General features: G+C 45.1%; 1 protein-coding gene and 1 long non-coding RNA gene across 3 annotated transcripts; one reads left to right on the top strand and one right to left on the bottom strand.

Annotated features, from left to right (window-relative positions):
- The first annotated feature begins 179,125 nt into the window (after positions 1–179,125).
- Positions 179,126–478,275, top strand: MDGA2 (MAM domain containing glycosylphosphatidylinositol anchor 2). Its single transcript, XM_065063026.1, has 17 exons — positions 179,126–179,889; positions 297,742–297,881; positions 323,254–323,428; positions 358,490–358,686; positions 362,166–362,298; positions 379,869–380,138; positions 399,357–399,686; positions 410,542–410,835; positions 440,339–440,608; positions 448,565–448,713; positions 454,853–455,030; positions 460,981–461,001; positions 462,899–463,054; positions 464,992–465,150; positions 469,827–469,957; positions 474,969–475,074; positions 476,324–478,275. Exons 1-17 carry the CDS (start codon positions 179,817–179,819, stop codon positions 476,410–476,412), a joined length of 2,871 nt encoding a protein of 956 aa, XP_064919098.1. The 5' UTR covers positions 179,126–179,816; the 3' UTR covers positions 476,413–478,275.
- Positions 478,276–528,804: 50,529 nt separating this feature from the next.
- LOC110363835 (uncharacterized) lies at positions 528,805–539,733 on the bottom strand. Of its 2 annotated transcripts, XR_002422186.2 has the most exons (4): positions 539,154–539,733; positions 531,641–531,790; positions 531,271–531,420; positions 528,805–531,121 (listed from the first exon to the last, which is right to left on the bottom strand). It is a non-coding gene; the product is annotated as an uncharacterized LOC110363835 (long non-coding RNA). The 2 variants fall into 2 exon arrangements; XR_002422185.2 differs by having other exon boundaries at positions 528,805–531,420.
- Positions 539,734–576,716: the final 36,983 nt, after the last annotated feature.

The following is a 576,716-nucleotide window of genomic DNA, read 5'->3' as shown; positions in this document are numbered from 1 at the left end:
CCATGATTCTGTGATTCTAAGTTCCCTCAGCTTGTGCTTCAAGATTATGGGTCCTACCATCCTCACCATTTTGGTAGCCCTGCACTAGCTTTCCAGTTTCTCAACATTTTTGTCCACATAAGGACAAATGTGTCTGTTTTCTAAGTCATTTCTCACCTGTTGCTTCACAGGGTTACGTCAAAACACAAGGCACTTCAGCCTTGTAGATACCAGCTGTTGGTGGGTCATCTCCCTTGCACTAGTGTGAGACTCAGCCCTGCATGCTAGAGCATTTTGTGAATAAAAATCATCCAGATCGGTTTGGTTTGGTTTGGTTTGGTTTTTTAATAATTCCAGTAACTGCAAATGCCATTCAGTTCCAGAAAAAGAAGCAGTGTAAAATAACTCTTCAGTAGCTTCTAGTGTTTGTGTGGACACCTGAAGGGTGTTGTTTTCTAAAGGTACTTTTGGATAGTGCATCCATATTTCTGCTGCTGCCCTTGCTCACAGTGCCAAGGCTGAGCCAGATGCATGTTGATTTTTAGCTAGAGTTTATTTAAGGGGAAGTGGGAGGAAATAAATTAATTATTGGGTCACTGCTGATATGTTCTTTGGTTTTGGCTTTGTGCTGGCATCTTCTCTCTCAAATGTCTTTTTCAATTATTTTATTAATGGAAATGTGGGCAGATGGACTTGAAAATGTAACTCTTCACTGACTCAGATGAGAATCTGAAGTAATTAAATATTTTATAGCTTCCTTAAAGCTTTATTCTGCTATCTTTCAACCACCATAAACCAGCTCTCTATCTCAGTAGCTGACCTGCCCATTTCATCCATCTAGATACTGCCCGGTGCTGCCATTTCACACTCCCCTGCACTCTCGTACATGTCCCACAGCTTTAACAGCTCCTTTCAAATGTGTGCTCTGCTGTCTTCCTGCCCACACTTGGTGGTTGCTCATGTTGCAATTTCTTGGGTTTCCTGGTGGTTGCTGTGCCTGATGCCAGGAGATGTGAGGCTGGTACCATGGATGAATACTCTGGACATGTGTACTTTGAGGGGCAATGAGGGTGATGCAAAGCCCAGAGCCCAGAGCATGTCCCTGATGCCTCTCAAGTCAGTAGCAGCTTGGGCATGGACTTCTTTGAAGATGGCAAAAGGCTTTTGTAGGAAAGAGTTGGTCACCTTGGCACTGTTTTTCTCTCACCTCTGCTCTTTACTGTTTTCACCACTTCACACTTGGGGCTTGAAGAATCAGCTGTTCTCCCCAGGTGGGGGTTTTGGGGGTGATGCTGTGCTTGAGGGCTGCTCTGGACAGGGGTGTCCCCCCCAGCTCCAGCTGCTGCCAGCTGAGGTGCAGGAGCAGTAGCAATCTCCAGCTATTAAAAAGAAGAAATAATTGTGGCAGTCTCATGTCCTCACTCACAAAGACTAATGGAGGAGCTTGCAGGACTCTTTTCATCAGACCGCGATGTTTTGTTGAAGCAAAACTGTTTCATGGAGACCATTGAATTCTGTGACATTTTTGATGGAAAGCCCAGACTGACTTTATATCCACCTAACGATCATAGCTCCGTCTTACACAGTCTGAAGTGGTTTTTTATTATTATTACTTTTTTTTACAGTTCAGTTGGAAGGGACCTACAACAATCATCTAGTTCAGCTGCCTGACCACTTCAGGGCTGGTCAAAAGTTAAAGCAAATTATTAAGGGCTTTGCTAAGCCAGATGCAGCTTGGGCTGGAGCCCTAACTTGAGGGGAGCAGGAGTGTAAAGCCAGGAGATCAATTACTACAGGGTGACTTGGAGGTTTCCTCCCTGGCTGTGAGTGTGTAGGTGCATATGTACGGATGAGGTAGAGGAAAGAGAAGCAGAATCTGACCCTTTGTGCACATTTCTATCTGATGCTGAACACACCAAATTTCAAAATCTCAAAACACAGTGAAATGAAAATGCCGTCTAGTGTTAACTGATATGTTAGATCATGCCTGAGGGGACGGGGAAGGAATCTGCAAGCCACAAGATAAGCTGCAGCTGTCAGACTGCTGAGTAACATCCACATTGGACTATGGTTGCATGCAAAAGAAGTAGATGAAGTACCAGCAGATGGCACTCGGAAATATGTAGCAGTGTCTGTTATGTGGGGTCACTGACATTTTTATGCAGCATGTTTTGAAGAGTTACATGGGCTCAAAAAAGAATTCCCATTAATTTGTATGGAGTGATCCTAGCTCATGTCAGCCCGTTATGAACAATTGCTGTTTAGGGTTTGAATTCCATGAAAGGAGAGGACAGGTATTACTCTGGCAATCCTGCCAACCAGGACTGTGTTACCAGATACATGGCTAATATGAAAGTGTGGCAGTAGAAAGTAAATGGGTGCACAATGCTGATATATTAAAAGGGAAAAATTAAACAGACCCATGTAACATGTAGCATGAACAAAAGGCAATTTCCCACAGACCGGTGTCTTGTAGTTGATTGCAGTCTCTGATGGAACCTTTTTGGATGGCTGGAAAAGTTTCTGTAGTGCATGAGCACACATTTGCAGCTTTTATTTTCAGAAGCCCAGAATGACTGGAAGAGAGAGGACAAGGGCAAAAAACAAGTCCATCCTCTGTCCAAGTCATGGTGGATAGATCAACTCCAGATGGTGCATGGCCATGAAAAACTTCCTCCAAAGTGCAGAAGTGAATGGGTCCTTTGCTTCTCCCCAACCAGGCTGATGGGGCATGGAGATGAGCAGTCTGGGTGTCCCAACAAGGAACCAGTGCTCTCAGCATGGATCTTCATCCAGCGTTGCCTCTTATTAGGTATTTTGGGCAGATGAGTGAAAAACTGATGGCTGTGGTACAAACTGGGGCACGTTCTGAGGTGCTGTGCTGCTCATCTGGATTTAATGCTAAATCTACTGTTTTCTGAATTTTGGTTTGCTGGCTGCCCAGGGAGTTTGGTACATAACTTCTATTACAAAGATTCATTTCACTCTCCAATTCTTCTCACATCAATATTCCTGTTTTAGGGATTTTTCCTAAGGTTCTTAAACCTGAGGCACGCACATAAGCACAAAATTTCTTCTGCAACTGTCTCTGACGTCTGAAAAATTGAAATGGCTCATTTCTTTTAGTCAAAATGATAGATATCCCCAACAGATGATGATCTGTCAAGCAAGAGCGTCTGACAGCAAACAGTGAGGTGCAACAGAGGGGTCCTCTCTGAGAGGTCTTCTCTGAGACTAGATGTTGTAAAGCTGTTGTAAACATGTTGTAAAGAAACAGAAGAGAGCGCTTCTTCCTAAACGTGGTTCTCAAGGTGATGCTGTTTGCCAGACTGTTTCTCAAAAAGTCCAAAATGGTGATTACATTTGCAGATGAAACGATTCCAAGTCAAACACAGACGTGGTTCAATGTGTCTCAGAGAAATTGTGGAGCTGTTCATTTTTTTTAAGATTGTACATGTAAAGAGCAAATCTCTCAGCTGCCAGAATGACTTAAACAGAACTGTGCTGATTTCTCACTGCTGTTGTTTTCTTTTGTGGTATATGCACATCTTCACCATTTTTTCTGATAATGTTTTCAAGGCCCATTAAATTGTCCATGGTAAAATAAATTATAGTGTTAGTGACAATAGAAATAATAATAGTAGTAATAATAATAGTAATAATGATGACAACAACAGCAATAATAATAATAATAATAATAATAATAATAATAATAATAATAATAATAATAATAATAATAATAATAATAATGGATGCCTTGGCTGGATCCATTCTTGACTTCCCCCCAAAAAAAAGAGATAGAGTTTTTAAATAAACGTAATTTATCTTCAAGATCTCTTAGGAAGGTACACATAGGTTTCTAAGTTCTGCTGCAAACAGACAGGTTTGTAACTCCAGGTAGGTGGGGTGACAGATATGGTCCATGGTAGGCTGATACCTGTGAAAGCCACTTGATTCAAGCAGATAGGTCACAGAAGACCTGGTTGCAATGTATTATATTGTTGGGACATGGCTAATAGAGAAGGGGCATGGCTCTATTGATCCATTGTATCAGGAGAATTCTGTTCTAAGTTAGCATGAGTAGGCCTCAGTTAGCATGAGTTTGGTGTAGCATAGTGGAAAAGTACTGAGCGGTTGCTCTCTGGTTCAGCTGAGCGTTTAGATAAACAAGCTGGGGAATTATCTCTAGCAGGGTGAGGAGGTTGCATTCCAGAGAAACCACAAGAAGGTTGAGCTCATTATGTATACTATCCAATCAATAGAAGACGAGTAGGCATAATTATTGTATACTATCCAATTAATAGAAGACGAGTAGGCATAATTACTGTATACTATCCAATTAATAGATGACGAGTATGCATAATTATTGTAAGTCTTATATAAACCAGCTTAGTGCATCAATAAAGTTGAAGTATGCTTTATCACTCATATTGAGTCGGCTGCATTTCTTCCTCCGTCCGCTCGGGTCTGGAACTCTGATGGGACTTTTCTCTGCATTATATTATTGCTTATAAAGATTTTTCTACAAAGGTCCAGGTCTCTCTCTCGGAGGCTTTAGAAATATTTCTTTCTTTTCCACAAGCTCAGCCCCCTGTGCTGTTCCTCTTCACTTGCCATGCAAATCAGCTATCCTTGGCTTTCATTGCTCTTCCTGCCCGTCTTTCCTGGTGAGTTCAACCCCATTATTTCTGTCCCCTATGCTACGCCTTTTTCTGCTATCTGGGCCCCCTCCTCTCTCTATATCTCACGTCTTTCATCATGATCTCAGCAGGTAATGCCTCTCCTGTTGACTTCAATGGGGAGTAGATGTGCCCTTCCTCCTACGGAGCCTCTTCTCTTGGTAGGGCCACAATTATCACTTTTTGCAACCCTGCCACTTATGCAAAGGACAATCTGGTATTTCAGATGACCCATTTTCATGAATAAACATAAAACTCAGAAAATAAAGATTGATTCAAAACGGGTTTGTTGCACCAGTTGCAGGAAAAATCTGATATACCGAGGTATCTGTTAATACTGCAAAATTGCAATCCTCTTCCACTAAAAGTAATCAATTAAATGTCTAATTAAGAGCTGCCCAAAAACGTCTGGTGTTTAAATATAGTGGAGGGCTGGGATTTCGATGAACTCATTAATACATATTACATTAATACATAATATTTGTGAACAGTTACAATGGCTTTGCTGAGGAAAGCCAGGTTTACTCTTTTGCTTTGCTGTGTAGTTTCCTGTGGGGGAAAAAAGGAAAAAAAGATCAAGATTATCTTACCTTTTTTATGCTTTTTAATATTTCAAGTGGTTTGGAAGGAGACCTAATTTGCTTTCAGTATCACACGTTCTCTTTTGACATCAGAGCATATAGTTTCTGAGCTTCACAGAAGTTTTACCTGCTCAGCTGCCATTAAAGTCAATTGGATCGTGTGGCTAAAGCAAGGTGTAACAATTGGAAAATGCACTCCAGGGTTAAACTGCTGTACTTGAGCTATTAGGTTGAAAGAGTTATCCATCTTTCAAAAAACAACCTGCGTTGCCACAGCACGCTGTCCCCTATTCATCACCTCCAGGCAATTATAGCTGCGTTCAGCCCTGCTCTAAATGAAGTTGCCGTATCATTTGAATCACACAGCTTAAGCCAGAGCTGGATCTGTCCCACACTGAGCTGCTGACTTTTCAGTGCAAAAGGGGCCCAGGGATGGGGCGATCAGCACCGGTTTGTAAGAATCGCGGGAAAGAGAGGCTATTAAATATATATATATATATATATATATATTTATATATATATATATTTGAAAGCTGGAAATGGTTGTTGCTCAGTGAGATGCAAATATTGCAAGCTGCTCGGCTGAAGGAAGAACAGAGTTTGTGCTCCTTCCCCACACCTGAGCCTTCACACCATCCTCTTCATCACTGGCATCAAGATCTTCAAGGCTGGAGCTTTTAACAAAGGCACCGCTGCTGTGGGTGACACGGCCCATCAATCCAGCCCTCTGGGCTCAGCATCAGACAACTTTAAAAGACTTAGGATGAACTTGAGTTCACCTTCAGAGCAGGCAAAAACTCACTGTTAAGTACATTTCTGAAGAAGCTCATATGCAAGATAGTAAGATGGTTTTCTTCCTAGATTTTTCTCTTTGAACAAATGATCATGGCAATATACTGTATTTTCACAGAGTGCACGTAATTGCATGGCACCAGCAGGATGGTATTGGCTTGTTATTTTCTGAGACGTCCCACCTGATTGATATCCACACAGGCCATCCAGAGAAGAAGCCACAGGCCTCGTGTAGATTGTGTCTCACTCTCCTAAAATGAGAGAGGCAGAACTAATCAAGGAAGAATCTGTAGCAGGCCACAGTAACTAATTAACTAACTCCTAGCAGTCGGTAGAATAACCCTTGTGAGGGAAAGAAGATAATGAGGCTATCACGTCAACTTTACAGTGTGATCCCATGGTATCTGAAAACATGAAACAGTTTTATTGTAATTTTCTGTACGTTTTCCAGTTCATTTCCTACCATAAAATCAAATAATGCTCCAATAAATACCATATTTAAAATTGCATCGCTTAATATGCGAACATTCAGGCTGGAGAAGCCAAAGAGCAATGCCCTTCCAAACCTGGAATACTCACAGTGATAATTGCTCGGGGGGTGATGAGGGTGGTCCCTGCCTTGACCTGTGCTCGTCTGCTCCATTGTGTTTATATGCATTACCTTTAATTTTGGTTTAGCCTGAGTGTCCTGATCATCCTTTAGTATTTTCTGTAATATTGCTTCTCCTCGAAGATGCAATACCAGGGTACAGATATTAATAATGAGCTGGATGCTCCTACCTTGGAAAGTCCCTGGTGATAGGGGTGGAGGAAGCAGACCTGGCCAGCGAGAATCAATAACTCTCGAACATCTCATATGAAATTCAACATATTTTCATGCATTTTTCACTATTTCCCATGGACTTGCTCGGTTGAAATCTCATAGCAGCACTAATGTCCTCTAAATGACCTGTGCAATATGGTTTTTTGGAAATGACTGTGGGCTGCGTGTGATTTCAAGACAAACATCGCTGTCATGATTTCCAAGATAAGCAAGATTTTAAGAGTGGAACTAACTTGAGTGCTGCACATTAACACACGCGGCGATGCACATCCTGCTCCCACTCTGCATACCTGTTGTGGAAAGATTTGCTGAAAATGGTGCAGGTTTACTTAAAAAAATAGGTAACGGAACTGATACTGGAAGGCAGAATTCCCAATTCACAGTCCGCTGCTCTGTGATATGTTATTTCTGCAAGGAAACCCCTGGATGGACCAAGCTACGGTATTTATTTCCACCAGACTGCACATACAAGATCTGACCTGTGGGACCGACAGCAAATTTACTTGAATCGAGCCACATGCAAAAATGATAGTTTTTCCATCATAAAATGGCATATGCGCCACAGCAACCTTTGGTGAACCAGCCAAATTGCTCTGCTGTTACCTATAAATGTGTAGCAGGAGGGCTGAAAAGCCTCAAAACCTGCTCCTCTAGGTAACCACACACCTGGCACCACTCTGACGTTAACGGTGGGTCCCCCACACACTCCAGTATATGTTTAAACAGGGTTTGGGGGTCAAATTATCATTTTCTAGCTGCTGACAGTGAAAAGGAAGGAAAAGATTGGGTTTGATGTAGTTCAGATTACCAACCCCCCAAGTAATTAATTACTTGAGAGGCTTTGATAATGTGGATTAATTCTGTTTGCCTTTAGTTCTATATCTGTTTTTTGCTATTTAACAAGAAAATTGCAAATCGCTTCTCTAATTACCTTCTCAAAAACAAAAAATTGCAGTCAAAATTATTTCATATTTCTCAACGGCAAGCTACAGATGGTCATGGTGTAAGATGTAGCTTCACATCATCACAACAACAGATCAATAGATGATTAAAATGCCAGTTTAATCTCAAAGCCATTGTCTTCATTTCCTTCATGTCAGAAAACTTCTCGCCTGTAAACCTGAGCTGGAGGGTGTGCGCAGAGTCTGATCTGCAGAATGACATGTTGATTATAGAGAGGATAATTAGAAGAGCATCTAATGAATGTCGAGAGCCAGAGCTCAAACACCCTGGATCACCGGTTTTATAACCCATGGTCTTGTCATGAAGGCTTTTTACCATGATTACCCGTTTTGATGATGGTTCAATCCATTTGTATTTTAAAAGCACACAAGAAATGTGTCAAAACTATTTTCCTGACTGTGCTGGGTTAAATGACCTTTTCTTGCATCTCTGCTCTGGGGAAGGTGTAGATAACTCAAGGAAAACACCACAACTCTGAGGATATGTTGAGATCAACCCTCTTCAGGGCTTGAAGGCTTTTACTGTGTAGTTTCTTCCAAACAATAAATATGCTGTAGAAAGGAATGGTAATAAAATGGGTTAATTTAATTCCATGCCAGCTTCTCAATAGCAAATTGATTCAAATGATAGATATTATATAAGACAAGTTATGGAATTTGGCATAGGACAAGAGTATCTTGTTTATAAAGAAAAATTAACACAATCAAGGTCAGTTCTAATTTGATCTGCAGCGATTATTTTAAACGATGCGGAGGATTAGTATGTATCACTTACATTCAATCTAGAATAAATGGGTTTAAATCTATTTATTGCATTTGTACATGATAGTGAAGGTGTCTCCTTTAACTGGATGAGAAATAAATGTTTCTCTGTATGAGAAGCTGCATGATATAATGTAATTTTGCTGGCAAACAGAGTAACATGCTGTATTTCTGAGCCTTACTGCCCTAAGACACTGTCCATGGACCTCATTCTGTCGCTAACAAAACCAGCTCTAGGGTCATTGCCCCTCTGCAAAGAGAAAAATAGAAAGGAGAACATGTTTGGGTGAAATAAAACAATCTTTTGCACCAAACTACCTGGGAACAACTGTTCTCTTAAGCAGAGTTAATGCCTGGAGACTCTATTGGATATTTTGTGTTTCACCATGAAAATGACAACTCGTCTTCCAGCACAATGTTCTAGAGAAGGAGAAGAGTGTGTGTTTATTTGTGGAAAATAAATGAACAAACATTCAACCCAAAGCTCAGTATCTATCACATATATGATAATTTCATGCTGTTGCCTCAAGTGCTGTTTGCAGGAGCTCATTTCATTCACCGTAAGTTCAGCAGAGGTCTGGATTGACCAAGGAAGGAGTCGCTGCTTCTTTGGGATCTGCAGCATTGCTTAAGAGGATGTAAAGGGATTTTCATTTAATCTCTACTCTATTAGATTTTTGGTCCAAATTTTGGAAGAGCATCCCAAGAGGCTGAGACTTTGATTTGACCAGAGGAATAGCCACATTCCTTTCAGTCTGTGAATGAACATTGACGCAAACATACAAAACATCTCTAACCCATTTAGAGGCTGATAACTCCAAAACCTCCAATAGAAAAGTTCAGTTTGTGGCTATCATCTTACAGCCTTAGGAAGTCAGAGAGATACATTTATTGCTGCTCTTCGTTGGCAACGTTTGAGAAGTTAGAGAACAATTATGAAGCCAGCAATATTGTGTGGGCACTTGCAATACCCCAGAAGTGGGCTTGCTGAGCCCTGAGGTCCCTTCCATTCCTTTATTCCTAATCTAACATAAAATTGAACTTTTTAATTTAGAATTATTTCTCTTGAACAACCTTAGATGTGCATTGTGAAGACAATGAAGTATAAAAAGGTTTGTTTGCCATCCAGGTGGCAATTGTGGACATCCAGATGTACTTCTGAAAGCCGTCACTCCTGTGTAGAGGCTCCCAACAGGTTGCTGTGACTTTGCCATGACTTGCCATGAAAAGAAGCCCACCTACCTGATCTTCTAACCAACACATTGACTTTGGAGGCCATCTTTGTTTTCCGAGACAATAATTTTGGTGTCTCTGCCCTTCACTGATGCCAGACCTCGCTCTGCACCGCACAAATATCATTTTGCAGCTGCTTATTTGCCACCATGCGTTTCAGCTTGCTAGAAAAGTTGCCCAATTTAACAGTCTTTGCACTCAGAAAGGGGATGTTAGAACCTTTAATGTGCTGCCAACTGTAAAGAAGGGATATTTCACTCCTCTTCAGGTTCCCCATGGGAGAAGGCTCCCCATTGGAGCCAGGCTCTTCTCGGTGACAACCAATGGTAGGACAAGGGGTAATGGGTTCAAACTGGAACACAGGAGGTTCCACTTAAATATGAGAAGAAACTTGTTCCCGGTGAGGGTGGCAGAGCCTGGCCCAGGCTGCCCAGGGAGGTTGTGGAGTCTCCTTCTCTGCAGACATTGCAACCCACCTGGACACCTTCCTGTGTAACCTCATCTGGGTGTTCCTGCTCCATGGGGGGATTGCACTGAATGAGCTTTCCAGGTCCCTTCAACCCCTCACATTCTGTGATTCTGTGATTCTGTGATTCTGTGATTCTGTGATTCTGTGATTCTGTGAAGGTGCTGGGAGACTCCTGTTTCATTTTTTTACAGCATTTACAGAACAGCTGCTCCTTATCGGAGTCTTCCACGCTCCCAGGTGCGGGTTTAAGAGAAGGCTGTGCGAGAGCTCAGACCATAAGGAATTTTTAATTTTATATAAAACTGGAAGCACCAGAGAAAAGGTGAGGTCTGCAGGTCTCCACCACGTTGCCAAGAGCAGCTGGGGGCTGCAAACAGTAATTCCTGTGTTTCCAGCGTTGGACCAGACACACAAACCCACATCTTCCATGATGCAAACATGAATCACAGCTGGCTCTGATGTTTGAAGCACAAGGATCTTACATAGCAGAAAAAGGCACAGCTGGGAGGGTCTGAAACTGCTGGGCAAGAGGATCTATCGCTGAAACTGTATTTCATAGAAGAGGGATTTTTGCTCTCTCATGTACTGCAGACGTGCATATGATTTTCTGTTCAGTGATGGTGATAGAAAGTATTCAGTCTCTTTAAAGGGAAAAATAAAAATTGATAAATTGCCCCATGATTTACAACTGAATCAAATCACTGGTGTATAATTTTCACAGTTTGTGCGTAAGGACTGTCAGGAAGGGAGAAATTGGCTTTACCGCTATCATTAACATTTTATGTAATGAATCAGATGAGATATCAGGAAATGGTATAAGATACTTTATTTATTGTCAGATTAGATGAATAGGTTTCTTGGTGTAACGGGACTCAGTTGCTGTGAAATCTCATTCCTTTCCCAGTCCATTTGTGTGCACTTGGGCCGCTGCAGTTTTTACTGTATATACAAGAAGAAAACTTTACAAGCTGCCATTGCCTTTTACAAAATGTCTTTTTCCCCTATAGGGTTTCAAGCCTCATTTCAAAATCTGGCCTGACCTAAACAGCATCTGGCAGAAACTGAGACTGTTCCTAAGTAATGTGTAAAGGGCCATGCAACGTCTTAAAATGCTAAATGGCAGCTGTTGTTTGTTCATTACAAAGGGAGCCACATGAAAAATGCTGAGAAATGCAGAGTAGAAGTTGCATCAAAGAGAATTAAAACATTCGCTTATGAGAAGGAATCGCTCAGGTAGCCTGGAACGTATAATAGTATAATTTCAGAATTCACATGGAAATGAGGGGACTGGAGGATTTGAGGATCTTCCTCCCTCTGAGTAGCTGTCAAAGCCCATTTGTCTTTGCTACCGGTATCATTTGGGAACACACGACTTCATGAACAACCTTCAAGGTCTGAAGTATTTGGCACTGTCGGAAAATAGTTGGAATGGGTTGTATCGCTTACCTTTGACATTGGGAATGCATTCATTATCATAAACCACACAGATCACAAACCAAATCATGTTTTATGTCTGCCTAGAGGCCCAAGATTTCACCTCGCTGGGATTAGTATATTTTTATAATTATGAATAAGAATGCTCATTGATGAATACCCACCACACTGACACATACGGTAAATTAAAAATGATTTATAAAACCGCACAGGTTGTGGTTCGTCTCCCATAGCTGTGGCTGACAAAAATTAAATATCTTTTCCCAGCTAATCATCTGAGCTCCCTTGATAATGAGCAGGAGAGTCAGGGACCTCTGGAGAAGGCGTTATCCTGATCTGCAGGTGAGTTATCCATCTTTTATACAATGATTTTGCAATGGCACAAATTGCACTGGGATCAGACCCCTCTCCCCAGACTCCTTAAAGAAGATAAGATACAGATATGGCACAACTCACATGCACACAACCATCCCTAAATTTCAATAATGCTTTTTAAATCTGCAAAATAGAGCCCTTCATATTTAGGCTGGTCCAGACCCCTTGGAACAGTCTTCATCTGTTCATCTCAATGTGTGTCCTCATAAAATCGTGCAACATTTCTCTCCATTTTACTCACAGGATGGACTTGCAGATATGCTATATTTTGTCTTCTCTTGTTTCTCAGTGTGCCAGCCAGGCTCGATTTGCTCCACACATTTCAAAGCTTGCTCTGAAGACAGAATTATTAATTTCCTGTGGGCTTTTTCTCTGATGTGTCTTGCTACAGTGGCTGAACAGTTCACATATTCTATCTGGCTATTTTCTTGCCACCTCAGTGAGATAAAGGGCAATTATTAGCCCTTGTTTTCAGACAGGGAAGTGAGGCCCAATAAGATTACATTTGCACTTATTCACTCATTTTGGATACCCAGGCTGGGACACCGTGGATCTGTTATTTCAGGGTGCTTAGTTGAATTTAGCATTTTTTATTCAAATTGCAATTATTCTGACTGCAGATGTGAATACTCAGTGTATTTGCAAACCAAGCACCAGGGTCTCACCATGGCACCTGGAAAAAGGGGGTTGCATAAACAGTGACTATTTGCAGAAAGTGTGGGAGCAGAGCTGATCTGATGAAAACAAACATAGATCCCAAGTGCATTGCAGAACCTTATTTTAAACCAGAAAACCTACATCTTACATACCTACATCTTCTTTTAAATATCTTGCCTCTGCAGCCCTTATTCAGAAAACAGCCAAGAGAAAAAACTTGAGACCAAGGCTGATCTCCTGAATCCCACCTCTCTTTGGGATTATTTATTAATTTAGCAATTTGCATGTACCTATGCTCCTGATTTGCTGTTTTCTGTCTAACTGTGCCCTGGGACTGAGTGTCCGCATATTCAGGAGAGGCAAAGGGTTGCTGAGATTGCAGCAGCCTCGTGTGGAGAAGACACCAGGGACGCGTTCGAGTCTCTTGGCAGCCTGGTGGGATCTAAATGCACATTCCCCGACTCCATTTGGCTTTAACAACCAGGCTGATCAACAGCTAGATCTAGACAAACCAAACAACCCGTTAAATACCGATTCTTTAAGTGGATTAATCCTTTCCACAACCTCATAGAAACATTAATGCTACAGAAAATGCTGTATATTGGCAGAATAGCTGTTTGGAATCCTTTATTAGGAATCATGGATTACATTTTCTAACAAAAGCCAAATCCTATGCTGTTCCTTTATTTACAGCTGATCTTTCTGGCTTTGAAAACAAGATAAAGCACGGATGTCAAGGATCTCTTAGCCAAAAGCATTACGTTTTCTCTGTGAACATGGTCTTTTAATCCCTAAACTACATAATACATGTGTGCATTTCAGGCAACATTAATTGATTTGTAATTTCATTATATGCTTAGCATATGATTTGTCCTATTGATTAATGTTGCAGTAACATAACATCACCAGAATCACAGCATTGCTAAAGATAACTTTGAAAAGATCACAGTCTGGTGTTGTTAGCATCTTATAAATAGAGACGATGCTGGAAAAATCTCCATTACCTAATTTACAAACATTTCAGACAAATATATGTATGTTCTGCAAAACTGATTGGCTTGGTTAGTCTGTTAGAAGTCATAACATAAACTTGGTTCCTTTAAACTGGTCCAAACTAATTGAATGAGTCTGGGAAATGTTTTTTTCTTATCTTATAGTTGTGTCTTATTGTTAGCTCCTTCCTTCCCTTTCTTTTACTGTGCTTTCCATCATACAGAGGAGCCCAACACGAGATTTCCTTCTTGTCCTGAAGGAATGATGTTGAATTTCTAAACTTTGAAACTCTTGGCAAGGGGAGTTACCCACTCCTAGAAGTAGAACTCTGGAGGGCTAAGTAGTCACTGGGTCAAAGTATGTGTCAAATAAAACATTCTTTGGGCTTCTGCTGGGATCTTTTCTATAAACTTTTCCATTAGGAAACTGGTTTTAGAAGGCTTTAAGAAAACATGAAACCAAGAAGAGTTTTTATCACCCTGTCGCCAGGGTGCTTTGTCAAACTTCTTATACAAGCACAGGCAATACATGACTTTCTACATTATTTTCCAGTGAAAAGTGAAGTGGCTTTATGGATTTTTTTTTCAAGGTGGGTGGAAGGATGTAAAAAGGAACAGTTGTAGCTGCTGCCATGTGAAGTTGGCTGTAAAGAGTAGAAGTAGAAATCTGCTCTGAAAAGCTTTAAGCCATAAGAGACCCTACAGAAAACTGTCAGGATGGACAAAAAACACTTTTTGACAAGTAGGCTCTGGAAAAAATGCAGAAGAGAAATGGTGAGAAGATGTCCAATATAAATGGGAAAAAAAGATAACGACAGCGCTGCCTGGTCAATGTATCATGGAGAATACACAGGGAATAATTATGCATTGACGTGGAAATAAACTATGGGACAATTTGTTCTGTTTTTTCCCTGGGTGTTACAAACTCTAAATTCATAGTCTGAGTCCTTCAGATCAGCCAAGGTCTCGTAGCACAGTTTTATCAACCAGTGATGCTGCAAGATAGAAATGACACTGTTATACTCTGCTATGAACTTGGTGGTCAGGTTACTGGATTAAATTTGAATGCAGAATTAGGGCACAGTCATGCCAGCTCCCTCTGGGCTGTGTCAAATATGAGACACAATCACATGCAACAGCTTCACATTAGTACCAGCCCTGTACCTACATGTGAGCAATAGCACAATTTCCAGCTCTTATCTAATAAACTATTAGAAACATCAGTTTTCTTCCAAAAGGCTGGAAGAAGGAGACTTTGTTTTTAAGTTCCCTCAATTCTACACATTACTGTTCTGGACCCAGTTGTTCCTCAACACAGTCGGTGGTAATTCTTGATTATATCAGATTAAATAACACCAGAGATTCAGTGCTCATGACTGTAAAATTTGCTCTCACAGCAACCGCAAGCAAAGGAACACCACAATCAAAAAATTGAGCCATTGTGCCTCTGGGCTGAATATTTTAAGGCGTTTGTAGACAGGAGCATACTGGGAATTTAGTGGGCACTCAACCTGTCAAAAGTCTTAATAAACACTGTTACACACATCTCAGCCATGTCAAGAAATAGTGTTCAATAGTTTAGTGACTAATATTATCAACAATAACTACACACGGACAAAGCAATCAACAGGTAAGGTTATCCTACACTGGATGGTCAGTCTAGGACAACAAAACAGGATTTTTGTTTTTGTCCTGCTTCTTCAGCTTAAGATTCTTCCAGAATCTTAATTCTCTGTAGAAAAGAGTCCATCAAGAATTGGAAGCAAAGACACTTAATTAGATTTCTCCCTGGTGGTGGTGTCTGTTCTTTCTAACAACTGCTTACCAAGTGATCATTTTACTGAAAAATAAGTGGATTTTTGGTTTGGTTGTTATATTTTTATGTAATACAGTGTGTTATAATATTCCTTCAAGGGAGAAGCCAGAGGATTTATTTTTCCCCACTCTGGGTACAAACTATCAGCAAGTTTGCTGGTGACACCAAGCTGGGAGGAGTGGTGACACTGGAAGCTGTGCTGCCATCAGAGACCTGGACAGGCTGGAGAGCTGGGCAGGGGAAAATTTAATGAAATATAACAAACGGTGAGTGTAGAGTCTTGAATCTGGGCAAGAACAATGCCAGGTTCCAGTATAAGTTGGGGAATGGCCTATTAGAGAGCAGTGTAGGGGAAAGGGACCTGGGGGTCCTGGGGACAGCAGGGTGACCATGAGCCAGCACTGGGCCCTTGTGGCCAGGAAGCCAATGGTACCTGGGGTGGGTTAGAAGGGGGTGGTCAGTAGGTCAGAGAGGTTCTCCTGCCCCTCTGCTCTGCCCTGGGGAGACCACACCTGGAATATTGTGTCCAGTTGTGGCCCCTCAGTTCCAGCAGGACAGGGAACTGCTGGAGAGAGTCCAGCGCAGCCACCAAGATGCTGAAGGGAGTGGAGCATCTCCCGTGTGAGGAAAGGCTGAGGGAGCTGGGGCTCTGGAGCTGGACAAGAGGAGACTGAGGGGGGACTCATTCCTGGGGATCAATATGGAAAGGGGGAGTGTCAGGAGGATGGAGCCAGGCTCTTCTGGTGACAACCAGTGACAGGACAAGGGGCAATGGGTTCAAACTGGAACACAAGAGGTTCCACTTAAATATGAGAAGAAACTTCTCAGTGAGGGTGATAGAACATTGGACCAGGCTGCCCAGGGGGTTGTGGAGTCTCCTTCTGTGCAGACATTCCAACCCGCCTGGACACCTTCCTGTGTAACCTCATCTGGGTGTTCCTGCTCCATGGGGGGATTGCACTGGATGAGCTTTCCAGGTCCCTGCCAACCCCTGACATTCTGGGATTCTGTGATTCCCTTAACATGTTCCACCATTCCCATAACATCCTGCTTTCCAGCACCATAACTAACTGTCGTTTTTCTTTTTTTTTTTTTTATTTTCATAATTGCACTGAACAGCAAATACAAATCCAGGGACTGCAGTTTGCTTCCTTGATGAAGCACATTTTTAAGCTCAAATCTTAGTTCCAATTCAGCTCAATTCTTTAAAGTCAAAAGAGTTTTTCAAGCGTGAACTATGTTGAGATTTATCAGAGCACTGTTACACAAAGGCTGATACTACTTATCTAAGAGTGGACCTGCTGGATGTACTGAGTTTTGAATCAGGAAACATCTTCTTATCTCATGACAGTTATTTTTGGTGTGATGTTTGTTTTTTTAATTTGTTTGGTTGGTTTTGATTGGGTTTTGTTTGGGTTTAGTTGTTGTTGGTTGGGTTTTTTTGGGTTTGGGTTTTTTTTGTTGTTGTTTGTTTGGGGGGGCGGGTTGTTTGTTTGTGTGTGTGGTTTTGGTTTTGTTTTTCCCATAAAGCACAGCACTGCTTGATGGTTCTTTAGGAAAAAGAGTGAAGACTTTCTTCTCTCAGCCTCCCAACCTCACCCATCTACTTGGGACAGGTTCTGCTACTAGAAGGGAGAAAGTGGGACTTACACTCACCTTCTTTACCACCTCGATGGTCCGATCAGAAGCAATCTTCCTCCAAATTTCATCACGAATAACTGTCCTTTCAGCAAATGACAGGCTTAACTTCAGACACATGAATTATCCCACCCCTGCTCAGCAAAATCACATGAGCAGGTGCTCAGATCCTGAAGAAGTTGAGTCTTTGCCTGAATCAAAAATGAATATGCATAATGGTTGAATGATTTGGCTTTCAGTATAGGATTATGCAAATTGCAGATTACACACACAAATGAATTGCCACTCCTTGATTCACAATTAATCACTTCAACCGTTTCTCCATCTGCTTTTGTTCCACTTTTATTGTTCCTTTAATTTCTCTAGTATATCAATCTGCACTTTTCTGCAGGGAAATGGTTGCATTAACTCAGCCTTGTACATAGAAAACATCTCTTCCCCACTACAGATTCCAAACTTTTGGAAATGCGAAATCCTATTTCTCAAGGAAAAGCTTTTTCTCAGAATTTACCAGATAAATTCCACTCCTCTCTCTAGGTCAGGGGTCTTCCCAAAGGAGGCTGGTGCAGTAGCAGAGGTGACCAAGCAGAGATACTTCAGCCCAGGCAACAGAAGAGGCTTCATGCCAAATGCAACATGCGATTAGCATTCAAAGTCAGAAAAGCTGGCTGCATCAGAAAAATGGCATTTAAACCTCAACATGCACCTGTCAGGCCGATGGTACTGCTCCAAGATTTGCGTTCTGTAAACTATCCAGAGAATTAGTTGATCTGTATTTCAAATTGTAGCTCATTGAAACTCTTTCTCTCTCCTTTTTTTCTCTCCGTAATTTTATTTGGCTGGCTTCACCTACGTGAAATTTCTAACCTGCCTTGAGTTTTCTTGTGCTTAATTTCACTTGGCCCTTGCAGCTGAGGCTCTCAACATCAGCCAGGGAGGTTCAGTCTTTACCAGGATGAGTCACTAATAAAAATGATGGCAGGAGAGAGGGAAGAGTGGGATCTTGGCTGGAAAATCAAGATTTGGGGATAATAACTGAGCGCAGTTAAGGCTCAAGTGGTTCAGCAGCTGGCTCAGCACACACAAAATGGTAGAGAAGCTGCTGCTGTGCTGTAACCAGCACAGTCATTTATCAGTAGGTGCCTGGTTTTCAGTGCGCATCTTTTCATCCATATGGAATAACCATGCATTTGTTCAGGGTTTGTTTTCTTAAAGTATGGGTTGCTTTGATTTGTTAAAGTATGGCTTGTTTTCAGTTAGCAAAGTGCAGTTTGCTTTGAGTTGTTAAATTATGGCTCTCCCTGGCTGCTGTGGAAGCTGTGGGCTGTTCCTTTTGCATTTGATCAAAGTAAGAGCAGTCATGGTAGCACCAAAACTTCAGAGGTGGCATTCAAGGTCTTGCATGCACATGGGTAATGCCAATGAGCACCATTGTCTGCCAGGATGGACACAGGGCACTCATACGATCACAGAATAATTTGGGTTGAAGGGACCTTCCCTGCTCCCCCAGTGCCCCCCCTGCCATGAGCAGGGACATCTTCACCAGCTCAGGTTGCTCAGAGCCCCGTCCAGCCTGGCCTGGGATGTCTCCAGGGATGGTTCATCCACCACCTCTCTGGCCAACCTGGGCCAGGCTCTCACCACCCTCAGGGCAACAATTTCTTCCTCATGTCGAGCCTGAATCTCCTTCCTTTAGTTTAAACCCATCACCCCTTGTCCTATCACAACCCTCTTTCTTCTCAGCCCCTTTTAAGTCCAGAAAGTCCACACTAAGGTCTCCCTGGAGCTTCTCTTCTCCAGCTGAACACCCCAACTCTCTCAGCCTGTCCTCCCAGCAGAGCTGTTCCAGCCTCAGATCATTTCTGTGGCTCCTCTGGCCCCCCTCCAGCAGGTCCATGTCTGTCCTGTGCTGACTGGTCCACATGGGCCACTGGCTCTGCCACCTTGTCACAGGTTCAAGTGAAAGCGCCAGTTTCTACCTTTCCTGTTCAGACAGGTCCATTTGAGGTGCTAATTTTTGCTGAAAGCCGTATTTCTCAAAATCCAGATCCATGACACCTGAGATGGGCACCTGTCCTACCACAGGAGCTGTTAGACTGCTGCCAGATGGGTTTATCTACTCTACAGAGGTTTGTGATACCCAAGGCCATACACTGAAAAACAGTGTCGGAAAAGGGTAATTTTTTTCTACTTAGGGGAAAGTTACATGGCTTCTCTGCTTCCAGATGGTGAATAAGTTTTCAATAAAGCTTTCCATAAGAGTTTTCACCTGCTTTTGAAGAAAAAAAAGATAAATCAATAACTCTTTCTGGCTACTGTCTATATTAACAGTGAGAAAAATTGTACTTATTGGTGTATCAATTACCACAATAACTGGCTAATGGTCTGACACACCCTCCTGTGCTCAGGAGATTTGGCCATGAGGTACTTTCAATAGACTTTCCGAAACATGTGAGGTGGCCTTTCCTATAAAGGGAAGAGTTGGGATTTTACATGAACATCTCTGATTCTTTGTGCTACCCCAAGGAACACAGGGTACTTAATGGAGGCCATTACAGGTATCTTGGCTAGACTTTTGTTATTAAGAGGATAAATATGTGTGGGGTTATCTCTTTCCCCTGAAGTAATAGAACTGGTCAAGCGTGCTGAATAAAAGATAAGAAATATTCTTCCATTTTTTAAAGTGCTTTCTCATCGCTACAGCAAGTGCCTCAGAGAGTTATGGTTTAACTGCCCTCCATGATAAAAAAGCATTTCTGTGTCAGACTTGCAGATGTCAAAAGTCTTTGGAATATCTCTTGGTGAGAAGTTTCTGTAGCCCACTCTCTCCTCCTGCAACCAGGAGGCGGTCAGCCTGTTCCTGTTTCCATGACAACCAGAATTTTAGAAATCACTTCAGTGCCTGTTTCAAATGATGCCTCATCCTAAATAAGACAGAGACAATGGTAGAAAATGTGCATATCCCAACTCAAGAGATATGCCAGCTAATGAGACTTACGCAAGCTGTATTGGAAAATATCTTTCTCGAGAGTGCCTTCCAAATAATTCAGACTGGAATGCCCGTGACTTGTGCTTGGAAAGAAATCCTTGAAGGGAATTTGGGATTGCAGGTGTGGGATTGCATCACTATTTTAATACATTATCATTCCAGAGTGGAAAGTTCCACAGGATCTACAAAATCCAGATTTGCTAGAGTTTCTTCATTTTCCCATTCTATAGACAATCAACTTTCAGAATTGAAGACTGATTGCTCAGAGGTAAATCATATACTTCTCATGAGCCTAAGGTGAAAAAACATTACCTTTCCCAGAGAATGCCTCCTATTCTCTTCTGAGCACCAACAGTGTGGTGGCCGACCTCCCTTATGGCTGTAGCAATGCCACAGGAGGTCATGAAAATCAATTGCCAATCTGAGATGTAGGGTCACAAACTTAGAAGTGAAACTAGAGGGATCAAAAATCCCCAAGTGATGATATCGATGGCATCCCTTGTCCTGGGGCATTAGGTGACTGCAGAACTGAGGAACACCTGGAGTTGTTCTTCCAAACTTGTGACAGCAAGAGGTGGGCTGTGACTCTCAATGAGAAATGAATGGTGTGGGATGGGAAGCAGAAGAGAATACTGGAAGATAAATCAACTCAAATGCAGCCATGACATGGAAATATGAAAATAAATTTATTTTAAAGGGGGAATGTTAAAATGAATTAAACATTAAAACCCGCCAGTTCATGGAAGAATGAACAAAATGCTTTATATCCTGTCGCCATCTACTGGCCTTGAGCTGCAGTAGGAGAAACGGAAGAGGGAAGATCATGGAGGCTCTGGGGACACACGGGACAATGCGAAGACAGCTACAGACCATGGAAACCTCTAGGCCACCAAACCGTCCAAGGTCATGGTCATGCATGCTGTGGTTTGTCAAAGAGCTGTGACCTGTCTCCCATCCTCACCATCTTCCCAAGGCACAGGGGGTGGCCACTGCCCCAAAAGAAGATGTATGGGTGAGTTCCTCTAATGCAGGGCAACTGTCACCAGCTGGGTCTCCCCTTGCCAGGGTCACCCAAGGAGGTCTGGAGGAAGGATGAGTTTTCACGTTAGAAGCTGCCATCTCCACAGAAATGTCTTCCATAGGCATGTGGAGTGGGGCACCACTGCTGTCCCCACTGTACGTACTTCTGGAGCTTCTACTTCTAGCACTGAAACTGGGAAAATGGAATCAAAAGGCTTTTTGGACAAAAAAGTTTTTTCTCCTCCATTTTTTTAAAGTAGAATCTAAAACTTTTGAGCTCTCTCTGCCCCAAAACAGAAGAGAAGGAATACAGAGCCAAGGAGTTGGTGGTGAAGGCATTGGCTTCACCCACAGTCCAGCACTGGAGATCCTGGATAGTTCTCCTATTAGAAACTGAGCCCATATTCCCCAGGAAAGTACATGAGCCTTTAGTCTACATGGTACTTGTGTCAGCAGGAATATTTTCATTCAGTCAACATTAAATCCTTCTAATCCATTAAAATAAGCAAGCAAGCACTGGAACACCTTCATGGTACAACATTTAAATTCTCAGCTTAGAGAGTGGTCTTGCTCACTTTCTTTGTCCTAGTGACCACTCATTGAATATTTCATACAGTCTGAAGCAACCTTGACAAAAGTGACTGTTTGACTTGAAAAGCCCTTCTAGCTAATAATTATCTCTCTAATTAGAGCTAAACTCATTTTCAAATGTAGTCTTTACTTCTTATAACTCCTGGACTTGTCCCAGGCTCTGGGACATCCTCAGGAGGTTCTTCCCCAGAAAAAGAATAATCGTTTTTCCCAAATAAATTATTGTGATAATTTTGGTCTTATGTAAGATCCGATGAAACATAACAAAGACCCACCACAAAAAATATGCATCTCATGCAATTATAGCTGACTGCAAGCTAGATATATATTTTAAATCGTCATTTACTTTTCCTTTATATAGAATGCAACAAAACAGACACTGTCCAGGTTCATTCAACCTAAATATATAATTAAGTCCTCAAGGGATCTTCTGAGTTTGAATGATTATACGTACTATCACTTTTATGGGTCTCCATCTTCAGGTAGCTATGGAAACATTTGAAAAAAAAGTGTCCCGGTGAATGAGTGGACTCCTTAATGTAATTTTTTTGCATAGAACACAGATCACCTCGCTTTCAGAGATCTGTCTTTTGTGGGGGACGGTTTGACGTGCTCAGATATAAGGGAGTGAACCCTGCAGGGGTTTGGAGATGAGCTGGATGTCGATCTGTGGGGTCCCGGATCCTTTTGCTGCATCAGCACCAGCCTCAGGTGAGACAGCAGAAGTTTGTCCCTCTGTGCCTGGGGGTCCAGTTCTGCCCTCCCTAAAGGAGACTACAAGAAAAAGTCATCTAAATATTGCAAAATATTTAGGGATTTGAGGCACAAAGAAGGCACCATGTACCAGCTGCTTGGCAGTATCTGTCCAGGCAGTTTAATGTGAGTGAGTGTGCAACAGCTTATCTCTGAGTGAAAGCTCCTATAAGATATATGAAAGGAAAAAAATATGGGACTACATATACCAAACAATGCCTGGATTAAAGTCACTGACACAACTTTCTCTTTAATACTCCCTCTGAAAAGCTGACCTGCCCCTTTGATGTCTTTTTATCTTGTTTAAACGTTTGCAAACCTTTCCCTCCAGGGGCTCCAAGGTCAAGGCCCATGTCCAGGCCCCTGTAATAACTGTGCTAACATGACGGGAGGTAGTACGGGAAAGGTAGACGCAAACATTCTCTTACTATTAAGATATTTCTCAAAAAGGTCATTCGAACCCCAACCCTGACTTTATAGCCATCCCCAGATCTCAGAAGTAGCCATTTAGGGAAGAGGAATAAACCCAGTAGACAAGGGATTTCCATCATTTAATATCAGATGTGGTCTCTTCTGACCCCGGAATGGCCCAAGTATCAAACATGTTTTGTGACCTGAAAGCAAAAAAGTTGATGGCGGAATAGCTATTGGAAAAAGGCGGGTAGTCACACCAACATGTATTCATGCAAAACTAAGGTTGTTGAGGTGAGAAGCAGTTTTGCCTTGTGTCGAGGGTTAAGATTGTGGGGTGACAATAAAACCCTGGCAGATGTATTGTTCACCTCCTCTTCCCGCCACTTCCCCCTTTTGCTCCTCTCTCTCCCCACTTCCCACTCAGCACAGGCGATCAGGAGGGAAAGAAGGACAGAGAGAAGAGAGCTGGAAAAATTAAACATGTTTTACTAATGCTACTAATAAGAGTAGATAAAATAATACAAAATATACAAAACCAATCTTGAAAGTCTCAGCAACTGCAGAGCCGGCAGCCGAAGTCCTGGACTGGACTCTGCAGCCAACCGGAGCTGGGTTCAGTCTGTCACTGGCCTCGGTTCTCAGGGACGACTCGCAAGGTCCTCTCCTAATGTCGGCCATAAGGAAAAGGGACGAGATCCTCGTGATCGCCCACTTTTATATGAAGTATCACGTGAATGGGATGTTATACACAGTTGGTCAGTTTCTTGATCACCTGTTTCTTGTTGCCCCTCTCGCAAGATGTCCATCCATGCTTATCAATAAGTTTGCATTCCATTGCTAGGTTTACCAAAATATGTATCTGGTTCTCCAGGAAAATGCAGCTCATATGAAGCTTTAGCTGACAGACAGATTCACTAAAAGAGAAACTTGTTTTTAACAAAACCAGGACACCTTGCTTTTCTGTCTCATCAGAAGAAGGTCCCATAATGATTATCACTTAATAGTCTAAATTATACTGCATAATAGGGCACTGGGAGAACGAAGGCAAGCAGAGCATCTACACTTACCTTGGAAAAGGTTATCGCTCATACTGGTCTGCCTTAATGACTATTTTGATATTTGCAATTAGAAACTCAGCACTGACTCTGTCCTATGCACCAACTAGTAAATGTCACCGTTTGATCTGGGAATTGAACGTGTGCTTAAGCACTTAAATTTTTCAAAAATTATCTTTTTTATTTTTTTGTGTAAACAACCACAGCCCTGATCCAACTAAACCCTTTAGCTTCTGCTTTGGTTTAAGTAAAAGAGTCCCTCTGAAGTCCTTACAAGTTAAACATCGAATCAAGATGTAGATCATTTAGCTAATGGCACGTCCCACCAGATGTGAATACTGGAGCACACAGCATTTACTTCTGCTTTGCAAGGCTAACTGCAGGAATACTTAGAAATCGATGAGCTTGCTGGTCTACCCAACATGGTTGCCTGCCTGAAGTCAAGGCTGCTGTCAACATTTCTAGTCCAGTTCTAATAACTGCTCTCAACCTGCATTTAGCTTTGAAAATTACACTTCTAGTTCAGACACGAATAAGGGCTTGTATGCCTCAAAGCTTCTCTTTTCCCCTCCTTATCAAAAAGTTTATTAAAAAAACAAAGCAACTTTATTCTTCCCACAAGACTCAACTTATTACTAAACGTTATTGAGATAAATTCTAATATTAACTCTTTAGTTGTTAATCGTGAAATATGAAAGGAGATGTTGAAAGACCTTCATGAAATCCAGGGGTATGTGGCAACACGTAGCAAGGTCATCAGCAATGGGGGAGAATGTGATAGAAATCCATTAATGCATCACCTGGGATAAAATGACACCAGGTGCAATTTATAACATGATAATCCTAATTGCTGGACCAGAGCAATCTGCCTGCAGTCTATCAAGGAGTGTTATAAAGTCACCAGAAGCTGCTTATCTCTCTTTTTGTCCATCTAGGAGTTTAACTTTCCACACTGAAGGTGTGTAAAACAATGATGGATTGGGGCTCTGCATGAAAACCTCATTCTTTGATATTCGTTTGATCAGCTCCATCAGCTTGAGAGTCAGGTAGGTTTTTGTTCCCCCTAAACCTTCTGTCTCCACATTGTTGGCTATGACATTAAAATGGATTTAGCATAGTCTGAAGCCTGAATATTCAAAGCCCTTTGTCTTCCATGAGGTGGAACTCCTTTTCTTGTGATGACCCTTTTAGAAGTCCTCACTGCTGTGGTTATGTAAAATCAGCTGTTCTAATTGACATTTTAATTTGCTGTGAAACTCTCCCATGGTGTTTCAAGGACCAGGATATGTGTCCTCTGCAACTTGTGTTTGTGAAGGGTTATAGGACATGTTTGTGGCACAAGGGAAGGGTGGGTTGTGTGAAACACTCTGGCAGGACACACTTGCCATGATGGAAATGTTTCTTCCAGATGTGTACGGGCACATAGGTGATTGTGAGTGTGGGATTTTTGAAGAAAGAGCCACTCTCTGGCTCATTGTGTTTCTTTATATTTCCCATCCTTCCTCCCCGCTCTCCTGAACTGGACTATTTAAAGCCAAACGTGGTGCTCTGTGCCGTGCTGCAACAAGAGGGATATCAAATTCTTAACAGAGTTTCAGGTGTTTCTCCTACCTTATCAGGCATGAAAAGATGTTCTGTCACTTGAAAAGTGTCAGCTCGAGGTCTCTTCTGGCAAGGGAGATGCCACTTATACCAAGGGACACAAGGCTGCCTGGAAGGATTATATCATATACTAGTTATTTATTAGCTTTCAGGAGGTATGAGTTTTAAATAATGTACAAATTCGCCTTTCAGGTCTGATAACATATGCATAGGCTCTCAAAAAGTTATTTAAAATATTTTTGGACTCCCATTGTTAATTGGCAAACAATTTTAAAATCTTCCTGGCACATCATTCATTTGTAGATGTGAAGAATTAAGGCACCTCTCTAATGATCCATAATCACAATAGATGCTGCATAGATTTGCCTGTTCTCTCTATGTAATGTGTAGCTGGTCTGAAAGTCAAGCATTTTACACAGAGGTTCAATAGGAAGAGGGGATTATGTTGGGTGTAAGGACCAGACTGACTTTAGTCCCTGCCATTCACTCTTTCCCTGCTTGTCTAAGACAGGTGAAATTGCGATCCATTGAAATCAGAGGAAAGTCACATTTCCTCACTCCATTTCATTCCAGGGCGAAGAAACTGCATTGCACAGAGGGAAAACTGCAAATGAAAAACAAATAAAAAATATCAAATCATGGTGTCAGCAGAATATGTCTGGAAATACAAGCGTGCAGCAGCAAAGGCTCTTCTGGATTGCTGCATCCTGCTCTGCAGTCTGCAAATTCACAACATTGATAAATGGGAAAGAGCCCTACGGAAGGCTTGAATATGTACCTCTGGCTGAAAACACACAGTTAAAGCCGTTTCAGTGAAAAATAGTAAAAGAAATAGGTCCTCGACGAGTGGAACAAAAGGTACTAATGGGCTACTCAATCCAAAAATGCAAGATGTGTGGCACTCTAGTGGATACAGCTCAGAGCTAGATAAAATTTCAGGCTAGAAATAAGGTGAACATTGATAATAACAAAGGTAATTAACCACTGGAGCGGCCCCTCAGAGGATGTTGTGGTTCCTCTGTCGTCGGCAGTTTTAAATCAGGGCTGGATAATTATTTGGTAAATGCTGTGCTTTAATTCAAAATGGAATTACTTCGGGGAAGTCCTGCAGCCTGTGTTACGCCAAAGCTGCCGCTCTGTGGTCCCAGTGGCCCCTTTGGCTTCACATCACTGATCCGTGAGAAGCTGAATGCAGAGGTGGGGTGACATCTCACATCCTTCTGTTTGTCCCAGCACGACACTTCGTGGCTTTATTTAGCAGAGCCACTTCTTCCCCGTGCTCCTGCCAAAGAAACAAACTCTTGTGCTAAAAATTACTTGACCAACTGAATAATTTCTTAACTTTTCATCACGTTCAGGGCTTCTGCAACAGCACAACTTTCATTCCAAAGGAACAGAATTAGGCGTCTAATGATAGAGAACGGCTGCAGAATGCTGCATAACTTAATTTAATTTTAGGTCTGGCTTTTCTCCCTGTACAAGACAAGAAGAAATCAAAGACTGTTCTGTCAGTCAGCTTGTCGTATCTGTAAATGGATGAGAGCAACATTCTTTCTTAGAAATGTTGAGGGAATAACAGAAAAGAAGGATTGAAGGGACCTCAGGAAATCATGTGGCTGCTCTCTGTAGACCTTACTACCGGAGCAGACCCGAGCAGGGAAAAACAGGGCGTTTAGCTCCTATGATTCTTCTCTCAAACTGGAAATGAAAGGCACAATGTTAGCTTGACTTTCTGTATCAGAATTCAACTCAAAATTGATTGCTCGTATTCTTCCTGATGGAATCCCTGTGGGCCATCTCTTGGAGATGACCAGGATTGCACCAGACCTAGATATGATTTGTATTGAGTCTGAATTCTACACAAATGAGCGTTAAGTTTTCATTTGATTTACAGACCGGATTAGCCTCATTCGCTTGGTTGGGTTCTCCAAACTGCCATGACCTTTTTGGACAAGTTGGAAGAAATATGGGAAAAAATGAAAGGTCAACATAATTTGAAAAGACCTTACAAAAAACAGAGGACCTGACAGAACTGTTAGCTTTTGCTATATGTCTTTATTCCTCTTTTGGGGTTAGTTTTAGGATCTGTACTTTGTATTACAGAGGGATAAATGCGTGTTTAGGGACAAAGCTGAATACTAGAGCACGTTGAGAGAATTTCACACGTGTATAATAGATATTTGAGCTGCAAGGGTTGACTGGTGTCCATTTAATCTGCATAAATCAGCCGGCTGATGAGGACATAAATTGTCAAAGATTTCAGCACATGGTGAGTTCCCAAGCAAACCTGCCTGCACAGCTTCAAGGTGTAAATCCAGGACTCTGCAGAATCCAGGGAGTGTTTGGGAGCTAGAACTAGAAAACCAGCATAACTGGCTATCTCATGCCAGTATGCTTTCCTCAGATGATATTTTCCTCAGATATTTTTGCAAATCACATGCTTTTTATACTTACAATAAAATATCTCTGTGACTAGAAAGAGAAATATTAATGAGACATTGCCAATACAGATGTAGAGGCAATAAAATCATTGGTTTTAATTTGTTAATCTGTGATTGACTAAGTCTAGGCTTAGAAGGAAAATGAGTCCTAGAGTGGATGGATCTCTAACAAGAAACATAAAAACAGTTTGCATCATCTCCGATGTCCATTTATCAATGTGCCAGTGATATGCTATTAATGAATCATGAAGACTCTTCTAGGGATACATCTCCAACCAAAACAATTAAAAAGAAAGTATAACTGATGCCAGATTTGGGACAAAAAAATTATGGCTTTGTAGTCCACCCAAGACACAAAACTTGTGATGGTGTCTGTGCACTCTAATAATAAATCAGAATCCTGTTGTCTTGGGCGTGGTACAAAATAATAATAATGCAAGCCTTTACCCTAAATCGTTCATAGCACAGGAACTGCTGGTATTTACTAGTGTAAATCCCTATTAATTTTTAAAGCTCACAAATCCTTTCTTCTCCACAAACTCACTATTTTGTGGTGTAAATACCCTTCTGCTTTTGCTTTTTTGCTTCTGCGTCTTAGGTAATATAGTCAAGGACTTCTAGCGTGTTAATGAAGTCTGAATAGCTCTTCTAGCAAAACACACTGTTCCCCGAACAATATCTGACAAAGATAAGATATTGTGCTGATTGCGGGTTATGTATTTAGGGATTAGCTGCTGTGTGTGGAATCCCCAATTCTCTGCCTATTATCTTAGTGCAAGATAAGGCCCAGATCTTGCACCTCTGCTAATTTCTTTTCACTTACCATACCTATGCAAGGAGAGATAACCTTTATTGTATTATCAGGTATCAGCTCCCATATCACATAATTGCAGTCCTCTCGATTAACATGTTCCATAGTAAAAAGAACCAGGGATCATAGAGCCATCTGGAAAGTTAAAGACAGTATTTCCGAGAATATGCAGCAAGGAGGGGAGGGATTTTAATGGTGGGGATGCAATTGCTGTGTTAAGGAATCGCCAGCCTGACTATGATCTCTCCACTAGATCTATGGTTTGTACATTCTTTGTTTTACAGTGGAAAGAAAATTGATCCAGAAAATTTTATTTTGAGCCTAGTTTAGCTATGCCTGTGAATGATGGCACTTAGCTGAAGGCTGGGGATTGGAAAGGACCCATGGAAGGGTCTCAGGGTAGGTGCGGACACCATCTAAATGAAAGCTGTGAAGATTAGCAGAGGCCATTCTTGGAAATAGAAAGCTTAAGAAGGTTCATTAGGAGACAGCTTGTTAGGAGACAATAATCATGCCATCATCCCTGCAAACAGGACTTCTTCTAAAAACTTCTTCAGCATGATGGTTAATGAGGCTTCATCCTGTGGAGAGGTGGGTTATGTGTACAAATCAAAGCTGCTGGAGTGGGACAGTGAGATGACCCATTTAAAGGGATTTAAAACCAGCAAGAGTGAGCTGGTTTCTCGGCAGCAAGCCTTGCCACCAGGCTGCCATGGCTGTCACCAGAAGAAAGCTGTCACCTGCAAAGGATGCCTTATTGCAGCAGAAATGCTAAGCCAAGAGCCTCTAACGTTTGGTTGCAGAGATAAACTGCATATGGAAAACGGGGCTTTATATCAAGAGGACTGAGGAATAATTCCAGCAGAGTTAAGGGTTTATCTCATACTTTGTACCTGGGGACAGAGGAAAGACTGGGATGAAACATGCAGCTTCCCTGCAAAATGAATACCCACATGCACATGAAAAAAAAAAAAAAAGGAAGATAGGGGTATAAATAAAACTACCAAAGGAGCCACTTCACTTTTTAACAGCCCACTTCAGCATGTGCTCTGTTCCTTTCTTGCAGCTGGCACTGCTCTGTCATGGTGGACCGATGCTCCATAATCTTGGCAAGAGCCACAAGCCAGAAGCTGGAGGTACATTCTGCTTAATGCACTTGACATTATGTTTAGACAATGGGTCACACTGGGCTGCCAGATTTTAAATGCTGAAACTGGTGACAGTCCCAGAAAGATAAACTGATACGTGTCCTGAATGAGATGTGGGAGATGTTTGAGGGATATTGTTGCTCTGTGCATATACAACAGGCAGCCGAATTTAGGTTTGGATCTACATTAGTACATGAAGTACGATTATGTGCACATTAGTCAATTTTCCAGGCATCTGGTGGCTGAGGGTTCCAGGGCATCTGAGAAACATCTAGATGATGTGATCTGGGGAGAGCCATGCTACCTGTGCGCTTCTGTAACACATGGATTTTGCTCAAATATTCCATGATGCTTCATGTTACGCCTGGTAAACAGCAGCTCTGGAGCGACAGGATACTAGTGCAAAACCACATCTCCCATCTTGTATTATGGCACAAAAGAGAAAATGCCTCCTTTACCATCACGATCAGCTGTATTGCAACGCAGCCTGGGAACCTGCAGGACGGAAACCGGCTTCCCCAGGGGCTGCATGAAATCTTGGGAGCTGTCACGATCCAGCCTGTGGTGAGGTTATTAACTCAAAGCGATACGTTGGTGTCCACCACAGAGACACCTTTGACTGTAATGAAAACCTGGATTTATCTTTGCATAAGATAAGATAAAGGCTTGTTTTCACCAGCAGCGACTTTCAGCCTTTTTTCTTACTGTACTGAATGACCGAGAAGCTTCTGGTGGAGGCACAGATCCTTTTAGAAACCGCACCCGCACAGATTGTGTGGAAACACGGTCATGACGCCTTCCCTTTGCTGTTTTTCCCACAGCACTCCAGAGCGGGGATTCTTGGAGAAGAGGTTGAAAACCGGTGCTTGAGGTTCAGCAATTTATTACCAACTCCTGCCCTGTAAAGGTAACAAAAGCTGGCACAAAAGACACAACAACAGTTGCTAAATGACAAGACGGAGCAGCCCACGTGGAGCATGGAGGGAGAAGCACAGATGGCAGAGAAGGGCTTGCAGGAGACTGCGGGAACGCGCTCGGAATGCAAATCCCACAGAAGCATTTCGGTAAATAATTTGCCTAATAAAAAAGCAGTTTAATTTTAGAGTCCTGGAAGTCTTTTCGTGTTACTACCCCACACATTGAACACGAAACCGGGAGAGATTACAGCTGTGTCCTGCAGGGTAAGAATAAACAAAGGATTTAAAAATAAATCCTTATTACAATCTGAGAGATAAAGCTGTTTTTTTCTGGAGGAAGAGCCAGGTGGAATAAAGAGTTTCTTCATAATTCACAGAGAACCAGGAACAGTCGCTGCTTTGTGAATGGAGCAAATGCTGCTCTGTTTCTGCCACTTGAAAGCAAGAGGGAAGGACAGACGGACAGATGGACGCAGACACTTGCCATGGTGTTCAGTGCTGCAGAAGCCACATTTCCCTGTGCTCTGCTTGCTCAGCCTTTCCCGACTGAATCCGCCCACAGCATATTAAAAATGAAATGGAAATTAAGAACAAACTTGAGAAAAAATTATTGGGGTGATGAACTTCTCAGAAAGTTCACTTACAGGCTAATGCGAGGCCTGATTCAACCATCCCGGCTCACTGGAGGAGTGACCATCCTCTATCCAGACCCCACCAGCTGCAGAGGCTGTTGTGGCTGCTTGGGAAATTTCCAGTGAAATGTTTGATACGTATGTGACATAAAAAAACCCAACCAACCAACCAAAAAAAAAAAAAAAAAAAACAAACAACACATGCACACACAAAAGCACCACTAAAAAAAACCCCAAACATGATTTGAAACAGGGATGGGCGGAGACAAAAGTGTTTTAATGTCATTTCCCCCAGGAAGCCAGAGGAAACGGATCTCCCAGGTCAAAGACTGCCTGCCATGGTCCTTACAACAGGCTGTTATAATTTGACATACTTCGCTCCACTGATATCTAGAGAGCTTCACAAGTCCACATTGGTCCTGAGGGTCTCCATATAAATATATATATATATATATATATATGAATATATAAATCTATTGATTCTCAGATGCTATGGACAGGTATTGCAAAGAACATCCACTTATGGTGTTAACCTTCTAACATCTAGGAAGGTGGGTTTTTTAGAAGCTCTCAGTATTGTGTTGGCTCCAGAGTGAACTAAAGCTACTCTTAGACATAAATTACACTTGAAAATCCACTATGGAATTTAAAACCAGAAATGTTTTGCAAGAACAGAAGGGCAAACATGCCTTGACTGCATTAACAAGCCTCCTGCAAAGGACTTGAGCTTCTGCTCAGACCAGTGTCTGATTGGCAGCTCTGCACAAGCAACAACCTCCTTCTTGTCCAGTGATATAAATAGAGCATCATCTCCACAGAATGAATGCTAAATATTTACCTTCCTAAAATAGTGACTTGCATAAAAAGAAAGGCCCAGGCTCGGTACCGAGGTGCTCAGCACGGTTCAATGTAAGCAATTCCCTGTGATGGGCTGGGAGGTGTAACAAATCCGCGGTGCTCCGCGGTTAATGCGTGGGCAGGAATCCTGCCGAGGCATAATGTGCAAATCCTGATCTGCACATTTGCGATGAAGCGGAAGAGAAAATACAATAGTTATTATGGATTACAGTTCAGACTTTTATGGGCAGCGACAGCTTTGGCCTGTCACTCAGCCGCTAACAATAACGGCTCGGAGGTAGTGACTAGAAAAATAATTGATAAATCTAAGGGCTGAATTTATTCATTCTTGCGTTGGACTTACATATTGTTATTCCGAGATGATGAAGAGTAAAATGCAGCAAATTTGACACTCAGTGAGCATTCATGCTTATAACTCATTTAAAGGAGAGAGAAGAAGTGAGAGAGTCCTTACTCTTAAACTCCACGCATGATTTTGTTTACTTGCTGTATTTAAAGATATGCCTTTCTGCACCTGCTCTGAGATGCTCAGGCTGCCTCTGCTAGAGGTTATCCGTAATTTTAAAAGAGGCAGAGTGGGGAGGGAGCAATGTGCATCCTCACCTCCTGCAGCCACATGTTGGCTCATTCTCCCCTTCTCTCCCATCAATAGCATAGGTTTTACTCTCTGTCTCAACCCCCTTCCCTCTGCTCCTCTTTGCTCCTGTTCCGAACCACCTGTGCTTTTAGGAGGCTTTGAAAATGAGTGATCACTGTGATTGGGACTTCGGAGGAAATTTTCCCTCTGGGGTCTACAGCCTTTTCGTGCTTCTCTTGCATCACTGGGAGGTTATAATTAAAATAAATCTATTATTTAGTAGTCTGCAGGAATAGTGAGCTCTGATTGCTTACGCCTGGTCCACAGGGTCCAGGACTGTGTTGTGAAATGGAAGAAGGAGTCAGACCTCTGGGATTTCAAGCAGGAACCATCATCCCTCAGATTATGAGAAGATCCAGAGACTGAGCAAACTCCTACGAGTGAGCTATGGAGGGTCTAGATGAGGGTGAGATGGTAAGAGCCCTTTGGCACTGATTAATCATTTCAACAAAGTGGCATCCTATCATCGGCTCGAAGCAGAATGAGAGCTTGGGAGCTGTGCCAAAGCATCCTGCATATGTTTCAATTTTAGTTTGCTTCTCTCATTCTTTTTTTTTTTTAGTAGAAGGATGCTTCTGAATTAATAACCTAACAGGGTTTTTTGGTTCCTTCAGCAGATGTCTAGAAAGAAAGAAGGCATGTTGGAGAGGAGGGAGTGCATGCATGTAAAAGGAATGAGAGGAAGAGGCTGAGACTGTTTTTATTCAGTAATTCCTCAAACATCCATTTCTCTTTGTGAAACTCTTGTAAAGTAATGCATATATTGATCAGCACCAACCCTGGCAAGACCTTGGTTTGGGAGGATGACAAATAAACAAGACATCTGGCTTGCCAAATTATTTTCTGAAACAAAACAAATTGTCAGTTCCATTTGTCTTTGCGTGGTGATCAGATGGCACTGAGGTGTTTGTATTTACCAACGGCCTGCTCCTTTCTCCAAGTATCCACATTTTACTGCATCATTCCTGTGATGCAGTTTCTCCAGTGGTGCAACTACAGATATGGGCTCCCGAAGGGGAGTGTTGACATTTATCTCAGTGACCCATTTTCAGCAGCCCCGGAGCTGCGGGGCTGATGTCTCAACGGTGCTTTCCCCCGGATCACTCACAGTCTCTGAAAACTCCCCCTGTAAAATCCCCAAGAAGCCAAAAAGCAATCATGGTTCGCAAAGCTTAGCGTTCGTGTAACCAACAGAAACATTTCACTAGAAATCATTTTGCTCTAAGGAGTTTTCTGCAGAGAAAAGCAGCATCTTTCTCCCAGAAGGATTTTTCTTTTGCAAGGCTTTTACCTAAATACTCACTTCCCACAGGCACTTTATCTTAGAATAGAGACACATCAGAAATGATGTTATATAATGTGTGAGATTTAAGAGTGCTTCTATTTGATTTATTTCTTGCACCAGACAATTACTCCACATAGGATAATCTATCAAATTATACAACAGACTGCATATATAGGGTAAACCTAAGATATTTTTTCCTGCTCTTTATCTGTTGTTTGGTTTGGTTTGGGTTTTTTTTAAGCCAAACTATTTGCAAGAATAAGCTATCTCAGGTTCATAGATAACAGCATCAGACCATGACATGGAGCTGGGTGTTCAGGGTAATTTCTTGGTGGATGTTCCTTCATCAGTGCCTGTCAACCTGGGGTTCTCTTCCAAACCGAGTCATGCCCCAAGGCACAAACCCTGGTCCTCTCCTTCCTGCTCAGGAGGTCACTGGGTTCCAGCTCATTGTCCCCAGAAGGAAAGGGTGGGATGTCAGAGACCATCTCCTCCGTTGGAAGCTCCTGGTACTCCACTCCTCCATTCCCAGAGGGGAAAGAGGTGGCAAGTTGTAGCTGACACCCATCAAGTGCTCTGTCACATCTTGAGTAGCAAGAACCAAGGTTTTCAGCAATTCTTCATGGGTCCTTCCATGGTATAGCAGCAGGAAGACAAGCCTCCCTGCAGGCAGAAGGTGGATGCAGCCAGCATGCCCCCCTTGGCCTCCTTACCAACACAAAGCACATCTAGAAATGGGAAAAGGCCATGGGAAAGATCTGCTCTTCAGCAGATCTCAGAACACAGATCAAGCCCAATTTATACTGTTTTAAAGGATTAGATAACCTTGTAAGCATAGGTCATGCACTGAATATGTCATATTTATCCAAGTGCCTTTACTGCAGATAAGCACAAGAACCAGCCTCAGAGGTATCCTGTCTACTGCTGCTTCCAAAAGTACCAGTTATGTGACTGTTGGAGCCTAAAATCTTGGGGCTGTGATTACACAGTGCACTCTGCCTTAGTCCTTGCTTGTGTGCTTGGTCCTTCAAGGTCATCACATAGACTGATAACTCAATCCTAAATTTCAATATTGAGGCAGCAGTTTCAGGAGTTGGACAAGTAAAGAATACTCAAGATCAATGACTTTGTGGCACATGCAGTTGCCTACAAAAGAGTCATCTGAAAACCCATTTGATAAAATGGGGGGTGGTGCATAAATGAAACTTGAACCAGAGTCTTTAAAGAGGCAAAGGTCACCTGCTTAAACCTGTGCTGACCTTGTCTCTCAACCCACGACCTCGCCAGTGACTTTCCTGTCATTTTAGCTCTTCTTATGAGAGGAGTCAGCAAAATAGGGAGCATTTCCAGCTCCAGACAGTAGCCTGACCAGCAGCAAAATGAAATGATTGTGGTTTTTCGCTACTTTATAACTTTATTGTTATTTGCAGGAAATTTAAATTGGGATAGAGGCATACCACAAATTAGTCTGGCATCATGCACATTCAGATTCCACAAACCTTGCCTGTACAAACAGGGACTGAGCAACAGAGAAATACAAGCCCTAAATTCACTGGTTTATATTATGCATTCCTTGTCCTAGCAGATTTTTTTTCAAAAATCCTTTCAGCTGCCCTAGAAGCAAGTAGCTATGATACAGCCAAGTGATATTCCATCATTAATTCCCAGCCCAGGGGAATGTTATCTTACCTACTAAGTATTACACATCACATGCATCAGATAACATATTAGGTTCATAGTATCAGAGATAAGCAAGGCAAGTTTTATGAAAATATATCCAGACATACATCTAAGTGACTACTATGCACAAACAGGAGTAGCTTAGTCCTTGAGGTCATATTCCAGAGGCAGCCTGCCAAGGAGAAAACCTACAGAAATGAGAAGAGAGAAGAAAAGGAGAGGAAGGGAAGAGGAAGGGAAGAGGAAGGGAAGGGAAGAGAAGGGGAAGAGAAGGGGAAGGGAAGGGGAAGGGGAAGGGGAAGGGGAAGGGAAGGGGAAGGGGAAGGGAAGGGAAGGGAAGGGAAGGGAAGGGAAGGGAAGGGAAGGGAAGGGAAGGGAAGGGAAGGGAAGGGAAGGGGAAGGGGAAGGGGAAGGGGAAGGGAGAAGAGAAATGGAGAAGAAAGAGGAGAGGAGAGGAGAGGAGAGGAGAGGAGAGGAGAGGAGAGGAGAGGAGAGGAGAGGAGAGGAGAGGAGAGGAGAGGAGAGGAGAGGAGAGGAGAGGGAAGAGGATTCCTTTCCATGGAAGTTCAATGTGATGTCAAGGGGCTTAGCAACCACTGAAATTTTGCAATACTACTGTGCAAACTGTCACAACAACGGGATTTGAAGCACTGCAGATACTTGATCACACAAAGTGACATAGGTGACAAGTCAGATATATTCATCTCAGTTCAAAAATCACTTTTGGAGAGCAAAGAGTTACACTGAATGGCTCATAAAGTAGCTAATGACAAGGACCAGTCACAAAAATAACTTTTATCGTATTGAAGAAGAAAGTGGAACAGAAATAACTCTTAAGACTGAGAATTTAGGGAGGTTTTGGAAGCACAAGTATAGAATCTTAGAATCACAGAATCATTTTGTTTGGAAAAGACCTTTAAGGTCATCAGTTCCAACTATTAACACAACACTGCCAAGTTCGCCTCTACCCCATGTCCCTGAGAACCCCATCTATGCATCTTTTTAAACCCTTCCAGGGACGGTGACTCAAGATCTTGACTGCAGTGTAGTTTTAAGGTTTTGGCTTCACCCATTCAGAAGGATGTTGAAGAAGAACATGAGAGACTTGAATTGTTTTGCTGGGCCTTGCTGGCTTTTTGGGTGATCTTTGGTATTTCTCTACTGACTGCAGAAGAAGTGCAAGTATCTACTTAACACTAGACTGCTGCCTGTCAGCTGGCTAAAATCATATGAGCTGGACCCTTCCCTAGTTCGACAGTGTAATTAGTGAGAAGAATAAATTTTCAGAAATGAGACAGATGTGGGAGTGGACACCAAGTGAGGACAAATCTTTACATTTATTGCAATAAGTGGCATGTCCCTTTCAGTGCAGTTCGTTTGATCCAGAGAGAGTCGAAGTTCGAGAGTGCTGAGCTCTGGCAATGAGATTCCCAAGATCCTTGCATATTCAAAGTGCTAAGGGCCAGATTTCAGTCTTTGTGTTAAGGCCATGTAATGAGGAAATGACCTGTCTGTGATTTTTCGTCAAGGGGATGGAAAACATTAGATTCTGCTGTGTCACCTGCTAGGTGTAGATATTGGGTGGGAAAGGCTGGGGTTTTTTTGCAGTGAGAAAGAAAGGAATGCAATAGAGAATATTCAGACAAGATCAGCATTGGGAGCAATTTGTTCAAGATTTGTTTTCTGCCACTTTCACCGGCACCTTCTCCTGCTTCCAGCTCAGCTGACAATGCTAAATTTTCCTTTTCCTTCCCTGCTTGCTGCACATTTGCAGCTGGTGACAATTTTTGTCCTGGGTATTTTCCTAGGCCAGCCAAGCCAAGACATGTCAAAGGACAGAAGATTTATAAACCTGCACTAAGCAGCCACATTAGTCAGGGGACTCTGTCCGTGAGCCCCACGGGGCGGCTGAGGCATCTGGAGATATTGATGGGAACCCTCAAAATCATGTGTCCTCTCCTTGGGGCCAGGAGAACAATGAAATCGTGCAAGGGAAGGCAGCATGAAGAAGGTGTTGTCATCTCCGAACCTCTCCTGTGGTTTCCCTAGAGCTGCAGGAATTTTGGAGGTGAGGAAATTATGGGTGGTTCTGGATCCTCTAATGAAAACGCCAGTCATCCAGAGGGTGATACCCAAGAAACCTGGCAATATCCCCGTTGAGATATACTATATGACTGGAGTGTTTATGCTGCTGTTATTTTTAATCTGTCTCCCATCTGAAATACTTTATTGCATTTTTAGAGGTTCTTTTAAAAGCAGAGAAGGCAGTGCTGCTAGAAAGTGCTTTTATATTTGAGGTTGTCTTATGCTAAGCAGTAATCTATGTTTAGGTTGTTATTCTACCTTGCGTTTTTACTGGGATGATGACATTTTCTGTGTTCGGCTAAATTGCGAACCAGCCTTCCATAATGCCGAAATGCTTGTATTAAGTGGCTTAGCTAAACAATGCATAACAGTAGAGTTATGCAAAGTATATTTTAAATGTTCTCACAGAGGGTTATTTCTTTCGTGCTAGATGGAGGTGCTTAGTTTGTCCTTGGAAATTTTTGTGGCTAAGGCAATATTAATGCAGGAAACTTTACTATTCTTTTATATTTGCCTTAAAAGAAGCAGGCAAAAACTATAGCTTGGCCTGTAGAGTCTTCCAAATTAAAAAACAAATAGCAGGATATAAACAGAACTATGTGAGTTACACGCTATTTGCTCAATTTTGCTTCCTTCAGCACCATAAAAATTAGTATTTTTTGTTTTAATCATGGCTGCATTATGGCTTTTTATGGTTTTATCAATTAAGTAATTAACTTCTGCTGAACTGGCCTCTCAGACCTCACTTCCTGCTCAAAGCATCCTATAGCTATTGTACATCTACACAATTACTAATTCAATTGGCCGAGTGGCATTTTTGAGTGCACAAGTAGTCTTATTCTTACCAGAAGTTGCAAACAGAAAATATCGGGTGTTAAACATAGACACAAAAATTAATTTGGTCATTAGGTTCTGCCTTTTCTACAGTAAGAGCCATATAGATCTCGAGAGCAAGATTTGCAGGCTTATATCAGTACATCTACTGGAAATACTTTCCACCAGAATGTGAGCTATACTTTCCACCAGAATGTGAGCTGGACAAGCATATTCTTTTCAAAATGAGCAGACATGAAATTAAATTATGATCAAACAAACCACGGAATTTCAAACACATTTCTGCTGCCACTGTTTCAGGATCCAGCAGTAGATTGTTTCTTCACGAGTTTATTTGTTTTGGGGAAGGAGTATTTAGACAAGAAAACAACAGGGAAGGATGTAAATTGTACAGGTTGTGAAAAAATGTATCTTCATTCCAGCAGGAATTTTTCACACACTTTTTATTTTCTTTCATATCCAAATGAAAGATGGGTGGATACAGGCAAGATGTTTTTCATGGGGTCAAGGGATATTTAGAAGCCTGGGTCCATCCCTTCATTATTTTCAGCAGATACGAGGTCACGTGTGTCATTATCTCCAAGACAAAATGAAGAAGAGGGAGTTTGGAAACGATTTTTTGTTATTTTCTTAAGAAAAATGGGAGAGTGGGAGGACCAGGCTGTGAGTATCATTCAAAGAGCATTGAAGAGACCTGCAGCATGTTGACCTAGCACCGAGTCCATCCAGAGTTCATCTGTATGTCAACAGGAGGCCAGTCTGGAGATCAAGACCATGGAACGAGCATCTACCCTGGAATAAGCCCCAGAACAACATTAAATATATTATTTTTTTTTCATTGAAGGCTGTTTGGAAACTCCTCTAAGAGCAGCCTGGGCTTTGAACTCCGAGCTCATATAAAGAAGCTTGTCCTTGTTTGGTTTAAACCCATTTAGATTTACTGAGTTATGTTCCTATACACCAACCTATAAACCTCTGTCCTGAAACAGGGGTAGCCTGGATTTGGGATGTATTTTTTTAATCTGTAAGCAGTCAGATGAGAGAGGCATAGTCTCCTATATGGATGTACCCAAATAGTACTGAAACAGCAATTTTTTTTTCCACCACGTTTGTTGCAAACAAATCAGAAACTTCTTTAATCACCAGATACTCCTGGAAAGACATAATATGGAAGAATGAGGGCGTGCAAAGAGGCTGAAATTCCTCAGCATAACTGCATTTGAAGAATCTCAGTATTTTTACTGTTGTTTGAATTCGGAGTTGGAAGAACCAAGAATAGAAATTGCATATTTAGAGGCACATAGATAATGTCGTTTCTGGAAGGATTTTGCTGTTTGAGGAGATGAACAATTATCCCCAGACTTTTGATAATCAAGTTCAAAGCAATCTTTAACATCTAAAGGAGGTGTTTAAATTACACCGGTAAGTCCAAGTAAAGCCCTGGATCCATCTATCAAGGGCTTTGGAAATTCAGTTCCCAGATCTCAGTTTTGCAACTTAGATCCGTCTTCTGTGGCAGAAATTATAGACATGATTACTGCTGTAATGCAATGCAATACAACGCTTTAACGCAGTCAGCATCTGGGTTTTCTATTAGATGTGAGTGAATAAGCAATGATAAATACACAGTTGCATGATTATTAATAGCACCAAATACGAAGACACACTATCAAGATATTAATGCAATACCATGAGAGAATGGATATGATTCTCATAGGAATAATTGCAACGAGGGAAATAAAGGGTTTTAAAACTGTACAGCAGTGTGTTTTTATAGTTATTTTATTCCTTTTGCTAAACTCTGCTCCTGTTTTTGCAATTTCTTGTGGTTTTGTATAGGCAGAATGAAGTACATTGTTAACTGCTGCACTGCCCAACTAATTATGCTTATTTTTTGGCACTATATTGCACTTTAATTAAGAACTGTTTGCACTTTCAGAGCATGCAGATGCCAAAAGTTTGCCTTTTTAATTAAAAGTAAAAAGCAAACTAAGCTATTCTGTGACGAATGTGAATGAAGCTCTAATGAACAGAGAAGGACAGAGACGAAGTTCAGATCTGGTGAACTTTAATGCCAATGGTGCAAAATGCAACTAATTATACAACAATCGATTGTTTGCCATGTACAAGTAGCTACAACCTTATTTGCCAAATAGACTGACAAGATAGACTAATCTCTCCTCTCATTCATCAGAATCGCTGAAATTCTGTATCTCAGTGAGACACAAAGAAAGGCTGCACCTTTGTGATGTAAATCAGCAATGGAAAATTTACATGATCTCTTTTCATAACTGAAAAATTGAATTGCACGGGATGTTCACTAGAAGCAAACACTCCTGCCAAGTTGATTGCATGTCCCCGAAACGTATTAAGGATGCTCCTATGAGGCCACACTGTTTGCTGCACTTAATGGAAATGGTTGTGTTGGTGTAGTGGTCATTACAGCATGATTTCGGGGCTAACCATGTGGTGGTTGTGACGCTTCTTCCCAAAATAATCAGTGCTTTTTTAACAGAAGGAGTTGCAGGGACTTGAATTCAATGAAGCCAAGAGCACATACTGCTGACTTACCCTACCTTGGGTTTATCCAGCGTGCTGAGTAGCTCAGGAAAAAAAGGCTACGGGATGCAGTAAACATCCTTTTGAGAAAAATAATCATGGCCAGCACATAGCGAGAATTGTCTGTTATTACTGTATGTCTTACATTGGAGAAATGAGATTGAATTATATCAACAAATTCATGGGATAGCTCTGCTTACATGCCTCAGTGAATTTATTCAGCGTTGCTCAGTAATGCTTCCGCGTAAGTTATTTTCAGTCATCTTTTTGGGCTGCTGCTAGAAATGCCATCGAAAAGCAGCCAGTGACAGGATGCCATCAAGTCTACTAAACAGAGCAAGGAAATGCAGGGCTTTTCTGAGGAAAGTTTGATTGGTTTTATGAATATTAAATGTTTGTCTAAGTTTTCACTTGCATAGCCAGAAGTATCTGTTCAGTTAAATGTCTCTGAGGGGTACACACGGCCTATTGGTTCTTTCCAGAAACATTTTCCAAAAAAATCAGAATGGGAGAATGGGGAAAAAATTGTAAAAAATCCATTATCCTTCCCTGTCAGTTTGGGAAATTCTCTTGACATTAAGAAACGTCCAAGGAGTTTCATCTTTAAGTGCTCCAGGAATAACTTAAGCACAGTAGCTGGACTAAATGTCTTAAAATATAACATAAGCCTCCAAGGGCAGCTTAAAACCAGCCACCAGTGGCATGAGTTGACTTGGAGTCATCATGGCCATGGGACAAGGCGGCCGTCATCCTTCTCAGTTCGTGCACATCTGCAGGAGCTGTGGTCTTTCTGTAATCCATGACCGACTACCCTGGGGTAGTTAAGGACCTGGTGAAACCAAATATTAAAAAGTGGAGATAGATGCACTTTGGTTTGATTGCAAACATTACATTGTGGAAAGTCTCACCATCAGCTCTTTAGTCCAACTCCAAGAAGTCACAACCTCAAACTTCAGATGTTGAAGGTGACAGGAGGAAAATAACGTGCCAGCCTTGAGGAAAGGAGCTTAAGATCTGCATTAAAAACACACTGTGTTTAGGAAGACAATATCTTTGTTTCTTGGCTCAGGCCAGCTGTGGAACAGATGCCCACGGTATCCCAGGACTAATTCATAAATCAGAGCATGGACCAGTTCTAGGCACAGATGGAAAATTGGGAGTGCTGTGGTGGAAAAGATAAAGTGTGGATATAACTAAAGCAAGTTACATAAAATGAGATAAATGAACATATTCTAAGGGAAAACACAGCTCCAGCAGTAGATTCAGCAGCCCCGCATGCAGAAATGGGGTCAGGATGCAGGAATTTCTGATTCAAAATTAAGGCAGTGGGCCACATATTCTCTAGGAGAGAGGAAAAATCCTTATTATACCAGAGTGAACTCTTAGGAATTTTCTCTTCTCCTTATGTTCAAAAGAGTTATAGGGTGGGTTTTTTTGAGCTAGCTACCTAGAATGTCCAGGTAGGCAATGGACAGACTGGAAATTTCACATGAATGCCCTGGTTGAGTTTTTAATAGTACCGGTTACTCATATGAAAGGATTATACCACTTTATCCCTCAAGTTAGTGAATCCGTTGAAGCTTTCTTGTATATTTCTGCAGTGAAGGCAAAGCTTGTGAAGGATTTATGGGATTGGGAAGCGCCAAGTTTTGAACAAAATTTGTTTGGCAGCCCTTCAAACCAAAACCAGCTGCCCATGCCCACAAGCTTCTCTGAACATTGTTCCATGGCTTCAAACTCCAATCTCCAAAGCTGGGTTACCGTTTGCTAAAGATACTTGTTCATAGCACAAAACATGAAAATAGCAAAGCTAGATTTATTGCCGTCTTTCAGAGTCAGAAACTACTAGGCTGAAATGAGATATATTGGGTAATAAATCCTTACTAAGTGTGAAGGGCTGAAATTACGTATAAAGCAGTACCACATGGCTTTCTGGATATGCTCCACTAAACTCGTTTCCTCTCTAATGACTAATTTTTCCCTTTATGCTTTTATTTGAAGTCTCCACAATATAACAGGTTTTCCTGATACAGCTTATGGAAAAAGATACTGCAGGTCAGAGCATTGTGCCAAAACACCATCACTTTGTACTGTCATAGCTACAATAATATACACTAGAAACAGGAACAGCAGAAACTTCAGCCTCTAATATCTTTGCATTCACAGCCTTACAAAAAACAGAGTCAGAAGGAGCATGAGCAGATCATCCTGCCCTTAATAACGTACATTCACTATCTCCTCCCATTGCAAACTCTACTTCCACCTGTGCATGGCTTTAATCTTAATTTTTTATCTATCTCTTAAAACCCATTTCTTACTTTCACTTCCAGGTCCTCAGTCTTCCCCTGAGGTAGCTGACATCCCTCACTTTTCTGTAACATCTCTACTGCTTGTATTTAGCAACTAAAGCAAAATACAAACGTCAAACCATTTTTAAATATTTGCTGGGTTTGAATCCATAAACACTGAGACCAGACGACACCCTTTGGATTACAGGGAGGTACCGAATATTACAGATATTGGCAGAAAAGAAAAATATTCCCCCACAGTGGAGCTGAAAGATCCCTGTGGATGAACGTGACATTCTGAAAACCAAAGAAACTTTATTATACAACCATAGTGGTCTGTGTTTTTACACAGGTATGTCCACACCTGCTGTTGCAAAAGCTCCTTCTGGGTTAAGGATTTGTTTAAGCAAACATAGAAATGTTATCAAGTAGTTGAGGTGGCCAATTTCATAGCACCTGTATCTATTTAAAGATTATGAAGATTGGAAGTAACCACATCCAGTAATCATCTGCAGGAGGTAAATTGGCAGAATTTTCCTTTCACACATGAATCTGTTAATTCTGAATGACAGAAAGTAATTTGTGAAACACAAATCAATTCGGGAAAGGAGCGTGGTCTTAATTCATTGAAAGAAATGTCTCTTGGGCCTGGAGGGGTTTGGCTGAATCAGGGCTGCAGCTCGATGTCCTGTAATGTCAGTCATGACAGCAATTTCTCAGGATAAACAGTAGCAGAGAATAAAGATTTGGGTCCTTCTGTGTTGTTGGTTTTCTTGGAAAATAGTTAATTTTGCAATATGTTAAAAAGGGGGTAGTGGCACTTCTCTGCAGTGCGGCTCATGAGGAGGACTACAACCAAGTGCTCTGGAGATGGGGAGTGGGGTGGGAAAAGGGCTTTTTGTAGTAAAACCTCCTTTTCTCTTCCAGACAGTGGAGAGAAAAAGGGAAGGGTACGCAGAGTGGGGCAGCTCAGCCTTGTGAAATGGAAAAGCCAGAGGATGCCAACTCTGTCTGCCACTTTGAGTACTTTTCCCTTATGATTCATGTAGTCCACAGGGATAAGAGGAACCACCAGCAGCACTTGCATCTATTCTGGGCAGTGAATTCTTCTGCAAGAGGAGAAATATATCACATCTACTTATTTTTCCAACATTTTTAGATGGATCAGCAGATTTACAGATTTATCATCTTCATAACACTCTTATACTACTTTCCAAAGCTATAGAAACCAATAGCAACGTTTGATGGCCGTGAAATCATATTTATGGGATCCATTAAAAACTCCATATTGGTAGTTAAATCTAGAACTTGGCATAAGTGATGAGAGTATATTGGAGAAGTCCCTGTGGAGCAGCATATGTGGGCTCATGTTCATAGCATCAGGAGGCATCTGTCACAAATTTCAGCAGTCCCAAGCAGATCTAATCTGGCATTAGTGTTCAGGAGGCAAGGCACATCCAAGAAACTGTGTGTGAAGATGGGCTTTTAAATAAGCATTTGTGTTCCCACTGCATCAGGAGGCTTTGACTTATGTATTAGGCAGGGAAGGAGAGAAGCTAGAAGGAAATAGCTGGATGGACTGACAGGCAGAAGGAGGAGGCTGTCAACAAAGCAGAGGCTCTCAGGCGGGGTTTGAGGATGACATGCCTTGTGACATGGTCCATGGACCCACAATGACATGGGCAGGACACTTGCTCCTTGTGTCAGACTCCCCAGGGCATGCAAAGCTCCTACAGATCCTACCAACCACTGCACAAGCCAAGTTGTCCTTCTAAGGGGGATTTCACCACCAAACTGGCTCCCAGAATCAGTCGAAGGGACATCCACATGACAAATAAGGGCTATTTTTGATGCCCTGTGTTAGAGGGTAATGAATGTATGTACGCCCATGAGGCTTGCACACCAAACTTCTTGAGAGTGGCTTTGTTTCCAGACAGTGAGGACTCTCAGTGAGGACCTCGTTCATGGCAAAGGAGAGTCACAGGGGACAGAAGAGCCATGGAAGAGTGACAGGGATGTCCCACTGTCCTGTATCCCTGCCCTAAAATTGCACATTTCATCTCCTGCAGACCCACAACACCATCTTGTCATTTCTTTGACTGCAGAGGACTTTCTGTAGAAGATGGGTTTCACTGAATCAGATCAAGAGGAAAGTGGTGTAAGTATTGATCTGTGGTGGGCTGCAACAATCATCTTTAAATAGTACAACAGCACATTTTTTTTCCTTCTAAAGCTTTTGTTTTAGTGATGCTTTAGCTAATCAGAAAACCGGTAACACTAAGATACGGGTTCACTACCTTATTTGCTGCTTCCTGGGACTCAGAGGCCTCCACCACAGGAATTCAATCTTCCTAATCACAGGCTTGTCCTCCACAATGATCTTTCATTGACTCTTAGAGGTGATTCTTGGGATCTGGAATATCTCGCCAAGCTGAAGCATGAAGCAGTCCTTCTGAATCTTCAGGCCCAAGGTCTGAACAGGGAATGGGGCTGAGGAGAGACGTTCTCACTCTCTACAGCTGCCCGAAAGGAGATTGCAGCATGGAGGGTGTTGGTCTCTTCTCCTGAGTAATGAGGAGGAAACGGCCTAAACTTGTGCCAGTGGAGGTTCAGACTGGATATTAGGAAAAAATTCTTCACAGAAAGGGTTGTTGGGCATTGGAACAGGCTGCCCAGGGCAGTGGTGGAGTCACCATCACTGGAGGGGTTGAACAGACGTGGAGATGAGGCTCTTAGGGACATGGGGTAGTGGTTATGTTTGGACTCCATGACCTTGAGGGTCTCACAACCAAAATGATTCTATGATTCTGTGATTCTATGCAGGGATGGGTTTTCAGCAGAGAACTCCTTGCTGTAATGAAGGTGCCGAGTGAGGAGACGTTCCTAGGCCTCCTGACGAGGCTCACAGCATCTCCTCTCACCATGGGCTCCCACCCTCCCCACGGCACAACCCAAATGACGCTATGGCCTGATTCCTGTCTGCGTTTTGCTGAGGAGACACAGCAGGGAGAAGTTTCTGTTTTATTTTAATCACTGCTCTTATTCCCTCTCTCTCTCTCGCTAGGAAGTCGCTGGCTTTCTAAACTATCCAACCCTAGGCAACAATTTCCTGAGCGATTAGCTCTGGTGACAAACATCTTATTTGTTTTCCTGGGGTCAAGTCAGGGTAGGTATTTGAAGCACTTGCCGAGTAGTTTTAGTGGCACCAGGTACAAAACTGGTCCCCAGTTTGCAGACACCAGGCTAAAAGCTGTTTGTGGCCACCATGCATCTTCACTTTTGGCCACCAACACTGCCACTGTGTAGGCTGCCCGAGGTTTGCTGGACTGAATTCTCACACCGTTGTTGCCCTTGGAAGAATCAGCAGCATAAAAGCAGAAAACGTCTTATCTTGGAACGCACCAAACCCGGCCCTTCCCAAACAGCTCCCTGGGGAAGAGCCTGGTCCTTCTGCAGCACCAGGGCTGGCTCTGTGCACTGGTTTGTTCATGTGAGGAACGTGTGAAATGCTGAAAATCAATTAATAGGATCAATTCATCCCCATGAGCAGGTCTTTCACTCACCCTTGACTAGATACTTTTAATGAGAGAGAGGTGAGGCAATGGCACCCACCTCCTTTCCTTTCTGAATTCATTACTAACCAAAGAGCTGCTAGAAGTGGGTATTTTCTTTATGAAGTGGCATAAAGCGACAGGATAAATCCTCCTAGAGCCTATTCAAAGGCATTAGCAAGGGACTTAACACCAATATGTTTGCTTTTCCCTTATCTGTGTGTTTCTGATTCCTTTACATTGCTAATATGCTTTTAATTTATTTTTGTTTGGCTGCGGCTTTGTTTGGCTGCAGCTCATCCTTTTGTTCCCTGACAATAACGCCAGTTCAAAATCTGGGCGCCTGCCTTGGCCTCAGTGAGGTATTGACGTTTTCCTCACCTCTTCAATTATTAACTGCATTGCTTTTGCACTGAATCAAGGTCTCAGACCTTCTATGCGATGCCCTGACAAGAAACATCTCCTGAATTCCAGCCTGAAAAGCAGCTCGAGTACCACCCATCCATGCCCGAAAGCTGAAGCGTCTGCAGACTGGAAAAAAAATAAAGAGCTTTATTACTTTGTATCAGCCTCCAAGCTCAATTTGAGCACCAAAGCTCACACGTTTTATGATACTGCATATTGTCTCCCACTAAAATCTCATTCTATCTTTGTAGTTACCTCATCCCGCTGCGGAATAATGTGCGGTGTTAATGACGCAGCAATGGTAATAAAGCGTCCCTAAGATGATTTAAAGCAAAAATAGTTCTTCCCCTGAAAAAGCCTTATAACTAGCACTTATTTTTATGATGGACTGCTCACTCACTTATTAAACATTTATTGTTTCCCCAATAAAAGTAGTCTTAGACCTATTCAATTATTTATATAAATAAGGCACGAAATGTGAAACAGCAGCAATCTCATTTACTTTTTTTTGCATTAATCTTCTTTCTTATTCAACCATCGCAAGATAAAAAGGAAAAAAAAAATCAGATTTACTGAATAACAAATACAGTTGGCACAAGAAAAGTGAAATTCTTATCTAAACCCATGTCACCAGAGAAATATAATAATAAAACTCCTTGGAAACCCATGATGTTTCCGAATATGTGGCAGAGTATCGTTAGTTTGGTGCCCATGGCCTGAAAATAACTCATGAAAACTGAGACTGCCACAACTGCCTAGCAAGAACTGCATTGGGGGAATATAGAATAGGAAAAGATAACTCTGTACTGTATCTGTATAAATACAAACACAGACACACACATGTTTATTTTTATATACATATATACACACACATCCTCATAGACACATGCAGCTATTTAGATGTTAACACATCATTAGCTTTAGGTTATTATTTCTTAGATGAAGCTCAGATCTTTAAAAACTATATCTTCTATAAATCTCTTTGGGTCAATGTTTATGGGATCATGGCAAGAGTTTTGGGGTTCGTACCTACCAAGTAGCCACAGACCAGCACATCTCCATGTACCAGCATCTGTGGTGACCACGGGTATTTCAGGTTGGTTTGGCCCATGGTGATCAGGAAGGAGTTAAACTCCCATTGTCAGTCTGCTGGTGTATTCAAAATAGGTTTGCAAACAGTTGCTCCTTGAAAGACTATTTTTTGTTAAATGTGTTTTCACTCCATGTTATCGGTGACAGCCTGAAAAGCGATAGCTACGTGCTCCTGGTGCAACATCAACTCAAGTTACAAACTCCGAGTCTCAGACTAGCCAAATTTTCAGGTTTTATTTGAATCTTTTCAGACTCTTCACCAAGATTTGGTAGTTTAGAGTGATTTTTTAACTCTTAAAATGTCTAGGATAAAATTGGTTTACATTTAAGTAGAAAAAGTTATTTGTTCGTGATTTGCCCTCTCCATTCTTCCTCCCATGTTGCAGACGAGTCTTGTAAAGGAAGATGCTTGGGGAATGCAAAGGGACGAATGTCTTCCAGCTGTAGTATTTCTGTACTCAAACGGAGAAGAAACTGTGTAATTTAAGTGAAGAATGAGGGGTCATGAACGGTTTATTCTAATCACCTCAGTGACAGACTAAATTAAATGAAACATTGTCCTTTAGTTGGCAACTGGAGCAAGCAAGCAGATAAACACAGAAGCCCAGTGACTTGGAATCCTCTAGAAATCTTGAAAATCTATCATGCTTATGACATTAAAAAAAAAAAACAACAAGATGAAACAAGTATGCAGATGATTAAACTTCTGAACAAAAGGGCAGAGAAAATAATAGATCATCTGAAACCAGGAGGTATCAAAATTTGAGGAAAAATTTTAAGTTGGTTTGAGATTCCACTGATATTTTGAAATTTGAAACTGCAACTATATTTCTGAAGCTTTTGCTTTTGTGATTCTATTCTGCAGCAGTTCGAAAACAGCTTTAAAAGACAGAGAAGCTGTAAAAACTCTCCTTTACATTTTTCTCCTTGTTTTAGCTGCCAGACATCAAATTCTAATGTTGAAGCAATGTTCACAGCCATACTTATTCAGCACCTGCACAAAGAGCCAGAACTAGCATTTTATTTCACTACCGTTACATTCATTATAAACTCTTTTGTCTTACTTCCAAATCAAATACCAGTTCATCAGGTTTTAGCCACTTATTTAGTTTTACACATTGTGGAAAAACCCATAAGTCAATGCAACTACTTGAAAGGCATGAAATACTGATAAACAGTTTTGGATGAACCTGGGTCATCCTGTTGCAGACCAAAATACAAATAAAGTGAACTCTTCCAAAAAACCTCTGAAACATCATTCTGAGATAAAAACTGGGAATTTTGCTTATCCCAACTAAAAAGGAATTAGTTGATAAATACATAATAAAAATAACCTGGTGTGTAGGGCAGAGAAAAAGAAGCCCTGAACCCATGAGTGCATCAGCATTAGAAAAGGGTAATTCCAAAATTACCCAAATGACTAAAATTGTGATCCTATGTGCTCATGCTCTATCAATGGTCAAATGATTAGAAGTACCCAGTCATGGGTACTGCAGTCATTTACTCTTTGCCAGTAGCACGTACAATATATATGGCTGACTATTATCATTCTCATTTTACTGCTTTTTTATCAGCGTTTGCATATCATGATATCACCTTAGTTGACAAATGCACATGTGAGCAGACACACAAAAAGAGAAAAAGAAAACAGCTAAATGGAAAAGATAAAAATCAGTTGAAGTCAAATTGAGTTTATATATTAGAATTGGTTTAATCAGGTGCATCATCTGTGGCTTCTGGAGGAGGCGAAATCTGCTGGAATCAAGAATGCAACTTTAGCTATGCACGTTTGCTATTTTTCAGTCTTTAGAAAATGAAAATCAGATATTAATGATAGCTGTTTTGAAAGGGGAAAATGTGGTGTTCATCACAACTGTGAATTGTGAATGCATTTGCTATCGCTTTGTCTGTAAAGGCTCCATATTCCCAGTGAATGGTTTTAGTGTCATGAAGAATAAATCTAATAATGCCTGTAAGCTAAAGAATATCCCAAATTTCAAAATAACATGTCTAGATGCAGAGATGGGCAAAAAACAGCAGTTCTTTTAAAAAGGAAGGTAAATTATTCAATATTTTTAACAGTCTAAAACAATTATCAATGGACTTATGTGGTTTTTTTGGCTTTAGCGTTATTTGAATTAGAGGAGACAATCCAACTGGAAATCACAATGCTTTTTGCCTGTGAAATCTGGAATCACGTCTTAAATAACTTGTTGCTTGAAACAACAGAAGAATGTGTGCAAATAGATGGGCAATTCTCATCTCAAGAGAATTTAGTATCCAACGAGCAGGGAATATTTTACATGAGACAAGAAGCATTATTTATTTTGAGTATTCAGGTGCTGTTCATGTTTTATAGCCTCCATACAAAATACACATCATCTTTATCACTTGAATATCAGTTTACAATAGATAATTAATTAAAATACCAATGGAGGGCTGTTTCTTTTTTCGTGTGGTGGTTTTTTCATCATCAGTCGTGGCCTCGGAGTTGAGTATGTTTTGAAGCGGTGGCAAAATTCTTTTAAAAGGAAAATCTATATCAGGTTGTCAGGATCAATTGGATTACCCCCTTATCAAAAGTGTTAGGACACTTGACAAGTCTGAAGTCACAGCACATACTGCGTGGCTTTGAATGGAATATTCTCTGGGGAGCATATGTTCCACAGGGTGCAATGTTTTCACTGTGAAAAATTTTTAGAAAGCTTTTCTTTAGTCTTCTCATGCCAGAATGTGCTCGTTTCCTTTCTTTGCATGAGTCACGTATTTGTGAAGTTGTTTCTAATAGCTGGTGGCTGGCTCACGCTGAGCTATGAAATGATTAAAGCAGCCTTGATTCTTTGGACAACGATCAACTCAGCAAAAAAAAAAACCACTCAACCCATGGAGCTTGCGCTAAATTACAGATAAAAAAATAAAAAGAGAAGATATTTGAATCAGTATTTTAAAGAATTCTTTGGAATCAAATACTGGTCTGTTACAACGAAATAGCAGAACCATTTGAATATGATGTGGACATCTATATTCTCGTTAACACCATCATCAAGTCTTTCAAATCCTATGCACAAGGCTTAAGAGACTCGTTGAGTGTAATTGAATTCAAGGCAGAGCCTACAGACTGAAAAGGCTGATTATAGACACAGCAATACAAATGTGAAACTGTGGAGTATTCGTCTAATGACTCTTTTTGAGGGATTGCTGGTGAAGCTGTTCCTCAAGGATGGCAGAGGACTGAAGGCAGAGTGGACGTGCCCATTATTGATTTTGAGTGATAGCTCAGTGCCAAGAAACAAAACCCATTAGAACAGCTACAAAACTGCATGATATGTGTGTTAGGGAAATAACAAGAGGAGTGTGAGACGTTTCTTTATCATAGCATCTCTTGTTTCTGAGCGTAAGTAGTTCAACACGTTATGTCTTAGTAATAAAATGTGCAAGTCTAGTCTTTATTTAGACAGAAAACAGACAAGCTAGAGTCCACTTTCCTAAATACCAATATTGGTTTACAGATTTTCTTGTCTATGACTGTCTGCAATAGCAAACAGTTTTGTAGTAAAAACCAATTTGAAATGAGCAGCACAGCCTCACACTACCAGTTTTTGCTAAGTAACCACTGAACAGTATTGAACCCAGTTTTTAAAGAAAACTACATTTTTTCAGAGTTCCTTTGTGATATCCTTGACAAGAATCCTCAGAAATAACCTTCTGAATTTTCCTCTCTGTATTTTAGTCTTCAAACAGAAAAGTTGTTTCACCTGTCAAATGAAGAATTATTTTGCTACAATATGCTAAGCAGATAATTAAGCTACTAATCTGTGTTTATAGCAATTTAAGGACTGGACAACTTTCCTAACAGCTTGTGTTGCTGACCAGGCAGGTAGATAAAACCAGTACATCCATCAGGAGGGAGCATGGAGACCAATGTCTTGGTTTAACTGAAAACTAAGCAAATAGTCAGGGCTGAAAATAAGGAAGGAACCCAGGGAGGAACTGGGCAGAGAAGGTGAGATTATGAATGATTTTATTTTTTTCTACCTAATATATATATATTACTGCACAATAAGTTCTTGGACAAAACCAGATTTTATCAAATTTTACTTTTACCAGGGCCAGAGGAAAAGATAAATGTAACACACGATACACCCCTTTTCTGTGGAAATAACAGCTGAAAATTTGGGGAATGGCTTGTACTTCTCACCTGCTGTGTTACCCCATTTTATTAGTAAGGAGAAAAGTTTTATAGTGAACAGAGACAAGGCCTGGGAAACCTTCTTTGTCCTGCTGTCAAACGCAGAGAAAGAACACAGCCCAACAGCCAAGAAAGTAATTTATTTGGATTTTAATTTAACTCTGAAGAGCAAGAAAATTTAAACAAACTCTTAATGCTTTTGCTGATAAAAATTCTGATCCAGGGCTGTACCATTATTGTTTTAATTTGGGCAAAGCAATCTGCTATTTTTGATGGTTTCAGTGGAAGGGCTCGGGAAGATGGCAGACCAGTCATCCATCTAGACCATGGTTTATATAAAATAATGCATGCCTCAGCTGCTATATTGCTGGTAAGGGTACGAGCACTGGAAAGAAATGTGTTCTGCTAACTCATTGTACGAATTACTGTCTTCTCTACACATAAAACAGCTTCTAAAGGTATCAGCCGAGAAAGGACTAGCACACAGTACATCACCTTAATGCTATTTTGCTCTTGATTATTCAGTTTGCAGTTGTGTGTAGGAATCACAACACAAAACATTTGGGGACGTGTATGCAGAAGGTACTTTAGAAGGTTATCTGGTCCGTCTCTCTCTGTCCTCACCTCCAGCAGAACCAGTTCCACCCATGTCCTTCTTTACAGACACATGTTGGATATTTTCCTGGTAATCAGTGACGGAATTTCTACCACCTCCCCAGGTAATTTTATAAGAATAATTTCCATCCTACCACTAGCCTGCTTTTCTAATGTTTAGAAATACATTAAGTTTGTTCGGCTGCAGAATTGGCCAATGATAATTCTTTTTCTCTGAGGATTTAAGCAGTATATTATCCCTGAATGGGATTTTCTTCCTAATGTTTGATTTTAAGAAAAACAGCTGTTCTTACATGAAGTTCAGCACTAAATAAATCCAGCTAATTTATTCAGGCATCATTTTAATGCAAGTCTTGCTTTTAACCCCTGCTCAGCTCTTTCCTGGAGGTCACTGGTGGGTGACTGGTCTCCATCCCTCAGATGAAGTCCCTGGACAGGGGAGTTAGTTTGTCCCTGAGGCTCAGGACCATGAGTTGACCTTCAGGATCTTTCTCTCCTTCTCCAGGGTGGAGCTTCTAGACCCACTGGGAACACTCATATGGTACTTGACAAACCTCTTCATTTCAAGTGGATCAGGCATCCTTGTTGTCAAGGATGCTGATGAAGTTTTGCTAGTTTAATCAGCTGAGGGTCTGGCGCGGATCCTGTAAGATTTGGAATCAAGTCACGTTTCTTTGTCTGCCTTTGGGTTTACAGCACACCGGTGGCTTTTCTTGTAACCGTCCTTCCTTGACTGCTGGCAGCCCAATGCAGCAGGTCCAAATGTGATCAGATTGAATTATTTCAGCCATGCAATGTGACTTACTGCTCTAATTCTTCCACAGGCTGGAGGTTTTCTGTTCTTTCTGGAAAAAGAAGAATCCCATATTTTTCTGATAGGAAAGCATAATGGAAAGGCTGTAGTTCTAGCTAAAAACCACAGCTACCAATGTCAGTTTGCACGGTACAAAACAAATGCAAAACTTCATCAGGAGGATTTGTGGCTCTAAAGACTTGGTGTTTTTCTATTGTACAGCATATTCTGAGAGATTTTCTCCAGCTGACCCTTGGAACTGGGCTATATAATCACAATTACACCAGAAGGCACTGCTGTGTCTTCATTGCAGTCCTTGTGGCTCCTGGTGTCTGTGACTCCTCACACAAATTGGCATCCACAGCTTTATTTATTGTAATGAACATAAATGAATGGTTTCCAGTAGAAGCAGTATAGGAGAATAACCAGCTTTGTAAAGATTGTCCTGAGACCTGAGGTACCAGGACCAAAAAACACGTGGGAGTCCTGGTCACTCACAGTCCACTATAAATTACCTACTTACATATCGTCAATGATAAATAATTTTGATTATTTAAGGATTATTTTAATGGTAATACCTTAATCCCATTAACCCTTTTCTTTTTTTTTTTCTTTTCAGTTTTGAAGGGTTTTTGGTGAAGAACAAGATATAATGGACTCTAAAGCTACATGTTAGGTAGGCAACCAAACCAAAATTTCTATGGTAAATAGGGTTTTTCAGCCTATTTTTCTGTTTTTTCAGTTAAACTTTTTGCTGTGGCCTTTGGTTTTGAACCCATCCATTAAATTTGTGCCCCTGAGAGGTGGTGGCTGAACCATCCCTGGAGACATCCCAGGCCAGGCTGGACGGGGCTCTGAGCAACCTGAGCTGGTGAAGATGTCCCTGCTCATGGCAGGGGTGGCATTGGGGGAGCTGGGAAGGTCCCTCCAACCCAAACCATTCTATGATTCTATACAAAAAACTAATCTCAGTTTTATTATGGTGAATCAGTAATACAGAATAGATGTAAAAGACACACTCTTGGTGGGCAGCATTTCCCTGGTAAAAAACAGTATCAAACTTCCCAAGAACTTCCCTGGCTGATTATCTGATCTCTTACTGCAGTGATTCTCGCAGCTGTCAAAAATCAAACATAAAGGGGCTTTAAACCACCTTTTTAAAGACTGAAAAGCATTTTCACAGATTTAAGAGTCCTTTAAACCCAATTATCGAATCAAAATGCAGTTGCAGCCACTCCGTCTAACATCTCTTCAGAAGTATAAAAACACCCATGTATAACTAATCACTCATCAGCTTGCACAGCAAACGCTCTCCCGGCATGCGCTTTACGACAGTGTGTGTGAATTAAAAGTGGGATGCACTTCTCAGCATTCACCTATAGCCACAAAGAAGGTTTTAATGTTCCCCCAGCTGCAAAAACACGAATCCTAATAACACAAGCCATGTGGGAAGCTCTCAGCATTTGAAGCCAAGATCTCCATCAGCAGGTGTAGATTTATATATATATGAATGTATATGTATAGAAAGAGGTGCATATATATGTATATTTATGTATATTTATACAAGTAACACTATGATGTGATTAGCAACCATGTCAGTACTTATTAAGAAAGTTTATGGTTTTTCAAAGCAAGATTTCAAGCTTGGAGAACCCAGACATGTCCCACCTTGTAGACTTGGAAACTCAGTTTAAAAGCTTGAATAAGCTGCAAGTAATATCAGTTTTTAATAGCTGGCCTCCCTGCTGTCAGTACAGCTCTGTGGATTTACATCGCCTGATGCTGCTGTCGCCTAAACGCTTACTCGAGGGAAAAGCTTCAGTGTATTTCACGTTTTTATTACTGTCATATATAACTACAAGCGGATTCACAGCTGGTGTGAATTGTTGGGGCTCTGTGAAGTTAACACCCAGGTCTTCTTATAAATGCAAACACGTGGCATTATACATCAGCTCTGTCCTCATGTACACATATTTATACACAGCACACAGGAATCATGATTCAAGCACTGAATAATATCCCTTGGTGTACTTCTCTCAATCCATATTATTAAACATATCCCACCCGACTGCCATTTTCCTTGTCTTTGTGGATTAATGTTGATGGAGGTAAAAGTAAAAGGTCAGATGCCTGAAACACAAAGTGTTAATGGTCCTGAAAGTATGCTGTGGCATTATTCCCTAAATTATAAAATAATTTTATTAATTTCTCAACAGACTGCTTTTTGATTTATTTACTTATTGTTGTTACTACATTTGCATCTGTCCTCCAACCTTATATTAAAGTCAAATCAAAAAGTAATGTCTTATTCCTGTTTTTAATTACGTGTGGCTGCAAATAATTATTTAGGCTCCCACATGTACTTCTGGGAAGCATCATTATTTGTTTCATTTCCTTCCTTCTCTTTGCCTCTCTCTTAAGTTTGTTGTTGTTGTTGTGCATTGTTTGTGCCTTTCTCTTTTCCCCCTAAAAATCAGCAAAACATTTCCTGTAGAATTTTCTATTCCTGGACCACCGTCACTGCAAAACAATAAAATTCCTATTAAAAGCCATGCAGCTCACTTTTGCTTACTCACATAAACTACTTGAAAATCAATAAGAATTAAATTCTGCACATAAAAATATTATTAAAGTTTTATAGGGTTTCTTTAAGGCTGCATTTAATTAATAATGTTAGACTGCTTTTGGGGGGTATTTTGGTGATCCCATAAAAATAAAAGAAAAAAGGTTTAATGAAGTAATTATTAGAAGAGCAAACAGTATCAGAAGGGACATTTGTTTTGCAGTATAAGGTATTTTTGCCCAAGGAAAGCAATAACAAAAGGTTAATTGAGGAGGGGAAAAAAAAGAGCTGCCGAGCAATGCACAGGCCTGGAAAGGTGAGGAAGAAAGAACCAGAGTAAGAAGTTATTTAATTCAATGCAAAGGACTGCATGCAAAATAGGCAGAAGAGTCGGGTACCTAACACGATCCGCATGTTCAGAAATTATGCTGAGAGGGGCTGAAATAACGGCAAGGTCAGAGCAAGCGAACAAGAGACTTATGTGGAAAATTATGGTTTTTATTCAGGGAGTCGCGCTTCCCTGGAACGATTTGATATTCTTTTAAAACCAGCAATATTTACAGAATTGTCTGGAAGAATACGACAGGAGGGCATTTGCTGTCACAAGAGACACAAGGAGAGAGAAACCGAAGGGGTGTCCAGGACAGAGGGTGTTCATCATGGGAACAGAAGGACTGGAGGAGAATCTGTCTCTTCTCTTTAGGGACAGACTGACCTACAGGAAAAAGGAAGAACAGAAAGAAAAAGGATTGTCACTTTCTCCATGAAACACTGCTTTTAAGGTCTCTCATTCAATTAATATCCTTTGGAAATACAGAGGATTTGGATCATTAAAACTGTTACTCTGTTGTTCTCTTCCAAGCGATACTGGTTGAACCAGGAGCAGACCTCACCCCAGGCTGTTATTAATGCTGGGTGGACAGCTCTTTGTCTAAGGGACAACAGAGGAAAGTAGGCTTGGGGTTGGGTTGGTTTTTGTCTCTTGTTGTTGTTTTTGTCTTGTGGATTTTTTTCAAATCACAGAATGTCAGGGATTGGAAGGGCCCATGAAAGATCATCCAGTCCAATCCCCATGAAATGAAATAAACATTTGCAGAGAAGTGATGGAGAGAAATTGCATCTGATTCCCACCCCCTTTTCTGTTAGAAGGTACCTTTGATCGATGACACCAATAGCAACCATCCCATTAGGACAGCCTCTCATCCTGTGGTCCCTTCACCCAGAGAATTGTGTGCATGGGTATGTTTGGACCTTACAGCCTTAGCTGTTTGCTAAATATTTTGCTAACTTGCTAGGTTACTACTCTTTCAGCAAGTTTTACTTGGTGCTTGTGTTTGCATAAACCTTTACCCACCATCCACTGATGCAGCAGCATGACAGACAGGTCCTAACACTTCTGTGAAGCACTCCAAGCCTAAATATAATAGGAAAGACTTGATTTGGGGTTCTTTGAGATAGCTTAAGTCAAAGCACAACAAACATGATTGCAGCATATCAGTTATAATGGCATCCCATTGGTTACGGGGCCCATAACGTGTCCCCTGAGAAGGATGAGGTGGGTCTATTGGCCTTGGCAGGGTTTTCCTCCAATGTGCTGTTGCTCCAGGGTCCAAGGAAGCTCGTGGAGAGCTGAGTGTGCTGTTGTGGCATCCTCTACATCGTACACCTGCAAGTACGCCAGGCAGGGACTTGGTTTTTGTATGTGAGATTCCTGTAACTACAGGCCCATTAGAATTTGACAGTTTAATGAATGGGAAAGCCATTCTTCATTAGAAATATCTGAATGAAAAATACCTAGTTGTTATCTTTCTAACGAAGCTAAATCAATGAGTGGCTTTTCAATCGTAACATTAATGGAAAACCCAATACCCTGCCTGAGAAATACGTAAGGTGAACACTTTGCAAATCCAGTATTTGGCTTTAAGCTGAAACTAAGGGGAGGTGAAAGAGAATAGACGGGTGGAAAGTTGCCTGAGAGGAACATAAATTTGTGGTTCTCATCTAGAATTTTAAAACAAGTTTATACACATAGGCTAATCTTAAATGACACATCAGTCATTTGTACTCTAAACTAATGTATTTAATGTATCTTCTCCTTCTAGATCTTTTTTTAAAAGCCTCTTATGGTAAAAGTAATGAGTCCCGGAGTTCAGTTAAGTTAATGACAAACTGATGAAGACAGAAGGTAATCAGTCACAACTTGGAGGTATCCTGTGTAATACCAGTATTAGACCTCTTTGCCTCAGAAAAGCTGTCACTGCTGGCTGGAGCCAGGATATGTCTTGAGGAAATTACAGTCTCTGCAGACAAAACACTGAAGAAGAAAGCAAGCTGTGGAAAAACAGAGACACGGAGCAGTGGTTGGGAAACCAAGCACAGGCAGACATGTGGGTTTGCTTTGTCTTGAGACAGCAGAAAAGAAATTGTGTTTGTATTGCCGGAGGGAAGAGCCAGAGGAGACCTGGGAGTTGTACAAGAGGGGATGGGAGGGCTGTGCAGTGATGGGGAGGAAAGAGAATAAGCAAAAGCGCGTGAAAGAATGAGAAGCATTTGAAAAGCAGCGCTTGAAGGAAAGAAAACAAAAGGTGAAGCTTAATCTTCCTCTTGTTGTTTTGCTTTTAGAAGAAAGCAGCAAAATCCTGCACTGAGAAGTGAAGTGACAAGGCTCCAAGGAGGAAGTCATACATGGCAAAAAGGTGGTAAGTACGATGGGTATCACAGCAGCCTGGGGAAGGCTGGAGATGGTTACTCCACAGGAAGGCAGAACTGGAGGGTGAGGAAGAAACACCTTGGGGAAGAAGTGAGCCTGGTCATCACCAACACAGATCTAGAGTGAACGGAAAGCAACCTGCCTTCCAAGAGTCCATCCAACCATAACCGCTGTTTCTATGGCTGCTTATTTTAAAATTTGTGCCGGAAAACTCTTTTCTATGTCCATTTTCTTCCTAGAGTGTCAGAGCTGTCTCAGACTGGCAAGCATAAATGCAGAGTAGCCCACAGTTTGCTCACCTGTGCATCACAGTTCACTGGCTTGTGTGCTACAGGAAAAAAAATAATCATTTTGGCATGTTTCTGCAATGCGTGTTTTTTATAGCTATTGGATGACTCAACTTCCATTCAGCTGTAATTGATCATGGAGCGCTTGAAGGCTGTGCCTGTCATCAGCTGTGCTCTCCATTCATGGGGAAAACAGCATGGCCGCCTTGGTTTTGCACTGAGAGAATATTTTAAATATTCTGAAAGCCATGGGTATCAACTTGGCGTCACTCAGCTGTTAAAACCTGCTATTTTAAAAAGTGTATTTATATATAAAAGATAGTTCTCACATGGGTTTTCAATTGCCCACCTACTATAAAGCCACTTGTGAAGAAAAGGGAGGGAGTACTTAGTACTTTTGGAAAAAATCCATAGTCCTTTTAATCATGATGATTGTCACTGCTTACTTACATCAAACTGACACTGAAAGATTGCAGCCCTGTTGGGTAGCTGCTGTGCATAAGAACGATGTTTCTGGAGGCAAAGATCTGATATTCCAGCCGCAGCGTTGCTCCCCAGTGTAATTACACAGCAGTGCCTGGTGTTTGAGGACTCCCTCTTCGGATCAGCTGAGACCCAGACCAAGCAAGAGGCTGAAAGCACAAGATTAAGACATTAAGGAGGGATTTCTGACTAAGCGTCCTTGCGTTGACGCAAAGAGCAGAGGAGGGCTGGGCAGAGCTGGGAAGGTTCCTTCTTCCCAAAGAAGTCAGTGTTCAGGAGACCCTACGTGGAAATCTTCCAGTCTCTAGAGAAGGAGGGTGAAGGAGAGGGAGGAGAAGCAGTCAAACTGCACAGTTAAACCACATGGAATCACCATCCCTGGAGGTATTTGAAAGACATGTAGACGTGGCACTTTGGGACATGGTTTAGTGGAGGACTTGACAGTGTTAGGTTAACAGTTGCACCGGATGACCTTAGAGGTCTTTTACATCTTAAATAATTCCATGATTCATTATTCTGTATTCACAGACATAAAGTACCCCTGGGTGAGGATGTGGGCTGAGCAATAACCTGGGTTCTGCTCAGAATAGAAGAGTTTTACTGGAGTAATGGGAAGAGACGAGAAGACAATATGTATTCCATAGGCTTAGTGCTACATACACAGGCTGTGCAAATTCAAGACACGGTGATGGGTAAAGACACAGCACTACGACACTGGAGCTGCAGCCTGTTGATGCTGGAAGTAGTAGCTGAGTAGGAAAAATGGGAGCAAGACTAGCAATGGTCTTGCCATGAGCCTGATGTGATGGCTGGGGAGGTCAGAAATGCTTGTGTGAATGCCTGGGGTCTGATGGCAAAGGGGTGGGAGTTCATGCTGTTCTTCATGGGTGTGAAAACAGGTTTTATAATATATATACAGAGAAGTGGCTGAAAACCTCATACAGACAGGGCCTACCTGTCCATCCACACATTTAGCTCTTCATCCTGGCTGCATTATGACAGGAAGGAAAAAGACACTTATCCACTCCTGTCCTCTCATTGCAAGCATTAGCAGCCCACGTAGAGGTTTGCCTTTTTTTTTTTCTTTCTTTTTTCTTTTCTTTTATTCCTTTGTGTTTGTGATTCATAGCTAACCCTTAATTATGGACAAGGAGAGAGGATGTTGCAATATGGACAGTCACTCGAAGAAGATAGTTGTTCCCTCGCTTTTCATAACATGTTGCTTCAGAAATCTCACCCTGAGGAACAGCAAGTAAAGCCTTAGAGCCCTCTGGAAATCCACCCATTTGGTAGAAGGCTGAAGCTGAGAGGGACCGTCAGTCATCAGACATGGATGTGGCAGCAATGCACTGTGCTTTGTTTTTTTGTTGTTTAATCTGTCTGTATGTCTTCCTGGGGCATTCCTCTTGCTGCCCCAGCTCTCCAGCACACACAGCCTGTGTCCAAGGTTGTTCCTGCAGCCTGATGAGGCATCACCTCTGCTATGAGGACAGGCTGAGAGAGTTGGGGTGTTCAGCTGGAGAAAAGAAGCTTTGGGGAGACCTTATTGCAGCCTTTCTGTACTTAAAATGGGCTGAGAAGAAAGATGGGGACAGACTTTTCAGCAGAGCCTGTTGTGATAGGACAAGAGGTGATGGGTTTAAACTAAAGGAGGGAGGTTCAGGCTGGACATGAGGAAGAAATTGTTGCCCTGAGGGTGGTGAGAGCCTGGCCCAGGTTGGCCAGAGAGGTGGTGGATGAACCATCCCTGGAGACATCCCAGGCCAGGCTGGACGGGGCTCTGAGCAACCTGAGCTGGTGAAGATGTCCCTGCTCATGGCAGGGGGGACACCGGATGGGCTTTGAAGGTCCCTTCAACCCAAAATATTTTGTGATGTTCCCAATGACTACTCATCCAGCTGGGGACATCTGCGCTGCTCCGGTGGCCGCACAGCTCGCTCGTGCACTGCAGACTCCTCATTGCCGGCTTTGCAATCAGCAATTACTGAACCAGTTTTTTGCGGAGTCACCAGGGAGGTTGTTCATCTGCATGCATTAACTGAAGGGCAATCCAGTGTACTGGGGAGTCAGACTTTCCTCAGCAAAGCTGTGTAAATATAACTCCAAAGGATTCACAGACATGCTGGGAAGTTTCCTCTGGGCCAAACAATATTTTTAATTCGTTGATAGCATTTTAATGTTCTCATGATGAAGAACCTCTAAAGGCAACCACATTGGAGAGTGAGAAAGGGTCAAGAGGCAATTAAGAAAGGAAGATCTTGCTTTTCACTGCTAAGAAAAATAGTTAATTAGATGAAACAAGTGAAAGTAAGAGAGAGAATAGCTGAACTGTAATTTGGAAAATTAAAAAAGCTTTCTATCAAATAAATTGATTAGAAGACTAATCATAATCAGGACTCTTGGATTAGCAGTTAATTTGTGGAATCAATTAATAGTGGTATTTTTCAAATCATAGATTTCTCCAGAGCACAGGGAATTCACTGCAGTATGTTTTTAGAGATAACAGATGCTGGATTAGGGCTGCGGAATGATTCCCTGTCAATATAACAGCTCTGTTGTACCCTGTTTTCAGGATTTTTAGTTTTAGGTTTTTGTGTGTGTGAATGGCTGTTGGATAACTTGTTCTAATTCCTTTCTGGTTGCCTCTGCACTTTCTCAATATTTTACATTAGGGAACAAATTATTCTCCCAACAACTCTTCAGTTCTCTCTTCTTGGTTTGAGAGTTCACATGATGATCTCCTCTCTCAAGGTTGAACAGCAATTTCCTGTGCTATGGAACAACAACCAAAAACTTGAAGAAAACTTCATGGGACTTGGCTAGTTTTGTGCTTTAAGGCAGCTGAGGGTGCTACAAGAGCCGAACACTGGGAATCTGAGACTTCAGCTACCCTGGAGTCACACTTGTGCCATAATTCATGGGAAAATCAAACATTATCATAAGATCCAGGCGCCGTGGATAGTTCACTTCATGCAGAATAACTGCAAGTTGCTACCTATTAGTGAATGGTGTGCATCATACTACATTAAGTTGAACTAAACCTAAAACATATTTTGGCAATAAATCCATGACAGTGTGACAACTGCTGCCACAACTAAAACAAACTGAAATTATCTCAGGACACGAGAGGTCCAGACAACTCTTGAGGCTGGAGGTTGGTGCATTAATACATCTCTGTGGTGGTTACTGCAATGTCAATGTTTTGGGTTGCAACTCCATGGGAAAGTTCAAAAACTGGTCATCTGAGGGCTATGAGTTTTGGAACACATTTGGCCCTTATATTTACCATGTCTTCTGACTTCTGTTGTTGAAAACACTGATTTGATGGAAAACTTTATGCTGATATTTCTTTAACACTGACATCAATGAATTGTTAAGATGCTACTATTTTCATTTACAAGGACGTTCTCCTTCCTGGCTGTCCTGTGGGGTATTGGACTGCAAGCAAGTCCACTAATGTCGACATCAAGCAACCGAGGAGATGCAAAGACTTAGGAGGACATAATGACTCCAATAACTATAATTTTCAAAATAAAAATCAACCATTATCTTACCACAATTTCAATGGAGTTGAGTGTCTGGTGCTCAGTTCCCAACAGGAACTGAAGTTTGGGTTTTCACAGGCTCTTTAGGGAGTCTCGACATAAAGTTTTCCTGATTAGGGTGATAGGAATCCTTTTCCTCTCCTTCTTTCTTATATCCCTCAGTTATTAGAGGATCTGACCATCTGAGACTGCTGCTGTTCATGGATAGAAATCCAAAATGCTAAAAAACTATTTTAACTAAATTCTAAGTATTTTAAGACATATTTAAAACTCAAAATGGCATTATTTAGTCAAAAACAAACAAACAAAAACAAAACCAACCCACAAACAGAAAGGCAGCAGACACAAACGGATCCCAAGTTAAACCCCACTATGAAACTATTGCTTAATGAATTCCCCAGTGTGACAGTTCTCGCAATGCTTCAATCCTGAGAAAGAGAAGAGGCAGGAACAAGATGTTTCAGGAAGTTCCAGACTACAACAAAACTAAGGACGACTGTTTCTCAAAGTACTGTCTCACAATTCTCATTTTATAGTTGTCTAGTTCAAATTGCTTTTTCCATCCACGGTGCATAAGGAATTTTACTGTGCAAGCTGTTCAATCACAGACGCCTTTTTTGTCAAGTGATAAACCACCCCTACTGGAGTACCCAGTATATAGAAACCCATTACAAAATATTTGTTAAAGTAAAGATGATGGTTTATCTAGCATCTGTACAGTTATTTACAGAAAATGTCTCTGTCTGTCATTTCACATCTGCCAGCTCCTGTTACTAACCCTTTCTTACCTCATGAGTGCACTAGAAATGCTTTGAAAATGTTCATTGAAATTGATTTTTCTGTCTAACTTTATAAACAATGAAAATATGTGAATTATCTGTCTCCTTTGAGTAGCCTTCTGTTTCACCAGCAGCAGAATGGCTGTAAAGTATGACCTGTAATAAAAGCAGCACACTGAAATTAAAACCAATAGCAAACTGCTGTGAAGGACATTGAAAACAAGGGAATGGAAGGCACTGTACATAGGATGCTCAGGAGAGTTATGGCATTTGTATATCTGCTGCAAAAATTGTGCTTTTTGCTTTTACATGGTGAAATTATAGGTGATAAGACAGATACGATAGAAGAGGTGATATGATATATTTTGGTCTATAACTTCACTGAGAAGTGACAAGACGTGTAAGTGCTAAGGAAGAGACAGAACTATTTATGTTTCTGTGTGCATATCCTTTGTAGAGCTACTGATATCTACAGAAATTCCAGCTTCTGAGACAAACTCCATATGCTCGATTACCTGCACATCTTGGGATGGACTGAAATATTTACTTTAAAATGTTTTATTGAAAAGGTGACCCCATTCCCTCCCAGATTTTTTGTGTAGCTTCACTGTTGATGTGCTGGATGGGACAGAATATGTGGACAACTAACTGCTTTCTTCTTCCCAAAGGATGCTATGCCCACCTTACCACTAAAATAAAAAAGTATATAGAACATCTCAGCAAAGAACCCAGTTGTGATAGAAGTGATTTAGGGGTTCAGCTGGAGAAGAGAAGCTCCAGGGAGACCTTATTGGGGACTTTTCACACTTAAAAGGGGCCCATAAGAAAGATGGGGACAGACTTTTCAGCGGGGCCTGTTGTGATAGGACAAGGGGTGATGGGTTTAAACTAAAGGAGGAAGATTCAGGCTGGACAGAAGGAAGGAGTTGTTGGCCCTGAGGGTGGTGAGAGCCTGGCCCAGGTTGGCCAGAGAGGTGGTAGATGAACCATCCCTGGAGACATCCCAGGCCAGGCTGGACGGGGCTCTGAGCAACCTGAGCTGGTGAAGATGTCCCTGCTCATGGCAGGGGTGGCACTGGGGGAGCTGGCAAGGTCCCTCCAACCCGAACTATTCTGTGATTCTGTGATTTTAGCTCACTCCATAACCCAGTTTAACCACTCAGTTTAGCCTGGATTGTGAATGCATCAGGAATTAATTACACCAAAGTACTCATATAAACTATTCTTAATGATGCACTTGACTAGGGCAGGGGTGTCCAACTCCTTTGCACTGGGGTAGTTACATCAATACAGTCCTAAAATTACATTCAGCCCTTTGAAGGCAACAGCGAGGCCAATGTGGCCCCTGATGAAAATGAGTTTGACACCCCTGGACTGGAGGATTTGACAAATCAGAGGGATTAACAATCTCATTTGGCTGAGAGAAAAGGCTTCACCTGAGTCAGGAGGGTCGGCAGTGGTTTACTAATTGCCCACAACAAGCCGGGTTGTTTCCTTAATCTGTGTACAATGTGAAACTCTTATCCTAATTAAGCAGCCGCTGTTTCTTTTCAAATTTATATTAATGGCTTGTTTTAACCAGAGACACCAACATGCTCCTACACTGCGGTGAGTTGTTCTTGCATGAGAGGACATCGGCTTCCTTCTGGCAGTTTGTCCATGAACAATAGTATTTTTGAGGTGAAGAAAAATATTTTTATATCAGAAATTCTTTATTGATTTAAAGCTACTGACCATTACAGCCAACCACATTAGCTCTAAAAAACAATTATTCACAAAAATGTGTCCATCAGATCACATTTAAATATATCCAATGTCAGCTTCCTAAGTAAAACCTTTTTTTTCTCACATTGAATGAGCCCGGTATAGTATTAGACATCTGTCTTCTTGAAACATTGCAAATGGGATAAAAATCTGACTTCCAACAATAATCAAGATGGAACTATATTGCCCACTCAATGCCAACTCCTCCAGTGTGGCTTAGAAAAAAAGGCATGAAGTGGTAAATATTTGGAAACTGAGTCAGCCTTGAGTCAGTTGAGGCCAACATCTTGATATCCACATTTCCAGGTTCACCAATATCATAATCTGAAATTGTTTGGTGTTTGCATACCAGCTGGTCTGGGCTTTGCACTCATTTAGTCCTGCAGGTTTAAGTCCAATTGCACCCATCCTCAAATCAATGTGACCATTTGGGGCAATGAAGATGCTGAAGGGAGTGGAGCATCTCCCGTGTGAGGAAAGGCTGAGGGAGCTGGGGCTCTGGAGCTGGACAAGAGGAGACTGAGGGGGGACTCATTCATGTGGATCAATATGGAAAGGGCGAGTGTCAGGAGGATGGAGCCAGGCTCTACTCGGATGACAACCGATGGTAGGACAAGGGGTAATGGGTTCAAATTGGAACACAAAAGGTTCCACTTAAATATGAGAAAAAACTTCGTCATGGTGAGGGTGGCAGAGCCTGGCCCAGGCTGCCCAGGGGGGTTGTGGAGTCTCCTTCTGTGCAGACATTCCAACCCGCCTGGACACCTTCCTGTGTAACCTCATCTGGGTGTTCCTGCTCCATAGGGGGATTGCACTGGATGAGCTTTCCAGGGCCCTTCCAACTCCTCACATTCTGGGATTCTGTGATTTGGGGTTTTTTTCTACTGTATATTAAAAGAGGCCACACAAATTATTATTATTATTATTATTATTATTACTATTATTATTATTATTACTACTCCTACTCCTACTCCTACTCCTACTACTATAATAACAGTATTAACAGTAGTGATAACAATAAAACTAGCATTAACAATAACAACAAATCTTAAATAAACGTTGAAATGTGACAGTTTGACACCGTTAAATTTTATGTCTGCTTTCGCCTATCTGGCCAATTCCCAACACTACGTTTCTCATAGTGGTGAATTACATGGTGACTTCCTCTCTGGTTCTCCCAAAGGGCTCTCTATGTGGTACTTAAATAAAAATCCCCCAACGATTAGTATTTATGCTGCATGACGTTGTCTGGACCTGTTTTTTTCTTTGAAATTTCACTTTAGCTGTTGATTCAGTAGCTGCTCAGGAGTGTTTGTAGCACTATGAATGTGAATTCGCTGCATAGAAATACACTCTTACACTTAAAATAAGTGGTGGAGCAAGCCTAGGTTTTTGTTTCAGACCTGTGTGGGAATGTGTAATGTATTCAACTCCCTGCACTTAAACATTATTTCTGAATTTTGCCCTGAGCTGCATTAATTCCCAAATAGAATATCAGTCAAGGTTCCCCACGTCGTGTCAGCAGCTCTTTAAATGCACGTATTTTAGATATATGCATTGGTTTCTTGATTATGAAAAAGTGTTATTAAATATGTAATAAAATATTTATGCAATATGACTTAAAAGCTAAGAATATTAGATCACAAGAGGCTTCTCTAATTGAAATAGTCTTTATATGTAGCTGGAGTCTAATTTAAACTCTGCCTAGCCTACTTAAAGCAATAACATCTGATCTGTATTGCTTTTCAAACACAAGTGATTGTAGTGTTATTAATTCTTTATTATATGGCAAATAAAACAAACCATTTCCATTCAATGAATATTGCCATCTGGGTGACTCGATTATTTGTAGAATACTATAATGATATTAATAAATAAAATGCACGTGTATGCAAATGTGCATGCACACACGTGCATTCATAAAGAATACACGTATTAGTATCAAGGCCAAAATTTCATGAGATACTGTAGCAGATTCTTAGAATTAATTCCTGTTTTGAGTTGCATTCCTGGTCCGATCATGGTCTATTTGGCTTTTTTGGAGTTGGCTTGACAACATTTATTTAACTGGGTACTTTGTCGTCAGCCTGTGTTACCTTACAAAAGAATTAAAAAGCTCATCTACCTGGGAAGCTCTGCTGCAGAATCATAATTAAAACAATTAGTGGCCTCCTCCAGGGCCGGCCCCTTGTTTCCCATCCTATTTCTTTACACATATAAGGACCAGTACCTCCATCAACATAAATCAGTCTCCACTAACCGCAAAGAAGTGACACTGATTTACATTAAGACAAAAGCTGCCCAAAACTTCTTGGACACATCAACCAAATTAAAACCATCACTAGGATTAAAAGCAACGCACAGACTCCATCCCCTTCCCCCGTCTGCCCATCACCAACCACTTTATACCCCTGCGTGCACTGGGGTGGTGCCATGTGGTGTCATTTCACAATTACTCACATTAGTAAGACAGATGCTTAGGGCGAGATTCATTTATAAGAAATGTGGATGCTGGCATCCCAAGCTAATTATCAAGACTCCCTTCAGAATCTAAAAAATGATGAATTGCCCCCAGGGCACCTCTTTCACTCCTCTGAGCAAGAGGAGTGTGAATGTCATGGAGATGTGGAGCGATGGACACAGAGTCCTGCTTCAACTGCCTGGGATCCCTCTGCTCAAATCCACACTGTAACAGGCCTATTTCAGCTCCTGAGTAATATATTCTGACAGCAGAGCACAGTTGTCAGATGTTTGGGAATGAATACCTGCTCCAGCTGGCATAAAAACTGTAAGGCAATGTGGCCTTTGAGCCAAAAAAAGGGTAATGTTTTCAGGAAAAAAAAAGATACAAGGGTGAGTGCTCCATAAAGATGAGTTATGGTCTCGGGTGACACTCAAAATGGATGAGCAGAGTGATAGTATTGTTCAAACACGAGTATGCAACACACAAAATCCGTGGGACCTGACATACGGTTCTGTATTTCCAGGGCTGAGCACAATGGAGGGAGCCCGGTGACAAGGTTTCTGTTAATAGGAGAGGACTTGTAATCAGCAATCGGGGAGTTTTATCAGCTCATTGTCGAAGCAAAAAGCAATTGGAACACATATCCCAAGGGCTCGAACCACACGGTTGGTATTAGTGCACGCAAAGGCTTGGGTGGAATAGTTATACGCACTGAGAGATGTTTTGAAACTGGGCCTTTAAGGTCTCCGGGCTTTTCGGCTCTTTCTGGAGACAGTACGTGGTGAAAGGTTTGGTGTAAGAAATAGGAATAATGAAATCTTTGTCTGTTTTGATCAAAGGGAGACAATTTTGTTTTCATCTCAGACACTGTGCTTTCAAAAGTCTCAAAAATCCCAAACCACACTTAAAGGCTCAAGATTTAAGCAGATGAAGAAGCAAAGGAGAACCCTGAGTCCCATGATCTTCTCATTTTATCCTGTATCACAAAATTGAATAGAAGCCATGTAATCTGCCCCTTTAGTTTAAGGAAGGATCACAGATAACTGTTCTTCTGATAGATACGTATCTAACCTGTGCTCCAGGAACTCCAGCATAGAGGCTCAACAACCTCCACCCATCTCTTCCACCATTCCACTACCGTTTTTCCCAATACCTAACCCCAATCTTCCTTCAGCAACTGCAATCAATTTATTCTCATTAGAGCCTTATTGCTAATAAATAAATGCTTACCTCTTTCTTCTTCTTTCCAGTTTTTGGGTTTGTTTTATTTTGTTGGGGGTTTTTTTGTGTGTGTTTGGTTGGTTTTGTTTTTTAAATCTATTAGAAAATTTCCTCTGAACTCAACAACCACCAGCCGCCATCCATTCACTCTTATGAACTACTAGGGATTAGTTTCTTGATGACTGTTTTAAGGGCTCATCGTCATGCATCCATTTGGTGAGTCATCACATCATTAGTTTGAGGAATCGTTGCTAAGGGCTGAAACCTCTACTGGCACCAGAAAACACTGCTGGAAATAAAAGTTTGCTACTCCAGCCTTGATTGCTTCTCGTTAAATATTTCCAAGATATATAGGCTTCTGGAGCTTAACCGGATCACCTATTAACTAAAAATAGCAACAATAAAAAGACAAGAGGGTTTCGCAGCTCTCTTTAACCAAACCAAGCCTTTTTTTTAATGACTCAGTACTTAAAGCCTCTAAGGAGGTGATCTCGTGGGGTTTGTTCTGTTGCTGATCACCCCTAAACAAAATTGTTCAACAGCAACCGAGTCAGCGCCAAGTTCTGCATTCCTGACCTGGATGAAGCATCAGTGAACCAAATCTCCCAATTACCACAAAACTGAGGCATGGGTGGTTTAACCAGGACAGCAGGGGCTCAGCTGACTGTAATGAAGACATCCCAATATTTAATGAGCTTGAGCCCTGGCCCATGGAGCTCTGGTAACTCCATGTGTTGGAGTTTTATGTGCACATGAGTGGGCATCGCTGTGCCTTTCTCTGCAGAGAGATGATTGTCCGGCACATCAGTAAATTGACTTTCATCAGAATAGGAAGGCACGGTGCAAAAACTCACAGGGAACAGAGTTTGGTAATTACGAGCTCTGCCCACTCCCAGGCAAGTCCCTCAGCACCTCTGCTGGCATTTCACTTACCAAGGCGCAACTTCTCACTCAATTTTGCCATGCAGGAAATGAAAGGTAGCGATATCTAAATTATCTTCAACTAAATAAGGACATTGGCCAGAAGAAAATAATCCAACATCAAAAGGAAGAAAAAAATGAAAAGGAAGCAGATTGAGAATGTTTCTTTTCTTTTGATCTCTTTTTTTTAAATTCAAATAGCCCATGTTAGGAGCAGCAGTATTTTCTTATAAATGACCCTTATTCGTGTCTTTGTGACTTCATTCTTCAGAAAATTTCTGAGATTAAATGTGTGTTGTCCAGTATGTGGCTCAGCTGCCAAAACTTGTGATCAACTTACAGCTCAGAGAAGCACAATAAAAGTGTTTAGTATTGTTTACAAGCATGGTTTTTATAAGTGATTTGGGCTCAAAGTTGGACTTGCTGACCCTCAAAGATCAACCACTGGTATGGTAGGTGGGAAGTGAAAACATTCAGGAGTTTCCAAACGTATTCCTGTCACTAAGTATGATGGAAGGAAAATGTAAAAATTGCACTTCTCAGAAACCTCATTTAACATTTTTTCCTTTAGAAGCTTTTGCCAATATACTTCATGAAATATGCAGCTTTCACATTGATTAGGATGAAACGTGTATCCTTAAAAGCAGCACCTGTTTAAAGCAAAGCTAAGATTTTCCTGGGATTAGTTTCAGCAGCAATGTGTTGGGTTTGCTCCTGACTGTCAGTGTGATCGAGATTACCAAATTTTGAGCCTTCTGAGCATGCCCTCCTGGGCTTCTTGCAATGGTGGGAAAGGACGCTGGGTCTTCCCTGGGCTGTGTCCTGATCCAGGGGAAGCTCAGCTGTAGCTGCTGGTCTCCTCCAACCACCCTATCTTCTCCCAGCCTTGCAAGCAGCCACAACAGAAACTACCCACTGGTGGTTCTTTGAGGGCCAGACACCCAGCTCATCACTCATTTTCCTTTCACAGAAATGAGCAGACTTTGATTTGTCAAAACTCTTCAATTTGTTGTAGCTACAAAGGCGCTCCTACCTTCCCTGGCTGTGCGAGTAAACACGTGTTTAACAAAATGCATTCAGTCAAAGAGTTTTGCATGTTATTGCAAGTCAGCCAAGCAATCCTGAGACTTCTCATCCCGTGCTGAATTAGCTTCTCTCCATGGGGAGAGTATGGTGCTCAGGTGTGTGATTGCCTGCCAATGCAGCATCTGCTATGCAGCCTGTGTGCTCCGGTCAAACCCAGCAACAGCTGGAAAAACTGCATCCAACCAAGCAATAGCATCATCACAACAGCTGGAAAAACTGCAGCTTCAGAAGTTGTCTCCCAGGGCTCCTCTTTTTTGGGCAGCAGCCTTAGTATGTGGGCCAAGCAAGGTCCTGTTACTGATTGTTTTTTTGAGTTCTGCAGCAGGTGTGGGGTTTAACACAAAGCCACTCCCAACTGTGCTATTGCCTGCATGAAAAACCTATCAGTGCCCTGTTAAGAGGCAAATCAGAGCCACAGAAGAGGTGTGGGAATTAATGTCACCTCCATTTGCTGATGGATGAAGGCAGAGAGAAAATAAGTGACTTGCCAGAGGTTGTGCAGGTGGAAAACCTCTTGCACTTGCTGGGCTCTTTGCATCTCAGTTCAGTGTCATAGCATGAGCTTGTTCTTCAAGTAAAAACTCGGTTTTCCTTCTTATCTGGTGTAAGGGCAGGATCAACACAGCATAAGAAATCTCCCTTTTACTCATGCTTCATCTGACCATCGTAGATAAATCACAGTGACTTGGAAGATACTGAGAAATCAGGTGGAAATGGGTATCAGAGTTACAAGAAGAGACCCTGTGGGAAAGACCCTTTATCAGCTCCCCGTTACACTCCAGGCACTTGATAACATACAGCACAGATTTCTTTCTGTTAATTATTTTGGAGAGCATAGAAAACAGGAATTTTGGCCTTTGCTTGAATATAGATATGAGTTTCATTCAACATTTAGCAGTTAAATAAGGTTTTATGCAGCTCTCTCTTAAATTGGTAAATAAAAGAATTCATAGCTATTTTTACAGGCTTTAAGAATACGAATCAGAGATGTGGGATATGTGCATACCATATTAGTGTGCTTTAGTATTCTTATCTTCTTGCTTTTTAAATATTTAGGCATTGTTTGCTCCTACACTTGCTGTAGGATATTGAATCATCTATTCGACGTGAACTTTCATGTAGCAATATTCCTGAAGCACAGAAGGCTTTCATTTGCTGAAAATAATATTATATCGATAACTAAGCTTCTTTTCATAAGTTATATTATATCAAGGCATTTGGTGATAGCATTAATGATTGTGCAGAGCCCAGATTAGGTGAGAATTATAGCAAATCCTGCTATTCATATTATCAAATGTGAAAATTTACTTGCCCTCCCTAAAGGCTCCTTCTTAAAAACAATGGAAAATGATGATTCCCCAAGCCTGTAAACTCCACTGCTACAAAAAAGTTAAAAACTACTTTGCAACAGGTTTATAATGGACCAAAGGATCACCTGAAGAGAGCTGCTGGGGAGCTTCAAAGCTTCAAACGGTGACACATTGATTCAAGGCTTCTCAAGATGAGGGTCTACAGACATTCTATCAAATTTACATGGTTTTACAGTAGGACATCTTAACTACCTGTGTGCAACCAATTGGTTTAGGGCCAGATTTTACGTATTTTATTCAAACACTATAGCACCATATTTTGTTTTCCAAGATATAGTCTTGAGCACAGGATCATCTGCACATCCACAAAGGAGCAGGGAGAGACAATCATGGGGGGCACCTCAGATGACACCCTGCCCATCCATCTGTCCCCAGGCCCATGCCAGGACCCATCAGGCCCATTTCTACAAGCCCAGAGGACCATGGGAGCACCAAGGCAGATGCAGGGAACCCAAAATAAGGATGAATGTTGAGGATAAGCCACCCTGGGCTGACCCAGGGGACTCTCAGCCCCAAGGGCCAGGGGTGACACCAAAGAGGAGAAGCCAATGCTTTGGGACAGAGGGATCATTGCCCAGGAGTGTGGGACATGTTAGGGAATACCTGTCCCTGCCCTGAAAACCAGAGTCCTCCCCACCAGGAATCAGTGGATGTCCCAGGTTGACATGGACACCAGTGAGTCACCCAGGGAATTACGTGGACATGTATCAGAGCTCCCCTGCAGCTGGGATTTTGAAGACTTTTTACACATGTGGAAAAGCCTCAACACGAGAAGCTGAAGTTTGTCCTGGCTTCACAGTGAGAGCGTCAACAGAGAGATGGAATGAGATCATGATGCTGGATCATTAAATACTTCCAGTACAGCATCGAGATCACAGTCCTTGCTGGGCCACCCAATTTCCTTCACACTACAGAAGGCCAAACCTACGGAGAATGCACAAGTCATCAGACAGAAAAGTAGAACATGAGTTTTTTTCAGAAGGTAAGAGACCATCAGCATGCTTGGCTGAGCGCTCAAGTAGTCACCTGGAGTAGCTGCTTTCAAATATTTGTAATTTTGCTCTGTTGTCTCCAGTATTCAGGACACAGCTCTCTGACAGTTTCCCTCTTCACCTTCAGCTCCACTGCAATATTGGTGTTCCGATAAAGCAAACATAACCAGTTCTCTGCTCTCCTCAGGTCCCCAGAGCAGCTGTGACAGAGAAAGCCACCATTGATCCTTACAGCAGCAATTTTGGGTCCCTGTCCTCGTCCATGCTTCTGTCCATCCTGGAGTAGGGCAAACCCCTGTAGCAGGCTTAAGCACTTAATATTTTGTAGAGCCTAAGTCCAGCGCTGTCTCTTTCTCTTTTATTATCACTCATTTATCGATCCAGATAACCTTACCCTTGGCAATGACCATGACGAACCCACTAAGCCTCCTACAATGTGTTTCGATGTAGGTAGTACTGAGCTTCATCTCTGGCAGCGGAATGAGATAGGCATCCACTGCTAATGACCTTCATTACATATTAATTCTCTCTACATTTGAAACAGATACAGCATTTAAACCTGTCACTCACTTGTGACTTTGTCACCTCTTGCAACAATTCCAATTCTCTTTCAGCAGTTGCAGCTGCTTTTCTTTGTCCTGACCACCCACCCCCAATGTTTGAAAAATCAGCTTTAAGACTTTTAACCTCCTATCCTGATTATACACTTGAACTTATTTAAGAAAGTTAAGCAGAAAGGAGACTTTCCCCATTGTGGAAAACTTCCTGATCAGAAATTCAAATGAATACATATTTATTCATTCAGATACTCAGGCATGGAAATCTCTGCACTTTGAGTACAAACACAAAGATGTTTTTATTTTAATCTCACTTCTGCAAATTAACATAGTCATATAGTTTTCAAAATTAAAAACTCAAAGGATTAAACCCAACTGGCAAACATGGCTTGGAAATCATTTTGTGTCCCAAATATTAAGATTACTAAATGTAGATGAAAGAGGCAATTCCAGAAGAAATTTCTGTTCCTTCACGACTAAAGAAGATAAGCCTTAACTATATGTGCATGCAAAAATGTAATATGATTTATTTTCCAACAGACGAAACTACTGTATATTGCTCTAGGTCATAGAGCAATGTGACTGGAGTATAAATAAAACTCCAGGGGCTCACACGCTGATGAGGGATGTAATTATTGATTAATTCTGCTTTAGAAGGCTTGAAAACAAGTCCATCTTAAAATGGACCACAACATATTGCCTTTCTCATTGCATGAAACTAAGATGTACCCCTCATTAGAACCGCCTGAGGTTTTCAGACTTGCCAAGGGATAAATGTTATATCTGGCAGGGGGGAAATGAGATTAATACCTCCAACTTTTTGGAGACAAGTTTAATAAGGATTAAACTAGGCTGTTAAAAAAAAAAAAAAAAAAGGAAAAAAAACCCCACATAAGCAGGTTTTCCAATCTGAATATGTATAGAAGGCTCTTGTTTTTAGAAGAAAACAGGCTTCTTTCCCCTCGCTATCTTGCTAAAATGATTATTAATTAATCCTTGGATATTAACAGCACCTGGAGGCAAGTGCTCAGCTGTGTTCAGCACAATGTGGACATCCAGGCAGGGCTGGTCCCTGTCCCATAGACTCTGTGACCCACAGGCAAGATGGGACTTTTTCAGGTCTTTTTCACTCCAATTCTGGCGATTACACCCTGGTGAAAACTCCGTCATGTGGTGGATCACATCACCTCCTTTAGCTCAATGGATCCGTTACAATCAGGCGTCTTGTCCTTTGGCTTTTAGAGAGAATCAGTCAATACGTCCATGCTGGGGATGTTGCATATCCACATGAATGATGCTACAATGACAGGCAAGGGATGAAAAATATGCTTTTCAACTGTTATTATAGGTAGAAGGTACCTCCTGCTAAGAAAATGCCACTGGGTGTGTGTATTACTGAGAACAGAGTCTTTATGTTGGTCAGTTTGAGAACTGCATTCCCCGTGTCTCCTTCAGCTTTGCAAAGGGCATCACAGAGGACATAATATTGCCAAGACATCTCCAGGAGTGGGTTGAACCACTGCTGTCTAAAATCTACCGTTTGACTGGTATTATCTGAGCTCTGGGCTTGTTGTGTTTAGAGGCTTTTGGGCCACACTTTGGGATCAATTGATGTTGAAATCTCTCTTCTTCTCCAAAGAAGTTTGGAGAGGTTTACAGGGGCAACTTTCAAATCTTCGACCTGCGATAGAGAGAATAGGGGCACACTGAGTTCTTGTTTATATACAGAATCACCAGAATTACCTGATGGATGTGAGTTTGATATGTGAGGATGTTTTGGAAATGTAAGGTCTGAGTACAGCAACTATCCTTGTTTCCATTAGTTTGAGAATTATAAGCATTTCAGAAATTCAGGTTGTTCTTTATCTTCAGTGAGTTGGTGAGCATGTTAGCTGGATGAATAGATGGGTAGGATCATAGTTTAAATTGTCTCCATATGAATGGTCAGTCATTGTGACTTTGCACGCTTTGCTCACCTACCGTCACCTTCAGTCCTGTCCCCTCCCAGCCATCAGACAGCAGCACTAGCAGGTGATTTGCATTAATGTGAAAAAAAACACCCAACTGACAACTAGCTAACCTTACACTGTGTCATGTAATGATTGAATACTTTCCCTTCTAACTACATTTTAGCAGTAGCTAGACTATTAAAAATTGAGAGGGCAGTAGTCTGAACATGGAGGGAGCCTATTTGATAAGTTTTATAGCTTCTCTGGCTACCTTGCTAGAAATATCTGAGCTAGCTGTGTCTATACAGCTACTTATATTGATGTATCCTTAGATTTCCATAAAGTATTTGGTACCACCTGACCTTCAAATCAATGACTAAGATGGTGCATAGTTGGCTTGTCAGCTGCCATGTGAAATAAAGGCTTTCTAGCTGTCAGGAAGTTATTATCTAGCTGATATCTCTAATATTGCATCTTAACTATGTCAATATTTGAAACAATAACCAAAAATTCACACTGATTAAGATTGCAGATGACATTAATTAGGAGAGTAGTAAATTACAAAGAGAACAGGGTGTTAATGAGCAGCTATTACAATGATTGTTAAAAAAGGTAAAAACAAACATTGAATGACTTAATACAGCCTAATAAATTCTAAGACATCAAGAAACAAAGATGCTATGTATGCTATCTCTTTATATTGGATAGTTGTTGAATATCTATGGAAGAGTTTTCCTGCTTATTCTGGTAGCCAGAAAATGAATAAGACAGATTTAGAAATACAGCACATCTTTTGATCAGTGATGTAATTAATCCTGGAACAATTTCTTGAGAGTTTTGTTGGATTCCCTATAACTGCAAATTTCTAAAATGAGACTACAGTCTTTAATAAATAATACTCTGTATTCAAATAAGAAGTAAGGCAAGGAAGACCCAATGCTGTGTTATTAATGAAGTCAGACAATTAGAACATTTGCTAGTTTGTGGGTTTTGTGTTTGTTGGTTTTGGTATTTTTGCGTTTTTTTGGTTGGTTGGTTGGTTTTGTGGGATTTTGATGTGGGATTTTTTGTGTTGAGTTTTGTTGTTGTTATTTTCATTTTTCTTTCTTTTTTTTTCTGTTGTAGACTGATACCAACACCACACGGATGTATCTTGGGCTCTTACTGTGAGATAAGAATCCGTCCATGATTGTGAAGTCCTCACATAGAGGAAGACATTTGAGTGCCTAGATAGGTCTGGAGATAATGTTCTAACTCTGATGTGACTTTTACACCTTGAAGCTCCTGACGAGCACCAGAGCAGAATTTGATATAAGCTCTCCTGTGAGTATAAACATCCCTGGCTCGCCATGTTCAAATATGGTCAGGCTTGGACAAGCAATTTGTCAAAGCCAGAAAATCGACATGATCTCCTCCTTAAGTACTATCTGCAAGAACTAGGAACCTATGGGATGCAAGCCGTACACTAGAATATGTTCATCATCTTCTTGACGTTGTTAATTCTTTCCTCTGCACTCAAGAATAAATGGAAAGCAAAGAAAAACTCCTTAAAGCAAAGGTCTATAAAACGCCTTTTGGCTCTTTGCAACATGAATGCAAACAGAGCTTTAGATTTGTCTGCCATTTTTGTAATCACCCCATGTTTCCCTCACCACACAGACTGCTCATGTTGGTCCTTTCCTGAACACAGATTGCTCCGATTTCTTTTTGTTCCGTGTCAGAATTATTCAAGGAGACTTTTCTTGTTAAGCTTAATATTTTCACCATCTCAGTTACTGACTACTCCAAAGGTGCTCCTTGATGTTTTCGGTACGAGAAGTTTGCACAGTCACACAGATCACCTCTAGGTAAGACACTAAAAGGAAGACTTTGAAAATAAGTGCAGAAGAAAACATGATAAACATTTTAAAATATTTACAACGTGCTGCTTTTTGTACAGGGGATCCAGACATGGCAAGCGTGAAATAAACTTGGAAAGACAGTGAGGAGCTAAAAGCACGACTCAAAGGAGCAGAGTGATCTTAGTCTGCCACTTTTCCCACAGAACATGGCAAACCAATCATTTTCCCTGAGAATGCATTTTGCAGGAGGAAGCTGCTACAACCAACTGTATCATCTCTACCTTGTACAGGATTGATAAGCCATGACCTTCAATGTGTCACTCAAGAAAACAATTTCCTGTGAGCTAAACAACGCCGTGGTGCACACATTTGTGCTCAGCTTTAGAACACAAATGCTAAGTAATTGACCCATTTTGCCAGTGGCAGGAGCAGTGCGTTCCTACTACCGAGCTGCTTCATTTCTTCGTCTTCCAGAGACTCTGTTCATTGCTTCAGTGTGGCCAGCAAGACCACGTTCCAGCCAAGACCACACAAGAGCATCCCATCCAGCCATCTGCCCGCATTCATTTCTGCCTGGCCTCATCTTTGCAAGCAGATGCCCAGGTCCGTCTGGTCCCCTCGCGCTCCGTACCCTGCATATGCCGTTGGCTGACATTTCCACTCCAGCTTTCTTCATGGGACAGTGAGAGCGTTATTTCTGTCCTTCTCCAAAGACATCCAACGCAACAGATTGTCTCATCAGCATGTAGCAGAGCTATCTGAAGGGTAAGTTCCTGGGATCTGTATAAAATCATGGAGTTTGTGGAAATGTCAGGCTTTTATCTCTATTTTGGAATGAGACGTGAGCACACACAGGCTGTAAATCCCTGCTTTGCATAGTCCTGGTTGTCAGTCTTATGGAAGGTGTGACAACCATCCTTTTCTTGAGACCAGCTACATTATGGTGTGTCCATTCAATGGTTGCTGGCTTGACACTGTTGAACTGCTGGGGATGGGCAAGTGACCTCTGAGCATCCCTGCCCAAGAGGCCACTCCCTTTCTGCTCAATGAATATCAGCACAGCTACAGCCACGTGAAGCACTTCTTACTGAGATTGCTGGTTAAGGCTCCAGAAATGCCTGTTTCTAAGCTCTGAGTCCTGTCGCAGCTGTTGTTTCCCTTCGACAACCTGGAAATCAAATGCTAAAGCAGATCTTAGCAAGGGTGAGCCCAGGGTTCCGTCAAGGTGCTGCAGGTGGCACCGCTGCTGCTTTCTGTGCTCTTACAGCAGAGCTCATTTCCAGGTGTTACCATGGGGTTGTATAAGGCTCCAAGCACACCATAAGCATTTGGTATTATGCTTGTCCTTTCCACATCCAGATTTGTTTCATCCCTTCTGTAACTGAAGCTCTTTTATTGCATTATCAATGGCATATTCTAATAATACATGATGAGGAGTGAACACAATGAACTGCTTTTCCCCTTTTTTCATAGCTTTTCAATCTGGTTATTATTAGCTATTATTATTCAGAGTACTCAGAAGTGTGCCTGGGCCCACCCAGGGATACAAAGCTCTGAAGAAAATACCATTAAGGTCAAAAGGAAGCATTGTGGTACATCAGCGCAAGATTTGGAGGACACTTATGTCTATTCCCAATTTATTAATATTATTAATGACCTGTCTTTTCCTTTCCCCACCATTTCTTTCTCTCTTGTGTTGTACATCAAGATTGTAATACAGGACAAGGGCTGTATTTTTCCACTCTTCTTAGAGGAATAATAGCAAAATAGCACCGCAAACACTCATAACAGTAATTGTCATCTTGGTCATCATTCTCATCTATGAGCAGGAGGATTTGTAATGGTTGGTGTCCTGTACAACTAGCCCAGTCAAATATTGATCAAAGATTTCATATTTCCCTTGACAGCTCTAATGGCAAGAAAAAACAACCTGATGACTTTTCTGAAAAAGCCTGATACTGTTTGACCCGTTCATATACATCCCCTTCCCCAGCTGGCACTTTCCAGGTAAAATCCTAGGTAAGAAATCACACAATTTCTAGCAATTCTGCCTCTGTTTTCCCAGTGTGGTTATTGACACAACTCTTTCTATCTGATTTTTAAATCTGACACAAATACACAGGTACAGATCAACCCTGAGATGCCTACTTCTTTTAAAAAGTATTTGCATTTGGCCAATGGATTCAAATGCACCATGTTGAGTGTCACCATGCAAATCACAGCATTGGCAATGTTAGGCAAAAATTGGTGGGATTTGCGTATTTTGCTGGCAGTAGTGACTCTAAAAATCTCAGCCTTGGGAACATATTTTTCACTGCAAACTGTTTTCTGCTGAAGAACAGAGTCTTTATTAGAAGGGGATCAGGCTGGTAACAGTGAGGATTGGCATGATTATTTCCTGTAATGCATAAAAGAAAATAGAGATTTTAATAGAAATGCTCAAACTCTGTTGTTGTCCCATCCTGTGTACAATGCTTGGAGATAATTGGGTCTGCTGTCCAGGCAGGGCTGGTGAATCAAAGGGAATAGGTGAGAAAAACCCCATATTTAGCAGCAGCAACAGAAGTCAGAAGTCTGAAACCCTGCTTCCAGCATTTCTTTTGATTCGTGTTTCAGAGCGTGCCATTATCTTTGTCCTGTGAAATGTCCAGAATGCAAATCTTCCTTGGTGTTGGGTTGGTGGGGAATGAAGCAAAGGTCCCTCTACTAGTCAAGGTGCAGTTTCCTCTGCATGGGGGTTTGGTAATATTTCTTTTTTAAATAAGCGCTGAAAATCACATCAGAATAATTCTTTGATATTGCTTAGGGCTTTTTTTTATTTTGACGATTCAAGGAAAAAGCTTCGTGAAGCTGTTCCTATTAACAACTGCTCTGCTCCTTGCAAGGTCTAAGTAACAGAAATTACAATACCTGAAAAAGCATAGTAATAAAATGAGCAGTCCTGATATCCATCAGCAGCGGTTCGCAGCTCTGAGCTCGGGTCTGGAGCATAACCCTCGCCTCCTTCCTGCAGCCAGGCAGTTTTCACCTCCTCATTTATCATTTAGTCTCTGAGAAGAATGCAACCGTAGAGTAGCCAAAGTTATTTACCAATTCAAGCTGAATTCAGCAAATAGCTTCAGCCATGCAAAACATGAACATGAATCCTGGACATGAGAATGCAGCTCAGTTTGTCATTTCGAAGATTAACTATTTTGATTATTTGTACTATTTTTGAGCAATCACTTTGGCATAATTCATTACATGGTAGGACAGTTCTTCCCCCTTCATACCCCAGTGGCTGGTGATAAGAAAAAATCCATCCATGACAAATCTGAATTTCTCTCTTCTAGTTATTCCCATTTCCCTGTAATTAGGGAGCATTTGGAAGGCTTCACCAGCTGGGTGTACACTGAGCATCATTCCTCAGGTATGTGTCAGGGAGGTGGGAAGAAGAACACCTGAGTGCAGCTGGGCAGGGATTAAGTCTCTTTCCCATGAGATTAAAAATTCAACTTCCAAAAGCCTGCCCTGAAGACTGGGCTGTGGGTGCCCCTGTTGTTGGGTTGATCTGTTCTTACTCTGAGCAAGTTGTAGGGCCTTTTATTGTTGCATTTGGTGTCTCATGCAAACACACCCACGCAGAAGAATTGCAGGGAATCTGAAAAAAGGGATATCATTGCCTGTATTCCTATATGTAGAATCATAGAACAGTTTGGGATGAAGGGACCTCCAAAGCTCATCCAGTGCCCCCTCTGCCATGAGCAGGGACATCTTCACCAGCTCAGGTTGCTCAGAGCCCCGTCCAGCCTGGCCTGGGATGTCTCCAGGGATGGTTCATCCACCACATCTCTGGCCAACCTGGGCCAGGCTCTCACCACCCTCAGGGCCAACAATTTCTTCCTCATGTCCAGCCTGAATCTCCCTCATTTAGTTTAAATCCACATATAAGTGCCTAAGACCTGATCTGTTCTTCTCACAGGCTTCTCCCATGTGAGATGTTCCTGAGCTGTGCTAGAGGCTGGAAATGCATTTCCTTCATTCCCTGTGCCTGAGGGGGTCTTTCCTCTCCTCTTGGAGGTGACTGTGGGTTTGGGAGCAAATGCTGTGCTGTGGACATCCCCAGTGCCTCCTCAGCAGGGGTGGGTTGCAGCTGATTCACAGTGCTGGTGGACATGGAGGGGAGCAGAGGGGCTCGGAGCACTTGCCAGAGCCTTGTTCTCTGCCTGGTTAACCTATCCTTCCTCCACACTGTGGGGAAAACATCTTTACACAAGCCACTTGTTTCACAGACAATCCTTGTATGAACAGTAAAAGACCCTGGAGATGCCTGTTATACACCCAGGCTGCTGGTTTAATTTTCACCTGCCAAGCAGGAGAATAGGCAGGTAAATATTTACACACAGTGAAATTCTCTTGCACTGAACTATTCCAGGAATTCGAAGCCCAGGAGAACACCACTGCCGGCAGATTCAATGCTCTTTACCTCTCATCCAGGGCATTAAGCTGTAGTTAGTGATCCTCAGTGATCGATGTGAGAGGAAGATGGAGAGGCACAGCGAGCAGGGTTTGCCAAGAGCCTTCTGCTGGGCTTGCCTTCTGCTCAAGCACATCCATCCTCCTTTATGGTCCTCTACATATCTTTATGTCATCAGAGGAGAAGGAAATCTCTTACAGAAGCACAGCAGAGAACGCTTCTTTCCCTTTGCACCACAGCTTCTGAAGACATTAATATTACTCAGACTTGCAGTCAACCGAAACTTCGAAGGCATTTGGCTTTAGAGTTGAAATTCTTCCCCGTGCAAAGCACCTCGGCTGGAATTGTTCACCAGCTCTCTCTGGTATAAACCCTTAAATCCAATTTGAATTTGTGCCAGATGAATCTCAGCTCTCAGCCTGATACGTCCCCCAATGCTATTAACCTTGCTGTGAATGGCGCGTTGGCACTGAGCCCTGCTGCCTCGCTTGTGGTCACAGGTTACTGGAAGCCTCCTGAAAAGTGGAGGGACATATTTCTTCCTCAAATCTCCAGTTTTTGGAGTCACGTTATTTCCTGGGCCTCTACTTTTGGACAGAGGAAAAGCTTTGAATGGAAACTGTATTCATCACACAGGGAATGAGGCAGTTAAAAGGGAATACATGTGGATTTTTTGTTAAATCCCACAAGCTTTACACCAAACGTGCAGCTTTTAGGGGGATAGAATGCATGTCTCTCAAGCACCTGGTGTTTTCTGTAGAAATTAGGAGGTTTCCCCTGATTTTTGGCTGTTCCAAACCAGGCACTTGATGTCTGATAGGACAGTATTGACCATCATCCCTGGGCAGTGCAAACCCCTAGAGATGCCTCCATAGCTGCTGGGTGCCAGCCCAGAGGTGGGCTAAAGGGACCAGCCAAGACATCAAGTGTAACTCTGCTCTGGAAAGGCACAGGAGCCTCAGTTTTAGAGCAGAATTTTGTTTTGCTAATGGGTTAAACCTTCAAGAAGCAAAGAGCAATTAAATGGAGGCACAGGCACACTGCTGTGTATTTATCTGCCTGCAGAGCACTTTCCTAGGTTGCTCCACAAAGCTGGAGACCTTGCAGACCGAAGTTTTTGCCATTCAGTTCAACAGAAAGATTTAAGTAAAACAAGACACCATTATTTCAGATACCTTAAGATAATCATTCTCTATGAGAAAAGGGCTAAATATATCCCATTTGTGCTTTATATTGCCATTAATAGGCGTGTGAGATGAAGGAACTGTGCTCACTGGTGAGGAGCAGCCTGGTAAGTGCATCCTTAAGTATCATCTGCACATTGAAGTGCTATATCAAGGCACAGTTACTTTATCTTCACGTGCAAGTGGGGCTTTTATATATATAGATAAAAGTGAAATAAAATTTAGGAAATCTATTCACATCACTGGTAGAAGAATTTTGCTCTGAAAAGCCATGTGAAATGAATCTCTTTGACCCTCTGAGCAGAGCACCAAACCACATGGACCTTTGCTGGAGAGCAGCAGGTCAGAGAAGGTTGGAATTTCGGCTCCATGCAGGCAGGGCTGTGGGGTCATGGGCTCACCAACCCACTCATTCCCCTTTAATACTCTCATTTCAGCACGTATTTGAATCTAAGAAGGAGCCTACGTGAAACTGATGAAGAAAAACTGAAAACACTTGAAAATGCTATTTTGAGGCTTACGGAACTCAAATAAATGAGCATATTAACTATTCAATTATCTATGGCATTTTGAATATTTTATCATTCAGCCCACTCCTTCCTCTTTGCTATGACAGCGTCTCTTCGTAGGAGCTGAGGGATCTTTCAGAAAGATGCTGGAAGTCCACACTGCATTTCCCAGGCGCTTTGATGAAGTCCCAGATGTGCTGACCAGGCAGCAGCCAAATGAAGGTCATTCTTTCTTTGAGTTGCCTTCACCATTTCATACCTTAGGTTTGCTTTAATGTCTATTTTACTGGCTTCCTATATCTCTTGCCTTTTCTTTTTTTTGTTATCTGTAGACTGGAAAGACATAGATACTCTTCTTATTTTGTTTTAATGGTGTGTACAGGCAGGCGAGTTCTGCAAAAGAGTTATTGTGGGTTATGCTGCAATAAGTTTCAAGTTTCTTCATGTTCAGTTTTCAGAGAGGTCTTCACATCTAAAGATCATCTGATTACATATCGAAGTGCGTTCCTATCAAGGACAATTTTCAAAACATTTATGCTATAAAAGTACCACTCTTGAGCACAAAATATGGGATTCATCTGATCAAAAGCAGATGCCTACATATATGCATATATTATATCATATATATCATACCTTGCCATCTAGATATCCATTAGAATCAGCAGAATGAGAAATCCTGACACAAAATGCTTCTAATCCAAATATAGACAGTGGAAGCTGAAGAGTACTTTCAATGTGTTTTCTCTCCACTGACTAAATAAAGAATTGAGGCCAACAAGATAACTCTTTGAGGACAATCCTACACCAGATTTAAACAATTATTTGTAGTACCTTTAGCCACAAAAGGAAATAGAAGAAGCTGCCTTCACAAAGAGTTAAGTAGCAACCTGTATTAAACCATCCCCTCACCAGCTGTTGGCCCAGACCCACAGGAGTTGGAGCTCAAGAAGGAACAAAACCTGTGAGATGGTTTTGAGAGAGCTTGGTTTCTCTGGTGGACATGGGGGCTGGTTTTCCTCAATGGGAGCAGCTATTCCTGGTAAGCAGAGTAAATAGCAAAGCAACAGGGTTGCCCTGGGAAATGTTATCGTCATTCTAGAAATTTATTTTAGCTGTCTATAAATTCTGTTTGAAGATGTAAAGGCTGCTGCTGACATGTCGTCTGTGGGGATTTCTGATGGTGGAGATGAGCTGGATTTCCATTTCCCTGTGGGTCTTTGCACTCGCAACCTGTGCCAGCCCAGTGTCCATCAGGCTGGCCATGGTGATGGGTGACACATCACCCTCCTCCATCCATGCTTGTCCTTAGCAAGCAGAACAAAATCTGGGCAGCACTCACGCTGAACCAACAGCTGTCAATCCCCCTCCCTCAGCTCTGATCCCCTCCAGGCATTTATAGAACAAACCTAGAGAAGCTGCAGTCCTCCTGTGTTTTAAATCTCCTTCCATCTCACTCATTTACTCGATTATTTTTTCCAGTGCTGCTAGTGGTATCCTTAATTTGCACTGTTAACTTGCTGTAAAATGATCTGTAATTGTGTTTGGGATCAAACTTCTTTTAAGGAAGGGCAGCCCAGGGGATGCTCAGGGAGGTTCCCTGTTACTATTTACCTGTTGCAGGTGATACTGATGTTCTCCTGATGCCCACACATTATCTGTGTGGTGAAGATACCACGGGATACTGCTGTAGATGCCCTCAGGTAGCAGCATCTCCCCCAGCCATGTTTGAAATACAGAGTTTTAATGACCTCCATGTTCTCCCTTCTTCGAAGTGAGCCCCAATGTCCTTGTTCCACCAGCATCTCCTTTAATTAGCTCATTCATTTTCCAAGCATTTGCATAGGGCATGATTGAGGAATTAGGATAAGTAATTTTATGAGTATTGCTATGAATAGCAAATGCTCTTCCTATTAGAACAGACAGTTAATAAACCATTTTTATTTCTTATTTTATGCTTGTGCTCTATTTTCAAATAAAGCAATGGAAAACAATTAGACAAACTAATATTTGCATTCAAAATAGGAAAATACTGTTCAATCCCTAATGAAAGAAGCTATGATAAAGTGGTTATTTTATTGGTGAGTCAAATTGTTCAACTCCAAGTGAAAATAAGATCACAATTAGCAAATAATATCCCAATTCATTTTTGGTAGGATGCTTTAATTACCAAAAGCAGGGGCAAGAACTTTGAGGTATATTTAAAAATTAATTTGTTAGATAAACTATTTTACATCCAGTAAAAGATGAAGACAAAAGGGAACAAATAGTAATTAAAAGTGCAATGCTTTTGTTCCAAGCAAAGGCAACACTGGAGATGGTACAAAAGATGGTACAAAAGTCACGTGTATGGGAGATAATCACAGTTCTCAGGTATCCTGAGATAAATTCAATTCTCACTTACTCTTTGTTTGCAAGTTATTTCATCCCTCAGTCCCCAGACAGACATCTTAAATTATCTTCACCTGTAAGGAAATCTGTATTTAAAAACAAGAATTACAGTTGTCATAAACTCCTGAGGCAGAAGAAAAAAAATCCATAAGTTGATTCAAATGCGTGTGGGGTGGCAAGTCACTAAAACTGCAAAGAAGCTTTTCTTTCTGAAAGCCACAGACAAAAAGAATGTATTTAAATTGCTATTTTATCTCCCGAGTGCCAGTTTCAAAGATCATTAGTGTGAAAGTAAAGGATAATTGAGGATATCACTAGACTACAATGATGAACACTAAATGCTGACCTTAGAGCAGGCATCATAAGGCAGAGCAGCATGAAAGGAGATGTTAGATCAGGGAAGCTGTTAATGGGAGTTTTCTTCTTTAACGCCTGGATCTCTGGTTGCCATGCACATGATCTGAGCTGTAGACTGAAGCACTCATGGGTGTTGAATAAACTCTGCAAACCCTCTTCTTGGTCCCAATCTAGTTCCTACTGAACAAGGTTTTGGCTTGGCTGTACCTGCAAATGTGAGTTAACGGGTGTTTAATGCTTAAAGACTCTCTGCCTTCTTTGTATGAAGCTGTTGGAATACACCAGTGTCGTGGATCGAACCCAGGCAAGATCCCACCATGCTTGGTGAGAGGTGGAAGAAACTTCCATCTTGGTTGTGGTATTGCTCTTTGATCCCAAGATATGATAAATAATCTAAGGAATAAAGAATATGATGGGACAGTCTGGTGCAGTGAAGTTTTCTATGGGGTTAGCAAACATTTCCACTTTATACAACGTGGATCTGCCTTGCAGATCCCAAAAATTATGTGCTTTGAGGTCACCTCCCCGAAATACTCAACACCCAGAAAAGACCAGACCTGCTTGTAGCAAGCCAGGGGCTCAGACTCCATCCTGCCTGCTGGGGAGCTGTGCTATTTCAATCACAGTACCACAGTATGTTTGGGATTGGAAGGGACCTCAAAAGATCATCCAGTCCAATCCCCCTGCTGGAGCAGGAACGCCTAGGTGAGGTCGCACAGGAACATGTCCAGGTGGGTTGGAATGTCTGCAGAGAAGGAGACTCCACAACCTCCCTGAGCAGCCTGGGCCAGTGCTCTGTCACCCTAACTGAGAAGAAGTTTTTTCTCAAATTTAAGTGGAACATCAAAGGTCAAAAGTCATTTTTGGGGAACAAATACTTGCTTTTCCCCTCAGTGAACATCTAGTATGTGTGTGTGTGTGTGCTATGACTTCAGAGTTTAATGAGGGAACATAAGTTTTGTTCCACGGTGCTGGAGCTGCAGAAGAGGTGACTCCAGGTGGTTTCCAAAAGCACGTAGGAAAATGAGCTATGAAAAGGCAATTGTGAGTCTGTGACCACCCCTGGGCACTGCAGCATCCGAGGCAGCAACGCAGGCAACTCTTATGCTGATATTATTCAACAAACCTCATCCAGAGTTATATGGAGCACCACACCTGAGCAATGGGCTGTGGGAGGATGGTCCTTCACCTGAGGATGAGTGCTCACAAAGGTGAGCAGCAGAAAAATCTGGAATCATAGCATGTCCTGAGTTGTAAGGGACCCACAAGGATCGTCGAGTCCGATTTCTGTCCGAATGTTGGATTTAGGGTCACTGGTGTCTCCAGCTAGAACAGTTTCTGGTGATACAAATAATGCAGGAACTCCGCTGACTGTCAAGAACTCCAAAGAAGGAAAAAAGAAGGAAAAAAAACAAACCAAAAAATCCAACAAACAAACCCAAACCCTACTGATATGTGTCAAACTTCAGCTTCAAGGCAGGAGTAAGCTGTTATGTCCTATAATAATGTTAGTTCTTTTATATTCCTTAATCTTTTTCAAATATTTCTGGAACCCAGTCAGCCTGGAGCACATGTTGTAAATCTCTCAAATTTATGGTATGTAACTCTCAGGATATTTCATTTGTCAGATTTAGAGTCTGTTTTGGGAAAAAGTCTGAGGATTACCTTCTGTAGAAAGTCTCCTTTACAATATACACTGAAAAAAATGCAAATGTGTCCATATAAAATGCTTGGAATTGATGTACAATCAGCAAATGTCCTGCCAACCTGTCCATATCTTGGCGCCATTTCTTGATACAACAGGATCGGCGTTGGATGGGGTTGAGGAGCAGGTCAGAAAAAGACAGGTAATGCCAAATTCTGTGGGATCTGGAAATTCCTAGACTGTCTCCAGTGGCTGGCTCTACAGCCACTTTTCAAACAGGCTCATGTGCCTTTTCTTTACCTTGTTGCTGCCATTTTTGGCCCTTACACTGAAACTCTCATTTCAGAAAATCAAGGGTCACTTCAGCAGAGCTGCACTTGAAAACTGAGGTTGAATGCGCGTGGTCCAGCCTGTCCTTATCTGCCCATTGCTCTGGAAAGCTCCAGCACAGAGAGATGTTGTTGCCAGCTTTTCATCCATCTGCTTTTTCATCTGCCCCTCACACTTTTGAAGACAACTGTTCCTAAAGCTGGCTTCTCTTTAATCAGGGACCCCAGTTCCACTTGTCATTCTGGACACTTTGGTCAATGGGCTCCTTTTGCGGCTGAAAAACCATCATTCCCTCCACACTTAGGTCTGGAGTTCTAGAACTTGTTCTCCAAGCCCTAAAACACAGCCGAGTGCATGCAGAAACATCTGCAGGACTGGATCTTCAGGTGATAAACACACTGGAAAGAACAACTGTTTGAATCGATCCTGGCACAGTCTTAGTGAAAGTTCCAAGAAATAAGCACAATATTAATTCTAAACTGCCTGCAGCATGAAGTTTTGGATGGGAAGCAACACAGTCCTAATACTATCAGAGTAACAAAGGAATACTAAAAATATTCTCAGATGCTATTATCATCGCAGCTAATATGAAAGACTGCAAGGCCCAAAGGAAATTACAACACACACTGGAGATGAAACAAGCTGTCTCCTGGCTGACTGTGCTGTCTGCTCTATCATCCTCAGCTATCACTCATTAAACTGTGCAGTATTTATTTGTTGCATAGCAGAGGCAGCAGGCTTCATGGAAGGCTCGCAGAGTGTGCGAACTGTCACTTTGTACATAACCTTGTTAGTAATGATGCCTGTTTAGATTACCTGCTTGGTTAACCCAAGTCAGGCTGCAAGGGCAGGAGATGAGGTGTCCACCCAGCAACCTGCAAGCACTGCAAACCTGACGTGGGGACACAGTAATAGCCTACCGGAAATGTCTGAGCCTTGTTGCAGTGCTGCTCTCAGAGGGGTCAAAATGGACATGGTATTCACTTGTAAACCTCTTACTTATAGTAATTCCATTAATACTAAAGCCATTGTTTGCTGTAGCCAGAGCCTCAGTATGTAGACATGGGTAATCCTGCCTTTGAGGGCATCTCAAGGGGCTGCAGCACAAACAGGAGGCCAGCAATCACACAGTCATATTGTCATTTCACAGAATCACAGAGCGGTTTGGGCTGAAGGGACCTCTGGAGATCCCCCAGTCCACCCCCCCTGCTCCCGCAGGGTCACAGAGCAGATCACACAGGTGGGTCCAGGGGGTTTGAATGTCTCAGAGAAGGAGACTCCACACCCGCTCTGGGCAGCCTGGGCCAGGCTCTGGCACCTCCCAGCAAACAAGTTTCTCCTCATGTTCAGATGGACCCTCCTGTGTTTCAGTCCGTGCCTGTTGCCCCTCACCCTGGTGTTTGGCACCACTGAACAGAGTCTGGTCCATCCTCTGACACCCACCCTGAGATACTGATCCCATTGATCACATCCCTCTCAGCTTCTCTTCTCCAGCTGAACAGCCCCAGCTCCCCCAGTGTCTCCTCATCACAAAGATGCTCCAGACCCCTCAGCATCCTTTCGGTAATCCCTTGTCTTTCTTAAACTGGGGACCCCAGAACTGGACCTAGAACTCCAGATAGGGCTTCACCAAGGCAGAGTAGAGTGGGAGGAACAACCTCCCTCAACCTGCTTGTCACACATTTCCTAATGAACCCCAGGTACCATTGGCCTTCTTGGCCACAAGGGCACAGTGTTGGCTCATGGTCAACCTGGTGTTAACCAGAACTCCCAGCTCCTTCTCTGCAGTGCTGCTTTCTGTGTAATGTCTCTTTTAGTCTGGTAGGCTACTTTTTTTTAGGTTTAGGCAGGGGCCTAGTGGGTGTTTGGCTGTGCAAAGGCAGGAGAGGAGGATGGCTCTTAGGTTGCTCCTGAAAATTCACCAGACTGGACCCAGTTCTGCAGAGCCCGTTAGCACAAAGCAAGGAATCACTGTGCACCACAGGCTGCTGCTCAGATGAAGTGAGCAGCTGGTCCTAAAAGTCCTAAAAGACTAATGCAACCGAAGGATTTACTCTCCAGGCATGGAAAACACTGGGCTGGGAATGAGCAGTTATTTCAAACTCCAGCAGGTTTATAATGAAATGGTTGTTTTGGCCAGAGAAGTGAAGATCAACTTCCAGGAAAATGTGTGGGTCCTCATTTTAATTCCAAATTCTGTTTAACTACAGCACTAATTACCATTAAAGCCAAAGGCTTCTGTTCACATTTGAAAATCTTGCAAGCAGGGTTTTTAAAGCCTTTATGATTCACCTTTAAGTAGCTGGCAGTCATCATCATCGCATCAAAGTTTAATTTGCTCTGCTCCAGTACAAAGTCCTCACTACTCGGCTGGCAAGGCTGTTTGGGTTAATTACTGTCTACCAGGAAAAGGACAAATTAAATGTAAATAGCCAACAGGCCCAACTAAATAATGAAAAAAGTGCCTGTTGCATCACACGCTGGGGTTTGCATCTATTTAAGCTCAGCATATTCACCTATAATGACATCACTTATATTTTGTCTTCTTTAATCATATTTGCAATGTCTGCAGAAGAAATAAGATGGAAGTTTTACTAACTAAGCTCAAATATGCGTTTGCCTCAGTGCAATCCAAAGAAGGAATCATTTCGGCTGCAGCGCCCCTGGAAGGTGTCAGGGTGATCATGTCTTGCTGGAGATGCCACAACTGATGTACCGAAGCTGCTGCCATTTGGGGTGAATGCTCCTCACCTAAGGAGACATGAAGCTCTGCTTACAGAGTTGAGATGGTGACCTGTCAAGAGGAGAATCAGCCCAATTGGTAGGTTGCTTGAAACATCCTAGGACAAAACCTTTCAAAATAAGAAGTTTACTAATGCAAAGGCAAAAGTTGCTCCTCACAACAACTCCTTTAGTAAGATGTTAGAAGATGTCAGAAAGGTCAGAAGGACTTTTCAAAGGGCTTCATAATGCAAAATTAAAAGGTATATTTAACGTAGCTGTTATGTTTGAATGTGTTTCATCTATGTCCAGACACTAGTGCCCACCCCTCCACAATCACTCTGACTCCTATATAATGAAAGGACCCACTGAGCACCTATAAAACATGCTGCCACAATCTAGGTAATTCATTTTGAAAATGACAAAATTCCTTCTTTTGACACAGAATCATGGAAATCGTACTGTACTCATTTGAAAAGCACTTAAAAATTAACATATATTGATATATCTTGAGAAGAAGTTAAAAAAAAAAACAGAGTAACCTGTGAGGAAGTATGGTGGAAAACTCAGTGTGATGCTGGTCTGTGGTCCATAAAGCAGATTTAGGTTGAAATATATAGGTTGAAATGTGTAATGGTCAGAATGGTGAACCAGGTAATTGATCAAACACTTTAGCATCGGTGACTCTTACCTGGCATGTGCCCGGCACACTTCATTGCATAGGGAAGATGCAAAAACCAGGAAGAATTCAAGGAAAGGAGGCAAAAAAAGGGTTCTGGCTTGAAAATAGCAGATTTAGTGAGCAGAGGCTGAAAAGGTGGATAGATTACTTGGAAAAAGAGACATACGGTATGGAAATATGAGCATTTAACAGGTAACAAATGGCCTGGAGAAAATAGCTTGGGAAATTGTGCCTCTCCCATCTCAGCACTAGGGCACAAAGACATTCAAAGAAACTAAAAAAAGAAAAATATTTCTATATGCGAAACAGTGATTTCCCCGTGAAACTCACCATTTCAGCCTGTCAATGACATTAAGAACATGGCAAGAACCAGAATTAGTGGCTAAGATGAATATTAGGAATACCCAAAGTGGCTGCAATTAGTCACATCAAAAATGCTGGGGAAGAGATGAAAATTCACGTTTTAACACTCAAAGCAATCCCTAGCTATAAAGGTAAACCCTCATTTATGTAGTGGATTATTCCTCATCTTCTTATTTCAGGCTCTAGCCTTCCTTTGAGGCATTTATTATAAATTCTTGTCATCAGAAGCAGCGCTTCTTTGTCTGAACATTATGTCTAACTCTATGAATTTGAGGTTTTCAAACTTAAGAAGTACATCTTAACATGAGAAATACCTGCAAAGTGTCTCTCAGTATGTGTGGCATACAGGGAACATTTACTTTTTTATTTCTTTTCATGACTGAAGTGAAACTGCGCCTTATATTTAAAAGCATTTTTGTCTTTTGCTTAGCCCAGCCTTATGAAACAAGAATTTTGCCTTATTGCACTATATGCTAAAGCTACCGTCCACATATCAAACCACAACTACAAGTGTGTTTGGAGCTTCACAGCCAGGTTGAATGTTTATTTTACTGTAATCTCTGCATGCACTAAGTCCATTTGCAGTTATACAGGAGGATTTGTTTCTGAACCCGAGGGAAACAACAGTAAGACACGAGGTCTGTTTGACTGATTTCACATTTTCCCTTTCCCAGCAGCTTTAGTTCAGCTACATCTGGATTTTTCCCACATTACATGGAACAAGTTTTCTATAGGCTGGGCAACACTAATAATAATTTTCAGTATCCTTGTGAAAGATTTGAATTCACAAAACGCTTTATTTGGGCAGCTTTGGGGAAGTCAATGATAGGTTTGGGTTTTTTTGTGTGTGTGTGGAGGGTTTTTCTTTTTGTTTGTTTGTTTTATTAAGAAGATGGTTCCAAATCTTTAAATCCACGTGCAAAGCTGTTTGGTGGGGCTGGCGGCAGCATCACTGTGGGGTTTGCAGAGGGAGGATGAGGATGCTCCTCCCTGGCTGGGCACTTTGCCACCCTCCTCTCACCATAAATATAGTTTTTCCTATATGATATCTTTCCTCCTTAGTCTATGTGAAGAGGTATGGCTGTATGTAATTTCCTTATCTTTCCTAGGTGTGCAGTTCCCAGCTTTATCACGTAATTTTCCCAGCACTGTTTTGAACATTTCCAGATTCACGCTAAGAGTTTTCCTTCAGTTCTTGCTCCCAATTAACCTTTCATACTGCCTTTAATCCAGTAAACTGCACTTTACACCATTTAAAGTTTTTATCTTACTAATTGTGTTTTTTCATCTCCATCTTTTGATTTCAAATCTAATTATATTGTTATCGCTGGTGTAAAACCAGTAGGTTATTGATAACTTCTGTTCATTACTAAATTAAACTCTGCCTTATCATTGTTCATTGCTTAGCGCTCTGATGTGGAAATCAGCCTTTGCTTGGCTCTTCAATAATTTCCTCTGTTTCCCAAGACTTGAGTTGCTAAATATCTTGTGTTAAATCATTCTGCTCAGCTTTCTTCAATAACAAAATTCAGCTGTGGCTTTGTCTGGGCTTTATTAAAAATACATGACAAGCAGCAAGAGATTAGCCTATCACTCTGTGAAAGGTTCAAGTGTTCCTAAGAAAAACTGCATATATAATATGAGGGAATAGAGGAAACATTTCTGCAAGAACCTTCAAAATCTTAGGGTAGATGCAAAATTTCTTTAGTGCTTGTGGAACAAACATCCTTCGAACACATCCACATATACGTTACCTTTTGTGTCACAGAGTAAGACATTTTTAGCATATTATGTGTTCTTGTGCCTGTAAAATGCGAGAGCTGTTGCATATTCCCGTGCTTTAGATGAATAAACTGAACGGTAATCTGCATGTTGGCAGAGATGACTCTGTAAAAACAAATTGTTGGGAGGGTTTTTTTGCTATGAACTAAAGCTGATCACAAGATTTGTCATGAAATCATAAAATAAATATCCTGAATACTGCAGACTAGTGAATGTTACATATAAGAAAGGGCTCTTTCCAGGGAAGAAAAGGAAAACAACCATCAGCAGAAACCTAAGACTGGACACAACTCGCTCAAGACACACACCACTATTTGACTCTGTTTCGGTGATCTGGAAATTACGAATATAGAAAATCCATCCCTGTGTACTGACTGTCAGGGGATTTTCCCATCCAGATGGACTCACGTAAGGTGATTGCTATCTTCTTTTCTCTTTCCACTCAGATTTCAATAAGGGCATTCACAGGGTTAATTTCCTCCAAAATTTATATTATTATAATTATTTCACTGCATTTAGAATAATATTGTGTTTTGTTTCGTTTTGTTTTCAAGGGCTGAAATCTTATTCTTACTTGTAGCCTACCAAGCTTCCAAGCCAACAAATCACCATAGAATCACAGAATCCCAGAATGGACTGGGTTGGAAAAGCCCTCAGAGATCATCCAGTCCAACCCTTGGTCCAACTCCAGACCATTGACTAGATCATGGCACTAAGTGCCATGTCCAGTCTCAGTTTAAAAACCTCCAGGGCCGGTGAGTCCAGCACCTCCCTGGGCAGCCATTCCAATGCCTGACCACTCTCTCTGCAAAGAATTGCTTTCTCATCTCCAGCCTCAATTTCCCCTGGCAGAGTTGAAGCCCATGGCCCCTTGTCCTATTGCTGATGCCTGGGAGAAGAGCCCAATCCCCACCTGGCTAGAACTGCCCTACAGGTAGTTCTAGAGAGTGCTGAGCTCAGCTCTAAGCCTCCTCTTCTCCAGACTAAACAAGCCCAGCTCCCTCAGCCTCTCCCCATAGGGCTTGTGTTCAAGTCCCTTCCCCGGTCTTGTTGCTCTTCTCTGGACCCGCTCCAGCACTTCAATCTCTTTCCTGAGCTGAGGGGCCCAGAACTGAACACAACACTCCAGGTGTGGCCTCCCCAGTGCAGAGTACAGGGGAAGGATCACTGTCCTTGCCCTGCTGACCACACTATTTTTGATACAGAACATCATCTGATGCCTGTAAGTACCAGATTTCTGGACATCCTTAGACAACGAGTAATAAACTGAACTGAATTAAATTCAGAACTTCCTTGGGAGTCCAACTCAGGCAATTTCTAATCAGAGCAATATTGCAGAGGCTACACCAGCTGACCTGACAAATCTTTCTTCCACAATGATTAACTCATCCCAGATTACTTAGTTTTTCTGCAAGAGACAAAGCCCCTTGTTCGCCGCAAGTGCAAATCATGTGTGGAAAGCACTGCAGTGGAAAGTGAGGGTCAACTTGCTTCTACAGCACAAAAGAGAAGAATTGTTAAAAATGTAGAGATATTCGGTTACTAATGGTAGAGGGCCATGGAAGTTCATCGAGAGCTCTATGAGGGCAAGAATAAGAAATAAAGTTAGGTATCAGCAGCGTAGGAATGAAATTGTGCTGGACATTCATGTTATAGAAGAAGAAAATGACTAATGGGGTGATCAGACAAAGAGATCAAAAGCAAGGAGGGCAACTGCCAGAAAATTATTTCCAGCAATTACAGAACAAGACAAAACTGGAGCTTTCTCATGACAGGAGGATAAAGCCAGGGTCTTGCTAATCTTTCAAAGAATATTTAGATAATAAGATGGGCCAGTGTCAAATTTAGTGTAATTTTGCTGAAATCACTTGAGAAACTCAAAAGACTGATGTAGTCCTATGAGTTCAAAGTTATACAAAGGCTGAAATCCTTTGCAAGGTGACAGTGATCTGGGAATGGAGTACAGAGCTTTGCCAGCCGCAACAACAGCCATTTCAGCTTGGTCACTAATTAATCTTATTGAGTTTTACAGACGAGTCATACAGTATGTAACGTTGTGACACTAGGAAACGTTCCTTCTGTAAGATTACAGAAAAAGTTTATAGCTCCTTTCCATCCATAGCATAGACCCTTTGCCACCAGCTCCAGAGATGCAAGTGTTAAGTTATTATCAAGTAATCTGATTTACTTGTTTCCAAGCAGAACAAGGTTTAGATCCTGCCTTTCCCTTTCTCCTGTATGCCTGCAACAAGCTGAGAGTTCTGTCTTTTTTATTTCTTTTTTAATTATTATTTTTTTACACTTTTTCCTGCTTCTCTGAGGACTGAGAGATGCTTTGAAAGGGACACAGAGCAAGTGAAACGTGAGTCCCTTGCGCTTTCCAATATAAGCTGCATCGCAAAGAGGCAGATTGAGCCTCTTCTCCATCTTCAGAAGACTCAAAGCATCTGCTGTCCAGATGGACTGGAGTGACCTTGTTCTGGGTCTAAGAGTTACACAAATACTTTTTGTTTTGTTTTGTTTCATTTTTTGAAAGAGCAGTGGATGTTAAAGTGTGCAATATACAGCACAACAAAAGCTAACGAGTATTCCCCAGGCTTTGAGGAAATATAGTCTAGATCCTCTGCTGGAATGAACACAGGGACATCTCAGATATCAGGGAAGCTTTACCCATTTACACCTGCTTAGTTTCTGTGGCTTAAAAACTGCTGGCTCCTTTGCTATCGTGAAGTTTATTTTGGGAACAGCCAGGGTGTGTTTTCATCTAAAGAAGTGCCATCACGCATAATTTTCACCTTCTTTAAATTCCATGATGCTCTACTATAATAGAAATAAATGCCTGAATGCACTTGTGGAATATTCTGTTTTCTTAAGATAATTCAGAGATCATGTACCTAAATGTAATGTGCTTGTATGTGATTTGTTATTCCTTGTATTATGCATAGACTGCAGAATATACAATGGGATAGTGAAACCTTTAAATCCTATTCTCGATTGACTGAAATCAGTCGGATCTGCATTGTTATGGTAAAACCTTTAAATCATATTCTTGATTGGCTGAAATCAATATGCGTCCCACTCATTTAATGCAAATTCTGATATTTACTGTCTGGAAGCTCAAGTCTTGCATTTGATAATGTCATGTCCAACAGCAAAGACCAAGGACTGTTTCTCTGCCCCTGATGCCTGGGCAGAATCCTCTGCCTTTGTCAATCAGCATCTCTCTTACCTGGGATGTCCTTTACCTGTCCGGGGAGCCCAAAACTCTCCCAGAACTGGAGGCTGTAAGTCTATTAAGCACAGTTTGCTGAGCCTGAAATGAGTGCAATAATTCAAGCCCTGAGATCTTCGGGAGCACACGGGTTTGCAAAGGGATGGAAATGGTTCTCTAACTCTTCTGAAGATGCTCCAGGGAATGACTCCTCCCTGCTCATCCAGGTCTGATCTTCAACATCCCTCTCTACCTTTCATCCACGATGATGAGAACAGGCAGAGCTCAATGGTTGGGAATTACGTGTCAAATCAGACTGTCAGGGTAAGTTTAACATGTTTTCCTTTCATGCAGTTGCACCAGCACCCGTAAAATGGGGAAAGAAATCCAAACATGGAACAGATGTCTGGGAGGCACATAAAGAATTTGCCCTTACACATAATTTTTCTGTTTTGTGCACAAGCGTCCATGCACCTCCGTCTGTTTTTCATGATATGACTTACAGATCACTCATGGAATTTAATAGTATTGAATAACAGGGTTCATGATCCCTCCCGGCCTGTACCTCGTCCCTGGCCAGGTGGGACTCTTCCAAAAATCAATAGATTTAAGCCACATTAATGGTCCTGCGCTGTGCACCACTCAGCATGGGACCTGCTCAGAGAAGCCCTGGCTCCCAGCTGGCTTAATAACCCTTTTTTTTTCCCACATTTAAACAGGGACATTTGGGAAAGGAAGATGCTGTGATGTGCTATTGCCCCACCATGGAGACAGGACACAGAGGGAGGACCTGCAGTTGAGCCTAAAGCCACTCTTGTGTCCTCCACGATTTCTAACTGGGGACATGTCCTGTGAAGAGAGGTGTCCCCTTGGACAGTACCTGGAGACTTGAAGGCAGAGCAAGGCTGTCCTGCGACAAACCATGGAGGAGTCACGAGCGGTGGCCTCTGCAGAGCAAACTGCTGGGGGGGGGAAAGGACATATCACCTGGTTTATTATGGGAATGATCAAGCTCAGAGATTGAGGCCATGAGCCAGCAGAAAACACAGAAAACACCATTTTCCCCAGTGAAACCTGAGGAGCAAAACATGGTGGAAAGCAGTGAAGAAATGGGATGCAAGCCCTTTTTTTTAGTACATATTTTTGTACCTACTTTGGTACCTTCTTCTGTTCCATCGTCCCTAACAGGCTCAAGTCAGCATTTCCAGAAATAAAGAGTTTACTGGCTTTATCCTGTCCTTCTCGACCATGCGATGGATTTACTTTTGTGCTCCTCTTGATGTAGAATTTTTCAAAATAGGTTTTTTTTGGACACCTGCAAAAAAAAAAAAAAAAAAGCCTTCATGATTCTACAGATACAAGAGGAGGAGAAAAAGCATTTACTTTTCAGGCATGCCATACAGAGCAGAAAATTTACGATGCTATTGCAAATGAAAGTCAGACTTTGTGACAAATGAGTCATTATTAGCCTGTGAAAACTATCACTCAGTTTAGTTAGCGAAGGTATTATTAAGCCAAGAAGGACGTGATGGGGCATTTACAGGAACAGATAAATGGTTCACCATCGTGCCCACCTGTATTGTTTATGACATGCACTTTGCTCGCTTTGGCAGGGTGCCACGAGGGCTGTGTTAATTTTAGCAGCAAGGACACTAAAGAATGCAGACGTGCTTAATAATGTATGCTGTTGGGGTCCTCTATTGTCTCTGCTTTTCTTGTCGCAGTCCTCTGTGTGTTCATTGAGAGACAAGGGAGGGAGGAAACCAGGCAAGGAAGAAAAGACAAAAAAAAGAACCCAAAATACCCGGTACTTGTCCTCTTAGAAGGGCAAAAGGCCAAACTCCCCAATTGTGTAAATGGGGAAGGACTTGCAGAAATCAGTGCTTTTTTAGACACAAACCTGTCGAGAAACTGTCCCCAGTTCTGGGTTTGTCTGTTGCCTGCAGGCATCCTGGTCTTATTTTAGAGATGCTGAGCACCTTCAGTTTCCACAGAGGTCAGGGGGTTGACGGACGATTCTGTGATGTGTCGCTGGAAAATGGAGCAAGACTGAGTTTCCAGCTGTAGTTGTCTGTTAACAGCACTTAGCAAAGAGTCTTTGCACCATCCTACTTCAAATTCACCATTTCTAGTGAAGAGCAACTTCATGTTGCCACTGCTCATGGCATCACTTGCCCATTTGCCTCCCCCGAGAACAGCCAGATCCAGAGTTCTGCCTTCCATACTATAAGGAAGCAAACACAGTGTTTTCCTTTATGTTACATATAATCCCTCTGGTTTTAGTGTTTCCCAAGATCTGGGTGCTCTTGGCTGCAAGCTTTGCTGGGGAGGACTCATCCCTTGTCATGTCTCTGAAATTGATTTTTCTGCTGTCACAAACAAGCCATAATGGAGAAAGCACCAAGAATAATGTAGATCTTAATAAGAGGGATTTAGTTTTTAACATTCTTATTATGACTGATTAATTAAATGTCTCATAAATACAGGGAAGACGTCTGCAATTCCAGTTTCTGAGCAAAATAAGTCCAACTACTGTAATAAATCTGTTTTTAAAGCTTTATGGATCCTCTAACCTTTGAATTAGCATTGCTTTTTTTGTTACTGTCTCTGGCAATGAATCAGTTGTCATGCCATTTTCCAGCAAGTATTATAACCCAGTCATTCACAAACTCCTGTTGCAAATCCGCCTTCCTGCAAACTCTTATTTGTTAACGCAACAACCTTCAGAATCATCCATTTTAAGAATAGCAGAGTGGGATCAAATTTTTGAGCATAATGACAATGTCAGTGCAGTTTATGAAACCATAACAATGTAAGAAATGACATCTGGTAAGCCCATCATGCATGTAATGTATGGTTAGCTTCAATGATTCCTCCGAGTTTTGCTCTCTCTCTAATGTATGGGTGGCAGCGTGCCACTCAAAGGAAGGAGAATCACTCAGCTGCCTTGAATATAAAGTGGAGAATATACTACGCTTCAGCGGGCAGGCTGGTGGCACAGGAATGTTGATGTGGACGCCCTGCGGAAAAGCCAACGCTGATAAACTGCGTTACATGAACAGCCTTGCGGGTCCATAAAGGAAGGACTAGCCTGGGGGGATGCTCTTATGTTTATACTGGAAGATCCTGGAGGCTACACAGAGGCTGGGCAGTGATGTCCACTCAGTCGAGCAAGATGTCTCGATCTGAGGTACAAATAAACCCCATGTGGTCTGTGCAACCATCTCATTTATCCAAGGCTTCTTTTGTACGTAGGAGGAAAGCCCCAGATTAAATTGTGAGGTCAATAACGGAGTAAATGGAGCAGAGTGTGGGTTGAAGGTCACTGAGCCATTGCTGCCACCAGCACATGTTCATAAGGATTTTCCAAAAGGAGCAACGTATCCTACAGTGATGGTGGTTTCCTAAAATAAATAGGAGTGGGAGAAAAAGTGGCTTGGACATAACCCACCCCTTAGAGCCAATCTGCCTCTCAGTGGTAGTTGCAGACAGTGATTACTGTAAAATATGGATGCTTTCCAGACTTTAATGTATTTATCATCCCACCCTTGGGGACAGGGCAGTGCAGCAGGAAGAAAACGAAGAGTGACCTTGTGTCATCTCAGCATCCGAGAATTTAGCAGCCAGGGCTTTAGGTTAAATGACCAACGACAGTTTCACCCATAGATAAAGTGGATAAAAAGGTCCATTCAGAGGACAATTCATCCTTCATGTCTTAGGCCCCCTTCCTCAGAGGTCTTTGAGGCCCTGGCCCTCAAGTATACCTACTTATGCACTTAAAAATGCCTGAATCTGAGACAGTGGCACAAAGTCCTGCTGAAAGCAGCACAGAAATTGGATACCATGCCCGGCATCTCCCACTGATAACCTAACCAGCTCCTGCATTCCTCACAGTCATCACAGAGAAATTCTTTCCCAAGTCAGGATCTTTGGTTTCTGCACAACAGCTCATAAAGTTGGTACCTTTATTTGCACAACCTTTGCTTTTCTTGGCATCGTGACCCTCCTCCAATGTCGAAGTGACACCTGAAGCATCCACAGAATGAAGATGAGAAGGAGTCACAGGTACATGTAGCCCTGGAGACATCTTTTCATAGCATGAGGGAATACACAGATCACCGTGGAGGGGTGGTGATCTCCAGATGTATTTTTAAGGGAATCGTGTAAACTGGGAGGCAAATGCGATGGGAACTCGGCTGAGACATTTCTGGTAAGAAGCTATAGCGAATGTGACTTAGGTCTTCAGGCAACAATTGTATAATATTTTAGAAATACTAAGTATAGCAAACAAAACATGCGCACATCTCCTTCACCTTTAAATGTATGTCCTTTTTTGAAACTAGCCAAATGTCATTGTCAGTGCTTTCAGGATTGCAATGTTAAACTTGCCGTAACTGGGGAATACTTCCAACAGCAAAGTGGGTCTTGTTAGCAATCGTAACCTTCAAATGTATCAAGATCACTTCCCAGTCTCCATCATTTTAATAACATTATTATTTTTTTGTTAATGGTGTCATAACTGAGGAATGCAAATAACTAACAAAATTTAATGCTGTCAGGCATTTGCACGGCTGATCTTTATTTATTTATTTAATGTTAGTATAGGGTGGTGGGAAACCATCTTATATTAAATTATGGGTAGCAAAACACAGCCTAGTTCTCAAAGCAAGGTGTCACAGGTAGAGAGAACTCATTAATGTCATTCAAATAAATTGGTGTGAAATATGATCATCCCAAGCAGTACATTTATTTACACTTGCAAATCAGAAATAATTCAGTTAAGATATACGAGGCAACAATTAGGGAATATGTCTGCAGGTATTCAAAGAAATATCATTCAGCTTTTGCTGCAAAAAATGAATATTTTATTGCCAGTGTATCTGTCTAATTGAATAATGAGAATACTAACGCTCTTTTACAGGTACAGCAGCAATGGAAAATTCAACTAAATATAGAACTAATTCCCCTGAAGTAAACCTGGTATAATAGGAAGTTTTGTGTTCACTCCATACAGAAGCTCTTTTCTACTTAAATTGCAAAGCCCTGGTGATGCCCAATGGGCTGCTTGAGTAGATGCCCTAGTCCATACAGGGTGCACCCCAACATGGGGTGCGAAATTCTGATGGGGAGAGGCTGAGGGACCTGGGGGTTCAGCTGGAGAACAGGAGCTGAGGGGAGACCTTCTGATCTCTGAACTGCCTGAAAGGAGCTTGGAGCCAGGGGGGTCGGGCTCTGCTCCCCAGGAACAAGCGCCAGGAGCAGAGGAAACGGCCTCAAGTTGCGCCAGGGGAGGCTGAGGTTGGATGTGGGAACAATTTCTTCCCCAAAGGGCTGTGGGGCATTGGAACAGGCTGCCCAGGGCAGTGCTGGAGTCACCAGCCCTGGAGGGTTGGACAGATGGAGACGAGGGTCTCAGGGACATGGGTCAGTGCCAGGGGTGTGTTATGGTTGGACATGATGATGTTGAGGGGCTCTTCCAACCAAAATGATTCTGTGGCACAACTTCCAAAATGTGCTTGCAATGGCCAGGGAGGAGGAGGAGGCAGTGATGACAGCGAGTGTGGACAGGACAGCAGGCAACTGGTCTTGCAGTGAGTGTTACAGGGGCTATTTTGGTGCCACAGGATTATTCCTTCCAACTCACAGAAGGTATTTTTACACAAGGGGAGACTGGAAAGGAAGTTGCCTTGGAGAGGACTGCTCTAACCTGGATCTTCTCAGACTGATCTAACCTAGAACTTTTCAGACATGTGCTATCCTAACTCTTCTCCTTTTCACTCTCTCCCCAGAGCACAGCCCATGGTAGGGCAGATGTCTCCATACTCTCAGGAAGCACCACCTCCAAAACCGTCACCCACCGATGTCCAGAGGAGCGTTTCAGCTCATGTCATTCTTGGACTGGGACCATCCAAAGCAAGGGGAGAAGGTGCGTGACAGCTCTGTGCCATCCAGAGAGGCTCCTGTCCCACCTTCAGGCTTTGCTCTGGGTTTACAGCAGTTCTTCAGCACACACGGAGCATTTGGAGAGAGCAATTGTGACTTCTCATGTTTGCTGATGCCTCCAGGCCATATGACAACACACTTCAGCACCATTCTTGGCTCACTTCAAAATTAAATAGCTTTGCCCTGTGTTTACTTACCAGTGGTAAAGGCTACTACTGGTGTAAGGTCTTATTCTATTAATGTTATTGCTTAATTACCCCGTAAAGCCCTATGGCAATACTTTGAGCATCAACACCCACCAGTGTAGTTTCACAGCACAGCATAGTGTGAGTCTGCTGTGTTTAAAAAAAAAAAGCTTTTAGCAAGTTCATAATTAGTACAATACAGTATCATTTTTTTTAGATTCCTGGAATCATCCAAAGCATCATGATGAGGGCAACATCTGGGGGATAAAAAAGTACAATTGTATTAGGAGGTTATGATTACTACACATGTCGTTGTCATATCAGTCATTTAGCAGTCATATCCTAATAAACTGCTGTGAAATTTGTCATTTCAAAGTCAGATTAATTCAGATTCGTATAATAAAGTCATCATATCACACAGCTAAGTAATTATGTTCAAGCTTTGTCACTACAATGGATGTCTGTGTGCCTAAGTACTGAGGGTGACTTTTTTTTGGCTGCTGTTTTCTTATTGATGTATTAGCCAAATAGGCTCTTTAATAACTTTCTCTGGAAAGGTATTTTAATAAGAATCTAGAAAGACAGATAGGGGAAAAATATCACCTTATTTGAATAATATAATAACTACTGGATTCTCCACGCTATTCTTTGGGAACCTGTGTATTCATGGCACTCATTACAGATCAAAGAACTTAATTCATCTGTATATCCTTGTTTGTGCACAGAAATACAGAATAAGTTAGAGAGTCAGCATATGTTAGAGTGAGCAGCAATCTGTTATGGTAGTAATTTCACTGCTTGCTGTACTACAGAAGGCTGTGCTATAACACGGATCATTATAATGGATGTACTTTATTTTGTTCAACCAGTCATGGTAAAAATATTTGGCTAATGTTTTCATTGCCTGCCATCTGTGTGGTCAGCAAGGTTGTCCAACAACATCCGAAATGTCGCTGATTCAAACAAGGGCTTAATTGAAATTTAATCAGACAGATCATTTCTATTAATTAAATATTGGGTGATTAATGCAACATGTTTTGATATGAAAAAACGGTGGCCCAGACTCAGCATTGCTTGTGGGGGTGGTTGCTGATGGCAGCACAGCTCAGCTTTGGTGACCAGCGGTGTGGAGACCGACTCTGTCCCCAGAAAAGCCATTTCCGTGCTGCCAAGCCACGTATCAGAAAATGCCATAATTAAGGTTGCAAGCACAGTCCAGATCCAGCCCGTCCGCTGTTTGCATTGGGATCCCATGTGCATGTTAAGGGTTTTGCAACCATGTTCCAAGATGAGGAGACAGTATGTCTTCCCTCTTATAAATTAAAGCGTGAAACATACCCCAGTGAGGCCACGCAGAAGAGAGCACATTGATTTTTTTTTAATCCTAAGTCTGCAGTAAGAAACGACTGTTTTATCAAAATACTGCCCTGTTTAGCTATTTCTTCACATCCTGTTGGCAGTAGGAAATCATATTTAACCAGACACTGGCTCATTATTTCTCAACTCATTTTCCTCAGCACCCTAACAATTGCGAGTTTTCTCATGTATTTCAAATCCTCTCATGCAACCAAGATGGCAGCCAAGTCAATGACCCAACTGTGAATTAATTTGGCTGGTGGCTTTCTATTTTAGCTACTTTAATTAGTCTATGAAAGCACCACCCTGAGTTTTCCAACACCTTTTTTAAGACCTCAGATGATCAGTCCATGGTTGGTGGAAGTCCTGTCCTTGCTTTCACTCAGAAATTGTGTATTGAACATGTTTGTTTTCTTGTGGAAAGCAGGAGATGGCAGGGGAAAGGCAGGGTGGACAGCCAAGAATTCTACATGGAGTCAGGATGAGACCAGGATGCACATCCAGAAATAGGAACCCAGAGGTATGTGTGGCTTCTACAGTTTAGGTACAGACCAAAGTATTGACCCTAAATCACAAGTCCTGACACAGGATCTGACCATTTGAAAAAGTTCTGAAGTCACACTGCAGACTCACATTTTATTTTATGAACACTGTCCGGAGGAAAAAAATGTATTCAGAAAATGGAAAGACAAAGAATTTTCATAAATAGCATTATTAGGGAAAAAGCAATCATGCTGAACATTTCTTGGCCACCTCTTGAAGAATGGAAGAGAGTCTGATGGAAGAAAGCTGCAGTTCTGCTTAGTGTCATTCTCAAAACATCTGAACATTGGGAAATGGACCAGTAAGCAGCGACATTATTCCCAGGGCTGCCCTAAGGTTGACATTGAAGAACAAGGTGCCAGGATGGTGTCATCAATCTAAGCAGTAATTTACATTTATCATGAGAAACAAACCCTGGAAACAAATGGCAGCTTGCTACAATAATTCACCCAACTCATATAAACTGAAGGAGCACACTGAGCAATTAACTTTTACCAATCAAAGTGCTACAATCTCTGTGAAAAAGATTGATGTAAAAGGAGCATCAGGCTGTAGTGGTTCTATGGCTTTCTTAGAAACATTAGCTATATATTTTGACTCAAAACTGCCAAAGAAAAATCAATCTGTTAATAAAAAAGTTAGTCAGTGAGCAATTCTTTTACCTACTAGATCCTTGGAAAATCCAGGTCCTAGTGCTACCGAAGCACCATGTTATTGTGCACTTGAGGACGAGAGGTATCACTGATATTTGGGTTCATTTTTTCAAGAGTTCACTTGAACAGCCTCAAATAAGAAATAAATTTCAATGCAGTTCTCCAAACCCTACTTGCAGCAGGGAGTAGGCAGCACCCCATCAGAACAGTTAAATGTTTGGGAGCACCCGAAAACATGCAACGCAAGGCTAAAGTAATGAGCCCCTCTCTGATGTGAATCTCAACCTGTAGCTGTTCATCGAACACTCACACATTATTCACAGTTTAACAGTAATATTTGCCTTTAAATCTGCCTTTCTACTTACCCTTGGGTTTAATTTAGGGCAGTAATTTCAATCTGCATCTGGAATCATGATAAATATTCAATTAAAATTATTTTTTTTTTCCCCTTAGGAATTTTTTTTTTCCCCAAGAACACTGAAACTTTCAGAATTTTTCTTCCTACAGAGAGGTCCCCAGTTTTAAAATGCTGGTCAGTACTCAATTAGTTGCCCAACATATCGTCTAACTGGAATGCAACGTTCCTCCTTAGATCGCTGGTGCCACTACCACCTCTCCCTGGGTGCTAAGGGATTTGCAGACCCTTTGGTGACCCTTGGCCAGGAGCTCTCTGTGTGCTCCCCTGCCTTTACATGCTGCTTTGAGACAGCCCCCACCAAATCAGTGATAAATAGCCATGTTCTTCCAGCAGCCCCATGTTAGGATGAGCAGGAACTCAACATCATCATTTGGGGTTGGACCAGAGCCATATCTGCCCCACTATCCTGCTCTTGACCTGGCCATTAATTAATTTTTAGGGTGAGAGAGTTTTCCAGCTCCCTGGACCAAGGAGGTTGGTCTGTGCTGGAGGCTGTATCACAGAATCCCAGAATGTCAGGGGTTGGAAGGGACCTGGAAAGCTCATCCAGTGCAATCCCCCCATGGAACAGGAACACCCGGATGAGGTTACACAGGAAGGTGTCCAGGCGGGTTGGAATGTCTGCAGAGAAGGAGACTCCACAACCTCCCTGGGCAGCCTGGGCCAGGCTCTGCCACCCTCACCAGGAAGAAGTTTCTTCTCAAATTTAAGTGGAATCTCCTGTGTTCCAGTTTGTACCCATTGCCCCTTGTCCTATCACTGGTTGTCACCGAGAAGCGCCTGGCTCCATCCTCCTGACACTCACCCTTTCCCTATTGATCCCCATGAACAAGTCACCCCTCAGTCTCCTCTTGTCCAGCTCCAGAGCCCCAGCTCCCTCAGCCTTTCCTCACTCCACTCCCTTAATCATCTGTATCCTGACTGGTGTTCGTCAATGCAGAATCAACGCACCTGCCAACCCCTTTATCCACTCACTAATGCTTTTTGGCCCCCACCACATCCTATAGCTACTAAAAAACTCAGTGTATTATCTCCATAAAGACAATGGTGGGAGACCCATGGCCAACATCAGATGTCAGAGACCTTCTGAATCGTAGGAGCTGCATGAAGGTAGGTGAGAAGATGTCCTGACGAGGGTGCAACACACTGGGCAAGGAGTTTCAGGGGAACATGTAAGGAACACAGACATTACGTATTGACCCAGGTCACAGGGAGCTATAGCAGAGCCAGGAGCATAAATGCATCTCCTAGATAGCAGTATTGTTCCTTTTCAGAAAATTTTCTTGCTGTATGACATTTAATAAAATAGGTTCTTTTATCACAATGGTTTTGGAGGTCAACTGCCTCTTCTGATCTTATTTCTCTGTGTTTCTAATTAAGTTACTGTGAATCTCATCAGATTTGAAATGGAGTGTTCAAAAACTGTTGCTTTCATGATCTGGTTTATACCTGTAAATATCAGCTGTCGCCCAATTCCCACTATGAAGTAATAGGTGGAAGGAGGAAGACACCATAAAACACTTTTTACTTAAAGGCAAGAAGCAATAAATGATCTCTATGTTCTTTGAAACCTCAGTGGCTTTTCCTGAGGCTATAAATTCCTTTTTAGGACCCAGCAGATGTCCCCATTTTATCTGTTCATAAGTTGTTGTTTTGGTTTGTTTTATTTTAAATGCTAGGTTTTGGGAACTTTCTTGTTTATTTGGTCCTTGGACATCTTCACGCTTGCAGAGCAGGTCTGCCTGCTGAGCAAGGAAACTCTGCATGGAGAAAAGGCCCCCGAAGTCTTTCCTGTGTCACCTCTGGGCAAGGAGGTCCAAAGGACATAGGGCATGATGCTGGGTCTGGGCACAACGGAGCTGTGTCCAGCTCTGTGGAATGTCCTGACTGGTCCCAGCACTGCAGAACAGCCGTGCATCGAACAGTCTCATCAGTAAACTGCCCTGAAGCTTTTTTATATAAGGGAGGGCTTTCAACAGAAAGTAAATACATCAACCTCTTTTTTTGAGACAGAAGGAGAAGATATTTAAGTATAATGACTGAGCTTATTTTCTCAAGAATTAAGGAAATGCCTCAAAATGTATTTATGTGCCGACACTTGCTCATTTTCAGCTCCCCTAGAATGACTCAATGGGTAAAATTAAAAACCTGGGTAATCTGTCTCAGATGTAACTATTTACACCAATAAGGATGGAACTATTTACACCATCCAAAAATTAGACCTACTATTTTTTAAATATTAATTAGTAATAATAAATTATCCCCATTATGTACATACCTAATTAATTTCCCTAATGGTTTACTCATCATTTGTGAGCTATTTATGAAGGGAACCTGCACTTCTGCCTCTTATCTCTTGAGTTGTTACAAACTGATGGGAAAAAAACACATGTGATCTGGTCTGTTCAGTGTAGAGTGATGTATAGAAAATGGAAGTGGATGGATGGATGGATGGATGGATGGATGGATGGATGGATGGATGGATAAAACCAGGAAACTGCTGCTGCAGCTCACACACTCCCTTCCATTGGGGAAAATCCCTGGACATTAATTAAGAAAGAAGTATATGAGGTGGGCTAAAAGAGTATGCTGAAATATAATTGGTAAGGTTTTGTGTTAAGCTTATTTTCAGAGTTTTACTTTGTTCTTTTGTAAAAATCTTTGCTCCACATTGCTTTGTGATCAGAAGTGGTAGATTTTCGTCAAAGAACAGAATTCTGATCCATCATCATTTCCAGTGCTGAGCACCAAAATACTACTATGTAATACTTCTGATGAGTTTCATACTGATAACTACCATTAATATACTTAAGTGAGAGGACTCATCCTTTTCACAGGTTGTAGAGTAATTATTAAGTTCTCCCAGCACCCTGATGAATGTTCTTAGTCCATAAATGAGTAAAGCCTGGACCAGATGTGGATTATTTTAATAGCAGAAGAGATGGGAATGACCAGCATAACTCAACCAGCAGCACCAGGATTTCATTGTCTTCCTCCCAGGGAATTCGAGTGGTGTTGGCTAAATCAACAAATATTTGCAATCTGAAACAGAAAGCATCCTGTATTTCAGCTGTAGAGATACCAGCTTGAAATGAAGGATAATCCCATATAACACAAGTAATCCATTTATCTCATTCTGAGGTGCATGTTGTGTTCTGAGTTGCATGGTCTAAAATGTAACATGAGTTGCAAAGAAATGTGTGGGAAGAAGTTAATGTAGGAAAATTACTTGTTCTAATATTTTTCCCAGCTTTAAATTACCTGTAAATGCAGTGTAACAGTCACAGAGCTCTTCTTAAAAACAGTCCAGCTTTTTGAATTCATTGCAAATATTATAAGCATGTCCACTAAAAGCATTTACAAAGTGGAAAAGTGCAGGGCACAAAATATTTCCTTATTTCCTGGTAGAATATTCTGCTGCTTTTGTAACATTGACCAGGTAGCAGAGTAGTACCATAAATATATGTATAATAAACTGATTAATACAGAGGAGCTGAGAGCTATCCCGGCACGGCAGATGGATAATGTGCATTTCACCAATATACGTCATGCATCAATCTTGAGACACTGGATAGTATTAAAATCACTATACTCTTAATGCAAAAGCAAATAAATTAAAAAGGGACTGGAAGGGACATTTTGGAAATCCAATTCAATGAAAATCGCTTCGAGCTCTTGACGATATTAAATGATTTTAATGACATGAAATTATTATATGGACGGGGAATGAAGAATAACATCAGATGTTCCTTCTTCCCTCACCTGGACATGTCAAGAGACACCTGCTGCCCTAGACTGGTCTTGCTTGTCTGATACAAATTGCAGCAAAACAGCTGGTTCTGGGAATTAGGCTTGATATGTAGGGCTGCAAAAAGCTTAAACATATTCTTATTTACTCTTGCGCATAAGAAAGGCTATCTGAATTGATTTCATGTGGTGCTTTATCTTCCTTTTGCACAGAACCACTTATTTATCCCTGTTCATTAACTCGAGGAACTTTTCGGAGACAGATGAGAGATGGTGGGGATAGACCTGGGAAGGAGCATTTCTTGGGAGCCTTGCAGCCTGGACAGATGCTGCCTAAAAGCTGTACCTGTATCCAAAAAGTGTTGTTGGGACGGTTGTTTTGTATCTACATTGGCTGAAATAGAGATAAAAAGCCAGAGACAAAAGCACATGGAACATGTATCGGATAGAGCTGCATATTTCAGAACTGTGAATGGGAGAGTTTCACAGAATCAAATCAAAAATCAGTTTGTGAGCCACTGATGTGATATGACATTAGCCAAAAAAACCCATTGTTTTTGCAAGCTCCCATTGCCTTTCCTGACAGCTGTTCAGTTTTTATTTACAACATATATGAAAGAGCAGGAAAAACAAAGATCTTGCTCGGGAATGCAAGGGGAAATGGAAGTGGAAGCTATATTACATTTTATTTTAATTTGGTAACTTGCCTCATTCGCTATGAAATCAGCACTCATGAAATAAAATTAGCCCCCCTCAAGATTAGCTTTTACCTTCTAAATCTAATACCATGGGCAGACACAGAAATTACAGGAAACCAGAGATCTTTGGGAAATCCTCTGCTGATCATGTTGCTGCTTCCTGCAGGTCAGAGATGTCAATTTTTGGGGACAAAAGCAACTTTTCAGTCTCCATTAGGATGACATAGGGAGAGGATGGTGTTGCTGGGAAGGTGCACACAGGGAACAAACTGAGATTTTGGAAAGGAATGTGCTTTGTTTGGTGGTAGGACTCTCAAGCCAGGTCACAGCTGGATGTTCAAAGTCAACGGTCAGCATAGAGTGGAATTAAAAGTTCAACAGCTGCCAAGCATCCCAGGTAAATAAATGCACCCAAAAAAAGCGATTTAAGCACCCATGTGTTAAAAGATGGTGGAGATAAAAATGCCAAGTAGATTTTAGATGTATATTAGAGCTGGTCTTCAAAATGACAAATTCAGGAGAATAAGTTTAAACTAGTCTATAAAACTGATTATGGCTCCCTCTGTGTGCCTGCTCCTCAGTGCTTATACAGCTCTAACTCCAGTTAGAGCAAGGAGTATATAAAAGCTGTGCTATAACTTTTGATAAACTAGTTATATGCTCACATTATGTGCTGTGGGAGCTCTGAATCCTCCCTAATGTCAGAAGTGATGATATGTTATTTCCAAATAATGAAGGGTCTGCTTACTCCTCTTTTTAAAATTCTTAATGATATTTGGTAAAAAAACAAACAAACAAACAATCGAACCTCTTACCACCTTTATTCACAATCTTCATTCTGCCTAATCTTCTAATCTGACATCGTAATTTATTTAGAGTGACATTTCAAAAACTTGAAAAGGGTATTTCTTGAAGGACTTTCTGCCCCTTTCACCATCCATGGTTTTCCTGCCCTGCCTTCCCTTGTACCTTTTGTTTGACTTTCTGCTCTGGGCTTAGAGAAGCAAGTTCTCACCATTCCCTTAGCAATGGTGTTATCAGAAATAGCAGATGAGTTGTTGCTTTGCACAAGGAATTGATGGTAAGAAGTGATTAATGCTCACACAGCAAATCCTGAATCTGATTCAGATTTCAGACCAGTTTTGCAATGTTTTCCTCCAGTGAGATTGATGGACCTACCTCTGATTTACCCTGAGGTCCATACCTTTAATAGAAATGAACTAACAGAAATATGGTCAGATTAAAAAACAGATGATGTGATTTATCAGCTACTATTTTCATAGGTACTGTTTTTTAAACTTCTCATCTTATGTTCCATTTGTGCCCCTCTTCTTGAGTGGTCTCTGTATCTGTTTTTGCTCCTTGGTACATTAATCAGACTACATTTCCCACAGCCTATTTTAGTACCATCCCTTTCATCTGAACCACTTCTCTTGCTTTGCAAAAAAAGCCCTCATTCTACAAAGTTTTCAGCAAAAGCATTAATATATGTTGCAACTTTCAGCACTTATTCTTTATGTCCAATTTTGTCATACAAGTCTTTTCATTACAAGCTAATGAATGACCTAGTGATAGCAGAAGAATCTCCAAGAAAATTTAGAAACAGCTTGACAGATATTTTGGGAAGCTTACATGATACTGAGCACGTCATCTTCAGAACTAATTCAATGTCAGCGTATTGACATGACACAGTGCCTACTAGCTGGATTTCCATTGTACTTTTGATTGGGATAGTGACAGAACATGACTGAGGTTTTGTTCTCAGCATCCATGAAAAAACTAACAGGAATTTAAGGAAAAGAGATGGAAAGGGTGCAGAAGATGCTGTTTTGGCTTATTGCCGGGATCAGAGAGAATATGGCACCAGAAAGGGTAATGAACAAAAAGAAGCTCCTATCTTAAATGTCAATAATTGTTATTTAAACTGTCATCAAAAAGACATCTGGTACTTGGCTCTAAAACTAAAAGCAGAGTTGATAAAATGACCAACAATATTCTGAAAATTTTAGTGAAAAAGTGGGCTAAATTTTACGAAGAGAAATTTCTCCTCTTTTTGCCTGTCACTAAGTAACACTGCTAAGAGCCCAAAAGAGCCACATCGTTTTGGTGAGAAAAAGTGCTATTGTCCATCAGGCTGGTCTTCTCATCTCTGTCTGTAATTCAATGCAAGATTTCCTATAATAAATTTGCATGTTGTGCTTGATCTAAGGTATCTCTGTAAAGAAATCTTTTCTATTAAATAAGGATATTGAAAATAAAAGTTGTTGACCAAACTATAGGACTTCGATGCTTTAAAAACACTTCTATTTCTCTTCTGACAAAATTTTCGCACCTCCTAGAAGCATTTCTTTATAATCTTAATTTTTATTTGGCAACATTTTCCCTCTGATTTCAATGCGACCTCACACTTTAATAGATTTAACACACAAACACATTTTCACACAGAATATGAGGCTGTGCCGCTGTCTCACAAGATTTTTGGACTTGATGTTTCTTTGTTACCACAATATAAACAAGAGACAGATTTCCTGAAAGCGGGAGGGTTAAATTGCTTTGTAGCAAGTTGTGTCAAGCATTGGGCACATCCATCCTAATACTCCTCCCTGTTTCTCAGCAACGTTCTGTTTTGCCTTCTAGATTTTAGATTCTCACTATAAAAAAAAATTCTATGTAAAATCTACCTTATTTCAGTTTAAAACACTTGCCCTTTGTCCTGTCACTACAGAACTTGGTAAAAATTCTCCCTTTATATATTGAAAGGCTCCAATCAGGTCTCCCCAGAGCCTTGTCTTCTCCAGGCTGAACACCCTCAGCTCTCTCAGCCTGTTCTCAAAGGAGACGGGTTCCGTCCCTCTGACCATTTTCATGGCCATCATCTAGTTCGGTCCATATCTTCCTCATATTGCAAAAACAATATGTTGTTTCTGAAATTTGGTCATGCATTTTGCTAACTGTGATTTTTTTTTCACTAGCCACAACATTCCCGGTCCAGTAGCTGAAAACTGTTAATTTGCAACCAAAAATAAGGTTCAGGAAATGATGTGTCTAATTTTGGAGAGCACTTGCAGAGCCCCACTACGCCACTCTGAAAGTACAAAGGGTTTTAAAGTTCCGAGACATAGCAGGACCCAGAGGAATTAATGACCTTAGGGTAAGCGCAAATAAAGCCCTCTGTGTTGTTAATATCGTGGGTTTAGAGGTTCTTTTTACTTAAGAACTTTAAAAGAACTTTAAAGCTGCCACCGTTAACCTGCTGGCCTTCTGCTCCTTCTAACAATGTTCACAGCACTAATCGAGCCATTTCAATTCTCACTTTGTGGGAGGCAGCTCGGCTCACAGCGCTCTGGGTCTGCAGGTCTTTCAAGACCCAGGTGTGAAAAAGATATTCCAAAAATAAAGGAATCAACACTCCAAAGTGTGTTCTGGCACAATTACACCAGGGAGAAGCAAGAAACTCAGATAGACCATGGTCAAAAACACTCTACCACTGCAGAGATGATTTCCTCAAACCAGAGTAGCCTTCAGGAATTTAATTTTAAGCCATTCCCTTCTGATGTTTTGGAGCTGTTTCAGGGCAGTGGATCTGAGCCCAGTTTCAAAAGGATCAGTAGAAACAACCTCCACCCCATGGTGTCCAAGTGATGGGTCAGCAATTGACCCCTGCCAGGTCCAAAGGGAGGAAAACCTTGGTGGCAGCGGTTTGACACTGATCCCGGTGTCTCACGACTCCATTTGGGCAGTTTGCTTCGCTGCACTGTCAGATTTATGTCTTCATTGTGATTTTAAGGCTTGAGCCCTTAAGTCAAACCCGCATTCACGTCTGGTGTTGAGGCTTTCGAATTGCATTATGTTTGCCTAAAGAAGCTCCCTGTGAATGAAGTGGGTTGTTCCACTTCTTTAAGTCTCTTGTATCCCAGCCAACAAGCCGGTTTATAAAATATTGATCGCATAAATGATGAGCCAGAAAATCAGCTCGCATTGGCGTTTTCACATCCCAGCCTACAAGTGCCAAGAGGATTCCCGGGTTCATAAATGTTGGATCTGGAAAGGACCAGAAGGACGGGCAGCTCTGGTTTGCAGAAATTGCTGCAGTGACCATTACAGGCTACTCTGCTCTGTGTTTGGTGCCAGGCATGAACCTGGAGAGTTTTCTACCAGCTCATCTCTGCTGGCTTTTATTTATAGTTGTTGGATTCAGAGTTCTGAACTAAAGAGCTGCTCAGGAAGAGGAATGTTTTTGCCCTTTCACGGATCCTTTATACACTGCGCTCAAGCTAACTCCAAACTTTCTTTTTTTTTAAGCAATTGAATGCATGCAGTGTCTCTCTGTAAAGAACCCTCTGATAGCAGCTCTGTGCAGACATTTCAATTTATCAATCTCCTTTTAGAGTGCAGATGCCAGAACTGGAGTCACTGTTACAGTAATGGCCTCAGTGATGCTATATACAGAGTGAATATTGTTTCCCGCATTCCTATTGCCCCAGTCATGCACAGGATGATGAGGCTGCCCCTTCTTCTGCCTCCTCTCTTTGCACTGACAATTCGGTTTTGTAGAAGCCGTGTTTCCTATGGCCATTGAAGATGGTGCTTGGGCTGATACGGAGGGACTGTGATGTGCCGCTGTGGACTTTAACTCTGCATTTCACTGCTTTAAAACATTTTTTTAATAATGGACAGCTTTTCCAGGAAATCCAGATCACTTTCTTTATTGGTCTCTTCTCATCACAGTCTCATATTGAGAATGCAGTTGTAGTTTTCTGAAATGAGATGGTTTAATCTCTCTAGGACAAGAGGAAATGGCCTCAAGTTGCGCCAGGGGAGGTTGGGGTTGGATGTGGAAAACAATTTCTTCCCCAAAGGGCTGTGGGACATTGGAACAGGCTGCCCAGGGCAGTGCTGGAGTCACCATCCCTGGAGGGCTGGACAGATGGAGATGAGGTTCTCAGGGATGGGATTTGTGCCAAGGGTGGGTTATGGTTGGACTCGATGATCTTGAGGGTCTTTTCCAACCAAAATGATTCTGTGATTCTGGGATTCTATCTGATCTTCTTCATAGGAAAAGAAAAAGCCAGTGTAGTTCTCTAGGAGCTAAAATCTGAAAATCTGGTCACTAGGATTTGCAGTACTACTGGAAACATATTTGAGTGGTTACGTTTCTTTTTTAAAATAATTATTATTCCTGCATCTCTTACGGGTACCTCCTGCACAGCTTTCAGGGAAAACACAGGGCTGGCTTCCACATCTTTCAAAATATTCATTATTTTTGCCCTTTTCAGCATGGCCTCATAAAAATAAATTATAGGAATTAAAATTGGGAAGGTGATGGTTTAATCTCTCAAAAGCGAAATAATGGCTCAGGCTTATGGAAATTGCGTTGTCCAAAAGGAAATGGGGAATATAAAATGTGAATGTCAGGTGGTCAGAAGGAGGTCATGGTGCCAGCAGGATTGCTGTAGCCCTGGGACATTTCCCCCCCGAGCACAGAACCCACCGAGCCTAAACCCAGCAGTGGTCAGGGGTATCACATCTCCATCATGACGTACGGCTGGCCCTTGGACCTCAAAAATGGATTTCCAAGACCATGGCAAAGAAAAGCCATCTCACCTCCAGGAGGATCTTGAGGGTGTCCCCCTGGGATATCAAGTGGCTCTTGCACCCTCTGAGGGTGAAAATCAGTCTGGGTCTGATGGGGACCCAGCAGCTCCATGGGTTTGTACCTGTGGTGTATGTGGCTGTTTGCAAAGAACATTCATCCTTATCTTGTTTTGCCTGTTCCTGAATTGAATAGATTATTCATTAAACAAAAGCCATCAGTAACAGATGAGATTTATGCACCACACATTTTGCTGCCTAATAATAATAACGGCTTAAAAAATTCAAACTGACTTAGCCTGTGAAGGACGTTGTGTTGTCACTGGGATGCTTTTCCTTGCAAAACTCCCACTTTGGTGCTGAATGTGAAGTCTTATATTAGATGGAAACGTATGAGATGCTCGTGGCAGCCTCTTTGTCATCCTTGTCAGGAGCAGAGGGCTGAACTCTGGGTTCCCAGAGCTCAGGGCAGTTTGAAATGTGCAGCTCCTTTTCTTCACCAAGCCGTTCGATATTCAAAACTAAGTTTGACAAAAATGTGCCAAGAAATATTACGTTGAGGTGTTTCCAAGGGAAAAAGAAAAGGAAAGGAAAAAAAATCCATATTGTGAAATAGTTGGTTACTAGAATGTAAAATACTGCATCATTAAGAGAACAGCGCAGCATATCTCCCCTGCTATCTTTTAGGTCCCAATCCATCAGACAATTCCTCTTGAGTAAAGCACGTGCCAAACTTTATGCATGTGCTTATGTGCCTGGCTGAATACAGATGGACTTAATCATATGTTTGTGCGCTTTGCTCAGCAGGTTTCTTAATTAGAGAAGTTGTTTAAAAAAAAAGCCCTACAGTGATGGCTTTTCCATTCTTTCTTTAGGAGCCAGTGCCTTTAACACCAGTGATATACAATTACATCTCAGCATGTTACAAAACATTAATTAAAGCCACATTCATGCAAGCAATGCCTCTTTACCAATGAGAAGAAGAAAGAAAGAAATCCAGGCACCGTCAAACCACTTGTTTAGCTGAGTACGAGTTCTTCTGTAAAACATCTAAAAACCAGTGGCATGATCATGAGATAAATGCCATGATAAATTAACTGGCCTGTAGCCTTTTCCTATGGCACATATCAGCGTTAGCTCTGTAAAGTATGGCCGACTTTCCCAACTGAAACAGCAGGAAAAATAACCACTCACTGCAACTACCTAATCTCCATTCACTGGGGGAAAAGCCATGATAAAAATCCCACCCCGCATCCACTGCGGCACAGACGGAAAACACCAAGAGAAAAGAACCTGATCCTGCAATGGTTTTGCATCTGTTTTTTCTACATCTTTTAGAAGCTTGAAACGTACACCAGGTTTTGAGGCTTGTGATGCTGCACACCCAGGAACTGCCAATGTGGCAGCTGCAAAGGCAGCGAGTTCAAAGGGATCCCTGTGCCTGAGGCTGCCGGCGTGAATATTTTGGTTTAAAAATGAGTAAAGATTCAGACAAGTGCCTGATGCTAAGCAAAGACATGAATTCATCATTATGTATAAACTTATGATATACTTATTATAGCATATTTTTTAAAAAACTGGGTTTACATTCAAGTGCTTCACATGTTTTTATTAAAAGGGTTTTCTGTACCTATGCATGCACATGCACACACACAGATATCCATACCATCCAAACTCAGGCTATGGATGTATTGAAACTATTTACTTTATTGACTCAAGTATATGCTTAAATTAAGGGAATCTCTTTACAATTACCCTCTAAATTAAACCTAAAGACTATCATCTTTCTTTGCCCTTGTTACCAGTGACAACCCTTCAGGTCCATCTCCAAAGAGAAGAGAAAAGGTCGGTACCACTGAGGGACCACTGAATCTCAAAATCAGACATTCACTACAAAAAGGTAAATGAAAACTACTTCTAAAATCTGAATGTATGGGGGAAAATAACAGAATTGCATTGAACATATATTTGGAGAGGAAAGAGAGTGAAGAAGATGAGAAGAGAAGAAAGAGGAAGAGGAAGAGGAAGAGGAAGAGAGAAAGAGAAAGAGAAAGAGAAAGAGAAAGAGAAAGAGAAAGAGAAAGAGAAAGAGAAAGAGAAAGAGAAAGAGAAAGAGAAAGAGAAAGAGAAAGAGAAAGAGAAAGAGAAAGAAAGAGAAAGAGAAAAGATAATTTTTTAGGGTATTTTGACATACACTCAGGTTTCTTGAGTGATCTGTGGAATTCACCTCACTGTTGCAAGGATAAGAAAGAGAGAAGAGCATGTTAGAGGTTGGTAATAACAAACAGGCAAAAGGCATGCAAGAATAACATCTGCATTTATCTTTGCTAGGAGAGTCAAAACATTTTTAGTTTTATCCAAAGGAGTGTTTTGGAGATTATCAAAACATTTCACTAGTATTGACACATTTTAGTTTTATCAAAATGATGGAGCTGAAATGATTCATTTCAACTCCTTTCTTCAGAAAATGATGTCAGAACTGACATGTTCCCACAAAACATTTTGATCTTTACCAAGCAATATAGTTTAGCTACAAAAGCTCTCAGGGGAAAACAGTTTGTCCAGATTTCCCTGAAATGCAAACTTGTGGGTTTTCAACCTCAACACCCACCTGCTGGGGTGTTTCTACCAAACCCACTACAAGGGTGAAGGACCTGGAAGTAGAGGGATGTTGGCTGGATGTCCCATATGTACCACAGATTACTGTTCAGGTGAACTTTGTTTCCTTCTGCCTCCAAAAGAGTTCAACTGCATGAAAGCAGTGGGTTGCTTGTGTTAACACCATGGTTGTCTTCTCATCCAGGCTAACCAAGGTGTTGAAAATCTGCCAGTGTTGCTCTCAGAACCAACTCTCTGTTTCACCAGCAAGAGCTGCAAGAGTGTGGATCAACATAGCCTCCTTCTCTGGAGACATTCAAAACCCACCTGGATGAGACCCTATAAGGTCTGCTCCAGGTGAACTTGCTTTTAGCATGTGGGTCAGGTTAGGTCATCTCCAAATGTCCCTTCAACCCCAACCATTCTGTGTCTTCAGCACGCAGAGGCTCTGTCCCACTGGGTTTCAGTGCTGGAGGCCTTGTGGATAATCCTGATGATGTTATAGACGATCTCAAGTGGTATTTGTTTCCCAGGGAGACATGGCCATCCTGATGCTGTTGTAGATCTGGCAACCATCTAAATGCCATTAATCACTAGACTTTGCTCACACCTGGATGGTTTCCTGCAGCAAGAAATTGACTTGTAGTGGTGTTTTTTTTTTCTAAAGGAGCCCCCAGCTAAGCAGGGTGACAGTGTAGGGTCCCTGTGCAGGCACCCACATCCATGTCCATCTTGCAGAAGTGTTTGCACCGCCCATGGACATGTGCAGGTGTTTACACTGCTCTGAGTGTGCAACCACAGCCCAGACAGCCTGGAGGTGCCACAACTGCTGCTCTTCTCATCACAGAAGCTCCCAAGTTTCTCCCCAGAGGAAGCTCTTCAACATTTTGAGCAACATTTTGAGGAGCCAAGCAAATTTCCTCCTCAAGGGGGAACTGTTAAGCTGTTTTGGAGGGCAAACCCCAAGGCACAATCAGTTGTGCTCATCTCTGGAGGCTGTCGGGGGCATGTTTCCCTCAAAAAGGGAGTGTTAAGAGATGCTGAAAGTTAAACAAACAAACAGAAAACAACAACAAACCAGCCTGCAACACATCCGGCCCCTGTGAGGGATGTTCCACTGCTTTTCTCCCACTGCTACCACAGCTTGAGAAGGATCCTGTCCTCCCAAACTTGAGCAGCACCCTCTTAACTCTTGTGCCACAGCGACACAAGTATAAAAGATGAAAAAAAGATGAGGTCTTGAAATGCAACTGTTTGTCATATTCCCATTCCTATGCGTTATTTTTGCTGACTTCCTTGGCATCTGGTGGCAGCAAGATGCAATTATTTCCATTTGATATGAATGGTACCATGCACTCATGAGTGGTACAGGAAAAGGTATATGTAGCAGAAAATAATAAGGCTTTTCTTTCCTTTCCAAAAATAGCAAAGGTCTATCACGACCCAGTCAGAAACCCTGTGCAATTTTTCTGATGTCAGACAGAGAAACCCATCATCTGATGAATCTGTTTGCATGACTGACCTGAATTCCCTGAGAAGGTGCTGGATGTGATTTCTTTTGAAGCTGTTCCCTGTAAAACAAGGAAAGAAACAAATTCATTCACCAATTTGCCATCTCTTTAAGGGTATGAATTAAAAAGGTGCTTCCAGACATTGAGAACATCCGTGCTATGTGAGCGAGAAACAACTGCACATCCCTCAGGACCAAAACCAACCTCACCAAAAAAACTTGTTCTTTTGTGTCACTTAGGCTCTCCTAAGTGACACATCAGCATTGTCAGACATATGCAGCTCTTTAAAGCTTCTGCAGAACTGGGGGGGAAGTGAAGAATATTTTGTTACTATTTTTGGCCATTTTGTTTCCAGCCTCTGTCTGACCCTGTATTCATAAGAAGATTATCTTTGGAGCTTAAGAGAGGTTAGGGAAGGAGAGCCTATTGATATTATTTTCAATTTTACAGCCTTGAAATGAAGTTGAAATAAATCTATCCTATTTTGTTTTAAAATAGGAAAAATGTGTCCCGAAGTCAAAGGCAATATTGTTGTAGAGAGGTGCAGGGAAATTGTCACTGTTTTTTCAGGAGAAGGAGTGGGCAGAAAATGGGATTTTATGGCTGTGAGGGGTTGTGTTACAGAATCTTTCCTGATCTTCAGTGAGATGACTGGGAAGATGTTAAAAACTTCTTACAGTGTATGTGACTCATAATCATAGATTCATAGAACAATTTGGGTTGAAGGGACCTTCAAAACTCATTCAGTCCTCCCCTGCCATGAGCAGGGACATCTTCACCAGCTCAGGTTGCTCAGAGACCCGTCCAGCCTGGCCTGGGATGTCTCCAGGGATGGTTCATCTACCACCTCTCTGGCCAACCTGGGCCAGGCTCTCACCACCCTCAGGGCAACAATTTCTTCCTCATGTCCAGCCTGAATCTCCCTCCTTTAGTTTAAAACCATCATCCCTTCTTATCACAACAGGTCCTGCTCAAAAGTCTGTCCCCATCTTCCTTATTGTCCCATTTTAAGTCTGGACAGGTCACACTAAGGTCTCCCCGGAGCTTCTCCAGCTGAACAGCCCAACTCTCTCAGCCTGTCCTCCCAGCAGAGCTGTTCCAGCCTCAGATCGTTTCTGTGGCTCCTCTGGCCCCCCTCCAACAGGTCCACGTCGTTCCTAAAGAAAACTTGCAGCAGAGCAGATAGCAGCTTGGTCTTTCCATGACAAGAGTAAGTCGAGTCCGAGTTTTCACTATGAATGAGGTCGAGCACCAACTTGATAATGCGCTTCCCATCTACTGGAGAACGTGTCAGCTGTCATTCGAACACCTGTCCTCGCTTCACACCTGGAACCTGTCAAAACTCATACATTCCCAGAAAAGGCTCTGTTTTGGGCAGATGCTATCCACCGAGAAAGATGCTTTTGAAAACTCCTGTTGAGCCCCATTTATAATCCAGACCTTCTTGTGTGAGGGTTGAGCTGCACTGATAATGCACGGATTCAAATGAAAAATCACCAGGTTAGCATTTAAGGCTGTAATTTTTTATCTCTCACAAAGTGCTTCTTCTCCAGTTCTGCAGCTCATTTTTGTCAGGTTCAAAGAGCATGAGAGCTTTATCATTTAGAAAAGGCCAGAAAAATCTCAGCCTCTTTCTTCTTTGAATGTTAATAACCATATACTTTCCCCTCTACCAATTACAACACAACTGATGTCAATTAGTGCATGTCCGTTGACTAAAATCTGTCTCATTATTTGCTGTTTTCAACAAAAAGCATAAGGATGTGCCAAAAGGCTCAGCAGTCACCTGGCCTTTGCACCAGCACGCTACAGAGTGAGTTGGCTCCCTGCAACCCAGGAGGTGAGACTTGTGTTGGGAATTACAAGAGTTGCATTTTGCCCTATTGGAAGAGCAAGGAGAGTGCATGGCCACTGCATCATTACTGGAATTATGTGTCTAGAAAATGAGCCAGGTTTGAAGACCCAAAGTGCAGGTCCTGGGGAGACCAGGGCATCTGCCTTGGCCAAGGAGCAGAGCAACACGGTGGGGAGCAACAAGATGTGTGTGAATGACTGATCAAAGCTGTCCTCATCCACCCAAAACAGTGCTCTGGAGATGGAGATGAACATGAGAGAGGAGGTAGAGGGAGAGAATAGCTCTGCATGTCCTTCAGGTTGGAATATTTTAATTTGAGCTCATTATTTCACCAATTAAACTCATGTTAGAGTGAGAAGTTGACTCTGGTAAAGGGTTTGGGATTTAAACCAAGAACTCAGAGGCTCCACACTGTGAACAATCAAACCCAAACACAAATATTGTTTCACTATAAATTTTTAACAAGAAACATCATTTATAGGCTTTTACAGCTGACGCCAAGAAAATTTGGGAAGATTTTTTTCAGTGACTCCAAAATAACCAGTGCCTGAGTCAAAGAAGATGATGTTTGCAACCAGAGTATCTCACTGTTTTTCTTGTTTCCTTTTTTCATTTTTTTTCAGAAAAATACCCTGCAGAGATCAACATGTAGTTTTATGGCCAGGTATAAGCAATCTATCAGAGAAAATCACCAGGTTCGGAATTAGAAATTTTTCTGTGGCTACCTATTTCACAGGGCTGTGAAGGGGCATGCTGAGATTGTGCTTCAATAAGAAAGAAACCCAAACTGTCAGGTCAAATTCACTCGTCCATAAAAAAAGAAGTCCAATAATGTCCAACAGTGACCTTCCTCTACTTGTTTCTATAGGAATACCCGACCCCTTTCCTACAACAAACCCAGTCCCCTGTTTTGAAATTAAAAATGACTTGCAGTTGCTGAGACAGCATAGCAGAGATAGACATTTGTTTGAGTCACCTGGCCCATGAGTTGCTGGACAGCCCTGAAAATCCAGGTCTAAACCTCTTCTTGCCAAATGCGTGGGCTGAAAATGTTGTTTCGTTGAGGTTGTCAGAGTTCATGTTGCTGGCAGTTAATGCATTGCATGAACACAGCGATGAAGGAATCTGGGGAGCTGATGCTTGACCATTTTCCCCATCCCTATATGATCTGGGGAGACTCATCTTCTTTTGGGCCGCTAGAGGAAACGTACAGGTTTTAAAGCACATATTTGAGCAGACGATATTTGAAGGACTCAAGGTATTTTGTGAAACAAGGGCCCAGTCACCATAAACATCATCTACCTGTTTTCAGGAGAACACTAATGCCTTGTTAGATAATATCACCTTTCTCCTTTCCAAACTAATTTCACAACTGGAATTATGGAAGTCTTTCAGTGCTGGGGGAACCAAGATATATGGAAATTCAGGGACACCAGTGGCCACAGAGTCCAGGGAAATGATGGAGTTAAATCTCATGTGCAACATTTATAATGTACAGCTTGGATAAAATTGACTCATTCTTGTATTGACCACAGGATTCCCTTTCTGTTGTGGGCAAACCAGGTCTGAACAGTAAATGATACTGGAATTCCCTGGCACAAGCAGTTATCCTGTGGAGACTTCTGCCATCCTTTAGTATTTGTATTCAAGACACATACCTTGCAGCCTCCTCTCCAGTGTTTTTTTGTGCAAATAACTTGTAGGAGTTTCAGGCCACAACATTTGACTCCTTTAGGGAAAAACATAGACAAGAAGGAAAGAGGAAGAAACACCAATTTGGTTTTCGGATGGAATTTTATCCAGTCTCTCTTTATCTGTGAGCCCTTTGTGTGGGGCCTGGTGCACTATAAATGCATCTGCCTCTGTATCTTTGCAGTAGGTGTTCAAAAACATGGGTGTTACTTTAAAATCAAGACAGACACAGACATGAGGTGTCTTGAGCATAGCAGATGAGAATCAGATTTGTTGCTCTGTTTATGAGCTGGTTTGGGAACTGGTTTATTTTTTGGAAAGGCGGGGCAGCATTGGAAGTGGTTATTTGCTCTTCTCGAAGCTTCTTCAAAGCACACCAGAGCAAACGGGGCTGCGAGGTGCATCTTGTACACAGATATAAGCAACAGACAAAAAGCTCCTTTCGTTCAAGACAACAGAAGTGCAATTAATACCCTTATTTCTTGCACACTGGAACAAATTCATTGCTCTCCCGTGCATGATGCACTCACATCCTCCTTTCCTCCTTGGCTCTGCAGCTTTGCCATTCTGGTGGCAGGTCCCCTTGTGAGGTTTCCCATGTCCCACCTCGGATGCTCTCAAACAGAAATAGCAGTGAGCCTGATAGCCAAGAGATTAGTGCATGTGGGAGGTAAAAACCCTTGTGAAGAGCATGCTTGATATATTAAACACTCTCCACTCCCTGTTTTGAATAACAATTTGATTATTCTTAGCTGCGTTCAGAGGAGAAGAATGCTTCTAATCCTGTTTAACCCTCTTTGGGTTTTGAATTAGTTTTCTAAGCTTTTAGGATAATGAAAAGGCATGACTGTCAGCTGGCACCATTTCTTTCCTACCACCTCGCAGCCCCCCAGCCCTGGTGGCCTGTGATGCTGCTGAGCATCCTTCATGACCCTGGGGACCACGTGAACGTGCATGGTGGTAAGTGTTGCTCACACAGCGTGAAGAGGTGATTTCTTCAAGAACAATTGGGCATTTCAAGCTGTTATTTCCTTGAACTTAGTGACCCTTTGTTGTTTATAGTCAAATTCAATTAAAAACAGAAAAAAAAAAGAGCAAACACTGGAGTTGGGAAGCTTCCCCCCTCCAGTTCCCCCATCCCATTTTTTCCTAGGATTTGGCATTCGCAGTCTTCAGTCCTTGTGAGCTGCTCTCCTGCATCTGTTTTGCTTAAGCGGGATGGAAAAATATGTGTGCACATGTGGATATGTGTGTGTCTCTAACTTGGCAGGCTTTGCTGGGAGGTTCTTAATGATGATATAACCTGGACTGTCTCTCTTGGCTGGGGACAACATCTTGACAGCAGTCAGAACTTCCCAACCTACATGGGTGTCCCAGGAACGCTTCGCCAAAACACGAGGATTCAAGCAAAGCTCTTGGTTATTTCTTGTTTGGTTTCTAGGAAAGGTAAGTGGCTCGTCACTGGGCCCGTTCATTCTCCCTGAAACAACCCAATTGTGTTTCCATAGAATCATGGAACCATTTTGGCTGGAAGAGACCCTCAAGATCATCGAGTTCAACCATAACCTAAACCTGGCACTAACCCACGTCCCTAAGAGCCTCATCTATATGTCTTTCAAACACTTCCAGGGATGGTGACGCCACCACTTCCCCAGGCCACCTGTTCCAGTGCTTTATGACCCTTTCTGTGAATAAAACCCTTTTCCTCTCCCCCAAGGAAAATTAAAAATCGTTTGAAATGGAAGAGGCTGCATGAGCTTTCTTCTAGCTGCAGTGGCAGAGTAAGCAATTTACTTTGTCAGCAGGGGACACCATTGTGCCCCCAATCAATAAGGCTGACATAGACGTCCATCCCCTCTTATTAAATACTCCTCATCCACTGAATTTGAGTCACAGCTCTATTTTACAAACACACATCATATACATGGATACATTAACAGTCAATACCTTTCCCCTGTTGTTTGCTAGGTAGATTGGGAGACACCGGGGAGTTTTAAATTTTGTTCCCAGCCAGAGAAGGATTTTAATGTCATTATTCACACTGAGATCTTCTCTGCTCTACAAATAGGCCATTGATTTTAATGGGGCAACTTGTAGTGCGAGGCATTATTTAGTGTGATTAAGAGTATTATAATTTGATGACTTCTGTTCGTTACCATAATGGGATGTGCAGATAGCGATAGGATAACCGGTCATTGGTTTCCTACTGAAACGAAGAAAGTGTGTGTGAGATGGGAAGTGTAATCTGCTCTCCAGCTCTGGGAGGTATAATTGAAATGAAGGGGAAGATGGTGAGGATGGCATTTTCCTGTTGGCTGTTTCTGACTGTGGGTCAGCATTTGTAATTTCCAGAGTCTGGAAATTCCTGAACTTTTTCCATATTTCGCTCGCCTCTAGGAAGTTTTTCAAACAAAATGGACTGAGTTTGCACATTCCTGATTAAGCCAAGTCCTGGGACTTTGAGGCCCTTGGGGTACAGCAAATCTCTCCCAGGTCTAAATGGCTAAAATGAGCAGGTCCTCAGGGGTTCCTTGGTAGGGACCCCTCAGTCAGCTGTGCCCATCAGCTCAGAGGAGCGTGAAAGCCCCTTCCTACCGCAGGCATCACAAAGTGGAGGGTAATCAGTGTCCTCTGTCTTGGATAAAGAGCGATCCCTTGCCCAGGGATGGCACATGTCACAGGTTTGGGTTCTTCTTCAAGTCACTCAAGAGCAGGGGACTGGCAGAGGCACTCAGATCTCCTCCTTCATTCCCAATTCTCCCACCACCCCCAGCACATCTGGGGACATCAAAAAACACCCAAATATTTTATTTTGGTAGGATAGAAACAATTTTTGTGATCAGGTTTGTTTCATCCCCAGCATCACCGTTCCCTGCACTGAGGAAAGCTGGCAGCATGGGCGAGCAGGGAAAGGTACAAATACCATTTTCACTGGCAGTTTTTGATGCAATTGCCCCGTGCTCATGGGTCAAAACCCGCAGAGAGGATTAGTATTGTGGCAGCAGGTGGCCTATTTCATTAGGAGAAGCTTTTCTCCTAATAGGGAGAATGGGAAAATCTATCTTTCTACATAAATCTGAGAGATTTACGCAGTAACTCGACAAGTTCAATTCATTTGTCTATGTCTTAATCAACTGTTCAAAACACAGGAATCGAGGGTAAAATCTTTGGGCAACTTCATCTGTTTTTTCTCAAAGTGAGTTTTATTTTGAAATGTTTTCCCTGTTCTTCCTGCCTTTTATTGCTTTTGTACTGGTTAAGGTTTCCAGATTTGGGGAGAGCACCCACGGTGAATATTTTTGCAGAAAGAGCTAAGATGAGTCATTTACTCCATCCATACAAATCACGGCAAAAAAATGGAACTTTCAGAGACTAATTACATAGAGATTTTTAAATCAAGGCTTCCAAATAGTATATAATAACTCATGTGGCTGCTAATATGACAAAAAAAATCTGCTAGCTTAAGAACAAAATAGAAGGGCTGGGAATATTTAGGATAGTTTAATGATGAATTAAGAAATTATCATTGTTCTTCCTGGGGATTTTAATTTGAAGTGAAGAACATTAAATGCCCCTGTTTCTTGCCTCATTTAATGCTACTGGGGGTAGTCTGCTCAGTTGTTTTTTTGGATGTGTTCCCTGCAGTACAACGTACTATGTTAATTGTATTATCATATTTTCATTACATTCTTTCCCCCAGGAAAAAAAAGAAGTCTCCTTTGGAGAGATCAGATGCTCTCCCCTGAGATGTGTTGTCCCCAGCAGAGCTCTCATTGCATAATGTCCCTCACCTGGCTGCTGGTGGGGAGGAGACACAAAGGCAAAAAAGAAGACACAAAGGGAAAAAAATAATCACCAGTGAACCAGTAAAAACTGTTTCCCTGAAAACAAAATGTCAGCAGTCAGTGCTACCTACCTATGTGTGTATAGAAGCATATGTGTTATAACTGGGTTTGTCGTCCATAGTTAAAGCAAGGGAGGGGCAGCCGAGCAGCATTTGCAACAGCTGCTGTATTGGGCATTGCCTGATGTCATAGAATCAAAGAATCATAGGATAGTCTGGGTTGAAGGGACCTTCAAAACTCCCCCAGTGCCCCCCCTGCCATGAGCAGGGACATCTTCACCAGCTCAGGTTGCTCAGAGCCCCGTCCAGCCTGGCCTGGGATGTCTCCAGGGATGGTTCAGCCACCACCTCTCTGGCCAACCTGGGCCAGGCTCTCACCACCCTCAGGGACAACAATTCCTTCCTCATGTCCAGCTTGAATCTCCCTCCTTTAGTTTAAAACCATCACCCCTTGCCCTGTCATAACAGCCCCTGCTCAAAACTCTGTCCCCATCTTTCTTCTCAGCCCCTTTTAAGTCCGAAAAGGCCGCAATAATGTCTCCCCAGAGCCTTTTCTTCTCCAGGCTGAACACCCCAACTCTCTCACCTTATCCTCATGGGAAATCTCATCCCTGTTACCAGCCCAGTGTGTCTACCCTGACGTCACACTGGTGGGGTGATATTTTGGCACCTGCGGGACCAGTTCCTTGCACCCTGGCACTGGCCTTTCACCCAGTGCCCAAACAGCACCTGAAGGTCTGGGAGGTGATGGGCCATTTCCATGCAGTCACTAATAAGTGGTAAAATCCAGCAGTCTCCTTCATGCCTTCTCGGGTTTGGTACCAGTTTCAGAAGGTGTTACTAATTTTACTGCTAGCCTATACATTAGCCTGTGTTCTCTCAAACACTTCTTGATTGGCTTGGCTTGAATTTCTAATCCATAATGAAGTCTGGAACTCAGCTAATTAAACATGAGCTGTGGTTTCTGCACACAGGTTGTCCTCAGATGAACCACAGTGAAGGCCCAGATTCAACACAACACTCGAACGTGTGCCTTCAAGGACCAAACTTGGTGTGCACAAACATACCCACAGGTGCTGTAGCTCTACAGGGCAGAAGGACCGATTTTCATGAGCATCAGCTATTTATGCAACAGAATTTTTGATGGCCCAACATGATTTTTTCTGATCCTATGTGATTTGCTGGATTTTTGAGGCTCTTCCTTGAATAAAGTGCAGCAAGAACAAAATAGCTCCTCAAAGCCTTCCTGCATCCTGGTTGCTTTTGCAAGTGAAGGGTGGGGTGTCACTGACTAATTCAGGAGATAAGAGCATGCCCTCTTCTCTGAGGAAACAGCTTCTGTGCAGGCTGCAAGAGGGTTTGCAGCTTGCTGGAGGACACATGGTGGGTGTGGTGCAGTGCAGAGCTCTGAATTCCTGCTTGGTGATCCCTTGCTCGCTGCCCTCTTCTCTGGGTGGAGGACACAATTGCTGCTGGACGTGAGGGCAGGAAGATGTGTCAGGGGAGGTTTAGGTTGGACGTTAGGAAAAGGTTCTTCACCCAGAGGTGTTGGACATTGGAACAGGCTCCCCAGGGAGGTGTCATGGCCCCAAGCCTGACAGTGTTCAAGAAGAGACTGGACAATGTCCTCAGACACATGGTGTGACCTGTGGGGTTGTCATTGCAGGGACAAGAGCTGGACTCGATCCTGGTGGGTCCTTCCAAATCAGGACATTCTTTGATTCTATGTCGGGTGTTTCACCTCCTGGAACCCACAACCAAGGGATGTGGGCACTGGCATTGGGACAACTGTGGATGCTCTCCCCAGAGACACTATTTCTGCAGCTGGTGCAAAGCTCCTGCAACAAACCCAACCCAAGCCAGCAACTGCATCTCAATGCAATTATAAAGAAATACAGTGCTTCCAGGCTTAGAGAACTCTGTTGCAGGCATTAGCAGTGCAAAGTGAAAAGTGCTGTTCTCTTACTTGCTCTTCTCATTTCTGAAGCTTCAGTCTGATTTGATTTATTCCAGCTACCTTGTGGCTCTTCTACATTTAGAGAAACAGACTCCTTTTTAAAGTACTGTTTAAAAAGATGTTTTCATCGTTCTTGTCTAGATTGAATTGATATCACAGCTTCTTTCTCCCTGACATTGGTAAACAAACAAATGCATTCTTCTGTTGTTAAATATTAAAAGAGTACCAAGTACAAAACAGATGATTAACGACTTGGATGCTTCCACCTGGCAAACCAAATTACTGAGAATATTGGAAAGCACAAACTTCATAATAAATTGATTATTCCATCCCTGCTTAAATGTAGAGTAGAAGGAAAATAAAACCAGATGACTAGTGAATGAACCATTCACACATGGACTTAGACCCTGAAACTTTCCTTAGATCATTTTATTGACCTGCTTGTTAAGCTGTGGATATTTCATTAGTGCCAAAAGTTGGAGGCGGGAATGGTTGGTGCGTAGTCAAGCCTCAATGCAGGTTCTGCAAGAGATTAAGTGAGCCTCGCTCCTACATGAAACAAGGAGTGAAATTCCCCTTTATTTCAGCAAGATTTCTACTTGATTTTTGACTCTTTCTCTGCAAGCACCTAATTGGACCCCTTCCTACTCACCAGTCCCTGTTGTGCACAGATAAAACCCTCATTTGAACCAATAAAACTCTACTTATTGTTAAAGATGGGGGACAGAGTTTTTACAAACTGCTTTTTCTGAAATGCTGATGAAACAGCACCAGCATGCTTTGCAAGGACATCTCACATTCAGCTTTATTTTGCCAGGAGCTGAGACTTTAATGAACCAAAACCAACCACAGCAGCCTACGAGTGGGCACACAGTCAGCCTGACGTATGTATAGTTTAGTATGAGCTTTTGGTATTTCTAAATGCTGAATGCTGAGATGACACCTACCGAGGGAACACCAGGTTTCCCACACACATGTCTGATTTGCAAAAGCTCCAAATTTCAAAATAAAATGAGTCAGAAAGAAATTTCAGAATGACTCTTCTTAATTTGCTGCTCAGCATCCTGCCCACACAGAGGGACTCTTCTCCCTGGCAAGAAAAAAGGAGTGCTTCTCTTCCCTATTTAACTTCTGTTCACCAGCTACACAAAGGGCTGGAAAGGAGAAACTTCATCCCTGTCCACATCTGATGGTGAGACTGATGGAGCGGGGCAGTTCTGGGCACCGCACACGTAAACCCAGGTGTAACAGATGAGAAACGGTTGTGCTGTTTTTGCAATGTCACTCCTGAGAGTCTCTTCCCCCAGCACCCGATACCTTCACTGTCTGGAATTATCACTACATGACCAAGGCATTTTTTTCCAGAAACACAGAACCTCTGTCTGTTTTCTTCCCCTAAGAGCAGAGACATCTTTGAAACAGTAAGAGGTGCAGAGAAGTGGTGAATCTTGATTTACAAGTTCTTCTTTTTTTAAAACAGATGAGTCATTTATATATTTGCACCATTAATTCATCCACATTAACATTAGGCTTAGCTGCCTGTAACCGACCTACCCCTGGCAAAAGAGATCTAATGGGGTTACAAGGCACTTAGGGATGAAGCTCTGAAAGAAAGGAGGAGAAAAACAAACAACATTTTCTGTTCTGTTCAAAAGAAACCTTATTCAGAAAAAGAAAACAAAAAACTACTGTGGAAGGCTTTAAAAAAATCCTATTTCTCTTTTCCTCCCCTCAAAAATGAAGCTTTTATTGCTTTTTGTGGTCAAGCCTAAGGCAGGTTTCGCTATTTGAAAACAAACTGCCACGAGCCTCCAGCAAAGACAACTTGCACTCTCTGGTTTCTTCAAGACAGCTATGATTTTTTTTTGCCTTTGTAAATATTTATTTCCTCTAACCAAGCAAGAACTGCAGTAGGATTCATTTGATTAACCACACATTTCTGTGCAATCCACTAGAGAAAGTCAAGGAGAATTTGTAAGCAGACACAGGATCGGGCTCAAATCCCTCAGAGGAGTGAGGCTGGTGGGATTTTATTCTATGGCTCACCTTGGGTTGTCCTGTGTAGGTACCTTTTTAAACCCTTAGGGCAGTGAGGCTTTGGGGACAGACTTGTGAGTAGGACCTGTTGTGATAGGACAAGGGGTGATGGTTTTAAACTAAAGGAGGGAGATTCAGGCTGGACATGAGGAAGGAATTGTTGGTCTTGAGGGTGGTGAGAGCCCGGCCCAGGTTGGCCAGAGAGGTGGTGGATGAACCATCCCTGGAGACATCCCAGGCCAGGCTGGACGGGGCTCTGAGCAACCTGAGCTGGTGAAGATGTCCCTGCTCATGGCAGGGGGGGCACTGGGGGAGCTGGGAAGGTCCCTTCAACCCAAACCATCCTGTGATTCTGTGATTCTATGAAGCTGCTGTCCATTTGGGACTGTAAGTAACATGTCATATTTATCTTATGTGCTGTGTCTTTCCAAAAAGCTTTCTCCAGCTGGGGAGGGAGGTTTGACTGCACGGTCACAACAAACATTTGCCAGCTTCCCATCCCTGAGCAGCACAGCCAGGCAGGTCTCTTGGAGAGCATTAAGGTACCAGGCAAGATGGAGTGGAGGATGCAGTCAGGACAGTGAGAAAAGGACATGCTGCTAAATGTGGCTTGTTAGATCCATCACCCCAAGGCAATTATGAATGTGGAATTTCAGTGGAGTAGATGAGGCTGTAGGCTTACTGCACACAGTTTTTCATTATTATGGTTAACACGTCCTTGTGGTCTGCAGGACAGCACCCAGTCATGTCAGGTCTTGCAAGTACGTGTCTGTGTGTGAGGGCTCTCAACAAGCACAGAGTTGGACCTTTTTCTCCACGTGCAGCTCCACAGGCTGTGCACACAGGTCACGTTCAGAGACGCTCTGATTTCCACCAGCACTGGATCAGGCCCCAGTGTAATTCTAAACCAACCTGTAAGCAGCAGCTGGTCCATCCCATGGGCACCCATGTGAAGGCAGAGCAGGGGTATGTGCTCCCAGTAGTGGAGAGTCACCTCCAACAGTCAGAGGTCAGGTTGTGCCAAGAAAACCTGTTTCCTCTCATTTTTTTTGCAGCTTCATTACAGTTCCTGCTCTTAACAGCTGTTTCCCATGAAAAGCCAAGTAAACAGCGTGTCAGCTGCAACCACACAATCCTGCCAGGCATGCCGGCTTGACCACTGACCCTGGCGACATCTGGGCCTGACAGTGCCTTGTTCATTCAGGCCTGACATCCATGCGCTGTGGTTTGCAGTCTCAAAGTACCACTGTTACCCTGCGCTGCCCTTCCAGATGGGTATGAAGGTGGAGAGAGCTCCTATCTCCTACTGCTGCTGTAGACCAAAATTCCTTTTCCTTAATATGCAGAGCTTGGCATACAAAGGAGCAGCTCTGGACAGAGAAAAAAGGCAAAATCCACTTCCCCAAACACATGAGCCAGTTTGGAAATGGTTTGCAATAGTTAGAAGGGAGCAACTGTAGTTAGAAGGGAGCAGTGGTGAACTTCGGCTTCGCATCCTCTTGTCCGTGATTCCCAGGAGCTCACTGAAAGATGCTCAAGGCAGGGGAGTCCAAGGGCAGTAAGTGTGCATGGCCCAGACACCTGGACCAATGGTGACACCATCCACCAACTAACACCTCACATGATGTTCTCCTGGTTTGACTTCTGAGATAATCCTGGTCAGCTTGTGTCAGAGACATATCAGCTCAAGCTTACCTAAATCATTTTATGTTTGCCAGTTCAGGGCAATTACTTTGCCCCTTGGGCAATGTGATGCCCCAGTTTTGTGTTGCTTTGAAACAGCTCCTTGGGCAGAGACGTTCTAAGCTGTTTTAAGACTAAAACGAAACCTTTTTTTGAAGAAGGTAGGCCCTACATAAGGTCTCAAAAATTTGTTCTTTTGAGATCTTCTGACTCTTCCGGAAGCTCAGCTGAATGTGAAACCAAACCAGGAAATATTCAGAACAAGGCATGTGCAGCATGCTCACTAAGTCAAAATTGCTGCAAGTTAGCGCTTTGCACAGCAGGTCTTGCTCATCCGCTCTGCTCTTTCCCCAAAGCACAACCTCCATCGACTGAGTAAGCGCGATCTTTTTGTTACGGCACCTCTGACACCTTCGTTCTGCTCCAGCTACTCCTGGTGCTACATTTGTTCCACCCCTTGCTTCATTAATGATTTTATCCCAATTACTATGGTACACCATGCTCCTGGCAACTGTTTCTCATATCTTCATCTTCACAATGGCTTTAGGTTCACAAAACACGGTGCCTGTGGACCTGCTGGAGGTGAAGCACAGCAAAGGGAAAGCCAGGGACTGAAACAAGCCATTTCACTCTGTGAATCAAAATCTAATAAAAATGGACAGAATCTCTAATTGCATTTTGCAGCGGCTTTTCTCCATGACCATAGTCAATAGTATGACAATAAAGTTGATCCTAAAATAAACCCAGATTATCACATACGTTTGGTTTGCTTGATAAATGAATCATCAACCTCCTGGTAATCCCAGCAGTACACTTAGATTTGTGCAGTACTGCAAACAAAATGGGAGGTTCAATGTTTATTTGGATAAATGCCCACTATTTTTTTTCCCATTTCTCCTCCTTCAAAGGCTTCTCCAGCCAGCTCTTAGAAAAATCAAAGCACTCCTTTCTTTTTTTTCCTTTCCTTCACACACAGTTCAATGCATTTGTTAATATATAGCTGCTAGAGCTGAGTTAATTTTAAACAGAAAGCGCCATAATGATGTAGGTCATTCGGTCACCCACAAAGATCATCTCCACTGGCCCCGCTACACCTTGTACATGCTGATGAGAGCTCCAGATCACGTACCAGCTGAGATCCTCCGGCACCACACAGCTCTGAGACAGCTCTCTGGCTTCGTTAGTAATTAAAAGCAGTGTCTGTGTTTGAGGTTAGGAGTGAGACACTCCAGCCTGGACCAAGCCACTGTTACGGTTTGGTGCAGCATCACCCAAAATGCACCCGGCTTGGTGCAAGGGACCCGGCGCAGGGGATTTTTGGGTGGGGATGGAGGTGCAGGAAGGCAATTGTGGGTGCTGCAGAGCACCACGAGGTGCGCAAAGCCTTGCTCGGTCTCTGCAAGGGAAACCAGGACGTGCAGCCGCATGTGAGACTGATCCTGACACCTCATTTTTGATGCAGTTAAGCTTAGCCATTGCCCTGGCTATCTCTGCTAAATCTAAGGTATTGGATTCTCCAACAGCACCATAATTCAGAGAGGAAAACCAGCCCAAAGGGCTAATTTGTGGTTGCAACCAGATTGCAAAGGTTGAGGAAGAATTTGGGGGCCCTGGATGCTCTGTTCCCCCTCATCGCACACTGGGCTGTAGCCTTGCCACAAACACTATCAGCCTGAAACAGAAACACAGATGATTGCTGTGAGATTCTTTGAAGAAAAGAAGAGTTAATTATATTTTTTTCACAGCCTCTCAACAGTTCTTCTGTAATCATGGGAATTGCTTAACCACACACTGACTTGCTTCGCAAAAGCATTGCTGCCATCTGACACCCCAGAAAGCTGTTACCGCAGTGTTCCAGGGGGCAGACACAACATTTCAAGCTGGTGGCTGAGTGCGGCTCCCTGACGTGGGGACCATGGGCCACCACAACGCTGGAGCCAGTGGGAGGGAGACAGAGCCTGGGTCCAGCTGTGCTCATCGTCACCACAAAGGTCCCTGTGGATCCACTGTGACAGGAGAGCATGCAGACCAAATATGTGTCCCCTACATCATCTGTAATCCCATGCATCAAGAACTAGCAGTCCCTTCCCTGCTGTCACCACCACCATGCGATGGCAGTGGCAAAGCCTGGGAAGGTTTCAGTGAGAAAAACAAAGGACTGAATAGCCTCAGGAAGATAAAAGAGTAATGTACCCACTGTGCCAAAGGCATTTATCTCTACCAAGGTTACAGGCTAAGAGAGCTGGGGTGTTCAGCTGGAGAAGAGAAGCTCCGGGGAGACCTTATTGCGGCCTTTCCCTATTTAAAGGGGGCCGATAAGAAAGATGGGGACAGACTCTTTAGCAGGGTCTGTTGTGATAGGACAAGGGGTGATGGTTTTAAACTAAAGGAGGGGAGATTTAGACAAAATTTAAGGAAGAAATTTTTTCACAATGAGTGTGGTGAAACACTAGCTCAGGTTGGCCAGAGAGGTGGTGGCTGAACCATCCCTGGAGACATCCCAGGCCAGGCTGGACGGGGCTCTGAGCAACCTGAGCTGGTGAAGATGTTCCTGCTCATGGCAGGGCGGGCACTGGGGGGCTGGGAAGGTCTTTCAACCCAAACCATCCTGTGATTCTAAGTTTCTCTAAGGTGTCTGCTCGTCTTTGCGAGGAGAGGGAACATGCTTTTCATGCCCTGTCCTGCTAGTATGTGATGCTCTTCTACACGGGTTGAGACGAGTTTGTGGTCCACCTGGAGTTTCTTCTGCCAGTGACAGTGAATATGCCCAGTGTCTCTTTTCTAGCATGACTGTCAGATTGTGTTTGAACTGAGCTTGTCCACAGCCATCAGTTCGTCTTCTCCGTGACCACCAGTGGCTCTGACCCAGGGATCTGTCCCCCCATGGAAAGGAAGAGCCACTTCTGGCTCACAGCCCACTGTGAACAGCTTTCTCCATTATAAACCACTCCGGGGTTACGTGAGCGAGCTGGCAGGGCAAGGAGACAGTGTGATGGATAACCCAGCAGCACCGAGATCACACCATTAGTGATCTCAGGCTCTTTTGACACGGTGAGCTGACATCTCCATAAATACTGCTGGGGCCGGTGCCCAGGGCTCTGATTTTCTCTAGCTGTTCAAATATTCATCTGCTTCTCTTCCCACACACAGCAACCAGACCTAGGAGTGCTAAAATCATTTCATGCATGGGGGTTCGCTGGAGCCAAAGAGCCCTTGAGTTCTGCCCAGAATTTCAGAGGTCGAGAAGTGGAAGCTCTGAGAGAAGTCAAATAAAAAACAAACAAACAAACAAACCAAAACCAAACCAAAAAAACATACACAGAACCAAAACAAAACAGACAAACAAACAAAACCCAACCCACATTATTCAAGAACTGTTTCTATTCCATTGCTGTGACATGCAATTGGTACATGGGATGCTGAGTAACACAATTCCCTGTATTGCAGAGGAGAAAATGCAAAAGGAGGTGGTTTTGTGAGTGGTGTTGCCAGGTTGCTCTGCAGCCTGGGGTGAGATTCTGCTCCTCAGGATGGCTGGAAATCCCCTGTTCCTCGAGCTGATTTTCTGAGGTCTCTGGTTCGCTGGCTAAATTAGCAGGTTTAGGAAACAGCACAAAACCAGAAACCTGGTCGAGGAGCAGTTTATATTTCATTCTGTTCTGAAAAAACAAGTCTACATTTTTTCCCCAAAACTGAGTGTTTGAGGTTGTGTTGCTCTGATGTTAGTATAAAATAATTGTAAACCTGTTTGCCATTACACTGGTAGCATTGAAATAAAGCACTTCTCTGGGCCCACGTCTGGCTGAGCTGAGACCTGTTGTTGAGCTTTATTATTCAGGTATTTAATGAGACGTCCAATTAAGTTGAACCACAACCATTTGTGCTGTCATTTTTTACAGAAACCTGAGGGAGTTAAGTGACAGACTCTGTGGATTTCAGCATATAGATCCTAAAAGATAAAAAAGAAAAAAGAGCAAGCTTAATTTCTTTACACTGTTCTGATGGAGAACAGAGGATTAAGAAGGGTAAAGCAAGAAGGCGCAGTGTAGTGCAGCAAAGGAGGTGAGGCAGGGACTGTTTCCCAGGCGAGGACACACAAGATGTGTGAACATTTTTGGCCCCTGCAATTTGCATCTCCCCAGCCAGAACCAGATGCCATTTTGAGTTTCAAAGAAAAGTTAACAGGATCAAAACTCGCTTCACTAAAGCTCAGCTGGTTCAGAAATGTGCCCGTGAACTTGAAAACAAGCTGGCGTCGCGGGGGTTCGTGCTATGCCATGGGAGCTTTGCACAGCTGATAGCAAATGCAGTGTCGGGCCAGAAATAGGGTGGATTTCCCCCATTTTTTGGCAGTGTGCATAAGAACGAATGCTGGTCACGGTGGAACTGCACAGCCCTTTCTGCCCCGAGCAATTTTACATAGGTTAGCAAACAAAGTCCAAGTTGGCTGAGAACCAACATATAGTATATATCCATCTGTATCTATATTCGGATGTTTAGGGCATGATGTGCAGTGCAGACAAAGGTCTTGGCTCTCAGTTGCATAAATCAAAGCTACTACCTGGAATTTGCACCAAAATAACGCCACTGATGGGAAAACGTTGCGATCTGAATGATTTTGAGAAAGACCATCAGCTGGATCGCTTGTGGGTGCGCAAGGTCCCAGACCTAGCTACGTAACTTGCATCTGTTTCATGGTTGTCTACTTGTTCAGGTTTTTATTTCACATGTTGTTTTTTTCCTATTTTATTAGGTTTTGTGTGTTTGGATTTTTTGTTTGGTTGCTTTTTCATTTTTGTTTGTTTGCTTGTGTGTTTTTTTGTTGTTGGTTTGGTTTGGTTTGGTTTGGTTTGATTTGGTTTTTTCTCCCTTTTGTTGCAAAGCTGAGACCTTCTAGTGGTTTTGACTCTTCTTTTTTTTTAGATTAAGTGATAAACACTTATTGTAAAATTACCTAGCTGGGTTTAGAGGAAGTTATTTCAAATGCAGCAGCAGCTAAGGAAGCAAAATGATGTTCCACAACCTTTCTGATCAACAGGGACTGTATTGATGTGCCACGTATGCCCTGCCAGGTTCACTGCCCAGTCTATGAAAACAAAGGTTGATTGAGGTGCTGTGGTAGAAAGACCAACATAAACATGTTGATTTGACTTCAGCCCTCAAACCAAAACTAAAAACCTCTGCAAATTGTGGAAGTCAACTGCAAATTGGGCCGTGCATGTCTATATCACAGCGTACGTTCGCTTTCATGAGTGTTGTGTGAGCACCACCAATTTCATGTGCGATTGGGTTTTGGAAATGTGTTGAGCAGAATCCATTTTCAGAGCTCATTTATTCACTATGAGGTTCATGTCACAAAATGCCAATAATCTGTTTTGAATTACAAAGGCTAAATCTCCCAGTACACTTGTTACTCCAGGTAGAACAGACCTCAGTGAGAGCATCTCGCTGAGATTTTTCCCCCCTAGACATTGTTTTCCTCCCTCCTAACCCCGTAAATCATCTGTTGTGATTTTATACCACTTCCTTGGCTTAGAGTTATAATCCTTTATTGACTGAAGCACTACTAATGGTTCTTAGGACAGTAATAAATATGCGCTTTCTGGATTGGCTCTAATTTATTGCAGAAAGTATAAACCTCAGGTCACCAACAAAATCTCAAATCTGTGTGCAGTTCTTGGGGTATTTTATGTTAGTACTCCAAACTATTAATGGCAGCAGGCTACAGTTCTAGAGACAGAAATGACTTCTGCTCAATTACAAGTAAAAATATAATTTTTAACTGGACAATACGTATAATTTGTTACTATTTAAATATAATTCAAAGTCCGGCTGTGTGCATTCAGGCTGGGATGCTGCCAGTGCCCAGACCTGGCTCCTCTGCAGATGGTTGCGCAGAATGATGCAATCGAAATCAGTTGTGTCCCCACAGTAGTATTGACAACATATATTCAATAATCTAAATGTTTAAATACTCTAAGCTTGAATTAAATAACCAGAGAATCATTGAATCATTTTGGTTTAAAGACACCTTCAAGATCACTGAGTCCAACCGTAAACCCAACACTGTCACTAAACCATGTCCCAATTTAAAATAATCTCAAATAAATTGTTTATATGTATTCTATATATATTAATAAGACTTTAAAAAAGATTTTTAAACTCTTAACTATGGAAAAAGCGGGATGTCCTTTTCAGCATCCACATGCAATGTTTCCTTCTCTCTCACCCTCCAATGTCAAGTAAAAATAGTGGCAGGAAAATTCATCATATATATTTCAAAAATGTTAAGTAGAAGAGCCAGAAAGGCTCAGGAAGTTATTCACAATGATACATGTATTACACACATGGTAATGCTGTTTCAGGCTATTTGATTTCTTTCTCAGCCTCAGTTCCAAAGATCATTTCATGAAAAGTCATTTCCATCTGCAGAGACCCGATTGAGCATTTCCCCAAAACACTAAATTTGTGTGTGCATGTACGAGCACTCACAATTTCCAAACTCTAACATTGCCCCTACAGACTCTGCACACGATGCAGAAGAACTTCCAGAAGTCCCTAAGCAAGGTCAGATCTCCCCAGATGACCATGTGGGGACAGTTTTATCAGACCAATGGGCCAGATGCCCCTGGGGAGGAAAGAAACGCCTTGGGGCACATGGATGGAATAAGTGTGGATTTTCCATGTTTTGGGGGGTTTATTTCATTTTTTCCAGATCTCTCCATTCCTTTCAGGTTGGCAGGAGTGAGAGATGTGGCTTTATTTCCCCGTCTTCTGGAAAATAAGATTTATCTCCGGGCAGAAGTGCACATCTGAGTTCTGTCTTCCCAGGGCATTTCAGAACGCATCAAACAATGTTAAACCTCAGGGCTATTTAAGCAAATACCAAAGCAATAATTGCTGGCAATTCCCTGACAGATTGCAGCAAGCTTCCCATGAATTTCTGCAGGAAAACAAACATCTGATGCACAGAAAACACGACAAAACCACTGTCTTTATGATGCCATTTTTTTTATTTTACTTGCTCTTACTCGTATTTAAATGTAGTGAATAAATGGATTTGAATAAGATTTCCAGTATAACACATGCATGACTCATGTTATTTAGTTATTTATTTTAGCATGAACCTGCTGTTCAGGTGGAGTTGGCTGCTCCTGCCATGAACAGGGAGAAGAAGATGTCTCAGCCCTTTCCAAACCTTATCAACAAACAGTCGTAGATGTTTCCAGCTGGTGACATGTCCATGGATGGGGAAAGTCTGCTGCTCATGAGACCAAAACCCAGCACAGAGTGAGGCTGGGGCTGTTTGCAACCAACCAGAGAAATGCATCGTGTTGCACAGGAAAATATGGTGATAAATTTAATAAATAAATCTTTTTGAGAGCACCCAACAGGCAGCCTTGTCCCCCAAAATCTGGTAGAGCTCTGGTCGCATCGTCTGCTTGCTCCAGCTGTGGCAGCACTAAAATTAGCTCTGCAATAAACCCCGCAATAAATCTAGCCGGGATTTTAAATGTCATTCAGCGAGTGCTCTGATCCTCGTGCTCGCCTGAGCTCTCTGTCTAGTGGGGACTTGGTTATTTAGGTAAAACTGTACCCATCTGTGCGGCAGTGTTTACTTACAAATGTCACTAACAGCTTGTTAAAGAGTTTTTAGTCGTGTGTATAGGAAATGCCAGCAGCCTTGTCAAGTCCCTATTGCACAGCTCAAGAATAAAATCTACAATCAACCGAAACCAGTGGAATACAAAAACCTGGCAGAAAGCAGCAGGACCCTTCTCTGAAGGCCACAAAAATAGTTTGCATTATCATCCTTAGCAGGAGGACCCAAAATGGGCCTCGTGGGTGAACTTCAGTTCACAAAGTTTGCACATTCACATCCCAGTACTCAGAAGCATCCTGGAGGGAACAGGAGCTCTGGCAGGGCAGGGAGCTCCCCAAATACATACAACAATACACCGAAACATCTCTTTTCTGCACAAAGAGATGCTTATGGGAATAAGAAAAGAAATTATGACATTATTATTCTCTAATTAGTTAGAATGTGACTGACGTTGCTGTCAGAAAGGACGTCAGGAGCACAGACATTAATATAAAGGTGGATGCTCAGCACTGCAGCCACAGTAGAAAAGGAATTTTTAATAAAAAGCATTTGAACCTGAGAATCAAAATGAGGAGAAACACATCCATTTGGCCTGTGGCATACCAGGGAAGGGACACCCACAATTATGATTTTAGTGGATGCAAAGCTGGTCCACCAGACACCCAAGGAAAGACAAAGGGGCTGTCTCAGGGTTTAAGAAATACATATATTTCCTTTCTTTATGAATTGTATTAGAGTGCACCAGGGGCCTTTACCATGCAGAAATAAAAGTTGCAGCTTCACAGCAGCCTCGCTGGGTGAATGAACAGGGAAGACGTGTCCCACCAAACGGAGGAAAACGGAGGGATGCTTTTGTTTCTATTTGTTTTCTTCTCAGTCACCGGGACAGCAATTCAACTGAGCTTCCCCAGGAAGGGTTAAGGATGTATCTTGTATTTGACCACACAAGCTCGGACAGAGGTGGCCACTATTTCTGCTTTCACGTTACATTTTTGTTTTGTCTGTGATTTTTTTTAAATTTGATTTTTTTATTATTATTGTTCCAGCTCCCAGCTCTGAAAAAAATGGAGCCAGAGCCGGCATGAAGAGCATCACACAGTGTGAAGAAAAGGTGCTGCCACAGCACCCAGAACAAAACCAACTCAGCGGTGGAAAGTAATTCCACCGGTGCAGAGCTGGTGATCGCTTTCAATCGCAGCTTGCAATGTACGGCATCCCAATATCTCTCAGCCACAGCACAACAGAAATGTGTATTATAATCTCCTTCTAGGAATAAAAATATCCTGCATGATAATCTGCCCATCTGCACTTTCCATCCCTAGATTTAGGAAAGCAAAATAAAGCAAATGCATTTGAAACAAATAAACAAAGTGACTCACCCAGTAACCAGAGTTTAATCTGGAAAATTACTATTCTGGGAGCTGAAAAGAGAATTAAGGCAAAACACAGGAACCTTTAGCCGAGAGGACTTTGAAAGGTCATCTCTCAGAAGCAGGACTGCAGATTGGGATGCAGCTGCTGGGCGGACAGGGAGAAGCAGTCCCGGTGGTGTGCACAGGCTTGTTATCATCACACTCTGAGCACCAGGTAAAACAACAAACACTACAGAAGCAAAGGTTATTAAAGAAAAAAATATTCACCAGGAAAGCAGGTGCAAAAAATAAACCATCAGCTCGGATGGCTGGTTTGGGATACCCATCCTCAGCAGTGGGAACTCGCTCCATCTTCAGACATCTGCTCTGTTGCTAACTTGGTTCCAGAGCAAGGGCTGAAGCAACCTTCTCAATATTTAAGAGTTGCTTATTGATATTGTAAATGCTCCTGAAAAAAACAGGTAATGAAATTGAACTCTTACCTTTCTTTATACATATATAGTCTTTTGTGATCCTAACATATTAGAGAAGAAAGAAAAAAGCCAGGCATGCACATTCGCGTGTGCAATTATGCCCCCTAATTTGCTGCTGTAATTATGATGAGAGCACATTAAAATCATGTAATTGCATGTGTAATGGCTAATCAGGCATGTGTGTGGATACAATCTGATAGCTTGCACATTTAACTGTGGCAGGAGTGTAAATATTTTGCACAAAAGTTTTTTATAGGCTTAACTAGTGCAAGTGTCCTTGGTGTCTTGCATGGCAGCCCCATACAGGCAGCAGCTATTTCATATATATTCCTTCACAAGGAAGTGAAATGCTACATTTTCCCCATGCAAAAGCCTGCCTCTGTGGAAGAAAGACCAATAATTTTATCTCTTCTTGGAAATGGTGCAGTTAAAGTGAATTATGGTGGATTTGTCCATTCAGCTGTGGGCAGTGCAGGGCAGTCTCTGGCCATTGCCACCAAATGGAGGTAAGCATTAGCAAATGCCACTATTAAAAGGTTATTTACCTGCATGAAACAGGATTTGTAGAGCCTGTTTCTCCTGTTTGTTTATTCCGGAGGATTATCAAGTCTGCATTATCTGTTGTTTATCTGTAATTAGGCCAAAGCAAGGTTTGCTTCCTTCATGTTCTTGTTCCACTCATTTTTCAAAGCATCACCTTAATCTTCTGTAATTATTGAGTACTTCACAGATCAAGTCAGTTTTGAAACCCATTACAAATCCAATTAATGCAAAACTTGAGAATTCCTTTCTTGCTGCAGGACTGCCTCAAGCCCCAGCTTTGCTTGCATGTGAAATATTTTTGCCTTTGACTCCATGTACAGCGAGGATCGCTTGTTTATTGAACGGCTCGTCAGCTCCTGCTGCACAACCGTGTTACTAATTGGTTGCTTGAATTTCATGAGCTTGCTAAGCAAAGATGCGGGATGCTCTAGTTCAGCCAAGTTTGATAAACTTTTAACTTCATTCACATCTACCCACTCCTGCCTCTGGCAGTCATACTGCTGAGCAAGGTCTCCAAAGACCACACACACCAGCCTGAATTGCTGCCCTTACTCACAGAAAACTGGTCCCAGTGAAATGTGTCTTCTCACTTCAACTCATAGCGGTGTAGTGGAAAGGGACCTGGGGATCCTGGGGACAGCAGGGTGACCATGAGCCAGCACTGGGCCCTTGTGGCCAGGAAGCCAATGGTACCTGGGGTGGGTTAGAAGGGGGTGGTCAGTAGGTCAGAGAGGTTCTCCTGCCCCTCTGCTCTGCCCTGGGGAGACCACACCTGGAATATTGTGTCCAGTTGTGGCCCCTCAGTTCCAGCAGGACAGGGAACTGCTGGAGAGAGTCCAGCGCAGCCACCAAGATGCTGAAGGGAGTGGAGCATCTCCCGTGTGAGGAAAGGCTGAGGGAGCTGGGGCTCTGGAGCTGGACAAGAGGACACTGAGGGGTGACCTCATTAATGTTTACAGATATATGAAGGGTGAGTGTCAGGAGGATGGAGCCAGGCTCTTCTCGGTGACAACCAGTGATAGGACAAGGGGCAGTGGGTTCAAACTGGAACACAGGAGGTTCCACTTAAATTTGAGAAGAAACTTCTTCCTGGTGAGGGTGGCAAAACCTGGCCCAGGCTGCCCAGGGAGGTTGTGGAGTCTCCTTCTGTGCAGACATTCCAACCCGCCTGGACACCTTCCTGTGTAACCTCATCTGGGTGTTCCTGATCCATGGGGGGATTGCACTGGATGAGCTTTTGAGGTCCCTTTCAATTCCTGACATTCTGTGATTCTGTGAACTCCATCATGACTGGGCAGCATCTCTCCATCCAAAGGCCCCAGAGACTCTTTCTCACAGCACTAAGCAAAGTGAATTCAGAGCTTACTGACCAACCCATTACTTTGGTGTTCATGATCCATAGTTGGCTCCTCTTTGCAGATGCTCTCCCACCTCTCTGACCCACCCAGGAGCAGCAAACTCACTTTGTCTCCTCTCCAGCTCTGTGTCCAATCCTGACTCCTTTCTTGGCCACCACCCTGAATCACAAAAATTCAGTTGTCCTTATGTCTCCAGAAAGTTTTGCCCTTGCTCCAGACAAAACTCTGAGACTTGTAGACAGTTTATTTCCAGGAGAACACAACACAAGGGTCCAAAATAAAGAGCTGGTCCCTCCTAGCACTTGGGACCAGCCCCTCCAACATCTACAACCCAGCTAAAGGGAAATTTCAAAGGGAAATTTTGCTTATTGCCTGTTCAGTCTGACCCTGCCCAGGGAAGGGTACAATGAATTTTCTCTGTAGTGAAGGTAACACAACCTCTGATGCACTTGATAGGTATTACAGGGAGCTTTTTCACAGACTGAGCAACCACCACAGTATCACAGTATCACAGTATGTTTGGGATTGGCAGTCTGAGCTGCCTTTTCTTGTTGGACTAAAGCAACACAATGGCTTCAGGAAGTTATAGTCTCTTCTGCAGCTAAGTTGAGGGCAAAGCCCATTAGCTGTTAGAGAATGACTTAAACAACCTAAACCTGCTCATTAGTTTTGTCATTGTCATGAACAGAGCAGGTGACATGCTATTGTTGGGTAGGATGACCCCCACTCATTGCCCCACCAGCTCCCAGGGACCAGAGGAGTTGGTGCCTTCGCACTAAGACATGGCACAATAGCTCATCTCAGTTCTCCAATTAGACTTTGCAGAGTGCAAAGATTTCCAGGGAAATAAAATGTGTGAATCCAAACAGTGTGAATCCAAACACAATGAAAAGACGGAATTATGAAAGTTGTAGAAAGACCTGTTTAATCACTTAGTATCACTGTGATTTTTTTGTAATGCCACCTATAGCAAGTAATGTTGTCATTAAACTTGTCATCATCACTTTAAATAACCTACTTTACAGAACAACAAGATTAATTAAATCCATTAGTTCATATTTGCTAGAAGACCCTAATGAATGTTCATCTAGGATTTATGTCTTCCTTGTCCTAAGAGCTGGTGAAAGGATTTGGAATATGGGAAATTTCCTCTGTGGGCACTTAGTGTCCTCTCTTTCCTGACAGTAGACAGTTTTTCTGTCAAAATGAGAGCTCTGCTATTACTATGGGGTCTCAGTCCCCATGTTCATGTCCCAGGGTGGCCTTGGGCCACCCTGACAGTGAATGGTGAATTTGTGTCAAGAGATAGAATCATAGAATTGTTCATTGAAAGGATCATCAAGCCCAACCATTAGCCCAGCACTGTCACTACCCCATGTCCCTGAGAACCTCATCTCTGCACCTGTCCAACCCTCCAGGGATGGTGACTCCATCACTGCCCTGGGCAGCTTGTTCCAATGCCAGACAGCCCTTTCTGGGAAGAAATGTCTCTTGATATCCAATCTGGACCTCCCCTCGTGCAACTTGGGCCCATTTCCTCTTGTCCTGTCACTGCATCCCATCAGACATCCCCACGTTTGCCAGCTCCAGGCTGTGCTTCTTCATGGCACCTGGATCCAGAGCAAACAACTCATGAAATGGCATCAAAAACAGGAGTGAAGGCCCTTAGGGATGGAACAGGCAGATGGGGATAAACAGCAAGAGAAATTCTGAGCATCTGGCTGTGGTTTTGCATCTGCCATAGGAGGTTTGTTACCTCTCACATATGTCCTAAGTAGTTTTCCATAGGGCTCATCAGCTCCCTCTCAGTTAATGCAACAATTAGTGCCTGGGTCCTGGCACATAATGTTTATCTCGTGATGTTTCCTTGTGCTCGAGCAGTGCTGGAGTGAGCTGCACGGCAGAGATTTCACATATCGGGGCACCATCTAAAGGACAACCGTTATTGCACAGAAATATTCCAAAATAATGTATATTTACACAATGGAGGAAGAGGGAAACAACAGGCTCCTTTCAGAACTTGCTGGGCTTAGCATACTTATTTAAACAAAGCTTTTTTACCAGTATTGAATTAAAACATCTCTTTAGCAGCCACAGAAAAGGGGTTCCTGTCCTCCTGCTCTGTGACTGGCATTATATTCTATTCAACATTTGCATTTTCTTGTTCAGCTTCATACCTCTGAATGACGCCAGCCCGTGGAAGGGAACATCGCAGTCAACCTCGGGTGAAGGTGAGCAAATGAGAGTGAAGGGAGAAGTGAGAAGCTTTCAGGGGAAATAGCTGGACCTCCCAGGTTGGATTATCACTCTACCTGGCTCAGACATTGTCAGTTTGTCCAGAACTGGGAAGTTAACAATATTGAATTGATCCCTTGGAGGATTAGTTTAATCCTACTGTGATAATCAATATAATAAGCACTTATTAGCTTTCTGTTCAAGCTGATGCCTCTCTCCAGAAGAGCACAAAAATCTCAAATAGCAAAGGAACCTGCTGATCTTCAGCCCCGGTGCTGAGAGAGGAGGAAGAGGTGAGGAAGGGAGCCCACCAGGAGAACACAGAGCACTCATTCTGTTCTGTTCTGACCTGCTCTAAAAAAAACTTTTGCTTTGGGAGGCAGGGGGCAAGTCACACATAGACACCCCCTCCTGCCAGCAAGCAAGTCAAATATGACATATTTCTAGGAGAAACATAATTAAAAAAATTGCTGCCTTTGTTAGCATAGATGAGATTGTCTTGGGTCAGGTCCATGTGTTTTATGTCACAGGGAAGTTAGTGAACTGGCTCGTGCTCACAGGCCATCTGCTGAGGTCCCTATTGGTAAAAATTCTTGGACCACTCCTTGGGGTCGGGTTGCAGTATATTTTTCATGATGTTTGGATACATGGGCTCTGAAAACACATCTTCCTTTTTCCCCTACCAGCTTCATCTGAACAGCTTTTAGAAACCCACACTTTTTCAAAGGAAAGCCACGCATGTTATTTTTCGTGATGCAAAGCAGTAAAGCCCTGGAATAGCAAATCAGAAATGCAGTTACACCAAGAAAGTGTAGAAATGAGTAAATTCAAACATAAACTATTCCTGACATCAGCCTGGCTTTTAAAAGTCCCTGGATGTCCTCCTGGGGCAGCCTCTTAACCACAGTGGGCTAATGGGCAGTTCAGAAATAGGTCCCATCACAGATGTTGCCTTTCAGAAGAGCCCTAGTTCTCAGGTCCCCCTGTCCCATGGTTTATACCAGAAGGATGAATACAGGTTTTCAGAGCAGCATCTGGGACCCAGCTCTCATTCCAGTGAACTAATTAATTTAATCAGAGCTCTCACCTTCTTTTCACCTTCCTTACTAATTTGGGTGAAACATATTGCTGCTTTCAGAGATTCGTGAGAATATAAATAAAACATAGCTTTAGACTGTTTACTTCTGTCTTGCCTTTTGAAACGCACCAGTCCAGTGATACGTTGATTTTTCTCACTAGACTCATTCCTCATCTGGATAGTTAATTGAATTGCCATTTTATATGATTTCATTCTTCCCAGAAAGCATGCCTTGCACTGGTACAGTTTTCATGGCTTCATTACAACTTACACGTTTATGAGCGTGGAAAGTATTAGTAAGTCTTTTTTTTTTAATTTTTTTTTTATATCCACACTAATCAGGCTACGAAGAGCAGTTTATATTCTCTGCTGCAGTGTAATGATACTGGTGACTGCCAGCACCTAAAATGCCTCCCCTCCTTATTGTCCCAGTTGCTTCTTTTATCATAATTTAAACAGGCTGGGAAACTCTATGGCTCCTGTCTAACATTATGTCTTTGTAGAGTACCAAGCCCAGAATTATCTCAAGGTGCCAGCAAATACTAAATGCCAGTAAAACCCAGTCTGCTCCCAGATCAGGACTCATGCAGCTCCATCGAGGCAGGACTGCTCTTTCTCTACACATCATTCAGAGCAATAATCAAGATTGGTATAGCTGTGTCTACAGACCAAACAAGTTCTCTTTACCAAGCCATTGCGGATGGGTACCAAGAAGTGGGGGTTGTAGAGTTCCAGGGCTCTTCCGACTCTACATACATGAAACATCCATCACGACAGATGGAAGGGCTATAAGGGTTTTTTCTGGTTCAGCAAAGCCGAAGGAGGATGACAAAGTTCTTAACTTAGGAGTTGGTAATGAAAAATGGAAGCAGAATATTAATGTGTGGAAAAGATTTTCCATGGCTCTCAAACAGACTTCCTTTCATAAGAAAGGCGTTTGGGATGCTCTCAGTCATGGTGTAGAGAGCTTATAGACATTTTATGGACATATTAGGGACATGGTTAAGTGCTAGATTTAGGTTGCCATTGGACTCAAAGATCTTCAGTGTCTCTTCCAACCAAAATGATTCTGTGATTCTGTTTACTGTGTAAATGATTAATGCAACTGAAGCTTCCATTGGGAAACCAAAAAAGAGTAATATCACTCTCATGTGCCCTGTTTCTAGTCTGAATTTCTTTGTTAAGCTTCATCTTCCAGCCATTGATGGGGGGTTTTCCCTCTACTTTTTTTTTTTTTTTTTAACGGAATTTAAGGTCACTCTCACAATGATATTTTTGTGCAGGAATCTCTGGAGCATGTTCAAGTCAACTCTTAACCTTCCTTTTGTTCAGCTGAACAGACTGACCCGCTCTGGACTCTTGCTGCAATGAAATATTAGGACATGATTATTATTTCTAGGTTTTCTGTAAATAAGTGTCTCCTTTGGGATTAAGGAGTGGGCATGAGGCATGCAGAGGGTCTAAAACGACACCTCTCTGGCTCAGCCCTAATTTCTGTAGCGAGTCATTAGGCACACTGCCAGTGTTTAAAGCACCGTCTGTTTAAGGAAAATAAGAGTAATGGAGGAGGTGTTCACCACAGGAACTACATGATTACTTGACTGCTGTTAATGAGGGCTGAGGAGCAAACTGCAGCCAGATACTAGATTAAAATGTTGCTGCTCCCTGAAGCTGAGATGGGGAGCTGTGAGACCAAGTCCAACAGCTCATGGAGAGTGTTGTTTCTGTGGCATGAAAACACCAGAGCTGGAAAGCTTTAGGATGGCTATTGGCTTCATTCCTGCCTAAGGCACATCAAAGACCATCAATGTCTTTAGTTGACGTCAAACACTCAGCCACAAGACACACAACATACCTGTCTGGAGACCAGACTGTGCTCCAGGTCAGCTTTTCCTCTTTTGGGATGAGAATAAAGACCTTGAGTGAGCAGAGGCACCATCCCTGCACCCACTGCTCAGAGCCAGCATGGACGGATCTGCCATCAGTGCAGAAATTCTAGGTTTTGTCCCAGAGATTTGAAAGATGAATGATTTGGTCTAAAGCAGACTCTTCTATTCTGCTCTACATAGAGAAAAAAATGTTATGGTGAGGTTGGTGAGAGCCTGGCCCAGGTTGGCCAGAGAGGTGGTGGATGAACCATCCCTGGAGACATCCCAGGCCAGGCTGGACGGGGCTCTGAGCAACCTGAGCTGGTGAAGATGTCCCTGCTCATGGCAGGGGGTCACTGGGGAGCTGGGAACGTCCCTTCAACCCAACTACTCAATTATTCTATTATATCAATGAATAAATAAGAAAGTGTGCAAAAGATTAATAGTTCAGCACTTTGCAAATCCAGAGTTAATCTTATAAAATGTCTTAGTACAAGGTTTTATATGGAAGACAAACAATTTCGAAGAAACATCTTCAGTCACTATTACTTAATCTGAAATCAATACATTGCTTACATGAAATAGAATTAAAGACTACTTTACAGTTGTCTGATTTCATTCCTCAATAATAAAAATTGATCCACCTTTCTCTGAAAGCAAGGGGAAAAAACAGCATAACTGACTGTTTTCAGCAGCACTTGTGTAAAACCTTAATCTGAAATATCACAAAATAACTATCAATAGTCATTACTTCTACTAAAATACACTGTCCCCTAAGAGAATGGGTCAAGCACTAAAATGCACATTAGCAGGCAGCTCCTGCCTTTAGGATTCTACTTTTCAAAAATGATGAGGGAGAACATTAGATGAATACAAGTGTCTTCTCTACTGTCTCAGTGAGAAACTGAGGCACAGATACAGTGCATGGCCATGCTCATTCTGAGAGGCTCTGGCAGAGTTAAACCCAACTCCCAGACCCACCATGATTTCCAGCAAAGTGAGGACTAACCTCATAGCTTGTTAAGGTTGGTGGCAAAACTGTATTGCTGAGGCTAATTAAAACTTCTCCATTTAAATGACCATAAATGAGTGCCTGTCTCTTGGGTAAGCCATTTGTTGGATAAGAATCTTGAAAAAGCTCATGAAATTTAGTCTAAACCTTTGCTGTCAGTAAATACCTCAAGGACACTTTCCAGGTACATTATGTAAATGCAACATAATGAAGCAAATATATAACATATAAGTTGTGGACACTCAGAGGCCCATGTTCACCGTGGCTTAGTTTTGCCTTCTCCAGGGGTCTATGGTAAATGACAGTTGTCCTAATTCTGAATCAGAGCATACACACAGGGAGGCTGGCAGTTGGACTAGATGATCATGTGGGTCCCTTCCAACTGAACTACTCCTATTCTACACCATTCTATTCCATTCTGCTCCATTCCATTCTAAAGATTACTGAGCTTAGTCCTCATTCTTTGGGCTATTCTTTATGCTTTGTGTTTCCACATCTCTGCTTTCTTGCGTGTTCCTCTGCAGAGAAGCTTACCCTGAACTTTGCTGCATGTGCCTGATGTTGGCCATCAGAATGGAAGGGCTGAAATCTTGATTAGGCAAATTTCTGGGTGTTACACTAATGTTACTACCACATGGCAGTGCTTGAGTTTCCCAAAGCCCTCTCTTGCTGATAAGAAACCGCTGAAAATACCCACTTACAAAACATACTTTGAATAGGAAGAAGTGGCAGTTTAGATTCTTGGTGTTTGTGCTCTTTGCAGGCTGTGCTGTAGAGGCAACTCAAGAGTCAAGGCTGTGATTTGAAGTGGCACAGTGGATGTGTGTCCTGGGAAGCAGCGAGTCCAGCTCTTTCCGTGCTTGAGTTGAGCTGGAATTGATGGGAAAGTGTGAAACTCGTACACGTTCGGAGGGGTCTGAGCCCATAGCACAGCATTGGAGGTGATCTAAGCAGGCAGAAAAGTTGTGTTTGATTAGAAACGGTACCTCTGACTTGGCCGGTACCAAGGGTGGAGAAGGCAGAATGAAGCACAGCTCTGCAGCAGGGAGATGTGTCCCCGGCTGATGGCATGTGGAAAACAGCTGGAGCCAAGCTCAGCACTCAGGTGAAGTAATTAATTAAGCAGTGATGAACAGCATGACAGACTCCTAATGAAAAGAAGATAACCAGTGTGGAAATGTTTGATAAATGGGAGGAAACACGACCATGAAAGGTGTCCCCTGACAGCGATGCCAGGGAAAGTGGCAGAGCCCTGAGGACAAAGTCAGCACCTGGAGCCACCAGCCACACACCCGGTACGCTGAGACCAGACCATGCAGCCGTGTTACAAGACATCCCTTCAGTCCCTGCTGTGGAGAACTTACAACATCCAGCAGAAAGTAACATAAATACATCAGATCGATTTTCTTGAGCTAGCATAAATCTATGAAGTCAGCAAAGCCACGCTGATTTACCTCCTGCGAAGAAATGGCCAAAAAGATGTTTAATCACTGTGTCTCTCCTTCTGCATGACATACCAATCATTTGCTGTTGCCCTCATGCTGTGACCAACAGCTTGGGCTTGTCCACAGTCCCTTGCAGGAGCCCAGACCCGAGAAAGAGAAATCCCAGCATTGCCAACACCCCTGCCAAGCTGCTCCAGAGGGCAACTTCCCTCAGGATGGGTCTCATTTTATACTATAATTTGGCTTTAACCTCTCACCCATACACACAGCTTTCTCTTTTCTGATGTGTTAAACATTTTCTTAAGCCAAAGCCAGGAACCCCAGGGCCATGGCTGGAAGGGGCTGTCAATGAAAGATCAGGTTCACTGAAGGACGAAGTGAAGCAAGATGCTGGACTCTTAGGGGAGTCCAGTTGCTGGAGCCCCCATAGGATCATTTTGGTTGGAAAAGACCTTTAAGACCATTGAGTCCAACTAGTAACCTAACATTGCCAAGTCTACCACTGCCCCATGTCCTGAGAACCTCATGTCCGTCTGTCCAACCCTCCAGGGATGGTGACTCCAGCACTGCCCTGGGCAGCCTGTTCCAATGCCCCACAGCCCTTTGGGGAAGAAATTGTTCCCCAGATCCAACCTCGACCTCCCCTGGCGCAACTTGATGCTGTTTCCTCTAGTCCTGTCACTTTTTCCTGTTTTTTTTTTTTTTTTTTTTTGTTATATCAAACACAAAAGCAATCTTCCCTTTCACACAAATTCTCCTGTTCTCTAGTCGTTTCAAGAATTTGGTGTCACACTCTTGAGTCTGGAGGTTTCCGTGTGCACATCCTCAATTTCACCTGGTTTAACATGCATTATTTAACTGAGCTAAATAGCCGAAAATAAAATCTTAGAGAAAACAAAGCTGTTCCTAGCTTTCAGAGGAAGCTACTGAGTCAAGGAGCAGATTATACCTGCGTTAAACCAGTGGACAAGTTTCAAATAATCTTCTTTTTCACAAAAAGTGACATCTTAAACCACCCACTGAGCACCACTGAGTTTTGACGACATAGCCTTCCTGAAATGAGAGATAAAATGCATTAGTTTCACATTCCTCCCGTACCTTCTTATGCCACCAAACACAGTCATGTTCAACCAGGAATCCATACTCTCAGCCCACTTTTTTTAATATCTTCATGTAGTAAAGCACTTCCATTAGTGTGATGTATCGTGTTTTCACATCTACGCTGTACCCCTAGCTATAGGTTTGACCAGCTACATGGCAGTAATAAATACAGAGCCGTGTCTTACCCGAATTTCACAACACAAATTTCACAAATGCTCCTAAGTGCCTGATAGTGAAGGGTTGTCTCTTTTGGGCTGTGCGAAAATGCCTCTGGAAGGAGGTAGAAAAGGTAAAAATTGCCTTATCTTCACTAGAATCTTAACTGGAGTAAAGTCAAGAGCACATCTATTATATTCATATTAAAGACAAGTCCTTCATCATCTGCTCATAGTGTGGTACTTATAACATCAAGAGGTAACAGCATCGGAAATTGGTGCAATCAGTTCCCAGAACACGAGCCTTAACACAGTAAAGGGAAATAACAATAACACGAAAATAAATTGCTACAGTTACAGCTGTTTTATTTCTCTCATATTGGTAGAAATTTAATATCCCACTAGAGCTATTTAGTTGTTTCTTTTAAAGTTAACTTTGTCCTTTAGGAAAGAAACTGTAGATTTGTCTAAAGCAGAGAAACATTAAACTTCTCTGTTTAAGCAGACTGTCAATGTTCTCTGCTTCACCATAGCCAGTATGGAGGTTGTCCTGAAGAGTGTTACTCATGCTATCTCACATACTATGCTTAAATGAAGCAAAAAAACCCGAAAACAAACCCTCCTGTGATGAAACTGTCCCATATGCAATGCTGGGAACAGCAACTAAGTTCTCAGACCAAAGGTCCAGCTAATGCAGTGTCCTGGTCCTCATTGTGGCCAAAGGTGGATGTCCAGGGAAAGAAAAACACACGTTATCCTCGCCTGGCTGCTCTGTCCTCCAGCCATTTGCAACTCAGGAATTGAACAAGAGGTAGTGTCCATGTAGCCAGTGATTCTCAATTAATTTCTGCTCCAGTAATTAGTCCATTCTGCCCCTGAAGCTGTGCAGTCTCCTTCTGGAGTTGCAAACACTGGCAGAAACCCATTTCTCTTGTGGGCTTTTTCTACAAAATCTGTCTCTCCTTGGTAGACCTCCAGCATGAGCCAAAGGAGGTTGGACTCTGTGCTTCAGACAAGCACATTTAAGGGAAAAAAAAACAGGCTTTATCATATGAAGAAAATCAGCACTATGTAAAAAGTAGCCAGTAGACGACAGTCTGGCTGTCACCCACAGGTGCCCTTTATTGCCACATGAGCCCAGGGTTCTGATCCTTACAACAAATCCTTCCTGCCTTTTGGGACTGAACAAATTGCACCTGCTGCCTCAAAGAGATAAAGTTCTTGAGAGTTTGGCAGGAAAGGAGGAAACAGTCTCAAGTTGCCCAGGGGAGGCTGAGGTTGCATCTGGGGGACAATTTCTTCCCCAAAGGGCTGTGGGGCATTGGAACAGGCTGCCCAGGGCAGTGCTGGAGTCACCAGCCCTGGAGGGTTGGACAGACAGACATGAGGTTCTCAGGGACATGGGTTAGTGCTGGAGTTAGGTTATGTTTGGACTCAATGATCTCGAGGGTCTCTTCCTACCAGTCCTATGCTTCTATGATTCTGTCCCAATGCCGATTCGGGTCTGTCTTTCAAGAACAAGCAGCCAGAACCTCTACAGCTGCAAATCACTGCTGTAAGCAACATTTATAAAACAAAAGACCGTGTTCTGCAAAGCACTAACCTGAAAAGGTGCCACTGAGGACCCGCCGCAGTGCCTGGCAGCCTGGAGAGGACTGTGGCCACCGAGCAGCCAAGGAGGAGCTAGCACTAATAGGAAGGTGGTGTCACATTTGCAGCCAGCATTTATGAGAGCCTTCCCACTGACTAGATGCAATTTTGGTGTCTGCACTGAAAAACCTCGTGGGCATCAGGACGGCGTGAGACCTGGACAACCTACTCATGACGACACTTGAGACGGGTCTGTTTATAGAAGTTATAGAGGTGACATGCTCACCATTTACAAGTGCCTACATGTGACACATTTTCTGATGTGAGATGGCTCTTTCATCCAGCAGAAAAAGGAATAATTAAGGATAATATTTAGCACCCGGAGCTGTAAAAAATCAGCCTTGAAATGCGATGAAATTTTTAAGAAGAGCAGTTAGCCACTCAAACAACTTATTTGCTGTCTCTGACCCTACTTGAAGGCCCCAGATCAAGTTTGAATATGATTGTGTGAAGCTCTTTTGTGAGCAGGAGCTGCAGGCTTGTTTCGGGGGCTCTGACACAGCGGGGAGATAACCCACATTGCCAGCAGATTCTCTAATCCCCCAAATGGCACATTTTTAGCAATTTTAAACAACAGGAACATTTACACAATATAATAAATATTTTAAAACATAGACTCGCAACGCATCTAAGGGGCTTGAATTACGAAGAAAAAGTCTCGAGGTTTTTTCCTGGGGTTTTAGCTCTTCAACTATATCCAAAATCAGGGTAACATTTTTGCTGAAAAGTTCAGCTTCTGGTGTCACTATAGATGTCGCTATATTGGCAAATATAGATGTCACTATATTGGCAAATTTCCTAAAGCTCTTGGCCAGCTGGCTGCCCTCAGGATTTGTGATCCTTTGACCTTCAACGCAAGGTACCTTCAGGTTATTTCCACAATTTCTTTGTTTTTTTTAGAAAATAGCATTGAATTGCATCAGTTAGACACCTGGCTCTTATTTTTCCCGTGCTCCTCTATGCAGTGGCACAAGCTGTAATGCCACTTAGAATCAAAATTTTACACTCACTGATGTGTAGCAGGCACATACCATTAAAAGAGTTTTACCAGGAAAGATTATCCATCACTTTAAATAGGTCATGCATACACTTAGCATATGTTACATTAATTCTCTTACATGCAGCCAATCACACGGGCTAATTGAAAATTTCTGTAGTCATAACCAAAGAAAGTCATTTCTCTGATGATTAATAAGCAGGGAGTCTGAGAAAAGAGGAGTAAAAGAAGCAGCAGCATGAAAGAAGAATCAGACTCGGTGTGAAGTTCGAGTTGCCTCCTACAATAGACCCTCCATTTGCTGGTGTAATTTGTATTTAAAATAAAAGTGTCATTGTCTCTAGCTTCACTCTACACCTCACCCCCCTGTGAAGGGAGGGATCTCTCAGCATCTTCTCCCAGGTCCTGTCATCTGCTTGGGAATGTGAGCACCAACGATCAAGACCCATTTTGGAGTTTAACAGCTCCAGGGCACATCGAGGGGCCCATGCAAGGAGTGGAGGGCAGCACCAAAATGCCATCTTTGCAGATATGGTTAATCCAACACTTAGCATGAATTCAACCAGGACATTTATTTCTCTTCTAATCATGCCCATGGCTTCCTTCAGCTGGGTTAAACTCCTTTTTAATGCCAGGTATTTTTAACCGCTGCCCTTTGCAAATGCTGCACCAACGTCCTTGTTTATCAAATTTCAGGTCAGAACAAGTTTTGCTGAATTCTTAAAAATGACAGAGCAAATGGCTTCAGCCTTGCTTGCTGACATGCCACCACATTACATGTCTGCTTCCCCGCTGAAATATAGCAAGCGTTGCCCCGTCGCACTGGCAGCAATGGGAGATGAATCAATTCCCCTGCGTTCCCCAGCACCTGTTAGTTGACTGTCAAGACTGGGTTTAGTCCTTCAAGAACTGATTAAGTCCCTTCCTGGCAATTTTGCTCATGCACACACTTCCAGCGTCACCACCTCAAGCTGTGTGGCTGGTGTCTAGTTTGCTGCCAGCATATTTGCAACTCAGTATGGGGATAATTTTTTGAGACACATGTTAAGACCAGCTAAGGACAGATGGTCTTGCAGGGAAGGGCTGAATTTGTCGTTGATGTCTGCAAACCTCCTGGGCAGTCAGTCACTTGTTGCTTTGCTACTGCAGCAGGTTTAAATTCGGAAATCCCTGGGCTTGGCTGTGCCCACAGGTCTGGGAGCCTGTGAGGAGGTGACAGACCCATGATGGAGGGTGGCCCTGGTGACCTGCTGTCCCCCACGTCCGAGCAAGGTTCTGCCGCTGGTCTGACCCAGGACGAGCATCAGCACCTCTGTGGGGGAAGCTCAGGAGAGGAAAATGTGACCAAAAAGCAGCAAAACAGGAGCTGACAAAGGGTTCTGCTCCAGGTGTCCTTGCAGGAGCACAGGCCGGCAGCTCTGGTGAACCAGCGACCAAACCGCAGCTCCAAACATTGACTTTCCCTTTGACAACCGCAAGCCCAAGCTGGATGAAGCCGATAAACACATTCCCTTCCTACCAGAACATCTCCCAGAAATCCCAGTTGGCATTTCAACTATGCTCATTTCACAGGCATTTCCCCAAGAAGCCCCCAGCAGCGAGGAATTGCTTCCATCCACAAGATCTGCAAGTATCTCAGTGCTCCGGTGTCTCCCAGCACGTGGCTCTTTTAGTAAACCGTGCCTGGACACCCCTGTAATGAGCACCAGGTCTAAATGAATCAAGTTGATTCTGAGATGCTTTCATGAGCTGCTGCTTTGCATTTCCACTGCCCGCCGCTCGCTGAGAAGCTTGCCTTGGTTCAGCAATAATGTCATTTGGATATTAATTCACCCAGTGCCTACCTAGTGTCTCTCTTCATTAGCCGAGTACATCGTTCATGGCAAGGCTTTGATTAATGAAGCGGAATTGCCCTTTGATATGTTATTTTCATTTCCTTGGGCCAAGCAAGGTAGCTTTGTGCTTGGAGACAACTCCTGCTAAATTCACAGAGAGTTTTGCTTGTGTTGGCACAAGGTACTACCTGAGAGAGCTGAATCGAGATGTCCCAGCTGGGGGAGCTGTAAGAGAGGACCAGGGGTGTGGAGAGAGATCCCGGGCCAAGGATTATGCTCATTTAAGGCAGGTCCACAGATCTGAACAGCACCGTGATGGCCGCTATAATAGTCCATCAAAGGACAGCTTTGTCATGACATTCAGAAAAGTATTCTCCTTCATTGTCAGCTATCTCCTATGCTCTTCTTTGACAGGCACACAGCTCCCAAAGTGCCCCAAACAGAAGCAGTATTTGCATTTTTACACAACATGGAGATGAGCTGCTCAGGAGCGTGCTGCCGCCCACTGCCCAGCTGTGCTCTGCACATCTGGATCCACCCACCAGGACTGCACTGCTGGAGGAGGCCCTGTCTCCTTCACCAGAGCTCAGCGCTGTTCACAGCAAAGCACAAGACCTCAAATCATCATCTTTAGTCAAATCCATGCCAGAGCCTCTTTCAGCCATGTGGCATCTTCTCCTCCCACCACCTCTACCACGGCTCCAGCTCCTGCCTCTCTGCTGGGGACACAACTCTCCTTCACAGTCCCGAAAACACTGAGGTCGCACAGCTGTAGGAGCAAAATGCCACACGTCATCACCTCACAGCTTCCAGCACTGAGTGGAGCACAGCAACACGACTGTCTGGAGCAGAGCGGCTCTGCTTGGAGCCTTTCTTGGGTGCAGATGCTGGGAGATCCACACCTCATCCCACCTCCCTTCTTCACCAGCCTCAGGCTGACTCCATTTTGTGCTCCACCCAAAGCCCTGGCGCTTGCTCTTATCCTGCTCATGGTGCTTACGGGCTTCTGCCTATGGGCTGGAGCGAGTTGAGAGAAGGGAACGGAGCTGGGGAAGGGGCTGGAGCACAAGTGTGATGGGAGCGGCTGAGGGACCTGGGGGGTTCAGCTGGAGAACAGGAGCTGAGGGGAGACCTTCTGATCTCTGAACTGCCTGAAAGGAGCTTGGAGCCAGGGGGGTCGGGCTCTGCTCCCCAGGAACAAGCGCCAGGAGCAGAGGAAACGGCCTCAAGTTGCGCCAGGGGAGGTTGAGGCTGGATGTGGGGAACAATTTCTTCCCCAAAGGGCTGTGGGGCATTGGAACAGGCTGCCCAGGGCAGTGCTGGAGTCACCATCCCTGGAGGGCTGGACAGACAGAGTTGAGGTTCTCAGGGACATGGGGCAGTGCTGGGGTGGGTTATGGTTGGACTCGATGATCTTGAGGGTCTCTTCCAACGAAAATGATTCTATGATTCTATTCTATGATGCTGAGACATGCTAAAGGCACTCACATGCACAAAGCTTGCAGCCCATGTTCATCACACCACCTGATTCATTACCTGGCTTATAAGGAAGCATGGAGGCCAAGTCAAAACTGGATTAATGTGGCAATGGGTGACCTTGAACAAGCCCAAGAACTGGCCACAGAGCAGAGCCTGGTGGGAACGGGGATGGCAGCTGCTGCCATGGCAACTGGGAGCATTGCTGGACCTGGAGAGTCAGAGCAGATCACACAGGTGGGTCCAGGGGGTTTGAATGTCTCAGAGCAGGAGACTCCACACCCGCTCTGGGCAGCCTGGGCCAGGCTCTGGCACCTCCAGCAAACAAGTTTCTCCTCATGTTCAGATGGAGCCTCCTGTGTTTCAGTCTGTGCCCGTTGCCCCTCACCCTGGCGTTGGGCACCACTGAACAGAGTCTGGTCCATCCTCTTGACACCCACACTGGAGATACTTATCATTTCCACAGCTCCATTTCAAATGACTGCTCTGACTGAGCCATTCTGTTCTGAACAAGGCTGTTGCTTTCTGCTGTTTTCAAGCAGTGCAGATTTAAAGCTATAAAATAATAACTGCATTACAGCAGGGCTGGTATAGGAAGTATCAAAGCTCTTCAGCCTTTCCCGTTTAAGAGTGCTGTGTAACAAAGACAGTCCCACTCACAGCTTTACTCTGTCTTTATACTAAAAGGTACCAGCAGACCAGAAAATTATTTTAGATTTCAAAGGAGCTTCATTTCTGGAAGGTGCCTCTGAGTTTCCTCATCCATAACCACAGAGAGGGAAGGTTTCTGAATGGCAATAACAATCTGTTGCTGCATTCACTTCCAGGGAGATATAATACAGTGAAAGACATCCTTCTGACAAGACTTGCTGAGGAATAGCATGCTGAAAGCATTCAAGGCAACCAGGGAAGAAATGTGAGCCAATATTTCAACCAGGTTCCTAAATCATCACATTTCGGCAGCGGCATCAGCGACACCAAAATGAAGAGAAAACACAGGGACCTGAAATGGGTGGCAGGGTTTAGGTCACTGGGAATGCTTTAAGTAGCTTCCTTTCGCCATTCTAGCTGTTTATGCAAGTTGGTATTGTTTAACTTCATGGTTTGTCACAGCTCGTTATTCATGGTTGCACCGTTGTTCCCAAAGCAAAGCTGAGGTTGGCCAGCAAAACGGCCAGCGAGGAAGCTTTCACCTAAGTAAGCTTGATTTTGCAAGCCATGGAAGTAAGCTGGGGTGGTTTTTTGGCAGAATCACGTTGGTTTCAACTGCTAATAGCTCAAGAATTTGGTGGCTTTGATGCCTATTTGATTTCAGGATAATGAACATCAATTTTATTATTTAACCTCCCTGTATTCTGCAGTAGATTTAACGTTGCAAAGCACAACTCATCAGTCCTGGAGGAGCATAATATGCCTGAATGCTGTTACAAATGGTAGTAAAAGGGCCGTGTTCTGGCACAGCCCCTCTAATTTATTTAGTTACTTACCAGGCCTTCATCACCATAGTTACCTGAGTGCTGTCATTAACGAATTCATTAACCTTAATGTGCTTTGTGTGATTTTACCCTGCGAGAGGGAGAAGTGTTGTGCTGGGTTTGCTGAGAGAACTGGGGCAGGAGGCAGAGGGACACGTTTGGTGTCACACAGAAAGTCCCTGTCAGGAGCAAGAAGCAAAGCAAGTTCATGCGAACCCCAGTGCAGAGCCACAATAGCACCAAAATGTTTATTTTCCACTTCTGAGGATTTAATTTAAGTAAAACATATAGTTTTACTTAAAATATATAGTTCTCTGCTCTGGGATGAGCACTGCACCAAAAACCTAGGCATACATTACAATTCTTTTGAATGATCTGTAATATTTGCATTTCCAATGCAGAAAAAAAAACCCAAAACATTATATTCTCACGTTACGTCTGTGCTCTCACAAGTGGCTTTATAACTATTGTAATTTGCACTTCTGCAGAAATCTCTGCCTGACAAGCAATAAACACAGGGTACACAAGCAGCGACCATCTTCACACCCTGTTGACTTCACATTCCCAGTGTTTTTTGGGAATTTACCTCATTTAAGTTTGCATATGGCCTCCTTTGAGAAGGAGGTTGGTTCAGGTGACCTCCAGAAGTCCCTTCCAACCTAAATCACCCTCTGATTCTATCAGTTTAATATCTGGTCAAATACCACTGACTGAGAAATCATAATAAAGCCACCTCACTTGGGTTTTAAGAAATATTAAGTTAATCTAATAAGGAAGTAATTAATAATTTCCAAGTCCCATCTAGATGAGTGAGGAGGAACTGCGAGCTGGATAAGCCACGGGAGATGGGCAACATGATGACTGCTTCAGTTCAGCGCTAATAAATGTGAAATCGTTAGGACCCTTGCAAAGATCCTGGGCTTGGGCTGGTCAAAGATGCCTTCTGAGATTGTCACACTGACATCTGCTAAACTTCTGGCTTTTCAAGTCATCTAAAGCCTTTACAACAACCTGGTCCTCTTCAGTACCAGCAGTACCTCCCACCGAGGAAACTTCCCTGTGGTCCATGACCTGGCAACTCTGGGAGGGATTTGGATCGTTTATCCCAGTCAGCAGGTCTGCAACAGGTGGTCTTCTCTCCAGGGCACTCTGCTTATCCGTAAAGCCTTGGCAATGTTGGCTTAATGATTGGACTCAATTATCTTAAAGGTCTTTTCTAACCAAAATGATTCTGTGATTCTCTCCCAGGGGCACATGGAGCCAAACTCCTTAGCACAAGCACCTAAGTTTGATACCCCAATTTTTTGCAATCTGTAGTTCTTTCTTTGGTGCCATTAATGTCCATATTAAATAGGACCTGTCCAAGACATACCTATATAAATGTCAAGCAGCCACTTCTCTCCACCCTAAGACACCCCTGCTCAATACACAGAGACACCTTCCCTTTGGCCAGTTCCCAATACAGGTACTAATCCCCAGCATCTCCACCTTGAGCAAGAATTTCCTGTGGGGAGCAAAGTCAAATGCTTTACTTAAATCAGATAGTCTGGATCTGTTTCATTTTCCTTATCTAAGAAACTGTATTCATATACATATATATATATAAACAAACAAACAAACAGGCAATGTCTCTGTTGTAATCAAACATCCATAAAACCATGATGTAATTTCTTCTGTCTACCCTTTGTCTTTCACATCCTTAATTACTCTTTCCTTCAGAGAGTGTGTGGAGACTGAGCAGAATATTGAGTTTGAACCACCAAGGCTGGAGCTCTCCAGGTCCCTTCACACATACAGGTATTTTTTAGTATAGTATATGCTAAACCCACCCAGACCTGGCTCCCAAGCTCTCAGCCCCTTGGCTAGCCTGGCTATTGATACCGAAATCTTGTGGGGTTTTGTTTTCACTGCTGAATCTTCATTCTATTGAGCTCATTTTATGTGGACAATCACATCACTTACACAGGCTGTTCTCCTTTTCTATTTTCTGACCTCTGAGGCAAAATTTACCTTCCCTGACATCCCCTGTTCTGCTTGCTGGGAAATCTCTGCTCATTCTCACTACCTCCTCTGAGGTTCCTGTATGACCAGGGAAGTCTGTGGCTTTACCCAGCTGGTGGTGCTGAGTTTATTTTATCTCCTGGTGTGAATATGGAGTTTGCAGCACCTCTTGCCTCCTCCACATTTGCATGAGTGAGGTCTCTTCACACCCCCCAAAGCTGCTCTATTAAATATGTCAGTTGTGGAAATGGTAACAGGGTTAACACAGAGTGTAACAGAGTCCTCTGCTTAACATGAGGGAAAGAGCAAGTAAAACACCAGACTACACAAAGAAAATATAGCAGACAAAATGTGCAAGCTGCTATGTGACTTATGTATATATAATATTGATTGTTTTACGTAAAGGAAGAATTAGTGCAGAAAAAAATTACAAAGAAAGAATGAAGCCTCTGTAAACCTCACAATTAAGTTGATTTTCCTTACACTGGAGACAAATGGCAATTAATTGTCGATAAATGTTATAGAAAGCAAAAGAATTTACAGGATTCAAGAAAGGACTGGAAGCTTACATAAACATTATGGCAGCAGAGTACAATTAAATCATGTGCTTGTGAATGTCTGCATTTGTGTATATTCAGCGTATATACCCGTTGATGTGTGTTTATATACACACCATCCCTGGGGGTGTTTAAAAGACATGTAGATGAGGTTCTTATGGACATGGTTTAGTGAGTGTTGGGTTAATAGTTGGACTTGATGATCTTGAGGGTCTTTTCCAACCAAACTAATTCCATGATTCCATGAGTCTATGATTAGGACTGAGAAAACGGGTCTGAGAAGGAGAAGAGAGCAAGTGCCCAACTGCTTTTCCAGGACCAGGAGTCTCATCTGGTCTCTTGAAGGCTCAGCAGCGCGGTGCAGCTCTCTCAAAACTCACCACCACACTATGGGATTAATTCCAATATTTAAATATTAACTCTGGTTAAACCAAAGAGATTCCATGGAGATTATTTCATATTTCAAGATAAACATCACCTTGGCTTATGAGCATACTATCTATGGTAATTAGGAAAGCTACTTGTTTCTGTAATTTGAAATTATAGTATTACATTCAGTATGACCTCCTGAGCTGGTATCATTATATTCACCAAAATTTACCACAATGGATTTCGTAACTCTGTGTCCCACTCTGCCCATCTTGGGTAACCCCACGTTTGCAACCATGGTCTGAGACATCCTAATGTGGCCTCTGGTTCCACATCAACACACACAGTTAAATTCTTCAGATTGCTTTAAAACTGTGACTGGAAAGCAAATTCTGGGTTGGGTTTATTAAACATACAGCCTGTTTTCTAATGCTTATTTTAATCTTGGATGTAGTCATGTAGCTGCCTGAGGCCAATCAAAGGTGCAACTTTTGGTAAACTGTTTAATGTTCTGAGCTCTTTCCTTCTCCCTGTTGGGAAAGAGGAGAACAAGCGCCTCTTATCGTATTTGTATAATTAAAGCAAAAAGGAAAATCACAACCTCCACCCTCAGTCACAACAGGGAATTCACGAGCACAGAATGTAGTCAAATACAATTATTTATCAGTCCGAGCCTGAGAGGATCTTTTATTAAAATCCTTTATTATCCTTTCAGTCACAGACGGATGAGGCAAAACCATCCTATGGCTAAGTCAATCTGTCCTTCAATACCGCTCTTACTGTTTTATCCTTATACATATTTTCACTAAAATATTTTGCCCAGTTTTCTGGGCATTAGTGGTTGGGGTTATTTTTGGTTTTGCTTCCAAGTATTTCGACGTAGGTGTGAATGAGGCCACTCAGCCTTTGCCCTGCTCACAGAGCTGAAGCTGTGGGAGCTGTTTTGCCATCCTGTTGATGGTGAGATGGTGCTTTCAAATTAGATATGGAGCACAAGGTCCAATTCTGAGCTTCATTGCATAGGGCATACCATCCCCGTTGTGTTTTTTCATCATCAAGAAACATGCAACAAGCAGTAACATAAGAGAACTCGTACACTCTATACGATTTCTTCCTGTTGTCTCTATGTGATACAGTCATTTGATATTTCAGTTTCAGTGGAAGATGCTGTGATACAGAGCTGCCATTGTTACACACTGGAGACCTGCATTGTAGCGAGAAGAGAGAAAGGGAGAGATTCACATTCATTTCTGTGAAAGTCAAAGTGCAACTTTTTTAAGGAACCCTCATTGAAAACCCTCAATTTTTAAGGAACCCTCCATCCCTGGAGACATCCCAGGCCAGGCTGGACGGGGCTCTGAGCAACCTGAGCTGGTGAAGATGTCCCTGCTCATGGCAGGGGTGGCATTGTGTGACCTTGGAAGGTCCCTTCAACCCAAACTGTTCTATGACCCTGTAATTCTACAGTGTGGCACTAAAAGTGGTGCCTGAACTAATCCCACACTTTGCTGCTGATTTGCTTCTCAAAAGCAAACTTTAGTCAGTCTAAAGGAAAAAAGAAAGACATTTGTTGGAAGAGGTAATATTTCAGGTTTGAAAATGCGCTCGTACTGAAGACTTCTCTATGTTATCTACCTGTACCCATCAAACCAATTAAAAGTGCTACCTCTCTGTGCAGACTTGACCTCACTAGCGTATGGAAAGTCTGAGAAGGAATTCAAGATACTCTGAAAAAACAGTAAAGGCTGAATAATGACATAAGGATAGCAAGCTATGAGCTCTTTTCCGCTGAAAGCTGGCTGAGATCCTAAATTAAACCCTTTCATCTCAGCGACTGGTTTGAAACTCTTAGTTCAAACTGAAAATAGTCAAAACCATCTCCTGAGGAACGGAGAGTTGATCCATCTGAAATCTGATCTACAGTGCATATCTTTAAAAGTCCCAGTAATTCTCATATAATTATTGTATGGTTGACTTTTTTTTTCTTTCTACTCCCACATGTGCACTTCAATAGAAAAACACTCTTTATTTTTCTGTTTTATGAATAATACAGAAATACATAAATAATAGATATGTTATTAATGAAACGGCCAAATATATATTCCCTTCAAAATGCATGAGTTTGAATGGAATGTCAAACAGATTACTGGATGAATATTTGATATTTTAATTTATTAGGCAATTTCTCACAAGAATAGCTGAACTCCTCAATTAGACTTCACACCCCTGGTCCTCCATCATACCTGCCACCAATTTATGCCATGTTCCTTCCACTCCTATGAACCTGCCTCTCAAGCAAGATCAGTGGTTGCAAGACCACTCAAAAACTAGTATTCTATTCTATTCTATTCTATTCTATTCTATTCTATTCTATTCTATTCATTCCCTTCCACTCTACTTTACCCTAACCTACTCTGCCCTACTCTACTCTACTCTACTCTACGCTACTCTACTCTACTCTACCCTACCCTACTCTACTACTCTACTCTAAAGTCCTAGAAACCCCTGAGCAAGGTTTAAAGACACAAGGGAAACATGTGTGGAAAGAAATTAAATACACTAATGCTCTTGAGCTGCCTGGAATTTTATTTAATTAATTTTTCAACCATACAGAGACTGGCGCACATTTTCTCTCTGCATTGACATTCAGACTTTTCAACAAAATGACAAATAAATGTGACTCCAGCAGAAGATAAACAGCAGTCACCAGGGTTTCTGCAGGGGATGTATTCCCCCTCCCGTCGCTGGATTTCTGAAATAGGTTTGTGGTTCAGCTCAGATCACTTTCATTTTTCAACCCACCTCACTAAGCAGTTTGCAAAGATGAAAAAGAGACATTAGAAAATAACAGAAGGGGAAGAAAAACCTGACTCACCTGAAACAGGAATAGAAAAGCATCCTTCCCGAAAATAGTTGAATAAGGAGCAATTTTTGTCTTCAATTCACCTGCAAAGCTCATTGCCGTAAGCTAGTATTGAGGTGAACAGCCTTTCGCTGTTACAATTATTAGACAGGTGTGTGAAGTACCTAATAAACTGGATATAAATTAAAAGACAGATCTTTCAGAAAACTTAGTGCCTATTAGACAATTACAACCCTTTTCAAAATCCAGGAGACATTCCCATTGATTTAACCTAGACTGCACCTCTAAAAGCATCTGCTCCCAAATTCCATGCTATTTAATCTCAAATCCCTTTCATTGGCCTGAATCAGGACAAATAATTAGATTCACAATGCAGAAGAGTTTTGTAGTGTCTGATACTGGTTCCTCTTGCTCTCCATCTCTCCTGGCATCAATGTATGGCTGGGAAATATAGTCAAGTCATTGCATCTCCTGGTTTGTTGTTTTCCTTTCACGTCTGTCATGCCAATTTTTAGCCTTGTGTGTCAGCCACAAATCTTAGCTTAATCAAAGTATTTCCAAGCACTTTCTAAGGAGAAGCTCTGACAGAGGTAAAGCCACATTTGCTGCCAGAATGAGACTTCTCAGGCAACAAAGCACATTGTCCAGTTGATGAAAGCCCGTTTCTGTGATAACTGATAGTGATAACTGAGGCAGGAATGGGTGCTCAGTTTGAGAGTAAAAAAACCTAACCAACCAACAAAAAAACCAAAACCACAAAACTCAAAAAAACCCCTCCAAAAAACTAAAACCACCATAAAAATTTGTAAGTAGACAGAGGTTCAAAGAGGGGCAGGTAATGAGGGACAAGCAAAACGAGATTCATAGCATCTATACTTAAAAAAAAAATAATCAATATAACCCTTTAAGAGGAGGTCTTGATTTGATTGCTGTTCTTTTACATGAACAGCAATTACTGGGTCTGAGATCTGTGAGGTATCTCCTGTTATTGCATTGCCACACCTCTGCCTGACGGGAGCTGTTGTTTTAGAGAGGATGACACCAAGTTGGGCGTCCACATTCATGAAAAACTATATTTTTGTTTGCCTTTCAGAACACTCTATTTAGCATAAGCAATTTCAATATGCTTGTTCAGGTCCAGCTGAGAGTGGAGATCAGCTTCATACCTCTTGCTGTTGTCATGTGCAGGGACAAGAGTCGGACTCGATCCTTGTGGGTCCCTTCCAACTCAAGACATTCTATGATTCTGTTTGGAAGAGGTGGTCAAGCATCACAGTCCCCACCTGGGAAGGGTGCAGGAGCCTGTGGGTCAGTGGGGTGATGGAGGAGCTGCCAGAAGTGATGGTTACTCTGGGTATTTGTCCTTAATGTAGAGTTTTCTGTCCTAAATTTCTTTTGCTTTGGTTAGAGAAGTACCAAGGGAGAACCAAAAATAGAGAAGTTTCTCTTGGAGAGTCACACAAGAGAAAACTGGGGGCACACAATCCAATGAGCACACCAAACACGTTGTCCTTTGGGCCATGCGATGTTGGAACAGTTTGGCCACCAGAGTGCAGAGAGATGCAGAGCAACTCCAAAGCTTCACCTCTAGAAATAAACACACACCCTCTGAGTATCTCCAGAGTAAAGCAACTGTAACCTCTGAAACCCACCTCTCCAACACGAGCAACTCAACACCCTCCAGAAGAAAGGCAGGAAGACACAGAGGCCATTGGCTCTGCCCAGGTGGGACCACACTCAGCCATCCACAGCCAACCTCCCTATTGGCAGCAATATAACACTGCAGGAGCAGCAGCTTTGCAGGTGTAAATGATATAACACACTGATTCGCACCAGCTGGTCCCCTCAGATGAAAAGTCTTCCCAACTCCAATGTAGTTACACAGTGTTCACCCTGCTGAAATTTTATTAACACTTTCTCCAGGCTCCTCGAAGCTCCCTGTCCATGGCCGTGAATCATCAGCGATGCTCACGGTGTAATAGCCCAGTGAAAAATTAATTTGTTCATCTCCAGGGTCCCTGGGAAGTGTGAGACTCGCCGAGCAGATCCCTTGGTGCCTTCCCAGGAGCTTTCACCCCAGGTGGCCCAGGAGCACCATGTCTGAGCCCTGCGGACGATGCCCAGCATCCCATCCGCTCTCCTCAAAGCCCCAAAATCAATTAAAGCAAGTGTATGTTTTTTCAACCTTAACCACAGTGGGTTAAAAACTGCAGCAGGGTTTTTGTTGTTGGTTTTTGTTTCTTTCTGGAGGAGGAACTGCCTTCCTACAAGGATTTGGGGTAAAAAAAGCAAAGCTGGAGCCCGTGATGCTTCATCCCTCTGCCCACGGCCAGCAGAGTGCACTCAAACCATCCCCTGCTCCTGCAAACCTCCCCAGCTAAGAACATCCATCCTGTGTTTAATATGGAGCGGGTGTAGAGAGAAGCCACTGAAACTTAATTGTTTTCCCCTGCATTATGAAGAAGAATAGAGACACTCCAATGGGATTTCATTTTATTCAAGGAAATAAACTCGGTCTGATTGCGTTATTTTAAATAATTCCCAGGATTCATTTCCATAGTGCAACAGGGGCAACTTCACCAGCAGGAATGTTGTATATTAATATTTCCCTTTAACTTAACAAGAATTCCTTTTTTTTTTCTCCTTTTTTCGCTGACAATGCACAAGACACTCATTATTTTTTGAATGTCAGCCTTATTGGAGTTATCTTTGTAAACTACTTGTTTGCAAAAGAGCCAGGCTACGGTAAGGACTGCATTTTTAGTGTTTTGTTTGTTATTGCCAGGATGTCCAACTTCTTCTGTTGCCTATAATTCGAAGCTTGTGACCACAACAGAGCCAATACATTGAGCAGCCCCATTTGTCACTGGTTAATTAAATGTGACCCATTTCTTTCACGCTGTCCTCCCCTTCCTCTCCGGGGAATCGCGGTTCACATGCCAGTCAGTGTTAGCGCAGCAGGGCAAGATGTTATTTTGATTATTTGACACAATAGCACAGTGTTTTGCAGCCAAAACCATGTGTGTGCACACACACAAACAAGAACACACACATCTTGTTGGTGCAACAATATTGCCCTTGTAGGAAGTAAAAACCAAAGAGTGGATGTGTCTTTATGTAGTGGTTTTAAGCCCATCCCTCCAGGTGTGATCACAGAATCATTTTGGCTGGAATAGACCTTCAAGGTCATCAAGTCCAACCATTAACCCATGTCCCTGAGAACCTCATCTATGTGTCTGTTAAACCTCTTCAGGGATGGTGACTCCACCACTGCCCTGGGCAGCCTGTTCCAATGGTTGGACTCAATGATCTTATGGGTCTCTTCCAACCTAAATGATTCTATGATTATTTGGATAAAATGGCTGCTGGGCCTGGAGCCCCAAAAAGAGGCCTCCCTCCCTTCACAAAGATGATGAAGAGCTCATGGGCATACAGCAAACTGAGTTATCCAGGAAGCAAATACACAAAGAGCGTCACATTTTAATTACACAGAATTGCTGTTCCAGGTGTTTTCTGCTGCCCTTGGACTCACTAAGCCCAGGAAGGCTCATGCATGGTTTAGATGTTATTACTGCATTTGTACAGCCCCACAGCTTGATGCACATGAAAGCTTCGACTGCACATTAAAGTTTGAAGAACATGGCAAAACCCTGTTCTCACGGCAAGTATTAATGGTTTTCATTTTCAGTCTCTATGGCTTTATTTCTGAGACCGAAACGGAGCAAGCGATGCATTACAGAAAGAATGAAAGACCAGAGGGATGTTACATGGATTTGAACTCTCTGTCCCAGGAGGGTAAACCTGAAGCCACTCTGACAAGACAAAGGGGGTGTAAAACAAGCTGAACATGTGGGCACAGAGATCTCTCCAGTCAACGAGACAGACAAACCCATACCTACGGATCACTGCCTCTCTCCCCCTGCACCACACTGCGGATGGTTGGAAATTCTCCCTTTAATCCAAACAGTAAGTACATTCACCATAAAATGACAGCTTTTTGGAGGCAAAAAGCCAAAAAAACCCCTGAAAGTGCTGTGGCTTCTTGGTGTTGCCTCCATCAGGGTATGAGGAGGAGGAGAGGGGTCCCTGCTTCCCATCCGCCTTCAATTTATCTCTTTCCACTTCTTTACGAGATGAAACCTTTTAGTGAAGCTCATTGAGAAGCATTATTTTGCCTGTTTGCTTGTGCTGGGCTACAGTCCTGGAGAAGATGGACCTTAATCTCGATGTTACTGGGCAGGGCCCAGTGATGGGCCAAAGGCCTATAGTGCTGCGGCCACCGCCACGGACTCACCACAGAGTTACTTTTTTCATCCAGAATAACCCAGACAACAAATTTCAGCCATGAATCGTCACCCAGACTGTTAACTGACACTACCCTGGGGTGTATGGACACCAGAAGTGACTGCATTTGAACATATGAGAAGCCCACCAGGGAGAGGAAGCCCAAGGCACAAACTAACATTTATCATGGCCTTAGACCAGTGGCCACCAGTGGCCCAAATTGTTTCATCCATGTAAATTCTTGAACGCCAGAAGGATTATTCTCACTCCACACCAGTCCTGCAGAGTAGACCTAGCCTGAAATTAGGTAGTTTGATGTAATTTGTAATAGTTCTGAGACTAAAACTGCACCAGTGAAGATAACAGGTGTGTCTAAAGGGTCCGTCACACTTAGTTATTTATCTAATAATTCCATTCCTTGGAGGTTTGGCCCTAAACATTGTTAAATGAGCCTGTTTCAATTTTCAGAACAAACTAAGTCTTATCAAGAGAGTGTGAAAAAGCACAAGGCAGATGCTGCTGAAACCTTCAGAGGATCTGGGACCATCACTTCAAATGGGTCTTCGGTGGCTATTTTAATTTCCAGCATCTGCCCCAAGGAAGGGAAAGCTAAGAATAAAGTTGGAAAGAGCCTGAGCTGTCCAAAAAAAGAGCATTTGGTGTTTGTGCTCTTAACTTGTTCCTCTGCAGGTATGAAGGGTGAATATTTAATGTGTATGTGAGTCTGAGAGAAATGTAGATATTACGTAAGAACGGAGGGGCGCTCGTCATGCTGCAGTCGCAGAAACTGGAGCTTTAACAAAAATTCTACGTGCTGCCATGCACAAGCAGAGCTGACAGTTGACTCGTCTGTCTGTGGAGAAGAACAATATTTCCACAGCAAGAAATGTTCCCATTTTTGTGCCACTTTGTAATGGTTGAGCCTGGCAATGCATCCCCCATGTCTGCTTCCATCAGAACAGGGCTGGTCGCAGTCGGTCAACGTGAAACACTTTCCCAAGCACATCTCACGCTGGTTGAGCCCATCCCACATGACATACACAAGGACTGACTTCGTGCCCCAGGCTGGAGGTGGCTAAGGGCAAATGGTCCCATTTATTCTGCAAGTGCCTCTGGGTGGACATTCCTGGGTGTGCTTGGCTGTAGCACCTTCATGTGCAAAATTTGTGCCTCTGGGAAAAAAACTCCTCCCAAATAGAAAGGCTGGGAAATGCAATATTTGGCTTTGATGGAGTAATGTAGTTCCTGTATTACTGGAGAAGAGAAGGTTCCAGTAAGACCTTGTTGCGGCTTCTCTGTACTTACAAAGGGACGATGAGAAAGATGGGGGCAGACATTTTAGCAGAGCCTGTTGGGATAGGACAGGAGGTTTAAACTAAAGGAGGGAGATTCAGGCTGGACACGGGGAAGAAATTGTTGGCCCTGAGGGTGGTGAGAGCCTGGCCCAGGTTGGCCAGAGAGGTGGTGGCTGAACCATCCCTGGAGACATCCCAGGCCAGGCTGGACGGGGCTCTGAGCAACCTGAGCTGGTGAAGATGTCCCTGCTCATGGCAGGGGGGGCACTGGGGGAGCTGGGAAGGTCCCTTCCAACCCAAACTATTCTGTGATTCTATCCGGGCCACCCTAGAGGAGGGGTGCTGTCCCACCACACAATTCCTTCTACACCTTTACAAGAACTCATACAGGCTTGAGTCCTGCACCTGACAAATACTTTCCTCCCCGTTTTAGACACTACTTCTAGGTCGATTTGCTAATTCTGTATAATCTTTTCACGCTCCAAACATGCCTCACACGATACATGCAGTTCTCAAATTCAGCAGAATGATGAGATTGAGGTAAATTTAGTTTTGCCTTAATTTTGTTGGATATTTCAATCCAGTGTGGCTGATAAGGAGGGACTAGAGTAACACACACAACTCCCTGACACTGCCAAATTACTCAGAATCTTAATGCTATTTAATGGTCTCCTTTAGTCAAATCTCGATTATTTGTAGACTTGCTCCCTATGAGAGAGAAAATAATTTGCTTCTGTCTGGTGTTGGATGAAATGAAAAAGCTGCTAAGAAAAGAGCTTCTCAAATAAATGGCTGCTGGAGTGTGAGAAGCATTAGAGTCCCAGAACTTTTGTTATTCAAGCAGTTAGCCTAATTCAGTTTGATTGATTTCATTTTATTTTATTTACCTCACTCCCTTCAGCAACAGAGGGGTGTATAACACACAGTTGGTGCCACACACCACCGTGCAATCCTCTTGATACTGAGAAATGCAAACCAGCCCGCTGTGATGTGCTTCACTGATGGCTCCTTATCTCTAGGGGCAGAAGAGTAACGTCAGCTTTATTTACCGAGGAATATTTTGCATCAAGCAGTATTGCTAGCGAGGCAGCATTGCTCTCACAGGGTACTTAATGCCTGGGCTAAAATGATGCCCCATGCCCAGCTGCACACCTGTGCCAGGAAAGAGGGACTAACGTTGCCATTACCTCCCATAGGAAAGTTCTGCAGTCAATCTCCTTGGGGTCTAACGCCTTTATATAATCAGCACCGATATTCTGATTGACCAAATCATCGCAGCCCCAGCTGTGACAACCTAGAATTTCTTGAAGTGTGAGGGCTGGCTAAAACAAAGCTAAGCAAGCAGTTAGAAACCTGCCTCTGTGTCTGCTACAAGACTATTCGCATTTTTCCCTTTAATAAAAGTAAGAGCAACCTGACTCTTGCAGACACCTCCAGGGTGGATGGCACAAAGTGACCTTTTATCGGGAGCTTGGACTGTGCTCTGCCCATGACCAAAACACCACTCAGCTCAGGCTGCACACAGACGTGCTCTGCAATAAATGGGACCCAAAGGTCCTTATTTCACCCAAGGGATCCCAAGCAGAGGGTCCAGGAGCCTGTGCTGGGCACACCCCAGGCCGCTGGATTGACCTTGCTCTCCTTCTGTTCTTCCAGGTTTTGACCCCATCGATGCATTACCTGTCCGACGTATGGTCCCCTTGGGCAACCTCTGAGGACACTTTGCCAGCGCTGGTGGGTCACTCTGCATCATCTGAGCATGAGAAGAGTCTTCACGGTTTTGGCAGCTGGCAGGGAGAAGGGGGTAGTACTGAAACAGGAACTTGTTTGGGGGTTAAAAGCAACAGATGGGCCTTTCCAGTGATAAAGGAAAGCTACAAAATGAACTGAAGGGGTTGAAGGTTGCAGTGGGGTCTGTAAGTAGCCTTTGGGGACCATCCAGACAGCATGTTTTCCTTCCTGAAGCAAATTGCAAGTGCTGGAGTTGATGGAGCCCACCCACAAATCCCAGTCCTGGCCTCGGGAACACTTGAATCACACCAGCTGAATTTCACAAGCCCCAGAACAACCCCCAGCTACCTTATTTCAGTGAGGAACTACTCCATTGCTATTTAATGCCGTAATAGAGAGTGATTTGGGAAACTCAGCAAACTCGGGTGGCTGTCAGCTCTCCTTTGATGAGTTATTTTAATTCCTCCTTTTTCTTCAGTAAACTACCTAGGGAGATGGTCAGGTTCAGGTTCAGAGCTTAGTATCATCAAGCAGGCCGTAGCAGTAGCTGTAGTGTTTAAACATTTAATGACAAGATATTTTTTAAAAAGCCATGTCAGATGATCCTGTTTGGTGGAAATCATTTGGGCACTTATCCCACAGAAATTTACACACCTGCTTAATTTCAGACCGAGTTGTTTTCACAAATTTCAAGTGCAGTGCTTTTGTGGTAAGGTTTACTAGGTGCATTAGCCTCTGCAGCACCGAAGCTTGAACTTGCAAGAAAGTGTGCCAATGATGTGCTAACAAAACGCTGCGTCCCTCCTAATGGCTGTTCCACAGGCTAGAGCAGTAGCCAGTTAATGATTTCAGCCTTCAGGATCAAATAATTATCTCTCTGCTGTGAGGATCTTGGTTTTAACCATGTAAGGGCTGGAAACAGGGTGAGAAAGGACCAGTCCTGGAGGCGTTATTGATGTTGAGCCTACAAAGCAGATGATAAGGTACAGGTCCCTCTTCCCTCCACCTCCACTTGAGTGATCTCCAACAAGAAGAGGTAGGGCTGGGCTCTGGGCTTCTCCTGCCAAGACCTGCCATGAACAGGGCTTTACAGGTGAAGAAAACATGCACTGTCCCCACCAAGTCAAAAGAGCTTCTGGAGTCTGTTCATGTCCCATGCTCTGGGGCCAATGGGCACGGGAGTAAGAAAGGAGTCAGGGGGGAAAAATAGCTGGGGAAGGACACCAGAGCACTGGGTGCAAGTCTGGGTTGGGTTGGGACCTCCGTGGCCCAGAAGATGTGGCACAGGTGTTGATTTGAGGGCCAGTTTGGCACAGGTGTGGCAAGGTGGAGAGGCTGAAGGTAAAGACAAAAGGCAACCCAAGGTTGAATGTAACCTATTGAAAGCCACGCTGCAAGTGCAACCTCTGGAGACCTACTGAGGCACATTCCCCGAAATGCTCCTTGCAACTGAAAGACAAAAAGGAGCATCAGACGGACACAGACGTGCAATATGGGACTCCCTTCAAATAGGGAGACCAACCACTGAAGGTGATGAGATGCGTTTGGATGGTTTCATGGAGGAAATGGCTTTGCTAGGCTCTGACTAGTCTGTCAGCAATCCTCAACAGCAGCTGAGGACCTTCCTTTCCATTGTCCAGAGGTGCCCGTGGCTTCTGGAGAGTCTGTCCTGAGGAGTGGGTGCAGCTGGAGGCACCACCCTGCGTTTGCTGGTGTTGCTGTCTGCCTTAGCAAAGAAAAAACTACCCCATGAATTTTGGCGTGAGAAACATTACACCCATCCCTTGTTCCACCTTCCGCCTTCTTATTGGTTTGAGACAAGGAAGCAGCCCCAGCAAGACCTGAATCCAGCCCCTTGCATCCCTCAGTGGATTTCCAACTGATGGATTGGATGGCTCTGAGCCCTTTGGGGATGGAAGCTCAACAGATTGTCTCAGAAGGGCAGCACTGAGGAGTTCAGCCCCTGTCACCAGTGGCCAGGAGAGTGCTAAAAAGTGCTAGAAGAGTCCAAGCCTTGTTAACAGTGTCCTGCTTCATGCCAGAGGGGTCACAAGAAACACTGACAGCGCAATTACTTCTTCCAGAGCATGTCACTTGGTCCTGGCATGAAGCGCTAATCCTTAATTGGTGCAGGCAGAGGAGGAAACCGAATGTAACTGTGTCCAAAGTGCCCATGGTTTTGGTGCAATCCTTGCAGGAACCGAGCACGAAGGGGAGAAGACAGAGGCTGTCACTTCCCAACAAGTCCTTGGTTTGCTCTGGTGAATTGGAGGCAAGAGACCTTCACCAGCACAAGTCCCATGAGACCCCAAAACATAGGGACATCAGGCAGCCTGAGCGCAGCCTGGGGAAGGTGCTGGGAGCCAGCGAGGTATCTCAGATACTTGGTGGAGGCCAAACACGGCTGAAGGGGGCAATGACCAGGGGAGAACCCAGTGGTGGGCAGCAGTTGGGGTGTGCTCAGCTGCATTGCTGCCTGCCAGACACACAGAGCAGCTTGTCCCCTGTGCGCCCCCTCCCTGCTTATCACACCAAGGTGTGGGAGCCCCCAGAATGGCCAGTGTCCTTAGCCCCGTGCCCTGGGGCACTCAACCTTGAGCAAGCACGGGGTGTTCAGTCAGTGGAGGCTGGGGAGAGCAGCGCTGCTGCCCCCCGGCACCCCACGAGTCACCAGTGGGACAGAGCACGGCTGGGAGCAGGTCTGAGCCCTGGGGTGTCCCGCGCAGCGGGCAGAGAGGGAGCGGCTGGAATCGGGAGGTGACGAGGGGACAGCACGAATGCCCGCAGGGAAGCCCCACCGCGGAGCGCAGCTCTGCCCGAGACCAGCGGGAGATGCGCGGGCGCCCGCGGCCGGGGCGCCCCCCTTCCTCACGACAGCCGGGAGCGGAGCGCGTAGTGAGCGCGAGCGCAGGGCGCCCCGCACCGTCCGCACCGCGCAGCCCCGCGGAGCCGTGTGACCGGTACCCAGGGTCGGGTGACAACCGGGCACAGCCGCGGCGCGTAGCGGGGACCCCTGGAGCGCGCAGCCAGCGAGGGAGCGCCGGCGCTCCTCACCGTCCGCACTGCGCGGGGGCACCGCACCTCACCTTACCGCGCAGCCGGGAGCGGAGCGGGGCGAACCGCACCGTGCGGCCGGGTGCGGAGCGGGGCGCATCGGCACCGCGCTGACGGGAGGGGAGCGGGGCGCACCGCACCGCGCATCCTGGAGCGGAGCGCACCGTAGCGCGCATCCCAGGGCGCACCGCGCATCCCAGAGCGGAGCGCACAGCGCAGCCGGGAGCGGAACAGGGCGCACCGCACCGCGCACCCCGGAGCAGAGTGGAGCGCGGCGCCCCAGCCTGGCAGCGCCCGCAGCCCTGCGCTCCCGGCGGCGGTGGCGGAGCCACGGGGACACGAGAGGCGGCGGCGGCGGAGGAGGAGGAGGCGGAGGAAGGCGCGCAGCAGCGAGCCACGCAGCTTTGACGTCGCCGGGCTGCGGCTCCCCGGCCCCGGCTGGCGGCACGTATAGCACAACGTGACCGCACACCGCCGCCCTCCATTCACACTCGCACTCTCGCACCCACCGCACGGCAGAGGGAAGCCCGCCGCCCCCCCTCGCCGCCCCCCCCTCCCCGCCATGGGCCCGGCCGCCGCTCCGCAGGCGCGGTGAGGGCCGCTCCCGGCGCGCAAGAGCAGGACACACCTCCGCGGCTCCGCGCCCTCCCCCCCGACGCCACCTCCGCGCCGCGCGGGGGGCCCCGCGCACCATGCGGGGGTCGTGGCGCTGCGATGGCATCTGATGGCCGCGGGGCGCAGGCGGCTGCGGCGGCCCCGGGAGGCGCTCGGCGGCCCCGGGAGGCGGCGGCGGCGGCGGCCGGCTCCCTGAGGGGGCTGCCGCTCTGAGGGGGCTCGCCCCGCGCCTCTCCGCGCCGCTCCGCGCCGCCCGCTGCGCAGGAGGAGGAGGAGGAGGAGGAAGAGGAGGCGGAGGAGGAGGACCGCAGCGGTGCCCGCCGCCTGCCCCCCGCCGCCCTGCCTGCGCGGGCGTGCGCGGCTCGGCCGCAGCGGAGCGCGGGGCTCCGGTGGGCGCTGCGCTGCCTCCCCCCCGCGCCCCCCCCCCCCCGCCGGGCTGGATATGTGGATGCTCACGTGAAGATGGATGTAGCGATCGGGCTGCTGGGGCTGCTGACGGTTCTGCTGGAGGGCAGCTCCGGGCAAGGGGTGTACGGTGAGTCCGGGGCGCGGCGTGACCTTGTCGCGACTGTCGCCGGGGCGGGAGGGGGGGGTGTCCCCCCCGCGCGGTCGCGGGGGCGGCGGGCCCGCGCTGCGCGCCGCGGGAGCCGGCGGAGCCAGAGCGGAGGCAGCGCCGTTGCCATGAGACGCTGACATTGCGCGGCGAAAACCGGGGGCAGGGGGTATCGGGGGCTCCGGCCGGTCCCGGCCCGGGCTGGCCGCTGCCGCGGAGCGGATGGGCACCACCGCGATGGGGCTTCTCCGTGCCCGCGGAGCTCCGCGGGGCTGCCGCACTTGTTAGCAGCGGCGCTGCCGCGGAGCGAGGGGTGGGGGCGAACCGCAAACTTCCCGGCGCTCCGCCGGGGGCGCGCAGTCCCCGCGGCCGAGCGCGCAGGGGAGCGCCCCGCGGCCCCGCTGCCCCCGGCAGTGACTTGCAAATCGCCGCCGCGGAGCGGGACGCGGGAGACTCCGCGGAGCGGAGCGGCCGGGGCCGAGCCGGCGGCATCATCTGCCCCGCTCTCAGCACCCGGGTCCTGAGCGGCTGCCTGGGGACCGGCGCTGCGGCCTCGGGTCTTGTTGCTTCTCCCTCTACCCCCCGCCAAGTTGGCCCCGTTTACCGCGAAGCCTGGACCCGAGAAGCGGGAAACCGGGTACCCCGCTGGACCGCGGTGCTGCGCGGTGGGGACGCCGCCCGGTGCGCTGGCCCCGGCCCCGGCCCCGGTGATGCCCCAGCCTCGGGGGTGCCCCGGCCCCGGTGATGCCCCGGCCCCAGTGATGCCCCGGTCCCGGTGATGCTCCGGCCGCGGTCCGGGGTTATGTAAGCGGCACGGCGGGGCTCGGCTCGGCGGCGGTGCGGAGCTGCCGGGAGCGCTGCCTCTGATACTCGATGTTGAGGCGACCTCATGAATTTACCAGTAAATGCTTCGTTTGACATCCGCTCCTTCGAAGCCCCTGTTTCAGCACTAAAATCTTTGCTTCCCACCAGCAAGGCAGCCTCAGAGATGCTCTCGACCCCCCACCCTCCTGCTTTTTTAAATTTTGCGAAATTTCAGTGTAATTGAAAATATCTGGGGGGTTCTGCTCCCAGCAGCTGGATTACTAACGTGCAGATCTTGGCACTGGCAGCACCGGGGCTCTTTGCCTTCCCCGACACACAGGCACATATTGTTGGATGCGTTGGAATAGCAACCGCTGTCATGAATAGAAGAGGGCTTGTTCAGGCAGAGTGTGTTTTGTGGGGGCCTGCAGGAAAGGGAGCTCTTGCCCTGGACTGAACATCAGCATCTATACACAGGTGATGTCACATGCAGATTTGTAGTAAGACTTTTGTTTGGCAATGCTGCATTTTCATCCTGTCAAATGTAACACCTTATTTAGGTTAAGGACGATTGGTGAAGGGCTGCTCAGAGGGGAGGGGGGGAAGTGGTGCGAAGTCAGGCAGATGTGGCTGCACTGTATTTGAAACCTGTTTCATGTGAATTTGTGTTTCTTCATTGACTCCTGAAGGCTGGTTTGAGAAAGCAGACGGTGCTCAGCCAAAAAAAGAAAGCCAAGCCCAGGGTATGTCACCTGGCAGCCTGGAGCACCAGGGCCATTTTGAGAAAGGAGATTTTGAAGGTAGCACCCATTAGCAAAAGCAAACAGGCTGGGAGAGGGACCCCGCTCAGTCCTTGTTGCTTTGGAAAAATAGGTTTGTGGGATTTGAACAACTTTTTTGTCCCTTATTGAAGATTTCAAGATCCTCACAGCTCAGCTTCCAGGAGTGGAGCATTTAGGAGGGTGTCTTGCTGACTTAACCCATTTGTTCCCTGCTTTTGTGCCACCGATCTGAAATGTTGGTGTCTCTTCCGAGCATCCTCCCTGTGCCCTGCTGCCCTCTCCGGTCCTGCATGGAGAACCTGCCGCCTTGCAGCTTGCTCAGACCTGTCATTAGGTGCTGTCTGCCGCTCCGGCTTCTCTCCAGCTCCTCCCGTTGCGGTTGTGTCCCTGGGACAGGGTCTCACTGGTGATGTGCTCTGCCCGAGCTCCACCTGCCTGCTCCCGGCACTGCCTCCCTGCACGCCTGCCTGCACATCTGCCCGCACACCTCCCTGCACTCCTGCCTGCACATCTACCCGCACACCTCCCTGCACTCTTGCCTGCACACCTCCCTGCACTCTTGCCTGCACACCTCCCTGCACTCTTGCCTGCACACCTGCCTGCACATCTCCCTGCACTCCTGCCTGCACACCTCCCTGCACTCTTGCCTGCACACCTCCCTGCACTCTTGCCTGCACTCCTGCCTGCACTCCTGCCTGCACTCTTGCCTGCACTCTTGCCTGCACTCTTGCCTGCACTCCTGCCTGCACTCCTGCTTGCACACCTCCCTGCGCACCTGCCCGCACACCTCCCTGCACACCTCCCTGCACACCTCCCTGCACTCCTGCCTGCACTCCTGCCTGCACACGTGCCTGCATTCCTGCCTGCACACCTCCCTGCACACCTCCCTGCACTCCTGCCTGCACACGTGCCTGCACTCCTGCCTGCACTCCTCCCTGCACACCTCCCTGCACTCCTCCTTGCACACCTCCCTGCACACCTCCCTGTACTCCTGCCTGCACTCCTGCCTCCACGCCGCGGCTGCTCGACATTGCAGAAGGTGCAGAGAAGCAGCGCTCAGCACGTCCCCCCAGAACAGCAGCGCTTGAGAGCTGCTTTGCTGCCTTTAAATGCACAATAAATGATCCACATTTGCGTATTCTTAGTTCATGCAAAAAAGCAAATTAATGTCCCGTGATGTCTGGCTGTACATCTCGCCGTTAACTCGTGCCTGTTGCTTCTGAATAGTAAAGCTGTGATTAAAAAGCTGGTACAGCTGAACCTGCGGGGGAACCGAGGCACTGGCACGGGGAACAGTTTGCCAAGGTTGGTGGTGGAGCCAGAGCAGGCGCAGGTCTGCGCGGTGCCCACCTTCTGCTGCTTCAGGGGACAGGGAGAGAGCAGAGCTACTAAAATCCCTGGCAAGATGTACAATTCCCCAGCTCTGCTTTGTGCAGCTTGTTTTCTTGGCTAAAATAATCTCAAACTCCAAGTGCAGCATGCACTTTCCCTCCCCTTTAAATTCTGCGTGACTTGCATGGAAATAAAGCAGAAGATGCAAGTGTCCAGATCACGATGGTTACCTTTTCACCAGACTTCACATTACCAGAGAAGTGGCTAAATGAGGAGGTCGGCAGATGAGTTGCAGCTCATCCAAATGTGGGACTTTTATGATAGTGGGGAGCCAATTTCCCACCCGTTCCCCCAGCTGGGGGGCTCACTGGGGACCCGGGGTTTAGATGCATGTTTCCAAAACATGCGAGGTACCACAATAAAGGGAAGCACCCATGGCACCTGCTGGGTGAGGTGTCTGCACCCATGGGGTGCTGTGCACGGGGGTGCAGCCCCCTGGCAACCGAAGCAGCCCCCTCTGCAGCACGGTTTCCCCGTGGCCACAGGAGCATGTTTTACCCACTCTTTGCAGAGCTTTTAGTTACTTTCCCATGAATTCAGCTGGAAATAAGCAGAGCAGCTAGCAAGGATGAATTTTTTGTGTATGTAAACACCAGGTCTGCCATAGGGAAAATTGTGTGTGTGCAACATTCATCCCTCTGTGCACCCCCACGCTGTGTTTTAAACCAGCTCCTATAAGGAAAAGTGCTGAGCGTCTCACATGAAGATGCAGATAACATCAGGATGGCTGTGAATGCCTCACGAAAGCAAGTGATCACAAATGTAACGAGTATCCGCTGTGCTTAGCCCTGCCAGAGTCTCCCTGGGGCTCTGCAAAGTGTTGGGAGAAGCAGCTGTAGCTGAGGGAACGACCCGGCTTCTTGTTGCTGGTGCAAAGTAATGTGGAAGCATAGGTATTTATTGTATTAAACGTCAGAGAGATTGTCCTTGTTCCTCGTGCCAAGCATCAAATGTTATCCAACAGATGAATTTGTATCCCAGCCGCATAAAGAAGCAGGTTTGGAAACGGGGAACCCAAACCCCTTGCAACCCAGATGGCAGCTGGGTTGGGGTCTGGTGAAGCACTTTGTGTCCCCAGGGAGGTGGAGCAGGTCACGCAGTGTCAGGAAAGATCTTCCAGCACCTCTGGCTGCCTCTTTATAATGATGATGATTATGTTGTGGTACGCTCGGCTCCTCGGAGGGATTAATGACAGCCGGCTTTGGAGCGAGAGTGTCAGCGTGCCGCTGCTGACCCGGCCTTTCCCTAATGCTCACCCTGCTTGAATGAGTGGATTGGAAGGATGAAAGAAGGGAAGGAGGGGGAAAAAATCAACACTAAGAGCGTTTTCCCGTTAGAAAGGCTGGTTGCCCGTTTCTGCCAGCGAGGGCAGGCTCTGGATCACCAGCCCCAGATGTCACCGCGGTGGCGCGGGGACCGAGAGGGTATTTCCGCGGGTGTGAATGCGGGTGTTGTGTGGGCTGGTTTAACCCTGCACAATTCGGGACATTGTGCGCGGGAAGCGCGGCGGCCCCGGGAACAGGGGAGGAATTATGCGGTGCCGGAGGGGCTGGCGTTTCTGAGCAGCTGTGAGCTCCTCCACCGCCCCGTCCAGGAGGTTTCGTGGGAGCCAAGTGATCATCCAGAGCTTTAACTCTTAACTGAGCCCTGGAGAGGGATCTCCTTCTCCCTCTCACGCCGCAGATGTTGACACTGGGATTTCAGCAGCGCTCTGACATGGACTTCAGCTTGTGCAGCTGAACTGAGAGCGTGCAGAGACGGGGGAGCAGCCGCTGTGCATTTTGCAGACAGCCAAGCGATCGGGATCAACTCTGCTCCCGTGGTTCTTATTTATCCCATAGGTAAGGGGCTGCACAGCACCCGGCATCCACATGTGCTGGTCTGTGCATTTGGGGGGCTGGCTTTGCCCTGGGGTGCAACAGTTTGGGGTTGAGGGGTGCAAGTGGGTAGAGGCAAACTGTTAAAATGCTCGCGAGTAAATGCATGGGAGAAGCTCAGAGACAGAGATTAAAGCTGAATGCAGGTCTGCTGAATGGATGGAGAGGCAGGTCGGAACAATCGTCCTGGTGAGCAGTGAGTTGGCTCCGTTCTGTTCTGGGCGTCGCAGCACGTCTCACCCTGCCGGGAGCAGCTGATGCTCTGCGCATCCCTGCTCCAGACGTTGCCTTGGACTCTGCGAGGGAGATTTGGAGGAAACCTGGTGGCGAGGAAACAGGTGTTTAAACAAATAAAATAAAAGCTCTCTTGGCTCAGAAGAGAAAAATCCAGTTTAATTAGAATCAGTCAGAATAAGTGCTGGGGAGGAAGGAAGCAGGTGAATGAGTAAAGCTCAGTTCTGTCTTGTACCCTCCTCAAATATTCTCTGGGACCTTCTCCAGTGATGAGCTGCTCCCTGCATGCATTGCAGTGCCAGCCTATGTATGCATGTATATATACGTATACTCTTGTAGGGCACTCAATCCTCTGCAGTATATCCCTTTCTTCCAGTGGAACAAACCCCTTTTGCGTGGGAGACACCCAGCCACAGCCATACAGAAAGCAAGTTTAAGCGGGGAGGATGCTCCCTGCCTCCTCCTGCCCGTGCCAGGACATTGTCGCTTGGATTCCCTACTCAAATGGGCTCAGGACCATGCATTGTGTCTTAAACCATGTTTCTTAAACCTGGAAAAGACACTTTTTTTTTGGAGAAAGGGGTTTTTGAGAGTGGCTGTCCCCACCACCCAGGTGTGACCCAGTGAAGGTGTTGGGTGTTTGCAGCACTGCCGCTCCATCGCCGGCTGAAGAGCCGTCCCTCGCCCCCTTAGGTCCTTCGGTTTATCTTTTTATAGAACCTCTTGGCCATTTTGAGTTATGTCTGGATCCCGCTGAATTATTTCCTGCCATCTCCATAAATAATGGCCTCGCTAAATATAGCTGAACGTGGAGGGAAGTCCGTTTGCTGTTCTCAGACAGGTTTTGAAGGCAGAATCTTCTGGGAGGACTTTCTGGCAAGACATGGTGGCTGGCTGGAGCAGAGATCCCTCCCTCCATGGGTGCTTCTTGTAACTAACAAAGGCTGGGGGACCAGGTGGTTGCCTTGAACATCCTTACAGGCTGACATTGCTCTTGGCAGCATTAAGCTTGATTTTGACGTCTGCTTGTCCTGGTTGCTTGTTGCCAGCACATGTGAGTACTATGGAGGTTTGTGATGTAGAGGGGCTAGAGAAGCTCCATGCATAAAGGGGGTTAAGACTGACTAGAGGTAGTTAAAAAAGGAGAAAAAAAAAGTATATTTTAATTATCTTTGGAAGGAAGAAGCAGGCAGTGGTGAAGAACCAGCTCCAAATAGCCACCTAAAGCATTAGAGAAGCCAACAACAATCATTTGAAGTTACCAAAGCCCACAGTGGGAATAAGGATGAGGTTTTTTTAACAGCTGGAGTAATTAGCTGTTGGAGCAGCTCGCCGAGAGATGTGCTGGACTCCCTGATGTCGAATGTCTTTGATATACAATCAGATGTTGCTGCTTGAATTGGCGAGCTTGACAGAGGTGGGGATTGCTAAGGGAGATCGTGGATGTGTGGGAGGTCGACCCCGATGAGATCCACTGCCCCTCCTGGCCTCAGACTCCAGGAAGCAGTTCATCTATTTTTAATATATTAGAGCAGTGATCGGAGTAATATATGTTACTTAGCAAATGGTGTGGACTTTAATTATGGTATTAATACATTACATAATTAAAACATGATGTACAGTGTATGACAGGGTCTCGCTGAGTGCTGGATGCTCTGCCGGAGCCACCTCATCAGGATCATGGCACCATCCCATGGAGCAATCCCACTGCCTGAGCATCGCTTTCTAACCTGGCAACGTGTTGTTGTGGCTGGATGAAATAGCTGTCTGTCTCTCATATGTAAAAATGCATTGGAAGAGTTGGGGTGTTCAGCCTGGAGAAGAGAAGCTCTGAGGAGACCTTATTGTGGCCTTTCTGGACTTGAAAGGAGATGATAAGAAAGATGGGGACAGACATTTTAGCAGGGGCTGTTGGGATAGGACAAGGGGTGATGGTTTTAAACTAAAGGAGGGGGTATTCAGGCTAGATATAAGGAAGAAATTGTTGCTCCTGAGGGTGGTGAGAGCCTGGCCCAGGTTGGCCAGAGAGGTGGTGGATGAACCATCCCTGGAGACATCCCAGGCCAGGCTGGACGGGGCTCTGAGCAACCTGAGCTGGTGAAGATGTCCCTGCTCATGGCAGAGGGGAACTGGGGGAGCTGGGAAGGTCCATTCAACACAAACTATTCTGCGAGTCTATGATTCGATAATTTTCATAGAATTAATATTTCATAAAATGCCCTGAGTTGGAAGGGACCCACAAGGATCATTGATTCCAATTCTTGTCCTTGCATAAGAACACCCCAAAATTCACATCATTTGTCTGAGGGTGTTATCTGGATCCAGGCTTTTCTGATGTAGTGAAGGTCAAAGCTAACTGTCCTTGATACACTAGCCTGGAGCCTTCAGTCCTCAGGAGACAACCAGAAAAGCTGCGCTGTCATCTTGAACATGAAACTGCTGGGACTTTTCTTCCTTACATCGTTTCACTGACTAATTTTGTCTGGTGGCTTATGGATTTGTAAGATAGGAATCAAAGAGGCAGGGAGACAAAAGCCTTCTGAGGAGCAGACATCCTCCCGTTGTGGCGGAGTGAGCTGTGGTGCTTCATTCCAGTCGAGGAGTCTCCATCCACATGGAGGGTGAGGGGCTGGAGCACAATTGTGATGGAGCGGCTGAGGGACCTGGGGGTTCAGCTGGAGAACAGGAGCTGAGGGGAGACCTTCTGATCTCTGAACTGCCTGAAAGGAGCTTGGAGCCAGGGGGGTCGGGCTCTGCTCCCCAGGAACAAGCGCCAGGAGCAGAGGAAACGGCCTCAAGTTGCGCCAGGGGAGGTTGAGGTTGGATCTGGGAACAATTTCTTCCCCAAAGGGCTGTGGGGCATTGGAACAGGCTGCCCAGGGCAGTGCTGGAGTCACCAGCTCTGGAGGGTTGGACAGATATGTGGATGTGGTGCTTAGGGACATGGGTTAATGCCAGGGGTGGGTTGGACTTGATGATCTTGAGGGTCAGTTCCAACCAAAATGATTCTGTGATTCTTGGTGGGGCAGTTCTTGTTTCATCAATATTTGAGCCTTGGGGAAGTTTAATGCTGAACTTACAAATATTGTCCATACTAGGGAGATGATGTAACATAATCACTAGGGCAGCCCGATACTTTGACTCTTGCCCTATGCTTGGGAAGAAAAGTCAGTTTTGCCTTTCCAGCTCATCACGCTGGGCCTGGTTGAGGTGGGATGAGAAGTGCTCACCAACCTGAAGGAGGTGGCACATCTCAAAGCATCTCCAGGCGGTCTTGCAGTATTTCATGCAGGTTTTTCCCTTGAATATCTGGCATCTTAGTTTAATGGCATTAAACCAAAAATCCGTGTGAATATGCTGGCAGCGTGATGGGTGCTGGAAGATGTGCCGGCTGTTGAAATGTGCTTGGTGGGAGTGAGGCAGTGGAGAGAACGGTGGTGATTTGCATTCTGTAATTAGACTAACCAAACTGTTTGGAGAAGGATGAGCCAATCTGGGGAACGGATTAAATAAAAAGTCCTGGAGATAATGTTTATAACAACAACGCACAGACCACAACCATCGTCCCGCCTCCATCACATCATTCACGTCCATCATGTCCCTGCCCATCCTGCACATGCCACCAGCAGCTTCCAGCTTCACCTCGAGCTAAAAAAATTAAAGCTCATTACAGTTTAGGGCTCAGGGGCCCAGATTATGAATTAGCAAATAAATGAATATTTCCTGGTGGAAGAAGCTGAAGGAATTGGATTCTGCATTAGGCTGCCCACCTGATTAATGGCTGTTTTTTCCGAAGGCGGAGTTACTCTGCTCTTCTGGGTGTTGCATTGCTTTTCTCTTTGCTTAGCATTACATTGATGGAACATAAAGCAATAAAGCGGTCTGGGCAGCATTGCACTGCAAGGGTCAAAGTGAGGAGGGAATTGAAGTTTTCACACAAGTTTCGCCCTAACATTTGTCTCTCAAATGATGGGACAACGTCCTCTTCTCCTTGCAAGCCTGGTGCTGTAGCTCCTCTGGCAGAGGGCGAAGGTGCAAATTGAGCTAAACACCATGATTTGGCACAGCTGGCAGCATCCCCCACCATGCAGGCAGCTCCTTATTGCAGCTTCTTGTTGCAGCCCCAGCCAGGGCTCTTCTCCACTCCCTCATTTCTTTTCCCCTTTCCACCACATCACTGCTAAATAATGCAAAAGAGAATGCTGCCAATCAGCCACTTTTCCTGCAATCTCACCCCAAAACTTAGCACGACCTGACTTCTTTCCTCTGCACGTAAGCAAGGCTGCCAGTACAAAGTCAGTGGTGGAGCTGTTTACAGGGGCACGTCTGCAGCCCCACAGCTGCAATTAATTCTGATTGTTAATTAAAGCAAGGCCAGGCTGGCACTTTAAGTTTCTTCTCAGAGTGGATCTGAACAGCCCTGGAGTGAGTTTGCAAAGCTGAGGTCTTTCTCTTCTAAATGTGAGTGGTTTTTTACTTTATTTTATTAAAGTTATTCAGTTGTTGGGGTGGGGGGAAGAAAAGGTATGTGTGAGAAGCCAGTGCTTTTTTTATATGTGTTGTATAAACGAATTAAAACTGGTCAGGGAGGTGGTTTCTTTGTTGTGGTGGTTGCTTGTTCTGTGGGCTCTTGAGCAGAGGTCACAGAGCAGGTTTGCGGTGGGTCTATGAGAGTGTTCTCATCCTAGAGATGCATCTGGGGCCTGGTCTGCCATGTCCTTCTCCAGCTTATTGTGTGGGTGTTTTACTGAATTCTCGTGAGGAAGAGAGAAAAAGGGTGATTTAAGGAGAGATGAGTCTCTGGGCTGTGCTTGGTCTGAGGTCACTGAGGCTGGACCTGTAGCAAGGGGAAACATGGAATATTTTTCTCTTATTAGGATAAGTTGTAACTTCCAGGAGTAGCAAGAGTTACTCCAAGTGATCAGAATGTTTTTGCCAAAGTCAAGCTATGCTGGGGGTTATTGTATTTTTTATTGTTTTTAATGTGTGTGAGTGCTTTAATATAAAGGAGAAGGGAATCTTCAAACAGGCGCTTCAAAATGAAAAGTTGAACTGCTTCACTTAAAAAGTCAAAACATTTAAATGTTTTCCAGTTACTCAGAAAATGCTGTCAGGAATTCAAGGAACATGTCAAGCTTTGGAATTTAGCATTTTTATTGCTGTTTTGTGAGAGGAGAGAGAAGAAATGTCCCATGTGCGCTTGCACAGCACTCGGCTCCATCTGGTGTGTTGTGTCTCAAGTCTTAGGTCAATGAGAAATGAGCTGATCTCTAATAACAGACAAGAAAATCTGTCCCTTTTCAGTAATTTCTCCTTTTATAATATGGTTGTACGTGTGCTATCGGCTTCTTTTTTTCTGACGTTTGGAGTGATCTGTTTTAAATGAGCAAGGCTGTTGTTGCTACTTGGTGGTCAGATCCAACTCACGATGCCAACTGGGCTTTGTCTTGCCTTGTTGTATTGCAACACCAATTAATTGATGAGCAATTAATCCTTCGTATGTGACTCCAAATGCTAATGGAGCTGTGGATGAACAATTGTTTGAGGTGTCCCCATGCAGAAGCTGGGCTGCCTGTGTCAGCAGAAAATGGGACTAAGATGATTAATGTATATGAATGATCTTTTTCTGTATTCACGGGGTGTGACTTTAATCTGTGTTGGTATCAATGCTTTCCTGTGGATGTCCAGCCATTGTCTGCTCTTGGCCAAGCGCATATTTCTATACAAACCAAAGATCTGCTTTATCTGTGGCCAACCAGACTAGAGAGCTTTTCACTAATAAGCAGTGAGGCTGCTCATCTGAGGCAGAAGCTCTTGCATTTTTCTAGTTAGTTTAATTAATGTATATATTTTGCCTTATATGAAAGTTTAACTTTACCTCAGGCACCTGAAGTAAAAAAAAGTACTGTTGCAGCTAAATATTCTCATAAAGAGAACGTCTTGTTGCCTGCAGCTACTCTGTGCTTAAACAAGTAGAGTTGTCAAACTTCTGGGGTTTTTAGAAGCATAATATCAATACCCTAGAACTAAACTCCCATCCAGCAAAGTCCGATGGGATTTCACTAATGGGCTTTGCTGTCCCCCCGCACTCACATAGGAGCCCCCTGAGAGCACCTCCCCAGTGTGGTGTGATGAGTCAGAGAGGAGGGAGCAGAGTTTCTGGGTATTTTTGCTTTAAGGACGATGATAAGTTGTAGGCGTGATGCACAGACTTGGGGCGAGCATTAAAAATGAGTGTGGTTAACTGAGGAGTAGGTGCCAGTCCTTCCCGTCTGTGCTTATCAGCCAAGGTCTGAACTTGTCATTCTTGGGTGGTTCATGATGTTCCTTTCACAGCTGATGTTCTGGAGAAATGGTGCCATGTGTTCTGCCCAAGCTGTTCAGGCAATGGTGCATATGGGTGGGGAAACCAGAAAACTGGGTATTTTGCTACCTATGGACAGTGTGACCTTGGTAGTATGAATGAAGCTATCTGGTGAACCCTGGGACAGAGCTGGTGGACACCAAGTGTGGAAACATAGCAGGGTGATGTTTAGATGTAGGTGAGGCTGGTTCTGAAGATCTTCCTCCTCTCGGTTGGTTGCTATGGGTAAGAAGAACTTGAAATGGAGTTGGCAGGTTCCTTCCCTCCAGTGTCGTGGGCTGGTAGCCAGATTTGTTGCGCTGGAGATGGATGTGGCAGATGGATCCATGAGTGCAAGTGTAATCTTGTTGACCCACCCATGTGTTGCAGAGGTAAGGCAGTCCCAGTGTTCGTATGGCAAACAGAATTTGTGTTTAAGATACTTGCAGGTCCAACCTCTGAAGCAATAGTATGGTTGTCTTGGTGCAAAAATGTCCAGTCCCCTGTCTGCAGCAAAGCTCCTCATAGCTGGGAGCGAGGAAGATGCAGAGTGGTCTTCTCTTCCCAGGATTTGGTTCCCTGATGCGGTGTCACATCTGCACGGTGTTCAGGCTGGGAGAAGTCTTACTGAAATGCATTGCTGTGAAATGGCTGAATTTGTATCCAGAGACTCTAAGCAAGTTCCCCTTGAGGCAGTAAGCCCTGGTGACTTCCGTCCCGTGGGAGGCACGAGTTTTGTCTCAGCACAGCAGGATATGGAGAGGAAACCTTGAAGCCAAGTCAGTGCAGTGAGTCAGCCGAGAGGAGAGTGGCAGAGGGCTGAGACCTCTGGGTGCTGCTGCACTGCATCAGATCACACAACCATAGAACTGTGGAATAATGATGAATAATACTTCTGAGTGACTCCAGATTTGCTATGAACAAAATAATGATCTTGCTCTTGTGTCGTTCTCTTTATTAATGGGTCACAGCAGCTGGATGGATCACATGTGGATGGTGCAGAGCTGGCTTGCGAGGTGCCATGAATGATGCTCCTGGCATCTTCCAGGGTTGATGGAAGTTCAGAGCTCTGGGCTCGGCTGGTTCCTGTTCATGTTTCTCTAACTGCTGGTTAAAAACACAGCACATGTAGTTCATGGAGGGAAAATTGCTCTGAACCCCAAGTCTCTTCAGCACCAATGCAATGGGTGAGCAAGGTTTCTCATGTCTATGTTTTTGTTGGTGTGGAAGCACGCTCTTGGTTAGAGGTGAAAGTGACTGTGAAGAAACTGTGAGCTGGTGTATTTTTATGACATCTCTGCTCCGAAGCAGGAGCCCAGGTTTCCCTTTACCCTCTAGGTATGAAGCACAATTGTGGTGGGTGATGTCTCTGGAAAGGTGTTGGGGAACAGCTGTGCTGGAAACATGGCAGTTGTGAATGGGAGCAGGAAATTCCTGAACTGTGGGGCTATGATTCAGGCCTTGCACTGACTTATATAATCTCTGCCATTGGTGTATCCTACTGTTGATACTGCCCAGTATCTGCTGTGCTTCCACTGAATACTTCTGTATTCTGATGTCTCAGTGGTCTGTAATCTTTGAATGGTCCAAGTGTGTCAAACCCAATGTTGGCCATCTCCAGTTCATGTAACATCACAGACTGATTTGGACTGCAGGGACCTTCCCAGCTCCCCCAGTTCCCCCCCTGCCGTGAGCAGGGACATCTTCACCAGCTCAGGTTGCTCAGAGCCCCGTCCAGCCTGGCCTGGGATGTCTCCAGGGATGGGGCATCCACCACCAGGCTCTCACCACCCTCAGGGACAACAATTTCATTATATCTAGACTGAATCCCCCCTCCTTTAGTTTAAAACCATCACCCTTTGTCTTATCACAACAGTCCACATAACCATGCTGGGCTGCAGGGTGTCCTCTTGGAGCCATCCTGGTCTTCATCAGTTGGTCTCTTGGTTTCTGATGGGGGTTGCAAATACAGACAGGCAGAAATAAAGCAGATGGGAGTGTGCAGTAATGAGGACAGCTGAAGATTAATCAGTGGGTCAGCCGTGCTCCACCACTGAGAGTTGCACAGCTGTAGCTAATACAGGGATAAATTAAATTGCAACAGTAGTTAGGATGGGTGCTGAAATCCTGCTCCACAAATTGGCTGAGCAGTGAAATATGTTGAGAGAGGCACCTGTCTATCATTGTTCCTATTTAAAGCCTAGTTTGTTTTTAGGATCTTGATTTTTAAAAAGCAGTTAAAAGCACTTTAACTGTTCCAGTGCCAACAAGGGGGAGAATTCAGCACAGAAAAACCCTTTGACGGGTTGCCCAGAGAGGTTGTGGCATTTCCATCCTTGGCGATGACCTCTGCAGACCTATTCCTGCCTCAACCATCCTGTGATTCTCCATTAGTGTTGGCCCGACAGCAACTGCAGTCCTTGCAAGGACAGCCCTGCTTTTCCATTTTCTTCACACTTTTTTTTCCTCTAAAGCCAGCAAATACAGGCAATGTCCACCTTACCATTGGAAGACCAAGCCAAAGAAATGGAAGAGCAGGTATTGGCATGTTTTCTGCTGTCACACAGGATGACAAGAACTGGAAAATCCTGCTTTTTTAGTTTTTCTTATGCTGTCAAAAAATTGGTGGCTAAAATCACACTGGCAAACTAATTTTAACGATATGTTATGTATCTTTGAGTTAGAACTGTAAAGTGAGTCTTAAGGTGAGCATGTGTGGGGAAGTGCTGTGGTTGTGCTGGGGCTCAGCGAATAGGCATTCTGCTGTAAAAAACACATATTTCTAGCATTATTTTATTATTTATCCATCAAACAATTATTCTCTTACACTTTTTTCTTGATGTGGAATCTTGCTGCACAACTGTAATACAGATGTTTCTATCAAGCTGTGCGTGCCCAGATGTGGTCCCGCGGGGTTTGATGTGTGGCAGGTTGGGCTGATATCCAGGGTACCACTTGTGCCATGTCCATGGAGGGTGATGGGAGCCCATGGGCTGCACATTAAGGAATCAATCTTAGAATCATAACGTGGGCAAAGCCCACCAGGTCTCTCGTGGGGCCATTTGGTTTCTTGGCCAAGACAGTCTCTATTTTATAAGCCTGTAATGACTCACTGGTGGGTTTGCTCTTGCAGGGATGGAAATGTGCTCCTTCCTTCCTCGCATCCTTCAGAGAGCGAATGTACAGCACTTGGCTGCTTGTTCTGCACTTAATAGCTTATAAAGTGCCATATGGAAGAATATTAAATAAAGCATGTTTTTTTTTTCTGGGGGATGGTAGCTGGTAGCGCTGGTTCTGCTGAGGATGGCAGTTGTTTTTCTGGCCATCTCTCTCCTGTCTGTTGTAGAGTTTATGCCACATCTTGGAAGGGTTGATGCAGGTATGAGTAAATGCATCTCTGGTTTTGGGTCTACCTTTTTCTTGCCCAAATTCTCCAGTTACCTACGCAGGAATAATATTTGGTAACAAAAATTAGATGTATGTGAGAACATGTGCCTAGTTCAGTCATGTTAAAAGTAATAACTTCACTGGTGGAGCAAATCAGATGTGTAGTAGATGGATGATGAGGATTATTTTTATGGGGTTTTTAGAAACAATTTATTACAGCTCTTAAAGTTTCAGCCCTGACTCCCTGGTGGTGTTAAGTAGAAGATGTTGACTAAAAAAGCTGCTGTGCTTGTTGCGTTGTACACTGGAATATGAAGTTTACCCTGGCTAATGCTTTTGTGTGTCTCTTGCCTGTTTGAGGAGGTTATTGAGGAGGCAGCTGTGCCTATGGAGGATATGCCTGCCAGCTGTGTGGCACTGATGCTCAGCTGGGGGGTTTAGGCCGAGCCTAACAGAGCTCAGTGCTGATGTGATGAGGATAAGCTGAGCCTGGGACACCTGTAGTAGCAGTTCCTGGTGTTATTTTATCTTACATCTATCTCTTCTTGGTTTTTGCCTTCTCTCTCTCCAATCCCATCTTTGACAAACTACTCGGGACCTTTCCCATGTGCTCTGTGTTGGAGGTTTAACCCATGGAGTTGATTTGCCTGACCACCAATGCACTGTGCAGGATATTTAAAATATCCCCAAAGGATCAAATCTCTTGTGTTGCAGAGAGATGCTGTTGTGTGTTCTGTGTTAGGAACGTTTCTAGTTTTAACTAGTTGGAGATCACTGGGAAGTAACAACAAAACCACATACAGAATTAAGATCCCCTTAGGGTTGATTATTTTTTTTCTCAATTAAAATCTCAAGTTTACAGCTGCTCACTTAGAGCGGGAAATGCATTTTTCTACTTAAGAGTACAGTTGTGTCATTAACTTCATAATTGTAAGACTGTGTTATTACACATTAAAATGTTAATAGAACTTACTTAAAGCATGAGGGTTTAAAGCAAAACTCTGCCAAGCTGTACAAGCCTGGTGATTTAATGGACCAAGGAGGGTAAGCTATTTTCTGTGTATGGACCTTAATTTGGATGCTCCCTGTGAGGTGTCTGCACTCGGCTATCCCTGTGCAGGGAAATAGGATTGCCTGAGTATTTAAGCTCTCAAGGTCTGGAAAGAGGAGGCTGCTTTAACAATTTAAAAACCATTTGGAGAGATGCAGAAGTCACCAGGGGACTGTGTGGGGTGGGAGGATGAGGAGAGAGATGGGAATAAAGGGAGAGAAGTGTGCCAAGGAGACCAATAAATAGCTTTAGCAGGGGCAGAAATCTAGACCCATTTTTCTTTTTGAGACAGATGTACTTGGCCCGCAAAGCCTTGCGGGTGGGACTGTGCTGTGCTTGTGCATCACCCCCCACAGTGGGGTCGCAGCTGCTGGCGGAGTTTCCAAGGCTGTATTGCAATGTAAATAATAATAATTAGCACGTCCTTATGAAGCAGTCATGGTAATGTTTAGTTTAAGGGAAAATAACCCAGCAACAAAAGGCGAAGCGTTGTTAATTATTGTAAGAGGATCACTTGCCTTTCACAAAGGCCTGGTGAATGCAGAAGGTATGATACTGGGATCAGGGGAAGCTCTAAGTTGTTGCCCGACTTCAGGGTAATTTCTAGGGTGTCCTGTGGAACACTTTCCATTTTTATGTATTTTAAAAAATCCCCAACGAAATTTTAAAGTTAAAAATCCAACAGGCTCTGCAGGGCTTGTCAGATTGTTGGCTTTTTAAATAGGGAGGTGAAAATGAGCTTTATGGAGAAATGAAGTGGGAATTGAAGGAAGGATGGCGATAGCTTTTTAAATTGTCTTAGAGTATCTTGTAGGCGCATCAAAGAAATACAGAGCAAATCCTCCCAAAACTTGAGCAGAGAGGAGGTGGGAGATGAAGTGGTCTGGGCATCTGATTCAGGTCACAGGTGGTTAGTGCTCAGTATCTGCTCTAATTAGCTAATAGAGAAAGACTTTCTTATGCTCTTCTAAGGAAAAACCTGCTGTTGACATGTGCTGGTATTGGAATTCAGTAGAATCCATTGTTCTTTGCCTGGGAAGAAACAAACCAAAAGCACAACAAACCAAACTCTTCCAATTTCCATCATCTGACCCCTGTGTTGTAATGTTATGGATGTGACTAGAACAGTCTAGTGCGTTAGTGATACAGTAATGTTATAAATTGGTAGAGTCTGGTCAGGTATTGTGTAGGATAAGGAAAGCAGCCCAGAAACAGAGACACTTAACTCTTCAAAAGCCTAAAAGCTTATGAAATGATGAAATACAAATAATCCTAACGGTAAAGCTGTGTTATTGCACATTTTGAGATATTGTGGTGTGTGCTCTTCAGGGGTGAGTATGTGATATCTCTCTTCTGATTCCCTGCAATAGTGGGAGCTGAAAGAGGTCTAGGAGATGTGTTCAGAAAATAACCATCTTCGGGGTTTGCTTGTGTTTTCGTTTTAAGATGAATCCTGAAGTTCATGTCCCTTCCTTAGTCTCTGAGCCTGGTTCTGTTGAGTGACGGCTCCCATCTAAGGGTTTGGGGACTGTTTTATTGCACTGATTTATTTTGCTCTGCTGTCTGGCACAGACGTAAACTTCTTAAACTAAAACACCCCATAGACCTCTGGCCTCTGCAGGAGGGAGCTCTGCCTCAGCAAAAGCAGCGGCTTACACAGCAAAACAACTCGGGAAGTCTTCTGTGTTTTCAACCATACATTTATTTTTATGGATTTTTAGGGGAGAAAATGATGCAGAGCCTGCAGAAGGTGGAATGGGGACTTGAGAGTGCATAACGGCAGAGCAGCTGTATTTGGACAAAGCACGTCTGAAAAATGGAAAAAGCTTTGAGGCAGCTCTCTTTGAAAGTGGCGCAGACACAATAGGAAGCTTTTGCTCTGGCTTTGCTGGAAAAAAGGGATTTAACATTTCCTCTAAGATACTAGAAGGTATCTTTTATTATCAGCCATGGATGGTTGAGAGCACTAACTCAGAGCCTGGACAGGTTTTATTTTAAAGGGAAGGGAGGGATAATATGTCCAGGGGACATCTGGAGTTAGCTGAGTGCGGACTGCTCACCAGATGGGCACAGGGCTGCTTTAAACTGGAGATGCAGAGAGTGGAAAATAGTCCCCAATGAGGTATCTGGCTCAAACCAGCCGTGCTGTTACCATGCTGTAAACAGGATCACCTCCTGAACCCGGGCCTGCAATGCCCCAGACCCTGAACAAGTGGTGGAGTGACATTGCATAAAGACATTTATGACACTGGATGCCTCATAAATCTTTCATACTCACAGCAGATGGGTTAGTCCTAGAGTTAGGGTATGGTTGGACTCCATTATTTTGAGGGTCTCTTTCAACCAAAACAAACTGCATCTTTACAGTTCTTTTTCCTGCTCCTCCCCACTTGCTTCACTATATGTGGAAAAGAAAATTACAGGAAAAAAAATAAAATTGAGCGTTTTTTCCTGTGTGTGAAGTTTGTAGTGAAACCAAACCCTGTTCTCAGCCTGACCTGCATGGAGCTGTGCTGGATGTGCAGAGCCCTGTGCTGAGTTGTTGCATGTGGTGCCTGGAGGGCGAGGGGTGAAATCACATTAAATGTCCAGAAGCTGCTGGCGAAGTTAAGTTGGGAATGATGTATTAGAGAGCAGTGTAGGGGAAAGGGAGCTGGGGGTCCTGGGGACAGCAGGGTGACCATGAGCCAGCACTGGGCCCTTGTGGCCAGGAAGCCAATGGTACCTGGGGTGGGTTAGAAGGGGGTGGTCAGTAGGTCAGAGAGGTTCTCCTGCCCCTCTGCTCTGCCCTGGGGAGACCACACCTGGAATATTGTGTCCAGTTGTGGCCCCTCAGTTCCAGCAGGACAGGGAACTGCTGGAGAGAGTCCAGCGCAGCCACCAAGATGCTGAAGGGAGTGGAGCATCTCCCGTGTGAGGAAAGGCTGAGGGAGCTGGGGCTCTGGAGCTGGACAAGAGGACACTGAGGGGTGACTCGTTCATGGGGATCAATATGGAAAGGGGGAGTGTCAGGAGGATGGAGCCACGTTCTTCTCGGTGACAACCAGTGATAGGACAAGGGGTAATGGGTACAAACTGGAACACAGGAGGTTCCACTTAAATTTGAGAAGAAACTTGTTCCTGGTGAGGGTGGCAGAGCCTGGCCCAGGCTGCCCAGGGAGGTTGTGGAGTCTCCTTCTCTGCAGACATTCCAACCTGCCTGGACACCTTCCTGTGTAACCTCATCTGGGTGTTCCTGCTCCATGGGGGGATTGCACTGGATGAGCTTTCCAGGGCCCTTCAACCCCTGACATCCTGGGATTCTGTGAAAGGTCCTGAGTGAGTTCCCCTGTCTGAGCTGTGGTCCAAGCCTTGGTGCCTCTGGCTCTCTCCATCTGCTGAATTGGAGCTGGTCTGGATGAGTTTGGGAGGAGGAGGGATGGGTGCTGGGGACCTTCACTTCTATTAGCAATGGTCCTGGTTCAGAGTCAGGGAAACTCCTGCTCCCATTTGTCATTCCAATTCTATTCTTTTGTTTGTTTTGCAAGTGCATCCCAGCAGGTTCAGCCGAGTGCAGTGTTAGAAATGTCTTGGCATGAGATGCTGTAGTGCTTTTTCATGGTGTGTCCTTGAAGATGTAGAGCAGGGAGCTACACAATGTGCTGCCACATGGGGCCCTTTTGTATGTAGATCCTCTTATTTGCTAATGGGATTTAGATTTAGACTTCCATCTAACTAACCTGAACACTTGCCCTAAGGTAAGGCAGGCTTTTAGACCTTGCAAAAGCAGTGTGTTAAATGAAGGGGCACGCAGGTGGAGGCTTTATATCCCATGTTGTCTGAACTGTCAATGCAGAGCACTGCAAAAATCCCATGTCACCCTGCAGCGGGGACCAAATTCTCTTTGAAAGGCTTTGCTTAATCCAGTGCCACTGGAAAACATGTTCTGCTTGCTTGCAGATGCTTTTGTCGAAGCTGAAAATGATGTGAAGTGAGGGGAGTGTGGGATGGTGTGGGGATGATGCTTGCTGAGCAGATGTGATGGGCACTAACAGTCTCGTGGGAGATGTTCTGCCTTCAAATTTGAGGTTAGACAGTCCATTCCAGTCCTTGCTGCAAGGACTGAGGTGCCGGAGAGAAGCTATAGATCTTCTAAAGGATTGTAATATTGCTGGGAAGGGTACAGGGTTTTCTTTATTGTTTGCCTGGCTATGTATGTATCTGGGAAAACTGATCCTTTCCCAAATTCTGGCAGCTAACCAGGTGGTGCCATTGGTGTATGGATATGGATAGTTAAAACTCATCACGTAATAGGAGAGAGCTGTCAACATGTATATATACATATAACTAAACTAAAGGAGGAAGATTGAGGCTGGACATGAGGAAGGAATTGTTGTCCCTGAGGGTGGTGAGAGCCTGGCCCAGGTTGGCCAGAGAGGTGGTAGATGAACCATCCCTGGAGACATCCCAGGCCAGGCTGGACGGGGCTCTGAGCAACCTGAGTTGGTGAAGATGTCCCTGTTCATGGCAGGGGGGGCACTGGGGGAGCTGGGAATGTCCCTTCAACACAAACTGTTCTTTGAGCACTTTGTAGCCATGTTGGTCTCCTGCTCTTGTGCTGTGGTCTTCCCTAAGGATTTTGGGGCAGTCTGGAGGGCTGGGATGGTCTGTGCATGGAGATGCTGCTCTGAGGATTCTGCTGTGGAAGTACAAGAGTGTTTGGGGGTTCCTTGTGGGTCTAAGGCTTTAAGATACTTTCAAGATGACAGGGTCCAAGAGCTGATTCACTTGTTCATGGCAGCTGCAGAGCGAGGTGGCCCACAGCTCAGCAAGGTGTTTGTGTGAGCATTCATGGGCTGGTCTTGCCTCTTCCCTGCTATTGCTGAAAATATCCCTCCTGGCCTTGTTTGCGCTGATGCTCCTCATGGGCATCTCAAAATAAGCAGTGAGGGGGCAGGAATCCTATTTTGTAGCAGGATTTCCCCTTCCCCCACAGCAAAAGCAGGACCCCAGTGCCTGCATAGAGCATCTTTGATATTTTATTATCTCTTTATAGCAGCCCCTTGGCTATGAAGGCAGCGCAGTGATGTGCTGCAGCTCCTGCATGTGTCCTCATTTGTGAGATCATCCACAAATGTAGCAGGGCTCCTTACTTAATCTAAATGATATTGGTCTATGGCCATAACGCTCTGAGCTGGACATCTTAGGAGGTTTCCCATATGGGACTGAGTTCTGTGTGGAGCTATAGATGGTAGGAGGACTAGAAACCTTTGGCTTGTTTGCTGTGACTATGAAAGACTTAGGAGGCATCCAGTGTTATATATGTCTTTATGTGATGTGACTTAACCACTTGTTCAGGGTTTGGGACGTTTGCAGGAGCTTCACAACTCTGTGCTTTTCATGTGTCAAGCAAATACCATGAGAGAATCTCGTTGGGTGCATCATTAATTGCTTTGTCACTACAAAGCATGGTAGTTTTAGAAACACGTTGTTTTTTCCTGTATTCCTGGCTCTGGTAGGTAGGATTTGTGGAATTGTTTGTGTTACATGCTTCTTTGTCAGAGGGAAATAGCTTTCATTCTGTGTGAATTGAATAAAAATGTGCGGAATGACATCGTGCTGCTTAAGCAAATGGCAACAGCAAAAGTCGAACGAGTTCAGTGCGTTGGCTTTTTATAGCACATGAATGAACTTGCTCACTGGAGCAGCTGTGAGTTGAGGAGTTTTTCGCCGTACATATTTCAGGTAAATCCTTTCTGAAAAGTCCTTGTTAAAGTTTAAATGGAGATGGTGAGCAAGGAAAAAAGTCAAATTTAAGATTATTTTAAGGCACATTGTTTTGTGCTCTGGAGTGCAGGGCTGTGAAACTAGGGAGACTGAACAGTAAAATTACCATCTTGTTACATAAGTGCTATATAAAGGATATAATCAAGACTAAGACTTTGAGGAAAATAGTTCAGATCATGCGATGGAGTGCAGAAGTTACTTTGAATTTCCACAGACACTTGGCTGTCTAAACACAGTGTGCAGTGTGATTATATTGTCCATCCATCTGCACCCGTGACCCTGCAGAAAAATCACATTTTCCTTCCAACAGGCTCCTTCCAGCTCTTTCCAGTCAACAATATGCTTTTGGATTTGAAGGTTCTCAGGGACATGGTTTAGTGCCAGTGTTAACAGCAAACTCTTATGGGTCAGCACGCTCAGCTGTTTGAGGTTGTGCCAAGGGAGGTCGAGGTTGGATGTGGGGAACGATTTCTTCCCAAAAGGGCTGTGGGGCATTGGAACAGGCTGCCCAGGGCAGTGCTGGAGTCACCAGCCCTGGAGGGTTGGACAGACGGACATGAGATTCTCAGGGACATGGGGTAGTGCTGGGGGTGGGGGAATGGTTGGACTCAGTGGTCTTGAGGGTTTCTTCCAACCAAAATGATTTTGTGATTCTAAGCTCATCCTGAAGTCAAGGCTCCCCAGCCTGGGTCTGTTGCAGGACCCAGATGAACTCACCCAAAGGTGACATCTAGCCTTGTTAAAACTACCTCATCCCACTTACCTTGTGGCTGGGACAGGTTGGGAGGGTGGTTGAACAGCTGATGTGGCTGAGTTGTCATCATCTGTCCCCATCCTGTGCAGAAAGGTGCTGAGGTTGAACAGCTTTGAATTTTGTTGCTTGTATGTATTTAGAGGAAACATCCCACTTCTACAATGTGCAACAGGTAGAACGGAAGTTGTGACTTAATCCTGAACAAGGGCAGGAGCATGGGAATGGCCTCCCCAGGTCAGACCATGTCCAGTGTCTTCCCTTCACAAGAACCTGTGGTGGGTGGTTGCAGACAGAGTAGAATATCTGTTCAGGGATGGTTTTTCTGCCGCTGTGTCCCTCTGACTTCTGCCACCTCTGAAGAACTTCTTGAAATGGAGGTTGCAGGCATATCTGTACGTTTAGCAGTCTTAAATGAGCCTTTCCCTCTTCAATTCTTCATGCTGCTTTTGAAGCACTTTCTATTTTTGGTTTTCAAAACATTCTTTGAGAGAGCGAGCTCCAAAATTCCCTTGCATGGTGTGAAGCAGCCGCAGAACTTCATTGCTGCCTCCATAGTTCTTGTGTTATGAAAACCAGTGCAAGTTCACTGTGCCCCCTTCTCGTGAGAATGATTTTTATGAGACTGCAGCACCGGGTGAAGCTGAGTGGAAGAACAACTGCTGCTGTTTCCCTTTGCAGAATAAATATGACAAGCTCAGGTGCTGGTTCTTCCAGTAGATGACAGAAGTGCTCATGCAGCATCACACTGGATGGCATGGACTTGTGGGCATTCTTCAGCAAATCTCTAGGAAAAAATAGCTTCCTGGACCATAAGGTTAGAAGCAACCTGTGAAATTGTCTGGTTAAATCCAATGCAGCATAGGGGCCTCGAAAGATGCATGTGTGCTCCTATGGAAAACCCTTGTGAAGCAGAGTGATGCTCTCAGAACATGTTTTTGTAGCTCTTTGCACACTTGTGGTTTTTAATGATCCAAAGTTATTTTTCACAGAATCACAGAACATTAGGGATTGGAAGGGACCTGTAAAGCTCATCCAGTGCAATCCCCCCATGGAGCAGGAACACCCAGATGAGGTTACACAGGAAGGTGTCCAGGCGGGTTGGAATGTCTGCAGAGAAGGAGACTCCACAACCCCCTGGGCAGCCTGGGCCAGGCTCTACCACCCTCACCCCCAACAAGTTGCTTCTCAAATTCAAGTGGAACCTCTTGTGTTCCAGTTTGCACCCATTGCCCCTTGTCCTGTCACTGGTTGTCACCAGAAGAGCCTGGCTCCATCCTCCTGACACTCCCCCTTTCCATATTGATCCCCAGGAATGAGTCCCCCCTCAGTGTCTTCTTGTCCAGCTCCAGAGCCCCAGCTCCCTCAGCCTTTCCTCACACGGGAGATGCTCCACTCCCTTCGGCATCTTGGTGGCTGTGCTGGACTCTTTCCAGCAGTTCCCTGTCCTGCTGGAACTGAGGGGCCACAACTGGACACAATATTCCAGGTGTGGTCTCCCCAGGGCAGAGCAGAGGGGCAGGAGAACCTCTCTGACCTACTGACCACCCCCTTCTAACCCACCCCAGGTACCATTGGCTTCCTGGCCACAAGGGCCCAGTGCTGGCCCATGGTCATTTTTCTTTTTAAGTTACTTGCATGACAGTTCTATCAAATGATGTAGGGATGGAGAAGAGCTCCAAAGCTTGCAGACTTCATGAAGTTGTTGATGTTCTTTGCAAAGTGCTTTGGAGCCCTGGCAGGAAAAATGAGTGTGAGTAGTTATTGCTGGTGATAACTTTGAGGAATTTATTGAAGAACTAACAGTATTTTTTTCCTCTTCTCCTCGAGACTGTGTCAGCTGCACTCAGAAGGCTCAGGATGGTGGCACAGATAGCATCTGAGCTTTCAGTTGCTTTTAAAGTAAATTTATGGTTCTCATGATAGCATAGAAGAGCTTGACAATGTGACTCTTCTGTGTTTGAAAAGCAATAACTTTGAATTTACTTCTAAGAACTCTTGATGTACTGGCTCTTCCCATGGGTTGAGTATTGTCCAAAGTGCAGTACACATGCCCCAAAACCCATCAAGTTGGATTTAATGGAGTCAGCGAGAGCTTGAGGTCAAAGGATGAAGCTGGAAATCAAAATGACTGGAGGAGCAAGGAGCACAATCCAGAGAAGACTGCAGAAGCAGCCACAGCAGAGACCCTGCTTGGCTTGGATCCTCCTTGGGGTGGAGGGATTTCAGAAACAACAATGCAGGTGAAGAAACAAGGTGAAACTTTGGAAGTGCCAACAGCAGCGCAGTCCAGTGAGCCAGAGAGCTGATGGCTGTGGGGAATGAAATGCATGTTCCCAACACAAGCAGAGGCTAAAAATCTTTCTGGAGGGGATGGACTAGAAGGTAAGAGCCCAGCACTGTGCTGTACCTGGAGGGGGTGGGCAGAGCTCAAAGCAAATGTGTGACCCCAGCTCAGGTGCTCGGATCCTTCATGAGAACATCTGGACCCCACCAAATCCTGTCTCCAGTTTGGCTGCTCTCTTGATTTGCAGTCTATATCTCCAGAGAAATTCTGTGTGCTCAGGAGCATCCACCCAGCACAGAGCAGGGTGATTAAACATGCAGAACTCTGCTCCTCCCCACAAGAAGGTGGCACATGTGGCTCTGCCTGTTGGGATGGCTCCCCAGCAACCGGGGATGCTGGCGCTGTGCCTGGGTGGCTGGGAGAGCATGAGTGCACCAGGCCAAATCCTTCTGGGGATCTGCTCCCAAGAACAAGTGCCAGGAGCAGAGGAAACGGCCTCAAGTTGCGCCAGGGGAGGTTGAGGTTGGATGTAGGAACAATTTCTTCCCCAAAGGGCTGTGGGGCATTGGAACAGGCTGCCCAGGGCAGTGCTGGAGTCACCATCCCTGGAAGGCTGGACAGATGGACATGAGGTTCTCAGGACATGGGGCAGTGCTGAGGTGGGTTAATGGTTAGACTTGGATCTTGAGGGCCTGTTCCAACCAGAATTATTCTATAATTTAAACAACCCATACAGGTGACTTCCCAGGGATGTCCCTTGTTGCTTCTTGACCCGCTAGAGTTGGGTGCATCTGTGTCATCTGCAGAGCGTTGTGCCAAAAACCTGACGCAGATGTGCAGACATCACTGTGGTTGGGCTCTCCAGCCACAGCCTGGTCTCGAACCTCTACACCATCTTTCTCGCTCTAGAGCAACACAATGCAGTTTTAGGGTATTCCATGCTTTTCCTTCTTTCTTTTTGCCATGGAAATCATCATGCAATAAGAGAGGTAAGAACACTGGCAGCCTTGTGTGGTTCCTCTCTAACTCCAGTGCTGAGGAGCAATTAATCAATGTGAAAACTAATGATGGCATTAAACGACCGGTGACAGAACTTGTGTTTTCCCACCCACAAGCTTCCGCTGTTTTCCAAAGCAGCTCCTCTCCCGAATATCACAGTGTGATGGGAGCTCTGCTGCCATTTTTCAGCATCCTGTCTTCACTTTTTGAGTCATTTCTGTAAGTCTGAGCAGGGCAGTTACTTCCCTCCTGGCATCTGGAATAACTGGAGACATTTCGATAATCATGGGGAGGGGAATTATTTTCTTGAAATAGAAGCGTTGACATCTGCTTCAGAAAACAACAAATGTTCAGCCAAATAAACTCATTAAATACCCCTTGAGTGCCGTGGCAAACTATAATTGCGCATCTTGCCTGACATCCTGAGCTTGCATGCGAGGATGGCTAATTATTCGGCAGTTTTCCCTCTTAAAGAGCGCCACAATAATGAATATTTATCAAAAGGTTCCCAGTGGTTTGTTTCTGAGGGGTCTGATCACGACAGTCTCACGTTGCTGGGATATGCAATAAATACCCAATATATCTATGGAGATGCTGGTGGTCACTGAGGCAGAGCAGTCATGGTGCTGGGTGGTGTATTATGATGGTAATTCTATGTGTAATATAGAACTAATAATTATAGAACTAATAATTATATAATTATGCAATATGATGGTGGTTGTTAAAGTACCAGTTGAAATTAGGGCCCTAGAAGTTAACAGTGCTTATATACCTATCTAAAGGCAGTCTTTTTTTTTTTAAATACATATATATCATGTAGTTCATATACTACAAATACATGATTAATGTACCTAAAGGCATTAAACTGAAGTAGACGGAAGGTTCGGAAGGCTTTGTTGCCTCATTTGGAGATGGCCAGCAGGGCGGAGTTCAGGTCTCATTTGGGTTTATTTTACATGAATAACTTATTCACATGAAAATAGCTCTTGGGTAGAGCTGCGGCTGAGATGGGGAAAGGACCTGGATAAGGGTGGGACTTCCCTTCACTTGATGCCTTATTAAAATATTTTTGTTGTGCCTCCATATTTTTTCATATTTAATGAGGAGATTAAAGCATAGAACAACAACCTAAATATCTTGGGTTTGACTAAGAGGATCCAAAATGTTGATGTTTTAACAAAAACCCAGCAACAACAAATACAATTTCAGTTCAGCCTAAATATATATATATATATTTTTTTTCCCATGTTTGGCAAGTGAACCAAAAAAAATCGATATTTGTCCAGCTCTACAACTGGGTCAAAAAGAGATTAAATGATTTCTGTGACATACAGTCAGTGGCAGCACTGGGAGCTGAAGGTGCATGCTGAGCGCACCCATCTCCTCCTGAATAACTGAATGCTTGTTTATATTTTTTAATATATCTAGAATTGAGGGCTGCGGTAGTGGAAGGGGGGGTGTGTATTTATTGTTCCCTTTATAGATCATTAAAGAATGCGGCTGGGTGAGGCGTGTGGCTGTGGGTCAGAGCTCTGGGCACCTCCAGCTGGAGTAACAATGGCGTATCCTCGCTCTTTATCTCCATAATCTCATTTATTCATTTCTATAGTAACCCTTTACATGCAAGGCTGTGTGGATAAGACTAAATATCTGAGTATTGCCCATTCCAAATAAGCTTTTGCAATACAACCTTGGATTTGTCTTTGCGAGGGGGCCAGCAGGGAGGTATTGGGCTGTTAAACAACTGGTCTCTGAAGGCAGGAGGCTGGGATTTGCTTTGGGAGGTGCTGGTGTGTGTATAGGGGGCTGCGCTTGTACAGGGCAGGAGGCAGCAATTAATAAATGAAGTGTTTTAGATGTGGGGAGTGAACAGCGTGAAGGTTCATCCATGTTTCAGGGTTCTCATAACTGTTGGTTTGCTCAGAGCTTTGTGTCTCAGATAAGATGCAATACAAATGGGGCTGGCTGGAGAAATAGCGAGGCTCTATTAGGTTAATGTCTTCCATACCTAGGATTTATAAATAGGCTATTTTTTATTAGTTTAGGAAAAATGACCATATATTTTCTGTATTTATTTTGCATTGAGTAGCTATGGCTGACTTGTGATGACAACAAACAAACCCAACCTGTCATTCAGCTTTCTGCATAATGTTGATGTATACATGTCCACTTGGCACACTACATTCCCATCCTCTGTTTCTCAGTGACAGATGAGACGCTGGCCAGTTCTGCTTGGCCCTTACACATCAGAACTGGACCCAGTTATCTTTGGTATGAACCCAGAAATGTTGGGACACTCAGAGATGCCAACTGGATTATTGCAGGTAGAGATGAATCCAGCATTAACCCTTCAAGTACGTCTGCTGGAGCTTCGTCCTTTCTTAGAAATGTGCCTTTGTATCTTTGAGACAACAGCTTTTCCTTTTTGTCATGGATGCTGCTGGGGTTGGCAATTTCTGTTGGATAGAGGAGGGTCCACAAGAACGTGGTTGTTCTCAAAAGCTTCCATGTGGCTTCAGCCTCTTCTGCAGTGGTTGTGGGTCAGGACAGCAGCTTGTGCATACGCCCTTCTCCTTTACAGCTGAGGACTTCAACCACAGAACAGTTTGGGTTGGAAGGGTCCCACCTGCCATGAGCAGGGACATCTTCAGCAGCTCAGGTTGCTCAGAGCCCCGTCCAGCCTGGCCTGGGATGTCTCCAGGGATGGTTCATCCACCACCTCTCTGCCCAACCTGGGCCAGGTTCTCACCACCCTCAAGGCAACAATTTCTTCCTTGTGTCTGGCCTGGAGGAACTATGATTAAAACAATTATTTCCCTTTAAACTGAGCTGGCGACTCAGTTATGTGCTGTGGGTAAAGTAAGTATTGGGGAATAGTTGTGCTCTGCTCTAGTGCTGCCAAATTTTGGAGCAGGCTGTGCTTTATTTATTCATGACTAATTAAGGCTGAAGCTACTGGTGTCTCTTCACCCTGTGAACAGACCCACTTTGTGGTCACTGCTAGTGGAACATGCTGGGATGGGAGGGTGGTGGTGGTACCTCTAATTGCATCTCTGCAGCCTCTGATAGTGCATGGAACAGGCTGCCCATGGAATCACCATCCCTGGAGGTGTTTAAAAGGCATTTAGACGAGGTTCTTAGGGACATGGTTCAGTGCTAGGGTTAGCTTGGGTTATGGTTGGACTTGATGATCCTGAGTGTCTTTTCCAATTGAAATGTTTTTATGATTTGGAGGAGGGTTGTTCAAACAGCCTTGGATCAGGCCCTCCAAAGTCATATTGCTGTGGTCTTTAATCAGACAAGCACAAATTGCTTTCTCAATGTCCCCACCCATCCACACAGAGCAGGAATATTGTTTGATGTATTCTTCTCTCTTTTTTCCGCGGTATTTTCTGTTGTATTATTTTAAACCTTTTTAAAAGAATATGAAAAAGATGCTTGATGCCAGTTGTGCTCTCCGTCGCTTCATTAAGAGCACGATAAATAAATTGAGGTGGCACTGGAGTGGTTGTTGGGCAGGAACACAACCAGCCATGGAGCCACAGGTGCCCCTCGCTATCCAGACACACCACAGGGCCACGGTGCTGCTCAGAATATACAACTGCTAATTTCTGCATCTTATCACCATAGGAGCCGGCTGCTCGTTAATGACTTGTGGAGGGGAGAGAAAAATCCACCAGCAGCCTCCCAAGAGCTGCATCTGCTATTCTGGTTCTGCTTGACTTTCCCTTGTGACACCTTGTGCTTCTTTTCCTGGGTTTTGGAGGCATTAGGTTGTCAGCGCTGCTGGTGACAGCCACTAAACCATCCATCAGCAGACAGCGCTGCGGGGTGCTAATGTTGTTCCCCAGAACAACAAATAAATAAAAACTAATACCAGGCAAGTAACTGCTAAATTAGGGTGTGTGAACATTTATCAGAGCTACAGAAGCAGCTGGTATCATCTAATTTTTTTTAATACTTGAATTAATGGTGGCAGAAGGGCTGAGATCCTTCTGCAGGGTGCATGTTGGTCCAGCATCCCCAGGGTTGAGTGTGAGGGTGAGATGCTGGTTTCTGCATGTCCCTGTGTGCTGTGAACATGGGGAGACTTGGGTAGGTCCTGTTGACTGGGGAGAGGCTGAGGGAGCTGGGCTTGTTTAGTCTGGAGAAGAGGAGGCTTAGAGCTGAGCTCAGCACTCTCTAGAACTACCTGAAGGGCAGTTCTAGCCAGGTGGGGATTGGGCTCTTCTCCCAGGCACTCAGCAATAGGACAAGGGGCCATGGGCTTCAACTCTGCCAGGGGAAATTGAGGCCGGAGATGAGAAAACAATTTTTTGCAGAGAGAGTGGTCAGGCATTGGAATGGCTGCCCAGGGAGGTGCTGGACTCACCGGCCCTGGAGGTTTTTAAACTGAGATTGGACATGGCACTTAGTGCCATGATCTAGTCAATGGACTGGAGTTGGACCAAGGGTTGGACTGGATGATCTCTGAGGGCTTTTCCAACCCAGGCCATGCTGGGATTCTGTGACTCATGTGTTGGGTTGGACCTTCTGCAGGTGGTTTGGAACCCACTAAGCTATTGTGTTTGGCTTCTGGGGCTGTTTGCTGCTTGTGTTGACTTGGCAGACTCCAGCAAGTGGAACGTTTATTTAGTATTCAGTCCCCAATTAGAGGGCAGTGCCCTTGCATTTAAAGATGCTGGGATTTCAAGATTTCTATTTTATTTTTTTCACAGTTGCTAAATATTATTCCTACAACTCGTGTGTCTGTGAGACACAAATTCTCAGTGTACATAGCAAATGACAAACAGGGCAAAAGACTTTTCTACGCTTATTGGAGGACACAGACCTTTATATTTAAGTTCAGAGCACAAACACATGTTTTGATGCTGCAGTCTAAGAAACTGATACTGGTTTAATGTTTGAAGGAGTGAATGCTCCCAAGTCCGCTTAGTTTCCCTCTGTGCATCCATAGTCATTCACTGTAATCTCACCTAATCTCTGTGTCTGCAGAATGGGCTAAATTAAAATGATTGCCCTGGCTGGCGAGCTGCTTTTTTTTCTCTAGAAACAAAAATTAATTCTTATGGATTTTATGGTTTGTAGCTAAAACTGGCTCCAGCCCATCACGTTAGTGCTAGAAATAAATACTAAATCTCTGAAATCAGCTTTTCTGTGGACTGTCTCCTGCTCCTAGGTCAGGTTTGGGTGCTAAATGCAGCAGAGGTGGCTTCAGCATTTAACTCATCCCCAGTCTGTGGTCTGGCAAGTGACACTGATGGCTTCTTAAGAAGCTCACAGTCCATCTTGCTTTTTCCAGGGTTGAATTTTGGTTGTTCTTTATTAGTGGAAAGCAGGTGTCATCTCACTTGCCATTCTCATGAATGCAGTGGCCTTTCTGGCTGTGTATGTTCCCAGTGCTCACAGCTCCCGAAAGGTTCAGTGCCCTCCAAAAGCATCTCCCCAGGTATGGAGGAGCTGGAAGCAGCAAATTCGGAACAGCTGCAGACTTTCCACTGAAAAACACACAAAGCCCAGTCCAAAGGAACATGAAAACCAATATTAATGTCTTGGTAAAATAGCTCCCAGCCTCACTAGGATAATTAAAACATTTGTATCTCCACTAAAATGTATGGTGGGGTTAATGAGTGTGGCTTAGAATTCTAAACACAGGTATAAGGTTGTGTTTTGCAGTGTCTTTAGGTGGTTAGATGGGTGGATTGATCCAGCAATTGCTTATGGCTGGGGTTGCGAGACGAGTTTGAGTAATCTCAGATACTTGTCATGTCACCCCCTCTTTCCTCCTTCTGCACCCTGGTGTGGTCTGGTGGCTGCTGTTTGGTGTCCCAGGGTGAGGAATGGGACTGTCCCACCAAGCTGTGGGCTTGGGGACACTGGCCATGGGGTACTAGTAAAGGCTGTGGAAATTAGATGCATGATTTCAAATTGGATTTTAACTGGAAGTCGAAATGGCAAATGGGGAGTGGGTAAGGGACCCTGAGAAATTCCTGGGCTTGTAACAGATGTCAGCACGAGGCACGAAATCTGCTCCGGAACGGGGACGGCCTGGTGTGCCAGAGCCTTTCTCGGATGGTTTCTGACCCAGGGTCACAAAAGCTGTGATGAACGGTGAGCCCGAGCAGTCACACGCTCCAATAAATTACAAGCAAAAGGCACACGTGCTTTAGAACTGAAGTCTAGGTTATAATTTGGACACAAGTGGGAGCTACTTTGTGATCTTCCTTGGGCTGAGTCTAGAATGGCAACTTTTAGTGTAACTACAGACCGTAAGTGGGGGGTGGGGGGGGGGGGAACCCCAAATAAGCTACTAGTGCAGTCTTCCCTTCTTTCTCCTACTGCACACAGTGTGTTTCCTCCAGATGTGGAGTTTCCTCAAAGTTTACATTGGCTACTACTTTTTTTTTTTTTTTTGCTACAGGGGTCAGTTCTGGGGCCAATATTATTCAATATATTCATTGATGTTTTGGACAAGGGAATTGAGTGTACTATCAGCAAGTTTGCTGATGACACCAAGCTGGGAGGAGTGGCTGACACGCCAGAGGCTGTGCTGCCATCAGAGACCTGGACAGGCTGGAGAGTTGGGTGGGGAATAACCTGATGAAATTTAACAAGGGAAAGTGTAGAGTCCTGCATCTGGGCAGGAACAACCCCAGGTTCCAGTATAGGTTAGGGAATGGCTTATTAGAGAGCAGTGTAGGGGAAAGGGACCTGGGGGTCCTGGGGACAGCAGGGTGACCATGAGCCAGCACTGGGCCCTTGTGGCCAGGAAGCCAATGGTACCTGGGGTGGGTTAGAAGGGGGTGGTCAGTAGGTCAGAGAGGTTCTCCTGCCCCTCTGCTCTGCCCTGGGGAGACCACACCTGGAATATTGTGTCCAGTTGTGGCCTCTCAGTTCCAGCAGGACAGGGAACTGCTGGAGAGAGTCCAGTGTAGCCACCAAGATGCTGGAGGGAGTGGAGCATCTCCCGTGTGAGGAAAGGCTGAGGGAGCTGGGGCTTTTTAGGTTGGAGGAGACTGAGGGGTGACCTTATTAATGTTTATAAATATACAAAGGGTGAGTGCCAGGAGGATGGAGCCAGGCTCTTCTTAGTAGCAAACAATGATAGGACAAGGGGTAATGGGTTCAAGCTGGAACACAAGAGGTTCCACTTAAATATGAGAAGAAACTTGTTCCTGGTGAGGGTGGTAGAGCCTGGCCCAGGCTGCCCAGGGGGGTTGTGGAGTCTCCTTCTCTGCAGACATTCCAACCCGCCTGGACATGTTCCTGTGCGACCTCACCTGGGTGTTCCTGCTCCATGGGGGGATTGCACTGGATGAGCTTTTGAGGTCCCTTTGAATCCCAAACATACTGTGATACTGTGAATTTTAAAAGACAATACCATGAAACCAGAGAGGGCTGGAAGTGGGAAGGGGTGATGTGATTGTCCCTCTAGTGAAGGACATTGGAGTGGTGACAAATGCTCTTGAGCAACTGTGTTTAGTGTCTGAAGTGTTGGTGGGAGGTTTGTGATGCTGCTCAGGCGTTTGTGCTACAAGTGTTTCAATTCAAGCTACAGCTGCATCTTTCCAGGTTGTTACTGTGTGTCCGAGGACTGATCATCACTTGTGCGGTCCAGCAGGATAGTGATGGAGTAGTTAAAAGGATAAGGAGAAAAGCTACTAGGTTTCTTTTGATGAAGGTTTCCCCCACTGTCATTTCTGAAAGCACTGGACTTCTTTAAAATTCAGCTCTCTAGAAAATGAAATTAAACAGAGCTAAGAGAGGGACTATATAAAAATGACTCATGTGGATGTATACCATTGGAATCACATGTATTTGTAAGGGATAATGGTAAATTTAAAAAACCCCATAGTTTTAAGTTCTGTTTTGCTTGTATCTGTACACACATCCCTTTACACATCCTTCAACACCCAGTGAATGAGTGAGAAAATGGAGGTGCGAACAAGACCTGCATGATACATGCCTCTGTATGCAAACTAACTGCATCATTTATTCCCATATTTGCATATACTTAAATATATACTATTAAAGCTTCAGGCTGCTCTACGAGAGCCTCCGTAACACTTTTCTCTTGCTTCTCCTCTGTATGGATTTGCATAGCTGAGTGCTGCGATTTGAATTTCAAATGGCAGATGCAGAACCTGAGCTGCGTAAAAGTGCGAGAGCTGCGTTTCAAAGGCATTGGCTTCATGTTCCCTCCCTGTTGTGTTGAGCTCTAGTTGTCCTCATGTCCTCTGCATGTTGTTCTGCTCGCGGCTGCTTTCCAGCTGTTCACTGGGCTCCTGCCCGTTGCTCGTGCAAGGGGAATATGTGGAAAAGCGAAGGTTACTGTCCTGAGAGTCCCTCTCTGGAAATTACGGAGTAATGGAGCCGAATTTGACATGAGCCATAACTCTGGCACGGGATGGATGGATCAGCTCCAGTGTAAACTAAAGCTGGTTTAGTCAAATCAGCCATCTGCCTGTGATGAATTTACGCACTCATGTGGCACATTGCTGTGCAGTAGCTGAGCTTTGCATGGCTCTGAGATGTCCGTCAGGAGGACATCCTGTGACAGATAGCAATTCCCCCTCCTCTGCAGCACGGCACTTCTCCCTCTTCCTCTGCTATTTGAGGCTAACAGCTTCTTTTGTCTGGCCCAGAGCACCCTGGCTCCTGGGACATTAGAAGAAGGGAGTGCCAGGCACACTGAGCCGCGCCCAGTGTGGGGGATGTTTGAGGGCTCCAGGGGCACCCACACTCAGTGTGGGGGGTGCAGAGAAGCTTATACAATGCCTACAGTCAGGTCTGATCAGATAACAAAACGGGACTCTCGTCGAGACTCCGCCCATTGCCGCGGGTCTCTTGGAGCACGAGCTTAGCCACTGCCGCCACGAGAGCCCCCCTCCCCGGGATGGAGACTCCGCTTGCCTCGCCGCCACGGTGTAAGTAAAACTTCTCGCAGGATTGCGAGTATATTTTCTTTCCGTGCACATTTGCACAAGTACTTTATTTCCTCGCACAATCGCGAGTATATTTTCCTCCCGTGCTTCCACATAAGCACGTGTAGGATTCCGTGCACATTTGCACGTGTAAAATAACTCTCGCAGGACTGCGAGCGTATTATAAATTTACTCTCGCGGAATCGCGAGTGCACACTTTCCGTACTCACTGCGAGTACGTGTATCTCTACAAAAATAATCCCACACCGTGCTTAGGCAAGTGTGTGCTCCTCCGGGACTCGGGGACGGCTCCGGCATTGTTTTGGTGAAGCCACGTGCATGCACTCTGTGGACCTCCTGTTGTATTAGTGGCTGCCCCTCTCAATAATTTCCTCCACTGATATCCGAACCTGTATTTAAGTCACATTTGGAGTGCTAAAACCCTGTGCCTCGCTGGTCTAATAAAAGTTGTTTTGGACCTTGTGGTCCCTAAAATTGACCTGTGGGTTGCTCTGTGACACATCCTCCTCCAGATCAAGTTTTCTACATATTTTGGTAATATATAGAATAATGGAGTTTAGGTTGGAATGGACCTTCCCAGCTCCCCCAGTGCCACCCCAGCCATGAGCAGGGACATCGTCACCAGCTCAGGTTGCTCAGAGCCCCGTCCAGCCTGGCGTGGGATGTCTCCAGGGATGGTTCAGCCACCACCTCTCTGGCCAACCTGGGCCAGGCTCTCACCACCCTTGGGCAACAATTTCTTCCTCATGTCCAGCCTGAGTCTCCCTCCTTTAGTTTAAACCCATCACCCCTTGTCCTATCACAACAGACCCTACTGAAAAGTCTCTCCCCATCTGTTTTATTGGCCCCTTTTAAGTATGGAGAGGCCACACTAAGGTCTCCCTGGAGCTTCTCTTCTCCAGCTGAACACCCCAACTCTCTCAGCCTGTCCTCCCAGCAGAGCTGTTCCAGCCTTGGATGGTTTCTGTGGCTCCTCTGGTCCCTCTCCAACAGGTCCATGTCTTTACTGTTTCTTCCATTGCAACCATACTTTAATCTGTTGGGGTGACAGTGTGCTGGGCACAGTCTGTGTCCCAAAAACTCGGAGTCTGCTGGGTGACAGCAATGAGGAAAGTACCCAGAGCCAGCCGGTCATGGATTTGTTTGAAAAACGCTGGATGAAAAGGCAGATGAATGCGCAGATCTGGTGTTTGCAAGCAGGAAAGATATTGCTGCTGGAAAATATGTTGGCACAGAGGTTGCTGGAGCTGGTAGTTGTGGTGCATGTTGTGGACTCGGTGCGAGAGCTCTTTAGCCGGGGGGGCAGAGGTTTAATGCCAGCCTGAATGCTCCGGGACCTCCTGTCTGATCTCCATAAGGGAGGATTCAATGGTGTCTTTCGTGTAGTAAGTGGCGAAAAATGTTTCATTTGGAGAGATCATTTCAATATCTTCTTGATCAGTGGCAGATGTGCTGCTGTTAAATCTCATCTGTGCCCTTTTGTAGCACCTAAACCCAATGGGCAGCATCCTCAGGCTTTGCCAGCACACTGACAGCTGCTGATATGGGAAGCAAATACCTTTACTTACCTCCAAGTGCCGAATTAGGGCTGGGAGCTGTGGTAGGTCCATCCTCTTGGCTGGTGGTACCAAGCAGCCCAGTGGGTGTTTTTGCAGAAGCAAATATTAAGCAGAGGGTTCCAAGGACTCATTCTTACTATTTGGTTCCCATCTATACTTAAAATATTAACTATTGCATACGCTTGGCATTCCTCTCAGCGTATGTTGTATAATTATTTTTGTTATAAAAATGCTTTCTGTATGTTGTAGGGTTTGCAAATGTTCAATCGCTTCTTGTAATAGCCCAGGCTTGAAGCTTTGCACTTACTCTGATTTGAAATGATAATCACATGTTTCTTCCCAAATCTGTTTTGTATAATAAAGTTAGTGGAGTAGATATTTTACATTTGAAAGTATTTTTTACTGGAGAGGAAAAGAAAACCCAGACTACTGCATCTTATTTTAATCTGTCCTTGACTTGTCTTCAAGTGTTAGTGAAAAACATTGTCAGTTCCACTGCGTGAAGATTGTTTTCAGGGAAGTAAATGTTTTGGTGGTGGCATTATGTTCCCATTTGATGCAGTTTGTAAGCTGCTGAAGGAAGAAATGGGGATGCTTCTGTTTCTTCTCCAAAGGAAAAGCCTGTTTCTAATGTGATGGGCTCTCATGAGCCTGGGGATGTCTCTCCATTCTCCATCTAAAATCTCGATGTGATGGGCTGGGTGTTGGTGGAAGCAAAAAGCTGTGTGGTTCGTTAAGTGATTGCCCCAAACCTGCACATCAGTGCCTCTAAACAGGGGGGTGCAGACCTGGAGGGCTTTTCTCACCTTCTGTCCGTGTTAACCTAGAATGTCGTTGGCATTGCTGACAATAAATAAAGGAATATTTATTGTGCTGATGTTGGAAAAAGCAACAAAATGTTTTCTTCGTAGAATCATAGAACAGTTTGGGTTGAAGGGACCTTCAGAGCTCATCTAATCCCACCCCTGCCATGAGCAGGGACATCTTCACCAGCTCAGGTTGCTCAGAGCCCCGTCCAGCCTGGCCTGGGATGTCTCCAGGGACGGTTCATCTACCACCTCTCTGGGCAACCTGGGCCAGGCTCTCACCACCCTCAGGGCAACAATTTCTTCCTCATGTCCAGCCTGAATCTCCCTCCCTAGTTAAAACTATCACCCCTTGTCCTTTCATAACAGGCCCTGCTCAAAAGTCTGTCCTCATCTTTATCAGCCCCTTCTAAGTATGGAGAGGCCACAATAAGGAATGAAGTCCTACATAGCATTTATTCTTGAAGTTAGGAACTGAAATAGAAAATTTCAGTACAGAAAATGTTGTGTCTCCACACATGTGCCATTATACAACTGCTAGTGATTCTGGTTACCCGGAGGTTTGTGTCCTGTGTAAGCTTGGTCTAGAAGTCCTGCCACTGATTGTTCCTCCGTAGCATGTTGGGATGAGTTTCTGAGCTGCTGTTATTATTTTGTAGTAACTCTTCACAGGCTCAGAGCAGAGCTGTGAGTCAGGGGTGTCACCATGTGCTGCTGCTTTGGCTGCTCCCCAGTCTGGCCCCACCTCCTGACTTGGCCAAGCTCTTAATTTAAACTCTGCTATTGATTGGGGGCTGTTTGCTTGGATGCACTCCCGCTTATTTTAATGCAGCTGTTGATAAAATGTCAACTATGGTGTTTGCTCTGCTCAGGCACAGGCTGGCTGGGGGGCTGAGGGAAACCTGTCCCAGCATCCCAGCAAGAGGCTGCTCATGTGCTCCTTAATTACTGATATAAATACAAAAGCAGGTTAAAAGCACATGGTTCAATGTATAACCTGCGATAGTTTCTCTAGGTCAAAGAATCAGGAGGGATTTTAAAATTTTATTGTATTTTTAGCCTTTTGTTCCCTGGTGCCAATGTGCTCCTTTTAGAGACCACTCCATATTTATGGGTGGGCAAACCCTGTCTGACATCTGAAATACCATCTTGTACTGAAAAAGTATTTCGGGTACAGCATCCATTCAGTGCAGTGGTAAACACAACGGTGTTGTGGTGCTGTAGCATGAGCTGTTTGCATGTCAAAATGTATTAAAAAGGGTAATTTCCCCTGGTTTGCAAAGGGGGAATTGGGGTGGAGAATGTGGCTGGGACAGCGGGTCAGAGCTCAGGCTGCTATTGAGGCTGCTCTGCTCCCGGCCAAGGTTGTCTCTCTAAGTAACATAAAAGCTGGTTCAATCTCAACCTGGCATAGGCCTCTTACCAAATCAGGAGCTACAGCTCACTGAGAGGCTCATTTATTTTTTTAGGTACTTATTTTTACAGAGTTTTTTTCTATAATAATGTATTTTTTTTTGACGTTTTAGGAGTTTGTCTTAGCCCTGTTGGGGGGCAGATGGAGTGAATTTATTCAGTGTTTTCCAGCATAAGAAGGATGTCAAACATCCTTTGTGCATGAGAGGACTTGAAGGCTTTCTCTGGATTAAGTCAATATACCCGTCAAATGTCTAGAAATTTGAGTTCAAAGAATAGTTGTGAACTAGTTTTTTTTGTTGCTGTTTCTTAGTTAAAAAACCCCACAACCATTTGAACAAAACTATTAAGAGGACATTTACTAGAATAGTAAGGTGGTTGGAATAATTGTCATGGAAAAACACCTTTTTAGTAAGTGCTTCGGTAAGTCTGAAGACATTTCAAAGAATAACTTTTGCTGGTGGCCTCAAATGCATTGAGAGCTGAAGGTGCGATAGAGCATCCTCAGCTCAGTTTGCTTGTGTGTTGTATTAATTTGGTGGTTTTATGATTTAGAGCTATTTAAACTTACTGGTTTCAATCTGTTATGACCACAACTTGATCGTCGTTCTTTTCTATCTTGAATAAGCTTGTGAATGTGCTCGCTTAGTACATGCGTGCTTGCTCATCCTTTTTTCAATAGAATTATTAAAAGGAAATAAGGAAATAGAGCAGACCATTCTGTCAAATCGCAGTGTGGGTTGCAACCTCAAGGGCATGGATGACCTCAGTTGATGAACAAGATGATGTTCAGCTTTGCTTCCCAACCAATACCAGTGGGATTGTGTCTTTTTTCTGGTTGTGCTGGGATCTTTTCAAGCAGCCCAGGTGGGAACAGGCTCTGTACTAGAAGTGATTTAATGGGGGGAGTGAGCGTGGGTCCTTGCTGAAGAGGAGCCAACTGTGTCTATGGTTCCTCCCAGTTGGTGGCCAAAGCTCTTCATGAGAGCCCAATGGAAATGCTGTCTCCTGATGTTTTAAGTAAGGCACTTAGCATTTGAGGAGGATCAGAAAATACAGACTGGTAGTTTTCTGGTCCCTGGAGACTTGCAGCATCCCTGGTGAAAAACGTAGCTCAGCTGTATTGAACAAGACTCACCAGGGCTGGGTTTTGCTTGCAGACTTTTGGTCAATGCAGAAGGTGAGCGAGATGGCTGAGAGGAGGTGCAGAGGTGAGAGGACCATCGTTTGCATATAAAATGGAAGGGATGGGCATCATTTCAGTTGGTGGTTTCACTACATCATAACGCAGTATCATCATAACGCAGCATCCTCTGCAGCTGCTCCTAAATGTGACACAAGGGAAATGTTTGCTAGAGATGTAGGTTGGAACAAGTCATGAAGAAATCCTGTAGCATCAACAAACGAACACTTTGATTTTTATGCAAAGACCATGCCTAAAAATGGATATTTTGAGCTGTAAATGAATATACATGTTATCTGGAGAGCAACTTGTGTGCTATGTACAGACAGTAGTCGGGTGATTTTGTGGTTGTCAGTCTGTGTAATGTTCTACTCGGTTATTAGCATGAGTGAAGCACATTTGTGCTGCTTGCTGATCGTCTTATTAAGCCTCCACAAATGCACCCTCTAAAATTAGCAAGTAGTCCAGCCCAGTTATTTTTAGTTAAAAGGTTTTATTTCTGACACAGTTGGTCAAGGAAAATGAATACGATTTTCCAAGAAACTCTTGATCAAAGCAAGGGAGTAACTTCTAGAAACCTGAATGCTGTTCATGTCCCCAGCAGCTCCTGGGCATTGAGACCATTTGAGTGATGCCCACCAGGGTATAAAAGTACCTAATTCCCACTAAATTCATCAAATCAATAGATTTTAGATCCCCGTGCTTCAAAATTGTAGGCATGGATATGTTACATAAGCAGCAGCTTTGCTAATGGGACTCAGAAGGAGGAGATAATCTGATAATTGCTGATGGTGATTGTGCAGTTATTTTCTTTTAAATTGAGTATGTGCTCAGACATCCCCATTGAGCATATGCTTTGTGGAAGAAATGGTTTGACTGAAATATAGAAAAGCGGTTTAATTGCGGTGATAACGTGCATCTCGTTTGCGAAGTTGATTGGGAAAGACGCCATGAAGATGTTGGTAGTGCAGAACTGCGTTGCTACTCAGTTACATTTTCTTTGCTACCTCGGATTGCTTTTTCTTCTTGTGTTTGAGGTTTATATATAGGGCTAAAAAAGCACATCATGACCGTCTGCGGTTTTTTACCTTCAACAATTTCACCCCTCATCATCCTCTGTGGGATTTGTTTCTATGTTGTAATTTCCCTAAACATCTCCCGGCTGTTTTTTTACTTGCCTTCTCATGATTTTAATGACTGTTTGACTCCCACATTTCAGTCAGATTCTGTTATCTGTAAAATACAGCTGCAGGCATGCTTTTTTATATATAGATATTATTTATATATATATATATATACAGGCACACACATATATACACACCCTTTCTAGACTTTTTTTCAGTGTGTACTTTAAGTCCTGTTCCAAATGAATTGCAATTGAGCTTTGATGTTTTCTCAGTCTGACAAGTAGTCAGCAAACTCACACTAGGAAAACATTTGTTGATGTTTGAAGATGATTTGCTGATATCGCAGCTGTGCTGATGGCTTCGGAGTGCCCTGGTTGTGAATTTGCTCTGCTCCGGGTCCTCATGATGAGTTTCCCTCATGGTAGGTGAGAAGAGGATCCTTTCTCTTGACAAAAGTGGGATCAAGGATGGGTTGTTGGATTGGCAGAATGAAAGAAAGGAACTTTTTAGAGCACTTTGATTTCTTTCAGCTGGAATGTAGCAGAATGGCAAGAGAGGTTGAAAGACTGAGGCTTGTGTCTGTCTCATGGTGTTCTGCATGTCCTAGACGTGGACAAGACAGACTCATAGAATCATTTTGGTTGGAAGAGACCCTCAAGATCATGGAGTCCAACCATAACCTCACTCTGGCACTGACCCATGTCCTCAAAAACCTCATCTAAATGGCCATTCAACCCTCCAGGGATGGTGACTCCAGCACTGCCCTGGGCAGCCTGTTCCAATGCCCCACAGCCCTTTGGGGAAGATTGTTCCTAGTAGGCCCAGGCAGGATCTTTCAGCAAAGCATACTTCAATAATGATTTTGCAAGACCAGGTGTTCTACCTAAGGTTAGGCACACCTAATAGGGCAAAAAAACCCTGCTTATATCCCCCCAAAATCCCGGCTGCAATTTCCCTCCCCTGTTCCCTATTGGTTGGTATTTCAGGGTTTACAGACTACCCCGACCCACACAATACCCTTCTGCTTATCAATATGGATTCCTGGTGCTTTGGCTACACTTCCCCCCAAATTAACTTGTAAATACAGATATCAGTATGTATACAGGTATTAGTATATATTGCAACAAGAGACTGTGTTTTACATTAAGGATTCATAGTCCGATGTCTCTTGGTCCTTCTCCCCTGCTGGGGTCAGGCGCCAGGTCCTCAGTCACGTACAAACAACAGTTCTTCATTAAACGTTTTTTACACTAATGTCCCATCTGAATCTTCCCTGGTCATAAGTATTATATAAACTTCAAAGATCTCAGATTTCACCTGGTAACCTGCAGATGGTGAAGTCCAGCATGCTGTAATATAACTCCAGGAGAAGCAAATTTACCCAATGAGAGAGCAGTCAGTGATATATTTTGGTATCTGGGCAGTCACTCTCCCTGTAAGTCCTTCAAGCCCTGCAACGTGATGGAAAGAGGTCCGGGGAGGAGCAGGAGACACTAATGATCTTCTGTGGACCAAATGAGGTTGCTGATGCCTTACTCTGCTTGGAGCCAATTGAGGTGACCCCAGTGTCCTTTGGTTGCCTGGGGAGGGACAGCAGCAGATTCCTGTTGTCTATGATGTTTTCTCCAGGTGCAGCTCCTAAAGGAGTCTCTGTCCCCTCTACAACTGTGGTCATAACCACAAGCTATAATATTATAGAGATGGAGCACTGCAAAATGAATAATTGGCTTTCCTTGAAGTCCCCAGAGAGGAGGAGGGAGCGAGGTGTCCCCTGTCAAAGGGCAAATAGATGGAGAAGCTGCATAAGACAGATCTCTGTGACTTCTATGGCAAAACACAAACGTTTGGATCAGAGGTGGGGAAAGAAAACTGCGTGAACATCCTTTAATCTTGGATTTCATCGACTGTCACAGACTCTGAGCTGAGTTTGGATTTTGGATTAGACTCTTTTCTGTTAGTTAACATGTTTGGTTTAGATGCTGCAATGTAGTTTTTCCTACCCCAAACCAATGTACACAGGAATTGGCCGTTCTTCCCCTTCTAACAGTGCAAGACAGTGGGAGCTGGGAGCTCTCAAGCTTGTGGCCATGGCTTCTCCCAGCCAGAGCTTTGTGTCAATGATGTCTCTTTGTTCGCCCTCCCAGCAGCTATTCTGCTCTGAGATGGGTCCTGCTGCATGTGGAGATGGGGCCAAGAGAGACTTTTGGGATGTAAATGAAGGAAAACTTAATTGCAGCTCTAGTTAGGGCTGCTTTCTTTGCTGAATGCCTTCTACTTAAGACAGCTCAGGACTCACTTATTCCTCATTATGTTCCTCAATTACCCTTGAAATAGCTCTGCTTTAGTCATTGGAAATGCAAGTTACTGTTAGAGCTTTTGTTGGCATTGCTATAAAAATGAAAGTCCTTTCAAATTTTCGCTTAAAAATCTGTGTATGGGTGCAGCTTGGGGAAGAAAATGAGAACGTGTTAAAAGTGCTGTGAAACATATTCCACTTCTTTATTTCTTTAACCATCTCGAAGATGGGCGATTCCCTCCCATTTGGTGAGATGCGTTATGCGGCTGGTGGGAAAGCTCCTGTACCAGCACTGCCTATCAGTAATTTCAGCGTTATTTTGTCATCTCTTGAGGGAACCACTGAGCTATGGATTTGAATCAGCATCCTCAGCTGAAATATTGTCACCTGTAGGTCACTGTGTGGGTGGAGATGGCTGGTCCTGCCCTTCTCCAGCCTCAGCTCAAGGTTCTTCACCTTTTGGGTGATATTTTCATGAAACTGGATAAGATTCTGGCTGCATCTCACTGTTTATATGTGAAACCTTAAGCATGTCAGGAGGAGGGTGAGGTGGAATATTTCAATCAATGTGCTTTGAATTATTTAAGACTTCATCCTGAACTGATTTAAAAATATAACCCTGAAAGAGGAAACCTGTTTCATGGATTATTCCATTCTGATGGTTCCTAATGGAAACTTTTTGACTTTGTCACTCTGAAATTAGGTTTTACTTCCAAACCTGTCTCTGTTTAGTATCTAAAAATGCAGAACCCCCCAAAATTTGCAAACGAAGTCCCTTTTAGCATGTTTGCTCAGCATTGCCCCATCCAGCCAGCACCCCCATCATTTTGGAGGGAATATGTTTCATTTTGGGTCTCTGCAAGTGCCAAAGATTTGTGCGGGTCTCAGATTTGTTGTCTGGAAGGAGAGTGGAGGGATTTGTCTCCATGTGCTGAGTCCCTGTTTGATGGAGGTGACAACTGCAATTGGGGTCGGGGTTATCACGTTGACAGAAAATGCTCCTGAATGCAAGAGAGAAGAGAAAATGCTTTATATGCTCCACTCTTTCAGCTTTTCTGACAGCTGCCCAAAGAAAAATATATATTTTTTTTCTTTTTTACTGTGCTTTTTCTCATTGGGGGAAGAAAAACAAGTCAAGAAGAGGGTTTAGAAGGAAGGTGAGTCTATAAAGTGGCTGAATGAGGCCACTTCATATACAATAGTGTTAGAGAAGCCCCTTTGGTAGGAATGCTGCTGAGGCTTGACAGAGCTGTGCCAGAATGTGGCCTTATTATTACCAAAAAATGGAGAATTTAGAGGGTTTTGGGTGAGTTTTTTGGGGAAGAGCCTTCCTCCTTGGGGCTGTGGGAATGGGGCTCGCGCTGTGAGCTGTAGCAACGTTATCATGGCAGCTTTTTTACCGAGAGGGTGCAAATAAAGTTGATGGCATTCAGGAGCAGAAGACAAGTGGGGAGCCATGGAATCAACATCACAGTGTCGTGGGGCTAAATAAACTGGGCAAAAGCAAAGAAAATGCAGAGTGAAGTGTGCTCCGCTCAGCCTTTGCCTCCGGGCACGGCAGGAGATGCGCTTGGATGCCGGATGCGCTTTGCTGCCGAGCGGGAGATTTAGGGACAGAAGAACAACCTTGAGCTGGAGCTGCCTCGCTGTTCTGTCAATGCAGTTAAATCCTTAACAAGAATTGAGCAGGTTTTTCTATCTAATTTCCTTTTCTTGCTGGGGACAGCTATCAGTCAGCATGACAGGAGACATTCTGGGGCCTGACTGGACACAAAGCAGCCAGTACTCACCAAAAATTGCGGATGTCCAAGGGATTTATTTTGGACTGTTTTGTATATGTGGGTATGTGCAGCTCAATATTACTAAAGTGGTGCTCCCTGATATCCCAGAAAACTGCTGTTCTTTTGCATCCTAATTTGTTTCTTTCCAGCATGTGCACTTTCAGTGTTCACTTGGATGCTGTAAAGTTTCACTTGGTGTAGCAGACATGGCTTCAGCTCATAAGACAGTCATTGGTGCCCCTCGTGTCCAGCTCCTGACTGTCCTGCATATCAGTAGCTTTGATTTTTGTCACTTAAGTTTTCAAAACTCTTCCCAACCCTTCCATGATCTGCTATAGCTTTGAGCATCTGTGGAAACCTGGCTTCATCATGAGGAACTGAGTACTTTCCAAAAATTGCATCCTCTGCCCATGTAACCTCATAGAAGTATGTTTTCTTGATACTGGGGACCCCTGAGTGTTTGAGCTTGAAAGGAGAAAGGCTGTGGGTAATTTTGGGCAGAAGTGCAGAGCCTGTGCCCTCTGGTCCTGCGCCTGCAAACCTGATGGCAGGAGAACGGGAGGGAAAATGGGGTGTGGGAAACCAAGGTGGTAGTTGTGTGCTGGGAGAGGAGGCAGCTTGTTAATGAGCCAAGTAACTACTTTTCCCGCTATTAGAATAGAGTTGCTTTGGTTGAAAAAGACCTTTAAGATCATTGAGTCCAACCATTAACCCAACAATGCCAAATCTACCTCTACCCCATGTCCTGAGAACCTCATGTCCATCTGTCCAACCCTCTAGGGATGGTGACTCCAGCACTGCCCTGGGCAGCCTGTTCCAATGCCCCACAGCCCTTTGGGGAAGAAATTGCTCCCCACATCCAACCTCACCCTCCCCTGGCGCAACTTGAGGCCGTTTCCTCTGCTCCTGGCGCTTGTTCCTGGGGAGCAGAGCCCGACCCCCCTGGCTCCAAGCTCCTTTCAGGCAGTTCAGAGATCAGAAGGTCTCCCCTCAGCTCCTGTTCTCCAGCTGAACCCCCCAGGTCCCTCAGCCTGTCAGTGATTTATTTGCAACCTCATTGATGCACAGAAAACTCCTGTATGCAAACCATGTGAATATTTTGAGTGGATTAGCCCAGTCCTGACTGTAGGACAAGAATCTGCGTATTCTGGCATGTAGAGCAGCAGTTCTGTGGGTTCACCCTTTTCCAGCCAGACGAAACCTGATGTCATGAGCAGGAAAGCTTGTGAAACCCTAAATGCTTACTGCTACTATTTCACTCTTATTCATCGCTTATCTCTTTCTTGTTCCAACCTCTAGTTTTTTGCTAGTAGAACAGCCTCTGATGCAGATAGATTATGGGTCCCCTTTGTTTCTTCTGCTTTACATGTTATCGCTGCCATTCCCTGCCCTGGAATCTCTATAAATCCTCATGATTTGCTAAGGAAATCCTTCTGTGACTCAGGATTTGTGGTGTTTTCCATGGGCAGAGCTTGGAGTGAGCAGCTTTCCTTGGACAGTGGTGTGGAGAGGAGGAGGAGAAAGGTGCTGTCCTGCAATGGAGAAGCTGAGCAGGTTTTAGGTCTTGGTATTTCCAAACCAGAAGAGGAGAGAGGGTGGCTGTAGGTAAATGCAGTTCTAGCACACGTGGGTGGGGAGGAATTACTCTGAAATACATCCTGAACCCAACTGAAATCACTTTCATAATGTCATTCCCTGATAATCTTATCTTTTGTTCAGTCTTGGTTGAACTGAGACAATAGGTAGAGCTTGGTCTTGTCTTTCCTTTCTCCACTTAGCGCAGAACAATTGTACTCAGCAATAGTTAAAGGCAGGTTTAAATCCTTTACCATCCCCCTGACACCCCCCAGAGCTGATTGGTGACAGGGACTTTCCTTTGGCTTCCCTGATGAGCCACAACTGCTCATGACCAGCAATAGAACACAAGCTGTAATTCCCAGCAATTTGACCTCAGAAATTTAGAAATTTACTTTTAACACAATTCTCCAAGACACAAGCAAATTCTGCCTTGCAGCTTTCTGATACAAATCATGTATATTTAGTTGTAGCTGAGCAGTTTTTTAAAATGAACTATTTCCTACAAGGAGCTTTCAGCATGAGAAGCAAAACAAATTACTCACGTTCATATTACTTTCAACAAACAGCAAGACAAACTTAATAATGTAGCAATTAAAAGTGAGATTTTGTTTCTGTTTCGAAGGGGAACACATTAATTTTTCATATTAAAATGAGCTTTTCTTTTTAAAGTCATCCCAAGAATGAAAACAAGGTAGAGAATAAGTCTGGGATTGCTGAGAACACTTCAGTTTGCCTGAAACTGTGTTCATCACCATGTTTTATTTTTGCTGAGAGAACCAAAGCAGCTTTTGATTGCTTCTCCGGTTCTGGTGTGTGACAGTAAATTGAAGCAAGCCTCAGTTATTCTGGTAGCTCCTTATGGCAACAGATGAGGAAGCCTGATATCAAAGGTCATATATTTTGCTCCTCGAGGTTCTTCCTGTGTTTTCTCTTTGCTCTCACTTGCTTTCCCCTTTTAATTCGCCTTCCTGTTTTCACCCATTTGCAGACACCTTTTTTTAGTTGGAACAGCACTTTTCCTTTGTGTTAAACCTCTGAACATTTGCACCAGGGCTGGGGGATCCCACAGGGTGTTTCCTAAACCCCAAAGTTGCTTTTCTATGTTTGGGAGATGAGTTATGGAGCCAGAATCTCCTGGGAAGAGGGACAGGCCTTTTTGCCTTTACTTTGTTAGTGGTTTTGTTTGCAGAGTCATTGTGGGGGCAGTTTCTGTGCCAGGCCTTGGTCAGGCTGAGACTGAGCCAAGAAGGGCATCCAAGAGTTAGGCTTGCTCCAAAATACTCGAGGAGAAGTAAAAACATCCAAGTATTTTAGTCCAGTGATTAGTAACTTGGTGCTGTGCCAGTCTGCCATGGGGTCAGCTTGCACTGAACTGAGCAGTTCTATGTGTGTTCTCCATGAATTATAATAAAAGGCAATTTGTTTTCCTTTAATTTCAGATGGAATTTTACTTCATTTACATTGGACTTTTCGTCAAGCTAAATCACATCCTAAGAATCATGCATTAGACTTTAAAGACATCTTTATTGGTATATTGATATATTTTATTTTTCTGGTTTATGTGCTGGAGATGTTTCTTGAGAATACAGCCTGCATGAAATTGATTGGGCTTGTAGACACAGAATCACAGAATGGCCTGGATTGGAAAAGCCCTCAGAGATCATCCAGTCCAACCCTTGGTCCAACTCCAGCCCATTGACTAGATCATGGCATTAAGTGCCATGTCCAGTCTCAGTTTAAAACCCTCCAGGGCCAGTGAGTCCAGCACCTCCCTGGGCAGCCATTCCAATGCCTGACCACTCTCTCTGCAAAGAATTGCTTTCTCATCTCCAGCCTCAATTTCCCCTGGCAGAGTTGAAGCCCATGGCCCCTTGTCCTATTGTCCAAAGAATTGTGGTTTTATGCATTGGTTTAAAAACCAAAATATATATCACTCAAACTTGCTTTGAGAGAGAGAGTAACACAATATGCAGCATGTTAATTCTTGATGTTGAAAAGTTTATTTAGGTTTATATTTTTAGGTACATATCCATATCATAAAATTCTGCAAGGTTAGAACAAGCACTTTGAACTGGGAAGATTTGCCTTCAGTCCCTTCCTGTGCTGCAGGTTTGTGGCAAGACATAAATCATTGGGATAAACTACTACAGCCCTGTGTTCCTGGATGGGAATAGTAGGATCCACCAGGCAGGGAATGGAGTTGTAGCCTGGGGACAAGCCTCTTAATACCACAGAGCAGTATAGCAGAGATGGGTGGGGAAGAACGAAATAAGAACTAAACTGAACGGTCACAACACATTTGTAATAATTTCTTCTATAGGTATTAAGTAGGTTTTCACTGGGAGCAAGCTGAAAAAAACCATACTGAAATATAAGAACTATACAAATAACTGCACTATAAGAAGGAGGAGAATTGGACAGTTAATTTATCCCAAGACTTCATAAGAGTTTTATTTCTGGGATGGGTATCAGTATTGAATTTGGGAAGACTTGCACCTCCCCTTTGGTTGCCCCCAGCAGGCTCCTACTGTGCAGCACAAAGAAATCCTTTATTAAGCAAAGAAAAATGTAAATGCCTATTAACTTGAAATTTGCAAGTGTATTAGTAATACTTGAATGCTTAAAACTGTGCATCCAAAAAGACTCTTTCAGCTTGGTGATGGCACCATACAGACCTGTAGGTTAATTTTATTTCTTTGTATGATGCCAAAAGCTTATTTTCCTGTATCTGGTTTTTTACAGATTAAAATAATGTCATTAGTTCCTCACACGAAGCCATTGGCTTGCTAAATTACCTTAAAGTGATGACAAGTAGGTGACACCAGTGTGATTGCCTATATTAGTCATGAGCCTTTTATGAGGCTTTTGTCAACCCAGCACTTCATTCCACTCAAGTTGATGTTTTGAAAACAGACAGAGGAGAAAGATGAGTTGTAAACAGAGTTGGGCCAAGATTTCTGAGATGGGGCTGATTTTGTGGGGGGTCTCTGAAGTAGCTTCCCATACGTGTTAAAACATTTTCAACCCTAATGCAAAATGTTGGGCTTTGCAAAAGGCTTTATAGATTTTTGGATATATCAGTAAAAGTTACAGTAGAAAAAGCTTCACCGAGGAGGTGATGGAGGTTTTGTAACTTTGTAGTTGTGAGAACCTCTCCCAAGACTCCTGAGGGAACCTATATGTCTTCATTTTGGCTTTTAAGAAATGGACATCACAGTCTGAAGAAGTCAACTTAACATCTCTGGAGTGGAGGAGAGGGAACCTGCACTGTGGGTGGGGAGCAGCAGGAGATGCCACTGTGGCAGGGGGACTCCAGATGCCTCATGTTGGCAGTTGGGTGCTAGGGGATGTGGTCCACAGAATCACAGAATGTGAGAGATTGGAAAGGACCTCAAAATCTCATCTAGTCCAATCCCCCTGCTGGAGCAGGAACACCCAGATGAGGTTACACAGGAAGGTGTCCAGGTGGGTTGGAATGTCTGCAGAGGAGGAGACTCCACAACCTCCCTGGGCAGCCTGGGCCAGGTTCTTCCACCCTCACCAGGAACAAGTTTCTTCTTAAATTTAAGTGGAACCTCCTGTGTTCCAGTTTGAACCCATTGCCCCTTGTCCTGTCACTGGTTGTCACCCAGAAGAGCCTGGCTCCATCCTCCTGACACTCCCCCTTTCCATATTGATCCCCAGGAATGAGTCCACCCTCAGTCTCCTCTTGTCCAGCTCCAGAGCCCCAGCTCCCTCAGCCTTTCCTCACACGGGAGATGCTCCACTCCCTTCAGCATCTTGGTGGCTGCGCTGGACTCTCTGCAGCAGTTCCCTGTCCTGCTGGAACTGAGGGGCCACAACTGGACACAATATTCCAGGTGTGGTCTCCCCAGGGCAGAGCAGAGGGGCAGGAGAACCTCTCTGACCTACTGACCACCCCCTTCTAACCCACCCCAGGTACCATTGGCTTCCTGGCCACAAGGGCCCAGTGCTGGCTCATGGTCACCCTGCTGTCCCCAGGACCCCCAGGTCCGTTTCGCCTACACTGCTCTGTAATAGGTCATTCCCTAACTTGTCCTTGGAAGCCCAGGTTCTAGTATATATGTCCAGAGTCTGGAGCAGAGTATCTGCTTTCCTCCAGTGACCAGACAGCGGTGCAGCCATTGCTCTCCCAGTGTGGTGGAGATGTCTGCCCACAGCTATTGGGAGTCTCCAGCCCATCACCTGCATGAAGAGCTCATTGTTTGTGTGAGCCCTGATGCTGCGTGGGGAATACCATCATGTACATCTAGTTGAAGAGCTTGCTTACATGCTCTCCTACCTGTTCTCCTTCTTTCCAGAGCCATGGCCTGGCAGATGGAGCCTGTATTAACCTGCTGTCTCTCTATTGCCTGGCTCAGCAAGGCAGTTGGCCTGCTCTCCATGCATCCATCTGTCTCCTTGTCATCCTGCTTGAGTAAAAATCTTTTGAACTTGGAGACCAGTTATAACCACTAGAAAAAGCTGCCTCAGGGATAGCAAAGACTTCTAGGACAATCCACTGCTGTACAGAGAAAAACAGTGACATAGTCATAGAATCATTTTGGTTGAAAGAGACCCTTAAGATCATTGAGCCCAACCGATAATCTAGTGCTGCCAAGTCCACAACTAACCTGTGTCCCTAAGAACCTCATCTCTTTGTTTGTTAAGCCTGACAGCCCTTTCCATAAAGGAATCTTTCTAATATTCAATCTAAGCCTCCCCTGGTGCAACTTGAGGCCATTTTCTCCTGTTACTTGTGAGAAGAGACCAACGCCCTTCATGGTGATAAGGTCTCTCCTCAGCCTCCTTTTCTCCAGGCTGAACCCCCCAGGTCCCTCAGCTGCTCCATACCTGTTTAATGCCAACCAAGCCTTTGGAATTGCAAGTAGGCCTGATCAAGAAGATAGGCAAGCTTAAAGTGGAATCTTTACATCATAAGGGCCCAGTAGATATTTTTCACTTTTCTTTTTTTTTTGTAATAGCCCAATGTTAGTCTCTCTTTGTGTTTTTGTGCTTCAGTTCTTGCCTCTTTTGTAAGGTACTTTATAAGATAGATGGTTGTAGGTGCTTCTTCCCAATGACTGTCAGCAAAAGCTACCTGGTCAGTGATATCTCTAACCTTTTGCAGACAGTGTACAAAACCACTGTCCTATATGGCCACTTCTGCTTCTGTAGGAACAGCTTCTGTTGACTCCTAACAAGTCTCTTACCTCTGTACAGTTGGGTCAATTTTCTAGCAAACTGCCTGGGGGTCTCTGGGGCTGCCACATTTTCCCCTGGGCTGTTTACGAAGACCTTAATTAAAATGGCTGGTCATCATGAAACCATTTTTAGCGACTCAGAAACAACCTTGTCCAAAAGCAGAGTACAGTACAGCTTAAATATTATTTTTGTTAAACTTATTTTATAGCATGTCTCTAAATAGGCCTTGTGTTAGTGCAAGATGTGTGAGATTAGCAGATGTTAACACCAGAAATATTTTTTTTAAAGACCATAAAGTATTTCTATGAGCTACTTCTCCAGCTTCAGTTTTCTTCCTTATGATGTGCATCTGACACACATGTTGTAGCCCAGTTGGTCTTGAGTTAGATCAAGAACTGGAGACTGAGTAGGCAGACCTGGTCTTACATAAGCAAGTAGGTTTCCCATCACAGAGCATCAACTGTTGCCAGTTGTTGCCTTCAAGGAGGGAAAGCAGAGGTTCAGGTGTCCCCTGCTTCCAAGTAAGTGATTAATTTGGTTAAACAATTACAAATTACCAGTGATAGCTGTGATAAAATGGAGCCAGATGAGTAAGGGGAATATTTTTTGCAAGGCTTTCCAATATTCTGCATCAGCGATGAGCACGTCCCAGTTTAGGAAGTCCTGGTGTTGAGCGGGTGCCCGGTCTGGCTAAAACTGCTCGTGAGCTTTCCTGCAACAGAGCCAGAGCAGTTTGCTGAATCACTGCGAGAGAAACAGCAACTCTCCTCACCAAAAATAATAAACACCATAAAAGATATTAGAAAGATATCAAAGAACATCCTCTGAGCAGTCTTCATAGGACTTAGGTGTGAAAATGGCATTAGTGAAGGGTGGAGTGAACACAGCCCAACTAAGCCTGGTGAACGTGTGAAGGGAATTGTATGCAAAAATGTCTCAAAAATAAGGAAATGAAGGGAAGAGTGTTCTGCCAGATAAGGCAAAATAAAATGTAGACCACAGGAAGCGTTGCATTAAGTGGGATCTGCGCAGTGGAGGGCAAGGCCATGAATCACCCCACCTGCCTGTTATTTCTGAATGAATAGTGGGTTTTACTTTGCATGGAAATGTGCATTTGGGAGGTGACACCGCTTGCCTGTTGTGGTGTGTTCATGTGAGCTGGAATGAAATTAGGATTTAATCATAGAATAATAGGATCCTAATCCCTGTGAGAGTGTCCCCTGCATGTTGTAGAGGTTCTGGTAGAGTATCCGTCACAAGGGATAGGGGACAGGAGGGTGGTTGTTTGTGATTGGGGATGGGCATCGTGAGCTGGGATCAGAGCGTGGTATCAAGGGACAAGCCATGCAGATGTCCACAGTCTTCCTCTCCATCCCATTCTTGCCCAAATAGAAAGTAACGGCTGTTGGAGAAAAATGCGGCACTTGCAGAAATGACTGAGTTCCAATGAGCAAGCCACGAGGCAGGCCCCTCAGCCTTGTCAAAATACAATGTACCATTTGCATTTCATACTCTATAAATATAGTTGTGGGTCTTTGTGCTTTTTCCTCTGAACCTTGCAGCAGGTGAGCATTGCGCAGTGGCTGCTGCTGCGTCCAGGCCTTCAAGGCTTTACCTGCACGGCTGCTGTTTCATGGACAAGTTTTACCTGTCATCACCAGGCTGGTTTTGGCCCTTTTGAAAGGACAAGTCTGTGCAAGGCTTTGCTGTGACAATGTGATTGTGGCAAGGCCAAGTGACACCAGGCAGAGACAGGTTTTCCTCTCTTCTTTCTGGTGGCAACAGGAAAATTTTGGCTGATGCTCTGTTTGACTATAGTTGACTCTGGGTAAGAGTGTTTTTGGGAAACTGAGTGTCCTTGAGATGGCTTAACATGTTTCTTAGCAAAGAACTAAAGGTTTTAAAACGGAGGCTGGATTTTATTTCATCATTGACAAAGGCAGCAGGTGGTGAATTTTGCTTTGTAGACAGTCTTGTGCATGTTTATTGAGGGTTAAGGTTGCAGAGTGACAATAAAACCCTGGCAGGTGTATTGTTAACCTCCTCTCCCCCACACTTCCCCCTTCAGCCCCTTCCTCTCCCCCTTCCCACTCAGCACAGGCGATTGGGAGGGAAAGAAGGACAGAGAGAAGAGAGCTGGAAAAATTAAAAATGTTTTACTAATGCTACTAATAAGAATAGAGAAAATAATACAAAATATACAAAACCAATCTTGAAAGTCTCAGCAACTGCAGAGCTGGCACCTGAAGTCCAGGACTGGACTCTGCAGCCAACCGGAGCTGGATTCAGTCTGTCACTGGCCTCGGTTCGCAGGGACGACTCGCAAGGTCCTCTGCTGATGTCGCCATAAGGAAAAGGGACGAGATCCTCGTGATCTCCCACTTTTATATGAAGTATCACGTGAATGGGATGTTACACACAGTTGGTCAGTTTCCTGGTCACTTGTTTCTTGTTGCCCCTCTTGCCCATGCTTACTGATAAGTTTGCATTCCATTGCTAGGTTTACCAAAACATGTATCTGGTTCTCCAGGAAAATGCAGTTAATATGAAGCTTTAGCTGACAGGCAAAATTCACTGAAAGAGAAACTTGTTTTTTAACAAAACCAGGACAATGTTTCAGTAGAACTTAAAAAGCTCTTGGTTCCAACCACTAGTGGATTTGGAAGATGACCAGTTATTTCCTTTCCTCTTAATGTTCTTGCTCTGTAACGTGATTTCAGCAGCTCGAAGATGTTCCCAAAGGAACTCTCCATTAGTGCCCTGGAGAAGTTTCCTAATTGCTGTTGCGCTGGGTGATGCAGAAGCAGCCCCTGTGAGCTGTGTCCATCCCACCTCTGCTCCCACAGCAGTTTTTGGAAGAAGGGCTTACTAAACAGCAGCCGGTTTTTCCTGGGAGTGGAACGAGGGCTGACAAAAGCCCAAGGAGAGGTGAGATGTGATGTTAGTTGGCTGGGGCTGCAGCAGCGTGTCCCTCGGGGTGGATGCTGGACAGGCACTAGAGCTCGTGTCTGTTATTTTTAACTACAGGATTCAGCAGAGATTTCCATGGGCCGGTCTCTCTGTCTCGCCATCCCACAGATTGTGTCTCACCAGCTACTTCTTGGCAGCAAGACCCTGTGTATGCAATTGTGCATGCAGAGCCCAGAGTCATCTTTCCTAAGAATTATACAATTATTAAGCCATGTTATCACTCTGGAAGTGGCTTGGATCAGCCTTTGATTTGTGTCTGGCTGGAGCACCCAGCTTCTGCCAGTGGGTGACTTGCTCCAGCCTGAGTGTTTGGGGCTGTTGATAGCAAATAATAGTTTCTTTTGTGACATTTTAATGTTTTGTCTTGGATTTTATGCACTGTGTGGCTCCCTGTATGGCAGACCAGACAGGACTTGGAAAACAAGCCATTGGTTTAGCACCAGGGTGGTCCCCAGAAGGAATAATCAATACCATTGTCCCTACTATCCATCTATCCTGCTACAGCAATGGAATAAGATGTGTTGCATCAGACATATTTTTCAGTTAGAAAGTTGATAACAAGAGTTGAATTAAGTGCAGTCCAGGATAAGCAGGAGATATTTGCTTTGTACCTTTGAGCTGGAGAAGGTGTGAGGGTGAACAGCAGCTCTGGAAACAGCAAGTGAAGAGGTTGCTGGATCTGGGTATTTTTATACCTGACACCTCAGCCTAGGTGTCTGGGAAAAATATGTTTTGGGTTAAATTTGTCAAGCTACAGCAGATAACTCATTTGTCTCAACCCTGAGACAGGGCAAATGTTTGAGGTGAGGTGGTTCACCCAGAGTGCCCTTTGTGAAGCTTTTCAGTGCTGCCTGGTTGAACATTGGCACCCCACCACTTCCCTATTGGTGTTGAATTGGGAAAGCCGTGGGATGCCAGCACTTCTGTTCCTCCCGTGTCACGAGGCTGCCCTGCTTGCTGTGGATTTGTTGCAATGCTTGTGGCCTTGGAAGCTACAGCAGGAAAGGACCTCTGGGGCTTTGCCTCCTTTGCAAATGGCTCACAGATTTTGGGGGCTGTGCAAGAGTGTAGATGTGTGGTTATTCCTGGTGAGGTTGAGAGGGGAGCACTGTCTCAGCACCATGGGAGTCAACAAGGGTTCTACTGAAGGCAACCTGGCTGGTACTGATCCCAGGCTGCAGCTGGGAAACATAGAATTATAGAACAGTTTGGGTTGAAGGGACCTTCAAAGCTCATCTAATCCCACCCCTGCCATGAGCAGGGACATCTTCACCAGCTCAGGTTGCTCAGAGCCCCATCCAGCCTGGCCTGGGATGTCTCCAGGGATGGTTCATCCACCACCTCTCTGGCCAACCTGGGCCAGGCTCTCACCACCCTCAGGGCCAACAATCTCTTCCTCATGTCCAGCCTGAATCTCCCTCCTTTAGTTTAAAACTATCACCCCTTGTCCTATTGCAACAGGTCCTGCTCAAAAGTCTGTCCCCATCTTTCTTATCAACCCATTTTAAGTATGGAGAGGCCACAATGAGGAGTTAAATCCCATGCAGCATTTACTCTTGAAGTTAGGAATTGAAAGAGAAGCAAAGTACAGAAAATGTTGTGTCTCCACACATATGCTGTTATCCAACTGTTATTAATGCTGGTTACCCAGTTTTGTGTCCTCTGTGTTTAAGCTTGATGGAAAAGTCCTGCAGGTCCAAGTGAGTCTGGGCAGTGTTTGAGTGATCTTGGCACAGCTGCTTTTATATTATTTTATAATAGGTATCCCCTCCCCTGGAGACGCTACTCAGATGATTTTTCTCAGGAGCAATTATAGTTAAGGGCACCTCTTAAATAAGAGTTGGTCATGGTGTGGGAGTCACAGCCATGGGTTCAACCCCAGCTGTTGAGCCTGCAGCATTCCTGTAGTCCTTGGACACATGTGAAATAACTTCCCCTGTTTTGAGATGTAGTTACAGTGGGTACTGTGGTGTACTGGAAGAGCTGTGGAGGGAGGGAGGGTTCAGGTGAGGGCTGATGAGTGGTTTTCTGCTTTAAAGTGCTGCCTTACGTGTCAGGAGACAAATGGGTGAATCCATAGACCTTGTTCCAACTCAATTGTTATCTCCATGTACCTCTCCTGCATTTTGGGAAGCACCCAGCAGCTTGGGCTGAAGATGCTCCTTGTCCCGAGAAGGGGACGTCTCCTGCGTGGAGCAGGTTTCCTTCTGTACATGGGACTTATTTTTGGATGAGGGATGGATGTGAAGCTTCCTGGGTTTTTTACCCTTTTTTTTCAGACTGTTTTTACAGACATTTTATAGTGACATCATCATTCTTGTACCTAAATGGATAACTGCTCCTCCGGGTGTTGCTGATGTCTTCTTTTATTAGTAGGAAGGAGCCTTTTACCAAGTGAACAATATAGGTTATTGCTTTTCTACCAGACTAACAGCACTGCAGTGAGCGAGTCTCTTTTCATCACAGTATGGCCATGTTCCTGGTGCCGGCAATGGGAGGAGGGGAACGTGGCTTGTGTTGATGTGATGTTCTCATGCACTACAACCTGCTATGCAAAGCTTCTGTGTCACCATCCTCAGCTCAGCCCCCTCTAAATCCAGGTAATTGCTCAACTGCTTCTCTGGGCAAGAAAACTCAGAAATATGAGGTGCCAGTCAAGTGTAGAAGACCCCACATCTCCTTACAAGCATCTCTGCTGGCTTTCAGCTGGTGTTCTCATGGAAAGACTCATCAAAAGATAATTGGAATTACCTGGCTGATCTCAAGGGTGTAAATCACTTGATTATTCTGCAACTTGCAGCAGATCCTTCAGCAAATGTCCTATGTAGAGCTCTAGCCCTTCAAAAGCCACGTTAATAGTTGGCAGCTTAGACTCGATGGGCTTTGGCCTTGTTTGTCCCATCACCCCACTGCTCGGATGGGGTTCACAGAAACTACAGCCCTTGGGAAACAATTCTGGTAGGTTGAGTTCGGACGCTTTAGTCTTTGTTGCCCGCAGACCTTGGATTAAGTGCAAATTCATTGCAGTTAAAGTTAAAATGGAGAATCAAACTTTTCCCGCCCTCCCCCTGCATCCTGAAAAGCGTAATAATCATCTGAAATCTGTTCTTTTGCTAAATGTAGATTAGTTCATTATTTTTAGCCCATTGAGGCTTTGAAAGCTAATCTGTGGTTGACACAGTTTCTATTTTAATACAATTATTAAATGAAGGAAGCCGCTAGTTACGTGTTGAAGAAGCTGTATGCCAAGGTTAATAGTTAATAACAAACTTTAATAACCAAACAGCTAGTTGTGGCTATATCAACACAAATATTAATTATGCATGGAGATACTGCTGCTTGACCTTTATGATCCACTTTGGAAAATGTGATTGATTACAAAAGCGCTATATTATATGTATAATAATTTGCACCATAAAGCCTGGAACCTGGCATTTCCATCGGAAAATTGCTTCTTTCCTGGAGCAATTAATATCTTACAACTCCTGAATTTATCATAGTGGCCTAGGGTGTATTTGCAAAAAGAAAGGAGTTACCTTAGCAACTGCACTGTCTCTGCATTTTGAGCCACAGCCCTTCTGTACAGGAGAATGTGATGTAGACTGTCATGTATGACTAAGTTTACTTTAAAAACATTTTGGGGTTGAGATAATGGTGTATTAGCAAACAATTGTCCTGCTGCTTAGTATTATGTTTTTGCAGCTTGGTTCTTTTTATTTGCTTTTTATCACCATTTCTTTAGATTTTACCGTTGCTGTGCTGGTACCTAGATGGGTGCTTTCCTAGAGTTGGATGGCCCATGGCAGGAGATGCTCTAACACTGTCTTTAGCCCCCCAGAAATTAAATTTAATGTGAATCTGGTGCTTCCAGAGAATTACTGTTGGTGTGCTGTGACAGAAAGTGCCTGAATGGCTTCGAGGGAGCTGAGGAACAAAGTGATATCTAGAAGTGCTTTCACTGTGGGATGAAGGGCTTTGGGTCAACTGGGATGTTCGTGCCAGACCTTGGACATGCTGGTTGGTTTCAGCTGTCCTTCCCAGTGCTGTGGATCTGGGAGCTGGCTCCAGGGTGGCATCGTTGGCTTCCCAGGACAGCTGGTCCCCATGGCTTCTCTCTTCTCTGCAAGGGAAAAGACACTGTGAACTTGTCTCCTTGACCATGCCAGACATTTTGGACTTCTTCGAACACTGTGGAGCAGGCGGTGAAGTTCCTTCATGCCTGTGCCAATGGGCAGGGTTGGGTGGTAGAGCAACATTTTGGAATCATAGGATCATTTTGGTTGGAAGAGACCCTCAAGATCATAGTCCAACCATAATCTGAATCTAGCACTAAACCATGTCCCTAATAACCTCATCTATGTGTCTTTGAAACCACTTAAGGGATGGTGACTCTACCACATCCCTGGGCAGCCTGTTCCAATGCTTCACAATGTTTTCTGTGAATAAATTGTTCCCAATATCCAATCTGAACCTTTTCTGATGCAGCGTGCAGCTGTTTCTTCTCATCCTATCACTTGCTGCTCAGTCTTGGGCATGTTGTTTTGCAATAACACATTGAAGAGCACTCATTTCTGTGTGGTGTCAAGAATTATTTTCATTTAGGCTGGTTAGCACCAAGAGCATGTCCCTGAACTCACCGTGTGCCCGGGGAGTGGTGGTTGGCACCCTCAAGCATCCTTGGCCGCATTGAGCTGAGGGTCTGCCTGGCACCCACGGGTGGAGGAGAAGCTGGGATCCTGCATTAAGGTGGGAGCAAGGCTGATGCTGATGGAGCAGTGTCAACAGCACCTTTTGAGGGCTTGATGCTAAATGTTGTGTATTTGAGGGGGAATAAAGAAAAAGCCCATTTGTGGCAGTGACTAGCCTGAGATGCAGTGTGGAACCCAGTGATGGCAGAGCCAACACAAGCAAGATGGTAACTGAAACCAGACTTGAGCATCTTCCTGGGGGAGAGCATTTCAGGCAGTGCAGCAGCAATTAGGGAGGCCAGAAGTAGTTTGTTAATTAAGATGGGGCAGAGATAACTGTTCCCCAACACCCACATTGGTAAAAAGGTACAAATGGGATGCTGATGCTAAAGGAGCGTTGCAGGCTACTTGATTTGTAGCATTGGCTGGGCACTTAGAAGTAGTACAAGCTGGTAATAAAATAGAGAGGGCTTTATAAGAAACAATTTCTGGGTAGAAAAAGCAAAACACTTTCTTGTCAGTTCAGAACTGGTGTGTTGCTGTTGGTACCTGAGCAGAGAAGGGAGGTTTAAAAGCCAGGTATAACTTCTTTTTTAAATTAAACCAGGACTTGAGGACCACTGAAAGCAGAGCTGAACATGGAAACATCACCAGGTCACAAGGGAAATGCTGAGTAGGTGGGATGGTGTGCAGGTGATGTCCCTCATGGAGATGCAATGGCTCTGCCAAATTGTCTCCTTTGCAGAGATGCTGTTGTCACTGTGGTGCACCTGGTATAAAAGTCCCACTAAATCTGTATGTGTTCATATACAACCTCCTGTGAAAACAAATCTTTATCTGACATACATATTCTAAAGTAGGTGTCCATTTGCGAGCATCTGGGAGCCTGAAAGCGCAATTCTGGTTGTGTAAGTCTTGAAGACTTGAAACCTTCCAGGTGACAAGAGTGTGGTGAATAATGTGTTCCTTTAAAAAATGTCTCTGAAAAGCTAAATTATGTGGTATTTTTTGTGCCTCTTTTTTGAGTAGGCACTATTAAAGGGCAGGTTGCCAGTCTGAGCTGAGTGGTGCAGGTGTGGACAGTGTTCGCTCTAGCATGATCAACTGGTTCAAAAGCAGCATGGTGTGGGATGACAATGCTGCTGGGAAGATTTTCCCCTGTTGCAGGAATCTTTGTGGCCCTGGACCATGGGGGTTTTATCACAAGTGCTTTTTGTGTGGTCTGCTCATCCTGCCAGTGTTTGGTGCCTCTAGGAGCATCTTCCATGGTGGGGACCCAGAGACCTGCTCTCCACACGTGAGCACATGAGGCTGCGTTTTAAATTGATTTATTAACTCTAATCTGGGACCGGATTCATTTTGGTCTAAACTGCCCACGCTTCAACAAGATCACAACTACGAGGATGTTCGTCAATCTTGTCCTGAAGGAGCCTCAGGAAGAAAAACTGTTTATTTCTTTCAGCTCTGATTAGGAGCTTTCTGGCACAGAGGGACAAATAATTGCTTAGGTGACAGGGTGAAGGGCACAGGACAGTTTGCCTGCCCCAAAACCTCGTAGTTGTATTCACTCTTAATTCCTGCAACGGAGTTGTTTCCTCCCTTCTTTCTCTTCCTTCTTGTTGCGTCCCCTTTTGGCAGTTTGCACTGAACAAGCTTAATTGAAGTGGTTAAAACCCATTTAAAAAAAAGAAGCAAAGCAGTGCAAAGCTTTGGGTTTCATTGAGTGATGTTGCAAGGGCTGAGTTCTTGACAGACTTGGATGTCGTTTGGTACCACTGGTAATGTGAAGTCATTATAAATCCAATGTAATATTTTGGCAGTAGTCTGCACGTGTGGAAGGGGATGGGAAAAGAGTCCTGTGGTGTGTGTGGTGGGCAGGAGCTGGTTCTACTGGGAGCACTGGGGAGCATGGTGGGGCAGCAAGTGGGGTGCGAGGGAGCATCATCCTCCAGCGCGGAGGGATCTTATGTTCATATTGTTGCATTTTAAATGTACATCTGTGCAAAATAAGTTTTTAATGGAATCATTGAGGTTGGAAAAGACCTTTAAGATCATGGAGCCTGGTTGTTAAACCAACACTGCCAAGTCCACCTCTAACCCACATCCCTAAGAACCTCATCTACACATCACCAGGGATGGTGACCCCACCGCTTCCCCACTTTGTGGGGTCCTGTAATGTTTCCTTTTCATGGGTTTCAGTTTCCCCATGGGGTGTATGTGTGTTATCAGGGGAACTTTAAAAAAGGGCAAAAAATAATAACAAAAATAATAAAAATTTCCTCCTATTTTTCAGATAGAAAAATATGGTGTTTTTTCTTATACTAGTGCTCTGCAAGCCTATTCATACAGAACCATTCCTGTGAATGTAGAGATGCATTTTGCAATACTGTACCATGTGCCCAAGGCAACAACTCTCTGCACACTAGAAATATATGCTATTTTTTCACTGTTCTGTGCTGAAAACCCAAACAGCTGTGCCTATATAACAAGGATTCGGATGAGAACAGTTGGACAAAATTCCCTGTTGGCATGAAATGTGGTTAGTGCTGCCTTCAGGAGCCGTGTCCCCTCACCCCTGTCTTCTTAGTGGATGCTGTATTGTTGCTACAGCTGCTTTAATTTAGAAATTCTTCAGTGGAGAATAAAGGGGCATGTGTTAGATCCCCTGAAAGGTTCCTGTTCTACTTGGCTCTGCAGATGTAGTGAAGGACCATTGCGATATTTGACGCTTTGCCCCTTGGCTGCGTGTTTTCTCTCTGCACATTGGGGTATCAGCAAGAGTGTTCCTCTGGGCATCCCTGGGAACCTCCTCTCCTTATTGTATATCATGTAAAGCTGCATTTACAACCTCCTGATGGCTGAAACTCCACCTGGGGAAAACACAGGGCTAAGGAACATTTTCTGGTTCATCTCTCAGGTCCTTCCTCTGGGTTGCTCCAAGTACAAGTGGTCTTGGTTAACTGGGTTATGCCAATGAGGAGCTGGTTTTCAGGGTGGCCATGTCCAAGGTGCTGCTATGTGTAGATGACTTAAAGCTGTAAAACCCAGCTCTGTGTGACTATCGGCACAGTTGTAGTTTTTTATTGATATGAGGCTGTGTTCCCAACCCCTGTAGCGATCGCTGAGAAAATATCATCTGACAATCAGCATTTTGACCATGCAAGGAGTGTGGTGCTGTTACCAGACTGTGCTGAGATCTTAATTTCAGATGCTTCTGTATCACCTTGGGTTTTTGATGACTTACACTGGTAAAATCTGCACTTGACAGACATTGCAGATATTCCTGGGACATTTTTTTTTGCAGCCTGGAACCTGCTGGGGAGAGAGTGTTAAATTAAAATTGCTGATTGCAAGGCTTATTTAAGCTTTTGTATGTTATTTTCTTGGTTCCAGTTCCCTATTTTAAAGGACTTTACAATCTTTTTACTGTGTGTTTTTTGCATTGACCTGACAGACCAACTGTCCGTTTATCTGCTTCTCTGCTCTCTCCCACTTTGCCATTCAAGATGCGGTTGATAATTAAGGATGTGCTATCTGAGCAGACTAATTACTTTCCTCCCCCATCATGGGGCTGAGCAGCATCTCCCTGCACTGTCCTGATCCCTCTGAGCCAGAAATGAAAACATTTGCTGCAGAAATACCCGTCTCCATTTCACTGTAGCTGCAGCTGGTGCTTCCCTGCAAAATGTGGAATCAAACTTGTATTTTCTTGTCCGCACATGATATTCAAATGAGTACAACAGGCATTCAGATGTCCATGAGTAATCTCAATCCCAGCGCTCTGGGGGAACAAAACGCTACTTTCTTGGGCTGTTTTTGTTGCAGTTGGCTGAGCTACTTGGTTGCTTTAGTGAGGCTGGGGCAGTGTGGGGTGGAGGAGCCCATTGTTTGTGGGGGGAACTGGGGATGCTGGGAGGAAAGGTATGGGAGGGAGCAGAACCTTTCTTTTGGGGTACTGTGCCCCCTGTCACTGTTACACCACCTTTTTCTCCTCATTTCATGCATATTGTTGAAGAGTAACATACAAACACAGGTTTCTCCTTAATGTTCTTCACAGAATATTCTTAACTCTTGAATTAATTAGCTGCGGGAAACCTAAAACCAGTTTGCTCCCAAATTTCAGTTACTCTAGCAGCAGTATCCCTGTGGCTTTGCTGTCATTTATTACGTTCATAGCCTTTGGCTCGTGCTGGGTGTTTTACTTTTAATATATAACTACGTGATGTGCTTGTATGTGTAGAACAGATACCTTAGTTTTTAATGCTAAGAATGGAAAACGGAACCAAAGAAATAGAAATTTAAGCTTGGGATCAACTACAAAAGAATAAGTGAGCTCACAAGATCACAAAAAGAGTAAATGATTGTGAAAGAGCAACGTTAAATACAGATGTCCTAAATATTGTTGCAGAAACTGTGGATAGCGAAGTAAATTGTTTTCTGCACAAAGAGAACAATTCTTATTCTTCTATCAGTAGATCCCATGAACATAAGTAAAATTGATAGTGTGGCACTTGTAAGAAGCAATGATTCTTCTTCTGTGACTAATAGTGCTGCATCTGGGTAAGGAAGATGCAAAGATGGTGAAATAAGGAATCGTTTGGTTTGGATGGGCCCTTCCCAGCTCCCCCAGTGCCCCCCCTGCCATGACAGGGACATCTTCACCAGCTCAGGTTGCTCAGAGCCCCGTCCAGCCTGGCCTGGGATGTCTCCAGGGATGGTTCATCCACCACCTCTCTGGCCAACCTGGGCCAGGCTCTCACCACCCTCAGGGCAACAATTTCTTCCTCATGTCCAGCCTGAATCTCCCTCCTTTAGTTTAAAACCATCACCCCATGTCCTGTCATAACACACCATCCAAAAAAGTCTGTCCCCATCGTTATGGGCTCCTTTTAAGTACAAAGTTGAAGCTCCTCAGTACTTTTAAATACCAGTGAAGCTGCTGCTGGTGGTGATGTTCTCGGGGGCAGGTTGTGTTTCTGAAGTAGAAGTGTGATTGTTATTAAAACTGGAGAGTGGACGTATTTGCAATCGCACTGAGGTTTCAATATGAAGTGACTGCGCATCTCCAAGCCATGCCAGGGTGGAGGTCTTGTGCCTGGGGATGTTCTTGCTGAGTTTCCCGTATGTTTCCACCTGGACATGGCACTACCTGAAAAGAATGTTTTCCCATAGAAATGGATCCAAATGGTCTGCTCAGGTCCCTAATGAATTTTTGAGAAGCTTGATCCAGCTGGACAGTTTTGTGGTAGTCTTTAAGGATGCTGAGTCTGGTCCTGACTAATCAGAAGGTCACTCCCAGCACAACCGATAAGGTGCTGGCTCCAGCTTCTAACAACTAGATTATCCAGGAGGAATGCAGTTGTCTTGGCCCACTGTTAGCATTATATCTTCAGATGTTCAAGGTGATAAGCCAGAAGGGAATCTTCAGTGAAAGATAAACGAGATTGCATTGAAATTTAAATGAAAACAGTTTTGGCAAAAGATGTCCATGGATCCCTCAATGTAATGTGCAGCTTTCAGGCTCAAAATCAATTGATTCAGAAAATATGGGAGTATAAAAAGTACATCCAAGCTTAAAAATAAATGCGTAAAGGAAATTGTGAAGCATCCAACATGTACTAGGACAGAGATGAAAAAGAATTGAAAGAAAACATTTGTTAAAAGCTTCAATGCAAGTAATGCAAGAGAAACAGATAACAGCTTTTAGTAAGCAATACCAAGATCTTTCAGGAATGAGATATTTGCACTTCAGAGCAACAAATTTTACAGGATCCAAGGAAACCCAGCAGCATAAGGACATATTACTGAACTCCACCTATGGGTTCTTTTCCTGTCCTTGAAAACCATATACAAGTATAGATATAGATAAATAGATATGAAACATTCCTGTGCAGTCACCCTGAACTCTACCTCAGAGCACTTAACATTATCTGATATATCTTTGCATCAAAGGAAAGAGGCGAGTAACCCATGGGGACATAGAAACAGCCATAAGCAGCAGCAGTGGATGGGAAGAGAAATAGCTATAGACAAATTATTTCCTTTTTGCGGAGAATAATTGAGTGCTGCTCTGCTGGAGAGAGAGGAGGTTCATAGCCTTAAAAGAAAATGAAGAGCCGGGGTGATGCTAACGCTTCTGTTTCATGCTTAGTGGCCTAATACATGGTTGTGACTGATGTTCAGATAATAAATAGATGATAATAAATTAAAGCGGCAAAGCAGGGACCATCTCCCTGACCTGTGGGAGGAGGTTGTGGAAGGGCTCAGCTTCTCCCTGGATCTATAAGTTCACTAGATGTTCTCCCATAAGAAAAGTTTATAAATGCCTGAGAAGGAAAACGTCTTATTTTTCCTTTGTTTCATTCATGTTGCGATAATTAAGTCCTTTCATTCTCTTTAGCTGGGCATGTAATTCCATTGAGTCTTATTGTGTATTTTTTTTTTTTTGCTGGTAAGATTTCCACTGTCTCCAGCTCAGTTAGGTACATGCAATAATTTTCAGCTACAGAAAACATCATTTAGATTGACTACACTGACATGGGGCATGTATTTGGATATTTGGGGAACTTGGAAAGTGTGTGATCAAATGGTGCTTGATGTGTTGACTGGTTATTCTGCACCTTGTTAACTGGAGAAGACGAGCTTCCATATGAGTACTGAGCCAAAGTTACTCTTCCTTCAATAAGAAGCGCTGTGAAGGGATTGAGTCCTTGATAATAAGGAAGCAAGGTTGAGTTAGTAGAAGGTTTGCTCATAAGGGAAGAGCCATTTTGCCATGTTTGTGCTGAACAGAACTGAAAGGGAGGTTTATGGCCAGGGCTGTCAGGCTGGATTCATTCTGCCCATCGCTCCTCTGGGATTTGCTGCCGTCTTGTCTCTCTTTGGATCCTGGCCTTAGCAGGGGAGCGTTTCTATTTCAAACAGGTGGGGTGAACCAGCCCCTGCTGTTGCTCCTCTTTCTGGGCTGGTTTTAGGAGTAGGAACCTACTTGGGTTAAACCTCAAATTTTGGATGGCTAAAATTAAGGGCAATGAGCCCCACACAGACTCTTTTTAGCATCCTTTGCTGTCTGAAGTAGCTTCTACTGCAAAGTGAATTTACCCACCAGCTGACACTGGAGTCCAAAGGTGAGCGAGAACTTCTCAGAAGTAACATGGACGTTTTTCACTCGAACATGTGTCGTACATAACCCACCTGGACAGTTGTGTCCGAGGGGGACAGGGCTAATCCACGCTGGGAACAGAGTGTGTGGCACTTAACACCAAGGCACTTATTGCAATAATACCCTGGGGCAAAGTCCGACAACAGGAATTGCAACAAGCAGCAAACACGGCCTGACATGGTGGAGAAAACACCTGCAGAAAAATCCTTGTGAGAACAACATGGGGCATTGAATCTGGAGGGAGTGAAGTGATAGTTGCTGCTAAAGGGCCAGTTTAGCACAGGCAGCTTTGTCCAGTTTCATAAGCTGATGGGTTGTTGTCTTACGGGTTATTTTGACTCTGTTTTTACCTCATGATTTATGTGTTGATTCAAGAATGAGTTGTGGAATAAACACGTGCATCCTCACAGGATGAGGGTGAAGTGTAACAAGTGTGCATGAAAATACCATATTATTACAAAATGTTGTGTGCTGTTTTCTGGAAATCGGTAGTTACGGTCAGTGAGGGGATGTGATGGATGCTTGCTTGTTCTCCACTTGACCCTCAGGCAAGCTCTGAGTTCCATTAATCTTTTCAAAATGTTCTCAAAAGGTGCTCCTGATTGTGGGGAGAACAAAAACTGGTCTTTACTCAAGAAGCCAAAGTTTGAGTGAGGTGGAATTTGTCAGAAGTCACAAGGTCCATGTTTGTCTCACGATGGGAAATCTCAGTTTCTGTACTGACAGAAGCACTTGGGTGTGTTGTGGGAGACCGGGAACCTTTCTGCAAGTCTCCCAAGGACAACTCTTGGTGCTTTTGTGGTGTTGGTGGATTAGTTATCCCCTTAAATCCTTCTCTTTGTTGGAGCAGCACTGTAAGTCAAAATGATCTTTGCCCACTTGAAGATGGGAACCTGCAAACTGGAGTTGTGAAAATGATGTAGCTTGAAAAACACGCAGTTCCAGATCAAATCTTGAAAGCAAAAAGACCATTTTCCATTCTTGAAGTGAATCAGGAATAACTTCACTGAAACCAGTGGGCTGTCAGGTACATGGGAATAACTCCAGATAATGTGCACCAAAACCACATGGTCCCTGAGGAACATCAACTGGAGCACGTTTGCTTTGTCATCTTCAGATGAGCATTGCCTTGGGTTCACTTAATCCAGTTTATTCAGTCTTAATGCCTGACCTTACCGGTGCTCTATAGGTTGATGGACTATATTTTCATTTGTCTTTCCAAGCTGAGAGCTACAGCACCGTTTCTCATGACCTGCTCAGCAGTGGCAGAGCTCCAGCGTCATGGATCTTCATTGTGTTAAACCCAATGTGGATTTATCCTTGTTTCGGCTAAAACATAATAAATGAATGCTGTGTGCATAAATGCGCAAGGGTCTCCTATAAAACCTCCTTCTTCCCATGGCACATTGCCAGGCAGCTCAGATGTGCTCTCGGCAATAATTCTGTCTGGTCAGAGCGTTTCTGGGCAGTCTGGGATTTATAATGAATTACTGTGATAGTTGGTGAGAAGGAGGTTTTTTCCCAGTGTTTGGAGGGAGGTGTTAAATGTGTTTAGTGATTTTTTTCAATCTGGATCAGAACCGGTTTCCAAAAGCTGGATGTTATCACTGGGGAGCTGTGCTGGAGGTGGACCCAGAAATCTGGTCACTTCATTAAGTGCTTGAAGCTTTTAGGGCTGGAAGGTCCTAAGTTGCCTGTCTATAATCACTGCATCCTGTTTGTATTGTCTTTTCCCTTCTATTTATGACATATCTTCCTATTACAGGCCCAAGAAATTCAGTTTTTGTTTTCTGACTCATTACATTGCTCTTCCTGTTTGTCACTGTTACAGCCACCTACAAGAAACCACTTTGGCTCTCAGGTGTTATCTTGGTGAAACATCAGGCTTCTATCTTAATAGAAACTAAAGAGTAATTACGGTTATGTAGTTTGCAATGCCATTAAGGCAAATGACATAATGCGAAGAAATTCATAGTAAAAATGTCAAGAGAGGAAAAACCTGTCAGCTGCATTTCTTAAAGTGCCTTTATTTGATGGCACACTGTTGTTATTTATTATTTATGTAGCACCGGAGCTGTGCCTGGGTCTTGAGATGTGAATGAAGACACAGGTTGGGTTTAACACAAAATAAACTGGTGGAATGTGGATAAGCAGCAGTCTGTACAGAAAAAATGTTGTTGTTGTGTCCACATCTTCCTTCTGCCACTTCATTTTTGGACTTTTTGGTGTTTGTTTTTTAAATAAGATTCATCAGCATTGCAAAGGCTCAGAGTTCTGTGTGTGGACCTTTAGACTGGGATTTTAAAGCGGGAGATGAGGGATTTCTGAATTAGAGCCTGTGGTTATTAGACCTGGAAGATGTGTTTAATGTCTATAAATACATCACTGTGTGAATATGTAAGAAAAAAAGCAATTTAGGCAAAAGACCAGAACTAGTAAAAATGCAAATGGACAAAAGTGTCCATAAATAAGGTTATACTTAGTTTAAATGCAAGTTAAAGGTGACTGCAGTAGATATTTTTTTAGTATTAATAGAACTTGAGCAAGTTCTGTAATTGAGCGCTGACTCCCAGTTTTCAGTCATCGGAACTTCAATGGAAGGAGAACATCCACCAGCTGGAATATTTGCAGCTCCCCTGGTGCTCTTACTGTCACACCCCGGCTGGCGTTTGTAGGTTCAGTAGCAACGTGTCTAAAGTACTTGGTACTATAATGAAGTATTTAAAGAGTGTTTAAAGTGCCAGTAAATTCAGGTGATGCCTGGAACTCCAAATTTCAAGCACAAAGCAGAAGAATTGCAATGCACTTGCAAAATAAAGTTGCAAGATTAATAAAAATGAGAGTTGCTTACACCCCCGACTTGGATCAGAATCCGTGGTCACCTTTGTGTAGTTTGAAGGGAGGATACTTGTCACTCTGCTGATTTCTTATTGCCACCACTCAGCATAGTCTTTGAGCACGTTAATAAATTGCCCTTTGGAGAAAGATTTAGTCCCGTTTGAGTCTGGTTTGGCTGTGGCTTTGCTGTATGGTCACGGTTTTGGGTTTCATCCCATTCTTCTCCAGCACATCACCGTGGAGGGAGATATGGATGCCTAAGGTGGGAGATGTAGCTCAGTGTGGTCTTGTTATGAGGTTTGTTGTTTGATTTAGGTTCAGAATTTCTTCCTTTCTCAAAGAGAAGTCCCAGACACATAACCCTCCTCTAATCAGTATCGGATCAATTGAGAAAATGCTAAAAATAAAGCAAAACAAAGAAGATTGACTTAGCTAATGGAGTTTCTTCAATACCAGGAGGCCTGAAGATCAATGCTATCATCATATTGTGAAACAGGCCATTTTGTGCAGTCACTAAAAGATGCTCTGACTTTGTAACAAGTCTCTGCTGTGAAAATAAACGCTGTAAGGCAATATGTGTTATCCTATGGACTGGTAAGCCCTGTGGCAGAGCTCGTGTGACGTGAATCAAAGCTCCAGGATTGGGGAGAATGAAGTGTCCCACCCCCCTCTGTCCTGCATCGGCAGCATCTTCTGCTTTTACTGGGGGAATACTTCATTTTTCTAAAGATACAAAAGAGAGAAAAAAAATCCAGTCTGTCCTTGTCTTTGAAATAACTTTTCTCCCTTCTTCATTAATCAGGAAAGCTGTTACAGCTCTTGACAGCACTCTGGAGCAAAACAAAAGGGCCTAATTCACTAATAGGACCTAATGCATAGTTAAATTCTGCAGTGAGTCAGTCTATTTATCAAGACAGTTCAACTTGAAAATTAGTCATGTAGAAAGATTTTTGTTGGCGTGTGTGGAGTGGGCAGATTTTCCTGCAGGAGGGGCATGTGCACCGGGAGGACTTTGGGAACAGAAGCCTCACGCTTCTTGGACGTGAAGAATTAATTTGAGAGTGAGGTCATTTCTCTGCCCCAATAGTTGGGGTGATCAAGGTGCAAAGCATCTGCTGGTACAATAGTACAAGTGTATTGTTCTCTGAGCCAAGGGAAGAACAAGGGATTGACAGTCCCTGGTGTTGCTGAAGCTCTCCATGCAGTATCCCTTCTTAGCCCAGGTTCTGGGCTGTTTAAAATATATATATATATATATATATATATATATTTTAATGTTCTTTAGATATATATTTGTCACAGGTTTTTGTGATGGTTTATGGTATGAATATAGTAGATGGAGGAGAGGGAAGAAAGTAATGAGGCCCTTAAATGAGGTGTGGATGGAGTGCTCTAGGTCCATAGGAGAGGTGAACCTGCTGGCACTGATGTGGAGACCTGGGCTCCATGTGCTGGCACCTGCATCAGGTGATGCTCTGTGTTTGTGGCTCCCCCATGCACTTGCACAAGGAATGAAACACCCAAGAGTGGAAAATGCAATATAATCTTCCCCTGCCAGGAGCTTTTCTGAGATAATATTCCCACGTGCTCCCAGGAAGCGGGTCCTACCTATTTTTGGATAAAAATGACTGTTTTTGTGTGATGCATCCCCTGTGCCAGCTGGAGACGGATGAAGCACAGAAACCCAAATACTTGTGCCAGCGTGACGTGTGAGGTTGTGTTGAGGTTTGTGTCATTGTGCTTGGGAGCCACCTCAGTGGGCTTTGTAAAGAGGATGGAGCGCATCGGGCAGCACTGTCAGGGCTGCTGTCAGTCTGATGCACAGTTGCTATGCTGCAATATTATTTAAGTCCCAGATACAGGCTTTCAGGAAGGCGTTATCTGTAGATTAAGAATGTTTCTGGGGAAAAAAAGAGCCCATGGCTGCCATTGTGAAGTATAAAGTGATGCTTGTGTGGCAGATAGATATATGGATACAAAAAGACAAAGATGACCTAATGTTTTATGTGTAGTCAGAAAAATGACAGTTCACATTTAATGGGAATATCCACCAGGTGTATGAAATGCAGTTGTACCTGTCTCAAGGGTGGGTGTCAGAGGATGGACCAGACTCTGTTCAGTGGTGCCCAACGCCAGGGTGAGGGGCAACGGGCACAGACTGAAACATAGGAGGCTCCATCTGAACATGAGGAGAAACTTGTTTGCTGGGAGGTGCCAGAGCCTGGCCCAGGCTGCCCAGAGCGGGTGTGGAGTCTCCTGCTCTGAGACATTCAAACCCCCTGGACCCACCTGTGTGATCTGCTCTGTGACCCTGCGGGAGCAGGGGGGGTGGACTGGGGGATCTCCAGAGGTCCCTTCAACCCCAACTGCTCTGTGATCCAGCTGAGATCTCTGGGTTTGGCTCCCAGGCTGCTCAGTGAGACAAATCAAAACAGTTCTACTAAATCCACACCATGCTGGTCTGGAGCATGTGCTCGAGTTTCCTCCAGCCCGATTGCTTGACAGGTTCCTAATGGCCCAGGTGGTTGAGTTTGCCTGATACATCCCATTATAACATTGGAGTTTTGATAGCATATAACTGGGTGACATTTTCAACTCTTTAGGCTTCAATTTTCTCTGTAGAGTCCTCCTAGAACTCCGGTTTTCAGAAATATTCCAGCCAATATGTTTCAGCCATTTGAGAAAATGCGAGTAAGGAAAATTACGTCCTTTTACTCATCTTAAGATATCCTTAAAGCCATTTCCTTGAGGCAGCTCTGGCACCTTCGTACTGTGGAGCAATGCCTTGATAGTTAATGGAGATATATGCTTTTCTTGTAAAAGATGCTCATATTTGACCAAGTTTCAAGTGTCTGAGAATGTAAATGTGTGATGAATGGAGATGCTCCACTGTGTAATCATTTGAACTGGGTACTGCAGAATGCTGAATTTCTGGATTTGGCCCAAAGGAGATGCACGCAGGTAGAGAAGGATTTTTAGAAGCACTTAGTTGTCCAGTCTTCATTGATTTTAGTGTGAAAATGGTTACTTTGACACAACTATGTGTGCATTTATAGACCTTTAACATTTCAGCTTTAATCAGCTACAGTAAGAGACCGTCTTGGGTTGGGGGGGAATAAAGCAGCAAACAAGCAATTAAAACAACAAAAAAAAAAACCCACACAAGGATATGAATATTTTGGTGGAGCGGAAAATGTGGGCATGGAGTGGAAAATACCAGCTCGGGTACATGAGCACAAAGGGAACCCAGAGAAATCCAGAGTAAATTCTCATTTGCCGACTGAGACGGTGCTTGCGCAAGAGCAGCGTGTGGGCATGTAATAGAAGATTATTGCGATAGTCATCCACAGCAACCAGGAAAACCTAGTTCTTGCATAATGCTCGACACGTTCATAATGTGCCTATTCTAGAATAAGAAATTACTTCTGAAAATGAATAGATGGTGTTATTTTTATTCTACTCAGTGGGATGAATCTGAGAAAAGACTGACCGAAGCTCAGATATGAATTCAGACTGTAAGCGAGCCTTGGGCTAGCTTGTAAAATAAGCCTTCAGACCATGTTACTGTGGCTTAACAAGTCCCTGTCAAGCCCAGAAGATGATGTTTAGTGTGATGAATCAGCTCCTGTGTTGCAGCTCCTTATGAACAGTAACTGGTTGTGTTGCAGCTCGAGATATGTCTGAGCTGCTCCAGCTCAGGATGTGCTGACTCCCCATTCAGCTGGACAACTGATCGACTGAATGGCAAGAGGGGCAGATCAGGGACCTGGCACAGTGGGCAGCTTCTTGGGAGCTTTTAGGGTTACTGTAGTTACTCGTAAGCTGCCTCTTCATAGAGCTTTTCTTTGTCAGCTCGAGCACTTCTATTATAAGTATCTGCTCTGGTTGTTTCTAATCAAGGATTAGGGCTGCTGGAGAGATGATGAAGGAAATGGTCTGTGTTTTAGAGGCCCTATGAGATGTACCTGTTTATCCTGCAGAACAGGAGCTGAGGGGAGACCTTCTGATCTCTGAACTGCCTGAAAGGAGCTTGGAGCCAGGGGGGTCAGGCTCTGCTCGCCAGGAGCAGAGGAAATGGCCTCAAGTTGCGCCAGGGGAGGTTGAGGTTGGATGTGGGAACAATTTCTTCCCCAAAGGGCTGTGGGGCATTGGAACAGGCTGCCCAGGGCAGTGCTGGAGTCACCATCTCTGGAGGGTCGGACAGACGGACGTGAGGTTCTCATGACACGGAGCAGTGCCAGGGGTGGGTTGTGATTGGACTCAATGATCTTGAGGGGCTTTTCCAACCAAACTGATTCTATGGTTCTGTGTCTCCTGTTCTATCTCATACCACCAACAGCTGAGCAAAGTGGTGGGTCCCTGCGTGGGGTGACAGCAGAGGCTGTGGGGCACCAGGGGTCTCTGCACACAGTTTGCCCAGTGCCCAAGTTCTGCCCATCTCAAATTTGTCCAACTGAACATCCCAGGTACTTTTCTACTTTGCTTTTAATCACTGTTTCTACCAAGGCTTCAAGTACACGGACATAACGAGCAATTATGTAGCAGCTCACTAGTGGACACTCCTGCACTTGAACCACTGTGAAAGCTGCAAAATATCTGATTTTTACCTGCCAGCTCATGCATTCTTTAATTAATCTCTCTGCAAATCTATCTGTTCTTTTTCTCCCTTCCCTCCTTGTTGTCCTTGTTCGTCATTTTTCATTAGCGTGGTTTTCTCTCTCTAAATGAAATGTTAATTGATGATCTGAGTCATGTTTTGCTAAGCTTTCAGGCGGGATGCCGTGCAGTCCTCCTGCAGACACAAAGCGCCGGCACCTCGTTGCCTTAGGCTGACTGTTACCCACTCCTAATAACGAGAAATCTGGAGTTGTTGTGCTTTTGGTGTATCTGTTGTGGTATTATAATAGTGTCTATCACTGGATTATCTGAGTGCCTTGTTGAATGGTGTGGTTGTTTTCTTTCTCTCCCAGAGTCCTTCAGCCCTTCCCTGCACAGCCATAGAACACCTGCTTGCTCTTACCAACCTGCCTATTGCATCTATAATACAAAAAAGCAGCTAAATGCAGGTGTGCGGATTCAGACGCGCTCAGCAGGGCAGCCGGCGGTTTAATTTAAGGAGCCACAGAACTCCTTAGATAAGCTTTGTTAATAGAAACGTGCAATTGTATCTCTGAAGAAAACGCTTCTCCAAATATCAATGCAATTGATCTCCTTTTCAGTTTTAATTAAGCCGGATCTTAATGAGCGCATACCGCGTTGCTTTGCTGCTTCTTGCAGACATACGGGTTTAGCCAAAAACCTTCTGTTGCTGCTGGAAAAATGGGGTGATTTTCATCCAGGGTACTTGAGAGGGTTAAGTCAGGAAAGGGCTTCCACAGAGTGGTGTCGTGGGGTTTTTTGGTTAGTGTATTTATTTATTTTAATTAACAAGCGTAGCTGCCTAAGGAAACAACATGCTGGTGGTCTTTGAAGCGTTGTGCTTTGGGTGGGAGCTGGAAAACGGAGTTGAACCATTTTGCTCTTGCAAAGCAATTCTTTGAACAGAACAAACTCTCCTTAAACAATTGCCACGGCACATGGGGTTGTTGTGGGGGTTCCGTGACATGGTTTGTCTGCAGTGGAGAAGCCGAGGGAGCGCGTTACCAGGGCAAATCCAACAAGGGTAGTAGTTACATTATTAATCATATATTATTATGAATTTTTAAATGGTGTATTTCCAAGATTCTGGAGCGGGTTGGAGTCCAATAACAAAGGCTAGAGCACTGGTTGACGAGGAGTTATGGTCCACACCTACTCCAAGGCTCTAGAACAACTACTGTGATTTCAGTTGTTTTTTCGTGCTGTGTTGGATGGAGATCTGCTCTGTGGAAAAGACTTTTGGGCTATAAAACATGGCGATGGCATGACTACAAACAAATGTCTTCAATCTGGGTGCTTGTGATGTAAGAGACTGATATTCTGCTAGTGCTAAACTAAGTGTAAGTTTCTGGGAGGAATATTTGAACCAATCCTTCCAGCTTCTCTGTTCTATTGAAACTGCCTACGGGCATTTTTACAATAAGTTTTCAGTTTAAGGAAATTGTATTTAGAGTAAATATATATATACAATATCTATTTTATAGTAGATGCTATTGCTGCTGTTGATAGCTCAGTTCATCCTTAACCATTAGTGTCATTAATAGAAGGGGGATAACCAGTGCTTCCCATTACACTCCAGTTAAACTGGTGTGGTCCTGGTAGTTGTGGTGAAGTGGTGATGATGAGGAACAGCACTGACTTCTGGTGGGTGGGTTGTCTGATCCACTGACAGAGGAGGATGTGTTTCTTTATTTCTAAGAGTATTTCTGCCTTTGAGCAGCTGTGATTGCCAGGTTACTGTAAGCACTCGGGAGTATCTCATCTCTTAAACTGTGCACAGGAGCCTGTCACTAAGGTGTGTCGTTATTTAATATGTAAATGCTTGGGTGTGAAATGAGAGACTTGACAGTGGAAACCATTTGTGTATGTCTTGTACTTTTTTCTAGTCTATATTCCACAAAAATACTTGATAGCTTGCACCTAACCTGGTAGGAAAACTGCCATAATTGGAATGGCGTGTCTCTTTTTTATATATATTTATATTTATTTCAAGACTTAAAAATGCTTTTTGAAGGAAAAAGCAGAAGAAGAATAGCTGGCATCCTGAATGGAAAAAATTCAATATGAAAGAGCCACTAAAGTAGGTCAGTTTTTAAATCTAGCGACTTGTCAGTGCCTTTTAAAAATAGGAACTGTCAGGTATCCGGGTCCTCTGTCTGCCTCCAGGATTTTTGTCTGAGTTCTGTTAGTCAGAACCCAAGCAGTACAATTACTGAATGGACATCAAGATGCTGTTAGTGTGCTACAGCTTAAAATCGCCACGATCGGGATCTGGTTTTGCTGAGTGGATCCTGAGTGCCCAAAGCCAGGACTTTCTGGGGAGCCCGGAGATCCAGACCTGTGCTTGGGGGAGCATCCACCCGTGGCCTGTATCATGAGCAAGTTGCGGCCATGGTGTCTCTTCCATAGTCATGATAGATGGTCAAGAGTAGAAGAAAGTGGTGGGAAGACCTCAACTTAGTTTCCAAAGCACCACTTGGGACCTCTGGGCAACTTTGTCCTCTTGGATGGTGTTGATGTAGGTCTGAGGGTGAGGCAGGTGGGAGTGAAGGGAGGTTGGGTGATGAATTAGTCCAGGTTAAGGAAAAAGATGAAGAGAGGAAGTTCTCTAATGACACAGGTTGGGTTTTTCTAGGAGTGATGGTATGGAAGTATGGCTGGATATGAATTCTTGCCCAAGGCCTGAAGGCTGAGGTTGTACAGCATCTCTATGGGGGATGGCTTGTGTATCTGCAGCCTCTGTGATCCCAACAACAATGCCATCACTGTCAGGTGTCACATTATCTGTCATTCATCAGTGGCACAGCTATGGGGAAGAAAATAAAGAATTAAAACTTGTCCTAAACCACTATTAGGCTGGGTTAGCAGATGTATGATGCACTGGGGCATCTAAAATACAGTTAAAATGAAGAGTTAAGACTCCTAGTGAGCTGCTGTCTCTATCCAACCTCCATGGTCATTATTCTTTGAAACAGGAAAGGCAGACAGGACAGACGGACACCTGGGCAGGACTGTCACTTTGGGGGATTTGGCTGGGGGTGGCAGCAGGTTGGAGAAGGGTGTTTGTTTGGGTGATGGTGATGGGGGGACAGTTGCTCTCACATGGGATGGACCTGGAGGTGTGAGAGCAGTGATCAGGGTGGGATCCCCCAAAAATGCAGTGCTAGAAGGAGGGTTACAGAGAGAAGGGTCACTGAGCTGACCTGGTGACACCAGTTATGGGTGAGAAGCAGCACCCATCGGTCTTGAAGCAGTGACTTCAATGGCGGTTGACCCCCCAGAGATGGGTGAGTCCCTCCTTATGTTTGTCAGCTTTTGGTTACAAGGATGTGGATGGGAAGGCAAAATCGTGTTCTGATTTATGTAGGAATACTCTCTGCAATCAGTTTTTCAATGAAAGCTGCTGTTCTGCAGCCCCAATTGCAGCACAGTAGTGCAAAACCCTCTAAATTTGGTTTTCCTTTGGTAAAAACAGTGGCGCCTCTTCTTTGCTCCTCTCTAAATTAGATACTGCTCTGGAGAAGAAGATCACATTAGCATATTGATAATATTCAGTGTGAATCCTATTCTGTGCTGCTTCCTTACAGGCACGAAAAGGTATTTCTTTCTTAGAGACAGAAATCTCAGTCTCGGCGTGTTGTTTCTCCATAAAAGTATGCTTTTGTCACCTGAAAAATAGCTGTTCGGTGACATGAAGATGAACGACTGCAACCTAGATGTGGCTGTTGTGACACCCGGGAAGTTAAATCTGTAGAAAGATTTGGCATTCAACGCTGAGGTCTGTAGAGGATTGGAGGTGACACTGTCATTTACATCCTTGTCCTCTGAAAAGTGAACAAAGCTTGTAGCCTTGCATTGCAAACATACCGAGGAGGGGAAGGAAACCATCTATTTGTTATTCATAGCAAGGTTAGAGCTTTCTGTGCTTGTTTAAGTCTCTTGTCTTTCTGGGGAGCAAACTAATGTATGTGCTAATGTAGAAATTTGCTGAAGCTCCTAACAGCATGAGAAAGGGACACACTCAATGGAAAGCTTATCAGTCATTATTAAAGTTTGCCAGTGTGGGAAACAGTGTGATCATCACAGAACCCTCTTATCAGATACCTGCTGGCAGCCTTCCCAAGGGGAGATTGCCATCGGGGCTGTGCGCGGGGATGGGGAGATGCAGAGGGCTGGTGGGAGCTGCTTGGTGTGCAGAGCAGCTCACGCTGCGGTGGCCCCACTGGGGTCTGGTGTCACATCATCGAGGGAAATTTATGAGAAACACCTGGATTTAGATGTTTGTAGCATCTGGAGGGATGAGTTAGAGTAACAATTGTTAATTCCAATGGATAAATATATATGTATAGACAATAATGTAATCCAAGTGGACAGACTTGACTTGGACCTGCTGGAGAGGGGCCAGAGGAGGGATGATCTGAGGCTGGAACAGCTCTGCTGGGAACACAGAGTTGGGGTGTTCAGCTGGAGAAGAGAAGCTCCAGGGAGACCTTATTGCAGCCTTTCCAGACTTAAAGGGGCCGATAAAGATGGGGACAGACTTTTGAGCAGGGCCTGTTATGATAGGACAAGGGGTGATGGTTTTAAATTAAAGGAGGGAGATTCAGGCTGGACATGAGGAAGAAATTGTTGTCCCTGAGGGTGGTGAGAGCCTGGCCCAGGTTGGCCAGAGAGGTGGTAGATGAACCATCCCTGAGACATCCCAGGCCAGGCTGGACGGGGCTCTGAGCAACCTGAGCTGGTGAAGATGTTCCTGCTCATGGCAGGGGGGGCACTGGGGAGCTGGGTAGGTCCCTTCAACCCAGACTCTTCTACGATTGTATGAAACAGCAGCATGGCATCAGCCAAGCCCACGTCACTGTGAAGATCCAACATGCTCAGCAATTGGTGGTACATACACATGGGAGAGCAAGGCTACCACTGCCTCTGCTTGGGTACCTGTGCCCAGCTGACCTGCATGTATTCCCATCTGATTTGACTAAGAATGGTTTCTGGCATGAACTCAACAAGAGACCCAATTCCACCTCTAGACACAAGGTGGGACTCCTCTCCCTTTGCCATCTTGGGCTCTGATGTGCTGCCTGAGGAGGTGTGGGCACCATTTGCTGCCCAACCCCCATGTGGGTACCAGCAGATACAGACACATTTTGAGCTGGATGTGCCCTGCAGCATCTCTAGGTCACCTTACCTTGCAGCCAGGGTGTAGTCATTCCCACAGCACTTTCTATAGAAGGCCATGCATCTCTCTGGGCATGCCCAGCCTTTCTTTTTAGATGTTTCTATGCTCGTGTATCACAAAACACTAGAATATCAGTAATTTCTCATTCATACTGCCCTGCACTGATACTGGCTAGTGGGTAATGGGATGAAGTCCTGTGTTCTCCAAATCACTTTCTATTAACTTACCTTTCCCTACTGACCTACAGTTATTCCTTATGAGTTTTCCAGCTCGTTCTCCAGCCTGAATGCACCAAGCCTGCTTGTATTGGGAAACCTAAAACACTGAATATTTTAGCCAGTGGTAGGACCACCTAGAGTGAGATGTCTTCCACTAAATCTGGTCCATCTTCCAGCTGCACATTTCAACTAACACCTGCCTTTGCTCAGTGCCAAAAGGGTGTTGAGCTGGTGTTGGGAGAGAAAGATGACTGGGAAGAGCCAGGAGCTGGAAAAGCCTTCCTGTCCTCTGGCTTTGGCTTCTTTAGCAAAGAGCTACGAGGGGTCCAGAGCTCTCTGCAGAAAAGGCATAATGTGGCTGTTTAGATATTTAAACCAGAGGACAGCACTTGGACAGGAACAAATCAATATAAAACAAAGCAAGAAGGCATTTGAGACTCCAATTAAGCCAGAGATTTATAATCATGGGGACAGTGAGGCTCTGGAGCAATCTTTCAGTAGTAGTAGTGGGGTGAAAAACAGCTCAGGGCTTTACAGGTTCATGGAAGGGCTGTGTCTTGGAGATACCTGTAGTGAATTGGAGCCCAGGGCAGTGAAATTCCAACCACTTTTATTCCTGTTGCCTTTATATTTGGAGACTTATACTTGAATTTGCCTTGTATACATGGTGTGCCCCAGCGTGGATGTTGGTGTCTGCTCTCTCCAACTCCAATGTTTCCATCCAGATGGCCCTAAATTGTCCTGCGTGAAGCCAGGCAGGCAGAGGGGTACTGTGTCACCTCCTCCTTTCCCCAGCTACTCTTTGTGTGTTTGTATGTAAATAATTCTGTCCCTATTATACTGGGTTTTCAAAAAGATGAACCCAGTTTCAAAAAGATGGACCCAATTTGAAATCACTATGTCTCTGCAGTGATGAACTGCCCATGAATTAAACTCTTCCCACTTGAATGAGTGGGATATATTGTTTCAAGCGAAACAATATGTTTTGTTTGTAAATTTTTGTGTAATTATAACACATTGCCATTGTAACATATACTACCTTGAAATTGTGTCCATTTTTTTTGAGACACCCTGTGTATCCTCAGTTTCTGTTTAGCTGAAAAACTTGCCTGTGTTGCCACTTACCAGTGTGTGACTGTAGATTTTATACCGGAGTCTTTGTCTAGAGAACTATAACATTCTGCTGGCAGGAAATGAAACAAATATAACAGTGAAAGAGGGATGTGTATATTATTTTTTAATGAGAACTGGCTTGTTCCTGGGAGGGAAGGGTTTACCTTACTAGAGAAAACAGCCGGCATTTCCAGAGCCTCCCGTGCAGTCGGTTCATGACAAGCTGACCTCCAGGAGGTACATTTGCACCCCCCGGTTACCCACCGCTAATACACGGCTCAGATTCCATTAGGTTCAAAATAGCATCTTCTGGTATTAGCTTTAATCTCTGCTGTAGGGTAGATTTACTTCTGTTTGTACATCTTGCACAGCCAACTCCATCCCCTCCTGCTCCTCAGCTTGAATTAGCTCTTAAATTAGTCTCATTCTCCTGTCGCTGGGAATAGGGTGTTAAAGTTAGGAAGAGATGGGCATTTTGCCTCCTGTGTTATTAGCTGGCCATAGCAAGAAGCTGATAATCACCTGTTGTGTTTGCGTGGTGGTGGTTTGTTTTTCCACACCAGAAAGCAGCTACAACCCCACTGCTTCACAAACAGGCATCTGTGAAGAAGCCACACGTGGCCAAGTGGTGGGTGGTGGTTCCGCGTACCTGCCCAGCATCCTTACCCCCAGCTGAGATCCTCCAAAGCACCGTGGACATGCGGCAGGTTGGTCTCTGGCCGGCATCCCTCCGGCATCAGCTCCCGGTGTGATTAGTTAACCAGAGAGTGTCGCAGGTATTTCTCCTAAACCACTGATTGCTCCCTGCTGGGCCGTTGCTTTGCTCGCAGCAATTTCCAGGCTGCTGCTTCTCTCTGACAGCACTGCTCCAAACGCTCTCAGGACTCCTGCTTTATTTGCAGTGGAGGTCATTGCGGCTTAAGTCGCCTGGAGGTTTTGGGGACACACTAATAAAGCCTTGTGGGAGGTGATCTCATTTTTACATCGTGCTTTGTGTATCGGAGCTCTGTTTAAAAGAGTCTAAGGTATCTGGTGTGCCCATGGAGATAAAAAAGAATTGAAAGGTCAACACCAGCCTTCGTGTTCCTGCTTTTTGCCTGTAGAGATTTTTCTCGCACAGGAAAGGCTGTGGTCTGTAATTTATTGCTTTGAGAAAGTGCTGAGAGGGCTATACTAGGAACAGCATAGAGCAAATATGATTATGCACACACACAGACATGCATATGCTGGGAACTCTGCAAGAGAAGAACAGAAGGCAGTTCTCATGCCACGTCATGTCTTGGGTATTTGTGCCCATCATTTCTGATGGCCAAAAGGTTTTGTGGCTTTTATTGAGATTTATGTGTTATCTTGTGTTTTAAGTAAGATGAGCTGGAACTTGGAGCTGCTCTGCTTGAGACCTTTGGAGAAGTTGAAGGGGACGGTGAGTGGAATGGTAATTGCAGCAGCTGGGAAGTCTCTGGAGCTGACTACAGGTCCTGAGTTTTCCTTGTGTAGCTGAATGTGTTTTTTTTTTTTTTTTTTTTTGCACAGTATGACTATTTTCTATGCAGAACATGTGCAATCCTTGTATCTCCCCTACTGTGCTTGTCTTTTCCTCTTGAAGACGGTGGAAAATCATAGAATTGTTTTGGTTGGAAGGGGCCCCCAAGATCATTGAGTCCAACCATAACCCATGGTTACTGCCCCATGTCCTGAGAACCTCATCTCTGTCTGTCCAACCTTCCAGGGATGGTGACTCCAGCACTGCCCTGGGCAGCCTGTTCCAATGCCCCACAGCCCTTTGGGGAAGAAATTGTTCCCCACATCCAACCTCAACCTCCCCTGGCGCAACTTGAGGCCGTTTCCTCTGCTCCTGGCGCTTGTTCCTGGGGAGCAGAGCCCGACCCCCCTGGCTCCAAGCTCCTTTCAGGCAGTTCAGAGATCAGAAGGTCTCCCCTCAGCTCCTGTTCTCCAGCTGAACCCCCCAGGTCCCTCAGCTGCTCCATCACACTTGTGCTCCAGCCCCTTACCAGCTCTGTTCCCCTCCTAATGAAGAAATTAGTTTTCAGAGAAGCCCTGATGGAGTCAGTGGAACTGACTTCCAAGTCCTCTGCACCTTTGATCATCTGGCTTCTCTGACTTCTCGTTTTTCCACTGCCTTATACTTTTCAGATTTACAGATTCCTTGGTAAGGTCAGGGTTGGTAGTAGGATTGCAACAAACTGCCTGGACCGAGAGCTCTGATTTCCCCTGGGGACTCTTAGATAGTCTTAAACCTTTAGCCAGCAGCAGTTCCCACAAATGACTCGTGCAGGAGCAGGTAGACCAGCAAAGGCGGTGGGTCCTCCTCTTTTGCCACAGTCTGTTTTCCTGCTGATGAGACTTGTACCTCACCGTGTTCCTACTGCATCTTATAGAATGGCAGAATCGTTTTGGTTGGAAGAGGCCCTCAGGATCATCAAGTCCAACCATAACCCAACCTAATTCTAGCACAAAACCATGTCCCTAATAACCTCTTCTAAATGCACATCACCAAGGTGGTGCAAGCCATTAGCTCTTCATATTTTAACTCAAAAGTACAGCAGATGTGGCAACCTCTGAATGATGATTGTAGTGATGGATGAGTTCCCTGCCTCTTTCTACCCTACCAGAACCCTCCTATAGGAAGAGCATCTCACCATCCCTGATACCTGCCCCTTTCTTATGATTTGAGTGCATCATAAAGCACCAAATGACCACAAATTGCAGGGACATTGTACTTCTCTGGCTTTGAGGCTATTTTACTAATCATGTGTGGGATTTAAGGTGGGAAATAGAATAAAGTACAGACCAAATGCCTCAGCAACCCGTGGCTGGCAGTTCAGCATAAGTGTAAATTGAATCTGAGCTGCATGAGGCAGGATGCATTTATGTGATAGAAGCGAGTTAAGTGAATTTTAAGAATAAAAATGAAAGGAAAAAGTCTCAGGCATATTATATTTGGATGACAGGTTAAAGCAGAAAGGAGGTCACCAGAAAAGTAGAGATGGTTGTGTTACTCTCGCTGAAAGGAAGAAACCTTCCTGAGAAAGCATTTCTACTTGGGAAAATATCAACTGCTAACGTTTTCTTTTTTCCCTTGTTTTTTCTCCAAGGCTTGGCAGACCTCAATGGGAAGTTGCTGAGTGGTGTTAATGTGGCTTCAGGATGTTCTGTAGGTGGTGGTTCTAGTGATACATGGTACGCACAGGTAGTTCAGCTTGTTTTTTATGAGCCATGAGCCTGTGGATTGAGAAAATGTGGACTTTAGGGTGGGAAGACCTTTACTGTCTGGGATGCCAGAAACCCCCATGTTCTTGAGGTGTGGAAATGACCTTACAACCCTTGAGATTGTATCGAAGGTATGTATTTATGATGCCGGACACACAGGGATAGCTCTGTCCAAGATGTGTGTGTATTTCCAGTAACCGTGAGCTCAGTTAAATGCAGTAAAGTGTTACATATTCATGACAGTTCTAGGAGCGCCTGTACATATTCATAACCTGTCCCCGGAAGGCGGTTCTTATTACAATGAGTTCAGGAGACATTTCCATAGTCTGCACCTCCGGCTCCTCCTGGTTGTGACCGCAGTGATCGTGACCCCGGGTCCTCTGCTCTGTACACGCTCACCCTTGGTCAGTGTAATGAGTTGGTTGGACTCAGACTGCTGGGTTGGTTAAACTGGTGTATCTCCTGTCCTGTGCCCAAGTCTCTGTTCTCTAGTTCACCCAAGGATTATTATCTTTGCAAGGATCAGCGAGCTCCCGTTTCTCGTACAATAAGTTACACAAAGCTAAGCAAGGCTATGTGGCTTAAAGGGTTAGCTCTCTGTTGGCTCTTTAGTGATGTGGGGTAGAGTTAGTTCTCTAAATGTTAATTAGTTAATTGTCAATTCCCTGTATCATTCTTGTCAAGTGAAGTTGTGGTGTCTTCATCCTTGGGGAGAGTCAAAACCTGACTATCCTTGGAACAATGTTCTCTAGATGTCCTGCTTGGAGCAGTGGTGTTGGATCAGATCATCTCTAGAGGTGCCTCCAACCTCAATCATTCTGTGATTCAGTGGTTTAGCTGCACTTCAGTGGAAAGGGAAGGATTGGAGCTGTGTAGTCCCCTTCATTTCCATCTACCTTCTTGGCCTCTTTCCATCCTAATACATCTACTGCCACTCAAGCTGGGGAGCACTTTCATTATATTCTGGAAAGGGTCCCACTGAGAGACTCTATTGGAATAACTGCTACAAAGAAGACATCAGCATAAAGAAACAAAGCATATATCCATGCCAAATGGGTTGCCAAAGCTGCATGAACACAAAAAATGTGTGTTTTTAAAAAACATCTTGGATAGTGGTACAAATTCAATTAGGAGGCAGAAATAGGCAATTAAAAGTAGATGAAAATATGTACACCGCATGCCAACAAGTAAAATAATATGTCAGAAAAAAGTTGTGTGATTTCAAGCCCCTTGGAAAGTGTGAGGCTGTTAAGTTTTGGGCAGCTGATGGTTTGATTGGCCTGGTAAGAAAACAGAATTAAGAACAGCTAAGCTGCAGCTTTCATGTTCTCCCCACTGTTTAAAAGGCATTCTTGGTGCTGGGCTGACAGCTCGGTGCTACATCTGTGTCATTCCTATGGCAGGCTGGAGATCTGCCCTGCAATCAAGTATTTTCCCTGGAGCAGAACAACAAAATCTTCAGCTCAGGGCATGGTGATGTTATAACAAAACTCACTGCTGCAGCTCCTTCCTCTGGGCACGGATTTACAGCATGTCCTGAAGTCCCCAGTATTTTGTCATTATCGGGTGGTTCTTAAGTCTTCCAACTCCTTGCAGGTGTAACACCAGTCTGCTTTAGTGTGCAGTTATACACCAATTCAAGGCAGCTGGTAGCTTGTGCCAGATACAAGAGGATTAAGATTGAGGAGAGAAACAAGTGAGAATATTGTCCTCGATTTTGCCTTAGTTCAGTCTCTTTCAGCTGTTTCTTCTCTTTCCTCAGCAAAGTGCAGCCAAAACCCATCTTGGTTTGCAGGGAGCTCTGCTCAGTGGTAGTTTCTGCTTTGAGATGGGTTACAAGCTCGAAATTGTCTGTGTTCCTGTTTGGCAAAGCCGACTGTGTTCTGGAGACATTTAAACCTGGAAACGATGCTCACAGGGGGGTTCAGTGTGCCCAGGGAGAAAGAAATTACCTGGAGTTGTGGGTGAAGCTGAGCTGCGAGGAACAGAGGAGCACAATAGGGAAACACATCAGTCTTGAAACATGTCTGTGTTGTGTGAAGTGCTCCAGTTCATACAAAAATAGCTCAAAATCCAGGAATTTTTGTTAAAGAACTTGAAAGAAATATCTAACAGAGAAGCTGATGTAGAAAATACACATGGTTGGAAAACTGTGATCGCTCTTGTGAGAGGTGATGTAGCTGCAGTGCCGCGTTTTAGACCCCTTAAAATAAATGCTGTTTGGGCACATCCCAAATTTTGCCATGGACCAATCTCCTATTCAGCGCTTTGGCACCTCCCTTAGGCTTGGGCGCTGCTCCTGGTAGGATTAGCCGGGAGATTAAGCTTCTGCCTGAGCTCTGAGCTCTGGCATGAAGGTAAGAATAGGCTGGACGTTTTGCTCTCTGGAGATCAGTTGATTACCTTAGTGCTGAGCACAGAAAGCACAAGATTGCTGCTTTTTGTTTTAATCCAGCAAGGAGTAGTTATTATACTTCAACCCCAGAGCCACACTGGTTTGTCACCAAGAGTGATGACCTTCAACTACTCATTCTTGTAAGCGTGTGTGGCTTTTGTATCAATATATGCACCATGTCACGGCACAATAAATAAAGCATGTATGTGTAAGTAACATATATTTAATATATAATCTTAAACCTGCATCATCTGCAGGAGAAATATAGATCTTTGCCTGAAGTTTGCACCAAACCTACTACTCAGGCTTATTTGTTCATGGGTTTTTAGGATCAATATAGTTTGGCTTATCTCTGGATAATCCTGTAGTCCAGTGCTCGGGTAGATTTGTTCTCGGCATTCAGCACTGTGCCACGGCAGCGATAACCTTTTTTCATTTTATGTGCAATAAAATTAACAGTATTTTGAGAATAAGGTCCATAAATAAAGTGTTACATAAGCTTTTAATAATATCTTTTTCACTTACTTTTGGCTTTACTCAGCATCTGGTTTATTGCATCTGTGGTGCTGCTGGGTTTTTTTATATGTCCGTGTCAATTTAAGTCAGGAATGAACTTCATAAAATTGTAATAATGGTCAAATGTTTAAAGGTGGGTGTGTGAAGTGCACAATTAAGTAATTAAAAATCATTCCTGAAATGTAGGAGAGCTCCACGTGGTATTTTGATTCTCCAAACAGCTGTCGCCTGGTGTCCATTTTATTCCTTAAATACTTTTGTATTTCTTTCCTTCCTATTGATGCACAACCTTGCTGTTTTCCTGCAAAAACACAATTTGCTTGGTCAGGACTGCCTAAAGTTGGGCCACAAAATGAGCCACCCTAATGAAGCATCTAAAGATGTAGGTATGATGGACCAGCAGCTGGTCCTGAAGGTCTTGCTCTAGAAGGGCTATCGCAGCTTGTTCTTCAAGGGATGCTGGCAAAGCCTCTTGAGACCCAGCTCAGCCAGAGTTGTCCTCTGGTGACCCTACATTGTCCATCTTCAGTGGTTCTTCTCAGCTTCTTGATGAAGAACCAAATTTCCACAGTGCTTTCACCCTGTTGCTTTAGTTTGTGATGTACAGTGAGCATCTTGGGGGAGATGTATCACAGTATGTTTGGGATTGGAAGGGACCTCAAAAGATCATCCAGTTCAATCCCCCTGCTGGAGCAGGAACGCCCAGGTGAGGTCGCACAGGAACATGTCCAGGCGGGTTTTGAATGTCTCCAGAGAAGGAGACTCCACAAACTCCCTGGGCAGCCTGGGCCAGGCTCTGTCACCTTACTGAGAAGAACTTTCTTCTCAAATTTAAGTGGAACCTCTTGTGTTCCAGCTTGTTCCCATTACCCCTTGTCCTATCATTGTTTGCCACCGAGAAGAGCCTGGCTCCATCCTCATGGCACTCAACCTTTATATATTTATAAACATTAATAAGGTCACCCCTCAGTCTCCTCTTCTCCAAACTAAAGAGACCCAGCTCCCTCAGCCTTTCTTCATAAGGGAGGTGCTCCACTCCCTTAATCATCTTTGTTGCCCTGTGCTGGACCCTCTCCAGCAGTTCCCTGTCCTTCTTGAACTGAGGGGCCCAGAACTGGACACAATATTCCAGATGGGGTCTCACCAGGGTGGAGTAGAGGGGAAGGAGAACCTCTCTTGATCTACTAACCACCCTTCTTGTAATACACCCAAGGATGCCATTGGCCTTCCTGGCCACAAGGGCATAGTGCTGGCTCATGGTCATCCTGTTGTCCACCAGGACCCCCAGCTCCCTTTCCCCTACACTGCTCTCTAATAGGTCATTCCCCAACCTATACTGGAACCTGGGGTTGTTCCTGCCCAGATGCAGGACTCTACGCTTGCCCTTGTTAAATTTCATCAGGTTATTCCCCGCCCAACTCTCCAGCCTGTCCAGATCTCTGATGGCAGCACAGCCTTCTGGCGTGTCAGCCACTCCTCCCAGCTTGGTGTCATCAGCAAACTTGCTGACAGTCACTCTATTCCCTCATCCAAATAGTTAATGAATATATTGAATAATATTGGCCCCAGTACTGCCCCCTGAGGCACTCCACTAGATACTGGCCTCCAACTGGACTCCGCACCATTGACTACCACTCTCTGGCTTCTCTCCTTAAGCCAGTTTGCAACCCACCTCACTACTCTATTGTCTAGACCACACCTCCTCAACTTAGCTGTGAGGATGCTGTGGGAGACTGTGTCAAAGGCTTTACTGAAGTCAAGGTAGACCACATCCACTGCTCTGCCATCATCCATCCACCTTGTTACATTCTCATAAAAGGCTATGAGATTGGTGATCTCCTTGTTCATGTATGTGATCTCCTCATTCATGAACACTTACACTTGTCCTTGAATTATTAGAAAGTTAGTGAAGAGATGAGCTTGTCCTTGCGAGACCCTGAGGGGCTTTCTGCTTCTCAAGTCAAACACGTGTTTGTATTCCAGGAGTGCAAAGGCAGACCCGAGCCAGATGCGGATCTGATATCAAACCACTGATGCAGAGAGCTGCTTTAGAAATATCTTTTCCAAACTAAGAGCTGCATTTGTACACCATTTCCAGGATACGTGCGTTACAAACAAATGTGATGGCCCAAAGTGGTGCAAGAGTTACAGTGTCATTAAGTCTCCCCCAGCAGCAAAAGAAATTGCTGAAATGCTGTAAGATAATGCTTCATTATGTTTGAAATTAATTGGTGTCTTTAAGGAGGGCTATATTTTAGTTGTCTGAATCTGAAAGGGTGACTTGAAAGGTAACATCTCTTTGCTTTTTGTGTGACCTCAGCTGTGCTGTCTGTCTCTTGAATGCTGTCTCAGAAGGAAAAAAGGACCCACTTTTCAGATACGCTTCTCGTCATCCGAGGCATGTGAAGTGAAATAATTAGTTCTGAGATAAGAGCCCCTCAGGCCCTTTGGGGTGTCACAGTGCATAAGTCATCCTGGAAACCCTACCTGAAGAGCTAAAAATAGGGACAGTCGTGTGCTGCTTTTCGTTACATTTTTCGATGAGACGAGAGTGGAAAACAGGCGTTGACTTCCCCTCGTCATTGGGTGTTATTCACACAGGTCTGAGCAGCTGGAGTTCTGTTTATCAAAAACTGCAAAGACACCAAAAAAAAGACCTAAGGAGAAGTTTTTGGAGGATTTCCTAGAGAAGGAGAACAAGGGGACGTTGAAAGAAAGTTAGGAACATTGCTGAGGCTGGATGAAAAGACATGGTGTGTTATTGAGGGTTAGGAGGAGCTGCAGGAAGAAATTGTGAGCAGATGTTTCAGGCTGACATGGCAGCTTGATGTTCTCTCTGATAGATGATCTTTTGGGAGCCACTAGACATGGCCATCATGGCTAACAAGCCAAACCTTCCTTAGAGTGAATGCAACTGAGGTGTCAGCCAGGTCCATAGCCCCAGGAGGGTGCTCACAGTCACCTCATCTAGCTGCTGGAGGGTGTCCCTTCTCCCCCGGTCCATATCTGCTGCCTTCCTGCTGTTTGCCTGGGCTTATCATAGAATCATTTTGCTTGGAAAAGCCCCTCAAGTTCATCAAGTCCAACCATAAACCCAACTCTAGCACTATCCCATGTCCATGAGAACCTCATTTATGTGTTTGTTTAACCCCACCAGGGCTGGTGACTCCAGCACTGCCTTGGGCAGCCTGTTCCAATGCCCCACAGCCCTTTGGGGAAGAGATTTTCCCTGATATTCAATCTAAACCTCCCCTGGAACAACTTGAGGCCCTTTCCTCTTGTCCTATTGCTTATTACTTGGGAGAAGAGACCAAGTCCCTCCATCAGTCTTGCACTTCCCTGGGATTCCCCCACCCACCTGTGCTTCCCAAAATACCTCCTTACACACTTCAGCTCCCATCCCTAAAACATCTTGTGGAAGTGTCCACCAAAACTCTTAATTCCCAGAGGATTTTCCTCATCACTGCAAACAAGGCCGAGAACACTCCCCTCTGCAATGGATTAACTGTTGGTCTTGATCATCTTGAGGGTCTCTTCCAACCAGAATGATTCTATAGAAACCTTAGGTTCAGAGGAATAGTTTCTAGACTTAGTTTCAAGTCTCCTCCTTCACTTTTGGACCTGAAGCTTGCTTGTTAGGTCTTCTGGCTCTCTCAGCTTCAGAAAGAAATAAATGGAAAATAATTATGAAAAAAACCCCAAACCAAACAAAACCTGTAACCCAAAACAAAAACAGAACCCCAAAGCAAACAGAAAAACCCAAACGAAACCAACCAACCAAAAAAAACCCTTATGAATACAGCCTTCCCCTGGTTTTGATGGTCTTAAACCATCCTTACTAGCGTGATGCTACTACAGAAGGAAAACGTACACGCACAAAACAAAAACAACAACAAATAAAGCCCCTGACCAACCACAAAAAGCCCCAAAGCCAACAGACAAATCAGGTTTGGCTGATGGAGAGCTGGGAATGAGGGTGATACACCAACATGTTGGCATCATGGTTTCCTTTTGTGGTGCATTCTCTCTCTGCATCTACTTGAAAGTCCTCACCTCACTGGAGAGAAGTTCTTTGAGCAGAATTGTCCCCAGGGCTGTTTGAAGAGTCCTCATAGTGGATGGTACCAGTGGTCCTGAGCTGCATCCCGGGCTCCCCATGGGAACAAAACCACCTTGTTGATGAGTTTGAGTTCATGCCAAAGGTTTCTTGCAGCTGTTGGCTCAGTGGCTCATATCCAGGAGATAAGGTTGTAACAACCTTTTTTTTCTTATGCTGGCTTTGTTAATTTTCCTATTTGAATAACTTTCCCATAGCTGTACTAACCAGCAGATTTCTTGGCACTGGCTGGTGTATCATAGAATCATTTCAGTTGGAAGAGACCTTCAGGTTCATCAAGTCCAACCATAACCTAGATGCAGTCTGTTCCTCCTGGTTTCCATTTGCTGAATTCCCAGGCTGTAATTGATACAGTGATGGGAGCAGCAGGACCCCTGTAGAATCATAGTCTTACCTTGGTTCCTCTGCTTTCCCTCTTGTGAGCAGTAGGTTTAGGAGGAAAGAGTATTAAGAGAAAGTTGATCTTAATATTTTAAGATAAAGGTAAGAATATTTAAGGTAATATATAATATAGACAACATAAATGTAGTATTTTAAGATAAAGGTTATAGTAATATTTTAGGGCAGGGAAATGCCTGCATGTGGTGGGCTGCCTGGGCTGGCTCAGGAGCATCACACAAGGGCCAGGGAGGTTGGTTGGGGAGAAGAGGGTAAGGAACACGTGGGGCAAACTGGGATGGGATGGGGATGCAGAGCAGAAGGGGCTGGGAGCAGCTGCTGAGCCCGGGGTGGCCATGGTGACCATCCCAAAATCAGGGATGCTCTGGGGCTGCCTCACTGCAGCAAGTGGTGCCTCTGGCAATTACCTTCTGAGTCATAGAAGATGTTTAATTAACACAAGACTCATCAATTTATTGTATGAGTGTGTACTTAAACACTCAGCTGGGATGGTCTGCTCCGTAGCTTATAGGATTTGGGGAATGGAGGTATCCCAGGTTTGGCTCAGAAAGGTTACGAAATCCAGCAAAACTGCTTATTTTCTCTTTCCTGTGCGATCTCTGCCTCTCCTGTGGAGGAGAGCAAACCTCCCTGCTTTACCAGCTGTGCAGTAAGTTCTGTTCTCCCCTCCAAGGCAAGTCTCTAGGATCATCTCAAATAGCGCGCTGATAATTGCCCACAACTATTAATCTACTGAGAAAGAGCATTAATAGTGGAAATCTCAAAATGGTTTTGTTTACCCTTCAGTTTCTCATGAATGCTGATTAGAAAAGATGATTTTTATGGATATTTTGTAGAAAATAATTTTCTGGTGCTGATAATTTAATCCACAGATTAAATTTGACCCACTTCTCTCAGTGTCATTATTTCACCCCAGGTATTTATAATCTAAAGTCCTTTCTCTATTGTACTGTGCTTCAAATCTGAGGAGGATTATGTGTAATTATGTGACAGATGCATAGGAAAAGCTAAAAATATTGATTTTATTTTATGTTTTTACCTGCTAAGAAGTTTTACCTTCTCTCTTTAAGAGATGTGATAAGGAGAGGAGGTTTTTCTGCTGTTCTGAAACCCAAAAGTCCAATTCCTGTTACACGTTACCTGTGGGCTACTATTTAACATCTTCAGCCCTCAAGTAACTCAGTAGTAATGTGCAGCGCTGCTATTAAGAACAACATACTCAACTTATAATCCTATAAATCCTGCTAAAAGCTTTTTTTTTTCCTTTACTTTTAGTATTTTTTCCTGTAAATGACATGGTGTTTTTCTCTATAGAGTTTGACTCCAGGAGTGTTGGGAAGATAATTGATATTAGACCCATATGAATAATGACATGTAGGTGCATGTTGTTTTCCCTCCAATGTGTTAACTTATTGCACTTTGATTTATTTTAAGGAAATGAGCAATTTCAGAAAAAGTGAGACTTGATATTTAAGGTCTCAATGCAAGTCATTCCCTCTGGAGAGAACAAGAGCGGTCAATACTTTGGACTTGGGCCTGAACGTTGGTGGGTCCAAAATGGCTCAGATTTTGTGGGAAACGGCACAGTTTTGAAATACTAATTTCTGATCATCTAGTTAGTAGGCTGTCAGCATATCTATAAATATGGGCCCCTCAGTTCCAGCAGGACAGGGAAATGCTTCAGAGAGTCCAGCGCAGCCACCAAGATGCTGAAGGGAGTGGAGCATCTCCCGTGTGAGGAAAGGCTGAGGGAGCTGGGGCTCTGGAGCTGGACAAGAAGACACTGAGGGGGGACTCATTCCTGGGGATCAATATGGAAAGGGGGAGTGTCAGGAGGATGGAGCCAGGCTCTTCTGGTGACAACCAGTGACAGGACAAGGGGCAATGGGTGCAAACTGGAACACAGGAGGTACCACTTAAAGATGAGAAGCAACTTGTTGGGGGTGAGGGTGGCAGAGCCTGGCCCAGGCTGCCCAGGGAGGTTGTGGAGTCTCCTTCTCTGCAGACATTCCAACCTGCCTGGACACCTTCCTGTGTAACCTCATTTGGGTGTTCCTGCTCCATGGGGGGATTGCACTGCATGAGCTTTCCAGGGCCTGCCAACCCCTCACATTCTGGGATTCTGTGATGGGGCCAGGTCCAAAATGTTCTTATAATGACTAAGATATCACCCAAATTTGTTTGCCATTCTTTTCCCTTTGTGTCTTTGCAGTTATGCCCTATTTTTTTTTTTTAAGCCTATATCCCTTTATTGTGCGTGATGTGGAATACTCTGCCCTATCCTCCAGCACATGAGCTGTTTTGGCGTTGCGCAATTGTTTGTCGTTAACCTCAACCGCGTTCTTGTTTTATGGACTTTATTCAGTTAACTGGGTTGGTTGGCTGTGTGTGCTGTTGTGTGGTTTTAATTTTCCCTGACAAATTAACAGCCCATTTTTTTCCAAAGCTCTGCTCTGGCTTCTCCGTAGATCTGTTTGAATCTACACAACCACCATCCCAACTTACCCTCCAGCTTTAACAGTGAAACACTAAACCAGGACTAAACTTCCAGACTATTGCTGCTTGCAAAGCCATGAGTATCGATCAGGACTGTGTAAACGTGAATGTATTTGCAATTATTTAGTGTGGCATTTAGCATAGAACAAAAATGTTTTCATAAGTCCATTGTTTCCAATAGCATGATAATTACTGTTTTCTCTAAATGGATCTGCTTTGCGTTGATTCTACAAATATTTCTTACTAAGCAATGCTAGTAATTTCTTGAAAAAAATCTGTGTTTTCTGGAAAATGCTTATTTTTGAAGATGAAATCAAAGTTTGTTTGTGTATGTAGGTCTGGCATGGCATCCATCAGTGAGGATGAAGAGGCTAGGAACATTATCCATGGCATTTACCCAACCATGGAGAAGCAGTCGTGTCTCTCAGACCTAATTTCCTCCTTCTAGGAGGTTGCAAGATTAGCTGCCAAAGCTAAATTCACTGAGACACTGAACTTAGATTATTAGAAGCTATTTGACCCAGAGCTAAATATCACTCTAATTAAAAAGTGATCCCTGCAGCCCATCGCAGCCTGACATACGGGATGGCTTAAGGACTTGCAGCTCTCATGGGTGGGAGTAGCTGATGGGGAACGGTCACTGGGGGGAATTAGCATTAATGTTGTGATGAAGGCTGCCAGTGACTGAGTTTGCCACCAATTACCATGGCGGTGTGATGGTCTGGAAACAAATTTGAGTGCACAGTGATGAACTGTAGAATCATTTTGGTTGGAAAAGACCTTTAAGATCATTGGGTTGAACCATTAGCCACCTCTACCCTGTGTCCCTGAGAACCTCATCTCCATGTCTGTCCAACCCTCCAGGGCTGGTGACTCCAGCACTGCCCTGAGCAGCCTGTTCCAATGCCCCACAGCCCTTTGGAGAAGAAATTGTTCCCCAGATCCAACCTCAACCTCCCCTGGTGCAACTTGAGGCTGTTTCCTCTCATCCTATCTCTTGCTCTTTGGGAGAAGAAGGAGCCGATCCATTGGTCATGGTTTGTAGGTGCTGTTGTTCCTCTGTCCATGCTCAGTGGTTAAAACTGGCTGGTAAACTGGAGTGCAAAACCCAAAAGTGGCAGGCAGATAAAAAGCTTTCATGGAGGCAGTTCAAGATCTTTGGGTTCATTGATCTGGAAATGGATGTGCTGACTACGCTTTAAGTAGTTATTACATGTCACAAACTTGGCTTTGAAGTATAACAAGTCGGGTTTTGTGTTTGCTTTTTATTTTCTAAGATCTCAAGATCAGTTCACTTCCCCTAATATTTCAATTTTCAGCTGTATCTGTATTATCTCCTTCCTTCAGATAATGCTGGCATCCATGTGTTTAAGTGAAGGCTTATTATATGCTAATATTTTGACCTGAATATAGGACTTCTCATTACCTACAGAGCTGTTGTTTCTTCACGGTTTCTTGCAGCTGTATATTTACAAGCCTTTCCATATTCTTCTAGCAGAAGGCAAATGCATTTGTAAAGGAGTAGCTGGTGTTTATTTAATGTATAGTAAGCAAGGTCAGCTCTGTATGAGTTGTTTTTCTTGAAACCCAATATAAGACATGGAAGATGCCACCACTGAAGGTGCTTCTTCCTCAAGGCTGCCCTTCCCTTCCCTGGCATTTGTGGGTGCCACCAGGGCCACCTTCACAGCCCAGAGGAACAGAAATGTCTCCTGGGCTCCTGTTCACCCTGCTGTCATCAGTCCCACATCACAGCTTCCTGAAGCAATGACGAGACTCCTTAGAGGAACAGGGACCTCCTTATTAAGCTGTTTGTGGTAGATCATTGGAAACAGTCTTGCCTTTATTTCCTTTGCTTGGATTTTAGCGCTGTCACATGTTTTCATGGCTCCAACCCAAGACCTTTCTTGCATTGTGAAGATGGGTGAGCAGCTGCCTCTTAAGCCAATGTCAATGGCTTTCCTGAGGAGATTGCACATCTAATTTGTTCATTGTGGCCACACAAAAGCAAAGCTCTTCCTTCCATCCTCTATTACTTCCTCACCCCGTCCAACCCTCAGTAAGCCTCCTCACTTGACATGTGAGTAAGGGAATGTTACGCCATTGTGGTGGGTCTTGCCGTAGAACAGTTTGTGTTGAAGGGATGTTCCCAGCTCCCCCAGTGCCACCCCTGCCATGAGCAGGGACATCTTCACCAGCTCAGGTTGCTCAGAGCCCCGTCCAGCCTGGCCTGGGATGTCTCCAGGGATGGTTCATCCACCACCTCTCTGGCCAACCTGGGCCGGGCTCTCACCACTTTCTTCTTTGCTGTGCACCACCTGCCCTTGATGCCTCATGGGGGAATCTATAGTGTTGATGTGAACAAGCACAGCCCTGACTTTGGGATCGAAGGATGAGCCGGGATGGTGTGTGCCAGCTCTGCGTTCTCCTCTCTGCGGAAACTGGGTGGCACATTTGGCTCTCTAGATGCTGAAATAGCTGAAGGAGCAAGTGAGGTGTTTTCACTGGACCCACAGAATAAGATAATATGCATACAAATTTTTGACTTGGGGCACAAAAGAATGGAAGATTATTTTTATCACAGGTTTGCCTTTCCTAGTGCTTAGGGACTCATTAGAGTATAAATATTTCTATTTTTTGTGTGTGTATATATAGATATAAGATAAATTTCAGTTCACATAACACTTTTTGTGCAAGATGTGATGCAACCAGTTGATTTCAGATAGTTTTATAGGTGACAAGCATCAGATAGGATTCTTTAATTCATCAGCCATTGCAGGAGTTTGAGGTAAATCATAGGACAGTTCTTTTTATCCCTGTTTTCTCCTTTTTATCCCATCTCCTATCTGCTGTGGTGTCTATAAAATAAGTAGGTGATCATTAGCATTTAAATAAGCAGTAGTGAGGATCCTGGGCTTTTTATCAGCAGAAGAAGCAGGCGTGCAGAGCACCAGAGCTGAGGGCAGGACGCAGCGTCCAAGGCTGTGTTAAAGATTAGCTATTCTGGCAAAACTAAGTGGGTCAAGCTGGACTGGCTGGAGCCCTGCAGAAGTGGTCAACAGTCTGGGGAATCACAGAATCCCACAATGTCAGGGGTTGAAGGGCCCTGGAAAGCTCATCCAGTGCAATCCCCCCATGGAGCAGGAACACCCAGATGAGGTTACACAGGAAGGTGTCCAGGCGGGTTGGAATGTCTGCAGAGAAGGAGACTCCACAACCCCCTGGGCAGCCTGGGCCAGGCTCTGCCACCCTCACCCCCAACAAGTTGCTTCTCCTCTTTCAGTGGAACCTCCTGTGTTCCAATTTGCACCCATTGCCCCTTGTCCTGTCACTGGTTGTCACCAGAAGAGCCTGGCTCCATCCTCCTGACACTCCCCCTTTCCATATTGATCCCCATGAATGAGTCCCCCCTCAGTCTCCTCTTGTCCAGCTCCAGAGCCCCAGCTCCCTCAGCCTTTCCTCACACGGGAGATGCTCCACTCCCTTCAGCATCTTGGTGGCTGCGCTGGACTCTCTGCAGCAGTTCCCTGTCCTGCTGGAACTGAGGGGCCACAACTGGACACAATATTCCAGGTGTGGTCTCCCCAGGGCAGAGCAGAGGGGCAGGAGAACCTCTCTGACCTACTGACCACCCCCTTCTAACCCACCCCAGGTACCATTGGCTTCCTGGCCACAAGGGCCCAGTGCTGGCTCATGGTCACCCTGCTGTCCCCAGGACCCCCAGGTCCCTTTCCCCTATGCTGCTCTCCAACAGGTCATTCCCCAACTTATACTGGAACCTGGGGTTGTTCCTGCTCAGATGTGGCTGAGTGAAATAAAACCCATGCAAGCATCAGAAGTGGGGAAAAAAAAAATGTGTGTGTGTATATATGTACATATATGCACACTAATTGCTGCTATTGATCATGGGAGCTGGAAGAAAGTCTATTTGTCTGGAGTTGCCTGTCTGAGTTCACAACAACACTAAGCTTTTCTGACACATAATTATTAGCTGTCTGTTTTTTGAGGCCAGAAGACTCGTCCTCCTGCAGGGCTCGGTCACAGCAGGTGGCACTGGGGTGGCAGCACAAGTGCCAGGTCCTGGGGACAGAGCGGGATGGTCCTGGCAAAGGGAGTGGTGGCTTTGGCTTAGATTGTTGCCTGGATGGCCGTGGAGAGCAGTGAAATCCCTGCATCCCTCTGCTCGCATCTCTCCCAGCCCTTCAGACCAATGCAATGGCTCCAGCACCACAGATTTTCAGCTTTAGAAATGAGGAGGAAACAAGTATTGAACTATATTGGTGAGCAAAAAGTGTTGCATCCTACAAGAAGAGTACCAGAAGCTGGAACTGATTTAAAATGGGGTGGTGGGGGGGGGTGGAATCATATCCATACCGTAATTAGATCAAACAACCTCCCATTGACTTCAGCCCGCAAATGTTAAGCATACATGTGGTTTGTTCAAATAATCTTATGTAGAAAAAGCAAAACCAGGCCATGTCTGATAAGCCTGAGCTGTTTAAACACCTGGGAGGATGTCAATGGAGCTGTTTAAAAATAAGGAAAATATTCAGCTTTTCAGTCATGTTTAATTTAAACTGTTCAGTGTGAGGAATGTCTTAGGCTAAGCTGATGCTCTGAAAGTTGCTCAGTTGTCAATAGCATTTTATAATCACTCCTTGTTACTTGAAATGGGCTGAAATGGATAATCCCATTAGCAGTGGTTCCTTTTCAGTGCGTTGCTATTTAAATGGGAGCAGTGCCCCCTTCTGAGGCTGGAGGTGGTGGCAGAGGAATGCAGCAAGTCCACAGAGGAGGAAATTTGCAGCTTTTTTTCTAAGTTTTTGCTGGTAATTGTCCCTAGTAGGCTGAAGGTGCTTGGATCCCAGTGGGCTGGGAGCTCGATGGTGTCTGGATGTGTCTGGCAGCATTGCTGTGTGTTGCTGGGCAGAACCTGGGAGTTCTGCTGTTGGATGCGGAAGCTCACCCTGGGCAGAAGTCAGAGAATCATGGAATAGTTTGGGTTGAAGGGACCTTCCCAGCTCCCCCAGTGCCCCCTGCCATGAGCAGGGACATCTTCACCAGCTCAGGTTGCTCAGAGCCCCGTCCAGCCTGGCCTGGGATGTCTCCAGGGATGGTTCATCCACTACCTCTCTGGCCAACCTGGGCCAGGCTCTCACCACCCTCAGGGACAACAATTTCTTCCTCAAGTCCAACCTGAATCTCCCTCCTTTAGTTTAAAACCATTACCCCTTGTCTTGTCGCAACAGTCCCTGCTCAAATTCTGACCCCATCTTTCTTATCAGCCCCTTTGAAGTTCAGAAAGGCCTCAGTAAGGTCTCCCAGGAGCTTCTCTTCTTCAGGCTGAACACTCCAACTTTCTCAGCTTGTGTTGCCAGTTCCAGCCTCTGATCATCCCTCTTCTGGCCCCTTTCCTGCAGGTCCATGCCAAGTCTGATAATTTGGGTTACATTATTGTATGTATATATATTGTATCCTTTGGAAGTAATAATTGTTACTTTCTAATTCATCCTTCAGATGCAACAAACATCTGCTTCCAGGTATTTCTCATAACTTCTCCCCCATGATGTGACCCCAGACCCTGATGGGGTGGTGGAACCCCACTGCAGCAAGTAGCCAACAGCCCCTGCTAGAGCCTGTGGTCATTAGAACACAGCGGGGTCTCCTGCTGGGATCTGGAGTGAGATCGCTGCTCCAGAGACTTTGCAGGCCATGGAATAACAAATCTCCTTGTCAGCCACTGAGGTGACCAGGGACTGTTGCTGTTTTGAAGGGACGCAGACAAGGAGGTGATGGATGTGGTGGGAATGCACAGAGCAGGGATGCTGCCCATCATCTGCCACCCTAGAGCCCTTTGGTGCTGAGCCTCCCAACTTGGGCTGGCATCTTTGTGTTTAATGGGGAGCCCTCAATTGGATTTTCTTCCACTGAAGAGCTGCTACATGATTAGACATATATTAAAAAAAATATATATCTAATGATTCATAGAAACACCACAAGAAATAGTAGTGCTAGAATGGCTAAATGTTTAAAGTTATTACCCTGTGATTAGTATAGTGATATGTTAAAAATTGATGCTGCAACTTCAAATTTTGGTTACATACCTCTATAGTAAAAAGACGGTCTTACACCAATGTGTAAGTACAAAGCAGCCTCACACTGAACTGTAAGTTGATGGAATTACTCCTGATTTATGCTGAGAGAGCCTGGCTCAGTAATTCTTAAAGAAAAATTAATTGTACATGATATGCAAAGGCATACAAACAAACATCTTGATGATTAATTTGTATTTATGCTTCAGTAATATATTGGGAACATTCTCATCTTTTTTCATGAAGGATCACCAGGATAAATCATCGCCAAGGTTTCTAGATGTACATAGGCATGTTTTGTTTGGATTTTGGGATAAAATTTGGTTGAGTGATTACACAGTGGTGTCCAGATTTAGTATTGGAGTGAAAGTTGCACTTTGAAAATGAAAGTTTTATGTGTGAGGGAGGAAAAGAGATCAGGAATGGCAATTTATAAAAGTCAAACCAGTGTTTCTCTTCTATCCTGCCAAGAGAATGTCATCAGCCATCTTAGATTATTTTCTTTCCTTTTTTTCTTTAAAGAGATGTAAATTTTGCTGTTGAATAAGAATTACCTTTTGGAAAGGTGACAAAATCCATTTCAAGTTGGTGTGATGGATAATAAGCCAACGAGAGCAATGGCAGCAAATCTGAGGCAGGTTGGGAGTGAGTCCAGAGCTGCGGGAGCCAAGCGCCCGAGCCGGTGCCAGGTCCAACCAATCCTTGGGGAAACCGTCAGTCCCTGGCAGGGCTGTGTCTGCTGGGGAGCAGTGAGCAGCCCCAAAAGCTGTTTTGCAACAGCCACTGTAGTCAATAATACATGTATTATATTGACCGCTTTGTGGTTGGTAATGTATAACCCAGGGAGAAACATGGGACCACAATGGTTTTTGAAATTACCAGTTTTTGTGACTTGTTGTTGCAGGTAGATCTCTCGTATGTTAATAATTTCATAAATGATCAAACTTCAACTTGATGCTTCTCTCTTACACTCATTCCCATTATTTCTGTGATATTCTAGGATCTTCTGTGATGATTAAAAACCTTCCATTTACATCCTAGGGTAATTTCCAGCCAGTCTTATGCAGTAAAAGGCGTTCCTTTAAATATCTGTCTCCTGCATGGATCTGTAGGCAGTCATTGTGTCCATGGTTGACTGTTGCTTTGGTAGCTCAACAAGCTACAGTAGCCAGTTGTCTCTTTTGAGATCAACTGTCCCTTTTCGTGACATCCAGCTGAAAAGACCACCTTTGGACCAAAGTGACAACTGTTTGTCAGCAGCGGGGAAGTCTGCAGCTCACACTGATACCATCTCATTGTGTTTTATCATAATATGTGCATTTAGGACCCCTTTTATAGCCTTTATCGCGGTCATTCTGGATTCAGAGGTGTTTAGCCTGAAGGGAAGGGCAAGCCCATGGCCTTGTTGATATCTGATAAAGATGGTGGTTTTTCTGTGGTTGTATTTTCTGCAAACCGTGGAGAATCCGAAGTGGGTTGTTATGTTGTTAAAGGGACCAAAAAATCCACAGCAATTGGATTAAAATCCCTCTCTCCATCAATATCTCTTGTGTTAGCCTTAGGAAACCAGGCAACCAGACCTGAAATAAATTGAGCCAAATTAGAAGATGTTTCAGATAACGTGTTGCAGAAACCGGGTATTACTGATTTGGGTATTACCGATTGGGGTGGTGGTCTGAATGTTGCATGAGTAAATCGGTCTCCCCTGGGAGGGGTGGAATTGAATAACTGTATGTGATAGTATTTCCAAGAATGGAGGAGCTTGTGCTGTCTTGGAGCAACCAGATTGCCAGAAGGAAAATATTTGGATATGTCAGCAGTTTTGTGTGGTTTGGTGGTGCCTTCCCTACCCAGTTTCTACAGTTCATAGATCCAGGTGAAACTGTATGGAGAATTAATATTATTTGTCTAAGTTTTGGTAAGATAAACTTACCTTTTGCAAACCAATTCTGTTTGTTAATGAACAGAATGTTATGGATTTTGCAGGAAAAAAAAAAAAAAACACAAACAAAAAAAAAAAAAAAAAACCCACAATTTTTGAGTCGTGTTCCTATTTGCTTAAGAAGAAATTTCCTAGTTCTGAGAAACTTTACAATTTGTAACCGTGGATTGCTGCTTTTCTCTTTTATTTTAAATCCCAACATACATTTCTCGTTGTGCTGGGGATGATCTGTTTCTCAGAAGGAATAGACTTTTCCATGTTGTTTTGTCTCATTGGTGGGCTTCCCTCCAAGCTGCCTTGGAGCAGGGGTGACATCTCCTGGGTTAGCAGAATCCTCTTTGTGCACACAGGTCCCCACGAGCAGGTGAATGAAGGGGCTCACAGAATCGGTTTGGTTGAAACAAACTCTCGAGATCATAGAGTCCAACCATAACCCACCCCAGCACTGCCCCATGTTCTGAGAACCTCATGTCCATCTGTCCGAGCCTCCAGAGATGGTCCTTCAGGAGAGCGATGCTGCTTGAAAGCCGTGCGCCCTCATTTTCTCATGTTGCTTGTCTTCTGACAAAGTCAATTAAGAGGCAGAAAGCTCTGTTAGATTTGTATTCTTCAGCCTCATTTTAGCTGTTATTGGCTAATAAACTCCAACTGAGCTCTCATTCAGAGATGTCACTTTTTGTCTGGGTGGCAGGTGATTTGCTGATGGAGCACGCTTTGTTTGTGACAGCTTTAACACAAAATGCTAAAGGCCCCATTCATTATTCTTACACTCTGTATACAAAGTTGATTGCTGTTTTGTTGGATTACCCAAAGCCTCTGGCTGAAAGTCACAGTAGATCTAGTACAAGTCTTGGTGTGACTGGAGCAGCTGCCGCCGTGCCCGGTGGAGCCTCTGTGACGAGGTTGGGTTTAATGAGTGTGGTTTGGGTCCTGCCTTGTGGGTGGAAAATGCTTGGAGGGGAATGATTGAGCAGCAATGTGCTTGGTGGTGCTGGGAGAAGAGGGACTGGTGAAGCCGTTGGGGTCTGTGAGGTCCCATTGTAACCCCCACAGTTACATCAATTACCGAGAGAAGGGTTAGCAGTGTGTTGGCTAAAAGCATCAATGGAATTGGGTAAATAACTCAGTTAACTTGGTAATAACCAACTCATTCACAGGACTTGATCTAGAGCCTGTTGAAGTTAATGAGAGCTGTTCTGCTTGCTCTTCTTTTTTTCTGATTGCTAATTGTGTGTAAACAGCTTTCAGTCATCGCAAGTTTGTTGATTTGAAATTATTTGCAGATGAATTTTGGTAATTCATTCCTCTTTAAGCATGCAGTGCGTTCAGCGCTTGGCGTAGGTGATTTTGGTTGTTCGCATTTGCAGCTCTCGCCTGTATCCTCACTCAACACAGTTGCTACAAGCATCCTTATTCACTTATTCCAAACTTGCTCTTCTGTGCATTCATGGTCAAGTTCACAGGAACTTCTGACCTGCTGTGCTGAGTCTGGTCAAAGCTCAGTCCTGCCCAGTGTGCCTCTTGATAATGGTTGGATTATGGATGCTCAAATAATGAGCACACAGGGCTTGTTTGCTTTATATTCCTAATGAGCTATAACATTACCAATGACTAATAATTATCTTCTTGCAACTTTATGCAATGAGCATTGCAGTGTGGAGTGTGAGGTTCCCAGTCTGAGATGTGAGTGTGGAGTGGGCAATCTGAAGAATTTAAACATTTGTTGATACGTGTGTCGGTGCTATTTTAACAGTATTATGATATCAAATAATGGGTTTGGATGTCTTTTTCCTATTCCAAAGTGATGCAGAATAAGTGACAGTGGGGCTTCTTGTTTATCCTCTTCTAGTAAATATTCTGTGGGCTACAGTCATTTGAAGATGAGTGAGCACTCAGATATTGATGGTGCATTGATAGGAAGAAGAAAAGTGATATTGGTGCAAATTACCCTTTGCACAATCATATTTTAGCCTAAGGCTTGGGGCTGTGGGAGTGCTTTGGCTTGCAGAGCTGAGAGAACCAGTGATGTGGAAAGGGAAGTTCTGCCATTGGCTTTGCCCGTAGCCAGAGCTGGTGGAGATGGTCGGTCACAGCCAGATGACAGTTCTCCTGCAGTTGGAGAAAGTTGCTCTCTTGAAAGTTTGCTTAACTCATCCTCAAAGACAGTAATGGCTGGAGTTATGCAGCTCAAAGGGATTTTTGTGCCATTTGGCTTCTGTCCATAGCAAAGTATCTGGGCAGAAATCCTCCTAGTCTGATCTTGCCTGCATAAGGATGTATCTCTTACTGTATCATCTTATAAAATATGTATTTGCTGGCACTTTGGTCATTCAGGTTTTTGGAGCTCTGTTTTTAGGGGGGGTAAGTTGAGCAGATTTCAAGCGTGACTGTGAACATTCAGGTGTCTGAACTGGCAGGGAAGATGGAGCAGAAGCAGGTTCCAGATACACTGAATCAGTCCATAAATGGCTCATGCTGTATTAAGGTTGCTGGAAGAGAAACCTTTAAAAGCTGATATTCTGTAGCAGTTTTGGTGGCTGAAATGCTGCTGAGAAGCGCAAAAGCAGATGCCTGGATGGGTTGTGTGAGGAGGGGCTGCTGGAAAACAGGCTCTGCACAGCAACATTGCAGAATGATGGGTGAGAGGATGTGAAACATTGGTGAGAGAGAATGGGCTCAAATGAAGGCATCTTGGTTATTTTAACAAAAAAAAGTATGGATTTCTGCTGTCAATAAGTACAAACAGCAACGCTGAATTTGAGCATCTCAAGGGTGTTCTGTGTTAACACCTAATATTGATGATTCTAGTCCTGAAGGACTCTGGGCTTGTGTCTTGTCATGTGTTGTAAATTGTTCTTTGGCCTCAATACACCCAGAGAAATAAAAAGAGGAAAGGAAGGAGTGGGAGAAGATCACAGAACGAGAACAGGCTGTAGGTTGACACGATGTTCACACATTTGTGCAGCTTGGGAACTAAATAGTGTTGTGAAAATCTGTGTCTTGCTCTGGCTGAAATCAGGAGGCACTTGCCCAGGAGAGTAGGATCCAGCCCTGATCACATTGTGATGCTTGAGGAAAAATAACACACAAAAACTATAAGAAACCTACACAGATGTGGCTTTCCTTCTGCAAAGCTTTGATCCCATGGCCACTGGAAGGATCACAGAATCCCAGAATGTCAGGGGTTGGAAGGGCCCTGGAAAGCTCATGCAGTGCAATCCCCCCATGGAGCAGGAACACCCAGATGAGGTTACACAGGAAGGTGTCCAGGCGGGTTGGAATGTCTGCGGAGGAGACTCCACAACCCCCCTGGGCAGCCTGGGCCAGGCTCTGCCACCCTCACCAGGAACAAGTTTCTTCTTAAATTTAAGTGGAACCTCCTGTGTTCCAGTTTGCACCCATTGCCCCTTGTCCTGTCACTGGTTGTCACCAAGAAGAGCCGGGCTCCATCCTCCTGACACTCCCCCTTTCCATATTGATCCCCAGGAATGAGTCCCCCCTCAGTGTCTTCTTCTCCAGAGCCCCAGCTCCCTCAGCCTTTCCTCACATGGGAGATGCTCCACTCCCTTCAGCATCTTGGTGGCTGCGCTGGACTCTCTCCAGCAGTTCCCTGTCCTGCTGGAACTGAGGGGCCACAACTGGACACAATATTCCAGGTGTGGTCTCCCCAGGGCAGAGCAGAGGGGCAGGAGAACCTCTCTGACCTACTGACCACCCCCTTCTAACCCACCCCAGGTATCACTGGCTTCCTGGCCACAAGGGCCCAGTGCTGGCTCATGGTCACCCTGCTGTCCCCAGGACCCCCAGGTCCCTTTCCCCTACGCTGCTCTCCAACAGGTCGTTCCCCAACTTATTCTGGAACCTGGGGTTGTTCCTGCCCAGATACAAGACTCTACACTTTCCCTTGATTATATTTCGTTAATTTTTTTTCCCCACCCAAAATGCTCCACCACAGATGGCAGCTGGTGGGCTCTGTGGTGGTAAACCCAGGACCCAGAATCCTTTGTGTTGCTGGCGATGGGAGTGGGATGAGGTGGTACGTGTGTTGTGGATGCTTCCTGGCAGGGATTCTGCCACAGCTGTGCTGGGACAGCATCCCTGCCTCTCCTTGCCAGCCCAGGATGCTCAAGGGGTGGCATCAGTAGTTCAATGGATGATGATCTTCTTTGTGAGAGCTTTTCAGTGGCATCTTTATTGTAAAAGTCAGGCAGGTTTTCCTTCTGGGATGAAACACAGGCAAAAATATGTTGGGATCGCATTTGTTCATTGCATTAAATTGCGTTGCTTAGAAGATCAATGCTGCCTTTTAATATAGAGAGACCTGGTTAAGATGCTCCAGGTAGAAGTCCATGGAAAGATCATTCCTTCTGAGAGAAGGGCTCATGGATCCCGTGGAGCCTGCCGAGACAGCTGCTCCTCCTTCAGCACCTCAGTTTTGGTTGGTTTCGTCGTCTGAATTTCCTAGGCATTGCTTGTATGAGCTTGGAAATCTCTCTTATTCAACACTATTAGGTGATGGAGAAAATTTCTGCATCAGAAATACATCTTCTGGAATTTGAGTTGCGTTTTGAACAGCAGGTGTCAGTCTGGACAATTTTTTTGTTTGTCTGTTTAAGAATAACTTCATTTGGTTTAGCTTAATAGATTCAGAATTGCCTTCAGACAAACTATTGAAGAATGGTTGTAGCTGCACAGATGCTTGACAGAGCTTAAAAATCACTGTCTTGTCGCTCCCCTTCTCCTTCCTCCCATCCGCTTAATGGTCTTGTTGGAATATGGAACATTTTTTCCAAGCTTTTACCCAAGCTTCACAAAAGCTGTGAACCAGAAGTTGCAGCCTGGCAGCGAATGCTCCATTATGGCTTGGGCAGGTTTTTAGGTATGTTTGCAGCTTCCCTCCTCTCAGCACATGACAAGTGAGCAGTTCCTGGCTCACCCTGGGCTGTGATCCCAGAACAAGAAGGTCCTGTGGCATCATCCATCATCCTGCTGTACGCTCGGTGGCTTCGGTTTTAAGTTGCTGCTCACTTCTAGTCGCCGGAGGACTTTGCAGCCACCTCTTGCAGGGACACATGGGGTGTTTTGGCTGGAAGTGGGGGAACCTGCGTCTCCAAATGCCCTGTGGGACAGGGGGAGGTGGGAATTCTGCAGGGCAGGTGGGGAGAGGAGGACTCAGGAGGGATATATGAGCATCTTTTTGCATCACTCAGATGGCACATCCCAGCTGGGCTTTGGAATATGCTTAGCAAAAGCCAGGAGCTAGAATCTAGTCTGAATACCAGCAAAAGTATGAGTTCACTGTGCAATTTATAATCTAAATCAACCTGTGAAGCCCCAAAGAGGGGAGGAAGCTGAGCATCCTGTTCCTATAGGCTGAGACCTCCCTGAAACCTGATGTAAATGTGCAGGTGAAGGGAGAATTTATCCCGACAGCTATACTACATATACAAGGCTGTATTTTCTTCCTGTTTATGCCAGTTTTTACTCCGTTGGCATTTATTCCTATTGTAAATCACAAAAGAGCAAGTCCTTTATTACTAGATAATTTAAAATAGCTTATACTATATTGTTTGACCCTTACAGTAATTCTAAACAGTTCCTTCATCCCCTACTGTGCGTGTGCAAATAAAACAGTCGAGAAATCTTTTTTCCTTTAAGAAAACGAAAATGTACGCAGCTTGATTTTTGCCATTAATATTGGTGGAGAATTTTGCTAAATTAAATATTGATGTAGCTGAATATTTTCAGCAAAAATTTCATTCAAATTAGACCGAAAAGGCCTTTTCTTTTTGGTCTCAGCCTCTGTCAGCAGAACACTTGCATCTTCTCTACTTACGTGGGCAACTTCCAAATTGGTTTTCTGTTGGAAAGCAGCAAAGCTGGCTCATGTCAGGCTGGTCCCTGTAGCCCAGACCAGCCCTGTTGAGCCTCCATCCGTGTGTTGACACAGGGTGGGATGAAGCTCAGCAGGATGAACCACCAGCATGTGTGGGCAGTCAACTTCAGTCATGCAGACCAAGCAACCTGCTACTTTTCCCTTTCCTGCCGCTTCATTTCCATTTTGGGTTCAGTCGATGAAGAACCATCTGGTGAATGTTTAGGATTTGGAGCTGCACAGTCAGTACAGGGGTTTGGTTTTGCCAAGTTCTAGTAGAAGAATGGAGGAAAACATCTTGTTTTTCTCTAGGTTTTCTTGACTATTCAGTCAGCGTGCCCAGACTTGCAGTACAAGATGGTCTTGGCTACCAAAGAAGAGTTGGGCTATGAAAGTCCCTGTTTTTATTGAAGACCATCCCTGTCCTCTGCAGCAAGAGAGACACTTGGCGTTGCTCCAGAGGGAAACAGAACCCAGAAAAACCCCTCTCATGGTGCTGTTTTTCCTCTGTGTGGCTTTTTCCATCCAAGGAACGACCCATCCCAGGGGCGCTGCAAGGCTGGGAGGTGCACCAACCCAAGCAGGGCAGCCCTGGTGCTGCAGCAGGAGCTCCTGGGTTGTCCCCCATGGTGCCACCATGGCAGCAGCTCACACCAAGAGGAATTAGTGCTGCCTTTTGATGTATTGTTTTTCCGTACAGTTTGATCAAAGCCTCCGTTCCTTGGGCAATGGCTTAAACCTTTTTCTGTGCCTACGTCCTCCTCCGTGTAGATTGGGTGCTCGCGTGTCTGTGTGGTGACACGTTAAGCCTTTTGGATCTTGCTCTTAAGATTAAACAGACACTTATAAAATCAGCTTTAATTTAAAACTATCAAACACTTTTGTGACTTATGAGGATATTAGGTGGCCATATTCTTGTGTTTTGAGGTTGGGGAAAAGAATTTATGCAATCATTATTTTTATTACAAACATTATAAAGCATATGTGGATATTTTCATTATTGAGAGCTATTTTTAGCTCTTCCAATTAATTTCAAATTCTGGGAGTCTGTATAATCTGACAGAGTTTGCTGTGCTGAGAAATGTATTAAGGACAGCTTATGACACACTAATTAGGAGTGCATTTAAAGAGCCAATAATCTAATAGTTTTGAAGAAATCTGCTTATGCTTTTTTTCCACTTTCATCTGTTATTTCTCAAGCATTTTATTTTTGGAGATCATAGCAGCAGTATAAGGGCAAGATTGTCAGTTGCTGGAAATCAAAGTGAAGTTGCTTGGATGCTGCTGAATTACTCCGGCTGAGGATACGGTCCCCAAAGCTCAACCATCAAGAATTCAACTGCTCTGGCTTCATATTTATTATGTGAAGTTCTTCCATTGATTGAAGTTGGTTCTGCAACGACGAGTTTCTTGCTTTGCCTGGGGAAATATGCAAAAAGAACCATTAAAATCTTCAAACCAAGGCCTCGCTTACCTGAAAATACACTTTGTGATAGATGCAAGGAGGGAAATGTCCTTGGAAATACCTTCGCTGTCACCAGAACCTGTTTCACATGGGAGTGCCAATTGGTACTTGACTCTGCAACTTATTTGATTGGGATAATGTCTCTTTATATTTTCATATCAACACAGATATCTTCTATATTTTGATGGAAAGACCAGTGACCAGGATGGGGATATGGACAGGAATCTTGCTTCCCCTGTGGCTATTGCGGTGCTGGTGTCCTCAGAGGGGACTTGCGTCCCCGTGCCTCAGTGGCTGCCCATGAATCCCTGCGGGCAGATGCTGCTTATTCGTTATTTATCTGCTGCATATGTTTCAAGTTCCCGTTAAAAATTGAACAGCATTTTGGTGGAGTTCCTGAAGGGAAAGAAAAATGAGTAATCTGATAAAGCATAAGGTTAATCACTATGTTTTGGATTTGAAAGTCAATTTGAATTGAATTGCCCCCTCTTGCAAATGCCTTTTGCAAGGAATCTAAACCATTTTTAGGCTAGAGTTTTTGGTGACATAGAGTCCTGCATCAGCACTGGGTCAGTAGGTTTGTTTGCAGGGTACAATATGGGTTAGATGAGCAGGTTGATGTATTTGACTGGCACACGCTTGGGGCATTTTGCCTTTGCACTGCTGAGGTCTCTAGTATGGATTCACAGTAAAATATGCCAGAGGGTATTATTGGCAATAGAGAAGTTGCAAGGAGTATCCTCATCTTTTTCCCTAAATGCTTTAACAGGTTTAAAGAAACTTTGTACAAAAGGAGCAACTCTGTAATGAAACTTAACGGCTAATTGCACTCTGTTAATAAAACTGGAGATGTCATCAGCCACTGGAAAGGGATTGGTAAGTCATATAAACAATAACACACAACCTAACATTGCCTGAGTACTAAGGTGGGCGTTTAATAATTTTCATCATTAATTTTTATTGATTTGTTGATCATTCGTTGATGCCTATTGGAATAAATCACAGAAGTGCTGATAGCTGACTTAACTTGGAAGGCAAGTTGTGTGGTCAATGGCACATCGATACCAAGTAATGAGTTGGGCTTCCCAAGGAAATGAGTTGTATGGGGAGGTTGTTTCTGTTTCTGCTGGTTTGTCTGTCAATCCAAATCCCAAGTAATGTCAAAAGGGTCGGACCGGTTTGAAGGACACTGGATGGAGATGCCTCAAAGGCTGCTCAGCTGCCAGGTCTTGTGGAGAGAGATGGTTGAACACAAAGGAGTTTCCTAAGGGTACTTCCAGGAGAAAAATGGCAATGTGAGGTCATTTCCTACTAGACATCAACAAATCCCAAAAGTGAGAGGACAGGACTGAATGATGGAGATGTTATAAATTCCTCAGTGTCTTCAGAGCTTCAGCAGGAGTGGGAGCCATTACAGACCCTCTCCCTGGAAGACAAACCATTGGAAACTGGGCCAATTTAAACATCATCTTCTGGTTCCTCTCTCCTCATGGAGCATCAAGAGAGTTCCACCTCTCCAGGGAGCGAGAGGACTAGGCTCAGTCACAAGAACCTGCCCAACTTCTTGCACAATTCTATTATTTAATTCAGACAGTTGCTTCAAACAAATCCATTCCCAAAAATATATATATTGTTCCTCAGTTTTTAGGGCTGAGCTAAAGTGTCACAAGCTGTAAGAATGTGCGTGGTTAATCCTGGTTACTCTGGGCAGGTTGGTGTTAAGCTGTAGCTTACGGAGGCCAAGCAGAGGAGCTGCTGGGCACTTTGTTTTGTTTCTAAACTGTGTTCGTCTTTTCCTACTGAAGCGAAAAGGAATTGTGCAAGTTCTGATAGTGCCTGGAATTTGTAAACCCCAGTGTAATTGGTTCCTAGCTTTATATAATGGAAGAGATTCCCGTCATTCAGCAGTTACTCCTACACTCGGTATTTCAAAACAAAGATGCAAAAACTAGGTGTGAGACAGTGAAGTACAGAAAACACAATTCTAATTCAAGAAATCATTTTTCTTCCTGAAAGGAGGTTTGTTTTCTTGATAGTCGCTGCTCACTGGGACAGATTTGTGCTATCTCACAAGAAATGTAAATCGGCATTTAAAAAGCTGTTTATTCTTGCTTAACACTATAAAGCAGCACTTTTTTCATTTGCATTCATGTAAGGTTATGTATTTTAAAATTCCTCTTTAATATTAAACTGTCGTCCTTTTTTTCAGTCAGCAAACTAAAATGAAATCCTTTCTGAGGCTTGTACGGCATTTAATGGAACTATCATTGCCGAGCCAAACAAGCACGGGCTCTTTTCAGAACAACGTGATCCCCGTTGCTGGCAGTCGCGTGGATTTTGTGGCACCCACGGCACATCCTCCTGCTTCGGGACACCCTCAGACTGTATTTTTATTGCTTTTGCCTGTGCTGAGAAGTTAAAGATTGTGCGGGGCTTTCAGATGAGGCCGAGGGCTGGATGTGTGGTGAAGGCTGATTGTGGTTAATCATAGGACAAGAGGAAACGGCCTCAAGTTGTGCCAAGGAGGTTGAGGTTGGATGTGGGGAACAATTTCCCCCCCAAAGGGCTGTGGGGCATTGGAACAGGCTGCCCAGGGCAGTGCTGGAGTCACCATCCCTGGAGGGTTTGAACAGACAGACATGAGGTTCTCAGGACATGGGGTAGTGATGGATTTGGTAGTATTAGGTTAATAGGACTCATTGATCTGAAAGGTCTTTTCCATCCTAAATGGTTTTAGTATTCCTTCCAGCCAACCCTTCTGGGCTGTGTGTTCTCCCAGAGCTCACTCAGCAGCTCCTGTATGAGTATGGGTACAGTTCCTTTGAGTTTAAGCAATGCTCTGCACCATTTAAACATTTCCATCCTTGTCCTCATGAGATGCCCATGGCCCATCTGCAGGTGGTGGAGCACAGATGTGGTCCTCCCGGTGAGGCCTGGCTGGGCATGCATTGCTGGGTATCATTCTTCCAAGTGTTGGTGCTGCCAAGCTGTGCTTCATGATGTCAGGCTGGGAGGGGCTGGGCTCCAGCGGCTTAGTTAGCTCCAGGGATGCTGGAGTGTGGAGCTTTTCCACCTAAAGTCATCCAAACCCCTCATGGATCCTGGAGGTATAAACAGGTCTATGGAGCAGACAGTGATTTTTGGTTCGCTACATCCTAGCGTTATGTTGAAGCACAGGCCTGGGGAAAGGTGTTTTAATGTTACATAGATTCCAGCCCCAACCTTGTTGTTCTTGGTTGCGCTCCGTTGGTTCATCAGCACGTGCCCTGTTGTGGATGTGCTGTGACATGAACCTCAGCATGGGTTTGAGTGAGGTGGAGTGTGATAGTGGCACCGCCGAATTCATAGGTACAGGTGCCTTTGCACCTCAGAGTGAATCTTAATGGACCTTGCTTTATTTGCTGCCGTGCTTGGCAGGTGGAGACGGGCTCATTCTCCTCCAGCTTGTACTCACAGCAAATGAGGCTTTGGATGTTACAGTGGGATGGGGAAACTCCATGGACTGTGGGGAGAAGGTTCAGAGTTGACCAACTGGGTCTGGTGCCTGCCTGGAGCTCCTGCCATGGGTTTTGATTCCTTCCTTCTCATATACATGATCTATCACAATCTCAGCTTTAGTGAAGCTTCTGATTTCCTAAGAGGGACGTGACCTTGCCATGTTGTGCTGGGACTTGAAGCTAATTTTTGTAGCATTATATTTTATATATGTGCAGTTTCTTGAGGGCTGAACCCATCTCCTTGGTGCTGGTTGTCGCAAACTGTCCTACTGGAGGCTTCTTGGTTAAAATCCATTTCTGAAAGATGCTCTATCCAAGTGCGTGAATGGGAGTAACGGTTAAGAATTCAGGATTCATTTTGAGGGTGATTTTTAATGTGTGTGATTTTTCACGTCTCTACCATTTTAAGTGGGGGAAAGCCAACATATTACTGTACGCTCCAAACAGCCAAAAAAGTAAGACATGTTTACTGCTAGACTATAATCCTGTTGAAACAGGTCTGGCAAAATCATTTGTTTTGTGAAGCCAGGAACAACAAAGCGTTGCTTCAATTAAGCCTACCACTTGTAGACAGTTTCTTTTCTTACTTTAGACGATTCGGTGAACCCACTGTCTGCAGTCTGCGGGTTGCAAACTGCTCCAAGAGCAGTTTGGGGAGGAAGGTGCAGTGTAGGAAGGTTTCCCTCTACGCTTGTCTTTATGATTCCCCCCAAATGGGTGTGATCCTGGCAAAATTCCCTATTTGTCTGCAAAGGATGTATCAGCCTGGCGTGTTGTGAACTAACCGACAAGTCATGACGGTGTCACTAGGAAATTTAGAAGTACCGTGTGCATTGGCCACTATTTTAGTACAGAAAGGGCGGAACATGCGCTTTCTGTGGTGTAGGAAAATATGACTGCTGTGCTAAGCTTTAACTGCCAGTTTAAGGGTGTCAAGCAGAAGCAAGAATTACAAGGCAGTGTGTCTTTATGATGTTCTTTTGACTTGCAGCCAGGACCCAGTTTAAAAACAAAACAAACCCCAAAGAACCACCCTCTCAGAGATGCTGTCAGGAAACCCTGGACCAGAGGAATGTTATCTCAGTGCTGATACCCCAGACAATCCAGTTTTGATGTCCGAGGTTGCCTGTTGCTCTATGTCCCATGTGCAGCACTGGCTGGAGTTACCCATGTTGTCCTCCCATTTCTTTTGGGGGAATAACTTGGCATCTGACATCTGTAATCTCAGCCGTCTGTGGAGAAGAGCTGTCTGTCTCCTTCAATTGAATTAGCTGCCCTTTTGATGGGGAAAGAAAGAGCAAGAGGTAAGTCAGGAGATGAATTCCTGCAAAGCTCAGAGGAAATGATTCTTAATTCCTTGCCTTTGCGGGGACAGGCAATTGTGACCCACGACGGCAGCTGCATTGGGAGCCCTTTGCTCCTGCAGAGATGGTTATTGCAGTGAGGGCTCTCTGATGGCTCCGCTGAGGTAGAGAGAGAAGCAATAAGTGATAGCAGGGAGAGTTTAAAAGGTTCCTGTGTATCAGTATTATTTAGTACTACATTCTAGTATGAGTATGTTTGTTATGCACATAGTAGCATCTATTGTGTAGTCACCTCTTCTGAGCCAGCCCTGATGTGACCACCAAGGGAAGGATGGAGTCAACTTTTTTTCCTCTTTGGACTGATTTTTGCCCAATCTTCACCCAATATCTCTATGACTTCAACTGGGAAGGCTCCGTGATTGATAACACTAACAGAAAAAGGCACTGAGCTAATTAAATCACGCTGCCGCTTCCTGTCACAGCCTGACCTAATTTTGACACTACAAAGCTTATCAGCAGAGTATCTATTGAGTTAAAGGAACTGTAATGCTGTTTCTAGGAACAGATAGATTTATTTCCCACCCCCTCCCCTTACAACTCATTACACTGCTGTTTATTGTTGCTCCTGCTGGGCAAATATTAAAAATGTATGATTTATGGCATGTGGTCTCTTTGTGACATAGTGGGTACGCTCGAGTTGAGAGGAGGATGGTGAAACCTCATGACAACTCTTCAGATGTGAATGTGGGTTGAGATCCTTGTCTCTTTGAAGGACTCCTTTCTTATTTGAAAGTGATTTGAAGTAATAAAGTGGTCGCTTGCATCTCATGAGCCACCGTACTCCGCTCTCCTGCTCGTTGCAGGATCTCATCTGAAGACGGCAGGGACCCCGTTTTGTGCTGGTGAAGCACGAGGTTTTGTGCAATTTCTTTGTTGTTCTGCGTCTGCACGCAAGTCCGAGCGTGTAGATGCTGAACAAATTAAAATGTACCGAAAGGTGAAGGAAGGAGGAGGAGAAGAGAAGGGCTTTGCTTTCCAGCTGTCACTGGCAGCTGAGGATGCTCCTTGCGGATGTTCAACCCTCATCAAAAAATCCATTTACTCATTGGTCTCTTTAATTTGGCGATGTCAAAGTCACACATAAACACAGATTTTGTGCCCTAGAAACTTTGGAGATTAATTTAGATATCGTGAATAAATACTTTGTTGAGCAGTTAGGGAACAGTGCAATCACATCGTCTAAAACCCTTTCCAATAAGAGTCAAAGTGATTGTTTATTGATAATAATACAGAAGTTGAGATTTTTTTATATAAAAATACGTTATGGTCAATGTTGTGATTAAGGTCAAAGGAGGTACCAACACATTAAATAAAAGGTCAGACAGGAGCATTCCTGTTGTCCAAGGCCTTTTATTTGTGCCAGAGGTACAGAAACACCCAGTCGTACAGCATCTCTTTCTGAGCACTGTCCCAGCTCACTTGGTTATTGCATTTTCTGGGTGACCAGCTTGGTTTGGAAAAAGCGCCATTTTCTACACTCCTGCACTGCTTTAGAAAATGAAATTTATTCTGCATGTTTCCCTTCATCACAGCGTCTGGTTTGTACTTGGACTTTTTCATTAAGTGTGTCTAGGTGCCTGCATACATATTCCACTTTGGGCATTTCTGATTTTCACTTCGCATAAATTTTTATGACTTTTATTTGACTGGGGAACTTGTCGCAAGTTGAAACCCAATTGCTTGTGTAGGCATGTATGTGTGTGCAGGAGGAGGAGAAGGGAAATAAATGGGAATTGCTGGAGAAGAGCAGCCAACAAAGGGGACCCGCGGAACGTCGGGATGTCAGGAGATGTGGTGGAAGTTCAGGCTGGCACCGTGTTTCATTTGCAAGAAGAAATCTCGACACCATACAACTTCTCTTTGCAGCGTAAGCAGGCAGGGTTGTTCTGGCTTTCGTGGTTGCGGCTTTCCACGTCTGTGCGTTGCTGCGATGGATCCTTCCGTGTAATATTCACCGTGTATAATCACGAGATGCGTTCTTCTCAAATGCCACAAACAAAATAAATGCCAGATATATATTACTTTAACGTAGTAAATCCTTGGAGGCGTATTTCAGAAGCAGCTGTAATGAATATTCCTGCGGTACAGAGGGAGGTGACATTTCATAATTCTGCAATGTCTTCCGGACCATAAAACTTTAAAACTTAAAGAAGTAAGAATATTTTTTATTTTCCTTTATTGGTTTGATCTCCTCTTAAAACAGTGTGGTTTTTGGCCATAATAATACACAGGGGAGTATTTTTTCTTTTCTGTACTGCCTCCCCAAACCTAATAGATATAGAGCAGCGGCATAGACACTAAAATGAAGGACATTTCAAATGTAATTTGAAGTTATATGAATATAATATGAATGTAAATGTAATATTAATGTAATACAGATTTAAAAGGCAGCAGGATGTTGGCATAATGTTGCTGACTCTTCTAATTTTATCATAAGTCTCCTGATCTGTGCTGAACCTTATTTTACCTTTCTGCTCCATGGCTCTGCTGTAGCGTTCCCGTGGTTTATTATTTATACTGTGGGAGATGCTGGAAGCCCCAGTTGTGGCACAGATCTCCATGGGAAGAGCAACCTGGAGCGATGGTACCAAGGGAAGAAGGATAGGTTAGATTTGTTTCTCCTAAGCAATAAATAGCATTTTTAACCTTGCAAAGCACCGGCTGTGCATGGGGAGGCTTCTGGGGCTGTAAAACAGGTCTCCTGAGCAGCAGGAAAGCAAAGCTGAGGCAGCTCCTGCGTAGGGAGGCAGGTGGTTGAGCTTGTCTGGCTAAATGTGACCTGTGTCACCTTGTACCCTTAGACTTGTGAGCACACCAGTAATGCAGGAAACATCTGTTCTGCCAGTGCTCTGCAGAGAGGCTCTGCCAAGGACAGCGTTCTTAAACACTTGCTGAAGAGGTTGAGCTAGGCCAAGCACATTGAAAAATGAACTAAATATAGTAGACTAAGATGGACGCGGGCAATGCAAAGTAGCCGGGAATATCGGACTTAGTCATTATAGCCTGAAATAATTACTTTTTTCCTGTTTGTTTAGTTGACCTGACACTGTCAGGGCAACTTGGGCTGGACATGAGGAAGAAATTGTTGCCCTGAGGGTGGTGAGAGCCTGGCCCAGGTTGGCCAGAGAGGTGGTGGATGAACCATCCCTGGAGACATCCCAGGCCAGGCTGGACGGGGCTCTGAGCAACCTGAGCTGGTGAAGATGTCCCTGCTCATGGCAGGGGTGGGACTCAATGGCTTTGAGTCCTATTGGGCTCAGCTATAATTGTTCTGCTTGTGATTTAAGAGTTCAGTGAGGACTCTAAGACATGTTCACTCCTCCTGAACTGGGGCAGTGCACTGTTGAGAAGAAAAGGTGAAATATTGTGTCTTGAAAACTCACCAAAATGACGTTTTATCTCTTCTATTTAGTTTGTTACTTTATTTGCTGGAAGGACTGGAACTCAACTTTATTATGGTTCAGAAATAAAGAGAAGCGTAAAGCCAGCAACATGCTTTGGAGACTTGTTGGAATAGCTGTAATTTGTACATGTGGTTATTAGCAATGACATTATGCTTTTCCTGCATCTACAACATGTAAAACAGCATAAAGTCCTGTAGTTCAGGTTGCACATACAAGAAAATTAAAGTGAGTGTTCTGCTTGAACTTAACCTCTGCTCCAACTCCTGATCCCACCGTGACAGCAGCAGGATTTTGGTATCGACTTTGGGAGGAAGTAGCATTGGTCCCACTGCTTCTCCTGTTTAATTTTAATAGTTTAATTAAGACTTCATTTGCATAAGGAGTGTGATACATTTAGAAATATATATAATAAAAAAACCCATAATAATGCAGATTTCATTTGGAAACGGAAACAAAAATAAATGCAGTGCAAATGAGTTTGCAAAGGTTTCATTCAGGGGATTGCTAGGTGTTAATAAATGGGGTGGTAATCTCTTCTGGCGCCGAATATGTGCTGGGTGAGAAGAAGAGTGGAAATGGTGGAAATGCCAGCTCGGGGTGCGTGTGACGTGGGTCGGGGTGGCCCTGGGGTGCAAGTGCTCACCTGGTTTCTCTCTCTGGGTCTTGCAGCCCCCCCCACGGTGCGGATCGTGCACTCGGGCCTGGCCTGCAACATCGAGGAGGAACGCTACTCGGAGAGGGTGTACACCATCCGCGAGGGCGAGACGCTGGAGCTGACCTGCCTGGTCACCGGCCATCCTCGGCCACAGGTGAGTCCCCATCCCTGTCACCCCCGTCCCCCTGCAGGTTGGTTTAACGTTCTGCTAAGGACATTGATGTGGGGTGGGGTGGTAGAGATCAATGCAACAGGCTCCAGGGGGTGGGATTTGCCCAGCTGCTGGTTTCATATTGGGATGTTACAGAAGAAACATCAACGGTAGAAAAGTTCATGGCTTTTTATGAATGGCTGGCTAGGTACATTGTATCTCTGGTGGTGTTTAAAAGATGTTTAGACAAGGTTCTTAGGGATGAGGCTTAGTGCTAGAGTGAGGTTGTGGTTGGACTTGGTGATCCTGAGGGTCTCTTCCAGGTGAAATGATTCTGTGATTAAAATAGAGAAATCACGGAATCCCAGAATGTCAGGGGTTGGAAGGGCCCTGGAAAGCTCATCCAGTGCAATCCCCCCATGGAGCAGGAACACCCAGATGAGGTTACACAGGAAGGTGTCCAGGCGGGTTGGAATGTCTGCACAGAAGGAGACTCCACAACCCCCTGGGCAGCCTGGGCCAGGCTCTGCCACCCTCACCCCCAACAAGCTGCTTCTCAGATTTCAGTGGAACCTCCTGCATTCGAGTTTGTACGCATTGCCACTTGTCCTGTATTGTACTGTAACGTGGCGTCCTGATGTGGATGTTTGAGATCCATGGAGGTTGGTAAAAGGGAAAGGAAAACTACCGTGAGGACAGGGACAGCTGGAGTAAACATTTCACACCAGAGTGAAGAGTTGGAGAGGGGGCACACGAGGGCTCGGGGTGTCTTGCTGTGCGCCTGGGTCTTGGATGTCATTGGAACCACAGAACTGCAGCCCTGCAGAAAACACAAGTTAACCAGAAATAAGTTACCATTTTCCTAGGCCTAACTATCGTACAGCATCACCTTCAAAGCAAAAAAATCTTGTCAACCTGCTCTACGACTGCCCTGCTCTGTCCCCTCATCATCATCCCCCCTTGCCCAGGGTGCCCCACTGACAGGTTATTTTAGGTCAGGACTATATAATGCTTGTGCAAACACGGTGCTTTATTCCCTCTCTGCCCTGCCTTTCCATTTCCATCTCTTCTATGCTCTCTGTTGCCTCTAAGTGGCCACCACCACTTTGTTTTCTGCTGTGTCCTCTCATCTTCGTCTGTTGGCCAACAAGTTGAGTACCGAGAGCCGAGGACACGTGTGTAATGACCTGAGATCCCCACGTTTCACAGTGTAGATATTTGTATGAGATTCTGACCGCTAGAAAACCTCACAAGGGTTTTCTTGGCAAGGTGGTGAATTAAACATCTCCCTTGTACAATTGCATAGGACAGGTGGGAGCTGTGAAGTGCAGGGATCTGCGATCAGAGATGGGGAAAGGGGAGTCACTGGAGACCTCAGGTCTGCAGCCAAGTGATGTTCCTCCCAGGAAGGAAAGATTTGCCCATTCTCTGCTACTTATTCTGTAGCTGTTTCCAATTTAATTAGAAGATTTAAGAATAAAGAAGCTGAAGTTTAACCTGTGCTGGCTCCAGGGAAGGCACAGGTCAGGCTCTGCCTTAGAAAGCTCTACTTTAACTGCACACAGTTGCACTCTCTCAGCTGCAATCGCACATTAAAGCCAGGTTATAAAATGAGCCATTTTTCTTTTGAATTAAGTGATCTCTGTCTGTTCTTTGCCAGGTGAAGAAGAACAAAAAAACCCCACAAAACCTAGCCAAGTGTCTAGATGTTTTGATAACATCCCAAATGAGAACAGCGCTATCTTAAAATCACTGCTGTTCTTATGAAGTTTAGTATTCAGTGCCTCACAAGGTATGAAAACTATTTATTGCCTTGCTATTGTGCTCTCTCCTGTTGCTGGTTGTCCTCTTTGCTTCAACAGGAGGTTGGTGGCTCATGGAACGTTGCTGGGGGTATAAGGGGACGATGCTGGTGGCTCCTTGCTGGAAGAGCCAAGTGAGAGACTCTGACTTGATACACACCATGTTCACAAACTTTTATAATGCTGTTTTAACGAAGCACTGATTGAAGCAGGATTTGTTAGCAGATTTGCTGTGGCACAAGGTGCTGTTCGATGTGGTGGAGATGGGATCTGGCCTGGGCTGGCTGCCTCTTCCACCCACCTCTGAAACAAGTCCCTGTCTCTCAGTGCCTGTTAGTAACGTTGGGTTCATTCTGCCTTCCTGACATTTTCTTATCCAGGCTTATTGAACATCATTTTAAGCCCCAAAGCAGCTGGCTCTAGATGGAGCATTTTTTGGTGTGCAGTATGTTTGAGTGGAAGTAAATATACATTAGTGTGCAGGTGGAAAAGAGCAGGTAGACTGAAACTGGTACTTCAGTGAGCTTCCTTGGAATCATAGAATGGCTTGTGTTGCAGGGACCTTCAAAGCCCATCCAGTGCCCCCCCTGCCATGAGCAGGGACATCTGCACCAGCTCAGGTTGCTCAGAGCCCCGTCCAGCCTGGCCTGGGATGTCTCCAGGGACGGTTCATCCACCACCTCTGTGGCCAACCTGGGCCAGGCTCTCACCACCCTCAGGGACAACAATTTCTTCCTCACGTCTGGCTTGAATCTCCCTTCTTTAGTTTAAAACCATCACCCCATGTCCTATCACAACTGGTCCTGCTCAAAAGTCTGTCTGCATCTTTCTCACGGGCTCCTTTTAAGTCCAGAAAGGCCACAATAAGGTCTCCCTGGAGGTTCTCCAGGCTGAACACCCCAACTCTCTCAGTCTTACCTCATAGAAGAGAAGGTTTCTTCCTCAAACCATCTCCTCCATCTGCTCCAGCAAAGCCGACCCACAGCCTGTGAGCGTTGGTGCAGCCCAAATCCAAGCTCCTCCTCAAACCTGCCCAGAACAGCTTCCCAGCGAGCGGGGATCTACAGGAGGTGTTGTGATCTACAGGAGGTGTTGTGGACCAGCTCTGAAAGGTGCCAGCTCAAACACTAACAGAGCTCATGCTGCTGCTAATTAAAAAATAACCCTCTTAAACCAAAATGTCTTAACAAGAAACCAACCACGTATCTACTGCTTTTTTTTTTTTTTTAATAAAAATATCCATTTTTTCTCATCTGGGGTTCAGGCTGGAGAATTGATTTATCTTCATTTCACCTGTTTATAGATTTTTCGTGGCAGCCGCAGCTCGGTCTGCTCTCTCACGCTCGCTCTCATGTTACAGCTCTCCGAGACTCATCATATTTTTTGCAGATTAATTGCCTGAGACCTGGGGGATGGTTGTGGTGGTCTCAGACGGGTGATTGCAGAGTGAAATACAGGAGGCTTGGCCGGGCTGCGTTTGAACATTAGCCCTTTCATCACCTTCCTATTAAATTTCCATTCAATTTTAAAGCTCCAGAAAGTTTAAAAAAAGGCTAAGACACCATAAGACAGCATAACTTTTTGCATTGCTGTATTTAACCTTTGACATGTAACTGTGGGAGCCACAGCCCTTTGGACTTAGGGATGTGGTTTAGTTCTTGAGTGAGGTTGTGGTTGGGCTTCATGATTGTTAGGGTCTGTTCCAACCAAAATGATTCTATGACTTGTTGCCCACGAAATTTGGCTTCTCTTAAACAAGAACGCCATGGATCTCACCAACCTTGGCGTTGCTTTGGTCAATGGAGCATCTGTGGAAAAGCATCGATGGCGGTGAAGCAGATCAGGGTGGTGTGAAATCAGCAGGATGGCGCTTGATGTTTCCAGCTGTCTGAGAATTATTCTGACCCGCCAATAATTGGGCATTTTAAAGACTGATAGTATTTGTTTTTTATGTGTAGAATTTCTGTATTGAACTTGGTATTATATTGTGTTGGTTTCCCAAGTTCAGATGACCTTCAATATGAGATGGGTTTGAGGGGAAGCATTGGCAGTATTCTTCCCATTCGCCCAGATGGAGGTGGTGAAAATACAGTTTTATCTTTCATCTTTTCTGCAAGCGACCCATCCACATTTTGTGGTAATTGCCAGCATTTTCAGTACTTCAATTTTTTACCGATTTTCGCACAGAAGGTTATTATATTTGGTTTGCAAATTTTATGGAAATTATTTTCAAAATGCTATTTTATCAGACCCTGGGAAGTGAGTTTATAAAATATGTAATTATGTATCTATTCTAAGAATCTTATTCAAGTTGCATGTGTTTCTCAAACTTTTTTCAATTATTGGCATACACAGAAAGTCTGTTTTTTAAATGCTGTAAGAAGTCAGCAACTCTCCCTAGACATATATAAAAACCCCTATTGATGTTTGCTGTATTTCTGACCCCCAAGTCAAGAGTGGCCAGAAAAATGGTTCTTGCTTTGGCCATCACAAGTGATGCCATTAAAGCTAAACACAGGCTGCCAGCTCAACACCTGTGTGGTCCCTGTTGCGTGGAGATGAGAGCTCAATTTTGGGTTTCAAACTCCACAGACCTTGTGCTGGTTGGTTAACGGGGCTTTTGTTCCTGCCCGCCGAGGGCTGGGAGCAGCACTCAAGGGAAAAGATCCTTAAATACATAAGGCTGGTGTTAGTAATTAGCTTTATTTAGTGTCCTTAAAGTGAAACTGTGGTAGTACTGTTTGCAAGCCTTCAATTTTGGGAATAGCATTTAAGAGCGGGTGTGAATGCTAAAGCGGGAAGTTCTTTTCTTGATTTACGCACCGAGTTTGGTAATTGAGCACCTTAATAGCTGGGGGTTTGGAGCTGCAGTTAATTACAGCTGCAAAATTAAATTCTCTTTAAAATCATGGACTCCACAAAGAATTTTGTACTTGTTTTGGGGGCTAATTAGCTGCAGTCACCTGCTTTCCTGATTGTGAGCTCACAGTAGGTCTCCAGAACCATGGAGAGGCAGCTCAAAAGCCAAGTATCTAATGGTTAGCAGAGGAAAATCTCCTGGGAATGTTTCTCCTCTGGGTCCTTCTGCGGTCTCAGCCAGATGGGGCAGCTCAAGAAGCTGAGCCTACAGAAGGACCAAGCTGAGCCCTTTGACCATAGAGGACATCAGGTGGTCTTGTCTGATATTTGTCCGGTCATTGCCTTCTTGTTGGCCTAAAGGAGCGTGGTGGCTCTGTGGCTTAGGGAGGTGACAGCGGGTTGAGGTGATGCCATTGCTGCAAGGGGAGATGGTCCTCAGGGAGGCTCCAAAGGCTCCTCTGTGTGTTCTGTCAGCCTAAGAACCTTTCTCCTCAAGCCCCACCATCCCATGGACCAGCGCCAAGGAGAGGAGACCATGCCAATGCTCTGCTGCAGCCTCCTGCTCCGCAGAACTGCTCTTACCAGCACAGTCTCCATCTCTTCTTCCTTTCTACCTCTGGGAGGAGGAACGAATGGGGTGGTTTTATTTTCTTTCATGTCAGTGCTCCTGCACGCTTTACCAAAGTGCACGTTTATGCCTTTTTGTCTTTCCGAGCATTGCTTTTAACTTTTTGATCAGTCGATGTAGTTCTGCAACAGGCTGATGACTCGTATGCGCTGCCTTGTGATCTGCTCCGAGTCGTGTTGAAGTGACGCTGCTCTATAGGGGCCTCTCTTTGAACACGTGTCTTCAGATTCACTGGCCTCTCACCATACGCCACAAAATCCTGCTTGTGATCGGTTACAGACGGGAGATGGGGAAACTCATGTGTTCAGAGCGGTGGTTGTACTTTCAAACTGGAAACTGGAAACTTTGTTTTACAATTTGTTAAGGTCTAATCGGTATCAATGAGGCTTTTGGGGAGAATAATGTAAGGTTACAGTAATTATTGCAGAACAGAACTGCAAACACACGCTGTTGTTCCCCAAAACTTATCCACACTCATAATTATACAGAAGGCTCTGAGCATCCCAATATATCATTGCATTATGTTATCTGTGCAATGATTGTGTAGCATCTGATGTATCACCACAATTCATAATTTGCAGCATTCTTACACACAGCACTCATCACTTGATCTATTAAATGTGCCATTAGTTGCCATAGAAACTAATTTTCCTTGGTGAAGTTTTTAAACTGCCATATCCATGTTCAGGTGAGGCTAATGGTGGGTGGGCAAATACCAAATACAATCCCTCGGTTTAGATCTTTGAACAAAATTCTGCAAAGCCCTTTGCTGTTTGGGCATAAGGGGAAGGTGACTTTCAGTTAGACTAGTGAGGCTCTCCTGCACAGGCTATGGAGGGATGGAGCTTATTCTGCATTCCTTGGAGGAAGAAATTGTTGGCCCTGAGGGTGGTGAGAGCCTGGCCCAGGTTGGCCAGAGAGGTGGTAGATGAACCATCCCTGGAGACATCCCAGGCCAGGCTGGACGGGGCTCTGAGCAACCTGAGCTAGTGAAGATGTCCCTGCTCATGGCAGGGGGGGTGCTGGATGGGCTTTGGAGGTCCCTTCAACCCAAACCATCCTGTGAATCTGTGCTTGTGGTCTCAGTTTGTGGTGTGCCCAGATGCACCAGTGTCTCGGTTCCAAGAAACCTGGTGCAACTCCAGGAGTCTTTTGCTTGTTTGTCCGTCAATACTGCCCCTCGTTGTGATTTCTGACCTGTAGATTGATTCCCCCCCCCCCCGCCATGTTTGACACTTATTTCTCTTCTCAGAGCAGGGGGAGGGTGGTAGTGATGACACCCAATGGTAGGACAAGGGGCGATGGGTGCAAACTGGAACACAGGAGGTTCCACTGAAATCTGAGAAGCAGCTTGTTGGGGGTGAGGGTGGCAGAGCCTGGCCCAGGCTGCCCAGGGGGGTTGTGGAGTCTCCTTCTCTGCAGACATTCCAACCCGCCTGGACACCTTCCTGTGTAACCTCATCTGGGTGTTCCTGCTCCATGGGGGGATTGCACTGGGTGAGCTTTACAGGGCCCTTCAACCCCTCACATTCTGGGGTTCTGTGATACATCTGCAGGACTCAGCAGAGCTGTGAACTGAGGTGCCATTCTTTAGGAAGAACAGATCTGAGCTGCTCATAGCCTCAACAGCAAAAATGGCATGTAGAGTTTAATTACGGATTTCTTTTAATGCTGAATGATGATGAGAACACACGACTTTTGTAGCTAAATGTGAGCTTTATTGAGTCAAACACTTATGGAGGGTTTTTTCCAGCATAAAATGCAGGCTAATTTAGTCATGAGTCAGGCTGGATTTTGTCAGGTGTTCACTGAACATTTGTAAAGTCTTCCCATGAACTGAGGAGTGTCATATGGAATCATCATCAATTTTCCTAACAAGAACACAATTATTGTAATAAGGCTGTGCAGAATGCGGTAGGAGAACAGCTGTTCCCGTGTAAGTAACCCCCTCCCACAAATCACTTCCTTTGGCCACATCAGCAGTTAATAAGAATCCCTATCAATTAAAATAGGAAATGTAGCACTCGCTTTACTTCAGAGCAGCCTTTTATGCTTCAAGGAGAACATCACGTGTGGGGTTTTTTGTTTGTTTATGCAAAATGCTGCTTTTTGTATTTTAATAGACGGAGTGCCGGAAAATGTTAATTCTTTGTGCACTGTAATAAGGTGAAGGTGGGATTCTGTTCTGAAACGTTAGAGAAGGCTCCGCTAATCACACTGAGTAATTAAGGTGGTATGCATTTTAAATACCAAAGGTGTTTCTATAACGTGCTGCAGTTACATGTGTCTGTTGATGGAGATACGGCACTGCTTGGCGAGGAGCTCATTTGCTGGAGCTGGAAGGAGATGAGTGAAGCACTGAATGGTATTAATACCAATTAATTAATACAAATCCACCGCCTGTCACCTCCAAATGCTCATGGACCGGGGTTTTGCAATGCTTACTGATATCCTGATGGACCATGGGTGTTTGAAAAGGTGCGTTTGCTTGCTTCTGGACCTCATTTATTGATATTGTTAATAAATATGTATCTTTTCTCAATAGTAAATCTTGCATAGACTCAGCTGTGGGAGGAAGAGCTTTCCTGAGGACGACTGTGGGAGCTTTGAAGGAAGAACAGGCAGAGGTGGTAAAAGCAGTGAGGAAGGAGGATGTGTGGAGATGCTGAGACCCAGCTGTTTCTGTTGATGATAGAATTGATGGTGAAGGCTATAAGAATTTAGACTTCCAAGAAGCAATCCAGGAGAAAACACAAACCACCCCAAAACCTCTGTTGGATGTGGAGTCCTTGCCTAGCGGCAGTCTAATCCTAAAACCTCACAGTTAAATGGTGATCAATAAAAGGGTGTTGTGGAGTTGTCCTGGTTTAGTGGCAGTTGTAGCCTCTTCTCTGTGGAGCACAGAACTTTTTGGGCAGCAGTAATGAGGAAGGTCCAGCATCCTTCCCGTCCATCATCCCCTTGGCATGCAGGTTTTCACCGTGACCCTGAGCTGGATGCTGTGGTTGGGGCCATCACGATGGCTGGTGACCTTCCTTGGGCTTTCATCCTCAGGATGGCAACAATCATGTTCCCTCTGTAACTTGAAACGTAATATTGTCTTGAACAACACCATATTGCTATGGTACCACCATCATATGCTGCAAACAGCACATGGTCCCATGGAACGTGATGTGAATGTGTCACTGAAAGAAGTGTAAAGCCGTGTGATGATAATTGAGCCCATCGCCTGTAGGAAGCTGGATTAGGAGACACATACTTTGCAAGCTAATTAAAATAAAATGGAATTCTTCAGTTGCTTTATTCAGAATAATCCGAGCAGTCGTATCCTGCTGATTCTCCTGGCTCCAGGAGGCTGCTGCCTCTCGGCAAGGAAAACGTTTGCAGGTTTCTAAAATGGGCTCAGAAGTGGTGGGGAAAGAGGTCGACTTAAATCACGATAAACGCAGCATCAGGGCAAGCGAAGTGTGTGTTTCAGTCACAGTCTCTCCGTTAGAGAATGTTGAGCCTTGGCCTGCGCAAGCATCAGCAATCACCAAAATGAGACTATCAGAGGATCACGTAGAGCTGGGAATGACATCCAGGGTGGTGATTTTTACCGTACCAGCCTCATATTGACCCTTGTGAAAGCTTAAAAGCTGCCAGAAATCCCTTACAGAAACTTTCCAATGAACGCAGAGCACGGATCTCCCATCATCGGAAGGAAAACAGCAATATTGTCTCATTTTCTGAAATATGGATGCTTCTCTGAACAGATTGTATCCATCTTCTCCCCTTCCTCTGCATTTTCCCAATCTGTGCTCTCTGGTCTTTGATTTCTGTCTGTCTGTTGTCAGCTTTTGTTTTCCTTTTGTTCTGGTGGTTGTTAAAAGGTAGGACGGTGACTGAAAGGCTGCAGAAGTGGCTTTTTTTCCCAACGCGGATGAATGTGCTGGTCTCATAATAAAAAAGGGGGTGCGTGGTTTGGGGATGAGGTCTGTTGCTGTGAGCTCTTGCTGAAAAATAACATATTTCATGAGTGAAGAGATTATTAAATAACACAGGGAAATGTGCAGCACGTGCAGATCTGCTGGGGCTGAAGCAGAAGTACGTTCTGGTTGCTGGTCTGTGGAAAGGCATCTCCTAAAGAAACACTTGAAGGTGCTTTTCATGGAGCAGAATAGGGAATCGTTCCTATTGCTGTGTACATAGTGAAAGATGTTTTCCTACATCTGCCAATAAAACCTCAGAGCGGTGAGCTCCTCATATTTCTTTTCCTAGGGTTCTTGGTTGGAAACCACATTTGTTTTGCTGTTCATTTGTGTTCTTCTCCAAAAACAATTAGATCCAAAAGTCCAAACATACGTTAGTGCTTCTGAGAAGGTGTGGTGTGTAGTGTGGAGGGTGTTGGTCTCTTCTCCCAAGTAACATACAATAGCATGATAGGAAATGGCCTCAAGTTGTGCCGGAGAAGGTTCAGATTGGATATTGCGAGCAATTTCTTTATGGAGAAGCTTGTCAGGTGTTGTAACAGGCAGCCCAGGGCAGTGCTGGAGTCACCATCCCTGGAGGGCTGGACAGAGATGAGGTTCTCAGGGACAGGGGGCAGTGCCAGGGGTAGGTTAATGATTGAACTCAATGATCTTGAGGGTCTCTTCCAACCAAAGTGACTCTGACTACAAACTTGATGCTGGTGCCTTCTACACTTCACTCCACAGTTTGTATCTGGAGCTGATGCCCTTCACGTGGAGGTTTCTGTAACACCAGCATGAGCTTCCATGACTGACAGTTCAGTTGTTGAACATCAGAGACTTGGTAGTTCTTCCAAGCTGCTGCCTTATATCCCACTAAATTCAGAGAGCAGAGGGAAGATGGTTCTGCAACACCATGATTCTCTGTGCAGTGAAGTTACTGTCTTGTGTTCTATGTATCTGGTTGGTCTTGAAGACAGAGCTGTCACAGCAATGGCTTATGGCACCTGAGGAACAGGAGCAAAACCCTCATCTCCTGAGGCAGGTCCTTCACAGAATCCCAGAATGTCAGGGGTTGGAAGGGCCCTGGAAAGCTCATGCAGTGCAATCCCCCCATGGAGCAGGAACACCCAGATGAGGGTACACAGGAAGGTGTCCAGGCGGGTTGGAATGTCTGCACAGAAGGAGACTCCACAACCTCCCTGGGCAGCCTGGGCCAGGCTCTGCCACCCTCACCCTGAACAAGTTTTTCTCAAATTTAAGTGAAACCTCTTGTGTTCTAGGTTAAACCTATTGCTCCTTGTCCTACTGTTGGTTGTCACAAGAAGAGCCTGGCCCCATCCTCCTGACACTCCCCCTTTCCATATTGATCCCCAGGAATGAGTCCCCCCTCAGTCTCCTCTTGTCCAGCTCCAGAGCCCCAGCTCCCTCAGCCTTTCCTCACACGGGAGATGCTCCACTCCCTTCAGCATCTTGGTGGCTGCGCTGGACTCTCTCCAGCAGTTCCCTGTCCTGCTGGAACTGAGGGGCCAGATGGTTGCTTTTGCATTTTGAAGAAATAAATGCTACTCACAAACCTCGTGCACCTGAGGTGTTTGATGGTGACAGTTTGAACAAGTTGGGTTGTTTCTGGTCGGACCGTTGAAACAACCCTCCTGTCGTTGTTCTCTGGATGCTTTGCAGGGCACGAGTGAGTTTTTGGGCTGGAAAAAACAGGTGCCTTTTGCTGAGGGGCTGCTCTGTGGTTTGTTCCCAAGAGGTGCTGAAGAGATCTTGTTCTATTGTGTTTGGGTTCTCCCTCCACCCCCCAAGCTTTTGGAGTCAGCTTAGGCACATGTGGGGCTTTATTTGTTTGGTTGGTTTTGATAACTGTTCTGTGTGTTAGAAAAAGCAAGAAATCTGAACTTCAAGAGAAGTTGAGCTTTAAATAAGCTTAACTATTTAATCTACGTGTAAATGTTTGCCTTCCTAACCAAAAGCAATTAAAAAGAAGACTCAGCTGTCTCTGTACTAATTCATTTGGTACGTGGCAATTATTTGTTCTGGCACTGTACTACAGCTGCCGAAATAAAGCTGAACGGAACTAAAAAATGTGACTTTTCGGACAAGTACAGGTACATTGGTTGTTGTAGAGGTAGCTATAAAAAGTACAAGGAGCTTTAAAACCCCTTTTTAGGGTGCAACAGCATCTCCATCAGAACGAGCAGGAACAACCTGCGTGTTTTGTTCTGTATTACGTTTTTCTGAGTGGGCCGTTATTCTTCATAAGGGCAATTGAATGTTTAGACTCTAAACAACAAGTATTGTCCAGATTATTCTTATTAGTGTGTTTTTTCTTCTTTGTATGTAAAAATCTCGTTACACCGGGTGACTCTTTGCTCTTTAGTTTTGAGTGGTTTGACTCATTCTACCTCTGCTTCAAAGGTACAACCTTGGCACAGTCTTGATAGGTCCTTATAAATACTGATAGCAACATTATAGGCTGGATCCTCTTTCTCTGGCACATTTCAGGCTCCAGGAGATAAAAATAACAAGTGTGATTTTTATTTTTCCCCTCCTTGTGTGTCTATCAATCAAAATGATAAAGATATTTATGACTTGCACGTTTTAATGGTGTAATTATATCTAATCATATGTTCAAATGATTCCACATATGAACACTAATTACGTAATTGAAGACAATTATGCTAACTAGGTAAATACATAATTAACTAAAAATCTCTTGTAAAATCAAGGAAATTTGTACAACAGCCAAAGTAAGTGAAATGACAATAAAAACCAAAGAACCCTTTAGGCTGACAACTCCAAGAGCCAAGTGCATGGTTGGAGAAGACCTGGTCGTGTCAATTCTGGTGAGCTGCAGTTTAGCTCAGCTGCTTCTTCTGTTTTGTAGTCTCCTTGTAAAAGGAAAGTGGATCTTAAAGCAAAAAGCTGTAGCTGTGTTTGTCTGGCAATGGTTTTTCTGGTTTTGGTGGTTCATTGGATTGTGGGAATTGTGTTGTTTGTGGGTTCTTAATATCCAAGAAAGAGAAAGCTCAAAGCTCGTTAGTTTGTTCCTACTTCAATGCAACAGTGCAACCATAATACAGGAAGAACAAGCTCATTAAAGCCTCATCACCAGCCCCTGCAATGCGCTTTGTCCGGACACACCAGCTTGCCTTGCACAGCCTTTCCCACTGCAAAAATGGGTTAAATCTCGTACAGCAGAAATGTGGTGAGATGGCCAGAGCCTCAGGAAACGCCCCCCTGGTGCAGAGGAGCGTTTGGGGATGGATCACCACTGTGTACGGGCAGTGCTGAGTTAGTGGCTGTAGCCCCTTTTCCCTGTGCTATCAACTTTTCAAGTTTTATACATTCCATAATTTGAAGCTATCTTCATTTCCCTTTGGAAATCATCTCCGTTCTCTGTTGCTTAATAATGCCATGATTTCCTTAGCCTTTACAAGTCTGCTCCCGTAATCCTAACCTGATATTTCTAGTTGTAAGCTGAACCAGGTTTGGGTTGGGTGGTTTTTTTAATGTCTATTTGCAGTTCTTCGTGTGGGAACTGTGCCCGGATCCCTTTCCTTGGCACTCGTGGGAGTCATTTAAAGGTGTGCCAGGAAAGCTCAACAAGACATGAATGATGCTATTTGTGATCACTGGGTGGTTTTTTTTGGGTGTATTTTCTTCTGGTTGGGTTCTGAATTGGAAATAAGCTAAAACCTCAGAGTCAGTAGGATTCAAAGACAGGCTCGGTTTCTTTTCTCTGAGCAAAGGTCTTGCAGAACCTTTCTCAGCTCTGCAGGGCTGAAGAGACTCAGACTGTCTCCAGTGTTGTTTAGTATTGTTTTAGACTTTCTTGCTGTCCAAAGGAGACTTGGCCACTTCATCCCCTGAAGCAAAGAAAATAGAGTGTACACAGAAGCAAAAAAAGTGCCTACAGAGGTGGGGTTTGGTGTCACTGGCACTTTCAAGAAATAACCAGGATTTTCCATCCTGGCTGAGCCCGGATGTCCTTTGTCCCATCTCCTGTCCAGCACTTGGACCATACAGGTATTACATGATGTGCTTAATTGTCCACCGATCTCTGATGTTTAGGGATTGCCTGAGGAATAGGGTTGAATCTGATGACTTTAGTAACAAGATAAGGATAGATTTAGTCCATATGAATGAATATTCTCTGTTTGGAATCAGTTAAGACCCCCTGGGCTTCGTGTCATTGTGATGTTTAATAGTTTGTGACTCCTGGTTACACAACACAATTATACGTTGTATTTTGAAAGACAAAAAAAAAAAGTGTTCTGTTGAAAGAAAAAAACATGCAGTTTGGATAATTTCAGTGTATGCTTCCGATTTTTTTGTTCTTTAATTTTGTTATTTGGGCTGGATGCAGTATGTGTGACTTGTGCTCAGCAGCTGCTGATCTTTCCTGGCCCCAAGTCCTGTTGGTAACGTTTCATCCCCAGCTGCCGTCTCAGCCGAGCTGCCAACTCTCCCTTGTCAATGTTTCCTCTCTTTTCCCTTTTTCTCCCTCTTTCCTCCCTTCCCAGCTCTCCAAGCAAAATCAAATGTCATCTCCGTTCTTTGTCATCGCGGCTGAGAACGCGTTAAATCTCAGCATCTCACTCTCCTTTTTAGCTCAATGAGGCCGCGAGGTGTAATTCAGCGTGTCCGAGCGGTGGTTCCTGGGGAAGGAAGATAAAGTACAGCTGATGTTGCTGGATCACTGAGATTTAGAGTTTAATTCAGAAAGATGTCTGGAAATCAGGCAGGTGCGCATCTCCAGGTCTCAGAGGGACGCAGCACGGGCTGTGCTGGAGGAAATGCTGATAAAGTCCAGTGCGAATGGAAAAGCAGAGCCGGGTGGTCACCAGCTTTCAATACTTAGAAGGGGTTTTTCTCAGAGCCTCTTTGTGCACCAATTCTGCTGCCACTGCTGTTTGAAGTCCAGCGTTATTTTTCCAGGTTATGTTTTATGAAGTTTTTAAAATGGGAACTAGTTTAAGTAAACGGACCGATATTGCATGGCGGGAAATCAATAACCTCGGTGCTATTTGCAGAAGACAACGTAGTGGAAAAAGAGCCATTTAATGCTGGCGTTTTATGATGTTCAGTTAACTGGATTTGATTTGTTGGAGCAGAGGTGGGCCAGAAGCGTGCCGAGGTTATTGTTGGGTGCAGGATGCGGTAGCACTGGCATTTCTGCTGCTGCATGCACGAGCTTTGCAGGAGCACAAAGTTAAGCATCCACAAAACTTTGTATGGGAACCCTTGGAAGTACAAGTGTGTTCTGGAAACAAACTCATGGGTTTCAATTTGTCTTTTAATTTTGCAAATTTATTCATATTTTACTTTCACACAGAAGGAAAACAAGTGAGTTTTTCTCTCTATTGATGGCTCAGCTGTTGGCGGCTAAAAGTACATAGGTCCCAGCCTTGTCACGTTCGCCATCTGTGCAGAAATAGCAACCGCTGCTTTTGTTTTCTCATTTACAGACACATTTCTTGTCAGTCAGTTTAAAAGCACGTCTGCCCAAAAATATATCCTATAGTGATTGTTGCTGGAATTATTCAAGATGCGTATCACCCAAAGATCGGAAGAGAAACGTTTTCTTCTGTCTACATCAGTTCACGTGTTAAGTCTCTGGCAGCGTTTTGGGTGTGAAGCTGTTTCTCTTGAATATTCTGTTTTTCCCCGGGGTCTTGCAGGGGAATGAAATGGGGAGAGATGGAGAGAATGAGAAGCAGAAGTAATATCTGAAAGGATTGTTATCAAGGGAAAAAAGCATCAGTTTTGAGCTGCCTGGATTTCAAGATGGTTTTGTCACTTCGAAACATGATTCTATTATAAAGAGTGACTTTAAAGTAGAGAAATCCTGTTTGGCAGCCACTTTTTGCTGTCTGTTTAGACTCCAGTCTTCGAGTTTAATGACAGAAACACATTTTCATCCCTTTTTGCTCTTGGAGGAGACAAGTAGTTCTGGGAATGGGGGAGCTGGTGGTTCTGGTTTCCTGCTGCTCCTTGTGCTCTGGTTGAAGAGAAGCTCCTCAGATCTCCGTCCTCCTCATAGAATCATTGAATCCTTTTGGTTGGAAGAGATCCTCAAGATTATTGAATCCAACTGTAACGTAGCTGTGGTACTAACTCCTCTCACATCTTCACCCATGAACTCAATGAAGGCATCACCCAGGGCACCAGGAGGTGAGGTTTGTGCTGTGGCAAGGCAAATTTGGGTAAAGCTAAGCTCTGGAAGGTTGCATGGGGAAGACCAGCAGCTACGTAAGGCTCTTTGCTTGCAAAACTGGCCTAGAAAGGCTTGTTTAGGGTACGGTTGGGTATGTATGTCTTTGGATGCTATGAGAACAGTGCATCTGTTGCAGTTGTGGAGGAGTGCTGGAGACGTCCAGCCCCAGGTGATGCTTTGGGCCATAGAGCTGGTTCCTGGTGCTGAGCACCGGATTTCACATCCCCGCACTGCTGGCTATAAGCGCAATGTCTTGGACAGAAGATATTTTGCATAAACATCTTAGTCTTAGCAAACGGAAAGTGATTTCTAACCCATTTTATTGCTGCATTATCCCTGCCTTTTATGTTGAAAATGGATCCACTATTGAATTTCAGACCCTTGTGGATGATTGAAAGGTGTTGGTTGCTTTTCCCTGACTTTTCCTTTCATACTGCAAATGTGCTGAGCTCATCACTTGTGCTCTGCAGCAAGTTTCTGTTACTTTAATGAGTTCTGTGGGTTTTCTTTGTACCCTTGCCAGTCCTTCCCCATCTTCCTGGGGTATAACCTGCAGAATGGGACTATCGCCTTAGACTTGATTCCAAGAGCGGTTGCAGGAGCTTCAGGCAGAGACAATATACAATTCCTAATCTATCTGATTATTTTCAGCTTTATACAACCAAAAAAGAACTATGATTTAGATTGGCCCACAAGGCAAATAAGAGTCTAGATGTGGATTTTACAGGTTCTCTGATGGTCTCAGCACCAACCTCAGTTCTGTGCTGGTCTCAGTAGCTACAAGACACAAACCATCTTGTATTTATTTTCTTTAAACCGTTTAAGGACTATAGTGAATTAATTTCCTTGCATTTAAGTTATGAGGATGTTTGTGGTTTAACAGGGTGTAGCAACCTTGGAAAGCCACCAGAAAAATTAATACGTAGAAATTCAAATGATGCTATGGCTGCTTCATTCTGCCTTTAAATTATGTTCTGTATTATGAAAGTGAAGAGTCGTGTTTCATTTTGAAACACATGAATGCTGCTGAATTCAAAAACCTGAGAGAATAATAGAAATACAACATTCATAGATATTTGGATCGTTTCATGAAACTTACTGAATAATTTAATTAGTGGGCAGTAAATAATTTCCTGTTGGGCAGGCACAACCATGTAGGTCCTGCAGCTATTGACCATTTTAAAATCGTACTGACTTCAGTAGTAAAAAGGCTCCATGAAATTCATTGAGCGCAGTCCTTCCCACTTAACTCTAGAGAAGGTGTTTTCCTGCCATGCAGAATGGAAATAAACCCTCCAGCCTTCAGTGAGGTATTCATAGTAAAATGCGTATTGATCATTCAATAGAAAAGTGCTGATTTTTTGAAGCAGTGAAACATCTGAAAGTCATAAAGAAAAGCATTATAGTCAAACTAGGATAAATTGCTGCAATTAATCATTTAGCAGGTTACTCAAAGGTGTTTTGAGAAAGTACATATGGACGTTTCCCCAGCCGCTGCATCTTCATAAAGAAACCCAGACCGGTTCAACTAAGATGCTGTAGGGGAAGGATCTGAAGCTATGGCTGTTTCACCAATGTACCTAATGATCGCAATATTCTTTTCCTCGGGATCCAGTCATTAATTTCCTCCTAAATTAGTCAGTGATCACTTAAAGCTTCTTCACTTATATTGAGATAGTCTTTATGTTTTCAGCCTTTGAGCATAAGAAGTTCTCCCTCTGCATTTCTAAAGACAAATTCTTAATTCCTGGTATTTGGTACTTTTAGACCCATGTGGTGCCTGATTTTTCAAGAGTTTTGATGACACCATGTACAAGTCCAGGGGGAACAACTAAGACACGAGCCTTTTAAACTTATGAGCAGTGAAGTAACCTTTGCTACCTTGAAGCTGTAGTACTGGGGAGATTGTGCTTAAAAATGTAGGTTTTGTTGAGGAAAAACTCTCTGAGAGTCTCATGGACAAATAACCTGAAAGAGCAAAACCATATGAAATCTGTTCTTTTTTGGGGGGCACATCTGTAGCTAAACCACTTCCTTCCCTCGCTCCACCATGCTGGTCTGGATGGCCCCATCCCTGTGTGTGAGATGGAGTTTGCTCTACCAGCTCATGGACTCTGAGCCATGGTGTGGAAAAGGTCCACAGGTGCCTTTGCAGCATTTGTAGGGAGTAAATGAATGCCAGCTCCAAAGGGAAATGTATGGCAAATGTATGTAGGACTTGGATTTGTTGAGAGCTTTGGTCTTTTTTTGAGGTGGTTATTCTGTTCCTTCACATCTGGGAGATTCCTATTAGTGCCAATAGGAATTAAAACAAGTTTAGTCAGTTCGCACTGACTTTGGGATGCTGAGTTACACCAGTGGGGCTTGGGTACCTCTTGGGTACCTCTTGGGTTTATGTATAATATAGGTATAATTATTCTTGCAGAAGTGCAGGAAGTTCAGAGATGAAGGAATAGTCAACTTAATATAGTATTTCTCACATTATCAGGTGTTGAGGTCTTCAGTTATTCTTCTTGACCCTTTCATTTCTTGCAAGTTATCATTTTAGAGTCACAAGACTCCTCCATCCATCATGGTCCTTCATCATCATGGTCTTCATCCATAGCCTCCAAACACAGTGTTGCTCTGACTGCTGTGTTTTGGGCTAAAGGGAACTGTGAACAAAGCGCTGAAGTTGTTCTGCTTGATTCCTTATAATTTTGTGGTTTTAACGCTGTTTTTCTCTGTAATTAATAACCACTTTTTTTTTGCTCTGTTAGAGAATAAAAGACAGTCTCTTTTCTCCTATGTGTTATAGCAAACAAGCTGGAAAATAACAATTTCTCTGTGATCTCTGGCACTGCATCAGAACTGATCACATCCTGCATGTTAACAGTTGCTGTCACAGGCTGCTCTTAGTGAGATGAGGAAAAAACTGCGCTTTTGCATGGCAGCCCACTGAAGCATGAGCGTGTGTGCGAACAGAAGCACACAAGCCGTCCCATCAAGGCAAGAGCATCAGTCACCTGCCTGTTTCTGTGGCCCGAGGAGGCTGCCCAGTGTTCTTCCTTGTGTTTCTGGGAGGTATGAGCAGTTTTGGCACAGACCGTTTAAAACCAGCGTTCCCAGGTGCCTGCACCCCAGCCACTGTGAACTTGAAGAAATACATTTGGAAACCAAAGACTCTGCAGTTGGTTTTGCACTGATAACAGCTTCCTAGCCCTGTCCAAACCAGAGAGTCATTGATTTTGACAGTCAGCAGGGCTTACTTTGCATTGACAAATAATATTCCATGTAAGAACTTGTGAATAATGAACCATATTTTTACCTAAAGCCATTTTCAAGCCCAATGTTTTGGATATTATCATATGAAATAAATAGGACGAGAATTTTTTATACCCCTGTTGCATATTGGTAGCCTGTAGCAATATGTATTCCAATAACAATGGATGCTTTGGACCCTCCGTCTCATGGCTTGTGCTGCATCACATTGCCTCTGCTTTACTAAACATCAAAGTGCATCTTCCCCCCCCACCTTTAAATTTAGTGATGGGGCAGCTAATCCTGTAATTTAGCCATGTGAATTATTTCCCTTCTCGTACGGTGAGCGTGGCCTGATGAACACATGGCACATTTCCTAGAGTCAACGTATTGTTGCAAAGATTGGATATTAGGAACAATTTATTCCCCAAAGGGCTGTTGGGCAGTGGAACAGGCTGCCCAGGACAGTGCTGGAGTCACCATCCCTGGAGAGGTTTAAAAGGCGTTTAGAGGAGGCTCTTAGGGACATGGTTTAGTGCCAGAGTTGGGTTATGGTTGGACCTGATGATCCTGAGGGTCTCTTCCAACTGAAATGATTGTCTGATTCTATGACAGTGTGTGTAAGGTGGTGTCCTGCAGAGCAGCGGTGGTTGAGCTCAGTGCTGTATCTCCTGTCTTGTGGGCATGGTGCAGGAATACCTGTGATTTGGTTTAGGTGGACATGGGAAGGATATTTAAAAACCCTTGGAGGTGTAAATTTGATTTGACTGTCCCATGAACCGTCAAAAGGCCGCGCAGAAGCGTTTGCATGGACTCCAGTGAGAGGGCACCCATGGAGACGAGGAGCTGCTGGAGTCACCCGGTGATGGTTTTTGTGCCAAGGATGTTGAGCAGTTCGGTGGAAATCCCCGGCAGTCCCACCGTGCTGGTTTACATCTGCTTTACACTCATTTGCCTCTGGGACTTGCAGGAAAGAGGGAGGAGCTCAGTGAAAAAAGGATATTTTGGCTCAAAGTATGTTCCAGTTATTGCATGTCTGTGTGAATGGTCTCTCCTGGTGTCAGACAATGAAAACTTGGATCCAATGTACTCTTCTGGGCTTTTTTCTTTATGTGGTGGGTTTTTATTGGTGTAGTTTTTGTTTTGTTTTGTTTTCAGAGTTTTTAGGAATCTTTATTTTTTAAGTGAGAGGGTAGGAACAGGGTATTGGAACTTCAAATATGAGTTGGAGGCAAGTTATAGAAGACTTTTAAATATATGGTGTAGTTTCTTATGACATCTGGCTTGTTATCAAACAGAGCAGCATATGGAGATCTCCTGTGGACTATGGCTAGACCCCCATTTAAAACGGACTTGGGTGCATCTCGCCAGGGCACTGAGGTCTGGGTGTATCCTCTGAATAGATGGAAGAGGTCAGGGGAGATGCATGTGCTCCAAACAGCTTCCGATAGTCTCCTTAACTGAAGGAGTAGGAGTCTCTTTATTCTGAGCCAAAAAGGGTCTTTTGTGTTGTATGTATTGAGGAACCTGGGGGGGTTCATCTGGAGAACAGGAGCTGAGGGGAGACCTTCTGATCTCTGAACTGCCTGAAAGGAGCTTGGAGCCAGGGGGGTTGGGCTCTGCTCCCCAGGAACAAGTGCCAGGAGCAGAGGAAACGGCCTCAAGTTGCGCCAGGGGAGGGTGAGGTTGGATGTGGGGAACAATTTCTTCCCCAAAGGGCTGTGGGGCATTGGAACAGGCTGCCCAGGGCAGTGCTGGAGTCACCATCCCCAGGGGGTTGGACAGACGGATATGAGGTTCTCAGGACATGGGGCAGTGCCAGGGGTGGGTTAACGGTTGAACTCAATGAACTTGAGGGGCTCTTCCAACCAAAGTGATTCTGTGATTCCATGTCCTCAGTGCCCTTCTTGCCTTCAGTAGCTGCTGCCCCAGCCGTAAGTGTCTGATGTCTTTAGGCACGAAGAAGTGTTCCATCACATACCAGTCAAGTTGCAGAAAGACCTTTTCCGGCTCTTTGCATATAAGGGGGGGGACTGTAGTCTGAGGATTTGGGGATTACAGGGGTGATGGGGAGGTTCTCACCTCTGGGTCAGAGGGCAGCGGTTCCCACCCCCAGTGCAGGCACTAAGTACGTTCTGAGGAATGTGTATTTCCTTCAAATTGCTGTGCGATGCAGATCAGTGTCGTGGGATAAGGATTGTGGGATTGTCAAAAGCGCATTTTCCACCATCTATTTGCACAAAAGAAAAAAATCAGTTCCATTGTAAAGTGGTTCGTGGGCGTTTGTGGGGTTTTTTTTTGTGCTTTTTTGGGTGTGTGTTTGGTTGGCTTGTTTTTTGGAGGCGGGGGATGGTTGTTGGTAGGTTTTGTTTCAAACAAGCCAAATGTTGTATATTCAGAGTAAAAGATACTGTGATGTTTATGGGCTTAGGCAAAGCTGGCATTTTAAGTAGAAGCATTTCATTTTTGTAGCATCAAAGCTGAATCTTTTTCTCACTGTTTTTGGGCATGAGTACTTTGAAACTGAGAAAAGTGCGGCAAAATGTTCTGAGGTTCTTTTTACATCTAAAGCGTAAAGTCTGACTTGTACTGAAGCTGCAGGAAGAGTCACTGAGCACTGAGGCTGTGGGGTGAAATATGACCGCGTGTCTCAGGGCGTCTGCTCAAGCCAATAAAATACTGTCAAATATATTGATGCCGAGAGAAATTACGGTCATATACAAATCAGACAAGTACATAGGTCATGGTATGGCTAGACAGGTCGTAACTTACTCATTTTTAAAAATGGAATAATTTTAATTGCATAGTTCATAAATAATTTTCACTTCTGCATATTTTTTGTGATAAAAAGGAAAAGGAAAGAAAAAAAAAGGAAAATAAAGAGATATTTGATGACGAAAGACCATAATTGTATGGCAGAGTGATGACAATACACGGGTGGGATTCCCAAATGTGCAGTGGAGTGAGTACTTTGGAAAACTGCATCCTTAGGAGGCCGCAGGTGCATATCTGTGCAACGAATTAAGGTTTATTAGTGCAATTTGTGCACACAGCGATGTGCAGACTGAACTTTTTAATTAAAAACTTTGCGTTACAAGCAAGAATGGCTTTGAGTTCTCGGTGGAACAGAATGTATTGACTTGCCATGTTATCAAGGCTCCCTGAGCAGACAAGCATCTGGGCAAGCAACTGCTTTGTGCAAAGTTACTTTGAAACTATTGGAGGATCTGAAATACGTGAATGCACATTCTCATGTTTTGTGTGTGTTGTTTTGTTTTGTTTGTTTGTTAAATAAAAAGCTCGCAATCGAGAGGCTTTCCGAATTCTCCGCCATAAAGCGTGGAGGCTGTTTTTGGATATGAGGCTGATACCTGCAAGGGTATCACACAACCCATGGTCCATATTTGCCACTGCTCACCACCTTGAAAGTGGGACAGTGTCAGTGGTGCGGCAGCCGCTGCGCTGAAGGTCCCTGTGTTGAGCGGAGATGGGGACTTGGGCACCACAGCCTTGAGGTGCTCCATTCCTGGAGGGTTGAACAGATGGAGATGAGGTTCTCAGGGATATGGGGCAGTGCCAGGGGTGGGGGAGTGGTGGGACTTGATGATCTTGAGGGTCTTTTCAACCAAAATCACAGGATCCCAGAATGTGAGGGGTTGAAGGGCCCTGGAAAGCTCATCCAGTGCAATCCCCCCATGGAGCAGGAACACCCAGATGAGGTTACACAGGAAGGTGTCCAGGCGGGTTGGAATGTCTGCAGAGAAGGAGACTCCACAGCCCCCCTGGGCAGCCTGGGCCAGGCTCTGCCAGCCTCACCCCCAACAAGTTGCTTCTCAGATTTAAGTGGAACCTCCTGTGTTCCAGTTTGAACCCATTGCCCCTTGTCCTGTCACTGGTTGTCACGGAGAAGAGCCTGACTCCATCCTCCTGACACTCCCCCTTTCCATATTGATCCCCATGAATGAGTCACCCCTCAGTCTCCTCTTGTCCAGCTCCAGAGCCCCAGCTCCCTCAGCCTTTCCTCACACGGGAGATGCTCCACTCCCTCCAGCATCTTGGTGGCTGCGCTGGACTCTCTCCAGCAGTTCCCTGTCCTGCTGGAACTGAGGGGCCACAACTGGACACAAGATTCCAGGTGTGGTCTCCCCAGGGCAGAGTAGAGGGGCAGGAGAACCTCTCTGACTTACTGACCACCCCCAGTGTCACCACTCCTCCCAGCTTGGTGTCACCAGCAAGCTTGCTGACAGTCACTCTATTCCCTTGTCCAAGTCATTGATGAATATATTGAATAATGCTGGTCCCAGCACTGACCCTTGATGCACTCCACTAGATACAGGCCTCAAAATGATTCTGTAATTCTTTAAGGATGGGTTCGGTGGTCTCAGTCTCTTAAAAGTCATTGAAGGTCACCCCAAGGCATGACTAGGGTTTGCTGGGGACCCCTCTGAAGAGGTTTTCAGCCTCAGCCATCTGGCTTTGCTGTGCTCAATGTTTTGATTACTGCATTAGCATAGAACTGGAAAGTCATCTTTCTTCAGTGGGCGTTCAATAAATTACAATGCAGTATCGATCAGCAGGTTCTGGCGTGTGTGTGGAGTTAAAGCAAAGGTAAATAATGAACTGAAGTTAAATCAGAGCAGTGCCATTCCTGGAGGATTACTTTTATGAGAGAATCTAGTCAACAGTATTCCTTTTATTCTTCAGGGATCTCTACATACACTACAAAATTATTTAATGTCTTAAAATTACTCTTCTAAAGCATACATATATGTATGTATGTTTTTTTAAGCTGAAGTGTCTGATTCTGTGTACAGCCAAGGAGCACCCCGTTAAAATTTCTTGTGATCAAGATGGCTACACCAGTGTTGAGATGTGGTGGAATGGGAAGGCTTTTGTATTCATAAAGATAAAACTCTGATAGTATCTAATTAAACTTAGCTATATTTTTTGTGTAAGTTATGTAACGTTACCAACTAAGTAATGTTTTATAAGTATTATCAGTGTCTCTGTAAGATATGTTGTTTGACAGGGCAGACTGCATTCCCCTTGAAGCTTTTTGTAGGAGAGGAAAGGGAGGAAGAGAGAAGTAAAGAGAAGTAAATGTTAAAGATGCTGCTCATTTTTTTTCCACTTAAAAACTCAAACAAAGCTGTTTTTACAGTCCTGATTGCATGAAGGGAAATAAAACATGCAAGAGATTCAGGAAACATCTTAAATATTGTTTAAAAATACTTCTCAAACATTTGAAATATATATGATGAAACCGTATTCTGCGGCACGCAGGAGCTGAGCGCGTGTTCCAAAATTATCCTGCAGCACATTTATGTGGATGATTTAAAAAAGCCCTGGAGCCAAGGGTTTAGAATAGAAGTACAGACAGATTGGGACGGGTAAATATAGCAGTTGTAATCGCATCCCTCTCGCATGCGCCTGAGAGCTGGAGACGGGGAGTCTGGTGTATTTGCTTTATCCCAGAGCAGCAGAACCACGCGAGTTCTGCCGCTCACCTGGCGAGAGGGCAAAGCCACTCGGGTTGATTAATTTAACAAGCCAGGAAGAGATGACAATTTTTTGGAAGTGTTGTTTGCTGCAGTTTCAGCCTCTGGCGGCCACGCTTGCCCTCGTTACAAGGGCAGGAGAATTTACAAGGGGTACAGCCGGGCATGAATTTTTCAGTTTGTTGCCTTTTGTAGAAGGTCCTTCCAGCCCAGAAGTTCCCAATGAAAAGATGACTGACCCTTGCCCACCTTGTGCTCCTGTGTGGTTTACTGGGATCTGGACCCTGGTTTTAGGTCAGGGCTGGGAATGGTGCCACTCAAGTGTCTCTGCAGTTGGGGGGATGATCTCCCTCAGCCAGGACAACCCCTGGGGCCACCTTGGCATCCAAGAGCCACCCAACTCAGCCATGGGACCTTTGTGTGGAAGAAGGCTGGAAGCACAATGTGTCCAGCTCAGGCACTCGCCGCTGGTCACAAAACACCTGTTTGAAGAAGCAGATGTTAGTAGTTTGTTGCAGTTTGATGTTGAACATTTGACTCCTTAAATCTGGATTTTTATTGTGGCTAAAAGATAATCCGTTGGTTCTTTTGATGGTGTTTTCCGATGTGCCCTTATCTTTCGTGAGTGTGATTTTAATGTAGACTGTCCACGTTCAGTGCAGGGGTAGAACTGTGATTTCTGGTGAGCTCCACTTGATGCGGTTCTTGGGGAATTTGTCTGCAGCTGTTCCAGCTGTGCGTCACTGGTGGCGGCTTGAGTTGTTTCTATGGCTCTGCTACTGGCTTTTGTTTCTTTTTGATGGGGTATTTTCATTAAAAGTATTTAACAATTTTTAAGAGAGAGTGATAAATGTGAGGTTGTGGAGTCTCCTTCTCTGAGACATTCAAACCCCCTGGACCCACCTGTGTGATCTGCTCTGTGACCCTGCGTGAGCAGGGGGGTTGGACTGGGGGATCTGCAGAGGTCCCTTCAGCCCCAACCACCCTGTGATTCTGTGATTACTGTTGAGGGGCTCTTGGGTGAGGTGTTTTTAAGTGTGAGCTATTCATTTTTCTAGAGAAGGTCCCCAAGTCCTCCAGCATAAAATTCTGCTTCTCAGTTTGGTGAAGAGATCTATACCCTGCTCGCTTTTACAGGCTTAAAGTAACAATCTTTCTTGGTGCTTGCTCAGATCAGGTGGACCAAAACAGCAGGAAGTGCCTCTGACCGATTCCAGGATTCCAGTGTCTTCAATGAAACCCTGAGGATCTCCAACATCCAGCGGCACCAAGGAGGACGCTACTACTGCAAGGCTGAGAACGGCTTGGGTTCGCCAGCCATCAAGTCCATAAGAGTGGATGTGTACTGTAAGTAAACCGCTTGGAAAGTTGTTACTGTGCTTTTGATTAGCTTATAGTAGCTGGTGTTCCAATGAAGCGACTGTCTCTTTGTGAAGTCCAGTTTTCAACTTCACTTTAGGGGAGATTCGGCAGGTTTGGGGAATATATACAGCCAGAAGACTTGCGGCTGCTCCCAGTGGAGTCAGGTGGGGCTGCTCATGTATCAAAATAGCTTCCTACAAAATCATAATACTGCTGTAAGAAAGATGAAGCTCAGGTAGAACTTAACCTGCTTAGTTATTAGAAGAATATTTGTCTCCAGCTTGCATAGGATGGACATCTACGGTGTAGCAGAACCATTAATCTCCTGTACTTTTGCCTGCATTTACCCTCAAAAATTATATTGGAGTAAGTACAGACTTTTTAAATTGCTGCTGAAAGATGAGGCCTCTATTTTTTTAATGGCAATCTCTTTGTGTTCCTGTGATACACGTTTTTAAAAGCTTTACTTAAAATGTTGGGTGAAAAATATGAACTATTGGGATTGCAGTGCAATTGGTCACTAGAACTGGCAGGAAAAGGAAACGATTGAAAGTGTCGTAGTGCAATAAATGCACAAAATGGAATTTAAAGCAATGCTGTTGGTTTAATGATGAATTTGCATCTGACTCTGTAAATTCTGTGACTGGTCTAAAGTGTTGGAAGATGACAAGAACTGAATGCATCAAACAACGTGTTTTTGTGTGCACTTCAGATTGAGAAAAACCGCTCAAAATCGCGTTGAAATGCTCCAAAGATAGAAAGTCTTTGTGATATGCGTTTGGAGACTCTTCTAATGCAAGTAGTATTGTGTAAATAAATATGTTTACGTGTCACGTATGTAATTAAACAAATAATAATTATATATAAAATTAAATGAAACAAATTAACTTCAAGCTACAGCTTGAAGTTAGTTCTTCAGTCTTGAGTCTTTCAAAGATAAACCTGACTTATGACTATATGAACATTGAGCTTGGTTTCCCAAAAGTTCCCTCTCTCCGTGAGGTGAATGTCAGGAAATATCTTCATTTAGACACCCAAGCAGTGACAGTTTTTGTGGGTTCGTTATGGAACTGGAGAAGGTTGGCAACTGCCTTTTTGGGGGATTTTTTTGCCTCGTGTGAGCACTCAGCTTCATGATGTGCTTAACGAGCTCTAACACACCACTGCCAAATCTGTAAATCCTTTATGAACGATAACTGAATTAGGCAGTAATTGCTCATTAACTTGTTGGAGTCCAATAAACGAACAGGCACCCTTAATGACAGCACAGAGCACACCAGGCAAAGCAGTCGGTGTTTGTAGGGGGCTGGTACAAGGTTTGCATAGAGGGGTGAGCAAATACCTAAATCTCTTCTGGATGCCTTCAAAGCTCTTGCCGCCTACTCCAGCAGCAATGTATTAGATTTTCCTTCTGAATTTTATAATCAGCCACTGATGATGGCAGGAAAAGCAGTCTTAAGAATGTGATCTTACGTGGTCTGAACAATAAGGGTTGAGAAACATTGTGTTGAAGTTTTGGTTTTTTTCTTATATATCATTGAGACTTTCTTCTGGAACAAGTCTTCTTCCTTGTATCATATTTTTAGCTATTAACATGTGCTCTTGGGTTTGCTGTCTGGGATTTATTATGGGGTTAAGTTGCTTTTTACAACATACACCGCTTCTTGTTATACCTCAAATACAGATGATGTCTTTCTGGAACACGACAAACTTCAGGTTCTAGCTGGGATTAAATCCTGGGTGATTTCTCATCATATGCAGGCTGGTATTTCTCTGGGTATTTTCATCTGTTAATGATGAAACATTCACAGGCAGAATTGCTGCAGTAAGCTTAAGGTACCAGCAAGGGTTGTATCTGAGAAATGCAGGAGAAAACCTCCTGTACCCCACAGAAAAGCTCATAAGAAATCAAAGTATTGGAAGTTGAAATGGTCCTGTTGAAACTTCCACTTAGCCTAAAATAATAACATCTTTTTTAATTGCAATTTTCTATTTTGCATTTTGCTTTGTTGAGTATTTACTGTATAGATGAGATGTGTGTGCCGCATCAAGAACTCTGAGCGGGAATATTGGGGGCAGGTGGTTTTTCTTGAGTAATTGCCCATGAGGCGCTTTTGCTCGGAGACCTAAAAATGAAGGATCACAGGTACTTTGCCAACATTTTCTATCAATATTTTTATGTTCCTTTGTTTTTGTGGTTTTGTTTGTTTAGTGAACATCTACTTAGTGAAACTATGTAGAGAAAGATGTTACCGATTTGAGGTAACAATCAAAACCAAACCTATAGAAACCAGCTGATGCTCCCTTTTGAAAGCAAAGCTTTACCATTAGAGCAAGAAAGAAATAGTTTTAATTTGTTTATGAAACCCTCAAATGCATTTAAAGCAACAAGTAAAAGGTTTATATTTCTTAAAAGCTGGGTGAGGGAAAAATCACTTTGGAAGCATCTTGGCTTGTAAACCTAAAGAGAGAAAACAGTATGAAAGTCGTGTTCCACATCAGTTTTGGATCAAGAGCTCTCTAAAGGGCTAATTTAAGTCTTCAGCCTCCTATTTAAAATTAGAGAAGGCACTATATCCGTATAGCTTGAGAATGAATTGCTGAAAAAAAATCCCCAGAAAATCTTTGTTTCCCCGTTCATGTCTCTTATTGACTTGCGTGCTGGCTGGGAAGTTTTCATATCAACATTTGCATGGGAAGTCTCGCTCTCCAGTAACCTCCTGGTTTTCATTTTCCAGTTGACTCTGGCGTTCAGCAGCACTCGGAGCCACATTTGCTGCTACTGTAATAATTAATTATACGGATATAAGTGATGAGGGATCCAGAGTGTTGGGCTGCGTGAGAGGAGAGGGGGTGATCCATTATTTCTATGGACTTTCTGCAGTCTTGAAAATGCTTTTAGTTTTATTTTTGCAGGAAGGCTCTATGGAAGTTGCCAGAAACTGCGTGTGGATCTGAACGTGTTGGGTGGCTTGTCTGTTAAAGGATTCCCAAAGTATCATTCTTGATTTCTCATCATCTTGCGTGACTCCGACCAAACCTTCTGACCACTTTATCCTAGGTGTTCAAGAGGTACTTAGCATAGAATCACTTTGGTTGGAAAAGCCCCTCAAGACCACTGAGTTCAACCGTTCCCCCACCCCTGGCACTGCCCGATGTCCTGAGAACCTCATGTCCGTCTGTCCAACCCTCCAGGGCTGGTGACTCCAGCACTGCCCTGGGCAGCCTGTTCCAATGCCCCACAGCCCTTTGGGGAAGAGATTGTTCCTAATACACAATTGAAACCTCCTTGAGGCTGTTCCCTCTCCTTCTATCGGTTCCTTGGGAGAAGAGACTGACTCTCCCCTCACTCCAAGCTCCTTTCATTTCTTCAAGTTCAATGCAGGCATAAAGGTTCCTTGGTGTTATTTTGGTGTACCCCGTAATTCTAATTTACCACTTTCTAAATAGTATTCGGCTATTAGTCTGAATTATATGTTGCTTGAGGGCATAGTAGTATTTTCTGCTCTAAGAAGTTAAACAAAACCCCAGATGTTTTATAACCCCATTTATGGGTAAGGATCACAGCTAAGGAGTTAAAATAAATATATGCAATCATTTTGAAAATAGCTGGGGGGTAAATCCTCTGCTGGACTGAAGGGGGAAAAAAGGTGCTTTGCGAAGAATGAGTAGTTCAGGGTGTTTACAGCCAAGCATGGAGCCATGGCTCCCGGTGGGCTGGATTTACTTGGTTGCCACCAGGCTTGCCTGCTGGAGGATGAAATCTCCGAGAGCTCAAGGAAAGTCCTTCAGTCCCATAGAGCTGCATTTAGCGGTGATGTAGTTTTCAGCGATGCTCCGAGGAGGAGAAGAGCATCGCTCGCTGCTGCAGGTGATGGCGCTGGTACCACCCCGGCTTTATTTGAAGCCATCGTGGATTATACCAAACTAGGCTGTAATCTCTTCTGTTCCTCCAACATATGCAGATCTAAGCCAAACCTTGGAAAACCAGCAGTCCCTCGTGGTCTGGTGTCAAAACAGTTGAATGCCAAAGGTCTCATTTCAAGTCTATGCCTGTGCCAGAACCTCCTTCCACCACTTTGCAACTCATCACCTCCGTTTTCTCATCAGGAGATCTCCTGTTTGCTTTCTGGAGTAGTAAATAGACTGGTAACAATCTATTTGTTAGAAGACAACTTTCTGTCCTTATACTTTGTATGTCTAAGGAAAGTGTTTTCATTTTCCTCTCGCAGCTTTGGCTGAAGATGCTCGTCTTTCACATCAGATTGAACCGAGCGCGCTCGGTCCCCGTGGCAGTGGATTCCCAGGGGGAGGTTTCCATCCTTGCACAGCCACCAGGAGAAGAAACCGCCTCACACATCCAAGCTGTGTTCAGCCCCGACTTGAACTCTTGTTCTTCTTCCTCTGGAAGCATCTCTTTAAAGTACATCTTATCTTTCCTCTTTGAAGACAAAGCTTTTGTACTTGACTCCTAGGAAAAATTTTGCTTGACTTATGGAGGACGCTTTCTCCTTTTATAAAGACGGAAACTTACTGTATAAATTAAGTATTTTTATTTAAAGAAGCCGAGCTCCTACAAGACAGCTTTTTTTTTTGTTGTTCCCAAGGGACAGTTTACCAGATTTTTAACAAACTGCTCCATTGACAATATATTTTTGCGTTCCGTATGGACACAAGGGCAGGCTGCACAGCTTGAGTATAGAAAATGGTGGACAGGTTTATAGCAAAAGTTCTCTGAAATTAATTTAGAAGTCAGGATGAAAACGGTTTCTCAAACAGGTTTAGTGCACAGATATGTTAAGATTTTATTGTGTGGTAGATAAGAGATGTACACAGTGCAGAAAACACTGCTTGCTGAGAAAGTCTGCGATTGCAGGATTAAGAGGTCCATCTGAGGGCTTATGGGAAACAATGGTGTCTTCTGCTCAGAGATCCACGTAAATCTTTGTTTGGAGCTCTATTTCCAGAAACTGTCCTTTTACACTAGTTTAGATCCATCACAGGGTATCCTGTTTGCATGGAACATGTTAGGTTAAGTCCATCCACCATCAGCTGCTGCTGTGTGTGCTGGGTTTGGGCTGATTTTGTGTTGCAATGGCATTGCAGCAAGGGGGAGGTCAGGGCAGCCTGATGCGGTTTATTCACAGCATGTGGTTTATTTATGAGCAACATAGGGGAAAGGGACAGTCAGGTCAGAGAGGTTCTCCTGCCCCTCTGCTCTGCCCTGGGGAGACCACACCTGGAATCTTGTGTCCAGTTGTGGCCCCTCAGTTCCAGCAGGACAGGGAACTGCTGGAGAGAGTCCAGCGCAGCCACCAAGATGCTGAAAGGAGTGGAGCATCTCCCGTGTGAGGAAAGGCTGAGGGAGCTGGAGCTGGGGCTCTGGAGCTGGACAAGAGGAGACTGAGGGGGGACTTATTCATGGGATCAATATGGAAAGGGGGGTGTCAGAAGGATGGAGCCAGGCTCTTCTCGGTGACAGCCAGTGATAGGACAATGGGCAATGGGTTCAAACTGGAACACAAGAGGTTCCACTTAAATTTGAGAAGAAACTCCTTCCTGGTGAAGGTGCCAGAGCCTGGCCCAGGCTGCCCAGGGAGGTTGTGGAGTCTCCTTCTCTGCAGACATTCCAACCCGCCTGGACACCTTCCTGTGTAACCTCATCTGGGTGTTCCTGCTCCATGGGGGGATTGCACTGGATGAGCTTTCCAGGTCCATTCTGATCCTTGACATTCTGGGATTCTTTGGGAGTACGTCCTGCCCCAGTTCTAGTCCTCTGTGGAACACCAGCGCGGGTACAGAAATGGTAAGGCTTCTGCAAACCCTTAGCTATTCCTGCTAAATACCTGTTTAATGGATGTGGATATTGTGCAGTATTTGTGGGTGTCAGTGACATCTTCACCAGCTCAGGTTGCTCAGAGCCCCGTCCAGCCTGGCCTGGGATGTCTCCAGGGATGGTTCATCCATCACCTCTCTGGCCAACTTGGGCTAGACTCTCACCACCCTCAGGGCAACAATTTCTTCTTCTGTCCATTGTCTCTATTGCGAGGAGGAAGGTTTTATCATTGAAACTGCAGCATCTGCCCTGGACTAGCTGTGAATGTTATCAAGAAGCTTTAGGACCGGTGTTAGAAAGGCCTGCAAGCACTCAGGGTTACATTCTCATCTTGTCATTTCAGTGAGAGAGAGATCAAAGCAAGTTCTAGCTTTGGTCTCAATTCCAGAGTTAATTTTGATGCCCTTCATCAATAGGAAACGTTTCATTCTGAAGAGGACCCTTTTCATAGGTGTTGTGCATTAAAGACCTCATCAATTCCTGTCTCAGACCAGAGACTTTCTGTGACAGAACAATTTCTGTGGCTGTACTCATCCAACACAGCCTCAATCAGGAGGGATGGGATCTCCGGGCTTCAACGTTCACCATGCGGGATTGACTGAAGCGTGTCGAGTGTTGACAGATTATTTTAGCAAACAAGGAGCATCACAGCTTTCCTGGCTTGGGATGACACAAAGTGCTGCAGATAATATGTGTCAAATAACACCACCACCAAACTGCTAATCTTCTTTAGCACTCAAGTGTGTCTCCTGGTAGCATGTGCAAGCACGAGTCTGCAGGAGGAGTGTTGTTCAGAGGGAGCACAGGGCCTGTAATTTGGAGATCGTGACACTAATTTCCCCAATCAGTGTGGTAAAGGATGTTGCAGGGAAGTGCTGAGTGTTGTGCAGAGGGATTTAATTGCATTGATCTCACTCTCTGTCACCGGTGTTCCTGGCAGTCGTACCGCCACATCCCACACTCGACACTCCTCGTTCACCCCTCATTTTCTGCCCGCTGCACAAATTCCATTGTTAGGATGCAGAATCAGATGCAGTGTCGATAATTGTTTAATTCCAAATAATTGCATAAGCGCTCTGCATCGTGCTCCAACCTTTGCCATGGTGCAGCACCGTGGGGCTTGAATGTGCCTGTCTGGAAGCCACAATTTTGCTTTATCTCTTCTTAAACAGCACATACACGTGTGTGCACGCAGCCTATGTGATACGCTTACTCCTGCAGAGCAAAGTACTGATGATGTACTGTATGCCTGTATCTAGTGCAGTGCCTCAGGGATAAGTGCTGGGACCAGTACTATTCAATGTATTCATCAATGACTTGGACGAGGGAATAGAGTGACTGTCAGCAAGTTTGCTGGTGACACCAAGCTGGGAGGAGTGGTGACACTGGAAGCTGTGCTGCCATCAGAGACCTGGACAGGCTGGAGAGTTGCGGGGGAAAAATTTAATGAAATAGAACAAGGGCAAGTGTAGAGTCCTGAATCTGCGCAGGAACAACCCCAGGTTCCAGTGTAAGTTGGGGAATGACCTGTTAGAGAGCAGTGTAGGGGAAAGGGACCTGGGGGTCCTGGGGACAGCAGGGTGACCATGAGCCAGCACTGGGCCCTTGTGGCCAGGAAGCCAATGGTACCTGGGGTGGGTTAGAAGGGGGTGGTCAGTAGGTCAGAGAGGTTCTCCTGCCCCTCTGCTCTGCCCTGGGGAGACCACACCTGGAATATTGTGTCCAGTTGTGGCCCCTCAGTTCCAGCAGGACAGGGGACTGCTGGAGAGAGTTCAGCGCAGCCACCAAGATGCTGAAGGGAGTGGAGCATCTCCCGTGTGAGGAAAGGCTGAGGGAGCTGGGGCTCTGGAGCTGGACAAGAGGAGACTGAGGGTGGACTCATTCCTGGGGATCAATATGGAAAGGGGGAGTGTCAGGAGGATGGAGCCAGGCTCTTCTGGTGACAACCAGTGACAGGACAAGGGGCAATGGGTGCAAACTGGAACACTGGAGGTTCCACTTAAAGATGAGAAGAAACTTGTTGGGGGTGAGGGTGGCAGAGCCTGGCCCAGGCTGCCCAGGGAGGTTGTGGAGTCTCCCTCTCTGCAGACATTCCAACCCGCCTGGACACCTTCCTGTGTAACCTCATCTGGGTGTTCCTGCTCCATGGGGGGATTGCACTGCATGAGCTTTCCAGGGCCCTGCCAACCCCTGACGTTCTCAGATTCTGTGATAATGAAGATACAGTATTGAGAACAGGGAGGGGAATTGGCTGGAAGTCCCAGCTGCTCCTCACGTTTCTCTGTGTCCTTCCCAGCTTTCCCGGTTCACCGCAGGCCTGAGATGCTGCAGGAGCTGGATTTACACTTGCGGGGCTGAGGAGGAGGGGATGCTTTCTCCCCAAGTGCTATTTTTGTCTGGGTGAGATAATCATTTGCTGCTCTTGAATGATAAGAAGGCTGCTTCTCCGATTGCTTCTCACTACACTGCTGGGATGGGGCCAGGTCTGACACTGGGAAGGAAGGAGTGTGGGGGATTTTATATGGAAAAATGAGCTCTTTATACTAATTCTACTGAAACAATTAACACAGAAGTTCACAGGGAGGATTTCACAGTATCGCAGTATGTTTGGGACTGGAAGGGACCTCAGAAGATTACCTAGTCCAATCCCCCTGCTGGAGCAGGAATGCCCAGGTGAGGTCGCACAGGAACATGTCCAGGCAGGTTGGAATGTCTGCAGAGAAGGAGACTCCACAACCTCCCTGGGCAGCCTGGGCCAGGCTCTGCCACCCTCACCAGGAACAAGTTTCTTCTCAAATTTAAGTAGAACCTCTTGTGTTCCAGCTTGATTCCATTACCCCTTGTCCTATCGTTGTTTGCCACCGAGAAGAGCCTGGCTCCATCCTCCTGGCACTCACCCTTTATATATTTATAAATGTTAATAAGGTCACCCCTCAGTCTCCTCTTCTCCAAACTAAAGAGACCCAGCACCCTCAGCCTTTCTTCATAAGGGAGATGCTCCACTCCCTTCAGCATCTTGGTTGCCCTACGCTGGACTCTCTTCAGCAGTTCTCTGTCCTGCTGGAACTGAGGGACCTAGAACTGGACACAATATTCCAGATGTGGTCTCACCAGGGCAGAGTAGAGGGGAAGGAGAACCTCTCTTGATCTACTGACCACCCCCCTTGTAATACACCTGAGGATGCCATTGGCCTTCCTGGCCACAAGGGCACAGTGCTGGCTCACGGTCATAGGTAGAAGCTAGTATTGTGCTTTCTGGCGAACCTTAAAGCACCTCCTGGGATAATTGCCATGTTTCAGTCTTCCAGCACCCCGTGTTTTCCAGTTGCTATTGCACAGGAGTATTAAAGAAAGTCCTTTCACTCGCTCAGCTTTCTCCATCCTAAATAACCTCCAGATTTGAAAATACAGGCCCTGGCAGCATCTGTTTCTGTAGATTCAGATGTTGTTGCTGCTGGGATGGTTTGGGAGAGGGTGAGTGGTGCACGTGTGCAAGCTGGACCTCTGTCCTGACAACTGCAGTATTCCTTTGTTTCCATTTTCCTTTCCCCCTCGGATAACACAGATGTAGTTGTTGGACACGTGTAGCTCCTGTTGGGCTTTGCACCGGGGATGTGTCCTGCTCGGCTGACACATTATGCTTGCGGCACGTATTTTGTGCAGATATTTATATCAGTCTCCTGGCCACAGCAATGAAGACGTAAGTCAGGGATTGAAAATATAATTGCTGCTTCATTATTTTCTATGCTGCCTCTTTGGCTTGTGTTTGCCTTGTACTGGCTGCCGTGAATCACGCGTTCTTATTGTAATGACATTTTTAATTTCCATCTGTGGTGTCTGCCGATATTCATTAGTATGGTATTTGATCTTCTCTTTTGGCCCTTCATTCGTTAGAAGCCCAGTGACATGTTTAAAGCCTCATTTACATGATTGGATGAAAGACCAGAAATAATGGGTGCAATTTTATTTTTTTAAGAGGAAAATGAATATAAAGCAATAGCACAAGCATTGGCATAGAAGGAAAGCAAATATATTTATCTTTCATCAGTTTTTTGCATGTCGCAATAAAAGAAGACGCTCCCAAATGAGATATTATGCCGATGGAAAGCATTTAGAAGCTTTCCAATATTGATAATTGTCATCGTTGAATGTGAGCAATACAAATTTAATTTGCGGGTCTCTTGTTCCCTCTTTGAGGTCAAATTTGCACAAGCCCCTGTCTAAAAGGGGAAAATGTGTAAAACTCTGAAGGAAATGTAAAAGGGGTAAATCTCCTCTCCCGGCCTTTGCTTTGTTCAGTAGTTGTGCCTGTGTTTTCCATGACCATGGGAGAGTCTGCTTATCCTTCACTATCTTTCTAATGAATCCTTTGGCTGGACGGTTGGATTACAGGGAATTATTCCACCTAATTACTGCCCAGGGAGGTACAAGGTTGCGGTGGAGGATGAGTCTGGGAAGCTGAAGGGCAGGGGATGTGCCTCACAAATAGACCAGAGGCTGCTTAGTGAGATTTGGCTGTATTTAGTTTCCTGCTGTGTACGTGCACGTGGTCCAGGAGAGGAAGGAAAGGCGCCCAAGCGAGGGCGGGAAAGGTGCCCAAAGGGGGCAGGAGTGCTGCAGAATTTCAGAATGAGAGCAATGAAGAATCAGTGAGCTACCCTTTATTATCCAAGAAGACGTTTGCCTCAGGTGTACAAGCAGAATCACCTTTTGTAAAGATATGTTTTTTTCTTCTTCTTTTGTGTGCGTCTTTTTAAAAAAAAAATCAGTACATATATATATATATATATAAATATATATATATATATATATATATATTTCAGGACGTTTTCCGTAACTTTTCATCCTTTTGTTTTTGATGGAAAAGAATTTGCCTGAAGACTGAATACTTTTCACTGCCCAGGACCTGGCTTATTCCTGCTTCTTGCACTGGTCTAACCCACTGGAGTATAAAGGTTTCAGCTTCCCCTGGATGGGAAGAACCATGTTCTTGGGTAGCATGTTGGAGCTGGTTCCAGTTGAGGTCTGGTAGGCGGCATTCAGAGCTCTTTTCAACAAAAGCAGAGCTATAAATGGTGTAAATGTGTTTAACGAGAGCCTCTGACATCAACGCTGTGCTGTTTCCTTCTAGGTTTAGATTTTTACTCTTGTTGTCTTGTTCCTCTAATTTGGAAGTTCGATATCAAGTGCCTGGGAGTCCTGATCTGATGCTTTCGTGAGCCGATGAGAAAGCTGATGGTGGGTGACTGATGGTGCATTTTGGACTGGGACAATTTCAAACAAACAAGTGAGGCAGCTGGACCATAAAATATTAATGCAAATGTGGAACGCTTACAGTAATCTCAATAGCTTTTTACACCCCCAACAGGCAAATTCAGACCGAATTAAGTAGCTTTGCAGTGACTGTTAAATGTTATCAGTTCCTTACTGGCTTGTGTGCATTTTTAATTTCCACAATGAAAATCTTTGTACAAGAAAGAGGAAAAAAGAAAGCAAGCCTGATACTCTCACTGATGAAAGGTTGTACTTAATACTTGCTAAAATGCCAACAGAGTGCTTGTATGTTCAGAAAGGACCCAGAATGATAAAATACTTTGCGAGCTGCACAGTTCCTGGTTTGTGGTACAGTTTCAATCAAATATTTTATAGTGAACTTTCCTGGTTTAATTCAACTCAGGAAGGTCTATGGGGCTGGCGGGGTGATTGGGATGCAGGGAGCAACTGGGTTCTCCTTCGGGGAGACCAGGTTGGTTTTTATCATTCCTTTTTAAGTTATATTTTGATTTTATTCTGTTTCATCTTATTAAACTTCATAACTGAGTGTCTGATACTCAGTTCCATGTGGAAACCCCTGAACTGACAAGCCGTAGAGTCCAAAGACTTATGTGTCCTTCTCCTAAACTGTATTTGACCCCCTCGTTGCTACTTTGCTGCCTTGCCGGGCAGCTCTGTACCACGCTCTGCTGTGACTTAGAAACAACAAAATAACAAGAGAACAGGTTTTAAAGATAATTTTTGTTGTTGTTGTTGAGAACTCAAACTGGAAATGCTGGGACATGACCCCGAGCCATGGCTGGAGATCTGACTGCCACTCCGGGCACCGCACCCCATCCCTTTTGGTGTGTTTGAGTCGAATCCCAAAGAGAAAAGGATCCATGCAGTTTTCTTCACCTTCCCTAAGGTTGTGCTGGGTTGTGATTGTTTTTTCCCAAAGTGTTTCACTCTTGGGTGCTTGATGGAAAGTCCCATTTCATGGTTGGACTCGATGATCTTAAGGGTCTCTTCCAACCGAAATGATTCTATGATTCTATAAGCATGCTGACATATGACCTTGTTGTCCAAAAGGAGGGCATCCTTCAGTGTGCCAGGTCCGTCTGTCCGGTTTTATAATGCAAATCATTTGCATCCCTTCAGTTTGCTGGTAGGAACACACAATTGAGAATGCAAACTTCAGATGGTGTAGGTTGCTGTAGAGGTTTCCCAAATCTGAACCCCGGGTACTCCTGAGCACTGGGATTTATTGTGAACACCTGATGTTGGAGCCTCCTCAGCATTTCTCAGGTGGGAAAGGGGAATAATATAGCCCAGGAATAGAGATGATACAATCCATACTTACCTTAAGCCACTGAGTCTACATGCACATTTTGCTGAATTCATAATGGTTCTGCTTGTAGGAATTTATTGTCAGTCTCATGCCTCCCATCTTTGCTAATTTTATTAGGGCTAGAGAGCTGAATTAAAAGTACAAGAGCTCAAAGCCAGAAGCACCAGTACTGTGGCAATCAGTGCCTGTATCACATTTTAATAACAAAAAAATGGTGTTTTCTGGGTGTTGGTAACAAAGAACAAGGAAGAGCATTTCTCATTTCTGCTGCATTTGTCGGCAACTGTGTGATGAAGCACCCCTGTGAAAGACAGCCCTTCCAGACACCATGGGAAGACAGTCTGATTACTATGGGTTTGTTTTCCAGTACTTTAATTGCCAGCCATGCTTGGGGTGAGGTTTGCATTTCCCATCACCTCCTTGCTTAGCAAATAAAAGAGCCAGAAGAATATGGAACCCCAGCAGATGCTGCAAGCGGTCTGGTAGAAGTTGGGTGGTAGTGTTTAGCAGATGAGTTAAAGAATCACAGAGCGGTTGGGGTTGAAGGGACCTCTGGAGATCACCCAGTGCAACTCCCCTTCTCCCGCAGGGTCACAGAGCAGATCACACAGGTGGGTCCAGGGGGTTTGAATGTCTCAGAGAAGGAGACTCCACACCCGCTCTGGGCGGCCTGCTCATGTTCAGATGGAGCCTCCTATGTTTCAGTCTGTGCCCGTTGCCCCTCACCCTGGCGTTGGGCACCACTGAACAGAGTCTGGTCCATCCTCTGACACCCACCCTGAGATATTGATCCCATTGATCAGATTCCCCTCAGCTTCTCTTCTCCAGCTGAACAGCCCCAGCTCTCTCAGCGTTTCCTCATCACAAAGATGGTCCGGACCCCCCATCATCCTCGTAGCTCTTTCAGGAAGGAAACCTGGTGAGCAGCGTTCCAGGCAGCTCTTTCTTGGTGCACAGCCTCATTATTTTCTTGCCTTGTTACACCGAGGTGTGTTCCAGGTGCTAATTACAGCCCTATCAGCTGAGGACCACCGCAAGGTTTTAGACATCCCTCTAATACCAACATGCCCGGCAGCTTGGTCCCAGCTCACCTTTTGCAGGCCAAGCGCTGGGTTTCATCAGAGCTGAATTTCCCACTTCTCTAGTTAAAAGATAATTTTAAATGCAGCTGCTATTTTAAGACTTGGCCACCTGCTGATGGCCTGATCTGAAACGATGTTGGTTTGCCTAATAGCTTGGGATTTTTATGCAGTAGGTGTTGGGACTGCAGAGTCCCTAACAGCATATTTTAGAGTTCTGATGGATTTTTAAATAGCCTTCTCACATTAAGGCAGGCTTTCCTGTAATCCAAGTTTTCCAGTAAAATAGGAGCCTGGTTACCTACAGATTGACAGTTTCAATGTTCCTTCCCTCCTTTTCACTCTCCCCTGCTTATTGCCTTCATCACTGTGCACTGAGCTCTGTGCACAAGGAGGCAACAGGACCTTTGCAGCATCCTCGGTGGGATGGGGGAGAAGGAGCAGGAGGGGTTTAGGGGTTTTGCATCTGGAAACCTCATTCCATGCAGCTCCTGATATAAAACTGAAACTGCATTCCAAGAGAGTACGCTTTGCTTGGGAAAATATCTTTATATAATCTCCCTGCAATAAAGGAGAGGCCAGAGAGCAGTTGTGGTTATGCACATGTCCCCATGAATTAAATGCTTTGCTACTTGCTGGTAGGATTTTAGGGGAGCTTTTTTCCTCCTCAGCTATTTTTCAGTTTACACATGCAAATATCTGGCAGGTCACTGAAATGGAACATATAAGAACTTCTGTATACAGATTTTCAGAAGAAAATCCTTACATTGCTCACGTCTCCTTTCCTTTGTGGAAGTATCTGCATTGCCTGTGCTTAGTAAAACTACAGTTAAAGTAAGTTGTAACATACCCTCCTGTGACACCCTGATACTGAACTGGGCGTTTGGGGCAACCCATAACATGTAAGACCACGTTTAGTGTCAGACTTTAGTGTGTCTACCTTGACTTCACTAAAGCATTTGACACGGTCTCCCACAGCATCCTCACAGCTCAACTGAGGGAGTGCGGTCTGGACCATCGGGTAGTGAGGTGACTGTGAACTGGCTGAAGGGAAGAAGCAAGAGAGTCGTGGTCAATGGGGCAGAGTCCAGTTGAGGCCTGGATCCAGTGCAGTGCCTCAGGGGGCAGTGCTGGGGCCGCTGTTATTCAATATATTCATCAATGACTTGGATGGGGGAATAGAGTGTCAGCAAGTTTGCTGGTGACACCAAGCTGGGAGGAGTGGTGACACTGGAAGCTGTGCTGCCATCAGAGACCTGGACAGGCTGGAGAGCTGGGCAGGGAGAAATTTAATGAAATATAACAAGGGCAAGTGTAGAGTCTTGAATCTGGGCAGGAACAACCCCAAGTTCCAGTATAAGTTGGGGAATGACCTGTTGGAGAGCAGTGTAGGGGAAAGGGACCTGGGGGTCCTGGGGACAGCAGGATGACCATGAGCCAGCACTGGGCCCTTGTGGCCAGGAAGCCAATGGTACCTGGGGTGGGTTAGAAGGGGGTGGTCAGTAGGTCAGAGAGGTTCTCCTGCCCCTCTGCTCTGCCCTGGGGAGACCACACCTGGAATATTGTGTCCAGTTGTGGCCCCTCAGTTCCAGCAGGACAGGGAACTGCTGGAGAGAGTCCAGCGCAGCCACCAAGATGTTGATGATAAGGAGACAGCTCTGACCTCAGAAACAGGATGGGTGAGTTGGAAAAGTGACCTGTGAGATGTGTTTTGGGAAGAAAGTGGCAGGATCTGTGTCTTTACCTTCTGCAAAGGCAAATAGCACGAGGGGCTGTGAGTTACCCTGAGCCCGATCGTGCTGTGCGGGTTTGGAGAGCAGAAATGCAGCACTTGGAAGGAGAGGAGGAGATGTTGTTGTAAGAATTGAAGTAGCTCTTCTATTCTAGGGCTTTGTGGTCCGGGCAGTGCTGTATCATACCTCGCGGAAGATAGGAGTCGATGGAAAAGGTCAGAGGAGCGACTGATGAGCAGGAAAGGTTTCTGATGCCAGAGTAAAATGATTCATGAAGATTGTTCATGGCAAAAAGGAGGCGGCCAAGGAAGGGGGCAGGTAATAGGAGCCTTCAGATAGGCAAAAGAAAGGAGAATTTTTTTTCTGAAGATCTCCAGAGGATCAGACAGACAGTAATTGGCCTAAATTGCAGGGAGAGATGTAGGTTAGACAGTAAGAAAAGCATTCTGATGGGGGAGACGGGCAGACGCTGAAGAGGAGCTGCAGGGGACAGGGAGCATGTGTGGCAGGGGCTGGGCCGGAGTGGCTCTGGGGCTCAGGAAAGAGCAGCCAGAGCTAACGAGGACTTTTCTGACCCCTTGTGCCAGGATTCTGGGCCCAGTGTCGGTCCTGAGCACGGCTGGGATGCGGTTGTTTCCGGCACGGCTGGGATGCGGTTGGTTGTTTCCGCGCGCGGCTGGGTTGTGGTTTTTTCACATGGTTGAGGTGGCATTTCTGCAACATTAGAAAAGATCCATTGGGAACACACAGAAATTAGGTAATTGAATAACTGAACTGGGGAACAAATCCAACCCCTCCCTGCCCCTAAACACCCCAAACCCCGCAAAACATAAGCATATATCTTATTGCGTTATATTAAGCATTATGCATTCTTAAAGTACAGCTCAAGAGAGTTGCAGATAGACCGCTGGTGTTATTTCTTTTCTGTGTGTGAAATAATAATTAGTTTCTTTTGAAAGCAGAAAATGCAAACCAGCGCAGAGGCCATTATTTACTTTATCTTTGCATAAATTTGCCAATGCTTAGAGGAATCTGTACATGTTATTTAAGCTTTGGATGTGAATTCCCACGTACTTACAGTGCTCATTTGCTGATTATATTCCCGCCGGATCCAGGAGATCTGCTGAAATGAATTAAAACACAATTGTTGCCACGGTGTGTGGAACAGCTCAACACCAGTGTGGTCTGCAAGCTTGCGAATGGCACGAGCTGGTTTTAAATGAAACAGCTGAGCATGGAACAAGTTAAAATATCCCAACAGAGGGATTGTTCGCCAGCTGTTTGATTGTTTTCCACTGGCATTATCTGCAAAGCAATTACGCATGAATAAAAACTTCTCGAGGTGCTTTCAAGGAAATATTGACCACTAACGTTTTAATTAAGGCGCATTGAAGTAGCAACATTGGAATCAACAATACGGACAACAGCAAAGCAGGTTGGGTTTCAAAAAAGGAGGCTTGTTTACCATCCTCCTAATACCACATCCCATCTGTACCCTTGACTGAAGTGGCAGTTTAAACTAGCTCTATGTGTTCGTTTCCCCCCGCTTCATCTTTAAAATAATAATAAAAATAGAGAGAGAGGCAATTTTAAAAGAAGTTTTAGCCCATCATTTACATGGAGCAGTACGGGGTGTATCTGTCTCTTTGCTGGTGGCAAAGCAATTCTGCAGGGCTGGAGAATCAGCATTTCTCCATCATTGCTGCCAAGACGAGAAGAGGTAGATTTGGAGAGGGAAGAACAGTTGTCATGGAGCTCATCCTGGGTGTTAGTCCATGCAGAGCTGGGCCCTTGGTTCAGTTTAAGCACAGCCCAGTAAAGCTGAGACGCTGGGTTTGGGTCTGGGAACTGCTGAGGAGTTAATGGGAAAAGGAGCCATTCTGTGTGTGATGAGGGATGGTTTGAGCAGGAGCAGCCCAATATAGAACCATAGAATCATTTCAGTTGGAAGAGACCCTCAGGATCATCGAGTCCAACCATAACCCAGCCTAATCCTAGCACTGAACCATGTCCCTAAGAGCCTCCTCTAAACACCCTTTAAACATCTCCTGGGATGGTGATTCCACCACTTCCACCAACCCCTGAAAACCAAATGCTTACAGCACTGGCCCTGCACCTGGGGAGCTTCTCTGCCAATGAATTTTATAGTAATTCACCCCCAAAAAGAAACACGTGGTTTGCAGGAAGACCCCAGGAAACTTTCTGCCCCAGTTGTGTTTGGGTTTGATTAATTTGTTTTCTCTAAGGTGTTTTCAGATGCTGTGATGAGGATAAGATAGATAATCTGGGTGCCCTTAGTCGTCCGTCTGACTTAAACTGAGCCTTGTGCTCCACGCATGCTGTTCATGTTTTACTTGGTGTTTACTTGCAGATTCTTATCCATTGTGGCCAGTGGCGTCTGGGGGACCCAGTTTCTGGCAGATCCTTGTCCCCCCTTTCTCCTGCAGGCACCTTTCTGAAAGGAGAGACCCTCATTTCAGCACTTAATCCTGTGTTTTATTAACATAAACTGTGTGAAAAACCTTAATGTAGGGACAGAGCCACAGATTTTCCCTTTCTCAGCGAGCCGTTATGCGTTAGGTAGTGGCAGCGTAGGTGGTAACAGGAGCTGAAAGAAATGGTGTGTTTGGAGTAACCAGGATCTTCTGGAATCAAGCTGTGACATTTATTGCTGTTTTGGTGGGTTTTGTGTATGAGGAGCACAGGCAAAATAAATGCTATCTTAAAAAAGCCAAAACCCTCTACTTCTTTATGAGACTAGTCCAGAATACTAAGGATCCTGGACCATCAATATTTTAAAGGAAACACTGGCTTTGTTTGAATGACTATTTGATCTCTGGCCTTGTAACAAACCCCACTGGCCCAAACCAAGAAACAAACATCCCTCAACAACAAACCAAAAGAAACATAGTATTTTATTAACATTTCTAGTGTTTTTAAATAGCATTTATGAAATATATTACCCACATGCTTTCATTATGATTTTATTTATTTCTGTAACTTAATTATGGTGGAACTTGTTGAAAGCGAAGTCACCTTGAGGAAAGTCAATACTAGTCAAAAATACTCTTTTTCTTTTTCCCCCCGGTGTTGCTTTTTTAAGCCTTATAACTCAATGAAATCAGTATCTTGAAAGGAACCTTTGGAGCAATTCAACTGGCTGTGCATTTGAATTACCCGCTTACTGAAAAGCATCAAGGGGCATACGCCTCTCAGTGCTGTTTCTTCAGCCTTTCTGCCAACTGCTCTGTCGTTGCCCTCACATCCCATTCTCGACGTTTTCTTAGTGGCTGCACTTGCTGGTGCTGCTGCTTTCTCTGTCTCATTTTACTTAGAAAATGCTGACCATTTTTGTTCTGTTAAAATAGAACGGTTCCATTAAAATAGAATAACTTCCTGAAGGTTCCAGCACAGCCCATTAGTGTTTGCTGACCATCTTCAAGCCTATTCATTATTCTCAAAGAATTTATTAAGCATTGTTTCTTATTTTTAAATAACTGAGGAAAAATAAATATCAACCTATTCCGTGATTGATTTTATGACAGGATGGAACAGACTATTTCAGTTGGAAGGGATTTACAAGGATCATCGAGTCCAACTGCCTGGCCACTTCAGGACAGACCAAAATTTAAAGCATGTTGTTGTCAAATGCTTCTTATTAGCTGACAGGCTTAGAGCATCACCCACCTCTCCAGGAAGCCCGTTCCAGTTTTGCCCACCATCTCGGTTCAGAAATGCTTCCTTAAGTCCAGTCTAAACCTCCCCTGGCTCAGCTTTGAACTGTTCCCATGAGTCCTATCACTGGATACCATTACATGATATAAGGATACAGTGGACCAAGGGATCCATTACTCAAAGGAGTATGTGGATCCAAGTGTAGTTTTGTTTTTCAAGGACCTCTCGGAGCTGGTATCTTAGGAAAACTTGGACACAGTGCTGAGCAACGCGCTTCTAGTTCACCCACCTTTGAATGGTCGATAAGGGCCATCACCAGAGATCTCTGCCACCTCAACCCTTTGGTGATGCTGTGAAGTCTCCTAATTACTAAATTGGTGCGAAATGTGCATTACACTTTTGTTTTTAAACTGGACTAAGTTGTAGATTGAAAAAAATAGAATGGAACTGTCTTTGAAGATTTTAAGATGCCACGTTTCAAGATTTTCTTGTTACTGGTTTTATACATACTGGATCAAAAAACTTTCCCGTATCTTTATCCTCACTGATTACTCAGATAGCTCAAATTTCCTTGAATGGGAGAAAGCGAAATGGCTGTGACACAGGGCAGGAACAATGACACCCAAACTCAGCTCACAACCTATGTGTTCTCAAAACAACTCGCTGTTCACAGTAGGCCAAAGAGGTTTATACGTAACCTTCTCTCTCACGTGCTCAGCGTGTAGTACCATCAGCTGGTCATGGATTAAGCAGCTGATGGATTAGATTCCTTGTTTCTTTGCACGGCATCAAAGAGAATCAGTCTTGCAACCCAAAAGGCTTGTGCTTGCGTGACATGCACTGTTCAGCATGAGAGACCTTCTCTTGGCTTCAGCCGTGGAAGTAAGAGGAGCTGACACCATGGCTTTCCGTCTTCCCGACATGTCACCGAGCAGCGCGGCCATTCGTGTGTCTGCTCTTAGTCCATGTGAGATGGGTGGAGAAATAATGTTAAAATATAAACGTCCCCCCTATTCCAAGAAGACAGATATTGAGCATCCTGATGAAAGTTTTTATTGACTTTGATTCAGAAGGAATTGAATGGGAGTTGACAAACTCTACATATAAACCTCCTCCATTTACCAGATATTTCTGGGAGGCACGTTTACAGCCAGCTGTCAAGTTGGGGCTCCTTCCTGGCATGTGTGCAGCCAGGGCTTGTGTAACCCTGGCCCAAGTCGCATTAAAAAAAACCCTAATAAATACTCTATTTGCTATTTTTTTACCCAAATGAGCTGAAGAAGAGCAGGAAGCTTCATTCTGTGTCTGCGTGGTTCAGCAGAGCTGGGAGTTGCTGCCGTTGCTGTTGCTGTAGAACTAAACATCCCTATTTGGATGGTGACACAGAAGACACTAAGTTTGAGCAGCATGTTTTTCAAGGTAACCAGACTAGTTCTGTAGTTCACTCCTAACAGGAGCTCACCCCATGTGATAACGGTTGGTTTGAGTGCTCAGAGGCAGGGGTCACACTCTGTACATCCTGCTCATCAATGGGACCCTTTGGTTGTGTTAATTAATCTGGGGGTGACAGAGCTCCTGCCCTGTGGACACTCAGACCCTGAGCCATTGCTACAGATGCACAGGTTCATTGAGGAGCCTCCAGCAACATCACCATCATGTGGATGCAACGTTGCAAAAGGCTCCTGGAGTCTAAAGGAGGAGAGCAAGACAGAAGTTGTGATGCTGTAGGACATAGCGGGCTCCTTCTTGGCTTCCTTTGCAGGAGTTTTTACAGGAAAAATATCCATATAGGTCTTTGGAGGCTCCCAGATGCAATCCTGGGTGTTGGAGGGCTCTTGGAAGTGTCTTGGAATAAGGGGAAGTCACTCCCTGTAGTAGATGCTAATTAGAATGCTAATGGACAAATAAGTCATTCAATTCCCTCTATATAAACTGATATGCAATGGTGCCGTTAGTAATAATAGCATCTCTAAGGGCAGCATGAATAAAAATCTCACTTTTCTTCAGTCTTTTGTCAACTTCAGTGTCATTCACTTCAGTTTCAAACCTCTTGCAAGGAAAAGCTTAATTTAATTTTCCGAGTGATCTTTGGTTAATGAGCATTGATTTGGTAGCTGTGCATTAACACACCAGTGTAGATCGTCCCGCTGGTGTTGGAGTTCGGACTTGCTGCAATTCTTTTTCCTCTCTGACGTGAGGAGCTATAAAAGCACCTTGAAAGGTTTAACATTCTTGGGAAACTATTTAGCAAATAGTTGTTATAAACTGAGTAAGAATGGTTAAACCTCAGATATCTCAGAATAAGGGCCTGGATGTGTACTGATGGAATAAGTGTTGCTCTTTAATTCATCCTGTGGTCTACATTGCTTTACATGTGTTCATTTCCATGGGACATGAAGTGTATTGTGGCAGTTTCATAATGAGAAACCAGCTAATTTAGTCTGCATTTGAAATTTCTGAAGGATCAGGAGAAAACAACAGCAGGTCCGTAGAGAGCGACTGAAGAGCCCCAAAGAGAATTTCCCATTGACCAGCATTCGTTTGGTCAGATGGCCCCAAAAATCACTTCCAAAAACTGACGGGGAAGCAATGTTGCTGCACTCGATGGGGCCTCAGTTGCACAACTATAACACTGTTGTCACCCAGGGATGGAGCAGTGAAGTTGTCATTTTCTTCATTAGCTTAAACAATCATGGAATAATCGCAAGGCTGCTGCCACGGCATCACTTTAGGATACTTATGTGCGTATTTCCTTTAAAAAGAGATTGTTCTTTTCCATCCTGTATGACTGGGGGTATTTGGGTGCTTTGCAGGACTGTGCTAAGCGATGTGACTTGCATCTGTCAAACGCAGTTTGTCTGTTGATTATTTACACCAGATAACTTGTCCATAACGCAGGGCTTGCTCTGCCCTGCTTTCATTTGCAATCACTCCCCTTACAAGAAGACTCTGATTTGACTCGACCGTTGCTCCTGACCATAAATATGCTGCACTTTTTGAATCCATGGGTTGTTCTCCTGAGATATCACCGAAACACAGTGTTATAAAAGGGATTATAATAGGTTTCTTTTGTGTGTGCTTGTTTATTGCAAAGCGATGGGTATGATGAAGACACAGGAGGCACAAACCAGCAGTAAGAACAGCCATATGAAACTTTTGGAAAATGTTATTAAAATTACAGCAATTTAAATAAAAGCAAGGTAAGAATAAAGCAGATGTGAGGTTGAGCCTGTGGCTCCCACAAAAGGGCTCTTAACTCTCCTGTTCCCATTTCCCATCAGTCTGATTGCATCCCAGTGTGTTGCTGGCACTCGTCATGTTCTGGAGAGAGGGTGGAGAACATGAAGTTTTCCTTGGGCTATTCACTTGTATGTGTTGGCAAGTGCAGGATTGGTGCTTGTCAGTTATGGAAATTCAAACCAGCCTCACCAGAGCGAGTTACAAGGTGGTTCAATGGTAGGACAAAGGGCTTTTGTGTCTGTTTCTGGCAGATTTATGTGCTGTTGTGGGTTCCTAGCCTGTCCAGCTCCCACCAATGTGCTCCGATCCCTTCTTGGTCAAAAGAATTTTCTAACAGTGTTATCAAAAATCAGTGGGAGGTGCAGTGAAGTCAGTAGTCACACATTAGTGGTTCTGTCCTTAGCTTGTCGTATCAGAAGGATGCAACTGATACAAGGGGTTTTGTTTAAAAAAGGTGCTTTGTGTGGCTTAAATAAAGACTCCTATTTGATTTTGCAATTGAAGCAGGAGTGTTTATTCTGGGTAAGAATGCAAGGTGAAACCCCTGAAGCTTTTGGGGGCTGAGGCTGACATATGTCATCATTAGGATTAATTCAGTCCAAATGGATGGTGACTCCAGCACTGCCCTGGGCAGCCTGTTCCAATGCCCCACAGCCCTTTGGGGAAGAAATTGTTCCCCAGATCCAACCTCAACCTCCACTGGCGCAACTTGAGGCCGTTTCCTCTGCTCCTGGCGCTTGTTCCTGGGGAGCAGAGCCCGACCCCCCTGGCTCCAAGCTCCTTTCAGGCAGTTCAGAGATCAGGAGGTCTCCCCTCAGCTCCTGTTCTCCAGCTGAACCCCCCAGGTCCCTCAGCTGCTCCATCACACTTGTGCTCCAGCCCCTTCATTAGCTTCACTGCCTTGGTCATCAGCACCATATTGGTCTGTGTTTGCCATTGAGTAGTTTAAAATACACTCTGCTTAGAATAAGTTACTGGAGGATGAAAATATAGCAGCATAGCTGAAGTTCTTAAGCGCTTTCTGAGATTGTCACCTGTGCCTTGCCATTGCTTGCAATTGCCTCCTTTGTTTGGGATTGGCCAGAGAGGTGGTGGATGAACCATCCCTGGAGACATCCCAGGCCAGGCTGAACGGGGCTCTGAGCAACCTGAGCTGGCGAAGATGTCCCTGCTCATGGCAGGGGGCACTGGGGGAGCTGGGAAGGTCCTTGCAACCCAAGCAGTTGTAATTCTACCCTCTCTGTTGCTACTGAGACAGCCATTATCTTCTGACTGCTGACAGTCCTACTCATTGGTTGAGGTTGGAGGCATCTCTGGAGGTCCACAAGCCAATAGGTATAAGTTGCACCCAGAGAGATTTCTCCTGCTTGTAAGTGAAAATAAACTCCCTATGAAATCAGACAAGTGCCCAGAGAGGCTGTGGGACAGTCCTTGGAGACTTTCAAAGTTTAACTGGACACAGCCCTGAGCAACCTAATTTAACTATCAAACTGGCCCTGGTTGGACTAGGGGGTTGGACAAGAGGTCCTTTCCAACCTAAAGTACTCCATGACACCACAAGCTATGACACCATCATTCTATGAGTCTACTGAGGGTGATGAACCACCGGCCCAGGTTGGCCAGAGAGGTGGTGGCTGAACCATCCCTGGAGACATCCCAGGCCAGGCTGGACAGGGCTCTGAGCAACCTGAGCTGCTGAAGATGTCCCTGCTCATGGCAGGGGGGACTGGGGGAGCTGGGGAGGTGCCCTCAACCCAAACCATTCTATGATTCTGTAAAATCACTTTTGGAAAAATTTGCGAAAGCACAAATGCGTGTTGGGTAACCCATTCCCATTGGGATGCCAAGGTGTTTCCCCTCTGATATCTCCCCTAGACACCCCAACTCAAATGCACGATTCTTGCAAACTCTGATTCTTGTTCTTTAGGGGCTTGCTGCTCCATCTGTGTTGCTTTGTGATTTGCAGGGGGTTCAGCTGTGGCTGCAACCCACTCACTGCTGGTATTGAGTTGTGCTTTTCTGTCTGCGGTTCTGTTAAAGGCTTTACTGGATTAGGGATGCTTTGAAAGGGGCAGTTTTTCAACGATTAAGAAGTGGGACTGTTTTTCCATTACGATAAAATATGTGCATGCATGTGATTATGTCAATTATAAGTGAATATTGTCATGAGAATAATTCACTTCAGTTGTGGCACTAGAACTATAATTCTAGGGGCTGTATTAACACAGAGCACTGACAGACAGAGTTTGCATTGAGAATAAAAAGGTTATAGATAGAAGTAGACAGAAAAACATTGAATCACGGGGATGGTGCTGGTCAGCTGGAGCGAGAGCGGCCACAGCACACCCGCCCACTTGCTGTTTCTGCGTGTCCAAAGGCATAGACCTTGTACAATAACCACTGAAACAGCTGCCGAACGCATACTGACAACCTGGGTTGTGGAAATTAAGAAGTGAAGATGAAATATGCACACGTGCAGGAATGGAAATGCAGAATTCCTGTTAGGACCAGCCAAGGAAGATTTGTATTTTCACGTTGATGTTTAATTAGCCCTGAATAGCTGCTGAAGAAGTACCTTGTGCAATTTGTTCAGTATAATACTCCTCACATCAGTATTTTTAACTAAATAAAATAGCTGGCTATTAATTACGGAGTAGTAATTCTATAGTAGTACGTGGCTGCCTATGCAGATTTTATTTTCCTCCTTGAACAAAAAATGTAGTACGAGTGCTGTAAGGTTATTTGAATGCCTTTTATGCTGTTGCTTTTCCAAATTAAACCTGTCTGTAACACATGATAATAGCTCTAGCTGGATCAGTCTGAGATGAGTATATGTCAGATGAGGTTCAAGATAATTGATGCTGTAAATATCCCTCGAGTGGAAAGCTAGACCGTATTAATGGCTTTGAAATTCAGCTTGCAGGAATCTGCTTTGAGCCGCAATAGAAATAGGCCTGGTTTATATAAAGCACTGAGTTTATGGCTGACAATGGCTTTGAAATCACTAACTGGAATACTCCCCTTGTGCCAGCTGTTTGCATCCGGAAACTTCCCTGGCCTGTGGTTTGTTTTGTGGCAGCTTCTCAGGTCCTCCACCTGCAGAACTGTCAACAATTGTGTGGAATTAGAGCAGCAGAATGAAGAAAAATTAGTTTCTTACAGATATGTTGTCGAGGGTTTGATTGTGGGGTGACAATAAAACGCTGGCAGGTGTATTGTTAACCCCTCTCCCCCTTCCCACTCAGGCCAGGCGATTGGAGGGAAAGAAGGACAGAGAGAAGAGAGCTGGGAAAATTAAACATGTTTTACTAATGCTGCTGATCAAATAGAGAAAATAATACAAACTGTACCAAACCAATCTGGAAAGTGCCGGCAACTGCAGAGCCGGCAGCCGAAGTCCTGGACTGGACTGGACTGGACTCTGCAGCCAACCGGAGCTGGATTCAATCTGTCACTGGCCTCAGTTCGCAGGGACGATTCACAAGGTCCTCTGCTAATGTCGCCATAAGGAAAAGGGACGAGATCCTCGTGATCTCCCACTTTTATATGAAGTATCACGTGAATGGGATGTTATACTCGGTTGGTCAGTTTTTGGTCACCAGTTTCTCCCGAGATGTCCATCCATCCTTATCAGTGACCTCGCATTCCATTGCTATGGCTACCCAAACATGGATCTGGCTTTCAGAAAAATGCAGCTGATCTGAAGCTTGAGCTGACAGGCACATTCACTAAATGATAAACATGTTTGTAACAAACCAGGACACATGTCCTTCCTCCCTGCACCTCCAGCTCCCTTCCTTCTCTCCCCGAGACTTGCTGTTCCCCATATTCTCCCTGGTATCTTGGATCTATAGAATCATTTTGAATGGAAGTGAGAGACCCTCGATATCGAGTTCAAGCTTTACCCCTCCCCTGGCTCTACCCCATGTCCCTGAGAACATCATCTTGGTCTGTTCAAGCCCTTGCTCCAGCGCCCGCTTCTCCCCACGTGCATGCAGCAATTTTATAGGGTGCGCTGGAGGTTAATTATCTTTGGGATCTCAATCCCCATTTGAAATTTTGCAAGAAGAAGCTAAAAAGCCTGGAAGATTTTAGGGAAAGGGGGTTTAGCAGATGGACAGTCAAATGCAATTATCTGAGGAAGCAAATCGCAGCTGCTCTTTGGGATTCAGCCGTGTTCACATGCTATAATAACATTTCGGTATGAATTTTTGCTGATGAGGCAAAGTTGATGGGCATCATCAGTATGGAGAGAAGGAAGATGTGGACTAGGTCGCCTCCTAAGGGTCCTTCCAAGGTGGATGGGATTGTAGGTGATGCTCCTCAAGTGGACTGGCTGGGGATTTCCTTCAAGTCAGCAGAAAGTCTTCATTTGTCTGGGTTAGTTAAATATTCTGGGCAGGTTCACTTTCCTCTTCCTCTTTGCTATAGTTTTGTTTGATTTGTTATCTTCATTTGCCTCCAAGGAGGTTCTTACATGCCCTCCTTTTTTCATCACCCGCTCACCATTATTTATGTCCTCTAGTCCTGGCTTGCTTTTTATTTCTCTCCCTAAAATGCATGTTTGTATTCTGTTCAAGTAAAACTGGGGAAAAATATGGTCTTCTTTAGAAGTCGAGATGGTGACGAAGTATGCGGAGCATGGGCGAGAATTCTAAACTGACGTTTTTAATGGTAAAGAGTTTAAGACTGGAAAATGAATGTGGATTATGGAAGAGCAGAACGTACACGGAGCAGGGGGAAGGAAACGGCACTTTGTGGTCTGTCAGATACTAAAATTAACTTTATTTTCTTTAAAAAATGAAGGTGCAAGTATTATTTAGGTATGGGATTATACAGCCAAAATTACTTATTTTAAAATCTCTATTTGTGACAGATATTCCATGTGCCGTGCAGGTCAGACGGCCTTTAGTACTAGTGCCTGTTTCTCCTGGCTTGATTGCTAAGTCCTTTCTTGCTTTGATAATGTAATCTTCTGTCCTGTTTCTTTATGGATGCAGAAACTAATAAAAAAAGAAGGTTACCTGTTTAAAACCCAGGGCTAATAACAAGGCGGTTATTGCAGAATTCCTCCTCGAGCAATCGTACACATCACGATAAGAATTGGTGTTGCTCGAAGACTGGCTGAGTCCTCTGTGTTTATAGCTGAATCTTAGCTCATAAAAGGGAACTAAATCACAGGGAAGTGACAATCTTGTAGCGGAGCCATTCATTATGAGAGCTGTTGGAACGGCTGCCCTGTTCCGAGCTCTCCTTTCCACTCCTCTATGTGTGAACAGCTTTAACTCTTGCTTCTTATGCGCTGGATTTGTGGGTAGTGATGCTTTATCAGTATTTTTCACTGCTGTGTCTGTAGGTTGGGGAACCAAAGGGTGCTGACGCAAGTGCAATGAAAAGATAGTTTAAATAACTCAATTTCTTGATTCAAGTGTCCTTGATTTAATGATAATGATCTGGAATTCTTTAATCAACTCTACTTTTTTTTTTTTCATAAAATGTAATATTCAAATTGACCATGACATCGGTCTAGTTTGACCTCCTTTATCTTACAGACCTTTGTTTGGGGATTGTTTTGCAGCTGTTCTTATATGGAATGTAATACTTAGTGTTCCACTAAAAGCATCTGCTCTTGGTTTGCAGAGGTGGGAATGCTCTATAAACCCAGGTAGTCCGTTCAGCTGCTTTATCTTCAAACAAATAAGCCTGATTCTTCCCCATACCGAATGGGGCTTCCTTCAGTTTCCAGCCATTGTTGCCTGTTGTATATATTACCAGTAGCCAAAAAAGCTCTTTTGTACCTGCTGTTCTCCCACCATGAGGTGCTTACATCCTATGATACAGTTACCATTCAGTCGCCTTTTCTGGGAAGCTAAATGCGTCTCTTTACATCTTTTACTGTGAGCAGAAGTCACAAGTGCTTTCTCTAGAGCATTAAGTACTTTCCTGTCGCTCTTTTCTTTGCTCTTTAATTTCTTAATGTTGCTTAACAGTGGTTGAGACCAGGTTAGGATCCCATACTTGGGCCACCAGCTCTATATATGACTGGGAATTCTATCCTTACCCTTACTGCATGCACTGATCCCAACAGCCCCATCTCATTCAGGACTGTGCCGAGAGGGCTTTGCCGCTGTCTCAGACCATGCCAGGGTATGGTCTTGGGCTGTTAACCTCTATTATCAGCTCTTAGATGTATATTGTTCTGTGCGAGCGTCCGACTCTTCGTTCTTTGGAAAATCCACTGATCTTTATCCATGTACGCATACGGACGCGCATGTGAAATTCAATATTGTAGTAACTCTCGCTGGTTTCTGCTGTATATGCAAAACGCTCCGTATCGGCTGCCCAGGGACTCCAATGCTATCTCAGCCTCATAAATAACGAGGATGGGCTCAGTTTGGTGTCCTCTGGCCGGGCTGTGTGCCCTGTGCCATCCTCCTGATGTCGTTAGGACACACTCGTATGACCAGTTTATACCAATTTCAATTTACAACCTCATCAGAAGAACAAAGCAAACGTTTGCTCTGTAAAACATCACCAAGTGGTGATTACACATCTCCTCTTGGATTCTTTGTTGAAAGGCTCCAGCCCTGGGTGAAGCACGGCCGGCAGGAATGGTCTCGTTCACCATTGGTATCGTTGACTACTAAGGTCAACGTTTGTCCTTTTGTGTTTGAGCATGTTAGCAGCCTTGTAGCATGTTTGATCTTCCCAAGCAGGGATTGGAAATCAATAGAGGTGCGTCAGGGCTTTCCCAAGGTCACACTCTTAGTCTCGGGGGAGCATTCAGGAGGGTTGTGTGTCTCACAGCATCTGGCCCTGTCGATGCTCCCCCTTTCCTACTGGTGTATCTGTACCTCACATGCAGTGCGGCACTGCAGATGCACAGTAAATCTCTTTTAAAGGGCTGTAGAGGGAAAAATACCTTATGTGGAGCTCTAGGTAACTTGGATCCCATTATACAGCTTGTTTGGAGCTCGTGTCTCCATACCAAATGTACTAACAGGTGGCGTGTAAACCAGCTCATTGGCCTTTCCATAGGTGTGCAAGAAATATACATTTGTTGAATTTTTGTGCATTTTCTGAATCATGTGTAACTGGTTTATATCATGCAGTGCCACAAAGCACTTCAAACCTGCGTAATTATTTCAAGCTTGTGCTGGGTCAAGGAAGCTCTAGCAAGGAAAATAGCGTGAAAAACGTGGCGCTTTTCTATTTAAGAATAACTTACGAGTTAGGCAGACTAAATATATGCGTCACTGCTGTCTCCTCTCTGGCTGTCTTGATGAAGCAGATTCAATCAGTTTACCAGATGTGTGTTTTATTATTATCCTGACTTCCAAAGCATCACTTGCTTTGAACATCCCAAGACAAAGGCAGCTAATTAACAAATGAAATCAGCAAGCTGTGTAGTCCCAGCAGCTGAGAAAAGATGAGGCAGCAAATGTAGTTTGTGGTCCTGCTCTCCATTTGGACGTGTGAGACCCCCTGGAGCTCAGCCGGGGGTTGCAGGAGATGGTCCGTGGGTCCTGCTCACAAATGACGTGATGCCTCCAGTGCTTGAAGGGGATCTTAAAGGATCTGCCCCACTTGTGTGCATCTCCCACACCAACATCTCTGACCGTGGGGATGCAATTCACAGTGCATTTAAATTAGACCCATTTTGAACAGCTTCTACTGGCTTTTCTATATGTTTTTTCTCCTTTTTGCAAGCTCGGGGATGTGCGAAGAGGATTCTTCCAATACAGTGTTTTGCATGCGCATGCCATCTGGGTTTTTTTTGGTTCAATTCAAAGATTAAAGACTGAAAAATTGAACCTAATGGTGGCATAAACCTCTGTGGAAAACATACTTCTCTAATTATTTTCATTTTGATTAACAGACTTTGACTACATAGCAACACCCGTGACTTCAGTTCAACTTAAAGATTGATTACGTTAGTTAACCCTTCAGAATTTGATCAACCCCAAATAAAATTTTTAGGATTTTTTTTGATTCCTCTTGTAAAGCATGTAAGAAATTCATCTTGCTGAGCTTCCCAATGCTCAATCTTTCCCCATTGCAGTAAGCTCTCCCTGTTTCTTCAGTGGTTTCTCCTCTTTCCTTGTGCCAGGTTTGTTGTGCCGCACCTGGATCCCATGGCTTCCCTCCCAGCCCCGGCTTGTTCCAGAGCTTTGAGGGAACACCACCCACAGACACTCACACACACACAGAGAGCTTTAGATAGGCTTTTTAAAAGTCTATTGGAAATTTGAGTGTCATTTGGTAACAATTCAATTAGACATTAAAACACAGCTCTGGAGAGCTTTCACAAGTGGACGTGAATGCCACTGCCATCCAGGTGACTTTCAAACCGCCTGTCTATAGGCGAAGAATTTGGCAGCTGTATCCCTCTGCTTTAATAACTCTGCAGAATACCTTGGCAGCATTCTAAAAAAGCATATTTTGTATTAAGTTTGCAGCTCTCACGCTGCCTGAGCAAAATATACTCTTATATAACAGCCCAGTAAAACATTTGTCTGACCCTGGCCGGCAGCAGGGCAGACGGTTCCGTGTGCGCTCAAACCTCCCAACAATTGCAAGCATTGTTTTGTCTCCTATTAGTGCTGCTGCTTTTGCTTTGATGCAGCTGTCGATGGAAAGAAAAAAAAAATAATGAATCAGTCAAGTTCTGCAGTGCAAATTTTGTATTAATTGACCATTATGAAATGCTTTGGCAGAGGGCTCGCTGCATTTGCATTCCTAACTTGAATTCCTTTGAGATTTCCTTATGCTCGTACCAAAATCCATCTCATCATAGTACAGTGCCATGCAGAAAGTGGATGCCTGCCTCTCTGTTGTAGAGAAGAACCTGTGTTGGAGAAGATGAGCACACATCCAGCACGGACCCATTGCAAGAGAGCGCATAGCATGGGTGATTTCATAGAATCGTAGAATGGTTTGGGTTGAGGGGACCTCCCCAAGCTCCCCAGTCCCCCCTGCCATGACAGGGACATCTTCAGCAGCTCAGGTTGCTCAGAGCCCTGTCCAGCCTGGCCTGGGATGTCTCCAGGGATGGTTCAGCCACCACCTCTCTGGCCAACCCGGGCCGGTGGTTCATCACCCTCAGTAGACTCATAGAATGATGGTGTCATAGCTTGTGGTGTCATGGAGTACTTTAGGTTGGAAAGGACCTCTTGTCCAACCCCCTAGTCCAACCAGGGCCAGTTTGATAGTTAAATTAGGTTGCTCAGGGCTGTGTCCAGTCAAACTTTGAAAGTCTCCAAGGACAGTGTCCCACAGCCTCTCTGGGCACTTGTCTGATTTCATAGGGAGTTTATTTTCACTTACAAGCAGGAGGAATCTCTCTGGGTGCAACTTATACCTATTGGCTTGTGGTCTTTTGCTTTGCACCTCTAAGAATTTGCTTTCATCTTCTCTACAAATTCCTGGTAGTCAGTCACAGAATCACAGAATTGACTGGGTTGGAAAAGCCCTCAGGGATCATCCAGTCCAACCCTTGGTCCAACTCCAGTCCATTGACTGGATCATGGCACTAAGTGCCATGTCCAATCTCAGTTTAAAAACCTCAAAGATATAAATTAGATCTCCCCTTCATTTTACCTTCTCCAGACTAGCCAAACCCAGCTCCCCCAGCATCTACTTGTATGGCACCTGCTACAGCCATCTCATCATATTGGTGGCCTCTGCACTTGCTCCAGCTCCAGTGTGTCCACATGTTGCCCTGGGTTGGTGCTCAGGATGTTGTCTCACAGCTGCAGGGTAGAGGAGAAGCATCGTTTCCCTGGACCTGCTGGCCTCATTCTTGCTGTTGTAGCCTGGGATGTGGTTGTCCACCTCCTGTTGAGCTTCTTCACTGGGCCCTCCAAGGCACGTTCTGTCAAAGTGTTGGTTGCCACCTTACACTAGCAGGTTTCGCAGTTGACTTAAGTCCTGTGTTTTGGCTTTAGGTGATTTAGTGTGTCCAGTCTTTAATAACTTCATAAAAAAGAAGGTGGGACAAGACTTGGATTCTGCATGTTTCTCCCAGGGGATGCACCTTCATCTACGGATGAGATATTTGAGGACCGGTCCCCCGGCTCGGCGTTGGAGACTCTTGGCTGCCAGTCATTCTTGTTTCTGGTCTAAGGATGAGCTTTAATAGGCAGACGCTGGAAAGCACTTGTGTGTGTAATGTGTTGTTGTTCGTCACAATAGAGGGAACAGGTGCTTTGGCCTAGAAATTCAAGCAAGCTAATTTCCTTCATTTTATTTTCTGTTACATGAGCAGAGGACACAACGTTTCAGCTGTCTCATTCCTTTTCAAATGCTACTGTGATTTAAAATAACCTTTAAAACAAAAATGAAATCTCATTAGAAAATGCCACCCTAATTTGGAGCAACAGTTTCATAATTTGTTTCTCTGATATTAAATTAAATGTTTTGTAGAGCAGAATGAAAGTAACATTTACTTAAAATCCATGCATTATTACAAGATATTATTGCTTGAATTATTCCAAATTTTGGAACATGTTTTGTTTCTAATTAATCAAGAGACACTCAGGCTTTATTCTCGTTATGCAAATCAAAATGTAAGCATGTAAAGCATCATTTTTAAGTGCAAGCTGCTTCTCGGTGTGGATGTTTGAAACATGCTCATCCGTTCAGAATGTTAACGGTGGGCTTCCTTTAATAATCCCACGTGCCTCAGCTCTAGCTTTTAAAAACTTATCAACCCCCATATTTTTTAAGAACTGTTGTGCTGATGGTCCATCTTGCACAACACACTGTGGTGGTTGCAGCGGTGTTTGAGTGATACTTGGAGAAAGGACATAGGAGCAAAATACATGTGATTCTTCCCCAAATCACAGAATCCCAGAATGGCCTGGGTTGGAAAAGCCCTCAGAGATCATCCAGTCCAACCCTTGGTCCAACTCCAGTCCATTGACTAGATCATGGCACTAAGTGCCATGTCCAGTCTCAGTTTCAAACCCTCCAGGGCCGGTGAGTCCAGCACCTCCCTGGGCAGCCATTCCAATGCCTGACCACTCTCTCTGCAACGAATTGCTTTCTCATCTCCAGCCTCAATTTCCCCTGGCAGAGTTGAAGCCCATGGCCCCTTGTCCTATTGCTGACTGCCTGGGAGAAGAGCCCAATCCCCCCCTGGCTAGAACTGCCCTTCAGGTAGTTCTAGAGAGTGCTGAGCTCAGCTCTAAGCCTCCTCTTCTCCAGACTAAACAAGCCCAGCTCCCTCAGCCTCCCCCATAGGGCTTGTGTTCAAGTCCCTTCCCCAGTCTTGTTGCTCTTCTCTGGACCCGCTCCAGCACTTCAATCTCTTTCCTGAGCTGAGGGGCCCAGAACTGAACACAATACTCCAGGTGTGGCCTCCCCAATGCAGAGCACAGGGGAAGGATCACTGCCCTTGTCCTGCTGACCACGCTGTTTGGATACAGGACAGGACACCATTGGCCTTCTTGGTCACACTGTTGGCTCATGGCAGTTCACAACTGTCCTTGTCTCCAAGGCCTTGGAAGAGGCACTCGGGTTTGGGGGTGGCATTGCTCTTGACACCAGTGATCATGCTGAGGTTTGAGCACCTTGTTCTGCATTTCCCTGAACAGTGGCCTCAGATCTGATGAATTGACCTTTGGATAGTTACATGAGACTTTGCAAAGATAGGGATAAATTTATGGATTATTAATTAAGGACTACTTAAAGCATAAGTTATATTTTGTTTTGAGGAAAAAGTACTGCTGATAAGGTTCTGAAATGATTTCAGTCAAGGCCGAGTTGCACATGGGAACATGGCATTGCTGTGTGGAGCAGACTGGATTGGTACAGAGATAATTAGGCAAATTGTTCCCCCTCAATATGGATAACAGTGTCGTGACTGCAGGAGCCAAACCTGGACGTACCTTTGAACCACAGGGACTAGACTTAGAGAAGCAACCTTCTCTTGGTGTCCAGCCTCCAGCTGCTCTAAGTTCTGCCCAAAGCTCACTAGAGAATTATTGATCATGTTGTTTGCAGACTGAATGTTTTTAAGTAGTACATAGTGAAGATGACCAGTGCTTTTTTTTTAATCTTTCCTTCTTCATCATAATTATACCTTCAGGGAAAGCTCATAATAAACAGGACTGAAATGCTGCAAACAAGAATCTACTTGTTCCTGATGGAATAAAGCCCAGATTCATTAATTAGACATACTCGCATTACAAGGGCTATCGTTATTCCTTCCCTATACGAGTGAATTCTGTCATGGGGATCTAATTTTCTTTGAGCTGATGTGGTGGGAGTAATTATATGATATCTGTATTTTAATCAAGAGAAGTGTGTTCTAAAGCCTGTGATGAATTTACCTTCTTGAAGTTAAATGGTTGTAACTGGAATAAGGGGATATGCATTAAATTACTGTATTAAATTGCTGCTTTAAAGGAAAGAAGGAAAACAGATGCATGCACATGATCTATGTTCTAGTGGATCCTACCATTAGGATGCAAATTAGTCTGTCTATTTATTTCCAAAGCTTTATAAACTATTTTGTCTAAGTGACATATTTAAATTAACATCCCATACAAGAAACAAGTAGTAAAGATGAAAACCAGATGAAACCTGAATATTAGTGGAAACATAACAGAAATACAGTTGACATTATCATATAAAAGATATCGTGCGTATTGTCATCTCCGAAAGCCTGGGTTGTAAATGAAGATCTGGTTGTGCTGGGATTCTGCTGCAGAAGTCCTAAAGGGTATTTTGTAGCTTTTAGAGCTGTATTGCCTGTTTTGCTCCTGATGTGTATACAAGATTATGCACATGCTTTCCAATGTTGAACAGTCATAGAGTCAGCTGAGGCTTGGCTTTTTCTCATTATGTATTTTTTATTCCTTTTGTCTTCTCCAGATTTGGACGATCCAATAGTAACAGTCCACCAGAGCATTGGGGAAGCGAAGGAGCAGTTTTACTATGAGAGGACGGTGTTTCTCAGGTGCGTCGCCAACTCCAACCCGCCCGTGCGGTACAGCTGGCGACGCGGCCAGGAGGTGTTGCTGCAAGGCTCGGATAAAGGAGTGGAGATCTATGAGCCCTTCTTCACCCAGGTAGGGATGGAGAGGTGGCATTTGGTTTTCCATTTGCACCAGGTTTATTGTAACGGGATCTGCTGGGTTTGTGGTGTGGGTAAGTGGCCATGCCCTCCAGGTAACTACACCTGAGCACATCCACCCATATGTTATCATAAGACTTTTCAATATAAATTATGTCTTTAATTTTTTGGTAAAATTATGAAATGGGGAATTACGGGGAGGCGCACAGTGAGTGCTACCGGCAGGAGCCCCTTTGAAGCCATTTGGCCTGGGCTCTGTCAGCCCAAACCTCTGATTTGGCTGCTCTTTCCTAATCTTTTCCAACACAATGCAAAGTGATTCCGCAGAGCAGTTGCAGCCTAAAAAGCTTTTCAAGAAAGTTAAACTCTATAGCAACTCTCTATTTTTTTTTTAATTTTATTCTGCCTTTCACTTCTTTGGATATAAGTTTTTGTTAAGGAATGACGCGCTTAAAAGATGAGGTGGCAATAAGGGAAAGAAGTGCTTTTCTAAGTCACAAAGGCAGACTGGGCCAGATTAAATCAGATTAATTTATTGTTAACACGTTTGCACAGTCTCCGAATAAAAAGGTGGCGTATCCTATTGTCTGTGGACAAAAGTGTGTTGAGTGCGTTTGCAAAAGAAAAAAGGCAAAAAGGAGAAGAAGAAATTGTTTTGGAAAGTCTCAAGCAATAACAAGTAAAGACAGAGGTGAAAACTGCCTGGTAATTTGGTCTTTGTAGCACAAAGCAACCTGCAACTTTCATAAATAATTTTCAGCTAATGATTTGAGAGCACCTTCATTTTTCCCTTTTATTGTACTTGACAGCTTTATATTGCTGCAGTGACTTGGTATTGTACCCAGAAACGTGGAGCCCGGAACCTTGCAGAGATGAGAATTAGATTACATAGGCAGGTTATTGGTCTCCTCAACGTGATGAGATTATTTTTTATTTCACATGTATGGACCCAGTTTAGCAAAACTGGGGCTTGTTTGCTTGGACTCAAGTGTGTAAACTGGAGTTTAATTAAAAAGCGAGAAACTCCTTTGACGTGAGGCTTTTTGTTTTATGTTTCAATATGGAAATGCTGATGATTACCTTCCCTATCATCTAATAAGAACTTATGAAATATGTCACATGAAATTAGATTTTAAAAGAGATTTATTTCTTGGTTACCAGGAGCATTCTTCCTGTCTGGGCTGAATTAATGGATAAATCAGCTTTTCATGTTGATAGACGAAAGCTTATCCATAACCTTTTCACATTCATTGGAGGTCAGGTTGAGTGAGTGTATCTTGCTGGTGTGCCTATGAGATTCGATATACGTTTATAAGAGGAAAAGATGTAATTAAAGGTTCAGGAGTCATAAATGTCTACTACGCATCTCAGCATAATAGATTCTGTTTATGGTAGGGTAGAAAACAGTAAGAGCTGATGGGAAGAGGGATGGAGGGATTTGACTGCAGAGCATCAAGAAAGAGGAATTTGAGGTGGATTATCAACCTGAAAATCAAACGTAAAGGAAAACAAGTTTTAACACAACTAAATTTTCTAAGGTTTTGTACCTAAAAAAGGCAAGTTTTTCTGTCTGGTATTTGACTTTTTTTATTAAGTCGTAATGCACCCGGAAAACTGGGCATGTGCAAATGAATTCTTGAACTTGGAACAGGGGTTTTTTGGTGCGTTAGGTAATGTCAGTTACTTATTTTATCTGCCATGAGGAAGAACAAAACAGTGAACAAACACGCGCATTCTCCTCTGTGGGAGCATTTGAAACACTCAACTTTGCAAAATACAAATCTTGATGCAGAATTTTATCCTGAGAGTTTGCATCGTCCCCATCGCATGTTGTAATTGCGCAGCCTGAGTACCATGTTAAATTTGCTGGATTTACAATAATTATGGAGTTAGGCATAATTGGACTAATTATCCAAAGCAATGAAGAAAATCTATACATTTTTATAAATCTCTGCAATCTGGGGACATGATGGAGAACAGCATTGTGAGTTCAGCTCGGAGTCCAGTGCTGAGGGGTGAATCGATGGGATGCAGCTGCCCCGTGTTTCCACGACTCCCCCACTTTGATTCTTCTAAACTGGGTCAGTCTTTTCTAAACCTCTCCTGAAAGTAAGATCCATATCTTTAGGCACAGCCTTTCAAAGACTTGGTCCTGTGAACACTCCATCGGCCTGTGCTTAATTTTAATCACGTAATTTCTGTGGGACTGATTGCACGTACAAAGCACTTGAGTTCCAGTACTCCAAACGTCTACCAAGCTTGATTTCAAGGACTTTCTTTTCTTTTCTGGCTAGCTCTAGCTTCTCTTTTATTGTAATTTTTTTTTGCTAGATCTATACATACATTTTCACAAACTACCGTATTTTGTCCTTATATAGACCTGGGCAGTTGGCACACATGGTATTGTTAAAAGAAATGAAATACATTACTCAAGCTGTGGTAATATTACAAGTTGCTCAGCCTTAACAGGACACACAATAATGAACATTTTCCAAAGTTTGCTCTTCTGATGCTTTGTGAGCCCATTATTCAGAGCATCTGCATCCCTGGGCTGGCTTTTGCCATCACCTTGTCTAAGCACGAGGCATTTTTAGCTTATCGCTATAAACGCAAGCAAAGACTTGAAAGCAAACAGCTTGAAAGCCTTGGGGAGGTTTGTTATTTTAATGCTGGAGTGAATAATGTACAGGTATTGACACATATGGATTTGTCTGCTGTTTTTGCAGCCCTGACGCCGGACACTGCGATGGGCTTTGCTCTGCTCTGTGCTATGACATCTCTGCATGCTCAGGATTGTGTGTCTAACGCTCCCTTTGGCTTTTGCTACTGTTGTTGCTAACGATACTGGAAGATTTTACATACATATTTCACAACTCACTTTTTCTCCCGAGTCTCTGGTTCTGCAGTGCCCATTTCACGTAGCACTGCAGTGCAAATCTCATCTTTTCCAGTTTTCCGAAGGAACTCCTTCATTACATATCCCGTTCAGGTCCCTGCTCCATCATTTACACCGCTGGCTAAAAATAAACTCCATCAGCAGCTCGTTTTCAAAGGAAAACAGCAGGATTTCTGTACCTTGTGATTTTTTTCATCATGTAGATTGTACCCTAAGATATATTATCCTGAATAATGCTGCGATTTGAAAGCCTCTGTCAAACTGATTTCCGTCTTGCTGCTCTTTTTCTTCTGCGTTTAATATATAAGTGAGGCTACAGTTTAAGGTTATGCTGCCTTTCTTTTAGGTAATTAAATAAAATGTGTTTTCTAAATCACTTCAGCATCTGATCCTAATTAACCACCTCTGCATCTCCCTTTTGCCTCCAAGGACATGATTTAGTTATGATTGGACCCAATGATCTTGAGGGTCTCTTCCAACCAAAATGACGTACGATTCTAAAGCCAGTCTGCATGCATCCCACCCCAGCTTGTCCCTGCACCTCGGTCCTTTCCTCACGCTCTCTCTTGCACACACAGGGAGAGACGAAGATCCTGAAGCTGAAGAACCTGCGTCCTCAGGACTACGCGAATTACAGCTGCATCGCCTCGGTGAGGAATGTCTGCAGCATCCCCGACAAGATGGTCTCCTTCCGCCTCTCCAATAAAACAGGTGGGTCCCCGCAGCCGCCTTCGCCGCTCGTTCGATGTCCCCGCGGTCTTCTCTGCTTTGGTGTCATTCTCTTCAGGTACACGTGACGTGATAGGTAAGAGCCGTTCAGGAGCGAGTTGTAGAAGCCGTTTGCAAGTGGTTTACTTTTTATTGCCCAAGTTGGGCTTTGAAGAGGAGTTTTGATTTATCGCTCTCAATATTTATGGCTCCCTGGGTTTTATATTGGGATTTACGTTTTCCCCCAGTGTCAGGGAGGCTCGTGGTTATGTATAGAATTCAAAGGAGATTATGCAGCAAGGGAAGAGGAAGGGCCATCTCAGTCAAGGCTGAAAGTTAAAACAAATACTCAAATGCTGCTCTCAATGCTTTGTTGAAAGCTAATTAGTTTGGCTCAATAAAATATTTTAGGGAAAAAATCAACCTATTTCTATTCTTACATTGATTTAAACAGTTGGTTTTATATGATTGGTTTGATATATTCTTACATCGATTTAAACATTGATTTCTTCCATTGATTTAAGCACAACTGTTTTCTTTCAGATTTAATTGGCTCAAATGAAAATACTTGAGCAGTTGTGTCAAAAGGCTTTGCAGGAGGATAACAAGGCATTTAGCTGCAGTCTCTGACCGAGCTGTCTTCATGCTGTGCCATTTCTTGTGCGTTTGTTCCTCTCTTTGGACTTGTCCCTGACGAAGCAAACAGTTGTGAATCTCCTTCTCTTCACAGTTATATCAGTGCTGTGTGTCTCGAGAGCCTCGTGCCAGCAGTTGCTCCCAAGAAGTTCCATTGGGAATGCTGGTTTCCAGGAGGATGGATATTTCAGATTTTAACTCTCCTGAAGGCTCCGTGTCCAGGATCCGCAGAGGACACAGACACAGAGCCTGAAATAGTTTATAAACCCGACGCCCAAGAGCAAAGTCCTCAGCTTAGACTTCTAACTAATTAGAAATTTCACAGAAGCGTTTTCTGGAGAACAGTCCTGCAGCAAATGTTGTAGCATTTGAAAACTTCAGGTTCGATTACTCCAGGTTATGCCTTAGTAGCGTATGCCTCTGGGCAATGAAAACAGGTAGTAGGCGAAGACAACAGCTGAGGCATTAACATGCTGAGCGCGTCTCAGATGAACTATGAATTTTATTCGCACTTGCACATTTCACGTTATTTCTGTCCTCGTGGCTTTTTGTCCAAGTAGCTGCCTTCAGCTTTTGCTGAATTTCTGGTTGGAGAGCAGGGCTGTCCAAACCACGGTACGTACCGTCGCTGTACGAACCCACGCAAAGCACATCCAAGCTCAGCTTCAAAGCAGGAGGGGAATTGCAGTTGGCTCCAAAGGTACCTGGCAAAGTGGTTTGGAAGCCCTTAAATTGCTTTCTCATTAATTTAGCCAGGGAAAAATAATAAGAAAAAAATTGTAAAGTGCGGTTTGTTCTTCATTAGTTGCTCTGATTTCCTACCAGAGGAGGCATGAAATCCTGTCTGCCATGGAGAGGTGGAGCCGGTAGGTGGGAGCAGCTTTTCTCTCAACACCGGTGGTGACAACTCATCCACCTTCATCCATGAGGACAAAGGATGAGAATTGTTACCACTCCCATTTGGCAGAGCAATAGCTTTGCTGTTGGAGCCAGAACCGTCTCTGGCCAGGTTGGACCTCATCTGCAAAAGGAGTTTATGTTACAGTAATGGGGGAACATCAAATAGATTAAGTATTCGAAACTGAGGACAGGTGATCATGATCTAATTTTGCAACAAGGATGAATTATTTCCAACTTACAAATGTCGTGTTTATTTTGGGAGAAGGGTGTGTTGGTGCATTAACAGGAATTGCTCTTCTGGAGTAATTTCCGAAGTAAACAAGCCTGAAAAATTACAAAGATTTACACTTTCTCGTGAAGAAATTGGTGGCAACCATCATCAAGGGCAAGATTAAACATGTACAGTAATTACTGCAACAACTCATTAAAGACAATGACTGATGCGTTGATGACTCTGAGACACAACTTTTCTCATTTGATATGACTTCATCTGATATAGAAGTTCATTGGTAGGACTTCACCTGGTGTAACTTAATAGAAGTTACGTATATTGTAAATCCAGTGTAATCCAGGATAAATCCCAAGCAATGAAAATCAGAACCTGAACTTGATACCTGTCGATGTGGTTTTGATTTAGAGCTGGAGGCATGTTATGGAGATGCCCACCTAATGGAAATAAAACAGAGACAAACAGAAGCGTCTGCAAGGTGGCCAACATGCACGATATTTATTGGAAATAATCTGGCTGAAAGTCAATTTAAATTCAGCTGCACGTTTTGGGATCATGATGTAACATTGCTGGCGGTTTGTCTGTTCTGCATATACCAGCTCTGTGAGAGTCACTGGTGTGAGCAGGTTTTTTTGAACGTGACTGTTCACTGATGGGAGAGGTGACCAAGGGGATAGCTGAGGTTGTGGCAGCTGTGGGTTTCCCTCTCATTCCAGGAGTGATTTGGCTCACTGGACACAGGGACAGCTGCATGGTTTGTCAGGCTCCTCTTGCTCGATTGGGAAGGTTTTTCCGTGCCGTGGATGCGCACTCCAGCTCGGGTTGCTCAGGGACATCGGCTGGCCCAGCAGCCAGATGGGGTTTGCGAGGGTTCGTGGACCATCTGTGTGCGGTGGCTCATCATTCACCTCCATGGACTGACGTGGCACTCGCGGGGAAGCAGCTGCGCTGCGGGGATTGGTTGTCACCATGCAGCAGGACCTCTGCTCGCTGGAACCAGCGCTGGTCACGGGGGATCGGTGGCAGCTCGTGCTGGAGGAGGTGTGCAGTGGTTTAACTCTTGCTGTATGCCCGGAAACCCTTACTGCTCTCATGGTGTCCTGCTACTGCCCTGCCTGCTCTCTGCATCCAGGGCCACCAGGGCTACTGGAGAGTGTCCAGAGGAGGCCATGAAGTTGCTGAAAGTTTGGAGGGGAAGCCATATGAGGAGTGGCTGAAGCCCCTGGGTTTGTTCAGCCTGGAGAAGACTAAGAGGAGACCTCATGGGCTGCAGGTTCCTCAGCAGGAGCAGGAGGGGCAGGGTGAGCTCTTCTCTGTGACAGTGACAGAGCCCAGGGAACGGCAGGAGATGTGCCGGGGAGGGTCAGTGGGACATGAGGCAAAGGTTCTTTACCCAGAGGTGCTGGACACTGAACAGGCTCCCCAGGGAGGTGTCACAGCCCAACCTGACAGTGTTCAAGAGACTGGACAACGTCCTCAGACACACGGTGTGACCTGTGGGGTTGTCATTGCAGGGACAGGAGTTGGACTCGATGATGCTCATGGGTCCCTCCAGCTCAGGACATTCCATGATGCTATAAGGTTCTCACATATGACAGGCACCTGATGAACCTTCTGCTTGATAATCTTCCTGTGTTGTTTGAGTTCGGTGTCAGAGGCACACAAACCTGTTTTCCTCTTATTTTCTCTCAGACGCTCTCAAGTTTCCCCCATTCCCTCAGCAGCAGCTATAGGTGGCTCAGGCCTGAGCACAGACACTTGTTTCAGGAAGGGCATTGCAGAGCCAGGAGCTCTGCTGGTGCTCTTTAAACCACAGGGTCATCCACACGTGTATTCTGTGTGCGTACCCGAGGTGAGAGCTTGATTTGAGGAACACCAGCCCTGTCTTTGGGTGAATAGCTCAGGTTTCTGTTCGCTGCTGCCTGCCAGCTTGTCCCTGTCACCTTTTTGTTTTCTGTGCTCGCTCCGTCTAGCTGATTATTTGATTGCATGTCGTGGCATCGCCAGAGTAATAATCAATGACTGTGATAGAACCCATCCGAAGGAAACTTTCTGCCTATTTCTCCTTGAATAATTAGAGAGATAATTAAGCTGATGCCATCAGATGAACCTGTATTCATCAGTATACTTTGGACCTGATGCAGGTTTAAAGTGTTACGCATAGATGTAATTAGGCACACTCACACCCCCTTCATTTAACAGCAGTGTCTTAATTGCATCTGTTCTGAGTCTGAAGCCGTAGACGCATTGTACGTCTGGAGGTGCTGCAGGAGCTCGGGTGCACTGGCATCATTTCTCAGACGCATGGATTTCTTTGTTCCAGTGCACACCAGCTTAAAATACAAAGACCAAAGTGGGTGTTGTAATGAGAGAAGCTGAGATCATCTCAGAAGCACGTGACCGTGCGTATGCTGAAGCCCAAGATGACAATTAGCAGTAATATTGTACAGCAGCAGGTAGAGGCACTTGTTGAGCACAGGCCCGCTTTGTATCTAAAGGCAGCTATTACTCTGCAAATGTATTATCTAAATAGATGAGACATTTGAAGGGAAGTAGCAACGCCGTGGAGTGATTCACCTGCTGGCAGATTGCTGCTGAGTGGCAGGAACAGAAATAGAAGCCAAGACATGAGGAAGAACAGCAAAGGGGCTAATTTTGCAGCACTCGTTTGTTTTTAGTAGGCTGAGCCCCTTTAAAATCAGCACGTAGAAGTTAATTTGGACAAGTTAATGCAAGCAGGAGTTGTAAAAGCAAACGCAGCTGCTATGCAACAAAATCTCGGGGTTATTCTGACAAAGAGGAGCAACCAGGTGATGTGCTTGGATCCAGGCTTTGGGAAGAGAAGCAGCTGTGAGGGGTGGCACACTGTGTCATGACCTCCATACTTTCTGTCTATACTTCTTATTTTTGTTGCTCTACTACATCCATGCTCTACCCAAAAAGAAATGAAATTGATCAAGTTCTGGTTCCTGTTCTACCCATTGGGCTTTTCTTGCTGCTGTCCCATCTCTGCCCAATGCCTGGCAGGGCACTCACACATGTCTTTTCCCCATTCAAGTTTTTCACCCTCTTAGTATATTTGTAGTCCTGAAATCAGTGAAGTTTTTTCCTCCGAACAGTTCTTGCGGTTTGAAACGGCAAGAGGCACCGAAGTCAGAGCTGGCAGGAGGGCACAGTGTTACAGGGTGGGTCCAATTTGGGGCTGCCCAGATCAAGAAGGACAAGGAATCAGTGGAGGGAGTCCATGGGAGGGACATGAAGATGCTGAGGGGTCTGGAGCATCTTTGTGATGAGGAGACACTGGGGGAGCTGGGGCTGTTCAGCTGGAGAAGAGAAGCTGAGAGGGATGTGATCAATGGGATCAATATCTCAGGGTGGGTGTCAGAGGATGGACCAGACTCTGTTCAGTGGTGCCCAACGCCAGGGTGAGGGGCAACAGGCACAGACTGAAACACAGGAGGCTCCATCTGAACATGAGCAGAAACTTGTTTGCTGGGAGGTGCCAGAGCCTGGCCCAGGCTGCCCAGAGCGGGTGTGGAGTCTCCTGCTCTGAGACATTCAAACCCCCTGGACCCACCTGTGTGATCTGCTCTGTGACCCTGCGGGAGCAGGGGGGTTGGACTGGGGGATCTCCAAAGGTCCCTTCAACCCCAACCGCTCTGTGATTCTGTGTGTCTTCTCATAGGAATGAGTCCCCAACACCTTTCACATCCCCTCTTCCCGCTTATGAGTGTTTTGGAATCACTACCTTGATTTCTCTCTTATACCTTCTCATCCTCTTGCCTTGTCTTTAATAAGACCTTCGATATGACCTCCCAGTTTCCTCATATCCAGATTTATGAGATGTGAATGATTAGTAGAAAATTGTCTGAACTTTGAGCTTGAAGAGCGGCATGATGTCCAACTGGTGGTCATTTGCTCACGTCATCCCTCGGGGATCCAAACTGGGAACGATAACATACAAAATAATTATGAAGGGCCAAAACAGGGGTCTTGACAGGCTGGAGAAAAGGTGGAGCAGTTTCTGTGATTAAAGCAAGCAGACTAAAAGGCAGAACGGTGTCGTGGAAATCGTTGTCTGTGTAAGAACTGAAGTGCAGCTTAAAGACCTACAGCCCTGCCTTAGCCTGGACCACACACTGGTCAGGAGGTGCTGCTTTTTGAAGATGCTCAGCAGGAGCAGGTACGGTCTCCTTTAAAAACACAGGAGCTGTTATTCCAAGTGTAATTCTGCTCTGTGTCAAATAGGAGTTATTGACAGGTGATATTAAAATCTGCCACCAGTTTGCATGTGACTCACTAATTAATCTTCTGAGCTGGGAAAGGTGACTTCAGATATAGCCAACTCTGAATCACCTAAATACCCGGATCTAACAATAACAAGAACGGATCCTTTGAAGAGCATTAATTGTTTCAAAGTATCAGAGAAAAGGAATCATGTTAACCAAGAAAACCACTGAAATTCCGGGCTTTCTCTGATATTTCTTCTAATATGACTGAGTAAAAGCAAATAGAACTTTTACCTTGATCTACAGAGCATTTTTGGTGGCAGAGATTAATTTGAAAATGAATATTAATTTGCGTATTAGCAGCTGGTTCAGGCTGCATAGTGCAGGTGGTCATTGATACATAATATTGAGGCTGGTTTTTGGCAGCCTCCAATATAGAACTAATCCACCACAGTAACTTTTACCAAGAAAGATGAGTATTTCAATATGTGATATTTTAGCTGTGTGACATAGCTCATTCAAATCACAGCTGAAGCTGGTGTTCTGTCTGGCGCGTGTGGTGGGGAAACAAATTGGAAGAGGCTTAATTCACTTTTAATCTCTTCATTAAGCAGTCGTCTGTCACGATGAACTCGCATTGTTTCCTTTCATTCACACAATACAGTGTAAAGAGAATTATCTCATTTTGAAAAGGAGTAGTTCTTTTAGCATCCCCTGGCATTGTCAGGGTGTGTGACAACAAGGTGTGATCCTGCACTGAACAACTGCTCCCCAGGAACAAGTGCCAGGAGCAGAGGAAGCGGCCTCGAGTTGCACCAGGGGAGGTTGAGGTTGGATGTGGGGAACAATTTCTTCCCCAAAGGGCTGTGGGGCATTGGAACAGGCTGCCCAGGGCAGTGCTGGAGTCACCATCCCTGGAGGGCTGGACAGACGGACATGAGGTTCTCAGGACATGGGGCAGTGCTGGGGTGGGTTATGTTCAGACTTGATGATCTTGATGGTCTCTTCCAACCAAAATGATTCTCTGATTCTGTAACATTTTGTATATGTGAAGATGGTTATCCTGTCCCATCTCTTCTGTTGGATAATGAAGCTGGCTCTTTGTCTATGAGTCACATCATCTCTGCCTCACACTGTTGCTCCTCTGCCCATCTCCTTGGTGAAGTTCAGGACATGTAGAGCACTCCACCGCACCCAGCACCATAACCGTGGGGTTCAACACAGGGCTTGTTCCATACATTTCCCAGCAAAGTTATTGTTTATGCATCCGTGCGTGAGAACTCCCTTTTAGCGAGCACACATGGACAATATTGTCTCTGTGTCCAGATTGCGGTCCACAACCCTGAGGGGCCTTTCTCCTCATTAGCCAGTCATTCCCAATCTACTAATTGCGTGGGTGTTTGTTGCTGTTGTGAGACAGGGTTTTTCTCACCTAAAGAGTAGTCTGGAAGCCGAGGTGTCTGTAGTGCACTGGCTATTCAGGGAGCACTGAACCCCAAAGAGCAATTCATCCCATCTGTTTTTGGAGAGCAGGAATTGTGCTTTGGGGGTGCTTGTATCCCATCGAGACACATGAACTCAGATTGCCTGCCTGACTTTCGGATGGTTGAAGTTAGCCAGGATGAATTTAAGCCTACGTGTACAACCCTGCATCTAAATATAGTGACGAAGGGGAGGGTTTCACGATGGGGTTAAGCTGATTGAGGGCTGCTCTGCCGCTCAAGGGAGGATCCTGCCTTCCCTTCATACCCTCTTGATAAAACGTCCACAGGATGAATAGTTCCTACAGTGTGGGAGCTGGGAGCTATTGTAGTTGTCTCCAGAGCGTAACCACCAAGGAAGTGCTCTGAATAGCCAACGTACCCGCCTCCCTTCCTCCCCGGCAGAGCCATCAATGCCACATCTGTGCGTGAACGGCAGCACGAGCAGAGCGCGAGTCATCAAAGCGCTGCTGCTGCGGGGTGAAAGCAGCCGGGCAAACCGGGAACAGAGGGATGAGTCATCAGAGCTGCATCCCCGTTGGCTGAAAACCTGAGAATTTCAGGAAAAAAAACAACAAACAACTTGGAGGAGGAAAGCAGAGGCTGTTGAGGATAGAGGGGGAGCGCAGGGTTACCTGCCTGGCTCTCCAGGCCAGCTCACTCACACATATGTGAGCATAGAAACACCAAGTTGAACTGAAAATGGGCCTTGTTAAATATAATCTAATTATTTGCTTCATTTCTTTCCTGTAAGTCCCCTCTGCTTCCCCTGCAACGTCGTAATTTTCCAGTTTTGGTAGTGTGCCCGGACAAAATGAGCTTGTACTTTACTCAACTTTTAAGGCTCTTTATTGTGGTGGTAAGCCCAGGGGAAACTGAAGAATGTAAGTTGTTGGTTTGGTGGGGGTGAGTTGGTTGGTTGGTTGTGTTTTATCTCTGACCAGGTAGCACATTCAGATTGAGCAGTGATTGCTGATACATGGGGGGCACATGCACCCCAGGCTGAGCTTAGGACTCGCAGACTAAGGGGCGGCTCTGGCAATCGTGGGGGAAACGAACCACCCCTTGGAGCTACAGCAGGTCTGGGGGCTTTTGCGAAGATGAGAATCCACCCTGTGTGTGTCAGAGTAAACCCTAAAACACTTGCAATACTGACGGGTGGTTTGGGAACGTGTCACGTCTCTAATTGTATGTATTAAGTCAAAAAAAGCACATGTGCCTGGAAGAATTTGGATTTGAGAACTTTATATCTTGTGCCTCTGGAAGTGCTGGTATTTTAAAGGCAGTGGAAGTGGCGAAAAGAGCAAGTAAAACAAAGGTTGAGGTGGGTAGTAAATGTGTTTGCTGTGTCTAAACATGAAGTTTTCTAGAGCTGGAAGTCATTAGAGCAGGAGTATTTTGCTACTCTTGCCCATGGATTGCGTGCAGCACCTGGACAAGACACCACTGAAGTTCAAAGCTCTACATATCTGGTTACTACTTGACAGTGACTATAAAAAGTACATTTACAGTGAGGCGACTGAGCACTGGCACAGGCTGCCCAGAGAGGGTGTGGAGTCTCCATCCGCAGAGAAAGTCGAAAGCCATCTGGACACAACCCTGGGCAACCTGCGGTACGGACCTCCAGAGATGCCTCCAACCTCAACCAATGAGTAGGACTGTCAGCAGTCAGAAGATAATGGCTGTTTCAGTAGCAACAGAGAGGGTAGAATTACAACTGTTTGGATTGCAAGGACCTTCCCAGCTCCCCCAGTGCCCCCTGCCATGACAGGGACATCTTTGCCAGCTCAGGTTGCTCAGAGCCCCGTCCAGCCTGGCCTGGGATGTCTCCAGGGATGGTTCATCCACCACCTCTCTGGGTAAAGCAGAAGAGGGTGGGTATATACAAATTATTTCCATTGGTGTTCAGTTTTGGGGTGTATTTTTGTTTCATTTTTGATTGGAGATGTTTTTTAGGGTGCTGTTGGTTGGGTTTTTTTAAGGACTATTGATGGAAAGAAAGGACCTACCGTATTGCAGCATGGTGTGGCAGTGTGGTCAATGAAAAGTGTATTTTTACCCTGTAATTTAAAATCTGGACTTCAGTTGGGAATTATAATCTATTCTTTTTTGAACTTGACTGAGTAAATAAGTACAGAAATGGTGCTCCCAGCCCAGCAGGGACCTCAAATGTTCTCTCTTTCTGCTCTGACTTGAAAGGGACTATTCATAATGTGTATAGTTAGGAGTATACACATTGTATTCCTGCAAGAAATTGTGGCTGTAAATTAAACAGATGCATACACACAAGTATATATGAAAGTATAATTCAATTACGTTCTATTACTTCAGTTCTGCATATGAAATAATTCACAAAACTGGAGGAAATAATGTCTTTTCATTTTTATTCATCGTAGATGAGTCAGTTGTCAAGGACACGACTTTCTGCCTCTACTTTGATATTGCTATTAAAGTATTAGTTTTCCTTTGCGTTCCCAGTAATCCCTAAAGCCAATTGTGACATTTTCTCAAATCCATATACCCACTCTAAATACATATATTTATCTCACTGTAATTGTAACGTCCATTGGTGCCAGATTTTTTCCCATTTGCTATTGATGACAGATATCTTTTTCCTCCCAGTGTAGTACCTGTCTCAGATACTCATCCCAGGCAGCAGCACTTTGCTTCTCCACCGTTCAGCGAAGCTCAGGATTGGGCCATTGATTAGAAGACGTTTCCAGTCTCTGCCCATGATGCCGCGGCAGCTCCGCTTGAACTGGAAGCATCTTAGCTTGTAGAGCTGGGCTCTTAGGACAAAGGTGCTTGGTAAAGTGACATTGGTGAGGGTGTATCTTAGGGTGTTAATGATGACTTAGTGATCTGAGAAGCTGTTGCCCCAGTCACTAATCAAAACCAGTGGGCGTTGCATGCTGCGTTACTGCTCTGTGAGGACTGGTGTGTGTTGGAGCCACGTTTTATAATTAATCTCCACCTCTGTCATCAGTGCCTCACTTGTCTTGTGCACACATGTTAATAGTAGGTAAAAAAAAGATAAAATTGATGCAATTTTGATCTGAATTGATGCAATTTTGATCTGAATTCTCCATAGTCACACGGCTACCGGGGCCATGTGTTGTGAGCCCATGTGCTTCCCATCGCACTTTGTCACCCGCGCTGCTGAGTTCACAGCCGGCTCCGCAGTCCCGTGAAACGCACTGGACACGGGAGCAAAACTTGCCCGCGCAAGCCTGTGAATTGAAGCCGCTTTACCAAGGATGCAGCTGCAACGTGAATGGGGCCCGCGCGGTTTCCCTCGGCGTGAGTAGCGCCTTGTTCCTGGCGGGCTGAGCTCGCCGCGGCTCTGTGGCCACCTTTGTCCCCCGGCAAACCACGCACCGCTTGGCAATGTGGGGCCGGCGCTCAGAAACCCCGACTTCGAAAGGGCAGAAAAGATGCAGAGCGCTTTTGAACACTCGGCCGTTCCCATTGCCATGTCCAAATAGGATATTTGGAAAGCTTGTTCCGTGCACTCGCCCGTGGAGATATTTACCAGAGCTTGCTATTGTTTGATAATGAATTTTATTGTTCCTATCAAAGAGTCGAAAGAAAGTGTCCACTGGGCAGGTTGCCAGGCTGGGTCTCTGCTGGTACCAGGGTGGAAATTCGGGCTGGGAGATGCTTTGCTTGTCCAACTGGATGTCCCAGCGTTCATCTCATTAATGCTGGTGGCTAGTGGTCACCTAAGCCAGAACTGAGCCAGGGTGAAGCTTTGGAAGTGGCTATGAGGGTCACAATACGCTTTGTTTAGTATTGTCTCCCTTTGGCAGGGACATTCTGGGTGCATTAGAAACTCTGTATAAATGTATTAGATTGCATAGGTGAGCACCTCCTGTGTGTCTGTCAGTTTTATTGCACAGTTGTGTTGGTTCTGATGCTCAGCTTTCCAAATCAGTACTGATCAATGCTTAAAACTCTCAAATCCGCCACTCTTCAACTCTACATGAAACTGAGGACGTCGGTCCTGTATCTGTGTGTGTCCATCTGTGTCAGCGTGTCTCTGTGACCCAGGGGTTGGTGATGTGAACAGATGGAACTCTGGGGCTATGGGGGAGGAAACGAAAAAGTTCAGATTAGTTTGGAGAGGAGATGAATAGGAAGGAAGACAGCAATGACAGTGCAAGATTAAACTAAAGCCAGAAGAACATAGCAGTGGAAAAGAATAAAATACATCCCTACCTTTCGATGGAATTTTGTGGGATCTGCAAGATCTAAGCAAAAGCCGAGGGGCTCATCCTTGTGCCAGGAGGCAGCTGTTCAGCAGAGGGAACTGCTGGGCTGGTGCAGTTGCCCAACTTGCCTTTTGATTGCACGTCCCCCTGCTGAGCTCTGGGGGCTCTGAAGCACTTCAGTTGCACAGCGTCCTTCATGGGAGAAGAGCCCTGTGTACACGTGGCCACCAGCCTCTGCGAAAATACATTTTGTTAAACAGAATCAAGGTTGGAGGCATGAGTTGCTGCCTTACTGTCACTGCAATGCATGTCTTTGCAAATGCTCTCAGTTGGGACCATGTGGAAGCTTGTTTGTAAGGATGCGAGTGATTTCTTGAGCCTCACGCTTGTCTTCCTGCTCCCGTGGTTGGTGCAGATGCCATTGGGTAAAACCACTTGCACCGTGGGGGCTGAAGCCTGAATCCCCAAAGCGGTGTACATAGGAACGGCAAACCCAGCCCATTTCAGACTTGTACCAGGAATACACAAGTGCGTGTACTCGTTTCTACAAGTGTGATTTAGTAAGAGTCAGATCCGTGGGAGAAGTCTTTATCTCCTCTTCCTTCTGACTCAATTACATGATTTCCTTCTATCTAAACAAATATCACAGCTTGAGCTGGGGCTTAATAGTGGGTCTCCTGGTTGGAGTTCAATCACTTTAGATGCTTTACAAATGCAAAGAATGTATTAACGCATACATTGTCCATTTGAATCAGGTCTCATGTTTGTCCTTAACAGCAGCCCGTAAGAGACATTTCAGAAGATGCATAGAAAAGCTGCAGTAGACAGATATATGATATTCTGCCCTCCCAGTCCAGAAAAATATACCATTTTATGCCCTGAAGCACGAGTTTTATCCATCCTTCAACAATATTTTGGTATAATCATCAACTATTATAATTGCTCGGGATCATCTTGTCATCTTTATAAATGCCTGCCCCATTTTTTAATCATGCTGCCCCACGAAAAAACGAATTACGTGTTTTAGATTCATGCTGTATATCATGGTTAGCTCCGAAAGTTTGCAAATAAATAGAAGAGACAGCAAATCCATTTTAGAGGGGGATTAGGCCAAAATTTCAGTTTTCTGAAGGTGCCGGGATCTAAGAGGATTTGCAGAACACTGGGATCAATGGGAGGTTAGCACAGGGACGTTGTTAAAAACAACCATTTCTGCCCATTCCCATCTGTAGGCTCCTGATGCATTTGTAAATCCTCATCCTAAAGGTGGGATTGATGTCACCCATCTTCTGCCATCTGAGTCTGACCTGTCTGGATTAAACTGATCTTTGGGCTCTGTCTGCAGTCAGCAGGGAGAGATGGGTAGCACAGGGGAAGACTCTGCCCAGAAGATAGCTTGAGGTAGATAAGAGCAATCGGAGTTTGGCAGGACCTCCTGCTGTCATTGACACTCGAACAGGGAGCGATCTCACACGATAGCGAGCTCTGCTTCCCCAGCTCTGACATGAGCTGGTCCTAAACTTAGTGTCTAACAGATGATTGCTCAGAAAATCTGAAAGAGAGAGAGATTGTACAGCACCCCTGAGCAACCCAGTCCAGCATTGTCCCTACTGCTATACGGAAATTTGTCGTTGTGCCTTTGTTACTCCGTTCTGTGCTTTGTGTTCCCGCTCTGCACTGAGAAGCAGCTGTTTGCAGCTGCACTGCTGCAGCATCCTGTGGGGAGCAGTTAGAGTGTCCCTCCGGTTTGGGGGGAAAAGCATTTCCTGATGGAGTCAAACAGGGAAGCTATCTGGGAAAGCAGACCTGCAGAATCACTCTATGCTGTAAATTAACCCAAGTCAATTAATACAGGTCTTCCAGCAGGTGACTAAACTTGTGATTTAGCCCCATGTGTTTCCACATCTAAGTCTGGGCAGATGTAGAGAAGTGAACACAAGCACCCTCCAACTTTGAGCTTTCTGCCACCCCATGGTGTACGTGGGCATTGCTGGAGTTACCGAGCATTTGCGATTTTCACCATTTGCCTCCTTCATTCCCCAGCTGACTCTCCCTGCTGCTTTTTCTCTCTCCCTTTTATTTTTGAAATAACCAGAGCCATGATGAGAAACCATGGGTTGCCTGCTCGTGTTTGGCCCATGAGCAGTTGGGTGTTGATGACCATCTTTCCCCATCCCTGTGCCCTTGTGGCCAGGAAGCCAGTGGTACCTGGGGTGGGTTAGAAGGGGGTGGTCAGTAGGTCAGAGAGGTTCTCCTGCCCCTCTGCTCTGCCCTGGGGAGACCACACCTGGAATATTGTGTGGCCCCTCAGTTCCAGCAGGACAGGGAACTGCTGGAGAGAGTCCAGCGCAGCCACCAAGATGCTGGAGGGAGTGGAGCATCTCCCGTGTGAGGAAAGGCTGAGGGAGCTGGGGCTCTGGAGCTGGACAAGAAGAGACTGAAGGGGGGGACTCATTCCTCGGGATCAATATGGAAAGGGGGAGTGTCAGGAGGATGGAGCCAGGCTCTTCTGGTGACAACCAGTGACAGGACAAGGGGCAATGGGTTCAAACTGAAACACAGGAGGTTCCACTTAAATATGAGAAGAAACTTGTTCCTGGTGAGGGTGGCAGAGCCTGGCCCAGGCTGCCCAGGGGGGTTGTGGAGTCTCCTTCTCTGCAGACATTCCAACCCGCCTGGACACCTTCCTGTGTAACCTCATCTGGGTGTTCCTGCTCCATGGGGGGATTGCACTGGATGAGCTTTCCCGGTCCCTTCCAGCCCCTGACACTCTGGGATTCTATGATTCTGTGATCCCTGGCTGGAAGGAGGAGAGGTCGATGGTGGTTTTACTGGGAGTGGAGGTTGTGCTCCCAGAGATGAGCAGACATGGGGACGGCAGCAGGACCAGGTGTATTTCAGCAGTAGAAGGACAATGTCCACCAGGGAACTTCTAATCTCTGCATTCCTAGGCCAGAACTTGGCAGCGTGTACATGGCGATAAGCCAGTCAAACAGTGCAGTAGACCCGGTTCTTTCCTCAGTTTCACAATAAAGCTGAAAATAAGAGGTTCTGTGTTACTGGTGCATTGTGATATCACACTGATTATCTATAGGGTTTCAAGCAGAGACAACCATCAAAATAATAGCTTATTGTTGCTTGTATTCATATTCTATTCATAATAGGTGTTTGACCCTTTATATGCTACACTGAGTTTCATTTGCTGGAAACCTTAACATCCCTTATGAATTTCTTAATATTCTTTAGTTGAAATCAGGCTTCGAGCGGTAACAGTTGAGTGTGTGCTGAGTTTTTGTTTGTGTTTGTCTAGTGGGATAGGTTGTACTTAAGCGGAACGTGTGGTGTAAGCAAAGAGGAATCGCAATATGCAGACCATCATTTTCATGTACTTATTGTTTGGAGTGCTGCAATGAAAAGGATGTGTCACAGCATTTTATCACATTGGCTGCTTTGTCTGTCTACCTGAAGGACGGCAAAGGGCCTCCTTTCATCTGCGGGATTATGAGGCCATTGCGGTAGGCAGCAGCACCAGGTTGGGTTGACGTTGTTGGAGCTTTCATCTTTCATTCTAAGTTTCGAAGCGTTATTTGTGTTTCTGTTGCTCCCTGTCTCATGACTCGATGTTCAGTGGGAGCCGAGAGGGTTCCTTACCCGAGTAGTTCAGGAAAACAGTTAAACTCAAGAGGGCAGAAGGGACAAAGAGCAGCCAGCTGGGTGCTTCCTCTTGGTTGGCGATGACCCTACAGGTCTGGAGCTCAGTTCTGGTCGCACAGCAGGTATCTGGACCCCCGTTTCTGCCACCTTCACCCAAGCAAAATCTTCTTAAGCACAAAACATGACATACTGCCCGGTTTCATGCCTCTAATCCCAAAACAGGGGTCCATCGGCTGATGGATGCATCAACTGATGAAAGAATATAGGTTGGGGACACAAGCAAAGGGACACGGTTAGTGGGCTGACTTGTTTTCTGTCTGTATTTTTAGCCAGTTTCTTCACCTTTAAGTTGGTTACATGAACCCAGTAATTTATTGTGGGGAGTATATGTGGGGTGTCGAGGTGGGAGGAGCTGGAAGAGGCGACTTTGCTCTCCTCAGGTGTTTCCCAGCCTGTTCTCTGTGCAAGGGCTGCTCTAAGTGAAGTGCTCCTGCTTCTGAGTGCAGAGAAAGCTGATTCCTCTGGGGTGAACCAAATAGAGCAAACTCATGTTTTCTAGTTGACTCATGTATTTGCCTTTAGTGATTAGTGTGTATTCCTTTAATATTGAAATAAGATTCATATATAAAGCAGAACACACACGAGAATATCTCTGTAATAATGAGGAGAGTGATATCGTTTTTAGGTGTAACATTTTTATTTCCATTTCTTTTATTGTCAGGTTTTCTGGTATTCTTTGCCCAGACTTTCAATCCTTCACATTTCTGCCTGTGTTTATTTAGTGTTGCAGCTTTTCCTGTCCTAGTAATACGTATTTATATACTGGCTCATGCTTATGCAGTTTAGGGTATGCCTTCAAGCAAAGGCTGAATTCGGCAAGGGCAGAGCCCTCAACACAAATGACAGAGGATGTCACAGCTCAGCTTATGATTTTAAATTCCAGCATCCAAAATGAATTGCCCTGCCCTGTCCCGTCGTACCGAGCATTTCTGGTGCTCGTCTTCTGCAAGTATTTCATGGAACAGAAGAGGCAAGAAGAGAGAATGAAACTTAACCACTTTCTTCCTTTTGAGCATCATCTTCCCATTGGCCTGTGCTGCAATGTAGTTCAGCTGGTTTGGTGGTCCTGCCCAAGGGAAGCCCCTCCAGCTGCTCACAGGATGTTTTATGAGGTTTCTCTTATTCTGTTACGAATAGGGGCCCAAGTCTGCAGCTCTCCCACGTGTCCATGGGAGCTGGAGCCCCAGTCCCACTGTCTGTCAGCCCGTGTAGGGAAAAAAGCCTCTGTGCTGGATTCTGCGGTGTCCTGGTGTGCGAGGAGATGGTGTCCCAGGGGACATGGCTCTTCCCGATTCAACAGACCCAACTCAAACTCTACAGTTCAGCTCAGTTGGCAGCCAAGTCCCAAGGAGCTCACTGGGGAGGCAGGTGGATTAAGAGGACTGGTTTTCAAAGGGTAGGGTCTGACTTGAAGAGAACAACATGCTTTCCGTGCCAAATAAGGAGATTGTTACTAATTCCTTTCTTCCAGGGTTTAAAAACCGGCGTGTTGGCACCTGTCCCGTACATTATATGTTACTTCCCCAGCACAGCTGCAGGGTTGTCCATATGTAAATCCTCATCTGCAGTTTGACAGCAAGGTGAGAGGTCATGAGAGGCTGAGAGCTGGGGCGTTCAGCTGGAGAGAATAAGCTCTGGGAGACCTTATTGTGGCCTTTCTGTGCTTAGAAGGGGCTGATAAGAAAGATGGGGACAGACTTTTTAGCAGCGGCTGTTGTGACAGGACAAAGGGTGATGGTTTTAAACTAAAGGAGGGAGATTCAGGCTGGACATGAGGAAGGAATTGTTGGCCCTGAGAGTGGTGAGAGCCTGGCCCAGGTTGGCCAGAGAGGTGGTGGATGAACCATCCCTGGAGACATCCCAGGCCAGGCTGGACGGGGCTCTGAGCAACCTGAGCTGGCGCAGATGTCCCTGCTCATGGCAGGGGTGGCACTGGGGGAGCTGGGAAGGTCCCTTCAACCCAAACCGTCCTGTGATTCAGTGACTGAGCAGGGTGAGAAACGTGGTGTCAGGAGGAGCATCAGGCTGGGGAGCACCCGTCTCAGAGGGCACGTAGTTGTGCAAAGAGCGTTGTAGCTGAAGTGCCTGTGCTCATCCCAGTTTGCTGATTGGGGCTGGGCAATACCACAGACATAGCCCTGCTACACCTTCCTCTTCTTCTTGTGTTTTGCAGCATCCCCTTCAATTAAGCTTCTTGTGGATGACCCGATAGTGGTGAACCCTGGAGAAGCGATCACGCTGGTCTGCGTGACGACGGGAGGGGAGCCAGTCCCCAGCCTGACCTGGGTGAGGTCTGCAGGCGTCCTGCCTGAGAAGACAGTCCTGAACGGCGGCACTTTAACCATCCCTGCCATCACAGCAGAAGATGCTGGAACCTACAGTTGCATCGCCAACAACAACGTTGGAAATCCTGCGAAAAAGTCCACCAACATCATTGTAAGAGGTAAGCCGAGCTGGCCAACTAGTGGCCTTTACCTTGGAAGGTGAATTGAATCCTAATCTGATGGGGTAGCAGTCCTATGTTTCCAAACATATTTCTGGTAATCTCTAATAAGGTACGAGTTGAATTAGTGCTGGTTTCAAATAGCCGGTGGCCCTTGTGCTTAGCTCAAACATCTTAGCTGGAACATGAGTGGCATGGTGCCCCTTTGTATAGTGGAGGTGCAGCAGCTCTCCCATGCACACCGGGGACAAATGGTCTCCAAAGGGCAGCGTCTTTCCTGGACATTGCCTGTGACATGCTGTCCTGGCAGCAAACGCATCCCACGCTCCTGGAGATGTCATTACCCACTTCACCTTCATCCGCCTCCTCATCGGCTGAACGTGTTATTGAAATTAAGGTTGCTGTGCACGCTGTGAATCTGCTGCCATCAGACGACTTGCTCCCCGGGTAGGAGCTTTAGATTAGTACTTATGCTTTAATTATACTGAATAGTGGGATAAATGTCTGTCTGAGATAAAAGTAAGAGAAGAGTACTTGCAGAACAATTACTGCCAGGTGGAGGGAAACTCTCCCTGGTTGTTTATCGTGTTCTGGATAACCCCAGGGACATGGGCGCTTGGTTTGGAGAAGGAGTTCGATTGCCTGATGGGCATCATCAGAGTGGATTAATCTACCTGAACTAAAAAGTTCATCTGAAACCAATTTTCTATAATCTAATCTCCGAATGGTAGAGAAACATAAGCTCCCATTTTATAGGAACTTAAATAATAGCATGTGATTAATCATACTCAGGAGAAACTGCTGCATAAGGAGCCAGTGGTGTGAATATTTTATGAGAGCCATAACCCCTGTTCACTTCTTATTGCCCAACATATCACACTCTTCAGCAGGACGAGGAATGAGAAGCTATTTCTGTGCTGGGGGTCAGGGAGGAAACATTGCGTCAGCCCAGGTCTGCAGAGGTTTATCAGGAGACATCCCCGGATTTATTTGTAATACGGTATTTCCATTTGAATTTCTGACATTTGACTCTGGGGTGCTGTTGTCAAGAGGCAGAAGCAGCCGTGTTTCAGGAACACCGCATCGACTTCCATTTGCTGTGAATTACAACGGCGATGAGGTGGCGAAGGGGAGACGCGAGCGAAACGCACACTCGGAATAAGCAAACGGAAAAGACGGTCTTTGTGTGAAAAGAAATCTGAGTATTTTAATTGACCCGGCAGACGGCACCGCAGAGCCCAGAGGAAAAGCCAGAGCCCCTCACTCCCTGCACATACACATTTCATGAGTCACAGCATAATAATATGCCCTCACACTTTTATTTCTAGAAGACGGTGTCTGTGAGATGCCCAGGAGCTGCGAGATGTTCAACAAAATATCATTAAAGCATCTGAGGTGCATTTTTTCTTTCTCTCCTCTGCTGTGTGGCCCTGTTAATTCTGAGAGGGACCGCGACAAGGAGCAATCCATTAAATAAACGAAGCACAGCGCTCTCTTAGCCCAGCGCATTGCTACCTGCTAGCATTTCCCCTTAGTATTTCTGCTAAAGGGGAAAAACTGGCTTTTAGGAAAAAACATCTTTATTCCAGTCTTGGTTGATTTATCTTTGCTAAATTGATACTGAGTTTAGGAGGGAAATATCAGAGAAATTCGTATCAGAGAAGCGTTTGGTAAACGGAGTTCCCATCTTCCAGCAGGTGGACAACCAGTTCAGGATTAGACAATAATCCCCTAATTTCACCCAGCCAGAAATGCAAAGTTGTTTCAAAGCACCATCAGGACTCAGATGAAATTGGTTCCATTTAAAATGCACTAAATTTCAATGTGCATTTATCTACACGTGCTCTTATTGTATGTGTGTCGTTCCATGATGCTGCCTTACCGCCAGCAACTCTTGGTTTTTTAAATGTTCTTTTCCTGGGCATTTTCCTGTCTCTGTGACGACCCACCACATTGAACTCATTGTGAGTGATGCCATACGGCCGCCATGCATTTAAAAATAATTAACAAAAAAATAATCTGTGTCAAGGTTTAAGGCAAGGTGGCAATAAACCACGGCAGATGCTCCCTGGTATCCCCTTCACCTCCCACCACCCCTTCCCTTAGATCGGAAAGATGATAGGAAAGATAAGGAGAAAGGAAGAAAGATGTAGACTTCAAGTTGGAGAGTTTTAAGGGGTTTTACTAATGCTACTAATAAATAGAGAATATATATACAAAATATGCAAAACCAATCTCAAGTGCTCAATGTGGAGTTGGCGTCACTCAGCAGCAGAGCTGGGGGTGCGGAGCTGGCGGCTCCAGCAGCTGCAGGCCAGGTGCCCCGAACTCCTGGGTCCCTCCTGAACTCTCAAACCGGAACCTGGTTGCAGGATGCGGGGCCTGAGGCCTGTAGATCACAGACAGACAGACAGGGTCCTCTCTAGATGCTGGACATGGTTGAAGAGAGAGTGACCCTGTGGTCACCCTCTTATATAGGTAGTATGGCGATTATGGGATGGAATACTTCCGTTGGTCAGTTCTGGTCACCTGTTCCATCCACCCCTCCTCAAACACGCCCCTCTCACAACGGAATGTGGAAAACTTATCAGTCTGTCTTGGCTACCATAGTAATCAATCTGAACATGAGTTCTTCAGCATCCCGTTGGTCTCTGATCAGCACCGAGTGCAGCATCCCAGGAGAAATATGCAGCTAAACTCAGAATAGTGCAGCCACCTAAAGAACTGAGCTGATAGAAAAGTCACTAACAGAAAACTGGTCTTGGTTTTAATAAAACCAGGACAATCTGAAACCAGAGAGCATCCTCAAAAAGAAACAGAAGTAAGTAAATGAGTAAGGAACGTAATTTATTCTTTTTGGAAGTCAGAAGTTATGTGGGTCAGGAAGCAGTAGAGGCAACAGATGAGGCTGTGTTTAAAGAGCAGATTTAGCATTGACGTGACACCCCGGTGTGTTCAGGTCAGGTGTGTCTCCTCCATCCGTCTTTTCCGAGACCCTTCAAAAATGGGGATAAATTGAGAGAAACGGCAAGATGACCAGATATGACGCCTTGGGAGAATATTTATATCACCTGAGAGATGGTCCAAACGTGCCCATGTGGAAGTGCTGTGTGCTGTGAGTTCTCTGCCTCGCCAGGGTGTAAATAACTAGTAATGAGCGTTCTCCGCTTCTGCAGGTTGTCAATGAGTCCAGTTAGGCCTGTATCCAGTGCAGTGTCTCGGGGGGCAGTGCTGGGGCTGGTGTTATTCAATATATTCATCAGTGACTTGGACAAGGGAATAGAGTGACCGTCAGCAAGTTTGCTGATGACACCAAGCTGGGAGGAGTGGTGACACTGGAAGCTGTGCTGCCATCAGAGACCTGGACAGGCTGGAGAGCTGGGCGGGGAAAACTTTAATGAAATAGAACAAGGGCAAGTGTAGAGTCTTGAATCTGGGCAGGAACAACCCCAGGTTCCAGTGTAAGTTGGGGAATGACCTGTTGGAGAGCAGTGTAGGGGAAAGGGACCTGGGGGTCCTGGGGACAGCAGGGTGACCATGAGCCAGCACTGGGCCCTTGTGGCCAGGAAGGCCAGTGGTACCTGGGGTGGGTTGGGGTGTTGCTTTCCATTTGTCAGCTCCCAAGATTTATCTGGAAGCTTCCAAATATGCATAAGCGTTTAATACGTTCTCTGTTCTTCCGCTGTCACTTGAACGCCTCCCCTTCCAGTGAGCGTTGGTATGGAAGATGTTTGTTCTTAAAACAACAAAACAAACCACACTAAAGCTGCCATTGCGGTCAGGAGCCCGTTTAGGCATAACAGTCTTTAAATGTTTTATTTTTCTTTCTCTTTTGGCCTGTATAACTTAAAAATAATTATAGATGAGGTGAGATGATAGAGAGAAATTGTTTTGGGTACCACAATGCGGTTCCTTAAGAGGCGCAGGTGTCGTGCAATAGCTTTTATTTCCTCCATTTGTTTTGAACGGGAGCTCACCAGAGGCAAACCACTGACCATGTGCTGCTTACCTGTTGAGGTTTTAGTGAGATTTTGTGAAATCCATCCATTTTAAAGAACGCCGTTATAGTGTTAACTGCACCCAAAGTTATTGCAAAATATTTCATTCCATCAGGGGCATTGTCATCCATTGAGGTGTCTCAGATCAAACCAGAGAAAGAAGAAATTCTCTTCTATTTCAGCCAAGCTGGCTGCTCACCAATTCTAATTATGAAAGTTTCTTTCTCAGTATTTTCTTTGGATTAATGAGTTCTTTAAATGATTGCGAGTCTGCTGGCATTTGAGTATTGGTGGGTGTTCTCATCAGTGGCGTCTTCACGTCCTGCTCTCAGACTGATGATTACATCGGCTTCCCAGAATGTATTTCTAGACAAACCATTAGAAAGCAGAGGATGCTCTGAGGGACTCTTGACTCCTCTTGGAAAAACTCAATACTTTTCTCCTTCTCTTAAAAAGAAGAAAACCTCCCATACCTGATGTGTGTATTTTTTGCTGAGCTTGTTTGGAGGATGTTCTGGTTTTCTGGTTTTTCTATGGGAGAGGAAAAAACATGTTGTTCTGATGTGATGGAAGTCGTTTGTCGTGAAAGCCAGGATGGGGGAAATCTGGTGCACTTGCTTCCAAGTTCTTTCCCACCCAAAATATTGCTTTTAATTTGCTTTCATCGTGAATTTGTCACCATATACCACTGTCGTTCTCAACGAGAGGTAAATGATAATCAGTCTTCCTATGGATATTGTGTTGATTAGAATTAAAACTTTGACTTGCAGCCCTTGGGCCAACAGGCATGGTGATACGGGCACTTCTCCGTGTCCCGCTCCTGCCCAGCTGTGGAGAGAGGACTTGGCCTTGTTGGCTGGGCCTTGGTAGGTAGAGGTGTCACCTGTGATGAGACCCCAGGCCCGGTTCCTTGCCTTGGTCTGGCATGGCACGTTGACCATCCAGCTTATCCCACGTCCCAGGAAACTCTTCTAGCCTGAGGATCTGTTAGACTTTGCTCTTGGAGGTTATTTTACTCCTTTAAAGCAAAAGCATTAGAGAAACGGTAATTTTGGCTTTGTAATCCTTAAAATACTACATAAAAGCATGATCGTCATGCTGCTGTACAGATTTGGGGTGACAATTGGAAATGTCAAAAGAGGTAGGAATCAAGATAATCACATGTCTTCTAGAAAATGATACATTTTCAAACATGACTCAAACTGGATACTCAGAACAAATGCTCCAAAGACACTGCAAATGGGATAATGAAAATAAAACCTCGCTGTAGCTGCCAATATGTCAATGAAAAATTAAAGGCTTTTAATGCTGAAGGATGTAAGGTGTCTCCTCCATCCACCAAGAGAGCAAAAACTGCTGGGTTGCATATTTGAAGGACACCTGAGCCTGGGATGGGGAAACAGGTAGAGCCAGGTCTTAAAGTACAGAGCACCGAAATGATTTGGGTGTCAGCGCCAGCTCAGATTTGTTGCCTCGTCAGCAGATTCTCCCATTACCCGCTTTAAATAGATTCCATTGTGACTGCAATGGGTGTCTTTAATGCCAATTGACTCCGACTGTGCAACTTTTCCCTTCTGTGAAGAAGCAATGTAATGTCTGGAGTTAATTTTTCAAAGGGGTGGGATTCTCTGTCAGTTTAAATATAAAATAATAATTTTAAATGACCTGTGCTCAATGTGAGCACAAAAGCTTTTGCTGAACAAAAAGCACTCTGGGGAAATGCATTTGAAGGCTGAGATTGCTGAAAGTACCTATGCCATTATGCCTTTAAAAATGCATGTGAACTGTGTAGTGGTGATTACTAAAAAGAAGATGATAAAAAAAAAAAGACGCAGATTGTGAAATAAATGAAATTTTTATTGCTTTTGTGATAGATTTTAAAAAGAAATCCTGTAATGTGGTATTACTGCCGTCCGTTCTCACACACCTGCTTACCCATCTGCCTTCCTGCAATGGCTTTTCATCCCGGAGCTTGCTTTAGGAATTTCCCCAATTGGTTTAGAGCTTTGGGTCACGTAAGGGATAACAACGAGTGTCTGGTTGTACATCAGCACCGCTGTTCTCAGCTCTTCAAGTGCCAGAACGGAGGCAAAGCCCCCAAGTCTTATCCAAGAGGTGGAAATAGGGTTTTAGCGGCCCTGGTGGCAGTTGTCGTGTTGTTTGCTGGTGTCAGCTGTGTCAGTGCGGCGCTGGTTGGGGATGCCGACTCCAAGCATAAATGTTGGGTTTTCTGTGCAACGAGCAGAGGGACCTTTGTTTCCCTTCATTATTTCCCCCTCTGTCTGTGTTCTGGGCAGGTCTCACAGCAGACTGGTGGTACTCGTGCTTTTCTCATGGCTGGAGAATGCCGAAGGCCTTGGCAAGTATCCATATGCATAAAACAGACATTACTACACCACAGAGAAGTGATGATCACCGTTGACTTGCTAACGAGGGTCTGTGTGGGCGCGTGGAGTTGCGTTGGTGGGGGCTGCAGGTCACCAGCAGGGAGGAGGTCCATGGAATGCCCCAGGAGGGTGGAACTGCAGCAGACCCCGTGCTGGGCTTTATCATCCATTGAGGGTCGTGCTTTTCTTGGGGTAGACTAGAAACCAAGAGTGATTTCATCGGAGTGCCAAGGTTGTGAAATTCATATTCCAGAAGGGCCAATCCAGCTGTCTTTATCCCCCAGGCATTCGTTTCATCTCATCTATTCTATGACCAGCTCCACCTGTGGTCATACAATCTCTTGATTGTTTTCTGTGAGCATCCAGTGTTCAGTTCTGGGCCCCTCATGCCAAGAAAGGCCTTGAGGTGCTGGAGCGAGTGGAGAGAAGGGAACGGAGCTGGTGAGGGGCTGGAGCACAAGTGTGATGGAGCGGCTGAGGGACCTGGGGGGTTCAGCTGGAGAACAGGAGCTGAGGGGAGACCTTCTGATCTCTGAACTGCCTGAAAGGAGCTTGGAGCCAGGGGGGGTCGGGCTCTGCTCCCCAGGAACAAGCGCCAGGAGCAGAGGAAACGGCCTCAAGTTGCACCAGGGGAGGTTGAGGTTGGATCTGGGGAACAATTTCTTAATCTTAAGCAATTTACTTGGCTTTTTGAGCATGAGGATACTTTATTCCAAAAGAATAATACCAACCAACTGTGATTCTTCCACCAAGAGACGCACCCTGTGAGTGAGATGTCAATGAGACAGGTTTTAGGCTTGAAAGCCTGATCTCTCAGTATGTTGTTACAATCACATGTTACCAGTGCACTATCCTAAAAGTTTACAGCTCTGAGAACAAATGTGTGAGACAGTTGAGCTTCAGAGTTTAATAAGTCCATTTATCTTTATTATGTGCAAGAGCAGTCTTGGGCACACAGGCTCTCTCCCAGGCTGGCCTGTATCACGGATGAGTTCATAAAATGCTTCCATAGAAAAATGTAGATGGTTTATTGATTCTTCTGCCCTTTCACTAGGACTTCCCAGAAGTTTTTGCGTACAGAGATTTGATTTTTTTAGGCAGGTTTGTTGCTCCACGAAACCCCCGGTGGTGCCTGTTTGGCAGCACGTACCACACGGATATCTCAGAAGGGATTTCGGGAGATGGTTTGCATTCCATCTGGCTCCTTCTGACCCCAGCAGAAGGTGCTTTGACCTTGAGATGTGTTTTAAGGTGCGCACTTGTATCGCATTAGGCAACTGGGGATGAGGTTGGTTGGTCTCTGCCCGGTCCGACAAATCGTTTTGGAAAGTTTTGGACGACCCTGATTAATTTTTGAGGCATTCAGCTGTGGAATAGAAACCAAGTGTTGAAGGGAAATGCACCCCATGTTGGAACAAATCCAGGCGCTAATGAAATCTTGCAGTGGGGTGAAGCTCCGGCGCCACACAAGACGCGGGAGATGGGGACAATTTGGTGTGGAAACCTTTGAAATGGGGGGTTTGCTGGTTTGCTCTGGCTTTTAGAAGAAAGGCAAGTGCTGAGTTTAATTTGCAGCGTGTAGGCAAAGAGAAGAGTGAAGATTTACAATATATTACTTTTGGGCACTCAGGAAAACTCAGCAAGGCTTTTTTTTTGACAGCTTTGGCACAAGAATTAAACTTGATAAAGGCCTTGGCCCTGGGAAACACCCAGCTGCAATGTTCAGAGGATTTATAATTTGTTTGGCAAGTGCACGGCCCACCGGGGAGTGCGTCAGCTTCCCTGAATTGGGAATTTGTAGGCATTTTGTAGCATAATAAAATTTAGGGGTTCTTTTTTCTCTTTTTTTTTTTTTTTTCTTCTGTTTGGGAGTTCTAGAAAGTACTAAATGCCAGCTGTCAATTTGTCACCCCTTCTTATTCATCAGCCTTTGTTCCTTCTTTTTATTTGCTGTTTCACCCTCGTGTCCCTACATTGATGTGTTTGAATCCTTACCTGCCTGTGCTTGACACCCGAGATGAGCGCAGCTGGGGCTGGGCTGGGCTGGGCTGTAGGACCCAAAGCAGCTTTGTACTGGTGTGGCAGCACTGGGACGACTCCGGGTCTGCACGGGGAGGCAGCCACAGGTTGGGCAACGTCTCCATCATGGAGGTTTGCAGGCCCTGGACAACCTGGGCTGAGCTCAGCTCAGGCCCTGCTTTGAGCAGGACATTGCTCTGGAAATGTCCCGAGTTCCATTCCCACCTCAATATTTTGAATACCCACCTGAATTTCTCTTCTCTTGTCTTGCTTCCCTCTTGCTTCCCTCTTGCTTCCCTCTTGCTTCCCTCTTGCTTCCCTCTTGCTTCCCTCTTGCTTCCCTCTTGCTTCCCTCTTCCTTTCCTCTTCCTTTCCTCTTCCTCTCTCTTGAATATCTACTTCTGAGGCAGTTAAAAGACAAACCATGCTGTGCTTCACCTGCTTTGATCTCCGCTTCATCTATTTAATGCATCCTACACCGAGTAACTTGTAAACTGAAATCTTCATTACAAAGAAATATACCCCTCCCCTTCCTTCAAAAGCAAAGCAGTTAAAGAACTAGAAGCTTATTAACTAGAGCACAGGTGAAAACAGGCACCTGCCACACGGCATCTCTGGAATAATACATCATCTTCCTTTAAAAATTAGCAGCATTTATAAAAATAGAGACAAAACTTGAAACCTCTCCACAGTATTTGCATTTAAATTGAAAATGTGAATGCATCTGGTCTTGTAAGTGCCAAATAATTACTTGATATTAAAAAAAAGGTTGGAGGTACGCTAGCAGAAGATGCTTGACAACTTAATTGTTCTGATAGCAACTGGCGGTTAAGGTTTTAAAACAACTTTAAACTAAAGCCACGTTGACAGAAGCAAAATGAACTGTTGGTGAAATGCTGAGAATATGTGTCTTTTTTTTAGCAAGTCTGGTTTTGGATGGAAAGGTGACTATAGGGAACACTCAGGCAGCAGAGCTTCATCACTGTTATCCTGCAGTGGACCAAGCGGTTACGGGGCTATAGAGATGAACCATGAAGTGAGATTTCCCTGCTAGAGGAGAAGTAAAAGCACAGTATGATGCTGCCCTTGGCAGACCCGGTGGTTCCCATCAGCCAAGAGTTAATCTCAATAACAGAGAACAACATAGATGCAACCGCTGTGTAGGCAAGCTGGCAGGACTTTGAGGATTTCATTCCAGAAGTGCTGTGGGCTATGCAGATGTTGAGGGGTCTGTCCCATCCACTTTCTCCTCATCCAGTTCAGATTTTCTATAAGAGAAAAAGGTGAAGCCCATGGCTGGACACAAGGTGGTCGCTCTGGGAGTTTCTGGGTCCTATGAACTGGCTGGAAGACAAAGCACGCATTGGCGGTTTTCCACAATTTTGGTTTTCTGTGGAGTTTATTGCTTTGTTTGGTTTCAAAAATAAGCAGGGAGGGTGGCTGTTCTTACCAAAACACAGGGAAACGTGCCCTGCTTTGGTCTTATGGTGGATCTGCAAACCCTGCAGGCTGTAGCTACCATGACTTGAGACCCAGTTTGAACACCCCAGGGCAGCTTCTTGAGACCTGTGGAGCAGGATGGGTCTCAAGGTTGTTCGGAGATGAAGAGCACAAGCTGGATGCAAAGAGGTGTCCATTGCCTCGCAGTCACTCCTTGATCCAAAACCCCACAAATGCCGTGATTATAGTAGCTGTGTGTTAGAATAGCACGAAAAATCAAAGGTGAGAAGTGGGAGGAGGAGACAGAAGGACTCTGAGAAACCTCGGGGTACCCAGAGGGAAGAGCTCAGGCACCAAGGCTGCTGGTGTGCCTGAAGTGCTTGGTACATGGTGACAATGAGGACAAGCAGATGGAACTGTCAACCACTTTTCTTTTCCTTATCTGTTATTTTAATTAGTGGCCAGCAGATGTATGAGCATTTAACCATATATTTTAGCCTTTTTTGAAATGTATCTTCTTTAAGTACCTCTGTATTTGGACTTTTTATCCAACCATTCAACAACTGCATCCCATCAGTAAAGCCTCCTCTTTATTGTCCACGAGGCACCCCCGGCTCCAAATCAAACGCACCACCACATCCTGAGATCCAGTCTCACTAAAGCGAAGCTTTGCACCCCTGGCATGTCCGGGCTGGCCCTCATGTAGGTTTGGACATGAAGCCCAGATGTGGCCGCGATGTTCACAGCAGAACAGTGTGGCCTCAAAAAGTCAGTTTGTAGCTGACATTTCATTGTTATTGACATTTTCCATACATGGTTCCGTGTCCATAATGATGCTGAACATGATGGATGGTAACCCTTTATCACAAAGGAACAGAAGTTCTATCTGTGTCCAGAATTGATGTGCAGGCTGTACCGACGTCCCCATCCAGATAAACTTTCATCATGGAGAGCTGGTATCTGCAAACTCTGTTACATGGAGTATGGTTTTGCTCTTCTCTTTTAGAATTGGGCCAGAGGACTGTGATACTGAATTATTTTCATTATTTTCCTTGTTGGTTGGCAAAAAGAAACTTGAGTTGTCAGTGTTCTTTGTAGACAAAATAATGTCAGAATGTGTGGATGAAGTTTATATACACCACACTGTATATACTGGATAATACCACACTGTGGTATTCACCAGTTAGAAAGATATTTTGGACAGTCCTTAAATTGTCTCTATCAGCTTAGCTGTTTGATGATATACTTTAAGGCAATATCCTGTAGAATATTAAAGACAATGCAGCTTTGTTGCTCATGGCCAAAATAAACAGAGACTTAGTGTTTCTTTGGAGTTTATGGTGGGAACTTTGTTTTGCTGCTGTTGATTCGATAGAGGTGGACGTGTCAATGGAGAAAGACACATCAGAGAGGAATTTCCATCATTCTTTCTTCAGTGGGGGTGACTTTAATTTAGTAGAGATCCATTTATTCTGGGCTTGGGCATAAAAATAAAGGAACCAGACAATACGGACCGCACTGCAGCTTCCAGAATTCCTTTGTTTCGTGCATTCTGCGTATTAGTCCAAGTTCATGATTGCTTTGCAATTAGTTACATGTATTGTTGTAATGTGACAAAGCTCAAGTCACAGAAATGACATATCAGCGTAACGACGTAAGTTGAAATGGGGCATTTCTCTGCTGTTTTACATTTGAAACAGATTATTTTAAGGGCACGTAAATTCCTGCAGTAAAACACCACTCGATGTACTTCTATACGTTTTTGTGCCTTTAATGACAGTGAATTAAGTAATTTTGTTTTTTCCTTATTTCTCACTGATGAGATACCTACGATTTAGTAAAGATCATGTGTTCTCATGGAATCCACCAAAGCACACCCAGGTGCTTGCACCACCTATATTAAGCACATCCATTCTGTATGTCGCACTGGTGTGTTTAACCGGCTGCTGTATTTATCGATATTACAAAGCCGGTTCCTCAGACCCAGCAGAGCTGAGCGGTGTCTGAGACAAGCAAAACCCCCACATTGCTCCTCGAGGGGCAGGAAGGTGAGTTTTCATTTCCCTCCACAAAACCGGGGCGCAACGAAGGCCGCGAGCCGAGCGGCAGCGCTGGCTTCTCAGGATGTCCCGGCAGGTTGGGAAAAAGGTCCAGGTTTATGAATACATTCTACAAGTCTTTTAGCGACTATCTAAAATCTTTGTTGTAAGGCTGCGAATGTTTTGAATTGCGGTCGTGCGAAAGCAGGATTGCTTTTCCCATCCAGAAGGCTCTGAGGAGATGAGGGACCTGGTGCCATGGGGGTTGACTTTCTTTCCGCGCTGCCTGCCGTATATCTTTCTGAAGGACCAATGAATCACCCCGGTAATCATCTTTGGGGACAAAGATCACAGCGGTAACGTGGAGAGTGGCTTCTCAGTCTTTCAAAGCAAGCAGCTGATGTCTGGATTAACAGACTGTGGTTTCTAGGGAATGAAGATGGGTTTGCAGCTCGCTTTGCAAGCAACCCCTTCCCGCGGTGCTGCTTCTGTCTCTTTATCCTTTGATGTGAAACAGAAATCAAGGCAAAGGGCTTAATCCAAAGCACCATGGAAGGAGTGTCATTCACTCTGGTGAACTTTAGGTCAGATCGTTGGTCTCTTCCTTGCTGTTTCTTGGCCTTAAAAATAAAGTCAAGAATCTTTCCAATTAGCACAAATTCTCTTTCATGCATGTGAGAAAGAAACATTAGAGGTGAATAACATCTGAGCACTAGGAGGGGGTCACTGCCGTGTCTGACCCAGGGGATGCGGCTGAAACACAGAACCCCCAACAGTTTTGGAGGTGAGCTGGATGTGGAGCTGAAGCTGTTGGCATTACTTGACAAAATACCAGTTCTGGGTGCCCAGAGACGAGTGGCATCATGGATGCTGAGCCCACCAAACCAACAAATGTACTCATGGTACTGTGAGGGAAAAAGTTAATGAAATATTACAAGGGCAAGTGTAGAGTCTTGTATCTGGGCAGGAACAACTCCAGGTTCCAGTGTAAGTTGGGGAAAGATCTATTAGAGAGCAGTGTAGGGGAAAGGGACCTGGGGGTCCTGGGGACAGCAGGGTGACCATGAGCCAGCACTGGGCCCTTGTGGCCAGGAAGCCAATGGTACCTGGGGTGGGTTAGAAGGGGGTGGTCAGTAGGTCAGAGAGGTTCTCCTGCCCCTCTGCTCTGCCCTGGGGAGACCACACCTGGAATATTGTGTCCAGTTGTGGCCCCTCAGTTCCAGCAGGACAGGGAACTGCTGGAGAGAGTCCAGCGCAGCCACCAAGATGCTGAAGGGAGTGGAGCATCTCCCGTGTGAGGAAAGCCTGAGGGAGCTGGGGCTCTGGAGCTGGACAAGAGGAGACTGAGGGGGGACTCATTCATGGGATCAATATGGAAAGGGGGAGTGTCAGGAGGATGGAGCCAGGCTCTTCTGGGTGACAACCAGTGACAGGACAAGGGGTAATGGGTTCAAACTGAAACACAGGAGGTTCCACTTAAATATGAGAAGAAACGTCTTCATGGTGAGGGTGGCAGAACCTGGCCCAGGCTGCCCAGGGAGGTTGTGGAGTCTCCTTCTGTGCAGACATTCCAACCCGCCTGGACACCTTCCTGTGTAACCTCATCTGGGTGTTCCTGCTCCATGGGGGGATTGCACTGCATGAGCTTTCCAGGGCCCTTCCAGTCCCTGACATTCAGGATTCTGTGAGACAAGTGCAGATCTTTCCATCTGCTTGGCCGCTTATCAGATGACATTCTCACTCACTGGGAACAGGTTAAAACAAAATCACTCACACGCCTTCACCAAATGGGAAGGGCAGCAAGGACAATTAGTAGAAGCCACTTGTGGTGAGGGCGTGGAGGTCAGACCTCATGTGGCATCCAGCTGCTCAGTGAAGGCTGAAATCAGTAATGTGCACGTTTCTGGTACTGAATATCGCTGTTGCCGCGGGCTGCTCGCCAATGCAAACATCAGCAAAGACGATGCTGAGCGGTCCCCGGTGTCCTGAGCCAGCTCAGGAACCAGCCAGTGGCCAACAGTTGTTATGTCGAAGCCTGCGATCAGTGCAGCAGCTAATGGATTCACTTGTGGCGTTTGATGCCATTCAGATGTCACAAAATGTGCATTTGTGAGATATGAACCTTTTGATGCATTAGAGGAGCATTTTGGGTCGATCGTGCGGGTGTGGGAAGATAACGACTTAACCTGATGAATGCAAATAGACCTTGGTTGAGATACTGAAATGCATTTTGTTACTTTGAGCTGTAATTAATGAGGAGGGCAAAGACAGTTTTGCGAGGAGTTTGAGGATGAAAACTGTTTCATCTTTCTTTATTTGATCACATCATAGTTCTTTGGGGCCTCTTTGGAGTAAGACTGGCACTTTCTTGGATCTCAGAATGCAGTTACAGCCTTATTTTCACATTTGCTGCTATTTCGTAGCTTTATGTGTTGATGATGTTCTGAAAGCTCTGCTGGGATGCAGCTTTGTTAGCATGTCTGCAGCAGCATCTCCCACATTTGCTGGTTAACCCTGTGTCTCTTTTATTTGCTGTATCTAACCCCATGGAAGCCTTCCAGTGCTGCCTCAAATGTAACCAGTAGTACAGTGAGAAAAGAGAGTCACAATCCATTGCGTGTTTCAGTATATTTGACATGCCTGGAATTTATGATCCAAGAACCTACACGTGAGGATAATCCAAAGCTCTGTTTCGTGGCGCTTGACAGTGCGTGCAAACCCATGTGCAGAATACACATAGAAATCACTTTTCTGTTACCTCGTAGATTTGTACCTGGCTCCAGTCAGGTGTTCCCAAGAGGTCACTACATGACACAAGGTGTAAATCAGATGGATCTGAAGTCTTTTTGAAGACCAAATCCAACACATGTGAATCTAAGAGGACAAGCAGCAGCTTTGTGTTCCCAAGGCTGCTGAAGGCGCCGTCTCTCTGGAGAGGTCTGCTGACTCCACGTCATTTGGCCAAGGGCAACTCTGTTAGTTCTGGGTCTGAGACTGGCTTAACGGGGCCCTCCTTTGCTGTAATAACTTGTCTTTCAAAGACCTGAGCAGGGTCATCCCAGCCCCACCTGCCTCTGCCAGCTCTAAACTCTGACTTATGGAGTCCTCGTCTCCATTGCAGCATACCTGAGTGTGGTTCATCTGCTCGAAGGGTTTTAGATGTGGTAGGTCAGGAAGTTTCCACTACGTGAAGTGATTTGGAGTCTGATTGTATGGAGTGGGAGCTCCAGCTTCAATCGCCATTTCCTACAAAGAGCTCTAGTTCCCAAGATGCTGTAGCACCATAGGTGAGGAGTTTGCACCATAGGTGCCACTGCCATTTTGAATGAGGAGAAACTTGTTTGCTGGGAGGTGCCAAAGCCTGGCCCAGGCTGCCCAGAGCGGGTGTGGAGTCTCCTTCTCTGAGACATTCAAACCCCCTGGACCCACCTGTGTGATCTGCTCTGTGACCCTGTGGGAGCAGGGGGGTTGGACTGGGGGATCTCCAGAGGTCCCTTCAACCCCAGCCACTGTGATTTTCAGGATTTAGGAAGGGAGGTTTATTCTTTCCTAGGGATGCTAGCACTACAGCACCCTGTGGTGCTTTAGCTGCTTTCAGATGAATGGTGGAGCAAGCCCAATGAGAGACACTCTAGTTATTGAGCTGCTTCTGGCCCAAAGATTGAGCAACTCAACATGATCGCTCTTGGGACAGTTCTGGCCATAGCCCAGTGTCAGAGAGAAGTGGCCCATGCTGCTCCCCCTGCCCTCCAGCTCCACATCCCTGCAGCTATAATGTGTTTTTTGGCACCTGTGGTTGGTTTCTTGGGGACATCTTCCAGGTATGGATGGTGATTTTCATGTGCTTTGGTGGCACATGAGAAATTCCAAGGTACACAGCTAAATCATAGAGATCACTGTGTTTATTCTGCTGCCAAGTGAGATTAGGGATTTACGGACATGGGTTGTTTAATGATTGTACTTAACTCTGAAAAACACCGTATTTCAAAGTCTAATTTTCTGCTGAATTTGTTGGTGACAGAAGAAGATGCCGATAGCTGTGCAGTTTGTGGCGTCTTGGTGAATGGGGCGGTTATAAAACCAGTACCTTGACTTTCAACCGTAGGTTGTAGTTACACAGTTGTTGGATTGTTTGCTGTAGGGATTTCATGGCTGTTGATGAATGTAGCGTGTTTGTTCACGTGAGCTGGCAGATGATGATGTACCACTGGTCATAACTAAGGATGGATTAAAGTTATTGTGAGTTTTCTATTAGACCTTGTTTTCCCTTTCTAGGAATGAGAAACTGCTGAAATGTTCTCTATGAGCACTCAAAGCAAAGGAGAAAAATTCAGAAATAAAAATAACTTATTGAGGTTACTCGCAACTAATTCTGGTAGAAACATGCTGCTCATACCTGTCATGACTTCTCTTTTTCTTTTTGCCTGTCTGAAAATAGTTAGCATAATAGATTTGCTCATTTTTGTGTATGTAAGCAGTGCTTGTTCTTCCATTTTCAAACAAAGAAGTTGGGCTTGTGTTTTGGAATGACTTGCTGTGTTGTTTCCAGCTGTTGTATAACGTATGTTCATCCTCTTGAATCAACGTGCGTGTTAATTCTGCTTCCTGGGGAACCGGCTGCAGCTCCTGAAAGGGAACGAGAGATGCTCAGGGAAGACTTGTGCAATGGAAGAAGTTTCTCACACCACGTGTGATGGGCTGTCCACAAGCAGACAGATTTTTTGCTGCTTTTCCCACGTTGAAAAAAGACCCCCCCTAATTATTAATTAAATGTTAATCCTTTGCTAAGTTGTGGAAGTGCTAATTCAGCGTGGGATTTGCAAGCTCCAAAGAGTTGTTTTGTTCACGGAGTCTGAATTAGCATTTTCATCACCCGTAGACGTGTGGGGAGCCGGCGCACTGCGCTCTTTTGGCCTCCTTGGTGCTCGTACATCCATTTCCATTTGACGTTGGTACACTTTCTATATGCAGCAAGTACAAAGTGCACATTACCCAAAGTGCTGGATTCAGGGAAATTCCCAGCTCATAGCCCTTTCCATTTGCAACAATATCACGGTTGGCTGGCTGTAGGTTGTGTAAATATCTGAGGGCAGAATGGGATAGAGTGGGAGAGGAAAACTCTTGCATTTAATCTGAGTATTCACTTGTAACATTTCTAACCGCTGTTTTCGTTGTGGGACTTTCCAGTTGAAGTTGGCATGTATAAACATACATACATTCTTATGCACAAATATATAGGGGGAAAGAGAGGTTGGGATTGTATAGGTAGCATTTTATATTCAGTACATCAAAATACATGGGTATTTGAAAGACTTAATGGCTGAGTCTGAAGCATTCTTCCAAAAATAAGTATCATAGTAATGCTACTTTAGAGCAATCACTTTATTGATGTAAATGATGATAGTTTCTGGATAGTTTCGTGCTGGTTTAAACAGCGACAAGGAAAAAAACAGATAAGTGAGTTGCAGGAATATTTTGCTCCTGTGCAATGGATGTGGGAATGATGGGACAAGATGCTGATCTCACCAGCAAGATGGTGGGGAATGATGTCGAGATCCTTGGCTGTCCTGTGCCTCTCTCAGTCCTGCGTTCAACCTTCAGCTTCAGGTTGGTCCTGCGAGTACAGGATGGGTTTTCCTCATCTGACAAGACCCAGCCAGGGAAGTGCAACCAAGGTGCTGGTGATGGGCTCGCCTTTGGGGTTACATCTCACAGAATCATCAAAGCATTTTGGCTGCAAAAGACCTTCAATGCCATTGACTCCAACCATGAACCTAACACTGTCAAGTCCACCTCTAAACCATGTCCCTGAGAACCTCATGTCCGTCTGTCCAGCCCTCCAGGGCTGGTGACTCCAGCACTGCCTTGGGCAGCCTGTTCCAATGCCCCACAGCCCTTTGGGGAAGAAATTGTTCCTAAATCCAACCTCAACCTCCCCTGGTGCAACTTGAGGCCGTTTCCTCTGCTCCTGGCGCTTGTTCCTGGGGAGCAGAGCCCGACCCCCCCTGGCTCCAAGCTCCTTTCAGGCAGTTCAGAGATCAGAAGGTCTCCCCTCAGCTCCTGTTCTCCAGCTGAACCCCCCAGGTCCCTCAGCCGCTCCATCACACTTGTGCTCCAGCCCCTCACCAGCTCCGTTCCCTTCTCTCTGCTTGCTCCAGTTCAGAAGAGCATCCTTCTACTGTTGACCATTGATAAGGCCTAAAGAAGTATTTTCAGTCCCATTACTTTTTGGCACTGGCAGTAGTTTCCCCACCTGAAGAAGACCATACAGATGTTCTGCTCTTTGGGGTTAAGGCCTCCGGCCTCCAGGCAACTGTGGGGATGGGGGAGCCCTCCCGGCTGCTCTGGGTAAGGAGCTGAGTGTATAAACCATCGCAGGCTGCAGCCTCAGGCGTGCGCTTACCTCTTCTCATTTAACCGGCTGGCACAAAGCTATTTTGCATGGCCGTGATTGTTTCCAGATGGATTGGAGATGACACTACTGGTTGTGTCAGTGATGTTAGATAGATATCTCTTATTTTGTCTCGGTGCTCTGATAGCATGGGGGTGAGGAAGGGCTTGTAAATACCTCCAGAGACAGATAACACTGAAGGTTCATGAATTATTTTGGTTACTCTTCAGTTTTCAGCAGCTCAGCCTCATTTAGGCAATGTGACTTCGTGTTTTTCCTTTCGGAAATGACAGTGCTTTAGCAATGTACACTCTGTGATGAAATTTTATTAAGATTTGACCCTACAAAAAGTTAACCATGTGGTAAATGTGTGTGTTGGAAGCTTCAGAGACTTCCTGAGCATCATAGAAGCACAGAATAGTTTGGGTTGGAAGGGATCTTCAAAGCCCATCCAGTGCCCCCCCTGCCATGACGTGGACATCTTCACCAGCTCAGGTTGAGATGGGGTTGAAGTTGGGTCAAGGAGATTGAAGATGTTGAGGTTGAGTGGGGGAGGTTGAGTTGAAGAGGTTGAGGTTGGGTTTGAAGAATCTTGGAAGGGTTTGTGTTGAAGGGCCCTCCCCAGCTCCCCCAGTGCCCCCCCCTGCCATGAGCAGGGACATCTTCACCAGCTCAGGTTGCTCAGAGCCCCGTCCAGCCTGGCCTGGGATGTCTCCAGGGGTGGTTCATCCACCACCTCTCTGGGAACCTGGGCCAGGCTCTCACCACCCTCAGGGCAACAATTCCTTATATCTAGTCTGAATCTAATCTCCTTTAGTTTAAAACCATTACCCGTTGTCCTATCACTACAGGTCCTATTATCATCAGACATAAAGTGAAGCATAAGCCTGAATATGCAAAATTTGTACTTCATGATAGTATTTTTTTTCTTTCGCATGTTTCAGCCTTAAAAAAAGGACGTTTTTGGATCACCCCTGACCCATATCACAAAGATGACAACATCCAGATTGGGCGAGAGGTGAAAATCTCCTGCCAGGTAGAAGCCATCCCTTCTGAAGAGCTCACCTTCAGCTGGTTTAAAAACGGGCGTCCCTTGCGAAGCTCTGAGAGGATGGTGATCACACAGACTGACCCCGACGTTTCACCTGGCACCACAAACCTGGACATCATCGACTTGAAATTCACTGACTTTGGGACATACACCTGCGTGGCGTCTCTGAAGGGAGGTGGCATATCGGATATCAGCATTGACGTCAACATCTCCAGCAGTACAGGTAAGGAGGCTTTCTTTAATACCAGTTTTAGTGTGATATAGGCAAGCTATGACTTTACTCATGGAAAAAAGGTGCATAGGCAGAGCACTTCTCACCACAGGGATGTCCAAGCAGACCCAAATCAGAGATCCAACCAAGACTGGAAAAACTGGCATTTTAGATCATATTCCAAGAACACGAAAGGATGCAGGGGAGCAGAGGTCAGTCATCATCACTTTGGTCCCTGGGAGGGTCAGGGAGCATGTTCTAGAAGCTATGTCAATCCATGTGAAGGACCAGAAAGTGAATGGAAGCAGCCAGCATGGGTCACTAGAGGCAAATTGTGCCCGACCCAACCTGGTTTCTTGCTGTGATAAACAGATTGGTTTTCTGGGCAAGGAGAGGGAAGGGAAAGCTGTTTGTCTTGACTTCAGTAAAGCCTTCAACACAGTCTTTTCTAGTACGGTTTGGAGAGGTGGACTGGGCAACGAGGTGTGTTTGGAAAATGAGGCGCAGAGCTGCGTTTACTGATGGCGTCAAATTACATGTGTGTATAAATGAATGAGCAGTCAGCATTAATGCTGTTCACCTTTGCCGTGTCCCACTCTGAAACGTAATGCGTAGATGAATAAAACTTGAGAGACAGGAGGAGACCCCTCATTTTGTTTAGTTAGTTATTATATGTGAGGAGCTTGGGGAGGTGGTTGTGGGGCCGTTCCCTCGCAGTGGTCCAGGCTGGGGCTGCTCATGGGGCAGCGAGTAGATGTAGGCAGCAGCATGGTGACCAATGGCTACCGTGTCCAGTTTTGGAGGCCTGATGCCGGAAAGGCTTCAGCAAACTGAAGCAAGCCCAGCAGAGGCCATGAAGGTGGTCAAGAGTGGCTTGTCCGTCTTGGAGAAGCCCTGGAGCACCAGCAGCAACCATCCCCTGCCCGTAAGGGAGGTATCAAGAGGAGGAAGCTGAGCTCTTTGCAGCAATGTGTACGGGGAAGGTGAGAGGCAACGGACGTGATTTGAGATGTGAAGTTCAGAGTGGATGTAAGGAGTAACTTCTTCCCCATGAGGATGTCCAAACAGGAAACAGAGACATGGTGGAATCTCCATCCTGAGAGGTTCTGGAGACCTTATAAAGCCCTGAGCAGCCTGGTCTGACCTCACATCTGACCATGCTTTGAGCTGGGGTTGGACTAGAGACCTCCTGGGCTCCCTTCCCAGCTCAGTTATCACATGAAGAGCCTAGGGATAGAAACACTCACCAACAGGTTCATGAACAAGGGAACAGCCTGTCTCTTGGCCTAATGAAACATGTTCTTCAAGCTTATTAATGCACATCTTACTAAGAGGTAAAGAATTGAGGGGATTATTTTAGGGTAAGAGCTGAGTTTGACATGATGGATGGCAGTTCCACGCAAACATCGTTACCTGCTTGCCAGTGTGAGGTGGACAGTGATGTTTGTGCAGTCATGCGTTGCCCATCTGGTGGACAGTGACCGCTGTATTATCTGTACTTGCTGGGGAGTCATTTGGGAAATTGATGGGGTTTATTGGAAACATCCGTTAGATGGCCGTACCTATGAGCTCGTCACAGTTCCTGCAGGCAGTGATGAATTGTGTCCGCTCTGAAATTCACTGTCCCATAACGCTCAAGAAAATCAGAAAGGGGGAAGAAAAAGAAGCATTTAGCACCAGTCTTATTTAGCATCTGAAAAGCAACTCTGCCTATTTGCATGACTTCATTACCCGATTAAGTAGAAGCTGAAATAGTTTCAGTGTGATCCTGAAGGTCATCACTGATTCATCAAGATTCATTACTGCTGTGGTAATTATGAACATGAGGCCTCGGCACAACTGCATTTTCCAAATGCCAGGACTTGCAGGGTTGTGTTAGCATCGCACTGTATGTGTGTTTGCTGGTTTGGGGAGAATTCTCTCTTTCTGGTGTGCATGAGGTTCCTCCTGGAGTCAACGAGTGGGGCAGGAGGGGCTGTGTCACCCTGTGGGAGGGAGGGGACAGTTGGGTTCCCTCTGTCCCTCCAGCACACTGGAAGGGAAGCATGGCAGCGCAAGGGAGGCGCCAGCCCCTCAGCATCCTCGGCTTTGCACTTGTTTAGCAGGAACATTTTTTCCCTTGACATTTGGTACTTTCAGCCAGAAAGGCACAGATTTACATCCTGAGCATCTTACATAAATGGACCTGAAGTAATCCCCTAGCAGCCTCCCCCCACCACTTCATAAAGTAGGTCACCGAGTGGTGGAAATGAAGCCTCAAATGTTGAATCTTTGCCCTATAAAAGCCCTGTCATCCATAAAACCAACCTTGGACATATGTCACTGAAAGACTGGGTGGCTCTTCTGGGTCTATGTGCATGTCACAGCAACAGAAACACAGTAAAATGGGCAAAAAAGAGAGGTGGATCAGGAGAGTGTGTTAGTCTTTGTAAGTGATCTTTCTCTCTTAAATACTGTATTCAAAGCAGGAAGAATAAGGCTCGAGGTGATGTATGTTCTGCTCAGTTCACTATGGATTCTTATGCTATCTTTATCCCCCTAAAATCACTATCAGTACAGGGTGAGATGTAACATCTGTCACTTGTGGCTTATTCTCTGTTCATCTCCCCTGGAGGTGGGATTGTGCAGGGAATTGGTGTTCCAGGGTCTGGTTTATTACTCTCTCTGGCTTTGCTGCTCTGGGTTGCTCCTGGAGGGAGGGGCTGGATGGTGGAAACAGCTGGTACTCCTGGGCTGGACATGCTGGGGACTCTTCTGTTCCTCAGAGATTCCTTTCTACTGCTTCACTCCTACCCAGCGTGGGCACTATTAGACGTTCTACATGGCAAATATGTCAATGAAATTCTTTGTCTTTGGGTGAACCTGAAAATGTGCCGAGAACGTGCTCAGGCGCAGAAATTACTGTACAACCTGTGAGGTCATAAAGAGGTATGTTTATTTACAGCGCTGGACACACGGGGGAATAATTCCACTTCATACGTGTGTATTTCCAGTAGCTGTGAGCTCGGTTAAATGCAGTAAAGTGTTACATATTCATGACAGTTCTAGGAATGCCTGTACATATTCATAACCTGTCCCCGGAAGGCAGTTCTTATTACAATGAGTTCAGGAGACATTTCCATAGTCTGCACCTCCGGCTCCTCCTGGTTGTGACCGCAGTGATCGTGACCCCGGGTCCTCTGCTCTGTACACGCTCACCTTTGGTCAGTGTGATGAGTTGGTTGGACTCAGACTGCTGAGCTGGTTAAACTGGCGTGTCTCCTGTCCTGTGCCCAAGTCTCTGTTCTCTAGTTCACCCAAGGATGCACCAAGGATTATTATCTTTGCAAGGATCAGCGAACTCCTGTTCCTCGTACAATAAGTTACACAAAGCTAAGCAAGGCTTGGCAATAGTGATGTGGGTTAAGGGTTAGCTCTCTAAGTGTTAGCTTTAAGTGTTATTTAGTTAATTGTTAATTCCCTGTGTCAGTGCCACAGTGAGTACCTGGGATAGGCACGGCCCAGGGGGGGATGTTGGACTCAGTGATCTTAAAGGTCTTTTCCAACCAAACAGTTCTATGATTCTATGACTTTGGGCATGAGCACAAGGCAGGCTGGTGCCTCCAGCTCTCCTGTCCCACCTCCGAGGCTCGTCATGTCAACATGTAGATTTGGTTTTATGTGAAAGCTGCCAGAGACAGAGAAATTCCTGAAGAGAGAGTGGTACCTATGAGGCTGTGTATCCTCCCTGCAGTGTAAGAGGGCTTCCCTGTTAAATGCATCAGCTATCTGTTAAATAATGAATTAATTAAATGCCCAGGCTGATGTGTTAAGACATGCGGCCTTGATCTGCTTGTGAAGTACGTGTCCTCTGGTCCTCCTTTGATGATACATAAAGGAGACCTTCATTTTAGTTCTAAATGTTTATTGAAGTCACAGTGCTACCTCTTTGCATAATGAAAAAATGCCTTTTGTGAGATAATTAGTGGTCCAATTAGGATATTTGTAAACCTTAAGCACTGTCCAGAGTGATCATTCACAGGCAACCCTGAGACATACCAGAAAAGAGATACCCGTTTCATTATTGCAGCAAATTGATTATTGTTGTGAGCCGTTCTTTTTGGAGTTTATCTTTGAAAGGAATAGGTGGACAGAAGGGACAGATAAACGCTGGATTGAGTTAAAAAGCTTTTCTTTTATAGCTCTGGTTTAGTGCTTAATGTGCAGAGATTTGTGTTGTGAATTCCGTGGCCGGGCGCCGTGTCACTCCCCGTGGCTGGCCCAGCACCTCGGCTGCCTGTACCTGCTTCCCCCCGCGAATCTGGTTTTGGGGACATGTTCCTGCTCCGCGGGTTGACTTTCTGGGAGCAGACACCCTCTTGGGCAGCCGCGCACTGCAGAGCCTCTTTATGCCTCTCTGGAGGGCCGTGGAGTCAGCTCATCGTCTCTCGCTGCCTATGGAGCTCCTCAGCACGACTCCTGCGAGAGCGCCGAAAGCCCGTTTGGCTAATTCACCACTGGCTGTGTATGTCCTAGGTTTAAAATGTGCCTCTTCAGAGCCTGGCTGCAGAGTAAGGCGGGGTTTTAAGATATTAGAAGTACGCTGAGGTCTAAGAACTGGTTCTGGAATTATTTTATTGTCTAAGAGACCTCTTATCCAAGCCCTCACCATGAAATCTGTGGTTGATGTTGGTGTCTCCACTTGTGCCCAAGGAAACATGGGCTGCAGTGATTTCTTTCCTTTACGTACGGGCAGGACAGCACATGGGGGAATGAGAACAAAATGGACTGTGAAATCACGCCGTGGATTCCTTACAGATCACTCCATTCACCTTCCATGCGAGTAACTGGATAAATCCTCTTTCGAGGTGACAAAAGGCCATGGAAAGGTAAAGTGAGTTCTCAACTTCAGCTGTTTTTCCAGTTGTTTGGCTGGCTCAGAATTGTCCCCCATGGCTCTTCTCTCACCTCCAGAGACATTTTCATCATCCACTCCTTGGCGTTCCCCAGCATTTCTACTAAAAGAAATGCACGTTAAGGGGACGCTGAGCAGTTTTAGACGCTGTTTACTGAAGTGTCTAGAGAACCTGGATAATTATCGCATGCTGCCCTTCAAAGGCTAAATGATCTTGCTCCAATATGTTCTGTATACCAACTTAGCGCCCTATGCCAAAGCTCAGTCTGCCCTGTCTTAAAGAACCCCTCCATCACATAAGGAGTATGAATCATGAATAGGGACCGAAAGGCATGTCTCGGGCAGAGAATGATTAATACTAGAGATTCAGACCTTCAAGTTCATAAATACTAGAGGAGGAGGATACACAAATAATTGCGCCTCTGTCTCCTGGCCAGTACAGTGCAGATTCTTCAATATCCCTTATCCAGGCTGGTTTTAAATTACTTGAACAGTGTGAGTTCCAACATTTCTTCGGGGAGATTATCTCTGAGTAATCTCCAGTACGGATTATTTCTTGCTATGCAGCTCAAACACTCGTTTGCTCCACTTTATCCTGTAATTAGCAGTTATTACAATTAGTCCATCCTAAGCAGCCTGACCATGCCAGCGCACGGCTCCTCCCAGCATCACTGCTAAGATTGACAGTCGTTGCTTTGAGGCCAGAGCTTAAATTTCTGCCATTTCAGGCACCTGAGGAAATACAGGAGGGACAGATGCCCCGATTTCACTTGTACCGCGTGTAATTTCCAGCAAAGAGCTCGGGACTGGTGCTGTCTCCAAAAACCTACCCTGGGGTCACCACTTCTGGGGCCTCCTTGTCCTTGTCACGCTGGTCATCTTCTGCCCCTTTGAACGATGTCAGTGTGAGCAGATTTTTGCTTCTGCCATTACCTCTTTGGCAATTAATTAAGCAATCTGGTGGTTCAAAGTAGGAACAGTAGCCTGACCCATCAGGATTTCAAAGGTCTAGACTAGAACTAGATTGTATCTACCCAGAATACACAGTGAATAAACGTATTAGGCTTGCGCATTTTGTGTGTTTTCTTTGAAATAGCTACTTTGGTCCTGTTCCAGTTCTCCTGTAGACATGGTGACTCTTCTGGATCAAAGATCTTATGGAATTACAGTAGAACTGCCCCAGGAGATCAGATGGAAGGGCTTAGTCTGGTCTCCTGTCGCCAGTACAGACACACGTCTGCCTAGGGAGCAGTTTAACCCAACAAAAGTTTAAAGAAGGACAAGATACAGCGATACCTTGTGCCGTCTGACCTTCTGGTGAGTCACTGGCTCTCAGAGGCCAAGGTTGTCTGAGACCATTTGATTTAAGAGCCAGGAGTGGACATATATCAACTGCAGCCCTCTTACGTTTGCTCTTCTGCCCATTCCAAAGGACAATAGGATGTGCTTTTAAAGTAGGTGCCACTTTACTCTTACTAACACTTTTGTTTTTCAAGTGATAACCCTCTGCTTTAGGAAACAGATTTAACTGCTAAGAGTATTAACTTACTTGTTAAGCCACTTGGCGCATGAATAAGCTAATGCTTGTTGTCTCAAATGCAGGCTATAGCTGATTTATGATTCTGCACAAGCAGGAAAAGAATTGACCTTTATTTGCAGGAGTCTCTGGAGCTGGTGCTACAGGAGATGAGCTGATGCCTCAGCCGGGAGGGCTGAGCCCCTCGGACTCTGCCTGTGCCACAGCAGCACCTGCTGGGAACGGGACCCTGGCACAGCTGGCAGGACCCTGGCACAGCTGGTGGCATCATGGCACAGCTAGCAGGACACTGACACAGCAGGCAGCATCAGGGCACAGCTGAAAGGACACTGGCAGAGCTGGCGGCATCACAGCTGGCACAGCTGGCAGGACCCCGACACAGCTGGCGGCATCACGGCACAGCTGGCAGGACCCTGACACTGCGGGCAACATCAGGGCACAGCTGGCTGCACCTCTGCACGGCTCACTGCACCTTTGCACAGCTGGCAGGACACTGGCACAACAGGCAGCATCAGGACACAGCTGGCAGGAGTCTTGCACAGCTGGCTGCAGCCTAGCACAGCTGGTGGCATCATGGCATAGCTGGAAGGACCCTGGCACAGCTGATGGTACTCTGGCACAGCGGGCAGCATCACTGCACAGCTGGCAGGGCTCTGGCACAGCTGGTGGCATAGTGGCACAGCTGGCAACACTCAGCTCACCTGCTTGGCACATCTGCTCACCCCACCGGCAGCCCCTTTGCTCCCACACCCTTGGGTTGTGCACCTTTGTATTTGCACCTTTGCTCATGCATCCTTTGCTTGTGCACTTTTGCTCATGCACTTTAGCTTGTGCACCCTCGTTCACCAACAGAATCCCAGACCCCCAGCCTAGTTGGGGTTGAAGGGACCTCTGGAGATCCCCCAGTCCAACCCCCCTGCTCCCGCAGGGTCACAGAGCAGATCACACAGGTGGGTCCAGGGGGTTTGAATGTCTCAGAGCAGGAGACTCCACCCCCGCTCTGGGCAGCCTGGGCCAGGCTCTGGCACCTCCCAGCAAACAAGTTTCTGCTCATGTTCAGATGGACCCTCCTGTGTTTCAGTCTGTGCCCGTTGCCCCTCACCCTGGCATTGGGCACCACTGAAGGAGTCTCCACAGTGGGTATTGCATTAATTTCACTTTCTTTTGTAGCTTTTCTTTAGCTTTATTCCTTATGAAAACAATTCATACCCAATCAGGGTGCCAGTGCCTGTGCATGGCAGCCCCCTACCCACCTTGAAAGTTTTTGACCCTGTAGATAGTTTAACCCAAATTTGACAGCAAAACAGACATCTTGGAGATAATTAAGTACCTGTGCATTTGTGAAAATAAATAGATGGGTGTAAAAAGGGAAACTGTACCAAAACCCCTCCTTGATCAAAGATTCAGTGCTGTCCATCTTCCTAATTAGACAACAGAGAATTAGCACGTGAGTAAGGGGGACCCATAGCCATAACCACTGTGGTGGGCACAGGGACACCCTTTTTGGAGCTCACTGTTGTGGACACGGTCCCTCAGATTCAGTGCGTGAAAGCTGCAATCAGGCATCGCCCGTGGGATGATTTGTTTTCATGGGTGGCCTTGTCCCACCTCTCGCCTACGCCGTTTCCAGTAATAAGAACATTAATAAATACAGTAAACCATAATGATATATTGACTGATTTACACCATGACAAACTGGTTGTGTTGCAAAAGGCCACAGGAGAAGATGAGTCGGGGTATTTTAAGGTATCTTGCCATCTGGGGTGCTGACACAGCTTATCTCATCAGCCCTCGGAGTCTGTGGTCCTTATCTCGCAGTCTGCAGTTCTTTCAGTGCTGTTATCTCTATTTTTTTGAAAGAAACCTGAGTTAAAGGGACAGTAAGTGACTCGCTCACAGTTGCACAGGACCCTTTGACATGCATCTGTTTTCTTCTTTTTCCTAGAGATGCATACCCTGTGCCATTCACTCTCCTTCCTCTCAAATGCCTGTGTAAGCCACGTGTACCATGAGGAGCAGGGTCTAGTCTCCTGTTTTCTTCCTTATAAGATTCATGTTTGCTCTGAGCATACAAATTTCTGAGGTTCCCCTGCTCTGAGGTGCCGTTTCTTGCCGCTGGCTGGTCCCACAGCTGGAGCTCAGCGCTGGAGCCTCCCCATGGGATGCGTGTCTGCGGGAAACCGCAGCTGCACCCACATCCCTGCTCCCCTTCCTCTCCAGATCCGCCCCATGGGCACCAGGACAGACATGAGGAAGAAATTGTTGCCCTGAGGGTGGTGAGAGCCTGGCCCAGGTTGGCCAGAGAGGTGGTGGATGAACCATCCCTGGAGACATCCCAGGCCAGGCTGGACGGGGCTCTGAGCAACCTGAGCTGGTGAAGATGTCCCTGCCCATGGCAGGGGGAACTGGGGGAGCTTTGTAAGCCTGTTCCAACCCAAACCCTTCCAAGATTCTACAAACCCAACCACTTTTTCCTGTTCCATCATATTCAGGAGTTATTAAAGCTTTCAAAACAGCTGAAAACAGCATTTTGGTCCCCATGAAATCCCTGCTTTAACCTCTGATTCCAAGCAGGCTCGTCAGGTCTGTGGTCTCTAGATCCCAGGGGTAAACGGGAACTGTTTCTCACAGGTGTACGTCTGTCATTTCTGCCCCTGGGGGCCTGAAAACAGCCTTTGATTCTTTTCCTGCAGACGGGAGCTGCAGTTCAGGCTGTGTTTTGTCAGTCCAGGCATTCAAGCAAAGTAGTTGCAGGCCAGGACAGCATGGGGAGGTAACGCTCCGAGGAGGAGCGGTGTTCGCACAGGAAGCGTCTCCGGGTGATGCACAACAGGACACCCCTAAGGGCAGCTGAGTGTTCAGAAGATGCAAAAGGAAAGAGAGGGTGGGCCATGTTTGAAGCAAACTTTGCTGTATCTTCACACCAGCCCCCTAAACACGGGGCCTCGGCACCAAAGGCACCACGTGTGACCTGGAGATCACAGGCGGCTCCAGGGATGGACCTGTCACTTTTGTTGGTTGGACTCAATGCTCTTGGGGGTCTCTTCCAACCAAAATGACTCTATGATTCTAAGAGAGGATGAAGAGATTGGCTATAAACCAAATAAATATGTGATGAGATGACAACCAATGGTAGGACAAGGGGCAATGGGTTCAAACTGGAACACAGGAGGTTCCACTTAAATAAGAGAAGAAACTTGTTGGGGGTGAGGGTGGCAGAGCCTGGCCCAGGCTGCCCAGGGGGGTTGTGGAGTCTCCTTCTCTGCAGACATTCCAACCCGCCTGGACACCTTCCTGTGTAACCTCATCTGGGTGTTCCTGCTCCATGGGGGGATTGCACTGGATGAGCTTTCTAGGGCCCTTCAACCCCTGACACTCTGGGATTCTGTGATTCTGTGAGATAGGAACGATAACAGGATGTGGCAAAACCCTTCTTGTCAGGCTGGCGGAGCTCCCAGTGCTTTGTAATTATCAAGTGTTGTCGCCTAAACGGTGGAGGGAGAGGGACCACCCTGATGGGACCCGTGGTGGATGCTCACGGATCACGCAAACACCGAGGCCTTTGTCAGGCGTTTCTGTTGTGATCAAGCACTTGCAGAGCAGTGTCTCTGCACGGCAAGCTCACTGTTCTCAGCACTGCTGAGCACTGGTGATTCAGCTGTGGATGGTAATTGGGAGAGGCAATTAGAAAATCTCACCCTTGCAAGACTGGAGAGGAGGAAGGATGGGTCCATGGGCACCGCCAGCGTGCGGCCGTGCCAGGTGTTCCTGCTCCAAGGGGATGTCTGGCCCCTGCAGAAAACAGTTGTTTGCATATTCCTTCCGGATTCATTAATGCGAATCTCTATGAAAAATGTACCATTTTAATGAACCTCCTGTGCTAGAGAGACGCCAACTGCATTTCAGCTTCAGGCCTTGAATTCTGAGCTGAGTTTCTGAATTGTCACGGTTCTCCCTCATTGCGTGGCCATTACGGGCTGGATAAAATCAGCAGCCAGTCTGTTATAAAAAAGGAGTTTTAGTGCCAGATACTCATAAAAAGGAAAGCCAGAACTTGCAGAGATAAAGTGTGAACTGTGACCGATGGTCCAGACACACTGATGTATATGATACGCTGCTACAGTGTGTTGGTATGTCAGATACACGCTGGTGTATAATACGCTGCTACAGCACATTGGTACGTCAGATATGCACAGGGAGGCAAATAAGTGTCCTGCCTGGGGCTGTTAAATCTTATTTTAACCACTTCAAGCAGCTGAGCACCTTTCCTCTTAAATATAGCAGCGTTGCGCTGTCTTCCAATATATATAGTTACTATGCATTGCTATCTGTGTATAAATTAATTCTTCATATATAATTACTATTGTGCAAGCAAGAAAGTCACCTGATGTCTCTCTGGTGCTAATTGTTGAACCATCTCTCTTTCTCCATTGAAGTCCCACCCAACTTGACTGTTCCTCAAGAGAAGTCCCCGCTGGTGACCCGGGAAGGGGACACGATCGAGCTGCAGTGCCAGGTGACCGGGAAGCCCAAGCCCATCATCCTGTGGTCCCGAGCGGACAAGGAGGTGGCGATGCCGGACGGGGCGATGCAGACCGAGAGCTACGACGGGATCCTCCGCATCGTCAACGTCTCCAGGGAGATGACGGGAACCTACCGGTGCCAGACCAGCCAGTACAACGGGTTCAACGTGAAGCCCAGAGAAGCGTTGGTACAGCTCATCGTGCAGTGTAAGTAGACCCTTGTTTTCTTGCCGGGTGGTTTTGCTGAGGAAAAGAAGTTGATTTATTTCTCCCCTAAATTCACAACAGCAAGAGTCTCATGGTTGTCACGTTTTCGATGCTGTGTTGTTGGGCTCTTCAGGTCCTTGAATACATTATTTTATTGTAAATATAGGAGTAAAAATGACATAGGAATCCCATTTATATTTTTAAACAAAAAGCATGAGGCATTCATTATTTTCCCAATGCCAAGCTTTACATTTCTTGACACAGGAGCAAGCACATGAGATAGGAGGATATATTTCTATAAATGCAGATCTGATACTGATTTCATTTGTTCACACTGTGTAAAACAAGAAAAATAAAAGAGACAAAGAGCCAATCTGCATATTCTGCTCTGACTCTGAACGTAAACCATCAGCATCGGGAACGAGAAGGAAAAGCTATGGGGAAATCAATTATTGTGAAAATGCTTAGCGTTTATTATTGGAAAATGAAAAGTCTGATTTGATACGGTTGATGGGAAATAAAAAGCCGTTCTTTGTTGCTGTGCATCTGAAAAAGATGCTCACTAAATGACTTCCATGTGTCTGTTGTATCGTTGGTACTCATTTTCACCGTTTTACAGAGTGACTTGTGCAGCCCTCATTTATTCTGCTTTCAGATGCCCAAATATGTTGGCAGATTTGCTGTTTCAATGGTGTTCTGTGCTCAGCACGACTGACCTCTTTTGGGGCCTCCAGGGATGAGATGCTCCAGTATACATAGTTATTACTAATAATCAACTGATTTGTTTCTTTCCGGTGTCTGTTGTATAACAAATCATTTATGCACTTGATTTACATGTTGTGGTATCTGCAGCACTTTCATCAGAGCTATTTACTGGGGTGCAGGCAGAGCTTTTTTATCAAAAAAAGCCAGCAGTCGGGGGATTAATCAGGATTAATGACACCAAGAAACTCCCAGGAGTCAAACCTGTGAATTGGAGCCTTCTCGCGTGGGCTGTGGGTCCGTAGGCGTTAGGAGCAGCTTCATCCCACCCGTACCGATGTGTCTAAGTTGGGAACAGAAGGGTCTTTGGCTGCGTCTGTAGAGGTTGCAGAAAATGGCTTGGATGTCAGATCATGCTACGGGAGGTCTGGCTTTCCATGTAGATCATAAACGGATCACGGGGGGATTAGTCTCCTACTGGAGACCAGACTTTCAGCCTGGAGAAGAGAAGCTGAGAGGGATCTGATCAATGGGATCAATATCTCAGGGTGGGTGTCAGAGGATGGACCAGACTCTGTTCAGTGGTGCCCAACGCCAGGGTGAGGGGCAACGGGCACAGACTGAAACACAGGAGGGTCCATCTGAACATGAGCAGAAACTTGTTTGCTGGGAGGTGCCAGAGCCTGGCCCAGGCTGCCCAGAGCGGGTGTGGAGTCTCCTGCTCTGAGACATTCAAACCCCCTGGACCCACCTGTGTGATCTGCTCTGTGACCCTGCGTGAGCAGGGGTTGGACTGGGGGATGTCCAGAGGTCACTTCAACCCCAACCACCCTGTGATAATGAGCAAAATATTCGGATAGCTCGGACTAGAGATCGGCACGTGTGGTGGCTGCAGGCCTTGGTGGTCTGGAGCAGCAGGGAGGAAACGTGAATAAACTCAGTAAGAACTAATCTGCAGAGTCCCCTGTGAATCCCTGAACAAGAGCCGCTAGAGAAACAGTGGAGCGATGGTCCTCATGAATGAGGAGAGAAAGTGGCTGGTTATTCTAAAATTAGGCTTTGTTTTGCTTGTGGTGATGTGTGGAGGACAGACACGTGGATGATGGAGGTGTGGGTGGTAGAGGCTTCTTCAAGTGATTCAGCTCATGTGCAAATGCACATGTCGAGGGTGTTCCTGGGTAAGCAAGAGCTTCATTGGGAAGCTCCGGAGCTAAGTCCACGCCAGCAGCTACAAACAGCAAACACACAGTGATGGCCAAGGCAGGACTTCGTCACCTTATTTCCTGAGAGCTTCAAGAGCCCAGTCAAGCCTTCCGCAGTCACAGAAACTCTCCTATTTATCCAGCGAGCTCCGCATCATTTATCCCCATCTCCATTCCAAAGCTTTTACTTGGGTGCTCTGATTTTCTTCCGCAGGGTAGTGACTGTGTGGTTCATTTTAGGGAAGGGATGGTTGAGTCCAAATCGTGGGCATTGTTCCCCAGGGATGTGATTGTGTGGTTCATCATGGAGGAATGGATGGTTGAGTCCGGATCGTGGGCAGTGTTCCACAGGGATGTAATTGTGTGTGGTTCACGTTAGAGGAAGGGATGGTTGAGTCCGGATCGTGGGCATTGTTCCACAGGATGTAATTGTGTGGTTCACATTATAGGAAGGGATGGTTGAGTCCAGATCATGGGCATTGTTCCCCAGGGATGTGATTGTGTGGTTCACGTTAAAGCAAGGGACGGTTGAATCCGAATCGTGGGCATTGTTCCCCAGGGATGTGATTGTGTGGTTCACGTTAAAGCAAGGGACGGTTGAATCCGAATCGTGGGCATTGTTCCCCAGGGTGTAGGATGCGGACATCCCACGAGCTGCGTTCTTCAGGGCTGAGCCTTGACACCCTCTGGGGTGACTCCCAAAGGCATTGGATGGGTGCATTGATGAGATTGCTATTACTTTACAATATTGCACCAGAGGAACAAAGCTCCGGTTTTATGTATTTTAAGCTCTGCGTCCGTGTATTCTGAAAGCGATGAGAGAAACAACTTGAAAATGGTTATAGTAGGTAGGAGTATATCAGGTATTTAGAGGGGAGTTTTCTTTAATCTGTCTTGTTTAGCTTTCTACTCACTTCTTTCAGATCCCAGCAATGACAATTTGGAGACAAATGGACAAAGTAGATAGTATGTAAAGCTCTGATTATTTTTCCTGTGCGAGGAAAGTATATGTATTCACGTCGACATCAGCACCATTTCCGTAACTAGCATTGCATTTATTCGATTCTCATAAAAACCTGTTCTTTCCAGTAATTTTGTAATATTTATTTTAGATGCTTCTATCAGTTACAAACAGGGACAGATATTTAATGAAATACTTTATAAGTGAATAATTTCCATTTGTATGTGGCATGTGGGCGTGCAAGCAGATATGTCCATGGGTGTTGGTAGCTGGGTATATTCTCATCCTCTGGGGTGTCAGAAGAGCTTGTACTTGTGAGAACAGGACTTTGCGTCTCACCAAAGCACTGTTGTCACTCTGGTTTGTTCCACAGGGCAAACCTTGCAGTGGAACTGCTGCCCTAAGTCATATCTGTTGGTCCAAACTAAAGAGAAATTAAAGATAAATTCAAAGATGAAGGCATTTTTTAAATGTGACCAGTTTTAATGGAGTTTTTCTTCTCCTCGCCTCTCTTTTCCTCTGCCATCCCTTTGGCCCCAGACTGGGAGTTCCCTAGGAAAGCAGCTGGTTTCTGTGCTTTGCCACAGTTTGGCCTCAGGTTGTGGTTTAAGATTATTTTTGGGGCTTTTCTGAATGTCCTGTCATCTGTAGTATGGTCAACGTATGAACCCTTCGGAGAATGGCATTTACCTTTCTGTGTCTTCCTACCGCATGTTGGAGAGCCTTCTGCATGAGGAAGGCTGTTGGACGGGTGTTGCGGTTGAGATGGACAAACAACATGGACCAAGTTCTTCCAGGATGAAAGTAGTAGATGCCATTTATTGCCACAAGTGCATTTTTATACAGTTTTACCAATTCATGTGTCTCTTCTCTATTGGTTACAAGTTACAGCAGTAACATCTCATTGGCTGTTTTTGCTGTCATCAATGTTACTCTTCTACTCCCTTCTCTCTCATGGGTACATCCTTAAAATCTCCGGATACTCCTTTACTCCCATCTTTCTCATGGGTAGGCCTTCATATCTTCAAGGCTGATTTCTGTTCCCATGGGCTCTATCAGGGAATCCACAGACCCACCGTAGTCTCACAGACGGGGTTGAGAGGATCCCTTGAGCAGGTTCCAATGACACCAATGGTTTACTGGCCAGCCCTGCTAAACCAGCCCCCAAAGCCGCGGGGCCGGCGCTTCACTGGCTCCTCTCCCAGCTGTGGTTTGTGCCTCCCGGCGAGTGGGACAGATGCTGGATGGGGTGGAGGGGACACATGGGATTGTTTAGAGACCTGTGCTGGTCCTTTTGGGGGTGTTCAGCCTGGAGAAGAGAAGGCTTCAGGGAGACCTCCTTTCTGTTCTTAAACGGGCCGATAAGAAAGATGGGGACAGAGGTTTTAGCAGGGCCTGTTGCGCTAGGACAAGGGGTGATGGTTTTAAACCAAAGGAGGGAGATTCAGACTAGATATATTATTCACTATGAGGGTGGTGAGAGCCTGGCCCAGGTTGGCCAGAGAGGTGGTGGCTGAACCATCCCTGGAGACATCCCAGGCCAGGCTGGACGGGGTCTGAGCAACCTGAGCTGGTGAAGATGTCCCTGCTCATGGCATAGGATGGACTTTGAAGGTTCCTGCAACCCAAACTGTTCCATGATTTTAAAGTGCTTGTTCAAGGGCCCTGTTGATATTGGTCTTTTGGTGCCACAAAGCTGGTGCCCAAAGATGGAAGTTGTTGGTCCAGACGTTTCCCAGCTCGTGCTGAAGCTCATGGCTGCCCTTGGGGGACCCATCTGAAGCCCCACCAGCCATGAACCTTCCTGCTGTGAGCCCGGGAGGGTCGCTAGGACGTGGCTTTCTGAGAGATGGCATCTGCAAAGGAAGGGCTGCTGCAGACACATGCTCCTAGGGGCGGCTCGTCCCAGTTCACGCTGAGAAGGACACCAAGATGGGCAGGTGGGAAGCGGGCATTGCGTGCTGTGGTGGTGCTCAGAGCCCCGCACCTGCTCGCAGCGCTGACCGTTTCCTTGGGTGCAGATCAGGATAAATACAACTTAAAATGAATAAATACTTGCCTGCTGTTGCAGAGGGGATGCAACCCAGTCATAATTTAAATGCACCACTTTTACTGCTGGAAGAGAATGCTCGGGAAATAAAAATGCCATCAGGTACAATATAATGAAATGTTTACATCGTGTACCTTATCAAGTGATGATAGCACGAAGGACAGAGGCATTTTTCACAGTGGACATTGCTGTTTATTGGGCTTGCGCTTTATACACTCCAGTTTGACTTTGGTGCTACATAAAATATTGTTTACAATATAAACTGTTTTCCTTATGCATCGGTCTCCAAGTACTTGTAAAACCCCTTAAAATATCAAAGAGATGTCATGGTTACGTGGTTGCAGAGCCGTTGGCCATGTTGCGATGCTCCGACTTTTCAGTCTGAGTTCCAGTTTATATGTGTCATTCCTGCTCCGTAATAAATTCTAAACATCTAATGAAATGGTGCTGAAGGGGAGCATTCTTCAGGGATTATATCTGAGATGGAACAAAGCTAATTAGTAAGAAATACGAGGTTGAATTATGATCTCAGGTGCATCATTGCAAATCTGGAGTGTATCGGTGGGGCATAAATTAGTTGTTCAGGTTTTCCATCGCCAGGAGAGTTCAGGGTCTGCTTGCTTTGATTGTAGATGGGATTTGCAGCTGAGGATGGCAAAAAGTCATCTTTTATGCTTTAGACCCGCAATTTGGCAGCTCCCCAAAATTGCCATATCCATTCTGTGACTGTCTAAATACGAGCCTGCTGAAATAGATATCTGTAAATAGTATATATTAATAGTTAAATGAAAGGTTGCTGCAAAAGAAAGGAATGTGTTCTCCACCCAACAGAGAACTAGAAATAATGAGCTTAAAAGTCATGGAGATTTAGGAGAGTAAGGACGAGAAACTTTGTCACGGGTGGGGCGGTTGATCCCTGCGGTGATTTGCTGGGAGATGGACGGGCTGTGCGGCCATGGATGGACACGGCTCGTGTTTGGAGACGGTCACGGGCACTTCTGGCTCCAGGAACATGGAGCAGCTCATTAATTAGGAAGAATTTGCACTCCAGGTTGTTCATTCCAGTGCTGGGCGAGTCACTGGTGCTTTGTGGGTGCAAGTACAGCTGCCAGAGCGAAACCTTGTGAAAGTTTAACTGTGTAAACGTATTTAAAAGGCAGCAGTCGGGGAACCTCCATAGGTGAGAAGAGTCATTGAATGGCAAAACGACTTTCCAATTGTTAAAATAACCCAATACCTTCCCAAAATGTTTATCACTTCTCGAACGATTTCCTTCTCTGTAGGCAGGATTTGGGTTTGATTTAAGCAGTTTATGGGAAAGGGCAAGATAAAGAGCGTTAGAACTGGACCTTGCTACTTTTATATTTCTGGGCCATTTTTCATGTCTTTTTGGAGTGTGAGAATTAATAACTGAATTTAACAACTTAAAAACTTAATTGTTCCCATTTGCCTTAGTAATTTTGGTTTGCTTGTTGACGTTGCTTTTCCCATGCTGGTGGAAGAAGGTTTTCCCCAGGATTGCTCTCATACGGCACAGATATATGTTACCTACCTAAAGATTCAGCCTACCCTATGGCGATAGATCTTTCGGCAGTCCAGATGTTGTTGCCACTGTCCTCGTGTTTAACCAATGGGTAGAGTTCCCAGCTCCTTAGTTCTTAGACAAGACGTTTTCCAGAAAACTCGGTGTTTTCATGTAAAACAACAGTAGAAATCTCTTCTATAAACCCCTCACTCAAAGATGAATTCCAGCATAGTGCATAAGCAATGACGGCTTTCTATGTAATTTATATGAACAGAGCGAGAGAGGAAAAACATATGGAAATAATTGATGGCTTGATCAGCAAAGGAAAATAGTAGGAGCTTTTTGACATTTACAAGGTCAAAGGCAACGTGTGTCTGGTGACCCGCAGAGCTCATGAATATGCAACACTGGCAACATGGAGAATTGTACGGGAGAATGAGATCATTTGAATTTTTGCTCATTTCATATTAAATCTATAGTTGCCGAGAGAAGCTCCTGCGACGTATCTTTTCCTTGTTAGAACTTCCAAAAGGCAGCGGAGCAGCGAGTGCTCCAGAACCTGGAGCAGAAACACGCTCGTTACTGCAAAGTATTCAGAGGATCACAGGATGGTTTGGGTTGGGAGGGACCTTAAGGATCATCTAGTTCCAGCCACCCTGCCCTGGGCAGGGGCATCTCCAACCAGATGGACTTTCTTGGTTGGGCCAGTGGCAGCGTCAGGAAACCAAACCACACAAGTTACTTTACTGAGGAAAGTTTGAGATAGAAACTTCCTAGTAAGAGGATTTCTCATGCTCTCCTCCTTACATTCAAAAGCTTTCTACATAATAGAAGGGATATATTTCATACCTTTCATTTATTATTGGATCAGTAAATCAAAGTTCTGGAGAATAAACAGAGAGGAGGCATATCCTACAGTTTTTTGGAGGAATTGTTATTTCTAGGTCGTCCAGGCCCTTGACAATATATTCAAACCATCTGATTGATACATATTTCTCACTTTTCCAGGCTCCTTTGTAGTTATTATGCCCATTAATACATATCCCTATCAATAAAGCCATTTGTTCCCTGTTTTAATTGACCGTTTCCCTCAAGATGTAGCAGCTTGTATGGATTTATTTTATCATTTGTATTTATTATTGGCATCGTTTCTCCTTTTTCCTCTGTTTGCAACAATAGCCTGTTTCTATCCTCATTCTGTGGCAGGACTGGCTTGCACACAGAGGGGCACGAGCTCTTCATTAAAACTAAACGACAGGGGCCTGACCTGTGCAACAGGGATGGTTTTTGTTCCCCTTGGAGGTCCTGGGTTGCACTGGAAAGGATAATGGATGCATTTCCTTCTGTAACTTGGTTTCTAAGGGTAATTACGACGTGTTTGCTTACAGCACAAAACCATTCCAAGCACTTTGATGGTGTTGTTTATGGATGGTCTCATTAGACGTGCTTTCCCTGTGTTGTCTTTGGCGCCCTCGACACACGCTGTTGTACTTTGAGAGCTACGGAGGGAAGACGTACACATCTGTACGTATCTCCGCTGTCTGAGTCTTTGGTGGTATGACAGTAGAGACTGTTGGGTTTTATTATCCTTTCCCTGTGGTTCTGAACCTGAAAACCAAACATCTCGCTGTGCTGGAGTCAACATTGCAAAGCCGTATTAGCAAAACCCATGTTCTTCTCAACGTGTGTATGCATGGGGCTTTCTGGAGCTGTCGGTGGCTGTGGTGCACTGGTGGAAGGTGCCCTAAGCCCTGGCTCCTGAAAGGCATCGATTCAAAGCATTCGTGTTCTTCAGCCTCGCCATGCCCTCCATCCACCCCTGCCATGCAGCTCTTACCCATTCAGACCTCTGTTCATCCAGTTTGAGCCCTGCTACTCATGTTCCAACCCACAGCAGGGTTCACCCTCTTCTGGTTGCTCCTTACCTAGTGAGACTGTTGTCCTGTCATCTTTCAGGTTTCTCTAAACTACGTGGACCCATTTCCTGCAGATTTGCCTTGTGTGCTGAGGTTTCTAGACAGGATCACTGTTGTTGTTGTCATTGCTACTCTCTGAGGTGAGCCCTTGTCTTCTGGAAGTGCAGCTCCAAGGCTACAGTCCATTCTGCCTTTGGGCAGAGGAGAGGTGTAGCTCTGCAGTGTAGAATCACAGGATGGTTTGGGTTGAAGGGACCTTCAAAGCTCCCCCAATGCCCCTGTGCCTTGAGCTTCACCATCTTCAACAGCTCAGATTAAGGTCGGGTTGAAGTTGGGTCAAGGAGGTTGAAGAGGCTGAGATTGAGTGGGGGAGGTTGAGTTGAAGAGGTTGAGGTTGGATTTGAAGAATCTTGGAAGGGTTTGTGTTGTTCAAAGCTCGTCCAGTGCCCCCCTTGCCATGAGCAGGGACATCTTCACCAGCTCAGGTTGCTCAGAGCCCCGTCCAGCCTGGCCTGGGATGTCTCCAGGGATGGTTCATCCACCACCTCTCTGGCCAACCTGGGCCAGGCTCTCACCACCCTCAGGGACAACAATGTCCTCTTCAAATGCAGACCTATTCCTCAGCTGCAGACTGGTGCACCGCAGTATGACTCTGCTGATTCCCATTCAGCTGTGATCTGTTGTGAAGCCATGATGTTATTTTTCAGACCTCTTTCCCACCTGATGGTTCTTCATTATGTTTTTGTCCAGCTCTTTATCCAAGTAGGTGGTTTGGATAGAGCTGGACCCCAGGGCTTTGGATCTGGCCAGGAAGCTCTGTCTGGGACTCTGAGCGTGGCTGGCTGATGAGTTTTACACCACCCTGTGCTCATTGTCCCCACCACACTGGGTCCTGCTTCTCTGTCCAGCTGATGCCACTGTCACAGCAAACAGCATCAAGTGCTGGACTCAGGTCAAGATGCAGGATACCAGCAATTTCTCCCCAGACACCTGTCTCTCTTACGCCCTCAAAGAAGGAAATCAGATTATTTTGACATGATGTGCTGTTGACAAATCCCTAGTGACATTTATTCATCGTAGAATTCTCTTCCAGGCATTCACAAATGATCAGGTTGTTTGCTGCAGAGTGTTTCTGGGAACTGACATTCAGGTGTCTGGGCTGTCGCTCTCCAGCTCCTCCTCCCACCCCCTTGTTTGCAGGGTGGACGTTGGCTCTGTCATTGGACAGCATCTTTATACCTTCCTGCTTCCCCACCAGTTTGCTGTAGAGGTTCCAGTGGTGTTTTAGACCCCTCCGGTGTGAACATACATGTGCTTATTACATCTTTCTAAGCTCAGTTCTTCCTATAGGTATGAATTATTTTTGACATCTGAGGAGGGTCAGGTCTTTTAGAAAAATCCTGTGGCACCTAAGGAGTGACAGAGCTTGGCTTTGCTGTACCAAATATTATTTGCGTGCCGTGACTCTATGAATGAAAATATATTCTATTTCTAATTAATTGCAAATGAAGTGTTGGTGTTGCATAGTGCCACGAGTAGAATGAGAGTAACAGCAATCAAGCTCACATGTGCTTTGTTCATCTCCTTTGTGCAGACCTGGGCTGGCTTTTGGCTCTCCAGGTGGAGGTTGCGGCCTCGGAGATGCTCTCTTCTGTTTTCCTCCTCAAAACGTCGAGGTCAGTTTAGTTGCGAGTCCTCTCTGTCCCTGATCTGAGGCCACCCGAGCCTTTTCCTGTTAATCACACAGAGATTAAACTCCGTCTCCATCTTTCATGGAAGGCCCCGAATTCGTGACTTCTCAGGCACTGGCTGTTGAACCACCGAGTCATCAGGGCTTGACCGTTCAGTTCCTGGAGATGCCAACCATGGAGGTTCCCGCCACCTCCCTCTTTGCTTCTCTCTCTTTAGGCTCTTCACAGGGTCACGTTGCTCAACTGTGAAGTTCAGCCTGTGCTCCGTTAATTGTGCTTTTGCCGTTGTAGTTGTTGGTGTCTGGTTGCCCAGCTGCAGATCTCACCCAAAGTGACGCGTTGGAGCTCAAAGCCCACACAACACTTGGTCAACTCGTTTCTTTGCCTGATTACCCACGTTACAAGCCCTTTTGAAGAAAGCCGCTGATTTTATTCAAAATATCTTGTATGCTCTTGCTGTATTTTGAGTAGTCAAGCTCAACATGAAATAAGCCATACTGATGAGTTCTATTTATTGTAGATTTATTGTTTTCATCTTCCTTAGGAGAGCAAACTGTCTCCTGTCCGTAGTGGATTAGAGGAGAAAGAAGGCAAAAGGACTTAATAATAAGCTCAGGCATCCACAGAGGCCTCCTATAGTTTGGACATACATAATTCTCATTTTGTCCCTGAATTTCTTCATTGTGACCATTCTTTAGCACATTCCCCATTGTACCCAGGTTTTCTTTGGGCCGGGAAATTCATGTCTCAAAAAAAGAAAGCAAAATAAATCCTGGCATGAAGAAACATCCCTTTTAATTTAATATCGCCAACCTCAATGTAGTTTATTTTGAGCCATTTTGTGCTGCGCTGGTACGTATCTTTAAGATCCAAAAGCCAGGTTTCCTAGCAGTGAACATGGAGATAGCTCCAGCGGTTCTCCTGTTTTGTTCTTATAAACCAGAAGGGAATTTGGTCCCATGGGTCCACAGTTGAGTATTTGCCATGGAGAAAATTAATTTGGATCCTTGCTGGACTTCTGGATGTTAATTAGTGCAGGTGCAATCTGATCTGTGATTCTGTTCCGTTACCTGGCTCGCTGCTTTCTGCTCACGTTCTGGGATGTGACGGCCCATTTGCTGTCGGATCTGCGGGCGACCGGACTAAACTTGTTGGTCAAATGAAAACGAAGATGTGGAACCAGCCCGCAGCAGTTATGGAATGAAAGGGTTTTATGGTGAAAAGGCAAAACAGAACGGGAGCGTGGGTGTTAAACGATCTGCAGAAATGAGTAAGAAATATCTTCCCCGGGTTGTGCCGTGTTGGACGCTCACGCAGAACAAATCTGTTCGTCTCCAGCCCTATCTTGCTAATCAACTAATCACACTCCCTCACGGAAGCTCATACAGCTTTGTTTCTGAAAATTGGTAATTAGCAGCTTGTTCCTCTTGGCTGTAACGTTCAGGATGATTGCCATGACCCATCTCAAACTCTGTGGCCCCTAGGACATTGTTTAGTCCAGGACTTGACCTTCATGAAGCCTCCTCGAGAAGGAATTCTGAGAGTTGCATTTTTATTTGTTCTTTTGCAAAAGGAGAAAATGAGCAGTTTGTGGCCGCTCTTCAGGGCTGCTCTGATTTCCTTCCCAAATCAAGAAGGGTTTCTGAGGAAAAGGATTATCCACATCTGATATATAATCAGTGCCCATCAACTGGAGTTCAACAACATATATTTGCTGATTGCTTCTAGCTAAAAAGTGCACCCGGTTCGCAGCTCCCTCAGATTGTCTGTCTGCTGAGATGTGTGTGATCACATATATATGGAGGTGTTGAGGGTTTGATTGTGGGGTGACAATAAAACGCTGGCAGGTGTATTGTTAACCCCTCTCCCCCTTCCCAGTCAGGCCAGGCGATTGGAGGGAAAGAAGGACACAGAGAAGAGAGCTGGGAAAATTCAAAATGTTTTACTAATGCTGCTGATCAAATAGAGAAAATAATACAAACTCTACCAAACCAATCTGGAAAGTGCCGGCAACTGCAGAGCCGGCAGCCGAAGTCCTGGACTGGACTCTGCAGCCAACCGGAGCTGGATTCAGTCTGTCACTGGCCTCGGTTCACAGGGACGACTCGCAAGGTCCTCTGCTAATGTCACCATAAGGAAAAGGGACGAGATCCTCGTGATCTCCCACTTTGATATGAAGTATCACGTGAATGGGATGTTATACTTGGTTGGTCAGTTTTTGGTCACCAGTTTCTCGTTGCCCCTCTCCCGAAATGTCCATCCATCCTTATCAGTGACCTCGCATTCCATTGCTATGTCTACCCAAACATGGATCTGGCTTTCAGGAAAATGCAGCTGATCCATTAGTTGCAGCTAAGTCAGGATTTTTCCGAGTCTGTTGTTGGTGGTGTTATTGGGGGGAGGAAAATTGTGGCCCGACTGACCTTTCTAATTCCTGTATGCAATTTTTACTGACTTATCCTCAAGGATGGAGGAGTAAAAACTCGAGCAAGCGCATTATGTTAAAATAGATGGTGGTACAGAATACAGAGGTTTTTATCTGTCTCCCCATTTCAAAACCGTTGTAGAAGCTACGTTGGGCACCAGGGAATCCACATAGGAAAGAGGAAAGTGCACGAGGAACAGGTTTAATGGCTTCTGCTCTTCACGTGGTGATTCACTTCGTCAGGGTATTATTTTTTGGCTGATGTCAAATCCTCATGGGGTGTGGAGGAGCTTGGAGCCCTTCTACTGTGGTTTAGATGTGCTGGTTTTATGGTGGGGATGCTGTGCCTTCCCGTTTCCATCGTGTAGTCTCGGACATCTGTGCTTGAACCAAAATTCCTCTGAATTTTAGTTATTAGGATTGTTAGTTGGGCTGTTTGCCAATCCAGAAATGGGACTGAAGTTTGCTGGGACAGGGTTCCCACCACAAGTGGGTCTGTGGCCACTTTGAGATGCTGAAGTGGTTTATAGGGGGGGTTCAGCGCAGCAAATTATACCGGGGGTCCACAAGTGCCTGGACAAAGGTCCAGGGTCCATGTTGGAGTTGGGCTTTGCATAAAACAATAGAACGTGGGACTCAAAAAAAGGTCTCCAGTTCTGCACATACTGGGTCAGTGAAAGAAGTGTCCAGGGAGCAAGGCTGAGGTGGAGCTCAAAATCATCGAAACGTGTGCAAAAATAAGTCAATGCTTGGGAATTGTCTTCAGTGTTGAATGGCACCGTGTCTCGAAGTGCTGCAGGAACCCAGGGGCTTCCTACAGGAACCATCAGAAATATGAAAGATGGGGCTCCTCTCTGAGTCTGCGGGTGTGCAACACATCTGCCACGTGCAAAACATATACACATATACACATATACACATATATGCTGGTCCTGTCCTGGGAATCTGTTATGCTTCTAGTTCCAGTAGCAGAGAGTCAAAAACCACGGACTTTGTCGCGGTTGAGACGGACAAATGACATGGACCAAGTTCCTTCAAGATTGAAGTAACAGGGTGCCATTTATTGCTACAAGTGCATTTTTATACAATTCTACCAGTTCATGTGTCTTTTCGCTATTGGCTACAAGTTACAGCACTAACATCTCATTGGTTAATTTTTCTGTCATCCATGTTATTCTTCTATCCCCTTCTTTCTGACGGGTACATCTTCATATCTCCAGATACTCCTTTACTCCCATCCTTCTCAAGGGTAAATCTTAATATCTTCAAGGCTGATCTCTACTCCCATATTTTCTGTCAAGGATTCCACAGACCCGCTGCAGTTTCCCACAGGAGTTACCCAATAGGTTCTTAGTTTAGTAGTGAGATTTGTTTTTATAGTAGTATTTAAATAAGATAAAGATGTTTGATAAAGGTCCATCCTCATCTTGTGATCAAACCAGGTTGCACTTTCCCAGAGGTGCTGAGAAAAATAACCCAAGGCATGTGTTAGGATTCCATTAATTAATATCTGCTGCACTTTCAAACTCATTGGCATTATGCAGTATCTAACCTTTCAAAATGAGATAATGTATATGTGACAATGGTATGGATTGAAATGAGGTGTTTTCCCTTCCCGTTACAAAGCATGAAAGACCGTTGGTATCGGTGTGGTGGAGTTGTGGCCAGGCTGGTGCATCTCTAGCGAAAAGATGGGCAAGATTTATGGGGTAAAATGATGGGAAAGCAGAGACAGCACGAGGAACTCAGCAAGGATGCAGCAGTATATTTTTCATAGCAACAGGGCAGAATAAATCCAGCAACAGCACTAACTCTGCAGACTCCAAATGCACCTAACACCAGCCCTGGCGGGGTTCAGGGAGGAAATGAGAACAGAGAAAAACATATTCCTTTGGTAAGCTCGAAAATTCAATTTTGGAGATAAACCAGAGCTGGATAAAATTGGTTGGGATGGTGGATGAACTAAAACAGCAGAGGAAACAGCTGGAAGAAGGAGAACGTCAATATATGGGTTTACTGAAAACAAAAAGGTAATTATGTGTAAAACACCAGGGGAGGTGGGAAGAGGACATCGCATACAATTGTGTGGAATCCTGGGGAGGAGGAAAACAATTACATGTTGGACTTTATTCCCTTCTGCATGAAATTGCTGGACACAGAAGACAAATCCAACTGCCTGAAAAACGGCCCCAGAAACAGAGGCTGTATGCTTTATTTATGCATTTCTTTAGTTATTTGTGCATTTGTTTATTTGTGCATTTCTTTCTTTATTTCAAATTGTCTCTGAATACAAATCCCGGCCCCAGGTTCACAAGCAGGGCCTGTTCCATTCCAAAGGCGGTGTCTTATTTAGCAGCCTTCCAAATCAAGACTAAATCATTCACAGTATTCACTGGGAAAATACAAATGACCTCAAAAATAGGTTCTTCAGTTGTGTTATGGCAGGTTCGCCCTCACTGGTTTCATTTCTGAGCGCATCTCTGGTTTAACGCAGAGTCATTTGGCCTCAGCTGCATTTAAGACGGGCTTATTTCATTTTAGGAGCTTGTAACTCTTTCTTTCTTGGTGTTTGCTCGTGTTGCTGCCCCAAGGCTGAGGTTTGGGGCTCGCTGGTCTGGGTCACTGGTGAGTGGAGCTGGAACTATTAATAGATGGTCGTTAAGGTCCCTTCCATCTCAGAGGGATGGAATCTCTTTTATGAGTGCAGGCTGAGATTGTTCAGCCTGCAGAAGAGAAGCTCCAGGGGTGATGGTTTAAACTAAAGGAGGGAGATTCAGGCTGGACATGAGGAAGAAATTGTTGCCCCTGAGGGTGGTGAGAGCCTGGCCCAGGTTGGCCAGAGAGGTGGTGGATGAACCATCCCTGGAGACATCCCAGGCCAGGCTGGACGGGGCTCTGAGCAACCTGAGCTGGTGAAGATGTCCCTGCTCATGGCAGGGGGGGCACTGGATGGGCTTTGCAGATCTCTTCCAACCCAGACCATTCTGTGATTCCATGATTCCAACCCAAACTGTTCTGTTATTCTACCTCTGGTGCTTGGGTTTGGGGGAAACTGCTCTGTTTCACCAGTACAACAGCAGCCCTATGGCTTTCAGGGTCTCACGGCGGTGTGAGACGCTGCTGTTTTGGGGAGGTACCAGCACACGGAGGTTGTGTGACTCATACCTGCCTGTGCCACTGAAATAGTTCATATCAGTGTTGTTTCACCATGCCATCTGATTAATTCTTTTCCTGGGTCTTCATAGCTCAGCGTCCCTCAGAGCCACACATGGGTGGGAAACAGAAATCGCTTTTCTCCCCGTGTTGAGGTTCCCGTTTGCCAGCCAGGCTGGAGGCATCTCAAAGAAAGGGGTGTCCAAAGAGGGAGCATCCAGCAAACGCCATGGCCTTCATTTTGTGTGAGGGCGTTTTCATCATAAGGAACATCTGAACAAACAAACTCAAAAGGCTCATCCCACCCTCACCAAAACAACAACAGCAAAGCTGCAATGGGAAACCCTCCGAGCGTTTTCACACGAGCAGACAGGAGGAGGAACGATGTGGGAGCCGTGGGCGAAGGAGACAAGGGGCCCGGATGGAAAGCTGAGCTGCTGCTGCCAGCTCTGCCCCCGGGGAGCGGAATAGGGCGAAGGTTTAAAATAAACACGCAGAACTGTTCCAAGTCCATTTCTCAGGGTCAGTCGGAGTCAGGAACCCAGTACACATCAGCGCTCAGAATCCTCGTTAGCTGCCAAGATTTGTTCAGCCTGGCTTCTCTATTCCTGCGCCTGCTTCTCCTGGATCTGACGGACCTGGCTCCGTTTGCTCTTTGCTACCCTTGAGCGAGTTAAGGGGAGGAGGCATTTTGGGGGAGGTTTTCTCTCTTTCTCTAGTGTCTGTGCTTTCCAAAACGTGTAAACCGGTCACCAGAAATGATCCAAATCCAGCGACTGGTGCGTTGTTGGGCCGGTCAGGACTGAGTTACTTTCCTGTGGTAGCAAAGCTCAAGAATGGTACTGCAGTTCGTGGGACCGTCAGGTGGGTGCATTGTGACTGCGCTTGCTGTGTTTTGTTTCAGGGCGCCTCACGTTTCGTTAGGGAAGGCAGCAGACACAGTTTCCGCGGTGTGTGTTGTGCTCGGTTTCCCAGTTGAATTACAGTGCGCTCACCATCGCAAGCGGAGCTGTCACGGCCCCAGCTCGTTAGATGATCTAATACGGTGTTTCCAGTGAGCTATCTTGTCACAGCCAAGACTGGCAATGGATTAAAGTGCCACTGAAGCTTTAGGAACTGATTTCTGGGTTGCCTTGCTTTGGTTTTGGTTTATTTTGTTTCATTTTATTTTTCAACCCGTTCCAGAAGACTCCCCCCCATCCACAGGTAACGGTGATCACGTTTGCTTGCAGCGTCAAAGGCTGAGATTTTCAAGTCTATGATTTACTCGGTTTAGAGAGAGGGTTCGATCTCACACAGAAATCCTCATTATTGGGCACTTTTTCTAAATGGCATCATTAATATTTACACAAGCCAGAACAACGGCTTCTAATTCAACACCCAGATCCAGCAGCTCTGTTGGGCTTACACAATCCTGATGTGTGCGCCTAAAGGCAATGCCAGAGCCAAAAGGGTGATTTTGGTGTAAGATCCTTTCAAACCCAACCAGAACTATTGGAACACGAATCACTGGAGCTGGATACAAGTGCCTGAAATCTCAAGACAAATCTTTTAGAAATAGATGCCTGGATTTTGCTCGGAATCAACATCCAGATGCTGAAACATCCTCATAGGTTTGGGGGTCAAGGTTGGTTTATTTCTTTGTTTCCCATGAGTGTTACAAGGTTTAAAGTGTTAAAAGGTCGCTGTTTTCCATCATTTTTTATTCTAAGACGGATAGAACACCAGCCTCAATAGACGATGTTTATTGCGGGACGGGATCTTTTGTCTTCTGGGCAGGCTCATTAATTAGGAGCTATCTCAGGCTTCCAGCCGCCTTTGACACAGCCCCTCCGACAGCCGCCCAGTGGCACCGCAGGCTTTCCTTTGTCCCTAAGAAAACACAATTGCATTAAGAAATTGCCTTGAGGAGTGAAACAGCGTTGAACCGGGTGATGGTTTCCCTCCCTTTCTGTAAATGTGGTGAAAATTAATTAGCAGGGTCATTCCAGCAGTATGGAGATAATGGAACTGTTGCATGGGTCCAAACATAACCTCAGGGCAGAGGAGTGGGACAGGAATGGGGTTCACTCTGGTTCTGTGTCACTGGGAAATGGAGCTGGGGACAGCGGAGGAAGTAAAAGCTGGAGGGTGAGTGATGTATAGTCACATTAAAATATCAGCCAGTTCCTGAGGAGGGCGCCAGCAGCACAGCTTCCTGTGCTTCATCTCCAGCTTATATTTTAATTAATAAAGACACTTTCCAGCTGTAGCTGCGCTTACAATATGGTGTTGAGTTCACCGCTGCACCATCCGCATCCTCCCATGGCTGATGAAGCCAAGCGTGCGCGCTTCAATCTGCCCATCAGTGAGGACATTAATAGGATCTTGATTCTTTCTCTAGCAACTTCGTTTTGTTCATTAAAATGGTATGAAGTTAATATCTTTGAGGCAGTTTCCTTTCTGCCCTGCTGGAGCCACAGAACCAGCAAATTGAGCGCTGGCAAATGGCCTGGTCCCCCTCGCAGGTTCTCACCATTTGGTGCCTGAGGCGGCAGCGCCTTTCCCCACGGCTTCCCAGGCACAGCAGTGTCCCCACCAGCCCCTGCTCCCACGTTTTGGGGGACGAGGGTCACCTGGGCTGGCTGAACTGTGCCGCGTTGGCGGTGGCTGCTGGCCCGCCCGTGGTCTCGGGATCACCGAGGCTGCTGTTTTAAGCTGGGAAACTGCAAAACACTCCGGGAGCGGTGGCAGGAGCGAGGGACAGTGTTCAAAACACACCGTTACCCCTTAGCCAGGGTTCCTGTGCGCTGCCCACCTCCGTGTCGCTGGCTGCTCGCATCCATGGCTTATGTTGATAGCTCAGCCTGAGGATAACAAGAAGCACGGAATCCATTGTTTCCTTTGTGCTGTAATAGCTCTACTTTTAACATCTTTAATTTGCCCATATGCGTATCTCACCTGTTCTTTCTGTTTTGCCTTCCCGTGCCTTTGAGCGTAGGATGCAGCACTTTCAGTGTGGGTGTGTTTATAGGTGCCATCCAGTCACTTCTTTATCGCTGCTTTGGGAAGTTAAACAGTTCAAACTCTGGTGTTCTGCCTCTGGAAGCCGTATTGTGTCTCCAGCTCAGTTCCCTGTCTCTTTCCTAGATTCTCCCCTAACAACCTGTTAACCATGTAGGCAGCAGGAGCGTTTGTGAGCTGGTGGTGCCGGCATTGTCCGCAGAGCTTCGTTCCCTTCCTTTCTCCCTTTATCTGCTTGCCCAGCTGCTCATTGCTTTGCCAGGAGCTCGTGGTGCACACCTACGTGTGTGTCGATGTCTCCATCACTTTTGCAGACTCCATTCACTCTGCAGAGATGCTGGAGCACATCTAACACCATTGCTAGGCATGATCAACCGATACCATTGCTAGACGTGATCGACCATGCCTCTTCCATCCAAGTTTCAAAGCCTGTGAGCATGGGGACTGGACAACCCCCACGGGTCCCAGTGCTTCACTGCCCTGCTGCTGCAAGTCTCTTTCCCAATGTCTCTGTCACCCCAAACCAGCTGTGTTGTGGGGCTGCTGACACCACGTCGTGCTGCTCTCCAGCACATGCTGTACAACTTTGCAATTCATTTTTATACAGAAACTTGGGATTTGGTTGAACAAGCCCAGCTTCCAGTTCGCCTGTCTCTAGCTATGACTGCATCGTCTGCTTTGTCATCTAATAGTCATTTAATAGTAATTTAATCCTTGTGTTGTATGTCCTCTTTACTAATGCAAGGTTTGTGTGCCCTTCCTGGTCATCGATTAAACTGTTCAGGCTGTAGTACTAATACCCGTGTTAATTGAAATTGCCCTGTGTAATTCTTCCTCGGTGACATCCCCCCTCAGGCCGGGTGTGCCAGGGAGGTTGAGGTTGGATCTGGGAACAATTTCTTTCCCAAAGGGCTGTGGGGCATTGGAACAGGCTGCCCAGGGCAGTGCTGGAGTCACCAGCCCTGGAGGGCTGGACAGACGGACAGGAGGTTCTCAGGACATGGGGCAGTGCTGGACTGGGCAGTGTGAGGTCAGTGCTTGGACTTGGTCTTGAAGGTTCCAATGTGAACAATTCAGTGGTTCCACGATCAGCTCTGTGGTGCGATGTTCATTAGGGAATGCAGCATTAGAACGTACATCTGGCAAGGAATCTGGGAATCTGCTCAAGACCTGGGAAAACTGCCTTGCTGTGCAAGACTTAAAAGGCTAATTCTATTTAATTTATTCAAGAAAATCAAATCCATTAATAGGTCGTACTCTGTATGTGACTTTTTGAGTGTACAATTTCCAAAGCAAGCAGAGGAAGATCCAGAAATGCAATGTATTTTTTTAATCACCTAGGCAACTGAAATGTGTTTGTGGAGTCATGTTGGTTGCCAGAAAGCTTTGAACTGAGCTGGAATGTCTTCTGCAGAAGTCTGTGTCTTCCAACCCAGAGTCAAGTTGTGGGCCTGATGTGGAAATACTGGAGGTAAACACTGTATGTATGTGGCCACAGCAGCTACTTGTTCTTGTCCCTTGTGTTGTTAAATCCCTTGGATCTCAGAACGGGTCAAGATAGTTTGTAGACTCAAGGGTCCTGGCATGTTTCATGCATCTAAATAGTTCAGCTATGCATAAACAAAAAAAGGGACAGATTAAGGATTGATTCCTGGAGGGTTTATGAGCCACCAGATGACTAAGAAATCAGCAGGACTGTGGTTGGTGACGTGGGTTGAGCACAACTCTGGTTGGGTGGTCATGCAGGAGAGCTGGATCCAACGCCATGAATGACACATCACCTCTGCCTGCGCTAAACAGAATCACAGAATCCCAGAATGGACTGGGCTGGAAAAGCCCTCAGAGATCATCCAGTCCAACCCTTGGTCCAACTCCAGCCCATTGACTAGATCCATTGTCCAGTCTCAGTTTAAAACCCTCCAGGGCCGGTGAGTCCAGCACCTCCCTGGGTAGCCGTTCCAATGCCTGACCACTCTCTCTGCAAAAAATTGCTTTCTCATCTCCAGCCTCAATTTCCCCTGGCAGATTTGAAGCCCATGGCCCCTTGTCCTATTGCTGACTGCCTGGGAGAAGAGCCCAATCCCCACCTGGCTGGAACTGCCCTTCAGGTAGTTCTAGAGAGTGCTGAGCTCAGCTCTAAGCCTCCTCTTCTCCAGACTAAACAAGCCCAGCTCCCTCAGCCTCTCCCCACAGGGCTTGTGTTCAAAACCTCCCCAAGTAGTTAATGTTCACTCTGTTCTGGTGATTCTGGGTGTAGATGCCTCATTCATTTCCTCTCTGTCAATATTAACTGATGTGTTAGTGATTAAGCTCAGCCAAGGCGTTATTGCATCGTCATTAATCATGCCGGCATCTGTCACAGGAGTCATTAGAAAGAACCCGTCGCAGCTATTTTTATACCCCGTTTAATTTGCATGCGGGCATTGCATTTTAATTCTCCTAATGTATCTTCACAATGATAAAAATTTGCATATCTTCATTCACTGAAGAGGATCTATCAGCCAATGCACAAATAAAACGCCGGGGTTTCTATAGGTATCGAATTCCAATGGCCATGTGTTCATTCCGACATACATGTGCTACGTTGAAAGGAATTGCTTCATAGGTGGAATTACTACCCCGGACAATTCTAATTTGTTGGAAATTAAACATAAGTGGCTGATTCTGGCTGCTACATGACATAAATTAGTAGCAAATTGCTCTGTAAGGTTTCATTATAAAGTACACGCTGTGGGGAATGATTTGCTGCTTCAGTCCTGAACTTTGATTTGCGTGCCAGGGCTTGAAGGACAATGGCAGAACTTCACTTGCGTTTAAAGCCTCACACATCTAGAGTTGATGTTATTGACTTGTCTTATTTGGCCTTTTGAATCTTCTGTTGTTTTTTATCCAAAAGCCAAGGATGTGGCACTTTGGAAAAGGCGCTTGTTGAAATTTGTTGGAATGGTGTATGAATGCTGCAGGGTATTTTTAGTCGATGCAAAGCAACGTTGGCTTCATGGAGCTTTTCCTGGGCTGGCGTAATGCGCCATGGTGCTCCTGGCTTCGGCCAAGCAATAACAACGCTTAAATGTGGCTCCTGTGAGAATAATAGCTGGGAAATGTGATGACACTTCCAAGGGGAAGAGTTTCTATTCATGGGTTTTTGAGGCAAAAGACAACCAAAAATCTTAATCACCATCTACTTAAAAGTTCTCTTGGCAAATCTGGTTTTAAACATGATTCTGCTACGTACCATCAACTCATTCTGTAGTCAGTGGGACATCCTCACCAGCTCAGGTTGCTCAGACCCCGTCCAGCCTGGCCTGGGATGTCTCCAGGGATGGTTCAGCCACCACCTCTCTGGGAACCTGGGCCAGGCTCTCACCACCCTCAGGGCAACAATTTCTTCCCCGTGTCCAGTCTTTTGGGCCAGGGTGGTGAGGAGAAACTCAAGGGTGAAAGAGCCACAATCATCTCTCTGCTCAGCTGGCCAGAGATATAAACGTCATAGATCCGGTGTCACTTGAGCTGTAGGAGGTATCTAAAGGAATTACCCATTGCCTGGGACGGTCCCCTTGCTCTGCACAATTCATCCTGTATTGGCCTCAAATCCAACCATGATACTGGGATATCATGGTAATGTGAAGAAAGGGTTTCTAAAGCCTGTGTGATATGGTGGAGGAGGATGGTTTTGTGACAAGAACTAGAAGATCTTTATTGTTCATCACCAGGAGATGGCCTTTCTGCAGAGATTTGTTTGCAAGTCGCTTCCTTTATAGTTTTGCAGCCTGAGATTTCTGTGGAAGGATCTAATATTGCCAAAGAAGCTTAACTAAAAATACGAAAGCATAGAGAGGAAGACCTGTAAACACCAAAATACACTTGTCCTTCTCTTAATGAAATAAAGGAAAATATAGATATATACACAGAACTTCCTCTTATTGAAGGACCAGAAAAATAATTTAGTAAAAAACCAAAATGAATGTAATGTATCGGTGGTTCCAAAGCCTGCGTTTGTCCTAAATGGATTTGCGTTTGTGCTGAATGAATTAATAGCAGTTAAACCAATATGTTTTAATAAGCACCACCTGGTATTTCCATTAGTTCTTTTCTGTTTAGGTGAGTTTTTTGTTTAGTGGAAGAGGAATATGAAATTGTCTTCAAAAGCCAAAAAAGGAACAAGAAGCCACGTTTGCAACACTTGTCAGGAGTTTCTTGCAAGGATTTCTGGAAATATAGCTCTGAAATATGGTTATGAACTGTCCGATAAGGAGAAGCAGAGATCGTTCTGATCGTTGCAGGAGAAAGTTCCTCCTAATGACTGGAAGGGCACATTTCATAGAGCGGGGAAAATAAGCAAATAGAGCTCAGGAAACAGAGACAGCGAGTCTGGTGCTGAAATAATAATAATAATAACAGCTCCCGTGTCTAATGGAGTCGTTCTGCTGCCAGTTTCTTTAAAGTCACATTGAGTCTTGAGCTTCTCCCCAGCCAAGGAGCTTGTGTTCCATGATTAAATATCCAGGAGGCCTGTGAAGAGATTTTGAGAGGGAAATAGTCTCGTTTTAGCAGAGAAGGGGATGATTTGATCAGCAGTGGTCTGGGGGGGCTGGGCTGGAGGAATGAGATGTGAGGGGCTCACGCCGCGGTGCAATGAAAGGTGCTTGTGGTAGGTAGGATCCTCTGAGATTGGGGAACGACCTGTTGGAGAGCAGTGCAGGGAAAGGGACCTGGGGGTCCTGGGGACAGCAGGGTGACCATGAGCCAGCACTGTGCCCTTGTGGCCAGGAAGGCCAATGGTACCTGGGGGGGGTGAGAAGGGGCTGAGGGTGGTGAGAGCCTGGCCCAGGTTGGCCAGAGAGGTGGTAGATGAACCATCCCTGGAGACATCCCAGGCCAGGCTGGATGGGGCTCTGAGCAACCTGAGCTGGTGAAGATGTCCCTGCTCATGGCAGGGGGGCACTGGGGAGCTGGGAAAGTCCACTCCAACCCAAACCCTTCCAAGATTCTACAAACCCAACCTCAACCTCTCCAACTCTACCTCCCCCACTCAACCTCAACATCTTCAACCTCCTTGACCCAACTTCAACCCCACCTCAACCTCCTCAACCTGAGCTGGTGAAGATGTCCCTGTCATGGCAGGGGGGGCACTGGGGAGCTGGAAGGTCCCTCCAACCCAAACCATCCTGTGATTCTGTGAGTTGCCCATGCAGGGGAGGGACAACGCTCAAGGGTTAAGATGCTGCATCCTTCATGATGTCTTGTCAGATAAAAACTATTGCCACGGTATTATTCAAGATTTATATTTCCAGACATTCCCATTTTCATTTTCCACACTATAAGGAATAGCAGCCCATAAAAGATCATCAGCAGAGTAGACTTTATTAAAAGATGGTGGATTATACCCATTTCATGGCTTTTTAAAGAAGCTTATCATTATTCAACAATCACGTTCTCGCCAGAGCTATTCCAATAAAGCAAATAACGATTTGCAGATATGCGGGAAAATTAATGTTGCAGCTTGACTCAAAAGTTATTACTTGTTTGTTTACTCATTTGAATATATATTTCACTAGCAAAGTTTCATTTGTTTTAGCACCAATATTTGATCGTATAAAGCTCGGGCTGCTGTGTGCTGCTTGTTCTGTGGTTTCAGAATGTTCCTTGCGCTGTCAGGACGGTGAACCAGGACCGAGGATTCGGCCAGGAAAGTCCCAGCAGATATCTGTAACCAGCAGATGCAATTTGAGCTGCAAAATCAAACTTATCAGAGCAGTGACCAGGCTTCGATTGTAAATCCTTTAGCGAACCGCGCACTAACACCCACTATTGCAGCCAATGCAAGAAGAATTACACTGCAATCTACCTAACTCAAACCCCATCTGACTTTAAATGGATGCCTTGTTAGGGCTGATATTTAGATTAGCTGGAAAGCTTTAGATTGGTTTGTAGTCTGGGCTGGTGCCTGCCATCCAGTCTGGGTGAAGCGTGAGCGTTGCTCTCAGTCCCATGGTGAGCTGGAGTTCAACCCGTTTGTGTGCCAGGGATAAAACCGTGTTGTGTCAGGTCGCCTGATGTTGTGTGGGTGTTGTCTGTGCCCAGGAGAGAGATCACCTTCACAACGGACATAACCAAACGATCCACTGGTGCGTCTCTGTCATAATGGCAATACATGTTTTTGGCTTGCAGCTCTGTTGGGAGCGTTCCCTGGTGTTCTGGGGCTTCACCGCTGACTTTTATATGAAATTCAGCTCTGCCAGGGGTCCCTGATGAGACACCTCCTGCCGGGCTCCGGCTGGGAGTTGGGACAAGAATGCTCAGTTTAAGAGATGTTCTGTCTTGTATCTGGGCAGGAACAACCCCAGGTTCCAATGTAAGTTGGGGAATGACTTGTTAGAGAGCAGCGTAAGGGAAAGGGCCCTGGGGGTCCTGGGGACAGCAGGGTGACCATGAGCCAGCACTGGGCCCTTGTGGCCAGGAAGCCAATGGTACCTCGGGTGGGTTAGAACGGGGTGGTCAGTAGGTCAGAGAGGTTCTCCTGCCCCTCTGCTCTGCCCTGGGGAGACCACACCTGGAATATTGTGTCCAGTTGTGGCCCCTCAGCTCAGGAAAGAGATTGAAGTGCTGGAGCGGGTCCAGAGAAGAGCAACAAGACTGGGGAAGGGACTTGAACACAAGCCCTATGGGGAGAGGCTGAGGGAGCTGGGCTTGTTTAGTCTGGAGAAGAGGAGGCTTAGAGCTGAGCTCAGCCCTCTCTAGAACTACCTGAAGGGCAGTTCTAGCCAGGTGGGGATTGGTCTCTTCTCCCAGGCAGTCAGCAATAGGACAAGGGGCCATGGGCTTCAACTCTGCCAGGGGAAATTGAGGCTGGAGATGAGAAAGCAATTCTTTGCAGAGAGAGTGGTCAGGCATTGGAATGGCTGCCCAGAGAGGTGCTGGACTCACCGGCCCTGGAGGGTTTCAAACTGAGATTGGACATGGTACTTAGTGCCATGATCTAGTCAGTGGACTGGAGTTGGACCAAGGGTGTGACTGGGTGATCTCTGAGGGCTTTTCCAACCCAGTCGATCCTGTGATTCTGTGTGATTCTTTGAATCGTGCCAGGCTTTGCCAGCACCACGACGGGTCCTGCGGTGCAGATGGACACTGCGGCGTTCCAGCATGGTGCAGCATCCCGCATGTGCCCGCGGCCGCATCCTCTGGCAGCCACGTCGTTCTGCTCTGACTCGTTCGGGCCTTTCGCCTCCATATAAAAACCATCAGTTGGTTGTCTCAGATGGTGCTTTGTCTACAGGATTAATTCCTGCCGTTTGCCTTAGTGCTGCAGCCTCCATGGGTCTCTTCTCTCAGTCTGGCCATCGCTGCTGTTGGCACCGGTAAGGAACACGTTTGCAGAGAAATATCCCCAGCAGCTCCACGATCCCCCTCCCAAAAGGCACCACTTGATCGGGCTCCGTTGGGTTTGGCTTCATTAGGAACGGGGTTTTCCTTTGCAGCCCATCCACCTGTTGCGTGCGTGGGTTTTGTTGCTGCTTCATGCCACATTGCAGATGTAAACCCAGCGATGCCCGCAGCATCACGGTGCAGGTGAGCAATGGGTGGCTTTTGGTGGCTTTTGTGGCTTTGGGAGCCCACGCCGAGACCCGGTGACATCCAGGGACCTGCAGCTCGGCAGCTTTTCTTGCCCCATCCCTCCTGTCTCCACGTCTTTCACAAGAAGACCCCCCATCCCCACCTGTGCACCCCAAGCTTTTGGGGTTTGATTTTGCAAGAGCTTTTGATGAGGTACCTTGTTACAACTTAAGAAATGAAATAAAAATGGAGCTTTACTGCCAAGTCTGTGATGGTTGGTTATGAGGGTTCCCAGAGCAGCTTTTCAGGCTCGGATATCAGCCAAAAGTTGCTTTATTTTCAAGTTCAGAACAAACGGTACTTAAGAAAGGCAAAATCCATTAAAATCTTCGAATAGACATTCAATATGTTATATTGATTGTGTTCATCTATACGAGCACATATCAGAGCCCTTTTCCACGCGTCTAATCATGGTGTATCCACATGTGTGTATTAACAGATCACGTTTTGCTATCCAAGCACGCAGAGCCCATTGCCACCAATACCTGTGCTGTCTCTTCTGTGACCCAGGGAGCACGGCCGCTGTGGGCTGGGGGTGAAGCGCCGCCTGTGCTGCGCTGCAGAGATGCCACGTTTCCCCATCCACCCTTTGCTGCTCTTGTTTCCTGTGGTGCAACCATGACCCCAAGAGTGTGTGAAGGTTATTCCTTCTCTATAGCTTGTTGGGATAAAATCTCTGTTGGGCGAATCAAATTGGAAGTGACTGCAAAGACAATAAAGCTTAAACAGAGGCATCAGTTTTTCATAATTCTCCCTGTTTCTAGATCTGGGACAGAGAAGATAATTAATTTGCTTGGGCTAGAATGCAAACTGGAAGAGCTGAATGCGCAGGTGGAGTGTCTGCCCTAGGGCACAATGTTGAGATGAACTCACTGAACGCTGTGATTTCTCCTTAACAAATCCCCGACTCGAGAGTTCTATGTGATCCACGAGGAGCAGCCGTCTGATGGAAAGCAAAGGAGCATCCTCGCTGTCATTGCTCCAGATAGCACAGCCTTCGCTTGCCATTTTACAATCCTTAAGACACGAATGCACTTAGGCTAAAAAATTCATTAAACATTAATATAGCGCCTGTTTCCAACTTCAGACCGTTTGCTTCCCGAAGATAATTGTTTAAGAGAATGAATCGTGCTCCCTTTGCGGCTTTTCTATATATTTTTCAAAAACTAATGTGGGAATTATGAAAGATAGGGCTAAGTAAATTAAATCAAGTTTCTAAAGCCTTGGGGAAGAGCTAATGCAAATGAATTAAACACATATAAGCTGCAGACATCTGGAGAGTAATTTTTCTTATGGGCATCGTTACTCTTAGGAGGTGCCCGAGACACCAACACCTTCGCTGGCTCTAAGTCACTATTGCACAAACAAAACACAGCGAGAATACCACCAAAAATAAGCTGTTAGCTCTTGCTACCATCATCTATTGTACTTTTCATCATCCTTTTCCATTAAATTTATTACCTGCAAAAGCACGAGCAACCCAAGCTGATTTTCTGTCCCTGGGTGTCATCCGCTCATGGATGGATGGAAACTGTATTGTTAAGGCTATCCTGACCTTAAAGGCAGAGGAAACTGTATTTAAAAGCTGTTTATGAGGCTGAAGTATCTTATAAGCAAATAAAGCATTTGGGGAAAGAAAGAGCAGGTTGAATATCAACATGGTAAAGTCATGAAAGCAGCGCTGCCGTGGAGAGGTGAACAGAGCGTTGAATACGGTGCTTCGGACGGAAACGGCAGAACAAGCAGGAGAGGGTGTTAGTGCGAATTGTAAGCGATGGGAGAACGTTACAGTGAAATAATTTGGTTAAGGGCAGTTTTACACACCGCACAGAGAGCGTTTAAAAAGTCCTTGTCCCAGGTGTCTCCAGTCCCCTCGGTGCTCTCCCGCTTCCCCAGGTGCTCAGGACCAGTGGAGGATGCTGCTTGAGCATCCTTATATTGTATTATTTTATAGGCTAATCCGTGTCCAGCTCCAGGCTGGTGAAGATGTGACCTGGATTTCAAAGTCTATTCCAGTGCCGGCTGTGAGGGTAGTAACGAGTGGTGTCCCCAGGGGTCAGTGTTGGGTCCAGGCCTGTTTAGCATGTTTATTGACGATTTAGATGAGGGGATTGAGACCATCATCAGCAAATTTGCTGATGACACCAAGTTGTGAGGGAGTGTGGAGCTGCTGGAAGGCAGGAGGGCTCTGCAGAGGATATGGAGAGACTGGAAGAATGGGCTGATTCCAATGGGATGAAGTTCAACAAGGCCAAGTGCTGGGTCCTGTCCTTTGGCCACAACAACCCCCTGCAGCGCTCCAGGCTGGGCACAGAGTGGCTGGAGAGCAGTCAGGCAGAAAGGGACCTGGGGGACTAATGGACAGGAAGCTCAACATGAGCCAACAGTGTGCCCAGGTGGCCAAGAAGGCCAGTGGTGTCCTGTCCTGTATCCAAACCAGCGTGGTCAGCAGGACAAGGGCAGTGATCCTTCCCCTGTGCTCTGCATTGGGGAGGCCACACCTGGAATATTGTGTCCAGTTGTGACCCCTCAGTTCCAGCAGGACAGGGAACTGCTGGAGAGAGTCCAGCGCAGCCACCAAGATGCTGGAGGGAGTGGAGCATCTCCCGTGTGAGGAAAGCCTGAGGGAGCTGGGGCTCTGGAGCTGGACAAGAGGAGACTGAGGGGGGACTCATTCACGGGGATCAATATGGAAAGGGGGAGTGTCAGGAGGATGGAGCCAGGCTCTTCTGGTGACAACCAGTGACAGGACAAGGGGCAATGGGTGCAAACTGGAACACAGGAGGTTCTACTTAAAGATGAGAAGAAACTCCTTCAGGGTGAGGGTGGCAGAGCCTGGCCCAGGCTGCCCAGGGAGGTTGTGGAGTCTCCTTCTGTGCAGACATTCCAACCCGCCTGGACACCTTCCTGTGTAACCTCATCTGGGTGTTCCTGCTCCATGGGGGGATTGCACTGGATGAGCTTGCCAGGGCCCTTCCAACCCCTGACATTCTGGGATTGATTCTGAAAAGGTTCTTCCCCCAGAGGTGCTGGACACTGAACAGGCTCCCCAGTGAGGTGTCATGGCCTCAACCTGACAGTGTTCAACAAGAGACTGGGCAACGTCCTCAGACACACAGTGTGACCTTTGGGGTTGTCATTGGGGACAGGAGTTGGACTCCATGATCCTGGTGCATCACTTTCAGCTCAGGACATTCTGTGATTCCATGATCTCTCGTTCTAATTTGATAACAACCGTGCTCTCTCTCCGTGTGTCCGCAGACCCCCCCGCCGTGGAGCCCACCTTCCTGGAGATCCGGCAGGGCCAGGGCCGCAGCGTCACCATGAGCTGCCGGGTGCTGCGTGCCTACCCCACGCGCGTGCTCACCTACGAGTGGCGGCTGGGCGGCCGGCTGCTGCGCGCCGGGCAGTTCGACGTGCAGGACTCCACCGCGTACACCGTCAGCAGCCTGGCCCGCGACAGCTACGGCGTCTACAACTGCAACATCATCAACGAGGCGGGCGCCGGCCGCTGCAGCTTCCTGGTCACAGGTAGGTTTGGACACAGCCGCTGTGCCGAGGCCACGGGCCCCACGCGGGGGCGTTCGGGACTAATTGGGACTGATTCAATTATCACCCACAGCAGGTGGATTGAACACGGAGCATTTATAAAATGCTTACTAACACCTGATAACTCATTATACCACCTGTAAATCTTTGTGTAACTGTGGCACGTTGCTATCGTGAAATTGGGTCCGTCTTTTTGAAACATCCCGTGGAACCATGGCTTAATGCGTCTGCTTAGGATTCTGGGGAGGCTGGAAACAAAGCAGGAGATTTAGCTCGTTTCAGTGATGTGAGGGTGAAGATTTTCATGTGCAAAATGTAAATACGCCTTGTCCGCAGGCATCTGTTGGAGAAAAGCCTGAGAGAGTCGTCAGGCAGCAGATTCCTTCTGTTTGAGGTTTGCAATACGGCTTGAATTTGCTCTTCTCTCTTGGTGCACCAAGCGAGGTCGGACAGCGGGGCGGGCTGTCGAGGTTTGATTGCGGGGTGACAATAAACCCTGGCAGGTGTATTGTTAACCCCCTCTGTCCCCCTTCCCAGTCAGGCCAGGCGATTGGAGGGAAAGAAGGACACAGAGAAGAGAGCTGGGAAAATTCAAAATGTTTTACTAATGCTGCTGATCAAATAGAGAAAATAATACAAACTGTACCAAACCAATCTGGAAAGTGCCGGCAACTGCAGAGCCGGCAGCCGAAGTCCTGGACTGGACTCTGCAGCCAACCGGAGCTGGATTCAGTCTGTCACTGGCCTCGGTTCGCAGGGACGACTCGCAAGGTCCTCTGCTAATGTCGCCATAAGGAAAAGGGATGAGATCCTCGTGATCTCCCACTTTTATATGAAGTATCACGTGAATGGGATGTTATACTCGGTTGGTCAGTGTTTGGTCACCAGTTTCTCGTTACCCCTCTGGCGAGATGTTCATCCATCCTTATCAGTGACCTCGCATTCCATTGCTATGGCTACCCAAACATGGATCTGGCTTTCAGGAACATGCAGCTGATCTGAAGCTTTAGCTAAAAGGCACGTTCACTACAAGAGAAACCTGGTTTTAACAAACCAGGACACAGGCTGACCATGGTCTCTAGAAACTTCACACTCCCCGAGTACAAAGGGATGTTGAAATTCATTCCTTTTCTCCAAAAGCAAAGTGCTTTGTGGAGTCCGTACACAAGATCGTAGAATCGGGGAGCACGTGGAACCTCTGCACTGATCTACCCATGCTGTGTAATTCACGCAAACTTTAGATGTCTGTTATATCTTGGATCTGAGTGTTAAACTGGGCTTTTAGGATGCAAGTCTTGATGATGGGCAAGGAAACCAACAAACAAGAAACTCAGAATATATAGAGTTATATATAAAAAAAAACTCTCTCATTTTACGCGGGATTTAATTCTTGTTTAACCCTCTTGGCTCCAGCTGCAGTCCAGCCTAAAGGAGGTTTTGCTTTTGGGGTGCTGGCAGCTTCCCGAACCCTGCCATTGATTAGGAAAATGGGCGTTATTATCAGCCTCACTGCTACCGGCAGAACGGCTTCAATTAATGGCCTGGGTTTAATGGGCGAGCTGCAGAACCTCTGGGTTCCCTGCTCCGTGGGTGTAGGGCAGACCCTCCGACCCACCCATCCTGGGGAGAACAGCAACAGTTCATGTCCTGCTGTTTCCCAGTAATATGTTGGTTTATAGGATAAACATATACGCCTGCTTTGACGCAGGTGCTTTGGTTTCCCCTGTGGCCGCGCAGGATGGCAGGGGCGGCGTGGGGTGGCATGGGGCGGCGTGGCGCAGCGGCACCCGTGGCAGCGCCAGCAACCGCCGGCTCTGCTGCTCCCAAGCGTCACCACCCCCCGGCTGGCTCCCCGTCCTGAGCCCACTGGGGGCCTTTCCACAGCACCAGCTTCACATCCTCAGAGTTTAATCCCCAATGCAGCTCCGAAGACAACCGCAGAAAACAGCCGTTCTGCTCCAAACACAGCTCAGTTTGCTGCTCATCGCGCCCGGCACCCGAGGCTGTGCAGACCCATTCTAAGGCAATTGTTTCACCAGGATTGGCACAATCTGCGCGGCTTTCTGTGATTTATTACCATGCCAAAGCAAGGCATACAACTGAAAATTAGTACTAAAATGGGTCTGTGATACACCGGTTCACATCCTGCCACGTGCTTTGCCCATTTTTTGTCTATAGCATTATGTGGGTTTACGCCGTACAGTTGCGTTAAGGATGCTGATAGCAGCACTTTGGGTTATGACTTCTATGCTTCCCTCAGTGTTTTAAGGTTAAATTGAGGCGTGGAATGACCCCACAACCCTTGAGGTTGTATGGAAGGTCTGTATTTATGACGCCGGACACACGGGGAATCATTCCACCTCATACATGTGTATTTCCAGTAGGTGTGAGCTTGGTTAAACGCAGTAAAGTGTTACATATTCATGACAGTTCTATGAACGCCTGTACATATTCATAACCTGTCCCCGGAAGGCGGTTCTTATTACAATGAGTTCAGGAGACATTTCCATAGTCTGCGCCTCCAGCTCCTCCTGTTTGTGACCGCAGTGATCGTGACCCCGGGTCCTCTGCTCTGTACACGCTCACCTTTGGTCAGTGTGATGAGTTGGTTGGACTCAGACTACTGAGCTGGTTAAACTGGCGTGTCTCCTGTCCTGTGCCCAAGTCTCTGTTCTCTAGTTCACCCAAGGATGCATCAAGGATTATTATCTTTGCAAGGATCAGCGAACTCCTGTTCCTCGTACAATAAGTTACACAGAGCTAAGCAAGGCTCGGCAATAGTGATGTGGGTTAAAGGGTTGACTCTCTTAAGTGTCTTTAGTGATGTGGGTAGGGTTAGTTCTTTAAGTGCCAAGTGTTAGGTTTTAAGTGTTAATTAGTTAATTCTCAGTTCCCTGTGTCACCGTCCCCTTACCATTGTGTGATGGGGACACTGCTGTCTGACACGCGGTCGCGGTGCTGTTCATGCCCCAACTGACACCCGCTGTTGTTCGCTCTGGTTTGTTGTGAGCTGCGGGGTACAAGCAGCTTCGCGTTGACATTTCACATTGGACAAGAGGAATATTCACCCAAAATATTAAGAGAAGAGAAACTTTTTGGTTTTTAAATAAACCAAACGAATCCCTTTATGGCTGTTTAACAGAATGAGGAGGAAATGGGGACCTTCAAGATGAACTCCAAGAGGTTAAATCCAGTAAAATGGGGGGTGTTTTTATGAAAAATTACCAAGTTCGAAGAAAACCTGATGAAACATCGAAACATCTTTAGTGCAGTAAAACGTGGTTTGTTTTGGTTTTTCCTCAACTGTGGAATTCATGTTTGTGCCAATCTGAATAATTCATATGAATCCAGAAACGAGGTGCCATTAAATCTCTTCAAACAAACCTCTTGTATGGAGCTGAGGCCCCTTTGGCACGCAGGACCATCAGATTTAAATATGGACAGAGTGACTTGAGTTACTGTTACAATTAATTCATTTCTTTATGAAGACGTCCCTACAAATCACCTGCAGACCTTGCTGTCCACAGCGCTGTTTCTCTAAGGAACATTTGATTACAAGCTGACTATAAGTTATTAACTATAAGTTATTACGCTTCCAGTAAGTCTAAGTGAATGTTACAGGCTATAAACCAACTATATAAATTACAATCTCGTGTAAAGTTTAATGATGGCTGCAGCAACATTTATATTTTTCCCAATGACGGGAGAAGATTTCTGACTGTGTCACCGATCACAACAACGTCGTGTCCTCGTTTCATGTCTCAAACCGGCAGTGTGTAATTGTATTGTTTTCCCCGCATCTGGTGTGACTTTGTGGTCCAACCCCAATCTAAAAACACACGCAAAAACAACACAAGAAGTGATTGTCCAGGAGGCCCCCCAGGTTCAGTTAAGGGACAACAGGGTCCAAAACAGCCGTTACTAAACCGGTGAGAAACAGGGTTTAGCACTCCAAAGTGACTCGAATACAGGTTTGGATATCAGTTGAGGAAATTATTAAGGGGCAGCAACTAATCCAACAGGAGTCCACAGTGTGCATGCACGTGGTTCACCAAACAATGCCGGAGCCGCCCCTGAGTCCAGGAAGGGTCCACACTTGTCTGATACGGTGTGGGGTTGTTGTAAAGGGACACACGTACTCGTATTGAGTACGGAAAGTGCACACTCGCGATCCTGCAAGGGTCAATTTATAACACACTCGCAATCCTGCGAGAAGAAACACTTATTTTCATTTAAATGGTAGTGATACGCGGCAGAATGCAAACCCCCCTCTCTCCCCTCCCTCCATCATGGAAGGAGTGGACCCGTCTCCCTCTCTCTCTGCTGCTTGAGGCCAACAGCTCCTCCTGTGACGGGGTGACGGGATATTACATGTGATTATGTGGAAGCACGGGAGGAAAATACACCCGCGATTCTGTGAGGGTTAATTTATACACGTGCTCATATTGAGCATGGAAAGTACGTGTGTGAATATGCACGGGAAGTATAAATACATGTGCAAATGTACATGGACAGTAGATGCACTCGCAGTCCTGCGAGGGTTAGTTTACTCACACCCGTGGTGGCACAGCAAGCGCAGTCTCCATCCTGGGGGGGCTCTCGGTGGCAGCATCTCGCTCGTGCTCCAAGAGACCTGGGCAAGAGGGCGGAGTCTCGACGAGAATCCCGTTTTATAGCCTGATGAGATCTGACTGGGCATTCCAGAAGCTTCTCTGCACCCCCACCCTGGCTGTGGGTGCCCCTGAAGACCCCAAACATCCCCACACTGGCCCAGCGGCTCCCTGGCGCCTCAGCACTCCCTTCTCCTAACGGCCCTGGCCAGGGGCTCTGGGGCCAAACAGGAGGAGCTGTTGGCCTCAAGCAGCAGAGAGAGAGGGAGAGGGGTCCACTCCTTCCATGATGGAGGGAGGGGAGAGAGGGGGGTTTGCATTCTGCCGCGTATCACTACCATTTAAATGAAAAGAAGTATTTTTCATTTGTCTGCGAGGCACAGTGGGTGTTTGATTTTAATTAAAGGCTGTGGGGATTATAACAGCACTGCTGAACCCAGAGCATCTCCTGAAAATGTACGACAGGAAGTCAAATCTGAAGGGTGGTTCTTACTGCGTTAACAGGTTTTCTTCGCCCACCTCGGGTCCAAAGCCCAGTAATCGACTCCAAGCCAGAGATCATCTGCTTGATCTGGGAGGAGTGGTGACACTGGAAGCTGTGCTGCCATCAGAGACCTGGACAGGCTGGAGAGCTGGGCGGGGAAAACTTTAATGAAATAGAACAAGGGCAAGTGTAGAGTCTTGAATCTGGGCAGGAACAACGCCAGGTTCCAGTATAAGTTGGGGAATGGCCTATTAGAGAGCAGTGTAGGGGAAAGGGACCTGGGGGTCCTGGGGACAGCAGGGTGACCATGAGCCAGCACTGGGCCCTTGTGGCCAGGAAGCCAATGGTACCTGGGGTGGGTTAGAAGGGGGTGGTCAGTAGGTCAGAGAGGTTCTCCTGCCCCTCTGCTCTGCCCTGGGGAGACCACACCTGGAATATTGTGTCCAGTTGTGGCCCCTCAGTTCCAGCAGGACTGGGAACTGCTGCAGAGAATCCAGCGCAGCCACCAAGATGCTGAAGGGAGTGGAGCATCTCCCGTGTGAGGAAAGGCTGAGGGAGCTGGGGCTCTGGAGCTGGACAAGAGGAGACTGAGGGGTGACTCATTCATGGGGATCAATATGGAAAGGGGGAGTGTCAGGAGGATGGAGCCAGGCTCTTCTGGTGACAACCAGTGACAGGACAAGGGGTAATGGGTGCAAACTGGAACACAGGACGTTCCACTTAAATATGAGAAGAAACTTCTTCCCGGTGAGGGTGGCAGAGCCTGGCCCAGGCTGCCCAGGGAGGTTGTGGAGTCTCCTTCTGTGCAGACATTCCAACCTGCCTGGACACCTTCCTGTGTAACCTCATCTGGGTGTTCCTGCTCCATGGGGGGATTGCACTGGATGAGCTTTCCAGGGCCCTTCCAATTCCAAACATACTGTGATACTGTGACTATTCATTGGGACATTTGGGGCATTGACTCCTTGTAGGTCATCGGTGGAGCAGGTGGTGCAGAATACGACCTTCTAGCCAGGGTGCCGAGGTGTTGTTAGTGGATCTCAGCTGTGCTTTTCCTGTCATACAGCAAGATGAAGTTAATTAATTCCATCCTGAGGCCTGAGCGTCTAATTTGAGGAGCAGAGGGAGGGGTTATCTAAGGTTCTCACTGTGCTTCAGACTTATTATTAATGTGAGTTCGCCCGAGGGGAGGAAGGAAAATGAAGTTAGTTCACCCAGAAAGGAAAGGATTGTGATTGCAGCGGCAGTTGTGCCTCTTGAGGAGCTGCTGCTCCCGCCGACTGTTGGGTTTGGTTTGGTTGTGTTGCTGTGCGGGGCCACTTGGGAGGTGCGGAAGGACCGGAGTACCCGGTTGTCCCTTTGCTGTGCAGTGATAAGAGGGATCACAGCCCTGGGCACGTGTCCCTGGTTTTCAGGATGACCAGAGCCAGGTCAGAGCCATCGTCACCCCCCCTGCCCCACAGCACAGCAGCGACTGCAACGGCTCAGGAGAGACTTGACATTCCAACCTGCGTTCACACGCACCAAAAGCCATGCCGTATTCAAATACAAGGGACCCGGGCGTTCGGGCCCCATAGATCCCGGAATCTGCTGTCCCAAGGGACCCAGGCATTCGGGCCCCATAGATCCTGGCCCCACAAGTCCCTGCCCCATAGATCCCAGAACCTGCTGTCCTAGGAGACCCAGGCATCTGGGCCCCATAGATCCCAGTCCCATTTATCCTGAACCTGCTGTCCCAAGGGACCCGGGTGTTTGGGCACCATAGATCCTGGCCCCACAAGTCCCTGCCCCATAGATCCTGGAACCTACTGTCCTAGGGGACCCAGGCATCTGGGCCCCATAGATCCAAACCCCATAGATCCTTTCCCCACATGTCCCAGCCCCACTGTTCCCAGCCCCATAGATCCCAGAACCTGCTGTCCCAAGAGACCCAGGCGTTCAGGCCCCATAGATCCTGGCCCCACAAGTCCCTGCCCCATAGATCCCAGAACCTGCTGTCCAAGGGATCCAGGCGTTCGGGCCCCATAGATCCCGAGAGTGAGATGAAGAGCAGTTCAGTGAGAAAAACTACTCAGTTTGTTCTAGTGAGCCAATCACTCGCTCGTTACCACATCCAGAGCCACATGGCCGGTCAGAGTCCCCGAGCGCACGCGGCAGGACCTGGGTGCCCATCAGATCCCGGCCTAAAATGCAAATATTACCTGGGAATATTTCACGCTGTAAATTCCTGCAATGCCAGAGCAGTAACTGCAACGGGTCAGGCCTGGGTTAGAAAAGCCCTCAGAGATCATCCAGTCCAACCCTTGGTTGGTCCAACTCCAGTCCATTGACTAGATCATGGCACTAAGTGCCATGTCCAGTCTCAGTTTAAAAACCTCCAGGGCCGGTGAGTCCAGCACCTCCCTGGGCAGCCATTCCAATGCCTGACCACTCTCTCTGCACAGAATTGCTTTCTCATCTCCAGCCTCAGTTTCCCCTGGCAGAGTTGCAGCCCATGCCCCCTTGTCCTATTGCTGATGCCTGGGAGAAGAGACCAATCCCCACCTGGCTAGAACTGCCCTTCAGGTAGTTCTAGAGAGTGCTGAGCTCAGCTCTAAGCCTCCTCTTCTCCAGACTAAACAAGCCCAGCTCCCTCAGCCTCTCCCCATAGGGCTTGTGTTCAAGTCCCTTCCCGAGTCTTGTTGCTGTTCTCTGGACCCGCTCCAGCACTTCAATCTCTTTCCTGAGCTGATATGTTTCCAGAGGGCGACACTTGAGAAAATGAGGCTCAGGGACAGAGGGCGGTGGCACTGGCGTCACCGCTCGCCCCAAACCTGACGATGCTCTGGTCTCTGTTCCCCACAGGCAAAGCCTACGCGCCCGAGTTCTACTACGACACGTACAACCCGCTATGGCAGAACAGACCCCGCGTGTACTCGTACAGCCTGCAGTGGACGCAGCTGCACCCCGACGCCGTGGACCGCGTCCTGGCCTACCGCCTGGGCATCCGGCAGGTGAGCAGGGACACGACGGGCGCCGCCGCCCCAAGGGGGCCGAATCGCTCCTCTGTGTCAACTTATTCTTTTCCATTTTGTTTTATTTTCTTCTGCATCTATTAATGGCAATAACACGCTGATTCTGACTGTAGTTCGCACATGTGCTGGTGAATGGGGCTGCATCTAGCTGGCGGCCAGTCACTAGTGGTGTCCCCAGGGGTCAGTGTTGGGTCCAGTCCTGCTTAACATCTTTATTGATGATTTAGATGAGGGGATTGAGACCATCATCAGAAAATTTGCTGATGACACCAAGTTGGGAGGGAGTGTCGACCTGCTGGAGGGCAGGAGGGCTCTGCAGAGGGATCTGGATAGACTGGAAAAATGGGCCCCTTCCAATGGGCTGAAGTTCAACAAGGCCAAGTGCCAGGTGCTGCACTTTGGCCACAACAACCCCCTGCAGCGCTCCAGGCTGGGCACAGAGTGGCTGGAGAGCAGTCAGGCAGAAAGGGACCTGGGGGACTAATGGACAGGAAGCTCAACATGAGCCAACAGTGTGCCCAGGTGGCCAAGAAGGCCAATGGTGTCCTGTCCTGTATCAAAACCAGCGTGGTCAGCAGGACAAGGGCAGTGATCCTTCCCCTGTGCTCTGCAATGGGGAGGCCACACCTGGAGTATTGTGTTCAGTTCTGGGCCCCTCAGCTCAGGAAAGAGATTGAAGTGCTGGAGCGGGTCCAGAGAAGAGCAACACGACTGGTGAAGGGACTTAAACATAAGACCTATGAGGAGAGGCTGAGGGAGCTGGGGTTGTTTAGTCTAGAGAAGAGGAGGCTTAGAGGTGAGCTCAGCACTCTCTAGAACTACCTGAAGGGCAGTTCTAGCCAGGTGGGGATTGGGCTCTTCTCCCAGGCACTCAGCAATAGGACAAGGGGCCATGGGCTTCAACTCTGCCAGGGGAAACTGAGGCTGGAGATGAGAAAGCAATTGTTTGCAGAGAGAGTTGTCAGGCATTGGAATGGCTGCCCAGGGAGGTGCTGGACTCACTGGCCCTGGAGGGTTTGAAACTGAGACTGGACATGGCACTTAGTGCCATGATCTAGTCAATGGGCTGGAGTTGGACCAAGGGTTGGACTGGATGATCTCTGAGGGCTTTTCCAGCCCAGGCCATTCTGTGATTCTGTGATTCTTTGCATATATGGAGAATCTTAGAGGTGATTGAGCACTCGGGTGGACCCAAACCCTCCCAAAGAAACACGGCGATGGGGAAGGTGACAAAGCTTTTGCGTGGGCCGGGCAACCTTGGGGGTTTGTGGCTAAAGGAATGGCATCGAAGTGGACGTGACACCACGATTAGCGTTGATGGCGTGTGCAGTAAGGAAAGCGTCTGGGTGCCATCGGAACTTGAGTTGCTCGGGTTGGTTCTGCACGGGTGTGCTGCCATCTCGCAGGAACAGCCCTCCTGGAGACTCACCAGCACGTGTTTGAAACACAGAATTAAGGAGCTGTTCCTTGGGCGGCGGCTCCAGGAACACCACAAACACCCCCTGAAAGGAGCTGCAGTGCGGTTAACCTGCGTTACCTGTGATGGGGTGTCCCATGTCAATAGGCGGGTGTAGGGAGGGCTGTAGCTGTCCCGTGGAACACGGGGGGATCCCCGAGGAGCAAAGCGTCAGGTGGACCCACCAACCCCACCACGTTATGTTCTGATGGGTCCAGCGTGAACTCCAGTGGGAATTAGCGCCATGACGGGATCGCCCCGCTCGTTAAAGTGACCGTAACATCCCCATTAATGCACCGATTAACAACACCTCTGCCTTCTCTGAAGGACGCTGTGCTGTCAGCAGGACGGCAGGGCTGCAGGTGACGCCCATGGGTGCCAGCAGTCCTGTGGCACTGGGATATATGGGGCCCGAATGCCTGGGTCCCTTGGAATGGCAGGTTTGGCATCTATGGGGACCGAACACCTGGGTCCCATGGGACAGCAGGTTTGGCATCTATGGGGCCTGAATGCCTCGGTTCCTTTGGACAGTGGATTTGGCATCTATGGGGCCCGAACACCTGGGTCCCTTGGGAGAGCAGATTCCAGGATCTATGGGGCCAGGATCTATGGGGCTTGAATTTGTGAGGCAGAGATATTTGGGACTGGCATCCATGGGGCCCGAACACCTGGGTCCCTTGGGACAGTAGGTTTGGCATCTATGGGGCCCGAACGCCTGGGTCCCTTGGAACAGCAGGTTTGGCATCTATGGGGCCCGAATGCCTGGGTCCCTTGGAATGACAGGTTTGGCATCTATGGGGCCCGAATGCCTGGGTCCCTTGGAACAGCAGGTTTGGCATCTATGGGGCCCGAATGCCTGGGTCCCTTGGGACAGCAGGTTTGGCATCTATGCGGCCCGAACGCCTGGGTCCCTTGGAACAGCAGGTTTGACATCTATGGGGCCCGAACGCCTGGGTCCCTTGGAACAGCAGGTTTGGCATCTATGGGGCCGAACGCCTGGGTCCCCTGGGACAGCAGGTTTGGCATCTATGGGGCCCGAACACCTGGGTCCCTTGGGAGAGCAAGTTTGGAAAAAATGGGACTGGAATCTGTGGGGCCCGAATGCCTGGGTCCCTTGGAACAGGAGGTTTGACATCTATGGGGCCTGAACGCCTGGGTCCCTTGGAACAGCAGGTTTGGCATCTATTGGGCCGAACGCCTGGGTCCCTTGGGACAGCAGGTTTGGCATCTATGGGGCCCGAACGCCTGGGTCCCATGGAACAGCAGTTTCCAGGATCTATGGGGCCGGGATCTATGGGGCTGGAATCTATGAGGCAGACATATTTGGGACTGGGATCTATGGGGCCCGAACGCCTGGGTCCCTTGGGACAGCAGGTTTGGCATCTATGGGTCCCGAACGCCTGGGTCCCTTGGGACAGCAGGTTTGGCATCTATGGGGCCCGAACGCCTGGATCCCTTGGGACAGCAGGTTTGGCATCTATGGGGCCCGAACACCTGGGTCCCTTGGGACAGCAGGTTTGGCATCTATGGGGCCCAAATGCCTGGGTCCCTTGGGACAGCAGGTTTGGCATCTATGGGGCCCAAACGCCTGGGTCCCTTGGAACAGCATTTTCCAGGATCTATGGGGCTGGAATCTATGAGGCAGAGATACTTGGGACTGGCATCTATGGGGCCCAAATGCCTGGGTCCCTTGGAACAGCAGGTTTGGCATCTATGGGGCCCGAACGCCTGGGTCCCTTGGAACAGCAGGTTTGGCATCTATGTGGCCTGAACGCCTGGGTCCCTTGGAACAGCAGGTTCCGGAACTCTAAGCCTGGGATCTGCGATTTCACCACGCAGGCTTAATGCGCAGGCTCGAGAGATCAGAGATCTTAAAGAAGTGCTAGAAAGCCAAGCCATGCCTGTTAGGCAGAGCCTAACGTGTTGCAACTCTTTGCAGGATTAAAGTCCCCGGTTTCCTTTATTCCCAGCCTATGGGTGCCCATGTTCCCCCGGTGGGTGCTGAGAAGGTCCCATCTCCATGTGCTCCCCCCTGGGCTCCACTCGCCTTTAATGTATGGTTAACGTCTGTTTGTTTCAGTAGCTATAGGGTCAGGTGTATTCAGACATACACAATGTGCTGGTGCAAGGGAGTCCTATGGGGGTCGCATGGCTGCACAATGCAGTATATAATGTCCTGTCCATACCATAGCACGGCTCCCGTAGCAGACACCTACCGCTGTACAGCACGTTTGCTGCAAAGGAAAAGTGAACGGGGATAAGGTTTTTTGCCTTTCTGGTTAAATTATAAATTACATATAAATTAAAAATATAGAGTTTCCTTTGTGTAAAGTTGTTAAAAGCCAAGGAACAACGAGCTTCCGGCTATGAGATAGATAGCCCAAATTACAGCTTATGTAGCCCACGGACCTGAAGTGCCCTAATTCACCTCTTAATGTTGTTATAATAGTTCAACTGTATGGAAAAACAGAAGGAAAAGTGTATTTTACCTTCCAAAGCTTTTAGCGAGTTGGTTGTTGGTGTTTTGATTTGAGTCTGGTCTAAATGACCTCTCTCCTTCCCTTATTTCCCACCCCGCTGGTAAAACTCGGGATTAAACCCGCGATCTGGACTGGGCTGTTGGACCGTCCCGTTTCCACACGGGCTTCCCTTAAACTGTCCGGTTGTTCCTCAAACACCCGGCTGTACGTTGGGACCACGGGCGGGTGTTCTGACACCGGAACCACTTTAGATGCTATAGATACTTAGAGCTTTACATCCTGTGTCTTCAGGGCAGGATTTGTGTGCATGAGACCATGGCAGAGGAAAGAGGTGTCACCGGGAACGATGGTACCCGCGCTGTGGGAATGAACTGGCGGTGAGCGCGGTACAACCCGTTGGTTCATCTGTATTACAGGTTATTTGTCACCATGAGCCACTTTAGGGCTGTACAACTGTCCTTTGAAGTGACGGTGACACAGGAGCCGCCTGCCCTGTGCTCAGAACCAGATTATATTGTGGGCAAAGCGTTGAAGAGCAGCCACTGGGTCCCCAATGAGGCTAACGCTAATTGGGACCTTTCGCTGTGCATTGTGCACCGAACACTCTTATTTTATATATATAACTGCTAAGCAAACATCTTTATTTATCAAGGAAAATCAATTGTCGTAGTTGTTATAAATTGCAAAGAAATTACCTTAAAGTAATTCTTCCTGCAGTTCTTTATGGGCTGTGCAATGCATTAATTTACATGGCGTCCAGTTGTCGTTAATTAAAGAGACGCTCGTCTGACCTTTGGGGTCAATTAAGGAGTTTGCGGTTGAAATCGATAGACGGAGAACAATGGCCTAAGGACGTGTTGGTTCTTTATGAACACAACCGTGCGCACGGGAGATCCTTGTTTCATCAGCCCATAGGGTTCATTCCTCGAGAAATCTATATGTCCAAGTCTTTCAGAAAATATAACGTTTCTCAACAATGGGCATGGCATACATGGCCTTTTGTTGAGAGCACAGAGAATATTCTAAATATCCAAATATTCTAAATATTCTAAGTATTCTAAATATTCTAAGTATTCTAAATACTGCAAATACCCAAAGGTGAGCAAGGCAAAGGAGTCCCTGTGAGGCCTCCTGTGCTCTGCGTTGACTGAACACAGGTATGCTCTGCTAATTAATAACACATTAGGCACACAATAGCGCTAATGAACACCCCGGAAATAAGAATTAGCGCATGGCCAGTGTTGATTTCAGGGCAAAGAGATGCGCGTTGTTCCTGTGGGGAAATAACCATGTCCAGCGCAACACCGGAACGAGAAATCAAATTGGTTTGTGTTCGGAATGAATAAAATAATGGAGCTTCATTATCGAATCTGTTTGGCGGCTGTAGGAAAGGGTGATAATCCAGAGCAGCACCTGAACTGGATGCGGATTCGTGACTCGTTGTGGTAATTGTGAACTTTAAACGTGAAGTGTTAATTATAAAAGGTGTCTGCGGAAGTTTGTGGCTCAGTATTGCCCTATCGAAAGGAGGCAGCTCGGAAATCCCCTGAAGTTGAATTGACACAGCGCCTTTCCTGCATACAGCAAATCTGGAGCATTTTGGGTGCCCAAGGTTGAGGGTGTCCAAGGTTGGGTATCCAAGGTTGGGTGCTCAGGATTGGGTGCCCAAGGTTGGGTGCCCAAGGTTGGGTGGCCAAGGTTGGGTGCCAGAGTTTTGGTGTCCACGGCTGGGTACTCAAGGTGGGATGCCCAAGTCTGGGTGTCCAAGGTTGGGTGCTCAAAGTTGGGTGTCCAAGGTTGGGTACTCAAGGTGGGATGCCCAAGGTTGGGTGCCCAAGGTTGGGTGTCCAAGGTTGGGTGTCCAAGGTTGGATGCCCAAGGTTGGGTGTCCAAGGTTGGGTGCCCAAGGTTGGGTGCCCAAGGTTGGGTGTCCAAGGTTGGGTGCCCAAGAGTGGATGCCCAAGGTTGGGTGTCCAAGATTGGGTGCCCAAGGTTGGGTGCCCAAGGTTGGGTGCTCAAGGTTGTTTCAGGGTGATCCACGTTCTCGCTGTGTCTCTCACCCTCTCGGGTCATGGGAAGGATGGAGAAGGCTCCTGGGGCTGCTCCGTGTGCTCCGGTTGGTTCGGAAGGTGATGACACCTGTCCCAACAGCTCTGACACTGCATCCTTCTTCTGATTGTAGGCCGGACAACAGCGCTGGTGGGAGCAGGAAATTACGGTGAACGGCCACATCCAAAAGGGAGAGTTAATTACCTACAACCTCACCGAGCTGATCAAGCCGGAGGCCTACGAAGTGCGCCTGACGCCCATCACCCGATTCGGGGAGGGGGACTCAACTATTCGGGTCATCAAGTACAGCGGTAAGAGGGTGTTTGGGTACACGGGGACACGTGGGGCTGCATTCGGTGTTGTTCTGTCACCAACTCCCGCAAAACACGCTGCGAAGGATGGGGGGGATTGTGAGAAAGAGGGGTCTATGGGTAGGAACAAAAACCTCCACCCCGGAAATGTCTCCAAACAGCCAAAATGCAAAATCCTGTTGAAGTTGGTGTGAAATAGGGGGCAAAAATAGAACAAATTAATGTTAGCTTCATGAAATAGATCTGTCAAGGTTTAAGGCAAGGTGGCAATAAACCACAGCAGACTCTCCCTGTTATCCCCTTGCCTCCCACCACCCCTTCCTTTAGATCGGAAAGATGATTGGAAAGATAAGGGGAAAGGAAGAGAGACTGAGACTTCAAGTTGGAGAGTTTTAAAGGGTTTTACTAACGCTACTAATAAATAGAGAATATATATACAACCTATACAAACCCAATCTGGAGTGCTCCATGTGGAGTTGGCGTCACTGCAGCAGTAGAGCTGGGGGTGCGGAGCTGGCGGCTCCAGCAGCTGCAGGCCAGGCGCCCCGACTCCTGGGTCCTTCCTGAACTCCTGGGTCCCGCTGAACTCCTGGGTCCCTCCCGAACTCTCAACCCAGAACCTGGGTGCAGGATGAGGTGCCTGAGGCCTGTGGATCACAGGCAGACAGACAGGGTCCTCTCTAGATGCCGGACATGGTCGAAGAGAGTGTGACCCTCATGATCACCTTCTTATATAGGGGGTATGACAATTATGGGATGGAATACTTCTGTCTCCCAGCATTCCCAGCAATTAATTCCTAGAGCTCCGAAAAATCCCTTGAAATACCTTTCTTGGAGTATTTATTCAAGGAATAGCTGAATCACGGTAACGAATGGGCAACAAATGGGCAAGAGGCACCTTAGAGGGAGGGAAGGTCTACCCATGATACCATTGTGTGGTTTGTGATGGGCAACAGCCGAGCAGAAAGGAAATCTGAAAGGAATTAAATGTCATGTGCAATTCTTCATAATTAGCGATTAGCTCTGCCCTACTCGCTCTCGTCGTAAATTATCATCACTGCGTTAATAGCGAGGGAAAACGTTACATTAAGCAGTTGCAAACATCAGTTCTAACATGGCACTGAATTCACGTTGTGCTAATGATGGCGGTGAATGGATCCCGGGTTTGCCTGTTGTAGGAGAGTGTTTGCTACGTCCACACTTCCCAAAGCTCGTCAAGACAAAAGGGCTTGTTTACTCAATCCATTAACGCACAAATGAGGAGGTGGCCATTCTTCTTCCATCCCTATTGGATTTCACTCCTCGTTGAGCCTCTTCGCCCAAGCAAACTCCTATTTTGTGACACACTTGTAGGAGTCTGGTCTCCTTGCGTTGCCCATGTGCACGAGGGGAAGACCCGGGGTGTTCCCAAAGGTGATCGGAAGCAGAAGTCGCATCCATATTTTTCATCCATACGTTGGGGATTCCTGTGCAGCAATCCCCAGCTCACACCAGGCAGCTCCATGGACTGCAAAACTTCCCCAATGACTTAAATACTGACCAGTGCTCCTACAGAGAGAAAATAACCACCATTCCTGTCAGTCACTCGGTCTCATTTCTGGTGGTGGTGGCACTCTGGCCAGTCTCAGGAGGGTGGTTGAGTTGCCATGTGTAGTTTTAGTGGAACATCCTGAGATCTACACTCATACCCCCTGGCTGGCAGGAAGAACCTTCCCACACAGCACCAAAGGCCTATTTTGTCTACTGCATTTATTCTGTTCCTACTGGGGTGCTGGGGACAGCAGGGTGACCATGAGCCAGCACTGGGCCCTTGTGGCCAGGAAGCCAATGGTACCTGGGGTGGGTTAGAAGGGGGTGGTCAGTAGGTCAGAGAGGTTCTTCTGCCCCTCTGCTCTGCCCTGGGGAGACCACACCTGGAATATTGTGTCCAGCTGTGGCCCCTCAGTTCCAGCAGGACAGGGAACTGCTGGAGAGAGTCCAGCGCAGGGCAACCAAGATGATTAAGAGAGTAGAGCACCTCCCTTATGAAGAAAGCTGAGGGAGCTGAGGCTCTTTAGTTTGGAGAAGAGGAGACTGAGGGGTGACCTTGTTAATGTTTATAAATATATAAAGGGTGAATGCCACGAGGATGGAGCCAGGCTCTTCTCAGTGGCAAACAATGACAGGACAAGGGGTAATGGGATCAAGCTGGAACACAGGAGGTTCCACTTAAATTTGAGAAGAAATTTCTTCTCAGTGAGGGTGGCAGAGCCTGGCCCAGGCTGCCCAGGGGGTTGTGGAGTCTCCTGTGCAGACATTCCAACCCGCCTGGACACCTTCCTGTGTAACCTCATCTGGGTGTTCCTGCTCCATGGGGGGATTGCACTGGATGAGCTTTCCCAGGTCCCTTCCAACCCCTGACATTCTGGGATTCTGTGATTCTGTGAAGGTGCCATTGGCGCAGCTGCGAGCAACATCCCCATCTCAAACATGCCCATGAGATGCCAAATCCAGCACCCAGGAGGGAAGAAGCAGCCGCTTGAGCCCCAGATGCTCTGGAGCTTAGTGCTGTTACCAATTTGCAGCCTCAGGAATCACGAGCCAGATGCTGATCCATAAGATAAACCTAGAGCGACGTCCCTTTGAGGAGGGATCCCAGAGCGGCTGACGCTTCCTGTGCTTACAACCAGCAGTTCTACCGCAGTGTTCACCCAACGACTGTATCCAACTATCCAACGACTGTAGTGTCAGCAAACAGTTGCCAGGCAAATTATAAGGATGTTGTAGCTTCAACTGTAAAATCATGATATCATGTACATTATTATAATGCAAAGCCTGATACTATAATCTGAAACGCTGGTGTCTTAGCGCAGCAGTTAATGGGCTGGCGGGAAGCGCAGCGTCGATGTAAGAAATAATTATAGACATTACCCAGCAAATAAAAGGCATCATAGGAATCTTACAAGGAGAACTAAGATAATTGTTTTACGTTTTTCTCCCATTACATTTATTTTAATTGCGGGCAGAAAACACTTGAATTTCTGTATATTTGCGGTGTTTTGTGCGTCTCTGTGCTTTGGGTGTGAGCAGCACAGCGGCCCCAATGGCCTCAGCCCTTCTCCTCATCACATTTCACTTTTTGGAGAGAGACTTGGAGAGAGATTTTAGTTGCGGCGATTAGGAACTACGCACACCAGGACGCGGACAGGGATTCACGCAGAGGCAGAGATCTTGTTCAGGAAGGAGCACAGAGCCGGGCCTAGCAGAGAGCTGACCTAGGCCTAGGCTGTCGCCTTTATTCACTATTGACAATTTATAGGATTTACAGGTACCGGCATGGACTAAGATGTTTACAAAAGGTGTTTTTCCACTAATTGCTATTAAGAACACACTAAACTCATGTGATGTTTGTCTCACTTGTTTTTCCACCCATTCACAGACCACACCCAAGCACATTCACACATCCCATGCACTAGGGGGCGGTTTTCCAGCCCGAGATACCATTCTCACGAGTCTGGGCTGTAACTCTTTACAATTATGAGAAACATACTTCAACACAATCTGTCCAAGGCCGTTTCTATTTTGCTATGATCTAATTACATTAGTATTTCTTTGACTGTCCAGATGGTCACGTTAGTGCTGATCTTCCTTTACCATCCAGGTGCTTGGAACCACACACCTTGCTTTCCCACATCTTACTTTCCAACAATTGCACCTTGTCCTACAGCCACGGGCTCCATTGCTTACAAGAGCAAGCTTGCTATATTTTTATTTAGGGTTTTTTTCCCAGTTTATGGTGTTAGCTAAGCCCAGCCTAACTGCTTTAATCTGTTCTTCTTCTGTCAATCAGTCAGTGAAGGTCATTTGGCGAGGTGCCTTTTTTGGGGACAATCCAAAGAGTTTGAGTCAAGGTTACATGCTGGTGGTGGTTTCTATATAACCTTGTGAGTTCAGCTACAAATAAACCATAGTAAGCCAGTATTGCTGAGGTTTTCCTCTGTGAAGTCCATCCATCTTTGAGACTTTGCTGCTAATTAAGCACTGAGGCCGTTAATGGTGAGCCTGTTTCTTTCTCACTCATCAACAACAGTGCTTGGAAATCAAACTGTGTTTCAATTCTTCAGCGCTCTTATTAGCAGCCAATGGTGCCCCAATTGACAGCCCGAAACCTCGTTACACTAACGAGGGGGCAGCTCATGAGCCGCAGCCCTGGCCCGGTGTGCACAGGGGCAGGAAACACGTTGGCCACTGCGGTTGGCCAATATTATTCTAAAATCATGGAGGGAATGGGGACGTGAGGAGCTAAGCCCAGCCTAGCTGCTTTAATCTGTTCTTCTTTTGTCAATCAGTCAGTGAAGGTCATTTGGCGAGGCGGCTTTTTTGGGGACAATCCGAAGAGTTTGAGTCAAGGTTACACGCTGGTGGTGGTTTCCATATAACCTCGTGAGTTTAGCTACAAATAAACCGTCGGTAAATGCATTTTGCAGCAATTTCAGCTGATTCTGAGTTCGGTCATTCAGGGATTTCACAAAGTGGATGTTTCTTGGGGAACCAGCGGTTGTTGGGAGGTAAAAGCCATGAGGTTATCCGGTACAGCGTGATGATGAAGTGACTGAAGAAGATGGCGCTGGGGCAGATCGCTGATCGTTTGTTTGAGTGATGGGAAGGTGAAACGGCCGAGTTGCTGATTTGGGGCTGTTGGGAACTCTTGGGGTTGAACCCCGAATGCAGCAGAATTTGGCGGTCACACACTGGAGTTCACGTCTATAAATACAAATATGGTGTGGGAAGGGCAGCAAGAAACACACAGCAACACCCGTGCTGATGGCATTGCAGATATACCCGCTATTTCCATATAACAATTCATTGCAAGTGTTCTGCTAATCGCATGTTTTGTTAAAACCAGGTTTATCTTTTAGTGAGTGTGCCTAGAGCTAAAGCTTCAGATCAGCTGCATTTTCCTGAAAGCCAGATCCATGTTTGGGTAGACATAGCAATGGAATGAGAGGTCACTGATAAGCATGGATGGACATCTCGGGAGAGGGGCAACGAGAAACTGGTGACCAAAAACTGACCAACCAAGTATAACATCCCATTCACATGATACTTCATATAAAAGTGGGAGATCACGAGGATCTCGTCCCTTTTCCTTATGGCGACATTAGCAGAGGACCTTGCGAGTCGTCCCTACGAACTGAGGCCAGTGACAGACTGAATCCAGCTCCGGTTGGCTGCAGAGTCCAGTCCAGGACTTTGGCTGCCGGCTCTGCAGTTGCCAGCACTTTCCAGATTGGTTTGGTACAGTTTGTATTATTTTCTCTATTTGATCAGCAGCATTAGTAAAACATTTTGAATTTTCCCAGCTCTCTTCTCTCTGTCCTTCTTTCCCTCCAATCGCCTGGCTGAGTGGGAAGGGGGTTAACAATACACCTGCCAGGGTTTTATTGTCACCCCACAATCAAACCCTCAACAGCGTGCAATTCCAACACGTCCTTATCATCCTTCTGTTCCTCACACAAACCTCTTAGAGCAGAAGTTCCCAATCCATCCATCCTCACGTTTACTTGCATGCAGGTATCACAGAACCACACACTGATTTCTAAGCCCATTTCCCATGTTTAGTGTCGCCCAGGTCGCTCTGGACCCAGACCCAGGTGCCCAGTCCCATGTTTCAGATACCTATAAGCACTAGTGAAGTTTGGCTTCCATTCTGCTCCAGCTTGTTAAGATATTAAGTAGGTGAAGTTCAATAGTAAATAATTACAGACGTAGAGGTTTTTGTCATTGGGTCTGTGAAATAGAAGTGCCCATTTTATCAGCTCCCCCCAATAATCCCCATCAGTCCCGATGTGCCGTGCGGGACATCCCACAGACCCAGAGACAAACAGACAAGGGGAAACTGAGGGTAATCTGAATATCGATGGATCAGAGTTTCTCTGTGTGCTCATTTTCTCTCTGCTCTGTCTCGCAGCTCCGGTGAACCCGCATCTCCGTAAGTATTCCTTTATCTCCTTATCTCTTACGTGTGTGAAGAGCTGACCCTGCACCCGTTGTCCCTCACGGTTCAGAGCAGATGACAAGTGTTCTACGTGCGGTCGCAGCCGGCGCACTGCGGGGTCACCGCGCTTTCGTGTAGGGTGACGGCATCATTCGCACACAGGATCAATCACAGAATGGACTGGGCTGGGAAAGACCCCAGAGGCCATCCAGTCCAACCCTTGGTCCAAGTCTGGTCCAGTTCCTCTTGTTCTGTGGAGCCGCTGAAGCAAGAGGTGGAGGAAGGAGAGGTTACGCTTCTGGCTCATCTTTCTTCCTCTCTGCCCAATCTAAAGGGAAACACTGATTTTCTGAAATAATGTCCATTTGTGGATGTTATTTATTATTTATTATTAATTTATAATTTATCTATTTATTATTATATTATTATATTATTATATTATTATATTATTATATTATTATATTATTATATTATTATATTATTATATTATTATTATATTATATTATTATATTATTATTACTTATTATTATTAATTATTATTATTTTTTAGTTATTTATTTATTCTGTTTTAAACAAGCTCCAGCCCAGGTCCCTGTTTAGCTGTACATACCCAAGCTAAGCCCTGCGTCCCTCTGTCCTCACTGATTTACACCGAAGCTCCGGTTGGCTTAAGGGGATTTACAGTTCACCGAAAGCCCAAACCTGCAAACATTTATACACCTTCTCAATGTAACGCGGGCAAGCAGTCCCGTGATGCCTGGTGTTCGAGTTCCTCATCACAATGAACACAAATTGCCCCCCATAAAGAAGGGGACACCGCGTGCCGACGGCTGCTTTCTCCCTGGAGAAAAGGGATTTGCTTGTTTTCTCAGATAAATCAATTGACTTTGCTGGAAGAGTAAACTCAGCAGGAACTGCTCGTGTGCATGAAATTAAGCTTTTGCACATTGTGCTGCATGGGGCCTTATTCTGTTTGGAGAAGAAGGTTGAACGTTGAGGTTTGGGTTGCTAAATGTTCGGCGGTAAGACTTTCTCGTCCCGTTGTAGCCAGCAGGCAGGATCCCGGGGCTGTGTGTCCCACCAGCCTGTGTCACCAGCCCAGGAATCCTCCCTGGGGTTCTCAGTGTCTTTATTCTTTAGACCCAAGTTTTACCGCTCAACCTCAAGCACATTACAGAGATCTTAGGGGAAGCCTAAGAGATGCCTTCAGGACGTGATACAGTCACCAGATAGACCAGACCTAAACCTTCCTCCCAGGTCTAGCTGGTCGTTATAACCCAGGGATGGAGACTCACCTCTTCCCCTGAGCAATCCCCTCGTGTGCTTCACTGTCCTGATTTATAGACGTTTTCTTCATATCCAACTCAAAGCTCCTTTGTTCTCGCTCAGCCATTACGTGCTTTCCTACACCTGTTGAAAACCAAGAGTAGTTTTGAATATGTCCCTAGGAGATCATGTTTTCATCCTAAAAAAGCTGCCGTCCTCTTTTCCCTGATGCTGTTGTCCCTCAAACAAAATAACCCAATTTGCACTTGTTTTTTCCACTATAGTTTGTGCTTTATGGACACACTGTTCTCCTCAGCTTTTTAGAAATGTAGCTGGATAAGGAGATGCAGCGTCCCTTTTATACATCTGAGAATGGGAGGAGGAGCTGTGCACTCAGATCTGGATGTCATTTCAACCAACATCAACACATTGATGGTCATGATGTTTTTTCGTGGGGGTTATTCCAAAACAAAGCACACGCTCAAGGCTAGAATGGTGTAAACTAAATGTACATCTGTTTTCCAGTGCTTTCAATAAGCGTCACCCCACAATGCGTTCGTTATCATTGATGAGTCCATTGACGAGCTTCGGGTGCTAAACCTCTGCTCGTTTGCTGGGTTGGCAGGAGAGTTCCACTGCGGCTTTGAGGACGGCAACATCTGCCTCTTCACGCAGGATGACACGGACAACTTCGACTGGACCAAGCAGAGCACCGCCACCAGAGACACCAAATACACCCCCAACACCGGGCCCAACGCCGACCGCACGGGTTCCAAGGAGGGTAAGTGCTGCTGGTGGCCTCGGGACGTCCCTTGGGGTGCGGGACACGTCTGGGACGTCCCTTGGGGTTCATCACCCAGCTCTATCATTTTTTCCAGTCATACCAAGGACTTCAAGGACTTCTAAGATGAGGGGATTGAGACCATCATCAGCGAATTTGCTGATGACACCAAGTTGGGAGGGAGTGTGGAGCTGCTGGAAGGCAGGAGGGCCTGCAGAGGGATCTGGAGAGACTGGAAAAATGGGCCGATTCCAATGGGATTCAGTTCAACAAGGCCAAGTGCTGGATCCTGCCCTTTGGCCACAACAACCCCCTGCAGCGCTCCAGGCTGGGCACAGAGTGGCTGGAGAGCAGAAAGGGACCTGGGGGGACTAATGGACAGGAAGCTCAACAGGAGCCAACAGTGTGCCCAGGTGGCCAAGAAGGCCAATGGTGTCCTGTCCTGTATCCAAACCAGCGTGGTCAGCAGGACAAGGGCAGTGATCCTTCCCCTGTGCTCTGCACTGGGGAGGCCACACCTGGAGTATTGTGTTCAGTTCTGGGCCCTCAGCTCAGAAAAGAGATTGAAGTGCTGGAGCGGGTCCAGAGAAGAGCAACAAGACTGGGGAAGGGACTTGAACACAAGCCCTATGGGGAGAGGCTGAGGGAGCTGGGCTTGTTTAGTCTGGAGAAGAGGAGGCTTAGAGCTGAGCTCAGCACTCTCTAGAACTACCTGAAGGGCAGTTCTAGCCAGGTGGGGATTGGTCTATTCTCCCAGGCATCAGCAATAGGACAAGGGGCCATGGGCTTCAACTCTGCCAGGGGAAATTGAGGCTGGAGATGAGAAAGCAATTCTTTGCAGAGAGAGTGGTCAGGCATTGGAATGGCTGCCCAGGGAGGTGCTGGACTCACCGGCCCTGGAGGGTTTGAAACTGAGACTGGACATGGCACTTAGTGCCATGATCTAGTCAATGGGCTGGAGTTGGACCAAGGGTTGGACTGGATGACTTCTGAGGGCTTTTCCAACCCAGGCCATGCTGGGATTCTGTGATTCTGTAATTGCCGGTGTGAGGTGTGCAGCTGGTCCCAAATCACAACCCACCCACGGGCCCGCTGACCAGCTCCAGTTGTTCCTGTTGTGCATTCTCAAAGCGTTGCAGTGTAGTGGGGAAATACTCTGGCACAATATTATTCCAGTTTATGTCATTTAGATCCTAACTTGGGCTCAGACTGTCACAATGAGATTTTTTTTGCCCCGTTTTTAGGGTGTTGATAAAATGTGTGATTTTCAATGTGCTCCCCCGGTGAACAGAAACGTCCCGTCCTGGACTGCAGTGGATATTTGCATTGGAAAAGTCAGACGTATTGCGCTGAACCCATCACGTGCTGCAGTAACCCAGAGTATTTTACTCTATATCCCTGCTTGCGCTACCAAAGGGTATAAAAATCACACCGCATTGTATGTGCTTGGTTGGATTGAATAAATAGTCTCTGTTGTTGGCGCGGTCCAGGGACAGAATACATGAATATCATCTTCTTTTGTGAAAGGAGCTTCCGAACGTTGTGGTTGACGCAGGGGGTGCAAAATGTTCCTTCCAAAGTTGCCATCAAGGTATTTTCTTTCTATTTTATGAGTCCTAGCTGTTTATAGGAACAAATCGCAACCTTGAGTCGTAATTCTGAGCCACATCATAAAGGTTATTTTCTTCTCATGTGCATGTGCAACGTTACATCAATTTGAAGTTGTTTCTGAGCCTTGATTTTACTCTTGGTAGCAAACGTCTTTGGAGCAATTGTAGAAAACACGTGGGCTTAATGCAGAAGAAATGTCTCTGAATCCACGGGGATGCCAGATGGATGTGAAAAATTAATCGAGATGCTCGATGTCCTGGTGTATTTGTGTGTCTGTTGGGTTTTGGAGACCACAACCTAACGGTTTCCATTTGGACTTCCCCCAGGTTTCTACATGTACATTGAGACGTCGCGGCCCAGGCTGGAAGGAGAAAAGGCCAGACTTGTTAGTCCCGTCTTCAGCGTCGCGCCAAAAAATCCCTACGGAGCTACCAACACGGCGTATTGCTTCAGCTTCTACTACCACATGTATGGACAGCACATAGGTGAGAGGAAGCCAGCGACCTGGCCTTTGCACCTGGGGAGAAACAGCGGGAGAAATGCTGTTGTGCTGTATTGAAACAGGCTATGGGTTTATCCAGCTTCTCTGCCTGCTGTTGGGGTGCTCGGGGTCTCTGGGGAATGGGCTGGAATGTTCCGTGGCCATAAGGAGAGGCACTGGGAGGCTTTGAGGGGAGCAGAGCGCAGATCCGCCTTTAGCATTTAGGCACGGCTCTGGCGAGATAAGATAGGCGGGGACCTTCACCCCGTGCCACAGCAGTCGGATTCAGAAGGATGAAGTGGGTCATTTCACCAGCAATAGATGGTACGTATTACAGGCCAGATTGCGATTCCGGAGCAGTCACAGCGCTGAGTCCGAGGGGTCCGCCCGCCCGGAAAGTGCTGGGGCTTCATCCCACCATTGGAAGAACAGCGTAGATTAGCCCTAAAGCACAAGAGAAGTAGAAGTCCCCATTACTTGATTTGCAGCAAACAATAAGCCATTGTTGTGGAACAAGAAAATGAAGAGTCGCTGTCCTTATTGTGTCTCTACGTTGAGGCGGAAAGAGGTTGTAGTTCTATAGCTGTCACCATCTTGAAACAATCTGTATTTCTGATTTTCCCCTCTTCACTCCAAAAAAAGGGCATTTCTAATGAACATTCCATCACAAAAATGGATGTGGAAGGTGAACGGTGTAGCACATGGTGTTGCTGTTGGTGTTGTCGCAGTGACGGGCGCTCAAACCCCCGCAGTCCTGGCAGGTTGTGTCAGAGAGTAAAATCAGTTCCTCCATTCGTAGTTGTCACTCCTGCTCATGGCTTTGTCCCCTACCCGAGGGTCGCTTCACCACCCGTCTGAGTGGGGTTTGGAGGAGCTGGGATCGGGGGTAAACTCTTGCTGGACACAGCTCAGTGCGAACCCCACAGCCAACACATCTCCAGAGCATCAGCATCGCAGGACGCCTCCGGCTGCGTTTGAAGGGCGAGTGTCTGTCGCAGGGGTCACTAGGGAAGTTTTTGGTGACGTTTTGGGCAGGTTATGTGCTTACCTAGCACAGGTTATGTGCTTATCTAGCACAGTTTATGTGCTTACCTAGCACAGGTTATGTGCTTACCTAGCACAGGTTATGTGTTTATCTAGCAATGGTTATGTGCTTATCTAGCACAGGTTACATGCTTATCTAGCAATGGTTATGTGCTTATCTAGCACAGGTTATGTGCTTATCTAGCAAAGGTTATTTGCTTATCTAGCAGAGGTTATGTGCTTATCTAGCAGAGGTTATGTGCTTGTCTAGCAGAGGTTATGTGCTTGTCTAGCAGAGGTTATGTGCTTGTCTAGCAATGCTTATGTGCTTATCTAGCAATGCTTATGTGCTTATCTAGCAAAGGTTATGTGCTTATCTAGCAATGGTTATGTGCTTATCTAGCACAGTTTATGTGCTTATCTAGCACAGGTTATGTGCTTATCTAGCAGAGGTTATGTGCTTATCTAGCAATGGTTATATGCTTGTCTAGCACAGTTTATGTGCTTATCTAGCAATGGTTATGTGCTTATCTAGCAGTTTATGTGCTTATCTAGCACAGGTTATGTGCTCATCTAGCAAAGAGAGCCAGGCAGGTACACCCACACCAACCAACTGGGCAACAACCGAGCGTCTCTGCCACCGTAGTGGCTATTCTGTGTTTTCAGTAAGACTGGTATCATTCTGCTATTAATGCAAAGAAATTACGTGACAAAGAGAGGTTGGGCATGATATGAAAAATCTTAATCTTCTGTAATCTCAGCAGTGATAGAATTACCTGGCTTTGATAGTGAAATTATTTGGTTATCCCAAAGAGGCCTGTGACATGGGCTGTGTCAGCCTGCATCCCACCTCCTCCCAAGGACACATTGTCGTGTCCCAACCGATGGGTGAGGGACGCGTTCCCTCTGAACGTGACACACGCTCTGATCAACAGATGAGACCAGGTGTGAGATAACTCCGGGTAATTCTGCGCAGAGATGTGAAGTGAATCACAGGCAATCGCCCCGGGGTCCAATTATGGATTTACTAAAAGCACATGGTGGTATACAAATCACAGCAATCAGTGACCCGGCAAAAGTGTGTTATAGTACCACAGAACTTATCAATACATTGACAGCAAAAGCCCTTCTAAAAGCAGTGGATTGGCAACAATTAGTAACTGCAATGCAAAACTTCACAAGACTTTAGCGGCAGAACTTACAGTGATATTACTTTATATGTTTAAGAAAACAGAAGAGAGACAGAGAAGAGGAAAACTAAGATATCAGAAAGAGAAAGGGAGAGAGACAGAGAGGGAGAGTCAGACATCACCACCCCACGGGTACATCGGTCCTGTGACGGCCACCCGTACCATACGTGGGGTTGTTTTATAACCCAGTTCATTTACGTTAAGATGGGAGAGGGCGGATCGTCTCCTCCCTCTGCTCGCTCTTCGTGCTCATTAGGAAGAGTCTTCTGGAAATGGGTCTGGAGTCTTCATGGTATTGACCAGGAGTGAGTTGTCTTGCCCGTCAGGGGCAACTGTTGGTTCATGGTTTCTTCTGGTAGTTGGTTGTCTGACAGATGGTTCATCTCCATCATCCCAATTAAGCCACGAGGCCTTTCACAGCAACACCGTTAATTGTCCTTGTCTTCTGCCTCAATGGCCATAAAACTTCGGGAAAGATAAGATGAGGTGTCATCCAGCTGGCGGCCAGTCACTAGTGGTGCTCCCCAGGGGTCAGTGTTGAGTCCAGTCCTGTTTAACATCTTTATTGATGATTTAGATGAGGGGATTGAGACCATCATCAGCAAATTTGCTGATGACACCAAGTTGGGAGGGAGTGTGGAGCTGCTGGAAGGCAGGAGGGCTCTGCAGAGGATCTGGATAGACTGGAAAAATGGGCTGATTCCAATGGGCTGAAGTTCAACAAGGCCAAGTGCCGGGTGCTGCACTTTGGCCACAACAACCCCCTGCAGCGCTCCAGGCTGGGCACAGAGTGGCTGGGGAGCAGTCAGGCAGAAAGGGACCTGGGGGACTAATGGACAGGAGGCTCAACGTGAGCCAACAGTGTGCCCAGTGTGGCCAAGAAGGCCAATGGGTCCTGTCCTGTAGCAAAAATAGCGTGGTCAGCAGGACAAGGGCAGTGATCATTCCCCTGTACTCTGCATTGGGGAGGCCACACCTGGAGTATTGTGTTCAGTTCTGGGCCCCTCAGCTCAGGAAAGAGATTGAAGTGCTGGAGCGGGTCCAGAGAAGAGCAACAAGACTGGGGAAGGGACTTGAACACAAGCCCTATGGGGAGAGGCTGAGGGAGCTGGGCTTGTTTAGTCTGGAGAAGAGGAGGCTTAGAGCTGAGCTCAGCACTCTCTAGAACTACCTGAAGGGCAGTTCTAGCCAGGTGGGGATTGGGCTCTTCTCCCAGGCAGTCAGCAATAGGACAAGGGGCCATGGGCTTCAACTCTGCCAGGGGAAATTGAGGCTGGAGATGCGAAAGCAATTCTTTGCAGAGAGAGTGGTCAGGCATTGGAATGGCTGCCCAGGGAGGTGCTGGACTCACCAGCCCTGGAGGGTTTGAAACTGAGACTGGACATGGCACTTAGTGCCATGATCTAGTCAATGGGCTGGAGTTGGACCAAGGGTTGGACTGGATGATCTCTGAGGGCTTTTCCAACCCAGGCCATTCTGGGATTCTGTGATCTCTTCCTCCCAAAGTAACAAGAACCACACGTTTAAGGCACAATGAGGTCTTTGTTCTACTGAGGATGGGGGAGCGCTCCAAGGTTGTCACACACGTGTGGTACCTCGTGCAAACAGCCGCGATGAGGATGTTTGCTGCTCCGTCACACGTTCAATCCTTACGCTTTCCAAGGCGCTGAGCTTCACCGTTGCTGGAAATAAGACATTTGTATTATCAGGAGCCGAGTGGCTGTGCAGCTGCCCCACATCTGAGCAGTCTCACTGCAAGTGTGATCCCTAAGAGCTTCCGGCTGCCCGAGAGAACTGTAGTCTTGTGGGAACCCGACTTGCTGAGTGTTCTTGTCTGAGGGCAAACGCAATGATTTACATGGTACAGAGAGACCCCCCTGCCCCACGCCTCTGCAGATGGCACTTCAGGGCAAGAAGGAGCAATATCCCCAAACTGACGTGAATTACTGACCCTGGTAGATGAATCTGATGCATTTGCTGTCTCTGGTTTCCGCTCATGGTCTGAGACCGCGAGGTGAACCGAAGGGCTGTTGAATGCGGATGATCCGTTGTTACCTGCTGCAAATAATGTCCTTGCCGGAACGAGCAACTTAATGGCCAGCGGGGGGAAAGACCAGGACCGTGGGTTGAACTTTACCAGGGTTATGTTAACTCAGAGCATTATATTGTCCTTCAGAAATACTCCTTAGCAGGACTAAGCGCATCGTATCTATCTCTGGGGTGGATTTGCCAAGCTCTGCGATCTCCATTAGTTAAATGATGCACAGAGAAAGCAAGAATTTGGGCAGGCTTCACAAGCCAGAGCTGAGCCTAAAGCAACCATGTTGCTTGTTTATCCCTGGTAAGAGGAATGCTCCTTTTGCCCGTGTCAGCCCGGGAAGGCTGTGTCCTTCCCAGCAAAGGACGGGCAGGGGTGCGCAGATGGCCCCGCAGCCCAACCAGCTCCTGTTCCCCACCTCTCTTCCAGGAAGCCTGAACGTCTACCTGCGGCTGAAGGGCCAGACGGCGATGGACAACCCGCTCTGGTCTTCCAGTGGGAACAAGGGGCAGCACTGGAACCAAGCCCGCGTCAACATAAACCCCCCGACGTCCTTCCAGGTAATGGCTCGTGCGCGGCACATGAAACCCACAGGTTTTGCATCTAGAGTATTTCACAGGAGATGTGGCCTTAGCACATAACAAGGGCAAGTGTTGAGTCCTGCATCTGGGCAGGAAAAAACCCAGGTTCCAGTGTAAGTTGGGAAATTACATATTAGAGAGCAGTGTAGGGGAAAGGGACCTGGGGATTCTGGTGGACAACAGGATGACCATGAGCCAGCACTGGGCCCTTGTGGCCAGGAAGCCAATGGTACCTGGGGTGGGTTAGAAGGGGGTGGTCAGTAGGTCAGAGAGGTTCTCCTGCCCCTCTGCTCTGCCCTGGGGAGACCACACCTGGAATATTGTGTCCAGTTGTGGCCCCTCAGTTCCAGCAGGACAGGGAACTGCTGGAGAGAGTCCAGCGCAGCCACCAAGATGCTGGAGGGAGTGGAGCATCTCCCATGTGAGGAAAGGCTGAGGGAGCTGGGGCTCTGGAGCTGGACAAGAGGAGACTGAGGGGGGACTCATTCCTGGGGATCAATATGGAAAGGGGGAGTGTCAGGAGGATGGAGCCAGGCTCTTCTTGGTGACAGCCAATGATAGGACAAGGGGCAATGGGTTCAAACTGGTACACAGGAGCTTCCATTTAAATTTGAGAAGAAACTTGTTCCTGGTGAGGGTGGCAGAGCCTGGCCCAGGCTGCCCAGGGAGGTTGTGGAGTCTCCTTCTGTGCAGACATTCCAACCCGCCTGGACACCTTCCTGTGTAACCTCATCTGGGTGTTCCTGCTCCATGGGGGGATTGCACTGCATGAGCTTTCCAGGGCCCTTCCAATCCCAAACATACTGTGATACTGTGATACATGTACAGGCTTGTCTGTACACTGGGCTACAGTAATGCAGACTTTGGTACTGTAAGACACAGCATGGCTTTGATGGCTAATGGCTTAAAAATTACTACTCCCGGCAGACTATTATTGATTTTATGATTTTATACATGCTAAAAATTCGGAATGGTACAGCTGCATCAGTGCGAAGTGTTAGCTGTTGACAGATCTGCCCCATTTTTTACTATGGGCAAACTATCTTCTTCTACTACCTAAGCTTAAGAACAGGATTGGAATGAAAACTGAACCTGATGCTTATAAGAACACACAAAATCTAGCTGACAAAACATAGCATTGGGAGGAACAGGTAATGAAATATTTGTACGAATGTTAGTTATTAGTTCAGTTTTTGCTTTGTACTTCTAGGGCTATCCTAGGATACCCAGATAAAATACAGCACCATGGACTCTTTCATTTCAGAATTTACATGTGTCCTCCCTCCTGTGCTTATTCAGAGTGGAAAAGAGGTATCTTTAGCACCAAGGCCTTCAATGTTTTGGGTGCCCCGGTTCTTGTCTGTCCTACTGGAGCAGGACACAGCTGTTCACCTTCCGCAGCAGCGCTTTCTGCCAACTCGAAGAGCACTGTTGGCTCTGGGGACTCTTCTGTAGAATTGCTTGCTTGCAACAATCAAACAAATTCAGAATTAATGCTTAACAGATCCGGCTAAAATTGTTGTCAACCTAACGCTTATGTTTTAATCTACTGCCAGTTTGCGTAACATTTAGCAGCCAAATGGCGTTAACTCACTTCCATGTCCTGGCCTGACCTCAAAGTTCTTCCTTTTTACACATTTCCTCAACTTGGTTCATTTCACTGCAAGACCATGGTCAGTCTGAATCCCTCCTTCCCCAGCGCACACGTGTGGCTGTGGGGCACGGGGGGATCAGAGGTGGGGCTGGGGACACGGGTACAGACAGATCATTGCTTTCCTTGCTTTAAATAGGTGAGCACCGTAGATTTTAATAACACGCACTTTAATGGTGGAACAGCGGCGATTTGCTTGAAGACAAAATGTCTTTCAGTTTCCAGAAGATGCTGGTAGTCGATATAAAGTGCTTTGTAATTTCAGATTAGCAACTGGAAGGCAATATTATCCTGTGAAAAAAATATTTACAATGGTCTCTTGAAATGCATGAATTTCGGGAATTTCCTGTATCCAAACCAGCGTGGTCAGCAGGACAAGGGCAGTGATCCTTCCCCTGTACTCTGCATTGGGGAGGCCACACCTGGAGTATTGTGTTCAGTTCTGGGCCCCTCAGCTCAGGAAAGAGATTGAAGTGCTGGAGCGGGTCCAGAGAAGAGCAACAAGACTGGGGAAGGGACTTGAACACAAGAGCTATGGGGAGAGGCTGAGGGAGCTGGGCTTGTTTAGTCTGGAGAAGAGGAGGCTTAGAGCTGAGCTCAGCACTCTCTAGAACTATCTGAAGGGCAGTTCTAGCCAGGTGGGGATTGGGCTCTTCTCCCAGGCAGTCAGCAATAGGACAAGGGGGCGTGGGTTTCAACTCTGCCAGGGGAAACTGAGGCTGGAGATGCGAAAGCAATTCTTTGCAGAGAGAGTGGTCAGGCATTGGAATGGCTGCCCAGGGAGGTGCTGGACTCACCGGCCCTGGAGGGTTTGAAACTGAGACTGGACATGGCACTTAGTGCCATGATCTAGTCAATGGGCTGGAGTTGGACCAAGGGTTGGACTGGATGATCTCTGAGGGCTTTTCCAACCCAGGCCATTCTGTGATTCTGTGACAAGCTGGACTTTTGGGACAAGAGGAGACACTGAATACATCCCATCATCACAGGCAGAGCTGAAAACTCGTCAGGGGGTAATTACCTGAGACGCTGTTTTCAGACAGCAGCGTAAATTACGGGAAAACTTTTTTCCCAGTTAGAGTTTCCCGTTGCATTAATATATTAATACTATAGTAATTAACCTACAGCATGGCACTTCAATAAAATACCAGCATATGTCCAGCTCTGGATGCGCAGGTTTTAGGTTTATTTAGTGCTCCAGCACAGACTTTCCACCCGGTGCAGGACACACCAGGCAGGCTGGAGATAGTCACAAAATCATTTGGGTTGGAAGAGACCGCCGGGATCACCAGGTGCAACCATAACCCAACGCTGGCACTAAATCACATCCCTAAGAACCTCATCTATGTGTGGTTTAAATATACGCCTTATGTAATTATTATGTATTATATGCTTTATGTTGTTTAAATAGTTGCCTTACGTGACAAGATGAGCACTGCAGGGGCAGGTGCCTCCTGGGGGTGCTCAGCGGAAGGACGAGACGCATCCATGGCCGAGGTTGAGGGATATCAATGGCGTCCGGTGGCACCGCGGTCCCTGGGTGACACTCACCCAGCGGGACCGGCGACCGGACCCCACGACATACAGGGTCATTTTCCACCGCCCGAGCGCTTCCTCGTTATTTCTAATGGAAGGTTCTCCTTTCAAATGACCAGCTCTGGTTGAACTGTATTAACGGGCAAAGGAGCTGCTGAAAGAAGAGGCTCCGATCTGAGTCCTGCTGGATCAGTGACAACAGCGGGAGCTTGTCCGAGCGCCCCCGACGTCCCCTGCTACATTTAGTTATTATGGCATGTAATTTAAGTATTTCCTCCAGATTTAATTAAAATTTGTTTTTAAATAGACTTTACTCCCAAGAGTTAATGTCACCACAGCACGCCCTTATAAAATTATCATATATCGTTGCAGTTTAAAGTTAAAAAATCTTGTCATTGTTAACCAAAAACATCTCAAAGGCCTGAGGGACGGGTGGGGAAGGGAGAGATAACTTTGCACATGGTGCTGCTTGGAAAACAGATTCCTCACGTAATCCCTTCGACTCTTTAGAAGTGCTTTGAAGTTCTCTAGTGAATGAATTTCTCACGACATAGAATGAGTCCACAAAGCTAATTAAGCAGCAGAATGGCAGAACAGCATCACGTCGGGTCTGGGGAAGGAGAGTGATGGCTTGGTTTCTTTAGTACGTAGAAATCCATACATAATAATGAGCATTATGGGAAATAGTATTACTTATCATGCAACAAGGCGCCCACCTCCATCCTGACTCCATTTCCCTTCCCAGCTGGAGCTGCTGGGCTTCACCCTTGGGATATGTGTCAGAAAGTGGTTGGTAGTGCCTTGAAATCACAGGTGGACATTTAGCAGATTGGAGCCTTAAAGAGGAATAAAACCCTTACCCTGATCAAAGACGTCACGATATCCTCTGGTGAATATGAAACCATTCCTAGCAGGGATCAAAGCTTCTAGGAACGATGATGAGCCACTAAACAGGGTAGGAGACAAGTGGGGTTGTCACTGTCATCAATTCCCACCATGGCAGGAGATCTGTGATCACACCGGTAGTCAAAGAACATCACTGTGGGACCTCGGGGCATCCAAACCAACCGTAGCTCCTTCTCACCCCCGTGTGATAAGTTTGGCTTTGAGTTAAGGGTGAGGGGACACCAGCCCCGCTCCACAGAGGTTTCTCCCCAGATTTCATGGGCCAGGAAACGTCCCCCAAGAGAAGATTGTGGGGCGGACAGCCCAGGGTGGGGGGTGAGGTGGGAGGGACTGGTGGGGCCACCTTCAAGAGCCAGAAACAGTTTTACTGCGGGCATTTCATGGCTCGTGTGTTTTCATGTGGTCCGTGGTCGGGTGGATGCTCAGTCCTCCAACACCGTGCGGACGCTGTTCTTCTAAACGTGCCCCTGCTGCTCGCTTCAGGAGGCAGAAAACACCCCAAAGAGAAGAACACCCCAAAGAGAAAAACACCCAAAGAGAGAGAAAAACACCCAAAGAGAAGAACACCCCAAAGAGAAGAACACGCAAAGAGAAAAACACCCCAAAGCTCCTTAGGACATTTCCTGTGTTTAATCCCGCTCGTCTTAAGTGTCGTGCTTACATACACACAGACGTGCAGTCGGCACGGCGGCGGAGCTGACCTGGGGACACTCGCTCAGTGACGAGGGGCACGATCAGCAGCTCTGCTATTCTCCAGCTCGTTCCAAAGCGTAAAAGCTGTAGGAAGCGTTCCTAACTTAGTCCAAGCCCACCGGTGCGGTTTAATGCCGCGCAAAACACCGCAGGACATTTTCCGCTCGTCGCCCTCTGATCTGCTTGTTCTTTATGTTTTCGCAGCTCATATTCGAGGGGATCCGGGGCCCCGGCATCGAAGGCGATATTGCTATTGATGACGTATCAATTGTGGAAGGAGAGTGCATGAAATCAGACCAGCCGGCCAACAGTAAGTAGCTTTTGCATCTTGGGGGTATAAATTTGAGACACCCTCTAGGATGGGTTTTCTCCCAGAGAACAATATGTTGGTCGCTTCAGTTGGAGAGGCTTAAAGTGAAATGCAAGTTAAGGGCCGATGGGCGTTGGGTGTCTGTGATTCGAGATGGGCAAACAGATAGAAGAACATTAAAAATACATCCAGGGGGTCCAAACAATATGGAATTATTGAGTATCAGTGTTGTGATTCCCCACAGACCTTGTTTCACCCCTCTAGCCCCACGTGTGTGTTACAGCACAGACCTTAACCACACGCCAGGTGGGTTTTTATCCCAGCATCTCCTGCTTCATTCGGTTGGTGACACCATTCTCGTCGTCTCTTTGTGAGGTGACCTTGCACAGCGCTGTCCCTGCAGAGACCAGGGAGTCTGGTGGCAGCGTAGTGGAAAGGGACCTGGGGGCCCTGGGGACAGCAGGGTGACCATGAGCCAGCACTGGGCCCTTGTGGCCAGGAAGGCCAGTGGTACCTGGGGTGGGTTAGAAGGGGGTGGTCAGTAGGTCAGAGAGGTTCTCGTGCCCCTCTACTCTGCCCTGGGAAGACCACACCTGGAATATTGTGTCCAGTTGTGGCCCCTCAGTTCCAGCAGGACAGGGAACTGCTGGAGAGAGTCCAGCACAGCCACCAAGATGCTGAAGGGAGTGGAGCATCTCCCGTGTGAGGAAAGGCTGAGGGAGCTGGGGCTCTGGAGCTGGACAAGAGGAGACTGAGGGGTGACTCATTCATGGGGATCAGTATGGAAAGGGGGAGTGTCAGGAGGATGGAGCCAGGCTCTTCTGGTGACAACCAGTGACAGGACAAGGGGCAATGGGTGCAAACTGGAACACAGGAGGTTCCACTTAAATATGGGAAGAAACTTTTTCCTGGCGAGGGTGGCAGAGCCTGGCCCAGGCTGCCCAGGGGGTTGTGGAGTCTCCTTCTCTGCAGACATTCCAACCCGCCTGGACACCTTCCTGTGTAACCTCATCTGGGTGTTCCTACTCCATGGGGGGATTGCACTGGATGAGCTTTCCAGGGCCCTGCCAACCCCTCACATTCTGGGATTCTGTGACCTAGTCACTCGTCACCCCCTTGTCCTCCCCAGCTGCCTCCACCTGGGTGAGCAGAACAGGTTCTGGTGGCCGAACCCTTGATCTTCTGATCCTTGTAGCAATGTTGAGTCCAGGCAGCTCTTTAATTCTACCTTTTTCCCCCCTTTCTGTAGATTTACGATCAGGTGCTGCCGGGACGTTAGCGCATCTACGACTTATCCCCGTTGTCATCCTCATGTCTGTCCTAAGTCATCAGAGGTGACCTTATCCTGGCAGAGGCTACAAAAGATTCACCAGGCACCGGCATGAAGAAAGAGTCTTTGTAAAACGGACGCTTAAAAACAAACTACCAAAGATTCCTCCACTGACTGACTCAAAAGTTAAATAAATACGTAAATAGATAATAAAAGAATAATTAAAAAGCACTGGGGACCTAAAAGGCATCACGGGAGTGTAACTCACTATGAACCACGCCTGAGAACGAGACCTGGCCTAAGGAAGGACGGGACCTTCAGGTGCTTTTGTGGTCAGTAACGAACACAGCGTCGTCTGGTTGGACTCTCGGAGAAGAGCTATAGAACCCTTGTCAAAGCACAAAGTCACGGCTGGTTTTGTTTCAAATGAATAGTTTGCTTGTTACCATGGAAACCGAACGGCCTGCCAAAAAAACAAAGGATGAGAGAGGAAATAGAAACAAAAAGCGGGAGAGAAACACCTCACTGCAAACAGGGTACGCGAAGAGCTGGCGTTCATCTTCCCTTCAAGGAGGTTTTTAGTCTAGAGCTCAATAACTGTAGGCCCTTTCTTTGGCTGTCACCTCCCCTAGAGAACAACCCCGGATCAGAGCGGTTTAGGCCGTTCCCGTCCCATTTCCCACGGCTGTGCTCGGTGACTGCGCTGTCTCCTCCTGCATGCATCACGATCCAGGGCGCGCGACCTGGGCTTATCCACGTCACACCGGCTTCCCGGGGTTCGCTCGCGGCCGCCCGCACACCCCCCGCCCTCCCGAGCCTCCGTCCGGCCGGGTGAAGAAACCAAACCACCGTCTTTTGTAGAATCGCCATGGAAACCAAGTGCCTTCAATGAAACAAGCCTGATTTAAAACAAATAATAAATAAGATTAATAATAATAATGATGATTTCAACAGAGAAGCTCGCACGGCTGAAACGTGGTTTGTGCAAACTATTTTCTAAACGAACTACGGCGCCCGGGGGTGCGGATGCAGGCGAGGAGACGATGGATGGATGGGTGGATGGATGCGTGGATGGACCTGAGCTGCTGCGTGAGCCCGGTGGGATGAGACGCGTGTCGTCCGACCTTCCAGCCAGCCATGGCCGTTCAGCTCGTTGTCCCTCAGCAAACAGCTCCCGTTGGCCCTGGGGATGGGAGCAGCGGCGTTACGTTTTTATCTCTTTGTTTTCAGGTTATCGAGTGGGTCGACCGGAGGAAAAGGGTTGCTGAGATAACGTTTTAGCGTAAAAGGTGGTAAGGAGGTTTTCTTAGCGTACTGGACCCCCGCTGGCGAGGTGGGCGGCCCGGCGGGGGCGGGACGGGGCCCAACCCCTGCCCTGCAGCCACACTCTGCAGATCCAGAGAGATTATTTTGTTATCGTAGTGAAATTAAACAAAAATAAATAAAAGTAATAAAAAAAAACAAATCCACTTTTACAAGAGCAAGTTGTACAAATGGTTTTGAGCCGCCCGAACACCCAATAGCCAGCCGGTTTGCCACCGCGTTGTAAAGTCCCCTTATGGTTGGTTATGACAATTTGAAGACGTTTTTCATCAAATTATCTCAGCTTTTAACTTCATTTAAAAGCAAAAAAGACTTTTGTCTAAAGGAGAGTATTATTATTATTATTATAATTATTATTATTATTCTATGTTCTCTCGGCACCCTAGCATTAAAAACCCTGATATGCAAGTAATTGGAGTACAACCATTAAAACAAACGAGTATAATATTTGCAAACACGAGTACAAAAAGCACAACGAGATGCAGTAAAACAACGACAAGGCTTGATTTTTATAAATTCTGTAGAGAAATGTTTGTGCGAATTCAGTGATCCGCCTGAGGAGATGATTTTACAGCGATGTTCAATAAAGCCTCTTTGCGGGTGAGGAACGCGGCGTGGTGCGTGTTTGTTGAGCAGCGCGCCCGTGCGGCCGGGGCGGCGCGGTTCCCCTTTGTCAACCAGCGCTGTCTGCAGCTCTAGTGCTTCGTACTGGTGGTGCTGGGGGACGGAGCTTTCCGAGGGTGCTCTGTGGTTTGTAGGCGGTTTGTTGGTCTGGAATCGGGATGCTCGGAGGAGCGGGAGCTCTGAGTCTGGATGAACCGTGCGGTTCGACACCCTGAAATAAAATACAATAAAATAAAATACAATGAAATTCCCGCTGGCGAGCACTGGATTGGAATTGTGGACACAGGGCCAGGTGAGACCCTGATGCAGATTCTTTGCTTAGGAGGTTGGCGCATCTCAATGTTGAGGGTTTGTGGAAACCAAACCTTGGGGTGCGTGTCCTCCCCTCATCTCTGGTGGAAGCCACAGAGCGGTGGGACCGTCCCGGAGCCTTTTTGGTGGCTCCCGGGAGCCCCCAGGAGTGAATACACGGGATTGCTGCAGCAGATTCTCCCGACGGGTGTCCCGCTCGGTCCCGTGCGGCTTGGTTTCGCTCATTTTGGGTTGGAGCAGCAGCCGGGGGGGACACCCACGGTGGGTGCTGCACAAGGTCCCCGGCGCTCGGGACATGCTCGCCTCGCCAAACCTGGTTCTGCTCTGTGACGCCCAATCACTGGAACTGGGGTGGCTGTTGACCAGCAGGAGGAGCGCGTTGGGATCATGGGGATGGCAGCGCTGGGACGGGGACGATTTGAGGGGGAGAAGGACATGGAGATCGCGATCGCTTGTTTAAATCCCGAGCCCAGACTGCAAACTGAAAACGGTTTTTCGTCTTTGTATTTTGATTTGTCTTTCCCTTGTTCAAGAACCATGCTGAATATTTCATAAAGGTTTGGGTCCGCTTTTCAATTGACAGCAAAGATCAGAGTTGTCATCTTTTGAGGCAGGATAACCTGAAATCTCAGGTCTTTGTGCGAAAGGGAATTGATTCCTGTGCCTGTTTCAGTTTCATTCTGCGGGATACAGAAGAAGGCACTAAGAAATGCTGCTTTTCTCTTTCAGATGTTGATGTAGGAGCAGCGTTACCTTCTTTCACATCCCTAATACACGCCGCTGAAAAAGGGTTTTACTTTGGGCCATGAACAAGAAATACGAACTGAGATCTGTATTTCCTGGTCTTGAGTTTGAACTGGGAGCTCATCTGTGAAATTTGCTCAACGCTGGTTCAGTTCTTGGGTGTCTAATCTATTAATGTTTCTGATGTATTTTTAAACTGGACATGAAATAATTGTGTAAACATGGACTTTGCAGCAACTGCCACTCTTGGCTCTTGGGATGAGCGACCATGGTTTCCGTGGGAGGTTGATGGGTGTTCCCAAGGCATTGGTAGGTAGAGCCCATGATAAACTTTCCAGTTTCTCAGAGTAATCTATGAGGACAAGGACGTTATTCGAGTTCTCCCCTTCCGTTGCCTCCAACAAAGCCACGCGAGTTCATTTCTTTCACAAAGCGTGTTGTTTGGACATGAAAGCCCATGTACGGTTACAAAGAACTCTGATCTCACTGTGCTACCAACCCATCACTTCTCCAGCCGGCCTTGGGTCCTGATGGGACACAAAGTAGGGAACAGAGCGTAGACTGGATGGGGACAAACACAAATCACCCTACAAATGGATTTGAAGGCAGGAGCAGCCCCTCGAAAGCCCATCCAAGTGGCGATGGCTTGTGTGTTAACTAGTGGAGGATCTTCACATTGAGCTCCATCAGCCAGTTTCTGGAGACGAGTATCTAAGGGTGTGGGGCTGTCAGGCCCACGGAAATCCTTGGAAATGTGAAATTTCCTCTTAATGTGAGAGAGGAGCTGCTGGTTGACCCAGATGGAGCTGCAGCCTCCAACAGCCGCCAGCCCCGCGCACCAGCACCGACTCCAACGGGTGCCGGAGCCTTTTCCTTCTCAACACCAGCACTTGAATCTCGGCTGCACTCACCCATGTAACTGGCATTATTTACTTCAAACAGCTTTGCGGGCAATTGCAATCCCCAAACTTTAAAATTCAGTTGATCAGTTACAACATCAGCTTTTTGTTCAAGCTTGTTTTGTCTTTCACCGCACCGTAAGGTCAGTGAAATCCCTTTATAGTGAGTAGTTTAGTCAGGACGATCCCATTTTTTCCCACCCTTATTTGAAGAGCCATACCTGGGTTTACTCACTAGTAATGCTTTTTTCATGTATCAAAGGGTAATTGAAACTCTTCCTCCCTGAGAAGAACATGATCCATCAGAAGAATGGCTTTCTAGAGCAGCTTTCTAGAGCAGCTCCATCAAGAAGCCACAGTTTAATGTGATAAGTACTCTCTGCCTGTATGTGCTAATAAAGAGCCTGGCTGCCAGCTGGATTCATTGTAGTATTTTCCCATAAAACTTTAGAAAGCTATAAAAAAGCTTATTATTACATTTCAGATTTTTTTCCCCCAATGAAGCAACACCACGTGTGTGCCCTCGTTTGCGGCCGCCCAGCACGATGCTAGTGTCCACCTCAGCAGCACAGAATTCAACCAGCATGTACTACCCATTGGATTTTAAGTCACCCAAGCACCCACAGCTCGTGCGATCCTGCAGCCGCGGGACCTTGAACACAAGCCCTATGGGGAGAGGCTGAGGGAGCTGGGCTTATTTAGTCTGGAGAAGAGGAGGCTTAGAGGTGAGCTCAGCACTCTCTAGAACTACCTGAAGGGCAGTTCTAGCCAGGTGGGGATTGGGCTCTTCTCCCAGGCACTCAGCAATAGGACAAGGGGCCATGGGCTTCAACTCTGCCAGGGGAAATTGAGGCTGGAGATGAGAAAGCAATTCTTTGCAGAGAGAGTGGTCAGGCATTGGAATGGCTGCCCAGGGAGGTGCTGGACTCACCGGCCCTGGAGGGTTTGAAACTGAGACTGGACATGGCACTTAGTGCCATGATCTAGTCAATGGGCTGGAGTTGGACCAAGGGTTGGACTGGATGATCTCTGAGGGCTTTTCCAACCCAGGCCATGCTGGGATTCTGTGACCTTTGCTCTTCAGGAGTTTTATGTCATTTTTCCCTAAACTCCCAACCCCAGTATCGCCCGTAGATCCCACAGGGGCCCCTGGCATGTGCTGGGCTCCCACCATGCCCCTGATAACACATTTATCCATCTTAAAACCAGTTTTAAAGCTGAAAGGCTGTGGATACATTTGAGTTTTGCCCCCCATGCTTCCCATGAGGCTGTTGCAAAATGTCGCTGCTGGGAGGTTTGCCACCACAATTCTCGTTCCCAATGTAAATGTGTTCACGGCCAGTTTGGAGTCATTTGTTCCTGTGCCAGAGCATTAAAACACATTTTGCTCCCTTTCTGGTGTTCACCTCCTCTCCCTGGTACCCCAGACTACCTCCAAGTCCCTTTTGGCTGTTTTTGGCCAGGCTGCAATATGTGCATCTCTGAGTTAGAAAAGGTATGCATGGGGAAAAAAGGAGCTATTGTTGACCCAAATAGAGGATACTTGGGATAGTCCATCCTGGTGAGACATACTAAACCACAATGTAGTTATCCTTAGCTTGTACTCCAAGCATTATATCGAGGGAAGGGTGTTGTGTTTCTCCCGGAACACCAGGTCCAAAGCCTGTGAAGATGTCATCCCACTTAAACTTGGGTGCTTCTGGAGACCAGGTTCTGCCAGAGGGTTGGGTGGTAACACCAAGACTTTCCTTTAATAACAATATAATCTTGCCATCTCTCTCAGATAAATAGTTGTGTTACAAAGAGGCTACTCAAGTGAGAACAAACTGATGGAGTCACCAGAGAACACGGTGACACTCTGGAGTGCCCGTCCTCAAACACCCCAAACCACCCAAGTTCAGCAATGAGCTCCCAGTCGTTTGGCACATTTTGTAACTCACGAGAGCAACCCTGGTATTGTAATTATAGAATCTGTGTCGGGCACCTGATAAGAAACTGGAACTTGACCAGGATGGTCACGCTTGAATCCCCTGTGTAGATGTGTCTCCATGGGTCCTGGTAGCCTGATCTAAGGCGGGCTCTCCTAGCTGATTCTTGGTGTGACGTGGGCAGGTTGAATGTCACGTTATGGGCGCCTACCAAAGACCTTTGACAGGTGACTTGCAGCCAATTTCCTTCCATTTCCATTCTCTGTATTTTTGTTTTTCCATTGAGAAAGACACTTGGCAAGTGCTGCACAAATGAGTATGAACGTGGCTTTGCTCACGGCGAGGTCATGGCCAGCAACTGGAGAAATGTCACCACTGGTTCCTTGGGATCCAGGACCTCTGCATGCCACAATCCTTGGCCTTCTGTAGGCTGGAGGTCTGCAGTCCTCCCCCTATACAGAATAAACAGGAACACAGCAACAACTGCAACTGTAGAATCTATGGAATCATTTTTGATGGATGTGACCACAAAAGAGGCTGGAGAAACACACATTACTGCGAGTCAGAATTAGCAGCCTCAGCACCTTCTCAGGAAAGATCAGATGTGCTTCTGCTTGCACACCACCAACTGCAAAGGGAAAAATTCTGTGCGTTTGTGTGTGTAAATACCATATAAATAACTGTAATTGTATGTATGTAATGTACATAGAATGATTATTACATTTTAACAATCTCAAGTATTGTATATAGCCAGACTTGGTCTCTTATTTTACTAGCACACCCACTGTAGATTTATTTTTCTGTCATTGTTGTTAATGTATCTGGTTAAATTACAAGCTGGTCTCACTTTTCCCTCAAAGGGTTTATGTTCTTTATGCACATTTTATAAAGAAAAGAAAACCTCTCGGTATTTTTGGTTACCTTTTCAATTGCCAGCGGTATTTTCTGTCCTTTCCTCTTTAGGTACGTACCACATTTCCTCCTGCCCCCCAGGTGGAGAGTGGAGGGAGCTGGGAGGGACTGGGCTGGGGGGCAATGCTTCTCACTCAATGTGTCCCTGTCATCCAGAGACATGTAAGAGAGGAGAACTGTCTCTCCCCATGCCATCCCATGCCATGCCATGCCATGCCATGCCATGCCATCCCATCCCATCCCATCCCATCCCATCCCATCCCATCCCATCCCATCCCATCCCATCCCATCCCATCCCTCCTCTCTAGGTTTTGATTAGAGCACAAAGGGGCCATTCCATCCTCTTCTCTGAGGCCTTCCCTGGTGCCAGCAGAGTAACAAGGTTTTACCCAGCTCTACAGATAATTGAGGCTTGAAGCCCATTTCTTTCACTTCCCATAGTGCCCAACCACAGTCCTGTGAAGCAAAACAAGAGAAGCGTGGATGAAGATGCGTGTTATTTCAGAGCCCTCCTCCCCACGTCAGCCATGTTGGTGGAGACGTGACGGGCACAGGGTGCCATTCAGTGTATCGCTGTCATGGTGGGGTATAGCACAGCATCTCCAGATCCAACCCGGACCCTCCTGCGTGACAGAATCACAGGATGGTTGGGGTTGAAGGGACCTCTGGAGATCATCCAGTCCAACCCACCTGCTAAAGCAGGTTCACCAGAGCGGGTTGCACGGGAATGCCTCAGGGTTATCCTTCGAGGGTAACTGTGCTCGACCTGCTGCTCACACTTTTCCTCATGCACCCCAGGGCACCACTGGCCTCCTCGGTCACATCGGCACAACACTGGCTCATGGTCAACCTGTTGTCGACCAGAACTCCCAGGTCCTTCTCCACAATGTTGCTCTCCAACAGGTCCACCCCTAACCCGTACTGGTGCTTGGGGTTGTTCCTCCCCAGGTGCAGGACCCTACACTTGCCCTTGTTGAGTTTCGTCAGGTTCTTGTCTGCCCAGCCTGCCCCGGTCTCTGGACGGCAGTGCAGCCTCTGGTGTGTTGGCCCTCCCGCCCACTTTGGGGTCATCAACAAACGTGAGGGCACACTCCATCTCTTCATGCAGGTCGTTGATGACCATATTGAACAGGGCTGGGCCTAACACTGACCCCTGGGGAGCCCAACTAGCCACAGGCCTCCGTGATTCTGTGGTGACGAGTCCAGGTTTGTCAAAGTCTATGGCTACATGGTCCAATGTGAAGGTTGCCCATATAGACCTCAGCAATCACGGTACCCGTTCTCTGCTGCACGTATGACCTGGGCATTTCCATTTCTTGTCCAGCTCACCTCTTGAGACTGCGGAGGGGTCCAGGAGCTGCCACCAGCTCTGTGTGTCCAGCACAGGTACAATTTAAACAAGGGGCCTCCAGAGTGCATAGAATTACAAGAGTTCTTTGTTCCTCAAGTACGGTATTAGCCCATTAAAGAACATGAAGACTCCAGTTTTCCACTGGAGCTACTAAATATTTTGAAAAGCGCTGAATGGACTATGGAGCTTTTCTGGTGTTTGGAGCAAAGCGAGGGCAAAGCGCAGCTCTGGTGTGGCCGTGTTGTGTGGCCGTGTTGCGTGGCCGTGTTGCGTGGCCGTGTTGCATGGCCGTGCTGCGTAGCGTGTTGCGTGGCCGTGTTGCGTGGCTGTGTTGCATGGCCGTGCTGCATGGCCGTGTTGTGTGGCATTTGCGTAGCCGTGTTGCGTGGCCGTGCTGCGTGTCCGTGGCATGCTGCTGGAGAAATGAGCGCACAAAAGGCCGACCAGCACTGAAGAGGGAGCCCTGGATGGCCGTTCCTCCTGTGCCGGTTGGCCTTCATGGACATAACTTCTTTTTACAACCCTTCTGAGATGGAAGTCTGTTTTCATTGTAGATGAAACAGGACTATAATCTGGATAAATAAAAGCATACTTTTGGTTTCTTGTTACATTTTACTGACATTTCTTTGCTCTTTTCAGGTATGGTTGTTGCCTCCGTCATTCTCTTGGTCAGATTCGTGACTGTCAGCTTTTAAGCGCGTGTTCAAATTAATTGGCGAGATACAGCTCAGCGTTGCCAGACAAGTCTTGCTCTCCGGTGGCCACCACAGACCGTGACAAACAGCAACAGGTCAATCCACAGCTTAAAAACAAACAGACAAACCAACCTGCTGTCTTGTTTCTCAGCTTAAAAGATTCCGTCATCCCATGGGATCTCACAACCTGAAACCTTTCTGCGTGCCCTCAGCTGATCATTAGAATATTCAGTATTCCCACTGATGGTCAACACCGTGACCCGTTCCTCGTGGTTGTTGTGTCTTAGTTCCACATTGGGCCAAGAGGAGATCCAAGGGCACATACCATAGAGTATGAACACAGCCAGCATTGCATATATTGCTGTTAGAAGCATTATATACATATATTAAATACAAAATAGATATTGTATTTACACACCAGCTGAGAATCTGTCCCCGTCAAGCAGTGGTGCTCAGCATCCTTGCCTGCAATCACCGCCCTGTCTCAAATTCGCTGCAGGGACCAAGACTTGAACCTCAGTTTCCCCATCCCATCCAAGTCCATAAGGCTTAGTGGAGGCCGGTAAGCCCAACACATCTATGCCAAATGTCTGATTTGAACATGGTTTTCCTAACAAAAACACCATTAAGTTTGTTGGAGAGATTTTACCCGACTTTTGGGTTTGTGGAAATGTTTTATCTTTGGGAACTGGGCCGTTTGAAAGTAAAATTGGCAAAGACCGAGTGGCAAGCCCAGCCTATAAGATAGACTGCATGTGTAGGTCAAGCCTTGCTCCCCATCAGCTGGTTATTCCTGGGGAATCATTTTATTCCTGCTGGAGATTTGTTCAGTATGTTGCTGTTTTTATTCAAGCGACAGGAGGACAGGGATGTATTTGCAAGGATTAAAGTATTACTGTGGTGGCTCCAGGCCCTTCACAATCCTCACGATTTGCTCTAATCCCACCCGAACACAACGCTTCTCTCAGATTCCTTACTTATGGAGCGAAAATTAACAAAAAATAAGCTGAAAAAAATGACATTCTGGCGAGGAATGTAAATCCCAATTTATTTTGGGTGCATGAAAGATGTGTGATTCTGCTCTGTTCACTAATACCCGACATTTCCAGCCCAGCCCCTTGGGGAACAAGGTCTACCCAATCCTCCTGGGAGTCATTCTGTGCAACACTGTCCTTTCATTTTAATAAGCCCTGAAAAGTTTGTCCCATTTCAAATGGGCTTGAAGTGCAGTTGAGATCACAAAGAGGGTGTGTTTATAGGGGTTGTGTTGGGAAGGAGCTGCCAGGTGAGGCTGGGTTGTTGTTGCTCCCCATGGGGCTGAGGCTGGAGTGGGGATTTCACAGTATGACAGTATGTTTGGGATTGGAAGGGACTTCAAAAGATCATCCAGTCTAATCCCACTGCTGCTCCATCCTTGTGGCACTCACCTTTTATATACTTATAGACATTAATAAGGTCCCCCCTTAGTCTCCTCTTCTCCAAGCTAAAGAGCCCCAGCTCCCTCAGCCTTTCTTCATAAGGGAGGTGCTCCACTCCCTTCAGCATCTTGGTGGCTGCGCTGGACTCTCTCCAGCAGTTCCCTGTCCTGCTGGAACTGAGGGGCCACAACTGGACACAATATTCCAGGTGTGGTCTCCCCAGGGCAGAGCAGAGGGGCAGGAGAACCTCTCTGACCTACTGACCACCCCCTTCTAACCCACCCCACGTACCATTGGCCTTCCTGGCCACAAGGGTACTTGTATGGAAAGTGCACACTCGCGATCCTGCGAGGGTCAATTTATAATACCCTTGCAGTCCTGGGAGGATTAATACACGTGCAAAGGTGCACGGAATGTTATGCGTGCTTATGTGGAAGCACGGGAGGAAAATACACCCGCGATTCTGTGAGGGTTAATTTATACATGTGCTCGTATTGAGCATGGAAAGTAGGCATGCAAATGTGCATGGACAGCATAAATACACATGCAAATACATGTGCAAATGTGCACGGAATTGTTTCCTCCTAATGAACGCCCTCACCTTGGACCGTGCTGCTCCTCATCATGGTCTCTGCAATGGAGAGGCCGGGTGAGTCCAGATGGCAGCTGTTCTGCTGATTGCGTTTGGCCTCATCAACAAAAGAACCACGAAAGCCACAGCGTTAACGAGCATAAGAGCAGGAGGGAGCACGGTTTTGCCGGCCCGTGCGTCACCTGGAACGAGAACACCTGCATGGCCTGCACTCCTCATGGGGATCTGCCTCCATTTGCAAAATGAACATGTGATGCATGGACACGCTCCTTGGGACAATGAAAATCCCCGCAGAGGAAGCTGGAGAATTGGTACCTCGCTAAAACTTCCTTCGATTTTATTAATTGGATTGAATTCTTCCTTTGCTGATATGCAGAACACCGTATTTTCTTGCTTTGTCATTCCTAATGAAAGTCTGCTCACATCTGGGACGTATATTATATACCCAGCTGGCATATTAAATGTATTTTCTCTATAATATAGAGATTTTTTTATTTAAGATGAAAAATTAATTGAACAACTAATCTTCCTGCTTCCACCGTTGCTGTACGTGGTGAAATTTAATTTCATTACCAAAAGTACATGTTCCAATTCACTTTTAAGTAGCGTATTTATTTTTCTAATAAACTTTAATTTTAGTCCCTGAAGGAATATGATCATATTGAGATCCACACTAAATTCCGCGTTTCACTTTGAGTTGTAGACATTAGTCAGGATGTATTAGATTTATTTGGTCTTTTGATTAACCTTAAAGGAGACACGATTCATAAGAAACCACCTCTGCAAACAGGTTTCTTTCTGCATGCTGATCAGTTTTGTGGGGATGCCTCCACGTGCTCACGTTTCTTTTCATCTTGGCTGCCTTAATCCAATGGAAAACTAACGGCAATTCCAATCCTCCCAGCTTTGGATGAGTCTCTGGCGTCCCACCAACACCGACTATGCTCCGCTTTGAAGTAACTTGGAAAATCACAGAATCCCAGAATCCCAGAATGGCCTGGGTTGGAAAAGCCCTCAGAGATCATCTAGTCCAACCCTTGATCCAACTCCAGCCCATTGACTAGATCATGGCACTAAGTGCCATGTCCAGTCTCAGTTTAAAACCCTCCAGGGCCGGTGAGTCCAGCACCTCCCTGGGCAGCCATTCCAACGCCTGATCACTCTCTCTGCAAAGAATTGCTTTCTCATCTCCAGCCTCAATTTCCCCTGGCAGAGTTGTAGCCCATGCCCCCTTGTCCTATTGCTGACTGCCTGGGAGAAGAGCCCAATCCCCACCTGGCTAGAACTGCCCTTCAGGTAGTTCTAGAGAGTGCTGAGCTCACCTCTAAGCCTCCTCTTCTCCAGACTAAACAAGCCCAGCTCCCTCAGCCTCCCCCATAGGGCTTGTGTTCAAGTCCCTTCCCCAGTCTTGTTGCTCTTCTCTGGACCCGCTCCAGCACTTCAATCTCTTTCCTGAGCTGAGGGGCCCAGAACTGAACACAACACTCCAGGTGTGGCCTCCCCAATGCAGAGCACAGGGGAAGGATCACTGCCCTTGTCCTGCTGACCACGCTAGTTTGGATACAGGACAGGACACCATTGGCCTTCTTGGCTACCTGGGCACACTGTTGGCTCATGTTGAGCTTCCTGTCCATTAGCACCCCCAGGTCCCTTTCTGCTCTCCAGCCACTCTGTGCCCAGCCTGTAGCACTGCAGGGGGTTGTTGTGGCCAAAGTGCAGCACCCGGCACTTGGCCTTGAACTGAAGGTCTTAATCCTGCCAAACGTTGGCCTGTGCTCAGCGTTGCTCAAGTGAATAATCCCCTGGGAGGGATCACGCACCTAAATCTCTGGGGCCTGGGAGATCAATGGTGTATCCATCGGGCAGTTCGATTTGGAGAGATCCAAACTTGACCCAGAATGGGTCTAGAAAACACAGCACAGTGCAACTATTTTAGGGTTTATTTCTGGATGCACAAAAAGGTGGTTTTTGTTGGGTTTTTCCCACTCTAGTGCCACTGAGCCAAGAAATCCCATTCCTGGGCTGTGCTGGCTCCTGCTCCCCACATTCTTCTGAAGTTGTGAGATGAATCTTCATTGAGAGACTCAAGTTCCTCCATGGTTTTGCCATCCTTCCCAAAGAGCAGCACTCCTAGATACCCACCAGTTTATTTGCTTTCATATCCGCGTATTTAGGACCAAATGCAAGCTGAACTTTGTGGGTGTTCTGTGGGTTTTTTTCCTCTCTTTCAAACCAAAACTTATTGCATATTACTTTTCATCTAGGCAGAATTTATCTTAAGTTCTTTCCAGTTGCTCTGTTTGAAAAAATCACTCAAATGGATTATAATTGAGATCCACGATTTTCATTTCACGTCAGAGAAAAAGTGGAGATGAGCTGAACAAGTCACATCTGACTCAGACCTGAGCACTAGTGAGCAACAGTTTGTTACGGGAGACGCGGTAAAGGGTGGAGGGAGGAATGGAAATACCCTGGTAAGGAATTGTCGTGGAATTCCTGGACTGAAACGTTGGGTTTAGGCCATGTCTCTGCATCTGGCTGAAAATCCCAGCAGGCGGTGTAAGAGAGTAAAGGAGGAATCAAGAGAGGAGTAGATGCTTATTCCACTTCGTAAAATGTGATTTCCCTGCAACGCAGAGCGAAGAATGCATTGACTTCCATAGTGCAGAAACAAACCATGACACATCTCCTGGGAGAGGCTTCCTTAGGCCCAGATTAGACCACGGTCCAAAGGTCTGGCCTCCGTGTGTTTGCCGGTCCACTTGAGCGATGTCCCCTCCACCCTGCCTTAGCTGGTTTGAGCATGGGGAGGTGCGTGGCCATTCCCCAAGAGTGTTTTGCCATGATGAAATCTCGTTAGGAGTCTTCTAAGAGATGGGAAGTCAAGGGACAGGACTGATGGAGAATTCTAGCAAATTTGTATTGAATTATTCCTTGGGCCATTTCAGTGTCATTATTTGTAGTGAAGTCTGTCTGGTTTCCTAGCCAGGTCCTTCAGGGGTTTGCCTGGGCCCTTCTCCAGGGCTTGGCTTGGGGCTCTTCAGGAGGTTTGGTAACAACTCTTCAAACCAACATAGTTTTAACAGTGAGTTCAGTGGCTATATCCTGAAGGATATATGTCCTGTGAATGGAAATAGGTGTTTGACTTCAGTGTAAACCAAGATAGCATTTTCTTTAGTGAAGAACTCTCCATTACCCAAAGCAAGAACAATGGGAAGCATTTTCAAGGACCCTAAGCCGCTTAGAGAGACAAGTAGGCACAGCAGCTCAGAAGACATGTCCTGGGATTTTGCTGATCTAAAGATGTTGGGAACCAGCCAGCTGGGCAATAATGATTTACAGACATTGAAGAGCTGCTCTGCCTTTTTATCATATTGTTTTCCTGAAAGTCGTAGAGAACTAATGATGGCCACAAAGGGAAACCCTTACCCAACACAGCCTGTGTCCTGGGGATCTGAGGATTGCCTTCAGCTGACCACTGACCATCCCAGCTGTTCCACATTGTCCCTGGACTAACTTCACTTTGATTTAAATGGGAAACAAGGACAGCCTTCCTTATGTGTGTGCTTTCAGTTTCACCAGGGCTGAACCTCACGGACAGTTAATCCTCCTTGTGTGCTGGTTCAATCCAGGTGGGGTAAATTTTAAATAGAAATGTTGTAACTTGAAGCAGAAATTTGAAGTGCTCTAATTTGGCAACTTGTCTGTCGAAGGTCTTGTGTTCCTCTGTTACCTTGGAATTCTGCCTTATAAATTGTGATTAAGGTATGTTTTAATCAAGAAAGGCTTTTAGGCTGAGGTAAAACCTGGCAGTTGATCCGTACTGTTGACTCTCACCATGCAGATAATTCTGTGATTTGCTTCAGCTCCTGTTTTGTTAGACTCAGCTGGGAAATCTTGCTACACTTTATCTCTGCTATGCGAAGAAAATCACTCCTATTGGATGTTCTCCACTTACCACCCATTTGAACCTTAGTAAGTCTTGGGTCTCCTCCAATTCAAGACTATTTCTGGGCAAACTAAACCATAATCTTTAAATCGGCCATTCTATTATAAGATGGCTTCAGTGCAGCGAAATTATTCTATCACTGGAATGCAAAGAGTCGCATGGCCTTAAAATCTATGCACGTGAGAGCAGGACCAAAGGCTCCAAGTAGGTGGATGATTTAATAGCCATGAAATACTGTTGAATGTGGGGAGAGGATGGTTGCAACCACATCTGCTAGCTTCCAGACAGACAGGTGGTTTATTCACTCTATATACTTGTAAATTAAGCCAACGTAGTTTTGCATGTCTGCCTTATAAAAGATAAGAATTCAAATTATTTACAGCTGTGTGTTTAAGAAAACACCGACCAGCTAAATCTGGAGTCTTTTCCCTGTCTTATGTCTCTATGGGTAGAAAGTACCATGTGCCTCTAATCAAGGGACCTGTAGCCCAGGTGAAATTCTGAATTTAATGGATGGCCGGTGAGTATCAGCTTCCTATATTATGAGAGGGTCCTGACTTTCTCAACCACACACCGTTACACCTCAAATGAGAAACTATGCATTTGTGAGCCAAATCTAAAACCGATAATGTACTTCATCATTTAAGTATAGCTTTCTTTCTGGGTGAGAACTTTGCACTTCTGCATGTTGCAAATCAGATTGGTGTCTTGTCTGGTTTCCTACCCTGTTATAAGATGTAGGAGATATAGAAAGAAATGCATTATGTGTAAGATGAGGTATGCACAGAATAGGTCAAATCAGCTTAAAAAACATCTTTATTTCTTTCAAAGGTAATACATAGGCAGAGAAGGAAAATATATTGGAAGGCTAGAAATGCCGAGGTGAGATGCAAATTTGAACATCAATACCTTGTTTAACAAAGGAACCTCTTCCGGAGATTTGTACCAAATTCGAAACACAACTTGAGCATTGAATAAGCCATTAAAATCCTGGGAAACAAACCCACCCAAACATCGAGTGTCCCTTTTATTGAGCGGTTTGAATGACGGGGTCACGGCTTCTAAAGGGTCCCAAGACAGAAAGATGCTGCTCCCTGCAAAGCCCTGTAAGTGAATTGAATGTGTCACAGATGCTCTGGATGGTTCCCCACAGTCTGACAACAAAATGCACCTTGTGAGTCTCCATGTGAGTGCTTGGTACATGCTGGCAATGGGGTTTTACTTCTATTTAGTAGCTGAATTGTTAATAACACCAGTAGATGCTTCTTGGCAATATCTGTAGTGTTACAGTTCCTGGCCGACTGCTGAAGAAAACCAGGTTTTAATTTTTGTCTCCAAGGTGAAGTGGACCTAAAACAGAAGAATTTGGCATGTAAGTAGTAATCTAGTGCCCTCCAAACGAGTAATCTAGTGCTCTGCAAACTCATGTTTTATCTCTTCCTGACTCTATTGTTTCTATGAATCTGGCTAACTTGATTTAGTCTTTTAAACTGAACTAACACCTTGGCAAAGTTGTATTGTTAAAATAACCAATGGGAATAGTCTGCCCAGCACCTGCACACTTTAGTGTTTAAAATACATTCTAAAACAAAGTAATCTGTATTTGTAAAACCCAAGTGTGTAATTAAGACACAGACTACGTTGAAAACCAGATCGGTTGGAAGAGGTCGAAAATCGTGTCTATCTCTTCATCTCCCTTCAAACTTCTCCAAGTTTCAACCTCCCTTGTTGCCTAAAAGAAGCTGAAAATGCCATAACAGAAAGGAAATGAGATACAAAATTGTGTTCATTGTATGGCTTGCATTCTTTATTAATAGGGATACACAAACATATTCCAATACACATATAAATACCATAGGTTTTTATTTTATTTTTATTATTATTTTTTCTCTCTTATCATAATCAGGTGTTTTGCCTGTTCTTTCTGCCTATACATACAGAATCTTATACAACCAGCTCTGGATGCCAAATGCTACATGAAGAAATGTCACGAGTATAAATAAGCAGCATGGAGTGTAAATACAGGTTGCCCTGTAACCAGGCACTCAGTTCACTAAGAAGTTTGTTGTTGTTTTAAAAATAAGAGTAGACAGTGTGACATGAGCAACATGATCATCAATCCCACATGACATGAGTTTCTAAAGAGTTTTGTCTTGAACATGGTCAGTCTTCATCTTTCTGTCCAGTCATCAGTTCTTTCCCTCTCATCTCCACAGAGTGATTTTTGACCATTTATCTTCTGGTGTCAGACAACGAAGTTATTAGATTTCTCTTATTACTGCTACCAAGTATTCTGGGTGACTGATAAACTCAGCCTAATGTGTTGTGGAGTTTCCATCCTTGGGGATATTCAAAAGTTGCCCAGGGATGCTTCCAGACAACCTTCCGTAACTAACTGTATTAGAGCAAGAGGGTTGGACTAGGTGACCTCCAACAATCCCTTCCAACCTCAACCATTCTGCAAAACACAGTTTGTGACAGAAAAAGTGATTGTCAGTGAAAGAATGTGGTACAGCTTAAACTGATTCGTCCACTGGGTATAGTTCTAGACGATGTATAGATGAAGTTCTTAGGGACACGGTTGAGTGCCAGAGTTAGATTATTGTTGGACTCCATGATCTTAAGGGTCTCTTCCAACTGAAATGATTCTATGATTGTAAGTAATAGTATTCACTGTTGAAGTAAACTAAGGCGAGGATTAGTTCCACACAAATTTAGCTTAAAAAACTAATCTACTTACTTAGGCTTATGATGTCATTGTTGAATGTGAGAGGCGTTGCCAAGAAGAACATTTAATTTTCTAGTTTGGACGGCAACATGGAATGAGCTGCATGGTGATTGTTGCTCCTGTTACCTCTAGGGAGAAACTGGACTAAAGCCAGGAAAGCCTAAGCCAGCCTGAGGATTTAGCTGGGCTGGTCTAAGATGGGCTCTGGCTCAACCCCCAGCAGAGCTCCTCAGTCTGCTCAGGCCTTGCAAAACCTGGAAACTGCTAGAAAATCTCACCCTTTATCTGTCGATCAATACATGCCCCTTAATTCTTGATTAATAATGATTTAAAGTGCAAGTACAAGCATAAGTACAAAGTGCAAGCGCAAGTACATAAATAATTTACTGAATCCTAATTGAGTTTGTAAATAGCTGCTGTGAAGCATAAAATAGCACTGTTCTGGTGAAAACCAGGTCCTTCTGGAGACCAGTCTGTGCTCCAGTGAGACGTGATCTCTGTTCTTGCAGTAATGTCCATGTGTTGTTTATCAGAGCCCTTTGTGCACCTTCAATCATGGTTTATCAGGTTCACTGACTGATGTTGGTCTGATAATCTTTATTTTTTTGGCTATATTTTTTCTATTAATTCTTGAAGTGCTTCACCTTCCTTTCTTTCTCCCCCACTTCCTTTCTTAATTTATGTAATGAATTTGCATATTGAGGTCTTTTACACTGTAATTATGTCAGTGCAAGTGCCATTGCGGGCTCTTCCATCTGAACTCTTCTGCTAAACAAAATGGAAAACCAGATTCTTCTGTTTAATCTCTGAAAAACTTTATTTCCGAGTACATATTGCTGTGAACTGTTTTCCCAACTACTCTTCAGTATGGGTTGGATCAGGAAGATGGGTTTGTTGTTCATAACTGCTTTGAATTTCTCTGGGCTGAAATAATGTAATCCCTGGCTGTTTCATGGCAAGCTGGATTCATGCACATGAACACTTCTATGAGAGCTTCCTAGGGACAAGTTACTATTAAATAACAGCCCAGTTGCTGTCCTGTCAAATAGTACGTGTGTAGATATTGGACCTGGATTCACTCCTTTCCATAGTGGGGTTGGACGTGGTCAGCTCAAAAGCTGCAAAAATTGCTCCTTTTTGTGTTCATTTTTCAAAGGGGGGTGCAGGATGACACCCCTGGGATTTGGGGGCTGCCTAGTGTAGCAGGTTTTGTGTGGTGTGTAAAGAAATTATAGATCTTTACACTTACACAGTGAGTCTTTTCCCCCACATGTTGTTTAAGAAATGCAGAGGCTCTATGAAGTGAAATGTTTGAAATTAGTGAGAAGGAAAGGAAATCCCCTGACGATGACCTTTAAGGTAAGTGTCACCTGGAATATCCATCCTTTGCTCAGCACAGAACTTCCCTGTGCAGAAGGAACTGGGTCCTGGGTTATTCGCCATGTGCCTGGGACAGTAGATGTAGTGTTCAGGCTGCCTGGAGAAAGGGCAGAACTTCATTCATGGAACACCCATAAATTGGGTTCACTGAGGATTAAATATTTGACCTTTTTCCTACGTCTTCAGACAACTTGTTTCCATATTTAAAACAAACAAATAAACAAAAACAAGAAAGGGAACTGAGGGTACTGATTGACAGGCAGCTCAACAGGAGCCAACAGTGTGCCCAGGTGGCCAAGAGGGCCAATGGTATCCTGTCCTGTATCCAAACTAGCGTGGTGAGCAGGACAAGGGCAGTGATCCTTCCCCTGTACTCTGCATTGGGGAGGCCACACCTGGAGTATTGTGTTCAGTTCTGGACCCCTCAGCTCAGGAAAGAGATTGAAGTGCTGGAGCGGGTCCAGAGAAGAGCAACAAGACTGGGGAAGGGACTTGAACACAAGCCCTATGGGGAGAGGCTGAGGGAGCTGGGCTTGTTTAGTCTGGAGAAGAGGAGGCTTAGAGGTGAGCTCAGCACTCTCTAGAACTACCTGAAGGGCAGTTCTAGCCAGGTGGGGATTGGGCTCTTCTCCCAGGCATCAGCAATAGGACAAGGGGCCATGGGCTTCAACTCTGCCAGGGAAAATTGAGGCTGGAGATGAGAAAGCAATTCTTTGCAGAGAGAGTGATCAGACATTGGAATGGTTGCCCAGGGAGGTGCTGGACTCACCGGCCCTGGAGGTTTGTAAATTGAGACTGGACATGGCACTTAGTGCCATGATCTAGTCAATGGGCTGGAGTTGGACCAAGGGTTGGACTGGGTGATCTCTGAGGGCTTTTCCAACCCAGTCCATGCTGTGATTCTGTAACCAAAAAACAAACTATGTCTTCCTGCCGCTGGTCAATGCGGGAGCAGAATGAGACCCGCATCTCATCTTCTGCTGTTTGCTAGTTTGTTTTCCTTTACATCATGTAACAGGCAGGTATAAATGGTTTCCTAATTAATACAGTTAATAGTCTGCAGCTCAGACCAGCGGAAAAAAAGGAATGTGTTGAAGTGGCTGCAAAATTTAAAATATTCTGATGCCTGTAGAAACTAAATCACCCACAGAGCTGTTGAAGAATTCCCTTTAAATACCATGTGGTGGGTTGGGGTCTTCTAGCGATTGGTTCCAAAAGGCCACAGCCTCATTTGTGTGATCTTTTGGACTCATTTTACTGATATTGACTGGTCTTTCACCAGTGGGAAGAAATGTCCAAGCGTCTGAACCAGCTATAGACAGATAATCCTGTTTGACACAGGAATATTTCATCCTTGGCTATGACTCTGTGTTGCGAACATCACGCAGGATAGAGCTGAGATTATGTCACTGTAATTTAAATTAGTGTTTTGCAATCTGTAAAAACAATGCATCCATTAGAACTGGTACACTGTCAGTCCCAGAATGCCTTTGGGGAATGTGGCTGCACCTGTGATCACGTAAGAGATTTAAGATTTTAGTTCTAGTGAGTTTAAAATAATGCAGGTCAAGAATTTTAGGGGGGAAACCAAACCCACCAGAGTACACTTCTAATTTCTCCTTTTCTTCATTTTATTTGCTACAAATCAAACAGTTTTTCAGTCCTTTGCTGCTTCTGCCATTTACCCTTCCCAGCTGACAATGTACTTCAGAGTTAATCTGGGGGTCATGGTCCCTACAGATGTCCTGTGAGAAGTGGAAGGAGCAGCACATCAGAAACAAAACTCTGCCGTGGGTTTGCTAAAACAGTGGAAAAGTGAAGATCATTTTCTCCCTTCGTCAATGTCCTTCGGGGCATAACAAAACCAGGACATCATTACAGGAGCACTTTGGGGAATGCACTGTTGCTCTCACCCCAGATAGAAAAGATTAAGTCTTGGAAGAACCAACAACCATGGTGGCTTCTCCTGGTGTAGTTGAGTTGTGTTGGCCCATGACACCATTGAGGCAGCTCTGACATCACTGTCCATAAGCAATAGGGGCGTTTTGACCCACCCGAAGTGTTGTTTCTGGTCTTGCTCTCCTGGCAGGTCACATTGAAACAGCTGCTGTGTCCTGTGGGACAGCACTGGGACACAGAGACCTCCAGGGACAACAGCTCTTTGACCACAGAACACATAGAACAATTAGCAAAGGGGAAATCAATTTTTCCACCACCTTTCTTTGTGGAAAGAGAACCACTCTCTCTACAGCACATCCCCAAACCTAAGGCCACAATTACGGTCTATCAGGCCGAATGTGCTGTCTTCGGCAATGTCGGTAGGAAATAACAAATAAGTGAAAACACACTTTGTTCTTTTATTGACAGTGGCAAGAACAATTATTCCCTGAGCAGTTTCTTCAGGCGGTACATGGCTTTATAGACTTCTGCCATGCGTTCCCTTCCAGGCTGAGCTGAAGCTATTCAATTATTGCCCATACAAAAGGCTGTTCATACCTTAATTCATCATTGTTACTTTATGCATTTTGCACTCTCCTTTTGACTTGATAGGCTGATAGCAGCAGGACTGAAATCAAGGTGTTTAGATGAGTCTGCACGTGTACAGGTAAAGGTGATGACAGTTTTGTGGCTGATATTTTTGTACCTAAATGGGCAACATAGATTTGATTCCACAGAAATACAAATAGTTGGCCAACCTGTACAACGGCCATATGGACTGGTAGAGGTGACAGCAAGGGGTGACAGTGCTGCCCAGCTGCATGTTTTAAAATCCAGTAAATAGTCTGAGAAGTGGACATTTAAATAGTCATAAAGTCTTCATAGGGAACATCCTCAGTCCAAAGAGGTAATTTATGCCTCTCGAAGCCTTTCTCCTTGGTGCTGTAGGAGCTGTTCTGTTAGATAATCTGTCTTGGGAATGGAAAATTATTTTCTTTATGTCCATGCCAGAACTTTCAGCCAATTAAGAAATTTAATTAGCTGAACGTTCTCCAATGAGCTTGAATCCTTAGTAGGCAAGTAAACAACGTGGGGCTTACAGTTTGCTTGAGATCTTGTAGTTCATGCATTGATGGAGATGCTGCTTTGTTTTGCTTCTTTTCCTCTTTCACATCCTTAAGAAAATCACTGTCCAACCCAAGAAAATTATTCTGAAAAGCCATCAGAGAACATGACGCTGTTTCTCTGTGGGGTCCAGGGGCTTCTTGTGCTGTACCGCAGCAGAAGAGCATCGATGAGCAATGCCAATGGCATATTTTCCCTCAGACCTGCAATGGTTATGAGCATTTCCAGCCGTGTTTCCTTGTGCACCGGGGACACTGAGCGTGCCCATGAGCGAGTGTCCTATGAGCCATGTCTGTTGCATCATTCCAGAGCCCATAGCAGCATCACACCGGTCCTTGCTTTCATTTACTTGCATTAAATTTAATAAAATATAACAAGGGCAAGTGCAGAGTCTTGTATCTGGGCAGGAACAACCCCAGATTCCAGTGTAAGTTGGGGAATGACCTATTAGAGAGCAGTGTAGGGGAAAGGGACCTGGGGGTCCTGGGGACAGCAGGGTGACCATGAGCCAGCACTGGGCCCTTGTGGCCAGGAAGCCAGTGGTACCTGGGGTGGGTTAGAAGGGGGTGGTCAGTAGGTCAGAGAGGTTCTCCTGCCCCTCTGCTCTGCCCTGGGGAGACCACACCTGGAATATTGTGTCCAGTTGTGGCCCCTCAGTTCCAGCAGGACAGGGAACTGCTGGAGAGAGTCCAGCGCAGCCACCAAGATGCTGGAGGGAGTGGAGCATCTCCCGTGTGAGGAAAGGCTGAGGGAGCTGGGGCTCTGGAGCTGGACAAGAGGAGACTGAGGGGGGACTCATTCATGGGGATCAAGATGGAAAGGGGCAGTGTCAGGAGGATGGAGCCAGGCTCTTCTGGGTGACAACCAGTGACAGGACAAGGGGCAATGGGTGCAAACTGGAACACAGGAGGTTCCACTGAAAGATGAGGAGAAACTTGTTGGGGGTGAGGGTGGCAGAGCCTGGCCCAGGCTGCCCAGGGAGGCTGTGGAGTCTCCTTCTCTGCAGACAATCATCCCAATCCATAGATTAGAATTTGGAGATCCAGCTTTGCCTGGCAGCCCATGTGAGGCTGGTGAACATCAATTCTTGTCATCTCTATTAAAAAATGCTTGGAGTTAAAATAGACAGATTAGCAGAATTGAAAGAACTCCCAATACCATAATGCCCCACTGCATCCCTTTCAAATGTTCTTACCATTGACTGGAGACAGCAGAAAATTATTAATTAAAGGAGAGCTAGGTGTTGATTTCATCTCCTGCTGCTTCAGTAGCAAAAACCAGTTTAATGGCAATGATGGGGATTTTGGGGGTTTCCCAAGTCTGGTATCACGGTGACTCGGGGGCTGCCTAGCAGCTCTGGGCTTCCGTCTCCAGTGGGTTTGCATTGCATTAAATGCTTTACTGCATATAATTCAGTGCACACGCCAAAGTCTGTGTTCAGCATTATTGCCTGGTCGCCTTCACTCACGTAGCCGTTTTCAGAGCAGCTTTTAACGCACTTCCCAATTTACCAAATGGCAGATTTATTGGTGCGTTGAGAAGCCAATGGAAAGGACAAAGATCTGGACCCCCGCCGCTGCCCCTTCCTGCGGATCCACAGCAGGGCCACGTGTCAGCCTCGGCAACCCCGGTCGCACTCCCAGAACAGTGAAACACCATCTTTGGCTTATTTCCTTGCTCCCCACCCCATGGGTTGTGTTTCCCAGCGAAGGATCGTGCACTGCAGCACTTTTACAAATTATATCTCAAAAGGCTCCTAGAGCAAAGAAACGGGTTCAGGAGACCCATAGGTACAGTTACCATTTTCCTCCTGTCCAGTTGGGGTAGCATTACTCATTTTCTCACCAATATACAGCAAAAACTCGGTAAAGCAGAGATCAGTTACATTCTGATGTTTATCAAGGGAGTGTATACCCTGTGACTGACCTAATCTTTGATGGAAAGGAAATGCTTTTGAAAAGATTGATCAGTTTAAGCACAATTTCATAGAACACAGTATATTTGTTTCATTGCTTATTCTTTTTTAAATGGAAAAAACAAGTGAAGTTGCAAATGACCATTTGACTCTTTTTCCACCCTCCCTGAAGGTTTTCCTTCAGTAAAGGAAAAGCACGGTCTGTATATCTCAAGCAGTTTTATGGGGGGGGAAAGTGTCCCGTTTGTTCCTCAGGTACAATCCCAGTTTGCTGAGCTCCCACAAGAGCCGTGTGGCAGCACTGGGCTGTGATGGGCACACACTTGTTCATTGTTCATAGTCTAAAGCTTTAGGAAACACCAAATACAGGCCTGTAGCCAATTGTGCATATTTAGGGAACATCCAATATAGACTGTCCCAAACTCTCTTTGTTTCTCTTCATATTTTGTGTTCTATTTATCAATGCTCTTGGTATTTATAAAACCTTCTGCCCTTCTGTGGCTACTGCTATGTTCTTCTATATTTTTCTAGTAGATTTTACATGCAGTGTAAGATAAATTATTAATGCTATAACTGGTATCGATTATGGTGTGTAATGCATGTATTTATTATGAAGCTGCAACATATTGCAATGTAATGTAGAATGATACAATATTCTCCATGCCAAAGGTGTCCTTTGATGGAAAAGGCTGTGGCACACAGGAGGAGGTTTCACTGGGGCGTCTCACATCCTTTGATGTCAGTTCTGGGTTCCCAAAGTTGTATTTCAACAGTAAATCACAGCTAAAGATGCTGGAGTAGGCACAAGTGGGATCTGCAATGGTCAAGAAAGGATCTTCGCTTGACTGAGGCTTATTGACCCAACTGGATCAAGTTCTTGTGCCCAGTAAGACCCACATCCTTGTGCACACTTAATCAAGCAGTTCTCCAGTTCTGCCTACACCTTTCTGGGCTTGAGTTTCCCGTTAGGAACATAATCCTTGTTCTCTTCACCACTTCTGATCAGATTAAAGAGGATGTACTGGAAGAGCCTGTGTCCCACCTGCTGTTGGGGGGCTCGCACCCAAGCCCAGGGAGCTGAAGTCGTGGTGTTCACGCCAGTGGGTAAAATCATGAAGAGGGATATCTCTTGCTGCTGAGCCTTCCTCCAACAAGGATGAGGAGCCATCCTTCCAAGGCCAGGATGTCTCCAAGTGGGTGTTGAGGCCTTTGCAAGGTGCACACCAAAGCACTGCAGTCTGACCCCATCAGCTGGCTGGCACTGTTGGACCGGTATGTTGACTTAAACCAGCGGCTGGCACTTTATATAAATGTGTATTGATACATAAACCATCTTCTCTGTGAAGTTGCATTTATAAACCTGAGATTTATGCACCTGAGTGGGACGCTTGTTACAGAGAGAGACTTCAATACACTCGGGTGGGGCAGAATGCAAAGAGAGGTCTGGCATCAAGGAGCAGGGAGCCGCAAGTCACGCGAGCAGCATGCCAATTAGGTTGCACGGGCCTGTGATTAATGGCATTAGTTAGCATGCTGGGAGGAAGCAACAATGTCTTTGGGCTCTTTGGGTGGAGGTTTGGGTTTGCAAATGGAACCTCAGGGATGTCCCCCGTGTTGGGACAGGACCGGATGCATTAGATGTGCAATAACCTTCATTTCCTCTCATCACCGTGGATTTCAAGCTGCTTTATGCACCTTGCATGAGAATTTCACACTGCTTGCAAAACTCTGTGATGGAGGCTCTGCTCAGATTTTGGATCTTGTCACTTGAAATCTTCTTATTCTTCCTAACCGTATTTAGTGCCTTTCTCCCCGGAGTCTCTTCTGACAGTGAATTTCTTAGGATGACTCTGCATTGTGCCAGAAAACATTCTCCTTTTAGAAGAAGCTGCTTTTCAGGCTAATCCAGCACCTCCACATATTTCTGGGGTACCCGCAAGGCTCCAGTAAAAGCGAAGTGGCTGTGCGTGCTCTCCTGAAGCGATGGGTGTTCGCCCCGTGCCACTGGAGCAGCGAGGCAGCTCCATCACAGCCTCTGGGCTGTATTTACATATTTGGACTCTCATTAATTCACTTGCCTGGCTGATTTCTTTCCCAAGCAAAGCAGTGACGTCAAACAAAAAGATTCATAATTTATAGTGAAGTGGCAGAATGCAAATCGTGTCCTTTGCTTTTCTTTAAATTCATTCAACATATCTATATTCCTTTGAATTGATTTATAAGACTTCTTAGCATGCTTATATTTAATTCATAAACAATTTCTATTTTATAAATTCCTTAACCTGGTTCTTACTTATTTTTTATTTCCTCCCATCTCTTCATTGGCAAAAGTGGCATTAATTGCTAAAGTAACTTCTGCTTCCTACCGGTTTGGGGATATTTCTCTCCCCTTCCCTCTCAGAAGAAATTCGTGGTCTACTTGCAGGTCTTTTGTTTCCCCTCATCTCAGCTGCATCTTGATTTAACCAGAGGCTGCAGCAGATGTCCAGGTCCCACCAGCTCTTTGCAACAAACCAGGAGGTCCCATCCACTCTGCCCTGGGGAGACCACACCTGGAATATTGTGTCCAGCTGTGGCCCCTCAGTTCCAGCAGGACAGGGAACTGCTGGAGAGAGTCCAGCGCAGCCACCAAGATGCTGAAGGGAGTGGAGCATCTCCCGGGTGAGGAAAGGCTGAGGGAGCTGGGGCTCTGGAGCTGGACAAGAGGAGACTGAGGGGGGACTCATTCCTGGGGATCAATATGGAAAGGGGGAGTGTCAGGAGGATGGAGCCAGGCTCTTCTGGTGACAACCAGCGACAGGACAAGGGGCAATGGGAGCAAACTGGAACACAGGAGGTTCCACTTAAACTTGAGAAGCAACTTGTTCCTGGTGAGGGTGGCAGAGCCTGGCCCAGGCTGCCCAGGGAGGTTGTGGAGTCTCCTTCTCTGCAGACATTCCAACCCGCCTGGACACCTTCCTGTGTAACCTCATCTGGGTGTTCCTGCTCCATGGGGGGATTGCACTGGATGAGCTTTCCAGGGCCCTGCCAGCCCCTGACATCCTGGGATTCTGTGATCCAAGGCACCACTTGCAGAAAGCTGCTTCTCTTTGCTGGCTTTGCTCATGCAGCAGGAAAAAACGGGCAGTTTTGGGTTCCCCTGCTCCATCCGTCTGTCACAGCTTTAGTCTTTGTCTGACTTGATGTTTTTTTAGACCAGCACACAGGAATGAGCGCAGGTGCACCCAGGTTCCCCCCATTCCTTTCTGCACCCACTGGAAAGGACGGGTCCCCCGCAGCAGAATTACCTGCAGGGAAAAAACTGCTTGGCTCGCATCATTCAAACCAAATCAGGGCTGAAGTGGCTTATCGGTTTATTAACGACATTTAATTAACTGGCAATCAGTGAACCGCATGTTCAGGATCAATACTGAAGACAGCACAGGGGAGCCATGAGACCAGACTCTCACAAAAAATGGTGATAAATGCCTATACGTTCCAGAACATCTGCCTTTAATCTCAGAAAGCTTTAATTACACATGTGCACAAACATGCAGAGGACGGGTGTGTACAGCCCTCTCTGAATGTGATGTCCTGGGTGGCCCTGCAGAGGTCCTGCTGGCATCTGGGCCACTTCTGGTAGCATCAAACCAGCTTTGACCTCTTTCTGCCCCACGGTCTCTTCCCATTGTTACAAATATTCATGCTGCTTTGCTACCTCTTCTCAAGCTTAATTTCCAAAGCCTTTTGTGATCGCTACCTTGGCTGTTTAATCTAGATGATGGTCGTCTTTTTCCATATCATGGTCAGATTTGGGGACCAATGTGCTCCAGTTTGGTGCATTTGCCCACACCCACCTTCTTTGCACCCACGTTCCCCCCACGACCGGTGTTTCTACCCACATCATTTGCCACATAATTCTGCTTCAATTAACAAACAGACCCAAACCAATTAAATCAGAAGCAGCAAACCCCAAATAAACGTCTCCAGTATTAATTTCATCGTGAAGTTTCTCCAGGTCTCTGGCAGCAGGCAGCAGGGAGGAAATAGGGAATGACGTACATTTTTTCCCACATTATGGAGTATCAAACCAAAATGCAACGTGCAATAATCACGCTCCACCTTGCTGTGAGTGCGAGGGATACTAAGACGTTTCAGTTTGCATTACCAGCCCACAGAATTAGCACGTGAAGCTGTTAACTATGAAATCTGCAGATGACCTTGCTTTTGCTGCTCTAAGAGAGCAGGCCGAGGGCCAAGTCCTTCTGTACCACCTGCTTTCTTCACCACACATAAATAATAGAGTCAGAAGAGAAAGAAAAGCTGTTAGCGGACAATTGGGCAGCAACAGGGGCCGGCAGTAAATACATCATTTACTCCTCCCATTTCCCTTCCAAACTAAAATGATGGGGTGAGGGGCAAATTTGCTCCAATGCTTTGCTAATTACCTCAAGCATTCCAAAACATGAGCTGCACAAGTACTGGTGCAATACTAATTTGCTCTATCTAATTTAGACCCTGTTTAATGAATTACTGTTGTAGTTTCTCATGTCCTGGCTAGCAATACGGGACGTGTTGGATGAGTGAAGGTTCTGCTTTCTCGCCTTGCTGACTTGGTTTTGGGGAGTTTGTTTCAGCTGCTAAGGCAGCATCCATTGGCATGAGTCCAGAGCATCATCATGTTGTCATTGATACTATTATTACTGTTACTATCATTACTGTTACTATGACTATTATTATCATTATTGCTTGTGTTCCTGTGGCCATGGCGGCTCTGCAATGCCAGGTGCAGAGCGTTGTTCTGATAAAATATTCCCGATCCAAGCAATTTCCAGCATAAAAGGGAAGATAGAAGGCAGGAGAGGAGAAAAGAGCCAAAATGTCACGTCCAGGATGCCCATAGAACCATCTGTATTCAAGAGACAAACCGCTGGTGCACATTTGCTTGCTCTTATCCCAGATTTCAGTGAAATCCATGCAAGCAGCATCTGTAATTTGTGCAGGTCCAATACTATAGATCTGAAGTTGTGTTGCTGAGTTGCTTGAAATGCGTTTCTGTGAGCTCATAGTATTTATTGTGTAAAAGGGCACTGAGTCTGAGACCATTCCTGAGCAAACGCTATTCATTTTGAACACAGGCCTGGTGGCTGTTGTGTGATTTCACTGTCTCCAGTTTAATTAATGCACTTTGATCTGGGTTCCGAAGCCAGGAATCCAGCACAGGCAGCAGGTCACAAAGGGGAGATGCAGAAGAGGTGAGTTCCTTTTCGTTGACAGTGGTTATGGAAATTTTCACTTGTATTCCAGCGAGTGCATTGAGAACAAGCATCCAGTGCTGTTCTGAAAATCCCACCCATGATGCACTTACTCCTCCTGGAAGCAATTTCCTTTCTTCTACGCTGCTTTTTCTTTTGGAGGCTGAGGACAAACTCTTTCTGCAGGAGCAGAGGTGAGAACATTTCCCTACTAAAACCTTTCAGATCGGCTGTTATTTTTCTTTCCTTCATTTAATTTCATACCCTCAACTTCTTGTGCTTAAAATCTAGCACATGTAATTTAAAATCTTTCTTTCTCACAGAATCCCAGAATGTGAGGGGTTGGGAGGGCCCTGGAAAGCTCATCCAGTGCAATCCCCCCATGGAGCAGGAACACCCAGATGAGGTTACACAGGAAGGTGTCCAGGCGGGTTGGAATGTCTGCACAGAAGGAGACTCCACAACCCCCTGGGCAGCCTGGGCCAGGCTCTGCCACCCTCACCGGGAACAAGTTTCTTCTCAAATTTAAGTGGAACCTCCTGTGTTCCAGTTTGCACCCATTGCCCCTTGTCCTGTCCCTGGTTGTCACCAGAAGAGCCTGGCTCCGTCCTCCTGACACTCCCCCTTTCCATCTTGATCCCCATGAATGAGTCACCCCTCAGTCTCCTCTTGTCCAGCTCCAGAGCCCCAGCTCCCTCAGCCTTTCCTCACACGGGAGATGCTCCACTCCCTTCAGCATCTTGGTGGCTGCGCTGGACTCTCTCCAGCAGTTCCCTGTCCTGCTGGAACTGAGGGGCCACAGCTGGACACAATATTCCAGGTGTGGTCTCCCCAGGGCAGAGCAGAGGGGCAGGAGAACCTCTCTGACCTACTGACCACCCCCTTCTAATCCACCCCAGGTACCATTGGCTTCCTGGCCACAAGGGCCCAGTGCTGGCTCATGGTCATCCTGCTGTCCGCAGGACCCCCAGGTCCCTTTCCCCTACACTGCTCTCTAATAGGTCATTCCCCAACTTATAGTGGAACCTGGGGTTGTTCCTGCCCAGATTCAAGACTCTACACTACTCCTTCTAGTACTCCTTCTACAATCTGCCTGGGGAGCAGCAAGTAAGTAGATTTGCCTCATTTCTTTCCAATTAATGGAAAACAAATGAATAGCTGTATATTAGAAATAACCCATATTCTACTCATCATAAAATGTGCCCATATAATGGGATAGAGCACACCAAGAAGCGCTGGCCTTCAGAGAAAGCTGGTAGCAGCAAAACTATCCCAGAGCATCACGTAATTCAGCAATGTCTGCAGTAACAAAGATTTCAGTGTACAGCAAAAGGCTTAGTGGCCGGACAGCACAGCAAGATGTAACAGGGAGAATTGTAAAGGACAAGGAAATATGCGATTAACTGATCTCAAAACCCAGGAGCTCACCTACTGTAGGATCATCTGTACGTTTCCATGGACTTGGGCAGCTTTAAAGTCAATATGAGACGAATTTATGAGGGGAGGCAGGAAAACAAGTAATCCATCACATGAAAAAAATATGAAGCTGCTCAAAATAGTTCTAGGAAAGATGGTGGTTATTTTGGAGTTCGCTTTGAATTCATATTGAATTCATGCCGTAGTCAGGACATACCCCGTGGGAGGAACGGGCTGGAGCCCCCTGTCCACAGCTCTGGAAGCAGCCTGAGCTGCTGGGTGCTGGCACCACTTGCTGGGCTGAAACAGCTTTGGAAGGACTGATCTATCAGATAAAGGATGCACGGCTGGGTACAAGTTAGAAACGCTTCAGCTTTTAGGGAAGACAGCAGAGCATGCAGACCGATGTAAAACCCAGTGCCATGGGTTTAGGTTGGTTTGTTGCTAGGACGTGGCAGTACGTAGTTTTACAAAAAGATTAATTTCAAATGCTGTATTTACAGCTCGTTGCAGGACCCGAAGGGGAGAGCTGGAGTAAACCAGCCTGGTCTGATCTGTCAATGAGGGCAGATGAGCAGGTAACAGCAAGAATAGAAGGACTCTGACCCCCTTCACGGTGATCACGGCTCCTCGTTGCAGCACGGACCCCTGGGGTGGGAAACACTCTCTGGAGGTGGAGAAGTCCTGCTTCAGTTTTTACTGGGAACCTACCAAGCTTGTATGGCCTTTGACAGCCACCCCATGGCAGAGGAGTGAGGTGAGTTAAGAGCCTGACAAGCTGAGCTGAGGCAGACAGGCCATGCCATCCCCCAGCTCCTCCTTCCATGGTCACCGCAGTTCAGATGAATCTCTCCTTTCTTCCCGAATGACAATTCCTGACTCCTAAACACGTTAAATTCACAGAAGCGCCTGCAAACGGCTATTCCCTGCCGCCACATCACCATCATCTCGTTCTCCAGACGCGACCTTCCTTTTGAGGAATATGTGTTTTGATGCTTAGAATCAATGGGTGCTGGGAGGAGAGGAAATGGCCCCAGGTTGCACCAGGGAAGGTTGAGTTGGGATATTAGGAAATATTTCCTCATGGAAAGGGCTGTCAGCATTGGAACAGGCTGTCCAGGGCAGTGGTGGAGTCACCACTTGTGCTCTTGGAAGCACAAGTTCTTCAGATGAGGCTGCCTGATCCAAAGCTCCCGGATAACATCCCATTCAGTGCAACACCAGTCGTGGCATTCAAACAAATCCAGAGTAAAAAGGTGTGTGTAGTAAGTACTTGCTCAAGCAAAACAAGTTTCTTTGAGACCATGTGTCTTTTTGCGTCATATGCCAATGTTTTGTGGGTGAAACACAAGGCTTAACCATTTAAACTGCACAAGCTGGTTTTGGAGATGCCGGGTTTCTGCTGTTTCCATGAACCAGGAGGCAGAGGGGCCGCACAGGTCTGACAGCTCTGAAAAGCACCGTAATTCCTCGGGGGCTCAACTACATGGCTTTTAACAGCTTCACTCTTCCTTGTAGTATTGCAAGACAAACACACATCTTGCAAATTTAAACCCGAACCTCCGGAAGGCTTCGTATTCCTTACGTGGGTGCTTCAAGTCATAGTTATATTGGACAGTGCTTGTGAGAAGTGAGTCAATACAAGAGGGAAGAGTTCACAATGACTGCTTGTGGCAGGATGCAAACCCCCCTCTCTCCCCTCCCTCCATCATGGAAGGAGTGGACCCCTCTCCCTCTCTCTCTGCTGCTTGAGGCCAACAGCTCCTCCTGTTTGGCCCCAGAGCCCCTGGCCAGGGCCGTTAGGAGAAGGGAGTGCTGAGGCGCCAGGGAGCCGCTGGGCCAGTGTGGGGATGTTTGGGGTCTTCAGGGGCACCCACAGCCAGGGTGGGGGTGCAGAGAAGCTTCTGGAATGCCCAGTCAGATCTCATCAGGCTATAAAACGGGATTCTCGTCGAGACTCCGCCCTCTTGCCCAGGTCTCTTGGAGCACGAGCGAGATGCTGCCGCCGAGAGCCCCCCCAGGATGGAGACTGCGCTTGCTGTGCCACCACGGGTGTGAGTAAACTAACCCTCGCAGGACTGCGAGTGCATCTACTGTCCATGTACATTTGCACGTGTATTTATACTTCCTGTGCATATTCACACACGTACTTTCCATGCTCAATATGAGCACGTGTATAAATTAACCCTCGCAGAATTGCGGGTGTATTTTCCTCCCGTGCTTCCACATAAGCACGTGTAATATCCCGTGAACATATGCACGTGTGTTTCTCCTCACAGGATTGCGAATGTGTTATAAATTGACCCTTGCAGGATTGCGAGTGTGCACTTTCCGTACTCAATACGAGTACGTGTGTCCCTTTACAACAACCCCACACTGTATCAGACAAGTGTGGACCCTTCCTGGACTCAGGGGCGGCTCCGGCATTGTTTGGTGAACCACGTGCATGCCCACTGTGGACTCCTGTTGGATTAGTTGCTGCCCCTTAGTAATTTCCTCAACTGATATCCAAACCTGTATTCAAGTCACTTTGGAGTGCTAAACCCTGTTTCTCACCGGTTTAATAACAGTTGTTTTGGACCCTGTTGTCCCTTAACCGAACCTGGGGGGCCTCTGCGACACTGCTGAGCACCACCACTGGTGCTTCAGAAAGAAGTGCAAGTGTGGCCTCTCCTGAACCTCCACAAACAACTCCTAGCAGTGAAGAAAGCACAATTTAGGATTTTTAAATTGGAACTACATATTTGTGTTCCAGTGCAAATCAGGACATTTTCCTCAAATAGAATCAGAGAATCATCTTGGTTGGAAAAGACCTTTAAGATTATGAAAATTGTATGGATTTTTGCTGCTGTGGGTCATTCTCTGTCAAAAGTATTCTACCAGAAAAACTCTCTTGTCCATAATGCTTAATACTAGCTCAAGATACACAGTCCATTCTGTAATTGCACTCAAAATGTACACTAATCTTACTTCTAACACAGCGATTGAGCCATTTTCCTTTACAGATTACAGGAAAACAGCAGTACCATTTAGCCGTGCACCCTGATGACATTCAGCACCTCACGGACCTGGGCTGGACCGTAAGTCTCAAAATCCATCTTGCAGCGTTCAGTTTCTATAATGCTGTCTGACATTTTTGATTGACATTAACAGCTTGACACTGTTAGGGGAGAGAGAGAAGCTTTTCACTGTCTGTAATTATGAGACAGTAGATTTGATCCTGGATGAATCAATAATTCTGTTTCAAGTGAATGCTCAGATTTGTAGCCTTTTATTCCAAGAAATATGCCATATATTCAAAGAAGGCATCATTAAATGAAAGTAGTGATAATTGCCTGCCTCTTTTAAAAAAGAACAAATAGTTGACCCTGCATATAAATTTTCTCTCAAGGAATCCATTAGTCTTTTTTATGTTAGTTAGCACAGTTGGTAGTAATGATTCAGAGAATAAATGAACTAATAGCTTTATGCATGATCTGGGGTGACAGACCTGAAAGGCCTGGGAAGAATTAATATAAAAACTGGTATGCTTCATTTGCTGTCAAACGCTGTTTTGACTTTTATGATAGGATCATGGAATGGTTTGGGTTGAAAAAGACCTTGAAGACCTTCTAGTTCCAACCCCAGCCATGGTGGGCAGGGGCATCTTTCACTGGATCAGGTCTCCCAAAGCCCCATCCAACCTGACTTTGAATATTTCCAATGATGGGGCATGCTCAAGTTCGCTGAGCAACCTGTTCCAGGGTCTCACCCCCCTCATCTTTCTCACATAAAATCTAAATCTTTACCCTTGTCCTACAAACCTTGATAAAAAGTCTTTCTCTACCTTATAAAGAAAGACCACAGTCAGGTCTCCCTTCTTTGTTTCCAGGCTCAACAACCCCAACTCTCAGCTTTCCTCCATAAGGAGAGGTGTTCCAGCCCCGGGGTTATTTCTGTGACCCTCTTTTGGACCTGCTCCCACAGGTCCATGTCGTTCTTGTACTGAGGACCCCGGAGCTGGACGCGGGACTCCAGGAGGGGTTTCATGAGAGCGTAGGAGTGGGGGAGAATCACCTACATTGAGTTGCTGCCCAGACTTGTTTGCACGCAGCCCAGGATGCAGTTGGCTTTTTGGGCTGTAAGCACACATTGCTGGCTCATATCCAGTTTTTCACCTGCCAGTATCCCCAAGTCCTTCTCTGCGGGGTTGCTCTCCAGCAGTTGATCCCAATCCTGACATTGGGGATTGACCTGACCCATGTGTAGAACCTCTCACTTGGCCTCGCTGATCTTCATGAGGTTATATGGCCTTTGTTCCTGGGCATATAGATCCTTGAGTTCCTAGCACAGAGCCCCAAGGTGAGAAGAAACTGGTGCCTTTTATTGTCATGAGAGTGCTGCATGCAAATTGCTGCATTTCACGGACAAGCCATGAGTATCTGCTTCCCCTGCTTTATCCCCATCAACACACTTTTGCAGATGACTGTCTAAATGGGATGGAGATGGGTGGAATGTTTTATTTCCACAAGATGTATTTCTACAAGGTGGATGGAGATTTAGGCACCGTTTAAGATTCTGTCACTGCATTCCACTGCAGAATGGACATTGGGGGATCGCTGCCATGTGCCGGCACTGATCAGCAAGGCAACATCCTGCTGCACCAAAACCTGTTGATTTCTTCCAAAATTGTTTTCCTCCTTTTTTTGGTCAGCTGTACTGCAGGTCTGCTTGAGCCTGGTCATATCTCCCTTTCCTGGAGAGCGCTCTTTCGTGTGAACAGTCAATACTGTGAATACTGGAGCCACAGTACAGTAGCTACATCCACATCTTTATCAGTCAGGTCCTTTGAGGTCAAGATCTTGTCAATAGCCGAAAGAAGCCTTCAAAATAACAGCTTTGAGGAGATGAACTGCTGCAGAAATAATCCGGTTCATCAACGCTTTTCTTCAGGATGCCTGATAGAGTCGTCACCACCATGCCCCTTCTCCCCCCTGTTCTGTGGAACTCTCTTCGTAAAGAGAGGAAGTTACAGGTTGTTTTCCTGGTGTCTTTACTAGACACTCATCTCAAGGAAAATTATCTGTTATCATGGGGAATATTTGATTAGAAAAGATCCTGAGACTGTTGGATCAACTAAATGCCCTCACTTGTGCTGAAGTCTCCTGTCCAAACATTATTTGCTATATTTCCTTATCCTAGTGCTCACCTGTTTTTCTCTGTAGACTCTTATGTTCCAACCCGAAACACAACAGTGCTGCTAACAGCCTCCCAGGGAAGGGCAGTAGCTCCAAAGTAGACGATCACAGTACCAGGGACCAGTTCAGGAGCTGTATGCACCAGTTCCAGCATGGGGGATTGCACTTTCTGCATCTGCTGCTGGTTTCATCAGCATTAGAAGGACGATGTCCAACACACGGCTGGGCAGCCTTGTGTGCAGAGCGCCAGCTCTGTCTGTGTGCGGGCAGGGCAGCAGGGCAGGGTGGCGTTTTCACTGGTTTGCCCTCGGCTGAGGGACGACTCTGCTGCCCGGCTCCCGCTGACTTCTCCCTATGGGGGCACCTGGTCAGTGGATCAGAGGTCCATGACAGCCAATGACTAGTGACATCTACTTAAGAAAGCATTTCAGCCCCCCAGGAGCCAGTCTAAAGCTCCAGAGTGCTTGTTAGAGCAAAGAAAAGAAACAATATTTATTGTTGCTGGCATACCCGATAAATATACTACTATCAACTGCTATTGACCTCAATTTGCATTCACAATCCCTGCGTTCATTCAAATAGTGAAATCTTTCCATTACTTCTCCCCCACTAAACCACATCTCTTTTCTTATATTTTTCCTGGTTTCTAAGCTTTCAGAAGCCGTATTTTCCATCCCGTGTGTGCTGGCACCGCTAGTCTGACCGACGCGCTGGGGGAAGCGCTCGACCAGGATCATGGCTACAGCCCTCGATGTGTTGGTGCCTCCCATGTCCCCTGGCACGGCCAGAGCTTTGTGCAGTTCTACAGACTTGCTTCAGCTCCACCAACATCTCCAGGCCTTCCGAGAGCACAGTAACTTCTCCGGATGGAGATGTGCCCCATTAAATACGAGAACAGCTGACGGAGATTCTGAAACAAGGGCGATTGAGTGATGATATCTGCAGCAGCAGAGAGGCACATGGAGGAATGAAAGGAGATCGTTTGCAGATTAGCAGTAAAACCTGAGGAATACAGCAAAACTTAGTCTGTCAGAGAGATTAATTGCCCACTAATTAAAAATGCCAGACTCCAGACAAAATTTCCCTAGAACCTAGAACTCAGGGAGCCTCCACTGCAGCCTCGGCAATAATTGTGCCATTCAACCCTGCCTTGGCAGAGGGAGGGACACGGGCAGTGTCAATGAGCTCATCCTGTTTGCAGCCCAGATTTCCCTGGGCAGCTCTTTGACTGTTTCTGAATCCAGGTGTGCTACAAAAAACTTGAAATAGCCATCAACCCTAACTCTATGACACTGAAGGACGGGGGACAATGCTTCTTCAGCTGAAAGAATAATCACAGAATCACAGGATCGACTGGGTTGGAAAAGCCCTCAGAGATCATCCAGTCCAACCCTTGGTCCAACTCCAGCCCATTGACTAGATCATGGCACTAAGTGCCATGGCCAAGCTCAGTTTAAAACCCTCCAGGGCCGGTGAGTCCAGCACCTCCCTGGGCAGCCATTCCAATGCCTGACCACTCTCTCTGCAAAGAATTGCTTTCTCATCTCCAGCCTCAATTTCCCCTGGCAGAGTTGAAGCCCATGGCCCCTTGTCCTATTGCTGAGTGCCTGGGAGAAGAGACCAACCCCCACCTGGCTAGAACTGCCCTTCAGGTAGTTCTAGAGAGTGCTGAGCTCAGCTCTAAGCCTCCTCTTCTCCAGACTAAACAAGCCCAGCTCCCTCAGCCTCTCCCCATAGGGCTTGTGTTCCAGTCCCTTCCCCAGTCTTGTTGCTCTTCTCTGGACCCATACTAATTCTCATTCTCATACTAATGAAGTGTGGAAGAATCAAGTTCCTAGAATAAGCGGTGACAGTTCAAAATGGTATTTTGGTATAAAACACATTGCCTTGCTGGCTGAATTAATAAAAAAAATGACAGTTTGGTAGACAAAATTTTATTATTGAAATATTAGCAGCAAGTATATCATCTAACGTCCTGCTTAAATCTCAGAGTGAAGGGATCTGGCATGTAAAAGTCTTTTTTTACCATCAAAATATCTGAAGGTGTATCCGCCAGCGCTGGGAAGAGAGAGAGGGAGAGATGTGAGGTTATCTGGAGAAGACTGGAGGTTCCACCTGGGTTTAACACCAGCTTCCTTCAGAGATCCATGTGTTGGTGCACTGAGACGCAAGCAGAAACACGCAAATATTGAGAAACTGATCCCTGTCTCTCTCTTTCTCTGGAAACTCATTATATTTCAATGGATTAATTCTTAAATGAAAGCACTTGTTTTAAAGTCACGGTAGCCAACTATAAATGTTTTCAGCTAAATTAACTATTTTCTTTGTTCAAAGTTGAAAGAATGCTCTGTCCTTATCTCCCACATGAAATCAAGGGTACAACCGGAGCACCCCTTGTCTGACCTGCTGCTGATGTCCCTTTCTCCCACATCTGTTCTCCTGAGATGTGTTTACATCTAAGACACGTTGGATGTGCCTTGGCAGACTACAGAAGGTGTAGGAATGGCCACGATTTGAGTATGACTACAAGCAGTTTAGAGCAGTATTAATAGGCTGGGTATTGACAGAACAAAAGGTGGATTATCTTCATCGTGACAGAGGTAACGGCACACCTCTGGCTCTCTGGGAGAGATGTGATTTCATTCTAGTGAGCTGTGCTTTGTCATTATTCATTTCTAAGGTGTCCACATCTCCCGTTCATAAATTCTTGTCGGGGTGGTTGATGTTATCTGTTGTGCTGGAAACATTCATCCTCTCCTCAGCCTCCAGCTGAAGAGAAGTTAGTAAAGAATAAATTTTAGTGCCAATTGGAGGGATTTTGACCCAGGCATTCATTGCACAAGAGGAAGCTATGCTGTGAGCTTGCACTTATCAAAAACCTGCCCAGAGGGTTTTAAAAACATACAATGCCCATGCTAATCGATACCTCATTACTAAGCTTTACACACTACAGAGTAGAGATGCATTCATTTCATTGTTGGACGTGTCTTTTTCTGGGGCTCACAGTGCTTGTCCTACTCTTGCAAGCATGGTGCTCTTACTCCACATTTCTGCAAGCCTCAATTACAGTTAGAAATCTCTATGTTTCTGCCAAATAGTGTCAATGCTGAGGGGGTGTGACAGATGCACCCCCAAGCAACAGAAACCTGATGGACCACTCTGGCCATGCACATGCCCTTTGGTTGACAGACAGGGCCTTTGACCAATTAAACACCTTGATTGCAAGATGTTTCTGGCACATTACCATAACTGACCACAGCTGACTCAACTAGGGTATAAATGGAGCCCATTAGTACAGCTGGTTTCCTTGGGTCAGTGGGTTTGCAATTGGAGACTCTCTTGCTTTACTGACCATGCAAGGAACATTCATAGAAGAATGAGACATCTCCCTGACCTGGTAAGTGATGTTCTGGGTATGCTTGAGACTCCTCATTTTTAAGGGTGGGAAGACGTGCATTTTGAACCATCGCTCTAGAGTTTTGGGATCCCTTGATTCCAACTCGGCTGTGTAGTAACTGAACTGACTGGAATCTGAGCCTGTGTTTTATAATGTTGTCAGAGTGATGAATGATTTTGGATAAACCCTGTTTCTAGTTGGTTTTCTGCTAAACAGTTCTCATTAGAATAAAGTCTGTTTGGAGCTTATTGCCTACCTAAATTGACTTTTGGGGTGCCATTGTGATGGGGGATGCTTGCATCCCTTTGTAAGTGGTCAGTGACCTAAACCAGTAGATCCTCCTCCACGTGGATTAAGGTGCCTGACCAACACACACCTCCAGGCTGGGGGGATGGCAGGGAGCCTGTGAGAGGATGCAGACAAATGCCAGGAAGGCTCCAGATGGCTCATCAGCAGGTTCTGTTTGGTGTATTTACAAGCTAAGCTACCTCCAAGAGGTCAGTGGTGAAAAGGGTATTGGGGAAGGGGCAGGAGACTGAGCAAAGGGTTCTTGGAGATGGCCTTTCAGAGCTCTGACCTGACCCAATCTCTGTTCCTCTCTAGTCTCCCCTTTGTCAAGTTTGCTAAAACCCAGAGGCAGTCAAAGGCCTAAGGTGCCCATTGTTACTGTTTCCACTCTGACGAACAGCAAAATCACACAAATGATTGTCAGAACTGACATGGAGATACTGGTGGAGAAGCCACCCATGTGTCATACTTAGCAAACTCAAGGTTTAAACAAATTGCTTGCAGGAAAACAGGTGATTTGATTCATCAGCTGTAGCTGAGTTTGGGGGTTATTTTTTCCTCTTTACACCACAAGAAGAAAGTGTGTAAGGATGTTGTTGTTCCTTCGGTGTATCATGAGAGAAGAGCTTTCCCCAGAGACCAGACTTCTAGTCAAGAAAGGTAAAAGTGGTGAAAGATGAGAGTCATGGGGCAGACTTGTTGATGAAAAATGTGTAACACAGGTTTCTCATTTCTCTCTCTGTGACAAACTGCCTCCCCCGTGAAATTATTTCGAGATGTTCTTCCCGCGTTCCCCGGTCTACCATTAAAATATGGCATTTCCCTGGTTTTGTCATCATGGGTGTGTAGGGTTTTGTCTCCCACAAAAGATATATCTTCCCAGAGTTCAACGGCTCTTTATAACCTGTCAGCATTCCAACGTAATGTGCATTCAATACATTTACACTTTATTTTGTTATAGCCAAGATACTCCTGGACTACTCGTCCCCCTTTTAAAAGCTTTTGGTTCTCAGCCAGGTGAACCTTCCTCTGGTGCGCTTGTTTCTTCCTGGGGATAGACAGGGGGTTAGGATGGGTACATGTTATGAGACACAAGGTACTAACAGAAATCTTCTATTTCATTCTTCAGTTCCTTTTTGCTTCAGATTTTGTGGTGACTAATTGCTTCGGTTGCTCGCAATATTAGTAATTGAGGTGGTGTCCTGGGTCACTGAGAGATACTGGTGAGACAAGGGAGGACACAAGAGCAAAAAGGCCATCGTTGAGTATTTTTAGACAGCTGTGAGGTCACAAAGGACAAAAGTGTTTGTTGGGCTTGGGGTGAAAAGAAATCAGAAGAGTCACTGGGGAATTTTTTGGGATGCAAAGGCTTAAAGTTTGTTTCTGTCATGTAATGAAGCATCTAGTGGACAAAGAGGGGTGAAGGCAGAAAATAAGGGGGTTAAATAAGACACGAGGGAGATTGTGGAAAGATGGGTTGGTGTAGGTTGAAGGGACCAGAAGGGAAAGTAGAAGAGAAACATCAGAATCTGTGAGTGAGCCTCGTACATGTTGATGAGAATGTAATTACTACAAGAAACAAGCCGTTCAATCTGATGTAGGAAGCATCCAAACATGATACACAAATCTGAGCACTCAGTAGGGGACTCCTTTCCCTTACCACTGCTCTTCATTACCTCGGGTTAGGTCTGGACCCTTAGATAATGTCTCATGATCTATTAAGTGTCTTTTCTCCCACTGTTACTAGTAATACGTGAGGTTGTGTGATGAGCATTCTGTATCCTTGCACTGCAGCTCCCAGCTCATCTCCTTGTCAAGTGTCTCAATTACTCTAAAAGCAATCACTCTTCTTCTGCCAGCGTGTGCCTTTGTCCCCTACTGTGCAGCCCCGTCCTGGCAGCGACCACACAGAGAAATCCTTGTTCAATTGCAATAGTATTCTCTGATCGAGCGGATTCTGTTCTTAATGGTTTATTAAGTGTGGACTCTAATAACTTGTGATCTGCCATTGCAGCTCTGCAGAATTAATACTCGTGGCATTTTTCTTGTGGTATAAATTAAATCGCTAATTCCTTTTCTACCTGCAGAGCTCTGGGCAGCAGAGCCAGGGAGCTCTTCACAGATGCTGCAATAGATGCCTTTCATTTGCATCGTGTCGTTCCTGAGCTCAAATCTTTATCGCTTGAGGCCTCAGAGGTTGCTAATTTTAAACATTTTAATTCTGTTTTGTAGTAATTCTCTTACACACCATGCAGTAGCTGTGCACACTGAGTAGAAAATGGCATATTTCCCAGTAAGCAGTGAAATAGGTTTTCAGCTACGAAGGAAGAGCACTGGCGTTGCGATCTTGCTTTTTTTCTTGTTCGGAACTGCAAAATCTTGATGTATCCCGTGTTTGCAGCCTTATCGCTTTGTACCATGTTCTGCTTCGCTGCATTTGCTGTTCAGATCTCATCTCCTGGGGGTGCTCCAATGGGAGGGGGGTGGGGGAAGTTTAGGTGGTACTCACACACCACAAAACACATTTGTCTCAAGGAATGAATAACTAACTGCCCTTTGCCCTGCCCAGCATGTCCAATCCCTGCCTGGAGCACTGCAGTGTCGCAGCCTGACCAAACTGCAAATACAGGCTTACAAACCCAGTCTATATTTTAAATACCCCAAAGGCAGCATCAGACGTGCTGCAGCAGTTCACCGAACTAGCATCATTCGTGTGCGTAGCACTCCATACCTTGAGAATGTACTTTGGTTCCAGGATGATATTTCTCTGCCATGTTTCTTTGTACAGCAGGTTCGGTCTGCACCGGCGTTCCTGCTGAACACCCCTCTCATTTTGCTTTTAAATGGGGGTATTTCAGATCCATGAGACAGCACCAGCGCCGGGCTCATCACCCCTCCTCTCCCGCTATCACGCTGACTCCATCACAGCACCACCTTACTTATACCAATTTGTTTTTGTCCTCCTGATGTTTGTTCCTCCTCACTGCAGTTCCCAGCAAGGGAACAAAGTCCTGCTTTTCCAGTCTTGGGCTTGAGCTGAAGGAACAAAACCGCTGGTGAACTGTTCTGCATCCGTATCCAGCGCTAGCGGAGGAGCGTAGAGTATTGGTTTGTCATGAAGCAACGTGTGTCCTGTCCAGCTGGAACGGCTCCTGCGGCTTTGGAGAAGCAGAAGGTCCCTGTGCGACAGGACACAGCTGTGTCACCTGTGCCACCTGCAGGTGTCACCGCTCGCCCTTAAGCCCCAGTAATTGCTTGAGCTTTATGCACCTTATGGCCTTACAGTTCACACTCCTGGCCATAAATGCAAACAGGTTCTTCTGGACAGAGTTAAATGAATCCGGGAGCAAACTGACCCTGCAAGTGGTTGGTGCCACTTGGGAATATTGCATACCCAAACGTTATCAAAAATTGCCAATATTTAAAACTACTTGCATCAGAAATCCTCCTGATAAAGATGAAATGGGCATAAATTGGCCTAGTGGTTTTATAGCAGCAAATTGCAATAATAATAAAGAAGAAAGTCATTAAAGACTTATTGGATATGTCTAGGGCCACGGGTGGGCAATTGCTTGTCTTATTAACCACATTAATATCCTTTATGTAAGAGATTTCAGTTTCAGCTACTGCAGTTAATGTACAGCATACAAAGATGATTAAACACTAAAAGCAAAGCGTGGTTGTCTGGAAGCAGCTGCTCTGGCACGTTATTCCCCATGGCAGCGGCGGGATGGGTGCTGGACAGACGGACAAGCCCGATGCTCCGAATCCCTCATCCCCATGCCGGTGTCCCCTCTGCAGTTCACAGGCTCCATCTCAGGTCTCATCCGAAACAGCCTCGCCTTCTACTGCAATATAGATCTTTTTCAATACAACATTAACATTGCGGAAGGAAGAGATTTCCTTGTGGGGGAAATTTAGCACAGAGAAAATATAAATATATACATAGTGGGTTAATATATTTTTTCAAGTGTAAGGCATGGGATTCAAATAATTTAAAATAACAGCCTGTTAATTTCTCCTTCTTTGACCTTCTTGTTCCGTTATTTATCTAGTTTAAGTATTTCTGTCCTCTGTTTGCCGGCTCGTTTCAGAAGTCTGCCTCAGCCTGCAGTGAATTCATCATTCTCGTTCGGGTCATTAATCTCTGCTGTTTCTTCAAAAGATAACACATCTTTAATGGCTGGGTAATGTAAAAAGCAGTAAGACACAAATGTTATACTTGACACATTTTTTAAAAGCCGTTGGAATAATGCTCCTCCAAATTTATTTAGATCTCTGTATTTCATTTGTAAGGTGTTCAATGGTCTTTCAGTGATTCAGTGGGTTTATATGTTCCATGATTATTTTGGGAAGGGATTAAAAACCCACTTTCCTTGGGAAGCAAATGGGGAATGAGAAAAAGCACTTTTAGTATTATATACCCTATTTATTTGTTGCAGGACTGCTAACAGGTTTTCAGTAGCACCATGCATTAGATCTTCTCCAGGCTGGCAGAGTTCTGGGAGCACAGTTTGTTCCTTTCATGGAAGCTGTGGCACCTTAAAAACTAAACCACGGGAAGTCACTGGGACGGAATAATTCATATCTGACCGCTGACTGTCCCTTAGATGAGGAGGGGGGAATGCTTCCTTTTCAGGGCTATCTTGTATTTCACAAACCCTACTGAAATTTGATGAGAGACTGGCTACCTCAATAAATAACTCCAGCTATACCTGGGGTTAAAAGCTGGTGTGTAACTATATTAATAGCTTATTATTAATAACAAGCTTTTGTGGGTTTGTGCAGTTAAGCAGCGTTTGGCTTTTCTCCTTTCAATTAAGGTCCATAAAGCTGTACAACAGTCCTATGGTTCAGGAACATAACTGTGAATCAGAGTCTTCTCTCGTGGAATAGGATCTAGTTCTTCTCTGCATTAAAAACCAAACAACAAAACCACAACCACACAGAGGGGAGGGATAATTATTGTGAATTAAATAGGTTCCATTTTCTATCCTTTATCTTAGAGAAGGAAGATGTTTTCTATTTCTGCAGATGTCCCTTGCTCCACGCTCAGGCGGTGGCAGGACATGGCGATGTCCGTGTTATGTACAGAATGGAAATCCAAAGGGTGATCAGAAATACCATTCAAGTAATTCGAATGTTAAACTTGCCCTAAGTCCTGGGCATCTTACAGAGCAAATATTACCATTCTTCCTCCTAAGGAAAACAGCTGTAAAGGGATGACAGTTCATATAGACGAGGTCTCCACTGCTACTTTGGAAAACCACTGTAGCTCGATCTTTAGATTGGCTGCAGTTTTGTAAGCTTAAGAGCAAAACACAACCGCTATCATTGTCAGTGTCCAAATGTCAATAGCTTAGGGAAACAGAGCACTGGTTCATCTGTGGGGAGGTCTCAGAAACAAGGGGCCGCATCCATGTCTGTGTCCCCTGAAGAGACTCGGTCCTGCCATCCCTGCGTGTCGTACGTGGCAGCACAGTCCTTCTGCTGCCCTTTCCCACCTCCTCGCTCATTCCACTTGAAATCCTGCGGATTTGGGACTGGAACAGCTCTTGGGAGTCTGCATTTTTGCATTTTAGCAACCACTCTGATCTCGGGGGAAGTTCAGGATAGAACTGATCGCCTGCCTTGTCAAACCCTGGGTCCTGCCCAGCCTGGATGAGAAAGGAGCGTCGTCCTAATTCATCCTCCCACAGCTGAAATTTCACTCTAATATCTCTTCACCTCTGTATTGGAAAGGAAGTAATGGATACAGCGCACCAGCACAGGCTTCTTACCGTGAAACACACCTAGTGCAGAAATACATTTTCCCTACTTTCTCCAGCACGTATCGAATTTTCACTTGGATGTGAAAACCTGCCAGAACAGCAGCAATAATATAATTTAATTTTCCATACTGGAAACCGAACTAAGCGCCTGACTTGGCAACCTCCCACAGCACTCACGTATTTCAGAACTTAGTTACCCAAGATGTAGTACTTCCATTTTTTTTTTGATTTCTTAATGAAATTCTTTGTTGGAATGGACATATTCCAAGCATGGTTTAGAATGTGAAATCAGCTATTTTCCCTTTAAAATATTTGATAGGAAGATATTCTTTTAATAGTTGATACCCTAATGATGTTATTGTGATGACATAAAAAATAAAGATAAAATAAACAAGACAGGAGTTACTTACCTCACCTGATGGGTGGTTTTGTACATCACTGGGAACACAGAGGCTTATTAACTGCACTTATTCACAAAGGCCAAGTGATTCACCAAACTAGTGGCTATGTCCTTGTCAGGAAAGACAGGGCAGCCAGGCGAGGTGGTGGAATTGCTCTTTATGTGAGAGAGCAACTACAATGTACTGAGTATTGTCCAGGCACAGATGAGGAGCAAATTGAGAGTCTATGGGTGAGAATTAAGGGACAGGCTGGTGGGGGTGATACTGTTTGGGTGTCTATTCTAGGCCACAAGATCGGGGTGAGGAAGTTCATGAGGCATCTACAGGCAGCTGAGAGCAGCCTCACAGTCACAGGCCCTGGTGGTGGTGGGGGATTTGAACTTCCCTGATGGTGGTTGGAAGGATGACTCGGCTGGCCAGCCGCAGTCTGGGAAGCTCCTCCAGTGCCTTGAGGATAACTTTGTGATGCAAAGAGTAGAGGAGCCAACTAGGAGAGGTGCACTGCTGGACCTCATCCCCACTAACAAGGAGGGTCTGGTTGAAGCAGTAAAGGTTGAGGGCTGCCTGGGTTGCAGCGACCATGAGATGGTGGAGTTCAGGCTCTCATGTGGCAGGAGCTGGATAGCAAGTGGAATTGCAACCCTGGACTTCAGCAGGGCAAACTTTGGCCTTTTCAGGCAATTGCGGGGGGAAATCCCATGGGCAAGGCTGCTTGAAGGTAAAGGGGCCCAAGAGAGTTGTTGGTGTTCAGGGACTGTTTCTACCGGGCACAAGATCAGAGCATCCTGACATGTACGAAGTCAAGGAAGGGAGCCAGGAGACCTACGTGGTTAAACAGGGAACTGCTGGGTATGCTCAAGTGGAAGAGGAGAGTTTCTAGATCATGGAAGGAGGGGCTGGCCACTTGGGGACAATATAAGGCTGTTGTCAGAGGGTGTAGGGTGATTACAAATATCATTTAAGTAATTTGAATGTTAAACTTGCTGTAAGTCCTGAGCATCTTACAGAGTTGGACAAACTGTGCTCACTGTTCTTGGCTGAAGGAACATGTCCAGAGCTGCCTCCAGCCTCAGCAGTTCCGTGATCATCTGAGTTTCTCTGAAATATATATATTTTCCCCAAACAAACTCAACCTGACTTTTAAATGAGATAGCCAGTTAGTTTCTGCAGCCCCATTGTGCTCCACGGGAAGTATATCCGTGTAGATGAGAGAGAATGTGGCTCTTCCCGGACTTATTAATCTGTCCATTTTGCATGAGCTGTTTGTGCAAAATGATGGGCATTTCTTATTTCCAACATCTTACGGTGAAACATATGGCCATGGACGTGATGGGAGAATAATTTCAAGTTCCTAAATTCTATCTGGGCACAGACATGAATACCCAATAGGAGCAAAGGAAATTTGAAAGCAGTTTAGACTAAGCCTCAGGTATAATAATCTGCAAATGAAATGCAAATTCCTCTCTGCGGGAGTGCAATATAGTGTTGTCTCAACAGGGGTGCTATTTAGTGTTGCTTTGGAAACGCTTCCGAGGGGAAGCATGGACAGAGGGTAAAACACAGCTCATCCCATTGTTCTATTCGACTTCCAAACCTGGTTTTTGGAAGTGGGGTGTTTATTACGGCCAAAATATTGCCTTCTATTCACCATTGTTCTATTGCTGCTGGGTTGCTGGTCAGTAGCCCGGCAGCTATCACATCCCCGTTTAGGCCTCTGGTACCCAGTGCTCTATATAGGCTATATAAAGCTATGGCTCTATCTATGGCTCTATATAGGGATAATATATATTAATAGACATTTACTGCATCAAAACCCATGGCCTGTAACAGCTATAGACCAAAAAGTGTAACTAGAACTGCAATCTGCAGCTAATAGCCAATAAAAAGGAAACTCTTAGCCTCCATTTAATTAATATTTGTACCAAGAGAATCGTTGAAATCTGGGTATCTGTCTTTGCCCATAGTTTCATTACTTTAAAAGCTTATGTTTGTTCCAGATACTGCAAATACTTCAGATACCAAAGCAGCTATAAAGATTGTCACTAATATTCGCTTTTGTCGCTGCTCGAATTAATGTTTAAATCTCTGCTTTGCGTTACGCACGTTTGTGAGAGGCGTTTCACTGCTGGTCACCGTGACCGCAGACATTAATCCGCTCATCAGAAGACCTTTTTATCAGCTCTTTGGTCAGCAAAACCACATTTTCTCGGTAAATGGTCTTGACTCGGAAGACAAACAGAACTGAGGGTATATGGAGTGTGTGATTTCCCCTTTATTCAGCCATTCAGCGCTAGATTTCAGCTAAATCGTTGGAGCACCAATGCTCCTTTTGCTTAACCTGCTTCATTAATGTGAAGAGATAAAGTCACATTTATGAAGAGCTTTGAGATGTGATCAAACTGAGGGATTATTATTTATCCTGGCACCACAGTGACGAGCATTGAGTGGATGGGACTGGGATCTCTCCTCATGAAAGAGAATCAAGAATCTGTGTTCACCATTCCGATATTCTAATAAATAATCAGTTCAAGCATTCAGGGCAATCAAACTCATTTCTTAAGTGTCATTAATAATCATTTCTTAACGGATCAGGCAGTAATGTCAAAAGAATAGCAACAACAAAAGACTGTAGGGAAATACACTGTTTGAAGCACATGGAAGATCTTCTGAAGTTGATTTCAATTCAATGTAATTGCTTTAATGAATGTGACTGACAGAATGGAAGTAGCATGGTTTCCTACGTTTTCTTTCTGAATCTCGTAGGTACCATAAAAAATGTCATTTTTCCATCATGCAGTGCTTTGCATGGCAGAGATTATAAAACAAATAAGTGCGTTATGCCATTAAGTCTCATTAAATGTCATTCATCATGAAGATTGCTGCTTGAGACTGAAAGAAGTAGGTGATATTCCATAACACTAATTTGTAAAGGCCAAGAATTCTACTAGTCCTCTGTAAATTACTCTATTGACACAAAAGACGATAAGCAAATAAGGAAAATAAATGGTAAAACAAGTCTCAAGGAGTTCCAAAATGGCAACGGAGTTTAAGACCGTCAGCTTAAATTTCATGCTTCAGAATTAGTTTTATGCCAAATAGCAATTTTTCTTACTTAATATCAATAATTATTATTGCAGTTCTGCAGATGCCTCAGCCAAGGCAACCGACTCATCTCAGCGGAGACCGGAGCGACTCCTGGCACCGCGACCTCTTCTGCACCTCAAGCACGAGGGGACAGGTAAGAAATGCTGCTCTTCTCGTTACGTGGGTGGGAAATTCATCCAAGGTCAGAGAAGAAACATTTGAAATAGAATTAAAATTGAATCGTGTTTCCAATATGTAAAAAAGTAGTGTAGGAATCCAAGACCATTATTCACATCTGATTTCAGAAATGTTAAATATGTTAACTAATAAGCTACTGTGTACCCTGTGAAGAAGAGAGGCTGCTTGGGCGGTTTAGAAATGAGCACACAAATAAATCCTTCCATGCGAATTCTGTATATATTCCAAAAGGTGCCCTCTGGTGTTTGGCCACCCCGAAGCTCACCGGTGAGCAGAGATGACTCTGCTGCCCCCCTGCTGGGACCAGTTCTTCACATCCCTACGTCTGCTCTGTTCCAGCCAGACAAATCACCGACAGCTACTAATCAAGTAAGAAACTTCTTCCATTTAATGAACAAGTGGCTTGAGGAAACAGAATATATTCTTAATATAGAACCTTTGAGCAATGTATAAACACCTGACTTTAATTTCAACTGGTCCTATCTCCTTCCCTCATTCGTTGTCCCAATAATTTCTATGTTCTTGTTCATTTCTTACCACGTCTGTCAGGGTAATCACACGAACTGGCGGCTCTCCATTTATAACCCGGTTCCCCCTTCGCAGCGGCAGCGTTATTGGAATGTATCTGTCTCCTTAATGTCATCATTTCTATAAATACGAACAACAGTCTTCCCCAAAGCAGATAATCCCCATCCGTGTAATGACAAGACAGATTTTTCCAACCACTTTAATAAATTATCCAAGTTCAAGAGTGACATGGTCGCATCTCAAAGGGACCCTAGGAGGTCATCTTTTCTATTTCTCTGCTCTAAAACAGGATCAAAAGCTTTAAGCAATCCTCAGGATATTTTTGTCAGGCGTTTTAAAGTTCTTTAGTGGCGTCACTAGCGATGGTTTCACAACCACACATTATTATGTCCCAGATTTTCTGCTTCTTCATCTGCATGCTAAGGGAAGTATTTAAGACCACTAAATCCAGGACAACCCTTGGTAAGACACATTTCACATGCCCTAAAACAGATGCTGAGAACTAATCTCGGAGTGTTTCAGCTGATGGCCCATCAATACTCGGATGGTTTCACCTTCATCGCGTTTCATTCATGGGGGTGTCAGGTACAACTATGTAAAAAGAGCCGCTAGAGCAAACTTAGTGACTCTTCCCTCTCCCTCCAATTACTCTTATGATAACAGAAAATGTGTTGGCTTGACACTACTGCCTTTGAGAAAATCACAGTGGATGTTTGATCATCTTTCTCCTCTCCTAGAGCTCATAAATAGATCTCTAAGCAGTGTTTCGGTGGCCGTCTTTACAGAGGTTATGCTGGTAAGTCTATAGCTTTCTCCTTATCTTTTCTCTTTTTAAAGAGAGGTCCTGTATTTGCTCTTTCCTGCTCCTTGGGGACCTTTCCAGCCTGTTCTGAGTTTCCCAAGGTAATCACTAATGGTTTAGAAATTGCTGTGTTTAGTTCCTGAAGTGCTCAGATGGGTTTCGCCGGGTCTTGATGAGCTGAATATTTATAACTCGGATAAATAGTGTTGCACTGATTCTGCATTGTGTTGTTGTTAGCTACGTTAATATTAATTCTCAGGAGAACCTAATTTGTATTCATGGGTGGTTTTTTGTTTGTTTGGGGTTTTTTTATGAAGACTTAGAAAAAACAGCTTTAAGCACCTTCTTGTTCGCTGTTTCTTCTTGCCTATGAAATCACAAACCTATATTATTCTGTCTCGTTACTTCTGGTGTCTTACAGCTACTTTCTCTTTTCTTTCCATGATTAATAAATTAGAATGAATAACTTCATTATACAAACCCAACAGTAAATATTTGCATAGGACATTATTGCTCCATTCCCACAAAGTCATTAAATTTGGCTTTAGAACCTCATTTGGCTTCTGCAGCCTGGACTGGAGCAGCAGATGCTTTTGTGTGGAGCGGGTCTGGCTACCAGCACTGCTCAACAAACCGTTCTATTTGGCTGTGAAAGGTTTCTCCAGCCCAACGTACTTTACAATGACATAAAGGGCTCATAGTTACAGAGCATCCGCCACGTTAGTTAACTGAAGATAAACTCTTCCCCTGGGCAGGTTTTGAAAGCCAGGCCTCCTGAGAACTAAGTTTGGGAGAGAGTTGTCGTGCCTTTTTATCAAGACTACAAGATATTAAAATATAATTTATCCAAGAATTGCTTCCTAGCCTCAGTAATACCAGTAGTGCCATTTTTTGCATAAATCTTCTCTACATTTTAATGTTTAGGAGATAGTGGAGGAGTTATTATGTATAATATACCTTGTTTTGTAGTTTTTAACATTTAAAGGAAGAAAATGCTTCATACCCTACAGGCGTTCATCTATCAAAATGCCAGAGCAATGCATCCGAAAGCTTTGGCAGGGAGAAGAATCTTTGAGCAAGATTGGCCTGTCCTGAAAATGATGGATCATCCAGAAGAGAGAATGGGAATTGATACCTAAGATAGGGCTTTGTTATGGGTAAGTGAAATTTATCATGCTCTGCAGCAGCAGAAATTGGTGTAGTTTTTCCCAGAGTGCATTTAATGGAGCCGGTAATTCAGGAAAGTAGATATGGATTCTCTTGGAAGGTGGAGACAAAACCCGTCCCCTCTGCAGGTGACTGTGATTCCCCCAGGCTGAAACGTTCACTGTACTGAAACCACAGACCTTCTTAGGTGAAAAAAAACATACAGGCATCTTGTTTAAGTTTAAAGTTTTTCTGTATGTGATCGTATTTGGATCTCTGATTAATGTAATTCTATGTATTTCACGTTAATTTGATGCAGCAGTAACCTGGCTGGTAAATGGAAATATTGAAAGGATATCTCCAGGAAAGAGACTGAAGTGCTGGAGCGGGTCCAGAGAAGAGCAACAAGACTGGGGAAGGGACTTGAACACAAGCCCTATGGGGAGAGGCTGAGGGAGCTGGGCTTGTTTAGTCTGGAGAAGAGGAGGCTTAGAGCTGAGCTCAGCACTCTCTAGAACTACCTGAAGGGCAGTTCTAGCCAGGGGGGGATTGGGCTCTTCTCCCAGGCAGTCAGCAATAGGACAAGGGGCCATGGGCTTCAACTCTGCCAGGGGAAATTGAGGCTGGAGATGAGAAAGCAATTCTTTGCAGAGAGAGTGGTCAGGCATTGGAATGGCTGCCCAGGGAGGTGCTGGACTCACCGGCCCTGGAGGGTTTGAAACTGAGACTGGACATGGCACTTAGTGCCATGATCTAGTCAATGGGCTGGAGTTGGACCAAGGGTTGGACTGGATGATCTCTGAGGGCTTTTCCAACCCAGGCCATTGTGTGGTTTTGTGATACAGGCAAAAGACTTAGATGGATTTTCATCTTGTTTAAGTTTAAAGTTTTTCTGCATGTGATCATATTTGGATCTCTGATTAATTTAATTCTATGTATTTCACATTAATTTGATGCAGCAATAACCTGGCTGGTAAATGGAAATATCATCTTGTTTCTGTAATGACAGGGGAACCAATTTCAAAGATACAGTAATTACAAATTACATCCATTTTTTTGAAACAGACATTGCTGGTGGTCCCCAAAGAAAGGAGCATTTGTTGTTCTGCAGTTGAAGGACATCAGGAAAACCCATCCTGTCTGCTTGATCTGGACGTGCAAAATATGAACTAACAGTGGCTGTCCCTGGGCATCAATACTCCCATTGAATACGTCAACGGGAAAAGGCGGTAAGAAGGGCAAAAAGTCCAAATTTATCACGTGAAAAATCGCACATCCTAAAGTGAGGGTTGAGAAAGTCCCTCTCTGCCCAGGCTAGAAACAGGTATTTGTGGTCCTAAGACCTGAGGAGGAGCTGCTGCTGCCTAGATATCTTCTGAAAAGATACCTGACCAACGATTTCTTCAGGAAAAACGAGCAAGAATGTCTACATAAAAAGCCTTGATTAGTCAGACCTCAGATTTCCCTCTCCAAGGTCAGGCTTCCCATAGCTCACATGCATTTCCTCTAAGTTGGGGCTGATGCTACTATTGCTAAAATAGAAGTGGTGATGATAATTTCAAAGGATAGCTTTAACATGGAGTAGTAGCAATAGGTGTTGGCTATTGGTGAGAAGCAGTGGGTACATAATTGCAAATGTAATCATGGCACGAGCTCAAACAACAAAACAAGTGATAAAAACTTTAATATGGTGAGAACTGTGACACCACAAATGCATAAAAAGCAATTACTATGCGATGTCATTCTATGCACATTGATGGTTCTTCATAACTAACACACCATTCCTAGTTTACCCTAACTCAGATCTGTAAGTTTTACTCTAGAATGTTTGTAAGTGTCTATTTTGTCCCATTGATGTAAAGATTGTTTGTTACTAAAATAGCAGTTATTTGGTCAGAGCATGGAAGTTGTGACTGCTTTCACGTTTTGAATATGCTGCATAATTCAAGGATTTGAGAAAATGCAATTTCTAAAGGGACTGTTTCAGAAAACACATTATTACTTACAACTCAAGTTTAACATATTGTTCTGTTTTCTTTTTAAGCACAGAATAATTTCACTCTTTGACTGTGCCTTGGTGCTGAGGAACAGAATGAGCAAAGATGCACCTTATTAACTGTTTGGATCTGCTAAATGAAAAATAATCACTTCCAACAAAGAAGGGACATTATTAGCTACTCAAAACATATGCTTTTACAGATTTTTGATCATTCCAGCAACCTTTCCATTAATTTGTTTCACTGACTACCTGGACAGCAGGTGATCTCTGGTGTTCCCCAGGTTCATCAAGGTGCTCCTGGAGCAATGATTTCTCATGTATAGTTTGAGTGCTCCGCTCAGCGCGCACATTTGTCATGACCGACACCAGCTTATGGAACCTTCCAGCTCTCTGAGAGGTGTCTAAAAGCAAGAACAAGTCTATAATGTAAAGTTCACTGACCCTTGCACTGTCATGGTGAGAACCCAACAGTGTTCTGTGGCCTGTGGGCTTTGGTGTTCACTCCCATACTTGGAAAGTGTTTGTCAAACACACCAGAGGCTCTGGATAACCAGAACTTCTCATCTAAAGCTCAGAGTGATCTTTGGCATGATTAACCATGCCAATGTAATTATTTATAAGATTTAGGAAATGTTCGAGGATGTGCGTGCACACACATCATCCCACAGATGCAATAGAAGTGAGGTAGCATGGCAAACCGCCCTCATAATTAAAAGGGAATATGGGAATGAGATAGATAAGGCAAACAGAACAAGGAGGGTTCAGTGCCCAGTGAGCTGCAGCAGCAGCATGTCTTAAAACCAGAATACGAGGCTTTAGTGGGAGGAAGAGCACGTGGAAAATGCAGATGTAACCAGCAGGTAACTTTGCTGCCGTAGGTGGAACGAGGATTTTATCTTTGTCAGCAAGACAGATGTGAGATGATGGAATCTGCTGAAATCAAACACTGGAGATGAAAGGATCCGAGTCTCCCAGAGGAAGACACTCAGGAGGTTTGTGAACCACCACTTCACTTTGAAGCAAAGCTGGGTTAACACTTTGTGGCAACTGGTTTCCAGCGTTGTCCTAATATTTTTAAAAAGTTGGAGAGATCATCCAAAGGAAAGCAGAGAAGCCAGCAAGGTTAATAATGGGAAAGTTGGTGTTGTTGGCTTCATTTGTTGGTGTTGGTCTGGGTTTTTAGGGTTTGGTTTCGTTTTTAACTGAAACCAGCAAGGTAGGTCTAAAAAAAGGAGGAATACATGCTTAGACAGAAGACTCTGGTTTCATGGCCAGCAGCTTTGGACATATTCTTCATTTGTCTTTCTATGTGTGTGTTAATGAAAACCAGCACACAACCACAGCAGTATGGACTTTTCACAGGAGAACGGTCCCTGCTCTGTCGTAACAGAAGAACAATGTGTGGATGTGCAGCAGTTAATGTATCTTCTTTCTTCAGGTAAACCGGAGTTGCTGGACCACAGGGTAAGTCTTGCTTGAAGAGCCAAGTCTTCTCCAGGACACCTGCGGAATTTCTTGCTTGAGGATCATTAATTTTTTGCTACGTAAGACCTCAAAGCAAAATATCATTAACTCCATTACAAAAGAATGTGAGAACTGCATATCACAATGTGTTTACAGTAGCTTGGTTGTTAGAATAATTAATTCCATACCATTATTAATATTGAAAGACTATACAATGCCCACGTGAACTGGAAGAGGGACAGTTTGACTGTAGTGGACCCTCACAGCTTGGGAAGCTGAATTGCCACATCCATTTCTTCCTTTGGAAAGTCTTCAGATAAGGAGATTTGTCTGTTTTGCTGAAAAACAAAATAAAAAATAAAAACAGAAGAAGCACACAATGTAGAATACTGGGAAATGACTGTACCAACCCTACTTTTGGGTGATGACCATGATGAAATGTCAGAGGCAGGGTTTAGCCATTCACCAGCCCATACTGGACAGCAATGTTTGCCCTGAATGACTATTGACAGATTATTGACCTTCCGCAGATGTCCAAAGAGCCTTGATGATACTTACAGGCTAATGGAGAGGTGGGAATTATTCAACAGACACAGATCCTGCTCGTATGGGCATGTCTAGACCCCAACCACCTATGTTAGCTTTCTGCATACCCAGAACCACTTCAAATTTGGGTTTCCCCTGCACGATGGAGAGCAGCCTGCATCCCTGAAATGACAGAAATGCTATGGTTCATCACTCAGCATAACAACAAAAATCGGTTTATTTACACATTCATGCAAAACTTACTTACAGAGGTGGGATTTAAAGAATAGTGCAAAAATCTAAGGGAGGTCTTAAATGCCTCCCAATATAGGTATATCTGCCATAGGTGTTGGCATCAGGAGTTGAGCTGTTACTGGCACAAAGAGACAGAGAGAGCATCCAGAGCTTTTCATCTCCACCTAGCAAATCAGTGCAGAAATGCCCAATACAGAGATCCGTCAGCCAAAGTTTAACACCTTCAAAGGCCTTATTGGAACTAACGATTGTGCGCTTGAGGTTGTTCAGCATCTTTTCTTGCCAGCTTCTAATTCCCCAGTGAAATCACTGAAAGCTGATTATGAGACAACTTTCAGTGGGACTCAGCAGAACTGTTTTAATGACCAGCTCCTGCTTTTATATATATATGACAGACTAGATGTGACTGAGGCTGGAGACACATACATGCACATAGACCAGCAGGAATTGCATAGCTCATAAATAGAACCGTATCTCACTTTTTTACTTTATTTTTTATATCAAAAGGAAGGAAATAAAATCATCCAGCTAACTCAGCCAGATGATGCTTAAAAGAATAACCAAGAAGCCCAACTGGAATAGATGTGGTTTTTCCTCTATATACTTGTGACTTACCTCAATCTTTTTAGGTTTCCTAAGGCTCAGCTCCTGTGTTTGGTTTAATACTCTGAATTTGTAGCCTTTCCTTATTCCCCCACCCCACCCACATCAGCCTTTGAACAAATAACTGATGCAAACACATAATTCTTGCTATTCCACATTTCTCCGTCCAGCACATCAATGACCAGAGTGCCCTGCCAATAAAGGACCAAGTCGTCCCGCAGTATTACACAGTTTGCAATATTGCTGCCTTCAAATCACTCCTAATAAAACTAAAGAGCAGTAAGTTGTGCTTAAAATAGATGCTAAAGCCATTTAGGAGATGGCAATAATGGCAATAATACTAAAATCATAAAAATAAGAGCAAGAGATCTTAGTGTCAGTCAAACACAGGCAGTGTATATATTTCAATGAAAATATCAATGTAATTCAGCCTGAGAAGCAAATGGTTGCAATATTCTTGCTCTGTGTTTTAAATACCTTACACAATCAGAAATCAACCTCGTTGACTGATTTAGTTGATTATGTATAAATATAGTTCTGAGTCTCCAGTTTCAGTCACTGATTCAAACAGCTCCTTTGCCTTCAAATAAAAATAAAAACCACACATTTTCTCTTGCTACTTCAAGGGATAATTTAGTCATCTCATGTTTGAAAAAGAAAGAAAACACCACAAAATAACCCCCAAACCAAACAACAACCCAAACTAAACCAAGCAAACCAACAACCACCAAACCCCCAACAACCAACCACCAAACCAACGAGTTCAATAATATTTCTCTGTTTGGGCTGAAAGGCAGCAACGCACACATTTTACACTCTTTCACACTACATGTCAAGCATTTCTTTACCAACTAAGGATCTATTTTCTCCATTCTAAACTGTATGCTAAAATTGAATGAAACTCTAAATATTCGGAAATGAAAAAATTAGGATAGACTAGAAAGATAGGTTATAAATAAGATAAATAAGAGCAAACTAGAATGTAAAATTTATCATCTGATAATGAGGGTCAAGATTTGTCTTGTTTTTATAGTTCAACCTCCTCCAACTTCAAATCCCACAAAGATACTGGAATGAACACATTATAGAGTTAGGAAGGAAGGAAGACTCAATATGGATTTGTCAGATCACATCATGCTGGGCTAATTTCCTTGTAAAATATTGCAATGGGTTCTACAGGTGGGGACAAGTTAGGAACACTTTATATTGTGATTCAGTGAACATTTTGATCCCGACTTTTATGATACTGGTGCAAGTCAAATGAAGGAATGTGGTCCAGAGGAAACGATGCCAAGTAAGTGAAAAAATGGTGGCAAAACATACCCACCTTACCAAAGGTTCACCTGTAAATGGATTTTGTTTGGTGACACAGGAAAAAACCCCATAAATACAGCACCACTTCAGTTAGCTATGAAGCACCCAAGTCTGGTTTAACTACAATTCTCACTTCATGTTCCAGAATGTCAGGGCCACTTCTCCCATATTACAGAGGTATATATATATATATATATATATATATATATATATATATATATATATATATATATATATATATATATATATATATATATATGTGTGTGTGTGTGTACATATATATATATATATATATATGTATATGTATATATTTACACACACATCCCAAATAAATTTCATATCTCTATAGACAGACATATTTTCTACATTATATGCAGTTTAATGTATACTGAGATTTGCAGAGCTGTGACATAATGACTATTCCATAATGCATTGTCAGAGTCTTGTTAGATGTAGCTACAGAAAAATAGATGCAACCAGTACAGATCAGGTAAAAAAACACGGTAGATTGTCTCCTGGGCCAAGTTTGGTACCTTCTGCTCCTAATGCTGAAAGGATAAAGTGGACACACTTCACAAAGCAGCAATACGTCTTTTTCCGTATCTCCAAATTTCCATTGCAATAGGAGAGGGTGAAATTGTGACTGTTCTCTTTGTGACCCCCCCCAGCAAACCCGGAGCACCGAGGCGGTTTAGTTAAGCCGCGTCTCCAGCCCAGCCTTCCTGCTCCTCAAACCCGGAGCACCGAGGCGGTTTAGTTAAGCCGCGTCTCCAGCCCAGCCTTCCTGCTCCTTTGGAGACAGTTTCCCATAAAATAAAGGATGAAAAAAGGCAAAAACTTCTGATGATTGTGGAGTGAATTCATCTGCCCATCAGTGCCAGACCCGGGTGATAAAAATAGCATAAAGGTTATTGATTCCGGCTTTTAGCAGCAAGGAAATTAACTGTAAATCCTGGACAGAGGAGCAGCGTTGGGTTCATTCCTGGCAGGTAAATAGTTGCGGGCATTGTGCCTCGCAGCTGGAACGCTGAACTGTTTGTCTCATCAATACCGCTGGGGTGTGAAAGGAAACACCAGTGAATTATGACTGTAAACTCGGGTCCACAAATGGCAGAAAGTAAATAACACAGTTTAATAGTCTGCAATATCACCACACCTGAGAAATGGGGCTGAGTAATGTAGGAACTAAGCGAAGCACAGCCTGCTGCTAAAATCTGGGGGAAAACACATCAAAGAATTAGTTTCTCTCCTCATTGTTTCTTTACAAGTTTCTGGTGCATTTTTACAGCAAATACTTGCCACAAGAAAATGTGAATACCGGAAAAGCGCTTTTGTTCTACTTGTTCTACTGTGACATGCATGGAAAAGAAGGAAAAGAGAAGTATTTTTGGCAAAGATGACCATTGATTTAGTTTCCAGAATTGGAGTAGACCAATTCTTTCAATTTACAGCATTTCCAACAGCCTGCTCAATACACACGTTGAGAAAAACTGATACTCAGTATAATAATTTATGGAATTGTTGTTTTAATAATTTAAAATGCTAGTAATTTAGTATCATTTGGAGTACGCACGCAAAGTGAAAAAAGGATCAGAAGTATAGTTTTCTAGGCCTATTATAAAAGGCAGCATTTTTATTCTCTTTATTACAGCAGCACTTGCAAATCACTGCGGAGATGAAACGCAGTTGTGTTGGGCTCTGTACAAGCAAGCACTAAACTGTGAAATGCAGCCTTATAACTTTAAAAGATTTATATTAAAAACAACGTAAGCGTTTAGTTCCTCTTAGCTGAGAGTGTTTTCTATCAGATAATGCCATCTCCTATAAAATCTAAGAGCATACACGAGGACAGGTCTTTAGGTCTTTCAAGGCATCTGTATATGTGCACACAGAAAGATTTTAACATAAAACCTGATGACAAATTTCAGTGTGGTTGTTTTTTTTTTTTATTCCTTTTATCTTATTAACATGGGTCTACTTTCATTTATCACAGGATTTAATAATAATATTTAACAATAAAATGAACTTTAGCCATCGAATGGTCCCGTGCTCCCTGCGCTTCATTGCTTTTGTTCCTAAGGACACATGGTGATTCACGTCTCTGGGCACTCATTGGAACAACTTTTACAAACTTTTTAATTCTACCATAATTTTGAAAGTCAATGCTGACGTTTAAAACCAACTCCAAGAAAGTAAAAAGCCCACCATTTTTACAGATTAATTTTAATTCTGGTTTTTGGTGCAGCTTTTTGGTGGATGCCCATACTGGCTTGTGGGACATTCTTCACCATCTGCACCAGGACAGGTTGCAGGACAGATGAGGCGCCCAAACCAAATCTCATTTTCTGCAGGTGACAGACAGCAGAGCAAAAAAGGAAAAAAACCACAAACCTGCAAAGCATTTCACTGGTTTGATATGAAAGATTTGAGAGATCATAGAGTCATTTTGGTTGGAAAAGAACCTCAAGATCAGGGAGTCCAACCATAACCCCCCCCAGCACTGCCCCATGTCCTGAGAACCTCATCACTATAAAACCCCCAGTATTTAATGCACTTGTTTTATTTCTTCATGGACATACTGTCCGTGCCCTCCAGGTGTTGTGAGGATAACACACAGACAAGAAAACTCATGTTCAAATATAACCAACATGTAGCAGTGGATTTCAGGCTAATCCACTAACAGCACACCAGCAAAGAGAATAATTCAATTCCCCTTTCTGTGATATTCATATATACAGGACCAGAGCCTATTTCAAGATGAGCACAGATGGTACCAGAAAATAATTCACATATTGGAATTATTTTTTTCCTTCTTTTTCTGGAGAAATGCATCCCAAGGGATGAGAAAAACAGACCAATATTCAGTAGGTTGAATGAACACACGGTCAGTCCCGCAAGCTCTGCGCACGCCAAGGGTTGGCACGTGCTCTTGGGCACATGTCAGGTCCCCTCGTCACCTCTCGGTGGGTTTCAACCCCTCCGACCCCCCAGACGCTGCATTTGAGGGATCACCACCCCCTAGGTGTTCTGCTCACCGCCAGCAATAAGCAGTTTAAGCTATTTCCAAATGAGCGTTTTTAATGCACTCCGAAGCAGCTGCCTCCTGTGAACACGGCTGATCCTTTCTGAAAACATTTCTATTTCGGGTAACTCACTTCGACAATAAAGATGTAATTTAATTATTTATTGCACATTAGCTTGGTTTCAGGAGTTCAGCTGAACTCAGCATTTTGAAGGAGACTCACCAGACGACTTTGGCTTAGGAGCAAGATGCTTTTCTTTGTATTTGTGGGTTTTCTGCTCTGTTTGCCATTGAATGTGTCAGAACTCCGGTAGTTTTCTGTGCTTATCTGGACTCACAGCAAGATTCACTGGTTAAAAATTAAGAGTTTTGCTCCTAAGTGCTCTTTCCTCATTCTTGGACATGTTGCTATCAAGAAAAAAACTATTTTGAGGATGCAGCAGAATATTGATTTGATGTATGTAATTTGTGCAGCATCCAGATCTCTCCGAGGAGACAGGAAAGGGGTTCAGATAGTCACTAATATTTTGTCGTAAGGTACCAAACTGCACCCACTCAGTCCCTGAGGTGCCCAAATGAGGCAGCAAAGTGCTGATCCCCAGCCAGTGAGCTGGAATAAAGGGATTATCCTGTTCCACTGCTGAGGCTCCAAGATCAGCTTTATAGGGAGCAAGAAGAACGTTGTCCTGGTCTCCCGGATGATGCTGAGCCACCAAAAACCATCTTTGCGTCGCTACGGCCTTCAGCACGGCTCCAAAACCAAGCAAGGATGCAACCAGAAATCAGCTCTGCCAAAGAAGAGCCCTTTTTTCCACCAGAAAAACCACATTTCAGCCCAAAATCCACCAGCTGAAAATCTCAGTGCTTGTCCATCAGTCATTCGCATGGATTAAATTCATATATTTCAAATGAGCTGTGTTTAAGGAATGGAGATGAAACAGCTCTAAGAGCAGAACATTTTCTGGCGCTGTTGGCTGCTTTTCATTACAGAAATCTAGGTCAAGATTATTTTAAAAGTAGCTTTCCAAGTGAGAAGTATCAGTCAGACACAGAACATTTGCCTGAAAATAGCTCATATAAAATAGGTACAAAACTTCCAGATAAGCACAGGGTGCACAAACATTGTTCCCGCTCCCAGTAACGTCTCAGCAGCTTCCTAGCACATAAAAACCAGCTGTAATCACACATTTTACTTCACTTTTCTCATGCTGATGGCAAATTTATCCCCAGCAGCATATTTACAGGCCTGTTTACCAAATTGAAACTCCTCTCCGGAGCGGATGCTCCATTGCCTGGGAGCGCAATAGGATTTAATTGAAGCAGCATGAGCGAGCTGATGAATGGGCTGCTCGCAACAAGGGGACGGGAGCTGGGACTGAATTGCAATGGAGGAATTTAAAACAACAGCACCAGCCCTTCTTAGCAGGGAGCAGAGATGACCCACAACCACCTTCCAACGTGTAGAGCCAGCGCTGTTTACGTCATTCTATTGGCAGACACCCTATTTCCAGTCACGCACCAAAGTTCTCAGAGTTCAATGTGGTGCTGAATGGTGTTATCCGTGTGCAGGTGATGCAGATGATGCGTAAGACACATTCAAGGTAACGACAGAGAATACCAAGAGCTTATGTAACCTTTGGAAGTTGGGCAACACAAAGACTTATTGGTGTTGGTTTTTTGTCTTATATAATTCCAGACATGCCAACTTCTGCACTGCGGTTCTTAACTCCACCCTGTAAACGTCACAAACCATCTGCCGGACCAAATCGCGTGTGGTACGGGACCGTGGTGCATTCAGACACCCTTTGTGGAGGTTTACAGGGAAAAATAAGCACTTGGATATTGAGTTTTCCCTTAGGGCCCAGCTGGTTCATCAGGTACCCAGTTTGAGATCAACCCAGACCAAGCCTCGAAACATCCCTACCCAGTCTGGTTTCTGCAAGGACCACACAAACTGTGGCCACAGAGGTACCCTGGTTTGAGATCTTTCCCACAGATCCTTTCCTGTAGCCATACATGTAATTGCATATTTCATACTAGCCACTTCTAATTGAATCTACACTGTGTCATGCAGGCACCCCAAAAGTCAATGTGGACAGACGCTAAGCTCCAAACAGACTTTATTCTAACCAGAACTGCTTAGCAGAAAACCAACAAGAAACAGCTGAAATATCCAAAATTATTCAGCATTCTGACAACATCATAAAGCACAGGTTTGGACACCGGTCAGCTCAGTTACTACGCCGCTGATTGAAACTCAAGGGATCCCAAAACTCTAGAGTAATGATTGAAAACGTGCTTGTTCCCACTCTTACAAAGCGAGGAGTGTCAAGGGTGGATCAGATCACTTACCAGTTTGGTGAGGGGTCTCAGTCCCTAAGGAACTTTCCTTAGATGGCCAGTCTAAGGAGAAGAGTCTTCCACTGCAGACCTGCTGCCCCAGGAAAACCAACTCAAAAGAGTGAAACAGGAGCTCTAACGAGCTCCACTTACCCCTAGATGAACCTGAGCTGTGGTCACTTATGGGTGTGGTCTAGAAAGGTCTCTCAACTGAGGCATCGCATTGGTCAAGGGCCCTGTCTGTCAACCAACAGGTGTGTGCATGACCATAGCGATCTATTGGTCGGGAAGGTTCTGGTGCTTTTTGGGGTGGGGGAAGAGCATCTGTAACATGTTGTGATCCCTTGTTGTGACCAGTGATGTGTCACTACAGTAGAAGATACATCAAAATCCCAACATACAGCTCCTACCATGTTATTGTTGCCTATAGAATTAGCTGTTACAGGAAAAGCAATTGCATTTTGCTGGCGTGAGCTATGTTTGGCCATCACCTGTCGCAGTAATTGTCCATCTATCTTCACGGTTTTTATTACATTTTCTCATGGTTCTGGTCCTCAGATTAAATTATTGCTCAGAGCATCTGTTCATTACATGGCCAAGTTATTTAGAGGGAGACTTCACCACTATTTCTCATTTAATGTCCTAAATAGGAACATATTTGCTAATTGTGAAGAACCACACACACATGCAGAACACTAGTTATTCCTACCAGCTTCTAGAGAACCAACCAGAGCAGATTGAAAGGGTTTGCTCTTCTAAACTAAGAACTGGGTGAGGACCACCTCGGCTTTGCTGATGTTTTTCCCTCTTGGAGACCTTCCACGCCAGGCACAGGGGGCTGACAGTTCGAACATTCACTTGGGTCACGTCTTTCCTACCAGAAGTTGAGGAGGATTCTTGATGAGTCCAAATCTTTGCTTCATTCTCAATACTGACGTGATTATGATCAATACAAAAGGAGTTGTGGTGCTTGTTACTAGTCTGGAAACACGCATTTAAAATAAAAATTAAAAACCTTTTGGAATGCAGAGTTGAGAACAGTTAACAACACAAATTGATTGAAAGAGGGCAACTAGTTAAAGAATGTGAATGTCTCAGCTCTGTCTACACATCAATACAACTCACTGCAATTGAGACATTGCATTTTTTCTGTGAACACGACCTTGCTGCTGTTTTGCAAGATCTATTTTAAAATATTCACGTATTATTATCTACCTTTCTCACCTGCAAAGCCTGTTCACAGCACACCCATTCTCATCAGATGAACAACAATCCTGCACTATGTGGCCATTCCGACTTAAAGTATTTATTACTTCCCGTTGTGTATTTTTCCATCTAAAACATTTACATGGACATTTAGTACAATCACTTATTCTGAAGCATGTAGTAGAGAAAAAGCGGATCTATTTATCTAAATGTTATTACGTGCAGGAGAAAAAATCATTTTCACAGCGAAGTTTGGTTTCATAGAGGAAAATAGGTCATTTTATTTATTTAATTTTTCTTCTCAGCAGTTACTAGAAATTTAAAATGACAAAACAATTTATAGTACAATAGACCCATTATTATGTTTCTGTAATAGCTTGTGGAAGAGGGTGGTTTATGGAAATCCAGGCTTTGGAGGTATTTTTTTTGTAATGGCAGAACATCAGAAATTACTCTGAATTTTGCCCACAATGTTGTCTTGAAACATCCTGAAAGTATCTGTGGGTCGAATCCGAGTTCTCCAGAGGAGCCAGATAATGCTTATTAAAATTCAATAGCCTTTTCATTACCTCCACAAATGCAAATAATGTACTCTAAACACTTGCAAATAAGTGCTATTGATCCTTCCCAGTCAAAGTAGCTTCGGTGCCAATAGGACTTTTTAGGTTACTCCAGCTCAGGGATTAACTGTGCTCAGGTCCTGGTAGCCCTACGATGTCCAAGGCTGGTGAGTGTCAGTGTCCAGCCTGAGGACATAATATTGCACAAAGGCTGAAAATATTCATATTTCTTATGTTTTGCAGCATTGATTTCAAAAGGGATGCACTCACTGCCCTGGAAAAGCAGCCAGACTGGCACCAGGCAGCACTGGCTTCTAAAGAACATCTGGAATTTAAAAACTCTTGGTTTTGAACAGAACACAGACAAAGGTATTGAAGAGAAACCGTCACAAGTGTCTTTGGAGTAAACTGTAAACTGTATTTCAATTTTTTTTCCCCTGTTTAAATACACATTGGAACAAGCGGATTGAAACAGAAGCTACACGGTCAACACCACTTCATTCCTCCGTGTTTGTCTTCAAACAGAAAGAATAATTAAAATCAGCATACATCATGAATTACTTTAATTTCTATTCACCAACAGGAGGACAAATTCTCACTGGAAACAACTGATGTAAATGCGCTTTCTCAGTTTCGCCCCATCCATAAGTGAGGTTGGAAACATTTCTTATCCCCTCCTAAAATACCCAAGATGAGAAGCTCTCCTGCGCCGGAGCGTGACTGAATACAACAGCAGGTCGCGTCACGTCCATGGAGGGTTTACAATTAACCTTATATATTACACAAATGCTTTCAGGCTCAAAGCCTGACTTAAGAAAGCTACAAGTACAAACTTGGCAACAATTTTGGTGGGAGGCTTCCCGGTCCTGCCCACACGATTCGCTTTGTTGCAGTAGGGGGAAAATACCCAATTAATTAATTAATAGATAAACAAACAAATAAATATATATATATATATACACAGAACCGACTGCAGAAAAACGCTGCTCGTGCAGCGGAGTTGTCAATGTGCCGTGAAGCGACGCACACAATTTAGATGCAGTATATAAAAAGGTCTAGATCATGGAAACATTTATTAAAAAGGCCTGACATATGCTGCTGACTTGAATTAGCTTGCTTTAATTGATTGGAGATGTTTGCTTCCTGGTGGATCCGAGGTGTTTAACAGCGCTGTGCCGTACGGGAGATGTTAGTGAGTCTAAAACATAATGTTTCCTCTCGGGTTCACAACTCAGCTGACGCTCTAGGCTTCCATAAAACAATCTTTTTTTGAATTAAAAAGTGTTCTGTCACTCTAGATTGCTTTCCTCTGTGTTTTCCTCTTAAAACAGTGGGGGGATGTGAACAAGCCCAAGCCTGTTGCTATCTGTTAGCGATTCCCACAGGTAGGAGGTTCACAAGGTGACACGGACTTTGGGAGAACGGGCACAGTTTTAATTTGAAATTAAAACATACAAAGCCATCACAGACCAACACCAGCGTCCTTCTCATTACAGCTGGTGAGCCTGGTTTCAACATACTAAGTCACGTTCATGCTTAGATCAATCAAGTCTAAAATGGAGTCACACAGAAGTCAGATTAAATGCTCCTTTATTAACATTTTGTATCTTCCTGCAACTATTTTCTTGTTGGATTGTGTAGGATAGAAATTCAGCTAATTAAAAAAAAAACAAAACAACTCATTAGACTCTACTTTCCAAGTTATTATAATGATGAGTTTCATGGTTTAGGTGCCACGGTTTAGCAGCAGCACCAAGCCTGGTGCTGGGAGCTGAGTAGAGCGCTTAGTCCAGCCTAAGCCACATGGGCAGGATCAGGACCTTGCAAGATTCTTTGTGAAATAACCAGTTTTTTATCTTATTAATATGGGTCTACTTTCATTTATCACAGGATTTAATAATAATATTTAATAATAAAATGAACTTCAGCCATCGAATGGTCCCGTGCTCCCTGCGCTCCATTGCTTTTGTTCCTAAGGACACACGGTGATTCACTTCTCTGGGCACTCATTGGAACAAATTTTTCAAACTTTTTAATTCTACCATAATTTTGAAAGTCAATGCTGATGTTTAAAACCAACTCCAAGAAAGTAAAAAGCCCACCATTTTTACAGATTAATTTTAATTCTGGTTTTTGGTGCAGCTTTTTGGTGGATGCCCATACTGGCTTGTGGGACATTCTTCACAATCCGCACCAGGACAGGTTGCAGGACAGATGAGGCACCCAAACCAAATCTCATTTTCTGCAGGTGACAGACAGCAGAGCAAAAAAGGAAAAAAAAACACAAACCTGCAAAGTATTTCACTGGTTTGATATGAAAGATTTGAGAGATCATAGAGTCATTTTGGTTGGAAGAGACCCTCAAGATCAGGGAGTCCAACCATAACCCAGCCCAGCTCTGCCCCATGTCCTGAGAACCTCATGTCCGTCTGTCCAACCCTCCAGGGCTGGTGACTCCAGCACTGCCCTGGGCAGCCTGTTCCAATGCCCCACAGCCCTTTGGGGAAGAAATTGTTCCCACATCCAACCTCAGCCTCCCCTGGCGCAACTTGAGGCCGTTTCCTCTGCTCCTGGCGCTTGTTCCTGGGGAGCAGAGCCCGACCCCCCTGGCTCCAAGCTCCTTTCAGGCAGTTCAGAGATCAGAAGGTCTCCGCTCAGCTCCTGTTCTCCAGCTGAACCCCCAGGTCCCTCAGTCTCCATCACACTTGTGCTCCAGCCCCTCACCAGCTCCGTTCCCTTCTCTCCACTCGCTCCAGCCCTCAAGGGTGTTCTTGTCGTGAGGGGCCCAGAACTGAACACAGGATTTATGTGTAAGGATGGAACCAAACTCTTTTCCCCCAGAGTTTGTTTTGATTTACACAGAGACACTTACTCCTGCCTTAAAAACAAAAAGGTTGATGGATTTTAGACACTTCCGCCCTTTAGTAACAGCTGAACCATCTTCAGAATCATGGCTTTGGACAGGAAGGCCTAAATGTCACCAGAAAGCTACTTGTGAAGTGCCGGTTGTTCCGCTGCCAGCCCGGGGAGGTGTGGCACTTGCAAGGGATGGTACCCGTGGGATGAACGCAGAGCAGTCCAGGCACTCTGGCTAACATTACAGTTTCCTATGACAAGTGTTTCACTTGATGAGTATCTGCTCTATCCATCCTCCAAGGGAAGAAATAAACATAGAGAAGCACAAAAGGAGCACTCAGGTAAGGTAAGAAGCTATAATTCTTGACCGGCCATCTCAAAGGAGCACTTTTCTCCCCAAGATACCTCATTCAAAGAATACAGGCAGAAAATGAGGATTCTGCAAAGACATAAATGCACCTTTTCAGCTCAGTGCTGGATGGTGTGTCAGATCCTGAAGAGCTGTTCTCCCAACCCACAGGGTCCCGTGGAGGGGACGGCGCCGCACTCAGAGCGCTGGCCTGCTGGAAGGAATTGTAGCTAAAATGAAGTCAATAACAAAAGAGAAGCGATTCAGATGGGCTGTAACTAAAGGAAGCAAAGCAGCTCCAGGAATAACCAGTTGCTGAGAAAAATCAGCTTCAAGGCACAATGCGCATTTGTAATAAAGGAGCGCAGTAAGAAACAATAAATATAATGAGTGAAATATAACAGTGCAGAAATTAAGGCAGCTTCCTCTTCCTGTGAACAACCTGAAAAATGCAGCAACCTGGCATTTAGGAGAGCAGCGTGTTTTGCTGGTAAAGTGTGGGAGCTGGGGCTGATCGACCCCCCGAGCTGAAAAAGCACCGGTTGTGCCTTTGTGAGCTTCTTGTTTTCTGCATTTTTTAAATTTTCTTTGGAGTACTTTATTTTTCGAAGAAAAGCTCTTGGCTGAATTGCTGCTTCTACAATCAAAGCACGCGCAACGTAAACTCCACTCCCTTTCCTCACCAGATGTATAGGAGCGCATTTCCTCTTCACGCGAACGTTCACGTTTCACGGCAGACGCAGCACACGGGAGCCAGCCCAGCAGTTGGCAGCGCGGAGGGTGGGGGGGGCTCCCTGCAGCCCCCCGGGACAACGGGCAGGAAAGCGATGCTGCGTCTTACCCCACGGGCTCAGAGATCCTTGCAGAGCCACAGCACGGCCCAAACACCAAAGCTCATTGAAGACCCACAGCGGGTGAGCACTGGCCTCCTGCCCTGGCTGGTGTCCACCTCCCTCATCAAATCCCAGCTAATCCCTTGCATAAAGTCACTTCAGCTGAAACGTAAGTAGCCAGAGGGTGGGGACAAGAGATTGAGTTGTACTTCAAGCACTTGGTTGAAAGCAAGCCCATCTAGTGTTTGATTTAGAGAGTAGTAAGGCTGGATTCAAAGCTTAAAGAACCTGCACGGCCACAGCTGCCTGGACTCATCTATCAGTAGCAACCCAGAGCCTCCATGCATATAAACCCATGTAGCTTCATTGGCTTCAGCTGTTTGTTGTTGAGCACGAGGAACCTCAGAGGAGCCGGGAGCTGGGTCCTTGATTTGCTGGCTCAGCTCAGGTGCAGGATGAACATCGGGAGGTTTTTGGTGTAGCTGACAGCTTTACAAATTGATTTTTTAACTGTTTTTGCACATGAATGTAAACCCTCCCAGCCTGCCCTTAGAAAAGTGAGCCCATCCCTTGGGAGATACCCTTGGCTTGGGGTCCAGAGGAGCTCCTGCTGCTTACCCTGCCCCACATCCTGACAATATGGACATCATAGCTTTACTATTTGAGCATGTTCTGGCAGTGGACTGGAATTAAAAGGAACTAACATCTCTTCATTGCTCTCCCTCTCCCCTTCCCACTCAATTAACTGTGTTGCAATATAAATGCGTCCCTGCATAACATCACAGGTTTCAGAATCGCTGTGCTGGTTCAGGGCTGTAGTTGACACGGTGCAGTGTCCCATCAGGACAGAGGCCACAGGGATCTCCATGTTACTCATCCCACTCCCAACAGCTCGGTGAGAGGCAAACCCTTCTTGTCAGTAAACGTGGCCCGTTTCCCTTCCCAGAATCACAATGACTCGGAGCTTTGGCGAAGAAAGTGTAAACAAGTACTGCTCGCTTTCTGCAAATTTGATGTCCTAATTCTTAATGAGCTCTGAGCTCGTTACACACAGTGCTGTGTGCTGGGCTGGCGTGGGGTGGGATGGGGACCCAAGAGCGTCCTGTAGGGACTGATTTGGGACAGCTGGCGGTCAGCAATTCCAGCCTTTTCCTAACGGTGCTATGAGAAATCTTCTCTGTGGAAGGCAGTACTGACACCAGCCACGAACGCAGGGCAGCCACCCTGACTTTACCGCTTATATAGAGTCTGCTTAGTCATTTTCAGTGCAAATGGTGTGCGGACACACTCCAAGCCATGAAGCGCCTCGTGAAGCCGCGGGCTGGGAGCGGGTGAAGGACGTGCGTTGTTTTCCTCTCATCGCCCATGGCAAAGCTCATTCATTCTGCATGGCCGAGATCACAGGAATGGGCAAAAAACTTCCTTTTTTAAAAATTTTTAAAATTTTATTATTTTTTCTCTCCTCCAGAAGCTCCAAGAGGTTGTGAAACCAGATGAGCAGCAAAACACATTTTACGCTGTCAAGAATGACAACCCACAGAAATAGCAAACTGGCATGTTAAGATCAACCAGTTTGCTTTCAGCTCACCTGTCCTCAGAGCACCCTCCATGCCAGCCAAGTGATGTACGATCCATACGTCCTCGTATATAGTGCTGTTTTCAGGGGATATTCTCAAAGACGGGATTTCTACCCTAGCACATGCAGCCTGGCAATACTGCAGGACACATCCACGAAGCCCTTTCAGGTTGTTGTGAGCAATACCCTGAATAATTGAAAAGCAGACAGTGCATCCCTGGGTTTGGCATCTTCCAAGTGCTGCAGCTATTTTAGCATTTCCAGAGCTAAAGAGGCAGCTGAGCCATCCATTCGGCAGCGCTGGATCCGCGCCTTGCCTCGGCTGCTGATGGAGCACCAGCGTTGAAACGCAACGTTAAATGCACAGAAATGCCATATCAAAGGGAGCGAGGCGTGTTTCCCTGTCACGGGCTCGCGGAGGAGGGTGGAGGAAAAGCAGCAGACCAGCAAGAATTCACAACTCGGAGCTTCGCCAGAATTCGCAAGCAGGATGGGCAGGCAGCGCAAACACGCCGGAGGCACAAACGCAGCGTGTCAGACCGGGCTGCAGCGAACAGCTGCAGATACAACCTCCCGACATCTACTGCCGGTTGTGAAGTACCATAAATCATTGCGTAGGAAGGAGAACAGAGTGCTTCATTTTTTGGAACATCTTTTGAACTGTCAAGTGTTCTAGACACCAGAGGTAAAGCTGCAAACAGGCAGAACTTGGTTAATAATAACTGATTAGATTATTTTAAGTCACTATTTTTTATCCGTTTATTATGTTCTTCTCAAATGGACAGCTCAAATCAAACAATTATATAAGTTACAAAAGGCACTGACTTCAATGAGCAATTGTATTTGGGCTTCACCACCACGTCCTCCCTTCCCTGTGTCACAGTGACTTGTATTAAGAGGGGAAATAGTGTGGCAAAACTGATATTTTATTTTATTTTTATATTTTATTTTATTTTATTTTATATTTTATTTTATTTTTCCAGGCAGAGAGACATTTAATTTCCTGCATTTGCATAAACCAAAGCAAACTTGGGGATCTCCGGCATTTTCATGCTGAATGTCCCAATACCATTTACTGAGATGGTCTAAACGTCTTGGTTGAGATTGGAACTGCTCAGTTCATTTTAATTGCAGTTCACTGATGAATTTACTGAGGTTCTCCAGGTGGGGAGAATGGCGGAGAAATACGGGCTGGCCTGGAAGGCATGTGGGAAAAATCACAGTGATGGAAACGGTACTTTGTGCATTCTGACAACCAGCATTAAAAGCCTGAATGTTGCTGGTTTGCCCCAATATGGACTGTGGCTCCAGGCAGCCTGCTGGGCTGTAATGAGGAACAGCCAGAGCCACGTGAACCTCCTCTGTCCCCTGTTCTCTAGAGCTGCAACAGGGCAAAAGTCATTTTGGCTTTGTTGGGTCCCCTAAGCTGCCACAGTGAGGTGTGTTTTCCCCATATGAAATCTGTTAACGAGCACAAAAAGGCATCCGTATAATTAACTTTTCTTTAGACCGTGTTCTCATTGTTTCAGGTGTGAGGAATCTTCCCTTGCACATTATTTGCTTTTACCTCATACAGTTCATATTCTACTCAACAAAGCTGATACATAAACGCCTTTGAATGGCTTTTTGAGCTGTTAACACTGAGAACAGCTTAATTAGGCATGGTGAATTGCAAATGACCTTGTGGGGCTTCTAATGGCTCTGCAAGGCTCTTGCCATCCTGCAGTAGCCGTCTTTCACCTTTAATAGCCGTGACTATAATTTAATATGGAATAGCTATGTAATAATCTAAGTGCAGGCTGTGACTTGTTCTGTACAGTGAGGTGATTATGCCTCGGAATGCAAGACTTTTATGTAAATGTATGATTTAATGAAGAAACGTGGAAGTGGGAAAAAAAAAAATAAAAGCAATGCACACACATAAAAACACATAAAAAAACCCCAAAACACAAACCAAGGAAATAGTGCATCAGTATACGCACAGCTTCCACAAACAGGGATGATTTATCAGTGTGTTCTGGCCACGTCTTAGCAGGCTGCGGTCTCAGAAACACAAGAAAAAGGCACTGAAGAGCTGCAAACCTGTGTTGGGGAGGAGAGGGAAGGAGGTTTGGGGGCAGGAATATCCCAGAATCCCAGGATGTGAGGGGTTGGAGGACCCTGGCAAGCTCATCCAGTGCAATCCCCATGGAGCAGGAACACCCAGATGAGGTTACACAGGAAGGTGTCCAGGCGGGTTGGAATGTCTGCACAGAAGGAGACTCCACAACCCCCTGGGCAGCCTGGGCCAGGCTCTGCCACCCTCACCCCCAACAAGTTTCTTCTCCTCTTTCAGTGGAACCTCCTGTGTTCCAGTTTGCACCCCTTGCCCCTTGTCCTGTCACTGATTGTCACCGTTTGTATGCACTTTGAAAACATACAACAAAACGTCCGGGCAATTCAACATGTAGGATTTTGTGGCCTTTTAGCACAAAATACTGAATACTGAGGCCATGCTGACTGCCCCTAATGACCCTCTTCCCCTTGATATGCCTTGAGATGGCACCGAGGAGAAGTCGTTCCACCAGTTTCCCAGGGAGAAGCGCAGCACACCTGAGACTCCCAGCAATGATGGTCCTTGGGACCACGGTCTGCAAACCGCAATCAGAGCCATGGAAGAACAACTTTCTCAAGTTATTTCAAAGGTCCCAAAATCTTGTTTTCATTAGATTCATGCGCTGTGAATTTTAAGTGGGGGAAGAAAGGAGGAGGAGTAAATTACACAACAAGACTGAAGATCTGCATCAAGGAGCGGTTTGGAAGGCGGTCCGGCTCTTTGGAATAAACCTTTTATTCCAACATCGCTCCTATCCGTGTGACGATGAATGCAGAAATAAAGGTTAAACTAAGGATTCAGGAGACATCGCTGAAGCAAAACAAGAACAAATCAGGAAACATCATTTGACCAATTCTCAGGGTAACATGCACAGGAGACAGCTACTTGGCCAGATGAAATCTGAAATTCTGGATTGCAATGGATGAAATAGCACTAAAATATAAATCTTAGCAAAACCATTAGTCCTGTTTCTAGTATGAAATGCAGTTTGCAGCATATTAACATTCCGACAAGCTCCATCTGCTTAAACCGTGCTTCCTTATAATTTAATTACACAAGGTATCTGTGCCCGAGTCATTAGCAACATTATGAATAATGCGATTCATTAGCAGCGGCCTACATGTGCTGTTTGTTTCTTTTTTCCCTGAGATATGTATCAGTTACTTACAGAGATTGATGTTTTGACAGTCTCCATCTGGGCTATTCTAATACAATTTCCCAGATGTATTTATTCCATTGGAGCGAGCAGGGCGTGCTGCAATCTTCCTCCGAGGGATGGGAACAGCGCTAGAAACGCTCAGACACATGTGCAGTTCCACGGTGTTAGCAGAGTTGTATTTTCTCTGAATAAAAGTCCCTCTTTAGAACTACAAATCATATTCTCTATGCTTTCGTTGGTGCTGCTTCAGCCAATATTTTGAACAGTTCTTTTTCCGAGTTGGGATTGTATCTTTGAAAACAGGCAGCAAAATAAAGAAAGAAATAAATAGATCACTTTCCACATTAACAAAGGAATAAATAGCATTTTTGCGGACAAGCGGTATCAAAAAATAGGAAAAAAACAAATTTCCCAAAAACATTTAATGCCGCACATCTGGATAAAACAAGTGGACAAGTTAATGGTTTCAAGAAAATTTCACCTGCTTTGAAACATCACCTGTTCCAGTGGCAATGAGTTTGTGTGGTAGGATGTTTGTTTTTAGAGTTATCTCTTCAAATAATGTAATAATGTCAAGAGCTCAAGGGCTTTTACAGGCCAGCGGGGATCACTGAACTGAAATTTTGATCTGAAATTATGTCATCAATAAGAGTTTTACACAGGTCACCTGCTTTTCTTTCCCGTTGCTGATTAGAGGCAAGATCACCAGCAATTAATACGTTTTCTAGTGCTGTGACACACCAAACAGGGACTGACCTCCAATTCCCTTCCAGATGGGTCTTTGGTCCTGCCTTGTATCCAGGTGGAAAAAGCAAGATAAATAGTGTTATTTGATGAAGACACAAGAGGCAACGCTGCTGTAAGGGGTTTCAGATGGAAGCTTTGTCCTTTCTGGAAAAACCTACACATTGCGATTGATGAGGAATTAAGGGGTGACAGATTTGGCCTGAATCATCACAAATAATGCATGTGCTATGTTGTTGAGGGTTTAGATTGCGGGGTGACAATAAAACGCTGGCAGGTGTATTGTTAGCCCCCTCTCCCCCTTCCCACTCAGGCCAGGCGATTGGAGGGAAAGAAGGACAGAGAGAAGAGAGCTGGGAAAATTCAAAATGTTTTACTAATGCTGCTGATCAAATAGAGAAAATAATACAAACTGTACCAAACCAACCTGGAAAGTGCCGGCAACAGCAGAGCCGGCAGCCGAAGTCCTGGACTGGACTCTGCAGCCAACCGGAGCTGGATTCAGTCTGTCACTGGCCTCGGTTCGCAGGGACGACTCGCAAGGTCCTCTGCTAATGTCGCCATAAGGAAAAGGGACGAGATCCTCAAGATCTCCCACTTTTATATGAAGTATCACGTGAATGGGATGTTATACTCGGTTGGTCAGTTTTTGGTCACCAGTTTCTCGTTGCCCCTCTCCCGAGATGTCCATCCATCCTTATCAGTGACCTCGCATTCCATTGCTATGGCTACCCAAACATGGATCTGGCTTTCAGGAAAATGCAGCTGATCTGAAGCTTTAGCTGACAGGCATATTCACTACAAGATAAACCTGGTTTTAACAAACCAGGACATACGCAAAGGCAACACTTGTTTCTTGCTAAAATTCAGGCAGTTTTCCGGTTATTCTTCGAAATTTTCTTTTCTTCTGGAAAAAAAAAGAGCAAGTAAGTGAGCTTTCCAGGAGCTGTCCCATGATGGAGAGCAACGGCTTGAACCCACAACCTCTCAATTACTCAAAGTCTGCTCAATTACTCACTACTGATCAGACGGCATTGTTGCATTTACCTGACGAACACATCTGTGCAGACGTTCTTCCGAGAACATTTCGTGTGTACGTGCTTTGAGAAGCAATCGAAAGAATGCAATAAATATGGTAACGAGCAGGTGATGAGGAATCTGATGGAAATAAATTCAGCGCGGCTATGAGGACTAAATGAATGTCTTAGTACATATATAAATCTCCTGCTCTTTATTAAGTCCTGCGAAGATTTATTAAATTTTGTGTGGCTTAAGAAATACAAAAGAACTGTAATAATAAGAGAGAAGAGATTGCACATAATTCACATTTTAATAATGGCCAAATGGGTTGATTGTATCTTTTCTGATATGATGAATATTACAGAATATTACATAAACTACTATTTGTGGAAAATTTATGCAACCCAAAGATGCTCAGCTGGTTCAACCTTAAACAATAAAAATAAATCATTTCGTAGCCTTAAATATCTTTGGCAGCAAGGTTTCTACCTTAAAAGTATTATTTTTATCAGAATCACTTTTTTGTGTGTGTAACATGAATTTATTCAGATGCACTTTTATGAACAGTGTAAAGTTTCGATTTCTTCCCACACAGGGTAAATTGGACTCTGTCACATTTATTCCCAGAGTGCTAATGAGGGTTTGGGATGAGATGTGACCATGAGCATCCGACCACAGATACGTGCGGTAAGAACTTCTGTCCAAGCAGCTGGCGCCACGAAGAAAACATCCAAATAAATCACCTATGGCCATGGTTAGTTCAGGTGCGAGGTGATGAGTGTACAAATGACAGTGAAAATATGTGGACAAACCATGGTTAGATCTTGTGTTTTGCTTAGAAACATCTCCTGGTGTCCTATGGTAGAGCAAGATGGGATGAACTCTAAAACGACGCCGTTCAACACTGTACCCAGCTTTGTGCACTAGAGCTGCAAAATCTAGTTCTGAAAATATAGAACTGTGAGGGAAAATGACTACTTAAAATATGTTACCAAACTGGAGGGGGGCAGCTATCAAAAAGGTTTTCCTGTGGCCAAAGTGTTTTATTTGAAAAAATTGGGAAGGGCCAAATTCTGCCCTCAGACATGAAGTACAGGGACACATGAAAAACCAAACGAACAAACAAAAAGAAGTTACAAAGAAAAATGGATTGGACTAGATGACCTTTGCAGGTCCCTTCCAATTATACTATGGTTCTATGATTGCTTCAGCTGGTCCCTTCCTAGTAAAAATGAAAATGTACTGGATGACTATGGGACCTCTCGATAAGGAAGGAGAAATGTATTGCCTGAAGGATGGTGAAGCAGCTGGAAAGTGAAATGATGGCATTTTGATTTGCCTTTACATTTAAAATACAATGCAAAATTTCTTTATCCAAGGGCACTTGTCGCGGGAGCTTAGAATGAGACCTTCACAGAGACCGAAGTCTCGGAGGAACCCGTGAGAAACACGTAAGATGTTCCAGAGCTCTAAACCCTCAGGAGCAAAAATTCTGAGGGTTTGAAGGAAGCAAATTGTAAAATAATAGGGATAATAGGAAATAAAGTCAGATTTCTTTGCTCTGTTGAGATACGATACACAAGAGGACTACAATGCTAACTTCTTTAAAGACATATAAAATAAGCTATTTTAGTGTATTACTTCGATATCACTGACTGCATATTGCAGAATTGTCCCTGTCTGGCACAGATAACTCTACACACGTTTGTTGTTTAAACATTTGAGAAAAGTGGTTTTCTCTGTAGGATCTGAAGGTCATTCATGTTCGTTTCTTCCTCAGAAAAGCACAAAAAACACAAAATCCAAGAGTAGGTCTCCTCCGCAATACTGGTAGATGATTTTTTTCCAAATGTGATTTCTAGATTCGAGTATATTTAAAGTATGATTTTGGCAATTTGTGTATCTGAACAATAAAGTACACCCAGTTATACCTGTTAATTTAATCAACACATGGCGTGTTTGCAGAATTGGGCTTATTTTCTCTGAATTTACGATGAAAGACAGAGACAGGGTTGAAACTCCGCTACTTGGCCTAATCCAGGAGAGAAGGCCCGGGCCTTGTTAGAAAAGCTACTGAAGTGTGTGGGCCTGGCCAAGAAAAATGTTCAGGAGGAGGAGATTTGGTTTATTGCAAAACCTTCTAAACAGTTTATGGAATAACAAGGATCATGGCCATGGTGTCAGGGACTTGAGGGGCAGTTGTGCTTTAGTACTTTCCAAAACCTGGAGGTGGTTGGTCTGGAGCCCCCTCATCTCCAGCAGAGGCAGCAGGAAGGTTCAGCTCCCACCATGGTACAAACTGCACTTGCTCTGTGTTGAATAAGTTTACAGGAGGGATTTTGGAATGAAGAACTAAAGCATTAGGACGCTGAACTCGGTGCAGGAGTTCATGGGACACCCTTAGTATTCACGCTAACTCTGAGTGAAACGCAGGGGAGACATAATTCCATTGTGCTGTTAGTGCTTATCCCGTATGAGCCTCAGAAGCTGCTTTTGCTCATTTGTGTTATGCTTTGGCATAATTGAGTCTTCTAATTGTCGATATTAATGTTTTCCTGTCCTCCCTGGCCTCTTCCATCCCAATGGACATTAGCTGGGGCTTAGCATGACAGCCAAATATATTAATGTGGTTTCTCCCACCTACCTTCTTGATTAAAATCTGTTATTAAAAGTCTTTATCTTAATAGAGCTAGAAAATGTGGTTGTTCTCTCCCTTCCTTATGGGAGGAAGGACGTTTACTGAATGCACTGTCAGAAACACCAGCTTTCCACGGCTTGTCTGACAGTCGAAAACCACAAGCCTTTTGCAAATGTTTGCCCATGAGAATGAGTTAAAGGACCTGTGGCATGAACTAGCTGTTTTATTTCCTAATGAGAAATGAAGAGAAAGTGCTGGAGGGGAGCGTCGGGGCGGCGGAGGGGAGCAGGCATTTGTGCGTCACACGAGCCAGCGCTTTGGTCTTTTTTGGCTGCTATGGACATCTTTAAAGCCCAGTGATCGTGGTGGCCTCAGCAGAGCTGGGGGTGACCACTGGCGGGGAGGAAAAAGCAGCCTCCATCTTCCCGCTCTATTTGCAGTGGTGGAGTCACCATCCCTGGAGGGGTTTGAAAGATGCGGAGATGAGGCTCTTAGTGACATAGGTTAGTGCCAGAGTTTGGTTGTGGTTGGACTCAATGATCTTCAGGGTCTCGTCCAACCAAAATGATTCTAGGATTCTATGACTGACCCATGGAGGTGTGTCATGCACCCATACCTGGGTACGACTGACACCAGGCCCTTCAGCTGACACCTGAACACATTGGTGGCATGGATGACATCACAGACAAGTCTCCCCATGGATTTCCCCCGGGTGTGCACACGGATGAAGGAAGAACCACAAACCCCATGAGCATCAGGACCCCGACCCACTCGCTGCTCTGGATCCTGAAGGCTTTGGAAGAACCAGGTCTGGTCCACCCCAGAGCAAGCAGCATCACTGCCGGCAGGGACGGGACAGCTTTGCTACACCACCAACCACCAGCTCAGCTTCATTGCATCCCGCAGACAGACAGAGTAGAAATCTGGTCATAATAAAACTCTTCTACCACAATAAGAAGCTATTTCAGCTTGAGGCTCCTAGTTGGTTTCTTGTCACTTTGTCAAATAATACAAAATAATAATCCATCAGTATTAAGTATTTCAAAACCAAATGTGGAGCAGAATTTTTGTTTTCATGGTCATTTTCAAGTTTATATTTCTCTTCACAAGATTTTGGCAAGTGATACTGGTTAAGTGTTATTCTTGTAATGAAAATACATTCTTTAAAATGGAGCTCTGACCAGCAGGTGTTTTTCTCTGAGGCAGACGGTGACCTCGGGAAGATTCACCGGCCCAAAGCACAGAAACCCGGCAGGAGCCGAGCAGAGTTTTTCCACTGTAATGCTGAGAATTTTCTCATTTATTATCTGTCATGCATTTTTTGCTATTGTTATTACTGCTCATTGCAAAGATTTTTAATGCCTTCTTTGTAATCAGCACCTTTCCTCCTTATTTATTCATTACAGCCACAGCCCTTATTTGTGATCTCAAAAATTGTTCCCATGGTGACAAATGGGTAATGTCACAAAAACCTGATTGTAACGTCACTGCATGGACAGGGCAGGAACTCTGACTGAGTGCAAATGGAGTAGCTGCTGTTTGCCCACAAATATCCTAATAACCAGTAATGAAGTCAACGGAAATGTAGGCAATTCAACGAGTACCTTGAATAATGAATTGTAAATTTCCATCGACCAAATGTGGCAAATGCCCAAACGTGGCCATGCTTTCTCTTCATGTGGAAAAAATTATGGTATGTGACATGTGCTGTGATTCTGGTGCAAAAATATTATTGAGAGGCTGCTAGATGCAAAGATTCTCACCTAGACCTGTATCATGTATTTCTTGTTCATGCGTACACAACCCAAGGCCATTATGTCCTGGGCTGCTGGAGTTTAGCAGGTAACATGCAGAAAAACTTTAAACTTAAACAAGATGAAAATCCATCTAAGCTTTTTGCCTGTATCACAAAACCGCAGAATGGCCTGGGTTGGAAAAGCCCTCAGAGATCATCCAGTCCAACCCTTGGTCCAACTCCAGCCCATTGACTAGATCATGGCACTAAGTGCCATGTCCAATCTCAGTTTGAAACCCTCCAGGGCCGGTGAGTCCAGCACCTCCCTGGGCAGCCATTCCAATCCTGACCACTCTCTCTGCAAAGAATTGCTTTCTCATCTCCAGCCTCAATTTCCCCTGGCAGAGTTGAAGCCCATGGCCCCTCGTCCTATTGCTGACTGCCTGGGAGAAGAGCCCAATCCCCACCTGGCTAGAACTGCCCTTCAGGTAGTTCTAGAGAGTGCTGAGCTCAGCTCTAAGCCTCCTCTTCTCCAGACTAAACAACCCCAGCTCCCTCAGCCTCTCCCCATAGGGCTTGTGTTCAAGTCCCTTCCCCAGCCTTGTTGCTCTTCTCTGGACCCGCTCCAGCACTTCAATCTCTTTCCTGAGCTGAGGGCCCAGAACTGAACACAATACTCAGGTGTGGCCTCCCCAATGCAGAGCACAGGGGAAGGATCACTGCCCTTGTCCTGCTGACCACGCTGGTTTGGACACAGGACAGGACACCATTGGCCTTCTTGGCCACCTGGGCACACTGGTGGCTCCTGTTGAGCTTCCTGTCCATTAGTCCCCCCAGGTCCCTTTCTGCCTGACTGCTCTCCAGCCACTCTGTGCCCAGCCTGGAGCGCTGCAGGGGGTTGTTGTGGCCAAAGTGCAGGACCCGCCACTTGGCCTTGTTGAACTCATCCCATTGGAATCAGCCCATTTTTCCAGTCTATCCAGATCCCTCTGCAGAGTCCTCCTGCCTTCCAGCAGCTCCACACTCCCTCCCAACTTGCTGTCATCAACAAATTTGCTGATGATGGTCTCAATCCCCTCATCTAAATCATCAATTAATGGAGTTGCACTCCATAGCATCAAAACAGAACTTACTTCTTCCTTCATTACTGCTCATTTATGGATCATGGGTCTCCGCGGAGCTCTCCCGACGCAAACCCGACCGAGCCCTCTGGAGCAGGCTCAGGCTGCACCTCGGTGGACCTCCCTAAGTTGCAGTTAAAAATCTTTCTACATGACCAAAATGGAAACTACAAGACGAGCTCAAGCTAATTAAAACCCATTGATCTGCTTGAAAAATCCCGTGGATGAAAATGGTCAAATTTTAAATGAAAATTGATTTTATGGCGTGCTTTTTTTTTATTTTGTCATAGGAAAAGCAGTAAAAGAAGAGGATTTTTAAACAGCTTTAAGAGTGCATAGGCAAAGGAGCTGTTTTTACAAAATAACAAAAAAAAAATCAATCCAAACCCCTAGAAATAGCTTTGTGCTCAGGACAGCAGAGAAACACAAGCTGTACGAGACGGGAATTTTTCCTTCCCGTTTGAAGACACAGACTGTAATTCTTTGCTGTGAATGTTCTGACCTGTTCAGGGCTCAGCTTGGTTGCATCAAGCTCCAAAAGGGATGTCAGGAATTCACTTAATGACCAAAAGGTGGTATTATCTGGGCACTCCGTACAATGAGGTGTGATTGTCAGCAGCAGCTCTTCTGGTGCTGCTCCACCACCGCCAGCCATGGGGACAGGCTGGGGACACTCCGGAGTGACACCTTTCAAATGTGAACGCAATGCTCAATAACCATAATGCAGGAACGCAGCACCTGGACACAGTTATATCCTCAGTCTTTGGCAATGAACCCTTCTGATCTAATAGGTGTCTAATTACCTCATAAAGTATTCCCAAATCATTTGTTCTAATCAGTCAGAAGTTATTTTTTCCAAGAAAGGCTGGACCAGATGATCCTTGTGGCCTCTTCCAACCTGGTATTCTATTCTATTCCATTCCATTCCATTCTATTCTATTCTATGCCATTCCACGCCATTCCATGCCATTTCATTCTCAGAAATCTTATCAATATCTATTTCTTAATTTAACACTCCTGATTACCCAATGTAACTTGTCATTTTTACTGGAATTCTTCCTTTCACAGAGGGAACTCCAGCACCCTCCTTGTGAGCCACAACTTCCCCTCAGCAGCAACACCCATGTAAATTTGTATTAACTCCAACAAGAGGAATGAAGCTTCTAAAATTTGATACTGGTACAACTTTCCCTATTATCTTCTTTTGTAGGAGGTGCCTTGTGTTTATGAAGCATCGGATAAAGTGTGTAAACATCACATTCAATGAGTTGTGCATAACGGGACCTGAAGGCATTGCCTCCAGTGTTCGTGTTACATCCAGGGAAGCCCAAAGAGCATCTGTGCAAACAGGAGGAGCAGAGCAGTAGCGATGCACTTTTCCCGTGTGATGGACATGGTCATGCTGTGCTGAATTCCTCTGAAAGAAGCTGGAGAAGGAAACACTGGCCCTGCTTCGGGGAGCAGAGTTACCCTCACAAAGACCGTGTAAAATGCATGAAATTGTGGTTCTTCAGAAACAGCCATTCCACCATGTGCACGTCTGTAACGTTACACTGGTGGCATTAGATTTCTTTGTCCTTTATTCCAGGCTGTCAATCAGCTGGTGGAAAATTTAATGGTGGCCAATTAATTACCCTTTTGGTAATGATTTTCCGTCTGAAGCTGTTTTCCCCTCCGGAGTGGTGCTTCTCAGGCTGCTGGGGCTGCCTCTGCTTCAGCTCCTTCCCTCTCCCACTGCCCGGAGCAAAACCTGATCTTTGCTGTCCCACTGATACCTGCAGATGATGACAAGAGGCTGGTCCTGATCCCATCACAGCCGACCTTGCTACTGTCCCGCTTCCACACTTCTCAAACTCCCCCGCTTGCTGTTTGTCAGAAGAGCTTAGTTGGGCTTTGGCAGGTGACAAACTGGAAGTCAAACAACATGAAAAATCAGTGGCAGCTGAAGCCGCGACCGGTGCTGTACAGACCCATCTGCTGGAAGCTTTGATGCCACCAAACACAGTGATGGCTCAGAGGAGACCTTCTTTCCACATCTATGCTGCACCTGGGTTCCTTCCTTTAATCTACTTATTAAAATAATGCCTCGAAGGATCAACTGGCAGCTGGTGCTAGTTCTGAGTACACAATACACAAATGAGCCAAGTCCTGTATTGTCCAGATTTTGTTTTATGTCCAGTTTCTGAATCCCTTAACATTGCCTCTGACTGCAGGAAATAATTGACCAGCTGTTCTTCCAGCAGATGCAGCAGTACAGGCTGCAACAACCACAACAAAACTATTGAGGAATACAGAAGATGGCAGTCAGCTAGAGGAATCATTAAACCTCTCCCTTTCTCGTGTGACTTGCAGCCCAGTGTTCGTACCAGGTTATAAGAGTGTTGGTGGTAACAGCACTGTTGGTTCTAGAGGCTCTGTGAGCACCCACACAGATTATAACCCGAAAACTGCTTCACAAGCAGGTAGGTTAGAAAAACAGGAACTAGAAGTTCAGGGTTCATCCACATCATCATACCCACATCAGTTCGTCCATAATGTGCCTCTCGGGGATCAAGCCACTGAAGGAAGACACCACATAATGAGTGAATCCTGAACACCGAGAGGTGCTTGTCATCCCACAGGAGTTAATTTTCTTCAAGATTTTCATTTTTGTGGTGTTGCTGAAATGTTGGCTTTTGTAGAGGAAATTAAATGTGCAAAACTAAAACTTTGAATTACTTACCGATACTTTTGCGTAAAGCAGTTTTAAAGCACAGCAGAGCTTTGGTTTATGGCCGGGCAGTTTCTTAGGAGTGCTGCTTGTCTCTAAATGGCAAACCTGACCCACTTCTAGATGGATGGCACTGCAAACATGAGTCCTTGCCCAGGTTTGTGTCCCAATACGTCCTGCAGAGCACACCCAAGAGCAGGAGCCGGGGTTCTGCTGCCTTTGGGCAGCGTCTTGCAGGGAAGCAATGGAAGGAGCCTTGGAAAGACCTCAGCTTTATTCTGCAAATCCAGGAGATCAAAGGAAAGCAAACACATCTTTGTCTGATCTTGATGCTTTTGTAATTCTATCAAGTCCCTTAAGACTCCTGTTTGCCATGGGAGTTAGAGGTCTAAATATATCTTAGAGGAGCAGGGCTTGGTCTTGCTGTTCTATGGGGACGATTCTGCTCATCACCAGCGCTTTCCCCAGAACTTCTTTGCTGTGTCAGCTGTGCAGTCCCAGGGTGAGAATCCTGCTCGGGTGGATGGGGCTGCTCTGAAACAACTGCGGAGCAGATGGTCCGTGTAGGCGATTCATCTCCTCCCAAGGGATCTGTATAAGACGTTTTTTTCTCTAGAAGCATCTTTATTGCTGAGTGTAGCATGGAATTACTGTTAAACTATGGGCCTTGAATAAAGTCTAGTGATATGAATCGCATTATGTGCTTTCAAAAAAAATTAGGATACATCAATACTTACACCCTGGCCTTTCTGGAGCTGCAGAGGGATCACAGAATCCCAGGATGTCAGGGGTTGAAGGGCCCTGGAAAGCTCATCCAGTGCAATCCCCCCATGGAGCAGGAACACCCAGATGAGGTTACACAGGAAGGTGTCCAGGCGGGTTGGAATGTCTGCAGAGAAGGAGACTCCACAACCTCCCTGGGCAGCCTGGGCCAGGCTCTGCCACCCTCACACCCAACAAGTTTCTTCTCATATTTAAGTGGAACCTCCTGTGTTTCAGTTTGCACCCATTACCCCTTGTCCTGTCACTGGTTGTCACCGAGAAGAGCCTGGCTCCATCCTCCTGACACTCCCCCTTTCCATATTGATCCCCAGGAATGAGTCACCCCTCAGTCTCCTCTTGTCCAGCTCCAGAGCCCCAGCTCCCTCAGCCTTTCCTCACACGGGAGATGCTCCACTCCCTCCAGCATCTTGGTGGCTGGGCTCAACAGCCCCAGCTCTCTCAGTCTCTCCTCATCACAAAGATGCTCCAGACCCCTAGAAGAAGATGCTGTTTGATGTACCCAAAGCATCTGCTGTACACTGCTGAAAGTCACCCTGGAGATCATGTCGTGGGAAGCGGGGAAACAAATATACGACACGAACCTGCGGACTCATTTGCTTTGTTCCAGGCAGCGATCTGAACACATCCTGCGGTGTCCCAGGAGCCGCCGAGGCTCTCTGTGCCAGCTGTCTCCAGCCAGGCTGGCAGCTCCATGACCACGTCCTGACGGCAGCCCTGCTAACCCGCTCAGGGGAATCGGCTGCGGCAGCCATGCCAAAATCAGTGTTCTGCAGAATTCTCTGGAAGCAGCTTCCCGTGTCGCGCCGTGCGGACACTCCTGGCTGGAGTAAATCTGCTGCGCTGTGAGCAATAAGTGCGCTTGCTACGTGAACAGAGAACTGCCAGGGTTCTAGCCCAGGGAGCTGCACCCCAGAGCCCCGCTTGTCTGCTTGCACCCTACGAGCTCTGTGCAATGCTGGCAGGGATATAGGACCACATATGTCACCCTATACTGAATTTACATGAAGGGTCAAGCAAGCAAAAACACACCTATCTATTACTATTGAGACAAATAGTACAGTATTTCTGCAGGGTCTCCACACACCACGTGCCCAGTATGGGTATATTTATAGCAAAAAGAAAGTTATTCCTGCACTGAAGTGCTTTCAAGCCCAATAGATATGACAGACACTGGGAAAAAAAGAAGAATTATTACACTCATTTTTCCCTTTTAGAGTCGAGAATAAATAGACTAAATAACACGGCAGGCAGGCAGCAACAAAGCACAAATCCTTCTGTCATTTACAGGCCCAAAATTGGATGCTGCCACCATCCTCCTTTGAAACCCGTCCATTTACAGGCCGTGAATCGCTGTTTATTCCGAGCACACGGCTTTGCCCGATATTTCTCCATCCGAGACGCTGGGAATCAGAGCCAGAAAGCGCCCAGTCAGCGCTTTGGTAATGAAGGTCACTTCTTTTGCTGACTCCCGTTAAGGGGTCCCTGGGTACCATTTCGGATACAGGCGGTTCAGTGAGCAGACACACTTGTCTTTTCCCCTTTTTGCAGCGTTTCATAGTCCAAAGCGCCTGATTAATTCAGTACTGTCTGCACAGCTCTCCGGCAGCTGCACGATTAGCCTCTCAACATGCTTTAAGCTGATATATGCTGAACTGCTGCGGTCTACCATAAATTAGTTTATTACTATGAGAAGCAACTACCCATTTAATAAGGATGGCCTCCATTAATTCTGTGATCTCACAATGCCCCAACATTTTTTCCAGGGTAAAAAAAAAATAAAGATGTACTTCCACACCTTGGAATTTCAATAATCATACGATGTTTGCTTTCTCCACCCTTACCTTTGTGTAGACCCTGTTCCCCTGTATCAAAAGAGACACGATATGGTTTATCATGCGCAACATCTCAGCCCTGCTCCTGTCACCGTGTGTTAGGCAAATAGATTTCAGTGCAGAGAAGTGAGGGATCAGCCACTAAACAGGGAAAAACACAAGTACTGACCCATCAGCAGACGGTTCAAGAAAGATGCTCCTCCACGTCACAGTGGCCACATAAACCAGGGAGAAGAAGAACTGCGGGAGATGAGAGCAGGAGTGCGGCCGTGCCAGTGTGCCCAGAAAGACCCAAATCAAAGACAGGACAAAATGGGGAGACGGTTGCATTTAAGCTCTTCCCCTCTCCTCTCCCAAGCATTGCTGGACCTCCCTGCTTTGCAGAGAAGTCGTGAGCTGGATCTCCCCACCTGGCTTTGGACACCTCCGCAATGGGGCTGAGTTCCAGCGCTACTCTCATCATTAAGAGGCGCAGAGCCTGGCGAATCACTCATGTTCCCGGGCTAAAAGAAAAGCACATGGTAAGGAATGTGAAAATTCTCAGAAGTCCTGAAATCCCATTAATACAGCAAGAAAACCTTGAGCGAGCTGATGATTCAGCCGAAACGCAGCTCTGGACTGCAGTGTCTCCCAGGAGAGGTCTCTCTTGCTGAGAGACCATTAGGAGAGACAAGAAAAGAACACAGCTTACAACAAAGCTTTCAAATGAGGATGAATGTGTTTATCAGTGGTCAGCGATGAACCTTTGATGTGCCTTGGAGGAGCAGAGATCTCATGCATAAAACATAATCGCTGTACAGGGACCCGAGCTGGAGTTGTCACTAACGCGATGCATTCTGCGTTTGCATCAAGGCATGACAAACCTGCTACTGCTTATTCCAAACTACAAAAGTAATCTCGCATCTTGTTTCTGGGACTCTGCTCACAACCTCCCTCATACAAAAACCATCTCATTGGAGTAAATAAAGTGATTCAAGAAAGATATAAAGTATTCATAAAGTGCATGTAGAAAAATGAAGAGTAAAGCTATGACAGATTTCATATCTGGGAGAGGTACAGTTTTAGATTTTAAAAAGGCTTATGCATAATTTGTAACACATTAGTGTTAGTGCCAGACTAAGCCACTTTTGCATTGTGCTGGGCTCTGTACATTCACAGGTGGAGGCAGAGACAACCTGAGGAGCTTATGTTATAAAAAGGTAAATAACACAAATAAATAAAGCAAACCCTGGTAATATTCCAGAATTAATCTGCAAATTCAAACTCCATCATCCAGAAATGGTCTGTCCACAGTTTGAGGGTTCTTTGCTTTTGAGTCTGGTTGTCTTTCTTGATCTTTTGTTTGAGACCTGGACGTATCATTGCTTCAGTGTCAATCCAGAGCAGCCGTCCACCACCCAAGCAGCACAGATCATGCCCCATCATTACTCTCTCTTTTAGACAGTGGGCAGCTCCTAAGCTCTTGAGTTTTGTCAACAACCTGGCTGGTCAGGGGGTGACGTTTTGGATGAACTGTGACTGCACCCCAGGCTGGTTGGCCTGGGTGACTGCTGGTGAGGCCACTCCCATGGCCGATCGATGGCACCTCTGCTTTGCTGTCTTCCTGTTCTTTTGTCCCAAACAATGCTTCGCCAGCCCTCCAGCTGGCGACTGGAAACAGGAAAAGATCAGGGAGCTGATCTTCAATCTTCCCCGATGGTTTCACATACGACTTTGCACTTGAAGCCTCCATGGGATCCAATATTCCCAAGTGTTTGACCCAAGAGTTGACTCCCAAGAGCACTAAGATGTTATTATCACTATTCTTGCAAGTAAAGAGTGCGCACACACTCCAGACTTGCAGTGGCTTTCCAGCTCCCTTCCAGATGCAACTGGAATTTGCCCTTTTGATCTTTCTCTTGCAGGTAGAGTTAACTTGGCCATGGGCTCATGACACCTGGGTCACAACCACGCTGAGTACCTTGTGCTAATGCTCCTCTAACTTAGTAACATCGAGGCAAGAGGTTAAATGAAGAGTATTTGTCTACTAGCATTGTCAAAGGCTCTCACTGAATCACATGCTATTATCTGTGATAATCTTCTCAGGTTTGTTGACATCTAGGTATTTTTTTTAATTGAGAAGAGTATTTCAGAAGTATGGGCAGTGAGACAGATTTCTTGGCTCCTGTAGGTTTATGAGGGAAGGAGAGGGATGGAAATGTGATGGGGTAGAATAGCAGATACAGGAGGAAGAGGGAGGACATACACGTTCCGTTGTTCTTTTGTTTTTTCTGACTGTTTTTGTTGCCTCTTTCTGTGAATAATAAGTGGTGTTAGAAATAAATAGAATAAAAAGCAGATACAGCCATAACAGGTGTGCTGAGATGCGGCAAAATGTGAGAATGATGCAAGACAGAGGCACATCCATCAAGAAATTAAAGCTGTTTACAGCGCAAAAGGTAAAATGCTGGTATTGTGTTTGGCTCATTAAGGCCCAGCTTGGTGTGCAGTTATCGGCAGCCCCGGAGCTCACTGCTGAAAATCCGCAGCTTTTCTGCAAGTAGGTTCCCTCTTCCTTTAATAAGAATCATCTATTTTTTCTGCAGATAGTGCCACTCTGCTTTAGGTGAACATGCAGCAAAGGATGCTCTCAAAAGAAATACAGTAAGGTGGGGGTTTTTAAATTAAAATCACTCATAATGAACTGAGCAAAAGGAAAATGGCCTATGTGTCCCTGTTTCTTTAAGAAAGTTGTCAGTCCTACTAAAATATATCATTGAGCCCTTCGAGAAAGGTCTGTGCCCTTTCCAATAAAACGGTAATTTTAAAGTGCTGACACTTGTGCTTACTTCAGGATTATTCCCCTAAAAATACTGTTTGAGCAGTTTAAAACGTTCCACCAGAATCTCGTACTTCGCAAAACGATATTTACAATATAGTGATTTCTTTGTGCTTGGGAGAATTACTCGTGATTTATTCTGATTGATTCTGATCCTGCTTTACATCGCACAGTGTTCAAAATTGGTCTTTATTGTTGGTAATTCTCCTGATGGCGTTGAGCTGATTCTTATTGCTGTTAACAGCCCAATGTGTAACACGTTAATGGTCCACAGCTTTGCCTTAGGAAGGCCAACTAACGAACCGGTTGTTTATGGCTGGTAATGATTGATTTGTCAGTGATTATATTGCTTAATTCAACAGCAGCATGAATCAAAGATGACACTTCTTTCTTTTTAGGCTGTCACTTCGGCTTTAGTGCTCTTCACAGTAATGCGTGTTGAAGGGTGTTTATTGTCACGGCCTTTCTCCACGTTCCCTTCTTACAGAGCTGCCATAAACTATATTTTAGTGCTTGTGGCTATGAACACAAACAGCTGATGATTGAATTGTGCAGAGAAGGAAAAGACCCCAGATATTAACCTTGCCGTGACATCCAGCTTAGACACGGCGCTACTCGTTCTTGGAGCTCAGCTCGGTTGGGTTCCACACAATGCTCTATGGCAGCTGAGCCCCAATATCTGTTCTTATGGGTGGTGCATCTTGGCAGCACCAAAGGGACTAATCCAGCCTCCCTTGGGCTGCAGTGGGCGGTAAAACAAGCTCAATTACTCCATGGTGAAAGGCGCAGCTCCCGGGGCTCCGCCGATGTGTGCTGGTCCATTCAGCCTCAACAGTTCCATCGGGTTCCATGTAAAGGGATCCCAGTGGAGCATCAGGTCAGGCAGCCCAAAACAACTTTACAGTAGCCTGTTCCTGAGTATTAATCCATGAAAGGTGGGGGGTTCTGGCACACTCCTCCCTGGTGTTAATGCATGCAGCACTGAGCACAAGGGATGTGCAATATCGTGTGTTAATGCATGCAGCGTTGTGCACAAAGGATGTGCAATATCGTGTGTTAATGCATGCAGCGTTGTGCACAAGGGTGGGCAATATCGTGTGTTAATGCATGCAGCGTTGTGCACAAGGGATGTGCAATATCGTGTGTTAATGCATGCAGCGTTGTGCACAAGGGTGTGCAATATCATGTGTTACTGCATGCAGCATTGTGCACAAGGGTGTGCAATATCTGGTGTTAATGCATGCAGCGTTGTGCACAAGGGTGTGCAATATCTGGTGTTAATGCATGCAGTGTTGTGCACAAGAGTATGCAATATCATGTGTTAATGCATGCAGCGTTTTGCACAAGGGTGTGCAATATCTGGTGTTAATGCATGCAGTGTTGTGCACAAGAGTGTGCACTATCATGTGTTAATGCATGCAGCGTTTTGCACAAGGGTGTGCAAATCTGGTGTTAATGCATGCAGCGCTGTGCACAAAGATGTGCAATATCTGGTGTTAATGCATGCAGCGTTGTGCACAAGGGATGTGCAGCATTTCCATCCTCATGCTTCTCTGTTTGCTGGGCTGCAGTCTGAGCCGATTTCCATAAGAAACTAAGGTCAATAAAGGCACTTTTCTGTTACTTCCTCATTTACAAGCATCTGGACTCATGGGCTGTGTGAAGAGTGACAGCGACCCAACCTTCGCCCCCTCCCAAACCTTCGCCCCCTCCCAAACCTTCTGTTCGGACACATCCCCCACGCACGGTGCTGCTCCACAGGGCCTGTGCTGCAGAGCAGCCTCCACCCCTCACCGCAAGGGTCTCCAGGAGCTTGTGGATTGCCAGACCTGCTCACATCTCCATCAGCCCCACGGGCGGGAGGTATAAGATTCAAAGAAGTCAGACTCAAAAACTTCACTACTTTAAAGGGCTTTGCCTTCTGGACAGTATTACCCACATCTCGGGACCAAATGTCATTAATTTTCCTCCACATGACTGTAGGCAAAGCGAAATGGCTTATTCACCTCTTTGACACACAAAAAAACACCATTTATCTCCGATGCGGGTATATAAAAGACACTGCTGCCTACACATCATCAAATCCTGATGTTCAAGGGCTGTTTTTTTTTGCTGAAGTCTACAAAAGAGCTTTTTTCCAGTATTATACAAGCCCAGATATACAGCTGGAGATTCACTTCACCAAAATAGAAACCACAATAGTACCATTTTGGCGAGCCAGGTTCGCTGATTCTGCCTCTGCTGATTGTAGACATTTAATTGCAAGATCACTAATAGCACAGAAAAACAGACAGACTGTTCATAGCCAGGGCAGCAGCACCACTTGTTCTTCAAATACACAAGAACGACACCAAAAATTAAATCCTTCAGCTGCCATAACTTCCCAGACCAATTTAACTGAATGTTCCTGAATTAACCAGGACAGAAGTGCTTTGGAGACAGCCCGTTCGGGGAAAAAAACTATTTATTTGGGGCTTTTTTTGCCAAAAATCCTCTTGTGCCTGTTTCACAAACTTCCAGATGTGAGGCCACATAGAATATTTGCCAGAACAAGTTATTTGCCAAAACCAACCTTCAGCAATGCTACCGCATGGACCAGCGCTGTCTGCTAATACCACATCGCTAATGGAATCACTGTTTCCTGAACAAATAGGAGTGAAATATCGCGTTTTCGCACCTGTTGCTTTGTTGTTTCAGCAGCACGCACCTTAGAGCACGCGTCAGACGTTTCCTCAGAGGCACCCGCTGAGTGCCGCTCTCTGACCCGGCTCCCAAAGGAACGCAACTGCGGACAACACAGAAGCCCAGGTTAAACTTGGAGACACACCACTCAGGCTGGTGAACATATATAGCTATAAAATATATATGCATATCCCTTTCTTTTAAAGAGGAATAAGGTGGCTTACAGGTCTGTGTATAGTAAATATATATATGTGCATATATATATGTGTGTGTGTGTGCATATATATAGTATATAGTATATATATATATATACACACACTATAATATATATTATATATAATATATTATATATATTATGTATTTTATATATAGACACATATCTATATATGTGTATATATAGACAAGATATATATCTATATATGTATATACATTGTATATCTATATACACACATATTCCTTTCTTTTTAAGAGGAATGAGATAGCTTACAGGTCTGTGTATAGTAAATATATATATGTATATATATGTATGTGTATATATATTTTATATATATTACATATAATATATTATATATTATACAATATATAATATACAATATATATTATGTATTATATATTATCTATATTATATATGACATATGACATATTTACACACATATCTACATATATGTGTGCATATATACATGATATATATATCTATATATATCTATATATATCTATATATATATTTTTATATATATATATATACACACATATCCCTTTGTTTTAAAGAGGAATGAGACAGCTTACAGGTCCGTGTATATATACGTGTAAATCAAAATCAACCAGTTATTTCTAACAACGTGCAATTCCAGTGGAACTGCTGGAATCACCTGATACAAACTGGACCGTGATCCAACCCCAGAGCAGCGATTGTTTTTGTCTTTCCTGAGCACGATTCAGAGAGCCGCAGTAGGAACCCAGTTTCCGATGCTTATCAGAACGCGTGAGAAGGGAGGAGCGCAGCGAACCCCTCCTGCAGCTGTTTGGTCTCGGTCCACACGCAGCGTTGGGCAGGAGAGGGTTCAGGTGCATCTTTTTGAGCTGCGAATGCCGGAGAAGAAATGCTCCCCGACGTGTGCAGCGGCAAAGTCCCGTCTTGTTTTCTGCTCCACTTTCAGCCGCGTTGACTGCACAGCGACGGCGCCTGCAGCGGCTTCCGCAGCTCCCCGCTGCCCTCGCCCCCCCCCGAACCCGCACCGTGTGCCACGGCTCCGTTTGGCAGCAAAGTGAATAATTCACCCGGCTACACGCAACGGTTCCAAAATAAAAAGGCTTTTCAAGGCCAGCCCTGAGCTGAGACTTTTCAAAGTTAGAATCCTGCCCTGGATTAATTTGGATTTCTTAGGGCTGAGTTTGTACCAACTTTAGTCTGAGGCAGCAGTAAAACACTGCACCAGGTTTTATCCATTTTAGCTTCAGAAAATCCCACCCAGCCTGCTTACAGCAAATCCCACGTTTCTGTTCATGCTTCAAAGCAAAGTGGGGAGACAGGAGCGTGATGGAAGCAGATGGAGTGAGGATGGACAGGAGCAGAAACTAAAGCGGTGAGAAAACAACCCACAGTGTGTTGGGAGATGCACGGACCAGAAGGACCAGTGAAGAGCAGCTGGGGAACCAGAGAGAGAGACAAGAGGCAGAAAACCAGCAGGCAGACAACCCAGGGAGAGCTTAACCAGGAGGAGGGCTGATCTGTTCTGGCAGCGACCACACAGTGCAGTATCCAAGGCATGAAGTTAGTCCAGGCAAGAATATAAGACAAACCCAAAGGAGAGAACTGAGGGGACTGAAGGAGACTGAAGGATCTGCCCCTGCTGCTGTTTTAGAGGAGAATAAGATGAAAGGATGAAGCCCAGATCACACGGTGATGGTAGATTGGATCCATGATACATTTCATTATTGCCAGGGACCTGGGAGCACTAAAACGTCTTAATGGCCCTGATCAGCCATCACCATAGAGTTGTAGAATCATTCTGGTTGGAAAAGACCCTCATTAAGTCCAACCATAACTCTGGCACTGCCCCATGTCCTGAGAACCTCATGTCCGTCTGTCCAACCCTCCAGCGCTGGTGACTCCAGCACTGCCCTGGCAGCCTGTTCCAATGCCCCACAGCCCTTTGGGGAAGAGATTTCTCCTAATATCCAATCTCATCTTCCCTTGGTGCAACTTGAAGCCGTTTCCTCTCATCTGGGAGCTGCTCTCATCACCCCTGTGGGACCTGGGGTTTGAAACTGCCAGCATCAAATTGCTCTGGTGGGGGCACCACTTCTCTTTGCCTTGCTGCCAAGCTAACACGAGCTATGAGTCAGGAGACAAGAAAACAGTGGACAATACAACACAAACCACCAAAACCAGCCCTCTCTCAAAAATCCCAGCAGATGGCATATACTTCTGCCAGCCGCTATCAAATACACATAGCATTTACCTTGGATCTGAGGACTGCTGGGGTTTTAAACCTTTTGGCTACATGTCTCTTCATCCTTCCAGTTAAACCTCCTCTAATTTGCCATCCAACGCTCTCTAGAAGACAACTTCTATCCACACCAGCCACTGTTCACGCAGTGGAAACCTCTGAGCGCTGCAAGAGGCCAAACCGATGAGCATGAGCAGACTGTGCTAAGAAACATCCTCACAGGCAACGATTACACAGAATGTCTGGAACTGGAAAGGATCAGCGAGTCCAAAAGATGGCTTTGCTCCAGAGCAGCTCTGCGGAGCTGGTTTCTGTTAAGCTGAAGTGGTCTGTGCTCCCTGCTTCTGGAAGCTTGCCCGGGTGGAACTTCCCTCTGCATCTTGGTGAGCAACAACACAGAGCAGGGAGACTGGAATAACCTTCCGCAGCAATTCATTGCGCCCTCTCCTTCGCCAGCAGAACCTGCGGGATGAGTGCAGTGCACAAATCCTGACACGGAAAACGCATAATGCCAAGGAAAGAACGGCTGCCCAGGGAGGTGCTGGACTCACCAGCCCTGGAGGTTTGTAAACTGAGACTGGACATGGCACTTAGTGCCATGATCTAGTCAATGGGCTGGAGTTGGACCAAGGGTTGGACTGGATGATCTCTGAGGGCTTTTCCAACCCAGTCCATGCTGTGATTCTGTGATTCTGTGAAGGTGGGTGAGCTTGCTGCCATGCAAAGCACCAGACTCTGGGTTAAAACATCACCAGTGTAAATCCACAGCTCTGTGTCACTGCACCAGCCCATTTGCTCATACAGGTGACAGTTGCTGTTACTCTGGAGGCTCCACCTTCACCAAGAGGGTGCATGGGGAAAGCTGAGATATGGGACAACGAGTAAAAACCCAGAGTGGTGCCTCAATTGTGCAAATTCTGTGGCATTTTTCTTACCATCAGAGGGGGAGGGACAAAACTTAAGAGTAGCCTTATAGAGTTGTTAAAAGGACAGTATTGGGCCACTAAAATACAAATTACTGCTAAATCCCAAGAAAAAAAGGGATAAAGCCAGGCACACTAGAACTAGAACTAATCAGCAATATTTAATTAAAACTCATATGTAAGTTTTCAATGGCAACTAGCAACAACTTGAATTCAGTCTGGCATTCACGAGCTTTCATCCATGCATATGAAGAGGTACACGTATGCAAAATGTTACTGAATGTGCTACATGCACTTGGTACAGAGCAAGAACACAAGGATGTTAAATAATTCTGATCCATTGCATTAGCTCAACAAACCTGAGCTTTCGCTTTTGTATTGTTGCATGTAAAGAAGGTCAGTGCGGGGAGAGGGGCTGGGAAGGGACTCGATGCACAGTTGCAGTGATGCTCAGAGAGGAATGACTCGGATGACCAGCTCTGCGATGGGGACACTCGAGGTCGGCTGCGTGGTGGGGGTGGTGACAAGAACAGCCCCCATGAGGGTGCTCTGAACTGCTGCACGCTGGAAGCACCAGCGGCATCCACATCGCTGCTTGCTGACTTTAATTTCAGATAGCTTCGTCTTTCCAGAGCCACGCACTCATGTTCTTAACAAAAGCCCCATTGTGTTCTATCTTTTAAATCTATTAAGTCAGTCTCAAAGCTGTTATCACTTTTGCGCTCCCACGGGCCCGGCTGGAGGTGGCACTGAGAGCACAGCAGGATGGTGCTGGTGGCGGCAGGACGAGCTGGGGCTGGGAAAGGGAGGAGATGGGACCGCGGGACCTGTTCTTGGAGCATGGGCGACCAACTCCACAAAACCAGGGCCACAGCATCCCAAACACAGCGCCTAATATTAGGGGATGCTTTTCATTTGATCCCGCCGAGTCTCCACATTTTTCACGTGCAAAGGAGAGAAAAAACATCTGTTTTTTCATCTTCTACTCAAAACCACATCTATGAAGCCCTTCAACCCTGTAGCAAGTGCTTGAGCCCTTCTGCCTCCAGAAATTGTGACCTGTTTCCTATCTAAAGCTGGTTTGAACTGTGCCCAGCAGATGAATGTTGAGGCCACGGGCCGTGCAAAGAGCAGACAGTACCCAGAGCGCAGATGGTGGGTGAGCAGTGGCCCTTCTGGACCTTCAAAGGGTCCTCGGTGGAGGAAAAAGGGACTGTGGCCTTAAATGCTGTGCCACAATGCAAGAGGAGCAGATAAAGCCCTTTAATTCTGCCCCTTGCTGCCTGAGTGACTCCGCACCCTTCGCCAATGGCTTTTCAAACGGCTCCTGGGTGGTAGGCATGCACATATGTAAGCGAAGACACCTAGTAACCTAGTCCGTCCTTCCAAAAATAACATTTCCCTTATTTTCCATTATTCACAAGGAGTTTGAAGCAGCTATTCTGATCCAAGTCCAAGCGCTGGGTCCCCAGACAGCTGCTGCCTTGTTCCCAAAGCCCTGCGCTCCAGCTGGGAGTTACAGCTCTGCACAGAATCCCAGCACGGAAAGGGGTAGAGCTCCAAGTCCTATTGATTTTACCGAGCGACTTGAAACGACAATTAACCTTTCTAACTACGCGCCTTTCTTTAAAATGCGCCTCGGTTGCTTTTCAAAGTTTGCTTTTAAAAATTAATGAATCAATGTGATTTCACATCTATTGACCAATTTAAAATGTCAAGGTTGTGGTGGGAGAGAACACTAAAGAGATGCAAATCTTGTTATGCAGCCAATGTTTGGTTGGCCACTTGACTCTGAACACTCAGGTCCCAGCTTCGGTTCCTGTCTTTTAAAGCTTTATCGCCTTTAATTGTCTTTAGCGAACAGAGTAGATATAATCCACATTTATAACACCTTGGAAAACATCCTGGTCTTATTTAGAAATGTGTGTGCTTATGTGCATTTCCAGTTACAGACACAAAAATGTGTCACACACAGCATTTATTAATTAAACAGGGGCTCAGCACTTTGCTTTCATTCAAGGATATACATGCAGCTACTTAGGGCTGAGCTCTACCAGCTCCTCAGCAAACTCAAAGTCTGACCAGGATTCAGTCCTTACTTAGATCTTCATCCTGAGCCTGGTTTTTATTCCCTAACTGCTCATTAACAGGTACCAGAGAGTTCTTGCACCTTTCCTTCCTCAGTGTCTACAAGACAGGCATTTTAGAGAGAGAAGATAAAACACTGCTCACCCCAAAGACACTGCAACAGCGAAGCGTTAGAAAAAGAAAAGAACCAACACGGTATATTCACGTCATTTTTAACTGTTTTTTTTCCCCTGTAACAAGATGTACTTTCTATCTATAGGAGATCCTTTTGCTGATGCTGCCAAACAGCTGGAGTAATTACCTGCTGGTTAACAGGGGGCAACTAATGGTTGGGTTTTTAACCACCTGGGCAGAACGGCACAACTGAAATACCTACATTACTCAAGGTTAGAAGCATCTACTCATGTAGATCTGATGCCGACAAATAGCCGTGCTTTAAGATTTCACATTAGCTAAATTACTGTTCACTGCAGTGGTAGTTCGCTTAATTGAAAGTACAGAAACTAGCGCTTCAGTGGTAGTTTGCTAAACAGAAAGAACAGGCTGAAATTCTCAATAAACTGCAGAGCTCTGAGAGTCTCAGGACTACCGCACTGTGCTTGTGTTGGTTCCTCATTCAAGCTGGCAAAGGCACAAAAGAGAAAAAAGCCTCCAAACTCCTCTCTTTATCATAAATAACAATATCTACTTTGATGGTGGTGAACCACCACTTCAAATATCTATATTCTTTGAACTGAAGTTAAATAAAATAATAACCATTATCCAGTAAAATTATCGATAAGCTGATGAAATGATCTCCAGAAATTCAGGAGGATGCAGTTCCAGACAAAGCAGTTCCCAATAGGATTCTGTGATGTAAAGAGCCTCAAGCCAAACTCTCTCCACTGAGCCTCCACGTCTTTCCCCCGGAAACTTTGCCTCTTGTCCTCTCTGATTTGTCTTCTGCCCTTGTGGCCAGGAAGGCCAATGGTACCTGGGGTGGGTTAGAAGGGGGTGGTCAGTAGGTCAGAGAGGTTCTCCTGCCCCTCTGCTCTGCCCTGGGGAGACCACACCTGGAATCTTGTGTCCAGCTGTGGCCCCTCAGTTCCAGCAGGACAGGGAACTGCTGGAGAGAGTCCAGCGCAGCCACCAAGATGCTGGAGGGAGTGGAGCATCTCCCGTGTGAGGAAAGGCTGAGGGAGCTGGGGCTCTGGAGCTGGACAAGAGGAGACTGAGGGGGGACTCATTCATGGGGATCAGTATGGAAAGGGGGAGTGTCAGGAGGATGGAGCCAGGCTCTTCTGGTGACAACCAGTGACAGGACAAGGGGCAATGGGTGCAAACTGGACCACAGGAGGTTCCACTGAAATATGAGAAGAAACTTGTTTCGGGTGAGGGTGGCAGAGCCTGGCCCAGGCTGCCCAGGGGGGTTGTGGAGTCTCCTTCTGTGCAGACATTCCAACCCGCCTGGACACCTTCCTGTGTAACCTCATCTGGGTGCTCCTGCTCCATGGGGGGATTGCACTGGATGAGCTTTCCAGGGCCCTTCAACCCCTCACATTCTGGGGTACTGTGATCTCCACAAATTTCATCTTTCCCTCAGCATTGGAACAGGCTGCCCAGGGCAGTTATGGAGTCACCATCCCTGGAGGGGTGGACAGACAGATGAGGTTCTCAGGACATGGGGCAGTGCTGGGGTGGTTTATGGTTGGACTCCACGATCTTAAAGGGTTTTTTCCAAGCAAAATGATGTTGTGATTGTATGCAAGGGAGATCCCCATCCCATGTCACACACTGGTGCTCAGTGAGCCTTGCTGAGAAGGAACTGAGCATCTTCATTGAGCAAACACTCCTTAGAGACACAGGGTAGCACACACAAAAAGAGCATTGTTTCCTTCCAAAGGCACAATACACTACCCACACGTAAGTGGCTTTTCCTGGAGAACGGGAAATCTCCTAAGAGAGGACCCGCCAAGCTTCAGCTCCCATCTTGAAGGCATGTGATCGTTAGCTTATTGCAAATTAAATTTCCCCTCAATACAAGCAGCACTGTTATTTTATTACAGACTCAATGAAATATTTCCCTCGAGGCTCATTCTCACGGCCAGAAATAAGAGAGGGAACACTCTGCTTCTACCCGGGGGGTCCCTGCGAGCTGAGCAGGTCCATCCCCCACACGCCGCTCTGCTTCCTAAAGAAACAGCTGGCTGCCTTAAAGTAGAAGGAAACTTAAAAATTAAGCTTCACAATGGGGAAAAACGTCTGTGTGCATCTTAATAACAGGCTAAAGTGGCCTGTAATTAGCTCATACTAAGCACTGATGAAGGAAAAATCTTAAAGGAAGACTGAATTTTAAATGAATGAAAGTGATAGGAACGATCTGCAGTTGTTCTATAGATTAGTTTGCTGACTACTTGTTTTTTTTTTTTTCCTGGAGGGCCTTTTAATTATGCATAGAAATCTCATCAAATACAGATGAAGAAGGTCAGAACAATTAGTATAAAACAAACACTTCAGCATAATGCGCCATAATGATTATTTTCGCAACAATCAGTTTGCAAGCTCCAAGAACGTTTGATGCATTTTAAACTGAGTCATTATCAGATTTTCCAAATAATCATAACAGCAATTCAGCGAATCACCAAGCTGAGCTCCATTCTTTAAACCGCCTGGTCCTGGGGTGCCGGATTTGCTCCACACGCCGTCCTCACCAAAGGAGCCGCCACTTGGCACAAACCACGCTCAGAAAGGAGCTATATGAGGTTAAAGTAACTCAGTACTAATGTATAGATTTAGTTTCCTGTTTCTGCCATTCTACAATCTTTATGAGCCACATCTCAAGTCCAAAAACCTAATATTTTCCTGGGTTTTTTGCATTGCAGGTGTTGCCATAAATGAGGTGCTGATCCTGGAGGATCTTCCGTGTTCCTGTGCCCTTGTTCTCATGACTTTCACAAAACATATTTCAAATATCTGAGAATAACAATGGAAAATGTCTCTGCGATTCGAAGTGAATTGGTATTTATACATTATTAACCTTACAGGAATGACCTTTTCATACAGCGACGTTAAGAGCAAGATTGTGCCTTCAGGGTCTACTCTGGAGCAGACTGGGAGCTAATGGGAGTCTGTCCATCAGCTGCAAGAGATTGCGCTAGGTCTCTGTGCGTTGAAAAAGAGACATGGGTGATGAAGACGGTACAGGAAGGAAGGAGAACAAAGACCCATGTGGATGGTCCCCCAAGACATCCCAGCAGCCACCAGAAGACCTGCCAATGCAGGTCAATGGCCAAGACAATGGCTTCTGGGCTCCATGGATGTTCAGAAACTTGCAGCTGCCCACATGAACATCCCTGTCACCTACTTGTGTCCTGCCTACTTTTTGTAGTTTGAACAGTCTTGGAACCACGAGTGTGGA

The sequence above is a fragment of the Columba livia genome, chromosome 5 (assembly GCF_036013475.1).
Source record: "Columba livia isolate bColLiv1 breed racing homer chromosome 5, bColLiv1.pat.W.v2, whole genome shotgun sequence".
Taxonomy (NCBI): domain Eukaryota; kingdom Metazoa; phylum Chordata; class Aves; order Columbiformes; family Columbidae; genus Columba; species Columba livia.
This window is presented reverse-complemented; position numbering and strand designations above follow the sequence as displayed.

Excerpts from the sequence above, each read along its gene's own strand:
- MDGA2 (XM_065063026.1), top strand. The coding sequence starts at position 179,817 with ATGGATGTAGCGATCGGGCTGCTGGGGCTGCTGACGGTTCTGCTGGAG. Across the intron at positions 410,836-440,338 it reads GGTACAGCTCATCGTGCAGT|ACCCCCCCGCCGTGGAGCCC; the intron begins GTAAGTAGACCC and ends GTGTGTCCGCAG. Across the intron at positions 465,151-469,826 it reads CATGTATGGACAGCACATAG|GAAGCCTGAACGTCTACCTG; the intron begins GTGAGAGGAAGC and ends CCTCTCTTCCAG.